This window comes from Stegostoma tigrinum, chromosome 4, assembly GCF_030684315.1.
Source record: "Stegostoma tigrinum isolate sSteTig4 chromosome 4, sSteTig4.hap1, whole genome shotgun sequence".
Lineage (NCBI taxonomy): Eukaryota > Metazoa > Chordata > Chondrichthyes > Orectolobiformes > Stegostomatidae > Stegostoma > Stegostoma tigrinum.
This window is the reverse complement of record NC_081357.1, coordinates 105,083,796-105,575,157: the sequence shown is the minus strand read 5'-3', so window position 1 is coordinate 105,575,157 and position 491,362 is coordinate 105,083,796. Positions and strand designations below refer to the sequence as shown.

At 40.4% G+C, this 491,362-nt stretch overlaps 2 protein-coding genes across 3 annotated transcripts; one reads left to right on the top strand and one right to left on the bottom strand.

The window, feature by feature from the left end:
- Positions 1–41,387: 41,387 nt before the first annotated feature.
- mcph1 (microcephalin 1) lies at positions 41,388–339,389 on the bottom strand. 2 transcript variants are annotated; one of them, XM_059645582.1, is made up of 15 exons: positions 339,284–339,389; positions 333,999–334,100; positions 329,592–329,683; positions 316,278–316,396; positions 313,514–313,598; positions 308,741–308,852; positions 307,813–307,959; positions 302,863–302,961; positions 299,243–300,610; positions 294,729–294,799; positions 250,459–250,496; positions 243,110–243,272; positions 219,873–219,950; positions 64,833–65,070; positions 41,388–41,660 (listed from the first exon to the last, which is right to left on the bottom strand). In XM_059645582.1, exons 2-15 carry the CDS (start codon positions 334,033–334,035, stop codon positions 41,608–41,610), a joined length of 2,700 nt encoding a protein of 899 aa, XP_059501565.1. In that variant the 5' UTR covers positions 334,036–334,100; positions 339,284–339,389; the 3' UTR covers positions 41,388–41,607. The 2 variants fall into 2 exon arrangements, with proteins under 2 accessions (XP_059501565.1, XP_059501566.1); XM_059645583.1 differs by lacking the exons at positions 41,388–41,660; positions 64,833–65,070 and adding an exon at positions 149,738–150,132.
- On the top strand, positions 124,615–207,523 carry LOC125452772 (angiopoietin-2-like). Its single transcript, XM_048531598.2, has 9 exons — positions 124,615–125,355; positions 155,819–155,974; positions 163,019–163,140; positions 168,269–168,501; positions 169,726–169,853; positions 184,462–184,563; positions 186,773–186,939; positions 201,244–201,374; positions 206,172–207,523. The coding sequence occupies exons 1-9, from the start codon at positions 125,074–125,076 to the stop codon at positions 206,330–206,332; spliced, it is 1,482 nt and encodes a 493-aa protein (XP_048387555.2). The 5' UTR covers positions 124,615–125,073; the 3' UTR covers positions 206,333–207,523.
- Positions 339,390–491,362: the final 151,973 nt, after the last annotated feature.

The window sequence follows — 491,362 nt, the reverse complement described above, 5'->3', positions numbered from 1 at the left end:
CCTATTTTTTTCATTAAATGCATATTGCGAATACAATAGGATTTACAAATGAGTGGGGCTTCCATGTAACAGAGTGTCCTTTCTTAATCTGGCATCACTCCACAGAAAATATTCTATTTCTGTTCAGGTCTTGTTATACTGATTCTTGTTTTTGTTTTTACCAAATTCTTCTTCCCCTCACATTCTGTCTGTCTTCAGCCTGGCATGTAAGTTAATTGACAGTTTAGCACATAAGGTTTGCTCAGATTTTTATAATGCATGTAGTAATGTTTCAAATATGAGAATTATACAGGCTTATAGAGAATGTGTTTTTGAGTTACTATTTCAATGCAAATTAGGACAGGAGTTACAGGGTAATTGTGGGAGCAAAGCTAAGCTGCTTGAACCTACCAGGTTGCCAATAAATTCAAACTCATATATATATATAAAATCAAAATTTAGGGTGATGTACCAAGTAATAACATCGAAATAAAACTTAATATATTCAGGATGTGCACACATCAAGTTGCGGGCTTGATAATACATTTGCGTGTAAGGTAGACAAGTCACAACATAACTAAGCTCTTGTTTCACAATCTTGAATTATTCACTAGCGTATACATCAAAGTGGATACAGTATAATAACAATACTGTTTATGAGAGACATAATTGACTGTAGGGAATGCTGGCTTGTCAATTAACTGGCTGCTTACTTTGTTATGTGCTTCTGCTCATCACCCTCACAAACAGCGCCAACTGAGATTGGAAACTCTCCCTGGGGAAAAAACTGAACTGTAATGCAGTGTAATGTTGTTTTGAGGATTTATTAAGGATCTGAGGTGTGCAGCTGGGAACTCTTTATGGGACTACCATTACAATGGAGTGACTATTTACTTATTTAAAGTCTTCAGCAGAGCTCAGTTTATTTAAGAACAGTTCTTCTTAACTGTCCAGTGTGCTTCATATGTTCCAAAATTAGATCAACCATCATCACATTAGTAGTCAAAGCCTGCCAAAAAATATTTGCTATTGCAATCGTAAACTTTTTTCTTTACTGGGACTGAATAAATAAATGACACATAAATAAATGGTCATATTTTCCTTCATAAAATTATGCAAGTTAGGAATGGACCAAAGAATTTCACATAGTCCATGGAATGGGGGTGGGGAGGGTGGGGTGAGGGGATTGGTGGGAGAATAGAACAGAAAATTGCCAACTAATTACAGTATGGAGCTGAGAACAAAAATGAGAAATGCAACGCCAGCTAACAATACAATGATTGAATAAATTACAAAATGACACATGAAAATCACAATTATGAAGTTAATACCCCAAAACAAAATTAGAGCACTAGGAAAAAAAATTGCTTTAGTATCATTCCTGTAGGCCTTTAAAAATTATACTTGGCACTACAATAACATTTGATTCTTTGAGGCTATGCTCTTAGAATCATAGAGAGCCGACAGTGCAGAAAGAGGCTATTCAGCTCATCAAGCCTGCACTGACTCACTGAATAGCATCCCACCATATCCCTGTTACCCCATATTTACTTACCATGGCTGACCCACCTAACCTGCGCATTCCTGGATACTACAGGCAATTTACTATAGTCAATCCATTTAACCTGCACATGTTTGAACTGTGCGAGTAAAACTGGAGCACACAGAGAAAACCCATATACTCCCAGGAAAAACATGCAAACTCCACACAGAAGGTGACTGAAGGCTGGAATTGAACCTGGGTTCCTGGTGCTGTGCCACAACAGTGCTAACTATTGAGCCACTATGCTGCCCATTTGTATCTTTCTCCACATGAGCCACCTAATCCCTTCTCTTGCTTTCTCTTAATAATATTTTCTCTTTCCAAGCTTTAGCCTCATCCTTAAAAAACACTGCTTCAACAGGGATTCCACATCATTGCTCTACTGCTGTAATTTCATTGAAATAATTAGTCATGTCTGTCTTCATGACTGTCTTCAAGAGTCAGCTTTATGAATAGAGGGGAGGAACTGGATGCAGCAACCCCTATTCCATTTTCAACAGATCCCACTTTTTCCAGCAGGGCATGGCGCAGGATATGAATCAGGCAGAAACCTGAACTTACCAAATCCCTTTGAGATTTTACTGTTGAAACACACCCCATTTTGAAGGTCCAAGGGCCCTAATCCTCAGTGTGGGTTTCAGGAATCAGTGGAGTAGATGTGAAACCACAGAAGTAAATAAACATTTGTTTGACCTAATTACTTGTTAGGGTTGTCAAGCCTCGAACTTTTGCCTGGAGTCTCCAGGAATTGAAGATCAATCTCCAGGACACTGCTGGAGAAAAATCACATGGGAAGTACTTTCCACAGCTTAGCATGCTGTAAAATCATCTGATAGATCTGCTGCTTCTATCCTGTTTCTTGGCAGGGATCTGCAGGATCGACTGAGTCCAGTATAGTGGGGGAAAAAAAAAGCCTGGTGTTCTAATGGGAAAAAACTCTTGTCTTCAGTAATATGTAGTTTATTGCATGGCGGCAACAAAATATAGGTTACATTGGTCAGATCGACAATATCAGAGAGATTGATGTTACTCTTACTCCTTTAAGATTTAGAGCTAATCCCCCCCCATACCAAGTCAGTGTGACAGCATAATATTGGATAATGCTTTGTGCAATCCCTGGCATTAACCTTTTCAGATCCTTACACAAAAGTGATTTTCTTAAAATGCTCAAGTACAGCATAGCAGATACATTCTCTTTGGAATTGGTAGACCCTTGACTACCTCCCACATCTCTCTATGCAACCATTTGACATGTTACCATCATCATGATATGCGTTATTGATGTCTCATTGCCCTGCAGTCCAAACAGCCTGCCTCATGACCCAATGTCCAGTCAATTCCAGTGAATGGCCAGACCGGAGATTTCAAGAAGCTTACTTTTTTATGTTTTTCTCTCCCTTGGTGAGCTCCCACAACTTGTTAGTCCATGCAGTGGATCCTTTCAGCCAGTTGAAAGTGTTCCCAATCAATTCAACAATTCTGACTTTTTCACCTCCACTCAAACTCTGCCTCACTGGGTGTAATTGCTGGGGGCTTCTGAATCCCGGCCACCTTTCACAAAGTTCTAAAATAACAGAAAGAACCACAGATGCTACAGATCTGAAATAAACAAAAAACAGAAATTGGAGGAGAAACTCAACAGGTCTGGCAGCATCCATGGAGAGACATTCGAGTTAATGTTTCAAGTCATCTGCCCTTCTTCAGAAACCATTCTGAAAGTTGAGCCCCATATCTAAGGAAGGATGTGCTTGCATTGGAGGAAGTTTACAGGAATGATACCAGGGATAAAGAGCATGTCATATGAGATGTGGTTGAGGACTCTGGGTCTATACTCAAAGGAGTTTAGAAGGATGAGGGTGGATCTGATTGAAACTTACAGAAGACTGATCGTCCTGGATAGAGTGGATGTGGAGAAGATGTTTCCACAGCCTCCGAGTGAAGTGACGACACTTTGAAACTGAGAAGAGGAGGAATTTCTTCAAACATAGTGTGGTGAATCTATTGAATTCATTGCTGTAGAAGGCTGTGGAGGCCGAGCCAATGAGTTATTTAAGACAGAGATAAATAGGTTCTTGATTAGTAAGAGGATCAAAAGTTATGTGGAAAAGGCAAGAGAATGGGTTTGCGAAACATATTCAAATGGAGGAACAGACTTCATCAAGCCAATTAGTCTTATATCCAATGATTTCATGGTAACAAAACTGCCAGCAACAATTAGGCATTGAAAAATAGACTTTAAAATTGCCTCAAAAGAGAGAAAAAGCTTCAGTGGGAACTTTGGCTACCTCCAGGAAAAGCTGTCACAAATATTTTGAGATAAACAATCATTCACAATACTTTAGAACTGCTGTTACTTATATGTTTTTACATGTAGGACTGTATGTTCTACCCTCTATTCAGTCTTAAATGTATGCTTTAATCAATAATGAATGTATTTAATTGTTAGATATATTACTTTCTCTTGCTTTTCATACATTTTTAATAAAGAGTTAAAGGATTTATTCCACCAACAGACACTACAAAAAAAGTGGCTTTTAGAAGTACTTGGACACTTCATCAATGTCTCCCTTCCCACATTAACTGCCAACCTGATTTGGAGCCTCCAACCTTACCTTGAGTGTTGCCCAGCTGACCAAAGCTGATATTAGTATTCTATGAAGTGGGGGATCTAACTAGCAATCCTTCATCTCTATCTTAAGGTATTGTTCCAAAGTTTATGTTTTACGGAAAATATTTGTTTTCAGAAAAGAGCATACATTATTGTATCTGTGTGGACTGCACCTGTCAGATTGCAAGGGTTTGCAATTAATTAGTCACTAATGGTGCTGACTATATACATCATGAGTAACAGATTTATTTTGAGTAAGCAACCACTCACTTAATCTGTTTATACAACATCAGACATTTCAATGGACAAACTAAATTAAAATCATTTTTGTCTTGTATTTCATTCACTTTGGCGCTAATGTCAGTGTGGGTAGAGTGAAAGGCAATGGGAGTGAAATGCGCAGCAATACATGCAAAGCACCTGGAAATTGACCAAAAAGGAGGAAACAATTAAATCTGAAAAATATCTTAAAATCCATAGGTAATATACTGTATATTGTTAGTGAGTGGGTGTTTTTAAAATTATAAAGCTAACATTATTGCAATAATATAAGCTCTAAGAGATTGTTGCAATACACACCATTCCTAGTGCATATCCTATGCACTTTCATGTGAAGATTAGTTTAAGGTGTGTGAAATTTGACAGGTTTGGGTAAGGTAGATAAGGAAATTTGTTTCCTTCAGCTGATGGTACATAGTTGAGAGACACAACTGTAAAGTTTTGGGCAAGAGATCAGGGATACTATGAGGAAGAATGTATTTACCCAGAGAACAATAATGATCGGGAAGTCACTATCTACAAGAGTGATGGAATCAGAAATGATTAAAAATTTCAAAATAAAGTTGGAGGGCTGTTAAAGGAAATAATGAGAGAGGGCTATAAGGATATAGTATCAGAATGAGGCTGAATGGATTTCTCCATAGATTTGACGGGCTGATGGCCTCCTCTATGCCATAGATGAGCACGATGGATAGATTCCTAAGAAGGCAATGGGGATCATGTGTCCTGGATAGAAAGCCTATAAAGATCCTGTTTAAGTTTTTTTTGGGTTTTATTTTTACCATATCTTGTTCCACTTAAGCATTTAATAGGGCAGAAGTGGACCTTCCCTGGAATCAAAGACCATGGGGTTACAAACCTAACTGTAGGCATTTGACAGCTATAGAAGGCAGCATCTCTACCGAAAGGCAGCAATGACACGTACACAAAACATAGTATCATCTCTGAATCCCAGGATACTAGTGAGTATCGGCAGTGGCAGGGATATTGTACATGAGAGGTTTAGAAGAATCAATAGCAAGGGCATGGGAGTAGCTTTCAGCAAGTCCACTTTTCCTGATAATGCATCTTGCAATCAGATATTGAGTACGTTTGAAAACAGGATACTTCCTGGGACCTCCCAAACAACCCCACATGGATTTATTATTCATTCTGACTGCATGGTGATACTCCTGCCTGCTGCTAGGATTATACTACTGATGGTGGGATGAAGCCATGAGTTGACAGCAACATGGGAAAGCCAACCACAGGCCTTCCCATGGACCTAATTGTGTTGGAGGTGAGAAACTAACAGGGTCTGTATCTGTCATCTTTCTGCCTGACTAGCACCCTAACTCTTATCTTCAAAATTGGTGTATGGCACAAGATTCTACTTTATATCGCCATGACCCAAATTTCAACTACCAAGATAAATAGCTCAAAGTTAGGAAATCTCCAAAATCACAAGACCCACCTCAATTAAAAATATCTTGAAACACTTGATTCTGCGTTCTGGGAGGCAGGGGAGGTGGTGGGGGTGGGCGGCACAGATATGTATAGAGTCGGGATTGTTGATCCCAGAAGCAAAGTGTAAGTGGCTATGAGCACTTGGTTAAAAGGCCTGCTTCAGTTTTCTGGAACTTTGTCACAGTTTTGATTTAGGAATCATTAGACCTTCCAGCCCTCACCACTCTCATTCTCTCATCTCCCACTCCATTGACCTTTAATGTCAATCCATGACCATCCACCCACCCTATTCCCCCTCACAGCTCATTGTAATGAAAGGAATGTGATTTATATAATTTCATTTTTAGAGACTGTATTTCAAACAATCACATATGGATGTTTTTTTCATTTGTCAAAGGTTTGACAAAAAAAGGTCATAGTCCTTTGCAGAATAGTGACCAAATAGTGACTAAAAGCCTCTGAAGTATTCATGGAAGATCATATGTATTGCACCAGATTTATGCCTTGGAGTGTAAACATTGAGGGCTATTAGCTTGTTTTTAGTTTAGGATATGGATTGGTTTCAGCTTAAGAAACACAGAGATTTGAAATTTCCAGTAGTTCAGAGGAGACGTTACGAGGTTCAGAAGCATGATATAATTTCTGTCTGAGACAGGAATATAATAGTTTGGGGAATAATTTACCTTAATAGAATGTTAATTTGTGTAATTTCCAGAGTTCAGCTAGAAATCTGCAAGTTATTAAAAAACTGAGAAAGTCTAAGTGCTCAGTTTTGTAAACATTCACACAAGAAGACTTTGCAATTCACAGAAAAGAACTGAAAAGAATTAGTTGAGCCAAACTTAAAGATTTGAGGTAGACAGATACTTTGCTTGCGAAACTGTAAAATGATGTTGAGGAATTGCTAAGGTGTTGTTTCATTTGAGTTATAAGATTTTCTAAGCGGAGTTCTATATTCAATGTGACTTTTTTGGTCTTGTTTCTTGTGTAATAAACTTCCATTCTGCAGCATTTTGCAACAATGTTTCAATGTATGGCCACCAAGTTAAGTAAAATAAACATGATTTTTCAGGCCAGATTCGTTCTGGAATATGACTTGTCAGTAATACTGTTGATTGGGATCAAATTATTTCGCCCCCTCCATTTGCTATGAGACTATTTCACTTCGGCGTAGTCCAAATTCATCTCTGAGATTTCTGTTGTGTTTTATCATACTTTGTGGCCTTAAAGAGGTACAATGTTTTGAAACATTTTATACCATGTCAACAGCCCACAATTTTCCTCAAGGCACTGTTGTCATTAAACAGTACACACCTTGGCTGACTCTGAGCAATTTTATAGAGATCCTGCTTGTTTTGGCCACATTTTCTATGTTGGTCTCAGCAAACAACATCTACTGGGGCAGATCAATGACACACCATATTTTAATAAGGTATTTTATATTCATTAACAGGTAATGTTGTAGGAGGAATGTTTTCAGCATGCACTAGGATTGCGGCCATAATCAAGGCTGAACAGTTTATTCAATCTGTTTGAGGTCTACATCATAAAATCTAACATTACAGATACCAGTAGATGAGTTGTGAGATTGGTTTCAATCCTCTAAGAAAATGCAAACAGCCCCATGGGTGGTGAACAAATCAGATCAAGGAAATTTCAGGTAGTCGCCTTTAAGTTGAAGTACAAGTTTAGAAAAAGGATGATAACATGGATTATGAAGTTTATTACAAATTATTTCTGCAATTATACCAGCCAATGTTAATCTTTTGTATCATTTGATGAACAACATCTGGATTATTGTCAGTTGAATTGTGATCTCAGAGGCTTCTGTTTGCAATGGCAGCTTTGCTGATTTCAAAAGCTTATTCCTTAATTAATGTGGAAAAACAGTATGTTGAAGTCTGGCACAGATAGATAACAATAAAATGGATGGAATATTCTTAAACTGACTTATTTAGTTTAGTGGTACATTAAGGTCCTAGTATTTCATTGTGTGAAGCTGGATGAACACAGCAGGCCAAGCAGCATCTCAGGAGCACAAAAGCTGACGTTTCGGGCCTAGACCCTTCATCAGAGAGGGGGATGGGGAGAGGGCTCGAATAAATAGGGAGAGAGGAGGGGGCAGACCAAAGATGGAGAGAAAAGAAGATAGGTGGAGAGGAAAGTATAGGTGGGGAGGTAGGGAGGGGATAGGTCAGTCCAGGGAAGACGGACAGGTCAAGGAGGTGGGATGAGGTTAGTAGTTAGGAAATGGAGGTGCGGCTTGAGGTGGGAGGAAGAGATGGGTGAGAGGAAGAACAGGTTAGGGAGGCGGAGACAGGCTGGGCTGGTTTTGGGATGCAGTTGGGAGAGGGGACGAGCTGGGCTGGTTGTGTGATGTAGTGGGGGGAGGGGACGAACTGGGCTGGTTGTACTGCCTTTCACTTGATTTGTAATGCTCAAATATAAGTCTTGTGCCCAACCTGTTTCAAATCCAATCTCACCTTCGTATCTGGATGTTTTATGCCCAAAATACAAAGCACAATAGTACGCTGGTCAACAAAGAATCTCTACGGTATGGCAGCAGGCCACTTGGCCCAGCAATTCTACACTGACCCTCCAAAAAGCATCCCACCCAGGCTGTTAACCCTATATTTCCCACAGCCAATCCACCTAGCCTGCATGCTCTAGGCAATTGAGCATGGCCAATCGACAAAACTTATACATCTTTGGATGGTGAGAGGAAACCAGAGCATCCAGAGGAAAACCACACAGACAATGTGCAAACTTCACACAGGCAGTAGCTGGAGGGTGGAATTGAACCTGGGTCACTGGTGCTGTGAAGCAGCAGTGCTAAGCACTAAGTAACCTTGTCACCCTTCAGAACCCTGCAGGAGGAAAGCTACTTAATAACAACACATTTCCACCTATCTTTGAATGGCTGTGGAAATGGTAAACTGAACTATCTAAAATTCACTAAGTGAAGTCAGCGCCTTAAGCTATAAGGGTATTTTAATTTTTTAAATTAGATATTATTGTCAGTGCATTACGATTCAAGGGCTATCATGATCAGTCACAAGATTTCCTTTGCCTTTTTGCTCCTGCTTGATTGTACAGTAATGATAATGAGGAATAAAAGGACTGAGACATGAAGAAATGGTAAAATCTAAACGGATTTCACATTGCTTTAAAATAACAATAAAATAATTTAGATTTGTGGGGCTAATTTCAACTAATAAAGATTGTGCAACATTTAAATTCCTTAGACAGCTTTCCTGGTGAATAAATAAATCTCAGATGAATACATAAATTCCTATTGAATCCACATGTAGACTGGATGCTAAAAATATCAACGAGACAGCTGAGTTTGTACAGCAGCCGTTCTCACTATATTCAATGAAACTTCCTACTTGAAGTCATACTGTTGCTCGTCTCGCCCAGATGTGTTATTTTACATTCATATTATTGCAACCTTGAATACAGAGCTTAACCTATATGGCATCCATCATTTTCGATGTGTTATGGGCCTCAAGCATTTGCGAAGACAGGAAATGATGACTTGGCATCTTCACTGGATATCTCCAATTCATTGGTCTGTTCGGCTTTTATTTGATATTGGGCTGAATTTTAAAAGCCACCTGTGGGCATGAAAACATAAAGATGGACCCATAAATTACCATTCCCACCTTATTTTTCAATTGGCTGGAAGGTGTCGAGTGTGTCGCCCACCTGTGATGTCATTGTGGCTATTTAGGGGCAAATGAATGCCCAAGTAAGGATTTCATCCTACCACTGGCTTGATTTACGCATGCCAGAAGAAGCTATTCTCAACAAGGAGCCAACAGGCTGTAGGCTGCTGGCCAGTTAAAGGATAGGGAAGGAGGCAGACTGGCAGGTGAGGAGGTGATAAGGTGAGGTTTCCTCTTTCCTGGGCAGTCAGTTCTAATTGGAGGCCTCAGCTCACAGTTTTGACTCCTCCAATCCACCCTCTTCCTCAGCTCAATTGAACCTGCTTCCCTCTATCTCCAAGCCTGCCAGCCCAGCACGAGGAAATCCCGAATGTATAGAATATTCAACTTGGAAAAACCACATTTCCTACTGTCTGCAGTACCAGCAGTGACCACCATTCTTGTTAGCGCTGTCATTTAGGGGTGCCAGCCTCTGACTGGCCAGCAGATTGAGGCACAACTTCTTCCTGGAGATGGACAGAAGTCCCATCAATCTTCATCAAAGGGATGGTAATGTGTAAAATTAAAGGGGTGTGTGAATCATCTAAAATAAAGTTCGGGAATACCACAATCACTATAGAGCCCAGTGTGTCTACTGACATTACCTCATCATTCAAATGAGTTGGAGGTACATGAGGCAGACTTTATGATTTGCTTTACCATGATTTACTCAGCAAACAGGATTGAACCTATTCAAAAATGTGTCTCTGGAATTTGCAGCAAACAGAATTCAGCAACTTCGTTTGTAAAAGGAGGGTGGTTCTTCCAGAAAAATGCCAAGTGTGAAGGCTCATTACAAACTACAAAATAACATGCACAAATTCAATCTCACTCATTGTAGGTATACAAATGACCATTCTGGTCAGAAATCAGGGCTCCACTCTATAAATCCAACTTGAAAATCGTTTCTTGGATGGTGGCCAAGTCATTTCCATCTCTTGAATGCAGTCTTTGAAAAGCAAAGGTTTGCAAAAAAACTTAAAAGTCTCACCAGTGTAAAGCTAAACCTCAAGTCATAGAAACTGTTTCAGGTCCAGTTCTGGGGTTTGTGTCATAAATCCACCAAGGGAGAGATAAAATACTAGCATGCATCCTTGTACATGTTATTGATAAAGGGTTCCAGTCTCTCAAGGAAAAAGGGGGAATGTTACAGAATGAATTCCAGATTAGACACTCCTTTACAACTGAGACAGCTACATGATACTACTTCACATGATGTGTGATACCCACCTCAGCTTCAATATCTTTTGGTCATGCAGTTAGAATAGTCAGTTAGTGTGCATAATGTCGAGTAACCTTGGTAAGCATGGAACCCAGACTATGTGCATATGTCTAGGATATTGTAGTCTTATAAATATTTCCGGTAAGATAGCAGTGGGGTAGGGCTTCAGAGCTTGGGGCTCATCAGCTCCATTTGCTTCAGCAGGGTGAACCCAAAGGAGATTCCTGGCAGTGGTGGAGTCAAGTTAGGGCTGGTGCAGTACCAGGCAGAATCTGCATTGGTGAGATCCATCCAGGACTCATAGTGGTAAGTGCATCTGAGGAGGCATGAGTGCCAAAGAGTGACAACTTTCATTCCAGCAGCGGTGGTGAGGTGAAGGGGAGTTATGCCAGGCCACCACACCCATGGCAGAGCACTTAATAAGAAAGACTATAAAGTTAGACACCATTTATTTATTTCCCCATTTTCTGCCTTTATATTCTGTTTTTCAAATGTGTTTTAAGATGGCACCAGAGTGGTGACACCATACGTCACCGCTGTATTTTGTAACAAAATACATGTGACAATAAATAAATCAAAATGAGTAAATCAAAATCATTTAGTTTTGGAAATAAACTTGAAGATAACTGCCTCAACAAGAACCTATCTAAGGTATATACAGTACAGAAAACCACAAACAGCATCGAACAAAATCCCATGCTAAACATCTGATCAAGGCTTGAATGCAGCTCTCCCACCCTTCACCCTCTCCTCAGTTGTCTTCATCAGCCTCGGTTAGCAACATTTTCCACTTAAAATATGTACAGCACTTTGTTCATTATTTTTTCAAGAAATACATTATGATAAAATTCAGACATCACGACTTCAGTGGTGAAAACAGATGAGTTGTTACATTATTTCAAAGAATTCCTGGTAAACACAGCTCAGATCCAGACGCTTGGTTGTATGATGATGAGAGGGCCCCAAACTATAACCTTTCACTATTAAACCTTCACTGTGGCTGCACTGAGCTTCAAGTCCCTGAGTACATAATCCTGGATCTTGGCATGTTTCACGTCAATGTCTTAAAATCCCGTAGGTCCCTTTGTATGTCCCCAAGGAAGGCAGAGACACAGACTTCTGCTTTTACAGCACTGGGAAAACTAACTCACTCTCCTCCCCTATTCGGGTGTGACCTGAAAGTGGAGATCTACTTGTTTTAAGATGAATGATAAGCATACTGGCTAATGAATCTGGCCTAATGCAATTGGGCCTCATGAAACATTTATGAATTTCACATGCCAATCAGTCTGACTTCATAGAAGGAATTACTGTCTGCAAATTAGTTTTCTTTTAAAACGCAACCCTTACACATAATTTAATCTAAAAAAATACAGTTGTCAAAGCATAGAAATTTGACAAATCTGAACGATTAATACAAAGCGAATACTGATAAAACTGGGAAAGGTTCTGATCAAGAGCAAGTTTACCATTTTACTCATAGCTCAGTGATTGATGCTTTTCTGGCATAAGAGCCTGAACAAGTGCATTAAGACTTGCAGTGAATTAATAGGATTTTAACTTCCCTAAAGTGCTCAATCAATCAGATGATTTAAGTGCTCTGTCTCTTAGAATCTGGTCTTTGAGTCTCACCTGAAGGCATAATCTTTGTATTTGTTCATGGGATGTGGGTGTCCCTCATAAAGTCTGGTTTTATTGTAGATTCCTGATTGTCCATGTGGATGTGGTGACAAGACTTCTTGCTCTGTTGAACTCCATGCAATATAGATATACCCAAAGCACTATTAGAGAGGAAGCTCTGGGCCTGTGACCTAGTGATGATGAAGGACCTGTGATATATTTCTAGGTCAAGGTGGTGTGTGATCTGGAGGGGAACAAGCAGTAGATTAGAATAGATTCCCTTCAGTGTGGAAACAGGCCCTTCAGCCCAACAAGTCCACATCGCCCCTTGAAGTATCCCACCCAGACCCATCCCCCTATAACCCACACACCCCTGAACACTACAGGCAATTTTAGCATGGACAATCCACCTAGCCTGCACATCTTCGGATTGTGGAAGGAAACCGGAGCACCCAGAGGAAACCCACGCAGACACAGGGGGAATGTGCAAACTCCACACAGACAGTCGCCCAAGGCGGGAATCGAACCCAGGTCCCTGGCGCTGTGAGGCTGCAGTGCTAACCACTGAGCCACCGTGCCGCAGTTGCTGGTCTTTACATTGTCTGCTGCCTTTGTAGAGGTTCTGGGCTTGAAGGACCTTTGGTTTGTTACGGCAAAGCATTTTGTAGATGACAATGGAGGAGGGGATTTACCTTGAAGGTGATGTCTGTTTTGCTCAGTATTGTGTTAAACTTGATTTTAAAACCTAGTTTTCAAGTCTGAAGACTCGATCAAAATTTAATCGAGAAACACCATGGGAGAAGCCATGAAATATAAAATCAACTTTCCTCGTTCTTCAAATGGTTGGTTATAGTTTGGCCAAATGAGCAGAACTCTTGCATTCATCTACATACGATCCATTTCTGACAATGTTAAATATTAATGAAATTCAATAGTGATGTTCAATTAGAGAATATAGTGTCAGCTCTGGCTCAGTTGTAGATTGCTTGTGTTCAATTCCCATTCCCAAGTATTAAACACAAAATCTAAGTTGCAGATTGGTAAGCATATACTGCATATACCTAGTCATTTGGTTGCTCATTGTCCAATCACTGCTGCCAGCACCTTATCATGTTGTAGGTGTACCTACAGCCCCAGCTACTCAACTCAGCTGGGCATTGGTCCCAGCCCTTTTTAAGTGGCTCACTTTCAATAGAACAGCTCCCTCTTTTTCCAGTTATGGTGTCAGTGTTCCATGAACCAAAATTCTTATCTCTCACTGTACTTGTTGGACGAAAATACACCTTGATGTTTTCCAGAACTTGGTCTGCCGCTCTTTTTGATATATTTTAATATCAAAGTATTGGACCTGCAAGGCCAATATGTCAAAGCTTCTAATAATACAGAACTTGGAAATATAGTAAGCAATAAGGAGAAAAATAACAACCTTTAGGGGTTATTGATCGGCTTATGTTCCGTGCAGAGAAGAGTGATGATTTTGTTAGAAAGGATGAGGAAAGACCAACATAGGCTGAATAATATGACATTATAACAGTAACGGAGATAAGATGTATGCACACAAGTCTTTGAAGGTGTCAAAACAGTCATGAAGCCTGTTGAAAAGATCGGTAAGTAAAGAGGTATAAAGTACTAAAGCATAGAATATGCTGAACATGTAAGAAATGCTACTTAGACTCCAAGTGACGTACTGCATTCAGTTCTATGCAGCACACTTTGCAATGGATGTCAAAGGCTGAGGGAAGTTACAGAGAAGACCATTGGGCATGCGTGCAGAGAAGAAAGATTTCATTTATTTGAACAGCCTAAAGAAACTGGGATTTCCTCAGAGAGAGTTCAGTTGAGGAAAGTAGGAAAGTACTCAAACAAGGAATTAGAACGGCTGAAACAGGTCATGAAAAATCATTAGCAAACAGGATTGAGGAGAATCCCGAGGCTTTCCATACATATATAAAAATCAAGAGCGTCACCAGGGAAAGGTTGGCCCACTCAAGGACGAAGGAGGGAATCTATGTGTGGACCCAAAAGAGGTAGGTGAAGTCCTAAATGAATACTCTGTGTTGGTATTCACCAAAGAGAATTAATTGGTGGAGGATGATCTCAGGGAAGGTAATGTCTAATTTTCAAACTAAGTTGCTATTAAAAAGAAAGAGGTGTAGCGCATCTTAAAAAATATTGCGCGAATTAAGCCCTTAGGTCCTGATGGGTTCAATCCCAGAATATTGAGGGAGGCAAGAGAAACTTGCTGGAGTGTTGACAGACACCTTTGTGTACTCTTTGGCTACAGATGAGGTTCCAAAGGACTGGAGAATAGCCAATGTTGTCCCATTATTTAAGAAGGGTAGCAGAAATAATCCAGCAAATTACAGGCCTGTGAGCTTCAAATTAGTGGTAGGGAAATAATTGGAAAAGATTCTCAGGGATAAGATCTATACACATTTAGAAGCAAATGGACTTATTAGCAATAGACAGCATGGTTTTTTGGGGGGTATCATACCTCACTAACTTGATTGAGTTTTTTGAGGTGGTGACGAAGATGATTGAGGAAAAAGTGGTTGATGTTGTCTACGTGGACTTCATAAAGCCTTTGACAAGGTCTCTCAAGGCAGACTGGCACAAAAAGTGAAGTCATATGCTATCGGGGTGAGCTGGCAGGATAGATACAGAACTGGTTTAGTCATAAGAGATAGAGGGTAGCGGTGGAAGGATGTTTTTTAGAATGGACAGTTGTGACTAGTGGTGTTCCACCGAGATCAGTGCTGGGACATCTGCTGTTTGTGGTCTACATAGATGATTTGGAAGAAGATGTGGCTGGTCTAATTAGGAAGTTTGCGGAGGATACAAAGATTGATGGCATTGTGGATAGTGAGGAATATTGTCAGAGAATACAGCAGGGTACAGATCAGTTGGAGGCATGGGCAGAAAAATGACAGATGAAGTTTAATCTGGACAAATGTGAGGTGATGCATTTTGAAGGTCAAGTACAGGTGAAAATGATACAGTAAATAGGAGAACCCTTCCGAGTATTGATATGTAGAAGGATCTGAGTGTGCAGGTCGACGGATCACTGAAGGTGGTAGCACAAGTAGATAAAGTAGTAAAAAAGGCCTACGGCATGCTTGCCGTCATTGGAAGGGGCATTAAGTATAAGGGTAGGCAAGTTATGCTGCAGCTTTACAGAACTTTAGTTCGGCCACAGTTGGAATATTGTGTACAGTTCTGGTCACCACAATACTAGAAAGACGTGAATGCTTTGGAGGGGGTGCAAAGAAAGCTTACCAGGATGTTGCCTTTTATGGGGGATTTTAGCAATGAAAAAAGGTGGATAGACTAGGTTTGTTTTCACTGGAATGCAGGAGGTTGATGTCCGACCTGATAGAAGTTTATAAAATTGTGAAAGGCATGGACAGAGTGGAAAGTGTAAGACATTGTCCCGGGGTGAAGGGGTCAATTACTAATGGATGCAGGTTCAAAGTACAGGGGATCAAGTTTAAGAGATGTGCGAGGCATGTTTTTCACACAAGGGATGGTGAGTGTCTGGAGCATGTTGCCAGAGAAGGTGGTGGAAGCAGACACAATAGCAGCTTACAAGAAGAACCTGGATGAATACGAGTAGGAAGGGAATAGAGGGAAATGGATCCTGTAAATGAAGACAGTTTTAGTACGGAAGGGCAAAATGTATCCGTAAAACCATAAGGCCATTCGGCCCATCAAGTCTGGTCTGCCATTCAATCACGGCTGATAAGTTTCTTAACCCCATTCTACCACTTCCTCTCTGTAACCTTTGATCCCTACACAGTCAAGAACCAAATTAAACTCAGTCTTAAATATACTCAATGACCTGGCCTCCACACCCTTCTGTGACCATGAATTCCATAGATTTACCTTTCTCTGTCTCTAAAGACATTTCTCCTTATCTCTGTTCGAAAGGGTCTTTCCTTTACTCTAAAACTATGCCCTCGGGTCCGACTCTCTCCAGCCAATGGAAACATCTTCCCAACAACTGCTCTATTTAGGTCATTCAGTATTCTGTAAGTTTCAATTAGATCCCCCTCATCTTTCAAAACTCCATTGAGTTTAGACCCAGAACACTCAAATGTTCCTCATATGTTAAGCCTCCCATTTCTGTGATCATTCTCATGAGACTCCTCTGGACTTGCTCCAGGGTCAGTACATCCTTCCTGAGGTATGGAGCCCAAAATTGCTCACAGTGCTCTAAATGTGGACTGACCAGAACCTTATAAAGCCTCAGAAGTACATCCCAGTCCTCGCAAAATAAATGCCAATATTACATTTACCTTCCCAGCTAAAGACTTAACCTGCAAGTTTATTTTAAGAGAATCCTGGATTACGACTCCCAAGTCCCTTTGCACTTCAGATTTCAGAATTTTCTCCCTATTTAGAAAACAGTCTATGCCTCTATTCTTCCTATCAAAGAGCATGACCTCACACTTTTCCTGTGGGCACAGGTTTGGAGGGCTGAAGGGCCTGTTCCAGTGCTGTATTATTCTTTGTTCTTTGTACTCCTTCATGATCTCCTGTGATCTTTATATCATCACCAATGGTGGTCATGTTCCATCAGATTTACCTGGATAAGGACTATTTCTAGTTCTCTGTATGATACATTTGTAACTACCACAGTAAGTAACTCTGGATTGTAATGAGGAAGATCATCAATGGACAGTAGCTTCATTTTAATTTTCTGAAAAACTGCACCCCTTTCTGACTCCTGTTGGGTCCATTGTTGGTCTTTGTTTCCCAAAGCTCTCTTACAGATTCAGGACGACTGGCTAAATTAAAATTAACTTTTCCATTTCATTTCCCATTCCTAAAAAGTGCTGAATACAATTTATGCACTTCAGTGCTGGAAATTCACTGATGAACCTTGTTTTTCTGGGATCTACTATGATCTCTTAGTCTTGGACAATGTGTCCTGGAAATGTGATTCAGAATTAGCATTTCACTTTTTTTTGGAAAGCCTGCATTCTGTAGTGCTTTTAATACTTCCCCGAACATCTGGTCATGTTTCTTCTTTATTTTAGCAAATGACACTGTGGTGCCCATATGTATGGCAAATTGTTTCTGGTTTTCCTTCCAAAATTCTTGACAATCTTAAAAATGTCTGGTACAGAAGAGATTCCTAATGGCTCACAATTAAAACAATACCACCTGAATGGTATAATGAATAGAATCAGCAATCTTGACTCTTGGAGTATGGATATCTACCAGAACCCACTATTTGCATCCAATTGGGCAAAAAAACCATGCTTGTTGTCAATTTTCCCAGACTATCATTTACTAATGAAATGGGACAGATTTCTGTTTTACCTAATTTGCTTTACTGAGTGAGATCTGCACAATCTTATTCTCCAATTGCCTTGGGAACATCCAGACACTATTGTGTTGGTTCGGTCACGAATGATGTGACCATGCTTTTGGCCATGTGTAAATGAGATTTAATCTTGACGATAGAGGACAATGAACTTTCCTTTGTCTGAACAAGCCTTGGTCTGTACAAAGAGATAACGGGAACTGCAGATGCTGGAGAATCCAATATAATAAAGTGTGAAGCTGGATGAACACAGCAGGCCAAGCAGCATCTCAGGAGCACAAAAGCTGACGTTTCGGGCCTAGACCCTTCATCAGAGAGGGGGATGGGGAGAGGGTTTTGGAATAAATAGGGAGAGAGGGGGAGGCGGACAGAAGATGGAGAGAAAAGAAGATAAGTGGAGAGGAGGGTATAGTGGGGAGGTAGGGAGGGGATAGGTCAGTCCAGGGAAGACAGACAGGTCAAGGAGGTGGGATGAGATTAGTAGTTAGGAAATAGAGGTGCGGCTTGGGGTGGGAGGAAGGGATGGGGTGAGAGGAAGAACAGGTTAGGGAGGCAGAGACAGGCTGGGCTGGTTTTGGGATGCAGTGGGTGGAGGGGACGAGCTGGGCTGGTTGTGTGATGCAGTGGGGGGAGGGGACAAACTGGGCTGGTTTTGAGATGCAGTGGGGGAAGTGGAGACTTTGAAGCTGGTGAAGTCCACATTGATACCATTGGGCTGCAGGGTTCCCAAGCGGAATATGAGTTGCTGTTCCTGCAACCTTCGGGTGGCATCATTGTGGCACTGCAGGAGGCCCATGATGGACATGTCATCTAAAGAATGGGACGGGGAGTTGAAATGGTTCGCGACTGGGAGGTGCAGTTGTTTAATGCAAACCAAGCGGCGGTGTTCTGCAAAGCGGTCCCCAAGCCTCCGCTTGGTTTCCCCAATGTAGAGGAAGCCACACTGGGTACAATGGATACAGTATACCAAATTGGCAGATGTGCAGGTGAACCTCTGCTTAATATGGAAAGTCATCTTGGTGCCTGGGATGGGGGTGAGGGAGGAGGTGTGGGGGCAAGTGTAGCATTTCCTGCGGTTGCAGGGGAAGGTACCGGGTGTGGTGGGGTTGGAGGGCAGTGTGGAGCGAACAAGGGAGTCAGGGAGAGAGTGGTCTCTCCGGAAAGCAGACAGGGGAGGGGATGGAAAAATGTCTTGGGTGGTGGGGTCGGATTGGAGATGGCGGAAGTGTCGGAGGATGATGCGTTGTATCCGGAGGTTGGTAGGGTGGTGTGTGAGAAGGAGGGGGATCCTCTTTGGGCAGTTGTGGTGGGGGTGGGGTGTGAGGGATGTGTTGCGGGAAATGTGGGAGACGCGGTCAAGGGCGTTCTCGACCATTGTGGGGGGAAAGTTGCGGACCTTGAAGAACTTGGACATCTGGGATATGCGGGAGTGGATCATCCTGGGAGCAGATGCGGCGGAGGCAGAGGAATTGGGAATAGGGGATGGAATTTTTGCAGGACACCTCCTCCCACCCACTCTCCTGCAAAAATTCCATCCCCTATTCCCAATTCCTCTGCCTCCGCCGCATCTGCTCCCACGATGAGGCATTCCACTCCCGCACATCCCAGATGTCCAAGTTCTTCAAGGACCGCAACTTTCCCCCCACAGTGGTCGAGAACGCACTTGACTGCCTCTCCCGCATTTCCCGCAACACATCCCTCACACCCCGCCCCCGCCACAACTGCCCAAAGAGGATCCCCCTTGTTCTCACACACCACCCCACCAACCTCCGAATACAACGCATCATCCTCTGACACTTCCGGCATCTACAATCCGACCCCACCACCCAAGACATTTTTCCATCCCCACCCTTGTCTGCTTTCCGGAGAGACCACTCTCTCCCCGACTCCCTTGTTCTTTCCACACTGCCCTCCAACCCCAACACACCCGGCACCTTCCCCTGCAACCGCAGGAAGTGCTACACTTGCCCCCACACCTCCTCCCTCACCCCCATCCCAGGCACCAAGATGACTTTCCATATTAAGTAGAGGTTCACCTGCACATCTGCCAATGTAGTATACTGTATCCATTGTACCCAGTGTGGCTTCTCTACATTGGGGAAACCAAGCGGAGGCTTGGGGACCGCTTTGCAGAACACCTCCGCTCGGTTCACAATAAACAACTGCACCTCCCAGTCTCAAACCATTTCAACTCCCCGTCCCATTCTTTAGATGACATGTCCATCATGGGCCTCCTGCAGTGCCACAATGATGCCACCCGAAGGTTGCAGGAACAGCAACTCATATTCCGCTTGGGAACCCTGCAGCCCAATGGTATCAATGTGGGCTTCACCAGCTTCAAAATCTCCACTTCCCCCACCACATCCCAAAACCAGCCCAGTTCGTCTCCTCCCCCCACTGCATCACACAACCAGCCCAGCTCATCCCCTCCACCCACTGCATCCCAAAACCAGCTCAGCCTGTCTCTGCCTCCCTAACTTGTTCTTCCTCTCACCCATCCCTTCCTCCCACCCCAAGCCGCACCTCTATTTCCTACCTACTAATCTCATCCCACCTCCTTTACCTGTCTGTCTTCCCTGGACTGACCTAACCCCTCCCTACCTCCCCACCTATATTCTCCTCTCCACCTATCTTCTTTTCTCTCCATCTCGGTCCGCCTCCCCCTCTCTCCCTATTTATTCCAGAACCCTCACCCCACCCCCTCTCTGATGAAGGGTCTAGGCCCGCAACGTCAGCTTTTGTGCTCCTGAGATGCTGCTTGGCCTGCTGTGTTCATCCAGCTTCACACTTTATTATCTTGGTCTGTACAAACATCTTTTTCAAACCCTTGTACCTTAAAATTGATGGGTCGAAGTATGTGTTGACTCTTTGATCTCGCCTGGGACTGTTGTTTAACTATTTGTTCTTCATTTTTAATTTTTTGAACTTCTTACTTTTTGCATGTTTCTCATTTCTCTGCCACTTCTGATGTGTTTGTGTGATTATAAAGGTGCTTACAGTATTCTTTAACATTTCCCAGTTGACCACATCTGGAGCATTCAGCTCCCTCTGCTGGGCATTTGTTGTGCTTATAATTCTGTTTGTTGACACATCAAGTGAAACTTATTATGATTGGTTGATGATGTCAATTCCGACTTTGTTGCTGTTTTGGCAGTTTTTCAGGAGTTGATGACGTGATCTTAGATTGACCCATCTGACATGTCAAAAGAATTCTTGATGTTTCCCAGCAGAATTGAATGGATTTTGGGCTCTGATCTCTGTCTGCATAGCAAATTGGATTGTCTGTTGCGATGTCCTGTCCTATTTGAATAATTTCCCATCCCACATACAGACTAGCATGCAGTCTCAAATTAATTCATCCCTTAAAACTCTGTACCTACAACATCATACAAAATTTAAAAGCCATTAGAAAGGCCTCAATCAATCTCCCAATCACCAAGATCGTTATTGAATCTTGCCCTCTCTATAACAATATTTCTTTTGGGTCTAAAACTCTGCAGTGATTGCATCATTTTTTGCATTCATTTCTTTCACATGTTAGCATATTAAGGGTCTTATCTTACCAGAATATTAAAGATCTCTGGATTCAAAATGTTAACTCTGCTTTCTTTCCACAGATGCTGCCAGACCTGCTAAGTTTCTTCACTAATTTCCGTTTTTGTTTAAAATTAACAAGTTTAGCACCAACTGTGATTTACAGAAGCGAGTTTCAAACTTCTGTCAGACATTGCTCATAAAAGTATTTCCTAATTTCAATCTGCAGAGATCAAGCTGTAATTTTTAGATGACATTGCATGCACACACACAGCCCAAACAATGGAAATAATTACTTCCTTTGTATCCTGTCTGTTCCCTTTTAATGTCTTGAATATTTCAATTAGATGATCTCTTAGCTTTCTATAAATCTGGGGAATATAACCCTGGTTTGTGTGATCCCTCTTTTTAACTTAATCTTGGTATTCAAGTATCATTTTGTTAAATCAAAACTGCAGTCCCACCAAGGTCTATATTTACATACTTCTTGGTGTGTTCTACCCAGAACTAAACACAGTACTCCAGCTTTGGTTTAACTAAGACCTTAGATAGCTGAAGAATAACATCTACCCTTGATGTTTTTCTAGCTGTCTAGATATGAAGCCCAACAAACCATTGGGCATTTGATTACTTTCTGCATCTGCTAAAGACGTTAGAATGTGCTCAACTATATATATAGGGATTTTCATGTGGGAACCAAATGTAATATTCACAAATTTGTGGATGATACAAAGCTGAAGGGGAATGTGTGCGGTGAGGAAGATGTAATGTGGCTTTGGGGAGATTTGGATGGCATCATGTGTAGGCAAAAACGTGGCAAGTGGAACATAGCGTGAAAATGTGAGGTTATCCACTTTGGCAGGTGCACAAAGTATTTCTTTACCTGTAAGAGGTTGAAAGTGTAGATGTGTAAAGGAACTTGGGTGTCCATGTCAATCAGTCACTGAAGGCTGACATACATGTTCTGCATGCCAAGAGGGACACTTACAGAAAAGTTTATTGCAAGAGGATTTGAATACAGGAGTAGTGAAGTCTTGCTTCATTTATATAGGAACTTGTTTAGACCTGACCTGGAGTATTATGTGCTGTTCTGGACTGCTTATCTGAGGAAAGATATCATCATCTTTGAGAGAGTGCAATAAAGGTTTACCTGATGTTTTACAGGGATGGATGGACTGTCCAGTAAAGAGAGTTTAGGTCTGTATTTTTTCTGCGACTCAAAGGGCTGAAACGCCCACAGTTCCTAGGGAGATACAAGTCTCTTTGGATATCACTGCTTGTTTTTTTTCACCATTGGAAAGAAATGCTGATCTAACATTATTTAGATCCAAAGCTCACAATGAAATCCATTTGTAACAGTTTTGTCCATGCACTCAATCTATAAGTGTTTCTTTATAACTCATGCTTCCATTAACACTGCTTTTAATGTAACCGATCATTGTGTCATCAACAATCTTGAGTATGTTGTTTACAGCCCCACCATCTAAGTCACTTACAAGATGGTGAGAATATAGACATTTGCAGAACATTACTAGCCACATTCGGTCAATTAGAATACTTTGTCAATCTCTCTACTCTCAATCTCTTGCTGCATGAAGAATTTCCTAACATGCTCAATAACTTGCCTTCAGTTCCAGCAGTTTCATATTTAACTAACAGTTTTCTGAGAGACTGCATTGAATTCCATATAAGTAACAGACATAAACACTTCGCTAGTCACCAATTCAAAAGAAAATCACTCAGTTTTGTCAGGTTTTCTCTGATCCTAGGCCTCCATCCTTAATTCCAGATTTTACCAATTTCTTGACAACATATGCTGGGCTAACTGGTCTGTAATGCCGTGGGTTCTTTCCAGCACATTTTTAGATTGCAGAGTCCCTCATTGTGATGTGATTTTGGTGCTTGTAAACTGCCATAACTCAAGACGTGTGAGAGTGAGAGTGGAAAGGAGGAGGGGTGGGACAAGGAGAGACCTGTGAGAGTGGGAAGGGAGGGAATAGAATCGGAGACCTGTGAGACCAGAGAGACTGGAGCAAGTGGGACCTGAACTGGCTCTCCTGGCTCAGAGAATCACAAGAGCCCTCTTTTTTAAACCTATTTTCTAATCAACCTGTTCACAGATTTCATTGCATACCCCTGAAGCAAGTGAGACTTGAAACCTGGCCTCCCCCTCCAGGGGTAGGGACACTACCACTACACCACAGGTAGGTCCCTCTGGTTCCCTTTCATATAAGTTGCATTTGATCAGGATAATTAAAAAAAAAGCAAGGGAAAGTGATTTTCTTTCAGCCAGGCAAAGCTAACCAGTGAAAAATGTTTCCAGTTGCTAATCAGTCACAACGAAAGTTGACTGTTTCCAATGAGTAATAACTGACCAGTCAGGAGCAATGTTAGCTGTTTTGCCTCAGTAGTAGCTAAATAGTCAAAGCCAATGTCAACTGTTTTGGGAGGCTCAGTGCTTGGCAACTAAGATTAAATGTTTCCAACTTCTGTTTTCATTCATGGGCTCTCGGCAAAATTTATTGACCATTCCTAATTGCCCTAGAGAAGGCACTGTGAGCTGCCTTTCATGATTTGGATGTCAACACAGGAGATATGATTAGTAAGTTTGAAGATGACACCTAAATTGGAGTGGACTGGACAGCAAAGAGTATTATCTCAAAATACAACAGGATCTTGATCAGAAGGGCCAATGGACCGAACAGTGGCAGATGGATTTTAATTTAGATAAATTGTAGGTGCTGCATTTTGAAAAGGCAAACCAGGGCAGGACTGATACATTTTATGGTAAGGTCCTAGAGAGTGTTACTGAACAAAGAGGCCTTGGCATGCAGCTTCATAGTTCCTTGAAAGTGGAGTCACAGGTAGATAGGATCATTAAGAAAGCATTTGGTATGCTTGCCTTTATTGGCCAGTGCATTGAATATAAGAGTTGGGAAATCATGTTGCAGCTGCACAGGACACTGGTTAGGCCACTCTTGGGATACTGTGTTCAGCTCTGGACTCCCTGCTACAGACAGGATGTTGTGAAACTTGAAAGGGTTCAGAAAAGCTTTACAAAGATGTTGCCAGGGTTGGAGGGTTTCATCTACAGGGATAGGCTGAATGGGCTGGGGCTATTTTCTCTGGAGCATTGGAGGCTGAGGGGTAACTTTATAGGTGTTTATAAATTCATGAAGGGCATGGATAGGGTAAGTAGACAAGGTCTTTTCCCCAGGATGTGGGAGGACAACAACTAGAGAACACAAGTTTATGGTGAGAGGCAAAAGATTTAAAAGAGACCAAAGGGACAACATTTTCACACAGTGGGTGGTGCATGTGTGGAATTAGCTGCCAGAGGAAGTGGTGGAAGTTGGTACAATTACAACATTTAAAAGGCCTCTGAATGGGTATATGAACAGGAAGTGTTTAGAGGGATATGGGCCAAATGCTGGAAAATGGGACTAGATTTATCTAGGATACCTGGTTGGCCTGGACGAGTTGAACCGAAGGGTCTGTTTCCATCTAGTGCTTCTTTATGACTCGATGACACTAAGAGTTATCACACACAACTGAGTGCCTTCCTACCACCAAAATCACAGTGACATATTTTGTGCTTTTTTTCTAACTTTTAACCACCACTAGTAAAAACACCCATGTATCCCCAGGTGAGTATTGGGGTAGGGAGAACAGGAAGTGACTAAATCAAAATGGAGTTGGAGAACGATTGTCCTTGATATTTAGGGAAACATTCGGTTAGCAATTGTTTCACCCATTCTGATTAACACTTCAGGATCTGGTTACTATCATATTTCACCTTTTCGACAACTACACACAAGAACTTGCTATTGGCTTGTTACCTCTAAGCAGACACAGGGCCGAGAAGGGGCACTAGGCAATATTCTCAAGCAAGTCCAGAATGAACTCTAAACGCCTAGATTTGTATAGGTGAAGTTTGAGACTAACCATAGCGGCGCAGACATGGTTTTTAACCAGGATGTCCACTCCTGATCATTCCCCAGCGATGTCTGCTGGAAAGTGCATGCCTGTAGACGTTAGGAATGACAGGTGCCTCTGCTGTTGAATAATTTGATAGCACTGACTAACTACACTCTTGTATAAGGAATGTGTGAAACACCTGCAATCCTAATAGCAGACAAATCCTGTCAGAGAAAGCCAAATGTTTGGGAGAAGAAAACATTTTCACCATAAATCAACTTGGGGATGATTTCCATCTGCTTCCAGGCTGAAAGGCAGAAAGCTGACAAAAAGAGAATTGAAGATCAGGTCCGTTGGATAGAAGTTTCAGGTGGATTAGCAAATTGACAGATGAGATCTTGGCTATTTTGGGAGGGAGTTTGTTGAAATAAACTAGTTGTGATCCCATACCAACAGGAGAGCTGCAACAAGAATGCTTGTCTGTTGCCTACAGGTTGCCAACCATGATTAGGCCTAAAAATATGAAAATGATTTGTGTCTCATGATGCTAATTTCAGGTGGAAAGAGTAGCCCTTTCATTGAGTGTATTTGAGTGCAAATCAAAAAAAGTTGACCATTGCAACTTTCACACATTTTTGCTCTTTATTTGGTGAATTTTTAATGTGTTAATCTAAAACCTTTGACAGACATTGTAATTTGGGAATTTTATTGTACTGAGGCCTCCATGTTTGCAGGTTATGGGCCTACAGGATAGCATGAAAAGGAAAGGGGAAAGATAGATCAGGAAGATGAGAAAGGGATCAAGGATAAATCAGAAGAAGAGGAAAATTGAAAGGGGGAAATTGACAGTATGTAAACGAGGAAAAGGAAGCTCAACGACAATGGAGTAGTAAGATGATGGGGAGGAGGAAAAAAAAGTGCACTTTTTATACTGAGACAGCCTTGCATATTTTGTGAACTGAGTTTTTTTTTCATGAATAAGCATCTTGCTTTAGAATGCTGACCCTTCCAGGCTTGGCATGTGCCTCACACATCACTGCCAATGTACTGAGGGTCCTGAAATAGTTGATAGAATAGGGGACTTTCATACTTGTTTTAGGAAACAGTCTGCAGAATACCCCAAGCTGATTTTAGACTGCACGTATTTCAGGAGTCCTTTCGGTGTGAGAAACGGATCCCTGAAATTGTGCTCCAGTTTTAATGCTTGCAAAGTATGAACTCCATTGTACAAGTTATACATTGTGCTTTATCTGTATCAACATAACTGTATAATAGTTTTACAAAGATCTGTTATCATTCCAAGATGAGGAAGATGACATAGGTGCACAAAAGTATCTCACACTGTGTCCCACACAGGATAGCTATATAGTATTTATAATTAGAATTATTGCATGGTATAATGTAGCAGGAGACCACTTAGCCCATCATCCCTCTCCTGGTTTCTTTTCGATTAGGGTCATTGAACTACAAGCCAAATAAGTAATGATCTTGCCTATGAGAACTTCCAGTCAATCAGAAGCTAGAAGTTCTTGTATTCAACATTGCCACTGTGGAAGAGCCGTGGCTGATGTAAGAAAATCACCCATTGGAGTCTCAGGTTCATGGTATGACCTAGAAACAGGTAAGTAGTGTTGGTAGTGTGAAGGATTTCATGAGGTGGGAGTTGTAAGTAGAGAGGACATGGAGTCATTGGCTACTTAAGATCCTCAACTAGCAGTAGGTAGTAAGATTGACCATGTTGGCTGTTCTTGTGGTGTGGGGGTAATGTCCCTACCCGTGACCCAGAAGGCCAGGTTTCAAGTCCCACCTGCTTCAGAGATGTATAATAATGTCTCTAAACAGCTCAATTAGGGGGAAGACAAAGATTGACCATGAGCTAACATTCAGCCTAATGAAATTCCCATCTCACCTCCAAGCTCAGCATTTTGGGAAGCTGATGTTTATTTACATGACATTCTGAAATGTAAACACATTGAAGAGTACTCTTTCTCTGTGCTAACAGGCAGACTCACATAAGCAAATTTGTATTCTAAGGTCACAGCACACACACATTATTACCAAGTTGGTTAATGTAGGTTAAATGACATTCATGTACTGCTCAGATTACTTCAGGTTGCCAGAAGGGTCCTCATTTGAATGATCATGAGTGGAATACACTTTCAAATGGACGTACGATAAACAGATAACCTTTTCAGATTCCAGTTTTTTTAAAATACGCAGGTTTCAGCCTGGATTGGTTACTTTTCCTGTTTTTATTTTGGATAAATGGAAGTTGATGGTTTCCAGATTTCCTGTCAAGATTATGGCTTAGTTTCTGAAGAATCTTTGAACGTGAAAGAAAATGACTCTCTCTCATACATACTGGGTTGACTGGATGTTTGGCTGGTTTCTGTTCTGTCTGGAAGAACAGTCCCTCTCGCACTTTTGATGTTCAGACAGATGGGTTGCTCCCTGATTCTTGGGTAATAAAGATTTGTTATTTATAGTTAGTTTTAGTCACATGATGTCAATGCTTATTGTCCACCCAAACTGCTTACAATTTGGCTGATTCTTTACTGGCCCCACTGTTAATTTTGAACTCAGAGGGTCCATAGATTTTAAGTTTTAGGTAAGCCCCCAAACAACAGAAGGTTAACTCCATAGAGATAGTAGGAACTGCCGATGCTGGAATCTGGGATAACAAGGTGCAGAGCTGGATGAACACAGCAGGCCAAGCAGCATTGGAGGAGCAGGAAAGCTGAAATTTCGGGTCTGGACCTTTCTTCCACAGATGCCTTTTGGCTTCATAGGTCCATTTGAAGAGGCATTCCACGCATGATCATTCAAATAAGGACCTTTCTGGCAACCTGAGGTAATCTGTGCAGTAACTGAAAGTTATTTGATCCACAATAACCATCTTAACAGCCCTTTCAGAAGAGACATTTAATTATAGAAAATTCTGCAATGAATATGTTCCATGCTTAACATTTTGGATATGGTTTGCCTTTACTGGACATGACACTTCCTTTCCACAAATGTACATTTTGAAGGTCATGAATGAAACTGCTTCCACTAACTTACTTACCTCAATAGCATATTTTTGTCTTGAATCAAGATTAATTATTGTGAGCAGAATCGTCAAGAAGGGTCCCTAATTTGTTTACCATTGCACCTGCATGAATGGCTCACCAAAGTGTTTGCAACCGAATCTCACCCAGAGTTACTGAAGAAGCAGCCAGATTTCCTGAACTTAAGGTACAATAACATACAAAATAAAGGTAAAACAAATACAATTTTGAAAACTTTCCTCTGAAATCAGATGAGTAAGTTTGTTTTATTTTGTAAAAGCAAACAACATTTTTGCTTTGAAAGCTTTGTATAACTGGAACAGTTTCAGCATATTTCAGCGAAACATTTTTATTGCAGACATCCCAAATTACTATTGCATTCATGGTATGTAAATAAAGTTTTCCTGCTGTATTGCAGTGGTTGCAAATTCCTTATTGTTACATTGGTAGTCATTTTTCACTCACATATTACTCGTGATATGAAATCAATATTTGATCATTCTCAATTACTGTTAAAAGCAAAACCTTCCACATCAAATGACACATTAATGTATTTTTTGTAGAAATTAATATGAAAGAACAATTATAACCTGGATCTTTAAATTAGGACATTGTAAATTGGTTTATTTTCAACATAACGTAAAAACACTCATTAAAAAGCTGTCCAGAATCACTCATGTCAATAGGAATTCCAGAATTTGGATGAGAATGTGAAAGGCATAGTTAGTAAGTTTGCGGATGACACCAATATTGGTGGCATTGTAGACAGTGAAAGTTTTCTGAGATTACAAAAGGATTTTGATCAAATGAGCCAATGGGCTGAAAAATGGCAGAGTTCAATCTGAATAAATGCGAGGTGTTGAACTTTGTTCCAACAAACAAGGGCTATGGCTTATACAATTAATGGTAGGGCCTGAGTAGTGTTGTAGAACAGAGGGATGTAGGTTGCAGGTAATTAAGTCTTTAAAGTTTGCAACATACACAGACAGGATGGTTGAAAATCCATTTAGCACGTTTGCCTTTATTGCTGAGTCCTTTTGAGTACAGGAGTTGGGACATTATGTTGAGGTTGTACAGGACATCGGTGAGGCTTCTTTTGGAATACTGTGTCCAGTTCTGATCACTCAACCGGAGAGGGTTCAGAAGAGATTTACTCGGATGTTGCCAGGTATGGCTGGATAGGCTTGGACATCTTTTGCTGGAGTGTAGGAGGTCGAGGGGTGACCTGAAAGAAGTTTCTAAAATAATGAGAGGTATAGATAGAGTTGATTGTAGTTGTCTTTTCCTTAAGATGGGAAATTTCAAGACGAGGGTCATACTTTTAAGGTGAGAAGAGGGAGGTTTAAGAAAGACATAACAGGTAAATTTTTTTACACAGAGGGTGGTTTGTGTGTGGAATTAACTTCCTGAGGAAGTGGTGGATGCAGGCATAATTACAACTTTTAATTGACATTTGGATGGATATATGAATAGGAAAGGTTTGGAGGGATATGGACCAGGTGCAGGCAGGTGAGACTAGTTTAGTTTGGGATTATGTTTGGCATGGACCGGTTAGACTGACAGGTCTGTTTCTGTGCTGTATAACCCTATAATAATCATCTCAAATTAGTTCAAGATGATCTTGATGACTTCAGCAAGCCTGAGAAAAGGGCTTTTTTCATTCATTCATGGGATGAGAGCATCGCTAACTAAACCTGCATTTATTGCCCATCCCTAATTGTTAAGGATCAACCACCTTGCTTTGGAGCGTCATGTTGACCAGACCAGGTCAGGATGGTAGTTTTCTTCCCTAAAAGGCATTAGTGAGCCTGATGGGTTTTTCCCTTACTATCTACAATGGATTCACGGTGGTTATTAGATTCTTAATTCTATCTGTCATAACGTGATTCGAACCTGCGTCCCCAGAACATTACCTAGGTCTATGGATTAATCACCCAAAGATTGTACATTCAGGCCATCACCTCCCCCTTCAGTTTCTGGCTGTTGGAATGCCTTTACAAAGCATGCCGAGCACATCAAGGTAAAAGTTGTTCAATATCAGTATTTTATAACATGTTATAAAGTTGTACTTTTTGTAAAGGCCGAGAAAACAGGGTGAAGTTGTATAATATTTCCAAGTTTAATTACTATATTAAGTTATTTTTCTACACATTTACAATCTTGCATGTCTTATCATGCATTGTCCAAGGTCTCTATTTTGTGCCAAGAAGCACACTCCCATTGGAGATCACTGATTAACTATTAGATCTAGTTCCTATCCATTGAAGCCTTTTACTATGTCACTCCTTATCCCTTTAATCTCGCTGTTTGTCCCTGTTATCATGATGAAGGGTACACTCCAGAAATCTCATGAACCTGTTGTTTCTCTTTACAAATTCTGATTGTCTTTGTATAGACAGCATTTACTGTTTATATTTCAGATTTAGCAGTACACCTGCTATTTACTTTTTACTTGTGTTGTTACCAATGCAATATATATTTTAATAACCTTGCATTTTATTCAGCAGAGATAAATGGAATAGACAAGAATTAAAAATATTATTTCATACTGCTCACACAATATTTCAAACCTACTCAACCTTTAGAAACAATAGAGTATAGATAGAGCTTGTTGCCACAAATTTATTGTCCGATTCTGGGATCAATGATGTGGGTCCTAAGAGACAGCAGATGCTAAAATGGGAGATACTATTTTCCAAGGGACGATTAATTTATCAAACTTTTCATATGTAGATGTTGCAGTCACATTCTAAAAGTACCAAAAAGGTGGCCATTGAGTTTCTACCCAAAATTATCTAAACAGCGCCACATATATGGAAACATTATTGACCCTTTTACATCCTATTAAAAGAAACTAACGAAATCACAAATTAATACTAAAGCACTGCAACATTCAGTCATGTTGATTAAAACTGGTCAGGAAAGAGGCCATCCAACTTTTGGTTCGAACCAATGTTATAATCATGAGCAATATCATGAGAATTTCAAGAAAAGATACTATCTTCCTTCCATGAATGGGGGTTGGCTTTGCCACTAATGAACAGGAACAGCTGAATGATTGTTTCTTCAGACCAAATTATAATACAATTTCTTCAAACTACTTTTAATTTAGAGATATCATCTTGGCAAAGTTATTCCTATACAATTATTCCTTGGCTTCAAAACACAATTTCACAGTGACTGGACAGATGGTGTAATTTCGTTTGAAACTGGGGCTGAGATTTTCCTCATATTTTGTCTTCTGAATGAGGTTATAGGGGTCTATAAAATGACTCAACAGTAGTCTGTGTACATTTTAATGGAAACCTTATTTAAAGGCCAACCACTGACACAGTCATGTACCAACACAAACTCAGTTTCTCCTTCATGAGATCTTTCTCCAGGCTGTCTTCTGGCCATGTGGCCTTAGATCATCCTTACATCACACTCTCTTAGATACATTCCATTAATCCATTACTCTACATTTCCTCCCAAGTCTTTGTTTAGATTTGTTTCTGATATTGATGGCCAACTACATTCTCCCTCATTTTGGCTTGAGTGTGTATCACAGATAATTGTACAGCTTTTGCTCAACCTCTAGTCTTCATCAAAATCTGAGTAGTAAGTCCATGCTCAGACTGGTTTACTTTCCGAAAACATTGAAGCTCTTCACTTTCTCCTTGTAACTCCCTGTGATGTTTTGAGCAGATATGATCTTAGCTGCTCTGTTTCTTGATAGTTCCTTCTAATTGCACAACTGCTTTTAGAAGTTTGGGAGTCAGTTAGCTCAGTGGGTCGGGCATCCAATGGCAACAGCACAGGTTCAATTCCTGCATCGGCTGAGGTTACCATGGTGTATCCAACCTCTCCCCTCATCTGAGGCATGGTGATTCTCTGGTTAAACAACCACCACTTTTCCTCTCCATGGTCTGGTTGGAGAATGGTTACTTTACCTTTTCTACACATTTACCCTCCACCAAAGTTAATGATGTCTTCGATCTAATTTTGTTAACCCATTACTCCACACTTCACTATCCTCCCTGAGTGCTAGGTGCTCAGGCCTACAGCTGCATTCCTATTGACCCACCATTTCTTCTACTGGACTCCTTCCTGTGCCTGCTGAAATGGTGGAGGAAAATGTCAAGGTTTGCTGGTTTCCAGTTTTTCACCAATGGCTTACCTTGCCCTCAGATAAGAGGTGTCCATTCACAGGACACAATTCACAAATTATGAGAAAGTCGGTTTGCTTATCACAAAATAATGCACAGGGATATTGATACATCCTTCGTTACATTTCAAAACATGTATGGCATTTGCTGACATGCTACATGCTGGCAAAGCAGCAATATAGAAGCTAGTTCAACCTGCCAAAATAGTTTCTAATTTTAAATTTTAAAATCAATGATTGGGTCTTTTTAGGCAGGCTGGGGCCAAAACGTCAGGAGGTAGGACAGAGGTTGCCATGCCCATTGTTCTCCTATTACCATGGGGGGATAACCTAACTGTGAAATTAGGTCCTTAAGTAACCAATTGAGGGCCCTTTTCCAGCATTGCTGACTTTTTACCAGTAGCAGATCCTCCACCTTGTAGGGAGATTCCCTAATGAACCCTGATGGCCTATTTTGTGGGTTCAGCAGGGTGGATGGCATTCTGATTGGGCATTTTGGCCCACAAAGTAATGATATTCCATTGTAAAAAGCCCCAGGATCTCATAATCAAAACCATATTTCCTTTGGCTTGGTCAGTCAGAGAGGCCCTTGATTATCCCAGTCCCAACTATCACATTTTAGGGGCAATCTTCATGCTGCTTCTTTAGCCTAGGGCAGTCTCAGCATGGCCGTCACTTCCACTGGGATTTGACAGGCTTGCAAACTCCTGGTCATCTAATTAACCGGTGTCTCTTCAAAGTGGTGACCTTGTTCCTTCAACAGCCAAGAGTGCTGATATTTTTACCACTATTACTGAGACTACCTTGGTATGTCAGACTTATTAATTGAATTTAAATTCCACCAGTTACTGTGGTGGGATTCAAACTCATGTAGTCGGAGCTGGGGCCTCTGGATTACTAGTCCAGAGATATGACCACCACTATCTCCCCCTGAACCACATCATTATTAATATTCACTGGTTACATAAGAAGCTGCACACAGCAGTGATCAACAAAGATGAGAGATTAATTCCACTGCCTGCTATTTGAAAAAATTCTATATGTGTTCTTGTTTCATAATGTTGCTATTTTGCTACAGTGAAGAGGACAATAACTCATGTTGTCCTTTGAGCGAAATGAACTTTAATGTCTACAGTATCATTTTTTTGACGCAGAGCTGCTGGTTAACCATTGGAATAAAGTGTCAACACGGTTTTTAACATTTTTATTGTTTGAAGGCAGTCCATTATATTGAAACAAATATTCTTTTTATGGATATTGACTTCATAAGTTCCTTAAACCTATCAATCTTTCCTGATGAGTAAATAGATAACAATTTGTTGGTACAACACACTAGTTGTAGAAGTACAGGCCAGAAGTAAACTATCTGAACCTCAGAGCTGGCAAAAGATGTCTAAATAATCCAGCGACAAATGCTGATAATATTTTTTCAACACATACAGTACTGTGGTATTTGTGAGAGAAAGGAAACTGCCACTAATCCACTTTTCTTTGACAAGACTTAATTGTCTTATAGTGACAAAAAAAACAACCAACATTGAGTCTTGACAAGAAGCTCTCATTTAAACGAGCTACAGTTTATCACACAACAATAATTAGGTACAATTTACATTAGTTTGTCAGACTTTGTTCCAAAGACTATGTAGAGACATGAGGATACAAATCTTCACTTCAAGATATTTAAAGATGTTCTACACCTTATCCCCTGTAAAGACTAAATGACATTATCAGATTGGGTGGAGCTTGATGATGTCTCCTAATTAACCCTTTCAGAACCAGTATTTAATAAATCATCTGAAGCTGTTCTTCTTTAATTGATCATATTTTAATTCAAGTATGTAGTTATATTTACCACAATCTCACCTTCCCACCTCTCTCCATTCATTTTCATGATTTCATGGAATGACAGTAGCTCACTTCCTGATTTTCCAAAGCCTGTTTACCATCCACGAGGTCAAAGTCAGGGTGGAATACTCCCTATTTGCCAGGACGGGTGCAGCTGCAACATTACTTAAGAAGGGCAAAGCAATTGACTTGATTAGCACCCTATCCACCACATTCAACATTCACCACCGGCACAGAGACATCTGCAACGTCTGCAAGATGCACAATAGTACCTCACCAAGTCTCCTTCAACCGAACCTTTGAAATTCTACACCTCCACGAACTAGAAGGATCAGGTCAGAAGTCACACAACACAGGGCTATAGTCCAACAGGCTTATTTGAAATCACAAGCTTTTGGATCACTGCTCCTTTGTCACTTCACCTAACAAAGGAGTACAGTCTGAAAGCTTGTGATTTCAAACAAACCTATTGGGCTATAATGTGGTGTCGTGTGACTTCTGACTTTGTCCACCCCAGTCCAACACCGGCACCTCCACATCATAGAAAGATCAGGGCAGCAGATGCATAGGACCACCACCATCTGCAAGTCCTGCTCCAACTCTCACACCATCCTGACCTGGAATATCTATCATTTCTTCACTGTGACTGGCTCAAAATCTTGGAATTCTGTTCCTAATAGCACTGTGGATGTCCCTGCAGCCTAAGGACAGCAGCAGTTTAGAAGCCAGCTCACCATTGCCTTCTCTGGGGTGGTTAGTGATAGGCAATAAATGCAGGCCTAGCCCACAATGCCCACATCCCATGAATGAAAGAAAGAGTCGACAAAGATCTGGCAAATCAAGTGTAACATGTGAAAATATGAAATTGTCCGTTTTGACATGAAGAATAAAAAAAAGCATATTACCTCAAAGGTAAGAGATTTTAGAACCCTGAGGTGCAGAGGGATCTAGGTGTTCTCATGCATAAATTGCAAAATGTTAGTATATAGACACTGCAAATATTTAGGCAAACTAACAGTATATTATCAATTATCATGAAGCAAAGTGAATACAAAGTGGACGTGTTTCAGTTACATAGGTTACTGGTGAGACTGCATCTTGAGTACTGTGTCAATTATTGGTCACCTTATTTCAGGAAGGATGTAACTGCATTGGAGCCAGTTCAGAGAAGGCTTACTGGACTAATATTTGGAATGTGCAGGTTGTCTTACGAGGAGAGGTTTGACAGTCAAGGCTTGTAACTACATGAGTAAAAGATGAAATTCGAAATTGCTGGAAAAACTCATAATTTTAAGAAGGGACACTGGACCTGAAACATTAATTCTGCTTGCTTTCCACAGGTGATAACTGATCTCTGAGTTTTTCCAGCAATTTATGATCTTGTTTCAGATTTCCAGCATTTGCGGTTCTTTATTTTTTTTTGGAGCAAGAGGTGGCTTGATTGAAACATCTAAAATCCAGAGTGTATGGAGGCAGAATTCTTCCCCTTCTAGGAGAATGTAGAACCAATGGTTGCTGTTAAAAAATGAGGTTGCCCATTTAAAACAGAGATAAGGTGATTTATTTTTCCCTCCGAGGGTCTTGAATTAGTGGAAATTTCTTCCTGAAATGCTCTTGGAAACAGATTCACAGGAGTTTTTTAAAGACAGAGATAGACAGATTCTTGTTAAAGGTTATCAGAGGTAGGGCAGGAATGTGGGATTGAGGTCACAATCAGATCAGCCATGGTCTTACTGAATGACAGATCAGCCTCGAGAGTCTGAATGACTTACTTGTGCTCCTGATTTGCACGTTCACAAAATTTTACCTGAACTTGTTGATGAGGTTGGATATCTTGGTTGACTCTGTGTGGTTCCTGTACTGACACTTCAAATATTTTCCCATCCTTAGACTAAAGGATTGTTGATGACTCAGCATTGCTGGTGTTCCTCGTAATGATAATTACACTTTGAAAGATGAAGAACTGAAATGCTACTCTCAAACATGCGTCCTCCAATCCTTTGGCATCAAATCCAAATCTGCTGTAACAATTTGTTCTGCAGACTGTTTTGCTTTCTGAATGACTTCTGTTAAAGATTGCTTAATGAGTTTAAATGGGTTGTACTGCTTATTCCTGTTGCCAGTATTTACTGCTGCTCACAAATTTAGCTGAGTTCCTGTGATTAGATTGTTCTTCTGTGAGAGGGAGAATGCAACACATTGGCATCACTCGTTTACTTGCAGATGCCATCCTGTTGTCAGGATGAAACAATTAGTTTTTTTTAACTAACATAGAATCTATTCAGATCAACTTCCTTTTGTTTAGTTTCTACTAGATAAATTTAGAAAGCCCATAAGGTGTTCCACCATAATGATAAAAGTACTGCCGATGTTGGAAATCTGAAACTCAGCAGGTTTGGTAGCGTCTGTGGAGAGAGAAACAAAGTTAATATTTCGAGCCCGGTATGTTCCATTCTGAAAAAAAGTCATTTGGACTCAAAATGTTAACTTTGTTTTTCTCCCTACAAAATCAACTACCAGTTGTTCCTTGATTGTTTAAATGACAAGAGTTTGTGCCTTGACCAATTCTTCATTGATTGTCTTTTAAGTAGACTTGATGTACCTTTGTCCCTCTTGAGCTCTTCGCTGTCTCTTAGAAATCTTTGAACACTTTCTGGGAATATGAATTCAAATCCCACTGTGAAAGCTGGTTTGAATCTAATAAAGACCTGGAATTAAGAATCTAGCCTGATGGTGACCACAGTTGATTGTTTAAAAAAAAACATCAAGTTCAATCTGCCCAGTTTGGCCTCCAAATACTGAATGCAATTCTGGTCTCCCTGCTATTGGAAGGATGTTGTGAAACCTGGAAGGGTGCAGAAAAGATTTACAAGGATGTTGCCAGGCTTGGAGGATTTGAGCTACATGGAGAAGTGAATAGGCTAGGGCTATTTTCCATGGGGTGTCAGAGGCTGAGGGGTAAACTTTACAGAGGTTTGTAAAATCATGAGGGGCATGGAAAGGGTAAATAGCCAAGGTCTTTTCCCCAGGTTGGGGGAGTCCAAAACTGGAGGGCATAGGTTTAAGCTGAGAAGGGAATATAAAAGAGACCTAAGGGCCAACTTTTTCACACAGAGGGTGGCATGTGCATGGAATGAGCTTCCAGAAGAATGATGGAGGCTAGTACAAATACAACATTTAAAATAAATCTTGATGGGTATATGAATAGGAAGATTTTAGCAGGATATGGGCCAAATGTTGCCAAATAGGACTAGATTTATTTCAGATGTCTGCTGGCATGGATGAATTGGACTGAAGGGTCTGTTTCTGTGCTGTACATCTGTTTGTCTCCATGTGACTCCAGATCCAACATCAAAAACTGTTGGCCTCACGGGTGATGCCCACATCCTGTGAACAAATAGAAAAGTTAAAAATTCCCAGCACGTTGAACACTGGTGTTAAGTCTTGTACTTCCAAAAATATTTTTATTTTTAGATTAAATTTTTTATCAAAAACTTGAAGAAATGTTTTCTCCAAGAAGTCTAATCCTGCATTTGCTTTGGCCCATCTCCGATATTAAATCTTGCAGATGGTTCTATTTCTCTGCACATCTTCTTAATATGATTATTTATTCTAACAACTTGAAAATTATTAAATTCTGCAATATCTCAGTCCTGCAGAAATCTCTTATCCTTGAGACTTATACTTCTATATCTGGTAATGCTGCTTTACTTTCCTTGTCATAAAGTTATTAAAATACACATTACTGTATTACTTTCCTCTTAATTTAAAAAAAAAATCCTTTATACTTCTGTGAATTCATAATGCTGTTTATCTGATTGTTTGTGGGGCTTTTCCTGTTTTCACATTTCAAAATGGAGGTCTCCCATAAAGGCAAACTGGAGGTCATTTCACTTTGTCACTGACAAAATGGATGACCTTTACATCCTTTCATGGCACATTAAACATTGTCCATTCTTTGTCGTAACTGTTCAGATAAAGTCTGCCTCTTCAATAAATTCTTCTTGCTTGAACTAGATTTCTTGCTCTTGTCATGATCTCAAAGGTTTTCTAGTGTCTTGCTGTGTTAGAATCCATCTGCTTTAACTTTCAATTTGTGCCTTTGTTTCAACTTCATTCTGCTTTGTAGCATTCCCAGTGTTGTGACCCCAGGATAAAGTATTTCTAATGACCCCTGACTTCCACACTGCGGCTGTGGCTCATGGTGTCCACTTTGGTGGCTATACTCATTGTGAATTGTAAGTATTCCCTGTTTTCACTTCTCAGCCTATTTTTTTTAGCATAATTAATTTGAAAATTTCTCCCTTTCCAATAGGGATTTTTAACCATATTCACAGACGTCAGATATGTTGACTTCCCCCAAGCCTCAAATGCTCCTCCTGATCTTTGTTTCTCAGCAGAATCTGTAACTGGTCGATGTGAGCAACCTTTAAGCTCTTTCTAATCCACACTGCTTCTGCTGTGTTTTTAAACCATGTCTGAAGTAAAGGCTTTAGCCTGGAGTGCTGTTTCTCCCTTGTTGATCTTTCCACAAGTTCCTGCTGACCGCATTTTTGTTCAGGCAGTTGCAGCTGCTGATTGTGTGATTAAAATAGGAAAGGAAAAGTGAAATAATTAGTGAGCTCACTGCTCCACAGAAAAGACAAATGCAATAGTTGTATACTAGTAAAATCTTTAAAGCTGTAAACTCACTTGGACATCGAGAAATTTCTTCTCGTGGATCCAATGGATATTTTCACTGTCGTGTACTTTGTGGTAGGAAGCAATGATGCTCACTGCTGTTTGCCATGTGGATCTTAGCACGGTACATCTTTTTTTGATTGGACCTAAGGGCCTAATTGGTTTACAATAGTACAGAATCCATCATTCAAGACTTAAAAAGAAAATGCTTGTCTTAACAAGACGTAGTTTACTCCACAATAACAATCAGGTGCAAGTTACATTAATTGCTTTGGCATTTTTACTAAAACTGTAAGAAGACCTGTAGACATGGGCCTGCACTCCATGGGATATTAAGATGTCCTTCCTCAACCTCATCCAAGCATGTAAGACAGTTTCAGATTGGGTGGAGCTTAATGAAATATCCACTATTAATTTGTTCATAACCAACTTTTTAAACAGTTATCGAAGAAGGGTCGAGGCCCGAAACTGCTCCTCTGATGCTGCCTGGCCTGCTGTGTTCATCCAGCTCTACACCTTGTTATCTCTCTTTAAAACAGTTATTACTATTTTGAAAACCAGGATCAGCTGATCTTTTTATTTAACTAGCTCTGAAAATAAACCGTCGTTAGCCTTGAAAAGCACAAAAAAATGTGAAAGCACCAGCTGTCATTTCGTGGGTTCTCATGGGTTGTTATACAAAATTCAAGAGATGATTCACATTGTGATTTCTAATGAGGATACTTCATATCCTCTTTTCATCAATCAAATTAAGGAAGGTGCTAAATATATTTTAGTTACTGCAACCACAACTAGGTGCACAAAATAACTGGATATGGGGGAAAACTAGTGATACAGGAATATTTTGAAATTATATTCAATTTCCCCACACATTGTGAAAGCCATTGCTTCAAGCTGCTGGGCTTGCCAGAAAGTAATACCAATAGAGATAACAAAGTATGGAGCTGGATGAACACAGCAGGCCAAGCAGCATCTTAGGAGCACAAAAGCTGACATTTCGGGCCTAGACCCTTCAACAGAAGTGGGGGAGGGGAGAGGGATCTGAAATAAATAGGGAGAGAGGGGGAGGCAGACCGAAGATGGACGGAGAAGATAGGTGGAGAGGAGACAGACAAGTTAAAGAGGCCGGGATGGACAAGAGAGTTGCAGTGGGAGAGAGATCTCCTGAGGTTTGTCTGGAGGGAGGAGGGTAACATCTTCAGGTTAAACATCCCTGGAAGGAGCTTCGCAGTGAAGTTAAAATTGTATCAGAGATAATGGGAACTGCAGATGCTAGAAAATCCGAGATAACAAAGTATGGAGCTGGATGCACACAGCAGGCCAAGCAGCATCTTAGGAGCTCCACACTTTGTTATCTCGGATTCTCCAGCATCCGCAGTTCCCATTATCTCTGATACAATTTTAACCTCACTGCGAAGCCACTTTCAGGGATGCCTAACCTGAAGATGTTACCCTCCTCCCTCCGGACAAACCTCAGGGGATCTCTCTCCCACTGCAACTCTCTTGTCCATCCCCGCCCCTTTAACTTGTCTGTCTCCTCTCCAACTATCTTCTCCTCTATCCATCTTCTAACCGCCTCCCCCTCTCCCTTTTCTAATGAACTGTCTAGGCCCAAAATGTCAGCTTTTGTGCTCCTAAGATGCTGCTTAGCCTGCTGTGTTCATTCAGGTCCACACTTCTTTATCTCAGATTCTCCAGCATCTGCAGTTCCCATTATCAGTAATACAGACAGTATCTGTTCCGGACCAGAAATAAGGGACTTCATGTGAAACCTAGATTGGCATTTTTTGAGGTCCTTGTCTGAAGATGTCAGCACTGTCTAAGCACTGTTGATTTTAGCTTGATATAGCTTTGAGTTACTTAGAACAATATCATATGTGTAATTCTGTTTTGTGTAATTTTGAGTGGAATATTTTGTATGTAACAGCCAAAGGCCTTGTGCCAAAGTGCAACTTTTTTGGCAGAATAGACATTGTTACTTGTTTATTTTCAGTAGAGGGTGATCTTTTGTAAAAGTATAGCTGAAAAAGTCGAATAAACTGTAACATACGTACTCAGTAATGTGATTGTCATTTTAGACTTGTGTGAATTGTATGTCATACATCTCAGGAAGTCCCCTACTCCTAGAACAGTTTTAATCTTTGACAGCTCATTTAGCCGTTTAATGTTAGATATAATTAAACATTTTCTGTTGCATAAAGTGTTTCATTAGAGAGAATAGATCTCATTTAGGAGGACAGAAAGATTTTACTATACATCACACTTGTGTTTTTGACCTATATGTATTCAGTAGCAGAAAAATATTACATGTTTAATACATTGGATGTTCATCTCTTGATATTATCAAATGTCAATATCCAACTACTGTTAATCATGTATTCTTCAAAACAAAAGACTAAGTTAAATACAGGGGTTTTTTTATAACAACTTTATTAAAATATATGTAATAGTCCATAAGACATATTCAGACACTTTAAAATCACACTACGCACATAACAATTCAAAAGGATTGGGGACACCTCAGTTTATGGGTGGTTCCCTTTATACAGCACACTGTTAGTACAGAAAATTGTAAAGTATTTATTTCACTTATAAAATGTGACCTACTATTCTTATGTATAAGCTTTCTTGAAAGGAACATAATATATTTACTGACTGAAGCAGACTCCTCTTCTATTGTACTTTTATCATCAGCGCTTTCGACTATTTGATTCTGTAGTTGTCAATGGGGCAGAGCTTATGTTGGGTAATACAATCTAGAATAAGGGAAAGGAAAAAAAAGAAATAATTAGCTGGTTTTCTGCTTCACAGACAATTCAAATCCAATGGTTGTATAAATTATACTTACTTAGTACCTGAAAATTCAAGGCATCCTTGTTGTTAAATAACCTCTTTCAGATTCTCAGGACATCTCAATGTGCTTTGCAACTAATAAAGTAATCACTGTAACTCCTGTATTATCGGTAATGCAGCAATCAACTTCGTTCACGGGAGAATCACAAACGAGCATGTAATGATGAAATAAATGACCAGATCATTTATTTGAAGTGTTAGTTCAGGGGTCAATGTTGGTAAGATCAATAAACTCTCTGCTTTTGAGTGAATATGGTACAAGATCTTCTACGTTTGCTCAAGACTAGACCTTGGTCTAAAAGATCTTCTAAAAGATCATCTGAAAGATTCAGAGATAATGGGAACTGCAGATGCTGGAGATTCCAAGATAATAAAATGTGAGGCTGGATGAACACAGCAGGCCAAGCAGCATCTCAGGAGCACAAAAGCTGACGTTTCGGGCCTAGACCCTTCATCAGAGAGGGGGATGGGGGGAGGGAACTGGAATAAATAGGGAGAGAGGGGGAGGCGGACCGAAGATGGAGAGTAAAGAAGATAGGTGGAGAGGGTGTAGGTGGGGAGGTAGGGAGGGGATAGGTCAGTCCAGGGAAGACGGACAGGTCAAGGAGGTGGGATGAGGTTAGTAGGTAGCTGGGGGTGCGGCTTGGGGTGGGAGGAAGGGATGGGTGACAGGAAGAACCGGTTAGGGAGGCAGAGACAGGTTGGACTGGTTTTGGGATGCAGTGGGTGGGGGGGAAGAGCTGGGCTGGTTGTGTGGTGCAGTGGGGGGAGGGGATGAACTGGGCTGGTTGAGGGATGCAGTGGGGGAAGGGGAGATTTTGAAACTGGTGAAGTCCACATTGATACCATATGGCTGCAGGGTTCCCAGGCGGAATATGAGTTGCTGTTCCTGCAACCTTCGGGTGGCATCATTGTGGCAGTGCAGGAGGCCCATGATGGACATGTCATCAAGAGAATGGGAGGGGGAGTGGAAATGGTTTGCGACTGGGAGGTGCAGTTGTTTGTTGCGAACTGAGCGGAGGTGTTCTGCAAAGCGGTCCCCAAGCCTCCGCTTGGTTTCCCCAATGTAGAGAAAGCCGCACCGGGTACAGTGGATGCAGTATACCACATTGGCAGATGTGCAGGTGAACCTCTGCTTAATGTGGAATGTCATCTTGGGGCCTGGGATGGGGGTGAGGGAGGAGGTGTGGGGACAAGTGTAGCATTTCCTGCGGTTGCAGGGGAAGGTGCCGGGTGTGGTGGGGTTGGAGGGCAGTGTGGAGCGAACAAGGGAGTCACGGAGAGAGTGGTCTCTCCGGAAAGCAGACAGGGGTGGGGATGGAAAAATGTCTTGGGTGGTGGGGTCGGATTGTAAATGGCGGAAGTGTCGGAGGATAATGCGTTGTATCCGGAGGTTGGTAGGGTGGTGTGTGAGAACGAGGGGGATCCTCTTGGGGCGGTTGTGGCGGGGGCGGGGTGTGAGGGATGTGTCGCGGGAAATGCGGGAGACGCGGTCAAGGGCGTTCTCAATCACCGTGGGGGGGAAGTTGCGGTCCTTAAAGAACTTGGACATCTGGGATGTGCGGGAGTGGAATGTCTTATCGTGGGAGCAGATGCGGCGGAGGCGGAGGAATTGGGAATAGGGGATGGAATTTTTGCAGGAGGGTGGGTGGGAGGAGGTGTATTCTAGGTAGCTGTGGGAGTCGGTGGGCTTACTTCTCTTTTGACTCCTCCCACTTCCTACAGACTAAGGGGGTGGCCATGGGCACCCGCATGGGCCCCAGCTATGCCTGCCTCTTTGTAGGTTACGTGGAACAGTCCATCTTCCGCACCTACACAGGCCCCAAACCCCACCTCTTCCTCCGGTACATTGATGACTGTATCGGCGCCGCCTCTTGCTCCCCAGAGGAGCTCGAACAGTTCATCCACTTCACCAACACCTTCCACCCCAACCTTCAGTTCACCTGGGCCATCTCCAGCACATCCCTCACCTTCCTGGACCTCTCAGTCTCCATCTCAGGCAACCAGCTTGTAACTGATGTCCATTACAAGCCCACCGACTCCCACAGCTACCTAGAATACACCTCCTCCCACCCACCCTCCTGCAAAAATTCCATCCCCTATTCCCAATTCCTCCGCCTCCGCCGCATCTGCTCCCACGATAAGACATTCCACTCCCGCACATCCCAGATGTCCAAGTTCTTTAAGGACCGCAACTTCCCCCCCACGGTGATTGAGAACGCCCTTGACCGCGTCTCCCGCATTTCCCGCGACACATCCCTCACACCCCGCCCCCGCCACAACCGCCCCAAGAGGATCCCCCTCGTTCTCACACACCACCCTACCAACCTCCGGATACAACGCATTATCCTCCGACACTTCCGCCATTTACAATCCGACCCCACCACCCAAGACATTTTTCCATCCCCACCCCTGTCTGCTTTCCGGAGAGACCACTCTCTCCGTGACTCCCTTGTTCGCTCCACACTGCCCTCCAACCCCACCACACCCGGCACCTTCCCCTGCAACCGCAGGAAATGCTACACTTGTCCCCACACCTCCTCCCTCACCCCCATCCCAGGCCCCAAGATGACATTCCACATTAAGCAGAGGTTCACCTGCACATCTGCCAATGTGGTATACTGCATCCACTGTACCCGGTGCGGCTTTCTCTACATTGGGGAAACCAAGCGGAGGCTTGGGGACCGCTTTGCAGAACACCTCCGCTCAGTTCGCAACAAACAACTGCACCTCCCAGTCGCAAACCATTTCCACTCCCCCTCCCATTCTCTTGATGACATGTCCATCATGGGCCTCCTGCACTGCCACAATGATGCCACCCGAAGGTTGCAGGAACAGCAACTCATATTCCGCCTGGGAACCCTGCAGCCATATGGTATCAATGTGGACTTCACCAGTTTCAAAATCTCCCCTTCCCCCACTGCATCCCTCAACCAGCCCAGTTCATCCCCTCCCCCCACTGCACCACACAACCAGCCCAGCTCTTCCCCCCCACCCACTGCATCCCAAAACCAGTCCAACCTGTCTCTGCCTCCCTAACCGGTTCTTCCTCTCACCCATCCCTTCCTCCCACCCCAAGCCGCACCCCCAGCTACCTACTAACCTCATCCCACCTCCTTGACCTGTCCGTCTTCCCTGGACTGACCTATCCCCTCCCTACCTCCCCACCTACACCCTCTCCACCTATCTTCTTTACTCTCCATCTTCGGTCCGCCTCCCCCTCTCTCCCTATTTATTCCAGTTCCCTCCCCCCATCCCCCTCTCTGATGAAGGGTCTAGGCCCGAAACGTCAGCTTTTGTGCCCCTGAGATGCTGCTTGGCCTGCTGTGTTCATCCAGCCTCACATTTTATTATCTGAAAGATTCAACTGTTTCTGTTCAGAACTAAAGTGTCACTTTAGAGTATGTGCTCTAGTCTTTTGAGTGGGGCTTGAACCAGAATCAGAAGATTAAATTAGAAGTGGAAGTGCCAACATTTGATCAACTATATCTCCAAATTCACAATTTTTCATTCTCAATATTCTTTTCTGGTGATGACATTGACTTCACTGAATGGACCTCATTCTTGCTGTAGCTCTGCACACTGTCAGTTTGGATGTAGGTAGCCCAGTCACAGTTCTTCATTGCTCACACAGACTGTTTCTGTCTTCTCTGTAATATGTTGAACATAGACCCTTTTTTCTTATTCCCACCTCATCTGACAAGGCCAAATGTCCCTGAAATCAATCTTGTGGACACTGGGTGTTAACCCAAACAATCCATCCTTAGGCAAGAGCAACAACTCGAGGCACATACATTGCTAATGATACAAAGGAATAAAAAGTGTGCTGATGGAAGGCCAATATCACCTTCTGATGGAAGAAGACATTCAGCTCTTTTACTTCAGACAACCACATAAGTATCTGGGAGTGTCTCCTAACCTTGTCTGTATTGAGGTATACCTCATTGAAATGAGCAATTCCATGGAGCACCCATTTTTCTCAGCTGAATTAATTGCTCATAAACATCACATTTGCCTTTATTTCCTATGGTTACAGCTTTACTAAAGAGGTTTACAACATACTGCATAAAACGAAATGAAGAAAAATCAAAAGCATTAATGCTTCAAATCCACTGGAGAACATGCATCATCTTCAACTGCAAGCACAAACACATTTTCGAAACCTATTCAACTCAACTATTTGCAAATTTCACTTTGCAAGTGAGACATTATTGTAAGAGGCAATTAGCATTTCCTGTCCATGAAAATCCAAAGGCCAGATAGGTCTCATTAGACTGTCTCCGAACAGTTCTTGTTTTTTTGCCCTTTGGGTTCAGATATTTCATGACTTGAATGAGCAGAGGAATGATCTCTTGACAAAAAAAAAGTTATACATTTCTTTTTAGAACCTAAGACTTTGTAAGTGGCTTAACTAAAAAAAAAATTCTAAAAATGTTCACCTTAAAATCCATTCTAACGTATCGAGACAAGCAGGCCAGTTCAGGAGTTGCACACCTCTTTACTGTGCATGTGCAGTTTCTTCTCATCCTGGCTATATAATTCTCAATTATTGCACATGCTGGAACTGAATGTCAGGCTCAGTGAATGTGTAAGTAGGCTGCATAACCAGCAATTTCCCATCTTCTGTGCAGGCACAGTATTGGAAATCTACATGGTGGGCCTGTTTCCTGAGAATTTTCTGGTACATTTCTCACTTTTCCACAGCACACTGGTTGAAACCCTTTGGAGTGTTGAGATGATAGCACATCTACAGGCAGTGCAGAATATATACACTGAACAAACACTTGGGCCAACCATATGCCTTCAAAATACCATCTTTGTTCTCTGCCTACCACTACATCTAAGATTGCCCCTGACTTCCTCAGCTGAGGTGAAGCAGCCCGCTAACTGCAGTGCTTATGATTTTGGTGGATATCCTTTGGGTATTTCAGATATAGAGGGTTTTTGCACACTGACGATCTTCTGTACAGGTTTCAGCTGAACCTTCCTCAGAGTGCTGGAGGTGATGTTATCACTCGCAGACAGGAAAGTAAGCAGCAAGGAACCACTTGGGTGTCCCTCTGCATGTCTGGCTGACAATCCTTCTCCTTCTAGGTTCCTGGTGGCGTACAAAACACTAGATACACAATAGCATATAAAACCTGGATGGACTCTTCCAGCCCATGCTTTGACAACAGAGGATCTCTGGCAGCTCTTCCTGATATTTCCCTTGACGCTGCACTTCCAACATATGTCTAATGGATGACCAGAGGATCATTATCTGTAAGTGGCTGAGCTTGGACCTGGTCTCCAGCAATTCTCCAAGTGTCCAAGACCGCGGACATGGGTTCACAGCCAACGGAGGAAGCAATGTTCATGAGATAACAAGGAGTAGAGCTGGATGAACACAGCAGGCCAAGCAGCATCATAGGAGCAGGAAAGCTGACATTTTGGGCCGAGACCCTTCTTTGGAAATTTCTGTGATTATAGGAAGAAGTGACACCCAGGCCAAGTCCAGGCTTAAGCCTCCACAAAGGAAGAGTCTGTGTGAAAATTTAAAACCATGCACAATATTTCAGGCATGCCTTCTTTAAGTACATCCAATTTTCAGTTTTTGATGTGACTTATGCTGATGTAATTAAATGTATTGAAATAAGTAAGTACAGAACGGTGAGGATATGTAGATTTTTTAAAATGTCTCAAAAATTATAGCGAACACAAGAAAGTGATTGTTTCCTGCTATGCTCAAAATCTGAACTTAATTTTCTACCATTCTATCCAGTGTTACTACAGAAAAGTTAAGAGTATAGGTCTTCAGTCTGGAGGAGACATCATAAAGATCAAAAATGCAAAGGGTGCACGAATTGACTGGTAAGAGTAAAACAGCAAGAAAATTCAAGCACAGAGATACTTACATAGAGATACTGCACACCTACAGTATAAAAGATCAGACTACTGTACTGGTGTATTTGCTTCATTCCATGCTTACATATGACACAAATGTAGAATTCCACTCTATAATGTCTAATGTAAGACATGTTGCAGGATTTGTACAAGGAAAATTGTCTTTCTTGTGTGCATTGCTGTGTTACTATTTCACTTGTGTTATACGGTTTTATATGCATTTCTGCATTAATTATAACTCATCAGAGAAGGAGCAATAAAAATGACTTCACAAATGATGATCATCAAACAAGCTAAATTGAATGGCTGCGTTGTTCATTAATAATTTGAGGCATTTCTTAATCCAAGTCAATTAATTGAATTGCTGTTTTGCAGCTCATTGGCATCTATTATGTATGCAATAACAAATTTGTCAATCAATAGGCAGAGATAGTTTTTACATGAACGATCATGAGTTTTTTTTTTAATCTATACCCAATGGATTTCAGGAATATGTTTCACACCGCATTCACCCAACTGGAACTCCACATCTTGACACAAATTATAAGAATTAAGATTTTTGAAAGAAAATTGAAATTTGTTGCAGTTTTTGAAGGGCAAATTATGGATAGTGTTCAATGGAATGCTTTGAGAAAAGAAGTGCATTATTAAAGGAAATGCTAAGGATGCTCTATTGTTAAATTATCATTGAATGTTTTAATGATGTGTTATTTTCGAGTCTTTTAAAGAAAGCTTACACACGTTTAGCTTCTTTTGCAACCTGAGGATGTCCAATAATGTTCCACAGTAAATTATGTACTTTTCTTTTGCAGTCATCTGCTCAGTGTAAAGGAACAAGATTTCACAACTATTGAGAAATTAATCAAAACAGATAATTTACTCTTAGTGATGTTTATTGAGGGATAAATGCTGGCCAGAACAGGAAGAAAGTCCCTTCTCCTCTTGTAAAAGCGTATCGTGATCTTTTATCTCCATGTGAGAAGGCAGATCGACCCATGGTTAAGTGGCTCCTCTAAAAGACATCTGACAGTGTAGGACTTCTACAGAACCATACTGGACAGCTAGTTTGCTGTTTAATTACTTTGCTACATATGCTCAGATTTCTGGAGTGCATCTTGAACTACAACCTCCAAGTCAAGGATGCTACCATTGAAACAATGCTACCTCATCAAATTAAAGCAAGCGTTATTAAAAGAAATGTGGCAGCACGAGAACAAAGTTAGTTAATGGATTTAAAAAAATGGAAAGTGGTCATCCATGAATATTTTTACAGACTGGATTCTTGCAAACAATCAATACAGGAACTATTAACTTTTTGATCTCCGTAACCTTTGTGAGGCTAAGTCACTCCACTGTCCTGCATCCCTCCAACCCATGAGAATGTGGAGACAGTAGGACAATGTTGCTTGTAGGTTTTAATTTTGTCCTCAGCCTTGGCCTAGCTGGCATTCTATGCTCCATGCTTTGAAAATTTTAATTCAGCTAAAACTTTGCTACTCATAACCTGTCACACACCAAGGCTAAACTCCCGTCACTATGCTTCTTTCTGACCAAAACAGTCTCTCAGTACACACTGACTCTTCTTTAGTGCCAACATGATATTAAAGTTACTTCAGTGGGGTCACCCCTCCCTTTCGTTTTACAAGTATCCACCTCGAGAAGCTCTCCAGTTCTTTTTATTTATATGAATCAGACCTCTTTCCTAAACTCTTCCAACCGTGCCCTTTCTTGCCTCCCTTTTAAACTCTCCTTAAAACCTATGTTCATGAAGTATTTGGTCACCCCCTCCCCTCATCTTTCAATCATTAGCTCGACATGCACTTAGCCTGATCGTAACACTGTTTCACACTGGAACATTTTTGACATTAAAGCCATGATACATATGCAAGTGTTTGCTGTTGAGGTTAAAACTCAGATTCTCACATTAGAACACAGAAGGTTATAAGGAAATTTGTTGGGGGGGTGTTTAAAATTATGAGCGCTTAGATTAGGGGAAACAATATTTTCATAGTTTGGTGAATAGGAAAAATGAGTACCTCATTTGAAATTGTTAAGAGGGGTTTGGAAAATCTGTTTTGTTCAGAGTCAAGGAGTGCCCTTCCAGAAATGACAAATACAAAAATAGCTTCTAAAACACACACACACAATATATATATATACATATTTAAATATTTGAAAGAACTATTTAAAAAGGTATTGGAACAATATAGGGAAATGAAATGAAGTAGATAATGCTTTTAGAGATCTAGCGCAGGCATGATGGGACAAATGACCTTCATCTGTGTTATAAGATTCTGTGATACAGTAAATTTAGAATTTACTTTTAACTTAATCATGAAATTTTCCCAAAAGAAACTCAAATCACTTTCCATGTTTTGCTTGCAATTATATTTGTATTTTTAGATTGAACATGAAATGCAAAATTATTCATTGAGAGCTTGCTGTGATAAGTGCACTCAGTGGCTAGGTCATTGTTGCTGACTTGTAAGGCAGATGCATAATAGGGATTTTGTCCAAAAAAACATTTTTCTAAAATTGAAAACAACAAAAAAAACCTTACAAGTGGGTGGATGGGTCAAGGGGGACTTCAATTTCTCATAACATTTTGGGCAGTCACCAAACTGCTCTCTATAAACTGTGCTGTCATCTACTTTTTAATTGCAACATCAATCTTGAAGCAATTTATCAGGCCCAAATTCTCATGGTAGATACATGCCCCATGTTGCGATGGATTGTGTTGCAAAATGCTTCCCCTTTTTTGGGGGGACATTTAATTTCAGCAAAAATGCAAGAGATCTGCCCTATTTCAGTGTTATGTTTTCAGCGTATTGATATGCCTGTGAAATGTACAGGCAGCCTCAATAATAATTAGTAATAAAAGGTTCCTTCCCAGAATGGCAACAGTATGCATCCAACAGAAGGAGGGATTAGTTACTTAATTATGTATTGTAGACATAATATAGCAGTTGTTTAATATTGTATAAAAGATGAAAAAGAGACAGGTGTACTTGGACCAACTGAAATGATCTTATATGATGCACATAGTCCTATAAAGCATTTTATATAACAGTATAAATTTCACATTTCCATTTTGCTGAATGAATGAATTTCTGCTGTATATTTAAATCTTGAATTAGACACGTTCTGCTTTTCAGTTTCCATGGTCTCTCCTGTAAATACACCCTGTATCACTTAATCAGTAATTTACCATTTGATATCTAGTATTATGAGACTTTGACTTGGGGGCTGCAATTTTGAAAATCCTATGTTCTTGGAGCTGGACATTGTAATTTCACACCAACCACCACACGCTCTTCTCATGAGAGATAAGCTATTGTGAGGATTTGAAATAAGTATCAACAGACAAGGTTATTTCACTAACTATAGGCAAAAAGTGGAACTATTTATCATGAATTAGTTGATCATGAAACACACTTTGTGGCAAGTAAAATACTGCAACACACTTCACAGTTCAAATCATATTAGGGGGCCAAATATGATGGCTCTAATCAATAACTCCATCAAATTTAATGGGAATTTCCTGAACGAAAGCACTGCCAACTATAGAATCTGTTTCCTTTGCCCAGTCTTTTGTAATTTCCATTCTTAGGTGGTTTTTGAAAGGTTTGTTTATGCACCTGTTTCTAGTAATAACTAACATTTATTGTTCATCCAAAATTTCATTGAGAAGGTGCATGAGTAGTCTTTATGACAATCAAGTGGTTTACTGGGACGTCAAAGGGAAGTCAGTAACATCGTGATAATATCACTGAACCAGTAATGCTGACACCCAGACTAATGCTTGAACAACATGCTCAAATGACATCATTGCAGCTGGTGCAACTGAAAACTAGTCCCAGTAATGGCTTCCATGAAACTATCAGTAATTGCTGTAAAAGCCCATCTGTTTTACTAAGATAGTGGGAACTGCCGATGCTGGAGAATCTGAAATAACACGGTGTGAAGCTGGATGAACACAGCAGGCCAAGCAGCATCAGAGGAGCAGGAAAGCTGCCGTTTCGGGTCAACCCGAAACGGCAGCTTTCCTGCTTGTCTGATGCTGCTTGGCCTGCTGTGTTCATCCAGCTTCACACCGTGTTATCTCTGTTTTACTAATATCCTTTAAGGAAGTAAAATCTACCATTCTCAACTGCTTTGGCCTGAATGTGACTCCAGACCCACAGCAACATGATTAACTCTTAGCTGCTCTCTGAAATGGCATAGCCAGCGCTTTGGTTCAAGTGTAACTGGGGACAGGCAATAAATACTGACATTGTCAATGACCCTGTGTCTTATGAAAGAATAAGGGAAGGGTTTCAGAGTGTGGTTAAGAATTCATGTTCTGAGGGTTTCCACCTCTATTAACATTTCAGGCAGTGAGTTCCAGATTTCCACCTCTCTCAGGGTGAAAAAAACTTCCTCAGATTCTAAATTTCTTGCTCACTACTCTAAATCAGTGACTCACAGAATTCTTCCAATCTATAACTTTCACATTTTATGCTCCTCAATCAGGACCCTGCTCAGGCTTCCCTACTTGAAGGAAAGTAAGCCTGCCGATCTAGTTTCTCTTCAAAACTGAATTGCTACAGCCCAGAAAACATCCTCATGAATCTTGTAAATACCCTCGCTAGTGCAATCAAATCCTTCCTGCAGTGAAAACCACACACACGTACTCTAACTCAAATGTTTTGTACAGGTCTACCATAACATCCATGCTCTTGTATTCGATGATTTGACTAAAAGTTACAAGTACCCCAAATGCCTTCTTAAATGTAGTACTTTAGTACGTAGAGAAGCGACGTCACTTGTCTCCATGTGTAAGTTTTCTTTTTGGTCCCCAATGAGCCTTATGCCTATTACCACCCTTTTACTATCAATCTGCTTACACAACACTTTGAAAAATTCATTTATGTACCTGTTTCTAGCAAAAATTAACATTTATTGTTCACCTGTAATTTCATTGAGAGGTGCGTGAGTAGTTTTCATGACAACTGAGTGGCTTACTGGGACATCAAAGGGAAGGCAATGGAACAAAAACAAAGTTGCTGAAAAAGCTCAACAGGTCTAGCAGCACCACTGAAGGAGAAAACAGAGTTAATGTTTCGGGTCCGGTGACCCTTCCTCAGAACATTCCCCTTAAGGGAAGGTGATAATATGGTGATAATATCACTGAACCAGTAATGCTGACGTTGGTGAAAGATTTCTCTCTATGTAAGCTGCCAGCCTATTTTCATAGTCACAACTTGCTTTTCTTGGCTGCTTTTTCACTTCAGTTCTGAACCTTCTTTACTCAGCTTGGTTCACAATTGTATTTACTACCTGATGCCTGTCACAGACTCATTTTGTCTTCTTTTAATTAATTTTTATTTCCTTTGTCATGCAAAGAGCTCTGGATTTGTTCATCCCACCTTTCTCTTTCAAGGTAATATATCTTGACTGTATTTAAGCCATCTCTTCTTTGAAAGCAGGCCATACGTCAGCAACTGTTTTTCCCACCATCCTTTGAATCTCGTTTACCTGGTCTATCCCTGTTTTTGCCTCACTGAAATTGGCTCTCTGCCACTTGATGGTGGAGGCAGGTTCAATTGTGACATTCAAGAGGGCATTGTTTCTATTTCAATAATCATCCAATGCACAGGGAAAAGGCAGGAGATTGGCATGGAGTTCATATACACAGAGAGACTGAATGGCCTCCTCTGCAATGTTGTGCTACAGTCTAGAAAGGTTATGAGAAAAGCAAATCGAACATTAGGCTCTATTTGAAACGGACAGAATTGAAAATTTGGCGAGTTACGGTAAACCTGTGTAAAATTTTGGTCTTTACTAGCCAGTCACTTTAATATCAGTGGTAGTAAAGATAATGGAATCCTTACTAAAAGTATCCAGTTTAATTCATCATATTTTAGACAGACAATACAGACACTGTTGCAGTGAAGATTTACAAGGCTGAAACCAGAAATGTGTAGCATTCCCTTTAGTGTAGAAATATCTGAAAGGGTTACTTAATCGAAGAATATTTCCTGTCATGGAGCAAGAGCATAGCTAGTCACCATCAAAATAAGACAGTCTCAGAGAAATTCAATAAGGAATTCAGAACAAATTTCTTTATTCAGACTGTGGTCAAAGTAAGGAACTTGCTACCAGAGGGAGCATTTGAAGAGAATAACATATGTCTTTAAAAAGGAAACTGGACAAGCATTTGAGGGAAAACATAGTAGATGGTAATAAGCGTTGATTTAGATGTGAAAATATGGAAGGCAGTCTCATTGCTACGTTACCACTGGCGTGGACTGATTAAAGGCTGAAAGACATGTATATCCCATGTAATTTTATGTGAGGTTTGCTATTGCACTTTTAGTTCTTTCATCAACCATCTTAAATCAATGTCACATGTTTCTCAACTTCTCGTTTAATGGGAATAGTTTCTCTTTATCTACACTGTCTATTCCTTCGCGATTGTGAAAAGCACTTTTAAGTTTGCAATCAAACACATCTCATATGAGAGAAGGTTAGAGATTTACATTTCTGAAGGATATCAATGAATTTGATGTTTTATTTATATTTTGATACCCCAGCTGTTTCTGGTATTAGCTTTTTATTTTGGATTTCCTCAAACTGAATTAAAATTTTGCAGTGGTTATACTCGTTTAGATCATTCATTCAGGCTTCTGGATGACTAATCTCGTGACATAACCACTCTGTCTTCATTCCTAATTGGTTAGATTGGAAACCAGGCAATTCACCTCTGATTCTTTCTCAGTTTATGGGATCAGGAAATTGGTTGTTTCTGCTGCGCTTCAAATTGGTTACCATACCCTGGTATTCTCAATAAAAATGCCATCCTAATGTAATGGTTATAGGCTTTCACTAGCATATCTCAATTTGTGAGAAACAACATTTCAGGAACTGGAACATTTGGACTGGGCAGTCACAAAACAGTGCTGCGTGTACCTCGCGGGATACGTGGAAATATGGTAGATAAAAAAAACTCACTCACCGCAAGATGTACTTATGAGAACAGAGAAACACCAAAGACATGATTTACAAAGTCTTTAACTCGAATAAGTGGCTTTAGTGGTCCAGCAACTATCTACCTTCACTAAGCTCAAAACTAAATTAGGTTTCTTACACCATTGGATGTGTTACACCTGAACTAGATGTACATTGAGGCGGAACAGTGAAAAATAAACCAATGGCTAAAGGCAGGGATTGTGTGAAGATGATGACATAGATTCTCAATAATGAGAAGTGATGGATAGAATTGATCTTGCTTTGATCAGTGCACTGACTGATGTTATTGATGAGAGAACGTTGACTTAACACTGAAACAAAACACTGATACTAGGTTTAAAAAAAAGGATTTGTATCAGTGAGCTGTATATATGAAAAAATTGATTTCTTTGACCTACAGCTGAAGAATACTCTCAGCCAAAACATACATTATGTGGTGAAGCTTCATCAAATAACAGATTAAAACTAAATAGTTACAAAGTTGCAAAGTCTGGAAAACATCACATCAGAGTAGTGGAAGCAATCTTATCTGTATCTGCAGACCTGATAAACACTATGCAATGTAATTGCCTGTTTACAGCCCTCTGAGCAATTACAGATGGTCAATAACTTCCAGCCTAGCATGTGACACTGATATCCCATGAATGAATATAAAGTATTAATTCAGTTTGTACTAATATCAAACAACTCAGTATCATATTAGGTTTGAACATTGAATTAATATCATGGTCAATCAGTGAAAACTGTCTGCAAATGTATGAATCACAGGTATGGCAGACTTGGTTCACCTTCTGTTTCATGTGCAGTATATTTACAGTTGTTCTGAACAAGAGGCAATTTTGTTTTGTTCGTGGGAATGTGAGCTTTGATTGTAAGACACTGCCATTGAAGCAAGTGACTTGTTTCACCCACTTCAAGGGGTAGTCAAGAGTCACCATTTTGCTGTGGATCTGGCGTGACATACAGGTCATAGCTGGTGAAGATAGAAGAATTCATTCTTTAGCACACATTAGTGAACCAGGTGGGTTTTTACAAGAATCAGTGATAGCTTCATAGCTGGCATTCCTAAGATTAGTTTGCAATTGCAAATTTTTAAAATAGTCATGGAAATGAAATTCCACTAATTACTGTGGTTGAATTTCCAAAACATTAGCTTGCTCTGAATTACTAGACATTACCACCATGGCATCAGCTTCATACATCAGAATGAACTCTTTCAGGCCAACTGTTCTATTCAACAAATGGGTGGGTGGTGGATGAATGTGTTGGCACCTCATGGAGAAAGGTGGGTGTGCAGAGTGTATAATCTGGGTGAGCTATACAAGTGGGGTGCACAGCAGGATGGCAGCCGCAAAGAATGGTAGCTCGGTAGAGAGCAGAGAGTCAAGGTAGATTCAGGAGAGGACATGGGGAAGGGAGGGGAGGGGAGGGGAGGGGAGGGTGGCATGGGGGGGGAGGGGTGAGTGCTGGGCATGGTGGTCAGGGCAGTAGTTAGATTGGCAGTAGGTGAGTTCAGTAGGGGGTGTCAGTGATGTCATTTATATATTTACCAGGAATTGGACTGGGATGGCTGTATCCATCACTTCCTGGATGACAATTCAGGTAAACTAATCTGAACTATCTGTTTCCAATTCAGAGGTGGAGGTGTCGTTCAGAGGTTTTTGAGAAGATTTGTAGCTCGGGTTTTGGATGAGATTGTAGACATGCTTGCTTAGCTGGTGTGTTTGGTTGCAAACGTTTCATCACCCTGCTGGGTAATTTTGTCAGTGTGCCTTGGGTGAAGCGTCGGTGTTCTGTCTCACTTATTATTTATATGACTCCGTTTGTTTGGGTGTTTGGTACCACTTTGGAGACCGGGTCTAATTCAACACTTCCAAGACAGACCACAACAGGAAGGCACAACACGGCCAGTCTCACTAATCATCCTACTGTACATCAAGAATATTCAGAGATGACCACAATACTACTCAGAGCCATAGGAATCAGAGTAGCCCAGAAACCAACAATCACCCTCCGACAGCTACTGACAAATGTATCCCATACCCAAAACCAGCAAAACTGGTGTAATATACAAAATACCATGTAAGGACTATGAGAGACACTACATAAGCCAAACTGGAAGAAAATATTATACGTATAAACGAACACCAACTGGCCACCAAACGACATGACCAATTCTCTCTTGTCTCACTACACACGGACAATGAGGGACACAAATTTGACGGACAACACAATTGCACAAGCCAAACAGAGACACACCAGAGAATTCTTGGAGGCCTGGTATTCAAACTGGAACTTCATCTGCAAACACATTGAATTAGACCCTGTGTACAAACTACTGAAAAACAGAACTGGAAGTGGTATCAAACACCTCAACAAAACCAAAGCATATAAATAGCAAGCAGGACAAATCACTGCCCCTTCACCAGAGGCATGCTGACGATATTACCTAGCAGGGTAACGAAACATTTGCAACCAAACTCACTGGCTTGGCGAACATGTCTATGACCTCACAATTTTCAGAGGGTCGTGGGAAACAGGTGAAATGCCCATTGAAAGTTCAAACTTCTCAGAAACAATTTTTGAAAATGATTATTACAAGCAATTTGGGCATTGATGGCTTCATTGCCCATACTTTGGTACCCCTTGATCATACTTTGGTAGCTGTCTTCCTAAACCATTGGAGTCTATATTGTGTAGCACACCCACAGAGATGGTAGGAAGGGAGTTCCAGGATTCTGACGTAGTGACAAAGAAAGAATGGTGATGTGGGTGTAAGGCAGGATGGAATGTAGTTTGGAAGGGAACCTGGAGGTGGTGATGTCTCCATTAATACCCTTTCCTTCCATAATGTAGAGCTTGCAAGTGTGAAATATGTCTGGGGAACAGTACATCTTATAAATGGTACACAATGCAGTCACTGTATGTCAGTGGTGGGGGAAGTGAATGTGCATGGAGGGTGTTGGTAGATAGGATGCCAATCAAGCAGACTGCTTTGTCCTGGATGGCGTCAAGCTTCTCGAGTGTCATTGTGGCTGCACGCAATCAGACATGTGGCCAATATTCCAACACACTTGTGATTTGGGCCTTATAGACGGTGTGTTGGCTTTGGAGAGTCAGGAGCTGAGTTGCATGCTACAGGATTGTTAGCTTATGACCTGCTTTTGTGGATAGTACTTACATAACTAGTCCAGTTAAGTTTCTGGTCAATGGTAAACCCTTGTTTTTAAGTGAGGTATTCAGTGATGGCGATGCCATTTAATGTCAAGAGGTGATGCTTAGATTTTCTCTTGTTGGAACTGTTAATTTTCCAAGTCACATGAATGTTACTTCCACAGACTCAGGGCATCCTCGGTGTCCCAAAATCCATTTTGGGCCTTACATCCAGTCTCCAACAATCCAAAGACTAGAAGATCTGGATCAATGACAAGTAAGCACAGTGCTGTATTTAATAACATGCATGACCGTAGTTATTCCTAAAATGATGTGGGTGCATTGCAGTGAACAGGGGGAAGCATTTGCTGATGTATTATGCATAAAACCTGAAGCTGGTGCTGGCCAATACTATGAAAAATGTAAATTTTGTAAAAGCTTGACTCTTGAATTCCAGAATATTTTCTGCTCCATGTAATGCGATGGAAAGAGGCCATGTCAATCTACTGTTCCACATTGCAGTTTGACGGCTGTCACACTGGAAACTCTTGGTTCATGACTTTGATCTTCAATCCAAAGCAAAGTTATTATTTACTACCCACTCTCTCTCACTGTCTGCCGAATGTAATCTGGCTATCGCAGTTGTGCAACTTCTAAGATATATTCCCTTGTCTGACTGAATTAGATCTAGGACTTCAAAGGCTGTAAGTCTGGATTAAAATAGCATCAATGAAATAAAAACAGAAATTCAAGGCTCACTTTGTGAAGGAAATCAAAAATCAACACTGAAAAGTTCCCAAACTTGCATGAATTCCTTAAGAAGAATGAAGTATAGTTACAGGACACCTTTAATAGCATCAACAAGCAATATCTCACTGAAGTGACAAGGCCATTATGTAAGTGTTTTCTCTCATAGGAGAGACAAAACAGCAGGTTTTCCACAGAACCTTTGCTGAAAGATGTCAATTAAAGGACAAAGGAATTTCCTGGAGATCTCAACTGATGGTGCCCTCAACACTGAGTCCCAAGCAGACAGCTGGTTAGAGTTGTGAGCAGAGTTCCCACTGGATTTTCAGTTTGAGCTTTCACAGTTCTGATACCATTTGCTACAATCCACCTGTGTGAAGATGGATGTTCATCACTCATTGGAATGCAATCAAAGTATCATCAGCATCCTCATGTGAAAAATAACTCACAATTAAACTGCTATCTACCACTCCAAACATTAGGGTCCAATGCATGACACAGCAGTTGTTAGTAGTACTATTAAGTCTTGTTAAGTTATAAATGTACATTATAATGTGTTTATTTGTACAGTGTGTAAACTGGGTTACTGGTCAGGGCATGTGGGGCTTCTGGTAGACCTAAAAGGAAGTGTATAATAATGAGGTTGGGAATCTCAAAATAAGACAAAATTCCCATTCTCCACAATTGACTGATGATTTTCTTAACCTCTGTGAGCTAAATTGAACTCAATATAAAAATTTTAAAGTCATGAACAGGGAACAGTGTTTTTTGGTGGAGTACTGAATGAATAGTTGGAGAGAGTGGAATGAACTCTCAGAGATGTCCTAACAAGACAACTAGGGAATTTACATTCATTGAATTAAACAAGTTTGGAATGAAAAGTTAGTCTTAATAATGGTGACCATGCAGCCACCAAAATGATGTCAAAAAATCATCCTAGTTCATAAATGTGTTTCAGAAAGGAAGTGTTTTATCCGAAATAATGGGAACTGCAGATGCTGGAGAATCCAAGATAACAAAGTGTGAAGCTGGATGAACACAGCAGGCCAAGTAACATCTCAAGAGCACAAACTCAGTCTTACCCAGATGTGACTTAACAGTCATGTTGTTGATTCTTAACTTCTCTCTAAAATGACCAACAAGCTGCTCAGAAACATTGCTATGAAAATTTTTTACAACACTGGAACTTAATTCAATGTCTAAGATTGACGTTGGCACTGGAAGCAGAAACTTCAAGGTCCATCTACATAAGAAACTCGATAGCACCGCCTCCTTATTGAACTGGCCGACTAAAGGTCAGAGTGGGCCTCTGGCAGGTGGTGAGGAATCTAACACATGGATTAAAAAAAACTTAATTGACTTCATACTCACCAAACTACATACTGAAAGTGTATCGCTGTGGTGGGAGGAACTACAGCACATCCCTTGAAGTAATTAAATATCAAAGAATAGTTGATAGTTCTGGATAGAGCAAAGCAATGGATCTTAATAAGAAACCAACAAACAGCTGAAGATTTGAGCTCCAGAACTAGACATGACCTTGCTATATCATTCCAATCCTACTAACACACTTAGTTTGCAACAGCTTGGTTTATGGAGCAGTCTGTGTCAATATACAACAAGATCTGTGCTACAGTTAGGCTTAGGCCGATAGGGGGCAACTAATATTCATACCATACCAATTCCAGGCAACGACCATCTCTAACAAAAGGAAATCTATTACTTTACCTCAACAATCAACAGCAATTCCATTGAGGAATTCTCTACCATTGACTTCAGGGAACTCAGGGTGTGGTGCCGCCACAAATCTATGAACAATCTATGCCATCAACCACCTTCAATACTTATTCATTCTGCCATGGTGCATAGTGGTAGCAGTGTGTACCATCTACTAGATGCCTTGCAGCAATCCAACCAGGATCCTCCAAAAGCCTTTTCCAAACACCAAGATGAACAAGGGTATTGGGTGCATGGAAACACCATCACTTGCATGTTCACCTCCATATCCAGACTTTGAACTATAATGCAATTCCTTTACTGGCTCTTGATCAAAATGTTAGAACACCCTTTCACAGGGCTGTAGTTGTACTTCACCATACGGATGGCAGCAGCTGAAGATAATGATTCACCACCACATTTCCAAGGCCAGTCGGGTTGGCCACTAAATGCTGGCCTTTCAATAACATTTGCTCAATTTCTGATAGGTCAGGATGTGGTGTCACCATAAGATCAGCTACATAAACAGTGTGACGACAACAGCAGGCCAAAGGTTGGGAATTCTCTGGTGAACAATTATCGTCTGACTTTCCAAACCTTGTCCATATCTAAATGTCACAAAACAAGATTGTGATTGAATGTTTTCTACTTTCCTAGTTGAATGCAGCTGCAAGAATAACAGACTTCCAACTAGTTTTTTTGTAACAAATAGGCAAGGTATCTAGGTCAGAAACAAAAGTGAAGAAACACATATTTTGAAAGCATTGTCAAAGTGCTGTTTTTTTCCATGGATAACATAGGTGCCCCAAATTTCATTATTGCATTTTCCCTGAAGTATAACCATTCTTTAGACTTTTTGTGAACAACCACCCTCGAACCACAAATATAACAATGTGAAAAAAGTAGCACCGGTCTAGATCTTGGAGCTGCGGACTTGGTGGCACAGCATCCTTCATTTCAGAGGTATTTCTTTTTCACCTGGCCACCACTTCAATTTTCCACCAATCATGCCTGATATTCTGACACATCAAAGATGCCAGCATCATTCAAGTTAGCTTGCTTTCGGTTCCATCACCATCCAAGAGGAAGGCTGACTATGACACAAGACCTCTAGGCTGACCAGGGACATGACCATCACCAGCATAAGTTATTAGTTCATGTATTTAACATTTCAACCATATAGTAAAATGAAAACACATGTGTGTTGCTATCAGTGGAGGAATTGGCCTTGGTAATGATTTCACTCATGCTGAATAACTGTCAACTGCTTCTCTGTGGACTCAAAGATAAAGACCATAGGTGGGGCATCCTTATTCTTGAAGCATATTCCTACAGCAGTCGGTGCTTTAATGAGAAGGAAATGAAAATAAAAGGAAAATGCTTGGCAACAGTGGGATATAAGGGCAAAAAAAATCACAACTTGTGAAACAAACTAACAGGCATTCTTCCCAGCATAGTTTGCTGAATTACTTTCTCTGATCCCACAGCTGCTAGGTTGCCTCCTCCACACTTAATTCCAGCCTTCTGACTGCTACCACTGTTCTGACATATTTTTTAGCTCTTTCAGTTTGTGACTTCCCTATGGTTTCTTCCTTAGACAATTTCTCCGCAGATTCTTTCCTTTGTTTTGGCCAGACTTGCCTGCATTCATACACGTGAGTGTATTATAGCACTTTGCAGTTTCCATTTCGGCAAAGGAGGAGGAAGACAAGTCAAAGTTAGAAAAAAGATAAAGGAAAAAAATGCACCAGAACACAAAAAATGGGAAAGAAGTTCACAGTAGTTCATGAATAAAGAAAAGTATTTGAAAAGTAAACAAGAAAGCAGGAAAATAATGTGAAGATAAGCAAAGTGGGAAGTGCAAAAACTACAGAGGCCAATTAGAATATATGTGTGTGTTGCTGTGTATATATACGTAAGTAGTATCTGCAGTATCTACACACTATAAATATATAAAGTAACACAAGAATATAGTACAAAAACACTACCAAAATGTATTCAAATATAATCTGAATATATACATAAACAGAACAAATAGTTTCTCATTCTGAATTGACAACCTGATTAATAACCAACTCCCTATCACATTACACAAATATAATGTGCTGATTCCTACTGTCCAAAATGGCAACCATTGTCAGTACAAAACCTGGCCTAAAGCAAATCTCAGTATGCCTCAAACTAGAGAAATGAAATTTAACAAAGGAGCAGGATTGAACTCAAAACAGTCACCAAATCCGTGGTAATTTCAGTGAATCTGCAATCTCTTTCATCAGCAGCGTGTCAAGACTGTGTGTTTTTCAAATCTATGAATCCAAATATTTCACAGTGACTTTGCTTGTAGCAATAATTACTTGCATTAATAAGTACTCTTGAGTTTCTAATTAAATAGCATCACAATTCTATGACCCAATGATAACATCTGTTGACTTAAGAAAAGGCACAATCAAGCCTTTATAACTATATAAGCAGTCATCTCTTGAGGTAAAATATTTCTGATCAACTTTTGATAAAATATAAGGAAGAGGCATTTAGGCTGTAACTGCACAACAACTGTGCACCCTCAGTAGTTTGTCCAGGAGCTTTGATCTAAAAGCAGTTGTGTAATTTGGGAGATAGTTGCTACATAAAATTGAAGCTATGAACCCAAGACAAAGAAGACCACCACAAGCAGATAAACATATACCGTTATGTTTCCCATCTGGTGTTTTCAATAGACTCAAGCTATCCACTGGATCTATTAAACTTTTATTGTGCAAACATTTGTGTCTTGTTGGAAGCAGTATACTTGTTGGTTTGCTCGTAAGATTAAAAGTGTACAGCCCTGCTACTGAGCTAGGAGCATCCAGGCAAAACATTGCAATGCTTCTTTGTCCCTGAGCTTAAAGACATGCAGTTGGTGGCATAAATGAGGACTGCAAACTGTATCACCTACCAACTTTACAGAAACCAAATAACAGTAACTTAAGACAGTGTTTATGCACTGAAAGAAAGCTGTTCTGAAAAGGATCTCTGGAGTTTGAAATGCTTTTTCTTGTAAATTTGCCAATAATTCCATCGTAAACAGTATATCTCGTGACTATCCAATTGTCAGAATGTTAAGTAGGACTACTCACTGATGATTCCATTGTCATCAGTTTCATTCACAATTCTTCTGATGAAGAATCAATCCATGCCAGCGAAACATGGACAGCATGCAAACATAAACTTACAAGTGTTAGGTCATATTTGTGCCAATTATAAAACAGACAATAATCATACCCAATAAGAAAAAGTTTAACTTTTTCAATCTGACCTGCAAAACATGGCCATGGCTGAATTCCAGTTCTTTGGAGTCACTATTGACAGGTGGTTTAGTCAGACCAACCAAGCTAACACTATGTCTACATGAACAGGTCAGGGAACAGAGCCTCAGTATCCTGTATTGTCTGATTGCTTAGCTATTCTGTTCAAATTAGGAGTCTGATGGAATTCTCACTTACCAGCTGAATGCTGACACCTCAGCAACAGCAAAAAAGTTTAATATCATTCAGGAATAAATATTTAATTTAATCTATGTTCCACTATTAAACTCATTCAGCCCTCTGTGTAACACTTGGACACACTGTCTGCAATTTGTATTGTCTATGGGGTGACTGCAGGACTGTACTTTTTCATGGAATCTGGGCGTCATTGGCAAGACCAGCATTTATTTTCAGGTGTCGCAGCCTGATCGTTAGCAACTCCTTTGTCTGTCCTACTGTCTTTCTCTCTCTTTGAGGTCCCATCGTTTACTCCCTGCCCCACCCACCTCCCCAATTTTGCATATAAACTGATGTTTTCCCAGCCACCATCAGTTCTGAGGAGCGGTTGCTGGACCCGAAATGTTAACTCTGTTTTCTCCTTCACAGATGCTGCCAGACCTGCTGAGCTTTTCCAGCATCTTTGTTTTTGTTCCTGATTTACAGCATCCGCAGTTCTTTTGGTTTTTATTTATTTTCTGTCCCTATTTACTCTTGACAGGCTGGTGGTGTCATTTTCTTCAATCACTGCAGCACCTCTGGTATAAGTACACTCACAGTGTGAGTGTGAAGGAAATTCCTGGATTGGAACCCAGTGCAGGTGAAGGAATGGTGACACAAGTCCAAGACAGGATGGTATGACGCTTGGAATGGAACTTTAAGGAGTGCGGGAACAGGAAACAGCAAGCCAAGCTTATTCAACAGCACATCCCACTCTAAGCACCACAAAAAGCACAAGGGCGGCAATCACTGTGACATCATCACTTCAAACAGGACCATTCTTGCTTGGACATTTAGTAATTCTTCAACAACACTGTATCAAAACTCTCTTATTCCTAAGTGACTCCAGTTTGGGAGCATTGACAATAAAGTGACTGCACTGATGCTAAAGAAATACCCCCTTGCCTACATTTGGAAATAAAAGTAAACATACTTTGACGTGCAATGCAATGAACCATCTTCTCAATACATAGTTAATAATAAAAGACCATTGGGCTCAATATTCTCTGTTCTCTTCACTGAATCAAATGCATGTGCAGGATTTTTAATTGACTACACACTTACCCAGTATCCAAGTTTCTGATAAGTGTTGATTTCCAGGAGGTCTCTTTCCCTTGTACTGTCCAATACAGATTCCAGCTTTGCGTAAAGTTTTGCACACCTTGCCCCCACACAACTGAATCAATTTCTCGAGCATTAAGGTAGGTGGTTCACTTCTGGGTGAAATGAAGATCAGAGGCTGATTTGCAAATAAATCCTGTTGGTATGGTCCTATTGCTGACTGTTTTTCTAATCTGCAGATCTGTTTGTAGAAGAAAAATACATTTTAAATATCTCCACTGTGCAACATTTAACACTGAAAATAGTTTACAGCTAAGTCAATATCAATTTATAAAATGCATAGCTGAAGAGCCAAGTTGTGAATTGTGGCTATATTGTAGAAAACCTCCCTGAAGAAAATTGCTTTGTTTACTGTTACAACTCACATAGAAGTGTGTTAGGTTTTGCCATGTCACACAATCAATCTGAATTAATTTCTATTGAGATTGAGGAAATGGCAGCATACAGGAGTGGGGATTTTTGATTTTAAGTTCATTCAGACTTGTGTCCAGGATCAATCAATTAGTTACCATCCTTGATTTTCATGATAATTTTGAATTGATGAGAATATTTATCTGCATTGATCATGCATTGTTCTTCGCTAGACTTTTTTCAACAGTGGTCACATGTCAACAAGGATGTTCCATAATTGACAACAGGAAGGTCTTGTCTATCTCCTCTCATTGGAACTGAATATACAATCAATAACAGTTTCAGGCTAATAATCATTTGAAATATTACTGCTCATTAAATACAAATGAATGAAAAGAGCAGAAATTCTAATTTGGATCAGAGGTGGAGACTGGCAACAGGAAAAACGTAAAATAAGTCTCTAAAAGTAGTAAGCCCATTTGTCCGCACATTCCTATCACTGGGCCATTTGAGAAATGATGGCTGGTGGGGGTAATGGCTACCTGCCCAAGTGGAGGGTAGCCAATAAAAACATTCAAATTGAGTGTTAAGGGAATTGAAAACATTCCAACTAAAACTTTCCAGTCAACCTTTGTGACTCCATTGTGACCTCATCCTGGCAGTGGGGTAGGGGTGATTGTGTGTATGTATGTGTCTGAGAGGAAATACTCCCAATAACCTTTTTAACCTCCTTTCCCTGTAAGCCCACGTTATGGAGTCAAACTGGCAGATTATACAAAGATAGGAAGGATGGCAAGTTGTGGGGAGGATACAAAGAATCCGCAAATGTTCACAATAGGTTAAGCTAGTGGCAAGAAACATGGCAGATTGATTTTCAAATGATTTATCTTTGACAATTTGCTGATGTCTAGTTTTGTATTTTATTAACCAAAGCTGATCAATTAAAACCATCACCGTTCCGGTTTGTGATATACCCTCTTATTTTATCAGTCATTGATGGATCTGGGGTTTCAGTGATCATCTGTGCATTTGAGACTGGTAGTAGGCGAGCTGTAATTGGGAGCTAGTTGGAAACAAACAATCACAATAAGCAACAATGATGCTTTTAAAATGATGGTATGCACATTGTTAGATTTAAATAGGATGAGACATCCTGGAGACTTCGTAATATCTGAAGTAAAATAACTCAAAACTCCACAACAGGTATGATTATGATAGAAGATTCTTCTAAGTTTTGGTCATAAATTCTACTATGTTGATCTCTTTTCTCAATCTGAATGAAATCCCTTTTCCCCCCGCTCTTTCATGCAATGCATCATTGTATTGATACATGGCATGGTTAGGTGGCTAACAGTTTTCAGAAAAACGCATAACAAACCCAAATTTGAATTGCATGATTCTAAGTCTAGTAAAAAGTGGTACAATGATTACATTTGTATGATGAAACTTTGGAAGCAACATTACCAACTATGGGTACGAGTAAAATCTTAGATCGCAGATTGCATTCCCTTGCTGTGCCTCAGAGCTGCCTGTTGGCAGAATTAGTGGATTTGTTTCACAAATCACTCAGTGTGATAAAAATGCTGATTGTAACAATATATTTTGTACTTAGAGATAATATTCCATTGGGAATGCTTGATAAAATACTTGGCAATTGATTCCAGATTTTGGCAGATAGACAACAGTGTTTGAAATATTTTCAGATTAAAAAAAACATGCACAATCTCTAGATTCTCCTTTTTAAAAGTTGCCATTGGTTGTACTATAGACTATATAAAAGAAAGCATTTTTAAGTGTATTCCTCTTTCAAAGGAAGAAATGGGATTAAAGAGAAAACAAATTCTCAGAAACAGCAACAGCTGAGTCAACACATTTTTAAACAGGTGTGGCCACTCTTTGCCTTTTGATTTGGAACTGAAGCTTTTCTCAGGGGCAGAAAGACTGAATATCTGATAAAGTTATGCACTTGCATAAACCTGACCAAAATTCCAAGAGGCAAGTGTATTATTGAACTCTCACTGGGTGCATAATTGAGATCTCAATTCCTGGAATTGTGGGACTATCATATGTTGAAAGATTGGAGTGACTGGGCTTGTATACACTTGAGTTTAGAAGGATGAGAGGGGACCTGAATGAGACGTATAAGATTATTAAGGGATTGGACACTCTGGAGGCAGGAAGCATGTTTTCGCTGATAGGTGAGCCCTGAACCAGAGGTCACAGTTTAATAATAAAGGGTGGGCCATTTAGAACAGAGTTGAGGAGAAACTTCTTCACCCAGAGAGTGTTGGGTATATGGAATGCTCTGCCCTAGAAGGCAGTGGAGGTCAAGTCTCTGCATACTTTCAAGAAAGAGTTGGATAGAGCTCTTAAAGATAGTGGAATCAAGGGTTATGGGGATGAGGCAGGAACAGGATACTGATTGTGGATGATCAGCCATGATCGTAATGAATGGTGGTGCTGGCTCGAAGGGCCGAAGGGCTCATAGCCTGAGAATAAATTCAAGAAATGCAGCAGCAATCTGGGATCTGGAGTAACAAAATATCTCGACACATTTGTAGATCACTATAACAGAATATCCAGCAGTTTGTCTGCAAATACTTAAACTTATGCTTGTTACATACAAATGAAAGAACATCACAAAGCTTCCTGTAGAAAAGGTATTGACAGGTTGGTTGGGATTGATATGTTTAACATAATTAGTCATTTGGACATCAATCGACTAGCAATCAAGGGGGATCCAAGATGAAATGCAAGGTCAGTAGGACATGGAAACCCTTCTGATGAAGGGTCTAGGCCCGAAACGTCAGCTTTTGTGCTCCTGAGATGCTGCTTGGCCTGCTGTGTTCATCCAGCCTCACATTTTATTATCTTGGAATCTCCAGCATCTGCAGTTCCCATTATCTCTAACACAAGATATATGCCTAGTTTTGGAAGAGAGATAAAAGAGATATGCTTCAAAGGTTATTTGTACTAGAATCAAACTAGTACAATTGCTTTGAGGAAATTTCCTTCAAGGAAAAGAAGTACATGAGGTTCCATTACCAATTTGCAAGATGCTACAGTTTTAGTGTTGCACTTCTGCTTCAATGTAATTGTAAAATAAATCGTGGCCTCATAAACATCAATTATATAAACAAGAAAGAAGTTTCTCTTGAAATTTTCTATTTAAAAAATAGCTCCATATTAACATTTTCCCAAATGCAATTCATATATTGTACCTATAAATTATATGGAATGCTAACATTTTAAATATATACAGCAATACCTAATTTAAATAATAATATATCTACATAAATATGTATTTCAATAAACTAAATACAAACCAGAGGAACCAGAGGACAATATTCATTCTGCTCGTTACCAACATGCATAATTAAATCTGTCATTAATCCCCAGGGTATCAAATAATCCCAGGTAAAATCTGCATCCTTCCCACAAAGTGGAAGGAAATGAGAAACTTGCTGGAGGTGAACTGGATCCCTGATTATTTCTAACGCAAGTGGTAACTATCATACAATCCAGTCAAAACTAATTAAAATTAGTATTGTACTCACATCGCAGAGGGGTTGATGGCCAGTTATTAATTCTACCATTGGCAAGATGTGGAGAAAGGGTTTGTTTGAAGAGCACACACCACCTAAATTTGGACATGTTCCGCATGATTTATGGTCCTTTCATTTTTTTCAATTTATTTTAATGGGTAGAAGATCATTGGGAGGCTGGTGGATAAGGAAATGTGCCTCAATTCTCATTATGTATTCCTGACATGTGACATATTATACCAGGAGAACTGAAGATAAAAATTTCAGCCCATGTCTTTAGACTAGTCTAGCAATCTATTGGTGACATTTGCCACTCTCAAATCATATCAATGCAAATTATTTCGGTTCACTTTATATAGTTTTACGAAAATGGAATGAGTTAAAATTAACCCTGAAATACTGTAAATCGTAATTTGTTTGCAGCATATTTTTGTATTTAAATCGGGGTTGATTCAGTTAAAATAAATGAATAATAAATTATAACATCCATCATCCTTCCCAGTTATAGCGTGGGATTTTATTAACCAGATGGGGGACTTGTCCACAATGAGAGACAGATGGGAAATACTTGTCAGTTCTGTGGTTGAAGCCTGATGGTATTAAGCGCTCAGGTAGGGTGGATCCTGTTGGGTTGTTCCCTGAGCAGGCTGTCAGTCATTTGGCAGAATGCCTCATCACCAGAACTTTCCAACAGACCTGAGGACATTGTTTAGCTGGTGGTGAGAAGGGCACTACCTGAGAGATCCTTCATGTACGTCTGGAATCTCTGTGCCACTGCATGCTGTCATCAAAGTGGCTGCCAGGCGGGGAGGATTTGAGACGGTCACACATCTCCTTCTCGAACGTACCTTTGCAAAGGAAGTCTAGAGAAAGATGCAGTGATTTTTGTTGACATAGGTCTCTGTGGTCGACGATCTGTTTCCCGGGGAGAACAATTAAATCGGTGAAAGACACTCTTTGGTCTGCCCGACTTTTTGGTCTTCCAGAGCAAGACGTTGACCTCGACTGAATGTTGCAGTGTGGCACATTCCAACGTCCAGGACTATGTGCTGAGGGCTGCACTAAAACTCAGGGCAGCTGTCAGGTTGTGTGCTGGATACTGTCAAACTCTGTTGTTTGTTTGCTTTCTTCATATGCTACTGTACAGAACAAAACTGCTTTAGTAACTATATATGTATATAAAGATATTTTTATGAACAAGGTATATTTTTGAAATAAAAAACGGTGCTCATGTAGGTGATTATTGCTAGATCTTTGCTAGGATTTAGGACTCTAGAGGTGGACATCTCACTTGCAGAGAGATGCTGGCAATTCTCAATCCATACCAGTATATCTGGAGTCACGTATAGGCCAGACCAGGTAAGGACAGCAGATTTCTTCCCTAAAAGATGTTAGCAAAACATGTGGAGTTTTATGCCATTTACACCGGCTTTTAATTCCAGGTTTTTTCCATTGATTCCAATTTCACCATTTGCTATGGTGAGATTCTGGATCCCTAGTCCAATGACAGTACCACTGTCACCACCTCCCTAAAGATATCCTTTAACAAAAAAAGAGAGTAATTTTTTTTTGTTCTTTGACAGGATGTCGGTGAGCTGACTAGGCCATTGTTTGTTATCTTGTTCCTTTTGCTGCATTAAACCACTGGTCCAAGTGGTGTAGGTACTCCCCAAAATGCTGTTAGGAAAGGTAAAACTACACACAGTACTCCAGGTGTGTTATTGCCAAAACCCCATATAGTTGTCTCTATTCTTGAACTCCGATTTCTTTGGACAGAGATCAAAATGCCAAATGCCTTCCCAATTGCTTGTTGTACCTTCATGTTCGAAGATTAAAATAACTACCAGTGTGCTCACTTTGTACTCCATATGCATGTACACCTTTTACATTCATTGCTTTTCAAATATTTAAAAGCAGTTGGCTTTACTATTTTTAAACTGTAGTGAATAACTTCACACTTACCACATTGTGTCCCGATTGTATGTTTGTTTGTTCACTGTCTCTGCTATTTTGTTATTCTTATGATAATTAGCCTGTCAATGTATCTAGAAGACCAATATTTACTGTAACTACTCATTTGTAAAAGTTCTTTCAGTTTTTGATATTCTTGGCCAGTTTACTCATTCTGTTTCTTTCATTTTAACATCCTATTACTGCCTGTTGCTCATTTCTAAAATACTGCTAATCTTCAGGCTTACTGTGATTCTTTGCAATGTTGGTAAGGTTCAAAGAAGTGAGATATCTAGAAGATGTTACTTGCTGGGAGCTTATCTTTTTGAATGGATGTATTTTTGTTGAACATTTTGAATTTGTTTCTTTCCCAGGGCAGAAATGGCTAGCACGAGGGGTCATAGTTTTAAGCTGGTTGGTGGAAAGTATAGAGGGGATGTCAGAGGCGGGTTCTTTACACAGAGTTGTGAGAGCATGGAATGCGTTGCCAGCAGCAGTTGTGGAAGCAAGGTCATTGGGGTCATTTAAGAGACTGCTGGACATGCATATGGTCACAGAAAGTTGAGGGTGCATACATGAGGATCAATGGTCGGCACAACATTGTGCGCTGAAGGGCCTGTTCTGTACTGTACTGTTCTATGTTCTATGTTCTATAATCCAGAATGTTTTCATTCTGCCCACTAACCTCTTATCTAGGACCGTGAAATCCAAATACACCACAGGCACTAATCTCCTTTATCTACTTGACTAGTTGCATCTTCAAAAAACTCCAGTAAATTAATTAAGCACGATTTCCCTTTCATAAACTCATGCTTTGTCTAACATGGTTAATTGTTTCCAAGTGTTTTGTTATTACATCTAGAAGAGGGGCTTCAGGCTGTTGGTCCTCGGAAATTGGGAAGGGTGTGGTGGGGAGCTGGGACAAGGATCCGGCTTTCAGTGACACTTCCCACCTTGATCCACTGGTTCCCTTGATGCCAATCTGGGCCATTTCCCTAGGTGGCCACTGGCGATTTTTATACTGGGTGTGCCTATGCGAGACATGGGGAAATCCAGCTGGCTCCTACTTGGTTATTGAGCCACCACCAACTGCGAGTGACTCGGACACAATGGATGACAATTAATTCATTAATGAGCTGAACTGATATTTATTGCTGGAAACTGTGCATCAGTCCCTTCTACGTAACTAATTCAGCAGAGGCTTTGCTACCACTGGGGATCTGCTGTACGGTTTCTCCAGTGATTAAGTTGGTCTCACCAAAATACTTTGCACTTGAAGGGTTGGATTACATTCTGGACTTACTCATACAGTACATTTACTCAAATTACAGTTGACAGAAAATGATTTTGGCTTTTCATACAGCACAATCCCTTGTGGTGTGAGTAGTGTGTGAGACCTGAACAAAATGGAGTATTTCCTTCAGTGATTCTTTTGTTGGCCCAGAAATGTGAGCTGAAATTTCCAAGTAAGCAAATATTAAATAGAAGAACTATTACTGTGGTACTGTTTTAAAGATTTGATGGCTAATAACACTAAATAATAACATAGTTGAATCTTGATGAAAATACCATTAAAAATTGAGTGCCTCAACTTACCTAAGTAACTCCTTTAAACTAATGTCTTTAATATTGAGAAAAATAAATTATGCTATCCAATATATTTCTCAGCATAAAGAACTTGATTTATGTTTGAAATTGCAACAAGATTTTGCTAATATGAAATGATAGGATTATTAAAGGTAAAGACCTCGTAGAATCATATAATCCCTACAGTGTAGAAGCAGGCCATTCAGCCCATTGAGTCTACACTGATCTGCCAAAGAGCATCCTACCCAGACACACTCTGCTACCCTATGCCTGCAACCCTGCAGTTCCCATGGCTAATCCACCCAGCCTGCACATCCCGGGACACTTCGGGCAATTCAGCATGGCCAGTCCACCTAACCTGCACATCTTTGGACTGTGGGAGGAAACAGGAGCATCTAGAGGAAACCCATGCAGACATGGGGAGAATGTGCAAACTCCACCCAAGAATGGAACCGTACCCTGGTGCTTTTGAGGCAGTAGTGCTAACCACTGAGCCACAGTGCTGCTCCAGTCTTAATGGATTTCACTTACTCTTTGGAATTTCCTAATTTTGTATTTTTAAGAACACAGCTAAATTAACAAAATTGTGAAATATGCATATAAAACAGCACACAAATTTGACTTGTATTACTAATTCTTCTCAATCATTGAGACATCCAATGTCTCTGACGTCTAGGAAAGGTTAGAATTCTAAATCAGTGATGGGAGCTCAGTTGTGTTGCGCTGAGTACATTTTTAAAAATAACTTAATAAACACCATAGAAATGAATCTGGCCATTGTGCTTTGCAGTTTCAGCTGGCCTCTGTAAAGCATCAAAGATTGTGCATAATAGCTTCTTTGCTTGTTCAAACACATTTCACTCAATCAGTTTCTCTGCATGAATGGTATGAAGGCTTATGAGTGATGTGATGCATTATGTCTTTAATGCAATACGTCCTTTAGCTGCTAAGCACAGAAGTTAATTAAAAAGAGAAAATAAAAAAATACATAAAACTCATGTCTGTCACACTTCAGTGATGTTGAAAAGGACAGTTGGTTTTGCTTTCGACTAAGTGCCAAAAACCTGCATGATTAAGCACTTTACTTACGTGAACTATTACCTCCTGCCATTTCAGCTGAGATGGATTATTACAAAAAAGCTCAAGTATCTTGGTAGTTACTTATCTCAAAAATAACCTCAATTTGCCTGAAAATGAAAATCTGACAAAGCATAAAAATCATACCTCTTTCATCTCATTTTCACAAACAATTATAAATTGGCTTGGTACATAACCATGAAATAATTAATCATCCATTTCCTTACCTGAAATATTAAAGAAAGCTGTATGATGCTATCTGGCATACATTTAAAGGGCAAGGAAATACCTTTTGTTTAAAATTTTCTATATGCTGAAATGTTATCTTTAACATCAACCTGAAAGCTTTCAAATATGATGTCTTACAAATTACAGCTCTGCTTCGAATATCATCTCCCATAAGTAGATCCTTCATACCTGCTGATAAGGAGCTTATATTTGTTGTCCAATATCTAAAACTACAGCTGCGTAGTGGTTATACTGTTGGAGCAGTCATATAAAAGCTTGGACTAATCATCCTGAGGTTGAGCGTTCATATCCTATCATTGTCATTTGAAAATTTGAATCGAACAAATCAAAAGCTATTATTAATAGAAATGATCATAAAATTTTGGATTGTCTTTGAAGCCAAAATGATTGGTTGCTTTCGTGCTTAATTGAAAACATCAAGTCGTTCAGTTGCGTAAAACTTAATTTTAAAAAATAACAGTGAACAATAAATGCCATTTTGGCTCATACACCCATAATCTGAGAAAGAGCTAAAAAATGCACTCCTATTTCCAAAGTCCTGCCACTGACAATCCCTTGTCAGACACTGCAATCTCATTCATGCTTCGACGTGCAATTCTCCAATTGTTTAAGAGACAAATAATGAACACTTTGATGTGACAAGGCTGAATGTAAAACAATAAACTGGGCTATTTCACAATTGTTTATTGAACAAGCAAAATTATTCAAAAATCTCATTGTACTAAAATTTATTTTGAGTATTGCCCACCCGCACAACTTTGACAATTTTTAAAAAGTTACACTGTCCAGTATAAAATACAACGTTTCTAGCCATGGCTTCTATTTAGTCTGGTTGATTCCACCCTAACATAAGATGGCTTATCATTTTCAGAACTTTTCCAATATCAGACAAACTCAAATGGTGCTCTAGCTCCAAAACCCCTTCTGCATGATTATTGTCCTACATTTCCAGTTAATAGGTGGAATATGTGGCTTTGGGGTTAAGTGGCATTCACTGCTATTCTCAAAGGAGTTACACTAGGAAGCTTCCCACAAAGGAAAAGAGCTGGTGTAATGGCTATCGCAGAGGGAGTCTTTTGTGAGATTTTACTTAACCATTTCTGGTGATGTAAAAGTGTACATTTTTATTGTTAAAAATCTTCAACATACCTGTTTGAATATATTTTTCTTGCATGAGAAGAAATACAATGAACATGAAATATTGTTTCATCCTTTTATTTCCTTTAAGCTGCAACAAACTGTTCCAAAACTGATGGAGCAATGGTTTTCCCTTTAACTTTGACACTGTGGGGCTCAAATTAGAATAAGACAACAAAGAGGAAGAGGCTCAAGGATTCATTAAGTCTGATCTATCCATCATCCGACCTAGCCCTCCCATTTCTTTCTGCCACTGCGTTGTGACAAAATTCATTCTACAATCAAAGCAGACCATAACAACCAGCATTTTAACCTCTAAAATCAGTATCTTAATTTTGTTGATATCATAATTGTTATCTTTTGTCGAATACTTGTTTTCACAGTGATCTGCATCAATGATAATCAGACAAATTTGAACATTTCTCCAGTCCTGAAGTCAACAGGCAGTGATATAATACAACATGGACCAAGGGGAGCTAATGAAGCACTCATCCTCAGAATAAAATGAGGAGATGGTGATGTAATGGCAATATTAGTCGGCTGGTAATCCAGAACCCGAGCCAATGTTCTGACGAATCATGCTGAGTGATTGTCCAGCTATAAATAGAGTTCAAATCCCACCAGCACAAACAGTGAATTTGGAATTGAATAAAATCTGTATTTAAAAAAAGTTCAGTGGTGACCATTGTAAACATTGTCGATTGTCACTGAAACATAATTTGTTTCACTAATGTCCTTTAGAAAAGGAAAACTGCCATCCTTATCTTGCCTTCCCTTCATAGGATTCGAATCCCACAGAAATGTGTTGCCTCTTAATGGCTCTGTCTTGGCCTGGAAAGCCAATCAGTTGGACGGCAATTGCAAATGCACAACACACATAACCCAAGAAAGAATAAAAATAACAAATTGTATTTCCATAGCACCGTAACACGATGAGATGCCCCCAGATATGTTACAGGAGCAGACGAAGATCCACACTGTTGTGACAAAAATAGCAGAGGTGGTCTGAAACTGCAAGTCCCCCACCCTGTGAAAGGAGTGTTTTCCATTGTTGTGGGGGTAGGAGTGAAGTCAAGCAGCCTTTTGAGCATGCACATTCTATGGAGGCAGCTGGTCACTTAAATGACCAGCCAGTGAGGATGGGACAGGGGAAGCATGTGTTGGTGGTATTAAGGCTGAGGGCTGGAGCAATGTTTTGCATCTAATTATTTTGATTTAAATTTTGAACACAATACTGCAGCACCAAGGCAAGCCTTTCACCCAGCATGCCTGGGCAACCATGGGAGCCTCCTTGGCTCTTCCTGGGTGCACAAGCCCAAATTCCAATCCAGCCTGAACCACCACATCTGGAAAGAAAATGGGGATTTTCAAATGTCAGGTTCTTGGAGTCAGAAATTTGGCTAGGTCTTGTATCTGATGCAGGAGTAAAATCTGGGGCCTGAGTCAGCAAAGGAGACATGACAGCAGATGATCAGAAGATTGGACAAAGAGGCAACTTGATGGTGTATCATTGGCAGATGAAGGCAAAGTGATCTGTGATCCTCAAGAGGATACAAGTGAAGGATACAAATATCTTGAGTGTTGTGGGGCTCCAGGAGATTATAGGGCTACTGAGAGACAAGACCATGTGGGAATTTGAAACAAGCATGAGGATGTTTAACTGAGAGCAAATGTTGGATAGTAAGCGCAGGTGCAATGGATGAGCAGGACTTAATGTGGGTTAAATCCAGGTAGTAGGATTTTAGATATTTTACCTTCAATAAAATTGAAACTATGAGAGGCTGGAATTGGAAGAGTAAAGCTCAAAATCTGAATGACATAGTTGAAAGTTTCAGCAAGTTAGTGGAGACAGAGGCTGATTTGGGCAATGTTATAGAGGAGGCAGTCTAGGTGATAGCATGGAAAAGAGATTAAAAGTTCACAATTAAATGTTTAAATATAAACAACATACTCTAACAGAGCCACAGGCATAGCAAATGGTGTTGATGGCTGGGAGAGGTGCTTGTGACAGGAAGTGAAAACAATGGTTTCAATCTTCCCAATATTTCATTGGAGCACATTTCTGATCACCTAGCTCTGAATATTAGACACATAGTCTGACAATTTAGATTCAATGTTGTACTGTCAACATACATGTATTTCAGATGATATCGCCTAGGGTAAATCACATAAAGATTGGAAAATGAGGGAGTCAAGGGCAGCGGAGGTGCGAAAAGAAATCATGCTAAGTGATTCTCCAGTTACAAATGGATTGTTAAGGGTTAGGGTTAGTGCAGTCTCACTCAACTGGATAGATGCTGGAGGAGGATAGGGTGGCCAATGTGTCAAAAGATTAGTCAGGCGGGATTAGTGGAGATGGCCCTTCAATACGCTCCTGAGATCAGAACATGAGTGTGTGAAAAAGCAGCAAGATAGCTGTTAGATTGTATTAATTTATGTTCCTGTCTTTTCAGCAAAAAAAGTACTGTATTTGACCTGAGTGTAATGAATGCTTGACAAGAAAGGATCATTAGGTAAAACCACAACAATATGAATGTGGGTATATTCAACAGTCTCTCCACCAAAATTCTTAACAACTGACAAGCCTCAACGCCAAAAAGTGTATACAGGTTGGAATTTTTCTAATCTGCACTGACAGATTACTTACATTGATGAATGCATAAAATGATCAAAAAACATCGAGAATCTTATCTCCCCTAACAATCATGACATTCTGATGGTTTGAACAGTCTTGTGAATTGCGCATACACTGACCTCAGCTGCTAACATGGGCATTGAGGGTGATGAGTGTAGGACTACATTACTATTTCTATTCATTTGTCATAATGATGGGAGATTAGCAACATCTGCTCTTTTAAAATGTGCAGAGGTCCAGATAGTTTATGCCGATGTATGTGACACAACTTCATTCATAAAGAAATCTAAAACATCTGCTGGACATATGAGTTTTCCAGTCTGATTAGAAAAAATGCTTGAGCTTCAAATAAGGGGATGATATTTTAAGATTTGTTCTTGTCCTTGCACTGAAGCATATGAACCATAAAGAAAAACAAAAAAAGGTTGAAAACATCATTAACTAGAAATGTGTGCTGTTGCGCAATTCCATGCTGAGAAGTAACCAGTTGGCCTCTCACCAGTGGCCATTCTCAATGAGTAAGCCAAAACAATAACTGTTCAATGTCTGTTTAAATATGTTCAGTACCACAGCAAGCTCAACTCCCTTTCCACACATTTTCCAATAGACTTTACTAGAGAGTAAAAGGATGAAGAACATTTTAATAATGTATTTTCTGTCTATCCCCATGAACACAAACTTGTCTCCTACTGCACTGTGACCTAGTATGTTAGGTGACCATAACAGCATATCATTTAAAAGGAGGCAGATCATTCATATAAAGGTTTATCATACATGTACTGTAAGATTTGCACTGGGCTGATGTGAGAAAATTTAGACAGGTTTTTAAATTTTGCCAAATCAATACAGACTTATGAGGTTGGCTAAATGTACATTGTACTTATAAGATAGATTTTCCTTACCTATAGATTGACTTCCTAATTGGTTCCATCTAATTGACTGAACATTTCAAAGTTTATTAATTCAAACAATCCAATAATTCGATTTTTAAAATTGGTAAATGACTCAATGAAGTGCAGGTTTAAGTTGTTCAACTGAAATTACAGGAAAATTCCTACAAACTATAATGAATTGACCAGGTACTTAACAGTGACTGTATATCAAATGTTCCCTTTCTAGCATTGTTTACATCACGAAAAATGCAAAGAAACACCATAACAAAATTTTATTAGGCTTGAAACTGACTTACACTTTCAAGAAGTAATAGAGATTTGAAACTTGATTCCAAAGGTGAAAGTGAAATGTCACACCCATTTCATCACTAAATTATATCCTCATTCTCCTTATTAACTTTATTCTCTTAACTAGGCAAACTCAGAAGATGGATAATGATCCCAAAAGTGCACAAACACAAATTATATCTTTTACAATGTGCACTGGATTTTTATTATTCTTAATCAACACAGTCCTTATACTTATTTCTATAACTACAATTAGAGTCAATGTCATAAAGATGTATAGCACGGAAACAGACCCTTCAGCTCAACTCATCCATACCTTGTTGAAGTCCATAGAGGCAACACCTATCTCCAATGCCCAAAGCCATATTGACCCTATTCCTAATCAGTCCTTGTCTTTCCAATCACATGTACATCCTGTCCCTCAATATCCCCTCCGCCAGCTTACCCACCATTGACTTCAAGCTCACTGGTCTATAGTTCCCTGGCTTTTCCTTACCACATTTCTTAAACAATGACACCATGTTAGCTAACCTCCAGTCTTCCAGCACTGCACTTGTAGATATTGACTGTACAATTCTCTCAGCAAGGGGCCCAGCAACCACTTCTTTAGCTTCCCACAAAGTTCTTGGGTACACCCAATCAGGTCCTGGGGATTTATCCATCATTTTGCATTTTAAGACATTGAGCACCTCCTCCTCAGTAATATGGACACTTTTCAGGATATCGCTATTTATTCCCCCAAGTTCTCTATCTTCCATATCATTCTCCATTGTAAACACTGATGGAAAATACTCGTTTAGTATTTCATCTGTCTCCTGCAGATCCACACATAGGCAGCCTGGCTGATCTTTATGGACTCATATTTTCTCATTTGTTACCCTTTTGTCCTTGGCATGAAAGAGGGAAAAAAATCATTTTGTTATTCATGGCTTTAGCTAGAAGCTGAGAAAATAGATGATGAAAGCCAGAACTGTACACAGCATATTTTACATAGGTGCAGTGAATAACAATTTCACATTTTCTGAGGAAATTGCAGTCTCTGTGATTTGCAACAAGTAACTCAGTTGTTTTAAAGTACGTTGGGATATTCTGAGTCTATGACAGGCACTCTATAAATGGAAGACTTTCCACCAGCTCTTACTGCTTGCTTTGTTTTTAATGTTTTTCTCCTCAGTACAGAGAAAGATGTATCAGCCCAAAATGTCCACATCTGGATGAGATCTAACTTTAATTTTTTTAAAAAATTCACAGTCCATCTGGTAGGATCTTCAAACTTTGACTGATGTGCATACTCTTGCACAAATGAGGTTATTAGAGGGCACATACTAATAAGATCAGACATCGTAGCTCTTCATCAGTGTATGTACTGTATCCCTTCTACCATTTGAAGTTTAGAAATGACACTGGATTGTTTTTTTCAAGCCAAAACTAGACAAACTAATTCTCAATCATGCACGGAGATGGTAGCATTTGATCATCAAGTGAGAATGGGCATCATTTCAATGAAGAAATTATCATATCTGGCTCATTGATATTTTTAATCAACCTGTTCAGAGATGTTACTGCACACCTCTGGAGCAGACAGGACTTGAACCTGGGTCTCCCAGTTCAAAGGTATAGACACTATGACTGCACCACAAGAGCCTTATCAGTCGCATAACTAGCCTTCCTTTTTTGGTTCAGACTATCATGGTGTAGAAGCTCATGAGAGTAGCCTAAACTTTGGAGCAGGTGTGGCGAGAGGAGAAAGGGTGGTTGAGGGAATGTTTTGTACAGAACTCATCACACCACAAATCCAGGTGGATGTTCCAAAGGTATTCTACTGTGTCAAGGTTAACATTAGACAGTAATTTTCAGAAAATGCATAAGAATTGCTCCATGAGGTTATCTTGCACTTGTTTCTAATTGGAATTTGACTAGAAGATATGCAAAAGACAACATGAATGGATCATATGATTCTTTGCGTGCTTTATATAGAGTCATAGAATCCTACAGCACGGAGACAGGCCCTTCAGCCCAAACAGGTTCATGCTGACCAAAATGTCCATCCATGCTAACCCCATTTCCCTGCACTTGGCCCACATCCTCCTAAACCTTTCCTATCCATGTATTTGTCTAAACACCTATTAAATGTCGCAAATGTACTCACCTCAACCACTTCCGCTTGCAGCTCATTCCATATGTGTACCACCCTCGGTGTAAAAAAGTTGACCCTCAGGTTCCTATGTATTCTTTCCCCTTTTACCTTAAGCTGATGTCCTCTAGTCCTCAATTCCCCAACCCTTGGAAAAAGACTGAGTGCATTCACCCCATCCACACCTCTCATGATCTTATACACTTATCTAAGATCTCCCCTCAGTCTTCTACACTCTAAAGAAAGAAGTCCTAGCTTGTCTAGCCTCCCTCTATAACTTAGTCCCTTGAGTCCTGGCAACATCCTTGTCAATTTCTTCCGCACTTTTTCCAGTTACATCCTTCCTATAACGAGATAACCAAAACTGAACACAATACTCCAAGTGTGGTCTCACCAACATGTGACTCCACTTTTAGAGAACCATGCCCCTCCATTCCAAGGTCCCTCTGTTCCAATATACTCCTAAAGGCCCTACCATTCATCTACCTTGATTTGACTTTATAAAATGCAACATCTCACACTTATCTATACTAACCTCCATTTGCTATTTCTTGGTCCACTTACCCAGCTGATCAAGATCCTGCTGCAATCTCTGATAACCTTTCTCACTGTCCACGTTACCACCTATTTTAGTGTCATCCGAAAACTTACTAATCATGTCTCGTACATTCTCATCCAAATCATTGATATACATAACAAACAGAAATGGGCCCAGTGCCAATCCGAGGCACACCACTAGTCACAGGCCTCCAGCCTGACAAGCATCCTTCCATTATTACTCTCTGCTCCCTACCATCAAGCCAATTGTGTATCCAGTTTGCCAACTCCTGCCTGATTCTATGCAATCTACTCTTCTAGGGCAGCCTACCATGTGGAACCTTATCAAAACCCTTACTAAAATCCAAGTAGACTACATCTACCATCCTGTCAACCTTCCTGCGCTTCTTCAAAGAGCTCTAACAAATTTGTGAGGCATTATCTCCCACACATGAAGCCATGTTGATTACTCCTAATCAAATCCTGTCTTTCTAAATGCATGTATATCTTATCCCTCAGAATCTTCTCAAGTAAATTTCATACCACAGATGTTAAGCTTACTGGTCTACAATTCCCAGCTTTTTCTTTGCAGCATTTCTTGAATAAGGGCACAACATTCTCTACCCTCCAGTCTTCCGGGACCTTACCCATGGCTAACGATGATGCAAATGTATCAGCCAGGGCCCCCACAATTCTTTCTCTAGCCTTTTGCAGATTTTTTGGATATATTTGATCAGGACGAGGAGATTTATCAAATTTCATACATTCTAATACTTCTAGCACCTCCTCTACAGTGACATGGACAGTCCCCGATGTTGCCACTGACTTCTCCAAGTTCGCAAAGTCTTCATGTCTTTCTCCAGGGTAAACGCAGAGGTGAAATGTTCATTAAGGACTTCACCCATCTCCTGCAGTTCCACAAATATACATCCACTTTGGTCCTTGAGGGGTCCTATTCTTTCTCTAGTTATTCTTTTTCCTTTAACATACTTAAAGAATCTCTTTGGATTCACCATAATTTTCTCAACCAAAGCTATTTCATGCCCCCTTTTCACCCTCCTGATTTTCTGCTTCAGTAAACTCCTATATTCCCTATATACTCCCAGGGATTCCCTTGATCCCATCTGCCTCTACCTGAGCCATGCCTCCTCTTTTTTCTGGTCAAAGCCTCAATATCTCTTGTCGTCCAGCATTCCCTACTCCTGCTAACCTTGGCCTTCTCCCTCACAGGAACACTCTACATATCACACTTTTAAAGGCCTCCTACATGCCAGAGGTTCCTTTGCCAGCAAACAAACTACTCCAATCAACCACCACAAGCTCTTGACTAATTCCATCAAAATTTGCCTTGCCTCAATTTAGAACTTGAACCTGTGGACCAGTTTTGTTCTTCTCCATAACTATTTAAAAATTAATAGAGCTATGATCACTGGTCCCAAAGCACTCCTCCACTATCACCTCAGTAGGCTACACTGCCCTATTTCCCATGAGTAGGTCATGTTTTGCCCTTTTTCAAGTAGAACTCTCTATATACAACTTGAGGAAACATTCCTGAACACATTTAACAAATTCCACCCTGTCTCAGCCATTAACACTGTGGCAAACCCAGTCTATGTTAGGAAAATTAAAATCCCTACTATGACAACCCTATTTCTTGTGCAATTCTCCACAATCTCCCTGCATATTTGCTCCTCTAATTCCCATTGACTGTTTGGAGGCCTATAGTACAACCCCAATTATGTCACTGTACCCTTCTTATTCCTTAGCTCCAAAACCTCACTGGATGATCCCTCAGTTATTTCATCTCTGACTACTGTTGTGATACAACCCTTAATCAAAAATGTGACTCTCCCTCCCCTCTTTCCTCCACCATTGTCCCACCTAAAGCACCTGTACTCTGGTACATTAAGCTGCTAGTTTTGTACCTCCCTTAGTCACGTTCTCGTAATGGCTATAATATCTCAGGCCCATGTACCTATCCACATCCTGAGTTTATCAGCTTTACCTGTCAGCCCTCTTGCATTGAAATAGATGTGATTTAATCCACCAGGCATTCCTCAGTCCCTGTCCTCTTTCAGCCTGATCTGTCTCTTCAACCTGCTATTTCTGATTCCTTCCAGTCTTGCACTTGCCTCTGTGCTGTTGAGGATACCACCCCTCACCAATATAGTTTAAACTCTCCCTTGTAGCACTAGCAAATCAGCCCACCAGAATATTGGTTCCCCTCCAGCTCAAGTGCAACCCACCCTTCTTGACCAGGTCACCCCTGCCCCAGAAAATATCCCAATGACCCAGGAATCTGAATGCCTGCCCTCTGCACCAATTTTTTAGCCATACATTCATCTGTCATGCCCTCCTGTTTTTACCCTCACTAGCAAGTGGCACCGGAAGTAATCTAGAGATTACCACTGTTGATGGCCTGGTTTTTAACTTTTTTCCTCGCTCTCCACAATCACTCTGCAGGACCTTATAGAACATAGAACATAGAACAATACAGCACAGAACAGGCCCTTCGGCCCTCGATGTTGCGCCGACCTGTGAATTAATTTAAGCCCCTCCCCCTACACTACCCCATCATTATCCATATGCTTATCCAAGGGCTGTTTAAATGACCCTAATGTGGCTGAGTTAACTACATTGGCAGGCAGGGCGTTCCACGCCCTTACCACTCTCTGAGTAAAGAACCTGCTTCTGACATCTGTCTTAAATCTATCTCCCCTCAATTTGAACCTATGCCCCCTTGTACAAGCTGAAGTCATCATCCTCAGAAGAAGACTCTCACTGTCCACCCTACCTAATCCTCTGATCATCTTGTATGTCTCTATTAAATCCTCTCTTAGACTCCTTCTCTCCAATGAGAACAGACCCAAGTCACTCAGCCTTTCTTCATAGGACCTGCGCTCCAGACCAGGCAACATCCTGGTAAATCTCCTCTGCACCTTTTCCGATGCTTCCACATCCTTCCTGTAATGGGGCGACCAGAACTGCACGCAATATTCCAAATGAGGCCGCACTAGCATTTTCACCTGAGACATTTGTGCCAACGTGCACATCGACTTCTGGCTGCTCACCCACCCAACCTTGAGAACATTCTGCAGCCACTCTGAGACATCCTGAACCCTGGCACCTGAGAAGTAACACACCATTCCTGGATTAAGAAATAACAAGGTGTAGAGCTGGATGAACACAGCAGGCCAAGCAGCATCAGAGGAGAAGGAGAGCTGACATTTCGGGCCTAGACTCTTCTTCAGAAATGGGGGATGGGATGGGGTTCTTAAATAAATAGGGAGAGGGGGGAGGCAGGCAGAAGAAGGAAAGAGGAGAATATAGGTGGAGAGGAGACAGACCATCCTGGATTCCTGTCTGTGGCCACAGAATCTCCTGTCTGTCCCGCTAAAATAAAGTCTCCGATCACTAAGGTCCTGTTTACCTTTACCCTTTCCAGCTGTACTCCAGAGCCAGTCATAGTGCAACAACCTGGCTTCTGCTGCTCTTCCCTGAATGGTCAACCCCCACAACAGTATCCAAAATAGTATACTTGTTTTCGAGGAGAATGGCCACAGAGGATTCCTGCACACTCTGCCTACTCCCTTTGCCTTTCCTGGTGATCACCCAGCTACTCTCTGCCTGCACCTTAGGTGTGACCACCTCACTAAAACTATTATCTATAATACGCTCAGCATCTCAGATGATCCTGAGCGACATTACAACAGGTGTAATCATCAGGGACGATGGAAGTCTTCCTGAGCTTCCCTATCCTGCAGCAAGAGCATGCCACTGCCCTAACCACCATCTCAAATGCTCTAAGACTAAAGGGGAAAGTTAAAATGACTTTATCTGAGTTTACTGGCACTTTTTTGCTGAGCTGCTGCTCACCAAAGCTTCTCAAGCCAATGCCTTACTTCTCGCTCTAATACTAACAAATTTTCAATAGCACGTCTCTCTCCACCTTTTATTTGGTTAGAGGAGGAGGGATTCCTGTCATGATCATGGATCATGATTGTTAAAATTCAACGTCTGTTGATGATCTAAATTCCATTATTTGTATTTTAAAGTGGATGCAGCTGAAGTGATTTCAGCAGCTGTCTGGACAGAATAACACCCTGGTGTGTCACATCTGCACGAGCCATAGAGTCATACAGCATGGAAACAGACCCTTTGATCCAATCAGTCGACGCCGAACATTATCCCAAACTAAATTGTCCCACCTGCCTGCGTCTGGCCCATGGTCAAAGTAGCTTGAAGGGGAAGGATGTACTGCAAGCTGTTCTATAATCACCTGCAGGTATGACAGACTGTGAATATGATGAATAAGAAAAAGACAGCAGTTTAGATTTTTACTTTTCTTTCTCCGTTCAAGAATACACAGAATACACAGGGGTAGATGTTAAAAGTGAGTGTTAATTTTGGCCTGTGTGTGTCAGTAGCCTGACATTCTCATGCATGGACTAGTGTACTGTGAAGGTCACAGCTTTAACAACAGCCATTAAATATGCCTGCACTGTAGGTCGAGAAAGGAAATGCTGTCTTTCACTCAGTGCTGCCAGTCAACTGCTGTCGAAAGAAACAAATGAATTTTTTTCAAATCTGCAAAGCCAAAAATCTCAAAATTAACAATTCAAATAACCATGCCATTGTTCCCTGTAACATCCACTGTAATGGCTGCAATGTTTAACGAACTACTCTTCATGAATGATCTATTGAGACTGATTGGTATGTGGTATGTCTTTTAATTATTTTTGGACCCACTTCTCATTTCTAATCTCTGAGCATTATTATTGTGTTGCTTTTTGTTTATTTTTTCATTGAGTAAATAATAAAATCACTCTCATTAACTCAAAAAAACATGGTTAAGTTGGATTTTTATAAAACAAATTAATTTGGTCTGGAAGAAGAGTATCTGCATGGGAGGATCCATTTTAAATTAATCACTTTGTGACCAACTGAGTGGATGGGTAACTCAACAAGAGGAACCAGTTCATGCTTCCTCATTCATGAGCTTGATAATTCATCCTATCTTGTCCGGAACCATACTTCCTCATTCATGAGCTTGATAATTCATCCTAACTTGTCCAGAACCATAATTTCAGGAACTTTGCCCAGTGCCTGGTCAGAACAAATTGGAGGCTTGTGGCTGCATTTTGAAATTACAGATGAAATCAAAGAAGTGGGTAAATTATTACTTGTAAACAAGTTTAAAAAAAACAGCTCAAGGCTTTCTTGAGTTTGTACTGTAATAGAATAAACATTCAATGCTAGTGTATGCCGAACAGAACTGAGGGAAGTTAATTTTGAGGATTTAAACATTCTGTCCCTCAAACATTTCAAAATGTGGCAAGGCCCTTGAAATAATGTATTGATTGAAAGACAGAAAACCTAAACTTTTAAAAAGGGTACTAAACGGTTTACTCGTGGAAAGTGAGGATAACGAAATGGACACTGTAGTGGTTAATCAGTGTCAAAATTGAATCAGCATTAATTAGAATAAAGAAAAAGAGAGAGAATATAAGCAGAAACAGTCAGATAAGTTAAGGGAGAGAGAAAATGATTGAGGGAAGAGAGAGGGACAGTAAAATAGGAAGGAAAGGAAAGAGCAAGGAAAGAAGAGATGGTCTCATGAAAACCTGCAAGAAAAAGAGTTGAACTAGGACAGTTCAAGTTGAGGAGCAGGAATCCACTGCATCCCATGGAAATACTACTATCTCAGACTTTAAAAGTAGCGACGATTCAGTTGCTCATTTAACTCCCACATTTGAGCAGGCAGAGGTAAAGGCCTTCTTTACCTTTTTTGAGTGGGTAGCACAGCAGTTAAAGTGACCAGTCCAACGTTGGTCCTTATTACTGCAGAGTAAGGTTTCAAGAAAAGTGCATGACATTTTCTCCTTCATACCTGAGGGAAATGTCACGGATTATATCCAAAGATGCGCAGGTTAGGGGGACTGCCCATGCTAAACTGCTCATTGTACCCCAGGATATGCAGGGTTAGCCATGGGTAATGTGGGGTTATGGTGACAGGGTAGTGGGCTGGGACTGGGTGGAGTGCTCTTCTGAGGGTCAGTGTGGACTCGATACGCTGATTGGCTGGCATACACTCTGCAGGGTTTGTATGACTTTACAATTATGAGGTAGTTAATAAAGATGTCTTAAGTGTTTAGCAGTTAGTGCTGGAGACATACTGTCACAAATGGGCAGGCAGTGATGTTGTTGAAGTACTATGGGTAACACTGTGGCTAGTGCATGATAGCTAGGCATGATGGTGTACACAAAACTACATCAGCATTTCGGCGGGTCACAGATCCACGCTGATGTTATAATGTTTTGCTAAACCTGCCGTATCTGCCAGTTTGTGGAAAACCTCAATCCACAATAATACCTACAGCTGTCATTCTGGGGAATCATTCAGCAAGGTGGTTGGGATTTTGTGGGATTCCTCCTCAAAAGAAAAGAGGAAGGTACCAGTATGTCTTTATTATCATAAACATAGCTATGCACTACACAATCGTAAAAGTGCCAAGGGAACTGATCCAATTCTTAACCTGGTGTAGTCTGTCCGCCAAGATCCATTCAGAGCAATGGTAAAATTCCATGTCCAAAATTTTCCAGGAAGACATGGGTAATCTGAGCATGATTCAACTGCAAGGCTTCAGCATATCACCTGCAGTCACAGGGGCTGCTAGAATGACACCATAAAACCTTCCTTTAATAATTAGGGCAGTTTGCCACACGTACACCCAACTCTGGAATAAAAGATTGGATTTCTTATGCTTAGGGACCTCACCCAATGAGATCACTGATATTATGCCATTTGAATTATTTACAGGCACCAAATAGGAGAAACTCTGAAACTAATTAGAGACATTTTCAGAATAGACCAAGCATTATGAAGTGTAGTGCTGAATTCTGCGAGCGACTCTTGTGAATCTGTGAATGTCCCAACAGCGTTCAAAAACGTCCCAGACAGAGATGAAGAAAATAGGCAGGCAAACATGCCTGGACCCAACATTTTCATCTAGGAGGTGTATTAGTACTCCGACAGATGTCAGGTAAACCCTTAAAAGCCAGCTTAAGTGGCTAAGAAGCTCAGGGACGTGAATTACCCGATGAGACCTTGGATCAGGGGTAAAAAGCAAATGCTGTGTTCAGTCAACATGATAAAGCAATGGGAACAAAAGGATCGACTGGAGAGTGAGGCTGACATTGTAATGCCAACTGCCTGACTTACCAGCACAGATTTACTAGCAACCTTAGAGTGCCTAATCATCGCCTAGCTGCCGAACAGTGAGAAAACATGTCAAGGCCCACAAACTGCCTTTAAAGGCGGAGACAAACCAGGATGCACCCTCTTAACTCTACATGATGTGGATGTGGGAGAAGCCCTTCCCACGAGGCAACATCCCTGTAGGTTAGCCCCAGTAAAGCTGATTCAAGTTTGATTGGAGATTAATTACATGCTGGAGCATGAATTAATACAGCAGTGTTGCAGTAACTGGAGCTCCCAGTTGTCCTTGTGCTTAGCCGGAGGGCTCAAACAGGCTCTGCACTGATTACCAAAAAATTAATGCAGTGACCAGAGCTGATTCCTACTTGATACCACAGCTAAAAGATTGCACAGACAGGGTAGGTAAAACAGTGTATATTACCTAGATAGATTTACCCAAGGGGTTTTGACAGGTTCCCTACACTTTCTGCACGAAGGAAATCTCTGTCCTGGGAACTCCAGCTGAGATAATATCAATATTACGTCATGCTGCTTGGACTCAAATTTCCCAGCCACCTGCCAAAGGTTGTTGAGCCACTTAGTGTCAGGTTTATGTAAATACATAATATATCGAGATCACCTACTTGTGTGCAATGACACAGTAGAAATACACCAAGAGCCATTGGTCAATACAACTTCCAGAAAATACAATCAGCTGACCTAGTGATCAATCTTGTAAAGGAGAACGTTTGCTCACATCCAATTGACCAATTTAGGATATATAGTTGGCAATGGATGAAGTACTGCCTGGGACTGCAAAAGGTAGCGACAGAAGCCCAGTTCCCTTTTCCCACAGTAAAACTGGGAATTATTAGTAAGAGTGACCACAACACAGTCCTTGTGGAGATGAAGTCTCACCTTCACACTGAGAATACCATCCATCGTGTTGTGTGGCCCTATCACCATATTAAATGGGACAGACTTCAAACAGATTGCACAACTCAGGGCTGGGCATCCATGAGGCACTGTGAGCCATCAACAGCTGGAGAACTGTATTCCAGCACAATTTATAAACTTATGACCCAGTATATCCCCCACTCACCTATTACCAGCAATCCAGGGATCAACCCTGGTTCAATGGAGAGTGCAGGAGGGCACACCAGGAGATGCATCAAATATACCTAAGAATGAGGCGTCAACTTGGTAGCTATCAAACTACTTGCAAGCCAAACACATAAGCAGCAAATCACAGACAGATCCAAGTGATCCAACAGTCAGTGGATCATATTTAAACTCTGCAGTCCTCCACATTAAATTGTGAATGGTGATGGGTAATTAAACAACTTACTGCAGGAGCAGACTCCACAAATATCCCCCATTTTCAATGATAGAAGAGTCAAACAATCAATGCAAAAGATAAGGCTGAAGCATTTGCAGCAATCTTTAGCCAGAAGTGCCGAGGGCAAAGTAGGCTTCCTCTGGGGTCCCAGCAGTGTGTACTATCTACAAGATGCACTGCAACAATTTGCCAAAGATCCTTAGACAGCACCTTCCAAATCCATAATCACTTCCATCTAGAAGGTCAAGGGCAGTAGTTACATGGGAACACTACCAACTACAAAGCCCCTCCATGCCACTCACCATCTTGACTTGGAATTATATCACTCTTCCTTGACTGTTGCTCAGTCACAATTCTGGAATTGCCTTCCTAAGGGCATTGTGGTCAACTTATAGGACGTGGACTGCAGTGGTTCAAGAAGGCAGCTCACCACTGTCGTCTCAAGGGCAACTTGAGACTGGCAATAAATGCTAGCTAGCCAGCCAGCAATGCCCCACATCCCAAGAGATTAAAAAATGGTTACTGAGCTAATAGTAACATCCATCATAACGGCTGCAATGTTCATTACTCTTTATGGATGAAGCAATAAACCTAATCTGTATATGTAAGTTTAATTTTGTTTTGGACTCATTTCGTATTTATAATCCCTGTGCATCTGTGTTAATTTTTATTTATTTTTGAGTTTAATAATTAATAAACTCATTCTTTGTTACCTCAGGAAAGCGTGATTAAGTTGGCTCTTTTTAAAACATAAACTCAAGTGGTCTGGGTGGAAGGTATCCACAAAAAAGGGATCCCTTTTAAATTGATCTTGTTACCAGCAGGCAAGGGGTGAATGAATAACTAAGAGGGGCCTGTTCACCATTCCTCACCTGGGACCTTTGATAATTTGCAGTATCCAATCGGAGCCATACTTACCTGGTGAGCCTTGCCTGGGATCTGGTCATAACAATTAGCCATCCCTGATTGCCACAGGCAATGTGGTGGTGAGCTGTCTAGTTAAGGTACACCTACACAGCCTTTAGGGCGGAAGTTCCAGGACTTTGACCTAGCAACAGTGTGGGAATGGTGATATAACTAGAAAGCAGAATGGGAGTGAGTTGGAGGGTATCCTGAAGTCGATGGTGCTCTCACATGCTTGCTGCCCTCACCTTTCTGTTTAATTGACATGAGGTAGAGGTGCCAGTGTTGGACTGGGCTGGACAAAGTCAGAAGTCACACGACACCAAGTTATATCCAACAGATTTATTTGAAATCACCAGCTTTTGGAGCTTTTGGCAAGACTTCCTCTGATGAAAGAGCAGTGCTGTGAAAGTTTGTGATATCAAATAAACCTGTTGGATTATAATTTGATGTTGTGTGACTTCTGACTTAGTTAATTGGCCTCTTGGGTTTGGGAGGTGCATTTGAAGAACTAATCTGGGAGATTGGTGCAGTGCAGCTGTATGTTAAAAAGAACAAAGAACAATGTAGCACAGGAACAGGCCTTCGGCTCTCCATGCCTGTGCCAAAGCATTTTATCCTTCCATACCAGAACCGTTGTCACTTACAGGATCTGATTCCCTCTATTCCCTCCCAATTCATGTATTTGTCCAGGTATTTCTTCAAAGCAGCTATTGTGTCTGCTTCTACCATGTCCTCTGGCAATGCATTCCAGGCACTCACCACCCCTTGTGTGAAAAACTTGCCTCACATATCTCTCTTAAACTTCCCCCCTCACACTTTGAATCTGTGTCTCCCCAGTAATTAACCCCTCCACCCTGAGAAAAAGCCTCATACATTGCACTCTATCCATGCCATTTACAATCTTATAAACCCCTATCAGGTTGCCCCTCAACCTCCTGCAGACTAGTGAAAACAAATACAATCTATCCAAACTTTCTTCATAGCTAAAATCCTCCGTACCAGGCAACATCCTGGTAAACCTCTTCTGTGCCCTCTCCAAAACATCCACATCCTTCTGGTGACCAGAACTGTATATAGTATTTCAAGTGAGGCCTAACTAAAGTGCTATAATGCAACAGTATAACTTGTCTATCGTTATACTCAATGCCCCTTCCAATGAAGGCAAGTATGCCATAAGACAGTCTGAAGAAGGGTCCCGACCGGAAACATCAACTTTCTTGCTCCTTTCTGATGGGTCAGGTTTTAGCAAAAACCTAAAAAGATAATCTAAAAAGATCAAAGAAACCAAAGCAGAAGGTATTGTGGTCAGAGTCTATGCAAATGGTGAATTGGGGAAAGCCTTATTCAGGGCCATTACTAGCAAGTATTTTACGACTAGAACAGCAGCAGGACGGTACTGACAGTCTCTGCATGTATCATAAATGAGAAAGATTTGTTTAATTACAAATGAAATGTAGTTTTTCTTGCAACACATTGTCCTAATATTATTGACTTACATGAGCATCAGTCCAGTTAAATAAAAATGGCAATTTTTAACGATAACTTTTAACTCCAATAACCTCCTTTCTAAGTGGATTCTCTGAAAGCTTATTTTCCTTCTGTAGCTTGCCAATTCATTAAGGAGTTAAACTTAGAAATAATTAACACAAAGAAAATCTTCAAGTCATCTTTTGCTTCTTTATGACACACCGTGTTAACTCCTTCACATCAAACACTGCAAGGGAAACAGGAGGTAGCAACACAGCAAGATGGCAAAAATGGCTTTGAACCTCGAATGAATGCATTTGTTGTACTTATCTACTAGGTACTTACTGTAGATAAGTAATCCAAATAAAAAATGGCTTAGCTATCTAAATGTGTGCAACGTTTTGAAGCTGTCAAATGACTACAATACTGTTTTACAACCTTCATGACACTAAAAATGATCACTCAAAAGATTGGAGTTGCATACTTTCAGATTTAAATATTGTTGAAGATTTAAAAAATAAATTATCTTTTGAACTTTTCACTTGTCTTTCATTTAACTTGGATCCATCCTCTCTCTTTATTCTCTGAAGACTTTACATTGAATTAAATATTCTAATTTACACTTCCTTTTCACAAACCCTTCAGTGAGGATTCTTCAGTGTATCCGATTGGGGAGCAATGAATAGCTGCTCTATTCACACAGATCCTCTGCAAAATGGGGCATATTGTTTTAAATGCTGAATGACAAAATTGAGGGTGGAAAGGTTGTGCAGAGTCTGTAGGAAATCATAAGCAAAATGAATTACTAATTTGCTCTCCACTGACCACAAAATCTAGGCACACAGCTGACTTTTGGAGTTCAGGCTTCAATCCAAAAGGTGAGTATTCTAACACTTGAGATAAGGATGTCTCAAGTTAGAACAAGTTAGCAGTAACCTTACCTTGATCCTTCACAAATACACTCTTCTCCCATCTACATGAGCTTCAAAGTTTAACCTTTCTACAATATACTCCTTTCAGACTTTCAAACCAACATTCTCACTCTTGAACTTGCATAGTAAATTCAGTCTTTACTCATGTTCACTTCTTCGGGGAAAGCCTCTTTTTTTTTGGTCAAACATACTACTTGAAGCCAGACACGTAAAAGAATGATTTTAGTCCTTCAGATGACAATTACAGAAGTGTGATTTGCCATGGTGAATTAAAATATTATCTTCAAAAATTTCAAAGATCACAACAGTAATATAGGAAGTGTCTCATGGCACCTTAGATGAGGAACATTGAAGCTATACATACATCTTCTCAGGGTGAATATTAGCTTTATTTCCTTTTAGATCAGAAAAAATCTCAGGTTTCTTTGTTTAAACATATATTTATGCAGAATGGGAGATGTGCACATCAAGAAGATAGGCAAAACTTGAATTTTATTATGTAAACAAAGGGCTTGGAAGTCTAATTTCTGGAAGAAAAATGCCTTCTGATGGGATGGGCTTAGATTAGTTCACAGGTCGGTGCAACATCAAGGGCCGAAGGGCCTGTTCTGTGCTGTATTGTTCTATGTTCTATGTTATTTTTACAGATAACAAGTTTCCAATTAACAATGACTGCTGATGTGAATTTCCAATTAAAGTGTCACGTATTGTTTCACTCCTGTCTCTATCCAACACTAGTTGCGTAATTCCTATTCTGAAGTATTAGCCAATTAAGTTTAATCTAATACACATGACTGTATTATCCGATATCATTACATTTCCATAAGCCACACTGTTAACACATACTTGTTGTTACAGAAAATCCAGACTGATAAGTTCTCCCCATAACCACATTTCAATGACACTTTTTACTCCTTATCTATTCTGATTTCTCATAGATTTATAATTTGTATTAACTCTCCACTGAAAAATGTAACAGTGGTCAAGCATGGGCATGTGCTGACAGAACAAAGGTATCTCTGGTTTGACATGAATTGATAGCTTGACAGATGTCAAGAAGATACTTTACAAGAAACGTGTTTACTCCTCTATGGCCTATTCCTACGCTGCTATCGCTAAAGAATGCCATGTCACCGAAGCAGTTAGTTACCTGGAGCATTGATTGCTCTCACGGAATCCACACCAGTCTGTGCATTACTGTTATTCGTGGTACAATGCAAATTAATTTCTTCCCTACAAAGTCTGACGTTTGCGTACTTTTCTGAGATATGGGCTAGATGGCTTATGATGGAAATATGAATTTGGCTTTACCTCTACGTCATTTCAGATAACGAAGTTGTTTTCTTACAAAAAAGAATAGACATTTGGTAAGGTGTTCTACAGAAGAATCATAAAAAAGATCAAGTCAAGTTGAGTAAGAGGCTAAAAGGTAGATTACTTTGAAAGATGGCTATAAAACAGAAAACAGCGGAACAGGAGTTAAGGATTATTCTTTGACGGCCAAACAGTGGTGTTGGACCCACAGGGGACTGTACTTGGATCATTTTGTTGACAGCAAGTAAATTAGGCTTAGGATTCGGAGGCTATGCTGTTGAAATTTGAAGATCAGTCCGCAAATGGAGCAAAGAAGCATAGATAGTTCAGTATGCAAATACATGAACAGTTAAAGTAGCACCACAAATTGTGAAGGCCATAGAGATCTAAAAACAGACTTGAGACTGATTTTCCAGAGATTGAACAACAGACTAAGATAATGACTTCTGGCTGGGCTACAATGTGAAAAGGATATTGAAGCATTGAAGAAATCGCAGAAAAGATTTACAGAATATTACTGGACTGAAAACTTGGAACTGACTATTTGGAAAGATTGAGCAGAATGGTGCTGTTTTCTTGACAAAGCAAAACCCTAGAAAAAGTCTTTAAAACTATGAAATGGTTGATGCAATGGGCAAGGGAAACTGTTAACTACTTGTAGGTGATTCCAGAATGAAGAGTCATAAATATCCATTAGTCATTACAGATAAAAATAAAGCATTTGGGTGGCCTTTCACAAAATTGAATGTGCTGAAAATGTAGGATGGTCGAAGCAGGAAACATTGATGGATTTAAGAAAAGGGCTCAATGGGTATGGTGGAAGAATATAACTCACGTGGGTCAACTGATGCTTTCTTATATCAACATATGGGTTAGTATAATGTCTTATCTTCCAACTTGTTCAATAATTTAATTCAGTAAATGAAACCACAATATTTAAGAAGTGACTGCCTGTTGTTCTGCTATTCAAGCAAACAGTAAAGTCATTGGAAAGTTCAGCACTGAGGACAACTGGAATATCTCCCTCATGCTAGTTCTTTTGAAGAACAATTTTGTGAATTGGATCTGTCTGCACACTATTGTATTTTTTCTTTTTCAGGTAGTTATCCAATTTCCTTCTAAGAACTACTATTAAATGTATTTTGTAAGTAGGCAGTTTAAAAATGGACTACTTATTGTGGAAAAAGGTTTTTTCCTCATGTTGCCTCTGGTTCTTTTGTTAATCTATCCTCTAGTTGTCAAAGAGAGGGTGTTGGACATCCACATATTCTCCTATCCTCACATTTGTTGCAAACTGTAGATCTCCTGGGCTATGCCTACTCAAAACACTGATTTTCTGTTCATAAGAAACTTAATCCACATGGAGAAACTGTTGTAAAGCTGTTGATTTAAGGAAAAGATGTTAGGTGAGCTCGTTAGGGTTGGCAACTCTCAAGTATTCACACTGAGACTAGCAATAAGAAACTCATGAGAAGCCTAAGAAAGTTATCAAATGAAACTGTAGTGTTTCTCAAATATTTCATTTACTAGTTATAAGAGCATTGAAGATGGGGTCTTCTGTATCAGTGTATCATTGCACATCTTTCACTTTAAGGAATAAATCGGAGGTGGTTGGAAGATCCTCAGACAGATTATCAGTCTGCTGATCCATGTCACAAGCGCTCCTTCTGTGGCCAAGAAGTCATGGATTGTGTCCTGAAGCTTCTGATGTAAAGGTAATGATGAATGAGCCACACGATCTCCTATCATTTAGTTGATGGTCAGGAATTATTCAATTGAGCAATGAAAACTCAATTTTCTCTCTAGTTCAGGAGTGGAAACCAGTTAATGCATTGAGCAAGTGAGGGTTGGAAAATACAAGAGTTAGAGGCAGGAGATCAGAAGTTAAAACCTCCTGGAAAACATTCACCCAGAGTTGGAAAATCTGGGGAGGACTATCAGAATAATGGTGTTTAATTCGGTCAAAGTAGTGAGAAATGGGTTTGCTATATCTGAGCTTACATCTGCTGCCAGAAGTGTAAGCATTCCAATAACACCACGCATCGCAATTCACCACAAATCTTTTCAATGAACTAATTTATGTTGTGTTCTATCTATTTTGGTTCCAAATACAGTAACCCATGTATATATCATTAAGACTTCTAAATAACCTGCAGAGAGTGGCTCTGCTGGAGAGAATGTGTGTGCCCCATTTCCTCTTTTAAGTACTTGCTCAGTAAAAATTAAGTACAATATGCATTCTGGTAAACTATTTGTTACACAGTAGGCAAGCAGCTGTTCCTTGGTTTGACTAGAATGAATTCATGTCTATTTATGATTTAGGAGGATGTGCTAGCTTCTAAGTACACAGTTATAGCCATTTTCATAATTCCTCCTATGTCGCGCTAGTAATGATTTTCTCCTGCATTGAGCTTCATGGAGCTTGTGTAGTAATGTGTACAATTAGCTACCAATGCTGCTACAAAGAAGACATTTCTTTTAGTTTTTCTTAGTTTTACTGGTGCCACTGTGTATGCCTGTATTTACAAACCTATTAAAATGCCTTGAAAGATATTCTAGTCGATAGCATAAGAACTTTTAAGTGTCTAATAAGAATGTTAAGCATTCAGTTTTTAAGTCTCTGCAGACACTTTTCTCTCAAATGTCTTGAAAACACGGCTTTCACGCAAGCAGTGTTTCAATGCATGTGAGCTGATTAGTGTAACTTCCCCTATTAAGGACACCAATCTAAACTTGACAATCTTGGACATGTCTGGACAAAGAAACATTCTTTCTACGCAATTAGTGCAGTTTTTAAGAAAGTGTAACTTGGAGATATGACCCATAACTAACAGTATTCTTTTTTACCTTCGGAAAATCTGTATGCCTGCACAGCCGACCCTCCAAAAATCTCATTCTTGCTGATGTCCAAATATGCATAAACTGAATCTTGTTCAAGCCAAAATTTTAGGCATGGAGACCCATATATCCCATTAATACATAGCTTTCAGCTCTACAGCGACTCTTGGTGCTGAAAAGTCACTTTAATGCCCTCATCCAAACCTTCTAACTTTTTAATGGTTCAGCCAGCCTCTCCACAACATCCTCCAGTCTCTCATCTCCTTTGGTCCACCAGACTCATTCTTTTATGTATCACCACTTCCTTCATCTTATCTTTAGTGGTAAAGCCATTGCTCCAGACTCCTTCACTCAATACCTCTCCAATACTTGTCTAGAACCCCTTACTTCAACCACAATTCTGCTACAGCTCTCTTACCTTGATTCAGCATTTTTATTTTTATCTCAGCTGTGTTCTATCAGAATGCCATGTTTAGGTGATGTAAGGAGCATATTGGCATGGAAACTCCTTCTGGCAGTGCTACCTGACTGTTAAGGAACAGAGGCAGCAGTCTCCTAACTTGGGGGACAGTCTGTTGATCCAAGCAAGAGAAAAGTCCTCCATGGGGTCAGTGGTGATGCAGGTCCAAATTGAGCCCACAGCTAGTATCTCTCTCTCTCTCTCTGTCACTAATCAGAAGGAACTGCTTGCTGAATGGCCTTTGACTCCTAATCCTGTAACTTTGGCCTCACAAGGACCATCTGCGCATGTGCAGCTGCAGTGATAATATTATATGTGTGATGTATTGATGTTGGCTGCATATTCAAAGATTCCACCTTGCGAAAGGACACCTGCCTCCAATAACCGATGTAATCAGGCCCATTTGTTGAGCCAGCTATTTTGAATGGCCATCTTTGCCTTTGTGTTATTCATTTTATTTTATCTCTTTCCTTCTTTGTGGTGTCTTCTATTTTAAAAGATTAAAATAATTGCCAGTTGTTAAAAAAGTTTTATTTTAACAACATAAAACTACAATGTGATAACAAGCTTATAATTTTGATCCTTGAGTACTATTTAGTCTGCACTGTCCATTGACAAAATATAAATACCTGACTCGTACATTTTGTTTTTACTCATGTGTTAGTCCAATTGGTTGAGTCACATCCACTTAAATTCCAATTCCGCACAGTCACAAATGTTTATCACAAAGAAACAACTGGAAGATAACAATGATCACAGAAAAAAAGGATAAACTTTTTACACAAAACTTTATCTTGATGGCTCTGAAAAAAGTTATTCAAACATTGGAAATTTGTCAAATAACAAAGATTGCGTGTGACTCTTTGTTCTCCAATTATCCTGTAATTACCAATTAAATTTGAGAATGACTCTATAACTACTTCAAAGGATTGACAAAATTGTCCCACAGTGAATCCCTGTTCCCAATTTCCTTTTAATTATGGATGGAAAATAAACACAAGTGTTTTTCCACTCATTGCCACGAATGAATCAGTTAGCACCTGTAATTTGATTCAATTCCTCACTGTTGTGTTCCAAGCTTCCTTTTCCTTTGTGGGTTTTGTAACAGCAACAAATATCTCATCCCCAGCCTTATTTCCTCAATAACTAAGACAAACTTGCTCATATCTGTAACACCAGTCGTATGCTATGAATGTGACAAAATAATGCCAGAATAGATTATGCAATATTTGTAAACCTTAGATATTTTACACACAAATGTATACAGGTAAAAATTTCTTTATCCTGGATGTCAAGGAGCTATTAAAATAAGCTTTCATGCAAACTTTATAGAACAAATATTGTCCTGCTACGTTGTTGCATTAAAAAGGCAAATAAAACAGAGAAAAGTACATTTAAGTACATTCTGACAAAGCAGCATATGGACATGGAGTGTTTCAAAATCTACTCATTCAATCAGAGAAATCTTAACAAGTGTTTCCTAAATTAGACTTAACAAAAATAGAAACGTGTATTGATTGATCTGAGCTGAGGCACGTGTTGTTTCTTATGGCTAGAATACTAGCTAGGTAGGTGATTCCCAGAAAATTAGAGACCTTCTGCTACTCTTTAGTCTACATACTTCAGAGGGGAATATTTTTGACACCACTATATTATGATATAGCATGAACAGTAAGATTGAGCTGCCCTGCTACAGCAATGTTTCCACTGAAACATTAAATTAGATATGATCCAAATAGATTTTCCCTTTTTACTTAAAATGGGTTGCATAAGTCTTCTGTATTCCTTGATACAAATAGCTTCTAGTATTTAGTCGGACATTTACGTTCTAATGTAGCCGGGGAAACATAATTTCTCTCTTTTTTTGTCTGTAAGTGTAAAGAAAAGCTTCATGCTGTGATTTTGCAAGAAGTTGCGCACCTGTTTGTTGTTAAAACATGCACATGCTCAATAAGTAGTCAGGTGGTACAAAAGGAAAGGTATAAGCTATCAGGTATCATTGAAATACAACACTTCTTGTCCATATAGCCAATCACCGCAATAATGAAGCATTACTTTGGGAACTGCCTTCATATCTGCCACTATTGCACTTCAGCTTCTTTAAATTGTGTATATAAAACTGAAAGATTTCTGTTACTATGATTATTAAATAAATAAACCCAAGTGTCTTGAGAATTACATAACAGTAAAACAGATCAAATGTCTTTCAATTCACTCCAGTAAAATTTCCCACAAGATCTTCTTTTCTGCTTTAATATTTAAAAGTTATAATGTCTCTTTGTTCCACTTTTTGAACTTAGACTTTCATCCCTCAAGGAATCACAACGTCATGCATGATTGATGATAAAGTACAAGGACTGTTGAACTGCTACAAGCTTTTCAATGTCATCTGTTCTTCTGAAAGGAACTACCTTTTCTTTGAGATGGAGCTTGACAGTACCAAAGAAATATATTTGGTCCACTGTGTCTGCACAACTCTTCATGACTCAAGCAAACTAAATGAATCCCGAACTATGTTCTTATCTCTTAGTCTTGATTTTATAAAGAGTTTTGCCTGTGAAGATGATCCCTTCAGCGATGTGGTCAAAAGTTTCATGCCACTGGAAGGACCACTGATGTCAGCAAGGTCAGTTGGAGGTGTCAGAGAAAGTGCGATCCAAAATGTCCTCAAACAACAGAAGAGGTGAAGAAAAACTGTGCACCTCACTGGCTGTGAAGGCAGAAGATGGCTCAATGACAAAGTGGTCCCAGTCATTACAGTTTTACACATGACTAAAATCTGACCATCAAACCATCAAGATTGTGTAAAGACAGCAACCTAAAATTCCCATATTAAATGAAGTCATGCACAGATAGACTCTTAACTCAGGCTTTTAGTGCCTGTTCACTAGCTTTCAGTATATACACCACTTTATGTGTAATTTTAACACGGCAATCCAAATGCAGAAACAGGCAAATGCATTGAACTACAAGATTCAGTAAACACTATCAATTTGTGACCATAGCTCTTAAAGAGTTAAATCTAGTGTAATAACACAAAGAGTACTGACAATTACAATATAATGGACAATATTTAATTACTGTAGAGTAAAATAAACAAATTCAGGGAACAAAAAATCTGGAAATAGGTTTAGCTGCTAATGCAAGCGAAGTTCAGACATTTAAAGCCAAGTATTTGGCACTCTACTTATGGAGTGAAGTCAGTTAATTTTTTAGAATCAATTATTTAATGCGAAAAATCAGCATGGAGGTAGAGAAGATAAGCGAATCATCATCAAGACCTGCCTCCAATCTTTCCATGATAATAAGGGCCCTTTCCTGAAATATACTATATACATTTTAAAGTGTCATTACATTAAATTAACCCAACAATTTAACTAAACACATCATAGCGAGTTTTGAGAAGATTTGTAGCACAGGATGAGGTTCTGGATGTGATAGTAAGTTTTGAGAAGATTTGTAGCTCAGGTTGACGTTCTGGATGTGAGTTTGTTCGCTGAGCTGGAAGGTTAGTTTTCAGACATTTCGTCACCATTCTAGGTAACATCATCAGTGAGTCTCCGACGAAGCGCTGGTGTTATGTCCCGCTTTCTATTTATCTGGTTAGGTTTCCTTGGGTTGGTGATGTCATTTCCTGTTCTTTTTCTCAGGGGATGGTAGATTGGCTCCAAATCAATGTGTTTGTTGATGGAGTTCCGGTTGGAATGCCATGCTTCTAGGAATTCTCGTGCATGTCGCTGTTTGGCTTGTCCTATCACATCATCATTTCCTTTGGGTGAATTTTTATGTTTTCAGTTGTGAAGTTACATGGAATGACAGATGGTGAAAAATTCTTCAAAGAATTACTGAATTTCAAGCTGAATTAGTCTTATGGCATAATAAGTTGATATTAACATTATGTCCCTACTTGGAACCATTTCATGTTGACCTTATGAAAAGTTATTGACAATGAGCCTCAGAGAGCTCTTCTCAATCAGATGTGATATTTTGTGAAAAAAATACAGAGAAAAGCTGAATTCCTTTTTTAACCACCAATGCTTCACTGAACACTTCAGAAAATGCACATAGTTGTTTGTCACACGCTTGTCAAACATTCAGATTTAACTCAAACAGTTCAGATCGAACACTCTTGTTGACCGTCCAAATTTGCAGCAGCTTTATCCAAGTTTCAAGAAGGTGTCTTAATGTGTACGTTTCTTTATTAAAAAAGGTATGTTCTGAAAAAGGTTCAAAAGCTTCAGACAGTTGTCATCATCCACTCTAAGTTGAATAAAGTAATAAATCATTGTGCTTTTTACATTCCGTATGCAAAAGGCTGCTAGCTTTTTAAACAGGACATTGCTCTGGGTCCTCAACATTAAGGAAATCCCTTCTTATGGGCCTCATTTCTACCCCAAACAGTTGGGACATTTTTGTCAACATTTTAAGCAGTATAAATGTCAAAAATCCACTACAAATTGAGCAACAGAAGCCAGACTGGCAGAAGTTAAATGAACTATTATCCAGCCAGACATTCGGACAGCAAAACTATTCATGACTTGGCTTCAATAAGGAGGTTCCAGTTTCATTTGAGGGCATTTGTTACTAACATTACTAAAACTCTTATTCAGTTACTTCTGTTAAAGTTTCAATCTTGCAATAATGTTTAATTTTAAAAGAAAGACCTGTAGAAACCCACATAGCAATCTCTAAATCATGTGGATGAGCTAATCAATCATAGTTGAGTCTATAAAGTTATGAAAGATCAAAAATATAATTTTGATTCACATTAAAAAAAAGCCTACTCTTGCCCCAAACTCTCAGTGTATGCATGTTCACATGTCACTGGCATTATCATTCATCCCAAATTGTTCTTCCGGAAGTGGTGGTTAATGTTGTTTGTAAACTGCTGTACTCCATGTTGTAAAGATCCTATCATAATGAAATTTGGGTAAGTTGTTGTTGTTTGGGGTAATTTTCAAACACTTGCTGTTTTTGTCCACTTTAGTATAGAGGGTCACAGTGTTTGGGAGTTGATGCAGTACGTCTTGTAGATGGAAAACACTGCAGCTACCACTCACCAGGGATGGAGAATGGAAGAACTACCCAACTAAAGGACTTCTGTACTGTAGATGGTACTGAGCTACTTAAAGGTTGCTGTAGCTGCCCTATTCAGGTAGCTGCACATTATTTCATCACAGTCCAGAATTGTACATAGTAGGCAGTGAATAAACTGTGAGGAGCCAAAAGGAGAGCCATTCAATGCAGGATATTCAAGACTTGATCTGCTTCAGTCAGTACAGAATTTATTTTGCTGACCAGGGTCATTTTCTTGTCAGTCGTAACAACAACTTCCTTAGGTGTTGCTTTCTTGTGAATGGGCCATCTTTTTTCCAGGCCTTGGTCCCTTCAAATTTTTAGCACAGTGGAATATCAATGTTAATTCTCCCAGAAAAAAAAAGGCCTCCGGTGCACCTTTCAAACCACAGCATAAATATGCACCAACATAGCTTACCAAAAAAACAAGATGGTGACCCTTAGAGCAGTGATAACGGATGATGGTAATGCCAGGGGGAGAACGAGAGGTGATCTCATTGAGATGTATAAACCTCTTACGGGTCATGACCAGGTAGATGATGGCAGGATATTTCTCCTGACTGGGGACTCTAGAACCAAGGCATGCAATCTCTAGATAAGAGGTAGACCATTTAGAATAGCAAAGAGGAGAATTCGTTTTTACTCAGAAGGTGCTGAATCTTTGCAATCTCTCCCTAGAATGCTCTGTAAGCTCAGCCATTGAGCACAGTCAAAACAAAAATTGATAGGTTTCTCAAGACCGATGACATTAAAGGACAAAGCTTATGAAGGTGGCATTGATGTAGATGATCAACCATTATCTAAATGAAAGACAGGGCAGGCTCAATAACCTACTCTTGTTCCTATATTTCTTCATTTGATATGTACTCACTGCAGCCATGGTGCAAAGTTCCTCAACCTCTAATCTATGTCTGTGGGTGGTCATGTGGTTCTTTGGGTATTACACCTGCCTCTGAGACAGAACATCTGGATTCAAGTTCCACCACAGGGCTTGATGACCATGGAAGGTGCATTTATTATGAAGCCAAACCAGACGAATCAACTGCAAATCCTTCTGACATGCCAAAGACATGTAGTCAGAGTTGGAGAGTTTCCTGGTTATGTACGCTTAATATAGGGTTCACGTCTCAAGTTATAGTTCTGGTGATAGATTAGCAACCTGATACAGAAAAAGCCGAGTGATGAAACACAAGCTTTGTCTAGATATAAGAACAAAAAAGAACAACCTAAATTTGTAGCAGTATTTGAGTGGCTTGTCCTGTGTTTTTCTTGGTGGGATATTTTGTATTAAAGTAATTTTTTTTGGAAATGTCAGAATTTTTTGATAGATGTATGTACGTGGATTTTCCTAAGAAATTTCATAAGATTACATAGAGAGTTCCAAAAGCATTAAAACATTTGGTATTCATTTAGCTATATTCTGACAATAAATGATATCATTTTGCTAATTATACCAGGTGGGCAAATAATAGGACAAAGTCAGATTTAGCAAGATCATAGGATCCATACAGTGTGGAAGCAGTGCATTCCATCCAGCAAGTCCCCATGTAACTCTCCGAAGATCATCACACTCATGCTCATTCCTCTATCCCTATCTCCGTAACCCTGTATTTCCCATGGCTAATCCACCTAACCTGCAAATCTTTGGACTGTGGGAGAAAAAAACAGTCCCCAGAGGAAATCCACACAGATATGGGGAAAATGTACGAACTCCACACAGCCAGTCACTGACGCTGGAATTGAACCTTGGGGGGGCTGGTGCTGTGAGGCATCAGTGCTAACCACTGAGCCACCGTGCCGCCTAGTGGCAAGTGGACAAAAAGACGGCAGATTGAATTCAATGCAAAGAAATACTACTGCTCAGAATTTAGCAAAAAGAAAGATAACATTAAGTAATTGGAGATGCCTTTTAGGTTGTTTAAGCCATAATTGACCATGGTGTGACAGGTGCTTTTTTTCTTTATCTTCGCTATGTGACGACGTTGTCACTTTTAGAAATTAGCCTGTCCTTTTTTTGAGAGATTATAAGGCAGAGGTACAGAACTAACTACTGAAGGTGGCTTGAGGAAGCCGCTTAGGAGGCCTTGGGTTTGTTTTTAAAAACAGCTTAAATGGATGTTGCCAACTCTCACAGGCCGAGCTTTATAGGTTTTTTTTTAGCTTCAGGAGTCAGAAGCTATTTGGGGTCTTAGAAGAACTGGAAACTTCAGTGAATGACTTCTAGCTGCTACTTTCCTTGAAATCTGTACTGATGTTGTTTCCTTCTGGATTGGAGAACTACGTGTAAGAATCTGTCTGAATTTGCCTCTTTGCCAAGGGGTATGTCATGGGATGTTACTATATTGGAACAGTTAATTCGCAATAGATACTTTATCTACTATTCAATTAAGCTTTCCAAAGTAAAGTTAATCTAAATTCCTCTTTCTTTAATTTGTATTCTAACTATAGTGTTTAAATAAATTGTTTTGCTTAACTTCATCAGTCGTATTGCACCTGGAACAGGTACTTCACATCTTCCCTTAAAATAAGAAAATGTTGGGGTCTGGGCTACCTTCTTAAAATATTTTGAGGGGTCTGGAGTGGTTCATATCATCTATAATTGAACTATTACTATGGATTAGCAATGATTTTCTTTCACCAAAATCCAGATGGGAGATCAAAAGGATGCAATTATAAAATCTGTCTCAAAGTCAGTGCGGAGATCGGTAGCTCTCTTAAATTGAAACGACGGTTTTAAAAGATGCAATACTGAAAGGAGGGTTGACTTGCTGTTGAGAAGTTTGGTGCTGAGCGGATGTATCCAATTATGGCGGAATCCACAACAAGGAGTTAAGGGCACAGCATAAAAATAAGAGATATCCCTTTTAAGATGGGAGTTGAGAAGAATTTCTTCTGGGAGTGTCAGTAATCTTTGGAATTCACATCCCCAGAAGGCAGTGGAAGCTGGTAAAGTACATAAATTCAAGGCTAGGGTTAGACACATTTTTGATCTACACGGGTTATGGGTGCAGTCAGAAATGTAAAGTTAGGACCACAATCAGATCAGCCTCGGTCAGATTGAATGGTTGAGTTCCATGAAAAGCAAGTCTTCAATACTCTTCCACCTAATCACCCACACCTTGCACATTTCTGACATGTAGATGATGTTTGAATCTGTTGCTGCCTCTAAGAATTCCCTGACAAGAATTAACGGGCTTGATCCTGTGCTCAAATTCACTTTTGACATGGAGCAGTCAGATGAACTCCCTTTCTTCAAAGTCCTAGCTGTGAAACGAGCCAAGGGATTCTCTACCACTGTCTACATCCAACCTCCCTTCACTGGTTGATATACAAGTTGGATTCTGTCACTTTTGCTTTTGAAACGTGTCCAGTCTACCTCAAGGTAAGGTATCTCAAAAATCTGAGTAGCATGTGTAGTTAGATGGTTCAAGTTTCAATTATGCAGTGGCAACACAAGTGTTGTCGCCATAAACAGGATTCTAACATCAAGCCAAAATGTTCTGTACACACAAGTGAGTAATCTGACATATGGATTTTAGTGTCAGAGTGATGCTAGACATGTAGGCCGCATGTCCCAAAGACTGATTGTATCAAACAGCATATTCATGTTTGCAAAAAACAAGGTACTTACTACATTGAGGCCACTACAAGTGTTCAGTATTAGATATGATTCTGAAATTGGACAACACTCGATCAATCATTCCCAGTGTGCCAGAAATTGCCGTGATAGCCAACTTAAGACGACCAGTTGGGCTTGCAGTGTGGCACACTTATACATGTTGGTAGCCATCTATACTAGTAGCCAGAGCCTCAGCTTTTGCAATCAGAAAGAACATGTACATGAATGCATCTGTTTCAACTCAGTAAAATGGGTGCCAGTTATTCTCTTCAGTGATAATGGGAACTGCAGATGCTGGAGAATCCAAGATAACAAAGTGTGGAGCTGGATGAACACAGCAGGCCAAGCAGCATCTCAAGAGCACAAAAGCTAATGTTTCGGGCCTAGACCCTTCATCTCTAGGCCTGAAACGTCAGCTTTTGTGCTCCTGAGATGCTGCTTGGCCTGCTGTGTTCATCCAGCTTCACACTTTGTTATCTTAGCCAGTTATTCTCTTGTTCATTTCCAGGGCAATGTCTTGATTAATCAGTCAACCTGCCTGAGTTACATTGAGACAAAGCTTGGCAATTAACTGTCAGCCGTCATCCAACTGGTGCATTCTCCACAGCAACACCTCTACAAATCAGAGTTAATTTGTCAGCCCAGCATTCTACTTGCCAACCAATCAGCACTGTCTTCTCATACAATATAAAAAGTTTGTTTGACCTTCACATTGACGTATCTAAAAAGTTGTCCTGATGAGTTGAAGTAGAAAATTTTTGACCAGATGTGTCTTTTCTCAGCAATACTCAAGTTGTGTTTGACCAAATGACTACTTAACGTACACAATGTAGTTAAGGCGTGATAAAATTACATTTGGATGACATTGCAAAACTGAAAACAGCCAAGAGCTTGTTAATTTTATAACAATAAGGTTGAGATTGTTGAACTTGCCAGGACCTAACAGGAATAAAATCACCCTGAATCAGCATAAATTTGTCTCAATACTTCAATAAAATCCTTAAGTATTTTCTAACCTATTTAAGTGATTTTTAGTCTGATATATGCCTACGCAATGGCCTCAATGAAGGAATAAATATGCCGTAGTTCACAGTGCATTATTTGAGCTGGCATAGAAGGCTGGCTGATTTTTGCATGGCCAACAATGAAAGTTTTGTATACACTTGGTATATAATAGAACTCCGCCATCCTTAATGTTTGACCCCAGAAGCGCAAGTTTTACTTGCCTTCTACTGAATGCTGATCATGAAATGAGGCAGGTGATACAGAATGATTGCTCATGATGAGTGGTAATCAGAAATGGGTCCTCCAGAAAAACCAATGATGAATGCTTGCTTTCAAGCTAAAAGGCGTCTTATTTTCAAACTTGTCAATTAGCCGTGCTCTAGTGGGGGAATTTTGTGTCAATGAAAGAAAAGGTCCTAGAGTGGACGAAGGAATCTGCCTCAAAGAAGGAGTTTCAGACTGAATGTCACAAACAAATAAACAGGGACCAGCTGTTGGCATGTTCTTGAGAAGAATGCTTCAGAATAGGCTCTCATCTGAATTGTTACATGGTCACCGGAAACACACTTTGTATATATGCACTGAACTGGGCTATACCAAACTGCAAGGTCAGCAATAATTTCAGATCAACTAACTGTGTGCTAACTTTATGGAACAAAACAGTCTAGTGTTGCAGTAAAATATCTAGTTTGCTCAGAGATTACCAAAAGATTTTAATGCCAAAATTACCAGTTCCTTCCTCTGATTCATCATCAGATAACTGAGTACCCATTTAGTAATGTCAACAACATGGGTGGAATGGTCATGAATTTCAATCGACCCAGCAGCCAAACTGTGGAGTGAAAAAGTTTGAAAACAATTCTAGTGACAATTACAGAACATGTAAAAACAAGATTCATGAGGCACTTGGCTGAATGACTGACAGATGAATTGCGCTCTGTGGTTATTTTCAAATAGTGGCCATGCCAAACATCAAGTTTCCTGAAGGATGTTTTTCATTATGTCCTTGACGACATTGGATGTTATACAGTGAAGTTGTGCACTGATATTCCCAGTGTCCCATATAAAAAATGCAACTTACTAGTGTATGACTTGTACAGATGCCCAATAAATGCTGAAATCAAGAGATGCCATATTGCAGTTATATCAGGGATTGTAATGCCCACAGATTAATCTCTGGATGATAGCCTTATCAAAACATCCAAGGATCATAATAAGCACCAAAACTGAAAAGTGAATATTTAATGAAGATTAAATGTTGCAAAAGCGGAAATATTCTTACTGACCAACTTGATGCTTTGTGCGATTTCATCGTGAAATCATGAGATGTTACTCATGCATGAAGTATCATCAGACCATTTTGAAAACTGCAGAACACCTAACTCAATCGACTGAGAAGAAGATGTGTTGTTGGGATGAAAATGAGACTTATGAGACAGCAATCTTTACAAATGCTGCCATAGCTAAGGAGACTTAAAAATTTGACAAACTGTCTGTTAAAGATACTAAGGACAATTAATTTGACAGTTTGAAAATTCTTGTTTGTGGTTAAAGGTATCTTTGTCCAATTAATTCACTTAATAAACAATGCCAATATTAAGTTAGTATGAATTATCTGTGTTAAATACTTTTTCATATATTCATATACCTATAAAATGGTAACTACCCACCCTGGCAGTTCACATTTATACACACATTGTATTAGTGTGTAAGCTGACTCTTATTTTTGGGAAGACCTTTTGAGATTTTAAAGATAGACACATATACTATATATCTATGGTAAATTAGCAAAGTTACAAACACTTCTCTGAAATAAGCTTTTAAAACGTAATTACAGTTAAAACAAAATGTTTCTGACTTCAATTTCCTAAAGTGATTTTTTCATTCTCAAATATTTCACATTCATTTATTCAATTATTACAATCTGTGCTTCACAGTTTTGGCAGGAAAGATATAACAGCACTGTGGCAATTCTGCATGCGGCAAAATGTATTAATCTTTGAGTGAAATGCATAGAGTTTCCATTTCAAACTATTGTTTTCTGGTCATTAAGGCATTTTATGTGCTTTTTTTAAAATAAGCTGTACAAAAGTTTATGAAAACAAATAGGTATGATGTGGTCAATAATTTTCCAATGCAAGTAATATAATGGAGCTGGCACAAATGATTTAAATATGATCAGAAAATTAGCTGATATAACAGATAACAAAACATCATTTCTGAAGCAGTGTGTCAAATACTTAAAAAATTGGTTTCTGCTGCATTCTCTCAAACAATATGGTGAGGAATGGAAGCAACTCATTGGAAATTCTCCAGTTTTATTTTCAGTGTTTTGAAAGTTGGAATTATATCTCCTGTGAAATTATTCATGGTAAGTCAGCAGAGGTATTGTTATACAAGTACAGAAACATTATATTCAATAGAAGATCTTACTCTGTTACTAATAGATATATGTGTCTGTGCTGTGGAAATTGTATGTAATACTGTTTTTCTATGCGTTACACAAAAATTTAAAATGGAGTGAAAACAAGCAGCTTTTTCAGATTGCTATCATGACTGAAAACACCGTCTGCAATGAGGGAAAAAACAATGAAATTTAATCTTAGGTGGCAACTGTGCGTCTGAATACAAATGGGAGGACAGAAACGTTCAAAGATTATCTACTCAGTTGATATCTTGTATCTATGTTGGTTTCACAATGAAATGAAACAGCATTAACCTCATGTATCATTGTACCTGCTCTTCAACGCTTTCTGTAAACTGATCTAGAAAATATGCAAGTTGATAAAACGAACATTCAATGAGTTAATTAACTAAAAACAAACTGTAAATGAAAAAGGAAAGCTATAATGTAGACTTAAGGCTAACAGCATTACTTTAAGTTGGCTTAATACTATGAGAACTCTATTTATTAAAAGAATTTCAGTATTTTTACAGGTGGCTTAGGGAAACATTTTTCAACGCTGAAATCCAAAGACAAAGTCTTTAACTATCCCATGTGAGCAAATAATTACACAGACAGTATAGTGGGACATGAACTTTTCATAATTTAAGTTGTAATTATACCTGAAAGTCCATCACAATACAGCAGGAGAAGTAGGCAAAAATGCTTTCTTTACGGTGCATGTATATATCTGAAGAGAGATGTGAAACACTGAAGGCCTGAGACTTATTTTGGGAGGCAGCCAGAAAGTGCTGGTTTTCTAGGACTTTAGCAACAATTTTGATTCTGAGACAAAATTGTCTGATCAAGCGCTCAAAGGATTTGTTGCATAAATCTAAATTGGCACCTCGGTGCAGGAGGTGCCCTTTTTCACATGAGGCATTAATCTGAGTTCCCTTCTGGCTGTTCAAGTGGATGTAAATGTTTCCATGGGATTATTTGAAGATCAAGATGTTCTCCCAGGGTCGGGGCCAACATTCCTTCCTCAACCAACATTTTAACAAAACAGAATAAAATTCTACAGATGCTGAAAGTCATGAATTGTCCCCTTTGATTAGAATATCACCAAAGTCATTTAATTATTTAAGAAGGATGGGAGAGCTATACACAAATTTACAGGCACAATTATAGGACATTACTAAAATCTGTTCGGAACGGTGTGACAGAGGACTTGAAGAGATCTTGCTGTGGAGTAAGAGGCAGTTATGTTTGCCGTTATCTTGTCAATGACTTCATTTGAAAAGTGGTCAAATAATTGAAAAATGATTTGGGACCTTCTAAAAATAGGATAAGGCGCTACATAGGAGTAAGCATGTTTTTCCATCTTTATTATTGTAATTCTGCAGCTGAAGCTAAAATTATTTCTTGTAAATGATCTTGCAAGTTATATCATTTTCTAAACTATCAAAAGTTAAGATGTGGTAAGCATAATACACTCACATGTAGCTGGAGACCACAATAATGTAAGTAATAAGCAGTTCTCAATTTTGAATATGGTTAGAGAAATTCCAAATGGAACATAATGCCTGAACATACCTTGTACGATAATGCTATAAATGAAAAATAAAGGTTTAAGATGAACCAATGTGTATCTGTATGCCCTTCTTGGTAGCTGCAAAGTACTTTATCGAAGATGAAAATGGCATTGACTGGGATCTGCAGATGCTTATACCAATATACAGCTAAAACAGCATCTTGTATCTTCCAACTAATACCCTCACACCAAAGCTAATAGCCGTTTCAACTGTGGCTCAGGACTCACGCAAGTCTCAAGGTCCTGGGTTCAAGTCCCATTTTGGGCTTGAGAGACGATGCTGCACTGTCAGAGGTGGTGTCTTTCAGGGGAGACTTGAGATTACTGTTCTCTTGGCACCCTATTGAACAAAAGCGAGTGAATTATACCTGGTGTACCAACTAATATTTATCTTTCATTCAATATTAAAAATACCATGTTGTCTAATCATTATCACATTGAATTTTTGTGGGAGTTTTACATGCGCATATTGGCTGCAGCATCACGTTCAAGAGTGCTTAATCGACTGCAGTGTTTTGAGATACCTGGTGGTTTTGAAAAGTGCAATATGAATGCACATCTTTATAATTTTTGAAGATCTTTTTGAGCCACCTGAACCTATAACATATATTTGTGTATATATCAATGTGTCTCAGTCATTTTTTGATGATGTTGAGGGCACTAGACAAGAGCTTATTTCATCAATGAATCAACTTTAAAAGTACTCCAATTCATTCAGTAATGTCTAGAATACCTTCTGTCATTCAACACATCAAAAAAAGTCATTTATTAGATAATAAAGCATAACTTTGCCTCAGGGCTTTGTCAAAAGTCATGTCGAAGAATCCTCTACCTAATCAAAGTGATCTTCAAATTGGAGCTTATCCTGGAAAATATCAAAAATTTGACAATTATATGTCCTGCTTTCTGTTGAACCAGCTAATGCTTCTAAGAGGGTTAATGATGGGGACTGCAAGCCACTGCACTCAACCTGATCATTTCATACAGTACAGGTGGCAAAATCAGGAGAATAGCTTTGGATCAAGTGCATCATCTGAGTCTACCAACAGGCTTAGTAACAAAGTCTAATTAACTAATGTAACTTGTACTCATCATGCAATAAATTACATCTTGTAAAATAAGAGACTCTGTTTGTTAAAACTCATGACTAGCTGCTCTTCTATCACTGTAAGCCAAGTAGGATTGATAGTAGTATTCTGCTACTCAAAATACAACAAGATGCAATGGTGAAAACATTCATAAAAGAAGAAATTTCCAGAAGTCCAAATGGTTTTACAGCTGTAAAGACTTGCATATAAAAATTAAAGCAGAATTGCTATTACAGAAGTAACATTTTCAAAGACAAAGAGATCACAGCAGTATTGAGATACTGCAGAATTTACAAACAGAATTGGACACCTTGAAGAAATGGTTCTTAACATAGAGAATACATAGAATTCAAATGTCATGATCCCAGTAGCATAATTCTTAAGATTCAAAGTTACATGGCATGACACATCAAAAAGAACAAATTCCCAAGTTCAGGAATCCAGGATACTGCAAAGAAGTAAGGAATTGTTTTCACTGAGCATTCATTTTCCATGTTGAAAATTTATGAGATTAATGTTTCACAATATTTTTATATGCGGTAACTTTCTAATTCAATAGTGAAGAATTCTTCAGTGAAAGACACTTCGGAGTAAGGGTCTTTCATCATCAATGAAGTAATGGACCAGAGATCCAGTTTAGCAGGAATGACATTCTTTGTGAAGGACATCTAAGCAATAAAAAGTCCTCCAGTGTAAGAACAGTTCACAGATTATGGAGGGTGAAGATCAATAGTTCTCACACTACAGTCCTATCAATCTTTGAATTCTAGACAGAACATATTCTGGAAGAATCGTAAACCACCAATCCATCTGAATTTGACAGTTAGAGACTTGAGGGAGAAATTGGATAACAGTAATTATGAGTGTGCAAATGCCACCTCTGGGGGATAAAACAAAAAGCTTCAGGGAGATGTTATATAAGGTATTGGCTCTGAAAGGGTCAATACTTGAGACTGCATCAAGCTCACGAATTGGATGACATCATACAGTTGGACAATCCAGTGAATGACTTTGGATCATGAAGGAGACACATGTAGCATGCCTGTTAAATGTTTTTCTCTGCGCAGGTTTCTGAGATCTGTGCATGGCAGTGACTTCCGAAACCGGAAGTCAATGCTGCGAATGGTGTCACAACGCCGAGTGCCTCGCACAGATCCCTGCAGTGGCAGCATGCAGTTTAGAAGGAGCACCAAATACATGTTATTTATGTCTCTTAATAATTTTGGTTACCTAAAATTTACAATGTGGTAAAATTACAATGTGATGCACTTAGCACATCAAATGTACAAGGTTTAACTATCATTTCAAACATTATAAAAAATAAAAGGTATCCCACTGCAGTCTACATTTTTATAGAATGTACTTACAAGCACTCATCACTGCGAATGACTTAGTCTGTTGTTTATTACTTCAAAAATGTCTATCGAATACTTAATTTTACGTCTATTTTTAAAAGAAACAAAAACTAGTTAAAATAACTTGAATCTAATTGCTATATGCAATAAATTACATCTTGTTAAGACAAGAAACTCTTTTTGTTAAGACCGATTAGTGGTTAGTGTTTTACCACTATAAACCAAATAGGCCTTTGCATCCTGCCAAGCAAAGAAGATTCGTGGCGGCATTCTTCTGCCCACAAATGCCACAGTTTCTTGTGTTTCCTTGATGGTGCATAGAATGGAAGTTTCACAAAAATTCAAATGAGCAATGTAAACGTTTAGCCTCTGTCCCCACCCTAAATCTTAAAATCCTTTCAGATCTTGTAGGAAGCCGCAATCTGCCCTCATATATTCATGTGATAAAAATGCAGCCATTCCTTTCCAGTTACTCTGTGGGCTTCCAAAATATGCATACCATGAGAAAGGAAAATAGTATTTCGTTGCTTGCTATTTGGGCTTAACTTAAGGGACAAATAACATCCTCTGTGAGGGTGACTGTGTGGGGCATTTTTCTTCTTCACCTCCTTCTAAATAACTTCAATACAGGAAATCACAGCATTTCCTCTCTATTGTCCAGCTTCATGGGACAGCCTCAGGTTGATTCTTTTGTTCCTCAGCCATTTATAACTACAGCATTTCTAGAAACAGCTTTTTTTTTCAAACCTGCAGTACCTCTCTGGCATTTTCGAGGATTTCTCTCTAGCTCTTTTAAGTTCAGATCAATGCTGTCCCTTCACAGAAACATTAATATACACGTAGCTAGCTCAATCAGTGAACGGAATGACTTCTAAATTATCTATTTTAATCCTCTACTGGCACTTTACTGTCAGACCTCTTATCCGACACCTAGCTTTCAAGAAACTGCAATTTTCTTTTATTAAATTATGCGAAGACTGTGCTCGCTATCTTTGGGCCCACTACAAATTCTCTGTTCGCTCTCTGCTTGAACGTTAGTTTCCATTCCCGCTTCCAGTGATGCTTTTCATTCCATTCTCAAAAGATTATATACTTGCGCTCTCAATCGTATCATTTGCGTCCACCCGCTTTCAGCCATTATCAGTCATTAACTCCCGTACCTGCATCTTGGCATTGACCATTTCACAGTTCTTCTAGCTGACCTTCTGCCCTGTATATACTGTAAACTTCAGCTTATCCAAAACTGTACTGTTCGTATTCTTTTTCACAGCAACTTTAATTTACCGACTATCCCTATGTCTATCTTCCATTAACTCCTAGTTTCAAAAAAGCTGCAATTTTCAAACTCTTAATCATTCTTTAATGGCTATTGCACTCTCAATTCCTTTAAACTCTGGATTTCTCTGATTCTGGCTTCTTCAGAGTTTTGCCTTTTCTAGTCATTCAATTTTTCTGAAGTTGCAATGAAATCTTTGTCAAATCCACAAATACAGGTTGGCAGCAGGCATTGTATAAGTATTGGATCTCGTTACTTGCTGCTGAAAGTCTGGCCATAAGGTAACGTGCAGCCATCACAATTTTGTGTAACAGCACAATCCACATAAATGCTGCAACAAACTGCAGTACATTTTGGGCTGAAAGCACTCACGTTTGTTAGCAGATCCATTTGGCTATAAATCTGCAATGCTGATGACTGATTGGGATGCAAATGCAAAGACACAAGGCATGGTCTGCATCTGGAGGACTGTGGACTGTTTTGATCCCCTTACTTTTTATATTAGTTATGGTCAAATGGCATGGGGAACAGGTAGGAAAGTGGAGTTGAGACCATAGTGAGATCAGCCATAATTGTATTAAATGGAGCAACAGGCTTGATGGGCTTGAATTGTCCATTCCTGTTCCTAGCTTTACATTCATATATTGGACAACTGTTTAATGAAAATCATTCACAACAGTTTCAACTATCTAACAAAAACTTTTCAATATAACCACAAACTTTCCTCTTCTTTAATTTGTTCTTGCTCCTACAATAGCATTCATAGAATCACAGAATCTGTGCAGCGTGGAAACAGGCCATTCAGCCCATTGAGTCCACAGTGACCCTCTGAAGAGTCATCGCACCCAGACCCGGCATTTCCCATGGCTAATCCACCTAACTTACACATCCCTGGACACCATAGGCAATTTAGCATGGCCAATCCACCTAGCCTGCACATCTTTGGGCTGTGGGAGAAAACCAGAGCACCTGGAGGAAAACCATGCAGACATGGGGAGAATGCGCAAACTCCACACAGACAGTCACTTGAGGGTGGAATCGAACCCGGGTCACAGGCACTGCGAGGTAGAAGTGCTAACCACTGAGCCGCCCTATATCAGACAGTGACAATGAAGGAATGCAGATACATACCTGTGTTAAGAGACATCTCTTGCAGGGAAAAACCAATCATGAACAGCTACAAATCAATCTCAAAAGGGACTGTACAGTGCAAGAAGTAGGCACAAAGCAAAAGGAAATTTATTGGAACACACCCAGCTAGGTTGTGATTCACCTATCACAAAATAGAATCTTTGTCCTCCTCTCAGAGCCAGAGTCGTCTTATCTCACATTATGTCATTGATCAATGGCAGTCATTGACATAATATCCTTATTGTACAGCACTGTTATTGTCTAAAATTACTACATATCTGTTTTAAATGTTATGCAATTTATACAATGCAAAATATGAATGAAGGGTTTTGTACCTGCTGCTGGACGTCATGATCACAGATTTACGAAATTAGCGTGCACACAAATTTGGGTGTGCCCTTGTGTATTAGAGGATTGCTAAACATTCTGAGGTTGTAACAGGTGGGCAGGCATTGTTGTTCTTAGAAATTTTCAATGAACATACAATATTCAGTGATAGTTACCTCATTTCAAAAGCAAAGCATTTTTCAAAAGGCAAAGAACAGCAAAAATATTCCAAGTGCCTTGATGTGTAATTATTCAGAAACAACTCCTGACAAAAATGACTTTCTTAGAAAGAGGAATGTTGAAGAAGGAATGTATCTTTCAGCCTTCTTTTAACAGGACAATGACTGAGCTGTAAAGATTCGCACACTGTCTGAGGTTACCATAAAGGACTCTCCTTCTCGATCTCTCCCCTTGCCTGAGGCAGGTCACCAGTTGTCCTTTAATGATACAGCAATGTGATGGTTTGGTAAGACTATGGTTCCTTTACTTTTTAACCATCTCAAGATACATCAAACTCCCTCAGTTGAATATCCACAATACATCATAAACATCAAGCAGACATTGTTCACCTTCTCAAGGGCAGTTAACAATGGGCAATAAACGCCTTACCTGGGGCACACAAATTCCGGAGAAAAAATTAATAAAAGAGCAAACTTAAGAGACTAATTTCCAATAGTCCTCCTCTCCAAATCGTTGCCTATCCAAGGTTCAATTAAATCTATTAAATACACCAACGTTATTGCCGTTAACTCATTAACGACTTCCAAGAATAATTGAATGATAAATATCAGAAAGAAATTGAGCACTGGCCAAACGAAGGGATTAATATACACTGCTGCCAAAGGTTGCTTTTGTTTGGATCTCACAATAAAGATTTAAACAAAAAACACTCCTAATGCAAAGTAAAAGCAATGTGCAAACTCAGTTAATAAGTACATTTGAGATTACTTGTTCCCTGGTAAGCATGGTCTCACCTGCTGACTAAGGTCTTCTGGTTATCTGTGAAAAACTCCAACTATCACTCTCAGGTATTCAGTCTGCATGCATGACCACTATTGACCGTCCAGAGTTGTGGGTCAGGGGGCAGCATTAGGTACTATTTTTGGACAGGTGCCCTCTCAGCAATGTTCTCAAAACACAAGCAGGCAGGTCTCTTTATCCTGTGTTTTCATGGAAGTGAGTACTCCGTAGAGACGATAACAAGAAAATTATCCCTTACTATTTGGGAAAACTGTTGATCTGGATGTTGATGAGAAGAGTAAACACATTTGTCATGAAGCAAAATTTTCATCTCAAGTTCAGCATGGAATACATTCCCTTTCCAGTTCATGCTGTGAAATGTTTCTAGGCAAACTACCTTTGATTTCCAAGTTTTGTTAAATTACTATCAATTTGTGCAATACTCTCATTAGTGGCATGTAAGAATTGGTTTGAGATATTTAGATTCAATTCACAAGATATTTTGAACCTTCAGAAAAGTGGGAACTGTTTTAGCAAGTTTCTGACTTGGCCAGATATTAAACCAAACTGCAAATCTGAAAGTTGCCTTATCCTCAGCCACATACCACTCCATAGGCCAAAGCACTTGGATAAAGAACTTAAGCTTGGAGGAGACGATACCTTGAACACAGGGTATGGGGCAGCGGATTAGTTTTCCCAATGATCAGATCAGGAGGCTCCCTCTTTCTTTGGAGGATGTTCTAACATCTGTAAGGTTCTGGAATAAGACCCTCCTGTGCATTGGACAGGTAGGTATTGCCAACAAAACATATCCCTGAATTTCCTGGCTTCTGGCACCTTTCAGTGACCTGCTGGTTGTTGTACGATGCCACTCTAATCCTCCATCTATCTTGGTTTTTTGTGGGCTTACATGGTCTATTGTGTGCACTGATAGTCACCTGCTGGTCTAATGAGAAAAGTCATGTAAAATAAGCAAGATTTTGTTAATCTCTGTGATTATTTACAGGTTATAAGGATCGTCTCTACATTACTTCAAAGGCTGTTTGGACAGCCTAATTTCAGATATGTTCCCCATAAAATATTATTTTACTCTCTAATATAATCCTCAAGCGATCATCACCATGTTTACTGTACTCAATTAAATATTAAGTCTTTCAGTCCGATATCCGGCATTGATCATTCATGCTGACTCTCTCATTCTGTTGTGCACAAGTGGGCTGAGGGCAAGAGATATTAAGTGGAAGTGCTTCAATCGGGGTTCTCACTTGTGTCCTCTTTTTTTCATTTCCCTTCAAATGGGTCACCCTAACTTTGCAGTCACTCAGCAGTTAGACAGTAACTTTGCTGCACTTAAGTGTGGTGAGGAACAGCCAAAACAAAGCTTTCCTTTTTAAACTGGCTGTATGAATGTGCAGAGCATCAGCGAGACCAACATGCAACTTATCCTGTTCATGGCTGGCCCGCCAGATTCAGCATCTGCATCCCGGTGAGAACAACAAAGAAGCAGATAAATTTGAGAGATTGGAGGAAGTGCAGACCACATAGTTCCCAGAATCTGCTTGGCCATTCAACATGCTTTTGTCTGATTGTCTGCCTTAGCTTCATTTTACTGCCTATCCTCCATAATGCTTCAGAGCAATAATTTATCAACCTTGGTCTTAAATATTTTATTGACCACTACTTGCAGAGTAGTTCTCTCCTATGTGTCCAAAATTGTCTGACGAGATCTGCTGATTGGTGGTGTATTATTTATTCAAGTCATGACATGTGCTTTTTACTGCCTTCACATTTCCCTTTCCATTTTGTCATCACTGGGTCTGAAAAAGCTGGGAGCCCTCCCAGAGATTCATGCCTCTGTTTCAGTCTAGGACAAAGGTCTCAGGAGTTGATCTCAAAGTTGCATCTCTTCATGTCGGCGTTCAACACATTCTCGCAGTCCATCTTCTGTCCTGCTCTGGTGCATGTGCCCTGACTGAATTGGGAGAGTTCTGAGCTTTGGAATTTGGGATGGAATTAGCAGCAACCTTGTCAACAAGGGATTCTGGATTAAAAGGCCTTCCATGCAGTCCTAAATGCGTTAAAAAACTAAACGCCCACAACTCTTTGAGGCAGAGTTCCAAAGATTTACAATTCTCTTGAGTGCATTTCTCCTCACCTCAGTCTCAAAAGATCAATTGCTTACCATGAAAGTGTAAGCAGCTGTTCTAGATTCCACGGTGAGGGTAAACAACCTTGTTAGATACAGGGTAAATGGAAGAGAAGTGGAGAATTCCGACAGCTACACCATTGTTCAAAATAAGGTTGATGTACACCACATCACAACATTACCCTATCCGACTACTCCACTACCTCATGAAAAATCTGTTGCAAGTTAGTTGAACAGGACTTTCTTTTAATAAATTTGTGTTGTCTTTTGTTAACTAATCCTCACTTGCTCAAGTGATTGTTGATTTTGTCTGAAATGATCATTTTGAAAAGATTTTCAACTACTGAGATTAAACTGACTGGTCAGTATTTTCTGGACTCATCCTTACAATTCTGTTTGAAGTACGAAACATTTATAATTCTCTGGTCTGTTGTACCACTCTGCAGTTGCAGCTTTAAGGAATCAACAACGTTATGTGAATCATAGGCTGCCATTGAAATTTATGTCAAATATGGAGTTAGGTTCTGTCAGACATGTCGAACTTGGTATAAAAATGTATGGGTTAAAACACTACACCATGAGTGTGTAGTACTATATATTTCCAGTTGCAATAATGTGTAAAATAAATCAAGTTAATAAATATGAGATCCAGAGTGCAGTTAGGTATTTCAAGACTTTTGTCTGTTTAAAAATCTTTACAACATTAAGTTGAGAGAGTATTCATGTCTACATTAATAATTAAAATGACATGAAAAATAAAATGTTATACATGTAGAAGAAATACATGCAAGTACTGAAATTAAATGTTAAAATTATACAGATCTGATGATGTTTAAATTGACCATGTTCTAATTAGTGGAAGATGCAGGTTTATGTGATTACAGCAGAATTCCAGAATTGTCTGCATTAACCAACCTCTGCCAATAGGTGGAGCTGGGAGCGACCAGACACCAGAAAGTTTAAAGGTCAGAAGAAAGGGCCGGAACAATGCCTGGGGGCGCGAATGAGGGACTGAGGATAAGATCTGCAACTGGAGAAAAACCGCGATATTCAGGACTCAGAACAGGAGCAGAAGCAGACGGAAAGGGTCTTCTAAAGAGGCAGGCCACAGAAAAGGAAGTCTGCAGCAAACAATGCTATGTTGAAATTCACAACTTTCAACAAACATATTGTCACTATTATTAACATTAATGCAAATAATGCTGAGTTAACCTTAATGGGAATTTACTGTACAAAAGCAGTATTAAGAAAATTTTGGTCTGTGTTGCACATCTTAAGAATACTTGCTCTGACCTCGGTGACAAGCCGGTTATGGATCCCTACCATGAACACTCTTTAAAAAAAAATTCTTCAATTGGCAGTTGAAGACTATCTCTCCATACACACTCTCTACTCAGCCAGAAACCCCAGTAGTGCAATGTTAATACCACACCTGAGTTCAAGACCCATAGCAAAGCCAGGAGACAGGGAAAGAAAGTGGCAGATGAAATACAATGTGAGAAAGTATGAGGTTATGCACTTTGGTTGGAAGATTACAAGCATAGACTATTTTCTAAATGGAGGGAGGCTCTGGAAACCTGAAGCACAAAGGGCCTTAGGAGTCCTAGTTCAGGATTCTCTTATGGTTAACATCCAGGTTCAGATGGGTATTAGGAAAGCAAATGCAATGCTAGCATTCATTTCAAGAAGTGTAGAATACAAGAGCAGCAATGTACTGCTGAGGCTGTAAAAGGCTCTGGTCTGAATACATTTGGAACATTTAGAGCAGTTTTGGGCCCTTTATCTGAAGAAGGATGTGCTGGCCTTGGAGGGGATTCAAAGGAGGTTTATATGACCCAGGACTGAAGTGCTGGTCATACGAGGAGTGTTTAGGTCTCTCAATCTGTACTTGAGTTTGAAAGGATGAGGGGACATTTCACTGAAGCTTAGAGAATACTGAGATGCTCGGATAGAGTGACATAGAAATGATGTTTCCACCCGGAGGAGATACAAGAACCTGAAGCCTCAAAGTGAAGCAATGTCACTGACATGAGGAGCAGTTTCTTCATTCAAAGGGTGATTAATCTGTGAACTGATTTCCAGAGAAAGCTATGGAAGTCAAGTCATTGAGTGGGTTTAAAACAGAGATGAATCAAAGTGATCAAAGATTATGGGAGAAAGCATGGAGAATGGGGTTGAGAAACATACAACCATAATTGACAAGCATAGCAGACTCGATGGCCTGAATGGCATAATTCTGCTCCTGTATCTTATTGTCTTATGGTCCACTAACGATGACCCAAACTTGCTGCCAGCCTCTCTGGGCATTGAGCAGGTTGATTAAATAAAAACATCCTCTCCCAAATGTTCAACCCATAAGTTCGCATAGCTTTCACTTACAGAAGGATATCTAAAATTAAGAATTACTATTACATTTTCTCTTGTATTTCAATTTACACTTTCACTGTTATCCATGCCTCCATTTGTGATTAAGACATAAAACGTCAGCAAAAAAATCTAGTATGAACTGGCACTTTGTGCAGAGTCCAATTTTGAATGTTGCAATTCTTGCCAAGACAGTTAACTAAAAAAATGGTTTAAACATACAAATTAAAATGTATTGCATGACTAATTATGATTAACACTTGAGGAAAAACAATTAAATGCAAATGCAGTTTAAAATAATAATATTCAGAGCTAAACAGAGGACATGGACAAGCAACTGCGAATTAACAAGTCATAAATAAATTGTTTGCAGAATTAGTTCCCTTTGTTGAACACTTAAAAAAAATTGGAAAATATTCAGTTTTAAGCAGTCCCTGAACTCTTTCAGTGCTGCTCTGTAAGTTGCAGTAAAGTGAGTAAGAATGGTCAACTGGATGATTTTTCATTTGCTCCCTCTGAAGAAGTGCTTCATAACTGTTCTGAGGTGTCTCCCAAAAGGAGGTTCAGGCCTGAAACTCTATATTGCTGGAGAAAGGTTATCCATGTTCTGCCAACTATATTGCACCAACTGCGGCATATAATGCTTACTATTTTAAGACTTTCATCTTTTGTACACATTCAGCCAAATACTAAAATAATTATTACTTGCCAAATAACTTTGACAGGTAAAGCCATGTTTAATAAATTAGCCTGTCTTTTATTCTTTCATGTTGGCATTGCTGGAAAGGCCAGTGTTTGTTGCTCATCCCCAACTGCCCTTGAAATAAGTGACTTGCTTGCCATTTCAATCAGCATTTAGTTGATCATCATACAACTGTGCCACTGGAGTATATATAAGCCAGACCAGGTAAGGATGGAGGATTTCCATTACCAAAAGATGGGTTTACCAACAAACAATGGTAGATCCACAGCATCATCACTGAGACTTGCCTCATATACCAGACTTTTATTAGTTGGGTTTAAATTTTGTCAGTTGCTGTGGTGGGATTTGAGCCCTTGTCCTAAGAGAATTGTGGAAGTTAATATCCTACTCTCAAACCCATTAGCTTCATTGCTTTAATGCTTGCTTTGCAAACAAGCTGCTACAAAGGGCACAATCTATCACCAAAGCAAAATCACTGCAAGTTTATAACCAATGCTTTTTAAATTGGGTAATATATGCTATCCAGGAAACATTTCTCACACCCTGTACACTTTAAATAAAAATTGTAATCTATCTAGAGCAAGATCAAGCTGAATTTTCTTTTTTTCCCAAGAAGTTAAATCACTTTTAGCTTAACTGCCAAGGAACAATGTCTGGCAATTGTATTTTAAAGACTTAAGAGAGAAAATCAATTTTTTTTCCCATTGGAGTGCAGAACTTATTAAACTTTAGAGCGCACAACTCATTGGCTTTACATTTCAAATTAATCACTTTTGGTGTCACAGGCATTCATAAGGGCCATATTCCTTCAGGAGAAAAACTGAACAATTAACTATACTTAAAAAGTAGCCATGCCAGAGGAAAAGGCTGACCTGTAAAATATTTCTGAACTTAAGGTAACAACCATTCTTATAAACAGATTTTTTCTGCTTCTTTTGCAGAGGAAAATCAATCCCCATATAATAATTTGCAGTTTGGCAGATTTTCAAAAGGATTATCTGAACTGGTTCCAGAATTACTTCAGTCGTTTAAAGCAGAGTGAATATTTGATGCAGACTGTGGATTATTGGTAACATTGAAAACTTTGTTACACAGTACCTGCATGGTACAATAATTTTGGGGCTGACAACTCACCAAATTAATTGATAAAAAGGATGGCAGACTTACTGGCATACTGGGAATAGTTTTCTCACAATCAAAGACAGCAGAGGTTTGTCAACGGAAAGGAGATTATGTTCAGTATCCTAATGAATGTGCTACATTTTCAGTTCACAACATAAATATCCTTGGCACTCAGAACTAAAACAAATCATGTCTGTAAGGCATTGCTAAAAAGTTCTGGATTTGTGACAAAATATTTTCTTGAATTTGAATGCGCAGACTTATGATATTGTAACTCACTGTTTGAAATGTATACAGTGCCATGTGACAGGTAGAGCGATGTTGTAAGGTTTTCAATTGCTGACAGCACTTGACATTTGTCACTTGCCAGACTCAATGCAGTTCAGAAATTTCTATGTGCCATTTGTATACCTTCAGTGCAGGACACAAACATTTCTGACTTTCTTGTTTAAATTAAGTATCATTGAATGAAAGCATTAGTTATTTCATTGTAAATTGTGTGTGAAGCATGACCCATCGTATACGCTATTTGCGCATTCTTCAATTTCAAGAGGTACAATGCTCTCTCCAGCACGTAGTCCGAGGGAAGCCAGAATGATTTCTTCTGTCTATTCATACATCCCCACTTGAAAAGGGTGAAAGGGAATTACCAGTGGCTCTGTTATTGGCCAATCATGTTTCTTTGGAGTTTTGGAAAACGCCGGCTGCATTGGTTAGAAACACACTCGTGTATCCGTGTTGTCTAAGGGTGACCTCCCTGGTGGAAGATAACTGACAGCCCTGAGGGAAATGCACACAACACCACTGCAATTCCTGTCAAGTTATCATAAAAAGCTGCATTGATTGAGTCAGATACAGCAGCTTGCAGAAACGTGCGGTAAGGCTTCAGATAAAAGGGCACTTTCAAGCTGGGAAACCAAGCCAGTGGGGAATTGTGTTTGCTTTGCAGCATTGTCTCTGCCTGCGCAACACAGACTGAAAGACTACAGGAAGTAATACAGAACCTTATTACTCCAGTTTTGACAGAACATCAAGCAGTAACAGTTCACAGTACTTTGTACTTGGCAATTTTACCACAGAATTCCAGAGGATAAAAACAGCACAATTGGAAAAAAAATCTTGTGACAGATCTTTAAAAAAAAACTTGGATTGCACTTAATATACAGAGGACTAACTGCACTTTGAACGGACACAGAAAATGTTGATTCCCTCTCTTTTTTTCTTCAGCTGCAGTCTCTCCCTGGGAGCAGGGGGTCACAAAAGTTTGGATAATACTGGAAAAAGGCATTATCAAATACAGCATGGGCCTTGCAGTTATACCTTCTTGCTCCCCGAGGTGGACAACTGCCGCTCAATGGCAAATCATTATGCGCCGAACACGGTGCAAAGGGACTCTCCAGAAACAGATAGTCATGGCTCTTTGCAAAGACTTCGACAACTTGAAAATGTAATGGAAAACAACACACAGTGGCTGCAGAAGGTAGGCTAATCATTTTCTTTTTGGGAAAAGCCAGACATGCTTTCTCTAGCAAGGTAACTTTTTTTTACTTGACAGATTAAAAGCAAAGGAAATGTATAAGTGCACAAACTGTGACAACTGTCAATAATGTGGTGGTCTGATGGAGATCCTAATTTTGTCTTGCCACTCTATTACAACTTAGCTTTGTGAACTACCACAGTATTGTTCCTGTGCTTGTGAACAGGCACAGACATTTGCTAGGTTTAGCTTTGGCTCTTATCGAATTGTTTGGTATTGTGTTGGTCAATGCATATCTTGGTATAGTTCTTAATATTGCACAAATGCTAACATAATGGACCAGAACATATTGGCGACACTTGGGCAAATATCCAAAAGCTGTTTTTTGAAGTAGTCTCAATGTGAATTTTCTTCACAAATTTATTACCGAGCAAATGATCACTACCTTTAATAAATTCATGCTTTGCGATATTGTGATCTTTCTCCTCTTCTTCTGAGTGTCAAATTATGATGAGTGATTGATGTGAAAATTGCGTGGCACAAGTAGCCAAGTTTGGTAAGTCTGTGTATCCACATGTGAGATGGCACTGTTTAGCTTCTTTCTGTCTATCCCTTTTTCAAGAGGAATGCTAATTCTTGTAATAACAGCATAGCCTTAAAATCAAAAAGTAAAACTTGCTGACATGAAAATATACAAAATGTTCTGTACCATGTGCAAACTGTCTAGCCACAGAACACATCACCTATTTAAAAGTACCAAAATAAATGTGTTCATACTACCAAGGTTCATTTTTCCTTCAGTACATTTAAGAATAGCCTTAAGCAAATAAATGCAACATTTTTCAGCATTTTGGCATTTTTCTGCCCAAACACTGTTAATAAAACTTGCTAAAAACAGCAACAAATTCTACTCCTGGTAGCGCATATTTTGGGATGCCTCCTTTCCCCTCAAACCTTATGCTTAAAGTGGCAAAGAAGCTGGATTAGTTGTGCCAGGTTCCCACGAAGATGGTTGGAAACATTTTGCTGGGTGGTGTGCAGGAATGGCTGAGGGCAAATATACACTTGTTTAAAAATTCCCTTTCTGCTTTGTTGTAAAAATACCTGGTCTCAAATTGACAATTTCCAGCAGCAGCATCACAGATATTCAGACCAGTGTGCGATGGGTCACTGATGTATCCAGCAGTACTCACTTTTTTTCCTCTCTGTTTCAATAAGGCTAAAAATAGTTATGTAATTCCCAGGAGAAACCCCTTATATTCCTGGGCCATAACATGATTGGACATTAACCCTTATTACTAACCATTTTACCATTAATGTCAAAGTATTAAGAAGTTGTCATCTGCAGGTTAGATTAAAACAAAGCAGCAATGAACTTTACAATTTGTTATGGGAGTTATGCCGACAAAGTTTTGTGAAATGGATTACTTTCTACAAGTGAAGTATATTGGTAAATCATGAGATTTCTACAGATATGAAAAAGAGTCAAGAAAAGTATTTAAATAGTTGTGTACTGTAGCACTTGATCAGAAGGAACAATAGGTTTCTTTAACAGATAAAAACAGAACTTGCTAGAAAAACTCAACAGGTCTCGCAGCATCTGTGGAAAGAAAGCAGAATTAATATTTTGGGTTCAGTGACCCTTCTTCGTAATAGGTTTCTTCATCTGTTTACACAAATAAGTGCAGTATTTTATTCTGTGGCTATACATTGTCATTTTACACTCACATGTAGCTTGTATGTATCAAGTAACAGCCTTCATTCTTCTCTCACTACAGTTGAGAAGTAATAGGCTCAATGCACACCTGTAGTATACCAACATGACTCCTTCATGTGGTAAATTAGGTCTTCCTAATTGTGAATCACAAAAAAAGGAGAAGCTATTTGGCTAATCGTATAAATGCTAGCTCTGAAAGAAAAGCTATTCAATTGGTTTGACTCTTTCTTTAGAATATATATGTATATTTTTCTTCTGAGAATTTCTTACGAAGCTGTTCCCATTGCCCTTTCATATGATGCATTCCTGATCATAAAAGCCTGCTGCACAAAAGTAACAACTTGCTCCACAAAACAGTACAAAGATTTTCTCTGGTAAAATACTGGTGAAAACATCTGCACACAATTTGTTTGTGCACTAAACAAACTGGACAATAATTGTGAAAACAGTGCTGGCAGGAATTTCACTTAAATATTTTGCCCCCAGTAAGTCCCAGTCTCAGCTGAGTGCATCTGGAGGGTAGCTTGAGGACCAGGTTTGACAATCACAGAGGGAATCAAGTAACACCTCAAATCTTTGCTATACATCTTACCACACCAAGCCTTATCAAAACAAACATTTTGTAAATTAATTAATAAAATACTGAGGTTAATTCTAAGATGGAACAGTTGGATTCCAGCACTACTAACTAAGTAAGTTGCACTGCAGGATTGTACTGTTTTGCATGTAGAGAAATATTTCATGATAACATTACTGGTGTTTTGTTTAAACATTCTTAAAATATAGCAATTGTAAATGTGGAAAGCAAAGTGTCAGAACATGTACAAGGAAAGCATGGCAAAGATAAATATTAGCAATTGCAGAGACCTAGAACAAGACTGCTTCTTCCAGCTAGGAAATAGAGAATGCAGGACAAAGGATTTTTTTAAAATGGTGTATTTTGAAAAGAAATTTATGTCACAGCATTGTAACTACAAAACCAAAGTTGGCAGAAGTATTTTTAGCAAACAAAAATGTTCTCAAGAAAAACACACTGGATTTTGGTTAACTGTTTCCTGCTGTCAGCTGCACAATTGTCATGGATGGCAATTCGCCAAGTTAGAAGAATGATACAAAAAATTAATAGAATATGTCTAGTATTTCCCTTGATATACAAGATTATTTCTAATAACCACCCTGTGTTGTCTCTGAAGAATGTATCAATTCCTTATGGGGAATAATTGGATGACAGTGTAATTATGGATTCTGTTGTGAGAACATTGTTTTGGAAAACCTTCTTTATACAGAATTTTTGGAGGAAAAAAATATTTGCCAATTGATGATAAAAGCCAATAATATAGCATCTTTACAAGAGTAGTTAGTCAAAAAATGGAAGCCGACAAGTTACAGGGTTATGAGAAGAAAACGAGGTTGTTTGATTATACTTGAAACTGTCATGGAGTTGACACGATTGACTGAATTGTCTTTTTCCATGCTGTATACATTTATGGACCTCAGAAAAACAGTACCCAAATTTCACAGTTAATTTCTATTAAGTTCGAATGTATGCCCTGTTAAGAATTATTCACTTTAATTCCCCATGGAAATATTCCTGGTTGTTACTCTGAGTTTGCTAGTAGGATTAGTTGGCTCTGGAATGGCTGGTCAGTAAACTCGAAGCTTCTCAGCTCACTCATTTGTGTCTTGGCTGACATACACAGAATGGACCCAAGAAAGCTTGTCAACAATACTGCTTCAATATGGTTCTTCCCATTTAGATGTGATTATTAAAGTCAGCAGGCACTTACCTCAGCTACGTCAACAGCATTCCTTATTTTGATTAGTGTAGTGGAATTGCTAATCTACAATCAGCAGAGAAGTTATCTGGTTAAATGGTATCTTATGCTGTGCAGTAAATTGATTGCTGCATCTAATCTGCTGGTGTTACGTTTAATATGCCACCTTCCAACTAGCAAGGCTTCTCTGCAAATGCACAAACTTAATTTTTTTTCAAAACTGGCAGCTTTACAATCCTGATCTCAACAGAAGTTACCAGTTAGATTACTGGCGTTAAGAGCTTGCTTAGCTCTGCAACACATTGGCTTTGGTTTTGCAAAATAATCTTTTGTCTCACCCTCTTAAAATCTGAGCAACATTTGGATGATTAGAGTGCTTTAACCTAATGGGAATTAAAAGACTTGCATTTATATAATTTCTTTACACTTTCGGGACTTCGCAAGGTGTTTTAGGTAATAAAGAATTGCTTAAGTATACTCACTTTGTAAAGTAGGAAACGTGGTAGCAAAAAGGAGCATGTTCCAACTAAAAGCAACTAAGATAATATGGTTTGATTTTATGTTGTTGATTGAAAGATAAATATTGGCCATAACACTGAGGATAACTTTCATGCTGTTCTTCAAAATGGTGCTGAAGGATCACCACAAAGAGCAGATGAAATCATACTTCAATGTTTCATCGGAAAGATGGCACCTCTGACAGTACAGCACTCCCTCAGTACTGCACTGGAGTATGAGCTGTGAATTTGTGCTTAAGGTGTGGAGTTGTATTTGAACAACAACCTTCTGCCTCAGAGGTGGAAGTGCTACAAAGTGTGCCATGCCTGATGCTTGGAAGTGTTCACATTTGAAATGCCAGCAGGTGCACAAAGAAAAAAATGTGTGAAGGCTATAAAAAGAATAAACAACATAAATTATCATCGTGTTTCTCATTATCTGTGAAATTTCACAAATTTGCTTGAGACTACAGTCAATCGAGAACCTACGTGTGTGTATGCATTGATATCTATCTATCTACATTGGAACATGAAATGTATGTAGTAAAGATTTAAAAAATAATTATTTATGTTTTGATAATGAAGATTCGTTGAAAAGATGTGAAAACAACAAGTGCTTAACATGTTGCTTCTTAAAGTTGTGTTTATTTTGCAGATATAATCTTGTTCTTGCACAGCGATGTTGTTAGTTACAGCTTGGTATTAAGAAAATAAATTCTTTCAAATGGTTATCTCCAAGGGATCTGTTGTTCATGCCTTCCATGTAAGGAGACTGGAATTTAAATATTGCTTCCCTTGTTCTGTCTGTTCAAGCAGATGGCAGCATGTCAGCTTAAATAATTGCTGCAAATATTGATAGATTGCTAGATTTCTCTAGGGTTAACAATACCTGATGTCAATGGATAAGAATTAAAATATTTTCAAAATACGCTCCAGAGAGTGCATAACCCAAATATTTATATAACAACACATAGCTGTAATGATAATCTCTTCATCTCGACAGGCAGTCCCTTACTGCTGAGTCAGATCTTTCCTGTTTAACACTTCTTCAGTTTGTCACCTGTTTTATATCTTCAGCAACTGGTTGGCAGAAAATTTGGGCTACAGACTACTTTATTATTTTGCTTGGCAACATAATTCAAAATTAGGGAGACAAGTTAAATAATTTAAAATGGCATTTAACAAACATCTGGTACTGACATGTACAGTTATTTCAAATAAATATATATTTTTAAGCAAATGTAGTGGAGATATGAATAATTTATTTGGCAATGGCTTTTTTAGCATTCCACTTCATAGGAACATTGTGGTTTCAGGGCAAAATATGAACTATACATCTATTGGAGAAATGTGCTGCTAAATCATTTAATCAGAAAAGCTTCAGAACAATAGCAAGCTAACTTACTTGACATACTTAAGACATGCAGCATTTGTTTTGTCCTTTTCATGTTCCTTTTAATTGTCAGTGAAAGATTTTGACAGCAATCATTGCTATGGTATATGCCACGACGATCCAAGTTCCTTCAGTACAGATTTCTACTTGTGCACTTTCTTGCACAGGAGAGTTACATTCATTTAAAATAACATTTAGAAAATAAAGCATACATCAAAAAGTTAGAGATTTCAAACAAACAATGAAGTCACTTGGATTACTTGAAGTTTCCCCTGCAAAGATCTATCTTTTAAGTTGTGTCACTGAGGATTTCCAGCATTAATGGTCAGTCTATAACAGGATGATTCCTAGTTGCAATTGAAGTTTGACTACACTCCTCTAATTACAATACACAGAGCACACCATGACAGAACACCCTGGAAAACATATTCAAAAATCAATGTTGGAGAAAATTAAAATTACTGCAGATGATGGAATCTGTACTGAAAACAAAAAACGCTGGTGATCACAGCAGATCAGGCAGCATGCGTGGAGAGAAAGCAAGCTAATATTGAGTCTAGCTGACTCTTTATCAAAATATCAGTAACGCTGAAGTTGGAAATGTGAAATTAAAACAGAAATACTGGTGATATCTATGGAGAAAGAAACAGTATTAATGTTTCAGGTCAATGACCTTCTATCTGCTGGACAGTGAACGAGGAGGAGGAGGAGGAAGGATGAAGAGAAAGACCAATATCTTCCCATCAATCCCCATGTAAGGATTTACAGTGAGAACCAAAAAAAATTAAACTTTTTAAACTTCTGTCCAAACAGTAGATAGTACCAACAATGAAAAGGAAACCCAAGCCTCAAGAATAAAAATGATTTCACATTTATTTTAATTTAGTAGCTTATAAATTATGAGCAATGTGTTGCCATTGGTAATGAGTAACCATGCTGGGTTGGGGTTTGTAGAAGACTTGTGACTCTAGGGGAAATTGGAGTTACTACAAAAGACGATTGTAGCCCAAAAATAAGAAGAACATTTTACAGAACCAACTTATGATTACTAATCTCACAAAAATAAGACGTTAATGCTACCTGAATCTTTCAGTATTAGCAAGGGTGTAGTATTTGTACTGGATGTCTGTCATGTGACATGAAGCAGCCCACATTCAAATTTAACAAGATTTGGACAATATCCAGGCTTCGGCTGACAAATGGCAAGTATCATTTGCGCAACACGAATGCCACGCATTGACCGTCTCCAGTAAGAGACAATCTGACCACCGCTCTTCGACAGTCAGTGGTATTATAATCACTGAATCCCCGATCATCAATGTCCATACAAATATAATGGCTACAACAGCAGTCAGAGGCTAAGAATACTGCAGTGAGCAACTCATCTCATGACTCCGCGAAGCATCGCTACCATCTATAACGCACGAGGGGTGAGATAGAATACTTCCCACTTTCTGGAAGGCAGCTCCAACAAACACTCAAAAAGCTTTGACAGTGTCCGGGACAAAGCAGCTGTATGAAATACGTGGCTGTTCCTTCACTGTCACTGGATTAAAATACTGGGATTCCCTCCCTAATGGTATTGTGGGTTGACCTGCAGCATATGGATTGCAGTGGTTCAAGAAGGCTGTTCACCATCATCTTATCAAGAGCAACTAGGCCAGGCAGTAAGTGCTGGTCAGCCGGTAATGCCCGTGCCCCATGAATAAATTTTAAAAAAAACTTGCTTCATTTCGTTTCCTGTATTACAATAATAGGCTTCAACGGAATGACAGTAATGAATAGGAATCACTATTTTATGTCTTGGTCTATGAGTAAGCAAATGCAGTGTATTTTTCTGGTATTATCTCTTCATTGAATTACAGGTATTAAATGTGCAATAACTTTCAAGCTAGTACAATTTCTTCATAACAACTGGATGAGCTTTTCAAAAATCCATACCTTTGATGTTATAATGATGCCACATTTTGAGCAACAAGAAGTAAATGTGATAACCAAGTGAGCAACAATGAATAAGCTCCCATTTCAATCCATGTTGGTCATCAGAAAAAGTGACTTTAATTCTTTAAAGTAGGCAGCTATATCACACTTCAACTAATTAGTACGTCATTAGCTCAAATTATGGAGCCAATTACCAGATTTTGCATGAAAGCAAAAACAATTTTATTACTAGCCTTGAAAAAAGAACATGACATCAAACACACAAGAGATTCAATGCTTAGAAAGGAGACAGTGCCTTCTTTTTAAGAAAAGGAAGATCAGTTATAGAGAGATAGTAGGAACTGCTGATGCTGGAGTCTGAGATAACAAGGTGTAGAGCAGGATGAACACAGCAGGCCAGGCAGCATCAGAGGAGCAGGAAAGCTGATATTTCAGGTCAGGACCCTTGGGTCTTTCCTGCTGCACTGATGCTGCCTGACCTGCTGTGTTAATCCAGCTCTACACCTTAAGATCAGTTGTAGGTTGTTTAAATTGTCCTTAGAACTCATGGATGTTAGATTTTAATCTGAGACCATAACTGTTTAATTGATGCCTGGTGGTAAAATTTATATGTACCCTTGAGTACTCAATGAATGGATGGCTTGCCTTTTGTGGCCATTATCATGGAATTAGAAAAACAGTAGAGAAAGAAAAAATATTTCCAGTTGTGCTTGAAGCTGTTATCCATTCTCTTTCTCTATCTCTTTGCCAAAAACCTTAGCTGAAACACTGGACCCGAAACATTAACTCTGTTTTCTCTTCGACAGATGCTGCCAGACCTGCTGAGCTTTTCAAGCAACTTTGTTTTTGTTCCTGATTTACAGCATCCGCAGTTCTTTTGGTTTTTATTGTGTATTCCCATATCTGCTTCACTTTTTTTCAAAACTAAAGCTGGATAACCCATGTGACTTTCAACCCAGCTATGTGAAACTTCCAGAAACATGTTAATTAGCCAAGAGAAGCTGATTCTGAGTTTCAGTGATTTTTTTTATAATGATGTTAATTTTACATCAAATTGATTCCTGATCATTGATGGCGTCATGAGCTTGTCTGAACTTGATCAGATGACCACAGTGGCATCTGAAGTCAACCATTTTCCTTTTTTAATACAGATGTATTTTATGAAAGTTCAAAATATTAAAATTAGACGATATTCAAAAATTGATACAGCATTTTTACCACTATCGTAATGCATGTAGATGATGTATTGTCAGATTTTTATTATTCATGCATGAGATATGGGCCTCTCTAGCTGGGCCAGGATTTATTGCCTATCCCTAGTTACCCTGTTGTGGGTTGAGCCACAATGCTGTTAGGAAGGAACTCCAGGTGAAATGCTTAAATTCGATGAAATTAGTTAAACGTATTGAAGAACATAACATAGTGGACAGTGAATATTTTTATTCATATATGGATTCTTGTAAAAATGTATTTATTAAGGCTCTACTCAAGAGATTATCGTCAAAAATGAAACTAAATAGTATTGGAGATAACCTTTTGACAAGGGTTGGTAATTAGGTGAATGGTAGAAGACAGAGTAGGAGTCACAAAAGCATTCTATTATTGGTGAGTTGTGACAACTGGTGCTCTCAATGGATCGGTATAAAACATGTATATTTGGAAATAAAGGAATAGAATGGCACATATTGAAATTGGTACATTACACCCAGTATGGGAGTAGGAAGTTATAAAACAAATCGAATCAGTCGACACAACTATGGCATTTGGGTTCAAATGAAACTGGGAATGTTGTTATTTTCAAAACAAATATTAATTTGTGGAATGTTGACCTTGTGTCACAGTAGACCATACTATGGGATTGACAAGAACATATTGGTTCCTCTCCCTCCTACTGTTCTCTCATTATCAATGCATTCTGTGAGGCACATGATGAATTAGGAAAGCAGATTTCAATCTGTTACTCAATATGAAATTTATTCTCAGATTGCAATATTCCCCATCAAATACCCAGTGTCCCAAAAGTTACCCTATTATGTGCTTGAAGTACTTAACAAGCTTTGCTCTTCACCTCTGTATCCTTAGCCTTCATGATATAATGAATGTGCTTCTTTTTTCCTACCTCACTCCCTCCCCGTCTCCCACTTGAGAAAGTATAAATTTTCAACAGATTGTGATGGGTTATGATGTATTGAGGAACCAACCATTTCAGACCAGAAGAAACACAAATCAGAATATTTCCTTAAACTTGAGGGGTTAGAAACTGTGAAGGAGCAAAGGGATTTGGGATCCACGTGCATATAAAAGCACGTGCAAAGATACAAAACATAATCAATGAGACAACAGAATCTTGGTCTTTATTTCAAGAAGATGCTTCAGAAGGAAAATAGGTAACATTTAGAATCTTTACGTAGCATCTGGGCACAATGGTAAAGTGCCACCGAGATGGCATCCTTTGAAGTTGTATTATTGGCTTTGATCCCACGAATTCATATCGGAATGAGAGAATTGCGGGCTAGAGGGAGGAAGTCACATTTCATGGCTATTATAGTGGAAGAGTGAGATTGACAATACCTTGAATTGTGCACAGATAAGATTGTTACACGTTTCACTGTATATGTAATTCTTTAAGCCATCTTAAATCAGAAACCACACAAAAGCAAGATATGGTTTATTTTCCTTGTGAACAATCCTGGAACACTAAGCCAGCATGTCAAATTTATGATCCCAGTGTAGATAATCATGAAAAGATTTCTAAATGGGTGCGGGAGTTTGATCCAGACATGAAAACGCTACGTATCAACTCAAAAGTCATGGTTGCATTCTAATAATAAAAGGAAAACTGGCTTCTTGCGATTGAGAGTGAAAACTCTGTGATGAAATACTGAGTCATGCAGATCAGGTTCATTAGAACAGAAGCGATAGAAAGAGAAGGTGAGACTGCATCTTGAGACTTTTGTGCTAAGGCTTCATTTCAATTTCACTTTCTTGCACTGTTCACATATTCCTCCATTCTCTTAGCACATCAGAAATCCACAGATCTCTGCCCTAACCAAAAGATATTAAATAGAAGTATAAATTACTCATCTCATCAAACTTACTCCGCCATTGTGGCAAACCAGATTGTGGCCTTAACTCCACTTCTTGCCTGTCAATCCGCAATATGTCAAACTTCAAAATATTCAAGCATCTAGCCTCCATTAGCTTAAATGGAAGAGAATTCAAAGACTAATGACTCCCAGATAAGAAATTCTCTCTATCTTAAATGGGAGACAATGTAATTTGAATCTATGCTCCCTAATTCCTCTAAAGGAAAATTACCTGTTGGATCCTCAAGCATCCAGCCCTTGTTGAACAGCCTCAGGATGATCACTGCTAATTCTTCTAAAATTTTGAGTTTTGGCACAACCTGCTCAATTTTTCCTTGAAAGACAACCTTTCTGGCCCAAATATAAGCCGAGTCAGCCTTATTTGAGATGCCTCAAATACAAGTATATCCTTCATTATGCAAGAAGTCTAAAACTGTATAAAGTATTCCAATCACACCGCCACCTTGTTGCAAGAATTTCTGACTTGTTCTGTTGGGAATAGTGTGGGAGGCAAGGTTTGGGGCGGCAGTTGAAACAGGTATTCATGATCATATTCAGTGGTGCAGCAAGCTCCATGGGATGAATGGCCTATTCCTGCTCCTACTTTTCTATAGTTCACTGCACCCTTTCCAACAATCTCTTTGCCGTCCCAATCCCTTGCTGTACCTACAAGTTAGCTTTTGTGATTTATGTCCCAGGACAGCCAGATGCCACAATATTATGGAATCCTGCAATTGCTTTTTTTAAATAATATTTTGTTTTTCCATTCTTCACAATAAAGTGGATAACCTCATGTTATCCCAATTATGCCCTATCCACCAAATTAACCTACTTATATCTCTGTAGCGACAAATCACTACCCATGATGTAAAACTAAAAAGTATCCTTTCAGTTTCTAATTGCGACAGGCCATTAGCGGAAAGTGCTGTTATATACACGTCAGGTTGGGAACAGGTTTGATTGTGACAACTCTCAGTTTTTTGGCCTTTCAACACTCTCACATGAAGAGCAATCACTGGGAAAAGATCACTGGAAAATCAATGGAGCTGTATAATCTTATCCCAGCAAAGCCAGTTTCTTAAAATGAGAAAGTGTCAAAGGTTTGCTCACCAACCAAAGCAGAATAACTAACAAAACAACTCAATCCCTGAATTCAAAGGAAATTCACATCTTGTCATTTGTTTGTGGCTACTGTTGTCTCTTTTCAAGACCCAGAGATCTCCCCACCTTAACACTGTCCATTTTTGTATCCCTTCAGAAAGCAAATGATTTCTGGTCATATTAACATTCTGTTGAGCCTCAAAATCTAGATCTTAGGAGGTCTGTTTCACAGTATTGAACAGCTCATATTTGTAAGCAGTTCAGACAATAGATTCTGAATAGCTAAAATATGCTTGTCAAGATAAAACCTAACTTCTTCGGCATACTTTCTTCATAATCCATTGCCTTCACTAGGAATAGGAGGATTTTCAGAACAAAGATCCAGCCTGCTTCACATCAGAACACTTGGTTAATGTTCTAAACATTTCAGTCTAGAGATACCAGTATCTTGAACATGCTGTGACTTACTGGTGAGTTATTTCATTAGTAAAACTGATTTTTATGCTCATCTCTTCATCCTCAAAAATGTTCAGGTCATTTCAACGACCCCCAACTACTGACATCTTCTGCCTGATCCGGAAATAAATGCTTTTTTTGTGTGACTGAGATAAACAGTTCAACTCTACATCTTCACTCTCTGATGAAGGGTCTAGGCCCGAAACGTCAGCTTTTGTGCTCCTGAGATGCTGCTTGGCCTGCTGTGTTCATCCAGCCTCACATTTTATTATCTTGGAATCTCCAGCATCTGCAGTTCCCAATATCTCTAACTCTACATCCAGTTTTCTTTGCTTAAGGTTGCCAAGTGGGGACATCAGTTTAGGGTATTTTATCCAGTGATTCCCATGAGGTCAATTACAGACAAGTTCAGAATTATAGATCTTTCCAAGCAAGGGATTAAAGAACAGAGATGAATCAAGGATGAAACACCTCCAACGGTGTGAGGTAGACTGTATGGAATGATCGCAGGAGGTATAACTTTTGCAGCTGTAGCATTTCAGATAAGAGACTACGGGATGAGATTCCCATCCACCCATCCATCCATTGACCCAACTATTTCTCACATCCGTATCGTTTATATAGATTTAAGACATAGTTAAAATGGAAATATAGAACTAATTTCAATCCAAAGGTGTCAGCTATAAAAACAAAAGAACATAAGAACTAGGAGCAGGAGTAGGCCATCTGGCCCCTCGAGCTTGCCCTGCCATTTAATGAGATCATGGCTGATCTTTTTGAGACTCAGCTCCATTTACCTACCCACTCACCATAACCCTTAATTCCTTTACTGTTCAAAAATTTATCTAGCCTTGCCTTAAAGACATTCAGCGAGGTAGCTTCAACTACTTCACTGGGCAGAGAATTCCACAGATTCACAACCCCTTGGGTGAAGAAGTTCCTCCTGACCTCAGTCCTACATTTGCTTCCCTTTATTTTGAGGCGATGCCCTCTAGTCCTAGTTTCACCTGCTAGCGGAAACAACTTCCCTGCCTCCATCCTATCTATTCCCTTCATAATCTTATATGTTTCCATAAGATCTCCCCTCATTCTTCTGAATTCCAATGAATACAATCCCAGTCTGCTCAGTCTTTCCTCATAATCCAACCCTCTCAACTCTGGAATCAACCGAGTGAATCTCCTTTGCACCACCTCCAGTGCTTGTATATCCCTTCTCAAGTAAGGAGACCAAAAGTGCACACAGTACTCCAGGTGTGGCCTCACCAGGACCCTACACAGCTGCAGCACAGCCTCCCTGTTTTTAAACTCCATCCCTCTAGTAATGGCAGACAAAATTCCATTTGCCATTTTAATTACCTGCTGCACCTGCAATCCTACTTTCAGTGATTCATGCACAAGGACACCCAAGTTTCTCTGCAAAGCAGTGTGCTGCAATTTTTCACCATTTAAAATATAATCCAGTTTCCTGTTATTCCTACCAAAATGGATGACCTCACACTTACCAACATTGTACTCCATCTGCCAGACCTTTGCCCACTCACTTCGGTTATCTATATCCCTCTGCAGACTTTCAGTGTCTTCTGCACCCTTTGCTCTACCACTCACTTTAGTGTCATCTGCAAATTTTGACACACCACACGTAGTCCCTAACTCCAAATCATCCATGTAAATTGTAAACAATTGTGGTCCCAATACTGATCCCTGAGGCACACCACTAGCCACTCCTTGCCAACCAGAATATTTTCTTTTTTTAAAACATCAAGCATCATCACAATGTCCCTGACATAAAAGAACAATTTAGGGTGAAAGACAGGGAATTCCGTAGTAACCTCCTTCCTGAAACTAAACATCTGTCTAACACCCACAAGTTACACGTCCAGACAGAAATACATTTTTGCTGAGGGGATTGTCACTCCAGAACACTCAAGGACAAAGCACTTGTTTGGCACCCCACTCACCACCTTAAACTTAGACATAATCGACGACTGATGATGGCAGTGTGGACAATCTATGGAATGTATTGTGACAATTCACCAAGTACCCTCTAACAGATCCTGACAAACCTGCAATCTTGACCACACGCAAGGACAAAGGTAGCAGATTTATGGGAATATAATCAAATGTCCTCTCCAAGCCACACATCTCTCTGACATGGAACAATACTGATGCTCCTTCACTGTTGCTGGGTCAAAATCCTGGGGCTCTTTTCATAAGCACCACTACCAGATGGACTGTGGCAATTCAAGATACTCACCATCATCTTCTTGAGGACAATTACGGATGGCATTAAACACTACCCTAGCCAGTCCACTCATATCCCATTGACAACAAAATAATTGCAAGAAGCCAAAAGAAAAAGCAAGGAAGGAGGGAAATTGGAAGGGGGAAGGAAGAATAAACAAAATAAAAGATACATACCCTATGTACCCTTCTTTAATAACTTCAGGATATCCGAAAAGACTTGACAACCAAGCTGTGCACAGGATGATTCCACAAATAGCAGTGTTAAATAAAATAATAGTTCATTTTAATTATAGTCCTTGGGAGTTATATTTATCCCTGAGGGATAAATATTGCCACAAGGAGAATGCCCTTTCTCTTAGCCATATTAGTCCTGTGGACTTGTTTTACATCCATTTGAGGGGGAAGGTGAGGGCTCAGTTGGCTGGACAGTTGGTTTGTAATACATGGTGATGCCAACAGCATGGATTCAGCTTCATTCCTGTACTTGTTGAAGTTATCAAGAAAGACTCTCCTTCTCAACCTCTCCCCTCATTTGAGGCAAGGTGATCCTCAGGCTAATTCTCCACCAGTCGTCTCTCTTATGAGAATGTAGCCCTGTCGTCCTCTGGGACTATAGTGACATTATTCCCTCAGTATTCACTTAAAGTTGCAGCATATATTATATGCTTAAATTAAGTGATAGAAGTGGTTTGAGAATAGAAACATTTTATTCAGAGACAAAGTTTTCATTATTGAGCCAAGGCTGACAATTAAGTCAGACAACAAACTTAGGAAGGAAAGAATAATCATGCACGGAATTTTATATGAACAATGAATGTCTGGCCCCTGATAGACAGAAATATGATGAACCCCTAGGATCTCCAGAGTGGACCCCTGAGGTCTCTGGATTGCAGCTTGAAAACATATGCATTGCATCATCCAATTTTATCCCTATTACTTAAGCCAGTCTGTAAACTACAATTATTTAAATTACACAGTAGGGTTGAATTTTATAGCTAAATTCATTATTTGTGCTCATGTTGCAAAGTAGCTATCAGCAGTGATACAATTTAGACAGTCGAGGCAAACAATGAATCACACTAAAGCCAATTTCGGCAATACTACCTTCAGGAAGTTGTCTCACATTGCTTCCCAGATGGTCCCAGTTAAACTACCTGTGAACTTTTAAAATGCATGTATGGAATCCTTTTAATGTTGTGAAGCTAAAGTTTTTGTCTAACATTAAAATAAGGTGCTGGTGGAGCAGCATATCACACATATATTTAAGATATACAGCAAGTATTAGCACTGAATCAGTCTGTGTATGCATTTGTCGACTCCATATTGCAGCTGGTGAGCTACAAGTCTCAGTTTTCTAGCTGCAGTGCAAATACAGATGACGTTACAGTGACAACTTCTTCATTGAGCAATGGATGCTAAACATTTGGTGCATTACGCTCAGTAGTAAAGACAAAAATCAGCGTTCATTAAACTGACAATATTTTTTTAAAACTGTACTTAACAAAAGACAGTTGTAACCTATACAGACCAGGCCAAATTTACCCTGAGGAGCTTGTTTCACACATGGTTTCTATGAAGAAAAATAATTGGTGATATCAACAGTAAGTGTTGGAAATGAACACATTAGTCAGAATAGATCTTTTTCTATGTATGTAAGTGCATAATATGTGCACAGATGTGCTACAAACATAATGATGAAACAAATTCAATTATTCAATACAAAAACAAAATACTCTGGACGCTGGATATCTGAATAAGAACAAAAAGGTCTGGAAAACTTTAGCAAATAGGGCAGCATCTATTGAGAAAATGGGATTAATGTTTCAGGTCAATGACCCTTCATCAAAAATGCAAGAGATTTTTTACCTACTGGATGGGGAGACGGTCCACAAAGAGCAAAGCAGAATGTCTGTGATAATGTGGAGGTTAGGGAGATGAAGTAGTAAAATATTTCAATAAGCGACAGCCAAGGGTGGTAATGAATATAGTGAAGAAACAAAGGTTGTGTCAAAGTCAGGTGTGAATTGCTACATAAAAACCATTGGAATGCAACTTGAAGGCATTAAACAAAGACTAAGACTGTTCCAGCATGCGGAAAAAAGGGAACAAACCAGTATAAAACAAGAGGCAGTGGTTAAGATTTCAAGTTGTTGAACTTAATATGATGTCAAGAAGGCAGTTGAGCGCCAAACTGCAAAATAACAGATTATTCTTCAAACATGAATGAGGCAGTTGTAGCAAGCCATGGGAGTAAAACAATTAAGATTATAAGTAATTGCAAACTCAGTTTTAGCTTACAAACTGAGTAGAGATGCTGAGTAATGTAGTCACCCAACCCGTTTGCTCTTCCCACTGTAGTTAGGACTTTGTACTGAGCAGCAATTAGGACAGACCAAAATGAAATTAATACAAGTAAATTGTTGTTACACTCAGGAGTGTTTAGGGCTTGATGAGTTAGAAGGAATGAGGTGAAAGGACAGATGTTGTATTTGATACACATGCAAGTAAAGGAGCTTGGGATGGCTGACGAATGGACAAGTGAGTAACAGGAAAATGTCCTGAAGTAAATCTGAAAGGAGAGGAGAGAGGAAGATCTGTTTGATAGTTGTGTGCTGGTAGAGATGGCTGATCAATTGAATATGGAGGCTGATGTACTGGGATGGTGAAAACAAGCATGATGATGGAACCCCATCACTGCACTGAGAGAGAAAGAAAGGGATGACAGCAGAGGTATGTGGAGTAAATTGGACATTTTGAGGGACACTATCAACCAAAGTGTGAATCCTTGACTGAAGAAAATTAAGATATGTCAGAAGCACAAATTTGGAAGGTAGCACCATTGGAACAGGCGCAACGGAGACACTGAAACTGGAAGAATGGAATGGAGACCTTTCAGGAGGTCGACCCGAGGAACTGTGATCAAGGGAGCTGAGAGAGCTTGGAGTGAACATCAGTTGACAGCTTATCTCCAAAAAGTGAGAGACAGAAGTCAAGGACAGAAAGTGAAGATACAGTGGTGGGCCAAATAAGGGAGACAGAAAGGTGAAAAAAAAATTAGCAACAAATCAGTGACATTTTCTAGCTCATAGCTGGCACTACTATGAAAAAGAAATGAAATACTGCAGATGCTGGAGATCTGAAATGAAAACAGAAAATGCTGCTGTGGCAGCAGCTATGGAGAGAGAAAAGTTCCCATGTAGAGGCTGATATGACTGTTCATCAGAACGTTTCAGCGCCAGTAGCAACAGATTTATTTGGAGGCACTAAATGGAGTTGAATGTGAAGTTGTTCAGAGTGAGAACAAGCACACCTAGGCAGATGGTGGTAATGGTGGATGGACACTGACAGTGTCTCTGTTTGCAGAAGATAGGAAACTCTGAGACTGTCCTGCTGAGCAAGATGGTGCAGAGGGATCAACATCGATGATGAAGAGGAAAAAGTAAAGAGCGTGAAACTGGAGATGTTTGGGGAAGCAACGTCTGATCTTAGAAGAGTCAAGCATGTGGATTAGAAGAGACTATACTGGGAAGAAAGAATGGAGCTGAAGTAGGAAGTTCCGTGAGGCAGGAACAGGCTGAAATAATGGGACAACGAGAGGAGCATTATTCATGGATCTTGGGAATGAGGTAAAAGATGGCCATACAAGGTTTGGGTTATGATTTTGGGGGTAACGTGGGCAAGGCCAATGATACAAAGTCAGTGATAGTCTAAGATATAATGGCCTGATGTTTGTTAGGTCATGGTCTAGAGGAAGTATCAGTGAGTTAGCGTTTGACTTCTACTAGCTAAATATCAGAGCACTAGGCAACAACAGTGTAATTCTTTTCAGGAGGTTGATAAACTGTGTCAGGGTTGGACCTCAGTGAATGGAGTGCAGCAAGTATACAGGATGACTGGCTGGAGTGAGTGACAGCAGCAGAGAAATCAAGATGACCAATGCTGCAATATCAAAACACTGTGGATGTTAGCAAAGTGAAATAATTAAGAAAAAACACTCCAAAACCACTTAATTTTACATTCTTGTGAAGATTCCATTTACTCAGAAATGGAATGGAACAACTTTCAATCAAGGCTAACACAGATACATTTACATTAAACTGCTGCACATCCTTACCTTTCCAGTTAAAGAATAACAATGTATTTAACAAAATGCATGATACTTCATGGTAATTTATTGTACATATAGCCCCATGATATATTACTGAGAGCCATGATATCGGGGTTTTTCCATTTCTCAATTTTATTTAAAAGGTTTACATTTCCCCTGATTACTGTATCTCATAGATTTTTTGATCTTAATGACACTTTCCATGATATATTGAAGATTACTGTACCTTTGTCTGCTGAAGGTGGTTTGGAAAACTCAGGGTTTAGACACAGACAGTGGTGCTTAAGAACAGATCTGGAATACAGAAACCAGGCTTCAAATGGCATGCAGAAAACTACAGATTCCCAATAATAAAAATTCCAATTGGATTCTTGGAGGCTTTGCTGAGAAAAAACAGAATCATTGGCGCTTCCTCATCTTAGGCTAAACTACATAAAATCTTTGCCACACAACTTCACTACTTATAAAACTCTGAATATTTCTTATTTATATGTGTGGTGTTGTGCCAAGTGTAAACTAAATTATTTTGTAAGAGATGCAGTTTTGTAGACCTTAGTAACTTTCACACTATTAAGTTCACTACTGGTGTGGACACTGTCTTACATTTGTACTCCCATTAGAGCAGAAGAGAAACCAAAGGAAGAAAACTGTATTCAGCCAGTTAAGGACTGCTGTCTCCAGAGGCTCTGTATCATTGTTCAATCACGTTCTCCCTCCCAAACCACCTACAATCTCCTAATCTGGGGTACATGTCCAGTTCCATCTCCAACTCCCCTGATGAAATTAAGCAGTGTTGTTAAATTGGTGGACTGGACTGTATTCAAGTACAAAGCAGAAAACCTGGATGAGCATGCACCACTGTCAAGGACTTGGTTAGCAAATGTGTGGAGCACTGCATGCCAGATAAGTCAATCTGGGTGTTCCCCAACTGGAAACTTAGGAGAAACCAGGAAATCCACTCCCTGCTGAAGACCAGGCATGCAGCATTCAAGTCAGTTGACCCAGACGCATACAGAAAATCCAGATATGACCTCTGGAAAGCCAGAGATGCCAAGAGGCAGTACCAGACCAAGCCAGAGGCCCAAACCAACCCTGCGGATTCCTGCTGCCTGTGGCAAGGTCTAATCAACATCATGGGAAACAAAATGAAGCAGTGCGAGACAGTGGATAAAGGCACATCCCTCCCTGATGCACGCACTGCTTTCTATGCTCAGCTTGAGCAGAATGCTAGCAGCATGGTATCACCTGCCCCAATAGCTCTGGATGCACCTGTTCCTCCTGCACCACTGCAGTTGTCAGATCAATCTTCCTGGGAGTCAACTCAAGGAAAACAATGGGCTTGAATGGAGTCCCTGGCTTTGCACTTAGATCCTGTATTGACAAGCTGGCGGAGGTATTCAGTGACATCTTCAACCTCTCCGTCCTACAAGCCAAAGATTCCACCTGCTTCAAGAAGACCACCATTATCCCAGCACCTAAGAAAGCACATGTTAATGTGCCTTAATGACTACTGCCCAGTGGCTCTGACCTCCATCATGAAGTGCTTCGAGAAGGTGGTCATGGCCAACATCAACTACAGTTTTCCAGTCTGCCTCAAACCCCTGCAAACTGCCTACCGACATAACAGGTCCACAGCAGACATCATTTCGCTAGCTCTGCACTCATCCCTGGAACACTTGGACAACAAGGACATCTGTATCAGACTCCTGCTCATCAATTACAACTCCACCTTCCACACCATTATCCCCTCCAGACTGATTTCAAAGCTCCTAGATCTAGTCTCAGCTCCTCCCTCTGCAACTGGATCCTCAGTCCCATAGTCCACAATCAGTGATGGTGGAAAACTGCACCTCCTCCACAATAACATTCAACACTGGAGTCCCCAAAGAATGAGGTCTCAGCCCTTTCCCGCACTCCATGTACACCCACGACAGTGTTGCCAAATTCCGAACAAACGCATCTCCAAGTTTGCTGATGATGCCACTGTGATAGGATGGATATAAAACAATGATGAGTCAGAGTACAGGAAGGAGATAGAAGGCTTCGTGATGTGCTGCCAGGATAACAACCTCTCTCTTAATGTTGGCAAAACTAAACAAATAATCATTGACTTCAGAAAGAAAGGAGGAGAACACGCCCCCATCTACATCAATGGAGCAGAGGCTGAAAGAGTCAAGTTCCTAGGAGTGATGATAATCGACAACCTGCCTGGGACCTCCCATGTAGATGCGACGGTCGAGAAGGCTCAGCAATTCCTCTTCTTCCTCAGGCAGATCAGGAAATTTCGCATGTCCATAAGGACTTTTACAGTACACCATAGAAAGCATACAATCTGGCTCCATAATGGCCTGGTACAGCAAGTGCACTGCCCAAGACATAAGAAACTACAGAATGTTGTATGCATAGTCCAGACCATCACAGAAGCCAGCCTCCCACCCGCAAACACCATTTATGCTTCTTATTGCCATGGAAAGACTACCAATATCATCAAAGATCCAAAGCACCCTGGTAATGCTCTCCTACAACCTCTTCTGTCAGGCAGAATGTACAGAAGCTCGAACATACACACAAGCAGGTTCAATGTCAGCTTCTTCTCTGCTATTCTTAGACTGATCAATGGATTTTGTAACTCAAAATAATGCTGATCTTGTTAATGTTGATCTTGTCTAGCACACATTCTATGTGGTGTAACGTGTATGCCTTACTCTGTCCAAGTTTTTTTTCAACCTATGATCTGCCTGTACTGCTCACAAACGAAGCTTTTCACTGTACTCAGGTACACGTGACAATGAATCAAATCAAATCATCTCTTTATTTGGTTTCTCAGCAACGGTGGATGAAATTCCAACATTGCTGCAATTGTGTCAGTTGACTCCAAAGTAATTAATTCCTGTCTTTTTTGTTTCCATTCTTCTGTTAAGAAAAATTAATCTTTCTTATCACTCACCTCTTGAAGCTGTGCATCTTTCATACTTTAATATTCTTACTCTCACTAATAATTCAAAAGGAAGGCAATGCTTCAGCCACAACAGTTCTTGTGTAAATCCCTTGAAATGGCAATTGTTTTAAACCTAATTATTTCTCTGCCCAACTTGTATTTTGAGATACAGAACAAGATAGATTTGAATGATTCATAGACAAAAAAAGTCAAATGATATAAAGAGCACATAAACTTTTTACACCATCCTATTAAGCTATTACATCACAGGCTATAATATTTCAATTGTCTTTCAGGATGTTTCATGTAAACCTCTGATAACTGCATTTAAACATCTTTGGAAATTCCGTTGCACAATGTCATAAATCATATTTCTGCCATTGGTATATGCAATAAATATTCTTGTTTTGATCTTTTCCCCCCATACAAAGCTTTATTAACTACAAGACACGTGAAGATGAACTAACTTAATAGTTGCTAGAATGATGGCATTCCAAACTGATACTGCACTGTGAAAAGGTGAAGGGTTAATATCTGAATTTAGAGAATGCCAGGTGCATAACAACTAGAAACAGAGAAAAAAAAAATACTCAGTATACACCCAGAAAATGGGTTCCTGTGGAACAGTGGTAGAATCCCTCTCTGAGCCAGAAGGTCTGAGTTCAAGTCTTGCCTGTGTCATAACATGTCTGAGCTGGTTGATCAAAACTATGTACAAGCTCAAAATGGACGATTGACACAATGACAAACCAGAAACATGAACAGTAGCACAAAATTATTGTTTTAATCAAACTGAGCCAAGCCAGCTATAAAATGCATCAAATTGGGAGGTTGGAGATTTGGTAGTTCACACACAGAAATGTGGAGACAAAAAGGCCACTGATGACCTTGCAGAATGTCTTCTAATTGGAAATAATTTCAATCTAGCAAACTGTAAACTGACATTCTGGTACGAAGAACAACAAGGCTCCATATTGCCCAGAGAGCAAGAGTCTAAATAGAATTTTGGAACAAAAGACTTATAGCTACAAGTATACAAATAACTAAAAACAGCAGAGTTTAGAACGGCCACAAAAGAACAAACCAAACATTGGGTTTATTCTAAGGGGCAGAAGTGAAACATATCTCCATATAATAAATGCGAGAAGAAATAATTGATGAAGGTTCAAAAGAGATTCACAACAACAATGTCAGGACGGTGAGGTTAAAAGTATTGGGACAGAGGTGACAGGGTGGGCTTAGTTGCTGAAAAAAAACTTGAAAGATGACCTGGAAGGGAGCTTTGAGCTAATAAAAGGCTTATAGTACGGATGTGGATGCACAACCACATGAATGAGGTACAGTCTCAATGTGAATATCAGGTTTAAGGAGAAGAAAAGACAGTCATAAGCTGATCACTTCAAAGTAAAGATGCATAAACTTCAACAAAAATTTATTCACACAGAGGAATTGCCATGCCATGAAAAAGAAAAAGGAGAAAAGATGAAATTGTAATTTGAATGGTGACACTATGTAATGAAACACCAATTTCTGAATACATTTTGCATTGATTAACAGAAAAGCATATACAGCTAAGAGAGGTACTTGCATTGTTATTAAGCTTAATTTTATCTTTCCCTCAGTTTTATGAGCTTCATGATGCTTGATGGTCACATAATCTTCCCATGTCTCAGCTAATTAGCCAGTGCAAGCTTAGAATGTATCAACAGATTATTTTAACTGCAGAGAGCATTGCAAATGAGTCTGATATTTCCATATAATGTAGATAAAAATTGTACTCGTTGGTTGTGGTCATTGAATAATAATTAAAGAACTTGATAGATTTCTCAGTTCAGTATTGCGGTGTTATTAGCTTTATTTGTTTTGGCTCCACTGTTTGATCCTGCTGCAATTTGAATCCAGAGTTATCTTCTGGATTACCAGAGCAAGTCCTTATGGAAAAGTTTCCAATCTGAACTTAAAATTTATTGGAATCTGTGTTGTGAACACATGTATATCTATCAGACAAATATGAGACTACACCCAGAATATACTGCAACTGGGGTCCCATAGTATGTTTAAATTATCATAGAATCCCTACAATGTGGAAACAGGCCATTCAGCCCATTCGGTCCTCTCCATCTCTCCAAAGACCATAAAATCCAGACCCATCCTCTCATCTTTTCCCTGTAATCCTGCATTTACCATGGCTAACCAACCTACCTGCATATCCCTGGAGATGATGGGCAAATTAGCATTGCCAATCCACCAAACTTGGTCATCTCTGAACTGAGAGAGGTAACCAGAGCACTTGGGGAAAACCCACACAGACATAGGGAGACTGTGCAAACTCTACACAGACAGTCACCTGAGGATGGAATCAAACTCGAGGCAGCAGCCACCATGCCTACCCATGATTCAAATTCCTGATTCTGTGTTTGTTATGAAGAGACCTTTGGCAAGGTTTATCATTGGTATTTCCTGGTCATCGTGTATGTCCATCCTTGGGACACTGCAGATCGCCAAGTTAGAAAAATTTATAATAGAAAATTAGTGCTACCTTTTATTCTGTACGGCTATCACCAAGTTGATCTGGAATATTGATTGCAGTAATTTTAGGGGGAAAAAGCCACTTAAACCAATAAACTACAATATTGCACAATGCACTTTTTGTGTGCCCCTTCTAATTCACTTGAAATACTTGATAGACATCAACATACGAGTACTTCACTCTGGAATTCAGGTGCATTGAAACTGCAACTCCCAGTGTGGAAAGAAAATGCTTCAGTCAAGCAGCTTTTGTTTAGGTTGCTCAGTTTCTATCTGGATCAGGACTAAAACTGTATTGTCCAGGGGAGGTGTTGTATTTACATGCATGTATACACATATGCTTGTGTAAGTGAGTGTGTGCATAGACACACACACTGACATTTCGTGTTAAAAGGTAGTATAAAACTACCTGCTCTCGAAGGCCTTCAACAGTTTTCTGAGGTGTCAGGAAAGGGTCTGATTCTGAATTTTCATAAGTTGGAACCCATGTAACAATATACAATACAATGTCCCTTTTATTGTCACATGTACCACTTTGTACGAATACAGTAAAAAAAAACTTTTACAATGTCTGCCTTCTTATGGGGACATCTCAGGTACAGGTACCAAGGTACAATTCTTGGATAGAGCAGAGGGATAAAAGTAGTTGCTTAATTACATAGTTGAAAACAAGTTAAAAATAGAAATATATCACGAGGCATAGTAAGGAGTTAACATTAGTGTTCTCATGTAAGGATTGTACCCTCACACTGGTCTCTGTCCAGGACTTGCTCTCTGCACACTGCTTCAGGAACTCCTTCCCATGTGCTGCTGTGGGGCCTCTCCTCTGCTCTAGGGCTCACTGCTCGCAGTGTTCTGTGCCTCACGGGGTGCACTTGCAGGACCCTGAGTGCAAAGTCATGCTGCTCACTCCAGCCTGCCGTGGGTCTTGGCTGCTCCCTCTGGTCTTCCGCGAGTCTTGGCCTGCTCGCTCCAGTCCTCTACAACTCCACACTCTGGGGGGAATGGAGAGAAAGGGATAAAGGAAGAAAAAAACAGGGAAAAGGGTAAAAGACCTGGCGAGCAGAGGATCTCTGACCAGAGCATCCTATTTTGCCACCATCTGTGAGGCCTGATAAACTTGTGGTGTAAATGTACACTTACGGAATTCAAATATCAGTTTCTTCCCACACCTGGGTTTAATACTTACATTACATAGATTAATAATTGAAGAGGACAATGGACTGCAAATGCAGTTGATACATTCAAAACACTGGAAGGCAATAAAAAGACAAGAGGAAAGATAGCCCCATGCCAAGGTCACAATGAAAGTCAGATATCGGAAATTGTTGTTACAAATCAGATTATATAACTAGGATATGCACAAAATAAGACACAAGAACTATGAGGCAAAAATATCATTAAATACAATTAGAACATTTATATCACACTAATTGTTACACATGTTAAGATGAAGTTGCATTTAAGGATATACTTGCTTTATTGGATATAAAATTAACACAGTTCATGAAAGACTAGAAAGATTCTTGCCAGAGAATACTGGGTATGTTTAAAAGTCTTCCCACTCAAAATTTATAATGTATTAATAATTTATTCAAAAAGGAACAAACTAACTTTTGGGAAAAAGTACTACTGGAGGATAGATCATTGACTTGGATGATAACATGCAGATTTTAATACAACTATTCCTCTGACACTTGTGTTTTGCTCATGTGTGAAAATGAAAGAACAGTCTTCAGAGTTTCCGCATCATTGAGGCTGAGTGATATTGATAGAGAATTTTCTCCCTCAGGAGGTTAATGTAAAATATCATCCGTGAGTGAATAGGTTTGCATGATTTGTGGAGGAACCAGGCATGACTAAATCTTCTTGATTCATGTTTTTAGGTTCTAAATTTTCTTGATTGTCGCCATATTTGCAAATGTTGATAATAGTAAAATTTAGCCAATCTACAGGCGGTATGATCAAATAATCCTTAAAGGAATCTTGAATGGTTATTTTTCCAATGGGCAGACCAAGTGAATCTATCTTCCATTTCTCAACTAGTTATCCAACAATATTGTAGCCTCTAGCCAACTCATTCAGCTCCAGGCATAATAGTGGGTACTAATGTTTAATGGTTGAACTTTGAAGGGATCAGGTGAGATCATAAAAACATAATAAGAACATAAGTAGTAGGAGCAGGAGTAGGTCATCTGGCTCCTCAAGCTTGCCCTGCCATTTAATAAGATCATGGCCGATCTTTTTGAGATTCAGCTGCACTTACCTGCGCACTCACCATAACCCTTAATTCCTTTACTGTTCAAAAATTTATCTAGCCTTGCCTTAAAGACATTCAGCGAGGTAGTTTCAACTGCTTCACTGGGCAGAGAATTCCACAGATTCACAACCCTTTGGGTGAAGAAGTTCCTCCTGACCTCAGTCCTACATTTGGTTCCCTTTATTTTGAGGCGATGCCCTCTAGTCCTAGTTTCACCTGCTAGCGGAAACAACCTCCCTGCCTCCATCCTATCTATTCCCTTCATAATCTGATATGTTTCTTAAAGATCTCCCCTCATTCTTCTGAATTCCAATGAGTACAATCCCAGTCTGCTCAATCTCTCCTCATAATCCAACCCTCTCAACTCTGGAATCAACCAAGTGAATCTCCTATGCACCCCCTCCAGTGCTAGTATATCCCTTTTCAAGTAAGGAGACCAAAAGTGCACACAGTACTCCAGGTGCGGCCTCACCAGGACCCTACACGGCTGCAGCACAGCCTCCCTGTTTTTAAACTCCATCCCTCTAGCAGTGGCTGACAAAATTCCATTTGCCTTTTTAATTACCTGCTGCACCTGCAATCCTACTTTTAGTGATTCCACACAAGGATGCCCAAGTTTCTCTGCACAGCAGAGTGCTGCAATTTTTCACCATTTAAAACATAGTCCATTTTGCTGTTACTCTTAATCAATGCGTGATGATTTGTTTATCACACCCAATGAAGGAGAATGCAAAATTCTGTCCACAATTAACTAGGAAATAGAAAGCCACATAGCAGACTGCAATAATTTGTTACAAGAATCCTTATCTTTTACTTTTCAGTGACAAAACCACAAAGAATATTCAATTCTGTTAAGGTTGAATACACCACCCATGTTGCAGTAAGGGTGATGCCATTTAGCTGCTAACAGAAAACTTGGTCATTAACACCATGGTAATTAATTTTGAACAGCAATAAGGAGAGCTGTTAAGTAAAACATTTTTTGAGAAGATTGTCTATGTTAGATTAGCTGTGCGGGGAGGTTAAAGTGGCATTGCATTTACCTTCTTATATTAGTTTCTGTAGATTTAAGTGTTACTATTAAATGTTATGTATCCAAACTGTAAAATATCTTCCATGTCAAGTTAACTTACAATAATAGAATTAGTTGCTTCTTTTTAAGGATGTTGATTATCTTAAAAATAAATCCTAGATATTGACATTATGTTGGCAGGTATACAGAGGGAGGTCAAGTTTGTAAAATGCTAATGGTCCATAGAAAGTCTCTCAATATCTATCTGTCTGTGCAAAGCCGCTAGTTTATGTAGCATCTCACTCAGTTAAGTATTCATGCCAAACTTTCTTACGGGGAATTTTAAAACATAGCAGAAATTTCATTAAATCATGAAGTTATGCTCGAGACAAATGGACCATTTGCAAAGGACTGGAGTTTTCTTCCTCCCTCTCACACAAGAACATTGAAGTTTCACAGAATTGTGTTAGAAGGAAATCATTTTCCCTTAAAGTCTGCATTAGTACTTTTCTTCTAATTAATTTCCCACTCTTCAATTTAGCCAAGTAAAAAAGATACATGTATAATGCACCTGATAAGCTTTGACTTCAAACAACCTTAATTATTGATATTACATTTAACAAAGGTTCTAAATGGAACTTTGTTAATTGGCTCATGAGGAAATGAAATTTCTCAGTTTTCTACTCAGCACATATTGCAACTCCAGCTGAGGGCCACTGTCAATGCTGGCCTAAACCAACTCCGAATGGCTGTAAAAATTCAGATTCCACCTTGCTGTCCTAATTAAATATATTCTTGAGTTGGCAAGAAGGAAAGCAAACATTGAAAAGAAGATGAATGATTTGAATGGGATCCAGAGTATTTTATTTAGCTAAACCTGGGGTTACAAGCTCTAATCTATGGGACCAGAAACAAGGGCTGATTCTTATGTTCTTTTGGCCAAGTCAGAGTTGTGCTGGAATTTTATGGTGGAGTTTCCACCACCAGCCCTAGCAAGATTTCCCACCATATTTTACCAAACTCATCTCATTAAAGACCTCCCTCACTCCTATGGCAGCCCTCACATCTGACCCCAGTCCTATCTTATCATGTCAGAGATCGTAAGAACTGCTGATGCTGGAGTCAGAGATAACTCAGTGTGGAGCTGGAGGAACACAGCAGGCCAGAGGAGTAGCATCAGAGGAGTAGGAAAGTTAATACTTTGGGTTGGGACCCTCCTTCAGAAATGGGACTCTGAATTCTGAAGATGGTCCCAAACTGAAACATCAACTTTTCTACTCCTTTGATGCTGCCTGGCCTGCTGTGTTCCTCCAACTCCACATTGTGTTATCTCTATCTCATGTGCTGTTTGTGAAATAAGTTGGCACTCAGTGGATATCTTGGATTTCACTGGTGTCCTTTGTGGCTGTGCCATCTTTAAAAAAAGCCATGGTGCACTTAGACACGCAATATCAGTCTGGAGCCATCCTGCAATGATCCTGACATTTGCCTTAAACATGTCCGATAAGGGAAAATTGGCTCCCTGATGTTTGGGTAGAGACCTGGAGCGGCCGTTAGATGGACAGTGCAAAGGCAGGGCATCCTCTTCCACCAGGGCCAGCAGTGAAGGCCATGACACTATACCATGTCAAACTGGTCTGAATTTGCCACCCAGTTTAAAGCAGTCTCAATCATCCTGAAGGACTATCGGAAAAGAAGTCAATGATTTTCTCCACTCCACCACCAAAAGTCTGACTATCTTCTCTCCGATACTTTACACTCATTCTGTTTCTGCTATTATACCCATCTCCCACCAAGGCTTATGTTTTACCATTCTCACTACTGCATCTTACCTAACATGCTATCACCAACCCCAAGCCCTGGTGCGACCAACCCTACATGCTCTCTGCACTGCCTACTCACTCACATAGGACACTTTCCCACCTGCTCCAAAAGTAATAGGTGTGTTACCCATTTTCATCTCCCTTAATACTTGCCTCGCATTCCAGGAGGAAAACAGCCCCAAAAATTTGACATTCAAGGTGGGTGGTGGGGTTCAGCTCCTCACCACTTACATGGGGAGCAGTCCTGACTGACCACCCCGAGTGGCTGACTCACCATTTCCAAGCCCTGGACTGGTATCACAGGCAGTGTGCTTGACTTACTGCCTAGGATCTCCTGAACAAAGGTCATGCTCTTTGACTTGACTGAGATCTGCTGACAGTCATGACAAGTTTCCTGTTTTTGTTTCTGCACTAAACATCAAGGCAAGTTAGAATTAATGTCAGCGTGTAACCTTGGCTCAGAGGACAGAGACCAAAAAGCTGCAGCAAAACAGTGCAGAGATGCTGTATGCTACAAAAGCGAGCAAAGTACCCAGAGATGCAGCTTGATTCAGCCCATGTGTTGGGTATGTGCTCCAAATGCACAGCATCCTAACTGCAAATTGCAATGATAGTTGCCAATAAAGGTTGGGGTGCAGCATTGAAATGCAGAAATAGTTTAAGGTGTACCACAAGGATTCTTAGGAGCTGGAACATATTGGATGCCAATACCTGTGAATGTGGGTACATTACTGATGCCCATGGTGAAGTCCTGACAAGTTGGTGATCAATATCCAACGTGACTAAGCTTTTGGTGCAAACAGTGAGCTGAATTAGCTAAGTACCTGCTCTGCTTTCTATAATGTGTTCTCAATGTCAAGCTTGTTTGGTACGTTTGCTAGATTAGATTAGATTCATTTATTTGTCACTTGTACTAAGCATAGGAATACATAAGTACAGTGAAAAGTGCACAAAATCGCCATTCACTGGCACCCACTGGGTCCAAAAACCAGAATTAAATACAAAGAGCAATTCATTGATTTTTTTTCATGGAGACAATCATTTAGAGGAGGAATAAGATCCACATATTCAAAATAATGAGAATTCTTGCAGATGATAAGAACTGAACAAATGAACACAGGTTTACAACGATTAAGCCTCAAATAATACAACTAGATTAGGAGAAATTTCTTCTCTCAAACTCAGTGAAATAGTACAGCATTCTACATTCACTTAAAGTGCTGGATTAGGCATCAAGTTGGAATTTGAGGATAGATGTTAATGTTGATCTCTCTCTGCAACTTCTCAACAGCTATATCATCATATCTTGCACCATGTTCTGTTATCCTGATGCACTTGATTGGTACGATTTGCCTGCAAAGCACATACCTCGGTACATGGGACAGTAATAAATCAAATCAAAAGATACACACAGGGGTTTTATGGCTCCTATTCCTGTGGATAACAGCAGTGGTAATTGATCAAATGTAAAGATAGATGTAAATCCTGGAGTTCTAGTTGGAAATCATTTTGGAGTCAGCAGTATTTTTGAATCTAAATTTCAGAGTTCAGAGATTATACTAAGGCCTGTATTTCCCCTATTGCAGCTTGAAAGCTACATTCAAGACAGTATGAAGATTGAAATGGTGCAGATCCAGCAGAATGCAGTACAAAACCATACGGCAACTATGTTAGAAATTGGAACAAATCTACTTACTCGGACAGCTGAACAAACCCGTAAATTAACAGATGTGGAAGCACAGGTAAGGATTATTGGTCTTTAGAAATAACCTAGATTTACACTGTTTCCTATGTTTGCATGCCAAGATTTAGCTAAAAATGATTCCTCAGTAGTGAAATCAGGTAGATTCCTTCTTTAACAATGCTCATTTTATTCACCTTTGGGAAGGCTTGTTAGCCTTTCTTAGAAAGATGCTTTCTTCCTTCATGTGAACAGCTGACTCCCACTCAATACCTTTCACTTAAAAGCTTACTAAGATCTGAATCAATTTAATAATGAGATATGAAATAATAAAATCACGTTTATTTTTGAGAAAGACAGGGCAAGGTTGGACACTATTTTTCTTCTTCAATTGTGACATAACATTTTCCACAACATTCCGCACAGAATTTATTCAAATCGCGACAAGGTGGCAATGACAGAAAATCATATATAATGATCTTCTAATGTAATGGGCAGAGTAGGGTGTTATATTAAATTTAAACACCAAAAGAAACTTGGATGTTCATTTTCAGGAAGACAACAACTTGGTAAACCTGATTTTAAGCATAGGTAAACTGAAACTGGATATAGCAAAGGAGCTTCAGTTTGTACATTTCTCACTGAATGGATATTTAACACTAACAAAATACATATTTCAGTTGAGACAAAAATAGCCCAGCCCCAACAGCGAACTAAATTCAGAACGTGCAGCTTGCACCGTCTCCCCACACTCTCACAGTGAAAAGCTGGTAATCTGATAATTTTAAAGGTTTCTTGAAAAATACAAAATCATCAATAAAAATGATATGCAGATTCTTCAGACTTCACGAGGCAAATAGATCCCACCAAAATTGATGTTTCAGAAGAATTTATTTTGGATATCCTTCCGTAAAGTAATTCATTTTCCACTAACAATTGAGTCCAGAGTTCAAATGGTGAAGTAAAGGCAATGAATGTGTAAGTAAAGAAGTTCAAAAGAAGTTCACCCTGTGTTAATCAACAGAGGATACAATATGATCTTAATTTCAACACTAACTGTTACTTACTGTTCCTCTCATCTGGAAAACCGAAATTCAACATTTGGTTAAAGGCTTAATTGACAACACATGGAGATTACCCAGACTACCATTCTCTAAGGGAAGTAACATTTTTGCAGATGCACCTGATTAACTGTAAGTGTAAAATTAAGCGGACATGAATTTGATAGGGTGTTCAAACAAATATTGCTAATGTGTGATAAATACCGCGTACTCTAACCATTTGCTGACCTAAGTATTAAAATCTGAACAAAAAAGGAAAATGGATATGTGCACCCGAGCTTATGCTAACACTTGGATGCAATGAGTAAACAGCTCATATAACAGTCATGAAAGCATTGATATTAAGTACACCAGTTTTACTCAGAAGTAAAGGTGGTCGATATGAAACTCATCTATGAGAACTCAGACACAAGGCATCTATAAATACATCACATAATTGTTTTGAGCTAATAAGGGGGATTCATATCAAGTAATGCAACAAGTTAAATCAGGCAGTAATTTCATACATGGAAAAAAACAATAGCAATCATTGTTCTGTGTAAGCAGCTTTATCTTTCCAATACTGTGCTACAATCTGTAAAGACAAGAGGAACTCTTGGAAAATGGATATTCACCCTGGATCAGAGATTTTGGACATTATATAAATGTAGGATGAGCTTTCCCTAATTCCTTTAAAGAATGTGAAACAAATCATAAGACCATTTGAAACAGGAACAGGACCAGGCCTTTCAGTTCCAGAAGTCTGTTTCTTCTCTTCAAATTGTGTGGCCTTGTTCTAGATTCTGAGGGGAAACATTCCTGTCAAGCTCCCTCAGAATCTCATTTGTTCAAACTACATTGTCACACCCCTTCAGTCATATCTTCTTTAAAGGTAAAAATGTATGCAAGATCATAGTTGATCAGATGATGGCCTTAACTTTTCTACCCACTCCTCAAAACCTACAGCTCTCTCGCAAATCAATAATCTGTCTAAATAAACCTTGAGTATATTCGATGGCTTAACTTTCACTGCTTGATGTGGAAGGAATTCCAAAGACTATCAACCATCTGAAGAGAAGTAATTTCTTGTCAGTCTTAAATGGGAGATCCCTTATCTTTAAACTGTGCCCCATTATAGATTCCCAGGGGAAACATCCTCATCAAGTCCCTTCAAAATTTTAGTTGTTCAAACTGCAAAGTGTCACACACATTCAGTCATATCTTCTTTAAAGATAAAAATGCATTTACTTTCTCTTTTTAACCCATCTTTACAGTTGTCTGTTTCAGGTTTTTGCCCAATTACTCTTCCTGTAGTTCTTTGCCAATCTCATCCTTTGATTTTGCTTTGTCCACACAGTTCCTGCTCATTCTCACAGTCACAGAGTCATCCAGAACACAAACATACCTTTGGGCCCAACCAGTCCATGCTGAACATGATCCCAAATTAAACTGCCCCAGCTACCTGCTTCTGGCCCATATCTCTATAAATTTATGAAATGCCGTTAGGATTATGCCCAGCATTTGTATTGATTAAACATTGTAGCTGAAGACATTTGCATCTATTTTGTTCCATATGTAAACTAATGGACTAAATCGACCGGGAAGGTCTCGGGTTCATTCTGAGCCAAGGGATGGTGGTATCAGCCTGCCCAATTTGGTAAAATGGCCAGTTGAGTAAAGGATGGAAAACTACACTTTAGGCTATCATCTGATGGCCCAGTGCTTGTGAAGCCTGTTGGAAAATAACCGGTGAAGACAGAATCAGGTTTGTAGCAGTATAATCTGTCAAAGCATGAAAAATGGCTCCTGAGGAACCAGAGGAACACTGGTATGATCTCCACGGATGCTTGAATCCTAACAAGGATCACTTCTTTTACTTTGGTGCATGATATCATACTTGGGCCAAATGTCCCAGAATCCTCCACTACCATCCTTCGGTATGCCTTATGCCATTGACAGGAAAGACTCAGCAGAGGTTGTAAGACAATGGTGTACAGTCAGGAGATGGCTGCTTCAGAAAACCTGAGTTTTTAAGACTGAATCCTGGAGTTTTAAACAATCAGACCAAACATGAACACAGAAGCTCCTGCTCATTGGGAAACACTGGTCACCCACATTGAGCACCATTCGACAGGAATACTGAATTGAATTGAACTAAATTAGCTTTATTGTCATGTGTACTGAAATGAGTACAGGCAAAAGTTCACAAGTTGCCAATTACGGTGCCACCTTAGGTACAAGGTACCTAGGTACAGATTCTTTGGAAAAGTGCTTCGGAAGAAAAATCAGAAAAATAAAGAAATAAAAAGTTCAGCATTACAGATTGTAGGAATAAATTAGTAAATAGAGAAATAAAAAGTTCAGAACAGCAGTCCTTTCAAACAAATCCATGCTGGCACCCAGTCTCCAGGGTTCACTGGGCCTTGATTCCAGACCATGCAGGGCATCCCTTTGAGGCTTTCATGGCCAGGAGACTGCTCTGGAATCAACTGAAGGCTGGAAGTGTATGCTGAGGCCATGCCAGGCTGAAAGACTACGATGGACCCTGAAAGACCATCATGCTGGGCCAAGAGGATGCCATGTCTAACTAGGAGTCCGCCACACCACGGCATCCACTCTGGAATCACTTCGAGGCCAGAAGTCCATGTAATGTCATGCTAGGCTGAGACACCGCAGTATGCCACCTAGAGACCATTACACCAGGTCAAGAGGATGGCATGCCAGGTTGGGGGACCACCACGCTGGGCCGAGGGACTGCCAAACCAGGTGCCAGGAGACCAGAAAGCTAGTCTGAGGGACCGCCATGCCAGATTGAGTGGACTCCTTTCCCCAAGTCCACGTTGAGGCCATCACCGAGAAGAAAGAGGAGAGAAAAAATATAAAAGAGAAAAATAAAAGAAAAGGAGAAGTAGTAATGGATGGAGCGGATAACCTCTGGCTTGAAGGTAATCCTGTGCCACCATCTTGGATCAAGACTGGGATGGATAATGGTAAGGATACAGAATGTGTTCTCTTGGTTAAGGACCAATGTCCATCACCAAGAATGGTTATGTATTAGCAACTAAGCTGGCTGAATCCAGAAGGGCACAGAAATAACTGCACAGAGGCTGGTATCCCATCATCCAGTCATCCCTTACTGACTTGTGCACACCACATTGGCTGTGCCAGCCAGCTCTGAGTCAGTCCTCTGAACCAAATCCCTGGTTTATATTGGTTGGCCAGGCCTTCCTGATTGGCTCAGGTCAACAACCACAATTAAGGACCGCATAGTCAACAAGATCCAGCTGGTTCCAATCACTACGGACATATCTGCCAGGTCTGTGGTGAGAAAACCGACATGAGGGGAAAACGTGCTTCATCCAATCCTCTCTAATAGATGTTTTGTAGATGTACATGTCTGTGACGGTACTGGCACAAATAACCATCATCTACACTTGTGGAGATGGAGCAGCAAAGATGTGGTAGATGAAATTTAACACAGAGAGCTATGAAGCAGTACATTTTGGTAATAAGAACAAAGGGAGACAACACAAAATAACAACAAAAAACACAAGGGGGTGCAGAACAAATCTCACTTTGCTATTCAATAAGATCATGGCTGATCTGATTATTCCACGTTTGCGCCGACCCTTAATAAATTCTTCATAAGCAAGATGGTGAAAGTTTATCTACTTCTGTCTTAAAAAATTCACATAGCTGGATTTTTGAGGAAGAGAGTTCCAAAGGTTAATGATTGTCTGTGAGGGAAAAAGAAATCTTGTCTCTTTCTCAAATAAGCAACCCCTTATTTTTAAGCAGTGTCCGCTGGCTCTAGATTCTCCCATAGAAACATCCTTTCCACATGCACCCAGTAAAAACCTTTTCAGATCTCATGTATCTGAAAGAATTTGCCTCTTAATCTTTTAAACTCCAGTAGATACAAGCCTCACTTTGTTCAACCTTTCCTTATTGACAGTCTGCTCATTCTAGATGTTAGTCTAGTCTTTGAGGGAGGCAGGGTATGTTAAGGAAGTGGTTAAAAAAAGAACATGTGGAATAGTGAGCTTTATAAATAGAGGAATAGAGTGCAAAGGTATATAGTTAGAGCAAAACTTTATAAAACACTAGCCCTGCCTCAGCTAGAGCATGGCGGTCAGTGGTGGGTGACACTCTTCCGGAAGGATGTGAAGATTTTAAAGAAGGTGCAGAAAGATTAATGAGAATGATCCAAGGGGTAAGGGACATCACTTATGAATTGGAGAAGCCATTTCTTTTTCCTCTCGAGAAGCGAAGAATGAGAGATATGATAGTGTGTTTAAAGTCACAAAGAGTCAACACAACAAATAGCCCAGTGACAAAAAGCCCAAGAACCAATCGATACTGGTAGAACATTAGCAATAGAAGAACTAAAGGCAACATGAGGAAGACATTTTTAGACAGTGTCTGGTTCTGATGTGGAATGTACTGCCTGAGGGTGTGAATCAGCAAACTGTATCACACCTTTGGAAAGAGAATTTGTTATGAACATGTGGTTATTAAGATTGTTATGTTTTTTAGTGGCTGTCTAATTGAAAGTAAAATTAAGTTATAAAAGGCATCTTATGATCTGCTCCCAATTTTACCTGAAAGGAAGCCTTGATGGCTTGGTTGCTGTGAGGACAATGGGTCTCAGATTGATTTGCTGTAGTCAAGGTGGGAATATATTCACATCTGCAAACAATGACAAGAGCATGTGTGCAGTACGTGGATAGATTTTAATTTCCAAGAAGTGGGCACGAAGAAAGAGGGAGGAGATGACAGGTGGTGTGGTCAGCAGAGAGAGAAAGCTCTGTGTTCTCTGCAAGCCACTGGAGTGGAATGTGGCAGGACTGACAATTTCTCAAAGAAACACATCTGATAGATGAAAGTGTTACCCTGCTGTGATCAGGAAGAAGATTTACCAGATTTTCTGACTGTTGTTAGTTGCTCAGAAACATCTCTGGAAATTGAAGCAGCACCTTTTGGCAGTCAAGCAATGTTATCATAGCTCTGTGAAACACAAAACAGAGAGAGAAGAAAACCAGATGGAACCTGGGAATGATGTTAGATTGGTTCTTGTGGAAAGTATTATTCAGCTGAAAATAACTCAAGGACTGCTTCCTGAAAAATGAAGTGCTTCCAATGTAATTATAGCCCTGGCCAGAGATTTTCAGTTGTATTGAAAGATCATTGGAGATTTCATTTATATAACAAGAGTATAAATGAGGGACCTGGCTAGCTCAGTCGTTAGAGCATGAGACTTTTAATCTCAGGGTCATGACTTCAAACCCCACAGTGGGTGACTTGCTCCTTGGGGCAGCGCACTGGCTCAGTGTTTAACATTGCTGTCACACAGCGCTAGGCACCCAGGTTTGATTCCAGCCTCAGGTAACTGTCTGTGTGAAGTTTGCGCATGCTCCCCATATCTGTGTGGGTTTCCTCCCACAGTCCAAAGATGTGCGGGTTCGGTAGACTGGCCATGCTAAATTTCCCATAGTGTCCAGGGATGTGCAGGCTAGGTAGATTAGCCATGGGAAATACAGGGATAGGGTAGGAAGGTGGGTTTAGGCGGGCTACTTTTTGGAGCGTCAGTGTGGGCTCAACTGGCCTGCTTCCGCACTGTAGTGATTCTATGATGTGGAGCATTTTGGCACAATCGGCTGAGTGGCCTGCTTCTACTCTGTTATTATTTATCAACCTTCACTGTCATTGGGGAAAAATCTTAGGGCTTCCTCTCTAACAGAACAAACCACAGCGTTTTAAGAAAGTAATTCATCTCCGTTCTCAGGGACTACTCAGGATGGACAATAATACTAACTTTATAAGCAATGCTGAGATCCCAATGAATATAAAACATCTGCCATTTTCAGATACCAAAACATTTTTATTGTATTCTTTTTTGACGAAACAAATGATCAAAACAGATTTTAAAATTTAAAAAAATTCTGAATATGCCAAGAGAAATACTCAACGAACAGAAACAATTAACATGCTTGATGAAAATAGCATTTGAGCGTTTTAAGTATCACTTTTCTCTCTTGGATAAATATTTTATCTAATTTTTCCAGGTTTTGAATCAAACATCTAGACTTGAGCTTCAGCTTTTGGAAAATTCTCTCTCTACTAATAAATTGGAAAAACAAATAATGATCCAAACTAATGAAATTACTAAACTACATGAAAAAAATGGGTAAGTGTTCTTCATTTAACAGTACTTCTAACAAACGCTGTATTAAAATTTAACATTCTTCTTTGTGTATTAGCTGCTAGGGTTTCCAAGAAATTGTCTGTTTTGACATCGCCTGATACTAAATTCAAGAGTAGTTAGTCATATAATGGTTATGTTACTAGACTCGTAATCAGAGCCCCAGCCTTCTGTTTTGGGTCACGGGTTCAAATCACCCCATGGCTGCTGCAAGATTTCAAACTCAATTAAAACCTAGAGTAGAGTCTTGTAAAAATCCATTTGGTTCACTGATGTCTTTTATGGAAGAAAATACGTCATCCTTATCTGATCTGGCTACATGAGACTCCAGATCCATCGCAATGGAGTTGATTTTTAACTACCCTCAAAAATGCCCACCAAGCCAGTCAATTCAAGAAACAGGTAACAAATGCGCACCTTGCCAGCGAAGCCCACATTTCATTGAAGAGTATCTAAATATGATGCCCCTGCATTTTATAACTTATATGTTATGCATACAGATACTTCCAACATCTTTTGCTACTACGAATCCCTTTGCTCACACTTACAATGGAGCCAGCAGATAAAAGTATAACATTGAATACATTTTTCTACTATTAAGAGCATTATATAACTATTTGTAGTAGGTAAATGTGATTACAAGGTAAATTTATGTTGTCATAATAACGTAAAATTCTGTTATAATACATAAGAGGCCGAATCTTATCAGTTTATGAGCAACATGCAATATGTTAAGATGCTTGGCAGAATCGAGTAAGATGAGGCTGATTTTGACATTGAGATCACCTCATCGCATCTTGTTTGCTTTTCTCAAGTGGTGTGGTATGATTCTTGTCAGGCAATGGTGATTTCCTCATTGATGCTCTTTACTGCTTGTTAAATGCCTTACTAATTATCTTACCAAACTCATCATACAAACTATCCATTGGCAAAACAAAAAAAAGGAAAGTAGAGTGGGTTCATGGTGGGTATAACTTGCTGCTTGCTCCACTTGAAGAACACTGTTGCACTTCAGTGCTGTACCTCACGTTGTAATGGCACCCATCATTATATGCTGCAGCAATTACACTGTATTCTCAGGGACATGTACCAGACTGTAACTCTGGGCTCACTCACCCTGGGCCGACCATGATGTTCCCTGCATTTCTGTCTTTCCTTTTTGCTCATTGCTCCCTCAGCCAGAGATGCTAGGCTCATATTACTGCCGTTTTGTCGTGCCATTTAGTGCAGGCACATTTCCAGAGATCTTGTCACAGTTATCAACAGATCTTGGTCCAGTCAAGGAGAATAACCTTTGATCAGGCTTTCCAGCACTGCAAGTAGATGGCAGATTCTGATACCAGTCCAGGCAATGCAGGGGTGATCAGAGTCTAGGTCCTCTCATCATCAGGGGTGAGGAGTAAATGACGGAATGAACATGACACATCTTGACACTTCCTGCCCTACTGTGGGCTGTTTTTGCTCCTGGAATGCAAGAGGGTGCAGCTCTTATGGGAAATGAGTGACCTGTGATACAGTAATTGGTTGAATTGGATTTTGTTGTGATCATCTTAGATACCTTAACAATTGTACTATAACAGATGAAGATCAAGCTACCTCTTAAACAATACCTAGTTGGTAAACTAAACGGCAGAAAGGTAACTCTTATAACTGTCTTTACACAAACAATAACTCAAACCACATACATATTCTTACTTAATATATTAAAGCTTTACAATATAGTCTCCACAGAATTACATTCAAATAGGTTCATATCTTCCTACTTCATTAATTGATTCATTCATCAATGCTGTGTCTATCGAAAGCTATTTCCTTCAGTATTCAGAGAATTTCTGAGCTTACTATCAATAGTAAGGTTCATTGTGACCTCATGGCCTCGTGGAGGGTCATGGAATGCATCTCTTTGACAAGAGACCATCTTCCCTTCCATGTCCTGTGTGTGGCTTGCAGAGGATTTGCATACTTTGCTGCTCTGTTGACTATACCAGCAGCAGCCTTTCATATTCAAATTCTCTCTCTCTCTCTCACTCCCTGTCCAAAAACTCAGACTGAAAACCTAATCACAGTCAACCCTGCCACTTGAATTTGCTTTCAGGTTCTAAATGCACATATACATTTCAAAATCCATTGAACTGTGCTTCCCTGTCACATGGTAACTCGACTGCACAGTCTTGCTGTTGAGCAGAACTCATAGCAGATCACATGACATGGCCAGTGTGGTGGTTCAGTGGTTAGCACTGCTGCATCACAGCACCAGGGACTTCGCTTGTTTCCAGCACTGGGTGCCTACTTGCATGGAGAGTGCACATTCTCCCTGTGTTTGTGTGGCTTTCCTCCCACAGTCCAAAGGTATACATGTTAGGTGGATTGGCCATGCTAAATTGCCCCATAATGTTCAGGATTGTGCAGGTACCATAGATTAGCCACAGTAAATATACAGGGAATTGGATTGGGAGCTGGGTCTGGCTGGGATGTTCTGAAGAAGTGGACCAGAAACATTAACTCTGCATTCTCTACACAGGTGCTGCCAGACTTGCTGAGTTTTTCCAGCAATTTCTGGCTTGTTCCTGATTTCCTGAGCATTTTAGGGACTCCGTGATTCTATGAGTACCTTCATTCCTCCACATTCTCTTGTTTAAAGAGACAGCTCCAAATCATAATCGATAAAACTTAACATTCATAACAATTTGTCTTGCTTTTCATGGATATGCTGTTAACTGGCCATTTTGAATATTGTCCAACAGATGCCAGTATTGTGTCTGTAATGAACTATTTGCTGAAGAGCACAGTTATTTTTGGTGCACATGCATGTACATATATGTACAACAATCATCATGCCCATTAACCTTGGTATATCCAGTCACTTCAGCCATTTCTTCATCTCATATGGAGTGAATATGAAGACTAGGGACAGCTTAGCAGAAGGTTGAGATAGATCAACCACTCAGTTGCAAAGGCTTCAGCCTACACTTCTGTATGGACGTACTGGGCTCCTCCATCTTTATAGCTGGCGATGACTTCAGAGGCTTCTCCTCAATTTGTTTGATAGTCCACACTACCGTTTCGTAAGAGGACATGACAGGATGGCAGAGCTTTGATCTGATCTATTGGAACTACTTAGCTCTGTCTAAAGGAAATCTGTTCAAAGAGCGTGAAGCAGTAAGAAGATTTTAGTTGACTATTGAAACAGTATTGCATTTCCTTGGTTGTTCTATCGTCAGTTATGCATTGTTGAATCAGTTTGTCATTAGATGAGATTGGGTTTGTGTAAACTTTCTGGACTGCATTTGAACCAAACTCTAAATGGTTTAAAGCTCCACTGGACTCAATACCATAATCTTTTAGTCCTTGATGTCGTTAGATTTATCTCCTCATAATTTCAAACAATCTTCTTAAAACTCTATTAAATCAAACATTATCTGCTCAAAATTCTCCTGCAAAATATTAAGTTTTTGGAAATGCTGGATGCTAACTATTGCAAGTGTTTTATAATTCAGTTATTCCCTGCTTGGGCAACCAATTATTGAATAGTGTAAAACTCTAAGAAAGGGTTGGTTTTCGCATCAATCTTTTGTCTGTCAGAGATGGCTCGTTGATTTACTTTATAAAATGTGTTACAAGCTTAAACTTGAGTCCAAGGGTCAATTAGATTTAACAGCTTGGAAAAGTAGAAATGAGGCAACATCGGCATGTCATGTGCCCAGTATTAAACAACTTGACTTCAGCTCACATTGCAATATTTTGCATTCCATTTCTTGTACTGCAATCAACTGGGCAATGGATTCAGTAAACAATTTGTAGAATGTAACAGGAATAAAATAAGCTAATTCTCCATAGAATAGAATGCTTTTCTCCAGAATTTGCTTTGGAGTCTCTTGGTACGACTGTAAACTTCACGTTAAACATCAGTTCAATTATAGTGCAATGCTGAAGTACAGCAAGGATTGACAGTAACTATAAAAATTGCTTTCTGTTTCAATAATCAAGCCAGAATTAAATTGATGAGATAATGAACCATCCTCAAATGTTTTGCCATTGTTTTCCAAAGGTTCTTCAGGTACCTAGCAATGTAGCCTTAAACATCAAGCTTTGTCAATAATTCAAAGATTGCAAACTGATGTAAAAATGAACCAATGTAACTGGTATATTAGCAGTCAGTTATTCAATTTGCAACACATCTTGCCCTTTCACATATTTGTTGCAATTATCCTTGATGGACAAGTTATAGAATGCTGCATGGTGAACTTTATTGCTTTTCACATTTTGCCAAAATGTCAAGTTAAATTTTTTAAAACTTTCCTATTGAAAAGTATCTCTCAGTTGTAAATGCAACTATTCCTTTATAAATTTAATTGAATTTAAATATGCAACTATTTTCAAAAAAAATCCATGTTAAATCTACCTCGTTAATTTTCTTTCGCAGTACATGGGCATCACTGGAAAGGCCAGCATTTACTGCCCACTTCCAGTCGCACTTGGTGTGTTCTTTAATTTGAGAGGGTAGTTAAGAATCAACCACAATATTGAGAAGTCATTGTTGTAGAGTCACATGTAGACCAGACCAGGTATTATGGCAGATTTCATTTATGAAAGGACAGTAACGAACTAGATGAGTTTTCTCGGCAATTGAGGTTTGTTGTCAGGATTACATCAGTAAAACTCACTTTACAGAGTATGCTTTCATGGAACTTTTAGGGTAGGTCACAGATCTGAAACAGTAACTCTCTTTTTCTCTTTACACATGCTATTAAAACTGCCATATCCAGTATTTTATGCTTTTATTTCAGATTTTCAGCATCTGCAGTGTTTCGCCTTTCAAGTTAATAAAGGCACGTGCTGAGCTGTGACACACTTCCCTACTGCGAGTTGGTACATTTCCCATTTACTGGTGTCACCTTAATTGCAACTGCATGCAAAAGCTGTATTAATATAACACTGATAATAAGGTGTAACTTTTCTGAAGAAGGGTCTAGGCCCGAAACGTCAGCTTTCCTGCTCCTCTCATGCTGCTCGGCCTGCTGCGTAGATCCAGCTCTACACCTTGTTATCTCAGATTCTCCAGCATCTTCAGTTCCTACTATCTGTTAATATAACTTTGTTTCATTTTTGTTAGTTTACTGGAACAAAAAGTCTCAGAAATGGAAGGAAAACATGCAGCCGAACTCGAAACACTGAAGCAAGAAAAAGAGCAGCTCCAAGAATTGGTAACACGACAGAATTCCATAATTGAGGAACTGGAAAAGCAGTTGGTTACGGCAACTTTAAACAACACAGTCATTCAGAAACAGCAGCTTAACTTGATGGAAACTGTTCACAATCTGATTAACCTCGTATCCCCTGATGGCTGTGAGTACTTGTCCACAATCTTCAACCGTTTTGATTCAGAAGCAGGGTGATTCTTTAAAGCCAAGTCATACAAAATATTTGTAGTGGATTTGCTTAAGCACGAATATAAATTTCAACTTTTTCTCAGAAACAACCCATTAGTGTTTATTGCATTCAGACTACAACAGTTATCTTAATGGCAGATACATGTGTCCTGTTGAAGGACATGTTTAGTTGCTTAAATCCAAGCAACTTCCAGAACCACAAATGCTTTGCTGCTCATGAAAATGTCAAATGTCAACAAAAAAAACATGCAAGACGTTATTTTAAAACCAATGTTGTGGTTTAATTTTATATCTCTTGTCATGTACCATTTTAAGAAAAAGTTTACACAAATCTGCAGATTGACAGTCCTTGGCAAAACTGAAATAATCTTGAACTTAATCAAGTTTCAGTCTACTGTTTATTTGCTTACAGTCTGTTCTATTGCAATGTGTTATTCTAAATACTGTACATGTTGCCATAAAAATAAAACAGGGACTTCAACAAACATAAGGTACAGGACATGGAACTCAAACTTTTGAAATGAATCTCATTTGTACTAGTTAGTAAAATCTGGCTGCTCTCATTTATATTACCCTCTCTGTGCATTCCCCAGAGATAAAACAGTGTGAACTTTTACAATGAAGCTTTCAGTCACAAGTTGTTATGAAAGCAATAAACTGTAACTCGCAGAAATTCAAGGCAAGGTATTTCCTGTACTACTTACTAAGACAGTGAGTGGATGGCTAAAAATGACAGGCATTGTTTGAAATTCCTTTTGCCATTACACAAATATTACAACACTACCAGGACTCATGAATTCAGTCCTGTGGTTGATCGTCATGTATTATCTGTTTCTATTATAGCTATAAACAGTGCCATAAAAGAAAACCTCCCAATGAGTTTCAAACTCTAATACCTAAACATCTACAACATTTATTTTCTTGACCAGTGTAAAACAATACTCTCACTTCAGTTGCTGTGGACTTTAACTCCTTAAGAGGACTTCATTTACTTGAATCCCAGTTTTGTTTGGAAATACTGTACCAATGAACACAGTTGCAGCCACAACTCTCAAATCCCAATGATTAAAGCTGCCCAGATGTTGCAAATTCTTCAAATGACTCAAAGGGAATAAGCAAACATTACTGGTTAAAATAATTATTGTTTCTAAACTGAGATGTCATTCATTTCATATTACAGCCAAAAGCCCTTTTGTAGTGAAAGAGGAACAAATTCACTTTAAAGATTGTGCTGATGCTTACAAATCAGGACTTCGAGCAAATGGGATCTATACACTTTTTGTATCGAACACCACTCAATCAAAACAGGTAAAAGTTGACAATTAGAACTTGTTAATTAGAGCTCTAAGTACAAACACTATGAAATGTGACCTTATTTTATGTTTTCACAGAATCTATTTCAAAATACGAACAATGTTAATGTTTTCACTACAGTTTTTAAGCAATTTTTTAAGGTCACATTCCTTTCCAATAATCAAATAATCCTAACACCAAAAGTAACATCTCTTTAACAAATCATTTCATTTGGTTCAGTAATTATGATGTTAATTGAGATGATGTGAGAACCATTATTTACTGATGATCAATTTCTTGGCCTCCAGTCCAGAGTCTGGTCTTCCTTAAAATCATACCGAGCTTTCATAACCCCTTCCAAAATCTTCTTTCTTTTCATGGTTTAAGTTTTGTCTGATTTTGGTCTGAACGCTTGTTTTAAGATTTTAGAAGTACAATTTTTTTTTAAAAAAGGGTGCCATTTCCCAACCCATTAACATAAAAGTAAGGAAAACATTGATTGCTTTGTAATTCCAATTTTCATGTACATAATTGATTGTGACACATGTGGTGTAATTTGCTAGTTGAGTCAGACAAGCTTTTATTAATATACAACACTGATATTACATGATGAATGGTAATGTTTAAAATTATTCACTAAATGAGAAACTTGAGTGATGCGTAGACATTAGAGAAAAGCGAGTAGTCTCGCTGGATGAGATAAGATTAGGGGAGGCTGAATAAAGACATTCAAAAGTATAACAATATTGATACAGTTCAAAAGGAGAAAGTGACTGGCAGGTTAGTAAATACAAGATGCAAATTTAGGATCATTGGCAAAATTATCTGACAATGAATTGTTGTGATCTGGAGAGTACTATCTGAAAAGGTGGTCGAAATAGATGCAGTTGCGGCCATCAAAAGGAACCTGGAGGTATGCATGAGTAGGAGAAATTTGCAGGGAAATATACATGAGTTTGGGATGGGGGGGCAGGGAGGGTGGAGGATGTGGTGTGGAGTAATGTGACTAATTCTCTTATTTTGAGAGCCACAACGAGCTGAATGGCCTCCTACACTGTAATGAGTCCCCCGATACTGCTTTTGATTAAACTAAGAGTATTGTACAATGTAAGATAACGTTCTGTTGCCAGTTTAGATTTGTTCACCTGAGGCTACCGTACCTAACTGTTAAATAAATGCAACTTTGGACCAAAAAAAACTAAATACCATTTGATAAGGAACTATTCAGATTTGGAAGCAACTGTGAACTTCAGATTTAAAATGATTCTCATGTGTCATTGCTAATAGTCAAAGAGCATTTAAAGCTGATTAAAAAAAAACAATTTTCTAAACAAGAGATAACAAGGTGTAGAGCTGGATGAACACAGCAGGCCAAGCAGCATCAGAGGAGCAGAAAAGCTGACATTTCTGAAGAAGGGTCCAGACCCGAAACGTCAGCTTTCTTGCTCCTCTGATGCTGCTTGGCCTGCTGTGTTCATCCAGCTCTACAACTTGTTATCTCAGATTCTCCTGCATCGGTAGTTCCCACTATGTTTGAATTTTCTAAACAACTTGTCCAGAGATGTTACTGCACACCACTACTATAGTGTACATATACCACTGTGGATAGCAAAAAGCTTTTTCCCCCAGAGTGGGGGACTCAATTACTACGGGTCATGAGTTCAAAGTTAGAGGAGGAAAGTTTAAGGGAGATATGCATGGAAAGTTCTTTACACAGAAGGTGGTGGGTGCCTGGAACGCGTTGCCAGCGGAGGTGGTAGATGCAGACACGTTAGCGTCTTTTAAGATGTATTTGGACAGGTACATGAATGGGCAGGGAGCAAATGGACACAGACCCTTAGAAAATAGATGACAGGTTAGACAGAGGATCTCGATCGGCGCAGGCTTGGAGGGCCGAAGGGCCTGTTCCTGTGCTGTAATTTTCTTTGTTCTTTGTTTCTTTGAGCTATTGTGCCACAAGAAGGCCCTCTGAATTAGTCCGTTAACTTTCTCATAGAAACTACATTACAGCTACAAATTTTTTTTCATTCAGGAGATGATTAAATAATTAATTTGGTGACTGTCACATTTTCTGCTGAAGTGTATATTCCATAGAATTGCTTGCATTGATTTCAGGAGAGAGATTTTCATTGCATAATAATAAAGGTGAAGGGTGATGTGTGTGATGGACAAGATTTGTATTTAGGTTTTTTTTGGAGTTATACTAACTAGCAGAGCTGCCATAGCATAGCTGATGGTAAGGAGCCTTCAATCCTTATAATGCCTAAGTAGATTTTGTCAAAATAATGAAACTTTTTAGAAATAATTAGTTTTTGTAAATAATTCAGCATACTTGCTGTCATTGCTCAGATCATTGAGCGCAGGAGTTGGGACATCATGTAGAAGGTGTACAGGACTTTCGTGAGGCCATTTCTGGAATAACCTGTACAGTTTTGCTCTCCCTGCTATAGGAAGGATATTATTAAACTGGGGAGGTTCAGAAGGATGTTGCTAGGATTGGAGTTATGAGAAGCTGGATAAACTGGGACTTTTTCCACTGGAGCATAGGAGGTTGAAGGTTGACTTTATAGGGATTTTATAAAATCATGACGGGCATAGCTAAGGTGCGTAGCAAAGTTCTTTTATCTAGTTAGAGGAGTTCAAAACTAAAGGGCATATTTTTAAGGTAAGAGGAGAAAGATTTAAAAGGGGTCTGAAGGGCATCTTTTCATATAGAGGGTGGTTTGGATGTGGAATGAACTGACAGAAAAAGTGGTGAACTTAGGTACAGTTACAGTACTTGAAAGACATTTGGACAGGTACATGAATAGAAAGGATTTACAGAGATATGGGGAAAATGCAGGCAAGAGGGACTAGTTTAGTTTGGGAACCTTGGTCAACATGGATAAGTTGGACTGAAGGGTCTGTTTCCATGCTGTATGACTCTGTAATTGATAGCTATTGCTGACTGTACCTTACTGATGCTTTGCTTTCTGATTTAAATTGTTCCTGCCATTTTTCTTACTTGCTACATGCCTGTTGGATTATTCCCACCTATTCAGTTGGGAATGGCTATTGTTTCAAGTATATGATACTTAAGTCAGTCTGACACACTTCCAAAACAAAAGTCTGAAATACTGAGGTGTGACAGCAACAGAAATAATATTCCATTTCATCAACAAATACAAACAGTTCTGGGGCAATGCAGCTAGCTTGGAGGACAGACATCTAATGATATTATGAAGAGATAGTAAGAACTGCTGATGCTGGAGTCAGAGATAACACAGTGGGACGCTGGAGGAACACAGCAGGCTAGGCTGCAGCAGAGAAGCAGGAAAGCTGACGTTTCTGAAGAAAGGTCCCGACCCGAAATGTCAGCTTTCCTGCTCCCCTGAATCTGCCTGGCCTGCTGTGTTCATCCAGCTCCACACTGTGTTGTTAATGATATTACAAACACCAGGTTAAAAATATGTTCTATAGGATTAGATGGAACAACTGGAGTATCTCAAGTTTCTCCTCACATGGAGGTGTTTGGAAGCAGATGAAAAAGGCTCGACAAAACCAATCCAGAAATGGACTGAAGAGGTTGATGATTTGTTTTCAAAAAATGTCAAACATTAAATCATGTTGAGGCAAAAGGCCAAGACTTGAAGTAACCACAAATATCTATAAGTGATTGAGATTGCAGAGAATGAGCAGAGAACAGCAGCTTTGAAGATCAATGTAATTCTGCATTCAAATAAAAGAAGGTTTTTAAAGTTTCTAAAAGCTCCATATCGGTTCCATGAAAGGCCCTGAATTACAAATTAAATCAGTGGATGAGATGCCACTAAGTTGAATATAAATTTAAGGGGACACTTAAAATTGTGTTCAGACGTAAGCAAGTCAGCAAGTTTTCAGTACTAAAATGATCCTAAATTGAGCAGACATCAGCTATAATAAGCAGCAGTTTCTGAGGCAATAGGATAGCTCTTCCTTCTCTGGGACATTTTAACTCTAAGTGAGAGTAAAATAAACCTTTGACCTTCATAATGATGTTCTGTGCAGGGTGGTGCACACCGAATAAATCATTTTTTGACTGCCTGATATGGCAATTAATAGCCTATTCAGAGTTGATTTGAGAAAGCTGTAGGAAGCTTGGATGCCTGAAGGCCTGCACAGGTTCACTGTGGCAGAAATAAGGAGCCCCATCATAGTTGGGAAGTAGTGAGCGCAACAGTCTATGATTAAAAAATTTTTGGCCTGCGATCACAAATATACCATCTGATCATGAGTCAATGGAAATGACTGTTTTGAAGAAACTAAGTCTCAAAGGGATACCGTTGTGCAATGGAGCAATCAGCTGACAATGATTCTGTTTGGACTACATTAAATTGTTTTTATTACACAGATGAGAAAGAAGCATTGATCCTTGAGTGATGCCCTCAAGGAAAGTAACATATGGACCATTATTGGGGGTACATTTGCAGTTCATTTTTTTCAGTACTTAATGCTTCTGCTGACTCAACAGATAATTAACATAATTAATAACTAAACTGCGCATATCATTTATTGAATCAAAATATCGCTTTATAAATGTACCAGAAAGAGTACGACATCATGTATTATGGTAGTTTGAAGAAGAAAGAAAAGCCTAATTCTAACTAACACAAGTATGGCTATTACAGCTTTAATGGCTCAAAGACAAGTGGAACAAAATTAATGCTAATGACAGTTAAAATTAATGTCAATATGAGATATTCATGATGCTAAGGCCTACTGCTGCGGCAGAATGAAGAATTAATTCGGAAAATAAATCAAAATAATTGAGTCTACACTGTGTAATGTAATGATATTGTTTGATTGAGAAATAAAGTACTTAAGTGAAAGTAAAACCTTGAGCTGAGTGTATACAAACATCCATGGGACACCATCCACACAAATCAACTAGAAACCGATTATGTGGGCTCCAGTAGCAATAGAGAATGTCAAGAGCTTTGTTGAGCTGAAGAAAGCCTGTGATGACAATCTAAGGTTAGAGATCAATATTAAACTGAAAGATTTGGGCATGCAAGGAGCTGTGGAATCTGGAATTGAATCCTCCAAATTACATCACTGTTTAGAGTGTGCCAGCCTCACCATGGATGCAGAATACTATGAGCAATGATTAATGATGCCCATAACCGACTCCACAGGTACGAACCAGAAACTACACACCAAAAATCACAGTATCTAAAATCAACGGACCAGCAATGGACTACAACCCTAGAATCGGCCATCACCATCAATCAACACAAAACCAAAACTAAGAAGGGATATAAACTACAGGAAAAATTCACCAAACTGATCCACCATAAAAACATGAACATCAATAAGACACATGGATAAGAAACCCAACAGACAACTCACAGAAACTGAGAAAGCTGTCCAATTACACAGACTGAACTATAACCACAAAGATGCCAACGGAGCAGACTTCACAGTTGCCTTGGAAACTACATTAAAAGACAACAAACTTAAAGACAAAACACAACAAGCAATCCAACAAACTATAATTCCTACACAGCACAGAAGGAACAAAGGGACAACCTGAACACAGCAGAAAGAAAAGCACTAGACAAACTCAGGAACGTCAAGAACATCATAGTCCTACCAGCAGACAAAGGGCAAACAAGTCAACAATCTCATCACAACCTGAGCTACAGATCTTTGCCAATACTTTAAGCCTCAGATAACAAAGTGTGGAGCTGGATGAACACAGCAGGCCAAGCAGCCTCTTAGGAGCACAAAAGCTCACCATGGTTTGGCCGGGGTTGGGGGTTTAATTGTTACTCTGAGTCCTTTCCAATGCATGCTTGCATTCCAGATGGTTCATGAGTCACCTATCAGGAGTGCAAACCTCTGTTCATTCCTTCTAGTGTGATTGTCAACTCATCCTAGCTTGACTCGAGTTTAGAATCTTTCTGAATTGCACACAAACCATTTCACAACATACAGCACATTGACAATTTGGGCTATCAAATCATCTGTTGAAACAAATAAAAATAACACAAAGATGTCTTACAAATGTTCACTGAAGATGCTAACTTTCAAATTTCAAGCACTATTTTTAAAATAGTCAAATACTTATTTGACTACACTTCTTGGTTAAGTGACAACAGTACATTTGTTCTAAAATGCTCTCTAAAAATGATGTCATAATTCACCTATCTTTCCCAGGACCTCATAAAGGAAATACCATTTCTGACAGTTTAATGTAGTTGTTCTCAAAGTTTGCTGAGTGGAAAATTGTTAAACTGGAGCGGCAGATTCCTGTGGAGTGCTTTAATTCCAAATTACTGCACTTTAGAACAGGAAAGGGTGAATGATACCATGGGCTCTCTCATTGGGAGTGCAATCAATTTATTGGGAGGAATGAGTAGGCAAGCTAGTTATCAGCAGGTATTTATTTCCTGCATTGATGGTACCGTTGCAAATTTTTGAATATTTAGGCAACTTCGGGCTCTTGCTGTCTTCAAAACCACTCACAAAACAGATCCAGACAAGTAGATTCAATACACCACAGTTTAAATAGGGTTTATTCAAGCTTAAATATTTGTTTGCTTTCTGTGCAGAATGCATTTATTCTGAGAATGAGAATGCCTTCATGAGCCATGGAGAAATAAATGAATACTAAGTTCATGCCCCTCAATTCTACTTCAAAAGTCTGTTCAATGATTCTTCTCCAAATCTGGAGCTCTGTGGACCATCAGTGAGGTTGGCACCCCAGAATAATTTTGCTGGTCCTTTGTCCCTACCAGGGAGATAAAACAACAACTTAGGGTTAAATCTTTGCACTGGGCTTTTGAACACTCATGAGCCAATAAGGGAGGAATATACCCCTCTCAGCCCTGCAAGTCATCCCCAATTTAAAGATTCCTAGGATTTTCCATTCATCAACACCCTCAGCCATGTACTAATATCTGGATCTTGGAGTTGAAACATTACTAATAAAATACTACCTGTTCTCACTAGCAAAAGCAGAGCTGCCTGGAATTTTATAGTTACAAATTTGCATTATGCACAAATGACGCAGTCTCGAGAATGAGAAGTAATCAGTATTCCACAAATTTAAGCTCAGACTGTAAGTCTAGATCTATGTCTTTTTATTCTTCTGTATTTTTGGTTGTGGACTGGAATGTGAAAAGGACTGTAGAAATGATTACTGTACATTTTAAGAGCTGACTGATTTTTACACTGCTGTTTGTTAATGCAATGGAACAAGTTTACTGCAGATTAGATGGAGCCAGGGGGCGTCTACAACAGGAAATGTGGCCAGCAACAACTAGCTGATCATACTGTGGAATAGTGACCAGTTGTCAAAGACAGAGGCCTCCTACCTAGCTGAACAGCTTGATTGTGTGAATGCTGAGCCAGAAGCCATCTGAACTCCAACCAGAAAGGAGATTTTTTTCCCCGAAAGAAAGTTAATCTCGAAGAAAGTCAATTTCCTCTCATCAGTTGCAGTAAGCTGTTACTTTTAACAAATAAGCTAAAGACTTTGGAAGTGTGAACCAGTCACTCTGTGCCTCCTGCAAGCAAGTGAAAGTAGCTGCAGAAGGAAGAGTGAAGTGCAGCAAGCCCTGACAAGCCATAAGTGAATACTCAGTGAATACTGTGGACAGGGACTATTGATCTTCCCAGCCTTACTATCCACCTAAAATACTTTCTTTTCCCACGTCCATTTATATGTATGAGAGTGGAGGGGGAGTTTTATAAGACAGAATTCAAATTCGTAGAGTTATATTTTGATAATTCTTAATTGTTTGCCTGCAGTTAAAATCATTTTATGTAATAAATAGTAATTATGGTTAAGTGAAAAAATCTGGTCCATGCTTTCTGTGAAGCTGAGCCTAAAAGACATGAAAATTGTGGAAATTTACATACTTTATAAAACTTCTAACTTTTGTGACAGGTATAGGAAGAATGTTGTGAAAATTGAAAGGGTTCGGAAAAGATTACAAGGATGTTGGCAAGTTTGGAGGGTTTGAGGCTGAATAGGCTGGGGCTATTTTCCCTAAAGCATCAGAAGCTGGACAGTGACCTTGTAGAAGTTTATAAAATCATGAGGGGTATGGATAGGGTGAATAGACAAGGCCTTTTCCCCAGGGTGGGGGGGGGGGGGAGTCAAAAACTAGACAGCATGGGTTTAAGATGAGGGGGGAAAAGGTTTAAAAGGGATCGAAGGGGCACATTTTCACACAGAGGGTGGTGCGTGTATGGAATAAGCTGTCAGAGGAAGTGGTGGAGGCTGGTACAATTACAACATTTATAATGCATCTGGATGGGTATATGAATAGGAAGGGTTTAAAGGAATAATGGACAAATGCTGGCCAATGGGATTAGATTTATTTAGGATATCTGGTTGGCATGGACAAGTTGGATCGAAAGGTCTGTTTCCATGCCGTACAGCTCTATGATTCTATGACTCCAGGAATAGGGGGGCTTGGTTTCCAGTACAAAACCCAAATGAGGCATAACAGAACTCAATTTTTAAAATGTCTTAATTCAAATAAATAATAGGTATGGTATACTCTATTATTACTTAATTGATAAACAAGTTATAATTTCAAGGTCCTCTCATGGATTATGTCTCTACTGAACAAATTCTGTTGTTAGAAAGAGAATATTGCACTACTTCAGTAAACTGTCAAAACAAAGCTAGCACAGGGTACTGGAAACCAAGTTACTAAAAATGGTAGACTGTTAATTCTAATACTTAAGAGCCTTTCTTAATCAAGTAAGTACCAAATCTGTGCTTTCCTGCCAAGTACGAAATTGACACGTTACGATACCAAATAGTCAGAAACACTTGCCAGAATGGCTATAACTAGATTGATGATTATCAAGGAGCAAAGTAATCTTTTTGGAAGCCACAAACTATGATATAACAGAACAAATAACTGCCTAAAAAAGTTCAGCTTAGATGTACTGAATCATTTACTCAATTAAAGAGGGTGATCCATCAAAACTGAACATTTTCACAAGATGACAAAATAATTGCAGATCAGTGAGGTCATTTGGCTCCTTTTGAGGAATCATACTAAGATGAGTATTTTAAAACTTAATTACATAGACACAAAGGTATAACTCGCTAAAGTAAACTGCAAAATTAGTAAGGGATAGGCCAGGAGAAATGCAGTGGTGTTCATGGAGATATTTGGAGATTTAACTGAGAAAGAAAAAATATAGAAAGGTGCATAATATTTGGTTAATAACAGAAGTTAAAAACATTATCAAACTGAAAAAAATGCATAATTTCATGAAGCTCAGTGTAATATCAGAAGATTAACAAAATATTAAAAGAACAACAAAGAATGACTAAAACGAAGAGGGAAAAATTGTACTGTGATACTACCAGAAATGTTTTCTCGTGGTATTGTGAGAAAGGATAAGTAGCTCGGTCCTCTAGAAAGTGAGTCAACAGAATTAATTTTGGAAAGTAAGGAAAATTGAAGAATCATCAAACACATGTTTGTGTTTGGCTTCACACTGGAAGATAATATCCAAGAAATGTTTGAAAATCAAAAGATAAATGGGAGGTAGGAACTTAAAACAGTGACAGCCATTAAGGAAAGGGAAAGCACCGAGATCACTAGAAGACTGACAGTCTTGTTGGATTTCATCCTAGAATCTTTAAAAAAAAATACCATAGTAGATGTATTAAATCATAATTTTACAAAATTCCCTAGCTTCTAGGAAAGTGCTATCAGATTGGAAAATAGTGAATTTAATTGCTTATTCAAAAAAAGGAAGTAGAAAGCAGGAATCGACAGGCTTGTTAGCTTGACATTTGACAGAAGGAAATTGCTGGAATTTTTAATTAAGGAGGTTGTAGCAGGGCAATTAGAAAATCTAAACGCAATCCAGCAAAGTCAATATAATTGTGTGAAAGAGAAATGATGTTTGACTAATTTATTAGAGTTTTTTGAGGAAGTAACAAGTAACATGGACAAATAGGAACCTATGAACGTCGTGCACTTGGATTTGCAGAAGACTTCTGACACAAAGTTACTACAAATAAGGCCTTAAGATGTAAGGAGTAACATATCAGTATGGGCAGAGGGTTACTTAACAACCAGGAAACAGAGGGCCAGGATAAATGGATCACTTTTGATGTTCTCAGTTGAATGCTACAGGCATCAGTGCTGGGACCTCAACTACTTAGAATCTTGTTTACTGATGAAGGGACTGAATATATGGTTTCAAAATTTGCTGATGTCATAAAGATAGGTAGGAGAGTACGTTGTAAAGAAGACATCGGGAATTTCCTCAAAGGGATCACAGGATAGGTTAAGTGAATAGGCAAAAATTTGGTACTTGAGGTATAATATGGGAGACTATGAACTTTTCCAATTTGGCAAGAAGAATAGAAAAGCAACATATTACTCAAATGAAATGAGATTACAGAATTCCGAAGTGGAAGAGTTCTGGTGTCTTGTTACATGAATTACAAAAAGCTAGCATCTATGTGCAGCAAGTGATTAAGATGGCATTGAATTTTCTTTTATTGAAAGGGGAATGGAATGTAAAAAATAGGGAAGTCCTACCCTCCCTCGATCTCTTCATCTCCAACTGCTGTCGAGACATCAACCGCCTCAATCTCTCCATCCCTCTCACCCAGTCCAACCTCTCCCCTGCAGAACGGGCACCCCTCTGCTCCAACCCCAACCTCACCATCAAACCTGCAGACAAGGGTGGCGCAGTGGTAGTATGGCACACTGACCTCTACATCGCCGAGGCTACACGCCAACTCTCCAACACCTCCTCCTACTGCCCCCTTGATCATGACCCCACTGCCGAGCACCAAACCATCATCTCCAACACCATCCATGACCTCATCACCTCAGGGGACCTCCCACCCACAGCCTCCAACCTCATTGTTCCCCAACCCCGCACGGCCCGTTTCTATCTTCTTCCCAAAATCCACAAGCCTGCCTGCGCTGGTCGACCCATTGTCTCAGCCTGTTCCTGCCCCACCGAACTCATCTCCACCTATCTGGACTCCATTTTCTCCCCTTTGGTCCAGGAACTCCCTACCTACGTCCATGACACCACCCACGCCCTCCGCCTCCTCCAGGGCTTCCAATTCCCTGGCCCCCAACACCTCATTTTCACCATGGACGTCCAGTCCTTATACACCTGTATACCTCATGCAGATGGCCTCAAGACCCTCCACTTCTTCCTGTCCCGCAGACCCGACCAATCCCCCTCCACCGACACCTTCATCCGCCTAGCCGAACTCGTCCTCACCCTCAACAACTTCTCTTTCGATTCCTCCCATTTCCTACAGACAAAGGGGGTGGCCATGGGTACCCGCATGGGCCCAAGCTATGCCTGCCTCTTTGTAGGTTACGTGGAACAGTCCCTCTTCCGTACCTACTCAGGCCCCAAACCCCACCTCTTCCTCCGTTACATTGATAACTGTATCGGCGCCGCCTCTTGCTCCCCAGAGGAGCTCAAACAGTTCATCCACTTCACCAACACATTCCACCCCAACCTCAAGTTCACCATCTCCATGGGCCATCTCCAACACATCCCTCACCTTCCTGGACCTCTCAGTCTCCATCTCAGGTAACCAGCTAGAAACTGATGTCCATTTCAAGCCCAGACCCTAGGCCCGAAACGTCAGCTTTTGTGCTCCTGAGATGCTGCTTGGCCTGCTGTGTTCATCCAGCCTCACATTTTATTATCTTGGATTCTCCAGCATCTGCAGTTCCCATTATCTCTCTCCATTTCAAGCCCACTGACTCCCACAGATACCTACAATACACCTCCTCCCACCCACCCTCCTGCAAAAATTCCATCCCCTATTCCCAATTCCTCCACCTCCGCCGCATCTGCCCCCAGGATGAGGCATTCCACTCCCGCACATCCCAGATGTCCACGTTCTTCAAGGACCACAACTTTCCCCCTGCAGTGGTCGAGAACGCCCTTGACCGCGTCTCCTGCATTTCCCGCAACACATCCCTCACACCCTGCCCCCGTCACAACCGCCCAAAGAGGATCCCCCTCGTTCTCACATCCCACCCCACCAACCTCTGGATACAACGTATCATCCTCCAACACTTGCACCATCTACAATCCGACCCCACCGCCCAAGCTATTTTTCCATCCCCACCCTTGTCTGCCTTCCGGAGAGACCACTCTCTCTGTGACTCCCTTGTCCGCTCCACACTCCCCTCCAATCCCACCACACCCGGCACCTTCCCCTGCAACCGCAGGAAGTGCTACACTTGCCCCCACACCTCCTCCCTCACCCCTATTCCAGGCCCCATTCAATATCCCAGCCCCATATCAAGCAGATGTTCACCTGCACATCTGCCAAGGTGGTATATTGTATCCATTGTACCCGATGTGGCTTCCTCTACATTGGGGAAACCAAGCGCAGGCTTGGGGTCCGCTTTGCAGAACACCTCCGCTCGGTTCGCAACAAACAACTGCACCTCCCAGTCGCGAACCATTTTAACTCCCCCTTCCCTTCCTCAGACGACATGCCCATCATGGGCCTCCTGCAGTGCCACAATGATGCCACCCGAAGGTTGCAGGAACAGCAACTCATATTCTGCTTGGGAACCCTGCAGCCCAATGGTATCAATGTGGACTTCACAAGCTTCAACATCTCCCCTTCCCCCACTGCATCCCAAAACCAGCCCAGTTCTTCCCCTCCCCCCACTGCATCCCAAAACCAGTCGAGCCTGTCTCCGCTTCCCTAACCTGTTCCTCCTCTCACCCATCCGTTCCTCCCACCTCAAGCCGCACCTCCATTTCCTACCTACCACCTCATCCCGCCTCCTTGACCTGTCTGTCTTCCCTGGACTGACCTATCCCCTCCCTACCTCCTCACCTACACTCTCCTCTCTACCTATCTTCTTTTCTCTCTATCTTCGGTCCGCCGCCCCCTTTCTCCCTATTTATTCCAGTTCCCTCTCTCCATCCCTCTCTCTGATGATGGGTCTCGGCCCAAAACGTCAGCTTTTGTGCTCCTGAGATGCTGCTTGGCCTGCTGTGTTCATCCAGGTCCACACTTTGTTATCTTAAGTTTTTTTTACAGTTGTGCACAGCATTGATGAGACCTCATCTGTAGCACTGTGTAGAGTTTTGCTTTCCTCATTTTTAAGAAAAATGCAGTGGAAGTAGTTTGATTCCTTGGATGAAAGGGTTGGTTTCATGAGGAAAGGTTGGACAGCTTGGAGTTATAATAATAAGAGGTGATCTTAATGAAACAAAATAGTTCCTGATGGAACTTTACAAAGTGGATGCTGAAATGAAGTCTGCCCTTGTGAGGGAATGTGTAATGAGGGGATATACTTTGTAAAAACAAAAAGGGGGGCCTCCCATTTAAAACGAAAGCAATGTTTTATTTCCCTTGGAGGGTCATTAGCCTGTGGAATTCTCTTCCCCAAAGAGCAATCAGGGCAGGGTCATTGAACATTTCAAGGCTGAGTTAGATAGATTCTGGAGTAACAAGACAGTCAAAGTACGAAAGGTTGAGACAGGAAAGTACAGGCCACAATCAGATCAGGCAAGATCTTATCTGTGGAGCAGGCTTGAAGGGCAGAATCATTTACTCCTGCTCCTAATGTCTATGTTCATATCCAGTCAGAGATTCCAATGCCACTGATTCAATGTGAAAATATGAACACTAGTTAGCTTCCTTAGATATTTGGTGGGGGTGGGGTGTGTGCGCGGTAGTGGCAGCGGTTGAGTTTAATAAAAGCATCATAGCATGCAAATATGGGAAAAATAATTTCCAATGGCAGAAAGGTTACTAACCTGAAGGGACAAAGAATTAGGTACCAAGCCAAAGGCAAGACAAGGATAAATGTTTTTGCACTGTGATTTTTTCTGCTCTGGAACCGGGTGCCTGAAAGGATAGTGAATGCAGATATACTAATAACTTTTGAAAGAGAATTGGCTGAATACTTAAAGGGGAAACATGCATAAGGCTATGGGAAAGGGCAGGGGAGTGGGACTTTATGTGTACTTTTTGCAAAGTGCTGATACAAGCATTATGAGTCAAATGGCTTTCTTCTGCATTGCATCATTTCATAATTCTATGCTTGAACAATGGAAACACCATTACTGAGCCCTTGTTATATTTGTGTTTAATGCTAAATTTAATTTAATTGAAACATATACATTAGTACTATAATTAAGATTTTAATAAATAGTAATTGCTATTGGTGAAATTGGTGCATGATTTACAATCAAGAAAGAAGCACTAAAAATCCAATTTCAGATCATGTTCCTGTGTGGATTGTGTCTAAGATACATAAAACAGAAAAAACATAATTACAAGCAGTACACTAAATCATTGTAATTTTGCAACCAGTGCAGAAAGCAAAATGAAGTCATGAATTAAGTGCATCAAATAATGTGTAAAGTACAAACAAAATACTGTGGGTGCTGGAAATCTGACAAAAATGCTCAACAGATGGCAGTACTTGTGGAGAGAAAAAGTCTTCACGTTTCAGCACATTTGGTCAAGCCTGATTTTCCAAAAGTATGTTCAACCCTGTTTCCTAAAGCCGACTGAGAATACCAGTGGATGCTAAATTGAAAAGTTCTAATTAGCTTACAAATATATGAAGTCAGTTGTGTTATATTTATCCTATTACAACAGGCATTTTGTGATATGGAATCCAATGGAGGAGGATGGACTGTAATACAACGTCGTCAAGATGGCAAAATGGATTTTCAACGCACATGGAAAGAATACAAAATGGTAAGATTTTTTCAAGTGACTGTAGACAACCAGCAAGTGCAATGGGCCCTTCCATCCTTTAGGATCTGGATTCAAATTTCGCTCAGACTGATTTAAAGATAATAAGTTATAAAAAAAAAACAAATCAGCAAAATCAACTGCAGATGGGTGACCTGACTCCACAGAACCAAACTTGGCAATGATCTGTAAATTTCATTCAAATTGGACATAGAAATGGCCATCTGGGAAGTGTACATTTCACACTTGTATACTGGAATTCTCCTTTTCAGACATTATTGTGGACAGTGTTTAATTTCGTGTATATATCTTGAGGAAGTCAAGTGGTTATCAGTCCTGTATGGACTGACTCCATCCTTGAGATAATGTCATTGCTGTGAACCACATAACAGTAATTCCCACAACTCCTACCCTACCCCCATCGTTCTACTGGGTAGAACAGTTGTGGCAATTCACATGCTCTTTGTCCAAAAGTTACCTTTATCTTCAGATGTGAAAGTACATGAGGCCCAAATCCCATCACTTTATGCAGATCTTTTACTTATATAATCTTGGGAATCAGATCCTTTTTCTAAATTTGTTCTTTGTGTCGAGTTTCCTGATGCACGTGCACCCCACTTATCCTGAGTCACCCACTAGTGCAGGCAAAAGGAACTGTCACGTCTTGGAGAGATTGGGAGAAGGACACAGAGGTTTTTTTTCCCAACATTAATTCATGGAATGTGGGTATTGCTGTGTGGGCTAGCATTTAGTATCCATCCCTAGTTGCCCCTGAGAGATGCTTGGCTGGGATGTGGTGATTTAGTTTGAGTGTGTGGTGGGAAACTGAGATGGGGACGAGAGTGGGAAACAGGGATTTGAGAAAGAGGGTGGGAATACCACCAGGAGGGATGTCAGCTAATTACAGTCAATGTTTTCTGGAATAACTTGTTGTAAACAAAAGTAATCTGAAAGATTGTAATAAATTAACTCAAAATAACAGATGTTCAATGTTCTCAGCTCCAATGATTAATCATGTTAAAACAATCATTTTAAAGGAAACACATTACAGAAATCTAGGCAACTACCAGGAATATTTTGCAACATTTGTTTTACTTTTGTGGGATTAATTAACTTTGAATTTCTCTAAGTATTTGTTTTAAAAAAAAATGCCTTCGTTCTCTGAACATGTGTTTCAGAGGGCCGTGCACCTTATTAATGGCCTCAATTCAGGCTAAACTTCTTCATGAGTAGTTGGCATTCTTCCATACAATTGAGATGAGCTTACCCTGTGTTGTCATGAACTCCTTTCTTCCTACGCCTCTTGAAAGTGCTTACTTGTATAACTCTACAGATACAAGTGCCCTCGCAGGATGCATTCAAATAACATTTTGTTACGTGTGTGATGAAATAAGATCAGTCACAGTAGAGCCTAATGCTGACTTCGCCAGATATGCATTATCCAACAATGGTCACTGGATGGTTATCAAAAGCAGGCATATTTCTGATGCTCATTCCACGTGAGGGAAGCCAACTGCAATGGCCTCAAGCTCAAACAAACTTAACGAACAGACTAGAAGTCAAACTTAATGTTTTGCTGGTTTAAACAACCTAGTAACATTCTGGGAAACACAGTTGACCACTTTAATATTGGGAACTCATTGTGGTAACCCAGTTGACAAAGAGTTATATCATCGTCTGAGTGGGGGCTCCATCAAACTTTACTCTAAGATAAACGGACATAGATGCTTCCACATAGAGAGATAGGCTGGATGCCAATTTGTGCGGAAGAAAATAATATTGTTTACCAATATGCAACTAGTAATAGTGTGACATTGTCACATGCTGTCAAATTATCTTCCCAGCTGGGAAAAGGTTCAATAAAGGAAAACGACAGGTAAAGAAAAATACACATTAAAACTCAGAGAGAATATCAATAAATAATGTTATTGATATCACTTCTTAAGAAGTGTTTTAGAATAAAACCCATGAATTCTGATAATGTTCAAACACAATACTGCAAGAGATCTTTTACATTTAGTAAATAACAGTGCAATTCTACAAACTGAACCTGATTCCTTCAGTGGATAGGAGAGATGGCAGAAAGGCGTGGTTCATTTTTGCAATTTCACTCTGCTTCTGTAATCACCAAATAGTACTGAGTGTGTTGAACATTCTTTCATTACAAATGTACAAAAATGTATTGCTGTAAGTAAACATAATTTGTTTATAGGGATTTGGTGATCCTGCTGGAGAATATTGGTTGGGGAATGAATTTACTCATCAGCTGACCAACCAGAAGACCTATGTCCTTCGTATCCAAATGCGTGATTGGGAAGCAAATGAAGGCTTTTCATTGTACAACCAATTCTACTTGGATAGTGAAACACAGAAGTACAGGTCAGTATTTCAGAAATAATTATCATCTAGAAAACATGGGCTGAACTTTTGTCAGGGTACAGAGGTGATTTTCAATATGTGATTAGCCACAGTGAAATTTGTTTTGGTGGAAATTCAGTTCCTCCACTTTGCCAACACCACATCATTTTCCTTCAGCCCTTTTGAATGCTGAGAATGCCTGGTTTCAAACCCCACTGCAGTCAGGCTCTCCAGTTCAAATGGGGACCAAAAATCTGATTTCCTCTTGTACACAATTTTAAACAGTGGGTATGGGGTTTGGGAAGCTCATTAACGCATGGCAATTTGTGAAGAAAATGGAAAAACTGCTGAAAAGTCTTAATTGTATTCATCTCAATTGTATAGAAGAATGTTACATTGACCTTTCAGATAATATGACAATCTTCAAATATCAATATTAGACACAATATATACTTTTGTAATGCATTGATTTATAAGGATCTATCTTTTTGACACTTCGATTGATTAGACTTGTGCATTTGTTCACCCGATGCTTTTCTCATGGACAAAATATAATAAAGCCGTGGAAAGAGTTTAATACATACTGCCAGTCTGTGCCATCATATTTTCCATTGCGATTTTAATGGTTCCAGCTTATTTTTTTAAAAAAAGCCTGGTTTTAACACTTGAAAAAAAATCCTGCCATTGCTTTGCTACACTGATTGGCAGACACTCTGCTATGAAAGTGAAATGAGCACTCTCTGTTCTTGCCTGTCTGAAGGCCACCCTATTGTTTGGACAACTGTGGCCACAATCAATGGTTCGCCAAGTTTCAAGTTCTTAATGGGATTCGGCAAGTACATCCCAGAATGAATGACATTATCAAGAAGTTGTAGTAATGCATTATGCCTTTGTCATGGCTTGGGGAAAATTTATAGGATGACAAGTATGACAGTCATCTTTACTCAAACAGAATGCATTTTTCTCAGTACTCAGTGATATGCAGATTTTGATTGGATGTTGAGGGATTCACTTTTTTCACCTAAGCAATGTAAAATATTTTTATTGATACTGCATGGAATTGAGTACTGTACATAGTGCATACTGGATAAATGCTTATGGAGGATATATGGGGAGCATGTCAGTTGCAAGACTGATCTAAAGAAAATGGTGTATTCATGGGGACATGGAGGAGACTGGGCTGACCGTTGGGGGTTTTCTTTGAGCTGAAAGGATGATTTGGGCCTGTGTTTCAAGCAGTAGATACCTGTACACTTTCTGGCACAAATTAAAATTTTACTGTTTGTGCTGTGCATATCCTGCAGACTTGTCTCACCTTCAAGACTTATCCCTTGCAACAAGAAGCAGCTCTAGCTATTTAAATGGATACCTATAAGGTTATTAGGAACATCTGAAGATTGTAATTCTATAGCTCCATTCTGGAAATCTGGTTTTGGATAGAAAGCAAGAACAAAGGGAGAAACAATTAATTAGAATCATACCTTGTTTCAATTTATCTTCTCTGCATTTAAATAAAAGACTTGTTTTGTTAAGTATCCTTGCAGAAGTTCAGGTATTTGACAAAAGATTGTGAAATATTATCAGTGTTTGATGTGAAAAGAAAATGAAAGACAATAGGTGCATTATTCAAAAATAGGAAGAGAAAAGTGTTTAGGGAGGAGGATATTTCGGGCAAGAGAAAGAATGAAAAGGAATAAAGATTGCGGCAAACATAATGCTAATTCATCCAGCTAAATTTGGGTTCACGAAATAAAAACAAAGAACTGCAATGCTGTAAATCAGAAACAAACATGGAAATTACTGGAAAAGCTCAGTAAGTCTTCGTAAGGGGTCACTCGACCTGAAACGTTAACTCTGATTTCTCTACACAGATGCTGCCAGACCTGCTGAGCTTTTCCAGCAATTTCCATTTGGGTTCACAAAATCCTGTGTCCATGATTGGAAAATCGAGTTAGTTCGTCATCTGCATTTTGGCAGTCTTTGTTGCTTAATCAAATTGATTACCATTTGTTATTGATTGCTTGGGTGTTACATACTTTGCTGATGGGGCGATGGAAGGGAGGTGGAGGTTGGTGCCCTATGTGCATCTCGCTCCTGTAATTTTCAGCTCAAAATCTACGATTGCAGTCATTTCATTTGGGCCCCTCCGTGTCCCAGGCAGCTACAGAATGTATTTAGTCTTGTGAATGTAATTGTAAGAAAATCCCACTGTCAGTATCAAAGATGAATATTTGTTAAGACTAAGACACAAACAAATGTGAATTAAATGGAGCACAAGACCAAGGTTATAAAATGTGAGGCTGGATGAACACAGCAGGCCAAGCAGCATCCCAGGAGCACAAAAGCTGACGTTTCGGGCCTAGACCCTTCATCAGAGGGTCTAGGCCTCTGATGAAGGGTCTAGGCCCGAAACGTCAGCTTTTGTGCTCCTGGGATGCTGCTTGGCCTGCTGTGTTCATCCAGCCTCACATTTTATTATCTTGGATTCTCCAGCATCTGCAGTTCCCATTATCACAAGACCAAGGTTTACTGGTGTTATTGTTAGAAACAAGTGTTACCAATCAACACCAGAGTTTTACAACGTTTCAAATGCTGAGTGAATTAAATGGACACATCTCTAAACAAAACACATGAAAACAATAGCGAACAAAACATCAGCTGCACCGTAGCCATCATGACTTGAGTTCCATGACTAAACATTTCAGTCCACATAATATACCAGGAGAGGGGATTTAAAACAAAAACAGGGCCAGTGAATGAAACAAAAACCTGGAAAATTTTTCTCTGCTTTCAGACAATTAAAATTGTACAGTACCGGACATGACATTGACACAGAATTAGTATATCTACATATCTGGACCCTGCATTAGTAATGAACAAATTCAGGTCCCTTTCAAAGGCATTAACAATCAACATCAAATAGTACCAGTCAGCAATGAATTTCCGAGTCTAGCTCCCTCAAAGCTCCGCACTCTGACTAATTTAAATAATCTCTCTGTAGGCATATATTTTAATCCTTCCATTATTGTATCTAACTACTAATCGAAAAATTCTGTTTGTGATTTAAGTTTTTCCAGATACCAAATTTACTTGGTGGTTAACAGTAATACCTCCAAGCATTTAATTCAAAACTAAAAACTGAAAATAAATCAGTAGATAGTAGCTAGTACAGGTCTAACTGAAATTCTAAACATTTTACTGATACCAGATAAATATGAAACTGTGTGAAAATAGATCTCATTATTCTTCTGCAAAACACAAGATCAGCAGTCAAAACTCTATTTTGTCAAAACAACAGAAGGGCAGCTTCCTTGGTATCACCATGGTAAGCCGTTCACACTGTCGAGATGAGACGGTAGTGTACATCACCTTTCACTTGGAACAAACTTGTGAGAGTGTTCCCTTGAGACAAAAAACAATTAATGGTTCCTGGAAAATAAATAAGTAATAGTTTCTTTACTCAGTGAGAGTCGATAAATAAATTGAATTGTTGCCCTCACATATCACATTTAAGTAAATAAATAAATTCCTGCACATATGGGTTTTTAAACAAAAGACAATCTGTAAGTCTTAAATTACTAAATAAATTTCAATTTTCTTTTATCAAATTCTTCTACTTTTGTGTGAAGCATTACCAATAAATAAGCACATTTATGTTTAAGACTTCAATTTGGAATGCCTCCAAACTTGAATATTGCTGTAATTTCTTCAAGAACATGCTGTGTTATGCATTATTTTGCTTTCCTGCTTGTTTTTCAATTCCAACACATGCCTAAAAAAATCCATTTATAAAAAATTGCAAAATACAAGGATGGGTTTCAAGTCATTCCAACCGAGTTCATTCACCACTTATATTTTCTTGCAGTACTTGTTAAATGTAGCTGCAAGAAGTTGGCCAGTTAAAAACACGGCCAAAAATTTCTACTTTGGCTGTGAGCAGTGATTTGCAAATAAATTGAACTAAAATTACTTTACTCTTGCAAAATGAATTGTTTGCTCAAGTTTCCTTGTATATTGACACAAATAAAATGTGCCATTAACTAACATAAATGGGCATTGTTTTTATGAGAAATACTTAAGAGTAGAAATCTGGTATAATTTTATTAATACACATGAAAATGGATTCATGACAAAAAAAATTAATCTAGTCTACTGCTGCAAATCATTTGAAATAATTGAAAATACTTTTTGAAAAGTCTACACAAACCACTTCCTCATTTCATAAACTGGTCATCTGTAATTCATTGCTTAGTAACTTTTAAGATTTGAATATTTAAAAACTTTCACAAAGATACCCATTAGTGCTCTTGCTCCTTTAAACAAAAGTTTATTTTTCACAAAGCCTCGTAGAGCTGAAATAAGCACAAGGAGTGCAAACTTGATGGCATGGCCAATATTTAGCACAATGTTAGAGTTGGAGTCAGATTCAGAGTCATAGACATTCTTGGATTTACTCAGAACAAAAGACGATTTGCCTTCAGTGTAAGTTGCAATTGAAGTTCATTGATCTTTTGCATTGGTTTGGCTGATTTTGGGTGAATTGTAAAGCAGTGAAAACTCCAGACACGTGTATGGATCATCCTACCTTCAAGCCTTTAAAAAAGATAAAGAATTCATGTTTGGCTTTACATTTGATATTTTAAGCAAAAAAATGCTCAGTAATCCCAGTTCCATTCCCTACTCCAAAAAGCAATATTTTCACCTCAGTCACATTGCAGCTTGTGGCTAGTTTTTGCAAATTATTACCTTTAGCATATTCATTGAATAGTCAGTGCTGCAAACAGACTTTAAATTTGTGAAGTTTCTGGCATGGATACAGGCTGCAAGTTGGACCTTGATACATTGTTGACCATCCTTAGGGGACATTGATGAATTTGAAGCTGCAAGATTTCAAGTACAGGCATTTGGGGAAAAGGGGGTCATTGTGAAGGGTTGGGTTCTGATTCTCAGAGCCTTTCAGAAAGTTATGGGCCAGAAGACTAGAGGAGAAAGATACATGAGGTATTGACAACTAGAGTGCATTGACAAGAAATGAGGGAATATACTGTGTTGTACATTATTTTACTTTCCTGTTTTCAACTCCGATGCATGCCTAAAAAATATCCATTTATAAAACACAGCAGAATACAAAGATGGGTTGCAAGTCACTCCAACTGCCGACAACAGTGGAGAAGCAAAATTAATGCTGTAAAACTGCCATATGTTGGTACTTTGAACACCAGAAATTGCTTTAAGTGTGACTACAGGTCAGAGGTAAGTTTAATTGTGAGGACTAGTTTTTTCCATAAATAACCTTGCCTCAGCAACAGCATTCACATCATAGTCTGAAAATCATAGTTATAAGACTCATTCTGAACCTAGGCCAACCTCATTGTGCAGGGATTAGGGAATGCTGTATTGTTTAGATGTGTTGTCCACCTAAGTGAACTGAAAAGATCCTGCACAACTTTTCAAAGAGGGATGAAGTTCTGCTACTGTCTGGCCAAATTCAACATGTTATCTAACACCTAAAACATTTCAGTTTGTTGAATCTGAAGTGCTGATATCGGTCATCTCATTTCACATGTCACAACAGTGACAACCTTTCAAAAAAAATGCTTCAATGGCAATATAGCACTTTGGGATGTCCTGAATTTGAGACATGCATTTTAAAAATGTAACACCCTTATAAAAAAAATGCATCTCAAATCGTCAAACCAGTATGAGAGTGCGATGAAATATGCTATCGTTACAGTGTCTCATAACTGAGAACAATCTAAAAAAAAATCCACAAATGCACAGTTCCATTTTTAAAAAAATCAATAATATAAATTAAATTTCCTCCTTCGTGACAGCAGGTTAACATATCAATAAAGATGCCAGTTCTGGTACTCTGTGTGTTTTAAATGTAGGGGCTACATTTTTAAACAAATAAAAAGAACTGTGTACAATGGACATCAAAAATAAAACCAGAAATTGCTGGTAAAACATGGCAGGTTTGGCAGCGTCTGTGCAGGAAAAGCAGAGTTAACGTTTTGGATCCAGTGACCCTTCTTCAGAGAACCTTAGAGTACAAAAGGATCTTGATCAGATGGGCCCAATGGGCCGAGGAATGGCAGATGGAGTTTTAATTTAGATAATTGTGAGGTGCTGCATTTTGGAAAGGCAGGGCTTACTCACTTAATGGTAAGGTCCTGGGGATGTGCTGAGCAAAGACACCTTGAGTGCAGCATCATTGTTCCTTGAAAGTGGAGTCGCAGGTAGATAGGATAGTGAAGGCGGCATTTGGTATGCTTGCCTTTATTGGTCAGTGCACTGAGTTCAGGAGTTGGAAGATCATGTTGAGGCTGTACAGGACATTGGTTAGGCCACTCTTGGAATACAGTGTGCGATTCTGGTCTCCCTCCTACAGGAAGGATGTAGTGAAACTCGAAAAGATTCAGAAAACATTCAAGGATGCTGCCAGGGTTGGAGGGTTTGAGCTATAGGGAGAGGCTGAAGAGACTGGGGCTATATTCTCTGGAGCATCGGAGGCTGAGGGGTGACATTGTAGAGATTGATAAAATCATGAGGGGCAGTGGATAGGGTAAATAGACAAGGTCTTTTCCCCAGGTTGGGAGAGTCCAAAACTAGAGGACACAGGTTTAAGGTGAGAACGGGAAGATTTAAAAAGGACCTAAGGGGCAACTTTTTCATGCAGAGGATGGTTGAATGAGCTGCCAGAGGAAGTGGTGGAGGCTGGTACAATTACACCATTTAAAAGGCATTTGGATGTGTATATGTAAAAGAAGGTTTAGAGGTATATGGGCTAAATGCTGACAGATGGGACTAGATTTATTTAGGACATGTGGTTGGCATGGACAGGTTCGACCAAAAGGTCTCTTTCTATGCTGTATAGCACTCTGACTCTCTAAGCGTCACTGGACCTGAAACATTAACTCTGCTTTCTCTCCACAGATGCTATCAGACCTGATATGTTTTTGAGCAATTTCTGTCTTTGTTGCTGCATTTTTAAAGTTGGGCTTAATCCAAAACTCACTTTACTCTGACTCTAGAGTCGTGTCCTGATTGCACAGTACTTGAGGTTAAGACAGTGACTTTTTTTTTTGGCTGATTATAGCAACAATTGTCACAGTCATGGAGCAGTGGAAAAAGCTGGTGCCAATGTCAGAGTGTAGAAGAGCTTAATATGTGTGTCTGTGAGGAATGGTGCTGCTTGGATTGGGCCCAAAAATCAGCTGGCAGTGAATTTGGGGGACAGGGATGAAAGGATAGAGAGACTATGAATCACCCAGTATGCTGTTGGAAAAAAGGAGTACCAGTCACACCCAAAGAATAACAACTTGTGTCTACATAGAACATTTAACAAAAAAAAGTTCCAATGCAATCAGAGTTATAAGTAAACAAAAAAAGACAAAGCTGAAAGAGTGAAGAAAGATGATTGAAAAACTGTCTGAACAAATGCATCTTTTAAGAGGATTTCAAAGAAAGGGAAAAACATAGAAAATTAGAATTAGATTTTATTTTCACTGTACTCATGTCGTTGTGACAAGTGTACAATGTCACCATTTCTGGCACCGTCTGAAGTACAAAATCGTAGGTACAAAGTAGAAAAGAAAAGAAACAAAGTTAAAACTTCAACAATACCCAATCTTAGTATTAAGTGGAAAAATAAAGAAATAAAGTTCAAAATTTCAAGTCTTTCTTAAGTGTTTAGCAATGCTGGGCTCGCAGTCCCTACAATGGTTTGATCTCCTGAGTCTTGACTTGCTCTCTGGGAAACCTCAGGTGGCTGCCCACTCTCAAGAAAATGTCAGAACTTTGAGCCCAGATGGTAGAACACTGAGTCATACAAAAGCATGACATGCAAGAGAGAAAAACACTAATTACTCCTTCAGAGACTAAAAATCTCAAACAAACCACTCTTAAAAGTATATTAGCTAATACTGATATTTTGCATTTCTTTCCCAAATGAAAGAAGCGGCTTGTATTTTTTTTCAATGTAAGCAGGGAAATGTCACTGCATTCAACACAAATCTAACCAATCAAGTACAAATGCTTTGCTTCTTCCCATCAGAAACTGTACCTTATAACCTGTTAAGGAGTCTTCAGGGGACACTTTTAATACATCAATAGCAGTTGTATTTCTAACCCAAGGAAGTTAAAACACCACTGGAAAGTAGTCCCACAAGTTGTCCCACATCCAAGCCAAATATTTTTGCATCTGGAAACAATTATGGATCTTCAGCACTAGTCTTTGGAAGGATTCTATAATATACCGCAATATCTGAAATATTAAACGACAACTTCTGCAAAGTAGGTCACAATGGTTTTATATTAATGTAAACTCAAGTAATCATAAGTAAAATGATACTTCCTCTTGAATTTGCTTTCTTCAATTCAAGGAAATGTTAAGAATTGAAATGTAAGACCAGTTTTCATGAGGTTAGGATAAACTATATCAAAAGCTTAGCATATCCATGATACAGAAACAATAATCCTTAAAATATTTTTATAATGATGAATTTGGATGCTACCCTTTGGAGACTTCTCACTGAGCTACTCTAATAATTTTAATTGAAAAGAACTCCTGTGCGCCCACATTTGTTAATGAGCATTTTAAAAACTTTGCTTAACAATAAATGAAGGTTTCATTCCATTCGGTCAATGTCTTCAATTCCAGCAAAGTAGGCATACAAAAATGGAAGGTGCAAATCACAGCACTTTTTGGAACAAACTTAAAAAGTTGACCAAACAGAAACCAAATTACTTCGAATGGCCTTGCTTATGTTTGATTTTTTTGGTCACAAAAAAATTGTTTTAGAATCATAAAGCAAAATTAAAATCTGTATTAAGTCTTTATTTTAAATCTGGGTTCTACTTGATCTGTTGCATTGCAGAAAACAAGATTGTTCACATCTTAAAATGTGCAGTCTGCACACAGGAGAAACTCAACAATGCACATGGACTATCCCTACATAATAAACATATTTGTCAGCCAGTTCAATAAAGCTCTAGTAATTTGCTCTGCCTTACTCTTTTGCAGACCCACACTTGATTTTCTTTGCAGTGGAATGCAATGCTTGTGTCAAGCAATTTTAGCCTCTGTAAACTGAAAGAGATTTCATATCATAGATTCACTTAAGAATGACCACAACTCTGAAGTCAAAGACACATTACTGTGAAAAATTTGGATTTGTTCAGTTTAGATCATTGTACTTCAACTTTTGGTCAGTTTGGATTTCACATGCTGCATCTGCCCAGTCACAAGGCCTTACCAAATTTTGAAACTTCCTTACAACACTCCAGTACATAGTGTAAACAAAAGCTTTAGGCATAAAGTTTGGAACTTCAGTATAAATAAATTTCCCTCTCACGCAGCTAACATATTGAACAGTTAAAAATCATAGTCTTCTGGTTGCTCCAATTATTAAGCTGGTTAAGGCAGTAAGTGTTTTGAGCCCATTGAATGTGAAGCATCCATGTTGTCTTTCATTTGTGCTGATTTTATGGCAACGTGGACACTATAAATAATAACAGTGATCCTAGTTTAGGGAAAAGGAACACCACCCAGAGTTTCCTGCTGAATAGCGTAATTAGAAGTACACATGTATGGATTGGGTGCGGACAGCATTAGGGTTGGCTGCAATGTCTTCAATATTTCAATCGTGTGTTGACACTCACCAACTGTAACAGATGAAAGTGACTGATTGGGCAAAAAAATCAGAGGGGGCCAACATCTGAAGAATACTACTTCAAATAAGAGCAGAAAGGAGGGGAAACTTGGCAGAAAAAATTAGAAAAGATCTACAGTACTTGAATATCAACCATTCTGTCTGCTCTTTCTGAAATAACGAGCAATTGTTTTGACTCCACCTTTTCAGCAGTGGCAAATCCAGAAACAATCTGTAATTTGGCGTTAGTTTACAGTTATCAAACAACGTTGATTCAAATTTATGAACTCCACACAATGTTTTGACATATGCTCATTAGATTGCTGTGCCATTAAACTTAAATGATGAAAAAAATGTACACAGTATATGCCCTGCTTTCTGGCCCTGATTAACGTTACATGAGAAAACAAATGAATAAGAATTCTATTATGTTTTTCTCAGGAACTAAGTGCCAGAACATTAAAAGTGACCTTTGGATAAACTAGTAATAACATGCTGCCAAGTAAATCAATTTTATCCTCTATAAATATACTTGGTAAATATTATAATGGTACATGGTTACCAGGACAAATGCATTATTAATTTTTGTCTTGACATTGTCAATTGTACTAAATAAAAAGTTACGCACAATATTGAAGTGAATACAACTGCCTTTCTTAAGAACAGTTCCAACAGCAATAAACTAAAAAACAAAGAAAAATACAAAAGTACGAAATAAATAGAACATTTCTGACCATTTATGTTGCCGTTTTAAAAAAAAGACTGTCGGTAACTGTTAATAATTTGTTCAGTAGCATGAATTATGGTGGTGCCAGTTATTAAGAGGGTAAAATGAATAGGAATGCTACAAGTGCATCTTACAATTAAAAATCTTACTGGAAATAAGGCCAACTTATATTGCTTTCTCCCTCTTCAGAAAGCCACTACTCCCAAAAAAATTAGGAATCTGAAGCTAGAAAATCACGATCTGAATTAGATTGTGGAATTGGGAGTACAGCTTGAGATGGAAACTAATATTTGATATAGAAACTGGGTCCATTCGTATTTCAATATATGAAACTTCTAACGAGAAATCTGTGCCCCACCACAGCTAATATATGCCCACAATATCGTGAACGAAGCTGACAGTCATGCCTCAGGCTGTTTCCAAATTTTCCTGGGAAATCTGCCCAGCATGTTGATAGATTTAATGGAACGTACCCTAGATTGTGGGATTTATGAAGGCCTACAGGATAAAAATACTACAGAACCATTCTAACTGATCACTGAACGTTACAGATGCTTGTGGGAATTTTAGGACAATTTAAATTGATATTTAATTTGAAGGTTACTTGAGTTTAGAAAGACAAAAGCAATGGGACTTAGAAAGAAGCATTACAAGAAATTCAATGGAAGACTGAAGCAATGTCACACTAGAACCAGTAGACAGATTTGTCTGTTGAGGACAAATGATTACAGAAGATGGTAACAACAAAATCTGTCTGGCTGCTAAGTCAGGGTATATTCATGGATGGTGATGGAGAGGTCTGGGATATCGGTAAATTTGTATTATCCTGTGAGTGAGGCCACAGATGGTGATTTTGCTTGATTAAACAATTTGTTCCGGGGCTCTCCATGTTTTGGCAACAATCCCTAGATATTAGTGAGGAAGATGTTGCAGAGTCAATATCTAAAGTTCTTTTTAAAAAGTCCTCACTGTTAATGTACTTTTAATATACTTGAGGTGGCAGATCCAACTTTATGAACGATCTTTACAGAGTCATTTGCAGTCCACCAAAAAAACAAGCAGACAAAAAAAATGCTCATTTCCTTATCACTTACCTTTCAGACAAAAAGATTTAGTCCAGCAAAATTGAATAGCCTGGTATCCTTTTATCTGGACAGATACAAAAAGCAAGGGGATGAAAATGCTTCTTTACATTCAAAGATTGGCAATTCTCATCCATTTTGGTCTTCAAAAGCCAAACAATTTTTGATCATTTTTAACTACTCAATGCAGATTGATGGTTCAAAGTTAAAATGACAGCAATTTCTATCGATATTCTTCAATAAGGAAGGAGGGCTTTGCAACAAGTGTGCAGTACATTAAATGTGGTTATATTAATTTATATAAAGGGATGAGCATTAGCAGTATAACCACAACTTCTGAAACAGGTTAATGTTTTAATAACCCGTGTCTGGGTATTAAATATTATAATGGTAATTAATAGCCCCGGAATGAACTGCTAATGTCCCTTATTAGGAAAGATGCCATAAATGGTGCGTTATATTAGAGATTGTGATAACATTCATGATGGTTGTGCTGGAATGACAGTATAATTTTCTTTGGCAGCCAATACTAACTATGTACCAGTCACTCGACAAATGTAGACAGAAAAGGAGTTAGCATTTCAGGGGATGACCAGTCATCAGAACCGTAAAGAATTATAGATGCCACAGCTCTTGTTAAGTACAGAGACAGGGAAAATACAGAAGTCAAGGTAAGTGATGAGGTGGAAGGGAGGAGAGATTAATTAATACACGCCACAATAGTACAAGGCAGAATGAGTTTGTACCTGGACAAGAAAAGAAACAAAAGACAGGTCCAGAAATAGTGTAGAAGAAAATTGGAGAGCCATCTGTAAAAGCAACCAAGTAAACAAAAAGGGCAGAGACTCTGATCTGAAATTGCTGAACTCAATGTTGAGTCCAGATATCTGTAATCAACATAGGACATAGAACAATACAGTGCAGAGCAGGCCCTTCAGCCCTCTATGTTGCGCGACCTGTGAACTAATCTAAGCCCCTCCCCCTGCACTATCCCATCATTATCCATATGCATAGAACATAGAACATTACAGCGTAGTACAGGCGCTTTGGCCCTCGATGTTGTGCTGAGCTGTGAAACCAGTCTGAACCCCATATAACCTACACTATTCCATTACCATCCATATGTTTATCCAATGACCATTTAAATGCCCTTAAAGTTGGAGAGTCTACTACTGTTGCGGGCAGGGCATTCCACGCCCTTACTATTCTCTGAGTAAAGAATCTGAGTAATCAAGAAATAAGATCTTATACTGAGCTCCATTTGAGCTTTGTTGGAGGCCAAAATCAGAGTACACAAAATATAGACAGGTTAAGCAAGCAGGCAAAAAAAAAATGGCATTTGGGAATTTATTTGGGGGAGGTGTGAGCCTGTCCACTTCAGTGGGAAAAATAGATAGGCAGAACATTAGTTAAAGTGATTCTCCAGAATACTGGAATAGAGAAAGATCTGAATATCAGTGCATGTGAATCACAAAACTCAGCACACAAGTTCAGCAAATAATTAGGAAGACACGTTAAATCCTGGTTATTGGAAGGCAGAGTGTATACAAACATGCAAGTGTTTCTACAAATACAGAACATTGCTAAGACCAGATCCAGTGTACAGTCTGCATGCAGTTTTGGTCATTTTCCTCATTTTTATCTTTACTTAACAGGACATACATTTGCATTGACGACATTTCTTAGGAAATTCATGAGGCTGAATCCTGAGATGAAGGGGTTGACTAATGAGGAAGGGTTGAGGCGAATGGGGATGTTTTATAGAAACGATTCTGAAGGGATTTGACAGGACGAATATTGAAAGGATGTTATCTTGCGTGGGGGTATCTAGAACTCGAGCACAGTTTTGAAATAAGGAGAGTCCCATTAAAAATAAAAGGAGGGGGTCTTCTGAGGTTTTGTCAGACTATAAGAATTCTCTTCTAGATAAAGCATTGGAGGCTCAGTTACAGAATAAAGTCAAGGTTGAGTCAGAGATTTATAATATTAAAAAAACACTGGAGAACCTTAACAAGCTGTGCACTCCCTAACTTTTATTTCTGCTGCGCAGACCTAGTAGGTCGCAAGCAGCAAATCCTGCATGAAGAAGGCAATGCATTAGCATGCTGATTGACATGCACAGGACTTCTGAGCTATGCAGCTGACAGGGGCCATTGCTTAGCAGCTCTGTCTGCATTTGTGATGCAATAAGCAGTTAATATTTAGTGTCGAGTATGACACTTCTTTACATGTTTCCAAAGAAGTGTCATTGTACTCGAAATGTCAACTCTGTTGCCAGGTTGTTGAGTTCCTCTGACACTATATAACTTTATTTGATATCTCCGGCATCTGCAGTACTCTGGTTTTGTTCAACAGATTTTTGATTGACAAGGCACTCAATTGGGTGTGGAAGGGACAAGTAGGAAAGTGAAGTTAAAACCATAGTCAGTCAGTCACACTTGTACTAAATGATAGAGCAAGTTCAAGGGACAAATGGCCAGATCCTGCTCTTATGTACAGATAATTATGAAGCGAGGTCCTTATATTTTTGCCACCTGTCAATCTTCAAAAGAGCTTCAATGATTTACATGTTCAGTCCTACCACGTAAAACTGACATTAAATCAGGGAAAGGTCCAAACACCTCATTTTGATAATCAGGAATAAAGGAATGAATTTTCACCACAATTTAGAATTATAGTTACGACACAATCCTATAGAGTATAAAATTTATGCTGACTTCTGGAAGCTGGCAGAGTTCTTTTTGGAAATGCCGTTTAACAACTTTATTAAGTGACCCAAGTTAGACAGTGTTCTTTCACACAACAGATTACTAATTTAATTGGTAAAAGTAACGTATTCCATCCTGCTCTTTTCCTTCTACAGAATTCATCTTAAAGGTTACAGTGGGACAGCAGGCAGGATAAGCAGCCTCAGCCATCTTGGAAATTATTTTAGCACAAAAGATTCAGACAACGATAAATGCCTTTGCAAATGTGCGCAAATGGCATCAGGAGGTAAGAGAGAAAATGGCACTTTTTTTTTAAACAGACATGCATTGATCCTTGGAATACATGCAAGGTTGTTAAAATGTGAGCAGAAGCATAGACAACTAATTTCTTACTTATTTTCTATTTTCATAAGATTCTGGGCATTTTACCTGACTTTTTCGGATCACATGCCAGAATTCCATCTGCTTATGATTATGCAGATTTATGGTGTCTAAATAAGTCAAATTATGTTTTTATTGCATAGAATGCTAGGATATTTTCAGCATGCTTCGTAGGGTTTTGGGGTCTGAATTCCATATTTCTAGTGATTTTCCCATGAAAACCACAAATCAGTAACTTTATCAGTTGCCAAGTGGGTTTTGAATGTCAGCCTCCCAAAGCTGTTAGCTAGACTATGTGCTTGTTCGGTAATTTGAAGTGACAGTCTGAATTAATATTAAGTACTTATGTTTGTAGTTTGGTGCAAAAGGATTTATAGGCACAGACATTGCAGAAACACTGCACAAATACAAATTTGCGGGCTTGGAGTTTCTTTTGCACTAAAACGTTCTCCAAAGTGGTTTGCCATAAACAAATAAATATTTTGTGTTGTTTTAGTTATTTATACAATTAGGTGCCTTGCACATGAAACATCTCAGATTAAATGAATTCCAAACATGCCCAAACAGTCACCATAGCACACACAGACCAACATGTCCTCTTGTCATTTCACAGTCACAATTCTCTGAAGGGTGGAAGAAAACACACAGGATTTATCTGTTCTAATGAAGGGTAGCAACTTGAAACATTATTATATTTTGCTCTCCATTATGCTGCTCGACCTGATATGTATTCCCAGCACTATGTTTATTGAAACAATTATGTTGTTTAAAAACATATTCTGCCTTCTACAGAACTCTGATGAGAACTAAAATTGAAACAAATTCTCAAAAATAGCTGCCATCACAATTTACTGTATCCCCATGCAGTAAGCTAGACAAATCTTGTTGTTACTTGAGTGCCTTGAGTTTAAAAATGCTTTGTTTCCCTCATTTACAATATTCTACCCAAGATAAACCGACAGTAAAATCTACAACCTCATTCCAAACTTCATGTAAAAGTACTGCAATTGGAGATCACATTCTAAACATTGCATGTTGAAAACAGGAAATTATGTATTGTAGTAAACTTTTTTTTCGGCCTCCATGCAGGGGAATGAAAGCGAGTGTTCCCATTTGTCATTTTTTTGGACATAATTTGGCATAATCATGATGTGCCACTTCAACTACTTTACCTGCAGAGTAAAGACTGGGAATGGCAGACTCTTATTATTAAATATCATAGAACTAAAACAGAATTTGTTTGCCATTGTCTGTGTTTCGAGACTGCAACAATGTGTACAGTTCTGTAGCTTTCAGATCTCATTCCAAGGAAACATTTTGAGTGACTGCCATCATATAGTTAGTGTTTTCTGTGCATTACTAAACAGTGAAATATAGTAAATTGAAAAAAATTAAAGTTGAATATTTTAAGCATGAACAATTAAAATGTAAAACCATACATAAATTGTACTAAATCAGTATTACTTCGCTAGCAGTAAAATTGGCCTTGTCCAATTTTCCACAGCAAATTCCTTCTCTTGAATAGGTTGGAGGCTGTTAGTTCAGCTGTTGCAGTGACAGTGTATAACAGGTGATACTAAACCATCAGCACAGGAAAGTTCCAATATCCAACAGCGTCCTGTTACCAGTGTGGTATCTTCCTTATACAACATTCGGCTGAAGTGAAGGTGAAAAAGAGGAGCAGAGGTAATATTGGCATCAGGTTTTAAGTACTGACAAATTGTAAATAGTACTGGAGATTTAAAAAATTTATTTCCGGGGAAAAGATATGTGGAAAGAGAATTGGCACTGGAAGAACCACTTAAGTGCAAATGCACGGTGGGTTCTTAGAACTGAAACATGAGAAAGATCCAAGTTGTTCATCAGCAGTTGTTATTTATGAATGGGAGGTGGTATCCGCAACCAAATTTGAAGTAAATTCTCAATTTGCACGTAACCTTTTTGTATGTACCCTTTTTTTGTTTTTGCTATCATGTTTCTGTCAGGCTCCTCTACTCTCCTGCGTGCTCTCGATATCTTGTGACATGGTGTGCAAATACAAAACAGGGAGCAGAGCAGCAGTTCATGGCACTACCGTAATATTGGTAATCTTCATACCCCAAGTCAAAAAATAGTGATCATCAATACCAAACTTGGACAATTAAATTCTGTTCTCCATAGATCACATCAACAGGAATTCTGCCCTAAAGAGGCCATTTGACTCAACATGCCTGAGCCAACTATTTCCCCATTCCTTTACAAATATATATTCAATTTAATTTTGAAAATTATCATTCATTTGTTTCCACCATCCTTTCAACCCAGATAATAAAATCTCTTAATTAAAAACAGAATGGTTAATTTCACTTATGGTTTTTTTGCTGATTATTGACACCCTCTATTATGAGAAACAGTTGCTCTTTATTCACTTTACCTGAACTCTTGGTAATTGTGAACACCTCCATTTGATTAAATTCTGCTGGTTTAAGAAGAACAATGTAAGCATCCATAGTCTCTCTACATAACTGAAGTCCTTCATTTATGGTGTCATTATACGATGTCAGCAATTAAATATTGACTTGCATTTATATAGCAACTTCACTGTGGCCGTTTTATCAACCACATGATGCCTCTGGCAACCTCATCTAAAGACAGGCTGTCAGCTTCTATAGTTCATACAAAGATTTATCTTTTCACCACCTCTGTTGGAAGAATGCTTGTCCCAAAATCTAATCTTGGTAATTTCTTTGACATAAACAGTGCGATGATTGAAGACATAAGTTTTGGTCTGTTGTACCTTGCCAACAGTTTAATTAGCTTCCCCGCAGCTGTCTGACAATGAAGTAGATTGTTAAGATCCTCAGCATGCTGCTTGATTCAAAGCTGATCATGTGACCTTGGAGATTCTTCATCACAATGATCACCTGCATCCAATACTGGAATATTGCTTGCCTTTAAACTACTTCAGCCAACTGATCCTGTTGCTGTTATCCATGCCTGTATCATTCCAGACTCAACCAAGACAATGCTGTACTGGTTATCCATATCTTATTTCGTAATGTGTTGCACTCAACCACTATGGATTGACCTACATTGTACCATGGTCTTCCAGATAGTCCAATTTAAAAATTCTTGTCCCCATGCTGAGATTTCTTTATGACCTGGTCCTTCCCTAACTTGGTAACTTCCTGCAGCTCTACAACTGCTTTACATTTTTTAAACTCCTTTCTCTTTATCATTACAGCTTTACAGTTATCTGTCTAGGCGTCACAAATGAAAGCCCCACCTCTCACATTCAAAAAGCCACATTTGGTTGCTACTTAATATGTTTAATATTGGTCAATTTGTAGAATCATAGAATCCCTACAGTGTGGAAGCAGGCCATTTGGTCCAGTGAGTTGACACCAACCCTCTGAAGAGCATCCTACCCAGACCCACCCCATCCCTGTAACTGTGCATCTCCAGTGGCTAACACACTTAGCTTGCACATCTCTGGACACTATGGACAATTTAGCATGGCCAATCCATTTAAGCTGCGCATCTATGGACTGTGAAAGGACACTAGGGCTTCCAAAGGAAACCCATACAAACATTAAGGAGAATGTACAAACTTCACACAGGCAGTCACTCAAGGGTGGAATCGAACCCAGCTCCCTGACATTGTGAGATGGCAGTGCCAATTGCTGAGCCACCATGCTGCCCATGTTAATTATCTCATTTCCATCTTGCTAAATATGTCAGAAGATAATTGTTTTGCATAATGTATTTTCTTGACTGTGAGGTAGCTTTTTAGGGTATTTTTGGTAAGTCATAGTCATTTTTTTCTGTAATGCAATTCCCTTGACCTGAATGTATATAACTAATAATCCAATCTTCATTAAGAATGGCCAAGGAAACCTACTCAGCTGAGAAGATGTTCCCAATAATCATTTATAAGATTTAACCTTAATTTGTAATCTCCAAGGTACAAAAGAGAACAGAAGTACGACACAGGAACAGGCCCTTCAGATCTCCAGTCCTGTGCTGAACATCATGCCCTGACTAGACTATAAACCAAACCCTCTGCCCTTATTCAGTTGGTATCCCTCTATTCCCTCCCTTTTCATGTAACCATCCAGATGCCTCTTAAATGTCACCAACATGTCTGCTTCCACCACTTCCTCTGGCAGTGCATTCCAGGCTTCTACCACACTTTGCATAAAAAACTTACCTCGCATATCTCCCTTAAACTTTTTCCCCTTCACCTTGAACCTGTGCTCCCTTATAATTGAAACTTCAACCCTTGGAAAAAGCCTTTGACTATCCACCCTATCTATGCCTCTCATAATTTTGTAGACCTCTATCAGGTCTCCTCTCAGTCACTATCTTTTCAGTGAAAATGATCTTAGTTTTTTTTAGCCCTTCCTCATAGCCAATGCCAGCGAGACCATGCAACATGCTCGTGAGCCTTCTCTGCATTCTCTCGAAAGCTCCACGTCCTTTTGGTAACGTGGCGACCAAAACTGCACACAATACTTTAAATGCAGCCTAAAAAGGATTTTATATAGCTGCAATAAGTTTTCCAACTCTTGTACTCCATGCCCCAGCCAATGAAGGCAAGTATGTCATTGGCCTTCTTAATCACTGTCTTAATCAGTGTGCCACAGAGAAAAGTGTGTCTATTGCAGCTTCTGTAATCAACTCCCATTTGATGTTTTGCACTGTGTTTTCTTTCCCCTCACAGGATGGTGGTTTGATGCCTGTGGCCCATCTAACCTGAATGGATTGTACTACTCAGCCGGTCAGAATACAAATAGATTCAATGGAATTAAATGGTATTACTGGAAAGGGTCAGGATACTCTCTCAAAGCTACAATGATGATGATTAGACCTGCAGATTTCTGAATATGATCCTTGTACATAGTTTTTGTCAGTTGTATAAAGATATTTCTTTAAGCAAATGTGTAAAACATCATTCCTACTATATTTAAAATGTCAAGTAATACGTACACGAAGCATTAATATTTTACATTAATTGTTTGAAAGTCAAGAAACCAGGTCCTAATGAAAAAAGGAAGGCAAACTTGCCTGTGAATTGCTTTGCATGTATGTTTTACTGTAGTCAATTCCACTTTTTGGAGAAGCATTTTTAACTAATAGAGATAAACACTGGGAATACTAAAATGACAACTGAAATTGAATCCCTGCAAGGGAGGTTTATTCGCATCTTGGTAGCACTACCAAATGTAGTTGTGTAGGAAACTAATTATCGGACAGTTCAGATGGTATATTCATGAATAATGAATACTTGAATATCAGGACCATGCCCTCATTTCAATAGACTTAAATTGTTCTTCAAAGGACAGAATGATCCCAAATAAACAAAAACTGGAATTATGAAATATCAAAAGTACAATTTAAAGAACCACATTTTTAAGCCTGAATTTCCAAGTAATTTTCTTGCGTGTGACCTTTTGTTGAATCTTGCAAACTTCTCCCCCCATCACAGACCGCAAAGTATATTGCACCAAATTGACGTTGTTTGAATTTTTTTTAAAACATTATCCAACAGAAGCATATATTTCTGCTTTGTTCTAGAAACTTTAATTCCAAGTACAATTATAATGTAGTCACCCATAGAAGAGAAAAATTATCGATTATGCTGTCCTTTACAGTGCAGTTTTGATTGGTTAGCTAATGTATTTATCAACTTGCCTTGCATTACTTTGAGTTCTTTAATTTGAAAAGAGCAGAGATCAATGAAACACAAGGAATTGTCATGCTTGTAGGTAGTGGCAGGTTAGAGACGGGTGCATGGTTAGGATGCAAAGATATTTAGATGATATCTGAACTTGATGAAAGAACATTTTTCCTGCTAATTTCTTTAATGGGTGTTGGACAAAGATACTCCCAAATTAGTAAAAAAGACTTCCGAGTAATTGAGACTTCAAAATCATAAATGTTCCTTTTTTTAAAATCAATATGAATTTATCATATTGACTTACAAGATCAAACAGTTAGCGAGTTTTGAGAAGATTTGTAGCTCAGGTTGAGGTTCTGGATGTGAGTTTGCTCGCTGAGCTGGAAGGTTAGTTTTCAGACGTTTCGTCACCATTTTAGGTAACATTATTAGTGAGCCTCCGACGAAGCGCTGGTGTTATGTCCCACTTTCTGTTTATCTGTTTAGCTTTCCTTGGGAATGACATCATTTCCTTGAAATGACATCACCAACCCAAGGAAACCTAAACAGATAAATAGAAAGTGGGACATAACACCAGCGCTTCGTCGGAGGCTCACTGATGATGTTACCTAGAATGGTGACGAAACGTCTGAAAACTAACATTCCAGCTCAGCGAGCAAACTCACATCCAGAAGATCAAACAGTGTCCTGTGACCAAACCAACTTAGTAGCAAGTACCTGTTCGTCAGATATCATTGAAGAAATTTTCCACAGTAACTATCGACAGTAATTTGATCATTGCTTTTTCAGTTTTATCCAGGGAGATAAATATTTGAACTATATGGGAATCGTAAATTATGGGGAGAAACAGGAAAATGGTCAAGATCAAATCATCCACGTTCTTACTAAATGGTGTAACATGCTTGTGGGGCCATAAGGCCTATTTCTGCTCCTTTCCTTGTTATGTCCACACAAACGTTACAGACCTGTTCAATGTCTAATCAAAATAATTCTGGTTTCGTTCATCAAAGACTTGTTTTTTTTTTAAAAATGAAATATAAACATAAGTATTCTATTGTATTTTGATTCAGTAAGAGAAATAGAATTTCTTAAACATGGTATTCAAGACATCTTTCACAAAAAAACATGCATATGTCTCAATATACTAACCATGATATAGTTGAATAGCCACCAATGTGTGAAGTTTACTGACTCTCAATGCTCACACAGGGATCAGTAAAATAACATTGTCAATGCCATCACCTAAAGGATCACAAAAACCCATAGGTCAACAGAATTAATTTAAAACCTTGAGTAGATGTGAATAAGATATGAGATTTCACGTGCCTTATAGAATTCATCACCTGTCAAAATAGATCCCTGACTGATCAAACCAGAATACGAAGACACAATCTTAAAATTAAAGTTAAGCTTTAATTTAACAAATGAAAGCAGCATGCAGATCTGCTTGAAAGGGAAATAACAACATAACACACACACTTAAGGCAATATATTTTAAAAGTATAACATGACATGTGTATGATCCTCTTTTCTTTGAGCTTCATATTGCTCTCAACAAAACTTCAACCTGCTCATATGCAGTTTTGTTCCTCAAAAAATTATGATTGAATACTTTGAATTAAAACTTCTTTTACAAGTATGTTGTGTCATTACTTATGCTTAATTCATATATTATTAAATGATTTTGGTGCAAGATATGTGAAGATGAATATAAGAATTTTAAAAAATTGAGTCGGCCATTCAGCTCTTCAAGGCCCGCCGTAGTTGTTCTAGGATTCTAGTTGATGACTGTTGTTCTGCACGAGGCCTCATTCTTTTTGTGCCAACTCATCATACTCAATATGTCAAAAATCCATCTCCCTCTTTTTAAATACTATATGATCTGGCCCCCATGACTATCTGGGTAAATCATTCCAAAAATTCACTCCCCTCTGGAGACAAAATTCCCTTGCATTTTACTTTTAACGTGTTCTCAGTGTTCTCTTATTCTGAAACAATGTTCTCTGTAACTATCCTCTTGCAGATTCCTCATGCCTTCATCAAAACATGGAGCTGCACCTATTTTTGTATCAGCAACAACTGAATTGTTAGATTCTGCTCCATTCTCCATATAAATAATGTAGGCAGTAAATAATTGAGGTCCTGAGGACTGATCCTTCTGACTCTTCGAGTCAAGTCTTACCAATCTGAAAAAGATCTACTCTCTTCTGTGTGTTAAGTAAACCTCGCTCCATGCGAACACATTACCCTCAATACTGTGAGCTCCTAACTTTTGCTAAAATAACGATATTTGACACTATATCAAAAATCCTCTGGAAATCTAAACCTGCCCATTCCCTTTTATTGACTCTGCTTGTTATATCCTCAAAACATTTCTTGCAAATTTATCAGACATGATTTCCCTTTCACAAAATCATGTTGACACTGTCTGTTTGCTTTAAGCTTTTCTAAATGTCTTGCTATTTTTTTTCCCTCTAACTATTGATTGTAAAATATTTCCAATGATGGATGATAGGCTAACTGGTTTATAGTTTTGTGTGCTCCTCCATTCCTTCTTAGGAGGGGTGCCTCATGAGTGGTTTTCCAATTTACTTGGACCCTGAGTGTTCTGGAATATTTCAAACCGCAATATGTCTGCAGCCACTTCTTTTAAATCCTTGAATACAAGCCTAGTGACTCTTCAGTCCCATTATTTGTCCTTTGTCATAGAAACTTCTTGTAGATGATTAGTCTGCTCGGATACAAACAAAATTTGAATGATAAGCTTCGTTGGTTAAAGCACCTGTTTGTAAACAGGAGAACCTGGATCCAAATCCCAGTCTTGCCTATACCTCACTTTAAAGACCCCTCATTTAAATTTCCCTTGTATGCCATGTTGTTGATCCAACCAGTGATTTGGTGATGTATAATGAGGCAGAACCTTTTAAAAGACACGTGAGGATTGGTTGTAATTTTAGGGCACTCTTGGAAAGGTAGGGTCCCTACCCGCAGATCGGGAGGCCTGGGTTCAAAACCCAACTGCTCTAGAGGCGTATAATAACATCCCTGAACAGGTAATTAGAAAAAATAGGTTAAATGAGAGGCAAACAACTTGTAATTGTCCTGCTGAGCATTTAACTCTAAAGAAAATTAACTTTTGGAAACACAAATATTAAGAACTATTAAAATCCCGGTGACAGTACTTGTCAATGGCAGATATTACCAGAGTCACATTTAATCAAAACTTTCCGGATTTAAAAAAATTTTGCAGTTACTTGAAAAAGCCTGAAGAAATCTGATCACATTAGGTTCTGGAAAACTTTGATCTTTTCACATATAGGAACATCTGTATGTCAGATGAAATTGTAATTAAGGTATGGCTCCACAAGTGGAAAGGCAGACACAAAAATAAATAGTCTTATGGTTCAGCAGTATCATTTTTGCAATGACAAAAATTGTACGGCAAAGCACTTAATCAGAGTAGAACAGAATAGCAAGTCATTTGTTACACAGTTAATATTTGAGTTGCACAGAAGTAGTACATCATATATGGAAGGGTAGTAACATAGATTGAGGCATATTGTTCCACTCCTTTTTAGAGCCTCAAAGATCACTTTTTGAATATATTCACTGTGTAAGTCAACTTCCTTTTCAGCCATGACATGTTAGACACTGATTAATTTGAAATCTGCTTCTGGGGTAATTTTTCTCAAGGCTTAAAAGGCTAACTCACGTGCCAACATCTACAATAATATGGGTGTAGAGCTGGGTGAACACACAGGCCAAGCAGCATCAGAGGAGCAGGAAAGCTGACATTTCAGGTCGAGATGTCTCGATCCGAACTGTCAGCTTTCCTGCTCCTCTGATGCTGCTTGGCCTGCTGCGTTCATCTAGCTCTACACTGTGTTATCTCAGATTCTCCAGCCTTGGCAGTTCCTACTATCTCTGCCAACATCTACAGCAATCTTCAGTCAAACCCCCTTCTGGTTCCCAATAGTGGGATAATAGATTATTTCATTTTAATACATGGAAATCAAATATAACCAGCACAATCCTCCTTATTCTTGAAAGTCATCATTCACATAAAACATGGTATGTATTTTCATTCGGAACCACTTTAAACAAAACCTGTGTCATAACAACCAATTCATATTTTCCTTATTCCAGGGTATGAAAGAGACGACACTAATCTCTGCCTCAGTGCTTTGCCTGAAAGGAGATATAACTCAACCATGTAAGATAAAAATTCAAGAAGCATAACCAGTGACAGTTTCATATCACATTAGCTAATGAGGAAATGAAGGCTAAGTTAGGAGGGAAGAATTGCAATGTTGGACCAAATATATGAATCTCTCTCAATCAATGGGAAGCTTGGTCGTTCTTATGCTTCTGTATTATTCTTTGGATTCAACACCAGCTTCACAATTTGATCGTAGAATCTAGGTTGAAACTTCAGTGGAATACCAAGGAAGTGCTACATTGTCAGAGCGCTATCTTTTAGTAAGCTATTAAATCAATCATAAAATCCTAGTGATCTGCTTAACATGCAACCCACAAACATTTCTAAACCATCAAATTAACAAGATATCCATCTAATTTTCTGTTTGTGTAATCTTGCTATGTACAAGTTAGCTGCTGGATTCACCTATATAAAACAGCAGTGATAGCCCTTCAAATATAAATTATTGCACCTGCAACATTTTGGTATATCCTGGGGAACTGCAAGGCATTATATAAATATTATTTCTTTAATCGCTTGATTTTTTTCTGTAAAGATTTTCCACTTATTTTAGCTTCTTTCATAATCTCATTACATCTCAAAATGCTTTACATTGAAGGACATTTGACATCCAGCATGTAGAGAACACAGCTGTAAGCCCACACAAGTGCTAATGATAATAATACTTTGTAGTGACAGTGATTAAACAATAATTACACAACTGAAAGCTTCCCTGCTCCTCTTCCATCTGATTGCACCTCTGACAAAATAATATTCCATTCATACCAAACTACCAGTCTAGAAATTACACTCCTCCTTCTTTCAAGTAAGAAGAAGTGGGGTGGTCATTTCACGAGGAAAGATGAGGAATTGTGAAGGCGAAAAGAGGTGTGTTCAGGTACACAATTCTATAAACAGTAGCACATAGGCACAAACAGCAATTAATAAAGGTCAACATTGCAATAGCTGTATCTCAATGTTTGGGATACAAAAGAGGGAGAAAGTCATGCTTCAGATGTACAGAATTTTGATCAGACTCATCTGAAACAATGTGTTCAGTTTTAGGTACTGAGCCTCAGGAAAAATGTAATAACCTTGAACGGAGGACAATGCAGATTCTTTGGAATTAGAACAATGGATTAAAGTGTTAAAGTATGCAGATAATCTACCTAAACTTGGGGGGGGCGTATTTCCTTGAGGCTAGAAGTGTGATCTGGATAAAGTGTTTGAATTGATAATTCAATGTAGTCAATGCTGAGAAATTATTTCCTGTGGCAAGTCAAACTCAAATATTCACACGTGAAAGCAGGATGCAGTTTATCCATACAAAGGGAGCAGAAAATCTAGAATTTGATTTCTGTAGATGCTACATCAGTTGAAATATTTCAAGATTTTATGTCAACTTTTTTCAGTATTGCTGTATACATGGTTGGATGCTATAATGTATGTGTGATTTATATGAATCTAAAGTTCCATTTGTTTTGGAATTTTGAAGTGTAGCATATGAAGTTTCTGTGTGGCTGAATGGAATGAATGATAAATTTGCAAGTTTTTTTTTAAGCTATAGTGTCTGCTATAAAAATACAGTATTTGAGAGAGATTTCTGGAAAAATAATGGGGTTTATTTACATTGGGTGTTTTTTTTGCTAGTGAACAAAATAAATGGAAGTGCATAAGGTTCATCTTAAAAGATCAGGGATTGATTTTTTCTTAAATTGGAAAAACACTCAGCATGGGAAAAGGCTTTTGATTGAGTTTCAGTTTGGGACACTTTTTCAGAAGTCTTGGCTGAAAGTGGATGCATAAAACAGTTGCTCCTGAGTAATGAAGCTAGTTTAGGAGTGTTATGAAAATATTTACCTCAGTGTAAGGACTTTAGTTTAAAGGTTTGAGACCTGAAGTGCTTGGTAAACCTTTGAAAGGTTATTTTAAGATAGAAGTCTAAGCTTAGTTGCACGAAGGCTCCTGGAAGAGGCTATCAAATTCTCACAACCAGGGATTGAAGCTAAATTGAACCTAATGTCTGATAGAGAAGGGCATCCTCCCTGGTGTGAGTACTGTAATGGGATGCTGTTGGGATTAACAGGATTGTATTTTTGCCATGCGTTTTGAAATATTTAAACATGTGTTATATGTAAATAACTTGATGTATTCTATTTTATCTTAATTTCTTTTGCATAATAAACTTGTTTTATTGTTGAACTTGGATCTGCAGCACTGAGTTTGTATTTTAGTGAAAGATCACCATGTTAAAAATAAAAAAAAACAAAATATGATCCATCAAGCCAGATTTCAGTCTGGGATCCGACTTGCCCAATTATAACATCAGCTGGGATCATAATAATACTGTACAGTGGGTTTTATAAGCATGTGCTGGGGAGACGGTGGTGGTGAAGGGTGGATAGGTGGTACAGTCAGAAGTATGCTTGTCATGAACAGGATAAGGGATATGCTGTTTTATACAAACTGCCAGACTTTGGGATACATGCATCACACTAGCACTGAAATTCATGTACCGCATTACTCGCTTGAGGAGAGGAACAGTGTCATTTTGTCTCGACAGCATTCTGTTAGTTGTGTACCATTATCACACTGCTACTGAACAGTAGCAACATGAAACAGCCAGATTCATCCGCTGCTTAAATATTTGAGATAATTTATCCTTTCAGCATTTAAGGTAGATATTTTTCAGGCCTTCAAAAGTAGTAGCTCAGCCCGTTCATGACTTTGTGTGATTCACAGTGAGAAATGATTTGCAGGATTTCTCTAATGCACCTATTTCAGCATTGCATTTGCATGGTGAACAAATGAATTGGGCACTAATTATGAGACTCTTGGTAAGGCTAATCTTTTTACGTAAAACTGTAGGAATCTCAATAAGTATACTGATCAGTGAAGGTAGGTTTGTGGTACATAGTTGGAGAGACCTGCTGGCTGATTGGTCAAGCAGGACACCAAGAAGAGCCTTGATTTTATGACTGCTGTTTTTCAATTGTATTTTGAGTGCATCAATAGACGAGTTGGACCAAAGAGTGCTCTTTGACTCTATGTAGTTTGTTAAGACATGTAAGGGAATCCTTACATTTGCTTTATTTGGTTGAGGCTACATAGATCATCTCCACATCAGAAATATGCAACGGGTAGCTGTCATTACATCCTGCTAAAGTCTGGAAGATACAAGATTCAATTCTTAGTCAAATGGTTATGAGGGGGACAGCCAAAAAACAAAGCACACTTGCTCCACTTAAATCTTATCAAGAATGGAAACTTGCAGGAAGTCAATTATTAAAGGTAAAGGGTAAAGTTACTTTAATCCTACTGGACCATAGGGCTGCTCTTTCATTAGAGAGAGCCAACTGGTGGTGATTTAAACCGACAGTCACCATGATTTGGAGACAGGGAGAAAGTTGATAAGAGGTAATGTGGGAATTGAACCCACACTGTTAGCATCACTCTGCATTGCAACTCAGCTGTCCAACCAACTAAACTAACAGATGTCCTCCAGATTCATTACTGTTATACTAACAGTCAATGCTTGAAATGCTTTCCAGGTCTGGGAGTCTCTCTGGAAAGAGAAACAGAGTTAATGTTTGTGGTCTGTTGTTTTTAAATCAGAACTGGAAAAAGTTGGGCATGTATTACTTTTTCGGCAAATCAAAAGGTGGAAGGTGAGAAGAATAAACGGCAGAGATCAAATGACAAAATGTTTCATGTTGCGTTGCCAAAGGGAGTGGCAATATGACAAGGACTAAAATGATGCATTTATTGAGGAGATAATAAAATGTGAGGCTGGATGAACACAGCAGGCCAAGCAGCATCCCAGGAGCACAAAAGCTGACGTTTCGGGCCTAGACCCTTCATCAGAGCTCTGATGAAGGGTCTAGGCCCGAAACGTCAGCTTTTGTGCTCCTGGGATGCTGCTTGGCCTGCTGTGTTCATCCAGCCTCACATTTTATTATCTTGGAATCTCCAGCATCTGCAGTTCCCATTATCTCTCATTTATTGAGGAGGTTAGGTCCTGAATAGTTGCTGTCTGAAAGCAAAAGTAATGTGAGAAATAATAGGGAACCAAAACCAGCAACGACAAGGAAGTAACTGGGAACTGAAGTTACAATTGTTGAACTCAATGTCGAACCCAGAAAGCTTTAATGTGCTGATTCACAAAATAATATGATGGATCCAGATACATTACTGGAACCTCCTTGTGCTGTTTGGTGATTTGCAGCAGAATTCTGATAGATTTAATTTTGGCACAAAACGGGAGCACTATTGTCAAAAATTAAAATGACCCATTGTTATCTAAAGCACCTACTTTATTTTTGTACAGTTGAAAAAATCAGTATCCCCAAGTGTTTTGATCGGCATGGTCCTCAACTGCTGGATGAAAAGATTGGAAGAAATCTTCATAACAAAGCCCTATTCCCAAGTGGTGCAGCAGCACAAGGAACGTCAGAAAACCTCATTATTTTAGAGACACAGGCAGTACTCTTCAAGAACCTATGCTGACATTGAAACAAACATGTATCAAGTGTTTTCTAGATGATTTGGCTAAGTTGAATTCGTGACATATCCTCTTGTCTTCACTGATCCCAATGTTGAACCATATTTTCTACAGGTCCTGGTTGAGACGAAGGCATTTAAAGATGTCCCATAATGTCAGAATTTACATCATTAACAGCCTTTCATAACCACGGGCTATTCAAAAATGATTCACAACCATGGGGTAATGGGATTAAATCTCCTGAGTTTTGCTATCCATTTCAAAAAAATGCAAAGATCAAAAAACCCTTGCTATGTTGTGTTTCTAACCTTCCTTGGAGAACAAGACAGTGTACTTATTTCATATTTGCAACATTTCTAGAGCCATTTTCTTTTTTTAGAAAAGGCCACTCCCTTCATCATTCCTATCCACACATTATCCCGTTAAGCAGACAATGTGTGTGTGTTGTAGAGGTAGAAGTGGGAAAACTGGGTTTCGTTCCCTGCCTCCTACATGATTACAATATTATTATGACAATGTTATTAAACATTTATTGCCTGGTACCATCAATGCATAGGCCAACACAGAACCAAAGGAACAATGATGGTACATCGAAGTATATACACCAACTAATACAGGGTGGTATTTTTTGTCTAATGTCAGAGCAACAAGATATTGTTACAAATAAAAACAGGATGTTGTAGATTGGAGTGGGACTTCTAATGTCAGCCATTCCAACCCCATCATCACAGAAATCACAAGACAAATTCAAAAAAACCCCAAGAGACTTGGTAAGAATAACATGAATACCAGTATATTTTTCAAACCATCTTGCCAGCACAGGCATGAAAATGTTACAATTTTTAAAACCATATGTTTCTTAAATGCAGAGTGAAGACCTGTTAAAATGGCTGCCAAGGGATCAGTGATAATGGGAACTGCAGATGCTGGAGAATCCAAGATAATAAAATGTGAGGCTGGATGAACACAGCAGGCCCAGCAGCATCTCAGGAGCACAAAAGCTGACGTTTCAGGCCTAGATCCTTCATCAGAGAGGGTCAGCTTTTGTGCTCCTGAGATGCTGCTGGGCCTGCTGTGTTCATCCAGCCTCACATTTTATTGCCAAGGGATCAAGCAGCCTTAACAACTTTAACACAGACTACCATGCTTCCACAAAGGTCTGAGTTGCATTATAATGGATAGGAATCTCCCACTCAAATGCACTTGCCAAGACAGTACTCCTCTGTGAATTTTCATGCCTGCTTTCTTGTAACTGACTCCAAAACATTCAGATTATGGACTCCTAGAGTCTAGGTTGCCAGTTTTCCAACAAAAGAAGGCTGATAAGGCTGGTCATCCACAAGAGAAGCGAAAAGACCATCATTTGCCTTCCACTAAACATAAATTGGTTTTGACCACATGACTGAAACTAGAAATACAACAATCCAGTTTCTATTCCACATAAAAGACCATTAATTACATGGCTGCAACAGGTTCTCTGAAACTAAAACTCTTTTATCCCAAAAGGCAGCAGAGAACAGGGGCAGTCTGTAGAATCATCCCAACAATATAACAACTACACAGCAAATGTGCCACTTTTGCCTTTTCAGAACCATGAGGCTTAAAAGTATTTTTAAAAGTCTAGCGGTCTGTTCCCAAAAACTATGAGCTCACCTGCAAATGGACATCCTGATACCAAAGCCATGAGCACCTGCCTATGTGACCTGCTGTTCAGTCTTCATTTCAAAAGGAACCCTGTAGTTAATCTAGTTTTGGTCCTAGTCGTTCAAATTTCAGCAAACTACAATTCCAGAGTGGGAAGAAGCTTCCTCCTTCATTGGTTCTCAAAGACTTGTAAACTGTTAATTATTCTATCAGTTCAACACTCATCCTTCTTGAATGACTGGTGTGAGACTGCCATTGTAGTTAGATTTTTAAAAGGGTGAGTGCATAAGTTATCCTCTTTGTGCAAATCCACAGAAATGTGATGACTTCAAATTGATCACACAATAATAGTGGCTGGGAAAGACGCACATATATCTTAAAAAAAACACTGATCACGAATAGAAAGGAACATTTGTGAGTTTATCCCTCGTCTGTCTGTAACAGAAATATAAATGGAGATAGATTGATAGCTGGCTTATAAATCTCCTTAAGGCTCATTTAATCTCTAACCAGTCAGAGCTCTTTACAAAACAAACCAATATTACTGCAGTTCAAAATGCTTTGCAATTTAAAAGAAAAATTCTTATCCCTCTTGTCCCTTCTTCCCATCACAGCAGATTGATACAGCGGCCATTTAGCCCGACAGATTCTCTGGTAGAACTAATTAGTTGCACTTTCTTGCCTTCTTCTACGTACCTGTAAATGCTTTCCAAGCATTAATGCACTTCCATTTTGAACGTTATTACTCAGTTTTTCAGCACTTTTTTAAGTGACATTACTCCGATCATAATTCTAATTCACGTACAAGTAATGAATAAAAGGATGCACTGACAGGTTAGGGTTAAAAAAATGCAGGAAGTGGTTCAAAAGGTGCAGGTAGAATTACAACTCACAGCAACAGAATCCTATTTGCTTTCAGGTTATAGATTCAGAATATTACTTGAGGGATCAATTTCCTCAACACATGCTTTCTATACTGAACTCACCTTTTAATAGCACATTGGATGTACAATTTGCAAAAGAAAACTGTAACAAATGTATCAGGCTGAGTTACGTGCCTCTACACCGCAACATTCTGACTCCAGATGCCAAAATGTCTCTGGTAGCTTTGAAAACCTTTTGATCTCAATTATTGTCTGGGCCCAAACATACCCTGGCCAGCAGTTGGAGAGAAACAGTCACACATTCATCCAACCGCTGATCGGACCAAAATTGCAGCAGTGAGTAACAACTGGAGGTCAGCATTAAGGAGCTTGTATACGATCGAGGATCAAGCTAATAGGCCTCGTTCATGCTTGCAGCTTGTTTACAGTTGGAAAGTAAACGTGCCAGGATTCAAGTTATGCTTTACTGCAAGGCTCAGTTTACAAAGTGAAGTGAATCTCAGTGAGTTTACTCTTTATTTGTCGTACACTACATTCGGTGTGGCAGGCACAAGTGGGCAATGGGTTTCACACAGCATAAAATCACTTGCATTCATAAAATTGTGTCTGTTTGCTCCTTTTTCAAAAGAGCAGCTTCCACACACCTGCAAAAACTATTTGCCAATATTGTCATACATTTGTTTCTGTGCTGATTTGGAATTACAATAAGGTTTTGGCTTGCTCGCTGAGCTGGCTGGTTTTCGTATATAACCAGCCAGCTCCAGCTCGGCGAGCAAGCCGACAACCTCATCCACAACCTGAGCTGTAAATCTTCTCAGGAACCTTGGAGTTACAATGTTTACCATGGTCCATCCAGAGAAGGTACAAGCTCTGTGAAAGGTATGTTTTGAATACTAATGAAAAATCCTGAGACTTTACAGCCCACTCACAAGATCACCAGTAAGGCTTCACTTCAGTTTAAAATAGCCGCTCGTGCTAAAAATTCAGACGTTGGCATTTTGGTATGCAAAAGCGCGAGGTGAGATAAACACAGATGCTTGAGCTACAACTTACTTAAAAAAAGGCGATCCCCCGATTGATGTTCTTCAGTAGAATGGCTCATATTGCTGCGCAACCAAATTGAATTATTTAGCCAACAATTTTGTAAAACAGAAACGATACAACTGGAAATGTCCTGTTATTGTTCCTCAAGTGTCTCAAGAAAGATGAATAGGTCATTTTTCAAAACATTGAAAATTAACTTTGAAATGCTAGTTTGCAGAAAACATGCAAATTCATGCGAATAATCCCGACAATTCTATGAAGTTCAGTGCAAGGTAGATTTGCATTTTGTAGTTGATTGTACATAATGGACAAAGATTTTGAGCTTGGTGTAAAAAATAACTCCTTCCATGAAGAACCAGAAAAGTCACATGTCAAAAACTGTTCAAACATTCCTACTGTCATCATGCCCTTCATGCTCCCAATTAATATTCCTTTGTGAACAAAAGGCTACCAACAGGTAGTAACTAACTTACAGTTGCTGCTGGAAATTGGGCTGATAGTTCATAGGGTTCTTCAGGAGCCCAAAACCCTTGCTCCAAAGACCAAAGAATCTGGAAGACAACAGAAAAATCACACATCTTACTCAGGAAGTAGTTATCAATGCCATGATAGAAATACTACACGCTATTAGAATTCACAGAATACATGATGTTAAAAAGTGAAATAACCACTGAGCTATTCCAAAGGATTCAAATTTTTGTCATAGCATTAAATTTTGAATAGAACTGGAGCTGTGGTTAAAAGAGATAATCAGAAAGAGGCAGTAGATAGAATTTGCACAATGTTCATGGGCTGAAGGCATCAGCATGTGTCTATTGTAAATCAGTGTAGGAATTCATGTCACTAGACTAATAATCCAGAAACCCAGGATAATGTTCTGCGGAAATGAGTTTGAATTTGACTGTGTGGCCACACTTGGAGTATTGCGTACAGTTCTGGTCACCACATTATAGGAAGGACGTGGAAGCGTTGGAAAGGGTGCAGAGGAGATTTACCAAGATGTTGCCTGGTATGGAGGGAAGATCTTATGCAGAAAGGCTGAGGGACTTGAGGCTGTTTTTGTGAGAGAGGAGAAGGTTAAGAGGTGCCTTAATAGAGCCATACAAGATGATCAGAGGATTAGATAGGGTGGACAGTGAGAGCCTTTTACCTCGGATGGTGATGGCTAGCACGAGGGGACATAGCTTTAAATTTAGGGGTGATAGATATAGGACAGATGTCAGAGGTAGGTTCTTTACTTAGAGAATAGTAAGGGTGTGGAATGCCCTGCCTGCAACAGTAGTAGACTCGCCAGCTTTAAGGGCATTGAAATGGTCATTGGATAAACATATGGATGATAATGGAATAGTGTAGGTTAGGTGGGCTTCAGATTGGTTTCACAGGTCGGTGCAACACCGAGGACCGAAGGGCCTGTACTGTGCTGTTATGTGCTAATGTACTATGTTGTAGATGGTGAAATTTCAATTCAATAACATTAAGTTCTGGAATTAAAAGCTAGAATAATGGTGACCATATAACCACTGACAATCATAATTAATTATTCAATTTCACATATGTCCTTTGGGGAAGGAAATTTTCCATCATTATCTAATGCAGGCTACATGTAACTCTAGATCCACAGGAAAGTGCTTCACTCTTAACTGTCCTCTAGGCAACTGGGGATTAGCAATAAATGCTGGTCTAGTTCGTGGTGCCCACATCAAATGAATGAATAAAAATGCGTCCATTTATAAATGGATACTTGTTTGAAATTATTAACACTAAAACTTTACACATAGCTTTCATTCTCTACCTTCAATAAATTTTCCTTCTGTTCATTACTGATAAATGTAAATATCATTGCTTGATTAAGCAATTCAGGCAAGTACTTTTGTTTCCGTCAAAGATGTAAACTGTCTAATAGGATCACCTAAAAATTTCATGTCTTCAGTGAAAAGTACAATATTAATATGCAAGTATGAAATTAAAATGAATTATAATAATGAAGCAGTCAGACATAATTATAGAACACAGTCCAAAGATATGCAGGTTAGGTGGACTGGCCGTGTTAAATTGCTCAAAGTGTCCAGGAATACGCAGACTATGGGACCAGGCGGGGTTATGGGGATAGGCTGGGTCTGGGTGGGATGGTCTCCAAAGGGTCTGTAAAGAGTCGATGGGTCAAATGGCCTCTTTGTGTACTGTAGAGATTCTGTAATTCATCTGCTTTCCAGATATTTCAATGATACTTTAATGAACATGATGGAACGTGCTTCAGCGACTCTTACAACTGGAATGTTAATACATGGCTTTTTAGTTAAATGAATGAATTTGTACTTGTGTGTTTACAACGATGTCAGAAAATAGAACATCTGAAACATCATACAAGTCAAACATCAGATGTTGCACAATTAAGGCACATCTGTTCACAGATTCACATACTCAGGTACTGAAATAGCTTGCTTTGCTGGATAGTGAAGAAGTGATAACAACATGAATCTTACTCAACTCCATCCGATTTATGTTTTTTATTATGAAAGGGTGCACAATCAAATTAAGAGACATAAATAGTATCAGAGATAATGGGAACTGCAGATGCTGGAGAATTCCAAGATAATAAAATGTGAGGCTGGATGAACACAGCAGGCCAAGCAGCATCTCAGGAGCACAAAAGCTGACGTTTCGGGCCTAGACCCTTCATCAGAGGATGCTCTGATGAAGGGTCTAGGCTCGAAACGTCAGCTTTTGTGCTCCTGAGATGCTGCTTGGCCTGCTGTGTTCATCCAGCCTCACATTTTATTATCTAAGAGACATAAATCTCCATTTTACTGATCTGGTCTAATAGTATAGGAGGGGGAAAATTGCAAATATGCATTCATATAATAGCTCTTGCATTGTCGATGTCACCAGGTGTTTCACACCAATAAATTACTTCTATCATATGGTTATCATTCTGTGAAAACACAAATATCTGCACATGAGCAGGAAGATCTCTTGAAAGAGTTGAAGGAAAAATGGTCAGGACACTTGGAAAACTCTCTGCTCTCTTTAAAAAAGTGCAAATAAATAGTTTACATTTGCTTATATTGATAGATCAATCTTCAGCTATTTCCAAAAATGTAGTGACTCTGTGTCAGATTAAATTATGATGTGAGGGAGCCGGTGTTGGACTGGGATGGAAAAAGTCAGAAGTCACGCGGCAACAAGTATAGTCCAACAGGTTAATTTGAAATTACAAGCTTTTGGAGCACTTTGAAAACTTGTGTTTTCATATAAACATGTTGGACTATAACAGGTTGCTGTATGGCTTCTGAAATTAAAATTATATAATAATAACCTGAGGAAGAAAATATATTCGAATGTATGTCATGGCGTCAATATGACCAAAACTTCCAGAACATAAAATAATTCCATTGAAGTATTTGTTTTAAAAATACTCATTAGAAAATGTACGAACCTGAGTTTTAAATTCCCTTCTACTACCTTATTGCAAGGTCAATGTTGCTGCAACAGTTCTTAGCTAAGGATAAGTTATCCTCAAGTCGTATCAATCAGAGCAAACTGATCACGAGGAGGAACACAATCTTGCTGGGGTTTTAAGGTACAAAAAGTTTAATCTCTTTGTGATGCTTTGAATAGAGAAAAATTATAGGAACACAATTTTATCTTTTTACATGTTTTTTGAAGACTTGGTATGTACAAAGGATTCAGATTGAAGGTAAATATGCTGTTTTGACTGATGGTCCAGAGCATGTTTGCTTTCTGATTGGTGTGGAAAGATGATGTAGAGCAAGTAGAGGCAGTGAGTAACCAGTGACAAGAGAGGCCAGGGCAATTGCAGGTAACAAGTATTGTGGTGACATCTCCAGAGATAACATCCAATTCGAGTTGATAAGTCACTAAGCGAAGAAGTTGCTTCAGATGATGCCTTATCAAGATTTTGATCCCTTCAGGTGGGATTCACCTGGCTTCTTCTCAGTACATCCAATCATGACACTACCAATTTCAAGAACTCAAAGATGGCTTGGAGAAGGTAGAACCTGTACAAGATTGAGGGGTTGCACTTTGATGAGATTAGGATGAACATCTTTTTTCAAAGCAGCCAGCTTTCTTGCCACAGGAATCACAGTGGGCAAAGTGAGAGGATTTATTCAACAGCAATGGCAAGTGCCAGCGCTGACTGTAAAATCAGGCCCATTTAAGCATTTAAGAGATTTGTGACTGCTGCTGGGAAGAGTTTAAACTAGATTAGCGGGGCGATGGGAACCTAACTGGGAGCTCAGACTGAAAAGAAGCAAAATGAGTAAAAGGGAGTAGAAAAGTAATAAGCATAAGTTGCAGATAAAGTGAGGCAAACATCAATCACAATCAAAAGAAAGAATAATATTAAAAGGGTACACTTAAAGGTACTCTGTCTGAATGCATAAAGCATTCTGAAAAAAGGATGATGATTTGAAAGCATAACTTGAACCGAAGGGGTATGATCTAATTGCCATTACACAGATGTAACTACAGGGTGACTAAAATCGGGAACCAAATATCCAAGGATGTTCCGCACTAGTAATAACTGCTCCCACAACTGTTTGCAGTCCCTTGCTCTTTTTTAGCTTCAGCAAACTGACCCCTCATTTTAATCCTTTGATTCAAGATTTTTTTTCTAATATACTGATCTTGTGCTATCCCACCTCCTTTTACTTTGTGTTATTCACCACTATTCTGTGAAACACTATTCTACGATTACTGTGTTCCATTGTTTCAAAAGAAAAAAAAGCTCCCCTATGCTCCAGTGGCACAACTACGAAGGTGAATATGCTTAGTTCAAAAATGTACAGTAACAAAATTAGAGAAACTCCAACAGAATCTACAAAATGCCAGGGTAGCTTATTTGAGTTTTTTTTGGCAGCTATCAATATATTATCTGCCTCACACTTCATGTGAACTGAGCAAACATGAAAGATAACGGAGCAGACTAAACTAAGCAATCACTAAATGAATATATCCATAATGCCAACTGTAAGGAAAATAAAAAGTTTCAATTTCCACTTCTAACGAGGACTTCCATGTATATTCTGACATTATGAAACATTGCTATGAAAAAGTTAAACAACCTAAAGACTTGCTTTGGCCAAGAGTTGGAGAGATTGCTTTGTTTCATTAAAAACAAATAACTTGCCAACACGTGAATAAACAGTAACTCGAACAATGCATAAATTGTAATGTCAAGCCCCATTTGTTACAGTATCTCACATTTGTGTTTAGTCTGCTTTTATGTTTAAAATGCAATTAAAAAGAAAGCAAGAAATGCTTAAATGGGCCTGATTTTACAGTCAGCGCTGGCACTTGCCATTGCTGTTGAATAAATCCTCTCACTTTGCCCACTGTGATTCCTGTGGCAAGAAAGCTGGCTGCTTTGAAAAAGGATTACCTCCTGGCATGGTTTGCAGCAATGACCAGTAGCACAGCATTGTTGGAGGTAAAATAGACAGGCAGTTGTGGGCATGGCTTATATAATTACACATAATTACACGGCACAAACTGGAAGAAAAAGACTGCTACAGCAAAAATGCATTAAAAATCACATTTTAGTCATAACAAACTTGACAAAAAATCAAAATAATTATTTCTAGAAATTACAATTTTATAAGTTATATCATTTTCAAAATTAATGCTTATGAAGCAAGATAAATCATGCTGAAGGGACATGGATTAATTTTCCTGAAGATTAACAAAATTGAGATTTTTACAAGGTTTCTTGTTAAGAATATTAAAAAAAATCAAGGTTAACTTTTGAAGTGGTATGTGCCTTGTTCGGTGTTCACAAATTGAGATAAAATTTACTTCTGAATTAGTGAGGAATTACTCATATTCACATTAGTTTCAAACTCAGGCATGGATTTTCCTACCTCTGATCATGTTGGAACATAAGTTGGAAGGTGAAGGGAAAACATAAAATTAGCTTATGGGATGTGGTTCTGCAATTGTTTTTCAACAAATTTATGAATGAGCACATTTTAAGCTGTTAAGTAGGCTCCATTGTTACTAGAAGGTTCATTAGTTCTGTACAGAGTGAACACTGGCTGAATGGCATGGAAAGGCCACAAGTTAGTGTAGAGGGCATGAGGGACCATTAGGAGAGGCTGAGATCTGGCTTGGCATGAAGGCACCATGGGTGGATAGAGGGCTGAAAATATAAGCAAACAACAGGAACAAGTTCCAGCAAATTAAGGTTGATTTCTTAAGCAGCCTGCCTTTGCATTTGACTGACCTCATGGCTTTCTCTGATCAATACCCAGCAGGAAGGTCAAATTGACCCTGCGCCCTACCCCTAGAGCAAAATTTGGAGCACTTCCTACTGAGACATATGTTGAATGCTTCCTGACTCTAGCTACTTAGAACGAAAACTCAGTCACTGGTGTTTGAAATACTGAATCCTCAGAAACACCTTTAGAAGGCCCACTGATTTTTTTTGGAGCAGCACACTATCATTTGCAAGATAACAAATTGTGGAGCTGGATGAACACAGCAGGCCAAGCTGCATCTCAGAAGCACAAAAGCTGACGTTCCGGGCCTAGACCCTTCATCAGAGAGATCTAGGCCCGAAACGTCAGCTTTTGTGCTCCTGAGATGCTGCTTGGCCTGCTGTGTTCATCCAGCTCCACACTTTGCTATCTTGGATTCTCCAGCATCTGCAGTTCCCATTATCACTCACACTATCACTTGCAATCTGGTTGGTGTGTGTCTGTGTTTGTGCATCTGTATGCATGGTATGTTGGTGTTTGTTGGTGTGGGCGATGCTCCTGAACATTCATGTCAGGAAGACCATTTGCTAATGCAGGCATCACAAATCTGACCTATTGCTAATAAGCTTCACATTTTAAGCTTCATTCTTGCATCTTGAATTTTAGCTTGGACAATACCAGATAATTTTTTTTCAAATCCTTTTTGCATTAAAATAAAGTATTTTGCTAACTTACTCCCACAGAACCTATAAACATAATTTCAATATACTGTTTTCTGGGTCTGTAACAGTCCCAGCACCTGTCAAACTGATTAGATAACTCCCCCAACTAAAGGGAAAGTTGCTATCATCTTAACAGACCATAGGGTTACCAGTGCCAGTACTGGTGAACAGAAACCCATTCCACCCACATCAATCTTTAAGCATTAAACTCCTGTCTTTATTTACTTTTTTGATTTGAATTATTATTGTCACGTCTATCTAGGAATGCCGTACAGGCAGGTCATACCATCCAAAGTGCATTAGGGTAATAGAACAGAGTGAAGAATACAATGTTTTGGCAGAGAAGGTTCACAGAGAGTGAGATCAACATTAAATTTTAGATTTGAGAGATTCATTCAGAAGTTGAATAACAATGGGAAAGAAGCTGTTCTTGAATCTTTTCTTACATATATACAAACGTTTATACTTTCTACACAATGGAAGAGGGTGGAAGAGAGCGGATCTTTGATTATGTTGGTTGCTCTTCTGAGGCAGCGGGAGGTATAGATAGAGTCAATGGATGGAAGGCTGATTTGTATGATGGACTGGACTATGTTCACGACTCTGTTGTTTCTTGTGGATGTGCCAAATGTCAAACCCTGTGCCAAACTGCCCAAAGTTAGGTAATAATCTCGAGATGACAATAACTGGATCCCTGCCCTCCCACTCTTGGTTCATTTGCAGTCCCAAGGAGATGGCCTTAACCCCGGCACTGGGTGGAGAATCACAGAATCCCTACAGTGTGGAAACAGGCCCTTCGGCCCAACAAGACCCTTGCAGCATCCCACCCAGACCCATCCCTCTATAACCCACCTAATCTACAGACCCCTAAACACTACGGGCAATTTAGCTTAGCCAATCCACCTAAACTAGATATCGTTGGACTGTGGGAGTAAACCGGAGTACCCAGAGAAAACCCATGCAGACACGGGGAGAACACGCAAACTCCACACAGACAGTCGCCTGAGGATGGAATTGAACCCAGGTTCCTGGCACTGTGAGGCAGCAGTGATAACCATTGAGCTACCGTGCCACCCGTATATTCAAGGCTGCAGAGAACAGTACCTACTGACTTAATTATACTGTCATTTATTACAACATTCATAATTACTTCCTGCCACTTTAAAGATTCCCTGTACCAATTTCCATGGTCAATTAGTACAGTTCTCAAAAGTCTGTATTGTTATCCACACAGTTTACAAGATCCTCATATCTGTTGGACAATGGCAGAATCTGAGATCTTGGGCCTCCGTACATTCCTCAGTCACATATAAGAAGAACATGGAACACAGAATTGTAGAGTACATTAAGAATCCTTTCTTAGAGCAGTACATTGCAGTACCTTCATGTGAACAGACTATTTTAGGCTTATTAATGTATAATTAGTTTGGATTGATAAGAGATTTCTTAGCTGAGGATCCTTTCATGAGTAGCAATCACAACATAGCAGAATTTCAAATTCAGTTTGAAGGAAAAAAAACTCTGAACTCAAACCAATGTTCCCAACTTAAAGGAGGGCAATTACAGAGGTATGAAGAAAGAGATGTCTAGAATAGTCTGGGAATAGAGGTAAAGGGAAAGGTTAGTAGATGACCAGTGGCACATATTTAAGTAGATATTTTATAAGGCTTAGCTAAAAAGAACTTGATGAGATGGATCAACTACCTGTGATTGAGAAAGTCAAATCATGGAAAGCATCCATTGAAAAAATAAGGCATACAAAGTGGCAAAAACTAGTGATAGACCACAGATTGATGAGTTTTTTTTAAAAAATGACTAAAATGCTAATGAAAAAGGAGTAAATTGACCGTGAAAGTAAATTAGAACATAGAACATAGAACAGTACAGCACAGAACAGGCCCTTCAGCCCACGATGTTGTGCCGACCATTGATCCTCATGTATGCACCCTCAAATTTCTGTGACCATATACACGTCCAGCAGTCTCTTAAATGACCCCAATGACCTTGCTTCCACAACTGCTGCTGGCAACGCATTCCATGCTCTCACAACTCTATGCGTAAAGAACCTGCCTCTGACATCCCCTCTATACTTTCCACCAACCAGCTTAAAACTATGACCCCTCGTGCTAGCCATTTCTGCCCTGGGAAATAGTCTCTGGCTATCAACTCTATCTATGCCTCTCATTATCTTGTATACCTCAATTAGGTCCCCTCTCCTCCTCCTTTTCTCCAATGAAAAGAGACCGAGCTCAGTCAACCTCTCTTCATAAGATAAGCCCTCCAGTCCAGGCAGCATCCTGGTAAACCTCCTCTGAACCCTCTCCAAAGCATCCACATCTTTCCTATAATAGGGCGTCCAGAACTGGACGCAGTATTCCAAGTGCGGTCTAACCAAAGTTTTATAGAGCTGCAACAAGATCTCACGACTCTTAAATTCAATCCCCCTGTTAATGAGAGCCAAAACACCATATGCTTTCTTAACAACCCTGTCCACTTGGGTGGCCATTTTAAGGGATCTATGTATCTGCACACCAAGATCCCTCTGTTCCTCCACACTGCCAAGAATCCTATCCTTAATCCTGTACTCAGCTTTCAAATTCGACCTTCCAAAATGCATCACCTCGCATTTATCCAGGTTGAACTCCATCTGCCACCTCTTAGCCCATCTCTGCATCCTGTCAATGTCTCGCTGCAGCCTACAACAGCCCTCTACACTGTCAACGACACCTCCGACCTTTGTGTCGTCTGCAAACTTGCTGACCCATCCTTCAATCCCCTCGTCCAAGTCATTAATAAAAATTACAAACAGTAGAGGCCCAAGGACAGAGCCCTGTGGAACTCCACTCACCACTGACTTCCAGGCAGAATATTTTCCTTCTACTACCACTCGCTGTATTCTGTTGGCCAGCCAATTCTGTATCCAAGCAGCTAAGTTCCCCTGTATCCCATTCCTCCTGACCTTCTGAATGAGCCTACCATGGGGAACCTTATCAAATGCCTTACTGAAGTCCATATACACTACATCCACAGCTCGACCCTCATCAACTTTTCTAGTCACATCCTCAAAAAACTCGATAAGGTTTGTAAGGCATGACCTACCCCTCACAAAGCCGTGTTGACTGTATTTGATCAAGCCATGCTCTTCCAGATGGTCATAAATCTTATCCCTCAGAATCCTTTCTAACACCTTGCAGACGACAGACGTGAGACTTACCGGTCTAGAATTGCCAGGGATTTCCCTATTTCCTTTCTTGAAGAGAGGAATTACATTTGCCTCTCTCCAGTCCTCAGGTACGACTCCAGTGGAGAGCGAGGATGCAAAGATCTTCGCAAGTGGCGAAGCAATTGCATTTCTCGCTTCCCAAAGCAGCCGAGGACAAATCTGGTCCAGGCCTGGCGACTTGTCAATCTTAATGTTTGACAAAATTTTCAGCACATCAGCTTCCTCTATCTCTATCCATTCCAGCATGCACACCTGCTCTTCAAAGGTTTCATTCACTACAAAGTTCATTTCTTTCGTAAAGACAGAAGCAAAAAACTCATTTAGGGCTTCCCCTACCTCCTCAGGCTCCACACACAAGTTCCCTATGCTATCCCTGATCGGCCCTACTCTTTCTTTGACCATTCTCTTATTCCTCACGTAAGTGTAAAATGCCTTTGTGTTTTCCCGGATTCCTTCTGCCAAGCCTTTCTCGTGCCCCCTCCTGGCTCTCCTCAGACCATTTTTGAGCTCCTTCCTTGCCTGCATGTAATCCTCTCTAGCTGAACTTGACCCTAGCTTCCTCCACCTTATGTAAGCTACCTTCTTCCTTTTCACTAGAAGCTCCACCGCTCGCGTCATCCAAGGTTCCTTTATCTTACCCCTTCTTGCCTGTCTCAGAGGGACATATTTACTCATCACTCCCAACAACTGTTCCTTAAACAGTCTCCACATGTCTATAGTTCCCTTACCATGGAACAACTGCTCCCAGTCCATGCTTCCTAACTCATGTCTAATCGCATCATAGTTTCCTCTTCCCCAATTAAATATCCTCCCATTTTGCCTAATCCTCTCCTTCTCCATAGCTATGTAGAATGTGAGGCAGTTATGGTCACTATCACTAAAATGCTGTCCCACCACAAGATCTGATACCTGCCCCGGCTCGTTTCCGAGCACCAAGTCTAGAATGGCCTCTCCCCTCATCGGCCTGTCAACGTACTGCGTTAGGAAACCCTCCTGAACACACCTTACAAAAACAGCTCCATTCAAATCTTCTGCTCGAAGCAGGTTCCAATCAATATTAGGAAAGTTAAAGTCACCCATTACAACAACCCTACTGCGTCCACACTTTTCCAAAATCTGTCGACCTATGCTTTCTTCAATCTCCCTGCTGCTATTGGGGGGCCTGTAGTAAACCCGTAACGAGATGACTACTCCCTTGCTGTTCCTAATTTCCACCCATACTGACTCAGTAGGCAGATCTTCCTCGACAAAGGAAGCTTCTGTAGCTGTGATACCCTCTCTGATTAGTAGTGCTACACCCCCTCCTCTTTTTCCCCCCCTCCCTATTCTTTTTAAATGTTCTAAACCCTGGAAGATCCAGCAACCATTCCTGCCCATGAGAAACCCATGTCTCTGTTATGGCCACAACATCATAGCACCAGGTACTGATCCATGCTCTAAGCTCATCACTTTTATTCCTGATACTCCTTGCATTAAAGCAAACACACTTTAACCGATCCCTTGGTTCCTTCCCAGGAAAATCCTTCCCACTAGCTGGTCTACCTCTTGCTACTGCCTCACCTGCATCAACACTCACCTCTGGTATACAGCTCAGGTTCCCACCCCCCTGTCATACTAGTTTAAACGCTCTCCAACTACTCGAGCAAACCTTCCACCCAGGACATTGGTCCCCTTCCAGTTCAGATGCAACCCGTCCTTCTTGTACAGGTCCCACCTTCCCCAGAAGGCATCCCAATTATCTACATATCTGAAATTGGCAAAGAATAGTGTTGAATTAACAAGAACAGATAAACAGGTTAGGTCTTTATTCATTTAGAGTTAAGGAGATGAGGAATGAGCTTATTGAAATATACAAGATTCTTAGGGGGCTTGACAGCACAGATGTTGAGATGATGTTTACACCATTAGGGAAGTCTTGAACTGGCATCATGGCTAAAAGGTAAAGCCACCATAGTGCCAGATGGGTCTTTGAGTTGCTTTCTCTTTGGAGAGAGATGACTGATGCTGGTCTAACTTGAGGGTCACCATGCCTCAGGTGAGGGACAAAGTTGAGAAATGTTGACAGTAACCAGTATGGTGACTTAACCTGCACCGTTGGCATCATTCTACATTGCAAACCAGCCAACCAAGCTAATTGCTCCCTGAGGATTACAGGGCATAATTGCAGAATGAAAGGACATTAAAATTGAGATATAAAGGAATTTTTTTCTTCTGGAAGGTAGTCAATGTCTGGAATTAGCTGTCCCAGAGTAATGGAAGCTAGATCACTGAAAGTATTTAAACAGGAGGTAGATATATTTTGAAAGATCAGGCAGTTGAGGGTTATGTAGAGCTGGGATAAATGTAGAATTCAGGCTTGTGGCAGATGAGCCACTCAGATCAGAACTGCTCTGAAGAAGGGTCACTAAACCTGAAATGTTAGTTCTGCTTTCTCGCCACAGATGCTGCCTGATCTGTTGAGTTTTTGATTTTGTTACTGATAACCAGCACCTGCAGGTCTTCGGATTTTTTTTGTTGAGGATTCAGTTTCAGCTGATACTTAATTATTCTGCTCTTTTGCTGCAATCCTTGAGGAAAAGAAAGGTGCCTTTCGAGCACAGACAAAATTTCAACTGTACATTTCAGTTTAATGACAACTGAAAACTAAATTAGGTTTGTACAACTCAAGACTTAGTTTCCTCAGCAGATGTATATATTTAGACTAAATGGAGTTCTCAAAAATCTAAGTTTTAGATAAAACCACTTTTTCTGTAAAACAGTTTGTTACATATTGCCAGAATGATGTCAGGGAAAATAAGAGAATTCAATCAAAAACGTAGTATTAAACTAAATGGAACCAACTTACCTATACTTGGCCTTTGAACACAATAACATTTACATACATGGATGTGCATATACCGATCAATTCATGCTTAGCATGATATTTCATTTGCTTATTAGTCACAATTCATTACTTTATTAAATTAACTTGATCCTCAATTAGATTTCTGCATTGTTTTTGATTGAAATTTTCAAATCTCATTCCCAAAGATTTAAGAACATTCTGCTTTTCTTTCAACTATAGAATGTAGTTTGCTCCTTCACAGCCTATGCTTCTGAAATGACTGCCAAAAGACTTACAATTATTTGCATAAATCTCACATAGTGATTTCAGCTTTCACTGGTTAGGTGTCAAAGGACCTTATTTTTCTGTAGTTAATGCCTTACATTTTAACAACTGTCTACATCCAGCTCAATCTGCTGATTGAATATGACATGCTCAAAAATATTCCATCAACTTTATATACTTGGACTATTTATTTAAGGTCTTTAAACTACCTCATTTCACCAAGGATTTTATTTCCTCAAACAAAAAGTTATTTCACCCTGGGCTATAATAATTAATGCGATTATAAAATTGTCAGTAGTTCAAAATCCAAACTTTTTGCATTCAGTTTCATGATTTTGGATAGATTTTAGCAACTACAGCTAATTGAAGTATTACTGCCTTCAAAGGTCACAATATTTAGTTGGAATAATTAACTGTCACAGCTCAGAAACTTCAAAGTACCAAATCTTTCCTGTGCTCATGTTTTCCTCTGATAGACTAAACATTTTTTGAAAAGTTTGCTCATTGGATGTTGGGATTGCTGACAAAGCTAGCATTGTTGGCACCTCAATTCCCGTTTAAATTGCTGGTGAGCCATCTTCTTGACTGCTGCAGCCTGTGTGTGAAAAGTGTACACAGTGCTGTTCTTCAGGAAAGGAATATTGATATCTTTTAAATTTAAAACGGTACACAACTTGAGGCATAACTCGTCAGTGGTGGTGTTTCCATGCATCTATTCCCTTGTTCTTCAAATTGTTCAAGGTCTTGGGTTTGGATGAGGCTATTGAAAAAACCTAAGTGAGTTGAGTCTTGCAGATGATATACATGGCAAGCACACCTAGGTTTGGGAAATTAATGCTAAATGTGATGGGTGAGCTGACAGTCATGCAGGCTGTTTTGTCTTGGATGGTGTCATGTTTTTAAAAATGTTGAGAGTTGCAATCATTCAGTTACGTGGTGGGTGTTCAATCACGCTCTGGTGTGCATTACCCAGACGGTGGAAAGGCTTTCTGGAATCAAGTAGAGAGTTATTCACTGTAGATTATCCAGCCTCTGACCTTCTCTTGTTGTCACAGTATTGTTGTTACAGTTCAATTTCTGGGCAATATTAGTCCTTAAGCAGTTGACACTAGAAATTCAGCAACAGTAATGATATTGAATACAAAGAGGAACTGATTAGACTTTGGCTTGTTGGAAATGATCACTACCACCCACTAGTGTGTTGTGAATGTTGCTTATTGATTTTCAACTCAAGTCTGTCTCATCCGTATTTGTAGGTGAGGCTAAACACAATGCAACCAGTGTACATATCGTCTTTTCTAACGTTATGATTTAGGGAACCCCATTGATGAAGCAGCTTAAGATAGTTGGGCCTAAGATACTGGCTTGAGGATTACAGCAATAATCTTGGCATTGAAATGGGAAACTGTAATAGCAACAACTGTCTTCCTTCATTTGAGATATGACTTGAGCCATTTTTGCCTCAATATCCATTGACATTAACTTTACTGGTGCTTTATTATTCTACATTGTCAAATGTTGCTTAACATTTAAGGTACTAATTTCCACCTGACTTCCAAAATTCAGGTTTTTCATCTATTTCCAGACAGAGGCTGCAATAAGGTTTGAAATCCAGTCGGATTTGCCCTACTTTTTGTGAATGAGACATACCTAACCAATTTTCAACTTTGTTGTTTAGTTGATAAGTGTTTTATCTGCACTGAGATAATTCAGGAACATATCTTCCAGGATGGAAGGGGGAACATTATCTGGGAGCATAGCTCTGTTTCATCCACAGGGCTCAACCATTCCTTGATACCAGCTACAGTGAATCATTGTGTCTGAAGATTGGTTTGAGAGATGTTGAGATATCAGGAAAAAGGTTGAGACTGCTGGATGAAGGTTGTTGCAAAATTTTCAGCTTTGATTTTTGTACTCACGTGCTTAATTCCACCATCATTAAGGATGGAAATGTTTGTGGAACCTCCTCCTTCCATTAGTTTAATTGTCCCACGAGTATTCAGAATTAAATGCTTGGTTGTCAGATTGCTTAGCTCTTACAATGGCAGCGTAGTTCCACTGTTTCACAGCAGGGCAATCCTTGTCATTTGTGACAATAAAGCATGCTGTGTGTCACCTCACCGAGCAGTCATGTCATTTTTAGCCACGTCTAATTTTTTTCTTAGTACACTTCTTTGCACCCCTTGTTGAACATGTATTTGTCCATTGATTTGAGAGTAATAGTGTAATGAGAATTACCATGGGCCATGAGGTTGCACCTACAATTTTACATTGCCTGTAGCCAATAGTTTTGAACTGTTAGAACTGCTCAAAATTTGTTCCACTTGGAAAGGTAATTCACCGCAAGTTATTTTTAATTCGGCTATTTATTAAGAAATCTCACAGACAATCAAGTACTGAAACTTTGATTTAAACTTTATTGTATGAAGTAACCAAAATAAGCAAGTAAGCAAGTTAATGATGGAATCTGGCCAGGACTCCGCCAACTTGTTCTGGTGTTGGATTCTGATACATTTTCCTCTCTTGGTGTGACATTGTTGATGATTCAATAGGTTCCCTCATTCCCAACACTGATTACTTTTTCTGGAGAGCGCAAGTCCGTATCTTGTCCTCTTGTCAGAAGTAGCTCTTCTGTTCATTATGTTCAGTGTTAGCTAACTGGTTGAAACACAGCTTTTCCTGCAATTAACTCCTTAAATTCTTCTGCAGTGTAGTCTTTGTCCTTTGTGGCAATAAAGCATCCAGTTTATCAAGGTGTCAAAGCAGATTTGTTTATGTAATCTCACGAAGACATGGCTAATTGCTTTCAGTAACAGCTTGTCTTTGTGTCTTACATCTCAAGAAGCAACAAATTCCAGATGGAGTTATTGCTGATTCTTTAACTCCATCAAGTTACTAAAGCTGTGAAGTTTACATTGTCATAGTGTAATGCTACACAACATGATCGTGTTCTCAAAGTAGAGATTAGATTTGGTCTCCACGGTGCTCACTGCTAACAATACTGTCATTGGTAGGTGGACCTGCAACAGTCGGATTGGTGAGAATCAGATCTACTAGTTTCTTTTCCTTCCATCAGTCCTTTTACAAACAGCTAAAGGGACAGTCATTCTTGGTGATGAATATCAAAGTTAAACAATGACAGCATATCCTTGTTATCCTGAGCATATTTTTCCAATTATTGTTTCTCATTAGGTGGCGATCTCCTGATTCACGGGCTAAAGTTACGTAATAGTTAGTAATCAGCACGTTTTCTTGCTCATGTTTGACCTGATAGCATAACACTTCATGGGACCGAGAGTCAATGTTGAATACCCCAGGAACACACGCCCTAATGGCACTGCAATGCTACCAAATTCCAAGGATGGGACAGGTATGATAATGGAGGAGTTTGGAATATTGGTTGTAAAGTTTGAATGCATGAGCGTGACAGTGGTCAGGTCATGTTGAGTCTGAAGCAGTTCGCCAAAATTTGGCACAAGAACATGAGAACTGACAGCAGGAATAAGGAATTCAGCCCCCTGAACTTGCTCTGCCACTTATGACTGACTTCACCTCCACTTTCTTGCCCTTTCTCCAAAACCCTTTATCTGCTACTAACCGAAAATCTGTCTTTCTCTGCCTCAATTTTTTTTCCCAATGTCCTGGCATCCTCCGCACTTGGGGGTAGTAATTCGATAGATTCGACTATTTTCGAGAAGTAATTCCTCTTCATCCCTATTTTAAGTCTGACACCTCTTAGGTTAAAACTATGATCTCTCATTCTAAACTATAGTACAAGGGAAAAATCCACTTTGTCTACTTTGTCAATCCTCTTCAGCATCTTACATCTCGATTTGTGAGTTTAGAGCTAATCTTGCCAGATAAGACAAGCTTTTTATCTCTGGAACTAATCTATTGGACCTTCTCTGAATTGCCTCCAATGCAATTCCATTCTTCCTCAAGTCAAGGGATGAAAACAGAATGCTGTACTCCCAGTGCGGTTTAACCAATGCCTTGTACAATTGCAATGACACATCTGTACTAGCTTACTCCTTTCCTTTAGCAATAAATGTTAAAATTCTATTTGCTCTCTTTATTATCTGATGAAATCACACACCAGAGTTCTGTGATTTATACCCAAGAACACCCAGATCAATCTGTAATGAAGCATTTTGAAGTTTCTCTCCATTCAGAAAATAAGTTTCCTTTTTACTCTTTCAATCAAAATGGTAAACTCTCACTAATCCACATTAAGCTCTAACTTCCAAATTTTGGCCCTTTCACCAGCTCATCTATATCCATTTGTAAATTTCCTCATTACAATTTAATTTCCCATCTATTTTAGTGTCATCTGGACACATACTATCCAGATGATAGTGAGAAGGACTTCGCAGGGCTCTGCTTCAGCTGAATGTGCCTTTTTTGTGTTGGCACCAAGGCTGAACCTGGGTGTTGTCCAGTTTTATGATTATTAGACTTTATTATTGCAGTTTCCTAAAACTGAGTGCCATGCTAAGCTATTACAAAGGGCAGTTAACAGTCAATCACATTGTTGTGCATCTGGAATTACACATTGACAAGACTGAACTTGGACAGCAAGGTGCAATGGTGAATTCGATGGGTTTTTAGAAAAGTCCAACATTTCATAGTCACTATTATGATTTTGTTTTTGTTGCAAATATTCTAAAATAGATTCCTACTACCTCAGTGGAATTTGAACTCAGATCTCAGATCCCAGATCTTTGGATTAATAGACTTATAACAGTCATTATGCTTCTCAAGGTCTGACAACTCCTCTCTTTGAAGCAATTACTCATGTTTTTATATACCTTAAGGAATTGTGCTTAATATTGGGAGAAAAACTATGCAACTCTCACTCTGTTCAACCATTTAGAAAAATAAACAAACTAAGAGTACGTTCTTAAACTAAGTTCCTAAGTAAGTTGATAGAAAGGTAAAGGAAAAGTTGCTAAGTCCCTGAGGCGGCTGTCACATTAAGCGAGACAACTGATGGTGAGTTTAACCTGAGGTTTATCATGCCTCAGGTGAGGAGGGAGGTTAAGGTAGGACCTTCATGGAAACCTCAGCCGGTGATGGAATTGAACGCATACTTTTGATGTCACACTGCATCAGAAGCCAGCTGTCCAGTCAACTGACCAAAGTGACCTTCTGCAGGTTTATACACGGTTTAATTGTCCAATCAATAGGGATAGTAATAACAGCATCATCCAATTATCATCAAAATCAAACAAATTTGTTTTGAATTGATGAATTCAATCATTCAGAAGCAGATTTGTTCCTGGTCTTCATGTGGTTTCCAAGGTCACCCAGATCATCCTCTGGATATCTAACACAATTTGTGTGCTAGACTTGTCTTGATGAAATTATGAAAGCCATCTTAATCATCTCAAAACAGGGCTCTGAGTAGAGTTTTTAACATTTATGTCTTTTTAACAGGACCCAGATCTTTTTAGCCCAATCCATGTAGGTTGATACATTTAGCTCAAACAGAATTTTTAATTAATTTAGTGTTTCATTTAAATAATGGGATTTATTTTATTTATAAACCTGCAAACATACATAGAACCTAGAACAGTACAGCACAGTACAGGCCTTTCGGCCCAGGATGTTGTGCCAACCTATTATCCTACTAAGATCAATCTACCCCGCATACCCTACATTTTACTATTCTCCACGTGCCTATCCAAGAGTCACTTGAAAGTCTCTAAAGTATCTGACTCTGCTACCACTGCCGGCAGCACAGTCCACACGCCCATCACACTCTGTGTGAAGAACCTACCTGTGACATCTCCCCTATATCTTCCTCCAATCACTTTAAAATTATGCCCCCTTGTAATAGTCATTTCCACCCTGAGAAAAAGTCTCTGACTAAGCACTCTATGCCTCTCATCATCTTGTACACCTCTATCAAGTTACCTCTCATCCTTCTTTGCTCCAATGAAAAAAGCTCGAGCTCCCTCAACCTAAGACCTTCCCTCCAGTCCAGGCAGCATCCTGGTAAATCTCTTCTGCACCCTCTCTAAAGCTTCCACATCTTTCCTGTAATGAGCTGACCAGAACTGAACACAGTTACACTTCCCTATTTTTAATTTGACCCATGCATCACTGCCCAAATTTTCAATGACTTGAATATATTTTTCAATTCTTTCTACAACAGAGATCGCTAAGCATGCAGATTCCTCTGTAATTTGCTGTTTCCCTGGCAGCATCAGATGCAATAAGAGATCATAAAGCAGACCAATTAAAGACTTATCATCTTTAGAAATCTTTAAGGATTGTAAGAACAAGCTGGCGTGTGCGGTGTTTTAAAGCATTTGTTGAAACATGCCCAAACATTTATTAAACTGATTTCTAAATTAACATCATGAGTAATTTGATGGTTTCTCAGCTGAGGAATGGCTGAACTACGTTGGTCGAACTCAGAAAACTCAGCAGAGGGGCACAGCTAAATTTCATTTTCAGTCAGGTATCACGTGGATCTTCCCAGACTGCCTGCCTCAGTACCTCGGTATGCAATATTTATCAACAGAGCCATAAGAGAAGCACAAATCATTGATAAGCCAGAATTTACTCTCCTGGTAAAAATGAGTCCGATTGTGCTCACTTATGCACAAACACAACAATGACTTTAGATTAAGGGTGGATGTGTAGTTAAACATTAATATCCAAAGTTTTTGTCAAAATTGTTACCATTCCACTAATACCTTAGCAGAAACTGCACAGTGTTTTCTACCTACCACTAAAATGCATTGGGTCAAAGAAAATGAACTTTACAAGACAATTATTTTTAAAATGTCCCTTTAAACTTATGAGTTTGAAGAAATGTCCATATAATCTGATAGCTGTACAAGAAATTTAAACAGAAGGTCACTGAAGTGCCAAATTATACCTTTAATACCTTACACAATATTTCACTGAAAAGAGACAGCTTCATCTAAGATGTGGCAAAGAAGTCACTTCTGTTTAAAAAAAAGGATGGTTTTGTGTTTGTAACCAAACATGATGTTGTTAAGAATTCAGTTTCTGTTCAAAAGTCAGGAAACAGAACTTAAATGGGTTCTTGAATATTTAAGGAAGGAGTCACTGGGGTGTGCCTTCTTCGTGATAATCATATCCAGGAAAAAGACTCAAAGTGAAACAATTGTTCAAGGGCAGTTGAAGTTTTAATCTGGTACAATTTATTAAAAATATGCTTCGGAGCTGTGAGTAACTCAGCTACATATTCATCAGGGCATGGCACAGAACAAAAGTGTTCCATAAGAGGTAGTTCATTAGTCAGTTTATGGAAAACTTACTTTTTCCTTTAGTTTGATATATTAGTTGCCTGTTAATTAATATTTGAAATTAGTTGATTCAGATTGTGCCTTACAGTCAAAGTCCAAAAAACTGATTTTTTTTTCTTCTAAGTTGCTTGGGATGTCTATAGCTTTTGACCATCAGATCACCATGAAGGTTTTTCCTTCTCAATCTCTCCCCTCAACTGAGGCATGGTGAGCCTCAGATTAAGCCACCACTGGTTGCCTGTCTCTGAGAGAGCAACCCTATGGTCTCCAGGCATTGTGGTGGATATAAAATATCTTGGTAAAGAAACTGCTAACAATGTCCACTTGGTTTACAACAATTGAACTGCATGTAGATGCTAAATTTGGGAGTTAAATTTGACACGGACTTAAGTTTCATCATTACAAGTCTAAGTACCCTTTTACTGATACCAAACGTTAATTAATGACAGCCTCTCGGTCATTGAATATTAACTGTTCAAGTGTGTAGCCACATTCTATCAGATTCTAATTGTTGGAGGTTTTCCTTGCTTTTTTATCCCCCCTTTGTGAATCCAATCTGCATTCCCTGTCTTTATTTTACTGTCTGATTCTACAATGAACGACCATACTTTGGTCTCAGACATTACACCGTTACTTTCACAATCTTTTAATTTTAATCATTAACGGTTGCCTTCTCTATACACTCTGGTTCCAGATTTCCTGCTTTCCTCGCTAGGCCATTATCAGCCCACACTTTCAGCAAATTGTCATGTAGTAAATTAAAAATTATACATGTGCATCTGTACCTGTCAAAGCAAATTGTGGTTTTCACTTAATTTTGGAAGTAATGCCTCTCCTGGCATCAATTAATTTTAGGCATGGGTAATCTTACAATCACAGTAAAATTAGAGATCCTTTCCTTTGCAGCCCCTGGCCCCAGTTGCTTTTCAACAACGTAATTAAGTGTTTTGCATTTTATATATGCTATTTCACATTTTATGTGTATGCACAAAATAAACGCTCGATTTATAAACCAATCAGAAAAGGAAATCAAAATTTGGTATTTTGATTTCTTAATATTTAAGAAGGTGTTTCATTAGAAACTTGACAAGTTAAGGGAAAATAGAATTAAGGATTAAGTATACTTGACAATAAAATGGTTAAATGAGGAGAGTTAGACTATTCAAAAAGAGAAATTGCTAGATTGGGTAGAGGAGCTCAAAACATTCCAGAAATCTTCTGAAGGTAATTTTCAACAGTAGTCGGAAGATGGGAGCTTAGCAAGTAAAAAAGCAATTAAAAAAATGAAGATATACTGGTCTAACGATAAAAGTACTACAGTTAACAACCAGGGAGCCCACAGGATATGACAGAAGATAAGGTAAATGGCTTTTAAAGTTGAAATCGAAGTCTTTACAAAGTTAAACTGGCAATGTTTAGGCAGAGTTCTGGACATGTTGAAGAAACTAAACTTCAATTACTTGTAAATGGAAAGAAAAAGCAAGGAAACACTGAAAAGAAACCAAACTACTTTGGGAGTACAATGAAATAGGCAAAGAGATTTCAAGGGTAAATGTCAAGGGCAATACTGAACATACAGAATATCACATTTAGATTATAATGAAGCAAAGAGCTAAATGCTGGAAATCTGAAACAAAAACAGAAATAGCTGGAGAAATTCACCAGGTCTGGCTGCATCTGTGTAGAGAAAGAACAGGTGCAGCCAGGCCTGCTGAATTTCTTCAGCAATTTCTATTTACATTATAATAGTTACAAAAGGTACTTATTTTCCTTTCCTCTTTCACAGGATGTAAGCCTTGCTAGCAAAACCTGTAGTGTTGACCATAGATAATTTCCTTGAACAGAAGTGTTAAATCATTAAAAATCTTTTTATCGATTGAATATAGAGCAGGAGTACATCATTTGGCTCCTCAAGTCTGCTCCGCCATTTAATATGATAATGGCTGATCTGATTGGAGCCTAAATTCACATTCCCATTTATCCCTATAACCTTTCACCCCTTTGATTAATAAGAATCCATCAAACTCTGCATTAAAAATATATAAAAGATTCCACTGCTTTTTCAGGAAGAGGGTCCCTAAGAGCCAACTTTCTATGAGAAAATAAATGTTGCCTCATGTGTATCTTAAATGGGCCTTATTTTTAAAAGGTTCTAGATTTATGAGAGGAAACATCCTCTCCACAGCTACCCTGACAATACCCCTCAGGTTTTTGCATGTTTCAATCAAGTTTGCCTCTTATTCTTTGAATTTTCAGTGGTTACAAGCTTAGTCTTTCCAAATTTTCCTCATAAGATACCCTACCCATGTGCTATGAAGAAGGTTGTCTGGACCAGAAACAACAACCCTGATTTCTCTCCACAGATGCTGCCAGACCTGAAATTTTCCTGCGATCTCTGTTTGTGTTCCACCCATTCTATTTATTAGTGCAGTAATCCATCTCTAAGCTGCTTCAAATGGTTAGATCTTCCCGTAAATAAGGATACTGTGTACAGTACCTCAAGTATGTACTCACCATGCTCTGTCTAACTGAAACACAACCTCTCTAACAATATATTCAATTTCTCTCACAGTAAATTAGAACAATCTATTAGCTTTCTTAAATACTCACTGTATCTGGATAATTCATGTACAAAGACACCAAAATCCCACTATACCTATGAGCTCTATATTTGCTCACTATTCAATAATATTCTTTATTTTTAATCCATTTTTAATGAACAATTGAACATTTTCCCACATTATTCACCATTTGCCATATCTTTGCCCACTTGCTTAGCCTATTGGTATCCTCTTCACAACTTAGCTTCCTATCTACCTCTGTGTCACCAGCAAATTCGACAACAATGCCTTCCATCCCTCCTTCCAAGTCATTTACATAAATGGTAAACAATTCAGTTTGTAGCAGCAATCCCTGCAGCACATAATTCATTACATTCTGCCAATCAGAAAAAGACCATATCTGCCTACTCTCTGTTGCTGGTTATGCATTCAATCTTCATCTATGCCAATATGTTACCCCCCGACCCCCGACAACTTTCTGTAAATTACCTTTCATGTGGCACTTTTGCAAATCTGTTAATTTCTTTTGCACCTCCTCAAGGAATGTTTGGTAAAGTACACTGAAGCATGGGTGATTCCGTAAAGTTAACCTACCCAGTGAAAGGACAAAATCCAACACCCTTGGGCAATTCCAAACAAGACATTCAATGTACGTCGTGAGTGTCCTGCGACAACATGGGTAGTTGTTTCATTCACTTGGTCCGAGAACAAAAAGCCACCGAGCTGTTTCACGACTTGAATTACAATAACCTGATTCCTGTTAGGGAAAAAAAAACATTTAAAAAATCATTTATATAACATACAATCAAAGAGTTGCTATAAAATGTTACGAATAGATGACATGAACCATACTATCACAGCTGTACTTCTCTGCCATTGTAAGATCAATAATCAGAGTTCAGATTGAAGATATTTGGGAAATGTTCGAGGCAACATGTGATAATGTAGTGGAAACAGGTTCAACAGTAACCTTCAAAAGGGAATTGGATTTTTTTTTAAGAGGAGACATTCAGAGGGCCGTGGGTAACGACCAGGAATGTGAAACTAATTGGCCCGCTCTTTCAAAGACCTGGCAGATTCAATGGGTTAAAAGCCCTTCTGTGCTATAAGGTTTATGATTGAAAGGCTAGTGTTGCTTATAAAAATGGATACAATAGAGGAGTGGCATAAATGATGTTACATGCAAACAGACATTGCAAAGTGCATTATAGGCACAGAGTATTTTTGAAGTGCAGTCACTGTTGGAGGAAATATAAGAATTAATTTTGTACACAAAGTCCTACAAACAGAAATGTGTTAATAATTTGTTCCTTTTTTTATGATTTTCAGTTAGGGTTAACTAGTGGCCAGAAGCGGGGATATTTGCCAATGATATCACAATGTTCAGCACCGTTTCTGACTCCTCAGATACTGAACCAGACAACATTCAAACGAATAAGATCTGAACAATATTCAAGTTTTGGCAGACAACTGGCAAGTAACATGCAAAGAACAAACAGCAGTACAGCATAGGAACAGGCCCTTCAGCCCACAAAGCATGCGCTGACACGTGACACCTTTCTAAACTAAAAAACTTTTGCCTCTATTTGTTCCCTATCGCTCTACTCCCTGCCTTTCAAATATCTGTCAAGATGCCTCTTAAAATATTGCAATAGTATCTGCTTTGTTATAAAACTTGCCTGTCACACCTCCTTTAAACTTTCCCCTCTTTTACTTTAAACCTATGATATACGTTAAACATTACTTGGTAAAAGATTCCTAATATCCATTCTATCCATGCTTCTCATAATTTTGCAAACTTTTAGCATGTTGTTCCTTCACCTCTGACATTCAAGTGGAAACAAAACAAGTTTTTTTCAATCTCTCCTCATAGCAATTACCTTCTAAACCAGGCAACATCATGGTAAACTTTTTCTCTACTCTGTTGAAAGCCTCCACATCCTGCTAGCAGTGTAGTGACCGGAACTATATGCAATATTCCAAATGCGGCTGAACTTAAGTTCTATACAACTGCAACATGACTTGCCAATTTTTATACACTGTGCCCCGACTGATGAAGGCAAACATGCCATACACCTTTATGACTACCTTATCCATTTTTGTTGTCACTTTCAGGGAACTGTGGACCTATAATGCTTATATCCCTCTGTATGTTAATGCTTCTAGAAGCTCTGCCATTTCCCGCCTGCACTGGACGTTCCACATTGCATCGCCTCAAATTTGTCCAGATTAAATTCTACCTGCCATTTCTCTGCCCAAGTCTCCAGACAATCTATGTCCTGCTGTAACCTTTGGCAATCCTCCTCACGACCCATAGCTCCCCCAATCTTTGTGTTCTCCATAATCAGATGACCTACATTCTCCTAAAAGTTATTTAAAAACAAATAACAGGAGTTCAAACACTGGTGCCTGTGGAACACCCTGTCACCGATCTCCAGCTAGAAAAACACCCTTCCGCCCCAACCATCAAAACTCAACCAAGTTTGTGAGACACTACGTCCTCTGCCCAAAGCCATGCTGCCTACTGTTTACAAGTCCATAGTATTCCAAACGTGGGTGAATTATATCCCTAAGAATCTTCTCCAACAATTTACCTATCACTGATCTAAGGCTCATTGACCTGTAATTTCCCAGATTACCCCTGTTACGCTTCTTAAACAAAGGAATAATGTTGGCTATTCTCCACTCCTCTAGGATCTCTCCTGTGACTAAAGAAGATCCAAAGATTTTGTGCAAGACCCCTGCAATTTCCTCCCTTGCCCTCCTCAGTATTCTGGGATATATCCCATATGGTCCTGGGGACTTGTCTATCCCAATGCTCTTCAAAACACACAACGGTACTTTTTAAAAAAATACCGACATGTCCTAGAACATCAACATATCCCTCTCATGACTCACCAGTCACAAAGTCCTTCTCTGTTGTGAATACTGATGAAAGGTATTCGCTAAGGTCGTCACGTGCTTCCTTTGGCTTCACGTACAAATTCCTCCTTTGGCCTTGCATGGACCAAACCTTTCTCCAGCTATTCTCTTACTCCTTATTGATGTATAAAATGCCCTGGGATTTTCCTTATTCCTGTTTGTTTCCTGTCAGCCCCTTTTCGCCTACCTAACGCCATGTTTAAGTTCTTTCCTGCTTTCTTTTTGAGGGCTTGGTCTGTCTTCAGTTTCTTAAACCTTATGAATGTCTCCTTTTTCTTTTCGGCTAAGCCCATAATTTCTTGTCACCCAAGATTGCTAAATCGTGCCATTGCTTTTCTTCATTTTCACAGGAACATGCTACTCATGAATTCTAATCATTTGGCCTTTACAAGACTTGCGACAGATGTGGATTTACCCTCAAACAGCCATCTTCGATCTACATTTCCCAGTTCCAGCCTAATTTTGTCACAGTTTGCCTTCCCCCAGTTTAGTAGTTATACCTGAAGACTACTCTTATCCTTACCCACAATTAATTTCCAACTTTCTGTTCTCGAAATGCACCCGCACTGAAACTTCGATCACCAGGCTAGGATCATTCCCCAATACCAGATCTAGTATGGTCTCTTCCTGAGTTGGACTGTTTATATATTGTCTTAAGAAACCATCTTCGATGCACCTAACAAGACTTCCCCCTCATCATACAAGCTGCTTGCACTAAACAAGTCCCAGTCAACTCAGGGGAAATTAAAATCACCCATACAACAACCCTGGTATTCTAAAATTTTTCCTTAATTTATCCACATATCTGTTGCGCTATCTTTCACTTCTGTTGGGAGGCCTTTAGTGCAACCCCAAAGTTATTGCACCCTTCCTACTCCTGACTTCTACCCACATGGCCTTGCTGAATGAACACTCCAAGGTATCCCCCCTGAGTACAGCTGTGATATTCTTCATAATGACTAATGCAACTCCCCCACCTCTTCCACATCCCTCTCTATCTGACCTGAAACATGTAAATCCCAAAATATTAGGTTGCCAGCATTGTCTTGTCTCAACAAAATCTCTAATGGCTACAACATCACAATTAAATGTACTAATCCAAGCTCAAAGTTCATCTCCCTTACCTGTCATACTTCTCATTTTTAAACAATTACACTTCAGACCGCCAGTCTCACCATATTAAATTACCTCCCCCATACATTTGTCCTTTTGGCCTCAGTGGCTTTCGTCTCTGATTCACCATTTCACTTGCTGACCTAATGTTCTGGTTCTGACAACCCTGCTACACTAGTTTAAACACTCGAGTGACATGAGCAAACCTCCCTGACACGATGTTGGTGCTTCTCCAGTTTGCAACCTGTCCTCCTTGTACAGATCCCACCTGCCCTGGGAGGCATCCCAATAATCCACGTATCTGAAGGCCTCCCTCCTACACCAGCTCTTTTGCCAGGTATTTAACCGTGGTATCTTCCAATTCCTCACCTCACTGGCATGTGACTTTAGGGTGTAAGCCTGACATTATAACCCACAAGATCCTGTTTTTCAACCTACTACCTAACGCTGTGAACTCCCTTTGCAGGACCTTGGTGCTAACAACATAGGCAGGATATAGTACAACTTGTGCTGCAATGTCTGCCCGCTCGCCCTCCCGTTTGAGATTGGCTCTTCCCTGCTCATTCTTAACCCTGGCAATGGGGAGGCAACACACAACCCTGGAGGTTTTTTTGTGGCCACAGAAATACCCATGCCCCTGACTATACAGTTCCTTATCACAACTACTGTACTGCATTTTAACACCCCCTGCATAACGAGACACTGACAAAGATGACCAAAAGCTTGATCTAAAAATTAAATATTAAGGAAAACCTGAAAGAGGAGGCAAGAGATTTTGGGTAGAATTCCAGCGCTGAGGGTTCAATCAGCTTAAAACCAGAACTACAAGCATGGTTGTGAGGCTGCAGGGCATTACCTTGATGGGTAAGAATGAGACCACAGAATAATTTGAAACCAAGGACGAGAAATGTAAGAATTTTAACCAGGAACCAAAGTAGGTTTGTAAGCACAGCAATGCAGGGTGAACTGACATGCTGAAATTAAAGATACAGCAGCAAAGTTTTAGTGGATGACAAATTGATAGAGAGTAGAATGTGGGAGACCTGCCAAGAATGCATTACAATAATCATGTCTGGTGATTTCAGCAGATGAATGGTGGAAAGCAAAGAGTTATGCAACATTTTGCAGCTGGAAATAAACAGTCATATTGATGGCCCAGATAAATAGTTGAAACTCATATCAAGGCCAAAGAGAACAGTATGGTTATGAATTGTCTGGTTTAACCTCAGACAGTAGCCTGGATGACAGATGGAGTTTGTACCCTGGGAACAGAGATTGTGACATTTTCTGTTATTTAATTGGAGGAAATTTCTGCTCACTCAATGCTTTATATTGGACAATCAATCTGACAAGTTGGAGAGAGGGTTTGAGAGAATGATGTAGACTTGGAACTGGGTGCTTTCAGCACACGTGAAAACTGGCATATATGTGTCTAGATCATATCATGAAAAACAGCATGTAGCTGAGAAACAGGAGGCGAACAAGGAATGATCCTCGGGGATCACTGAAGATAACTGCACGCGTGAGATATGGCCAAAAACATCAAGCAAGATATCAAGGAACAAGTGCTAATAGGTAATTCTTTGATGAATGAACAATCATTTCCATTTTGAAAGAGTGTGGGCTAATGACTGAACAGAGTGTTCTATGACAATTCTGACAAGCACTGGGCTGGAAGCTTCATTAACTGATCAGAGGATGGTGAAGGGACTATGATCCAGAAGAAGATTTCATTTAAAAATAAAAGGATAAATGTGGACAATATGGGTTGAAATAAGACAGAGTCTCAAAGGTGATAGAAACATGAAGGGTTGAAGATGAACAGTGGCAGTGAGAAAGATGGTTGTGCAAAGTGGCACCAAGATATGTACTTTCAATACTAAAATAAATTGATGGGATGCTCAGGCTTGGTGTTAGAACTGAAGGTTGCTAGGCTGAAAACAAAACAGAGAATGATAAATTGAGAACATCGGAAGGTCATACATTGGGAGCTGGAGGAAAAGATTGATGGGAATACAGAAAAGAAAGATATGAAGGCTAGTAGGGCCATATTAAATTGTATGTACAAGGAGACAGCAAGGTATCGGTCAGAGGGCGAGAGGCAACAAGGCAAGCTTGATTGCAGTCAACATGCAAATATTGGCAAAAGTAGGACAAATCAGAGATTGAGCTGTAGAATTAAGCACAAATCAAGAAATGAGAATTTAATGACTGGAGGTAGCCAGTCAGTAAAGAGGTATAGATAGGCAAGGCAGATTGTGAAAGAGACTGTAGAAGAGATGACATTGCCGAAAGTCAACAAACACAGTAGGAAAAATGAGAGTCAGAGAAATTTGTAAAAATACACAGCAGACTTCTAAAGAAAGGATCAGAATCTTTTACAAGCAACAACTGTTTGAACATAGGAATTGAATGGGAAAGTAGAGTTCAAGAAGGAATTTGTCTTTTTCCAGACAGCATCACTTACATGAATTCAAACAGATTTACCACTTGATGATGTTCAGACTGAGACTCATATTAAATGAAAAGATGAATCAGATGTAGCAAGAAAGCTAGAGAGTGATAGAGTCATCTTCAGAAAAAAAACATTTTTAGTGTAGTGAATGTAGCTGCTGAAGTACCAAAGTACCAGAAAGTAGAAGAGTTGGTCATGTTAACTAGGTTGTCATGGTCTGGAGATCAGAGCAGGTATCTTGAGTTTGGCAGCTACGACAAATAATCTAATCACTTTATCAGGATAAAGTGCAATTTCAACTTTTTTGCCAATAAGTTCTTTGCTGCAAAATGCTGGAAAGCTAAAGGGAAATCCAGTGATGTATGCGGCTGCTGAAACCATCTTTACAAGCTAAATGATCAAACAAATGTTGTGACATCTAATAAATTGTGTGGACAGGAGCAAATATCTAATATTGGGTGGTGGTGTCCTGGAATCTCAGAAAATCAATAGAGTGCCGGATAAAGGAGATACACATGGGTATGAGGGTTTGTGTCATAGCAGAATGCAGTAAATGGAAACTGGCGGCATCTGGTCTTACACCACGCAAAACATTCATGGACCATAGCAAGAATGAAGCAAACGGTAAATGGACACTGAAGGTATTTTGCACAAAAGTCTGTGGGTAGATTAAAACTGAAAAAAAAAATATCGGGAGACAACATTGCCTTTCTTGATGATGGCTACCGAGAATCATACATGCGAAAAAGTTATTCTTCTCCAGTGCTGAAAAGGAGGGATCACAACCTTCTGCTTTTGGTTGCACTTCCCAGAGCCTGCAAGCTAATATCTACAAGCTCCAAAACCTGGAGTCCAAAAGCCAGCATCATTTTAACACTGTTTCTTAATTTACTCATACAGCCTTGATTGTTTCAGACCATATGTAAGGCTAAAGGTCATCAGAACAAAGGAGCTCAATGAAGATCCAAAGAAGTTAGAATTCAAAACTGTACACTTGGTGAATTAAATACATTATTGATAGATTTCACTTACTGAGCCAGGAATCACTGTCCTCAAGAGATTGGAGGAAAACAAAGAGGAAAAAATATATATACTTGCAACTTAAAGTTGCACCTAAATATGAAAAAAGGGATGGCTTACTGTTGTTTTCATATAAAAGGCTTTACTGGGTGACATTTTGTTTTAATGCAAGAAACCAGAAATAAAATAATGCAATTGAGAGCAATTTCTACAGAGCGTACACAGGCAACTACTGTTGAAGAACTAAACTCCACTCCTGTTTTAGCGCAAGTTTCTTTTCACATTATTTTTACCTCAACATAATACATTCTTTATCATGTTAGATCTAGCTTCCATCTGAACATACAACAGCATGAAGCTGCCAACTTTCCAAGGTTAGAACTTTTTATTAAGGTTCAGGGAAAATCAAAATAAAATGAAATTTAGTACTTACTCTGAAGGCATACTCGTCATGACTAGTGTTCTGCTTGGCTAGGAAAATAAAGAAAATCAGTATCAATTCTTAAAGCTTATAATCATTCTGGTCACGCTGATAAACACAATTACAGCAAGGATTTTGCAAGAACCGGAACAGTAGATTGTGGTCAAAGAATTTGTTGTAATTTGCTGATTAAAACAGTTTAATGTTGTACAAGAGAGTACTTTCACAGTTCTGATGAAGGATCACAGGCCTGGAATGTTAAATCTGTTTCCCAAGAGATGGTGCCCGACCAGCTGAGAGTGTCCAGTATTTTGTGTTATTTACTTTAAATTTCCTGCATGTCAGTGCTTCCTTACTTCCACATTATTATATGCAACAATGGTTTATAATAACATCAGCAATTTCTGTTTACAGTTATGAGTATGGAGCCATACATGTATTTTCTATGCTTAAAATGCAAGAACTTTAAAAAAGAATCATTCAGCGAATATAGGTATCACTTAGAGACATTTCTGCATGTTGATACCGAGCCAATGTCTCGAAATAGGTGAAGGAAATCTGGTAGGGAGTCCCAATACTTGTCCCATTAATGATGAAAAAACAGCAATCTATTTCCAAATCTCGATGTTGTGTCAACTGGACATAATCCGTGTCTACCCTGTTCTTATTGCCACAAGAATCATAGTTTTGATTCATGTTAACTGCAGGGAGTTTAAAACCAAATATCAATGATTTGGTTACATTTTATTTTACAAGGTAGTCATTTCCCGACTGGTGTGAAGGACAAAATTTACTTGGCACTAATCAATTTAATCTGGGGGTTATTCAGCCTAAACACATGCAGGCATAAACAGTTTCACTATGAGAAACTGTGAACAGCATCAATCAACAATCAGTTGCAAATCTTGTACTAGCTGATCTTAGGGAGAGGAGACTATTGATAAAGCAACTGAGGATGTTTGGGCCTGAGACACGATTCTGGGGAATTCCTGCAGCCATACTATTCAGATGATTAGTCTCCATCACTAGTACCATCTTGTGATAACTATGATTCCAGAAAATCAAGACTTTTCCTCACAATCCTTACTTCAAATTTTGCTAGAATTCCTAGTAACATAGTCAGTTACTGCCCAGATATTATGGAAGTCACTCTCACCTCACCTCTGCAGCTTAACTCAATTTGACCATGTTTGGATCAAGATTACATGAAGAACATAGTAGCACAGGTTCACCATGTCTGTACCGGCCACAATGTCATTCTATACTAATCCCATCTGCCTGTACGTGGTCCATGTCCCTCTAGTCCCTGCCTCTTCACACATCTAAACGTTCTGGAGGTAAGTAATCCAGGTAGTTCTGAACCTAAACATGGTTAAAAACTGGTGACTGAGTACTAATGATTCAGAGTAGGCTGAGACAGCAATAATTAACTGAGTAGATTTGCCCTGATTTTGTGGACAGCTGAGAGCTGGACAATTTTCTACATTGTTGGGTAAAGGCCTGTGTTGTAGCTGCATTGGAACAACTTGACACGGGTTGGGGGGGCTGGTGTGGGGGTGGGAGATGCTGCTAGCTGTGCAGTACAAGTCTTCAGTTCAGTCAATGGCAGAGACATGATGGGCCAAAAGTGCTCTTTCCACACTCTAACAACTCTTGACTATTGCTGGAACATAGTCACGGCCCACAGCCTTTGCAGTATCCAGTGCCTTCAACTGTTTTTGGATCTCACACAGAATGAAGGTTGAAATCTGAGACTCTGGGAACCACAGGAGGTGGCTGAGATTCATCATCCATGCAGCATTTCTGGTTAAACATTACTACAAATGCCTGGGTGCCCTCTGCCTTACTCCCAACATACAGTAGTGAACATGGGGATATATGTAGATCCTCCTCATCCTGTTGTTTAATTGTTCAGCACAATTCATGACTGGATGTGGTATTACTGCAGAGTATTGATCTGATCCACTGGCACAGGATTGCTTAGCACCATCTATCGAATGCTGATTCCATTGGTTAGAATACAAGTTGCACTTGGTGAGAGTGCCACCAGGTTGACAACTCATTTCAAAGCATGACTGATGCTGTTCCAACTGGCACGCTCTCCTGCACTCTTGATGGAAAACTTTGCCTTGTGGACTGAGAGAAGTGCATGGCCAGAAGGTTATATTTTGGATTGAATGCAATTCCGCTACTGCTGATGAAACATAGAGCCTCATGGATATTCATGGATCTGTTGTGAATTTTCATTTAATCTTTCCCGTTCTTCAACCTTCCCATATATTTGTCTTCACACACCTCCCCCCTTTCTCAAAACCTATTATATTTTCAAACTTAACAGGCTGTGAATGAAAAGTCATAAACCTGTTAAGTGAACTGTGATTATCCCTCTGCAGATGGTACCTGATCTGTTATTTTCAGTTTTACAGCATCAAACAGCATTTTGCCTTTGAAATTTATGGATAAGTTCAGAGCAGTTTCAGATAAGGAGTAAGTGCATGATTGAATGTGAATGCCCAAACATTCTGACTGAATTGAATCATGTTGTTATTAGCACTGTAAAACTTCAACTTTGTCCATTGTCTCTTCCCCTAACAAGGCCATGCTAGCTCTGTGAGCAAGTCATATTTGTTGAAGTGCTCAACCACTCTATCCCTAAAGCAACTTCCACATAACTGATGCTTAAATTACAAATTGATGCTAAAATGTAGGCAGGAGATGTTATTCTACCACTATTCCCAACTAATGGAGTTCTGTACATTGGCTACACTGTGGGTAACCTTAAAATTATTACTTGATAAATTTGAATATTTGTTGAACAAGTCGCCAACTGAAAAAATAAAAAAGTGGATTTTTTGGGATACTTTAATATCAGTTCATTGACTGAACATTGAACCTGTCACAAATTCCTCAATTTAAAATATTTCCTTCCATTCAGTACATAAATCCACCTGAATAACATTTGAGGCATCAACTTTAATGTATAATATTTTTTCTAGGGCTAAAAGAAAACAAAGCTCAAGAGAAAGTCAGCAGGTTTGGCAGCGTCAGTGGAGAGAGAAATAAAGTTATTGTTTTGGGATTGGTATGACGGTTCTTCAGAACTGGACTCAATATCAACTTGGTTTTTCTCTCCACAGATGCTTCCAGAGATAGCTCAGTTTCTCCAGCACTTTCTATTTTTATTTCAGATTTCGAGCATCCACAGTGTTTTGGTTTTATTCTGAAAGAGAATATGTTGCTTGATAATTCTTGTCATCATCCATTATTCACAATGTTGTTCAAAAAAATGATGAACAAATATTTTAAAAGTGAAAAAATACACCAACAAACTGAAGAGGACATGCAATTTGAATGCAGATCTATCCACTGAAAATTGGGATGACACATTTCTATATAATGATGTAGGAAATGCCAATACCCTTTAGCTTGAAAAATATCTGGCTCTTAATATTTCAAAAAAGACAAAGTTCAGAAGGAAATTAAGAAAACATTGATTAATGTAGTGCATGCAAGAACTGCACGGTATTGATAATACGGAACTTTGAATATCCAAATATAGATGGCAATTGTAATGCTGTAATTGACAAAGGGGGAAAAATTCATGAAATGCCTATCAGAGGACGTGTTTGGTCAGTGAGCCTTCAGCCCAAGGAGAAGGGAAGTAGTGTTGAGTGCAGTTTTGGCATGAACTGGAGAATCTTTCAATGAGTGAACATTTGCAAAACAGTTCTCATACAATCACCAAATTGAGATAAGTGGCATTAGAGTATAATCCTTCATATAGTCAACAATAAAAAATATTTGATGGGAGGAAGATTAACTTGAGTAAGTTGAAAAGAGATCTTGCCAAGGCAAAACCGTGATTGAATGGTGGGAAAACTTCAACGAGACAACAGTTCAGTTACAGAGAAGACAGACTTCTGAGAAAGAGAGGGAAGGCTTTCAAATTCACTTCTCTCTGGATGACTATACATGTAGTTGTTAAAGTGAGAATGTAGTAGTACAGGTGAGGAGGGGTGAATCGACTCCCCTCTTTTAACTTACTTTGTTGTCCTCAACAAAGTTTTATTTTCCTTTGAGCACAATGTGATTTAAAGGTGTAGTGTCACAGTGCCTAGTAGGGAACCAACAGCAAGGTTTTCTTGTGCAAAAGAAAAAACAATCTTTAAAGTTGTTAATGAGGCAAGTAATAAAAATGAGATGTCAACTATACTTGCAAACAGATACAGAAAGTTAAACAGCATTGGGACCTAGTTCAAAAACAAAGGTCAAAGAATATACGGTTTAAAGTCCATAAAGTGTCCTTGGAGGCAGGGTTTTAATCTGAGAGTGCAGTTATCTAAGTGATGCTTTATATCCTAATTAGTAACACAGATTTCAGTTATCCTTTGTAAGTTTATGGCATTCTGATGTTCTTACGAAATGCTTTGTCCCTTGAAGATCTGAGAGGGATATTCATTCAGTTCTTCATGTCACAAGTCCATTTTCTCTGTTGGAATAACTCCCTGGAATTTAGCTTGTCTGCGTAAACCAGTGTCTAATTCCAACTTTCAAAAGTAGACCATGTCTTTCATATTTACTGTATGAAAACTTGACCTTACAGGTGTAAATCAAAATAGATGAAATTTTCTTCATCCTTGATTAGTTTGTGCGTCTCTTGATAAAATGTTAGTTTCTGTTTAGTTCAGTGATGGTTTTGTTTATTTCACGTTGACTTTATGAATGTTGGCTAATTTGTGAGAGTTTCTGATCGCTGCAGCCAAGTCAATGTGCGGAATCCACTGGCCGAGAGCAGAGCAGGGATGGTGGCCAGTGGGCCTGGAGCAGAGACGACCAAAGGTTGAGAACCGGTAGAGCCTGGACACACCACGTAGTACTGCTTATAGAAAGACTGCAATGTCTGTCTTTTTGGTTTTATTTCTTATTTTTCTAACTTATAATTATGGCATGCACATCCATAATGTAGTGTAACATTTTGCCTTTATTTTCTCTACTTTTTGTACCTACGTCCTTTTGTATTTAAGATGGCACCGTGTTGACGATGTTGTACACTTTTCATTGTACTCCTGTTCTTTTGTAACTTGAACACACATGACAGTACACCTAATTCAAATTATACGGGTCTGAATGATGTGAGTTATGGCAAGATTTGTGATGGAAACGAGCAAGAAATCCAGCAAGATCCATCTCACTGTCGGGTGCAAGACATTTCATTTTTTATGCTCCTGATGAGCGACAAAGCAAGTTTTTTGCAGGACTACAAGTTGCCAACTAAGGAGGATTACTGCTTGTTAACTCCATTATTAAGGCCACAACTTGCTTCGTTAATATTCAGCTTCCTATATTATTAAATATAGCAAACAAGATAGATGTCAAGAATTCTTGAGATCAAAGTCAGAATGAGTATTTAGCAACTTCAGTTGCCACTCGCTGCAACTAACCTCCAGGCATCAGTCTATCAGGGCATAATGCTCGAACACTGGCCAAATGCACCTCATGTTCACAGACATTGGATCTGCCATGTGCCAACATTTAAAAACTGAAGTGGCACATCTCTGATCCACATACCAAGTTGCTAACCCTGTCACAATTCAATGCTGCACAAGCAACTATCATTGTAATGCTGCAGCAAGGACACTGCGCTCAGGGACACACCCAAACTGACCAAGTCCCATCTCTGGATTAAAGCAAAAAAAAAACCTGTAAATCAGAAATGAAAAAAAAAACAGAAATTGCTGGGAAAAGCTCAGCAGATTTGCCTGCATCCATGGAGAGAAAGCAGCATTTATGCTTCGGGTCTAATGAAGTTCTAAAGAGGAGTTTTTCCAACAATTTCTGTTTTTGGCTTATTTGCTTATATCATAGCCCTTCCTCACCCTGAGCCTGTTTGAAGGCTTACAGCAACTCTGCCATGCATTGCCTTGCCTCAGAGATACCAGTCACTCAGTACTGTAGTATTGCCTTACAATTTGACACACACACAAAGCCAGGCAGTTTGTCACAGCTGTAGCTGTCCTCAGCCAAATCAAGGAGGATAGCCTTTGTTCAGGAGGTTTGTGCACAGTAAGTAAAGACTTTCCTCCGATACCAGTCGCGGGATTTGGATCTGTAGAGTCAGCCATTTGGGGCTATCAGAGTCAGGATCCTCTCTTTATTGGGGGTGAGGTGGTGAATGTTGGGCAGCCCACCAACCGCCCTGACTGCTTTCTGCTCTACTGGAGGCTGTTTTGCTGAGAGAGAAGCAAGTATGGATACTGATTAAAATAAGTGGCAAAGGCATTACTTTAGATGGAAGTGTCCCAAACGATTGAGTAGGCAGCATAGAGGGTCATGCAGGATGAATGGGAAGTTTTGGGGTGTGAGAGAATGAGTAAGGGAAGATTTTGCAAGTAATAGTGAGAGTGGAAGAACATTAGATTTACAGAGAGGCAAGTGCAATAGCAGAGATAGTGAGAGAGGGACGGTGCCTCACGCTGAGCTGAAAAGGTCACTGACCTTCTTCCAATGTTACTGTGCATTCCACCCACAGTTAGCTCAATTGGCTGGATGGCAATGAAGAGTGGGGCCAACAGCGGAGGTTCAGTCTGACATGTTGAAGTCACCCTGAAGGCCCTGCCTTCTCAATCTTACTCTTCCTCCTGCTCTCTCTCAAAAATCCTATCCAATATGCAAGCTGAGAAAGGCAGAAAACCAGTGCTGAAAGAAAATCACTTCCATCACCAACCTTCATACGAATTCTGCCATAGCCAGTTCAGACTGTGTATTACCGGAGGATATCACAAGCTTATTTGTTAATCATTCATTTTCAGTCACTAAACCCAGCTTAGCTCAGCCTTGGTCTGAATCCATCCCTGATGATCAGGACATGGAACTTCCTTTCATCCCTCTCTAACTGGTGTCTTTAACCAAAAAGGCAGAAAGGAAAAGGCTTTAAAAAGTTTGCTGTTGCTTGACACTTATTAACAGTCATTGTTATCAATTACTTATTTATTCATTTTATCGATTTATTGATTTAGAATTGCTTTATTTTTCTGAACTTCAGGTTTACAGTATGACAACTCTTATCTATTTTAAAGTTGCATTCCCAAGTGTTAAAAAAATGCATCTGGGCCTTGCTGGATATCAGGTCTCCTTCTGGGGCATGCCCTTAATTCTTTTTCTCCCCTTTGTCAGCACACAAATGTCTCTTCTGCCTTCAACCACATGAGAAAGTGGATGATTAAATAAATCAACATTTAATGATTTTCCATCAACTGCAAATAGTTTAAATTCTTTTCCAACTGTCCTTGCAATTGCACTATTGAAACCTATCTTCTACATTAATTTGTGCTGAATTCTCACTGTTCTTACAGTGACATCATTTTGATTGATCTGTTGTAATCTTACTTAATGAGGTCATGTTATCTCCCTATATCCCATTGCAGAAACGAGCCCATTATAAATGTTGCTTTGTGTCAAAACATTAAGATCGATTCAGATAAGAAATAAACTTTACAAATTAAGCATGTGTGATCCAAATACACCTGGTCATGTAAGGTAGAAACAATACACAAACAAGTTCACAAGGTGTCAGTTCCACATGTAGAATATCAAAATTGCATTGTATGTTTTGCCCATTTAAGATTACCAAGCACAAACGTACCTGCTAAGGGAGTTAGGAAAAATACAGAAGGATAAATGCTAACACCACATACAGACACAGGCACAGACACAGAAACCAGGAACAACAGTAAGCTATTCAGCCCTTCAAGCTTGTTTCTCCATTCAATATGATCATGGCTGATCTTTGACTGCAGTGCCATATTCCCACATTTTCTTTATGCCTCTTGATGCCTTCAAGATCTGAAATTTCACCTCTTTCTTAAATATATTCAGTGACTTGGTCTCCACAGCATTCTGTGATAGAGAATTATGCAAGTTCACCACAGTTTGGGTGAAAAAAAATGTTTCCTCATCTCTGTTCTAAACTGTCTCGCCATATCCTGAGACCACGCCCCCAATGCTAGACTCCGTGATATGAGAAAACATTCTCCTTACATCTAAGTCTGTGCAGCCCTTTTAGAATTTTCTCCATTTCAATCAGATTCCCTCTCACTCTTCTAAACTCAGGCCCAGTTGAACCATCATCTCCCTATATGACAGTCCCGCCATCCCCAGTGTCAGCTGAGTGAATCTCTCCTGCATGCCGTCTATGGCAAGTGTATCGTATTGTAAAAGTCTCACCAAGTTTGCATTTAACTGCAGTAGACATTCATATTTTGGAATCCAAATCCAATGAAAGCCAATATTCTATTTGTCTTCATAACAGTTTGCAGCATCTGCCTGTCTACTTTCACTGACTGGTGTAAAGGACACGCAGGTCCATTTGCCCATCCATATTTCCCAATATGTCGCTATTTAAATAATACTTTCTTTCTGGTTTCAGATTGAAGTGCATGGTATACTGCATCTGCCACATGTTTGTCCACCCACTCAATTTGGCTATATTGCCATGAAGCCTCATTGCATCCTCCTCACAACTCTGCCCAGTTGTGTTATCAGCAAACATAGATACATTGCATTTGGTTCCTTCATCCAGATTAGTATCTGTCGTGAACAGTTAAGGTCCAAACACTAATCCTTGAAGTACCCCACCAGTCACAGTGTGAAATTTAGGAAAACAACTCATCTATTCCCACAAGAACAGAAATTTCTGGAGAAACTCAGCTGGTCTGGCAACATCTGTGGACAGAAAGCACAGTTTTCAGTTTAGTATCTGTTCTGAAGAAAGGTCATCAGACTCAAAACGTAAGAACTCTGTTTTTGGTTCAGATTTCCAGCATTTGCAATTTTTTTTTTACTTTCGACTCTGCTAGGCCAATGTTCTTGATCTATGTTAATATATTACCCCCACCTGTTTGCTTTAATTTTCTGTTTTCAGTCCTACAAATGACTAATGACACTGAGACAAGTGCTTGAAAGAAAAACTAATCACAAGTACAAAGAACCGTCCAAGCACGGAGTGCTGCAAACTCTGACACAGTCACCAAACTCCTCCTCTCCCAATCTCTTCCTTCAAGCCACATTCAAAAGTTTTCCCACTTTAATGCACCAGCCCCAGATAATCCTCACATGACTTCTCCATCCTCACAATCTGAAAATGACTCTTTCAGCATTCCTGAGCCCCTCTCATTAGCAATACTGCTTGCCTCCTAACCATCTGTTACATGGAACTTTATTTCCTATTGTCTTCTTGCAGATTCTGGACTTCAAAGAAAGGTATAAGAACATTATTACATAGTTAAATAAACATAAGCATTACCAAGACCAATGTTTTACTTTATCAAAGAAAACATGACGCCAGATGAAACAAAGCACAAACAATTCTCCTAGGACATCAAGTGACAAAGAATCTATTTGAGCTCATGGTTGTAAATCAACATTCCTGAAAGACTGTACATTACGCTAAATAAAAACTGTATTCAGAATCATCAATATTACAGGGGGCTAGCATTATAACTTTGGTATGTGTAAATACTGTAAGAGTCTTTGCAATGTATTTCTATGCTACAGTTCAATAATACTGTCCATCCCACTTGATTGGGCAGTTGTTCAGGCAAGATTGACTCCGACCCTCAGTTCCATTTCACTTCTACAAGCATCACATCAGCAATATCCCATCTTTCCTTATCTAAATCTAAAAGCTGTCTACTCTTTCCCTGCTCTCCCCCCACCACCCCATATCCTTGTATAGATTCTTCTGCACAAAAGGAAACATTGTCTCCGTATCTATTCTGTCAAACACTTTTCATAATTTAAAAACTCTGGTAGGTGCCAGTCAATCTTTTTTTTGACTCTCATTCCCCACAGACTAAGGGATGAGGGATTCAACCTGTCAATCCATTCTCAATACGTATACCTTGGCATTACTGATATCAATGTTGCAAATCCTCCTTGTAGGTTCTTCAGCAACTCATTGTCCTTTCAATAATTGTGACCAGAACTGTAAGAATTATTTCAAGAGTGGCCGAACCAAGGTTCAATATATGTTTGATACAAGCTCTCATTTTTTAATTCTATCCTTTTGGTACAACATTTGTACTTAGGAGATCTTTCTTCCTTTCCCATGTCTGAGACTTTTACCTTCCAACTAATATATGACCATTATTATGACAATTCTGACTAAAACATTCACAATAAAATTAGCACTATTCACTATTTATTTGCCCCTTCTGAAGTTATTAATTTCCTCCTGGACCAAACTTTGCAAGTGAATACATGATGAATGGTAAGACCTTGAGAAGCACAAAAGATCAGAAGGACCTTGGTTTGCATGTCCACCCTAAGGTATCAGGGGAGATGGTTAAAAAGTGGTTAAGGAGACATATGCATACTTGCCTTTTTCAGTAGAGGCATATGTTTTAAGAGCAGAGAGGCAAAGCTGGAACTGTATATAAGATTGATTAGGCCATAAACAGTGTGTAGTTCTGGAATCCACATTATAAGAAGCATGAGACTGCACTGGAGACTTTTAGCTAAAAAGAGAGACTGAACAGGCTGGGCAGTTTTCTTCTGAGGAGAGGAGATTGGGACAGGCATGATTGAGATGTATAAAATAATGACGGGCATAGATTGGGTAAACAGAAAGCAAACCTTTTCCCCTTGATGGCGGTGGGGGATATAGATTTAAAGAAAGAAGCAAAAGGTTTAGGGGAGACATGAGGCAATACTTTTTTCTACCGAGATAGTTGTGGGGAACTCACTGCCTGTAAGTGTAGTAGAGACAGAAACCTTCATAACATTTAAGAAGCATTTAGATGTGTACTTGCGATGCCAAGGCATACAAGGCCCTAAAGCAAGTAGTGGAAAATGGGCTTACCATAATTAGGTGGTTGTTTTTGACCAGCATGAACACAACTGGCCGAAGGGTCTTTTTCCATGCTGTACACCTCCATGACTCTTGCAAATGTTTATTTTATTATGGGAGTTTGCCATGCTGAATGGTATGTTCTATTTCCTAAATTATAATGTTTCAAAATTGCAGTCATGACAGATGTTACAAATGCTAAGTTGTTCTAATGAGGAAATGGAGACCATCACATATTCAGGCAGATGAGAAAAGGGCAGTAGATCATCAAGTTGTATTACTGGTAGGCTATAGAAAGGTGGTGTTGAGGGTAGCACATGAATTACTACTAGGTGGTCATTTGTGAGTAAGGAAAATTCAAGGCAAAATAGAAAATCATTTTTATTGGTCTAGACTACATAAGGATGTGGTTCAATTTTGCCAGACATGTCATAGATGTCAGATAATTGGAAAATCTCAGTCAGAGATAAAACCAGCACCTTAATACCCATTTCTACATTTAAGGAACCTTTTATAAGAGTCTTAATTGATTGTATAGGATCTCTCCCTAAAACAAAAAAATGTGAATCAGTATTGAATGACCATAATGGATATGTCTACCAGATTTTCAGATGCCATTCCATTAAGCAGTATCGTGGCTAAAAGGATTATAGAACAGTTACTCAATTTTCTTTTTAACTAGATACAGACTACTGACAGATCACAATGGATCAAGGGCCAAATTTTACATCAAAATTATTCAAGTGAGTTATGAATAGCTTAGAAATTAACCAATTCAAATCCCTGGGCAGACAGATTAGAACAGTCGCATCAAACTTTGAAGATTATGTTGAGATCTTATAGTCAATATTATCAAGAGGATTGGGAATAAGGAATACCATTTCTACTTTTTTTGCAGTTAGGGATGCACCTGATAAATCAACTAAATTCAGACCATTTGAATTACAACTATACTTCGAGCTCAATGTATTACTTCCCTCTCCGTACCCAGAACTTCAACGGCAAAATAAGGAGAGTTGGTTAAAGTAGGAAACATTGCTTTCAGATATTTGTTTATTTGCAGCAGACAACATTTTAAGTTGGAAATAAAGGTACATATTGAGGCTGCAGTAGACACATATAAGAGATGACACCATTTCAGAACTAGCACAGTGTACACAGACTGATCTCAACATATAATCATACGATCAAAACAAAAATCAGCTTCAATCATTACAGAGAAATTTTGCTTTGAAATGAGTCTGATCCCAGATCACTGATCACAAATAGTGTTGAAGATCATTATGACATCGTCCATATTCAATCTAAAACTCACAATGTGCATTTAAAGGTATCTATTCCCACAGTGACAGTCATGGCTGTGACATGTCAAAGGCATTACGGCAGCTTTTGCAATCGCAGATAACAAAACAAAAAGGACTTTACTTCTACATTCAGGAGCTACGAATTATAAGGTATATTTGAGATCCCGATGCCTGAGCAAAGTGACTGCACCTCAACAACATGCACTCACAATCTTTCTCACACCGCAGAAAACAACAACATATGGGTTATACTGCTCCCATGGAGTATTTTTTTAATCTGACACCCACAGTACATCTGGTTTTAGACAGCCATTTGTCTTTATTTCCTACAGTGCTATTTTGAAGTTCATTTTAAATATCAGCACCTAGTTCCTAACAGCGTTCACTGCTGGCTATATTTAGGGTTTATCAGTTAGTGCCCTGGTTAGATCCCCTCCTCTGTATCACTCTGCGACCAGAGTGAGCAGTAGGACAGGCTTTGCTCTCAGTCCAAGAGGACAGCATGGGCAGGGAACTGGAGCATCTATATTGGACACATGACTACCCACGGTCCTCTGCTCTAGGAAAGGCCTGGTCCCGAAACTGCCAGATTGTGGACACACAACCTGTGCAAAACAATCGCACTGATGCACTAAGCAAACAGAAAACATGACTAGTAAGCAATGTTACATGCAATTGAGATAACGAGCAACCTAATATGACTTTGATGTCAGTAATAGTGAACTTGTCCACTAAGAAATTAAAACAAATAATTGATGACTGGCTGTCTTGTTAATTGTGTTGAAAAATTATTATGTGCAGTGTGGTAGCTCAGTGGTCAGCACTGCTGCCTCACAGTGTATCCTTGGGCGACAGTCTATGTGGTGCATGCATGTTCTCCCTATGCCTGGGTGTCTGCCAGGTGCTATGTTTTCCTCCCACAGTCCAAAGATGTGCACGTTAGGTCAGTAGACCATACTAAATTATCCCTATTGTTCAAGAATGTGTAGGTTAGGTGTGTTAGCCATCAGAAATGCAGGTTTACAGGGATAGGGTGGGGGGGATGGGTATGGGTAGGATGCTCATTGGAGGGTTGGTGTGGACTTGATGGGCCAAATGGCTATGGGGATTCTATTAAAGCAGAATGCTGTCAAATGGGATCCATCTTGATTACTTTTAGAGCCCAGAGCTCCTAGAGTTGCGGCCTTCAACAATAATTAACAAACTCCAAATTGACCTCTTGGAAACACTGATCATCAATCATGTACCAGAAAACAAACTAACAAAGCAACAGGTAAAGTCTCAACAGGTCTACAACTTAAGAATTGTGGCAGTTCTTATCCATACCAGATGGAGTGTCCTACCACTGGAAAATAGCGTAAAGTCTGTCAAAAACTCGGTCACTTTGCCAGTGTTTGTCGCTGCAAAATCAATAACACCAGAACCATGAAATATGTGACCAGTGAAAGTTCTCAGGAAATTAGAAATGCAAGTTTCATTCAAAGACACGAGAATGGATGCTGTATTCTACATATTTTGTGATAATCTGTTGCTTGTCATCAGTTTTTATATTGTAAAAGATCTGCATATCACTGCCATCACATACATAATTCAAACCATACCAACATTCTTTAAATGCCTGCTAACTGATTCAGATTACTAATGTTAGGAGAGCAACATTACTTGCAAAGCATAATCTTCCCACCAAATGGGATCTTTTACACTTTGGATTCTACTTGTACGGACCTAAATAATAACCAACGACAGCCAGTAACCTTGCTGAACAATATCAAACCAACCACTCAAATAAAAATACTCAAACTAAGTGTACAAGTTCCATCCTGAGTAGCAGTTACGCAATACTAACTGTGCAGACTGTCCTTCACAAAACTTGCTGCACAAAAATCAGTCCTGTGGCAGAAAATGGTTTTCATACGTAAGTGCTTTGCTATAGAGTGAACTATTTCAGGGGTAAGCATATTTTACATCACACTGTATCTGACTGGGTGCATTATGAAACTAACAGTAAAGTTCTTACATTGTAAGTGCTATGGATGAAATCGAATGCTCAAGTTACATTTAAAGATTATTGTTCACAATCCTGGAAATAAGCCATTGAAACATGCTGCATCTTCCATTTACTAAGGAAAGTGATGAGTGAATTGAAAAGTGCATTGTACATGTTGCCCACTTATGGGTATTACATACACGCAACAGCAAAAGGTGGCGAGGAGAAATAAAGAAGGATTCATATTTAACAGCAAAATATAAGTCAAGAACTGTAAATGTTGGAGACCTGAAATATAACTAATATGGTAGAAAACTCAGCTGATGTGAAGCATCTGTGGAGAGAGAAACAGAGTTAATAGTTCGAGTTATATGACTATTTTGAACCGGTTTCTGTCTCCACAAACGCTTCCAAACTTGACTAGCTTCTCCAGCACTACTTCTGATCCACATTTAATAACATTTGTAGATGGGTATATCAGTTGGGATGGCAAGGTTCTAGAACATGTTAAGATTAACAAAGAGGAGGTATGAGATGTTTTAACAGGCATACAAATGCATAGCTCCCCAGGATCTGCTGAGATGTATCCCAGGGAGAAGATTGCTGGGCCCTTATGATATATTTGCTACTTCACTAGCCACAGGCTAAGTGCCAGATGACTGAACAATAGCTAATTTGGTTCCTTTGTTCAAGAAAGGCAGCAAGGACAGGCCAGATAATTAGACTAGTTAGTCTGATGCCCATGGCTAGGAAATTATTGGAAAAAATTCTGAAGAACAGGATAATCAGTACTTGGAAAGGGAAGTATTGTTCAGGAATACGTCTGCACAGATTTGTTTGATGGAGATCCTGTTGAATTAATTTAGTTAAGTATTTTTGGAAAGGTGGCTTAATGTATTGATGAGGGTAGTGCAGTTGATATGGTTTACATGGACATCACTAAGGCTTTTCACAGGGCCTCACATGGAAGGCTGGTTTAAAAGGTAGAATGCATGAGATCAATGGCAAGTTGACAAACCAGACTCAAATTTGACTTGTCATCAGAATGGTGGAGGGTTGTGTTTGTAATTGGAAGTCTGTGACCAGCAGTATGCCACAGGCATCAGTGCTGCGATCAATGCTGTTTGTTATGTACATTAATAACTTGGATGTGAATGTAGAAGACTTAAGTAGAAAGTTTGTAGGTGACACAAAAATTGGGGATGTTGTTGATAGTGAGGATGATGGTGTCAGGCTACAGTCTGATATTGATCAACTGGTAAATTCAGCAGGGCAATGCAGGTGGAATTTAATCCTGATAAATGCAAAGTACTGCATGTTGGGAAGTCTAATAAAGGAAGGATATGTACAATGGATGGTAGATCCCTGGGGAGTACTGAGGAATACAGGGATAAAGGGAACAACAGATCCCTGAAAGTCTCAGCACAGGTAGCCAAGGTGGTGAAGGCAACATTGGGGATGCTTATCATCATTAGCCAGGGCACAGAATACAGGAGCAAAAAAGTCTTGTTACAACTTTATAAAACATTGGTTAGGCCACAATTAGAATATTGTACACAGTTCTGGACACCACACTCAGAATGACATGACTGAACTACAGCGGGTGCAGAGGAGATTCACCAGGACATTACCTGGCGTGAGAAGTCTTAGTTATGAAGACAGACCAGATAAGCTAAACTTAACTTTCATCAAGCAGAGGAGGCTGAGGGCTTCTGATTGAGGTATACAAGATTATGAGAGGATTAGACAGAGTTGATCATGAAAATCTCTTTCCCATTGCTGACATGCCTAAGTCCAGAGGGCATATATTTAAGGTGAGGAGCAAGTGGTTTAAAGGAGATCCAAAAAAAAAACATTTTTCATCCAGCTGCCTAAGAGGGTAGTGGAGGCAGGTACTCTTACATTTAAGAAGCATCTGGAAGAGCACTTAAAATGCCAGGGCGTAGTAGGCTATGGACCAAGTACAGGTAAATGTGATGAGTATTTGTTGGCCTGGACAGACATACTGAACCGAGAGGCCTGTTCCTCTGCTGTATGATTGACTTGCAGATCAGATTCTGAACATTTCTGGCTGAAAACACTTTCTCCCCCCACATTAAAATTAATGGAAAATACCAAGCATGGAAAACTCAGGATGACGTACTAGGCAAATCAAATACAACAGAAATAAGTACATAATTCTAAAGATTTGGCTCATGGTTTTATTAGTTATTTTGTGAACACTGGATATAAACAAGCCTCCAAAGCACCAATTTACAAAAAATATAAAGGCTTCCTTACCGATTTATTCTTAACTCACTGTACAAGATGAAATAGTAAAAGTTATTAAATCATTCATGAGACATAATTCTGCCAGTCATAAAGTAAGCAATACCCCAATGAACAAAGTTATCCCACATATTATGGATCCTCATATTCATACGAAACTTCTGCTTGCCAAACATCTTTTCCATTGTATTTGGAAACATCAAAACTATACTTGTAAAAAAAGATGACATGCCTTTTTCAACAAATATCACTATCTCCAAACTCAAACTTTTGACCAAAACTGCAATGTATTGTATACTGTAGACTACATTGCATTTTGTCATGTCAACATTTGTTGCGCTCAAATTGGTATGATTTCAGACAGCATCTTTTCAGTAATTTAGCAATCGCTGATTTATTCGAAAGCAAACTCCTTTGCACAGACTATGTGGATTTCAGTAAAACCTGTGTTATGCTGGATCATTTTATTCCACTTTCTAAGCTGCGATGTTAGAATTATGGGAACTACGCTTTCTTAGTTTTGTTGTTACATTACAAACAGAAAGCAATTTACATGCTTTGATTCAACTTGCTCTTGCATATTGACTATTGCTGTGAGTGTTATAAAAGGCGCTTTTTTCATTTTAAATTGTAGACCTTCCCAAAATTATTGTGGTTGCCCTATCAGGTTCTCTAAATTTGTAAAAGAATACATTTATTCACTTTAAATCTGATGAACCAGCGGAAAAAAATGTACTGCAGATCTGAAGGACTTGAATGTATACTATTATTTTAAATTTTCACTTTGCTGTGACCGATAGGAAAATAATTTTTCTAAGCCTAATCCCAACTCTGGGTTCAGTCAGTATGATTTGTTCCACTTAGTAGTCATAAATGTTAATGCTGTATTTATTTTTACATTGAAATTCCTCCCATCTGCATACACCTCCCATCGTTTTTCTTTTAAAACTCTTACACTAAAATTTATAATGTAACCTACCCACACAAATTTATCAGATTTTAATTACAACATCATGCCAATGAAGACTGAATTACTTCTGTGTGTTTCATCAACCTGTTTAGATATGTTATTACATACCTCTGGAGCAGGTGGGACTTGAAACCAGGCTTCATAGGCCAGAGGAAGGAATACTATCACTGTTCCACAAAAGGGCTCTATGTCTCTTATCTTAACTGTTGCATCCAAAGTGGTTTCACCTGATGATTATGTTTAGTCTTTGCACAAGATGTAGAATGCCAGAGGAGTAGGTTTAGTCACTTAGATACTTTGCTATAGATCCAAACATAAATAAACTCTAGCAAATATGATGATTAAATCCATTTGCAATTATAGGAGCATGGAATTGGATTCCAAGCATGTTTAAACTCTACCCCTGCTTCCCATTGTGCCCCGCTGTACAGCGTGGTGTGTAATCATAGGTGTTGTGCAATATGATTAAACTTGCAGGTGATGCTAAACTAAAATTTCAGAAACAAACACTCAAAAGGGTGTGCCTTGGCTGATTAGTTCGAAATTAAACTGATTGTGGAGATATGCTCATGACATGATATACTCAATGGGAAAGCTGGAAAAGATCTATGGATATCAGCTGATTTATTTCACTGTGTTTGAACAGATAACCAGTACTGAAGTTAGTAGGAAATTCAATTATCCTTCCTAAATCAATGGACTTCAAATTCAGGGATTATGCAGAGGCTGCACAGTTCCCTAGTCAAGGTTACTCAGAGTTCTGTGCACAGAACTGGTTGGAGATGAAAAGAATTACACAACCTCAAGTGCAGATGAGAACAATGAATCAGAACCTTTGGATCAGACAGTATAGCTGTGACGATTGACCTCACACACATGAAACACTTGCACAAAACAAAATTAATGCTATTTTATCAAAATAAAAAATGAACAAAATTTACGCCAGAATTGGACACTCCAAGAAATAATATCCTCTGTTATTAATCCGATATGTGCCAATGTCTGGCTCTATTACCTTTCTTATCATTGTTTTACACAGGCATACTGTTATTTATGGTGCACCTCCAACCAGAGTTTCATGGGCATAGTCTTCACCAAGAACAGTGCAAATCTGCAGAACCTCCTGAACTCTGCTTATGATGGTCAAGATGATGTCAATCCACAACTATTACTTTATGTAAAACAAAAACATCTGTTGTAAATCTGCCTTTTCTCAGTTGCTGGACCTGCCTTCTTCAGTCAGCCTATGTAGCACTACTGGTATTATCATAATAGCTCCATTGGGGTGTGTCTCATTTGTATGGTTTCAACTAAGTTTCGTTAGCTTCATCCTAAGTTTCCTGAGAAACTGGAAATGTTAATTTTCTTTTCCAAGTTGGGTCTTTCTCAATCCTATGTTTGAAAAACATGAATTGCTTCTCAGCACCCCATTCTCCCAAACTGAAAAAGATCCATTCATCCCAACTCATTCCTTTATGTCTCCTCACAATCTTTATCATTTATTATAAGAAGAAAGGTTTCTTTACAAAAGGGGTAAAATTAGCTCTAAGTAGGTTGGAAAAACATGACGCCTGATTCACACTTCACGGTTGAAGCAAAAACGAGACTGATCACTGAAAACTCTTACACTAGAGGCTCAACAACAGTGAATGAAAAGAGTGTCAGTCACCTCTATGCTTCTATTTTCTCCACCTACAGGTACATAGATTTACCAGAATAACTGGGAGTGAAGGAGTTGTGATCTGAAGCTTGGGCGTGATTCCCTGTGTTGCTAAAACCAATTTTGTATTCTGCACATCTAGAGATTTACCTACCTTTCAAAACCACGTTCTCAAAGTAAGGGATGTTTTTCTATCTTGCCAGATTGTTCATGCTTCCCTCTTTCCTCGATTTCAGCCTAACAATTTACAGTTACATCTCTTCTAGACCCTTCATTTAATTTTTTTTAATCTCTCTCGATATTATCCCTTTGGCCTTGCATTATTATCTATTTTGTTACATAATTACCTCTGTACCCTATTCTATTACAGACCTTCACCTTTGGTCTATTTCAAGGCAGCAACATGATCAAATGGAGAAAGCTATTTCTCTGACTTGTTTCCCCTGACCTGGGTCATTTCTTTAATCCGATCCTGATACTGAAACATGTTCTGAAACAAATCATTAGCATCAAGCCTCGTCAGAAGGCCTTTATGTCACGTTGTTAAAACACTTGGAGAAATAAATAGTGGTTTCTTGAAAAGTGTCCATCTTAGAAAGGTGGCAGTGCTGGTCATCTTAACGTGCATAAAAACTGACAAATCTCCGAGACCTAATCAGGTGTATACTAGAAATCTGTGGGAAGCTAGGAAAGTAACTGTTGGGTCCCTGGCTGAGATATTTGTACCATCAATAGACACGGGTGAGGTGCTAGCAGATTGGAGCATGGCTAATATGGGGCCATTACTCAAGAAAGGTGGTAAGGAAAAGTCAGGGAGCTATAGACCGGTGAGCCTGACATCAGTGGTGGATAAGTTGTTGGAGGGGATTCTGAGGGACAGGATCTACAGACATGTGGAAAGGCAAGTACGGATTTGAGATAGTCAACATTGCATTTTGCGTGGAAAACTGCGTCTCACTAAGTTGATTGAATTTTTCAAAGAAGTGACAAATAAGATTGATGAAGGCAGAGTGATGGGTGTTGTCTATATGGAGTTCAGCAGTGAGTTCTCAACAAGGTTCTGCAATGGTAGACTGGTTATTAAGATTAGATCACATGGAATGCAGGAAGATCTAGCCATCTGCATACAAAACTGGCTTGAAGGTAGGACTGGAGGGTGGTGATGGACTGTTCATTTTTGGACTGGAGGCCAGTGGTCAGCAGTGTGTCACAAGGAGCAGTGCTGAGTCTGCTGCTTTTTTTTGTCATTTATATAAATGATTTCGATGTGAATATGGGAGGAATCGTTAGTAAGCTTGCAGATGACACCAAAATTGCTAATGTAACAGACAATGTGGAAAACAATCTGAGTACAGCAGGACCTTGAAGAGATGGGCCGAGAAGCAGCAGAAGCAGCTTAATTTAGATAAATTTGAGGTGTTGGATTTTGGTAAGACAAGTCAGGGCAGGACTTATACACTTAATGGTAGTGGTCTGGGGTGTGTTGCCGAGCAAACAGGCCTTTGGGTGCTGATGAATAGATCCTAGTAAATGGAATGGCAGGTAGATAGTGGTGAAGGTGGCATTTGGCACACTTGCCTTAGTTAGTCAGTGCATTCAATATAGGAGTTGGCAGGTCATGCTGAAGCTGTACAGGACGTTGGTGAGGCAACGTTTGGAATACTGCATCCAATTCTCGTCTTCCTGCTACAGGAAAGATGCTGTAAAACTTGAAAGGGTACAGAAAAGATGTACAAGTATGTTACTGCGATTGGAGAGTTTGAGGTATAGGGAGATGCTGAATAGGCTGGAGCTATTTTTCCTGGAGCATCTGAGGCTGAGGAGTGACCTGATAGAGGTCTCTAAAATCATGAAGGGCATTGATAGGGAGAAAGGCCAAAATCTTTTGCCCCCAGGGTAGGCAGTCCAAGTTGAGAGAGGAAAGAATTATAAGGGATTTAAGAGGCAACTTATTCAGGCAGGGGCTAGTGCGCATATGGACTGAGCTACTAAATGAACTGGTGGAGGCTGCTACAATAACATTTAAAAGGCACCTGGATGGGTTTATGAATTGGAAGGGTTTGAAGGAGCAGACCAAATGCTGGCGAATGGGACTACACCAATTTAGAGTATCTGGTGGACTAGGACGAGTTGGACTGAAGGGTATGTTTCTATGCTCTATAACAGTATGACTTCTAAATTACGTATCTATAGCAAACAGTTTAACTTTAGATGTATATTTGCCTGGTGTACAATAAATTATATATTTCCATTAAAGTGAATTATGCCTGTAGCTTGTGATATGTCCATTTGTATTTCTACATGCCACTATGGTGCAAGTTGTGCATTATGTTTAAAAAATAAGTTTATTTCCTTAACCAATCCATTTATTTAGGTGTGCAATCATAGAGCTGCGCAATAACCTTGTCAGCAACGAGATGAATTTCTTTAAGCACACCTTCAACTAATTTTTTTTACATAGCTGTTCATTGTATGCAAGCTGAAAAGTTATTCTGCTCGAAGTTCCCACCAATTAAGCTGTTTCTGTTTAAATCATGCAGTATAGACCAAAATGTGGTCACAATATTCACAATTTGCCATTTTCAAAGATACCAGTTCTAATAACTTAAGTGATTCACTTATTTTGGCCAGAAAAACTTTACCAACATTCGGTTTAATCCTCGGGCAGTCAAAGCTTATTAAAGTGGTGCTCTCCAATCATGAATGAACAAACTGTAAAAATCAAATTATTACAATCCCATTCTATGGTGGAAAAAATGCCACAGTCGTAATCACTTTACAGCCTTGAACAAAACAGATTCACGACTAATGCAAGACCCACCTGTAAAATTATGTTCACTCAACTATTCAGATTTGCAGCACAAGAGAAATTACTTTTGGGTGCTTAAGTTACCAATTTTGCAAAGGTAGCAATCTCTCATTTTCCGGTTATATATGAGAATACAGGAAAGGCATAATTTCCCTAAGGACCTGGCCAATGGCTGAACTTTATATGTAACAAATGCCGACATTTGAGTAATTCGAACTTTATTTTGAACGACAGCAAGCCCTTGCATCCTGTATTTTCAGCAAGAGTATTTGTATCAGATCTGAGTTTTGATTCAGCTTGTTCCTGTCTCTCAGTTTTCTTGATTGTAAGCTGTGGACATAAATTGCCTATCAATTTCCCAGGATCTAAGTGATAACAGAACAAGTCTGATACATTTTCAGGAAAGGTGAAAAGTTTATGACTCTTAGTTTAATGCTCTGAAACCTTATCATCATGCATAGTCATTGTTTCTACATTTCTAATTTGACGACTACTACAAATGGTGGGGACTGCTTACACATTGCTGCATTCAACGGAACTCCAACTTTTGTTTCAAATTCAATTTATTAAGATTTGCTTGCCCTTGACAAATCTGTATTTCTCTCCAGGGATGGTCCTGTCAGTTCTTCCTCAGTGACTCCTGCTTGCACCTTCCTCTGCAAAATATTAACATTACATTCCTATGCCATTCCATTTCATACGTGAGAAAACACACGTATGAGCAGTTTAAATGGACTGAAAGAAATCCTTTCCCAAAGCTAGTGCAATGACGGTTTGCAAATCCTTATTTTCATAAAGGTCAATTTTGGGTTATCTTAAATTATGAAATGAAAAATAAATTGCGCACAAACTTTCACCTATGAAGAATAAACATTGAATATTTATCGCTTGATTTATGCTTAACAGGACTGGGAGTTCAAAACACATGGTTTGAACCATTAGCCATTCAGGCAATTCAAACAGTTAACTGCCCTTAAGTGCATTCATTTCAAGCCCAGCTCGGAACATTCATATTTTGCCATGAATTTATTTAATGCCATCTAAGTCAGCGCAAATCTGGCAGTTCAGAGATTTTAAGATGAGACAGCATAGAAGTCCATTCGACCCACTCTGTCAATGCCAGATCCTTAAAGGATTTATGCAATTATTTATACTTCTTTCCATACAGTGCCGAAGACCTTTCCTTGGCTAATTGACACATATATTGGTAGCAGTGAAGGCATAAAAAGGAACACAAAATAGTTATTTTTGAGAGGTTGGGTTAATTATGCTTATCCAACAATTCCTCAGAGCCTGCTTTAAAACAAACATCATTCTGCCATTTACGAAAAGTAATCAGGAAGATTTGTTTCACAAAAGGAGAATACTGAATCACCAAGTGAAATGACTACCTGTACTGGTGTAACTGAAAGACGAAAAGATTTTTCAGCTGATTCCTTGTATGAATCTTGTTTGAGATGCTGGAAGACTATCAACTACTTTTGTTAAGTCACTGAAAATGTTCAAACCAGAGTACAGTCTAATAATAATCGAGATGAGCACCAACAGATTCATCATAATTGCAAAGCCAGTGATTCCTCCAGATAAACATCTCATGAAACTGGTGGAAAATTAGCAGAGCTCTGCAACACCGTTTATCGGTATTATCAGGATATCCTTAAACTGCTTTCAGCTAGATAGCCACCTTGCACCACATTACAGAGTATCTTTCATTTGATGGGTCTTCCTAAATATCCAAAGGTGGTATTTTGAAGATCTGTAAAGAGATCATACAATCATACAAAGCTGCAACAGCTTCCTTTTGGTGTAACAATTCAAACTGCAACGTATACTCTCCTGAGCATTTCAGGAATGCAAACATTAAACAAAACCTCCTTCATTCTGATGTTTCTTTACTTCTCATCTGTTCACAAATATTAGACAACATTGTGGGAATTTTTTTTAAGACTAAGTATATAACTGGAATTTATGGATATGGAGGATGAGAAAGGGAGAGCAGAATTTGAGTTGGATGATCAGCCGCGATCATAATAAATGGTGGAGCAGGCTCCAACAGCTGAATAGCCTACTTGTGCTCTTATTTTCTTTTCTTTTTATTATCATACTTTTGTTCCAATAATAACATTGCTTTAGTTTCACCGTCTTCAGCAATCTTTTTCCATCTGAGATGAATCAATTTTACGCCAGATCTAGGTTGGTGTTCTTAATTTAGATTAAACTTCCAGCCTTTGCAACATTTGATTCCATTGTGGTCTGGTCTGTGGACCCTGTTTACCAAAAATGGGCGACAAGTTGTGGAAGTAAAAACAGAAAAGGTCTAATACCTGAAATATTAACTTATTTCTCATGACAGATAGCTCTATGATTCTGAAGACCTCTCAGAAATTTGAATTTTTTGAGAAAAAAGCTCAAGCTTTGTCGGCAATGTGATGTTCTGAGTTAGTTTCCTTGCCACGAAGACTATTGTCTGTACTCTTCATAACTTATAGATAGTTGAGGCCATTATTAAGCTTGATGTTTTTAGAATATTAGAACATGAGAACAAGGAGGAGTAGGCCACCCGGCACCTCGAGCCTGCCCTGCCATTTAATTAGATCATGGCTGATCTTTTTGAGACTCAGCTCCACTTAACCCGCCCACTCACCATAACTCTTAATTCCTTTACCGTTCAAAAATTTATCTAGCCTCACTTTAAAGACATTCAGTGAGGGAGCTTCAACCGCTTCATTGGGCAGAGAATTCCACAGATTCACAACCCTTTGGGTGAAGAAGTTCAGCCTGACCTCAGTACTACATCTACTTCCCTTTATTTTAAGGTGATGCCCTCTAGTCCTAGTTTCACCTGCTAGCGGAAACAACATCCCTGCCTCCACCTTATCTATTTCCTTCATAATCTTATATGTTTCTATAAGATCTCCCCTCATTCTCCTGAATTCCAAAGAGTATAATGCCAGTCTACTCAGTCTCTCCTCATAATCCAAACCTCTCAACTCTGGAATCAACCAAGTGAATCTCCTCTGCACCCCTCCAGCGCTCATGTATCTCTTCTCAAGGAAGGAGACCAAAACCGCACAGAGTACTCCAGGTGTGGCCTCACCAGGACTCTATACAGCTGCAGTATAGCCTCCCTGTTTTTGAACTCCATCCCTCTTGCAATAAAAGAAAAAATTCCATTTGCCTTTTTAATTACCTGCTGCACCTGCAATCCTACTTTTAGCAGTTCATGCACAAGGGCACCCAAGTCCATCTGCACAGCAGCGTGCTGCAATTTTTTTTACCATTTAAAACATAGTCCATTTTCCTGTTATTCCTACCAAAATGGATGACCTCACACTTATCAACATGGTACTCCATCTGCCAGACCTTTTCCCACTCACTTAGACTATCTACATCCCTCTGCAGACTTTCAGTGTCTTCTACACACTTTGCTCTACCAGTCACTTTAGTGTCATCTGCAAACTTTGACACTTCGTCCCCAACTCCAAATCATTTATGCAAATTGTATACAATTGCAGTCCCAACACTGATCCCTGAGGCACAGCACAAGCCACTGACCGCCAACCAGAAAAACGCCTATTACTCCTACTCTTTGCTTCTACTGGTCAACCAATCCTCTATCCATGCCAATACATTACCTGTAATATCACGCAACTTTATCTTATGTAGCAGCCTTTGGTGCGGCACCTTGTCAAATGCCTTCTGGAAATCCAGATACACCACATCCACAGGTTCCCCACTGTCTACCACGTAAGTAATGCCCTCAAAGAATTCCACCAAATTAGTTAAACATGACGTACCCTTCATGAATCCATGCTGGATGTTCCCAATGGGACAATTTATATCGAGATGTCTTGCTATTTCTTCCTTAATGATAGATTCATGTATTTTCCCCACTACCGAAGTTAAGCTAACTGGCCTATAGTTACCTGCTTTTTGTCTACTTCCTTTTTAAACAGTGGCATCACATTGGCTGTTTTCCAATCTGAGGGACCACCCCAGAGTCCATTGAATTTTGGTAAATAATTACTAGTGCATTTGCTATTTCTCCCATCACCTCTTTTAGTACCCTTGGATGTATTTCATCAGGGCCAGGAGACTTGTCTACCTTTAGCCCCCATCAGCTTGCCAGCACTGCCTCCTTAGTAATAATGATAGTTTCTAGGTCCTCACCTGCTATAACCTTCTTGTCATTAGTTTTCAGCATGTTATTTGTGTCTTCCATTGTGAAGACTGACATGAAATAACTGTTTAATGCCTTGGCTATTTCCTCATTCCCAGTTATTAAATTGACCTTCTCATCTTTGAAATGACGAATGCTTACCTTTGCCACTTTTATGATTTACATATTTACAGAAACTTTTGCTGCCTGTTTTTATATTGAGCTTGTTTACTCTCATAATCCAGCTTACTTTTCTTTATTATGCTTTTTGTGGCTTTCTGTTGGCCTTTAAAGATTTCCTCATCTACCAGTTTCCCACTATTCTTTGCTTTTTTGCATGTGATTTTTTTTCAATCTGATACTTTCCTTTATTTCCTTAGACATCCATGGCTGGCTCTCTCTTTTCCTACAGATATTCCTTATCACTGGAATATACTTCTGCTGAGCACTGTGAAGTCATTTTGAAAGTCCTCCACTATTCCTCAATTGACCCACCATAAAGTTTTTACTCTCATTCTACCTTAGCTAACTCCTCCCTCATACCTTCAGTGTCTCCTTTGTTTAAGCACAGGAAACAGGTGCTGGATTTAACTTCTCACATCCATCTGTATTTTAAATTCCACCATACTATGATTGCTCCTTCAGAGAGGATCCCCAACTGTGAGATCATTAATTATTCCTATTTCATTACACAGGACGAGATCTAGGATGGCTTGCTCCCTCGTAGGTTCCATTACATATTGTTCAAGGAAATTATTATGGATGCATTCTTTGAACCCCTCCTCAAGGCTGCCATGATCAACCTGGTTTGACCAATCGATAGGTAGATTAAAATCCCCCATGATAATTGCTGTACCATTTTTACATACGTTAGCTATTTCTATGTTTACTGCCCGCCCCCACCACGATGTCATTATTTGGTGGCCTACAGACCACACCTATCAGTGACTTCTTCTCCCTAAATGGATTCAACATTTTGTTCAGTAGAACCTATATCATCTCTCACTACTGCCCTGATATCATCCTTAAAGATCAGAGCAACACCACCTCCCTTACCTTCCTGTCTGTCCTTCCGAACAGTTTGATACCCTGGATATTTAACTCCCAGTCATGACCATCATGTAACCATGGCTCTGTAATAGCCACTAAATCATACCCATTTGCCATGATTTGCACCGTCAACTCATCCAACTTGCTTCAAAAGCTCCGAGCATTGAGATGAAGTGCCCTTATGCCAGTTTTTGCACCGTCTTGTTGGGTCCTTTACCTCCATTATTAACAGCTCTCGAGTTCTCCTTCCCTTTAACTTTTTCCTAAGTTTCAATGGAGTTGAAGTTTCGTCATTACCTGCTATCCTGCTACTTTGCCTTACTTTAATTCTTGTTCACCCTCTACACTCACTTCTCCCTTACCCCCTACCTACTATTTTAAAGTCCTATTAACCACCCTGTTCACACTTTTCGCCAGAACACTGGACCCGGCCCTGTTCAGGTGGAGTCCATCCCAGCAGTATGGATCCCTCCTGCCCCAGAACTGATGCCAGTGCTCCATGAAAAGGAAACCCTCTTTCCCACACCACTCTTTTAGCCACGTGTTTACTTCCCTGATCCTTGCCTCCCTCTGCCAATTTGCATGTGGTTCGGGCAGCAATCCAGAGATTATGACCCTTAAAGACCTGCTTTTTAAAAAAAAAATTGTTCCTAGCTTTTCATAATCCCGAAACAGGTCATTTTTCCTCGTCCTGCCTGTGTTGTTGGTACCTACATGGACCACAACAACTGGATCCCCCCCCTCCCTCTCTAGTATCCTCTGAAGCTGGTTAGAAATGTCTCGCACCTGGGCCCAGGCAGGGTTTGTTTCACTAAAACAAAGTTATTTTGTTATTTTGGTTACTTGTTTCTCCTTCAAAAAGGGTAGTGGCATGCTCTAAGCTCAAATAATACATGCAGAAAGTTTGTAAGTATTAAAAGTTAATCAACTTATTATATCTACTGGTCAACTACAAACACTTTCTATTATAAATAATGATGATTCTGGTAAATTTCCATGTAATTTTCTATAGTTCTTCCTCATGTGATCAAAATGTTGTGCTTTCTAAAATCTCTTTTTGGCAAAAAATAAATCCAAAACATAAATCCAATATATTTGAACCTAATTGCAAATCAAAAATACATTGATTTCTATTTAATACCTGTGTTTCACAGATAGTATTTTATCATCCTGTAAAATTTTCTAAGATATTGGTGGCAATTATATGCGCGCCTGGAAGCCTTAAGTGAATATCTTCAATAAATCTTGATCCAAAAAAACACGCTACATTTTCTTTGGGTACCTAGAATTCCAAGGGCATTGCTCATTTTTGTGGTAAAAACTGAAGTGGTTCAGCTTTAAAACAGAATGATCACAATAACATTTTATATTTGAATCAATTAATTTAAAATATTACTTTATGATTATACAAATTATACTAAATCTATTTTTGCCCCTTGGAGCCTGCTAATAGTTTTGCAGAGTCGCGCTCTCAGTTTTTTGCATTCACATGCATGAAGAACTATTTTTCAACTTTGATTTTAACACTGAATTTCTTTTAAAAGTGTAGTAATTTACTAAATATGCAATGATTATCAAAAAAACTAAAAAGCTCATAACTATTCATACCTTGTTTTTAAGTCTAGCTAAATAAGTCACAATGACAAAAATTAACAACAATTTTTTTGAAGAACTGACTCATTGGATTTGCGCAAAAATAGGGGGATATTGTTTTATTGCCCACCCCTCGTTTCCATTGAAGAGATAATGGTAAATTGCCTTCTTGAAATATTGCAGTCCATTTGATGTAGGTACATCCACAACGCTGTTAGGGAAGGTATTCCAGGATTTAGGCCCAGCAACACTGAAGGATCAGTGATATATTTTCAAGTCAGGATGGTGAGTAGCTTGGAAGTGAACTTGAATATAGTAGTGCTCCCATGTATCTGCTGCATTTGTTCTTCCAAATAGTAGCAGTCACAGGTTTGGACTGTGCTTGTCTAAGGAGCTTTGGTGAATTTCTGTAGTGCATCTTGGAGATGATACACTCTCTGCTACTCTGTCAGTAGTAGAGACAGTCAACGTGAATGCCAATCAAGCAGGGGGGGGGCTTTGGCCTAGCTTCTTTAGTGTTGCTGGAGCTGCATTCAGGCAACTGGAGTGCATCCCATGACACTCTTGCTTCTGCTTTGTAGATGATGAATAAATCTTGGGAAGTCAGGTGGTGAGCATCATATTCTCGCTGCAAGATTCCTAGCCCCTAACTATTCCTGCAACCACAAGAATTAAATGCAGTTCAGTTTCAAGTCAATGGCAACCTCAAAACGTTGACACTGAGAAATTCAGCAATGATAATAGCAATAGTAATACATGAGAAACTTGGAAAAGTTTTGACCAAAACTTCTAAAATTGCCTTTGTTGTTTCTCTCAGTTTCTTTGACACATCCATTCACTTCTGGTTGCTTAACCTGTTGGCACAACCAATCTTTTTATACCTTCCCTTCCCAGCAAGGTTGGCAGTATTCTTTGAATGAATCCTCGAATTGTCATCCATAAAAGAACATTTCTTTTCAAATTAGGATCAACATAATTGGCTTTCTGATGGTAATTAAGAATACAATCCTAATAGCATAGGTTCATCATCTTAATAAATCAAGGAGTAACCTACTGACCACATTCAGAAACATGCCCAAAAGAAGTATTCAAAGAAGACTTCAAAAGCAGCTTATATAAAGGACAATGATATGAAGTGCAACTAAATCAATACCAATCAACCAGCAGGCCACAAGATCAAGTACTGGACAGCCACGGTAATAAGGGTGCTCAATGAGCTGCAAAATTCTCTGCTGTAAATATTTAGTGACAACAGCTCCAATAATGGAGAAAAAAATAAGCTAACGTGTGACAATTTATCATTGGGCAAAGTTGTGGCAAATTGAGCCTAATGTGGGACAATATTTTTACCTCTATTTGGCAGGAAGAATAAAAAAGAATGTTATCTAAATTGTGAAAGATTGCAGATTTCTGATATGCAGATGGATCTGGCTATCTCCATGCATGAATCACAAAGTTAGTGTGCAGGTGCAGTAAGTAATTAAGAATGCTACTGGACTTACCAATTATTGCAAAGGGAATTGAATTTTAAAAAAAATTATACTCCATGACCATACAGCATTGATGAGACTGCATGTGGACAAATGAGCACAGCATTGGTCATCATATTTAAGAAATGACGTAAATGCTTTGGAACCAGAGGGGTTGTGTTATGAGCAACAACAGGTTAAGTTTGTATCAATTGAAGTTCCAAAGAGTTAAGGGTGCCTTGATAGAAACATATATGATGCTGAGGGGTCTTGACAATGCAAATGTGGAATTATGTTTCCTTATGTGGGAGAATCTCGAATGAGGGGTCAAGTGTTCAAACATCAGGTGTCACCCACTGATCACACAGGTGAGGCAAAATTTATTCAGAGGGTCATGTGTCTTTGGAACGCTCTTTCTGAAAAAGTGGTGAAAGTAAAGTCCTTCAATATTTTTAAGGTGGCGGTAGGCTGACTCTTGTTTAAAAAACGGGGTAAGTGAGAATGTGGATTTAAGGTTACAGTAAGATCAGCATGATCACAGAGGCTGAATGGTTCACCCCTAATTTATATCTTTGTACGAATCTAATAACTGCTTCATCTTTACCTCAATAATGAAGTCTAGCCGACGGTAATATCAGTGGCAGTGCTGAGCCAGAAGGTTGTGAATTCAAGTAACACTCTGGTTGAATGATACTTGAGCACAAAATTAAGGCTCACAATGTAAAGCATTACTGACAGGCTGCTCTACTATTAATAAGCCTCATAATGCAAAAATTAATGTAAAAGATCCTACTTTGGTGATCAAGGAGCAGAGAGCTTCTTCTCAACATCCTGTCAAATATTTCTCTCTGAATCAAAACAAAAAACAAAAGGTAACTCAATGGCTTGCTTGAACCAAACCCCAGGCAAGGATCCCTAATTCATTAAAGTGCCAGATCAGAAACTCCAAACTCAGTCCTGAGACATGAAAGGATGAACTAGCACCTCTTCTTTATTCACCCAGTGTCTGAAGAGGTTGCAAAAAATTAATTTATAAATTATTCACTCCCTTGCACATAATTTTCTCCCAGAGCCAAGCAAATGTATTTAAAAGGAGACAATTTAACAAAGCTGTATCAGTGATAATGGGAACTGCAGATGCTGGAGAATCCAAGATAATAAAATGTGAGGCTGGATGAACACAGCAGGCCTAGCAGCATCTCAGGAGCACAAAAGCTGACGTTTCGGGCCTAGACCTCTGTGATGAAGGGTCTAGGCCCGATACGTCAGCTTTTGTGCTCCTGAGATGCTGCTGGGCCTGCTGTGTTCATCCAGCCTCATATTTTATTAATTTAGCAAAGCTCTCTTGAATTAACAAAAAATATTTACTAATTACTATGCAAGAAGAAATACTAACATAACACTCAGATTAAAAATAAGAGATAATCCAAAAAGATTTTTAAAAAAATTTTAAAAACATATTGAAATTGGTAGCTCGTGTCATTTTGAACTTCTTTGAGAGTCTGGGTTTGTAGCCTGGTTGAAGTTTCTTTGTCCTGAAACCTTTATTTTAACTTCTTTGCAGCACTTGGAGTGAGAGAGTGTCTTTACCTGCACTGAGCCAGCGAGGGACAGTTCTTCAACTGTGACCTTTACAACACATTATCATTGAAATCTAGATGGCTACACTCAAGACTGTGCATAAGACCAAAAAAAACCAAAAGACATAGGAGCAATAATTAGGCCATTCGGGCCATTGAGTCTCCTCTGCCATTCAATCATGGCTGATAAGTTTCTCAACCTCATTCTCTCACTTTCTCCCTCTAACCCTTGACCCTTGACCCTTTGACAATCAAAAACCTATCTATCCGTTCAGTCCCACTAGTCGACTCCAGTATAGTTACAACTGCTTTAAACACCTGTCCTTATGTATTCCTGGAAGGTAAAAGGTCAGTACGAAGTTTCTTTGACACTTTTAGGTGTTACATTCCATTAATCCTACAAAGAATTCTTGTGAGGTAACCTCTGAATTTGCACTTGCAGTCATTTCATCCTCATAGTAGTCATCTCAAAAATGACTTTGGCATGAAAGGCTAAGATGAACCAAGTACTTTGGTGTTTTGCCAGGTTATATGGCTGCTGTTTATGGAAGTGTGCTGCATAAAAATTGGGTGTCATGTTTTGTATCTTACTAGAATGATATGCAGTCAATAAGGACTTACCTAGGACTCTTAACATTAATTCTAGATCTAATGCAGTGTGGGACGTCAGGGCAAACCTGGGCAAGGAAATTTGGTTATCACTTAGCATTCTTACTCAACTGATGTACCAGTACCCCTCTATGTTCTTCTATTAGAAAGAACCACTGAGCGTGCTAAACTTCAATGCCCACCAGCTAGAGTGGCACCGCCACTGGCTGAATCATGAAGAGAACCAACAAAAGGTTAAACTTTGCTCACCTCATCCTTGCCGAATTGAAAAGTCTGAGTAAACCAACTCGTCTTCACACTAAGGAAATTATCCATTGTGCAATGTGGTATTGTCATCATGTTTAAAGGGACAGATTCAGAATAGACCATGTGAATGAAAACTGGACATCAATTAGCACAGTCTGCCATTAACAGAATCAATATTTAACCACAGTCTGTGACCTCCCAACTAAGCATATTCTTCACTTTGCCAATGACCATTGAACCAGAGAGCAACACTGGTTAATGGGGGCATGAGAATGTGTCAAGATCAGCACTAGCCTTATCCAAAAACGTGAAATTATCTGAATGAAACTACAACCCTGGACCACACTTGTACTGTGATGAAACCAAGAAATTTATATACATGCAGCTTAATCTTGTTCACTGTTACGTCTGGGTGCTTGGCTAGAGTTAACCAGTAAATAATTTGAAATTTTAATTACTTCAGGCTCATTAAAGTACTGAAAAAAGGAAACACAATCTATGTCTCTCTTCGAGAAATGAGCTGGACTGGGCCTTGCTAAAGGCACAGCAGATGTTGTCATTAGGATTACAACAATCTTTGTAAACAGTAACAGGGTATATGGATTCTGATACAAAGCTGCTGTTTCTGTTCAATCTATAGATTGCATAGCAAAAAGAAACAAAGAGCTGTGGATGCTAGAAATCCTAAACAAAAACAAATTGCTGCAGAAACTAGTGGAAGGTCACTGGATCCAAATGTCAATTCTGCTCTCTCTTGACGATGCTGTCAGACCGATTTTAGTTTCTCCAGCAATTTTGTTTTTGTAGAGTGCTTCAGTTATTTCTACTCAATGTTCGAAAATCTTTTTTCAAGTGAATAACTTTTTAAATTTTCATTTCTGTTCTTAATAAACTTTTCTTGTTAAAAGAAATATTTCAACATTAGATGCAAACATTTTAGGAAAAGATCACATTGGTAACAAAAATAACAAAAAATATGATGCATCCATCCGGGTTCCTGTCAGGAATCTCCTATGTTTGGTGCTAATATTGACTGAACGTGCCCAACCCAGTTAGGCCACTGGATCATGATACCAAAAAACAGAAGAGGCATGTTATAGACAGGGGGAAGCAATCCTGCAATCAATTGATCAAAGCTCTGCAGTCCTGTCATAGTTAACTGCAAATTGTTCTGAATAATTAAATGACTAACTCAAAGAGGAGGCTGCAAAATATGTCACTGCAAAAGACAAGAGGGAATCATTTGCAATCATATTCAACCAGAAGTGCCAAGTGAATGCCACATTTCAGCTCCCTCCTGAGGACCAGCAAAGATGGCAGCCTTTAGACAAATAGATTCACTACACGTGATTTCAAAAAACTGGTTCTGGATACAAAAGTTATGGACTGTGGCAACATGTCAGTTTAAGTACTGAAAATTTGCACTCCTGGACTGGGTATGTCCTCAGTTAGGCTAGCCAAGATAAAACATGATAAGTTTACCTATACAATGAGAACCTTTGACCTGGAAACCGTAAAATAGAAAAATGTGTAATTTTGTAAAAATAAAAATTATAATCTCTAATTGTTTTTAAAAGTGCATCATGTCCAGTATTGGTGTGTCCTGTTCCTTATTTCAAATGAATTATGCAATTTTTAAAAACTAGACTAGAAAAGGTTGGGCTAACTGAGCTAGAAAATCTGAAGAAATAATGACAAGTCTGTGTGGATATGGAACCAAGACAGATGAAAAGCAGTTAGAGAAATTGTGACTTCACCTAGATGTAACTAAAATATGTTTAGCTCAGAGACAAGCTTCAAATTCCTAACATCTTCCCAGGTTTGAAGAGGACAGCCTTTGAAAAATTGGTACTGAGATAAAATGGCTGGTAAAGTCCTAGCCAGAAATGTCCATATGGTTTATTCCATACTGCTTACGAGGCCCAGACTCAAGAAAGCGGGCACAGGATAGAATACCAGTAAGGAATTCTCGCACTAAAGGACAAAAATTCTTTTGTACTAGAAGCTCCTAGAGGGGAACCAGCAATCTTTGAGACACAGTGTGTTTTAAACACTGATGCTGGTGAAGGTTATTGAGAAGCCACATAACAGCAGAGGAAACACACTGTCGTTGAAAGTGCTATCGTGTACACTTAATGGTTCTCAGAAAACAAAACAATAATCACCGGCGTAAGCCGGCGATCAGTACAGTGATGAGATAACAAGGTATAGAGCTGGATGAACGCAGCAGGCCAAGCAGCATCAGAGGAGCAAGAAGGCTGATGTTTCGGAAATGTACAGAGATGGCCTGGATTTGCGTATGTGCATGCGCGTGCGTATGCCTGTGTAATCTACTGCTGATGATTCCAGCTCCTGTGCCCCGAGGGTCAAAAGCAGTCCAAAGAGGTTGGAGAAATAGAAGAGAACAACCAAATTCTGATGAGCACCAGAAAGTTGACATCATCTGACAAGTCCAACTGGGGTGATTAGGCAATGAGTACAAGGGAAATGAAAGGAAAGTCAGGGAACTTTACCATGGTTAGCAGAAAGTCTAAAAGATAAAAGGGGTCAGGATGCAACCTTCACAGGCAAGGGGCCATAAACAGGTCAGCAAAGATTATAGAGATGAGGGCAAAGCCCATAGAATTTAGAAGGAAGAAGGGGGTGAACCAGAGGTCTGGCTGGCAAACGCTTTCTCTGTTACAATTTAACTAGACATGGAGTAAAGTTCCCAAGCCAACAGACAAAGAGAACAGCACCTCTCCCAGTTGAAGCACCACAGGGTAGTGAAGCAGAAGTTGGCTAATCACTTGTGAACATCGGTCAAATGGGGACAATCTCACCCCAGGCTAACAGAAAAAGTGTTGTCAATTACTGAAAAGATGAAGCACAGTTGTGAAAGCCACAAAGCAAGCAGTCCATGCCTATACGCAAGAGGACCTGGATATCATTCAGGCTTTGGCTAATAAGTGACAGATCACATTTATGCAATACAAATGCCAGGCCACGTTGATCTCCAACAAAAGAAAATCTATCCATCTGCACTGACATTCAACAGCATTATCACTGCTGAACTTCCCACCAACAAACATCCTGGGAGATCACCATCACACAAAAACCTAACTAAAACAGATACAAAAGTACTGTGGCTACAAGAGCAGGTCACTCTGGGAATTCTGTGATAAGTAATTGAATTCCTAATTCCCCAAAGCCTGTCACTAACTAAAAGGCACAAGTCACACGTGTGATGGATTGCTTTGTACTTGCCTGCCTGAGTGCAGCTACACTACCACTTGGGAAGGTTGACACATGGAAACAAAGCAGCCCACTTGACTTGCATTGAATCCATCACCTTAAATATTAATTCCCTCCAAATGCACAAGGCAGCAGTGTGTACCAATTACAAGATGCATCGTATCAACTCACAAAGGCTTATTAGACAGTGCCTTCCGAACATACAACCCCAGCACTCACGAAGACAAGAGCAACAGAAGCGCAGAAACATCACCATCTCCAAGCTCCTTTCTAAATTGCTCATCCTCCTGACTGGGAACTATATCATTACTATTCGCTGTCATCAGGTCAAAATCCTGAAAACATTCTTCCAAACCACATTGTGTGCAGATGAACTGTAGAAGTTGAAGGTTGACAGTTCAGTACTATTTTCTCAGTGACTATTAGTTATGGGCAATATTTCAGCAATATTCAATTCCCAAGAACAAATAAAAGTAATTAAACTGCAAGACTAAAATATTTTGGTAAAGGTATCACCATAAACACAAGCTTTTTTTTTAAAGAAACAAGCTGGAAGAGATTCTATTACCTGTATATTTCTCAGCCTTCTTTCCAACAGTTGGCCAATGGGCTACAAAATAATATATTGTCTTTATAAGGAGTAACTTGGGCCATCATCTCCAATAATGTAGATTAATGTACCATGGCAGCACAAAACCTATCAACATGTCACCACAACTCTAGAAGAGCTACATCTTTCTTTATAATTCCTTCAGGTAGTGAATCAGCAGAATGTTAACACTCACTGAGAACATGACACGTTTATATATGTAGCATATGTGAAAGTGAAAGTTTGGAACCATCCTGAATCTGAGGCTCCAACAGAACAGAAGTCAATAGACCTGCTTTCAAAATGATGACTGAAGATTAAGAAATTCACAAAGTCGTAGCACAAGACACATTGTAAAGAGTGTACATTTGGACACTGGTGCTGATGTGAACAAATCCAAACTATGCAGGTCACTGCTCCCACAGCTTTAATCCCAAGATTATTTAATTCAGTGTTGTACTGTTTCTTAGGTTCATCACATCTTGAAATCAGAGATGTTCAGCCACATGGCAGACACGGTCAAACCTCAAATAGTGCATCTCTCGTTTAGCTAGCTGATTAACCTGATCCTTGAACCATCTTTAATATTATTTTAAATTGATTCAGTCACACAAAATGACACTCTCCAACATCATGTTTTATATAGCTTCTATAATAATCTGGCCAATTTGACTTGTGAATTTAAGGAATTAATATATTATACATTCCCATAAAACACACTATAAATGTGCATACCAAATCTACTAAGATTTGGTGTCTCTACTCCCTCCCAAAATTAAGGGTGTACACTTGAGGTGAAGATATGTGTGACTAGACAGCACCAAATCACAAGAAATCACACTTTCACAAATGCAAAATCATGTGATGACTCATTTCCACATTTCCTCTTTCCTGTCAATGCCAAATCTAGTCACACTGTACGCTCTTATGCATTCCACTCTCTCACTTATTGACCTTGTTAACTCTACATTTTTTAGCCCTGGATCCATTTGTATGCCAAGCGCCATTTACTCAGAACTCCTCAAATGTCCCCAAGCATGCCATTGCAACAATGATCAGTCATGATCACAGTCCCAGAATCTCAGAGAATTCTGAATTAACATGACATTGAAAGAGAGCTGTAAAAGATTCTGTGATCAGCATAACAATTGCAGAGTCTGATGTGTCAGAGGATTTTGAGCAATTAATGCCCAAGCACGATTTAAAAATATACAAAATTTATTGAAAAAGTCTGTGACATATTACAGTCTATAAATTAAAAAGAGAAAGAATAAAATTACAATGATCATCTTATATTAATAGTGCACGACATATCTGTCTGTGAAAACATAAGCAAAGTGAAAATTATGAGAGTTTACAAAATGCAGAGGGGACTGGACAATTGGGGGTGTGGGGGAGGAGTAAGGAAGAGAGATAACTAAAGGCATGTAGAAATCTTCTCAAAACTCGCTAGCATGTCGAATCAAAAACTCTGCAGTTAGGTCACTTCATGGAGCATATTTTCACTGGAAGCACTTCATTGAAACTTTACTTGCTTGAATCCTAGGGTGAAGAGATTATCTTATGAGGAAATGTAAAGCAGGTTCGATCTATCACATGCTCTGAAATTTAAAAGACTGAGAAACTGTCTTGTAAAACCAGCTAAAATTCAAACGAGGTTTGATTGGTAGACAGGATGGTTCCTTTTGTTGGGACATATAAAGCAAGGGTAAAGTTTTGAAACTCAGAGTCTCCCATTTAATGTAGAAATATGGAGAAATTTATTTTCTGAGGGCCACCAGAATTTGAAATTTTCTTCACTAGTGCATAGTGGAGGCCAGGTTAAAGTTCCATTCGACAAGGAAATCAATGACTATTTGGTGACCAAGGCAGGAAAGTAGAGTTGAAGCTACAATCTGATTAGCCATGATCGTACTGAATAATGGAGCAAACTCCTGGGATAAAATGGTCTATGCCTGCTCCTATTTCTTGTGATCTTATGTAAAACACAGTGGCAGAATTTGTCATATATTATGTTATTTCAATTTCCAAATGACACGCCATGCCAAATTTGCAAATTGTTGCTTCGATATAATACAGGTTAAATTTTACGGTCTTGAATATGACATTTCAATAAGAAATATTTCAACTGTTTTAAAATCAATTTTTATTTTATTGGCTAAAATGAAGCGCTTTCTATTACTTGTCACTTGATGTATGTTATGAAAGTTTATTTCTATCATCCTCCCAGCTTGGAAGCATTTGTGTATTAAGACCTAAATCATCTGTCATTCAATCTGTGGGGTGTGTCAAGTTTAAATTCTTTTTGGCATCTGACTGAAATACTGCCATTTTCCTGCTTCTATCTTTCTACTTCTAGAAGTTAGTGGGCTCAGCTTCTATTGTTGTGTGTTGTTGGGTGACACTATTTTAAAAACCTCTCTCGTGTAATTTGGACTTCTTTTTATTTCCCCATTAATCTGAAGACATAAGATTTTGTAGTCAATCTCAGACAAGTTTGTCCTCACATCAAACAGACATTCCACACAAATATCCCTGCCTGCTCTCAAGTCCCTGCCAACCAGCCTCTTTATAGCATGAATACATTACATTACTGTCAGCCGGATAGCTCTATACAAAAAAATACTGAGACATATTGCTGCATATAGGTCCTTTTCATGAGGATACAAGCAATTGTTGAATAGTGGATAAAACTCAACATTTTCATCTAAAATTTGTGGGCCTTATTTGAGTGCTCATACTAAGTTGTTAATGCATCAGACTTTGGGTTAAGATTGTTGACCAGAAATGAGATTTATTTGTCTTTATCCATCCTTGGCAACCACTGTCAAAATTTAATAACATTATTTGTCACATATTTTGTGTGGATATTTTGTATAAAAATTTGGAAAAGAGAAAAAATACAATATCATGTGATAGCAATCGATAGTAAAGTCAATTTCCATCAATATTACTTTCGTTTTCAAGGAAGCCAAATAATCCAACAATTTCAGTTATAATCTGCTTTCCTGAAAAGTTAATCACTAATAATGGCATAAGTTCTTGAGAAACTGGAAATCCTTAGGTGGGTCTTTCCAATGCCCTGAATGGGTAGAGCTAATGTGCTGTGCAGCTCTGAACCACATGAAAATACTTTTCCTATATGAATTCAGAGTATGTGGGTTTTGCTGGTGGGACCAGCACTTCTTGCCCATCCTTACCGCTCTTGCAATGGAGGTGGTACCTTCTTGAGCCATGCAATCCATTAGCCTTTAGTGTATCCAGGGTGCTGTTAGAGTTGCAGAATTCTGACCCAGGAATAGTGATATGTTTCCAAGTCAGGATGGTGAATGGCCTGGAGGGAAACTTGACAGGTAGTTGTGCTCTTTTGCATTTACTATCCTCATCCTTCGAGATGGATGTGATCATGACTTTAGAAGGTACTGTCTACCTAAGAAATCTTGGAGAATTTCTGCACTGCGTCTTCACTGCTGCTTATTGGTGATGGAATGACTGAATGTCTGTGGATATGGTGCTAATCAAGTAGGCTGCTTTATCCTGGATGGCATCAAGCTTCTTGAGTGCTGTTGGAACTACATTAATCCAAACAAGTCGGAGCATTCCACCACACTTTTGACTTGTACTTTGTTGACTGTGGATGGAGTTTGGAAGTCAGGAGGTGAGCTGTACCTAGTGCAGGATTCTGGGCCTCTGAGCTGCTCTTGTAGTCACAATATTTTTAAGGCTAACAAATTCAGTTTCTAGTTAACCATCAGGATGTTGGTTATTTATTATTGTTAAAAAAAGTCTTTTCTAAGGTTAGACCATTGGACAGTTTAAAATAAGCTATAAATTATATGAATCTAAAACCAACCCACAATGTTTCATATACATGATGGCTACAAAATACATTTTATTACACAAAAATACTCCACCTTCATAACAGCCAAATGTTACCAATTGATTTACAAGTTAGACCAAAAAAAAGTAGCAAAATAAAGAATTACAGTTCTGGGAATATCAAAACGTATAACAAATTGAACTGCTGCAGTGCATCCCACATTTATCTGGTTCTGCATTGTCACTTTGCAATTTTTCTGAGACTTAAAAAATCAGCCACACTAGTTAAAAGTGTACAGTATTAAATTTGGGAAGAGTCAAAACATTCATAAAGTTAGAAGAAATCATTTCTGCATCACAATATATTGTTTTTCTACCTTTACTTACTTAGTAAAAGCTAAAGAGAAAAGAATGAGACAATGAGACCACCTGAACTGGTCTTGTACAGAGTCAGTACTGATGTAAAAGATTGATTAACCTCTTTCTGTGCTGCAAGCACTGTACGATTCTAAATCCAGATAACCAATTTGGTACAGATCCATTATCTTGAGCATCAAGTGAGGGAGGATTAATGCTATGAGGACATGGTTTCGAATCCCACAGTGGGATTCAATAAATGCAATAGAATGGAATTCAGCAAAAAAAACAAATGCAAAGCTAGTCTAGTGACAACCATGTAGCCATAGTCTATTGTCGATCTGGTTCACTAATATCCGTGAAGGAAAGAAATCTGCCATCCTTACTTGGCCTGGCTGACATATGACTCCAAAACCACAGCAATGTGGTTGACCCTTAACTGGCCTCTGAAATGGTGTGGAGAACTAATCACTTTAAGAGCAACTCGGGATGGGCAACAAATATCAGCCTGGCCAGCCATGTCCACATAGCCTGCAACAACAAAATTAATTACTGCTTGAAGTATCCCAGCCATTGCCTCTCCATTAGAAATGCTATGTTATAATAACTTATTAGCTGTCAAAGTGTTTCAGAAATGATTTTCCATCCATTAAATGACTGGTAATAAAAACATTTTTTGTTAAGAAACAAACAATGATATAGATTATGTGTACCCTTATGTATGCCATTTTGTAGACTGCAGCGTTACACTGAGGAGTTTGTGTTAGACAGGAATGGTAGCGGGGCGGGGAGAGAGAGATTGGGGGGGTAAGAAGAGGAGAGAGAGAGAGATGGGGCGAAGAAGAGAGGATACAGATGGGAGGGAAGAGGAAAACAAGAGAGAGGGCGTGTGCGAGGGGGAGAGAGAGAGCGTGCGCGAGCAAGAGAAAGAAAAAGAATGGAAGAGACAGTGTTGTTGTTTTCCTCAATGCCTGTCTTTTAACCACTTCCACAAAACATAGCATGCTGAATCACCGCAACATTAAGCTAGGACACAAAACGCTGCCAATAAGACAACACCAATCTTGCTTGATATATCAAAAGAAGTTAATAAAATAAATATTAAGAAAGGTGAACTTATGACATACAGAACAATATAAATTCTGCTACTGGGGAACTGCTAGAGTCCAACGTTTAATAACAATGTCACCGAACACCTCAAACATTTTCACTCGATCAGATAAAGTCAGCATGGATTTGCAATGTATATACATTGATTTAATAAACAGGATATTTGGTAGCTAAAAAGGCTATTAGGTAAAGTCCCTTATTAGAGACAATATTGAAAGCTGGTATCATGAATGGAAAAATAACTGGCTGAATGAAAGGGACAGGAGACTAGGGATAATGCACAGCTTAGTCGAATTAGCAAAATGTTGCCTGCTAGGATCTGAGCGAGAGTCGCAATTATTCCTTATATTTATTAATGATACCAACAAAGGTAGAAAACTACGTATCCAAATTTGCTGATAATACAATATAAAATGGCATTACGTGAATGGAAGAGTAGAATCCGAAAGATGCACAGATAAAGTGGCACTCTAAAGCAGGAGCAAGAAATAAATTTGTTACACTTCCTTACAGCAAAGGATTTACTCTAAGTTGCTGTTTTAACAACTGATAATGCTCTTCTTAATTTTCTTCACATTGGATGATAACAATTTACACTTACTACGTGTAGTACAGTTGGCATCCTGATTCTTCTCAAGTCCAAGAAGCAGTTCAGCTGGTATTCATGATCATAACTGTGCTTAATGAATGCAAATACCTTCACGCAGGTTTCACTTGAGTGTGCTACTGATTGCTTCTTCACAGTTGAAGCTTGTGATGCTATGTAGATTGATTAGGTTCAGTTCTGAATGTTTGCGGACAGCCTTCTACCACAGCTACCAATGTTTCGATAGTTTTCTCCTATGGAAAACAGTTCTACACTTTGCAATCTAAGAGCTTTTTTGGCACCTACAAAATATCAATCATGTTTAAAGATGAAAGATTTCCTGTGACCTTTCAGGTGAGGTACAGAGTAGGTTGCAAACATAGCCCATTCAATTGAGGAAAAAAAAGTGATACACTTTTCATTTACTTGCGATACAGAAATCCATGGCTCTGAAGCTCATCTATTGCCAAATAAAGCCACCGACAAACCAACATTTGTAGAATTTTTGTTTGGCCAACGTTACATGTACTGACTCTTCCCTTAGTACATAATCCAAATACCCAACTCTTAGAGTCATGCACAAGTTGTTGAATTTAATATTAGCCATCCTCAAGTGTGCAGAGAAGAACTGTTGGAATTTCATCATCTCAAAAGCCCACACAGTCATGAAAATGTTCCACCTTATCTGTTAAAATTTTGGTTTACTGAGTTACTTCAAGACCAATCAGAAGAATTCAGGCACTCTGAAATGTTTAACAGAGGACTTAATTACTGCAACAAATGTTACCCCATCTCAAACCCACCAAAAAAAATATTTACAGTTGGTCACTTGAAAATTAACAAGTCTTTGTTATGTAAGCTGCAGGTGACAGGTGGACCTTTACAGTCAGTGATGTTTGGATGCCTGAGTCCACATTTACTCTTGAGGAGTGGGGTATCCAGTCTCTGTTGACTTCTCATTATTTCCAACTATTTGAAGAACTTATGATTCATGCTTAACTGTGAGGCAACAAATAAGTTTTCATCAACTCAGTTTTTCATAATTAAATTCCACGATTTACTTAGCAATACAATTAATGCCACTGCTTGAAGGCCATCACAGTTTCAAATCAAAATTTCGACACAAGTAAAACTGATGGATACTTAAATGGAGGGTTGTTGCAAATTTACTTAAAAATTAGTGTAAAGGAGTTACAGAGTCAGAGGGTTATACACTATGGAAACAACCCTTCAGTGCAAATCATCCATACCTGCTAAATATCCTAAATGAATTTTGTCCCTAAACCCTTTCTAATCATGTATCCATCCAGGTGACTTTTACATGTTGTAATTGTGCCAACCTCTTCCACTTCCTCTGGCAGTTCATTCCATACACGCACCACAACCTGCGTGAAAAAGTTGCCCCTTAGTTCCCTTTTATCTCTTTCTCACCTCACCATAAACCTATGCCCTCTAGTTTTGGGCTCCCCCACCCTGGAAAAAAGACCTTGGGCTATTCACATTATGCATACCCGTCATGATTTTATAAACCTGCATAAGGTTACCCCTCAGCCTCCAACATACCAACCCGGCAACATCCTTGTAAAGTTTTAAAGACTGTTCCAATCCAAGTACAAAAACAACACATGCTCAACCCACGATCAGCAAGAACATGGGTCAACTTGAGACCACTGCAAAGCTTTTTGTACTGTTGAAGTATTACTATAATCTTGTATTTCAAGTTCCCATTTAGTTTATCACATACTTCTCAAATGTAAAGATATTGTGAAGCAACGTATTTGAATATGTCTGAACACAAAGATACAACGGCATTTTGGTGAACAAGAGAACTAGCAGCAAGAAGATTTTGTTAACAAGAAATGTCAGCACATTCTGAAAAATGTCCTTAGAGAGCAAGCCAATGCTAACAAAAAGTGAGCTCAGCATCCGTTTTAAAAGAACGATAACCCAAAAAGACAGGGAAAATCTTGCCCCTGCATAACAACTTATACTGAAAAATATAATCGTTTGGAATCGAGATGAATGCAAAACACTCACCTTTTTAGTCTTCCCTTTACATCCAATTGTAGTGTAAGTTAGCTCAGTTGTATTGTATTTCTTACTATGACCTGGAAAAGAACAAGTCTAACTTAAATTAATTCAGATCTGTGCGTATTATGCTGTCAGAGAAGTAATTTTGAATTTGTCTGGAAACTATATTTCAGACTGATCAAACAGTTTTATTTGTACAGATTAGCACAATGTACAGCAAATATGAATAAAGGCAGAAAACTTTGAAGATGAGGGCCCTCTACACCTCTAAAAAAAGTATAGGTCAACATTTTGGTAGTGATGTTTTCCAGTGCGATTGGGAGGGTGCAAAAACAATATACAGTGGACGCTAGCAATCAGAAATTAAAATAATGCTCGAAATGTACGGCAGGTCTGGCAGCATCTGAATTAACTTTTGGCGATGAAAGCCACAGGTATGATACATCAATTGTTTCTCTCTCCACTGATGATGCTAGAGCCATTGAGGACCTCCAGATTTCTCTCTTTTTTAAAAACAGGTAGACCCCAGGTTCCTTCTGGAGTCTATTTGCAAGTTGAGATGTATGCAAGTCCGAACGTAAAGGAGGACAATATAAAGTAGTCGTTTATAAATAAAGGAATTTTTCCATATGTTGTAACTTTAAAAAATGGCATCCCTGTAGAGGATTGCGTTTACACGTTCATAAATCAGGGAGCCCCGTTTACTGCAAAATGGTTAAGTTCCTTCACAGCATTGATAAAATGTTCTGTGATCTTCATAAGTACAAGTCCATTCATATTTAGATGCAAATCAAAAACTTATTCCTAAAATAATCAATCTAATTTACATGGAAAGGAGTTGCAACAACTTTTTCAAAGGTGTGCATATACCATGATTTTTCTTTTTTTTTCAGAGGATTTGAATTCAGTGGACCATCTGACGCGAAAACCTACAACCATGAAATGCTGATTTCCATTTTCACAGTTTCACAGATGCCCTGTGTCACTGCCAGATGTGTCAATACTTATTTGAACTTGTTAGTTTGGAGGATGTGAATAATGGAATCAACATGGCGGTGCACAGAAAAGGACAGGATAAGGAAGAAAACATACAGCAGTCAGAGGAAAAGCCATTAAGTTGGGCTGGGAAAAAAGTGGAGAAGGCAGTGTGAAAGAAGTAGGAGGAATTGAGACAGATGAAGTGGGAAAAGGAAAACTGAAAGGAGACAGAATACTGTAAAAGCATTTGAAATTCAGCTTTGCAGCATGTAAAGAGAAATACTGAATATACAGTGGGTTGCAGAGGACAGAAGTAGAGGGAAGAGCTTGGCAGCAAGCAGGTAGATTGGAATAAATATATAGGCAGAAAGAAAGGCAAGGAGGGGAAGTGACACAGCACTAATTGGAGACAAAGAGCAAACTATTTATTATGCCCTTAAATAAGATAACATCTTAAATCATTTCACAGGGGTATTATAAAGCAAAATTTAACATCCATTCAAATAATGTAACATCAGGGTAGGTTGTCAGAAGCTTTGGAAAAGAACTAAGGTTTTCATGTATGTTCAATAGGCCAGAATTAGAGGAGTTAAATAACTCAGGGGGGCTGAGGCTAGAGGAGATTACAGAGAATGGGCAAATGATGTAGGTTAGGAAAAAGACATGGAGTATCAAAATAACGATAGTTCTAAAATGTAGATGCTGCTCGACCTGAAATCAATGTCAGTCAACAAATCAGGGAACAATAAGCAAGTGGGATTTGGCACAGGTAAGGACCCAGATAGCAGCACTTTGAATGACCTTAAACTTTGCAGAAAGTACAATGAGAGAGATCAGGCAGTTCTTTGGAATATTCAATTCGTGTGGCGAGACAAGAATTTCAGCAGATGAGCTGAAGCAGTGGCAGAGTTAAATGAAGTTACTTCAATGATTTGGAGTACCAGTTGTTTACCTGAAGATTTGATGCGCAGGCTACCTGTTCATTCAGTGAAGAGCTGTCAAGTATGGTCTTGTTGTAATCCATTAAAGATGTAATATTGCTGTTATAGCACCACCTACAGGTGTTTTTTTTAGATCCAAGAGAGAATTCATTGTTTTTAATCTATTTTTGATTGGGGTTGGTAAATTAATTTCTACAGCCTTTTATTTTCTCCCCACCTCCCCAGTCAATAAAACAACAATTCCAAATATCTCTGACACACAGTTTGGATCTTTACTAGCTAAAACTACTCCCCGTATAGGTAATGCAGAAGTATGTAAGAGATTTAAACAAGAAAATACGAATTACTGCTTAGTTTACCGTATTAAGACAAGCTGACAGTAACCACTTATGAAAAGTTTAAAAAAAAGGTTGCATTTCCATTCATTTTTGATTGTACAATTGAAAACTTGAATTATTCACATTCAAACACCATCTTCAAAGAATACTCCAAGCAAAACAAAATACATTAATTCTGAATTCAAAGCAGACTACCAACCTGCTTCTGATTGAAATCAAAACAACTCTTCCTTGTGCTAAGCATTACTCAAACATCAGCCACCCACAAAAACTGAAAATGCTCATTTTTCTGGGTTCCTTCCCATTCCATGGGATCAGAGATGCACTTTGTATGCCAAGAACGTCGATTGTGTTTTAAATTATAATTTACATGCTCACAACTTTCAAAGTTTTTTTTACAGACAATTTATTAATTGATATAGTACAACCTTTCAATATTCCCAATGCTGATCTCACATGATACAATAAGAGGGAGAAGAAATAGCACTGAATGTACCATCTTCAAGGCTTTCAAGTCAACCAACATAATCTGGAAATATTTTAGCACTCCATCCTTATCACGTCAACATTTTTAACATCTCAAACCAATAGCAGTGTCATCACCATATGGACATCAGTGGCAGAAGTTTACAGTGGACTGCCAGCCTCTTTGGGAATTTTGTGCTTTCAAATAAGTGCTGTGATTGTTTTAGTTCATTTGCTTGGCTAAGGGCGGCACAGTGGCTCAGTGGTTAGCACTGCACCCTCACAGTGCCGGGGACCCGGGTTCAATTCCAGCCTCGGGCGACTGTCTGTGCGGAGTTTGCACATTCTCGCTGTGTCTGCGTGGGTTTCCTCCAGGTGCTCCAGTTTCCTCCCACAGTCCAAAGATGTGCAGGCTAGGTGGATTGGCGATGCCAAATTGCCCGTAATGTTCAGGGGTGTGTGGGTTGTAGGGGAATGGGTCTGGATGGGATGCTTCAAGGGGCGGTGTGGACTTGTTGGGCCGAAGGGCCTATTTCTACACTGTAGGGAATCTAATCCTACAAAGAGCAAAGGTAGCTGATAATGGAGTGGAACGGTAAATGTTCAATTTGGAAGGACAAAAGGGCAAATGGAGCCAAGCAAATGTGGATGAAGGCAAAACAGGCTGCTATTCACAGTATATAAAATTACAACACGGCTGTAGGATGAAACAAGTAAAATAAGACCCTGCTTACTTTGAGGTACATACTACAACTAAAATATTACACACCTGAAATAAAACTGATCACAAATTGAGCAAAAACCAAGTCCAGATGCCATTTGTAGAATAACAAGATTTCTCAACTTAGCTTTTAAAAACTTTTTTTCAGTATGCTCGAACTGAGATGAACAAAGTGTAAAACTGTGTAAACTGATTCACTATTCAGCGACCTCTGCTGGGAGTTGCTTGAATAGGCAAGTAGCCAGGTATTTTAATGTAAATCTCTGCACGGCTATTGTAAAGTCAGTCTAGATTACCCTATGTATCTTCCACTTATCCAGAGATCCATGAATTATCCAAAGCAGCTTTAACAGAAGAGAGCACAGGGAGAATTATAAAACTTCACAGGCAGCTAACGACTGGCATTATGCTGAAACATTAGAGGAAAAACTACAATTTGGCTTGATCCGGCTGACTGCATCAGATGAATATCCTGCTTTGGCTTATATTTCATGAATTGATTTGTAAAATGTTTAAATCTTTGTGAATTTTTTTCAGCTGATTATTCACTGCTGAGGTTTGTCCTACCTACTTCAAACAAGTGATTTTTCATTTTGAATTCCTTGTACATATTCTAAACATCCTTTTTAAAAGCAAGTCTACAAACAAATGTACACTTGTTTCAAAAGCAACCTCTAGTATAAAATCAGTTACAATGTTGAAGAGGAACTATAAAGACAATTATTGGTCCAAATATGTGTAGACCATCTCATTAATGATAGCTCTTAAGTAAATATCAGTGAAAATAAAATGGAAAAACAACTATATAACAAAATAATCTGCTCTTTTTCAGTGACCATGCGAACAATGATGGGTCTTTTCATTCTTTATGATTTGTGTTGGTAAAGATTTACCAGTAGGTTGTCCACTGCTTCAGCCATAGTAAAGAATCAGTTTTGATTAAATAAATATGACTACATTCTGATTGAAGAATTCTCCACTATTTGGCAAGCAGACATTACCACACGATAGCAATAACAGCACAAATAAGAAATAATTTGATTGCTTTTACAAAATGTAATCAAACCAATCACGTACTTTGGCAGGGTTCACTAAGATGCTTATCTTCCTTATTGCTGCCGGTGGTTAAGATGTCCTTAGATAACATATTCTCTTGGTGGTACTGTACTTTTTCCATCTCACTTTGCTCCTTATTCAACAGATCGGTAAACTTTAGAGAATCGAGAGAGTTGTTTTTTGTTTCAGTGTGTAAATTTGTTGAATGATTTACTCCTTTTTTATGATCATAAAAATATGTTGCAGGAGTATCATTTGGACATAAATCCAATTTTCCTTCTCCATTACCCTCGGGAAAATGTGATACTTTGTTCAAAGACAATTCGTTGCTTGACAATTCCTCAGATTCATCAAGAAAATGTTCAAGTAGTTGTTTTATATGAGACTTCCTTCGGTTATGAATTCTAGTAGCTGCTGGATGTTGTGCATCATTTTGTTTATGAGGGTAATTATTGTCAACTACTGTAATTATATTCAAAGATTCATCAGAATTACAAAAAACAGTATTCAATTGTTCTGCAGTATTGAAATTTGTAATACCTTTTGTTCTTTTTGTTCTAGCTATGGAACTTCGCTGATTAGTTTCTTGCGATTTTCTCTTCTGCTTAACACCTACAAAATTTAATTTGGGAGGACTTGGCGATTCAGGTGGAAACACACCTAATGGTAGTCTTGACTTACTTTGACCATTCAAATTGACAGGAGAAAAGAAATCCTCATACACCTCCTTCATGGGGTAACTATGAGGGGAAGCACTTGAAAATTGTCTTGCTTCAAAGAATTCATTTCTAGTAGGCTTTACAATATCAAATTGGTGTTTACACAAGTCGTCATTTTTCTTTGAGCTAAACTGATTTTTCTTACTTGCAGGGAAACATTTTTGCTTCAAAGGTGAGACATTACTTTTATGATGTACATTCAACATGGAGGTCATTTCTGCAAGATCACATTCTTTAACAGAGCTAGATGCCTGTCCTGGGGGTGGCAAATTTATATTTGTTTTGCTTATGGTATTATAAACTTGAAGCTCCTGTGTCACATGGTCCAAAGCCCGTGGATTTTCTCCTTTCAAATAATTGCCATTGCTTTGCACAGTACATGAGCCTGCTGATGCGCCATTACCATCAGGTGAATCCAAAACACTTCTTTTCTTCGGAAAATTTAATTTTGTTTTTGCAACTGGTTTCTTAGTTCTTCTCCTTGAGTTTTTGTTGATCAAATCACAATTAGGTGAAAGTAAATGGAAACTGTCAACAAAAGATTCAGGTCTGGAATGTTGGGCTACTTGTTCTACACAAGCATCACTTGAAAGTAGAGACTTGCTTTTGTTAGCAGAACTTCCACAAGGATCATTAGTTGATGTATCTTCTGAACCAATTATTTGATCTTCTGCAAATAAAGAATATTTCTATTACACTAAGTTACACCATAAAAGTATACAAATAAAATTAGGAAAGCATGATTACTGTATGTTTTACTGTATAAAGTTAACCCAAGAGTAAGTAGGAAAACAGAACTACTGTAAACTATGAATAGACCCTAAGTGACGTTGGCTCAATGCAAAATATTAATTTTAAAAAATGACAATAGCCTTGTGCAGAGGAAGCCAAAACAGAAATTCTGGACTCATCTGATGCATGTGAGACTTTACAAGCCTTTAGATACAATGTAGTGCCTATTTTATGTACTGACTAAATTTCACACGTGCTGCTCACATTCAAGTCATCATAAACTTACTCACTCACAAAATTAATTGCAGTCTTAGTTGACATAACGTTGAGAAAAGAACAATTACAAGTCATCAATGTCCCTATACTCCACAACTATGTAGGGCAATAAAGATAGAGAATGACAAATCTTGAACACAGGTTCATCTTTGCTTAAGCTTCTGAAACAAGCTGATCGAGACTTAAAAGAATAGCTCCATGAATAAGCTGTATTAAAAGGAATTTTTACTAATCAGAGCGCACAGCTAAGGTATTAAGTTAGATCTTTGCATTCATTTTTGCTGGAGAAAAGCAGTTTAGTTATGTAATAGTAAAGGAGGAGGAAGCAGTGATATTGGTTAGGGAAAAAACAGACAAAGAGGAATTAAAAAATATGGCAATCCTTAGAATAGAAATGACACACTGCACATAAAAAAATGTAACAGAGGTAATTAAGGTAAATAATGGTGAAAATTATACAGGGTGAGGCCACACTTTTATTTTTATTGTGACATGGGAAGGATGCCAGGTGTGGTTTTTCGGAGGAGGGGGTGGCGGTGGCCTACCTCTGCTTTATAATAGTGTCATCAGCAACCTTGGAAACCTCTCTGATGAAGGGTCTAGGCCCGAAACGTCAGCTTTTGTGCTCCTGAGATGCTGTTTGGCCTGCTGTGTTGATCCAGCTTCACACTTTATTACCTTGGAAATATGGCTCCCTCATCAAGTCTTTTCCAATCGACTCCAGGACTTTTCCCATTCCTAACAGGTCCACAATTCTGTTTCCTCCCTCTCCTTTTAAATAGTCTGATTACGTTGCTACCCTCCATCTCCATGATTTGCTCAAGAGTCTATAGAATTTTAGAAACTTTGAAAACAAGAACAGGAATAGGCCACTGGGCTATTTCAACCTGATCTACCATTGACTATGATTATGACTGATCATCTAACAGCACCCTTTTCCCACATTCTTGCCATACTCTTTGATCCCTTTAGCCCCAAGAACGATACTGAACTCTTCCTTGAAAATATCAATATTTTAGCTTCAAATGCTTTGAGACAGAGAATTGCACAGGTTCGCTACTATTTGGGTCAAGGAATTTCTCATCTCAGTCCCAAATGGCTTTCCATATATCTTCAGACTGTAACTCCTTGTTCTGGACTCCCAGACATCAGGAACATTCTTCTTGCAATTTTATAGTATTTTATAATCATGCTTGAGAATCCCCCTCCCCGCCCCACCCACCCACCATCCCTCCAAACTCCAGTGGATTTGGTCCTAACTAATCAGATTTCTCTTTATATATCATTGGTAAACATTTGCTGCACTCCTTCCATAGCCAGAACACTCCTCCTCAGATAAAGAGTTTGCACCCAATACTCCAAGAGCAGCAAAGACAACCCTGCTCCTGTACATAAGCCTGCTGCTATGAAGGCCAAGATGCCATTTCCATTTTGGAAGATGATCACCAACGTATCTAAAGTTTCTAAAGCCTTACATACTATGGGATATAGATTAACAGCCCCTGAAGATTTGCTACCCTAAAATACCATTAATTTCCTCTGCTTCTTTTGCTTTTGAACTGACACTGATTTCTTTCAATTTCGCCCTCTCATTAAACTGATCGACGACGTAGTTCCAAATCAGGAGAGGGGAATTTCTAGGTGCTGCACTCATCCAGCCAAGTGGAGAACATTCCAACAAATGCTTAACTTGTGCCTTGTAGATGGTGGAAGATTCCCTAAAGTTTGTGAAATCAGGTGTACCCTGTTTTATGAAGACAGAACCAAAGTATGTGTTCAATTCTTCCGCCTTTTTGTTTTAAACAGTCCACTGTAATTTTCCTGGGTTCTGATTCTAAGTGACATATATTTATTGTTTCTAATTTTTTTCTCTTCATATACTTACAGGAGCTTTTGTGCTTAAAATTAACTCACCTGCAAATCCTTTCGGTGTTACTGATGGAGATTCCCCAAGGGATGGCTGGCAAAGAGAGGCAGCAGAACATGATACCGTTGATTGAGACATTTGGGAAGCTGAAACGATAACAGACGAAACACACATCAACAGAATTGGATAACCAACTAAAGAGAAAGAAAGTTGCAAGGCTATGTAGAAAACACAGGGGAGTTGCCAAGTTATTCTTGCCGGCAGACAGAATGGACATGAGGGGCTAAATGACCTCCTTTTGAGCAGCCATTCTATGCCTTATTATTTTTATAGTAAACTGATGGTTTCAAGTAATGCTTTGTGAAAAGACTCCCAAAATAATTCCAACTAAGACATGGAAGATTGAGATAAAATATACTAAAATCAATCTAGCAAGATCGCAGTGTTATGATCCCAGCTGATGGATAGATTTCAGGGTGAAACTTGGCTTAATCGATCTTAAGTTTAGTTCTTTCTTTTGGTTTCCATGTTGCTTAGTCACTGAACATATTCCCCGAGGCTGCCAAGCTTCTTTAACAGAAGAATGCAAATTTATTAGAGTTTAAAAAAAAAGCTATGTATAAAAATGAGAAATTAGAAAGATTTTAGCATAAACAAAATCAATTTTCAACTGTTTCCTAGGATTATTCTTTACAGCTATTCATTCGCAGTCAAATCTGCCTCCTGTCATTACTATTTAATTTGTTAGATGACTGATTTTTTCTAGTTTTAATGACCCAGAGATGTCTTTCCCAATCAGGAATCCTGGAGTCCTTTTCAGTCTGAAAGCCGAGAAAACTTCTTCCTCATTCTCACGACCCGAGAAATGTTCTTTTCCAGTTCTGATAGTCTAACCCTCCTTTCAATTTTGATACCTTGAAAACCTCTGTGCAAAATCTCTCACATTGACAACTTCACAAACTAATGTGCCTTTGTTAAGGCAAAAATGTTCTGAACTGAAATCTGACTACTGATGCCCCCATTGGTTTTCTTTCTGTCTTAGAAGGTCAACTTGGTAAACTGCTCTTCAATTAACACCATTGGCATCCAAGGGAATACACTTCATTTCTAAGCGAGCATGGGTTTTATGTAGTTAATCCATGTAACAAATCACTTTCTGATCTGAGCAAGAAAACCTTCACAGGACCAAAATCACAAATCTACTTTTCTTATACTCTAAAATCTATGTTCCATAATATAGTATATTTTTATACATATATATTGTCAGAGGAAGGCAACGTGTTACAAAATATTTCAGACACCGAAAAAGATGAGCCAATGACAAAAAGAGCAAGGGCTCAACCTCTTTTTTCAACCCAGTCCGAACTGAGCGCTATCTTTATCTATCCAGTTTGTTTCTGCAATCCTTAATACCTTCCTTAACAATAATCAGTCTGGGATTTTTAATTTTTAATTGATCTGGCCTCAACAGCTTTGTAGAAAGAGTTTTAACAATGCTGCCAGAGCAGATCATGAAGACAATTGATGAACGCAGGTAGACTAAACAAAGCTGAATAGCAGTAACTGTGATTGGGCTCGAAACAAAAACAAAAAAAAAATCCCTTATCTTTCAAGGCAATTTTTCTCTAATAGCATGAAAATTAAAATGTAGTCATCGCACTCAATAGAAGAGATAGGATTGAAGAAGTGAAATCTGAAAGAAATCACTGAAAAATGAAGGATTCATCAGCATTGGGCAATATCTGTACATGGAAGAACAGAACAAGTAGGAGGGCGCAGTCTTGAAAAGATTGTGAATAAATGAAAATCAAGTCAGAGGTTGAGCAATTAACAAGAGTAGAGACTGAGTAATGTACTTTGGTGCAAAAATGCTTAATAGCAAATTCTGTACATGTGCACTATGACAGCCCCAAAATCTTTGGGAGTTCAAGAGATCAATGTGTTAATGTGTAAAGTGAAGTGCAATAGTGCAGGCATGCATCACACAAGCAAAAGGATCATCCATAAAACACCTATGCCACAATCCACATTAATGTTTAAAAAAAACTACCTGCTTTGAGAATCCCGATCAATGTTTAGCCCATAGTTAATATTACAAAACAAACACTTCCACTCGACCCCGAGTCAGGTGGTGTGGATTCAAGGCTTACTTCACACACTGAGCTTCAAGTTTAATGGTTTAATGAGAATGCAAGAGGGCATGCTGTGAGCAGCATCAGGCATACCTAAAAATGAGTATCAACCTGGTGAAGCTACCAAACAGGACTACTTACATGCCAAACATCATGATTATTACAGGTCAGTCACCTCAGCTCCAGGGCATCTCTGCAGGAGTTCCTCAGGTTGGCTTCCTCAGCATAACCACCTTTAGCGGCTTCATCAATGACATCCCCTCCATCATAGGGTCAGAAGTGGGGATGATCGCCAATGACTGCACAACGTTCAGCATCATGCATAACTTCTCAAATCCTGAAGCAGTCTACGTTCAAAACAAGTCCTGGACCAAATCCAGGCCTGGTCTGACACCTGGCAAGTAAGATTCACACCTCACAAATGCCAGGCAAAGACTATCACACCACCACCCCCTGACACTCAATGGTGTAACCACTGCTGAACTCCCAACATCATCATCCTGAAGGTTATATCAACTAAAAGTTCAACTGGCCATGCCACGTAACAACAGTGGTTAGAAAAGCAGGTCAGACGCTAGGAACACTGCAGCGAGTAACTTATCACCTGACTCCCAACATATGTCCACATGCTACAAGGCAAAAATCAGGAAAGTGATGGAACACTCCCTACTTGCCTGGCACCAAATCCACAAACTCCCACTCTTTGCCCACTGATGCACAGTAACAGCAGTGTTTATTATCTAAAAAGTACACTAGAGAAATTCACTAAAGATCCTTAGACACCACCTTCCAAATCCACGACTACTTCCATCTGGAAGTTCCCCTCCAAGCCACTCACTATCCTGACTTGGAAATATATCAATTCACTGTCTTTGGGTCAAAAGCCTAGAATTCCCTCCATAAGGGCATTGCGAGTCTACCGACAACACGGACTGCAGGGGTTCAAGAAGGCAGGTCACCACCACCTTCTCAAGGATAATTCGTGACGAGCAATAAATGCTGGTCAGCCAGTGACACCCACATCCTACGAGCAAATGAAAAAAACGTTCAAAGCTAACATTCTAGTTCTCATCATTAACACATTGCTACTTTGTATAAATTAGATACAACATTACCTATAGTACAACAGTGACATTTTAAAAGACCAATCAGGATCCAGGAGTCACTTTTCTTAAGATTACGGAGTTAAGAAACAACGGTCTGAAGTTCAGTTTTTTTGTTGAGAAAGATCAATAGTAACAGATGGAAAAGATAGCAAAGAGCAAATTTATTCATCTGTTGAACTGCGCAAGATGATTGCATCAATGGCCCATTTTTATTCCAAACCTCCATACAATTTAAACATAGATTCTAAGGATGAGCATTACCAGTTTTATTTCCTCTTTTCATCTTTAAACTCTTCTGTTTCTTAATTGTTCTTTGGAAATCTGTACAATTAATTGGGACACAATGATGAAAAGTATAATTCAAGCAATCTTTTGTTACAGGTGTCTGTCATCTTGGATTACCAATCATTAACTGAGATTAGGATTTTGTATAACCGATCCGTTCCAAAATCATTTGCAGCACAGAACAATCTGCCACTGTGCTACATACTGAAATGAAAGGAATTGTGAAAAATCATAAGTGGAATTAGTAAGTGACTAAGTGGGGAAGGACAACTGTCTGCACATGACCTATGCAGCATTTTAGTGTTATACTCTGTTCTGATAAATCATAATCAGTCGTAAGAAAACATTGTGCTCAACTCAAATGGCGCAACCCTCTAAAATAGTCAATCTAGTTTGTTCTGGAAAAGCACACATTGCTGCACTTTTAAAATGAATTATACTCAGTTCTAAAAACACCAGTTGAAATCATTTTGTTTGATCATTGCAACTAGCACCCTAGTCCAAACACACACCGTCTCCAGTTATTGATAATGTCCCAGCCTGCTTTTTACGCTTTAAAGTAGTTACACATGACACCACAGTATTCAAGGAACATTAACCTTCAACTTAGATAAAGTTATTCAAGCGCAAAATTTAGCAGAAACTATACATAAGTACCTACAACCTATAGATCTCCCATAGCCAGTCGGCTGTGAACACAATTTAGCAAGAACCAATTTGGTATTTTAATGCTTCTAGGAAATAGGAGTCCAAGGTGCTGAAAATGTATGGAAAATGCTAATCTTTGGAACCGTTTGAATAGCTATAATTTGTGCTGATTGCATAAAAACTAAAAGACTCAATCACACCCAAACAACACTTGGGTGGCATCACTCAGTTAACTTACAGGACCAAGATGCCAGCTGTGGACTGGTGGAAAGTGGACTTGGGCATAACTTTGGTAAAGTTTACAGTATGAATCACTTTAAGTATCAGAAAACTTTTTTTTAAGATTAAGGTTCTACATAAATCAAATTGTTGTCATTTGTTTGAACAGAATTGTACAGATGCTGGGAGAAAGAAACGGATTCTCTCCAGTCTGCTGACTTAAGATGCAACAATAGTTTACAATCAGTTTGGAGAATTATACAGTTAACACAATGAATTAGTAAGATTAAGTTCCCATAAGTAATTCCATGCCATAATGTTTTTTAATAATATGCACCTGTCACAATATGATCAGAAAACAACTAAATAATATAGGTTCAGCTAACTACATTTTAGTAAATGACTTCTCAAAAATTTTCCCCAACTGTACAGCTGGACGTGTGCCAGTGCAATGTTCAGTGTGCCAACATCATTCGCAGCATTAACTTCTCGTTTCAGAAACTGTTGCCATGCATGGACCTTAGGCGATGATGCAAAAGAAAAAAAAAATATTGGCTGCTTCTCAGTTCTACAAAACATAGTTGAAATGCACAGTATTAGAACATACCTGTGGGAGAAAGGTTTTCTCTCTTTTCTTTCATTTCCTTCAATCTTTCTTCCATTTTGCAGAAATGATTGTGGGCAACTCTTTTCATTTTGGATATACTTAGATCTGGAGCATCCTCATCAAATGAGAGTAAAGGCAATTCAGCTCCTTTGGGGGAAAATTTATTTAAAACAAAATATAGTAAAAATTTAAGATCATGAGAAATAATAAGGGTACAAAATAATTCACTTGTATGATTGATATCTTCATGGAATTCCAGACTGCTTAGGAAGAAATTTTCAGCTTATACAGCCTCAAGACTCAGTTATCATGCCTTGTGATATCAAGAACAATTGTAAATAGTTGAACATGGTATACAGAACAGTTGGAGGCATTCGACCCATCTTGCTTAAAAGAATTATTTACTGGAGAAATGTGAAATTGAACCACTTTTTGCTTCTGTGCACCACTTCTAGCTTTTCTGTACTCCCCTTTGTCCTTGCCATCCTACTGTGTTCTCTCCTTCCTCAGTTATGGGTAATATTACTTCCTTTCCCCTGAACTTGACCTGATTACTACAGTGGGTCACCACTCTGTGTGCAATTCCACAGAAAATAAACTAATACATACAAATTTTAATTTCAGGAGTCCTGCACATCTGTTTTCTTGGTTTCCAATAACCCATTACTGTTTTAGAACTGAGTCACATGATTTAATTCCCTCTAATGGCTTGAAAACTGCATCCAAATAGTAAATTTCAGCAAATGAAAGAACATAATTACAGATTAACTTAATCACATGAAAATGGTAAAGATTATCGGGTTTTCAGGTCAACCCAAGAAAATGAATTTGTGGCAACATAATTCAGGAGATGGTCTCACAAAAACAGCATATCAAGATACAAATATATTGAGAAATTGCACAGTATTATTCAATGTTAAAAGCTCACCAGTAGTTTTCTTCAAATCTAGATTCTGAATCATTTGATCTAATTTTCTCTGCAGTCTTTTGTCATTCTCTGGTGTCTTTTCTATGAAATCCCTGGGTTTCATACATCGATGCTGAAAAAGGATGCAAAAATTACAACAATTTAGCTACATCAAAACTGCAAGTACAGTGCTGCCCACTGAGACACAATCTGGCAAAACTTTCTACACTACTCAGTCTTGGTACATTCTTGCAAAATTCCATCGTTCTCACGCTGTCCTGAAAGTTTCTAACTTGCTTCACACGTCTAATTGCTACTCTTTGCCATTGCAGTTATTTATTTATACATTATCGTGCCTCTTAATTTTTAATCCTGAGACCCTTATCTTAATAACAGATCTTCCATGTGACATTTTAGTATGAATTTTTTGAAGTCTTAATTATCCCACCCACTGCGAACACTGCACAAACTAATTTTTGCATACATTTGAATGAAATTAGTCAAACATGACCTGCCTTTTACATTAAAAAAAGACTGTTTGGTGCATCTAAAAGTCGTATACTTTTAGGAGGGTATGCAAAGCATTGGTACATATTCAAAACTTTGTATCATCCCTTGCAGGCACCAGCCTTGGATTGAATGGTAGCATGCTGTGACTGCCAGTCAAAGATCCATCCCTTCGTTACACCAAGGTTGCAAGTAAAGCCCCTATCCAACTCAAAGCAGTCAAGTACCAGTTAAAAAGGGAAGAGGTCAACAAAAGGCTCTCTTACCCTGAATGATGAAATTTAATCATGGTTCAAAGGCATCAAAACTACAGCAACTCAACCAAGCTGCCAAACTTAAGATCATGAAACTAAATGTTGACCTACCAACATTACAGTTACCAGTGAACTTGACTGCCGTGCTCGGAATGTTCAAGCATCGGCTCTTCACAAACATATTCAGCTTGCATCATTTTTCTAACTTTTGATTTTTTGGACTCATTTCTAATCAGTGTGCATGCATTGTATTAGTATTTCTTCTTACAGTCAGTATTTCATAAATTCTCCTTTTTGTTACCTCAAAAAAACTTGGTTAAAACAATTCCTTTTAAAACATAAGGTGTGTAGCTGGATGAACACAGCAGGCCAAGCAGCATCTTAGGAGCAGAAAAGCTTTCCTGCTTGGCCTGCTGCATTCATCCAGCTCCACACCTTGTTATCTCGGATTCTCCAGCATCTGCAGTTCCTATTATCTCCTTTTAAAACAGTTTGTTTTGGTTTCGAAGTAAGGGAAAGAATCCTTTCTAATATTAAGTTTGTTACAAGCAAATGAGAAGGTTGGTGAACAAAGGAAAACCAGTTTATCCCTTCTCACCCGAAGGCTTAAAATTTTGGGATGTCCAATCTGAAACCCTATATTGGTAAACCTCACCTTTTATCTAGACATAATTATGTTTAGTGCAGCATATTAAGGTCACACGGCTACTTGCAATAAGTGAAGACAAAGGAATAATAATGAGAATTATTAATAAATGAACACTACATACAAAAATAAAAAGACGGCTAAATGACATTTGCAAGCCAAAACCAAATTATCCAACTTTCTAGGCGCATGCAACATTTGATTCTGATTGCAGAAGACTGACAATTCGAAGGAGAGGTCTTTCTCAAAAAAAAAACACCAAATTTAGTCAGTCATTCATTATGATTAATTTTGCAACTTATTTTGCTTTTTCTAACACAAGGCAAGTATAAATATTCATATCAAAATCAAAGCATTTTTTCAAGAGTCTGTAAAGGTCATGTGGAATTGTATCCCCAATACAGTGCGATTCATCTTTGATTGGGATGGGTATGAATGACAGGCAGGGTGCTCTACTTCATCCTAAAAAAGGCCAAATCGCTGATATTCCATCAGTTGATCTAAGAAAATGTGTTACAAAGCAACAGCAGAAAATTACAAAGGTTACATATGTACTGACGAATTTACCAATGAGCATGCAAGAAAAATACAATGAGCTGCAAATCTTTTCTAAACGTCCAAATTTGTCTCTCTGCCCTTCATTTGTTATTCATAGTGACCACAAAGTATGGTGCATCTGAAGGTAGCTACCTGTTTAAAAAGAAAGTGTTTATACCTCTCAGTCTTAATTTCAGTAGATAACGCAAATACAATTAAAAAGCATGCACTTTCATGTAACATTATGTCTGACAGTAACAGAAAAGACGGTGCCTTTTGCTGCATCTCACTGAAACTTGTGATATCCTGATGCTCAGGATACAAACTCAAGATCCAGTTTTCTCTACAAGGTAATATACAGCACATCCCCATTTAAGATGCCCTCTTTTATGTTCTTTTGTTGCAATGTTATTCTGTTAATAGGGCCTGTATTCTAACTTCAAGCAGTGATATTTCGTTGATGTCATTTTGTGTCACAATCACTGACGGTTAGACCAAATTGGTGTCAATTTGTATCAGAGATAGTAGGAACTGCAGATGCTGGAGAATCTGAGAATAAAAGGTGTAGAGCTGGATGAACACAGCAGGCTAAGCAACATCATAGGAGCCGAAAAGCTAACGTTTCGGGCCTGGACCCTTCTTCAGACTCTCTTTTTTTCTGAAGAAGGGTCTAGGCCTGAAATGTCAGCTTTCCTGCTCCTATGATGTTGCTTGGCCTGCTGTGTTCATCCAGCTCTACACCTTTTAATCTCTGGTGCCAATATGATGTCTGCTCTGTCGTTACCTAATCCATCAAGCTGCCAAACACATTTTGTTGCCTCACCCGCCTACTATTCCATCACTCGCTGCTGATCTTCCAATTTGTGGCTTCTCCCACTCCCCAACTCACCTTCTCTCACCAAATCTTCCTTTCACTGAAACTTCCACTCTCTGCCTTCCCCTTCTGAATCCTAGTTGTGAATGAGGGAGCTGCAGTATGTTAAGACTCTCGGGTTGTTACTAGAATAGGGTTAGGGTTATTGAGAACAACACTATGACAATCCTAGCCTGGCACTTCTTGAGCATTGGAACACACTTGCACAGCCTCAGAGTTCTGGCTTTGGAACCTACATTCCTGTTCTAGCGAGGCTTTGGACTCAGATCTGATCCAAACCCAAAACTTCAGGGTTGTTGAAGTGTGGGCCCAGATTATGCAAAGGGGTCAGGCTGGGACTGTTATAATTCACTCACTACAGTTGTATCCAAGGGTCCTTGCACTGACAGCACTCTCTCACCAACAGCAAGCATCAGGAGAGGGAAGCAGCGAGCAGCAAAGTTAAGAAGTGGGTGGCTCAGCAACAGGAAGAATCAGAAAGACGATAAGTCGGGGAGCAGCAGAATTCATAAGTCATAGAATCAGCGAGAGGGTACTGCAAGCTTTGAAAAGCATGTAACCTGACATTCATTGTAAGCGTCATTTACGCGGATGGTACCTCAAGAAGTTGGGGTAGCAGAGTGGCTCAGTGGTTAGCACTGCTGCCTCACAGTGCAAGGAACCTGGGTTCAATTCCAGTCTCGAGCATCTGGCTATGTGGAGATTGCACATTCTCTGTGCTGGTGTGGGTTTCCTCTGGGAGCACGAGTTTCCTCCCTCAGTCCAAATATGAGAAGGTGTGGTGGATTGGCCATGGGAAATGCAGGGTTACAGGGATTGGGTAGGGGGTTGAACCTGGGTGGGGTGCTCTTCAAAGAGCTGGTTTGGACTTGTTCGGCCGAATGGCCCATTTCCACACTGTAGGGATTTGATTAAAATAATTAGTTTGTAGATGATCAGAGCAGAAGGAGGTGCACAAAGTGAGCTTTGGTTGAAAACACAAAGCAGATTGGTCTATGAACTAGTGACCTGTTATGAATGACAGAAGCATTCAGCCTGCCAACAACTATGTGATTGGCTGACAGATAAATGGTCAGCCTAGGATTGTGAGCAAGAGAGAGAGAAGCCTTCAAAGCTCTGTCTGCTCAGGAGTTCTCTCTGTTAAGCCTGAAGAAAAGGAGTTTATCTTTGCTTCAGCAATTGCTCTGAGTTTTGACTAATAAGTCAGAGACCTTTAAGTGTCGTCAATTGGTCCTCTATGCTTCCTGGAAACCAGTGAAAGCCTCTGCAGAAGAAAGAATGAGAAGCAGCATGCTCACCAACACAAAAACCTTCTCAACAACCCTGTAAACAGGAACCACTGAACTACTTTCCTAGTGTTTCCTAAACATCTATAACACCATATATCGACATATGCCGACATCTGTGTGCACGTGTTAAGGGGGGTTTATAAGGAGAATTAATTACTAGAACTACATCAATGGCTCATACTTGCTTTTCAGTAGCTAAAGTCTAAATGCTTCGAATAAATAGTATTTTGGTTCATGTTTTCTCTCTATCTGGGTTTAAATCAAGGCAAATTGGAAATTGTGCAAACTTTTTAAAATCTTTAACTTTTATGGCAACTCGGCAGAGAGGTACTTGATTTCCAGCGTGATACCCCAGTAAGAAATGACAACCAATATTGAAATTTAATGATGTAAATTATTTCAACAAGAGTGTAATGTTTTAATGCATTTTTAATGTTGAGAAAATACAAAACCTAACTACGGCTTCTACATTTGTTTTAACAAGAAAATCCGATTTACTTAAAATTGTTCCACTTGAAAGGTGCAATTTTCAGAAACACAATACATTTTAAAATGAAGATTTTACTCCAAAGAGAAGACTAAAGCTAAATGTAAAAACATATGTGGAGCATACTTGGTGCATTCGAACAGAAAACTTCTTTTATAGTAAGTGCTGAAATAAATAACTGCATTGTGCATAATACTTACAGTTCTTTTATTTTCAGGAAGAGAGTTACTATCATTCACGGCAGGAAATAAGGATTCATCAACATGGGTACATGTTGCCATACACCTTAAATACAAGTTATGTAACGTTAACATTTGTAAAGAAATCTAACTGTATATCACTTGCTCTTGTGCATTCCAACCAAATGTCTGAAATAGCACTGCAACAATTTGTTACTGGTTTACCTTTTATGATTTTCATAATTAGCATTAAAAAAATGACGTCAAGATTAAGGATCTAACTGTTCATCAGGAACTGAATGAGAAACACCCAGTTTTACCCTGTTCAAAGATCGATCTTACTGTGTTTCCCCAAACACACACCGTGACTCAGGTTGAAGCATATGTAGCTTGATTTGAAATACAAAAGCAGGTCACAGTTAATTTAATATTTCACCTAGCTGCTATCCTTTTTTCACCCTGAAAGATTTCTTGTTTTTATTTGAGTTATGGAGTCACAGAGTCTTATAGTAAGGAAACAGACCCTTTGATCCAACTCATACACACCAGTCAGACATCTCAATCTAGCACTGTCCCAATTACCAGCATTTAGCCCATATCCCTCTAAATCCTTCGTATTCATTTACTATCCAGATACCTTTTGAACATTGTAATTGTACCACCTCCACCACTTCCTCTGGCAGCTTGTTCCACACACGCACCACCCTGTGTGCAGGAGTTACCCCTCGGGTCCTTTTTAAATCTTTCCTCTCTCTCCTTAAATCTATGCCCTCTAAAGTTGGGCTCCCAAAATACAGGAAAAATATCTTGGCTATTCATCCTTTCCATGTCCCTCATGATTTTATAAACTCTATAGGATCATCCCTCAGCCTCCGAAGCTCCATGTAGATAAAATTATCAAAACACAGACGTGATGGATAAAGCAAGCTCTAGTTTGACTGAAAAAAAAATCCACTGCAAGAAAGAATTTCACAAGCCACAAGAAGGGTGGTTAATGAGGTGTTTGGCATGCTTGCTTTCATTGCTCAGTGCTTTAAGTAAAGGAGTTGGGAAGTCATACTGAAGTTGTACACTATATTGGTAAGGCCTCTCCTGGAAAACTGTGTCTAGTTCTGGTTGTCCAATTATCAGAAGGATATTATTAAGGTAGAGAGGGATCAGGAGAGATTTACCAGAATGTTTCCGGGTCTGGAAGGTTCGAGTTGTAAAGAAAGGGTGGATAGGCTGGAGGATAGGAGGTTGAGAGGCGACGTTATAGAAGTTTATAAAATAATAAAGGATACAGACAGGTAGGTGTCTTTTCCCTAGGAGGGGGGATTTCAAGATTAGAGGGCACATTTTTAAGGTGAGAGGAGAGTTATTTAAAACAGAAATGAAGGGCTCTTTTTTTTACACAGCTGCTGGTTCGCGTGTGGAATGAACTTCCCAATGCAGTGGTTGTTGCAGGTACAATTACAACATTTAAAATATTTGTATAAGTACATGGAATGGGAAATGTTTGGAGGGAGATAGTCCGAGAGCTGGCAGGAGCGACTAGTTTTAGTTTGGATTTAATGTTTGGCATGGACTGGTTGGACCGAAGCATCTGTTTCCATGCTGTATGGCTGTACGATGAAGATGCATGAAAATGTCTTAGAACGGCACTAAGTACTATAAAAATATCAGGTGCAACACCCAAAAACCATTCAACAGATTATGTTACATGAAGCTTGTTCCAATGTAAATGGATAAATTGCAAGTTCTGAAAAAATCCTACTTTCAGAAAATTGTAATAGTCTGTACAATGAAAATAGACAAACGGTTTTTAGAATTGTGCATCTTCTAACCCTCACAAGAGTGTTCGGCCACAAGATGTATGAGCAAGAACAGTCCATTCAGCCGACTGACTCTTAAATCATTCAACAAGATCAAGGCCGATGTGATAATCCTCAACTCCACTTTGCTATCTTTTCCTCATAACCTTCAACTGAAGTAATCTAACTAATTTGATCCAAATTTCAACTGTTACCAATATAGGAAAGAGATAAGCCAATCATGGTTAACCAGGGAAGTTGAGGATAGCATCAACTGAAAGTAAAAAAAAATACAATGTGGCAAAGGTTAATGGTAAGACAAGGGATTTGGAAAGTTTTTAAAAAACTCAAAGGATGATCAAAAAAGGGGAGAAATTAAACTCTGAGGATAAACTTGTAAATAATATCAAGAGAGAGAGCAAGAGTTTTTTTAAATGTATAAAAAGGAAGACAGAATCCTAATTGAACATAGGCCCATGAGAGAAGGAAGCCCGGGGGGAAAAAAAAATGAGGAACAAGGAAATAGCAGAGGAATTATATTAAAACACGTTGCATCGGTCTACAGAGTAGAAGACTCTGATATGTCTAAATATTCAAGGGCAAAAGGAGGAAAGAAAGCAAATACAACAATCACTCATGAAAATGTATTAGGAAAATTCATGGGCTAAAAGCTGAAAAGTCCCCTAGATCTGATGGGATGCATCTTAGGATATTTAAATAGCTACAGAAAAGTGAATGCACTGCTGGTAATCTTCCAGGAATCTTTAGATTCTGGAAATGTCCCTGAGAATTGGAAAATGGTTAACCTAACATCTTTAATCAGAAAGGAAGGAAACAAAAAAAAATCAATTCGTTTAACAGCAGTTACTAGTAAATCATTAGAATCTAATACATAATTCACATATAACCTTACAAGAATTGTATGTGTAATGGATGTTGAGCATAACCTGACTTGTGAAACAAAAGAAAGAACAATATTAAAATATGCATACCTTTCTACCCACAGTACAGAAACCAATTTTACACCAGTTTTTTTGGCCTTTTTCCAAACACTTTCGTGTCCATCCTTGAATACTACATGGGTCACTTGCTTATTGAAGTATTTTAAAACCTGCAGGAAAATAATAAAACACAGACTTTCAAAAAGCATTCTTTGTAAATACATTTTTTGTCTAAATAGAACATCTTTCAGGATCAACAGCAGAGATGTTCTACAGTTTCTATTTCACAAAGTTCAACTCCAAGTGTGATTATAGCTATTAACGACACTTTAAATCAGTTTCATCAGCCCCCAAAGGTAGATGTGAACCGATCTCACAGTGCCATTCTAAAGTGAACAGGTTCTCCTAGCATCTTGGACAGCATTTAAACCTCTCCATCAACATTATTTAAAGAGATCTCATTATCTAGTTATTTGCTACTTGTGGGGCCTTAATGCGTGAAAATAGGCTATTACATTTTCCTACATTGGCTACGATCACAATGGATGTCTTGAGCGTTTTCCAAGTTCTTTATCTTCACCATGTCTTTGTCACTGCCAGGCTTGAGGTACTCATCGTTAGCCATATTATTAGCCCTGAACTTCACCCTATACAAAATTTAATTTATCGAGGTATCTACCATCCACAATATTTTGTTCAAAATTCCTTGTCATCCAACCACTGAAGTCCACATTCCAATGTACAGATTACAAAATTTTTATCAAGAGACTCCAATATGATCTCAAACAGTTGCCAGCTTCCCCCCAAAACAGAACCGTGTTGCTCTGGCAGACAATCAGCACAGACAATTGGCCAAACTGTAAATTCTGCCCTGTAATTACTCTATAATTTCACATCTTCTGCTCCATCATCAACCTGAACTATCTTAAGGATTTTAAGAGGAATAACAAGGTGTTGAGATATCACAGCCTGGAAAACAAAAGCTCAAACTTCTCACTCAGTTTCTATTTTTTGACCCTCAAATGACATTTCTAATAACATTTGTCACCTATCTGAATCTTTCCCTCAACTTCGGCTTCATGTGTGATCTGCAGCTGTGTGATTTCTCATAGCATTGAAGTTGCCCTACAAATGTAGCAGTTGTTTAAATTTTACCAACAAAAATGTTTTGCTCAATTTGGTTGGAAACAAGAAAACCAAACATGGTCTGACACACAAATGCACGTTGCAATTTCATACTGCAGAGCAAAGTTTTTAAAAAAATGTTCTAAGTCACGCTGCTTAAATTGTTAATTTCACAGGGAGTCAATATGTTGTCAATGAATGATGCCCAGAAACTTATGAACTGAACAAATGGACAGTAGCATAAAACCACTTTGCAGTGATATGTGTTTAGACCAGTTAAAAAGATATTTGCGAGAATAAAATTAAGAATACTCAGTACTGCATAATGAACAAAGTAAACATATTCCAATATCAGACCTTCTCTAACAGTGATGACACTTCTAGAATATTTGACTGATTGTGCAAGGATGGTGCAAGGCCCAAGATAGTATGTAAATGAGAGTCTCATTTTCCTGTTTTAGATTATATAAGTTTAAGAGTAGACGTCCAATGTAACCTCCTCTTACTGCCATAAAAAGTGAATGAAATGGATGTTATTAATGCGCACCAAATATTAATTGATATTATTATTACTCAATAATAATCACAATTATTAGGGTGTAGAAGGTAGCCTGTCCACCTATCATGTCTGCATTAGCTACCCTATGCCAACTTCCTGCTTTGTCCCATACCTCTGCACACTATTTCAATCCAAATAGTATATCATTCCATGTCCTCTGAATGCCTCAATTGAACTTCCCTCCATCAAATTTCCAGGCAATGCACTCCATATACTAACTACTTGCCGTCTGAAAACTTCTTTTTAAATCACGTAACTCTTTCTTCTTTCATACGCCATTTTAAATCCATGCCTTCTTGTTTTTGTTCCTTCTGAGGGAGGAAAGCTCCTCCCTACCTCTTCTTGAGTTTGAAAACCTCCATAAAATCTCGTCAGTCTTTTACTCTCTGAGGAGAACAGAGCTCAACTTTAATCAGAATAACTGAAGATAAATGTAATATTTTGATCTTGTTGTCCAAATATCAACCCACTGACTTAAAAATAAAACTTCAACATAACAACTTTAAGAAATATATTGTGCACACTTCAGCAAATGAAAATGCCACAAATGAGCAAATGCTCAGCATCTCGGAGAAATTTTCCTAATACTTCAATGTGTTGAAAATTGTTTCAAAATACCATTGAAAACACAGTTCCTGGTGGCTTATTGCGTTATCAGGTAGATAATTAATTACATTAGAAGACTTCGAGCATGTTGCCGAAGTGGAGTGATTATCAACAGGGTCTGCATTCTTCAGATGATTAGCATCCTTCAAATATACAGGAATTCAATGAACTTAGGAGTCATGAAGCAAATTTTGTTGAGCATACATCTAAATATTTAAAATTCCACATGGGCCATGGAACCAATGGTCTTTTATTCACGTTATCTAATAGTCCAGGACCAATACTGTGTTACTAGCCTGCTTTGATTTCGCAGAATATCACAGCACAGATGATACATTTGACCAATTGCACTTGTGTTGATTCTTTAAAATAGTTGTTCACTTTTATCCCATACTTCAGGAATCATTTTTGCCCTCTGCTGTGCAAATTTGTTCTGGTAAAATCACTTTTCAATTGACTTTTTGAAGTCTCCACGGAATCTGAGTCCACTAGCCTTTCAGGTAGGGCATTCCAGACTTAAACACTGTGTAGAGCATAATAAAATGCAAGGCTGGATGAACACAGCAGACCAAGCAGCATCTCAGGAGCACAAAAGTTGACGTTTCGGGCCTAGACCCTTCATCAGAGAGGGGAATGGGGAGAGGGAACTGGAATAAATAGGGAGAGAGGGGGAGGCGGACCGAAGATGGAGAGTAAAGAAGATAGGTGGAGAGAGTGTAGGTGGGGAGGTAGGGAGGGGATAGGTCGGTCCAGGGAAGACGGACAGGTCAAGGAGGTGGGATGAGGTTAGTAGGTAGCTGGGGGTGCGGCTTGGGGTGGGAGGAAGGGATGGGTGAGAGGAAGAACCGGTTAGGGAGATGGCCCAGGTGAACTGAAGGTTGGGGTGGAAGGTGTTGGTGAAGTGGATGAACTGTTCGAGCTCCTCTGGGGAGCAAGAGGCGGCGCCGAGGACTGGTTTTGGGATGCAGTGGGTGGGGGGGAAGAGCTGGGCTGGTTGTGTGGTGCAGTGGGGGGAGGGGACGAACTGGGCTGGTTAAGGGATGCAGTAGGGGAAGGGGAGATTTTGAAACTGGTGAAGTCCACATTGATACCATATGGCTGCAGGGTTCCCAGGCGGAATATGAGTTGCTGTTCCTGCAACCTTCAGGTGGCATCATTGTGGACGTCCAGTCCCTGTACACCTGCATTCCGCATGGAGATGGCCTCAAGGCCCTCCGCTTCTTCCTATCCCGCAGGCCCGACCAGTCCCCCTCCACCGACACTCTCATCCGCCTAGCTGAACTAGTCCTCACACTCAACAACTTCTCTTTTGACTCCTCCCACTTCCTACAGACTAAGGGGGTGGCCATGGGCACCCGCATGGGCCCCAGCTATGCCTGCCTCTTTGTAGGTTACGTGGAACAGTCCCTCTTCCGCACCTACACAGGCCCCAAACCCCACCTCTTCCTCCGGTACATTGATGACTGTATCGGCGCCGCCTCTTGCTCCCCAGAGGAGCTCGAACAGTTCATCCACTTCACCAACACCTTCCACCCCAACCTTCAGTTCACCTGGGCCATCTCCAGCACACCCCTCACCTTCCTGGACCTCTCAGTCTCCATCTCAGGCAACCAGCTTGTAACTGATGTCCATTTCAAGCCCACCGACTCCCACAGCTACCTAGAATACACCTCCTCCCACCCACCCTCCTGCAAAACTTCCATCCCCTATTCCCAATTCCTCCGCCTCCGCCGCATCTGCTCCCACGATAAGACATTCCACTCCCGCACATCCCAGATGTCCAAGTTCTTTAAGGACCGCAACTTTCCCCCCACAGTGATCGAGAACGCCCTTGACCGCGTCTCCCGTATTTCCCGTAACACATCCCTCACACCCCGCCCCCGCCACAACCGCCCCAAGAGGATCCCCCTCGTTCTCACACACCACCCTACCAACCTCCGGATACAACGCATTATCCTCCGACACTTCCGCCATTTACAATCCGACCCCACCACCCAAGACATTTTTCCATCCCCTCCCCTGTCTGCTTTCCGGAGAGACCACTCTCTCCGTGACTCCCTTGTTCGCTCCACACTGCCCTCCAACCCCACCACACCCGGCACCTTCCCCTGCAACCGCAGGAAATGCTACACCTGTCCCCACACCTCCTCCCTCACCCCCATCCCAGGCCCCAAGATGACATTCCACATCAAGCAGAGGTTCACCTGCACATCTGCCAATGTGGTATACTGCATCCACTGTACTCGGTGCGGCTTCCTCTACATTGGGGAAACCAAGCGGAGGCTTGGGGACCGCTTTGCAGAACACCTCCGCTCAGTTCGAAACAAACAACTGCACCTCCCAGTCGCAAACCATTTCCACTCCCCCTCCCATTCTCTAGATGACATGTCCATCATGGGCCTCCTGCAGTGCCACAATGATGCCACCCGAAGGTTGCAGGAACAGCAACTCATATTCCGCCTGGGAACCCTGCAGCCATATGGTATCAATGTGGACTTCACCAGTTTCAAAATCTCCCCTTCCCCTACTGCATCCCTTAACCAGCCCAGTTCGTCCCCTCCCCACACTGCACCACACAACCAGCCCAGCTCTTCCCCCCCACCCACTGCATCCCAAAACCAGTCCAACCTGTCTCTGCCTCCCTAACCGGTTCTTCCTCTCACCCATCCCTTCCTCCCACCCCAAGCCACACCCCCAGCTACCTACTAACCTCATCCCACCTCCTTGACCTGTCCGTCTTCCCTGGACCGACCTATCCCCTCCCTACCTCCCCACCTACACTCTCTCCACCTATCTTCTTTACTCTCCATCTTCGGTCCGCCTCCCCCTCTCTCCCTATTTATTCCAGTTCCCTCTCCCCATCCCCCTCTCTGATGAAGGGTCTAGGCCCGAAACGTCAGCTTTTGTGCTCCTGAGATGCTGCTTGGCCTGCTGTGTTCATCCAGCCTCGCATTTTATTATCTTGGAATTCTCCAGCATCTGCAGTTCCCATTATCACTGTGTAGAGCAGGTGTTTTCTCCATTCACCTAATTATTTTGCTAATCTACAAGTTATCATTACTGATCCATTTATAAGAGAAAATAATTTTACCCTAATTGATATTTCGAATCCATTCATAATTTGAACAGTTGCATCAGGTCTACCCTTAACCTTCTCTGCTTCATGCAGAAAAATACTACTTCTCAATCCCTCCGCCTGCACTGAAGTCAAAGCCACTTAACTATAATCCCAGGTAAAAGCACCATGTGGACTTCATTTCTGTCACAATATCTTTTTTCTTATTGTTCACCAGGTCCAATCTCTGAGCCAATTATAGACACAATATAGTCCCTTTAATCTCACATGGTTCTACTTTCTGAATAATGTTTTGTATCTTATAAAACTTTATTTAAAAGCCTGTAAATACAACATCCACTGCGCTAGTTTAATAAACTCACTTTGTAAATAAATTTGCATGTTATAATCTCAGTCAGCACATTAACTTTGTTTCCTTTATAAATGAGACATAAGAAAGCTCTGTTATTTACTTATATTTTAAACCAAATTACTACAGTCCAAATGTCAAACAAACACTAAATATTAAAAATAACAGCAGAAATCAAACTAAAACAGAAACTGCTATAAAAATTCAGCAGGTCTGGCAGCATCTGTACAGAAAGCAAGGTTAACATTTCAGGTCAACTGACCCTTCTTCAGCTCTGAAGGAGGGTCACTGGACCAGAAACGTTAACTCTATTTTTTTCTCCACAATTGCTACCAAACATATTACGTTAGGTGACCAACCATACTCTAAAATACAAAATCAAAATTTAAGTTTCTGTTTAATTAAACAGAAGTTAAACAGTGCAGTTGTTTATAAACTATAAATTACATGTTAAACATGAGATAGAACCAAGGCAGAACATACAAACTGGCTCAGCAATCCCTCAATGTTTATGCAATTGCAGTTTCAAAGTCCTTTAAAATTCTGTCTTCCTCACAAAGTATTCCAGGTTCTGTAATTTTGTTCTAGGAGTTAGCCGATTCCAAGGCAACAGCAGTATACAACCAATACAAGTTCCACAATAAAGCTGCAGCAATAATAGCATACGTATGATGAACCACCCCACTCCACTTACAAAAGCAAGAATATTGTGGTTGTACCAATGTTATGTTCGCGGAACAAAAATAGCTGCAGCAAATGCATATCTGCCTATCTTCGGTTTTTTTGGTCTAGTCTGTCTTCTTCAGCCTGCCTTTACAGCACGATAGGAATTGTCATCTGAGATCTGAGGCTTTTGCGCTCTGCTATATATTTTAAACCAGCTTCTGTTGCCTCAGGGATGTGGGCAATGCTGACTGAACCATAAGGGAGGGAGTTCGAGGATACTGAATCATAGACACTAAAGGAACACCAATATATTTTTCAGTTAGGACGATAGATGACGTTGTTTGGGGGCGAGGAAGCTTGTAAATGGCATTCATAAAATTATAGAATTCACAACAATGCAGGTAGAGACCATTCAGCCCATTGATTCTGCACCAACTCCCCAAACAGCATCCCACCCACAGAGCTCCCCCCAACCTATCCCCAAAACCCACATTTTCCATAGCTAATCCACCTAACCGGCACATTTTTGGACCGTGGGAAGAAAATCGAGCACCCGAAAGTAGTTTGCAACTTTGATGTCACATTTGACTTAAACAAGAGCTATCTGCTCTATCAAGAATACTGTTTATTTCTACTTCTGTCATCACACAACTCCAGCCCAACTCAGCTCACCCATTGCTCAAAGTCTCATTGATACTTTTGTTCCCTGTAGACTTTAGGATTCCCATGCAAATTTGGCTGAATTCCCACATTCTACTTCCTCTAACTTAGGGCATCAACCAAAGTCTACTTTCTTACACCAACTCATATCAAATCCTGTTCATCCATCACTTCTGTACTTGGTGAAGAGCAAAGGAACATAAGAAATAGGAGTAGGAGCAGGCCATTTAGGCTCTCAAGCCTTTAACAAGATTATGGTTGAACTATTCAAGGCCTCAACTCTCCTTCTTGCCAGGTCATCATGGCCCTCAACTAGTTGATAATAGAAAAATCTTTAAATACTCACAGTGATTTAGCCACCATAATTCTCCTGGACACAGAATTATAGGCATTCATTACTGTTTGGGAGAAGAAATGGTTTCACATCCAAAATTTAAATTAATGTAGTTATTTTGTAACAACGTCCCACAGTTTGAGAACCCATCACTAGCGGAAACACTAAGCTCATTCAGAATATTGTATGCTTCAATAAATTCATCCTCATTCTTCTAAACTCTAATGAATAAAAGCAACAGAGATAATGGGAACTGCAGATGCTGGAGAATCCAAGATAATGAAATGTGAGGCTGGATGAACACAGCAGGCCAAGCAGCATCTCAGGAGCACAAAAGCTGACGTTTCGGGCCTAGACCCTTCATCAGAGAGGGGGATGGGGAGAGGGAACTGGAATAAATAGGGAGAGAGGGGGAGGCGGACCGAAGATGGAGAGTAAAGAAGATAGGTGGAGAGAGTGTAGGTGGGGAGGTAGGGAGGGGATAGGTCGGTCCAGGGAAGACGGACAGGTCAAGGAGGTGGGATGAGGTTAGTAGGTAGCTGGGGGTGTGGCTTGGGGTGGGAGGAAGGGATGGGTGAGAGGAAGAACCGGTTAGGGAGGCAGAGACAGGTTGGACTGGTTTTGGGATGCAGTGGGTGGGGGGCAAGAGCTGGGCTGGTTGTGTGGTGCAGTGGGGGGAGGGGACGAACTGGGCTGGTTTAGGGATGCAGTAGGAGAAGGGGAGATTTTGAAACTGGTGAAGTCCACATTGATACCATATGGCTGCAGGGTTCCCAGGCGGAATATGAGTTGCTGTTCCTGCAACCTTCGGGTGGTATCATTGTGGCACTGCAGGAGGCCCATGATGGACATGTCATCTAGAGAATGGGAGGGGGAGTGGAAATGGTTTGCGACTGGGAGGTGCAGTTGTTTGTTGCGGACTGAGCGGCGGTGTTCTGCAAAGCGGTCCCCAAGCCTCCGCTTGGTTTCCCCAATGTAGAGGAAGCCGCACCGGGTACAGTGGATGCAGTATACCACACTGGCAGATGTGCAGGTGAACCTCTGCTTAATGTGGAATGTCATCTTGGGGCCTGGGATGGGGGTGAGGGAGGAGGTGTGGGGACAAGTGTAGCATTTCCTGCGGTTGCAGGGGAAGGTGCCGGGTGTGGTGGGGTTGGAGGGCAGTGTGGAGCGAACAAGGGAGTCACGGAGAGAGTGGTCTCTCCGGAAAGCTGACAGGGGAGGGGATGGAAAAATGTCTTGGGTGGTGGGGTCGGATTGTAAATGGCGGAAGTGTCGGAGGATAATGCGTTGTATCCGGAGGTTGGTAGGGTGGTGTGTGAGAACGAGGGGGATCCTCTTGGGGCGGTTGTGGCGGGGGCGGGGTGTGAGGGATGTGTTGCGGGAAATACGGGAGACGCGGTCAAGGGCGTTCTCGATTACTGTGGGGGGAAAGTTGCGGTCCTTGAAGAACTTGGACATCTGGGATGTGCGGGAGTGGAATGTCTTATCGTGGGAGCAGATGCGGCGGAGGCGGAGGAATTGGGAATAGGGGATGGAATTTTTGCAGGAGGGTGGGTGGGAGGAGGTGTATTCCAGGTAGCTGTGGGAGTCGGTGGGCTTGAAATGGACATCAGTTACAAGCTGGTTGCCTGAGATGGAGACTGAGAGGTCCAGGAAGGTGAGGGATGTGCTGGAGATGGCCCAGGTGAACTGAAGGTTGGGATGGAAGGTGTTGGTGAAGTGGATGAACTGTTCGAGCTCCTCTGGGGAGCAAGAGGCGGCGCCGATACAGTCATCAATGTACCGGAGGAAGAGGTGGGGTTTGGGGCCTGTGTAGGTGCGGAAGAGGGACTGTTCCACGTAACCTACAAAGAGGCAGGCATAGCTGGGGCCCATGCGGGTGCCCATGGCCACCCCCTTAGTCTGTAGGAAGTGGGAGGAGTCAAAAGAGAAGTTGTTGAGTGTGAGGACGAGTTCAGCTAGGCGGATGAGAGTGTCGGTGGAGGGGGACTGGTCGGGCCTGCGGGACAGGAAGAAGCGGAGGGCCTTGAGGCCATCTCCATGCGGAATGCAGGTGTACAGGGACTGGACGTCCATGGTGAATATGAGGTGTTGGGGGCCAGGGAATTGGAAGTCCTGGAGGAGGTGGAGGGCGTGGGTGGTGTCATGGACGTAGGTGGGGAGTTCCTGGACCAAAGGGGAGAAAATGGAGTCCAGATAGGTGGAGATGAGTTCGGTGGGGCAGGAGCAGGCTGAGACGATGGGTCGACCAGGGCAGGCAGGTTTGTGGATTTTGGGAAGAAGATAGAAACGGGCCGTGCGGGGTTGGGGAACAATGAGGTTGGAGGCTGTGGGTGGGAGGTCCCCTGTGGTGATGAGGTCGTGAATGGTGTTGGAGATGATGGTTTGGTGCTCGGGTGTGGGGTCATGATCGAGGAGGCGGTAGGAGGTAGTGTCGGAGAGTTGGCGTCTGGCTTCGGCGATGTGGAGGTCAGATCTCCCCTTCTCCTACTGCATCCCTAAACCAGCCCAGTTCGTCCCCTCCCCCCACTGCACCACACAACCAGCCCAGCTCTTCCCCCCCCCACCCACTGCATCCCAAAACCTGTCCAACCTGTCTCTGCCTCCCTAACCGGTTCTTCCTCTCACCCATCCCTTCCTCCCACCCCAAGCCGCACCCCCAGCTACCTACTAACCTCATCCCACCTCCTTGACCTGTCCGTCTTCCCTGGACTGACCTATCCCCTCCCTACCTCCCCACCTACACTCTCTCCACCTATCTTCTTTACTCTCCATCTTCGGTCCGCCTCCCCCTCTCTCCCGATTTATTCCAGTTCCCTCTCCCCATCCCCCTCTCTGATGAAGGGTCTAGGCCCGAAATGTCAGCTTTTGTGCTCCTGAGATGCTACATGAATAAAAGCAAACCTGTTTAGCTGGTCCTGGTAAGTCAAAACCTTCATCATAGAAATAAGGCCACAATATTTATTTTGAACAGTCTCCAAAGCCAGTATATTCTCTCTTAAATGCCTGGGGTGGGGCAACTCCACAAATGTACATAGTACTCCATATGCAGTCTCACAAATCCCCTGTACAATTGTAAAGGGTTTCCCCTACTTACAAAACTCTGCCCATCTAGCAGTGAAGACCAAAGTTCCATTTGCTTTCTTAATCACTTCTGCACCTGCATGCTAACCTTTTAATGTTTCATGTATAAGAACATCAAGATCGCTCTATATTGCACTTTTCAGAAATTTCTCTCCATAAATGATTGATTCCTTTTTGATTTTTCCTTCCAAAATGCATGACTTCACACTTTGCTGCAGTAAACTCCATCTATCAAGTTTTTAACCCACTCTGACAATCACCTTGTAGATTCCGTAAATCCTCATCACAATACACCGCCTACCTATTTATGTATCATCAGCAAACTTTGATGCACTAATGACTTGGAGGAGGGGCAGAGTGAAATGTGGCTAGTTAATAATGGAGGTCTCAGGACTGACACTTGTAGCACTCCACTACTTGTTTCCAACTGAAAACAATCCAGTAATCTCTATTCTGTTTTGTGTTAACCAATTCTCAATGAATGCTCAGACATTAACCACAATAGCATGAGCTCCTATCCTACGCAACAACTTTTTATGTGGAACGTACCCGCATGCCTTCCAGAAATTCAAATCCACTCAGTCCATCTTTATCAACTCTGCTTGTTATAACAAAGAACTCTAGCAAATGTGTTAAACATGATTCCCCTTTAACAAAGCCATTTAAAAAAATCTAATTTACTTTTCTAATCAACCTGTTGAGAGATTTTATCAAACACCTCTAGTACAGGTGGAACCTGAACCCAGGCCTCTTGGGTCTGGAGCAAGGATGCTAACACTGCGCCACAAGAAGGTCCTAATACTGATTCTGTTTGACCGCATTGAGCTTCTGTTAAATGCCCTGATATTTCTTCCTTAATAATGGACTCCAGCATTTTCTCAATGACAGATGTCAGGCTGCCAAATTTATAGTTTCCTGCTTTCCATCTCCCTCCCTTCTTGAACAAACTATCACATTGGTGTTTTTTTAATCTGATGGAATGTACTGTAATCCAGCGAGTTTTGGAACATTTTTCCCAATATCTTCACTAACTCTGCTGCAACTTCCTTCAAGACCCTTGGATGCAGGCCATCAGCAACTTTTCATCTTTAGGAGCATTAGATTTTCAAATATTTGTCCTTTGTGTTAGAGACTACCGCACAAACTTTCCTCCCATTAGCAACTTGCTTATTTGAAGATTAATTGCTTGGAAACTGATGCAGGCAAAAATGGAGAGAAAATTAAAGAGTACTATCGACCCTTCAGGATTAGCTTGGATCTCTTGGAAATGAAAGTTAATCTCCTGAAAATTGGGAGAAAATACTGACAGAAAAATCATCAGGATGTTTTAAAACAGGACCTATTGTGCTACCATTTGCTTGAATCGGTTAATTTTGTGTAAATGTATTGGAAATTTTATGTAAAACAGCTTTTCTATTAGGTGAAGCCATTGGAGGTGGCAGGTCATCTCAAGAATCTTCCAGGAAAGCATCCAAACAGAGTTGGTAGTACTACAGATGAAACGGACGTGAAAATGAAAGTAATAAACAAATGATAGTTCATAAGACTATAAGATATAGGAGCAGAATTAGTCTGCCATTCGATCAAGGTCGATATAGTTTTCAACCTCATTCTCCTGCCTGCTCCTTATAATCCTGGAATAGAATGTGGATAATATGAGGATGTCGGCTTCGATAGGAGCAAAACAGGTCCTTAAACAGAGAGAGATTGGAAAGTGTTAGTGTCCAAAGACACCTCAATGGCATTTTTTAAAAGTCACTGAAAGCGAACACGAAGGTGCAGCAAGCAATTTGGAAGGCAAGCAATATTATTGACGTTTACTGAAAAAGCATTAGAACACTGCAGTAAACGTCTTGCTTTAATTATACAATACACTAGAAACAACACACCTGAAGTGTTGTGTGCAGCACTGGTGATATTACTCACGGTAGAGTACAGTTAACATTGAAGGAGTGCAGCAAATGTTCACCACATTCATCCCTGGTACTGCTGTAGTGTCTCAGTGGGGAAGAGAAGTTGACGAACCTGGTCCTGTATTCTCTCATGTTTAGAAGAAATTGACAATACCTCATTGAAGCATAAAAATCCTAAAATGCTCGACATGAAGGATACTTCCCCGATTTGTGATTGAGAACCAGGGAACATAATGTCAGATTAGGGATTAAACTAGTTAAAATTGACTCTAGGAGGCATTTCTTCACTTAGAAGATAGACAAGTCTTTGCAATCTATTCTGGAAGGCTGTGGAAGCTCAATCATTGAGGAAATTCAAGACAGAAAATTGATAGATTTCTAGATACAAATGACATCAAGGGATAGAGTACAGTGAAACTAATGTTGAGGGAAATGATCAGTCATAATCTACAATAGCAGAGTAGGTTTGAGGAACTGAATGGCTTATTCAATTTTATGCTCTTATTCCTAAATTGCAATGCAATAGTTATTAGCCTGTATTATTCTTTATTTGGAAGTAATTCATGGTCAAATATTTTACCGATAGAATTTAGTCAAAGGGCAACACACAAACGTACTTCATGATGTTCCAATGTTCATCGAGTTTGACACTCCTTCGCCATGGCAACTTCTGTTGCAGACATTTCATTTTCTCATTTGGAGAAAGGGCTTCTGTTGCAGACATTTCATTTTCTCATTTCGAGAAAGGGCCCAACATGTAGTCTGAAAAGACTTCCTCAAGGATGTCTTGAAAGCTGCATTCAATTATGCAAAGACCTCCTACCTGAATGTCACAAGAAGACCTAGCAATTAAATGCTGAATAATACAAAGTACCTTTCTCCTCCAAAACAACTGACTGATGACATTAAACGGATGCCATTTTCAAATTTTATGTGCCATTTTGAAAGTTTTGAACATGTTCATACATCTATGTAGAAAGCAATACTCACTGTGGCACCCATATCAGTCAAGTGGCCTATGAAAGGTTTTGAATAATTTTCCATCTTATTTGATGACCACACCTCCACAAATGCCACCACATCTGCAAAACAGCAGGATTCAATTATTAACTGGAATATAGTTAACTATTAACTAGAATATACTCAAGTTTCAAAATCAAAGACTTCTAATTTACTTTGAAAGTTCATGAAAATTCACTGAAACCATTTGTGAAACTGAAAAAAAATTAGATGATAAACAAATAAACTTCCAAGAATGTAAAATTTTACAAGTCCATTGTTTAAATTTAGATTTTCAATTTATACAGCCTCAAAAAAAGTGCTGCTCTCTTTATCCTTCAATTCCAATAAATCGCTGTAGATCTCCTGTGCTCATATTTATAACGTCTGACTATGCTGAAATAATATAGGGATGCTAAAAAGATCAGAGCTTTATTGTGTCACAGAAAACATTTTAGGAAATCATTATTGTTATTTCACAAACATGGCTTTGAAAAGGAAGAAATATAAGGCATGATGACAATCTGAAAATGGAACTCAACAAATTACACTTATTTGTGAAGTCAAAGTAGAATTGTTTGGAGTCTGGATGAGGCTGGGAATAGTTGGCAGCTTTATGTCAACTTTTCAAACAGCCTGCGACCGTAACAGGAATTAAAATAAATGATCCCACTTGAGTTACAATCACCGATATTATTGCGTTTCTGAAAAGACCAAGCAGGAAAAGACAAAACAAGGTAATTATATGTAAAACTGCTCATAAAGCCTGTGTTCTTGTGTAAAAATGTTACTTTTTTTAAAAATCCAGTCAGGTGCACAAAAAGAATAAAACAGAAGCACTGCCAAGAGAAAAAACTCCTGGGACATTTACATTTTCATAATTTTCTGTCCAACTTGCATTTCCACAGCACATTTAACATTGTGAAACATCCTAAAACTCTTCACAAGAGTATTATTGAAGAAGAAAATGTCACTGAACACATAGGGAGAGTTTCAAGGCAAGCGTAAGGAACACATTTTGCTTTGAACTGTCCACATTACCTGAAAAACCAAAACGTTTCAGCTCAATTTAAAAAATGCACAATGGCTCTCATGCCCAGATAATTTGATAGCTTCTGCAGATTGTTTTGTTTCAATTCATGAGAAACTAATATATTTCTACCATTCTTTGCTGCACAATATACAACTTTGACATTAAAAATTAAGATTGTCGCTTCCAACCTCAAAAATTCACCCACACTGAAGCCTGGCTTGATTATGTGATAATGGGAACTGCAGATGCTGGAGAATCCAAGATAATAAAATGTGAGGCTGGATGAACACAGCAGGCCCAACAGCATCTCAGGAGCTGACGTTTCGGGCCTAGACCCTTCATCAGAGAGGGGGATGGGGTGAGGGTTCTGGAATAAATAGGGAGAGAGGGGGAGGCGGACCGAAGATGGAGAGAAAAGAAGATAGGTGGAGAGGAGAGTATAGGTGGGGAGGTAGGGAGGGGATAGGTCAGTCCAGGGAAGACGGACAGGTCAAGGAGGTGGGATGAGGCTAGTAGGTATGAGATGGAGGTGCAGCTTGGGATGAGAGGAAGGGATGGGTGAGAAGAAGAACAGGGTAGGGAGGCAGAGACAGGTTGGACTGGTTTTGGGATGCAGTGGGTGGGGGGGGGAAGAGCTGGGCTGGTTGTGTGGTGCAGTGGGGGCAGGAGACAAACTGGGCTGGTTTTGGGATGCGGTGGGGGAAGGGGAGATTTTAAAGCTGGTGAAGTCCACATTGATACCATTGGGCTGCAGGGTTCCCAAGCGGAATATGAGTTGCTGTTCCTGCAACCTTCAGGTGGCATCATTGTGGCACTGCAGGAGGCCCATGATGGACATGTCATCTAAAGACTGGGAGGGGGAGTGGAAATGGTTTGCGACTGGGAGGTGCAGTTGTTTATTGCGAACCGAATGGAGGTGTTCTGCAAAGCGGTCCCCAAGCCTCCGCTTGGTTTCCCCAATGTAGAGGAAGCCACACCGGATACAGTGGATGCAGTATACCACATTGTCAGATGTGCAGGTGAACCTCTGCTTAATGTGGAAAGTCATCTTGGGGCCTGGGATAGGGGTGAGGGAGGAGGTGTGGGGGAAAGTGTAGCATTTCCTGCGTTTGCAGGGGAAGGAGCCGGGTGTGGTGGGGTTGGAGGGCAGTGTGGAGCGAACAAGGGAGTCACGGACAGAGTGGTCTCTCCGGAAAGCAGACAGGGGTGGGGATGGAAAAATGTCTTGGGTGGTGGGGTCGGATTGTAGATGGCGGAAGTGTCGGAGGATGATGCGTTGTATCCGGAGGTTGGTGGGGTGGCGTGTGAGAACGAAGGGGATCCTCTTTGGATGGTTGTGGCGGGGGAGGGGTGTGAGGGATGTGTTGCAGGAAATGCGGGAGACGCGGTCAAGGGCGTTCTCGACCACTGTGGGGGGAAAGTTGCGGGCCTTGAAGAACTTGGACATCTGGGATGTGCGGGAGTGGAATGCCTCATCGTGGGAGCAGATGCGGCGGAGGTGGTGGAATTGGGAATAGGGGATGGAATTTTTGCAGGAGGTGTATTCTAGGTAGCTGTGGGAGTCGGTGGGTTTGAAATGGACATCAGTTACAAGCTGGTTGCCTGAGATGGAGACTGAGAGATCCAGGAAGGTGAGGGATGTGCTGGAGATGGCCCAGGTGAACTGAAGGTTGGGTTGGAAGGTGTTGGTGAAGTGGATGAACTGTTCGAGCTCCTCTGGGGAGCAAGAGGCGGCGCCGATACAGTCATCAATGTAACGGAGGAAGAGGTGGGGTTTGGGGCCTGTGTACGTGCGGAAGAGGGACTGTTCCACGTAACCTACAAAGAGGCAGGCATAGCTGGGGCCCATGCGGGTGCCCATGGCCACCCCCTTAGTCTGTAGGAAGTGGAAGGAATCGCCGCATCTGCTCCCACGATGAGGCATTCCACTCCCAGATGTCCAAGTTCTTCAAGGGCCGCAACTTTCCCCCCACAGTGGTCGAGAGCGCCCTTGACCGTGTCTCCCGCATTTCCCGCAACACATCCCTCACACCCCGCCCCCGCCACAACCACCAAAAGAGGATCCCCCTCGTTCTCACACACCACCCCCTCCCAACCTCCGGATACAACGCATCATCCTCCGACACTTCCGCCATCTACAATCCGACCCCACCGCCCAAGACATTTTTCCATCCCCACCCTTGTCTGCTTTCCGGAGAGACCACTCTCTCCGTGACTCCCTTGTTTGCTCCACACTGCCCTCCAACCCCACCACACCCGGCACCTTCCCCTGCAACCGCAGGAAATGCTACACTTGCCCCCACACCTCCTCCCTCACCCCTATCCCAGGCCCCAAGATGACTTTCCACATTAAGCAGAGGTTCACCTGCACATCTGCCAATGTGGCATACTGCATCCACTGTACGCGGTGTGGCTTCCTCTACATTGGGGAAACCAAGCGGAGGCTTGGGGACCGCTTTGCAGAACACCTCCACTTGGTTCGCAATAAACAACTGCACCTCCCAGTCGCAAACCATTTCCACTCCCACTCCCATTCTTTAGATGACATGTCCATCATGGGCCTCCTGCAGTGTCACAATGATGCCACCCGAAGGTTGCAGGAACAGCAACTCATATTCCGCTTGGGAACCCTGCAGCCCAATGATATCAATGTGGACTTCACCAGCTTCAAAATCTCCACTTCCCCCACCGCATCCCAAAAGCAGCCCAGTTCGTCCCCTCCCCCCACTGCACCACACAACCAGCCCAGCTTTTCCCCTCCACCCACTGCATCCCAAAACCAGTCCAACCTGTCTCTGCCTCCCTAACCTGTTCTTCCTCTTACCCATCCCTTCCTCCCACCCCAAGCCGCACCTCCATCTCCTACCTACTAACCTCATCCCACCTCCTTGACCTGTCCGTCTTCCCTGGGCTGACCTATCCCCTCCCTACCTCCCCACCTATACTCTCCTCTCCACCTATCTTCTTTTCTCTCCATCTTCGGTCCGCCTCCCCCTCTCTCCCTATTTATTCCAGAACCCTCACCCCATCCCCCTCTCTGATGAAGGGTCTAGGCCTGAAACGTCAGCTTTTGTGCTCCTGAGATGCTGCTGGGCCTGCTGTGTTCATCCAGCCTCACATTTTATTATCCTGGCTTGATTATTATGTTTTTGAGCATGTATCCAGCCAGCTTTTACACACACCAGGTTTTAAACGTGGTTAGTAAAAATATTTGGAAATTAAAGCAAGGCCATGACTGAGCTGCAATCTTTGAGAGAAAGCTCAGCACAAATTCAAATATAGTCATTTCAAATCAACTTTCATACCATGGCAGCATTTTCCAAATCAGCATTAGTAACTTCACAATCTTTGCACTTGGTTACTACCTTGAAGAATCCTTTTTTTGCTGTAGTCCATGTCCATTCTTCAGGAATCTGTAGCCTTCTTGATCGCAGTTAAGGTTTCTTTTCCTCAGGTTAGTTGTATAACTGTAAATTAAAAATATACGTTGAAATTGCATTGCAACATACAGGATTTCACCATTTTTTAAAAAAACACATTTGGCAGAACCATTAGCACCTGAAAAGACAGGTTAATATTTTGGTTAGAAATCTTTTATCAGAATCAGGAAAGAAAGACTGGCCCTTCATAAAGCAAAACAGATGAGAGATGGAACCCATGTCGTAAATAATACCACAAAAGGGTAGCTCATGGAATAGGTTTACTACCCTATCAACTGAAAATAATGAAAAAACTGGAAAGCATGAGATGATAAACAGAGAACTTTGCAGTACCTAAGTAAAACAGGTCTCAAGCTGAAAGGAGAAAAACTGAATGGCACAATCTAGATCCCAGAAGAAAAAGAAGAGATTGAAATCATGAAGACCTATTTGAAATGGAATAATTTTGAGGGATTAGATGTTTAATATAAATGAAAATAAGAGATTGTAAAGTATATTGCAACAAAACTTCCAACATGCAAGACTAACTGTAAAAGACAATGACCTTGCCACAGGCATCCCCATGGTAAAACAAGCATTGAAGACAAAAGTATAACCACCTGGCATGATAGTGCCTAAATGAAGAGATTGTAACTAGAAAGTACAGTGATGCAAAAGAACAAATTTAGAACCTGTAGTTACTTCATTATAGAGGCTGTAAGATAAGTTAATGCAACACTAGCTGAGTTTGTTTTCAAAATCCCGAGCACATGGCTTCCCAAAATGGAGTCAGGATCACAAGCGGGGCTGCAAACTTAAATTGTGAAACTACAAGTTGGCTCTGCGCGAGCTATAACAGCTGCTTTCCTGTCCTAATAGAAGGCCTGCTCTCAATGGTCCTTTGACCTTCTCAGTTATCACTGAGGAATCACAACAACTTTTAAGCCTTGATTTGGAGTCACATTGGGAAAACTTTAAGAACTAATGCTCTGGCAAGTAAAGAGTATGGGTGGACCATTCGTGTCATCATCTAGTTGCAGTATCTTTCAGATGACGATTTACAGGAAGAACTAATTTGGACACCACATATAAGACTCAGATGATGAACAGCATTCTGATTTTATGATATGGAGAAAAAGCAGAAAAGATTTCTCAACACTTGCAAATCTATCTCAAAGAACACACACTCAGAATTCACAGCACTACTACAGTACAGATGAAGGGTCTCCAAAATGAGTATCATATATCATGATTTACTGCCTTCTCCATAACACTTCAGATTATTTTTATTTATGTAATAATTTAATGCCCTCTCAAAGGTCCTGACTGCACCTACCACTACCACACTTGCAGGCAGTACATTCCAAACCAGAACCACCAACCATCTAAAAATGTTTCTTTTCCCCTCACATCACATTCAGCTCTTTAAAAAAAATTCATTAGATCTGCACCCTCCCGTTTGTAACTTTTTTACGAACTGGAACAACTTCACACCTTCTAGTCTACCTCAACATTTCATGGTTTTGAAACTTCAATCAAGTCTCCTATTTACTGTGAGGAAAGCAGCCCCTACTTCTCTAATCTATTTTCATGACTTAAATTTCTCAACAATGGAAGCATTCTCTGTGCAATGCAAGTTATGCCAACATGTTGTAGCAAATATTTTATCTATGTTCAAATTATCAATGAAGCAGAATTATAGAGTGATAAGATGTCTGATGTAAATTTCCACAGATGAAGAAATTACATCTTGAGTTTAAGATCAAATTACAGTGGAAGCAACAAGTGACCATTGAGTGTGACTTAATTTGTATGTGGTATGCACCAAACATCATATTCCTGAGCATCAGAAGTAAATTAGAACCATCAGCAATAATTATTACTCATTTTAGAATACTGCTTTTACAATGTATTTTCTCCACAGTATAGTTTCTCCAAGGAATTGTCCTCTCTCCCAACAAGCAGCATAATTTCTGGCATAAAAAATACAACCATCGTAAGTAATAAATTCACTGAACTAGTGAAACAGGATACAAGCTTAATTCATAATACTAAGATCTCCTGCAACATGAAGCCAATGAATTTTATTTTCCTTTGTCACATCTAATAGTAAACCTAACCATCGAGAACTGTTGTGATTGATGTTTAACAGAAACCAGAGAAATGTTTCCCCTGGGCAAGTGTAACAACAATTGATTGGAGTGGGATCACTTTTACTGCTATATTTCTACATAAAGAATACAAATTTGCACAAAAATATGGAATAAAGTGGTGGTGTTTTGTTAAACAAAACACGCTAAAGTGAATTCCCCCAATAGAAAAGTGCTGTAAACAGCAAAAGTGTATAAATATTCAAATCAAAAAAAATTAAGACCGGTAAGGGGCAGGCAGGGCAAGGAATAAATCCAATGCTCTTTCAGAAAATTTGCCTCAATAAATGAATAGCTTTTGTCCATTTTTGAGATTTAATGGTAGTTTTGTTAACATAATCCACCACTTTCTGGAGTAATCAATTATACAGGCACTTTCAGGTTTTCCAACAGCCATAAGGCACAATTTTGGCTAGGATTTTGTAGTCAACACAGAGGTAACCGTCCTTCTCAATCACCTTAAAAAGAAAGGTGCCACAAAGTTTTACTAGGTTCTGGATACCAGACTTGTTCTGAACCAACTTCAATTTAAAATTTGTGCCTTCAACATATCAAACGGGCGAAGCACTAGGGAGGCCAATGAACCACTCAGATTGAAACATTCTCACTGAAGGGTAAGTACAAGCCAAAATGCAGAAAAAATAGTGACACTTAAAATCTGAGGTTGTTGACTTGCTTGCCGAGCTGGCCTGTTCTTGTTCAGACACTTTGTCACCATGTGAGGTGACATCATCAGTGGAGCTTCCAATGAAGCGATGTTACTCTACTCCGGTTGGAATTTATACTGTCTAGTCCATTTTAGTAGTCTCATTTCCAGTTTTGATCAAAATGGGCTTGGATTGGGGTCCAATTCTATGTGTTTATTGTTTGCATTACGGGTTGAGAACTATGCCTCTAGGAATTCCTGTGCACGTGTGTTTGGCTTGAACTGCTATATCCCATTTAACTTCTCCCAGTTAAACTGATGGCCTTCATTGTCCAAGAGCACCAATATTAAGGAGAGTCCTTCATGCCTTTTTTGCTGCTAACTGATGTTCGTGTATTCTGATGGCTAGTTTCCTTCCTATCTGTCCAATGTAATGTTTATGACAGTCATTGCATGGTATTTTGTAAACTATGTTGGTTCTGCATGTGTGAGAATGGGATCTTTAATCCTTGTAAGTGTTTGTCAAAGAGTGACTGTGGTCTTTTACCTTGTTAAAGAGTTCATTAAAGTTGTGTTGGACCTTGCTGTGACTAGTTCTGACTCTCATCCCCCTTGTCTATATCACCACGTCATGCTTGCATTAAAAAGGGTTACTGCAAACCGATCAATGTTAGTCTAGGTACATTTACACAACTTTCACTTTAGAACAACTAAAATCAACATTGACTAAATATTACTTGGCAAGTAACTAACACTCGAAAGTATAGGGAAAAAATGCTCCCTTATTAATGTGACCAATAATCCCAAATTGCACAGATGTACATTGTAGGATGCAATCTGCAATGTCAATCTTTTCAAAAAGCAGACCAAACTTGCTTCCAATATGTCGCTGAACTGCAATATCCAGTGTCCAAACACCTCGTTTCCCAGCTTTCCAAGAATTTCTGAACCACTTTCAACCACAAGGTTTACTCTGATAAGTACCCCTCTCAGTCGTATCAGAAAAAAATCCAGCAGTGACTTTAAATATCTGCAGGTTCCCTTTCTTTACCCAGATGACTACTATTGTATTCACAAGTGTACTGCTTAGTAGCTTGCAAGCTCCACAAAACCTTATCCTTCCCCTTCTCTCTAAGTACCTGAGACCACAGTCTGCAATAGCAAAAACATCCACATCACCCAACATATAGCTGCTAACCTGCAATAGGCATTTCAACAAATGACCTGGGTCCCAAAAACCCATAATAATAAATCCAAAAGGCCAGTCATCAGACAGAAGTCTGAACACATCCTACACCTCTTTGCAATACTCCATTTCCTTAAATTCAGATAAATGATCCAAAATATTAGTTAACCAAAAAGATCGAGGGAAAGTGAGAGAGATTCTCAAAATTACCCCTGGACCATCAAAAAGGAAGAGGTTAAAGCTTATTTATTTCACAAAAAAAAGTGTTCCGGACAGAATGACCCACTGAAAGTGCCACTAGAAACACAACCTCTAACAACCTAAGGCAAAGTTTGGTCTTAATTGTAAGCTTTTTTCATTCCACTACAAAATGTAATATACTGATCGACAGATCAAAATGGCTTGGCTAAGTCAGGTAAATCTCTCATTTTATTATTGAAAACAATGAAATGACAGGACTGTCCCTAACGATCTCTACCCATTTTTCCAAGACCACTGCTAGATCTCTTTCTGCTACTGCCCTAATCCTTTCTTACACCTTATTTAATTAACAAAATTGTTGTAACGAGGCTTCAGAAATCACTTGAAACGAGGAAACAAAATAATGTCCCGCAATGGTGTTGACAAGCGTTTTACATCGTTCACTACAAAACCTTAAACCTAATGAAATCCACAACCCACAAACAATACCCCTACCCCCGAAGAATTAGTGAGGTTTTTCCGAGGTAAAGACAACTTCCTTAAACTTTTGCTCTGGGCATTCTCACCATCCACGGCCTTGTGGTAACTGTAAATTACCACCTGCTCCAGCCAACTCGGATGCCAAAGAAGGCACTAAACTCGGGTTGGGGTAGAGATGTTTCTCTCTCCACAACCGCTGTTAAACGTCCTGAGTTTTCCCAGCACTTTTTATTTTTATAACGTTAAATCCAGTCCCCCCCCAGTGCTGCCCCCGTGACGCTGGACGTTTGCAACATTTTATTATTTTATGTTTGGATCGCCACCAGCATTCTGCAATTTCCTTCGGGTCTCTTGGGACCAGGCACCTAACCTCAGCCACGACGTGCATCGGATCGGACCGAACACCCACGCCCCCTCCCCCCCGCCGCCAGGCTGGAATGCGGAGCGGATCCCGGACGACCACCTCCAACAACACAAACGCCAGTCCTGTCAAGCAGATTGAAGAGAAAAAAAATCATAAAAAAAGGCATTAGCCGCCTTCAACCCCCCTACCCGCTAACCGACTAACCTCCTTGCGCTGAGATCACATTGAGATTTAAACATGGCGGGGAAATACGACAGCCGTAGGGTTCGCCGGGAAAAGAGCGCATTGCTAACGGTCAGACGGATGGGCGGGGCAAAGCTGCTGGCGTTGGAGATGCGTCGAGACGGGCAGGACTTGAAAGGGGCAGGGCCTAAGCTGTGGAGTGGGCGTGGGAAGACGGTGGCGCGGCTGGAATGGCTAAAACAGGCCTGCGGGGGCGGGGCGTCGTTTGGGCGGGGATTATATGGAGGGCAAGGCTTGAACAGTCGCTCTTCTGCACCTACACAGGCCCGAAGCCCGATCTCTTCCTCCGTTACATTGATGACAGTATCGGCGCCGCCTCTTGCTCCCCAGAGGAGCGACGAACAGTTCATCCACTTCACCAACACCTTCCACCCCAACTTCAAGTTCACCTGGTCCATTTCTAACACATCCCTCACCTTCCTGGACCTCTCTGTTTCCATCTCAGGTAACCAGCTAGAAACTAATTTCCATTTCAAGCCCACTGACTCCCACAGCGAGCTACAATACACCTCCTCCCTCCCACCCACCCACTTGCAAAAATTCCATCCCCTATTCCCAATTCCTCCGCCTCTGCCGCATCTACTCCCAGGATGAGGCATTCAACTCCCGCATATCCCAGATGTCCACATTCTTCAAGGACCGCTACTTTCACCCCACAGTGGTCAAGAATGCCCTTGACCGCGTCTCCCGCATTTCCCGCAACACATCCCTCACACCCCGCCCCCATCACAACCGCCCCAAGAGGATCCCCCTCGTCCTCACATACCACCCCACCAACATCCGGATACAACGCAACATCCTCCGACACTTCCGCCATCTACAATCCGACCCCACCACCCAAGCCATTTTTCCATCACCACCCTTGTCTGCCTTCCGGAGAGACCACTCTCTCCGTGACTCCCTTGTCCGTTCCACACTGCCCTCCAACCCCACCAGACCCGGCACCTTCCCCTGCAACCGCAGGAAGTGCTACACTTGCCCCCACACCTCCTCCCTCACCCCGATCACAGGCCCCAAGATGACCTTCCATATCAAGCAGATGTTCACCTGCACATCTGCCAGTGTGATATACTGTATCCATTGTACCCGGTGTGGCCTCCTCCACATTGGGGAAACCAAGCGGACACTTGGGGACTGCTTTGCAGAACACCTCCGCTCGGTTCACAATAAACAACTGCATCTCCCATTCGCAAACCATTTCAACTCCCCCTCTGTTCCTCAGACGACATATCCATCATGGGCCTCCTGCAGTGCCACAATGATGCCACCCGAAGGTTGCAAGAACAGCAACTCACATTCCGCTTGGGAACCCTGCAGCCCAATGGTATCAATGTGGACTTCACAAGCTTAAAAATCTCCCCTTCCCCCACTGCATCCCAAAAGCAGCCCAGTTCTTCCCCTCCCCCCACTGCATCACAAAACCAGCCCAGCTCGTCCCCTCCCCCACTGCATGGAATGCGTTGCCAGCAGCAGTTGTGGAAGCAAGGTCATTGGGGTCATTTAAGAGACTGCTGGACATGTATATGGTCACAGAAATTTGAGGGTGCATACATGAGGATCAATGGTCGGCACAACATCGTGGGCTGTAAGGCCTGTTCTGTGCTGTACTGTTCTATGTTCTATGTTCTATCCCAAAACCAGCCCAGCCTGTCTCCGCTTCCCTAACCTGTTCTTCCTCTCACCCATCCCTTCCTCCCACCTCAAGCCGCACCTCCATTTCCTACCTACTACCTCATCCCACCTCCTTGACCTGTCTGTCTTTCCTGGACTGACCTATCCCCTCCCCACCTATACTCTCCTCTCCACCTGGCTTCTTTTCTCTCCATCTTCGGTCCGCCTCCCCCTCTCTCCCTATTTATTCCAGAACCCTCTCCCCATCCCCCTCTCTGATGAAGGGTCTAAGCCCGAAACATCAGCTTTTGTGCTCCTGAGATGCTGCTTGGTCTGCTGTGTTCATCCAGCTTCACACTTTGTTACCAAGGCTTGAACGGGACATGGCTGGACTGGATGGGACAGGCCTGCAGAGGCGGGGCTTGTGAGGGGCGGGGAGGGGACTGTCTCATCAAATGAGTTCTCCCCTGCACTGGAACTCTGCACGGTGTAGTTTTCCTCGATGCTGTCAATGGGGGAAATCTTACCTCAACAACTGAGGGTACCAGTGTCATAATAAGATAACAAAGTGTGGAGCTAGATGAACACAGCAGGCCAAGCAGCATCTTAGGAGCACAAAAGTTGACGTTTCAGGTCGAGACCCTTCATCAGCAAAGGGGAATGGGGAGAGGGTTCTGAAATAAACAGGGAGAGAGGGGGAGGTGGACCGAAGATGGATAGAGGAGAAGATAGGTGGAGAGGAGAGTATAGGTGGGGAGGTAGGGAGGGGATAGGCCAGTACGGGGAGGACGGACAGGTCAAGGGGGTGGGATGAGGTTAGTAGGTGGGAAATGGAGGTGCAGCTTGAAGTGGGAGGAGGGGTTCCCAAGCAGAATATGAGTTGCTGTTCCTGCAACCTTCGGGTGGCATCATTAAGGCACTGCAGGAGGCCCAGGATGGACATATCGTCTATGGAATGAGATTGGGCGTTAAAATGGTTCGCGACTGGGAGGTGCAGTTGTTTATTGCGAACCAAGCTTCGGTGTTTTGCAAAGCGGGCCCCAAGCCTCAGCTTGGTTTCCCCAATGTAGAAGAAGCCACACGGGTACAATGGATGCAGTATACCACATTGATGGCTGTGCAGGTGAACATCTGCTTTATGTGGAAAGTCATCTTGGGGCCTGGGATAGGGTTGAGGGAGGAGGTGTGGGGGCAAGTGTAGCACTTCCTGCGGTTGCAGGGGAAAGTGCCAGGTGTAGTGAAGTTGGAGGGGAGTGTGGAGCAGACAAAGGTGTCCAGGTACAGCAACTCATGTTCCGCTTGGGAACCCTGCAGCCCAATGGTATCAATGTGGATTTCACATGCTTCAAAAACTCCCCTTCCCACATTGCATCCCAAAACCAGCCCAGCTCATCCCCGCCTCCCTAAGTTGTTCTTCCTCTCACCTATTCCCTCCTCCCACCTCAAGCCACTCCTCCATCTCCTGCCTACTAACCATTCCACCCCCTTGACCTGTCCGTCCTCCCCAGACTGACCTAGCCCCTCCCTATCTCCCCATGTATACTCTCCTCTCCACTTATCTTCTCCTCAATCCATCTTCCCCTCTCTCCCTAATTATTTCAGAATCCTCTCCCCATCCCCTTTTCTGATGAAGGGTCTAGGCCCAAAACGTCAGTTTTTGTGCTCCTAAGATGCTGCTTGGCCTACAGTGTTCATCCAGTTCCACACTTTGTTATCTCGGATTCTCCAGCATCTGCAGTTCCCCTTATCTCTGATCTCAATTTCAACCTCCTTATCTCTGACTTAAATGTGTGATCCATATTTTGAAATCATGCTGTCTGGTCCTAGACTCTCCCGCAAGGGGAAACAATCTTTCTGCATCTACCCTGTCGAATGCCCTAAACATCTTTTATGTTTCAATAAATTTATCCTTCATTATGCTGTATTTCAACAAGTACTAGCCCACTCTCCATAACTTTTCCTTGTCTGACAGTCCTTCCATGCCTGGAATATGAATGACACAAAAGTAGGTGGGAAGGCAAGTGATGAAGATGGCACAGTGTTTGCAGAGGGACTGCCTGCAATGCAGTAAAACTTTCATTAGATAAGGGGTCCAAAACTGCTCACAGTAGTTCAGCTGCAATCTGACTAGTGCCTTGTATCATATCAGCAAGACTTCTCAGCTTTTGGATTCCATTTCTTTTGAAAGGAAGGCTAACATTTTTTTTGCCTTCCCGATTACCCATTGCACTTGGTTACTAGCTTTTTTGTGATTCATGGATAAGGAGACTCAAATCTTTCTGTTCTGCAGCTTTCTGCAGTCTTCCTCCATTTAAATAATATTCAGCTCTTCTATACTTCCTGCCAAACTGCATGACCTTACATTTCTCCATATTACATTCCGTCAGCCAAAAATTTTTAAGCATGTACATAACCTATCTACATCACTCTGCAATCTGTGCCATCCTCATCACTTACTTTCCCATCTATTTTTGTGTCATTCACAAACTTAGCTATATTTGCTTTTCTGATTCAAGTGAGTAATATATATTGGAAATAATTTTGGCTCCAACACTAGAGGCACACCTCTATGTAAAGGTTTTTGTCCTGAAAATGCCCCCTTTATCTCACTCTGTGTTTTCTGTTTGTTAGCCAATACTCTATCCATTGTGATATACCAACTCCAACATCATGGGTTCTTATCAAGTTCCTGAACGTGTGATACCTTATTTGAAAATCCAAATTTTTTTTCTATTCATTTGTGGGATGTGGGCATCGCTGGCTGGCCGGCATTTCTTGCCCATCCCTAGATTATATCTGCTGCTTTCCCTTTATCGATCCTGCTCGTTATTGTTTCAAAGAATGATAGTAAATTTTTCAGACATGATTTACCCTTTATGAAGCCATACTGACTCTGCTGGATTGTATTATGCAATTCTAATTGGTCTGCTATTATCACCTTTATACCAGACGGTAACATATTCCAAGAAATAGATGTTAAGTCAACAAGTTTGTAGTTACATTTTCTGTCTCTTTCCCCTTTTTTCAAACAGAAGTGTTACTTTTCTGTCGTAAAGTGTTACATTGATAGTTTTCCAATCCTCAGAGACTTTACCAGAATCTAAGAGTTCATGAAAGATGACTACCAGTACAATGACTAGCCCCTTTCTTTTTACATCTGTAGATGCATCCCATCTGTCATTTATCAGTCCTTAACCCCAGTAGTTTCACATTTTCTTGAGGAATAGTTACTGTATTTACGTCATTTCCTCCTGTCATTCCTTGAATATTTAGTACTTTTGGAATGCTATTAGAGTCTTGTATTGCAAAGCCTGATATAAAATATTGATTGAACTCCTCTGCCATTTCCTGGTTTCCCCATTGATATTTCCTCAAACTTGATCTTTAGGATGTTGCAGATATGGGGATCCAGATTGTAGAAATAAAGGAACCCTAGCCCCGGGAATTTTCCAACAAGTTTGAGAATCTTGCAACATATGTGGACAAGAGCAGGAACTGTAGCATGGATGAGTAAATTGACCACCGCATCATGGTTTATGGACATTCAAGTAGGGGACTGTAAAAGGAATTTGAATGATGAGACAGTATAGATATTAACATTAGTCTCTATAGTTGAGAGTATGAGGTTATTATTGCCCAAAAACTCAATGGGACTCATAACATAAGCAGAGTGGCAACATGAGCAAGTCAGAAGCTAGGAATACTGCTGTGTGTAACTCACCTCCTAACTCCCCAAAGCCTGTCCACCACCTACAAGACACTCGTCAGGAGTCTGATGGAATACTCCACACTTCCCTGGGTGGATCCAGCTCCAAAACACTTAAGAAGCTTGATATCATCCAAGACAAAGCAGCCCATTTAATTGGTACCATGTCCACAAGCATACACTCCCTTTACTACTGACGCTCAGTAGCAGCAGTGTGTACTATCTATAAGATGCATTTCAGAAATTCACCAAACGTCCTTAGTTAGCACCTTCCAAACTCACGACCGCTTCCATCTAGAAGGATAAGAGCAGCAGATACATGGGAACACCACCAGTTGTACATTCTTCCAAGCCACTCATCATCCTGACATGGAACTATATTGATGTTCCTTCACTGTGTCTGGGTCAATTTCCTGGAATTCTCTCTTAAAGGTCATTGTGGGTCTAACTAGACGTCAGGAGCTCAAAAGGGCACCCCACCACCACTTTCTCAGGCAACTAAGAGCAGGCAATAATTGCTGATCAGACAGCAATGCCTATGTGCTACCAGTGAAAAAACAATTGGCATCGGCAAATTTAGCAACTATACTATCAGTTCTTTCATCCAAGGTATTTATACAAATTGTAAAAAGTTGAATACCAGCACTGATGCATGTAGCACACCACTTGTTACATCTGTCAACCAAAAAATGAACCATTTGCACTAAATCTGCTTCATTTTAACTAACAGATCTTCTATCCATCCCAAAGATGCCCTGTACACTGAAAGTCTTTATTCTCCACAATAATCTTTGATGTGGCACTTTACGAAATGGTTTCTGGAAATCTTACAACTGTATATTATTACCTTGACCTTTTATAAATATTCAGCTATAATGTTTTAATAATAACATCTAAATTTTCATTCTGACAGATGTTAAGCTAACTGGCCTGTCAACTTCTGCTTTTTGCCTCCCTTTTGAATAAGGGAGGCTTCATCATTATTTTCCAATACAATGGAAGCTTCATTGAAACTAAGGCACTTGGAAAATTAAAACCAATGCCTCAACTCTATTACCATTCACTTCAGACCCTCAGATGAAATCTATCAGGACCAAAGGACTTGTCAGCTAGCATTTGCAACAATATGCTCAGTACCGCTCCTTGGCGATAGTAATTTTACTGATTTCCTCTCTACCTTCCAGTTCCTGATTTACAGCTATTTCTGGCATGTTACTTGTATCTTCTTTATGAAGACCGATGCAATGTATCTGTTCAATTCATCTGCAAGCTTGTTATATTTTCAATTTATTAATTTCCCACATTACTTTCTATTGACCAATACCCTCACTTTGTTAATTCTTTTTGTTTTAAAATGTCCCCAGCAAATTTTACCATCTACTTTTATATTTCTAGTCAGCTTTCCTCTTCCCTCTTTGTTCCATTTTTTAGTTATGACTTGTTGTTTTTCATAGTCTATCCAATCTTTTGACCCGTCAACAATCTTTGTGGAATTGTATGTTTTTCTAAAATGATTTGATACTATCTTTAACCTTATTCATTAACCATGAATGATGGGTCCACCCATGGGTATTTTTCTTTATTTTTGGAATGTATCAATTTTATGTACACTGTGATATCCTGTGAAATGACTGCTACTGCTTCTCTACCCTGGAGCCTAAGTTTTCAGTTCACTTTAGCTAGTTCTGCTTTCTTGTCCTCATAAATGCCTTTATTTAAGTTGTAAATACTAATCTTTTACCCATTCTTCTCTTCCTCAATCTGAATGTAAAATTCGACCATATTATGGGCAACTTCTTGTAAGAACATTAATGAGCCCTTGATTACCCTCCTTGCACTTTCCTGCCCCTCTACATTGCTTTTCCTTTTAAAGACACAATAAATCCCCACCTTTCTGACCAAAGTTTAGTAAATTTATAATTTAAAACCTGACATCACATGGGGAAAAAGAACTAGTCACTCTTGTGCCTTTTCTTCTGCTAATACTCCTAAAAGGTACTATCCCAGTGGCTGCATCATGACTGGTGAAAGAGTGATCCTAAGTTAAGAAGACTGCAAATGATCTTGAAGAGTGATCTTGAGTAACTCTGGGCTGATACCAGACTGGTTTGCAAAAGGTCAGGATGGCCTACTGACAGTGACTAGAAAGAGGTTGGAATATGAATAATGTCAACATGAATTAGGACAGAAGATCTGAAGTTTATTGAACTAGTATGTTTTCTTCATTGGTGTCCCAGTAATCCTCGTAATCTACCAGCCAATACTTGCTGAAATGACACCATCAAATCTGTTTGGAACAATGACAAAATCCTGCTCCCTGCATCAGAATTTGGAACCATCCATTTTTAACTTCCAACATGTGCCTCTATTTGACACCAATGCCAGGTGACAGAAATGGTCAATTGCTGAATCCCCTTTGGAATTCACCACTGAAAATGTTTCTGCATCTAGCAGGAATGTCAACCTTTTCCTTATTGACCATCACCCTTCTTATGAATGATCAGTTCGGTGTATTGAGACCAGAGTAACCAGCTAATTTCTTTATCTTCCTGCTGTGGTGAATTGATCTATTGTAAGAACGGATAAGGGGTTAGGATTCAGGGAACAAAACAAGGCTGTGAAAATATTGTAAAAGACTTTTCCTCTCTGGCGCATTTCTCACAAAGCTGCTGTGCATAAGGGGCATGTTGAGTATCTGGTGAATCTGTTTGGAACAATGACAAAATCTGGTGAATCTGTCTTCTTTCATGAAAGCTCCTCTCCCGGTGCTGCAGCAATTCACAAGATTTTCCACATTTGTTGTGGTAACTTCTCTTTGTAGAACAGTCATGGAAATGATCCTGTTACATATTTAAATTCAAGTCAGTCCCAACTGCTTTGGGGCAGTGGATAAAAGTCCACCCTGAAACAATCTCTGACTGCCTCTGAGAAAAAAAAATCCATTGTTTGCTGTCAGCATCTTTCATAAGACACACACAATGACAGGCCAAATGGCCTCCTGTTTGATACACTTTAAAGGTATGCTTGATTTTATTGGTCAGTGCATTGAGTAGAGGAGTTGAGAGGTCATGTTGCAGCTGTACAGCACATTGGTTAGGCCACTTTTGGAATACTGCATTCAGTTCTGGTCTCCATGCTAAAAGAAAGATGTTGTGGAACTTGAAAGGATTCAGAAAGACTTACAAGGATGTTACCAGGGTTGGTGCGTTTGAGCAATGGGAAGAGGCCGAAAAGGCTTGGACTATTTTCCCTGGAGAGTTGGAGGCTGACAGCTGACTTTATAGAAGCTTATGAAAAGATGAGGGGCATGGATAGGGTGAATATCAGGGTCTTTTTTCTCAACATAGGGGAGTTCAAAACTAGAGGGCATAGGTTTAAGATAGTAGGGGGGGGGGGGGGTGAGGGGTGGGGATGGGAGATTTAAAAGGGACCTAAGGGACAACTTTTCCATGTAGAGCGTGGTATATGTATGAATTGAGCTGCCAGAGGAAGTGGTGGAGACTGGTACAATACAATATTTAAAATGCATCTGGATGGTTATATGAATTGTAAGTATTTAGAGGGATACGGGCCAAAAATTGGCAAATGGGACTAGAATAGTTTAGAATATCTTGTCAACATTGATGAGTTGGACTGAAGGACCTATTTCTATGCCGTACATCTCCATGAAAATATGACTATAACACAAATTGGAATAAATAGTTTGGCATATAATTAATGGGAAATTTAGCATCTAATGTGAAGGGATAAAGTGTGTATGAAATATAGCACTAATAATTAACTGTATTTGTCTGACATGTTGACTGAGATAAAACAAAGGAAGGAGTACAGTGGTAAAGTGCAAATAACTGCTGAAGCCTAATTAACTTCAATAAGCGTTAGATGGGGCTCCAGGAAGAGATAGATAATTGTGGAGATGTACTTAGACATTCGTGTCTCAGTTAAGGTACGGTGACCTTGGAACTGCTGCACCTTGCATTTACCAGAATGATCCTTGCATTTCAAGGACTAAATTATAAGGAATGATTAAATAAATTACGATTGCAGATATTTTTAATCAATTCATTCGGATATGTTCTGACACATGACTGGAGTAGGTCAGACATGAATCCAGTCTCTTCAATCAGATGGAAGGACACTAACACAAGACTCACCATTTTATGTATTAAGGACATGTGCAAAAATGATAACTGCCAATAGTAAATTGGTGCATATGACTTTCTCTGGATATTTAAGCAACCTTTTCAGGTGTGGAGCCGGTGAAGCTTGAACCCAGAGTCCCTGGCTCAAAGTTAGGGACACTAACACTGCAGCACATGGGACTAAATTAAGATTGTATTCCCTGGAATTTTAATGATTTGATCAAAGCCTTCAAGCAGTTAAGGGAAACAAATAAACCAAAAGGCGATGGCGTATTTTTGTCAGTTTAAGATTAGCAATCAGCCTGAAAATGGGTGCCAGATCTTTCAGAAGTGACGTTTATAAATGTTTCTGCACTCAGAGGCAGAAATTTGGAACTCTCTTTCACAAACAGCAAATGACGCTCATGCAATCATTAATTTTAAATCTGAGATGGACTGACAATGATAAGTCAAAGATATTGAGGATTAGGGACAAAGGTGGGTAAATAGAGTTAAATCACAGATTAGCCATGATCTCATTAAATGGTGGAATAGGATCAAAGTGCTAAATGACCTGCTCTTATATTGTGCTAAGATGGAGAGTGAAAAGGCAGTCTCTGGGATAGCCAAGTAAATATGACATTGTACGGAAAAATATTAAGAAATGAGTTCAGTAAACAACTTACGGAATGCAGTACATAGCAATATTGAAATCTGTTGTAGATCAGAATTAGATCACACAGTTTCAAATTAAGACTGATCACCAGGCATCTGTTATGTTGGTATGGGTGTTAGTAGCAAAGGCTGATTCGAGAAAAGTATAAATACTCAATTATATGTCATGTTATATGAAATCAATATTGGGAGAAATCTGGATTGATAATGTTCCTAGTTCATGATGTCTGATCAACATAATGAGTGTATAGACGCATATTTTACTCTTCCATGTTGCCTAATAAATTTTATTGAGTTGATTTGCTGCCTGATTTTAAACCTTTCCTTAAAGAATGCATTGTCCAGGACTGAGGGAATTGGCTGCAAGTTTAACCTGGAAAAGTTGGGGTTGTTCTCCTTGGAACAAAGGTGTTTGAAGGAGATTTTTGATAGGAATGTACAAATTATGGAAGTTTTAGATGGGTAAGATGAAAAAAAAACTTTTCCCATGAAGGCATGGTGGAATCAAAGACATGTAATGATTTCAAAAGAAAATTGGGTGTGTACTTGAAGAATACAAATTTGCAGGACTATGGCAACAGAGTTGGTGAATGGAACTGACTGAATTGCTTCATTGATGGTGGGGTGACACTGTGATATGAGTCAGTCCCCACTTAGTATACATGTTGTTTAATGATATTCTGGTGTACTGTGGTCTCTTGTCAGATACTTTCTGACCCAAGGCACTGAATAAACTGATGCTCACCATGTCAGTGATGGTCACCCTCATTGTTTTGCTAAGTGGTCAAACAATGAGAAATTTAGAGAAATGATCCAAACACTGTGAATAGGTCTGTGGCTACTTTCATGTAAGGAGTGAGTGCAAACTTTGCATCCTCTTCTTCTGTTGATACATTTGGCATGTCTTAGATGTATTTCTGAATCAGTTTACCCACCTCCAACCACAGCTTATGCTTACAATGCTGTCTGAAACGTCTTCCTTCAGTCATTTTTATCCAACCTGACTCCCAACACTACTAACCCTGTACAACCTTTGTGCTACCTACTCACTCTCTTGAGGCACCTCCCCACCTGCAAAGCAAGTAACAGCTGTGCCAACGGCTTTCATCTGCTGTCATTTCTGCCTGTCTCTCTTCTCTCATTATAGAAGGAAAACAGCCACTATTTGGCAGAAAGAGTCAAGACAGGTGGTGGGATGGCCAACATTTGGCTCCCCATGCCTTACGTGGAGAGTGTCTTGGTTCTGACTGAAGTGCAGGATTGAAGCGCAGAAGCATCCTGTGAGTGGATTGGAGATGAACCATAGGATTTAACCAAAACTGATCATTTTTTAAAAAATATGATATTTAACTGAAAACAAGAAATATTTTAGAAAGAAATTTGCAAATTGGACATTAGTCATAATTGGGCAGATTTTGCTTGACCAATTAGACAAGAGAGAATTAATAGCAGACCTTTCCTTTCCCCATTCATTACATATGTAATTCAAATAGTGCCAGCTATTTTCCGCTATGTTGGTGGATGAGCTGAAGGGGATTTCAAGATTCTTTAGATGATTGATATTAAGCAGATACTTCTTATCAGATTACAATGACACTGTACCTAAACAAAGTATATTTATCTCGCTTTTTATTCATTTGGATTAGTAATCTCCTTCGGTCTCCCCGCAGGACTTCCACTGTTCCTTAGCCAAGATCCAGATGCAAGCAAATGTCAACATTCCCATGAATTATCTATTAGTACGTAGATGTGAAGGTTGTCAGTAATTTAATTTGCAGTTGTTCCTCCTTGTCTGTGGAGAAATTTCTTTTCAATTATACTCCATATAAGCCAGTTTACATGATGTAATGGAGCAGGAAAGACACAGGAAAAATTGTCCACTAGGTTTCTGCTGGACTTGCTGCTGCATCTGCATTTCTGCACTTTAAATTCAAGTTTTGATGGACATCCAATTTCCTCTGTTCCAATGTACTTAACATCAAGTGCTTGGCTGCAGTTGCTAAGCACTGAACTATGCATGAATGCAAGTTTAACATGAATGTAGGAAGATTTAGTGTCCAAATTTTATGCTATTTTCACAGCACTTTTATCCTTTGTGGTGCTGCAATGATTTTCAGTAGCTTTTGTGCTAATTGTTCTGCCCTTTTTTGCTTAATTCTCCAATGGTGGGTGTTCCATTGAAAATGCTGTGAATACCTAAGCTTCGTAAAAAGGTGAGGTGCAATGGTGGGATGCAATTGCTAAGCAACTGACATTACACCTTTCCCCTTGTGGTATTTCAGAGTTCACTTTAACATCAAGTGTAAGAGTTAAGTGAATGACAGTGCAGGCTGAGTTTCAATCTAAAGTGACGAGTTACAAGATCCATTCCAAGTGCAAATATGTACTTGTAACTTTTACCAAATTTATGTTATAGTTAATAAAAACAGTGGTCTTACAGTCCATCTGCTGCAGGACACCAGTTTGTGACACTGGCTGACTAGGCACTATTGTCTGCTTTCGTTGATCGAAGTTCTCCTTGCCATTGACCTTCTTCTGTATTGAATCACTAAAATCATTGGCCTTTTTTTTAAACCTATAATAGCCACTAGCCCCGGTGTTTGATCAAAGATATCCTGAATTCCAGTTGATTTCTCAGTGCTTGAACAGTTCATGGCAAGTCTTGGATTGGCTAAATACTATTTGCCCAATTCCTGTTTGATTTCTTTAAAAGTAATGGTCATAATATTGGTCTCACTTCCTGCTGTCTCTTGATTTGCTTATTCCCACGTAACTCATTTTTGTAATGTCATCACCTTCATGACAGCGGTCCTTCTTTTTTCGCCAACTTCTTAATCTGTGTCAAGATAAATGGGGGGGTCAGTTAGGCCAGTTGGTTGGATAGCCACACTGTGATGCAAAGTAACATCAATAGCATGTTTTCAATTCCTGCACTGACTGAGGTTACCATGAAAGTCCCACCATCTTGACATCACTTCTTGCCTGAGTCTTGGTGACCCTCAGGATAAATCACCGCCAATCATCTGTCTGTAATTACAGCGTGGGATGACGATTACTTTAACAGGATAAAATAGCACCAATTTATTTGTCCTACTAGAAAATGCAGTGTCACTTCCCAGTGAATAAGCATCATCCCAAATGTCTGAGTCAATAAGTCAAAGAAGATCAAAACAACTATTAGAGCACGAAACTCACAACATAATCTAATTCCAAAGTAACATACATTGAAGTGTCATAGGTCTCATGCATACTTTGTGAACATAGTGATCCTTGGAGTGAAGCATTTTACCTCAAACCATTCTCACATTTGTTTATATTTGCCTCAGTTATAAAACAGCAATAAAACGATAAAGCAATAACCTTATATTTGACCTCTGCTGTATGGGAAGTCATGATGTAGAGGTACCGGTGTTGGATGGGGGTAGACAAAGTCAGACGTCACACAACACCAGGTTACAGTTCAATGAGTTTATTTAAAATCACAAGCTTTCAAAGAGCTGCTCCTTTGACAGGTGATGTGAGAGAAAGAATAGAGGAGCTGAATATTATTTGAGTGGAGAGAGCTTACAGACAGCTACAGAACAGAGGAACTTGGGAGTCTGAAAATTGTTTGAAAATTACAGAAAGCTGGCATTCAAGTTCAGTGGATAACAGGGAAGGCAAAAAAAATGTTGCCCTTTATTTCAAAGGGAATGGAATATAAAATTAGAGAGGCTTTGTAAAAACTGTACAAGGCATTAATCAGGCCTCAGGTGGAATACTGCAAACACTTTTGAGCCCTTATCTAAGTAAAGATATACTGGACTGGAGGCGGTCCAGAGAGTGTTCACTCGGCTGATATGGATGGAAGGACTATGGGGATGTGTTGAACAAATTGAGCCTATACTCGCTAGATTAAAGCAGAATAAGGGGCAACCGAATTGAAAAGTACTAGATTCTATGAGAATTCAATAAGGCTGATGCAGAAACATTGCTTCCTCTCGTGGGAGAGTGTAGAACAAGAGGACACAATCTCAGAACCAAGTTGCATTTTTAAAACAGATGAGAAAAATTTCTTCTCACAAAGGGCTGTGAATCTTTGGAATTCTTTTCTGCAGAGAGCTGTTGAGGCTGGATCATTGAGTACTTTCAAGACTGAGTTAGACAGATCTTTAGTCAGTGAGGGAATCAATCTAACGGGGAAAAGGCAGATAAATGGAGTTGGGGTTTATCAGATTAGTGGTATTACCACTGGACTGTTAATCCAGAGTTCCAGATAATGTTCTGGGGACCTGGGTTTGAATCCCGCTGTGGCAGATGTTGGAATTTGAATTCAATACATATTTGGAATTAAAAATCTAGTGAAGATCTTGAATCCATTGTTGATTGTTAGGAAAAACCCATCTGGCTCACTAATATCCTTCAGGGAAGGAAACTGCCATCCTTACCTAGTCTGGCCTACATGTGATTCCAGACCCACAACAATGAGGTTGACTCTTAACTGCCTTCTGGGCAACTAGGGATGGGTAATAAATGCTGCTCCAGCCAGCAATGCCCTCATTTTGTGAACGAATCAAGGATTTGCAACACCATGACAGCATAATGAAAACCAGAAAAAAACAGGTGAATACAGATAAATATATTATAACCTAACATTCACCAACAAAATCTATCACACTATCAGTGCATCAAAGTGAAATGCATAATGTTAAATCTTAGCAAATACAATGGACTGGATGGATGTCCTAGACTGCCAATTAGTAATTGGGAGTGTAGCTCAATGATAAAACATTTGAGTACAAATTAACAGATTTAAATCCAATTACCCTATAGCCTTTCTAAGTGTTCTATTATGGGAGTTATGCAGTAAGTCTGTTTCACCTGAATTCGCAGGCCCATTGTTTAATTGTGAGATATTCTTTGCCAATTGGACAAATTACGTTCATGCCACATGTAATTTTCATGCTGCTTATACTGGAAATGAGAATTAGCTGACCTGTAGAGCATTAAAAGGAGTTTTGCTAAGAGTAAATAATGAATAACTACCCTGGTGGTACACATTTAAAATAATTGGCTCAAGAAACAAGAGAGATGAGGAGATTATTTTTATTGTAGTGAATTGTTATGGCCCAGGTTATATTTTCTGAAATGCAGTGGCAGTAACTTCAATTGTAACTTTCAAAAGGAAATTGAATTTATGCATATGAAAAGGAAAGTATTGCAGGATATGAGGAAAGAGCAGGGGAGTGGGCCTAATTGGATTGCTCTCTCAAATGGCCAACACATCAACTTGAGCAATATAACTTCCCAGTGTGCTGTAGCCTTCGATGATTCCGTACAGCAATGTGCATGATGTTATTTAGCAAAATGATGCAAATATCTACAAGATAAAATTCTAATTGTATGAACATTTACTGGTTTCAATTAATAAATATTATACAAATTAATTGTGCAATAAACTATGAATATTCTCATGCTGTTTGCCTGATCAATAATTGTGTTCTTTATAGGATTTATTTCAAATTGAATTCATGAGCAGAAAATTATGTTCTTCTACATTTTACCGCTAGAGGTAGCTGTTACAACCTGGAAAGATGTGCAATGGCTGTAAATAGCTTCTTTGAAAATAAATTGGATAAACAAGCTTTGGTTCCAACCAATGTGACAGCAAACTAATCTTTTAGAAAGACTTGATTAGCATATTTCCAATAACACCAAGAGCCGTCAGTGTTTTCACGTGAAGGGGTTTTTGTTCCTATTGAGCAACATGCTGAGCTTTGAAGACATTTGTTCATGGCTTCCATTTACTCTCAGAAAGGTTCTCTGTAGCCAAGTAAAGTATACCAACATAAGTATGTCGGAGGAACATTGTCTCTTGTTTCATTTGAATATTTATTTCTCATTTAAAATAAACATGTAAAGTCCAAAGCTAAATGTGAAAAATCTTTCCAATAATAATGTTTGCATAGCATCATTTAACAACACAATAATTCCCTTAGTGTTGTGAAAATGTAAATCAGCCAGAAGTTAATTTCAATGAACAATAGTATCCTGTAAATTACCAAAAATTACTGGACCATTTGTGCCACTCTTCCATGTGTTTTGCAAAACAGCATTGTACAAACAACTTTGCCTCAACATTACTAAATTGATGTTATTGCATTTCACATCAATTACACATTAAACACATCATGGAAGTTTTCTGAGATAACAAGGTGTAGAGCTGAATGAACACAACAGGCCAAGCGGCATCAGAGGAGGAGGAAAGCTGACATTTCAGGCCTAGATCCTTTTTTTTTCTGAAGAAGGGCCTAGGTCTGAAACATCAGCTTTCCTGCTCCTCTGACACTGCTTGGCCTGCTGTGTACATTCAATTCTACACCTTGTATTCTCAGATTCTCCAGCATCTGCAGTTCCTGCTATCTATGGAAGTTTTATCTAGTAATTAAACATATACACACTCTTGTAGCAATGTAATAATTGCTAATGAACATGAATCAGCATCTCTGGTCCAGAAAACTATAAATGTGGCCTCTCACATCTCCAATTGTGAACTATTTTAAAATTGTAAAGTTTCACTTTATTTCACTCTTCCTGTTGAACTTCCTTTCAATCTGTCTTCATTTTTTCCGTATGTAATTTGACATTGAAAACATGCAGTCAACTACGCCCTACTCCTCAGTTTTTCCTCTAGACTTTTCTTCCAATCCTTAAACTGCACCAATTATGGAGGTTACTGTGTTATTCTAACTTTCCAAAAGGTCCTAGATTTCTTGTTACTCTCATAATGCTGTGTTGGCTTACATATATTGTAACTTTGTAGTGTGAAATGTTTTTGAGTTGAAAGGTACTTGCAGAAATCTTACTAATCAGGCATCTTCCAGAATAAGTAAGCCACGAAGCAAACATTCAAAAATAAGCTTTGGTTTCTGCTTATGTAAGTGCTTTGTCATATGCAGAAAGTGAATAATGTGAAGGTTTTCTGTTTGTTCACATTAAGTGCATTGGTGACAGTGAAAAAGAATCCAAAGTATTACAGGAAAAGGTTACATGTGAAGAACTTCTGCTATGGGAAGCAGCACGTGCAGGAAATTATATGCTGAACAGTAGGGTTTATAATAGTGAGAAGGAATAGAGTGAATTTGGGGTAGACTTCACTGAGTACAGAGCTTCTGTGATGCAGACACAAGTAAAGTAGAAGCAGAATTCCATAAACTCACTCCCAAACATGCCTTTGGGTTGACCTACACCATTTGGAGGGGAGTGGTTCAAGAAGTCAACTCATCTTTTCAAGAGCAATTGGGAATGGGCAACCAATGCTGGTCTAGCCATTCATTCCCACATCTTGTATTAAGCAGTGTTGCTAGAATACATCTGGCATGCCATTAGTCTACTTTATCCAGTGGAGGAATTGTTTCCCACACCCGTTTGCATTGACAGTTTGGCACAAAACAATTCCTACACCAATCAGCTTTTCATCTGGCAAATACAATCCATTTCACTCCCAAAGAAAATTTAGTGTCCAACTATATTCTATCATACTTTGATTCATCATTGAAGAGCAAACTTAAAGAACATAAGAGCAAATTATGGTAACAATTGGTAGCACTTTGGTGATGTTCTCTTGTGCAGCGAAGATCGGGCTTAAACTATATTGCTTCCCTCAAATTACATTGTTCAGCAAATCTTAGGTCTGACTTTGTCCTTAACATTTACAGCATCACCTATTTTGCCTTTGTAATCTTCTTTTCCCGTTCACTGAAATGCTACTCATTTAATGCAATACATATAATATTTGACCCTCGTGGGACAGTGATATATTGGACTCAAGAGTCTGAAATAACCTCTCCAATTTGGAAGTAAAGATTAGCGTTCATATTCAGCCAAATCTAGATTTCTGCCCTCCTGAACATTTTTAAGAGCCTTACTGTTAAGGATATAATTTCTTCAATATGGTTTCTCATAATAGAATAACATTACAATTCACTACATTGAACTGCAACACAGCACCTGTTCATGGAAGGCACTTGTTTTAGTACTCCTTTGCATTCTTTTTCACTGTTTGCCATGCACTTAACATAAATAGGATACTGAAGCAACCAGTGAACTCGTGTAGCAAGACTTGAACAGCATCAAATTTTGTGTTGATAAGTGACAAGTTCCTATGACGTAAGTGTCAGTCAATGATCATGGCCTGCATTTGGCCTATATCCCTCTAAATCTTCTCCAGCAAGAGAATATCCAATGATTTCCCTTTAACGTTCAAAGGTGTTATTTTCACTGAAACCACCTTTATCAACACTCTTTGGGTTACCTTTATCGGGAAGCTGAGCTGGACCAGCCAAATAAATACTATTTGTAAAACAGAAAGGTAGAGGTTTGGAATTCTGTGGTGAGTAATTTACCTTCCAACTCTCTGAAGGCCTATCCATCATCTACAAGGCACAGGTCAGAAATCTGATTGAATATGCTCCACCAGCCTGAGGTAACTGCAGCTCCAACAACACTCAAAGCAGCCCACTTGGTTGGCAGCCTATCCAGAGCCTTAAACATTAACTCCCAAACACAGTGTCAGCGGCATGTACCATTGACAAGATGCACTGTAGCAACTCACCATGAGTCCTTTGACTGCACCTACTGAAGCTGTGGCTTCTACCACCTAAGAAGACAAAGGCAACAAATGCACGGATAAGCCACCATCTGCAAGTTACCCTCTGAGACACACAGTATCCTGTCTTGAAACTATATCACCATTTTCTGTACTATAACTACATCAAAATCCTGGAACTCATCCCGAACAGCACCGTGGATGTACCTTCCCCACATAGCAACAAATGCTGGCCGAGCAAGTGACATTTATATCTTGTGAAAGAATAAAAAGAAGCCCCAAAGAAGACTGGATGTCTGGGGTAAATCCTACTGGATGAATTATGAGCATTATTAGGCAGTTTTGATCATCTATTTTAAATAATGCCAGTGCTAATTACAGCAACGATATGTGTTAACTTCTCTATTTGGAAATTCCACTTTACTACAGTCCCAAAATGATTCAACGAAAGCATTACATTCATAAATTATGCTCATTCAGTTCTGCCATATCAAATGGCAAATAAGTCTCTTTGGTCTTCACTTACTTTTGCTTAATTTTTAACCAACCTTCTCTTATTTCCATCTACGATGAAGTCAACATCTTATGGATTGCAGCTGGAGGGTGTGAAAATAAAATCCAATACCAGGGTCCTATGCTTGAACAAGGGGGGCTACAATAGAATGAGGGAAGATTTGGCTAAAGTCGACTAGGAACAAAGATTTTATGGTGGGACAGTTGATGAGCAGTGGAGGACTTTCAAAGCAATTCTTCAAAGTGCTCAGCAAAAGTACATTCCAATGAAAAGTAAGTAAGAAAATGAATAATCTGACATGGGTGTCTAAGGAAATAAGGGAGTCTATCAAATTGAAAGAGAAGGCATACAAAGTGGCCAAAAACAGCATGAAACTAGAAGATTGGGAAAACTTTAAAAGTCAACAGAAAATCACAAAAAGAGCTATAAAGAAAAGCAAGATAGAACTTGAGAAAAAAACTAGTCCAGAATACGAAGACAGATAGCAAAAGTTTCTATAAATATATAAAATGAAAAAGAGTGGCTAAAGTAAATGTTGGCCCTTTCGAGGATGAGAAGGGGAATTTAGTTATGGGATATGATGAAATGGCCAAGGCATTGAACATGTATTTTGTATCAACCTTCACAGTGGAGGACACTAATAACATGCCAGTAATTGACAAAGAGACGAAGGTAGATGAGGACCTGGAAACAATCATTATTGTGGAAGAGGTAGTGTTGGGCAAGCTAATGAGACGAAGGCTTGATAAGTCTCCTGGCTCTGATGGAATGCATCCCAGGGTACGAAAGGAGATGGCGGGAGAAACAACAGGTGCACTGGCAGTAATTTTTCAAAATTCGCTGGACTGCTGCAGTCCCAGCAGATTGGAAAACAGCAAAAGTGACGCCACTGTTTAAAAAGGGAGGTAGACAAAAGGTGAGGAATTATAGACCAGTTAGCTTAACCTCTGTAGTGGGGAAGATGCTTGAGTCTATTATCAAGGAAGAAATAGCAACGCATCTCGATAGAAATTGTCCCATTGGGCAGTCGCAGCATGGGTTCATGAAGGGCAGGTCATGCTTGACAAATCTTTTGGAATTCTATGAAGACATGACAAGCAAGGGGGACAATGGTGGATATGGTGTACCTAGATTTCCAAAAGGCTTTCGACAAGGTGGCGCACAAGAGGCTGCTACATAAGATAAGGATGCATGGCGTTAGGGGTAAAGTATTAGCATGGATAGAGGATTGGTTGACTAACAGGAAACAAAGAGTGGGGATAAATGAGTGCTGTTTTAGCTGGCAATCAGTGACTAATGGTGTGCCTCAGGGATCAGTGCTGGGACCACAATTATTTACAATTTACATAGACGATTTGGAGTTGGGGACCACGTGTAGGGTGTCAAAGTTTGCAGATGACACTAAGATGAGTGTGCAGAGGACTGTGAAACTTTGCAGAGGAACATAGATACATTGAGTGAGTGGGCAAAGGTCTGGCAGGTGGAATACAATGTAAACAAATGTGAAGTCATACATTTTGGTAGGAGTAACAGTAAAAGGGATTATTACTTGAATGGTAAAAAGTTGCAGCATGCTGCTCTGCAGAGGGACGTGGGTGTCCTCATCCATGAATCACAGAAGGTTGGTCTGCAGGTACAACAAGTAATTAGGAAGGCAAATGGAATTTTCTCCTTCATTGCTATAGGGATTAAGTTTAAAAGCAGAGATAATAAGCTGTGGAGCTGGATGAACACAGCAGGCCAAGCAGCATCTGAGGAGCAGGAAAGTTGACACTGCGGGCCTTGACGCTTTTTTTTCTGAAGAAGGGTCTAGGCCTGAAACATCAGCTTTCCTGCTCCTCTGATGCTGCTTGGCCTGTTGTGCAAATCCAGCTGTCCACCTTGTTATCTCAGATTCTCCAGCATCTGCCGTTCCTATTATCTCTGAGTTTAAAAGCAGAGAGGTTATGTTGCAGCTGTACAAGGTGCTGTTGAGGCCATACCTGGAGTACTGTGTGCAGTTTTGGTCTCCTTACTTAGGAAGGATATACTGGCACTGGAGGGGGTGCAGAGGAAGTTCACTAGGTTGATTCCGAAGTTGAGGGGTTTGGCTTATGAGGAGAGACTGAGAAGATTGGGATTATATTCATTGGAATTCAGAAGTTTGGGGGGGGGGGGATCTTATAGAAACATATAAAATTATGAAGGGAATAGATAAGATAAAAGTAAAGAGGATGTTCCCACTGGCAGGTGAAGCTGGGGCAGGAGGGTATAGCCTCAAGATTAGAGGGAGCAGATTTAGGACTGAATTGAGAAAGAACTTCTTCACTCAGAGAGTTGTTAATCTATGGAATTCCTTGCCCAGTGAAGAGGTTGACGCTTCTTCCGTAAACGTTTCGAAAGCTAAGGTTGATTTTTTTGGGACAATAAAGGAATTAAGGGATATGGTGAGCATGCGGGTAAGTGGTTCTGAACCCACGAAAAGATCAGCCATGATCTTATTGAATGGCAGAGCAGGCTCAAGGGGCCGGACAGCTTACTCCTGCTCCTAGTTCTTATGTCCTGGATGTGAGTTTGCTCACTGAGCTGGAAGGTTAGTTTTCAGACATTTCATCACCTTTTTTTTATTTGAAAAAATATACTTTATTCATAAGATGTACAAAAAATAAAACATTTATACACCTACCCAGTCATGCAAGCCGCTCCGGGTTACCCAGGGGGTACGTATACCAACTAGAGGAAAAAAAAAGAAAAAAAAAAGCAAAGAAAATACCCTGGCAGTCGTCACCCGGCACAGTCCCAGTTGGCCCCCCTGACCAGTTGGGGAAGGCGCCAGCTGGACCCAGTTACCAGATAGGGCCCTTTTTTCTATTCTGGATGAGAGGTTTCATACGGTGGTCTTTCCCCACCGCGCCTTGGTGGCGGCTGCCCCAAGGTTTAGCGGGTCCCTCAGCACGTAGTCCTGGACCTTGGAGTGCGGCAGTCTGCAACATTCGGTCGGGGTCAGTTCTTTCAGCTGGCAGACCAGCAAGTTGCGGGCAGACCAAAGAGCGTCTTTCACCGCATTGATGGTCCTCCAGGCGCAGTTGATGTTGGTCTCGGTGTGCGTCCCCGGAAACAGCCCGTAGAGCACGGAGTCCCGCGTCACGGAGCTGCTCGTGACGAACCTCGACAAATACCACTGCATCCCCCTCCAGACCTCCTGCACATAGGCACACTCCAGAAGGAGGTGATCGACAGTCTCATTCCCCCCTGCAGCCACCTCGAGGGCAGTGTGCGGTGGCGCACAGATTCCGGGCATGCATAAAGGATCTCACTGGCAGAGCCCCTCTCACCGCCAGCCAAGCAATGTCCTTGTGCTTGTTTGAAAGTTCTGGCGATGAGGCATTCTGCCAAACGACTTTGGCAGTCTGCATGGGGAACCACACGACAGGATCCACCCTCTCCCGAAGGGTCTCGATACTACGTGCTGACCACTGCCTGACGGCCTTGTGGTCAAAGGTGTTTCCCTTCAAAAATTTCTCCACGAAGGACAGGTGGTACGGGACGGTCCAACTACTCGGAGCGTTCCGTGGCAACGAGGCCAGGCCCATCCTTCGCAACACCGGGGACAGGTAGAACCTCAGTAAGTAGTGACACTTGGTGTTTGCGTACTGAAGATCTACGCACAGCTTGATGCAGCCGCACACAAAGGTAGCCGTCAGGGCGAGGGTGGCGTTCGGTACGCCCTTTCCCCCATTTTCCAGGTCTTTGTACATGGTGTCCCTGCGGACCCGGTCCATCCTCGACCCCCAAATGAAGTGGAAGATGGCGCGGGTGACTGCAGCGGCGCAGGTCCAGGGAATAGGCCAGGCCTGCGCCACATACAACAGTACCGAAAGCCCCTCGCACCTGACAACCAGGTTCTTACCCGCGATGGAGAGGGACCGGAGCGTCCACCTGCCCAGCTTCTGCTTCAATTTGGTGATACGCTCCTCCCAAGTCTTAGTGCACGCCCCAGCTCCACCGAACCAAACACCCAGCACCTTCAGGTAGTCTGTCCTGACGGTGAAGGGGATGAAGGAGCGGTCGTCCCAGTTCATGAGGAACATGACCTCGCTCTTACCCCTATTGACTTTGGCACCCGAGGCCAGTTCAAACTGGCCGCAGATGTTCAACTGTCTACTCACTGATCGACAATCGGTGCAGAAGACGGCGACGTCGTTCATGTACAGGGAGGTCTTGACCTGAAGGCCTCCGCTGCCTGGGATAGTCACGCCCTTCAGGCTCACGTCCTTCCTCATGGATGCGGCGAAGTGCTCCACACAGCACACGAACAAGGCAAGAGAGAGCAGGCAGCCCTGCCTGACTCCAGATCTGATGGGAAAACTGTCCGATTCCCACCCGTTGATCGAGACTGCGCTAACGATGTTGGCGTAGAGCAGCCGGATCCAATTGCGGATGCCCTCCCCGAACCCCAGTTTGGAGAGGACGTCCCTCATGTAAGCATGAGAGACCCTGTCGAAGGCCTTCTCCTGGTCCAGGCTGACGAGGCAGGTGTCCACCCGCCTGTCCTGTACGTAGGTGATCGTATCCCTGATGGGCGCGAGGCTCTCAGCGATCTTCCTGCCCGGCACAGCACAGGTTTGGTCAGGGTGAATCACTGACTCCAGAACAGACCTGACCCGGTTGGCTATGACATTGGCCAGGATTTTGTAGTCCATGTTTAATAGTGAAATGGGACGCCAATTCTTAATTTCTTCCCTCTCCCCCTTCCTCTTGTAAATGAGGGTGATAATGCCCTTCCTCATGGACTTGCACATTTCCCCTGCCCGAAGCACACTATCGTACACCTCCAGCCGGTCCTGGCCGACCAGGCCCCACAGAGCGGAATACAGCTCGACCGGTAAGCCGTCGCTTCCGGGAGTCTTATTCCTCTCCAAGGACTTGAGGGCTCTGGTCAGCTTGTCCAGGGATATCGGCCGGTCCAGCCACTCCCTCATGCCGTCATCTAAGACCTCCGTGATAGACGACAGGAATGACTCGGCGGCCATGCTGTCCGTGGGCTTCGTGTCGTACAGTCCGGCATAGAAGGATGTGCTGACCCTCAAAATGTCGGGCCGAGACGATGTCACCGAGCCGTCGTCATCCTTCAGCCGGCTAAGCACGGAGCTCTCTTTGTGCACCTTCTGAAAGAAGAAACGCGAGCACGTCTCGTCCTGCTCCACGGAGCGGAACCTGGACCAAAAGATTATCTGGGAGGCCTCCGCGGCGAAGAGCGAGGCTTGCTGGCGCCTCACCTCGCGGAGGTCCTCCGTGACATCGACTCCCATCAACTGCAGAAGGAGCAGGATCTGCACCCTTTTCTGGAGTCGCGACAGCTTTCCCCGCCTCTCTCTTGCCTTCTGAACACCCTTGAGGACAAAGAACCTCTTGATGTTCTCCTTCACCGTCTCCCACCAGTCGCCTGGAGACTCAAACAGGGGTTTCACGGTTCTCCAACCGGCGTACTCCCTCTTAAGCTCCTCTGGGGTCAACAGAGTCGTGTTGAGCTTCCACGTCCCCACTGGCCGGCTGGTTGTCCTGTAAGTGACAGATGGCCAGCAGGAGGCAGTGGTCAGAGATGAACACCGGCTCGACACCGGTGGACCTGACCAAGAATGCCCGTGACACAAACAGGACGTCTATCCTTGAGCGAATAGACCCGTCTGGCCACGACCAGGTGTACCTCTGCTGCTCTCCGTCTGCAGCAGTGCTGAAGACGTCAAGCAGCTTGGCGTCCTTCACCTTGCCCATCAGGAATCTGGACGTGACATCCAGTTGACTCCCCCCAGCCGCTGTCCCCACGCCGGATCTTCCATCTGCATTGATGATGCAGTTGAAGTCTCCACCTAGGATGACTGGCCTGGGCGTAGCCAGCAGGGGTGGAAGCCGCTGCAGGACGGCCAACCGCTCACTCCGTACCGCTGGGGCATACACGTTGATCAGCCTCAGGGGAGCATTCCTGTAGGTGATGTCAGCCACTAGGAGGTGCCCCCCGACCACCTCCTGAACTTGAGAGATGGTGAAGTTGCGCCCCCGCAGCAGAATAGCCAGGCCCGAGGAGTGACATTCGTTACCCCCCGACCAGATCGAAGGCCCACAGGTCCAGGCGCCGGACCATTTCCCGTACCTGCCGAGGTGCGGTATCCCGCACTCCTGCAGAAACAGGAGGTCCGCCTTGATGGTGGTCAGATAGGCCAACGTGGACACACATCTTGCGGTGGACTTGACGCTGCGCACATTAATGCTCGCAACTCGTACCCCCATTGTGGGCAGTGACCGCAGTACCCTCCCCAAGTCCAAGGTCCAGCCCTTTCATCTGTCCCTTCATGCCCATTGCCCGGGCTAACTGCTGGACGCTCTCCGGGCTCAGGAAACCGTCCGTGCTGCCTTCCGGGTGGCATCCCCCCGTCAGGGGTGCGGAGGCAGGAGGGTCCGGCTCTGGGTCAGGCTGGGGACGTGCTGTTTCCTCCTGCCCGCCTGGAAGTTCCAGGGGGCCCTCCAGTGCTCCAGCAACACGTGACTGGGTGTCGGAGGGAGCCTCAGGACGCCTCCCGTCACCTGGAAGCGGGGTGCTGCTTTCCTTCCCCCTTGAGATCTTTAACTTCTGCTTCAGGTGGGCCCTCTCTGAATCTCCCTCGTCAGAGGAGCTCTTATAGCCCCCCTGTAGCTGCCTCTTCCTGCCTGATGGGTGCGGTTCCTGGGCCCGTCGACGCACCTTCCTCCTCGCTTTTCGGACTGTTGTCCACTCTCCTGGATCGCCTGTCGCCGCCTCCATCGACTCCGGGTTGTCGGGGATGATCGGAGCCTGCAGGGGTGCTTTGCTGGCCTCAGGCCCATCCTGCGGGGCTGGGCCCTCCTGCATGACCTGGCCCTCCTGCACATTAGTGGGGTCCTTGCTGGGCCCTGGTGCCTTCCTCTCCTCCGGGGTGGCTGGCCCCGCATTGCCCCTGCCGGCGACCTGGGTGTAGGTGGTCCCCCGCCGTGGGCATGCCCTGTAGTGGTGGCCCGCTTCCCCGCAAAGGTTGCTGCTTTTCTCTTGTGGGCAATCCTTTGCAAGGTGTCCCTCCTCCCTGCAGTTCCTGCAGATGGTGGCTTTGCAGTCGGCCGCCACGTGACCTGACCTACCACAGGCGTGGCAGACTTTAGGTTGCCCTGCATAGGTCAGGTAGCCCCTGCTCCCGCCGATCGCGAAGCTGAACGGTGGGTGTATGACATTCCCGTCCGCGCCCATCCTCAGCGTCACCTTGACCTGCCTCTTCCTGGTCCAGACGCCAAAGGGGTCCATGATGTCAGTTAGGTCCCCTTCCACCTTCCTGTACCTTCCGAGGAAGGTCAGGACATCAACTGCTGGCACATGCGGGTTGTACATATGTACAGTCACCATACGGCTCCTCTGTGCTGGCATCACAAACAGCGGGACAGCGGCCAATACAGAGAGGGGGCCCTCACCTCCTTTCTCCTTGAAAACCTCCAGGAAGCGCTCGCAAAGCTTGGCACTCCTGAAGGTCACGTCGTAAAAACCTCCTCTGGGGAAATCCTGCAGGCAGTAAATGTCCGCAGCAGCGAACCCACAACAGTCCAACAGGACCCTCTTCACGAAGAAGGTGCGGTCCACAGGTGCACCTTCATCCACCTTCTTTACAGAAACACGGATGGTGCTCCGCACCCCCTGACCTGGGGCACGAGCACTTGCCGCAGCCATCATTGCAGGTTGGCTGCTCCCCTGAACCAGCGTTAGGCCAAAGCCAGCATTAAGATCCACTGGTCGCAAGGGCGCACAGCCAACCCGACGTCCTCCTTTCACCTCCAAGACAGCACTCTCCTCCTCTCGGTCCACAAGAGAGTGGGTCTTTATTGTGTTCCAGATGTAAGCTGGTTCACTGAGCTTGCCGGTTTGTTCCCAGATGTCTTGTCACCATTCTAGGTAACATCATCAGTGAGTCTCCGACGAAGCGCTGGTGTGATGTCCTGCTTTCTATTTATCTGGTTAGGTTTCCTTGGGTTGGTGATGTCATTTCCTGTTCTTTTTCTCAGGGGATGGTAGATTGGCTCCAAATCAATGTGTTTGTTGATGGAGTTCCGGTTGGAATGCCATGCTTCGAGGAATTGCTTCCAGAAGCATGGCATTCCAACCGGAACTCCATCAACAAACACATTGATTTGGAGCCAATCTACCATCACCATAGAAAAAAACAGGAAATGACATCACCAACGCAGGAAATGACATAACCAACACAAGGCGACCTAACCAGGTAAATAGAAAGCGGGACATAACACCAGCGCTTCGTCGGAGGCTCACTGATGATGTTACCTAGAATGGTGACTGATTGTCTGGGAACAAACCTTCCAGCTCAGTGAACCAGCTCACATCCGGAACAAAATAAAGACCCACTCTTTGGTGGACCGAGAGGAGGAGAGCGCTGTGTTGGAGGTGGAAGGAAGACGTCAGGTTGGCTGTGCACCCTTGCAACCGGTGGATCTTAATGCTGGCTTCGGCCTAACGCTGGTTCAGGAGAGCAGCCAACCTGCAACAATGGCTGCGGCAAGTGCTCGTGCCCCAGGTCAGGGGATCCGGAACACCATCCGTGATTCCGTGATGAAGGTGTACCTGTGGATTGCACCTTCTTCGTGAAGAGGGTCCTGTTGGACTGTTGTGGGTTCGCTGCTGCGGACATTTACTGCCTGCAGGATTTCCCCGGAGGAGGTTTTTACGATGTAACCTTCAGGAGTGCCAAGCTTTGTGAGCGCTTTCTGAAGGTTTTCAAGAAGAAAGGAGGTGAGGGCCCCCTCTCTGTACTGACCGCTGTCCCGCTGTTCGTGATGCCAGCGCAGAGGAGCCGTATGGTGACTGTACACATGTATAACCCGCATGTGCCAGCAGTTGATGTCCTGACCTTCCTTGGAAGGTACGTGAAGGTGAAGGGGACCTAACTGGCATCATGGACCCCTTTGGCATCTGGACCAGGATGTGGCAGGTCAAGGCGACGCTGAGGATGAGCGCAAACGGGAACATAGTACACCCAGCGTCCAGCTTCGCGATCGGTGGGAGCAAGGGCTACCTGACCTACGCAGGGCAACCTAAAGTCTGCCACGCCTGTGGTAGGTCAGGTCACGTGGCGGCCGACTGCAAAGCCACCATCTGCAGGAACTGCAGGGAGGAGGGACACCTTGCAAAGGATTGCCCACAAGAGAAAAGCAGCAACCTTTGCAGGGAAGCGGGCCACCTCTATAGGGCATGCCCGCGGCGGGGGACCACCTACGCCCAGGTCACCGGCAGTGGCAATGCAGGGCCAGCCCCCCTGGAGGAGAGGAAGGCACCAGGGCCCTGCAAGGACCCCACTAATGTGCAGGAGGGCCAGGTTGTGCAGGAGGGCCCAGCCCCGCAGGATGGGCCTGAGGCCAGCAAAGCGCCCCTCCAGACTCCGCTCCCCGCCGACAACCCGGAGTTGATGGAGGCGGCGACAGGCAACCCAGGGGTGTGTACGACGGTCCGGAAAGCGAGGAGGAAGGTGCGTCGGCGGGCCCAGGAACAGCAACCATCAGGCAGGAAGAGGCAGCTACAGGGGGGCTATAAGAGCTCCTCTGAAGATGGAGATTCGGAGGGGGCCCACCCAAAGCTGAAGCTAAAGATCTCAAGGGGGAAGGAAAGCAGCACCCCGCTTCCAGGTGATGGGAGGCGTTCTGAGGCTCCCCCCGACACCCAGTCACGTGTTGCTGGGGCCCTGGAGGGTCCCCCGGAACTTCCAGGCGGGCAGGAGGAAACAGCACGTCCCCAGCCTGACCCAGAGCCGGACTCTCCTGCCTCTGTACCCCCGACAGGGTGATGCTACCCGGAAGGCTGCAGGGACGGTTTCCTGAGCCCGGAGAGTGTCCAGCAGTTAGCCCGGGCAATGGGCATGAAAGGGCCGATGGAGGGGCTGGACCTTGGACTTGGGGAGGGTACTGCTGTCACTGCCCACAATGGGTGTACGGGTTGCGAGCATTAATATGCGCTGTGTCAAGTCCACCGCAAGATGTGTGTCCACGTTGGCCTACCTGACCACCGTCAAGGCGGACCTCCTGTTTCTGCAGGAGTGCGGGATACCGCACCTCAGCATTTACGGGAAATGGTCCGGCGCCTGGACGTGTGGGCCTTCAATCTGGTCAGGGGGTAATGACTGTCGCGCCTCGGGCCTGGTTATTCTGCTATGGGGGCGCAACTTCACCATCTCTCAAGTTCAGGAGGTGGTGGGGAGGGCGCCTCCTAGTGGCTGACGTCACCTACAGGTACGGTCCTCTGAGGCTGATCAACATGTACGCCCCAGCGGTACAGAGTGAGCGGTTGGCCGTTCTGCAGCGGCTTCCACCCCTGCTGGCTACGTCCAGGCCGGTCATCCTAGGCGGAGACTTCAACTGCATCATCGATGCAGATGGAAGATCCGGCATGGGGACAGCGGCTGGGGGGAGTCAACTGGATGTTACGTCCAGATTCCTGATGGGCAAGGTGAAGGACGCCAAGCTGCTCGACGTCTTCAGCGCCCCTGCAGACGGAGAGCAGCAGAGGTACACCTGGTCGTGGCCAGACGGGTCTATTCGCTCAAGGATAGACGTCCTGTTTGTGTCACGGGCATTCTTGGTCAGGTCCACCGGTGTCGAGCCGGTGTTCATCTCTGACCACTGCCTCCTGCTGGCCATCTGTCACTTACAGGACGACCAGCCGGCCAGTGGGGACGTGGAAGCTCAACACGACTCTGTTGACCCCAGAGACCGTCGAGGAGCTTAAGAGGGAGTACGCCGGTTGGAGAACCGTGAAACCATCTTTGAGTCTCCGGGCGACTGGTGGGAGATAGTGAAGGAGAACATCAAGAGGTTCTTTGTCCTCAAGGGTGTTCGGAAGGCGAGAGAGAGGTCGGGAAAGCTGTCGCGACTCCAGAAAAGGGTGCAGAACCTGCTCCTTCTGCAGGTGATGGAGGTCGATATCACGGAGGACCTCCATGAGGTGAGGGGCCAGCAAGCCTCGCTCTTTGCCTCGGAGGCCTCCAGGTTAATCTTCTGGTCCAGGGTCTGCTCCGTGGAGCAGGACGAGACGTGCTCGCGTTTCTTCTTTCAGAAGGTGCACAAAGAGAGCTCTGTGCTTAGCCGGCTGAAGGATGACGACGGCTCGGTGACATCGTCTCGGCCCGACATTTTGAGGGTCAGCACATCCTTCTATGCCGGACTGTACGACACGAAGCCCACGGACAGCACGGCCTCTGAGTCATTCCTGTCGTCTATCACGGAGGTCTTAGACGACGGCATGAGGGAGTGGCTGGACCGGCCGATATCCCTGGACAAGCTGACCAGAGCCCTCAAGTCCTTGGAGAGGAATAAGACTCCCGGAAGTGATGGCTTACCGGTCGAGCTGTATTCCGCTCTGTGGGACCTGGTCGGCCAGGACCTGCTGGAGGTGTACAATAGTGCGCTTCGGGCAGGGGAAATGTGCAAGTCCATGAGGAAGGGCATTATCACCCTCATTTACAAGAGAAAGGGGGAGAGCGAAGAAATTAAGAATTGGCGTCCCATTTCACTATTGAACGTGGACTACAAAATCCTGGCCAAGGTCATAGCCAACCGGGTCAGGTCTGTCCTGGAGTCGGTGATTCACCCTGACCAAACCTGTGCTGTGCCGGGCAGGAAGATCGCTGAGCGCCTCGCCCTGATCAGAGATACGATAGCCTACGTGCAGGGCAAGCGGGTGGACACCTGCGTCCTCAGCTTGGACCAGGAGAATGCCTTCGACAGGGTCTCTCATGCTTACATGAGGGACGTCCTCTCCAAATTGGGGTTCGGGGAGGGCATCCGCAATTGGATCCGGCTGCTCTACACCAACATCGTTAGCGCAGTCTTGATCAACGGGTGGGAATCGGACAGTTTTCCCATCAGATCTGGAGTCAGGCAGGGCTGCCTGCTCTCTCCCGCCTTGTTCATGTGCTGTGTGGAGCCTTTCGCCACATCCATGAGGAAGGACGTGAGCCTGAAGGACGTGACTATCCCAGGCAGCGGAGGCCTTCAGGACAAGACCTCCCTGTACGTGGACGACGTCACTGTCTTCTGCACCGATCGTCAGTCGGTGAGTAGGCTGTTGGACATCTGCGGCCAGTTTGAACTGGCCTCGGGTGCCAAAGTCAATAGGGGGAAGAGCGAGGCCATGTTCTTCGGGAACTGGAACACCCGCTCCTTCATCCCCTTCACCGTCAGGACAGACTACCTGAAGGTGCTGGGTGTTTGGTTCAGTGGAGCTGGGGCGTGCACTAAGACTTGGGAGGAGCGTATCACCAAATTGAAGCAGAAGCTGGGCAGGTAGACGCTCCGGTCCCTCTCCAGCGCGGGTAAGAACCTCGTTGTCAGGTGCGAAGGGCTTTCGGTACTATTGTATGTGGCGCAGGCCTGGCCTATTCGCTGGACCTGCGCCACTGCGGTCACCCGCGCCATCTTCCACTTCATTTGGGGGTCGAGGATGGACCGGATCCACAGGGACACCATGCACAAAGACCTGGAAAATGGGGGAAAGGGCGTACCGAACGCCACCCTCGCCCTGACGGCTACCTTTGTGTGTGGCTGCATCAAGCTGTGCGTAGATCCTCAGTACGCAAACACCAAGTGTCACTACTTACTGAGGTTCTACCTGTTCCCGGTGTTGCGAAGGATGGGCCTGGCCTCGTTGCCGCGGAACGCTCCGAGTAGTTGGACCGTTCCGTACCACCTGTCCTTCGTGGAGAAATTTTTGAAGGGAAACACCTTTGACCACAAGGCCGTCAGGCAGTGGTCAGCACGTAGTGTCCTTGAGACCCTTCGGGAAAAGGAGAGGGTGGATCCTGTCGTGTGTTTCCCCACGCAGACTGCCAAAGTCGTTTGGCAGAATGCCTCATCGCCAGAACTTTCAAACAAGCACAAGGACATTGCTTGGCTGGCGGTGAGAGGGGCTCTGCCAGTGAGATCCTTTATGCATGCCCGGAATCTGTGCGCCACCGCACGCTGCCCTCGAGGTGGCTGCGGGGGGGACGAGACTGTCGATCACCTCCTTCTGGAGTGCGCCTGTGCGCAGGAGGTCTGGAGGGGGATGCAGTGGTAGTTGTCGAGGTTCGTCCCGAGCAGCTCCGTGACGCGGGACTCCGTGCTCTACGGGCTGTTTCCGGGGACGCACACCGAGACCAACATCAACTGCGCCTGGAGGACCATCAATGCGGTGAAAGACGCTCTTTGGTCTGCCCGCAACTTGCTGGTCTGCCAGCTGAAAGAACTGACCCCGACCGAGTGTTGCAGACTGGTGCACTCCAAGGTCCAGGACTACGTGCTGAGGGACGCGCTAAAGCTTGGGGCAGCCGCTGCCAAGGCGCGGTGGGGAAAGACCACCGTATGCAACCCCTCATCCAGAATGGAAAAAAGGGCCCTATCTGGTAACTGGGCCCAGCTGGCACCTTCCCAAACTGGTCAGGGGCCAACGGGGACTGTGTGCGGGGTGACAACTGCCGGGGTATTTTTTTTGCTTTGTTTTTTTCTTCTTTGTTTTTTTTTTTCTTTAGTTGGTGTGCGTACCCCCTGGGTAACCCAGAGCAGCTTGCATGCCTGGGTAGGTGTATAAATATGTTTTCTTTTTCATCCATCTTATGAATAAAGTGTATTTTTTCAAATTAAAAAAAAGGTGATGAAACGTCTGAAAACTAACCTTCCAGCTCAGCGAGCAAACTCACATCCAGAACCTCAACCTGAGCTACAAATCTTCTCAAAACTCGTTAGTTCTTATGTTCTTAACATTTGCTCTGTCAATAAAGTATTTCTTTTACTGACCTAGTTCTTTTCACTTTCCATCTGACAATTCCAAAAATTGTGGTCTGTTAACTCAAATCCCATTATCAGGACATTGAAGTGTCATTATGTACGCTTAGCTCCGCCATAGCTCCTGAATTTGTGCATCACACAACTGGTTTGACAAATATTTCACAATTTTTGCAGTTAAAGTGACTAGTTAATGGACAAAAGAACAAACTGCACTATCAACGTTAGGTGCACATTCACCTATAGACTTGTGCCAAAGTCAATGCAGGGAGGAATTAGGAATAACAACAATTCACATTTATTTGTGATCAGAGATATTTATTTGCTGCCTTTAAATGTAAGATGTCCAAAGTTGCTTCAAAATCAGACAGAAATTTATATTGAGTCAAAGGAGAGATTGGCACAGCTTGCTCAAAGAGATAAAACTTAAGGAGGGTCTTAAAATATCAGCGAGAGTTGGCAAGTCAGAGAGAGTTTTGTGGAAATTCTATTCCAATGCCAAAGGCTTGAAGGCTAAAGGCACAGCATCAGTCCTGAAGTCAAGGATTGGGGATGCACATGGAGTCAGAATTGTAGAAGTAGTAATTTTTTGGGTGGTTTTACTACTCCAGAAATGGAGAAGTAGTGAGTTGAAAGAGGAATTTCAGCACATGGATTGCGACTTCTGAAATTGAGGCATTGATGGACCAAGTCAGTAAGAACAGGGGCAATGGGTGAACAGGACATGTGCAAGTTACTATGCAGGGAGTGACATTGTGGTTGAGTTGAAGTTTGCAGAGTGCAAGAAAGGTAGGCTTGCCAACACAGCACTTGAATCGGTGAGTCTGGAGGTAACAAATGGAATGTGGATAGCCTCAGCAGCAGAAAGGCTGAGGTTGGTGTACTGATTGCTGAATAGGTCGAACCAGGCGTATTGATAGTGGCAAGGATAAGGGGTTGGAAGCTCAACTCAGGGTCAGTTCGGGTGCTAAGGTTGCTGACAGTTTAGTGGTCAGAAAAAAGCAACAGAAACAACAAGAAAATTTTTATTTGTACAGGCTGAAGACTTCTGTGTTTTCAACACTTAATTGGAGGAGGTCTCGGCATATCTAGGAATGGCAATCTGTCGACAAAAGTTTAACATCAACCTAAATAGCGCCAATGTGTCTCCTATGTCTCATCCTCATAAAGTAACAAAATTAGACTATTACAGAAAAAAAAATCTTTCTCATATTATGATGTATTTTGCAAGATCAAGATTGCCCTCAAGGAACCTTACAACCGATGAAGAGCTTTTGGAGTGCTGTCCCTGTTGTAGGAAACACTGGAGTAAGTGTCTGTACAGTAAGCTTCCACAAGCACCAGAAAAGTATCCAATCAGACTGCCGTTTTTACCTATATGTAATAACCTGCGTGGAGAGGAAGCTATAAGTTTTGGCTTTACTGTGGTGACTCCCAGCATTTACGATAGTTTAAGTTGCATTCCTTGTGCAGTGAGATCCTGGCCCTGATCCTAATACATGTGAGCTGGAGATGGTTGCCCTTCTCCCCTACAGCCTCATAATAGTTCCATTTTCTCAGCAGTTTTCAACAGAGATTTTGAAATTGTTGATATGCATCTGCTTTAGTCCTTCAGGCTCTCTTTTCATTTTCAGTCTCGTCTTACTCTCTCAACAGAATGTTATCAGCACGTTGATCTCATTTGACGAGAATTTCATTGCATAAATTAAAGAATACAGGAAGGGGGTGGTCAAAGATCATAAGTGCTGGAGGGAGAGAATATCCCTTCTGAACAGATTATATTTTAAACATTACATGCATGTAATCGTTAATTACATTTAGAGCTGGAGCTCATTAATGCGAAGGGGAGATCATTGGCCAGAAAATTCTGCACAAAGACTGAGGTAATGTTTATTTACTCAGAACTAATTGAATATAAAAACAAAACCCTATCAATTTTGTTAGCTGGGTGACTCATTCTGCTGGCTGGAATTTGTACACAATTTTTATATTTTATGTACGTCAATGCTTTTGTTGTAATCGTGTAGCCTGTCAGATAAAGTATATTCAAAAGATTAATGAGTTTACACTTTCATTGCTCTTCCATAGGCTCGTCAAGACCAGCATTTATTGGGTTACTTGTCAGCCTGGTGTCCAGGAATTGCTGCTTTCAGGAACAGACTGCTTAATTGGTAAAAACAATTGTGAATTATTCTGATACACTGTGCATCAGCAAACATCCTCATTTCTAAATTTTGGTTGGACAAAAGTTTACAACACAGTGGGTTTATCTAAGATGCAAAGCAATGCTTCTAGCTTCAACTGATATCAATTTGAGAGCTTTTTGAAAACTGACTTCCTGAGTTAAAAGGCAATGCATGATTCAAGCTCGAAACCCTGGAGTAATTAGCATCACAGTTGGAAAATTGGTAAGTCTGGAATAATCTTACATGTTGAGACTATATAAAACAGATAACATCAGGAAGCAAACACTGAAGAAAACATTTTCTGAGGGAAGTTTTGACCAAAGGGAGGCTAAAGAGAAAAGGAAAACTAAATACTCTTCTGTTAGAAAAATGTCAGACAAGAAGTGCCAAAATCACAGAAGTTTATAGAGAGAATAGAACATTACAGCACAGTACAGGCCCTTCGGCCCTCGATGTTGTGCCGACCTGTCATACCGATCTCAAGCCCATCTAACCTACGCTATTCCATGTACGTCCATATGCTTGTCCAATGACGACTTAAATGTACCTAAAGTTGGCGAACCTACTACCGGTGCAGGCAAAGCGTTCCATTCCCTTACTACTCTCTGAGTGAAGAAACTACCTCTGACATCTGTCCTATATCTTTCACCCCTCAATTTAAAGCTATGCCCCCTCGTGCTCGCCGTCACCATCCTAGGAAAAAGGCTCTCCTTATCCACCCTATCTAACCCTCTGATTATTTTATATGTTTCAATTAAGTCACCTCTCAACCTTCTTCTCTCTAATGAAAACAGCCTCAAGTCCCTCAGCCTTTCCTCGCAAGACCTTCCCTCCACACCAGGCAACATCCTAGTAAATCTCCTCTGCACCCTTTCCAAAGCTTCCACATCCTTCTTATAATGTGGTGACCAGAACTGTACACAATACTCCAAGTGCGGCCACACCAGAGTTTTGTACAGCTTCACCATAACCTCTTGGTTCCGGAACTCGATCCCTCTATTAATAAAAGCTAAAACACTGTATGCCTTCTTAACAGCCCTGTCAACCTGGGTGGCAACTTTCAATGATCTGTGTACATGGACACCGAGATCTCTCTGCTCATCTACACTGCTAAGAATCTTACCATTAGCCCTGTACTTTGCCTTCCGGTTACTCCTACCAAAGTGCATCACCTCACACTTGTCTGCATTAAACTCCATTTGCCACCTCTCAGCCCAGCTCTGCAGCTTATCTATGTCTCTCTGCAACCTGCAGCATCCTTCGTCACTATCCACAACTCCACCGACCTTTGTGTCATCTGCAAATTTACTAACCCATCCTTCTACGCCCTCATCCAGGTCATTTATAAAAATGACAAACAGCAGTGGACCCACAACGACCCTTGTGGTACACCACTAATAACTGGTCTCCAGGATGAACATTTCCCATCAACTACCACCCTCTGTCTTCTTTCAGGAAGCCAACTTCCGATCCAAACTGCTATATCTCCCACAATTCCATTCCTCCGCATTTTGTACAATAGCCTATTGTGGGGAACCTTATCAAATGCCTTGCTGAAATCCATACACACCACAGCAACCGGTATACTCTCATCTACCTGTTTGGTCACCTTCTCAAAGAACTCAATAAGGTTTGTGAGGCACGAACTACCCTTCACAAAACCGTGCTGACTATCCCTAATCAATTTATTCTTTTCTAGATGATTATAAATCCTATCCCTTATAACCTTTTCCAACACTTTCCATTTTCCTCCAAAGATTCTGCAGTTCTCAGGTTCCCACCTTATAAGGAAACATTTTTAGAAACCATTGTGGTTGCTGGATCTGACTTAAAGTGTTAATCTCTTTGCTTTATTAACAAGGAAATCAAACAAAGGACACCATTGGCGTATCACAGAGATTTTTTTATTATAAGTATTCTTTTGCCTTATCTCTTGTTTTAATCTTGGTATCTCTTCATCCTCAGGGAACCTACAGAAATAATTTGCAACAACCTAATTTTAGCCTGTTTACACAAAAACTTGCCTGTTTGGGACTTCTTCACTTGAATTATTACAAGTTAAAAGTGGTCTTCAAAAGCTATAATTATGTACAGTTGACCAATCATGCCATGGGCATGCCTGATAGTCATTACATTATTCTATTGGGGAACCTTTTCCTTTGACATGTTACTGCACCCCATGTCTTTTAATTTCTGGTGAAATATACAACATAAAACGGTGCATAACATCTACCAGATACACTGCAGCAACTTGCCCAGGCTCCTTCAACAGCACTTTCCAAACCTTTGACTTCCACAGTCTAGTATGTGAGAACTAATACACGGGAACACCGACATCTGCAAGTTCTTCTCCAAGACATTCCCCACTCTGACTTTGAACTGTATTGCTGTCCCTTCAGCGTCACAAGGTCAAAATCCTGAAACTCCCTAATAGCATTGTGGGTATACCTACACACATGGATTGCAATGCTTTGTGAAGGCAAATCACCATAACCTTCTCAAAAACAATTGCAGAATGGGAATAAGTGCTGGGTTAGCTAGCAATGTCCATGTCCCATGAATAATTGTTTTAAAAAAGGCTTTGTTGTTTTCCTTAGTATTTTTGACTCTCTTGTAGAATAAGTCAGAGAGATGTATGGTGTTCTCTGCTGTAGTGTTTATCTCTTTCTTGTTACTCCTGGAAAACATCCAACTACCATTGTCTGTGATGGCTTCATTACGAATTATTCCATGTGTGTAGCCAATGGCCTTGGTATAGAAGAACAAAAGTCAGGCCAGAAGGCTTTACATTTTCTATCTTTTAAATTCCTTATATGATACTTGCTAGGATGTAAATTTGGTGCCAAGCAAAAACATACTATGACAGGTAACCAAAGAAAAATTTGATCAAAGACAATACTTTAAAAAAGTATCCTGAAGGAAGAAACAAAAGAGATAAGGAAAGAGAGAAAAGGAAGTTAAGAGGCTGATCGAATTTCTAAGCTTAGGCCTAAATGATGTAAGACTCAGAGGAATACAGGGACCTTGAAAATTTGTAGCCTAGGAGGAGGTCACAGAGATTAAATGGGGTGAGGCAATGGAGAGATGTAAAAGCCAGGAACAAAATTTTAAATTCAAAGCATTTCTGGATGGGAGCCTAAGCATGCCACTGAGCACAGGGTTGATGGTTTAGTGGAATTTGCTTTGAGTTAGTAAATGGAAGCAGAGTTTTGGATGTTTGAATTCACAGTGCATTCAAGGTAATAGACTGACTAGGAGACTGCTATAATTGTCAAGTCTGAAAATAATGTAGACATGAATGTGAAAGATTCAGAAACAGACGAGTTGAGCAGGAGAGAAGACCAGAGATAGTACTGGGGTGGATGTAGGCAGTCTTATTATAAAAGAGGAAAAAGGGACAGCAGCTCAGCTCAGGAACAAATACAGGGTGTCAAAGTTGAAATCAGTCAAGCCTTCAGACAAGTGAGCGAAAGGGATAGAGTCAGTAGATAGGGAATAGAGGTTATGGAGAAGATCAAAGACAATTACTTAGAGCTGTCCAATATGTAGTTGGAGGAAATATCTGCTGAGATCAATAGTTTCACAAATCAGAGACAAGGGAGTGAGAGATGTAGTGCTGTCACCGAACTGGCTATCTTTGGCGTCTATGTGGAACCCATGCAAGAATGGGACAGGATGCAATGCAAGAGATTTTCTGAATGTGACTTGATCAATAAGAATTGAAAACCAGGCAAGGCTGTTTCACCAGGGACAAAGGAGGTGAAGTGCCAGCTAAGGGCAAGTCAAATAGTATAGACAGTTTGAGAAGCATGAGGAGAGCTAGTTTACTACACTGGTAATGACCTAGGATATCGTTTATGACTTTGACGCAAGCAATTTCAGTGTTCTGGTGGGTGGATATGATTTTAAGGAGTTCAAACATGAAGTTCTGAGAAAGATTAGCACAGATTGAGGAAGCAGAAGTTGGAATTTCAGTTCATAACGAGTGCCCTATTACATCTATTGGCAGATGCTTGGAGGCACATAGGGAAGCTGTAGGCTTTTCAAAAGAGAGACAAGCGTGGAACAGAGGCAGGAGAGTGGGAAGTTCGTGGAGAAGTGAAGGACAGGACAGGGACCTGATTTGGACAAGTACTTAATAAGAGGTTCTGCAGCTGGCTTGATTAGTGACCAATGTAGTGGACTATTATGTTAAGTTGTGTCTTTGAAACTGCGCATGTATGACACTAGATCCATGTCATCAGTATGCCTATGATCTGAGTAACTCATTCTTTGGAGTTGCTTACTTTGATTATCAAACACTTGAGTGAAACAATTTGAAGTCATGGAGCCAATAAAGTTGTAACTGAGCTCAACAAGAAGGATAAAAACAGAAGGCAGTGTAAAATAATTCTTTCAAAGTTCACAGATTTGTTATTGAACTTTGAAGTGTATATGCCTAAATCAAAATTCACTGGATAGATGATTGGGGATCTAATTCAAACCAGGGAAAGTTATATTGCAGAATTATTTATACTGAGCTTTAGGCTTTCTGCTCTTTGAATTCTGAAGTAAGTAAGAGAGAAAAAATTGCAATTATATAGTGCCATTCATAACTTCAGGGTTGATTCTCTGGGAGTTAAGCGAGGCAGTGTTGGAGTTTGGTCATGGGAGGAGAGAATTAATTTGAGGATTGGAGGGGGTTATTCTTTATTCAATCATGGGATGTGAGCATTGCTAACTGGGCCAACATTTATTGCCTGTCCCTTGAGAAATTGCCCTTGAGAAGGTGGTTGTGAGCTGTCTTCTTGAACTGCTGGTATCAATTTGGGTCATGTGCATCCACAATGAGGCCAGGGAGGGAGTTCTAGGATTTTGACCCAACAATACTGAAGGAATGATTACATATTTCCAAAGTAGGATGGTGAATGGCTTGAAGAAGAGCTTGCACATTCTGGTGTTCCCATGCACTTGTTCACCAATTCTCCCTCTTACTGGTAATGTTTGGGGTTTGGAAGGTACTGTCCAAGGAGACATGGTGAATTTCTGTACTGCAACTTGTAGATTGCTGTTAGTGAGTACTGGTGGTGTTGGGAGTGAATATTTGTGAATGTGCTGCCATTTAAGCAGGCTGATTTGAAATTAGGAAGTATTCTCTCCCAGTCTTTACTTGTGCCTTGCAGATGTTGGACAGGCTTTGGAAAGTCAGGAGCAGACTTACTTGCATCAGCATTCCTACCTTCTGACTTGATCAGGAGATCTGGTATTAATATAACTCATCTAGTTCAGTTTCTGGTCAATGGTGTCCCCCAGATTATTGATAGTGGGGGTTTCAGTGATGGTAATATCATTGAATGTCAAGGGGTGATGACTAGATTCTCCTTTATTTGAAGTGTTCATTGCCTGGCACCTGTGTGGTACAAATATTATCACTTACCAGCCCAAGCTTTGATGTTATCCAGGTTTTGTTGCATTTGGAAATGGATTTCTCCAGTATGTGAGGAGTCACAAATGGTGCTGAATATGGTGCAATCATTGGCAAACATCCCTATTTCTGTCTTTATGACCCATGAAGGTCAATGATGAAGGCAGCTGGGGACAGTTAGGCTCAGGACACAATCCTGAAAAACTCCTGCAGAGATGTCACAGAGCTGAGATGACTGGCCTCCAATAACCAGAACTATCTTTGTGCTGGTTATGGCTCAAATCAGCAGAGAGATTTTCCCCTAATTCCCATTGAATCTTATTCTGCTAGGTGTCTGTGATGATACATTTAGTCAAGCGTCACCTTCATATCAAGGACTATCATGTGCACCCCCTGTCTGAAATTCAGCTCTTTGTCCATATTTTGACAAAAACTGAAATGAGGTCAGAAACTGACTAATCATTGTAGAGCCCAAACTGTGTAGTGAGCAGATTATTGCTAAATAAGTGCTGTTTGATTACACTGACACCTTCCATCATTTTACTGATGACCAAAAGCAAACTGAGGGGAGATGAAGGGTTGGGTGATTTTGTCCTGCCTTGTGTGTACTGGACCTACCTTGGCAATTTTCCACATTATTGGGTAGATACCAGTGTTATAGCTATACTGGAGCAGTTTGGCTCAGAGCATGTAACGTCTTGGATTACAAGGCTTCAAGATTATTTCTGGAATGTTGCCAGGCCAACTGCCTTTGCAGAATCCAGTCTGTCCAGACATGTTATGCCAAAACATGGAATGAATCAAATTGTTGAAGACTGGCACCTGTGATGCTGGGGACTTAAGTGGGAGAGATCACTGACTTGGAACTTCTGGCTGAAGATTGTTGCAAATACTTCAGCCTTAACGTTTGCACTGATGTACCAGGCCCTCCCATTATTGAGGATGGGGATATATGCAGCTCCTTCTCCAGTGAGTTGTTGAAATGATCACCACCATTTACAGCTGGGTGTGTCAGGGCTGCAGAACTTAGATCTGATCCGTCAGTACTGGAATTGCTTAGCACTGTCTATTATTTGCTGCTTGGGCTGTTTGACACAAGAGTTGTCCTGTTTTACAACTTTACTGGGTTGACACCATATTTTTAGGTTTGGCTGGGGCTGCTCCTGACATGCTCAGCTGCATTGTTCATTGAACACAGGTCGATTCCTTGACTTGATTATAATGGTAGAGTGAGGGATGTACCATGCCATGAGGTTTACAGACTATTTTGGAGCATGATTCTGATTTGGCCCATGGCCCATAGCACTTCATGGATGCTAGAGTTGCTTCTTGAGTTGCTAGAGAGAGACAGTTTATTTCAGGGTACAAAGTTTGGTGCTGAAACCACGGAAATGGCTCTGCATGGCTAAGAGGCATGGTCGACGTGACGTCAAGTCCCTTCATGTACAAGGTTCAGGTAGGTGAGGCAGTCCTGTACAAGGACCACATGAGAACTGCAAACTCACAATCAGGGCAGGAGAAAAACGTATCTGGCCCCCCAGAACAACCAGAAAGGCTGTCAGGACCTGTGGGTTCTTCTTCTCCATCTGGTGTTGAAGAAACCTCAGAGTCTGAGATGGACACAGTAGATGTCACAGCATCAACACCTTCTTCTGAGATGCTCTGGGTACAAGAAGCAGGCTATGGTTTGGTATGCATGTCCTTTATCCGAGGCTGAGTTGGAGGAATTGGGCCTGGTGCAAAAACATCCCAGGAGCAGCTATGAGATAAAGAACAGGCCTACCTCTCCAGACTCAGAGGGGGACAGATGTCGTGAGTACAACAATGTCAGCCACATGGACCTCATAGAATATAAGTTCCCTGATTGAAGCTATTAATCTGGTCCAATCAGGGAGTCCTGGCTGACAGATAAAAGCAGGAGCATCAGGGGGTCTGCTTACTTTGTGAGCATGCTAGTGTCAAGCACTAAGTATGTGTAAATAAAGGCTGACTTGGTGATGGGATACAGGCCTCTGTAAACTTCTTTCAAAGTGGTGACCTAATTGAGGTTAATAAAATGAGGGGCATAGATAAGGTGAATTACAAAATCTTCTTTCTAGAGTTGGTTTGGTTGGGGTGGGGGTAGATCAAAGCCAGGGTGCATATTTTTAAGGTGAGATGTGAAACTCTTATAAAGGATGTGAGGGCAAACTGTTTGTTTCTTTCTTTCCACATAATGCTTGTATGTGGAATGAATTACCAGAGAAAGTGGTCGATACAGTTGTTACAATGTTTAAAAGACATTTGTATAACTCCATGAATAGGAAAGGCTTGGACGATTATGGGCCAAGTGCAGGCAGGTAGAGCTTGTTTAGTTTGGGAACATGTAGATGTTGGACTGAAGGGCCTGTTTCTGAGCTGTCTGACTCTGAGAAAATCCACATATGTCATCAGATGGAGCTCTTCTACTTCAAAATAGAATCACAAATAGGCTTACAGTCTCATTAACTTTAGCTTTTATTAAAATGCCATTCTGCCTTTGTGAGCTAGGTTTAGGACACCCTCCCATGTTTCAGTGAAGTTCAAGTTTAGCAGATTAGTGTATTTAGGTCAGGATTGTGACTTTAAAGTCTGAAAAAATCCCTCCCCTCTGACAACAACAACCACTCCCAGTCTAAAGCCACACTTTTTCTAGTTCAAATCTGCCCCACTAGCATGAGCGAGCAGAGGCTTATTCAAATAATTAGATTATCAGGACTGTCTCGAAGGTAGTCAGAGGTCAATTAGTTTCTGGATAATATTCCAGAGATGTTGGATGGAGCTGTAGTTAAGTAAATTAAAGTTAGGGCTTTGTGAAAAGCAAGATGTGGAGAAGAGCAGAGATCTTAGGGATTGGCACGTTGGAAAATAGAGCAACTAAAGTGAGGCACAAAGTCATGGCGATAACATAAGAATTAAAAATTGAAGCACTGCTGATCTAGCTCAGGCTCTGGGTGATGGGTGAATGGTCTTGATGCAATCAGATGTCACCATGATCAATAAATGTATACGGAGAAAATTGCAACTTCTTGTTCTGGCCAACATCGTCGTTCCTTTCTAGTGTCTGTGGTAGTTGCTATTGATCTACAACATTAAATACCATTATGAGCTTGGTTTATTGCTTTGAGCAATGAGGCTGCCTTTAACTTTGATAAATATTCTTGTTTTTTTAAAAGCCCCATAAAATTTGATGGCCTTAGATGTAAGGTAAAATAAGGTCCAGCAGATTCATGGTAAATTAATAAGAGGAAAGCAACTGATTCAATGTTTTGAGGTAGCAAGGAGTAGGCTCAAAATAATAGACTAAGGCAGAAACATTGGATTTACTCAAAGAGCTTCTGTTCTATACTCACATGGAATCAATGTTGCTTGAAGTGACCAACATACATTTGTAGCAATAAATTGACTGTGGTATTTGTACAAACAGTTGCAGATTCTATGCATAATTAAAATCAGAAAGCTCTGTTGTTTTGATGTACTGATGTATCAATCTAATGATTAAAATATGCCTGTGCTAGCAGTAAAACAAGCTGATACAGACTTAAATGAATTAACTGTTTGACAAAGGGAGAACAAGTACAAATTGTATGTATAACAGTATTATCATTAAGGAGAAAGCTATACTTGCTTATGCAGTAGCTCTTGTTTCAATGCAAGAGCAGAAGTTCAAATATCTCACTAAGATGCAGGTTATATAATGATGTCAGAACTATGTGGGACACTGCTGGCAGTGGCAAAAAGGACTACTTTAGTATGTTTTTGTGCTAGCTTTGCAAAGGAGATGAAGAAAAGGATTGATGTGAGTACAGGAACTTTTCCACAGCTGCTGTGATCAGCAAGATGCACACAATTAAGAATCACTGTACATTTTTTTTATCCAGAAGTCTTGAATCATACAAAGAACATTATGATGAAAAAGCTCTTTGTTTGTGGCAATTATACTCAGGGTAATCTTGATGCTGTGGACCGACATCCAATCAATCAATCAATCAAATAATTGAGTGCATTTCACTGAGCAAACAGCCATTAGCAGCAATCAAGTCCTGCTGGATACATGTTTTAAATTGTAAGATAACCAGCTGTTCAAATTTAAGTGGCAGGTTGTCTTCCTGTTAAAAATGCTAGCATTTACTAGTCCCGAACATGACAATGCTTCTGCCTGATTGCACAGAAAACATATTATACTAGCTTAATCATTGCGATCATTCCCCCACCCCTGCCCCCGCCTTGAATGTTTGCTTCTCTGATCATTTTGTCTGAGCAAATTAAACAGTGAAGAATCCAACCTCACTCTCAGGTGCCCATATCAATTTGTCCCCTCACACTGGTAACAAGTAGATTCCCTTCACAAGTTAAAACCTGGCGACAGCTTGCAAGTTGGGTGGCATTGTGCATAAGTTTGGGTGAAGGGCTAAAAGTTAATGATGATTATCAACAGCTGCAGAAGAAGACAGATTGTATAAGATTGGCTGAATGGCTACAATTGTTGATGATAGACGACAAGATGTATGATCTTGAAGGAGTCTATTTAACATACTTTTATGGGCCGAAGACGGCACCCACAACTTATTTTCCTGTAGTTCTGTTTTATTTTCGGTATTTGCTTTCTTTGCGCTGTCACAAAATGAGAGAGACAGACACGGACACATGGACACACAGCCAGCCAGCCAGCCCAGAATGTGGGACTTTGTCTCGACTCAGAATTGTGAACAGTACCAGGAATTAATCTAAGCCTCCAGACCTGCCATTCATCGAGGGGCACCTGACAGCCAGAAGGGTGTGAGGCTTATTGTTTCTTTCCTCTCTCTTTCATTCCTTTTATTTACTTAATGAATGTTCTTTTTGTATTCTTCTTTTATTATTGCTCAATAAATGCTCATATTTAAGCAAATTGCTGTTGTCAAGACTTCTCTTAACTACATTTAACTGAATCTGTAAAGGACTGCTTGGATACACTCTGTGATCCAAGATATTTTGGGTGATGAGGGATCAGATTCAGGAAAATGTGTCAGGCAAGGGAAAAGCAACCAGATGCTCTGGAGACCTTCCATATTCGAGGGTAGAAAGTGGCAGTCTCTGGATTCAGGTCTGTAGCTAACATTAACACAATTAGGACCCCTGAAAGGATGGGGGATGGTTATAGCCGGAGAAAAAGAGATAACTAGATGCCACGTTTCTGTGATAATGGGAACTGCAGATGCTGGAGAATCCAAGATAATGAAATGTGAGGCTGCATGAACACAGCAGGCCCAGCAGCATCTCAGGAGCACAAAAGCTGATGTTTCGGGCCGAGACCCTTCATCAGAGAGGGGGATGGGGTGATGGTTCTGGAATAAATAGGGAGAGAGGGGGAGGCGGACCGAAGATGGAGAGAAAAGAAGATAGGTGGAGAGGAGAGTATAGGTGGGGAGGTAGGGAGGGGATAGGTCAGTCCAGGGAAGACGGACAGGTCAGGGAGATGGGATGAGGTTAGTAGGTAGGAGATGGAGGTACGGCTTGGGGTGGGAGGAAGGGATGGGTGAGAGAAAGAACAGGTTAGGGAGGCAGAGACAGGTTGGACTGGTTTTGAGATGCAGTGGGTGGTGGGGAAGAGCTGGGCTGGTTGTGTGCTGCAGTGGGGGGAGGGGACGAACTGGGCTGGTTTTGGGATGTGGTGGGGGAAGGGGAGATTTTGAAGCTGGTGAAGTCCACATTGATACCATTGGGCTGCAGGGTTCCCAAGCGGAATATGAGTTGCTGTTCCTGCAACCTTCGGGTGGCATCATTGTGGCACTGCAGGAGGCCCATGATGGACATGTCATCTAAAGAATGGGAGGGGGAGTGGAAATGGTTTGCGACTGGGAGGTGCAGTTGTTTATTGCGAACCGAGCGGAGGTGTTCTGCAAAGCGGTCCCCAAGCCTACGCTTGGTTTCTCCAATGTAGAGGAAGCCACACCGGGTACAATGGATGCAGTATACCACATTGGCAGATGTGCAGGTGAACCTCTGCTTAATGTGGAAAGTCATCTTGGGGCCTGGGATAGGGGTGAGGGAGGAGGTGTGGGGGCAAGTGTAGCATTTCCTGCGGTTGCAGGGGAAGGTGCCGGGTGTGGTGGGGTTGGAGGGCCGTGTGGAGCGAACAAGGGAGTCACGGACAGAGTGGTCTCTCCGGAAAGCAGACAGGGGTGGGGATGGAAAAATGTCTTGGGTGGTGGAGTCGGATTGTAGAAGGCGGAAGTGTCGGAGGATGATGCGTTGTATCCGGAGGTTGGTGGGGTGGTGTGTGAGAACGAGGGGGATCCTCTTTGGGTGGCTGTGGCGGGGGCGGGGTGTGAGGGATGTGTTGCGGGAAATGTGGGAGACGCGGTCAAGGGCGTTCTCGACCACTGTGGGGGGAAAGTTGCGGTCCTTGAAGAACTTGGACATCTGGGATGTGCGGGAGTGGAATGTCTCATCGTGGGAGCAGATGCGGCGGAGGCGGAGGAATTGGGAATAGGGGATGGAATTTTTGCAGGAGGGTGGGTGGGAGGAGGTGTATTCTAGGTAGCTGTGGGAGTCGGTGGGCTTGAAATGGACATCAGTTACAAGCTGGTTGCCTGAGATGGAGACTGAGAGATCCAGGAAGGTGAGGGATGTGCTGGAGATGGCCCAGGTGAACTGAAGGTTGGGTTGGAAGGTGTTGGTGAAGTGGATGAATTGTTTGAGCTCCTCTGGGGAGCAAGAGGCGGCGCCGATACAGTCATCAATGTAACGGAGGAGGAGGTGGGGTTTGGGGCCTGTGTAGGTGCGGAAGTGGGACTGTTACACGTAACCTACAAACAGGCAGGCATAGCTGGGGCCTATGCGGGTGCCCAGGGCCACCCCCTTAGTCTGTAGGAAGTGGGAACTTTCCCCCCACAGTGGTCGAGAACGCCCTTGACCGCGTCTCCCGCATTTCCCGCAACACATCCCTCACACCCCACCCCCACCACAACCGCTCAAAGAGGATCCCCCTCGTTCTCACACACCACCCCACCAAACCTCCGGATACAACGCATCAGCCTCCGACACTTCCGCGTTCTACAATCCGACCTCACCACCCAAGACATTTTTCCATCCCCACCCCTGTCTGCTTTCCGGAGAGACCACTCTCTCCGTGACTCCCTTGTTCGCTCCACACTGCCCTCCAACCCCACCACACCCGGTACCTTCCCCTGCAACCGCAGGAAATGCTACACTTGCCCCCACACCTCCTCCCTCACCCCTATCCCAGGCCCCAAGATGACTTTCCACATTAAGCAGAGGTTCACCTGCACATCTGCCAATGTGGTATACTGCATCCACTGTACCTGGTGTGGCATCCTCTACATTGGGGAAACCAAGAGGAGGCTTGGGGACCGCTTTGCAGAACACCTCCACTCGGTTCGCAATAAACAACTGCACCTCCCAGTCGCAAACCATTTCCACTCCCCCTCCCATTCTTTAGATGACATGTCCATCATGGGCCTCCTGCAGTGCCACAATGATGCCACCCGAAGGTTGCAGGAACAGCAACTCATATTCCGCTTGGGAACCCTGCAGCCCAATGGTATCAATGTGGACTTCACCAGCTTCAAAATCTCCCCTTCCCACACCGCATCCCAAAACCAGCCCAGTTCGTCCCCTCCCCCCACTGCACCACACAACCAGCCCAGCTCTTCCCCTCCACCCACTGCATCTCAAAACCAGTCCAACCTGTCTCTGCCTCCCTAACCTGTTCTTCCTCTCACCCATCCCTTCCTCCCACCCCAAGCCGTACCTCCATCTCCTACCTACTAACCTCATCCCATCTCCTTGACCTGTCCGTCTTCCCTGGGCTGACCTATCCCCTCCCTACCTCCCCACCTATACTCTCCTCTCCACCTATCTTCTTTTCTCTCCATCTTTGGTCAGCCTCCCCCTCTCTCCCTATTTGTTCCAGAACCATCACCCCATCCCCCTCTCTGATGAAGGGTCTAGGCCCGAAACATCAGCTTTTGTGCTCCTGAGATGCTGCTGGGCCTGCTGTGTTCATCCAGCCTCACATTTCATTAGTCAGGTTTCTGTCCTCTCCAAATACAGTCAACTTTGTAGAAGTGTTAACTCTTTGCAGTCTGGTTTGAATGCCACTTTTATTTTGGTTGCTAAATGTCATCTTGTACAGCTTGTGACTTTTTGTTCCCTGGACCGCAAGTTATGGGGATACTTTGAAGTTTTAGTTTGCATTTTGGGAATGTCTGATGATTTGAAAGTATGTTGTACCCCTACATGTGCCTGTATCAGTGTGGGATATGTGTGGTTAATGTAATGACCTTCTAAGAAACCATCGGTGGTCCTATGAAGCAAAAAGTCTGCAAAACATTGATTCAAAAATTTGGTTCTTAACACTTGGTATAAATTTACCTTTTGGAATTGGCTCAGTGGTTTTGAGATTCCTGTCACTCATGACAATTAGTATTTCCATAGCAATTGGCTCCATGTTGTGTTTGGACTGAGTAAATTTTAATTCCAGAAATTACCAGGTTTGGAATTGCGTTTTCTGGCTGGAGTGAACTTCCAAATATTGTTTTGACAATGATGAATCTTTAATTCCGGATGATAAGATGGACTCATTAATACCCAAGTGATAGGGACACTGGAATTTGAAAGTGAACAGTCCAGAGTTTAGGAAAGGCAAATTTTGACAAAGGAGTGGGTTTTCCTTCCTTCAAGGAGGAGAATCAGATGACATTGTTACATGCTGGAATTTATGCCTCACCCCCTTTTTGAGTCTGTAGCAGATTAATACTAATTAACCCATTCTGCGTGATGTGGAATGGATGGAGCTTGTTTTTTTTTAGAAATTGGAGACAGTGAAGGCTGAACTTGTTTGCAGAGCTTCAACATTGCAATACGTTGATGGATGAGGCACCCTCAACCCATCAAGCCATTCATCAATAACACATTTCAGTGTTGGGGAAGTACTATGGAAATACTAATTGTCGTGACTGTCAGGAAGTTCAACCGTTGAGCCTGGGTACACTTAGACATGTCATGACAACAATTATATTAAGACTCACATGTCCTGGTATTCTAAAACATTCAAATAGAATAGTTATCTGAAAATTTAAAGGGATTCCTGAAAATGATAAACTGCATGTACATTGTCTTAATAGTTCAATACATAAAAATGGTTAGAGCCTTTAAGTGAGTAAATAGAATATTGAATGTGGACAAATTTATGTAGAGCTATGTCAAATATCTAGAATGAGTCATCAAGTAGCTTTAGAAAATGTGGGTCATCTTAGAAAAAGAACAAAGTATGTTGTGCCTGAATCAAACAGAAATGTTTGACTTCTGTTTTAAAATCTTGTAACATCATGTTCCATGGACTGCAAATCTCTGCCAATATCTGGAATTAGATATGGTGGTAATAATTAAGCTGCAAAATTGGATGAGACAAAATGTGGAGACTGGTGGCAGAAGACAAAAAAAAAAATAGAATAATGGGTTAAAGTGGCAATTCAGGTTAAAATGTTACAGTAGTGAAAAGGAGGTTTAGATGAGAGCATGAAGCTGACAGCTTTCTCTTGGTGATGTTTGTGTCTTGCCTTTCCTTTTATAAGAGAACTGATTTGGTGATTAAACCACTATCCGAGGCATTGGGATCCTATCTGGAGAGAAGTAAAACCTCACTGATCATTTGATATGATCATTTGGGAGTCAAGGATGCGTGACATTTTCTTTGGATACTGAAGTAAGTGTGCTTACTCGGAGGTAACAAACATGAGATTGTAAAAAACATTCACTGAAGAACGGGTCTCCGACATGTGCACCTACTTGTTGAAAGGATAGTGAGGCTTGGAAGAGCACAAAAACACAGTTTAAACAATAAGACACTGACACAAAATCCATTGAGAAACTGACTTTAAAATGATGAAAGTAGACTGAGTGAAAGGGCCCGCTGGATGATAGTCAGATAACCCATTGTGAGCATTTGTATGACATATGTACTTTAGTGTTTAGCATGTAAGTTGCATCTCAAAATGGGGTTCCTGCATTTGGAGGTAGTTAGCACTCAATAATATTATCATTCATACAACTGGCAAGGATGGAAACATATTGGAGAAGTATCCTCAACACAGATACTGATGAAAAGAGGTGGAGAAACCTTTGAGCCCATGTATGATATTTTATTGTTACTGGGTAAGGTGATCTGTGGATAGGGAACTGGAGGATTTAAAAAGACAGAAATTGAGCAACCAAAATCTGGAAGAGACTGAATTTTAGAGCAAATTATGTGAATAGATTAACTGAAGAAAAATGTCAACTATATTCTGGTTGCCTGAGTCAAGTAGCCATGATTGTACATTGGGGGTGGGATATATGTTTAAGGGTCTCTCCCCAGAGGCCAATGCATTCATTAATTTGATGATACATCCTATTGTTGTATCCTTTGTATTAATGCTAGTTATTTTCATTGTAGTTTTAATCTTCTAGTGCAGGTTATATACTCTTATTATACACTCTTCCGCGGCTGTCGCTGATTTGCGATAACAAGGTGTAGAGCTGGATGAACACAGCAGGTCCAGCAGCATCAGAGGGGCAGGAAGGCTGTGATTTTTGTCTGTTTCTGCAACTGTAACATGCCATCAAATATCATCGGGGTGGAATGTATAGGATGCACTAAAGGGTGAAAAGTTAATGATGATATTTGGCAGCTGCATGAGAAGATAAATTGTATAGGATGAGCTGAATGGCTAAAATTGTTGATGATTCTCGATAAGATGCATGATCTTGGATGAGTCTTGCTAACATTCTTCCATAGGCTGAAGTCAGCACCTGCAGCTTGTTTTTTTTTCCCATAGCTCTGTTTTGTTTTCTCCTTTCTTTGTGCTGACTGTTTGTCACACTATGTGAGAGAGAGAGTTTCATTCCAAAGTGTGGCACTTCGCCTGGGCTCAGAATCATGAACAGTGCCAAGAACAAACCTTAGCCTCCAGACCAGCCATTGATCAAGGAGCCCCCAACAGGCAGGAGGACATGAGACTTGTTGTTTTTTCTAGAGGGACTTGAGACTTGTCTTGTTTCCTTTTCCCTTCCACTTCTTATCACCATTGTAATCACTTTAAATTACCACAATAATCATTATTATTACTTAGTAAACATTTATATTTAAGCAAATTGCTGTGATTGAATTTTCTCTTAATTATATTTACCTGAATCTGAAAAGAACTGCTTGGATACACACTGTGATCCAAGCCACATGGTAAATCAGTGGTTACTGAGCATCACTGCTGCCTCACAGCGCCAGGGACCCAGGTTTGATTCCAGTCTTAGGTGACCGCCTGTGTGGAGTTTGTATGTTCTCCCCATGTCTGTGTGGGTTACTTCTGGGTGCTCTGGTTTCCTCACACAGTCCGAAGGTGTGCAGGTTAAATGGATGAGCCATGTTAAATTGCCCCATAGTACACAAGCTAGGTAGATTCGCCAGGGTAAATGTGAGTTTACAGGGATAGATCTGGATCTAGTTGAGATGGTCAGTGTTAACTCAAATGGGCCAGATGACCCCTTTCCATCCTGTCAGGATTCCATAAACTTTTGACAAAACATGGTGATAGATCAACTTGCTGCAGTCATCAGCGAACACAATACCTGTCTTGGCTTAACGGTAGCACTCTCACCATGCAGTTATAGTTCATTTTGTTTTTAATCAACCATAAAATTTATTACACACCTCTGGAGTAGGGTCTTGAACCCAGTCCACAGGTACAGATACTGCCAGTGCAACACATGAGTGCCCTTAAAAGTGCAGGAGCCTTACACGATTTGATCATGCAGTGTTTTAAAATGGAGGCAGTCATGATACTGTTGTGCCACATGTACAACTTCTCTAAAGTTTATAGACAACTTAATACTATAACACACCTCAGGATTGGTGAGATTTGAACCCAGGTACCACCATTGCAAGTCCCACAAGAGTCCCTGCTTCTCTTACATTAGGAGTTTGTGAATTTTAAACCCCACTCCAAATTGAGCAATTGATCTGTTTTGATACTTCAATGCAGTGATAAGGCATCCCATGACATCATATGAAGAAGAGTACCAAGTTACTCCTGCGGTCCTAACTAGCATTTATTTAGCAGCCAGCATTTGCATTTATGAAGTAACTATCATGTAGTGAAATGCTTCGCAGGAACTTGGAACCACTGAGCTGCACAAGGAGATGTTAGTGCAGATGGCCAAAGAGTTGGGTACTAAGGAACATTTTAACAGTAATGGAAGGTCAGAGAGGTTTACGGGGCGAGTTGGAAGGCTAAGAGCAGCTGAATATATGTCTGCTAACAGTGGAACAGTTACAATCAGGAATGTGAAAGAGGTCAGAATTGGAGGAGAATTGGTATGTCATAGAGTGAAGAGTTGGAGAAAATGACAAATTACGAGTGCAAAGCACTGGAGAGATTTAAAAACACAAGGTTAAAAATTTTAAAATTAAAGCATTACTGGACAGGGAGTCAACATAGATCAGCAAATACAAGAATGATGGACGAATAGCGTCTGATGCAAGTAAGAGTAAATAAATGAGAGGAGGTGTAGTAAAAGGTTCTCGAGGCTTATCAAAGGTAGTAGTGTGGCAGGCGGAACAGTAGGTTATTCTCTGGTTATGATGAATAGATGAGAATGGAAAGAGACACGTATTTCCACACAGCTAGACAACAGGCTTGGGGCAGTGGGGCAGAGTGATGGTGTGGTCAACTATTTCAAAGGCTGCAATCATATTTAGAAGGAGAAGAAGGAATAGCTTATCACTGGGACATCTGCATAGGATTCCTTTTGTGACTTTGGTAAGGGCTATTTCAGTATTAACAGCAATAAAAACAGATTAACAATAGAATAGCCTTTATTGTCACATGCACTCGAATGAGTGCAATTGCTATATGCGGTAAACTGTTGTGCCTTAATTGGCTGCATACCTATGTAAAAGCAAAACAATGACTACACTTCCAAGATATCTTATTGGTTGTGATGTAGTTTGGGATCTGAAGAATAATGCATAATTATTAGGTCTTTTAATTCATATACCTCAAAAGGGTTGTTTCTTATCTTTTGTATATCATTTGATTTCAAAAAGGTACATCTGGAAGAAATCACTCACCTGCTAATAGACCATTGGAGAGATACGTATTCAAAAGATAGAATTAATATTGTCCTCGGTTACAAATCTTATCACCATCACAAACAGCAACCTGTCAGTGCACATTGAACTAGTGGTTATGCCAGTTTAATATGTATTTTTATATTTGAGATAATTCAGTTGTAGCCCAGTTATAATTCAGTTATACGTGTTATGGAATGTCTGGAAAATGCTGAATGTTTCATTCTATGCTGTAGAGAGCTCTCAAAATTGTTAACGTTATTGTTGCACAACTGTCTAACATACATTTATTATTAATGTATGTTAATCTAGCCGCAGGTGGGACTTCTCCAGGTGATGAATGGAGGAAAGCTTCCTTCCTTCTCATAGTGCCTCAGGAAGCTGCAAAGTATGCTTTTTGTCAGATGATTCGTTTGTTGCTTTCAAGACCATAGCTGTGACTTACTGAACAGAAACAGCCCAGCTGTCATGTACTATTTACAGAAGCTCCTTACATGAGAAATGTATATTCATTCAGCAGGAATTGCAGCTTTTTCTTTTCCGTGTATTACTTACCGGTGGCAGTAAATTGAAGTTGCTTGAAAACTTAGTTATCACCATTCCCTTAATCAGCTTGCTAATTGCAGTTGATAAAAAATCTACGACCTAAAAATAAGGTTCTGTGCCCATTTCCTGAAGTACATTTTATAAAAATCAGTCACACTCTTTTGACCTCCAGGATTTCTGTAGTTCAAGTACAGTCCAAAATGTGGAATAGAACACCATTCTATTGGTAAGAAATTGTGGTGCATTGGTACCTGGGCACTAAGTGTTCTTTGAACTCTCTAGTAGTACCAGTCGTGCACGTACAGCTCTGTAGGGTGAACTGTGCATGATGCCATATTGATGCAGGCATTGGAACCAGCAGCAAATATCCAACAGATGTATATTGAACCAACAGATTGTGACACAAACGCTGACTGTTACCAACCATGCTGCTTTGAAGCTCAGTAGTTCAGCCATGTCCTCTCTTAACCTCGCCTCACTAAAAACAGATTCAACAATAGGAAGGATCCCTGCTCCACCACTGTTTAAAAGGATCAGCAATAGAAATTTTGCTGATTGATTTCTTCTAGCTGTTGCTATTATTCTGCAAGAACTTTCTGTAGATGTTCTAAGCTGTATAAGTCTACAATGATTGATGATTCAGGTCCTGAAATGCCTCTGTTGATATCAAGGCTGTTACACAAACTACTTGTTACCAGATATGAATCCTTTCCTTGAAATACAACATGATTTCAAGAAGGTAGAGGTCACAAAGCAAAGAACAAGCTGTTGTAAATAGGAGGCATGAGAAGGGAAGAAGGCCTCTCCAAAAGAGCCAATCTCCCATCAGGATATTCAAGGATCAATTCTCCTAATAGTCAGGAACAATATGACAAATGTCTGTGCTTCAGTTAAGTGAAATATACTATAACCAGCTACAGCCACAATGGTAACCTCGGACCAGGCCAAGGGTGACATTATTAGTGGCTGTGAAGGTGGTAGCAGTGATGAAATTTTATATTCCTTTCAGGATGAAGCTGGAGAAATTAGTGGTATTTCACAGTTTGCTGCATACTGTTACATGAAGCAATGCTCATCAACAGAGTTTCAATTCTCGCCAAACCAAAGATGCTCACGTCACCATTCTCACCATGCAATACTGAATATGTATACAATATCAGGAGAACAATGTTCTGAAAATAAATTTGATATTTTGTTAGTAATCAATGCCAAATACACTCACTGCCAGAACTAGAAGAACAGCTTCAAAGAATTTCACAATCCAACAATTCTGTAAAGCAAGCCTGCTATGTACTTGCTCACAGCGTAGTGACAATTTGTTAACTGAAGTATTTGGTTTCTAATGAGGTGATGCACTCAGCAAAAAAATTCCTTCAAGAATAAACTACCTCCAATTTCTCAAAATTAATGTGTAAGAAAAGTCAGGAAAGAAAAATCAATCGAGAAATCTTGATGTCTTGGTTTCTGTGCGCTGACTCTTATCTTGCTCGTACTTTGTCATTAGCCATTTAGAAATGTGCCTTGACATTTAAAATATCTTTTGCTTATGGTTAACCTTCCATAATATTTGCTTTAAATCCAATAGCACACTTTTTGTTTAACGGTTCGTTTCAATGAAGTCTGTTTGTTGAAGGCTGAACATATTTAGACATTGTTGCATTACCCCACTTTGTGATTATACATTGCAAAACTTCATTGATGCAGTGCAACACTCTCCATTTGTTATGCGGTTCAACTGTTTTGCAAAAGCCACCAACCACCAGCTAAACAATACCCCAAATTCTTCAGTAAGTATCCCTGTGTAACTAAATTCTGTAAGAAAACCTCAGTAATAGCTGGATGACAGTGCTTCTGAATGCTGGTCCTACTGTTTCAGCGCTTCACAGGGAGGTCCAGCAGATCTGATATATCATCATTTAGAGATACCCAGAGAAAACACAGGAGAAAAGAAATGGAAGTTCTTTTTTGTTCTGTTGAGCAAGTAACCCTTCAGCTACCAGGGAATGAGAAACCACACAACTGAGCTATATTCTGATAAATATAGTTGCTATCTAATTGATACGTCACTCCTAGCAGGAATGTGATTGATTCTTCCATGTCCAGTTAAAGATGGAAACAAATTACAGCCTAGCAAATGACATCCATATTCACACCCATGGCAGAGACTTTAACACTATTGCTGTAGCTGCCTCTGGAATGTTTGGTCCATGTAAATCTCTCATCCAGTGAATCTAACTGTTGACAATTTAATTATGCAGAAGATAGGTTCATTCTGCCTTTCACAATAAGGTTGTTATTGTCATCGTGCTCAAATTTCATTTGCATGAGTTTCTATGCGTGCACTAAGGATATTCTATTGATATAATGTGATGCATACACAGGTCTTTGCGCATCTCACAGTCAGCGCTGTAGGGAGTGCCACCTGGTTCACTGTTCACCAGCTTCCTGGTTCGGACATTGGCCTTATTCAATGGAATGTGGTGTGGTAGAAAACGCAGGAGGCAGATGTCCAGAGACAAAGAAAACTCTGATTATTTTGAACAAACAAGCACAATTCAATATATTTACAGAAAACAAGAAAGTGAATATCAAAATTAAAACGCACCTATTTTTGACAGAGACCTGTCTCCCAGTTAAACTTTGCAGCCAGGACTTGATATAGTGGGTAAAATAGATACAATGGATGGCTGTTAGCCTATGCTCATAAGGGAGAGAAAGAGTGAGAGAGAGAGAGAGTGATATGTTACCTGTTGACCTATTCCACTTCCCTGCCCAAGGCGTGCCCTACACCATTAGCCTTCCCAAACCCCACCTTCCCATAGTTAAGGCTTGCCAAACTGGGTTAGAGTCTCGATGACCTTAAGCGCATCCTAGTGTGAAAACGCGATTTTAACTGGCTCTTGTCTGTAGTCTCTTGCTGTAGCTGGGACTCTGCGAAGAGCCGCAAGTGCCGAAAGCAGTCTATCAAGGGTGTCCGCGTGGGACCAGACCGGTGAGTACCTTAGGTTTTCTTTTTCTTCTGGTGGTCCTTGCGAGCAGGGCTTGTCTTGGATGGTGGTGGATGTTGCTGGTGTAGCCCTGGTCAGTATTTTGTGTCTTCAGATGCCTTTGGACGTTGAGTAGAGGTTCGTAGTCAGTTGTTGTTCAGTGGTTGCGTTGGCTGTTTTCCTTCGTGAGAGGGGCCTGCTTCTCGCTTGGACTTCAAACGCCCCTCGGAGGGCCCACTTCAGAGCACACACCATTTTGGAATTGGGCAGCCTTGCTGCTTTCGCAGTGCTGGGATCACTGAGGCCGAACTCGCAGTGCCCCATTTACAGTGCAGGACTCTCGGTACGCTCACACTGTTTCTCCTCTCCTTCTTTCACTCACTTCTCTCCTTCCTTCACTCACTTCTCTCCTTCCTTGCTGTGCTGGGCTCGGGGTCTCCAGTTATATCGAACTGCATGCCACCTTATCTATCATTAAATCTGTTGAGCTATTGTTTCCTGCTCGGGACTGAATGGGCTTCTTGAGCATTGGAGAAGGTGTGAATCATTTTTTGATTGAGGTGAGTGGTTTTGAAATGTCCGACATGTCCCTTGGATGGATGATTGTTCAGTTTCACAATAGTGGTGTGAATGTTTTTTACATCCAAGGGGAAACAGGTTTGCATGTAGCACAACGTTCGGTATTCTTGTGCCTGAGCACTGATTGGGAATTTTATACTTCCGTAGGCTCCAGAGGGTCTGAATTTTTTGAAGTTGCTTGTTTCCCGCATTGTTTAAGCTGGGGCATGAATGGGGGTCTTCTTTTAGTTTCTGCAAGCGAACCCTGTCCCAGGCATCTGCCCCTGGTCTTGTATTTTTCCCAGTCTGTCCGAGCCAGCCTTTTCCTGGCTCAGTTGCAACCCATAGTTTCTGTAGTCCCAAAAGTTTAGGGAATTTAGTCCAATGTAATTTCTGCTACTTTTGCCTTCAGAGGGTTTTAAGTTCAGGGTATGTCCGTAAACTGGTGATTTTTGCCCCACCCGACAAGCACGATCGTATGTATAATCCATTGCTATCAGCATGTGATGCCTCTACACGCGTGAGAAAACGGTCTACGTATTTTGATTAATGTCAGATGAAACAATGAAATATAAGCATTAATTTTGATTTAGGGTAGACGGCACATGTGCCATGGGTGACGTCAAGCCCCTATTTGTTACCAGCAAGTGAACCAAATTAAATTAAGGACTTGTTTAAATAATACTTAGTTAACAGTGAGCAGCTTGTTGGTCGTTGGAGGTGGAATCAAACCAATAGTTCCATGTTAAAAAACCGGAGAGGCAATTTTGATAGAAAGGCCTAGATGATCTGGCAGGACGGCAGAAGATTCGTTTTCTTCCGTACATATAAAAATTCCATGCACAGTTTTTGTTTAATTTTGCCTTGAGAGGCTTGCTGTGATCCCTGTAAGGATACCTAATTGGGCAGCTTGACATCTAGTGGATCACTGTCTCAAAATTACAATCAGTGCGCGATTAGAGGTAGGATCACATATGAACCAGGTAGGAGCTCAAGCCTTTCAACTTGACCAGGAGTCAATAATGACACCACTCATATGAGATGGTGAGAGGTATGTCAATGTATTTGGCTCATGGCTGCTTCATTTTCACCTAAACTGAAATATTAACTTTGCTCTGCAGAAAGAGTTTAATGTGTAGTCTGAACATAATTAGAGTTGTCCTTGAATACTATTGTAAGTACCCAAACTTGAAGCATTATTAAACTGCTTCAGATCCACTTTCAATAATTCTTGGCTGTGTAAATCCATGATGGAGTTTGTTTACTGACATAGAACTGTCCAAAGATGACAACGCATTTTCTTATTAGCATAAAATAATTAAGCTCATGGTAAAGTTATCCTTGTCAGTCTTTGCTGAGTAGTTCACTAGTAAGTGAAAGGCTTCTTTTCCTAGCAAAATCTGATTGCGTTTTAGTTATCTTTTGTGCTCATCTTTCTGTCAGTACTGAATTTATAGGGCAGCATTAATGTCAAAGTTGAGGATAGATCCAATTTGTTCCTTACTGGAGATCTACAATAATGCAGTAAGAAATTGTGAAATATGTCATCTAATTCAGAAGAAATTCATGATGATCATTTCTGCTTACACTACCTCTTTTCATATTATGGTAATCTAGTTTTTAAAATTTAATTATCTCACACTAACTTCTCTTTCTTTAGGAAGTCATTTGAAATGAAGATCTGAAGAAAAGAAAACAACTTTAAGTCTGGGAGCGGAAATTAAATATTAAATTAGCTGAACAAAAGTGCTTGAAACATAACGATGGATATGAGTTTCATATAACAGGCTTTAGCATATTTACAAAAGATAGAAATATGTTTGTTAATATTGGTTATAACAGGAAAATCTTACAATAAACAGAGATATCCTATCTCGAGAGAAGTCCTGGGTTTATGCAGATGAAGTTCACAATGCCAATGGAAAGTAGTTAACAATTAGATTTTTGTACTAGACCACAAGTGATTTAAATTGTATGTAATTAGCATACTTTTGTTCTTTGATATATTCATTATAAGCTCAATTAAGGTCATAATAATTTCACCCTAGAGCACTGACAGTTTTTTAAAAATTATTAATTAGCAATTTCAATTATACAGTGTCCTTAATTGTTATATCACTATGTGCATCTGGATGATATCACAAAACACCTCCTTGAGGTTTCTGATAAGAAGTTTGTTTTTGATCAGAGCTTAGCTAGCTCTTGGTTCATTTCTTCCCGGTGACTCTTGATGTGGGAATAGTACTGACCTGATGGAAGCTAAAATCATAAATTGTGTCTGCAGACACAAAGGAGAGCTGGAAGCAAAAGGTGATCAGCACCCAAAAAGGCACAAAGTTTTTTGTGTGGGCAGTAGGAAGAAATGTAGAATTCCAGAAACTCTGTGGACGTCATGTAGAACCTAGCTAAAGGGCCTGGACCCTCAAAGTGATGTGAATATCTCGGGCTTGTAAAAGAGTTTTAACAAAAGGACCATTGAGGGAAATAGGCATTTTCTGCTTGGGTGAAAAGTAACACTAGAAAACTAAGACTGAAAGATCTGAATGAAAGAGGATTCATAAATGTGTTGGATTTAACTTCTAACCAAACTGTTTGAGATAATATTACATACCTCTGAACAGGTGGGACTTGAACCTGGGTCTTGTGGTCCAGAGGTAGGAATGCTACCTTGGTATTGACTGTAATTCTTTTGACCTAGTTTCAAACCACCCTGTTCAGAGCTGTTATTACACATGTCTGGAACAGGTAGGACTTGAAATCAAGCCTCCTGGCTCAAAGGCAGAGACATTACCACTTCACCACAAAAGCTCTTCATGTTAACTGTAGATATTTTCGAATCAACATAGTCAGATATTATAACACACCTCTGAAGCAGGTAGGACCTAGATCTAGGCTTCGTAGGTCAGTAATAAGGACACAACCACGGAAACTCAAGAGCCCTTGGTGTTAACTGTATTGTGGACCTTGAAAAGACTACAGCTCTTGATCAATTGACTCAGGGGGTGGATTGATTGAATGGGAAAATGAGAGATCCTATATACTGGGCACTGAATTGGAAGAACACGAGATCACAAATGTGACATTTGTGGAGAGAGTGACGTAAGCGCTTCTGCTTGAGAAAGGTGTAAGTTTGTTGTAGTAACTATTTAGAGTGAGACTTATTTTTCTATCTGAAGTGTCATTTTCTCGTTAATGCATGTGGTATCTGTACTTGTTCCTGATTCATATTAGAGAGAAAGCTACAGAAGTAGAATCTTATTACAGTCATTATAGTAAATTTGATCATTCTGTTTTTCAGTTATAATCATAGTCATTCAGCACAAAACAGACCTTTCAGTCCAACTTGTCCATGCTAACCAGGTTTGGTTTCCCTAACTAAACTCATGCCATTTGCCTACATTTAACTCATATATCTTTCTAAACCTTTCCTATTTGTGCACTTGTTCAAATGTCTTTTAAATGTTGTAACTGGACCTGAATCTACCACTTCCTCTAGCAATTCATTCCATATATGAACCACCCTCTGTGTGGAAAAAGTTGCCTGTCAGGTTCCTTTTAAATTTTTCCCCTCTCATCTTAAACCTATGCCCTCCAGTTTTGAATTCCCCTACCCTAGGAAAAAGACCTTTGTAATTCACCTTATCTATGCCCCTCATAATTTCATAAACTTCTATAAGGTAACCCCATAGTCTCCTAAGTTCCAGTGAAAAAAGGACCCATACTATCCAATCTCTCATCATAACTCAAACCCTCTGGTGCCTCTAATATCTTTGTAAATTTTTTCTGCACCTTTTAAAATTTTAATAATAGCCATCTTACCAACAGGGATCATAACAGAAGGAGCAGTCTGGAAGAATATTTTATTTTCAGAGAGTGGTAGGAGGATGCTAGCTAATGAGGCTAAGTAGGCATAGTTAGACAACACACAGAAGGACATGCATAAGATATGAGTCCTTGGTGGACATGCTCGACAATGTCCTAAGGTTTGACATGACGAGTAACTTACAAATCCACACTGGAAGCTGTGAAATAGTTATGAGCTGAGCCCCATTCTAAGCAGAAGAGCCTCAGTGTAGGCACTGCATGCAAAAATGGGACTCCATGGGTTGGTACCTCGCCCAATAGAAGGGCTCACAGCACGTTAGCTTTTGGAGGATGCTGACTAAATCCTATCAAAAATAAATTGTCAGGACGGTTGTACATGAATATGCCTCACCCTGTTCTGATGGGAAGTATCAGATACTTTAATCTTTACCTTAATGGACAAACAAGTGTGCAATATGTTCAAGAGGGCTTGTTCCAGGTGGGAGTTGCCTAGCTGGCAGTCCTGACTTTCATGGTGTCAGAGACCCGTGACATGTGCAGAGTTGCTGCAAGGCAGGCAGCTGTTGTGGGTGAAATGTCATGTAGAGAGAGAGTGAAAACAACTTGTCCTGACCATACAAGCAGCTTTGAATGTCTTTATTTATACTTGTACTCAGCCAATCACAGATATCTGATGAAGCAGCTTGCTGAAAGCTGAGAGATTGAGTAACTGGTGTCTCCTCTCTTCCACAGGGCACAGTGCCAGTGGAGTTGCAACAGGTGATGCTGGACAATGTGCAACTTCAGAGGAAGCGGTACACCCTGAAGATCCACCATCACAAGAGCCAAGTGCGCCCACCACCATGAATTGCTCCTCAGCAAAGGCCATGGCACTGTTAAAATGGGCAGGCATATTATGGGCATCACATCATGAGTAGCTGCTGGAGGCAGTGGCAGCTGTAGGCAGTCTACAGCAGAGAATATAGTCTGGTCAAGGATGCTAAGCCTTTGAACAATACAATGTTGCTACTTATGGAGAAATAACAGGAGGTATTTTGCCACCTGCAGAGTTCGCTGTCAGATTGTGCACTGTCCTCGACAGAGACTGGAACAAAAAATTCATGACATGAGCATCAACATGTTTCAGATGTATGAGGGCATGGCAGTTCCATGGATAGGTGTGGTGTAATGGTAATGTTGTAATCTACAAGCACAACCCATACTCTGGGGACTTGGCCTCACAATTTCTCAAGGCAGCTGGTGAAATTTAAATTCAATGAACTAATCTGGGATATAAATCTTGTTTTGGTAATGGTGACCATGAAACTATCATTAATTGTTATGAAAACTCATCTGATTTGCCAAAATCCTTTAGGAAAGGAAATCTACATTCCTAACTGGTCTGACCTATATGTGACTTCATGCACACAGCAATTGGAAGGCTTCATGGTCATCTGAAATGTTGCAGCAGACCTCTCGACTCATAGGTAAGTAAGGACAGAGAACAAGTGCTGGTGATACATTTTCCTTATCTTTTGAGAGTTCAGTAGGAAATAAGATACCTATTTATTCATTCATGAAAACCTTATGATTAGTCTCCTTCAACTGGTCTGCTTAATTTTGTTCAACTGAAGCGTAATAGCTGTCGAATTAAGTTGTGAGCAAATGGGAGAGGTTTAACAAGAGGGAGCCGATTCCCACACCTCGCCTAATCATAGAGGGTAATTGGGAAGTGTTCCTTATTGGGGTCAACAGAAGCTGGAGTGCTTCTCAAGGCTTCAACAAGGAAAATTATAACTCTCCCTGGACAGTTCTCAGTTCTAATACTCCTCTAAAATTTCTCAAACTCCCATCTCTTGCCTCACTCACTAGCCAGTGAGCCATTCCTTCAGAGCTGGGCAGTGGTTATTGTTTATTGCCCATCTCAGGTAGGAACCTGATCAATGATATGTAGATTACTTTAAATATCTGAGCCTCAAACACAGATCTTCAAATATGTTTCACCTTTCACTTCACCTGCTTCAGACCCGTAGGGGATATAATGTTTTGCAGAAGTAACAACATTCTATTTAGATTGCAATTCCATATCATTTTAATATATCAGGAACAGGAAGGATCAGAACAATGATTTATCAATATTCTGCTCAGTCTGTCCTCCCAATGTGACACAGCTCCCTGTATAACTATCCTATATCTGCTTCTCTTTTGTTTATTCATGTCCAACATTCACATTAATTCCCAGTGGCCATAGAGTGAAAAAGGATCTTTTTATGATATTTCATTAAAGTTGTCTGCACTAATGCAATATATCCATTCAGTTATTACCTACCACACCTTCCTTTCTCCCCTCTGGTACTGGGACGCATTTAACAAGTTGATCAATTGTACGTCTGTTCCATCTGAAACCCTGCAGCTCCATTTATGAAAGTTTTTTTTCCTCTCACATTGGTGCACTTTAATCTTATTTCTGATGACTCATCTTCAACTGATTTTCTCTATTTCCCTTCCGTTTTTCTTCCTGGTTATCTTGACTACTAAACCAATATAATGAGCTGTGATGGTTAAAGGCCACATACAGAGACTTCACTATTTCTGTTTGGAATGCACATGATTGCAGATTCTCCCTGTCTGGGTGGTGGCTGTATTCGCACCATTTGTATTAAGTAACTGTTCTGCGTTCATTGCAGAATGGGGTAATCATCCTACTTTTGTTGGATCACTTTGATATCATTTCTGTCAGGAGTACTGTTTGTTCATTAAAAGGATGTATTTCTGACAAAATACTGTTTCCTGTCAATCCGGCATAGGTCGTGCACAGCTTCCAAGTCAAAGGCCACACAAGGTGCCAATAATCTCCTTACTTATTAATACCCTATTATGAGAGTGCACCTTATCAGTGCAGAACCAATGCTAACTCTGAAATGCTGAAGCTTAATTTGTTATTCCACTGTCCCTTGGGTTTCTCACGCCTGCAGTACATGATTGATTTTATCTATAAATACATTGTGTCGCATTGAACGTGTCCATGTTATTTTCCCATTTGGCGAAGTGTAATGCTTGGTAACTCCTGGATGTTTTTTAGTCAGATGTGAAAAATGTTCCAACATTATTTCTGCTCCTCCCCATATTTCAGACGTGGAAAAAATGAGGCCCGAGTTGTTTCTAGCTTTGTGCCATTGGTTGACATGCAATTTAGTTGTCTGGAGATGTTCTTGCAACTTCATGAAACTTTATTAATAACATTTGCTTTCCAACTCAAAACAATTGTAAAATTAAGATTGATACCACATGCTCTTCAGGTGCTAAAGGTGGAACAGAGCAAGATAAGGCCATTCAACCCCTCGGTTTGCTCTGCCATTCAATACATTCATGACTGATCATCAAGCTCAATACCCTTATCCCACCCTCCTCCATTATCTTGTTAACCACAAGAGCTATATCTACCTCCTGCTTGAAAATACATGGTGTTGTGGCTTCAACCACTTTAGGTCATAATGAATTCCACAGGCTGATCACTGTCTGGGTCAGAAAAAATTCTCCTCATCTCAAAATAAAGATTGACAACTTATTCCTAAACTATGACCCCAGGCTTTGGATTCCCTCAACATCGGGAATATCCTTCCTGTATTTAACCTGGCCAGTCCTATTAGAATTTGATGGGTTTCAATGAGATCCCCTCCCATTCTTCTAAACTCCAGTGAATACAATTCTAACTGACTCAATCTCTCCTCATGTCATTTCTGTCTTCCCAGGAATTGATTTGGTAAACCTCCACTGTACTCCCTCTATAGCAAGGACATCCCTGTTTAGATAAGGAGACCAATACTTCACACAATATTCTAGGCTTAGCCTCATGAATGCCTTGTATAATTTCAGCAAGACATCCTTGTTCCTGTTTGTAAATCTTCTCACAATGAAGGCCAACATACAAAGAATAAAGAACAATGCAGCGCAGGAACTGACACTTTGGCCCCAAGCCTGCACCAATACATTTTGCCCTTCCATGCTAAAACTGTTTTCACTTACGGGATCCATATCCCTCCATTCTCTTCCTGTTCACATATTCATCCAAGTGTTTCTCAAATGCAGCTATTGTGTCTGCTTCCACCACCTCCTCTGGCAATGCATTCCTGGCATTCACCATCCTTGCCTCGCACATCTCTTTTAAATTTCCTCCTCACACTTTGAATCTGTGTCCCTTGTAATTGACCTCTGCATCCTGGAAAAAAGCCTCATACTTGCCACTCCATCAAAGTCATTCACAATCTTATGAACTTCTATTAGGTCGCCCCCTCAACCACCTGTATTCCAGTGAAAGCAAACGCAGTCTATTCAATTTTTCTTGACAGCTAAAATCCCTTTACCAGGCAACATCGTAACAAACCTTTCTGTTACGCCTTTAAAGCATCCACATCCTTCTGGTAGTGTGATGACTAGAAATGGATGCAATTTTCCAAAGTGTGGCCTAACTGAAGTTCTATAAAGCTGCTGCATGACTTGTGTAATCCCTACATTCAACACTCCTTCCAATGAAGGCGAGCATGCCATAGGCCTTTTTTACAACATTATCTACCACGCTGCCACCTTCAGTGATCTGTGGACTTCACACCAGATCCCTCTGTATGTCAGTACTCTGAATGGTTCTGCTATTCGCAGTGTAATTTTCACCTGTACTTGACCTTCCAAAATGCATCAACTCACATTTGTCCAGAATAAACCCCATCTGCCATTTTTCCTGCCCATGCCTCCAACTGATCTTTATCCTGCTGTATCATCTGACAATCCTCCTAACTATCTGCAACTCCACCAATCTTTGTATTGTCTGTAAACTTACTAATAGACCAGCTAGATTTTCCTCCAAATCGTTTATGTGGATCACAAACAGCAGAGGTCCCAGCACTGATCTCCGTGGAACACTATTAGTTACAACTCTCCATTCTGAAAAACATTCTACTGCTACCCTCTGTCTCCCATGACTAAGCCTGTTCTGTATCCATCTTGCCAGCTCACCCCTGATACCATGTGACTTCACCTTTTGTACCTTCCCTACCACCGATGTGAGACTCACAGATCTGTAACTTCCAGGCTTATCCCTGCTACCCTTCTGAAACATTGGGCAGTATTGGCTATTCTCTAGTCCTCTGTGACCTCACCTATGGTCAAAGAAGATACAAGAATGCCTTTCAATGCTCCAGCACTTTGTTTCCTTGCCTCCCTCAATATTCTGGGATAGATCCCTTCAGAACTCGGGAACTTATCCAACTTAATAATTTTTAAGATGGATAACACCTCTTCCTTTTTAATAGCCACTTGGTTGAGAAACTCAACATTCCCTTCCCTGAGATCATCCTCCACCAACTGCTTCTCTTTGGTGAATACCGAAACAAAGTATTCACTTAGGACCCACCTACCTCTTCCGGCTCCACATGTAGAATCCCTCTTTTGTCCTAGAGTGGGCCAACGCTTTCTCTTGGCTACCCTCTTGCTTTCTGTACATCTTGCTTTCCTACTTTTCTCATATACTTCAACGGCTTCATCAGTTCGCATCCTCTTGTACTATCTATATGCTTCCTTTTTCTTTCTGACCAAAGTGATAACATCCCCCGGTCATCCAAGATTCACATAACTTGCCGTACTTATTCTTCATTCTTGCAGGAACATGCTACTCCTGAACTCTTACCAACTGCAGTTTGAAGTACTCTCACATGTCTTATATAGATTTATCCTCAAACAGCCGCATCCAATCAACATTCTCCAGTTAACAAAGCATAGATTTGGCAACCGCTTCGCAGAGCAACTACATTCTGCAAAAAAGACACTGAAATACAATTGCCTGCCATTTCAATGCACCACCCTGCTCCCTGGCCAACATCTCTGTCTGCATGATCCTTGCAAATTCTGCCCCATCCAAATGCCTCTCAAGTAGTGAGTCCCAGTCAATATACAGGAAGTTAAAATCACCCACTGCAAAAACCCTGCAGTTTTTACATCTTCCAAAATCTTTCAGTTTGCCTTCTTCGCTGCCTGTTGCATCTGCATGTTTATTTTCAGTGACTTGTGCATGAGGACACCCAGGTCTCATTGACTATTCCCCTTTCTCAACTTACATCCATTCAAAAAATAATTTGTCTCCCTATTTTTGGACCAACATGGATAACCCCACATTTACACACAGTATGCTGCATTTGGTATGCATTTGTTCACTCAGCTTTTCCAAATCATGTTGTAACATCTCTACATCCTCCTCACAGGTCACCTTTGTGCCATCTACAAATTTTCAGATATTACATTTTGATTTCTCACTTAAATCATGAACATATATTGTGAAAAGCTAGGGTCCTTGTACCAATTCCTAGTATCTACCTCACTAGTCACTGCTGAGCATTCAGAAAAAAAAGGATTCATTTATTCAAACCGTAGTGACTGTAATCTGGAATTAAGAATTTAATGATGACCACGAATGCATTGTTGATTGTCAGGAAAAACCCATCTGGTTCATCAATGACCTTTTGGAACAGAAACTGCCATCCTTACCTGGTCTGGGCTACACGTGACTCCAGACCCACAGCAATATGGTTGACTCTGAACTGTCCTCTGGGCAACTGGGGTGGGCAATGAATACTGCCTAGCCAGCAAAGCCCTCATCCCATGAATGAATAAAGAAAAAAATTGACTCAGAATCTAAAGAATGTTGGAAGGTCGCCATCAATACATTGTTTATTTCTCAGACCTTCAACCCCATCAGTTTTTCCAACGCCATTTTTCTACAAGTGCAGATTCGCTTCAGCTCTTCTCTCTCACTCAACCCTACAGTGTCCCATTGGTCAGGTTTGTTGGAAGTCAGTGATCTCAGCTCCAGGACATCTTTGTGGAAGTTCTTCAGGGTAATTGCTTCATCTGGTATTTCTTCGCTGTTGAAGGACAAGCTGGCACATCACTGGAAGCAACGGGAGCTAACTGAAGGCAAACTGGTGAGTATGCCTGCTATCTATATGTCAAAATCTGTATTGTGGAGATGAGGCTGATCATAATAGGAAAGACCATTATTGGAGCTTTTGCCTGCAGCAGGACTGATATTACCATAGGCGACTGTATCCTCACATATAATTTTCGTTCTTTTAAGATGCCCAAGGGGTACAAATGACCAGGCTGTAGAGATGCACAAACAAGAGACAATGAAGACAAAGCATTGTGCTTAATTTCACAATCACAGTTAACACACCAGATACAGGTGAGAAGATTGATTTGATGTAGTATCTACTTACAGGAAGATACCAGACAACATTGCTCCATGGCCAGGGCAGAATGCAGAATATGGGTTGCCAGAGGGTGAAGTTGTATATAAGTTCTGCTGTAGAGAAGTCATATGAGGTGGTACAGCCTAGAAAGAATGATTGGTGTATGGAACAAAATACACCAGGGACTCTGCAAGATATCCTGCATTCAAAGCCAAGGTCCACGTCAAAGTTCAGCACCAACTTGTAATAGGGATTCATGCAGAATGTGTAGCCCATCTTATTCATTGTAGATGCAGTGGTCAACTGAACTAGCAAGGACTGATCTAACAATAATGGCCTAGTCTGGTCTAATAGCCTATATCACTGCAGCACAGGCAGCCTCCACTGGCTGGAGTCATACTGAGCACAAAGGAATATGGTCACGGTTGTTGGAAGTCAGCGATCTCAGCTCCAGGACATCTTTGTGGAAGTTCCTCAGGGTAGTTGCTTCATCAATGACCTTCTCTCTGTCATAAGGTCAGAAGTGAAATTTTGCTGATGACTGAACAATGTTCTATATCATTCAAAATTCCTCAGGTACTGAGGCCCAAGTTGAAAGTAACATTTGCATCACATTAGTGCCAGGCAATGAGCATTTCCAACATGAGAAATCTTAACCATCATCCTCAATATTCAATGGCATTATCATAGCTGACTCCACCACAGTCAACATCCTGGGGTTTCCACTGACCAGAAACTGATCTGGACCAACCATTAAATAGTGTAGCTTTAAGGATGGTGGGCACGGTGGCTCAGTGGTTACCCCTGTTGCCTCATAGCTCTGGGGACCCAGGTTCAATTCCAGCTGCGGCAGCTGTTTGTGTGGAGTTCACACATTCTCCCCGTGTCTGCATGGGCTTCCTCCAGGTGCTCTGGTTTCCTCCCACAGTCCAAAGATGTGTAGGCCATGTGTATTAGCCATGAGAAATACAGGGTTACAGGGATAGGATGGGGTGGTGAGTTGTGTGGGATGCTCTTTGGACAGTTGGTGTGGACTTGTTGGGCCAAATGGCCTGTGTCCACACCATAAGGATTCTATGAACCTGGGAATCCTGAAGCAGGTGACTTCACTCCTGACTTCCCAAAGCCTATCCAACATCTATATGGTACCGGTCAGGAGTGTGATAGAATACTCTCCACTTGCCTGGATGAACAAAGCTTCAACAACCTCAAGTAGCTTAGCAATGTACTCTTCTGGACTGGCATCAGATTAACAAATATTCAATCCCTCCACCACTACACAATTAATGTGTACCATATATAAGATGCACTGCAAAAATTCATCCATGTTCCTTAGGCAACCTCTTTTGAAGTGGTAGTTTATTGTGATAAACTCATAATATGATCCGGACTATCACACTATGATAGTTCCTCTAACATAAGGATGACACATGTGTCATGTAGTATTGAATATTTCAATGAACCTCTATTGCAGCTTCCAGTATTTACTTAGGTACACTTCAATCAAAAGCTCATCTGTGTATGGACTCAAGCAATTCAGGGTGTGCCACCTTTTACTCCCTCGGTGTGTCATGCTGCAAGAGAACATAACTCAATAAGATGGAGACTGGGCACTCTATTGTGTTAAGTCTTATGCCATATGGCAATTATATCACAAACATAACCCTTAGGAGTATAAAGCAAATCTGCTTAGGGACAAAACACAACATTTTCCACAGCTATATCCACTACTATCTAGAAGGTCAAGGGTAGAATATATCTGGGAACATCCCCACTTGCAAGTTCCCCTCCAAGCCACACGCAATCTTGACTTGGAACAACTCATTGTTTGCCGAGTTGAAATCCTCAAACTTTCTCCCTAACAGCATGGTGAGTTTACCTATACCAAATCAACTGCAGTGGTTCCACCACCATATAAAGGGCAATTAGTGAGAGCAATAAGTGCTGGCCCAGTTAACAATGCTCACATCCCTTGATGTTTGGGAACTTGACAGTTTGGGAACTTTGTAAATTGTTCTGTGGTTGCTCCTTTTCACATCTGGTCTGCAGCATTATGTTGGACTTTGGGTTTCTCCAAGCTTGTGGACTTCTTGCATATTTTTGCACAATGTCCACTTGTGGAACATAACTTGTATTTGTTATGAAATGCTGTGCGCTGTTTTGATGAGTGAGACATCTCCAACTTGTGTTGTATCATTTATTGTCTCCCAATTGACAAATTGCATTGCTTATATTTGCTTTGAATTTTTTTGAAATCCTATTTCTAGCAATGCATTGTTGGTGTAATCATTAGGTTTGTCTTGCAATGCCTTTCAGAGAGATTTGATAAATATAGAGACAAAAACTAGTTGCATTAGCCTTTCAACTAAGTTAACTCTGTGTTAGCAACTGTCTGTGAATTGATCAATATTTTCATGTGGCTTTGGGCCGTATGACATTGCAATGAAGGCTCATGACATGCTATTATTTGTATTACTTGAAAATGTTGTTTTTAATGTGGACTGAACTAAATATTTCTGTATGTTTGATTTGTATTTCTGTCTGTTTGATTTGAATTTCTGTATTGTATGTATGAGCTGTCTGCTTATAGTTTAGATACAAATTTGGTTTCCTAACGATGCCTGTAATTCTGAAAATACACAAAAATGAATTTTGTTCCCACATAATTTTACAGCGTAGGAGGGCATTCAACTTAACTCACCTCTACCAGTTCTTTGCAAGAAAAATATTATTAGTCCATTTTCCACTCTTTAGTTATAAGGCTTTCTCTCCTTCAGCTATGTGACCATTTCCTTTTGAACATTGCTATTTAATCTGCTTTCAACCCTGTCAGGCAGTGAATTCTGAATTTGAATAATTTGCTGTCTTAAAAACAAGTCCTCTCATCTCCTCTATAAGTCTTTAGCCAATTGCTCTAATTTTGAAACCTCTGTTCGTGCGAACAGTTTCTCTTTATTTATTCTATCAAAAACCCTTTGTGAGTTTGAATAATTCTATTCAAAATAAAGATGTGTGAAAATTATACAAAAAAAGGAAAGTCCTAGCCTTTAATTATATGGATTGGTTACTGTATAAGTTGGACACCTAAATTCTGACAATGCTAAAATGGCATCTCATCACAGATGAATACTTAAGAACCACAATTGTCAGTTATAGACTTATTAAGGCAAAGGAAATGAGATGCTGATTCTATTTTTGCTTGTTTAATAAAGTGCCACTTGCTTGTATGGTTTTACAGTCAATTTTATCCAAAAAGGTAAAAAATTCACAGGATTTTTTTGTTGTTTCACCTTTGTCCTGTTTATAACAGGGCAGTAACAGGAACATATCAGCTCAATCAGATGCAGTGCTGTCTCATGACTTTGTTGCGGTCTGTCCTGATTTTCAGTGATTTTCTTCTAGGCAGACAATTCCTATCTAAAACGGGTGATTTGTCTCATAGATCAGCGCCTGAGTTATTGTTGCATGATCAGTTTGTTAATCACAAGGTACCAAAATTACACCATCCCTCTGTCCCAAACACATAACAAAGAGCAAGAATATTCTTTGAAACATTTCATTAAGACAGGTAGGTTAGGGTTGTACCATTTAAAAGAATTATTGGAGTTGAACTTACATTTGTAAAGCATTGTTCAGAACACAGGTATACCGACTTGCATTGTCATTGATCTAGCAATGGTTAAGACAAATACAAAAATAACATTTGAATAAAAAGCAGCTCCATCTAGAACTCTCATTAAGAGAACATATTTTCACTCAGATTGTTAGCAGTTGAGCGCTATGGACAGTTGGCAGGGATCCAAAACTTACACTTCAAAGTGCATATTCTGATGTTATCCATCGCAGCATTCACTCCAGGAGACTTTCTTGTCAATGTTTGCATTCTGCACAGCACATTAACTGACTAACAATATAATTGGAAGTTACAGCATTCCTTGTCTCCATAAAAATAATGCTTCATTTGGAAATTGAGCTATTTTAATAATCTGATCTGTTTTCTTCACCATTTCACAACTCTGTCACATAATTATATTTCTTATCCATCGCAAATAATAACAGTAAATTTTCACATGTCAGTGACTTCTTTCAAGTCTCCTTGTTTTGTATTGAACAGAAAAGAATAAACATGGGGAGTTATTTTGTAATAATAGATTTTTCTGAAAAATTCAAAGCACAGTTTAATTTTTCTGTGTGCACAGAACACGATCAACAGACATTTCTCTGTTCTTTTTCCATTCCTTCATTGAAAATAAAAGCAATATGTTCAATTACCTCAAATAATAGTGTAGGTATGTTAGGGGCAAATAGACTTCTGTGCCATAACCATTCAGTGATTCTGTTGAACAAAATTCTGTAATGAAATTATTTGAAAGATGTAATTAATTTTTCAGACTCTGCTTAAAAAATACTTGTGCAGGTTTACGTTGATTTAAAAATCTAAGGACAATCCTGCCAATCAATATATGTGGTATACTAGATTAGATGTGTTTCATGATGCAACATATAGGAGAGAAAGAGTTTGAAACTTCCGGTAACATACGTGGTACTTCCATTAATGTGAAAGTTGAGACCAGTGTCCTAGTTAGAAATGTAAATATTTAGAGAACAGAGATGAAAGTCTCCCTGATCTACGAATGTTTAAACAGAGCCCTGAACAATTAGCTGACTAATTTTGATACCACACTAAATTTGTGTTTCCTGCAGTATCAAAACAAATCAGGGAACTACATCTGAAAACATGTTCCTGCTTGGGCAATTATGTATTTGTTTAACTTAGAAATGTTCTTCTAAACATTTTCGGTGTATAAACATTATTTTGGTACATATCACTATCATTGTGAATGAATGGCACAAGCTATTTATTTTATCATACATTTGTCCACCGATGTCAGGAGATATTCTGTGCACTAACATGCAGTAACTAGGAATTCATTCTGCCATTTGAATATAGTGTGTATGAAACTTGGGTTAACAGAGTCGACAACAAATCAGATTGAAGATTTTTGTAATGAATGCAGCTCAAACTTGAGACTGTGGCCAGTAAATTCTGATCATCGCCTACATACTGAACGTCACACTAAAGAAATTCATTCCTGGTGGTCACACAACCATTCACATTGTATCAACTGAAGCCATTGAGTATATTGTTAACCTTAATATCAAAGTATTACCGCTTTCCCAGCCTTATGATTCGTTATTGTTGTAAGCTAAGAATTTGTAAATGTAAATATACATAGTGTGCTTCCATATTCTTTTCAATAGTCCTGTAATAAATTGAAAGCTCAGGTGTGGAAAGATAAGAATTATATAAAATAAGACGGGCAAAACGAGGACAGAATAATCATAAAATGTTCAGTGTCGGAGAGGCAGCATCAAACATTTAGGCTCCCAGCATATATGCAGAAAGCGGTTTGGACATTTGAATAACAGAATTGAAATTTGGACACATCATCCCAGAGTCGATAACCTCCTCAATTCCCCCCAGACCCTCCCCATTACCAATGTCTGCCTGGCAACACTCCTACAACCATCCCAATCCTCCACAGGGCTATTGTTATCAGCAGATATGTTCCAGAGTAGCCTTGAAAATCATTTGGGTTCATTTTGTGTCAGATAAATTATTTTGCCATGTAAGTGAAGCGATTTTGTTTCATTCACTCTAATGGCCTGCACTAACATCAGATTGACAAGAACCACACATTCCCTCCATAGCAGTCAAGGGGGTAACCAGGCCAACGCTGATAGTGTTACGAAGTCCACAAAACTGGATAATCTGGGCTCTAACTTTTCTTGAGTAACTTTTATTTTGTAACCATCTCGTTGACATATCAAGGCCACAAGCTTAAAGTGTGTGTCCAAAACCATGACCCAACTTACTGCAGCATCAATGCACTTTTTGATGGATGTTTACTAATTTTTAAATACATTATTAAGGCAACAGAAAACATCCATAAATACAACAAATACATCGGAGACTAATTAGCATAACATGCATTGTTTTGATTTGCCCTTTATGTGAGCACAGGGGAGATTCAATTTTTTTGTAATTGAGAAGCAAAAATTCTCCAACACAGTCTTTTCATGGAATCAGCAAGACCACTATCTTTGATTTGCTTCATGATTGCATTTATATCGTTACTACATTTAGTTTTCATTTGGCATTGTATTAAATCTTTGTGCACTGTTTTTGCATAACATACCAGTTGATCTCCCATAACCGGGAGTTACTGACTGGATACTTTTTATGTGAGGGGCAGTAGAATTGGATTAGCGGCATGGAAACAATGTTATTGTGCTGTATTGGAACACTCCCAAGTGGAGGTCCTGCAGTACCAACCACAGTTGGGAGGATGTAATTACAACACTGCAAGATTATGTGTGTGGTTCTCAATACATCGACGCAGGAATTTATGGTAAAAGAATTGAAGTGTACACAAACATAACAGTTTAAACACATTACAGGCAGAAAGTTTCATTTCTTAAAATAAGATTATGATTGTGACATTCATATCACGACTGTAGAAAATTATTTACCCATGAAAGTTATTGAGTCCTTTGAAAATTAATTTGCACAGTAATCACAAATATGTAAATCAATGTTGTACAGACATTCTAGATCTGAATTTAAAGGTAATTTGACTTCTTTTTAAGACAAAATCACCCTTTCTTCTTTCTGGAATCTCTCTGGCAGTCATAAGGTGATTTTCCCATTATTACACCAATATTGCACTGGAACTGGGTATCACAGTTGCATGAAAGTAGCATACGTGGTTTTCCCTCCAAGTTTTCAGTGGAAAAGCTCCGATTTCCACCAGTCAAGAGGACGGTGTAGTCAAAATAAATAATAACTGCTGGCAAGATTGTTGGCACACTCAATTATTTCATTGGAAATGCCACTGTTTTCTATTATAAATATTATTGAGCCGTTCAGTCAATGATATTGGGCAGATGCCATGAATAACGATTTCACAACTGTGTGAAACTTCTGTGTTCAGATCTCAATTATGCCATTCAAATGTACAAAACTCTTTTCACATATGTAATTACAGCCTTAATGTTGATGTTGCCTCGCCCAACGCTGAACATCTTATGACCATTTCGTCCATGTTTTGTGCATCTTATTCATTATATTTCCCATTTTGCAATACCTGAATTGTCAACTTATTCTGTGTCAGTTGAAAAGAACTTGGAAACACTTGTATAATTTGTACTCTTGTATAATTAAGGGGAGGCAATGACCTAGTGGCATTATCGCTGGACTCTTAATCCAGAGACTAAAATAATATTCTGGGCACCTGGGTTCTAATCCCACCACGGCAGATGGTGGAATTTGTATTCAGTAAGTATCTGGAATTAGCAATCTAATGATGACTGTGAGTCCATTGCCAATTGTTGGGAAAAATCCATCTGGTTCACTTTAGGGAAGGCAACTGCCATCCTCCACCACCACCATCCACCACCCCCAGGCCTCCTACCCTCCCTCGACCTCTTCCACCACCCCCAGGCCTCCTACCCTCCCTCGACCTCTTCATCTCCAACTGCCGTCGAGACATTAACCGCCTCAACCTCTCCACCCCTCTCACCCACTCCAACCTCTCCCCCGCAGAACGGGCAGCCCTCCGCTCCCTCCGCTCCAACCCCAACCTCACCATCAAACCCGCAGACCAGGGTGGCGCAGTGGTAGTATGGCGTACTGACCTCTACATCGCCGAGGCCAGACGCCAACTCTCCGACACCACCTCCTACCGCCTCCTCGATCATGACCCCACACCCGAGCACCAAACCATCATCTCCAACACCATTCATGACCTCATCACCTCAGGGGACCTCCCACCCACAGCCTCCAACCTCATTGTTCCCCAACCCCGCACGGCCCGTTTCTATCTCCTTCCCAAAATCCACAAACCTGCCTGCCCTGGTCGACCCATCGTCTCAGCCTGCTCCTGCCCCACCGAACTCATCTCCACCCATCTGGACTCCATTTTCTCCCCTTTGGTCCAGGAACTCCCCACCTATGTCCGTGACACCACCCACGCCCTCCACCTCCTCCAGAACTTCCAATTCCCTGGCCCCCAACACCTCATATTCACCATGGACGTCCAGTCCCTGTACACCTGCATTCCGCATGGAGATGGCCTCAAGGCCCTCCGCTTCTTCCTGTCCCGCAGGCCCGACCAGGCCCCCTCCACCGACACTCTCATCCGCCTAGCGGAACTCGTCCTCACACTCAACAACTTCTCTTTTGACTCCTCCCACTTCCTACAGACTAAGGGGGTGGCCATGGGCACCCGCATGGGCCCCAGCTATGCCTGCCTCTTTGTAGGTTACGTGGAACAGTCCATCTTCCGCACCTACACAGGCCCCAAACCCCACCTCTTCCTCCGGTACATTGATGACTGTATCGGCGCTGCCTCTTGCTCCCCAGAGGAGCTCGAACAGTTCATCCACTTCACCAACACCTTCCACCCCAACCTTCAGTTCACCTGGGCCATCTCCAGCACATCCCTCACCTTCCTGGACCTCTCAGTCTCCATCTCAGGCAACCAGCTTGTAACTGATGTCCATTTCAAGCCCACCGACTCCCACAGCTACCTAGAATACACCTCCTCCCACCCACCCTCCTGCAAAAATTCCATCCCCTATTCCCAATTCCTCCGCCTCCGCCGCATCTGCTCCCACGATAAGACATTCCACTCCCGCACATCCCAGATGTCCAAGTTCTTTAAGGACCGCAACTTCCCCCCCACGGTGATTGAGAACGCCCTTGACCGCGTCTCCCGCATTTCCCGCGACACATCCCTCACACCCCGCCCCCGCCACAACCGCCCCAAGAGGATCCCCCTCGTTCTCACACACCACCCTACCAACCTCCGGATACAACGCATTATCCTCCGACACTTCCGCCATTTACAATCCGACCCCACCACCCAAGACATTTTTCCATCCCCACCCCTGTCTGCTTTCCGGAGAGACCACTCTCTCCGTGACTCCCTTGTTCGCTCCACACTGCCCTCCAACCCCACCACACCCGGCACCTTCCCCTGCAACCGCAGGAAATGCTACACTTGTCCCCACACCTCCTCCCTCACCCCCATCCCAGGCCCCAAGATGACATTCCACATTAAGCAGAGGTTCACCTGCACATCTGCCAATGTGGTATACTGCATCCACTGTACCCGGTGCGGCTTCCTCTACATTGGGGAAACCAAGCGGAGGCTTGGGGACCGCTTTGCAGAACACCTCCGCTCAGTTCGCAACAAACAACTGCACCTCCCAGTCGCAAACCATTTCCACTCCCCCTCCCATTCTCTTGATGACATGTCCATCATGGGCCTCCTGCACTGCCACAATGATGCCACCCGAAGGTTGCAGGAACAGCAACTCATATTCCGCCTGGGAACCCTGCAGCCATATGGTATCAATGTGGACTTCACCAGTTTCAAAATCTCCCCTTCCCCCACTGCATCCCTAAACCAGCCCAGTTCATCCCCTCCCCCCACTGCACCACACAACCAGCCCAGCTCTTCCCCCCCACCCACTGCATCCCAAAACCAGTCCAACCTGTCTCTGCCTCCCTAACCGGTTCTTCCTCTCACCCATCCCTTCCTCCCACCCCAAGCCGCACCCCCAGCTACCTACTAACCTCATCCCACCTCCTTGACCTGTCCGTCTTCCCTGGACTGACCTATCCCCTCCCTACCTCCCCACCCACACCTTCTCCACCTATCTTCTTTACTCTCCATCTTCGGTCCGCCTCCCCCTCTCTCCCTATTTATTCCAGTTCCCTCCCCCCATCCCCCTCTCTGATGAAGGGTCTAGGCCCGAAACGTCAGCTTTTGTGCTCCTGAGATGCTGCTTGGCCTGCTGTGTTCATCCAGCCTCACATTTTATTATCTTGCCATCCTTATGTGGTCTGGCCTTTCTGTGACTCCAGACCCACAGCAGCATGGTGGACTCATTGCCCCTTTGGGCAATTGGGGATGGGCAATAAATACTGCCTAGCCAGCAACGCCCTCATCTTGTGAATGAATAAAGGATAAAAAAAATCACATTTACAAATTATTAGGGAAGAACAATAACTATTCCTAAAGCTGGGAAAGCAGATATAGTTTAATGTTAACAACACAATCAATTGTTTGGATTGATGCTTTGTGAATGTGTGACCACCATGAATGGATTTCTTAGGGCTGAAGTTCAATATACAGGCATAAGTGGCCAGAATTGGCTGACCACAGTTTCAGTTTGAGCTGTTCTGCATGTTCCCCTAGTAGAAAAAGTGACCCTGTCTTCCCTGACCAGTAATTAAATGGCTGAGGGTTATCCACCTTTCTTGTGCAAGATGAACCATGGAGCTTCACCATTAGAGTCAGTTAGCAGGCTGATGGGGTGCAGTTGAGATATTGAACTGTTGTCTGTTTTTAAGCTGTGGACTGTGATCCAGTTGGTACTATGGGATTGTAGATGAGGGTATTTTTTAGATCTTGTGTCTGTGGTGTTCATTCAGTAAAACTGCATGTAAGCCAAATATTCCATGAAATTGGAGCACCAGTCGCAATTTGGCAGTTGCAGATTTTATTTGGTAGAGATAAACTCCAGATGTGATTCTGAGTTAAGGTTCAGCCAGCAGTTCTATAAAGTAATATATAAGCATATAAACCCTGCAAATTATGTAAACACAAATATTAATCTGATTACAAGGTCTGCTTCTTTATCCCTGTGAAATTAAAGGTAAATTTATATATACCTTGCATGTTATTTGTCAAATCTAATCCAAAATTGTTGCTTATCGTTACTGAGATGTTAATTTTAAATAGGATCATTTGCATTGTTGTTTTATTTACTTTTAAATTCTTCCAAGCTGCCATCCACTGTATTTTGTGTTGTTCATTAATAATAATGGAAATTGACGCTCAGTACCATACGCTGACTTATCATGTACTAATGATCAGTGTGGCACTCAGGCAGGCTGTGGAAACTCGCCAAAATCACTGCTGACCAGGGAGGCAATGACCTAGTGGTATTATTGCTGGACTGTTAATCCAAAGACCCAGATGTCATTCTGGGGACCTCGGTTCAAATCCCGCATTTGAATTTTAAAAAAAATCTGGAATTAAGAATCTAATGATCACTATGAACCCATTGCTGATTGTCAGAAAACCCATCTGATTCACTAATATCCTTTAGGGAAGGAAGCTGCTATCCTTACCAGGTCTGGCCGACATGTGACTCCATACCCGCAGCAATATGGTTGTCTCATAACTGCTCGCTAGGCAATTAGGGATGGGCAATAATGCTGCCTGGCTAGCAATGCCCAATGGAAACATTGTTGCTATCTGTAGATTTCCCAATGTAGATGGCATTGAAGCTGCTGGTGAGCATTCATATGTGTGGCAGTTCTGAGCTGCCATGTGACATACATGATTGGTTCAGGTATTTACTTTCAATAGGTGGAACTCATACCACCATCAGCAGTGTTACTGATTGCCCAGTGTGGAGAACTTTATCTCTCCACAATATTTCTCAGACCAGGTGGCCAACATCAATCACAGCTTCCCTGCTGAGTAAAAGCCTCTACATGCACTTTCCCTTATCGTGTCCAATTGGACTTTATTTTGCCTTGAGTAATTTGTGATGTGAGTCACTAACCTTCTATAGCCTTTTTTTTAACTTCTGCTCTGCTCTCGCCTCTTTCTTCTGCTATTCTATACTGAGCTGGCGCTGGCCGCTGGTGATCAATGATTAATATTATTCTATTTCCTATTTTTTATACTCTGTTGATACCTTGAAAACTTTTCATTAGTTCAGGATCATGTTTGTTCTGCCTTCACGTTCAAAGAATGTTGCTGTTGTTATTTCACACTCTGAGAATTTGGCATTCAATTTGCTCTTCACTAGCTTTAAAGATGCTAGAATATGTTTCATGATGAGAACGAGTATCAGAATATATTTTCTACCAAGCTCTTTCCCCTGTTTTGGTGCAAAATTCAGCAAAATTAACACACCGAAGAAATATGTGACCCTCTGTGGAACTGAGACAAGACTTTTGTTCTGAGGAAGGGTCACCAGACCAGAAACATTAACTCTGTTTTTTCCTTCATACATGCTGTCAGACCAGCTGAGCTTTTCCAGCAACTTTGTTTTTGTTCTTGATTTACAGCATCTGCGGTTCTTTCAGTTTTTATCAAGAATTTTGTTAATCTATCCTCTTGATCGTGGGAAACAGGATAAGAACAGAATTTGGGGTGATGTAACCAAGTGGATGTTGTGGGTAAGAATTGACTTGAGGTACGATCCTATGGGAAGGATCTGATATATGTAAGATTGAGAGGAGAGTTTACAGCTTGGATGCTGAAAGGGTTGGTCAGAGAATTAGGCATCAGTGAGACGGCATCTGGAATGCTATGTGCTGTTTTGGTCACCATACTTACAGAAGGATGTTAGTGCATTGGAAGGTTTGCACAGAAGGTTTACCAGACTAACACCTAGAATGAGCTTTCTGAGAAAAAGCTGGGACAGTCTACTCCTGTAACTGCTGGAGTTTAGAAGAGTCAGAGGTGACTTAATTAAAACATACAAGATCTTGACGACAGAAACAAAGTTGCTGGAGAAGCTCAGCATGTCCGGCAACACCTGTGAAGGAGAAAACATAGTTATCATATAGAATCTGGTGACCTTTCCACAGAACTGATGGTGGCTTGGAAAACATCTGTTTATATGCAGAAAATGGGCAGGTGGATGGGGTAGGGCATAAACGATAGGATAGAGCCCAAAGAGAGAGAAAGACAGTTGGACAGACAAAGGAGTTGCTAACGATCAGGCTGGGAGGGTGAATAGTTGTTAATGGGGACAGTCAGTGACGAAAAACAGGCGTGTGTAATGGCTGGCTATGTGGTAACAAGGCCTGGTGTGTGGGGTAAGTGGCCGGGGCATGGGAGAGTTTAGGCCCTAAAATGATTGAACTCAATATTGAGTACAGAGGGCTGTAGGGTCCCCAAGCAGAAAATGAGGTGTTGTTCCTCCAGCTTGCATTGGACTTCGCTGGAACACTGCAGCAAGCCAAAGACAGAAATGTTGGGAAGGGAGCAGGGTGGTGCGTTGAAGTGGCAGGCAGCAGGCTTTTCAGGGTCGTTTGTGCGAGCAGAACGTAGATGTTCTGTGAAGCGGTCGCCAAGACGACGCTTCGTTTCCCCGATGTAGAGGAGATCGCATTGTGAGCGGCGAATGCAGGAGACTAGATTCTGGGAAGTGCAGGTGAAGTGTTTTTCTCAGAAGGGTCATTCTAATATTAGACTGGTAAACCTTCTCTGAATAACTTGCAATGCATTAACATCCTTCTGTGAATATGGTGACCAAAACAGTACACGGCATTCCAGATGCTGTCACACCCTTGCCCAATCTTTCCTACCTTGACTCAGTCTTCTCCCCACCCGTCCAATCCCTACCCACATAAATCGATGATTCATCTGACGCCTTAAGCTGATTCCAAATCTTCCAGTTTACTGGTTCCAGCGACCTCCTCTTAGCCATGCAAGTGCAATCCTTTTACACATCCATTCTCCACCAGGAGGGTTTTGGGGCTTCTTCCTGGAGCAAAGACAGGACCTATCCCCACCCACCACCACCCTCCTCCACTTGGCCAAGCTTGTCCTCACCCTCAACAACTTCTCTTTCAGCTCTTCTCATTTTCTTCAGGTAAGGGGGTTGCCATGGGTACCCGGACGGGCCCGAGTTATGCCTGTCTCTTCATGGGGTATGTGGAACATTTCTTGTTCCAGTCCTATTCCAGCTCCCAACCACAACTCTTCCTCTGATACATCGATGATATTATCGGTGCTGCTTTCCTGTCTCGTCTGGAATTGGAAAACTTCATCAATTTCGCCTCCAATTTCAATCCAGCCCTCACTTTCACCTGGTATATCTCTGACTCTTCCCTTACCTTCCTTGACATTTCTGTTTGCATTTCTGGGGATATACTGGCCGCTAATATCCATTACAAACCCAATGACTCCCACTGCTACCTGGACTATACATCCTGACACACTGCTTCCTGTAACAACTCCGTCCCATTCTCTCAGTTCCTCCGTCTCCATCACATATGTTCAGATGAGGCTAACTTCAACAAAGGGAGCCTCCGAAATGTCCACCTTCTTCCTCAACTCAGGATCCCCAGCCCCATTGTCGACAGAGCCCTCAACCAGGTCTGACCCATCTCCCGCACTGCACCCCTTCTCTTCCCTCCTGCAACAAAGATAGGGCTCCCCTTATCCTCACTTACCATCCCACCAGCATCCACATCCAGAAGATAATCAGGCACCATTTCTGCCACCTCCAGTGAGATGCCATCTCCAGACATATATTCCCCTCCACTCCATTGTCTGCCTTCCACAGGGACCATTTCCTCTGGGACACCCTGGTCCTCACTTCGTTCGCATCCAACATCTCCCCACAGATCTATGGCACCTGCCTCTGTAACCGGCGAAGGTGCAAGACCTGCCCATTTACCTCCTTCCTCGCCAGTATTCAAGGGCCCAAACATACCTTCCAGGTGAAACAACACTTCACCTGCACTTCCCAGAATCTAGTCTATTGCATTCGCTGCTCACAGTGTGGTCTCCTCTACATTGGGAAAATGAAGCGTAGACTTGGTGACCGCTTCACAGAACATCTACGTTCTACTCAGAAAAAAGACCCTGAACTGCCTGTTGCCTGCCACTTCAATGCACCACCCTGTCCCTGACCAATATCTCTGTCTCTGGCTCACTGCAGTGTTCGAGCAAAGCCCAATGCAAGCTGGAGGAACAACACCTCATTTTCTGCTTGGGGACCCTACAGCTCTCCGCATTCAATATTGAGTTCAATCATTTTAGGGCCTAAACTCACCCATGTCCCAGCCCCTTACCCCACACACCAGACCTTGTTACCACATAGTCAGCCATTACACACCCGCTAGATAACAAAGTGTGGAACTGGATGAACACAGTAGGCCAAGCAACATCTCAGGAGCACAAAAGCTGACGTTTTGGGCCTAGACCCTTCATGGACTCTTAGATGAAGGGTCGAGGCCCGAAACATCAGCTTTTGTGCTCCTGAGATGCTGCTTGGCCTGCTGTGTTCATCCAGCTCCACACTTTGTTATCTTGGATTCTCCAGCATCTGCAGTTCCCATTATCACCATTACACATCCCCTGTTGTTAGTCACTAACAGTTCCCATTAACAACTATTCACCCTCCCAGCCTGATCGTTAGCAACTCCTTTGTCTGTCCAATTGTCTTTCTCTCTCTTTGGGCTCTATCCTATTGCTTATGCCCTACCCCACCCCCCCCCTCCCTATTTTCTCCATATAAACTGACCTTTTCCCAGCCATCCTCAGTTCTAAGGAAGGGCCACCGGATGCGAAACGTTAACTATGTTTTTTCTTTTACAGATGTTGCCAGATCTGCTGAGCTTCTCCAGCAACTTCGTTTTTGTTTCTGATTTACAGCGTCCGCAGTGACGACAGTTGACCAGGTGACAGCTGAAAGGATGGTTCCTTTAATAGCAGAATCTAGAATTGCGGGAAAGTGTTTAAAAATGTGTGGTTGTCCATTTAAAACAGGGATGAGAAAACTTTTCTTTCTCTCAGAAGGTTGAGAGCCTTTGGAATTCCTTTCCTCAAAAGATGTTGAATGCAGAGTCTTTACCTGTTATTAAGGCGGCAGTAAATAGATTCTTGATTACGAAGAGGATGAAAGATTATCAGGCATATGCAGGAATGTATAGTTGGGTTAAAGGATTGTGTGGCCTTCTTAATATGGCCATATGATGTCTTCTCTCCCTGTAGGAGAGGTTCGAGCTGGGGGGCACAGTTTTAAAATATGAGGTCTCCCATTTAAGTAGACATGAGGACTTCTTTTTCTCCCTGGTGGGTTATGGGCCTGTGAAACTCTGGAGGCAGAGTCATTGAATACTTTTAAGACAGGCATTGGTAAGCAAGTTACTCCAAGAGTGTCAGGAATGGATAAGGAATCAAATTGAGACCACAATTAGATCAACCAAGATCTTACTGAATGCCAGAGCAGACTCAACAGACTGAATGGTTTCTCTTGCTCCCAATTTGTACATTCCTACACTTGTAAGAAAATGGAACTTGCATAGTTGTCTGGCTTTTGGTCTGTTCTGTCAGCTGATTGTAGCTGAGGTGCTGGAAGAGGCACTGCAGTTGTCTCCAGATTAGGAAGGGAGACACGAATCAAAACCTTGCTCCTGATGGTATCCAGTGACTCCTGTTGGAATTATGCGATGGTCTGTTTATTCTGCTATTGATGTGGAGAAGGCCACATTTACTTTCTCTCAAGATGAAGCTGGTGGCACTAAATCTTACCATGCTGGAATGGTTCTTACAGCTGAATAGATCTCTAACACACTTCAGAGGAAGCTGAATAAGTTAGAACCGTGGGTCCCACATCGGCTAATCAGGCACATGGAGATGAAGAGCCTCTTTCCGAGAAACGTTAATGATCTGGCTAGGTTTTATCCCCACAGCTTCAAAACCTTTTGTAATCATTTTTCTGATGTCACAATGACCAGATTTATTGATTTTGCAACTTGAGATAGTGCAATTTTAATTCCTGTCCTCTAGCTACGCCGTTAGTGCTGTAACCTTGACATATCTGGCTTGGCAATAATGATCTTGAACTTGGGAATAATGCTTTTTGAGGTCAATGGGTTGGACCCACCAGGCAAATGGGGCAAGTTATTAATGTCAGGGTCAGCTGCCCATGAAAACTTCACAAAAGTGCTGGTTGCCATGTGGAAACAAGTAGTATCAGGCCAAATGGTTTGCCAGCCAAATCGATTGGACAGGGTAGAATGCATTGATCATCCTGATATTAACGAGACAGACATTTGAATTTTGAAGCCTCCTCTCTGGCTGTACTTTTGTTAAATGCTGCTGCTGAGGCTGTTTGTTCCATCATGCCTGTGTTGACTCTTTAAAAGAGTAACCTGATTAGTTTAACTTATCTGCTCTTTTTCCATCACCCTGCAATTCCTTTTCTGAATGAAGAATAAATCCCAATTCTCTTTTAAAATTAGGCCTAAACCTATTTCCACCATTGTTTCTGGCCGAGGATTTCAGATAACATTAAGTTGATACAAAAAAAAGAGTTCTTCTCCTTATCACTAGCTAATCTGCTATTGAAATAATCATTGATACCTTTGCTATCAGTAGACTCAAGTAATCATATGCACTCCTGCTGCTTTCCCAGTTTCTACTCTCAAGAAATTTGATTATGTAAAAACTCAGCTACCTGTGTCTCAATTTACACTAAGTCCTGTTGCTTTGTAGCTTGCTGTCCTCTAGCCTGGCTCCTGTTCAAGCCACATGAAGTCTCTACAGCATGGAAGCAGGCCATTCAGTCCATTGAGTTTACACTATCCCTCCAAAGAACATTCCACCACACGCAACCCCCGAGCCTATAATCCTGCATTTTCCATGACTCACCACCAGGTCTGGACATTATAGCAATTTAGCATGACCAATCCACCTAACCTGCAGTTCTTTCGAATGTGGGAGGAAACCAGAGCACCTGGAGTAAGTCCACGCAGACGCGGGGAGAATGTGCAACCTCCACACAGACGGTCACCTGAGGCTGATATTGAACTTGCACTATGAGGCATCTGTGTTAACCACTGAGCCACCACATGTTGATATTTAAATTCTTATTCTTATTTTCAAATCCCCCCCATCCCCATTCTCTCCCCAGGTGATCTTTTCAGTCTCACAACACTCCGACATATTTGTTTTCTGCCAGGTCTGACCTCTTGCACATCCTCAATTTTAATCACTGCACATTACTGCCTTCATCTTCAGTTAGTTAGGCCCTAAAATTTGGATTACCCTTCACACACCTCTTTGCTTCTCTTGCTTTCATCTGATAAGAAACTCTTTATAGCCGATCTGCCCTACACATTCTTCCTTCTCAGGTTATAATCTGATTTGCTTTTGCATGTCTTGATGCATCTGTACAGTTTCAGGCCATGAATTCCAGATGCTAACCACTCACTGCATGAAAAAGTCTTTGTTCATGTCACCTTTCTTTGCTTTAATTCCATGTGCTCTTGTTTTTGAATCCTTCCACAAATGTGAATAGTTTCTTTCTAGCCATCTGCCCAGTGCCCTCATGATTTTGAATATCTCCATGAAATTTCCTCTCAATCTTCTCTTCTCCAAGGAAAGCAGTCCCAACTTCTCCAATCTTCCTTCATGACTTAAGTTTCTCTTACAAGCATATGACTGAGAGCAAAAGCAGGCTAATTACTTCCTCATACCTGTTGTGCTATTTAATAAGATCGTGGACAATCTGATTGTGGCCTAAATCTCACATTTTAACCTATCTCAGCCAACCTTTATTAGCCAAGAACCTACCCAGCTCTTCCTTAAAGAAGCTCAGAGCTGAATCTTATCAGGAATCGGCAAAGAGTCATGTTTGTTGAGTTTCATGGACGGCTTCTCTCCAGGAGACTGAACCAGTTTTGCATGCTATCATCTCAAAGTCACCTCAGTAACAATGTACCACACTCCTATTATGCCTTTCTTGCCCAATACTAACTGAATTGTCCCACTCACTGCAGGGAGAAGTAATTACTAAGGCCAGAAAGTCCTGGAATTGCTGGCAGTGGCACTATATCTAAAAGGCTGTTGAGCACCCAGTCAAATGCTGGCAGTCCAGAATTGCCCTGCACTATTGTAGACACATATTCTAGACATGACAGATGGGAGGACATTGGTGCCTGCTTTGCAGATAGAGACCTAGAGTTCCTTGTACAGAGAGTGGTACAGAGGATAGATGTCCTCTTGACCAGCAGAGGAGGCCGTGACATCTAATCCTGCCAGGTTGGTCCAGCGTACCCGTCCTGCCAGTGCAGTCTCCCCACTCCACAGATATGTCCAGCAGTGGCACAAAAAAGTCAATGACTTCCTCTGCTTTGTGAGAGTAAGTGCCACCATATTCTCCCTGATTTCTCACCCTCACACCATCTCGAGCAGCATGCTGTACCATTCTCATTACTGCCTGCAACATCTTCCGTCACTCTTCCTTGCCACCCCAAAGCCCAATCCTATTGAGACAGCGTGGCCTCTGCCCTACCTGTTTACTCACTTGTTTCCCCACCTAAAACAACACTCAAAGTTGTGTCACCTACTTCCATCTCACTCAGTCCTTCCCTTTCCCGCAATCTAGGAGAAAGGGGCTGACAGGCCAAACGAGATGGGACAGGTTGAGTGCCTGGCATTTGCCTCCTCACCCCCACAAGAAGAAGATCCTGACTCTGACTAGTCTGAATGGCTGTGCACGCACAGGGAGACATAGCAGATGCTCTGGCCTACAGGTGAGACTAAAACAACATGGTTTCAAGTGCTCGCTCCCCAGCCTAATACTGGCAATCTTTCACATCATTGAATACAAGCTGGACAAACTTAAAGCTAGACTCACCTATCAAAGGGAATTGAGAGACTGCTGTGTGCTCTGTTTTACAGTGATGTAGCTCACTCCAGCTTTACCTGACTGTAAATTACAACCTGAGGGCTTCTCAATCCACTAGATGGACCTCATCGAGTCCTTGGGCAAAGCAAATCAATACCTTTTAGTGCTTGGCTATGATGACCCTGAACCTAGAATATGAAATGGTGAAGTGCCATCCCTCCTACCTGCAGCGGGAGTTTACTTGCATTATGCTGACAATAGTTTACATCCCACCTCATGCAGAAGTGAAGAGTGCACTTGATGAAATAAACGCCGCTACAAATAGCCTTGAGATGGAATATTCCAAGGCCTTGTTCATTGTAGCTGGCGACTTCAACCAGGCCAACCCTGAGAGTGCACTACCAAGATACTACCAACACATTTCTGTCCCACCAGAGGCCCAAATACCCTGGACCATTGCTACATAACCATAAAAGATGCCTACCACTCCATTCCCTGCCTGCATTTTGGTAAATCAGACCATAAGACCGTACTCCCACTCCTTCATGACAAGCATAAACTGAAGCATGAGGATCCAGTGCAGCAACTCATTCAGTACTGGTCGAAAGGTAACAGATAAGCTCCAACGTGATTGCATGGACTCAGTGGACTGGTCCATTTTCAAGAATTGAGCGGCCAACCTAAATGAGTATGCAACCACGATCACAGAAATCATCAGTAAGTCTGTAGTGGACTGTGTGCCAAAGAAATTAATCTGCTCGTTCCCCAACCAGAAACCATGGATGAGCTGAAAGATCTATCCCTACTGAACTCCAGGTCTGTGGCATTCAAGTTAGGTGACCCTGACCGATATCGTAAATCTTGGTATGATCTTCGCATAGCCATCAGTGACACCAAGAGATAATACCAGACTAAATTAGAATCCAGAATAACTGCATGAACACACATTGACCGTGACAAGGCGACACAATGTAACGGGCTACAAAGTGAAGTTGAGTAGAATTGCTGGCAAAAATGCATGCCTCCCTGATGTGCTCAATGCACTCTATGTTTGTTTTGAGCAGATGTCATCTTCCCCAGCAGCCTCAGGTGCATCTGTACCCACGGTCACCTCCGCATACATCTCATTGGTGTACTTGAGAGTGAACCCCTGGAAAGTGACTGGTCTGATGGAGTCCCTGGCCAAGTACTCAGATCCTGCATGGATCAGCTGGCAGGGATATTTGCAGATATCTTTAATCTCTCTTTACTACAATGTGAGGTTCCCACTTGCTTCAAGAAGACTACCAACATTCCAGTGTCAAAAAATTACAGGCATCGAGCCTTAATGACAACCTCCCAGTGGCTCTGACATCTATCATTATGAAGTGCTTTAAGAGCTTAGTAATGGCACACATTAACTCTAACCTCCCAGAATGCCTTGATCCGCTGCAACTTGTCTACAGTCACAATACGTTCATGGCAGACACCATTTTCCTGGCGCTACACCCATCACTGGAACATCTGACTAGCAAGGACGCCAATGTCACACTTCTATTTATTGATTTTAGCTCTGTCTTCAACGCCACAATTCCAAGAGAATTCATCTCCAACCTCTGAGAACTCTACTCATGCCTCTGCAACTGAGTCCTCAACTTCCTTACCTGCAGAGTGCAATCAGTAAGACCAGATGACAGTACCTCCTCCACAATAGTCCTCAACAAGGGTTCCCCTCATGGCTATGCACTCAGCTCCTTACTATACTCCTTATATACCCATGACTGTGTTGACAAATTCAGCTTTAACTCCATTTTTTACAAATTTGCTGATGACACCACCATTGCGGGTCGGATATCAAACAATGATGAGACAAAGTACAGAGAACAGATTGACAACTTAATAGCCTGGTATAAGAACAACAGTCTCTCCCTCAATGTCAGCAAAACGAAGGAGCTGGTTATTGACTTCAGGAAGAGGAGTGGTCTCTACGCCCCTGCAAGTATCAATGATGCTGAAGTGGAGGTGGTTGAAAGCTTCAAGTTCTTAGGAGTGAATATTAGCAACGATTTTTTCTGGTTCATCCATGTTGATGCTACAATCAAGAAAGCACACCAATGCCTCTATTTCCTCAGAAGGTAAAGGAAATTTGGCATGTCAACAATGACTCTTAACAACTTTTACAGATAAACTGTAAAAAGCATCCTATCTGGATGCATCATAGCTTAGTATGGCAATTGCTCTGCCCATGAAATTCAGGAAATTACACAGAGTTATAAATTCAGTCCAGTCCATCAAAAAAAACGCAACCTTCCTTCCATTGACTGCTTCCAAATTTCTTGCTGCCTTGGCAAAACAATGTGTCTAGCACTCCTAATGGAGTGTGCTGTTAGATGTTGGTGCTGGGTGTCCTCTAGAATAGCGAGCAGCGAGCTGGAGCTGCCAAGTGTCCACCCAGACGGTCATGTTGAGAATTCTCTGCATCTAGTTTCTATCTAGTGGGTAAGAGAATTATAGAATGCATTAAAACAATGTAAGTTAGATACTAGTGAGAGTGATAATAAGTGGTGTTCCAGTTAATAAACTTCTTGCTGCTCAGTAGTGAAAATAGCATTTTGGGGTTCAGGACTTGGATGTATAATATCTTTTTAGTCTGAATGTTGAGAAGAGCCTCACTTCTTCACACTGAAATTTTCTGCCCGTAGTCCAAGTCAGTTAAGGCTGGAAACTACTATTAAGCTACGATTTACTGCCTTACCTCAGCTGATAAATCAGTATTCCTCTATGTTGAACACCACTTGGATGATGCACAGCAGGTGGCAAGGGCACAGAGTGTACTCTGGGTGGGGAGCTTCAATATCCATCACCAAAAGTAGTTCAGAAGCATCATTATAGTCTGATCTGGCTGAGTCTAAAGGACATCTGTAAGTACCGTACTGGGAATTGGTTGACAGACTGGAAACATGTAGTGGGGATAAGTGGGAAATGTTCTGAGTGGCAGGACGTAATTAGTGGTGTACTGCAAAATACAGTACTTTGGCCTCAACTATTAACCAAGTATATATACAAATGATTTGGATTGGGAAACCTAATGCAGAATTTCCAGTTTTGCTGATGACGCAAAACTAGATGGAATTGTGAGTTATGAGGAGGATGCAAAGAGGCTTCATGACAGTCTAGATATGGCAGATGCAGTATAATGTGGCTTCATAATGGGTTATATGCCTAGGTGTGAAAAACAGGAGAGCAGAATATTATTTAAATGGTGAAGTATTTGGAAATGTGGATGTGCAAAGGAAACTAAGTGGCTTTGTACACCAATCAATGAAAATAATGCAGCAAGCAATTAGGAAGGCAGATGGTAAATTGGCCTTTATTGCAAGAGGATTTGAGTTCACACACAGGGGTATTTTATCACAATCATACGTGGCCTTGGTAAGACCTTCCCTGGAGTATTGTGTGCAACTTTGGTCTCCCTAACCAACTGAAGACATATTTGTCATAGAGGGATTGCAGCAAAGGTTCAGTGGCACCATCTTGTCAGGCTGGCAGGACCATATGAACAGAAATTGATTCATCTGTGCCTGTATTCACTCAAGTGCAGAAGAATGAGATAGGATCTGATTTAAAAGTTTTACATTCTAACAGGGCTAGACAGACTAGATGAATCAGTGGTAAAATACAGATGAGACCAGATAGGACTGAGATGAGAAAACATTGCTTCAGAGCAACAATCGAATTCTCTACTGCAAAATTCTCGACTGTTGTGGAGGCTGGGCATTGTGTATATTCAAAAAAAGAGACTGATACATTTTTGGATGTTAAAAACTTCAAGGAGAGAGGAATAAAAACAAGAACTTAACATTGAGATTGAGGATTGGCCAATATAACATTGAATAGTGGAGCAGGCTCAAAAGGGCAAATGTCTCCCAGTTTCTATGTTCCAATGGCTAGACTATGTCTGAGGCCAATGGTATGGTAATTCACAAGAAGAAAAAAACTGCTTGACCTCATCCTCACCAATCTCCCTGTCACAGTAGCACCTGCCCATGTCAGTATTGGAAGGAATGACCACTGCACAGTTGGAAATGAAGTCATGTCTTTGCATTCACCCTCCATTTTGTTGTGTTGTACATTGTGCTACATAGGATAGACTTTCAACAGATCTAGCAACTCAAGACTGAGCTTGTATGGGACACTGAGGGCCACCAGCAGCAGCAGAATTGGCTTCAACCACAATCTGTAAACTCATGGCTCGACATAGCCAAACTCTTCCATTGCCGTCAAATTCGCAGATCAACTCTAGGTCAATGAAATCTGAAACACAAGTGGACAGATTGCATTTGTGAAAATGGGCTCCACATCATTTATAACACCTGAATTGTAACATTCTTACACAAACAGACAAAGCACATGCCATGCATACTTTGTGCACTTGTATTAAACTGGAGGCTGCTCATTGAAAAAACATACAGGAAATCTTGAATTTTATGCTTTATGGACTTTGGAGGAACTCTAGTGATTCAGAATTTTTTTCACTGATATTTTTAACATCCACTATTTTTGGAACCATGCAGCATTAAGCATCGTTATTCAAAACTTCATTGGGACCGGCGTTATGCTTCCTATTATTCATGCCTTTGTGGTTTGTGTCTTTTCTATTGCCTATAATTGGGTTCTCCTGAATGAGGTTAAAGTGAAAGATTATTGTAGGACAGGCTGGTAGTAACAGCTACTGCAGCAGTGCATTCTAATTCCATTTACAAACACTGTCTGTTTCAAGTATACTCCAATCCACAAAAAAATAATTTTAAAAAAACAAACATAACACAGAGACGAAAGAAAAGCCACTTTTCTAATTGGTGGGAAATTCTGAAAGGAAAGGCATTTTTATCTGATTCTTACATATTTTCTTCTGCTGTATCCCGAAGGCTGGAAAAGCAACTAATAAATCTCTGGTTTTAAAACACTAAAGCAATTTTTGTCAATTATTCTCATAAATCGTACTAGAGTTATGGGCACAGCAAAATGAGGAAATGAACTCTGTTTTCCTCGTTTTGTTCCCAGATTTTGCAAAAGATGTTTCTGGTGGTTGGACTCACTGTGCCTCAAGAGGGCACCGGTACTTAAATAAAATACGTGGGATTCAGCAGTTCAGCTTCAGTAAATAGAAAATCTTTCAGATTTAATGTTTTACTTTCTTGGATCTTGTTGCTGAAGAAGGCAATATTTCCTTTTGTTCTTATCCCCAGTGGCATATCTTTTGGATAATGAGGAAGAAGTTGAAACAACATAGATTGGAAAGACAGACTCCACCAAAGGATGATGAGGATTCTTTTAATATCTTTCTAAGCATTTTGCTTCACTGGTGCTCACCGATACTTTCTAGCCAGGATTTCCCATGTTATGATGATGTGTTTCTGTCTACATAATTTGATATTGAAGGAAGAAATCTAACTTGTGGCATTAAGAAGATGCTCCAGTGGAGGAAACTGAAGAAATCAAAGTCAACCAATGATCTCTGTGACCGCTTGGATATCACTAACTTAAGAGATTGCCTTCTGAACTGTTAATGTGCACATGAACTCCTCTCTCCACTCACCAAACAAAAAAAAAACTCTGCCCAATCTTGAAAAAGAATTCTTGATGGGATATTCTAATGACACATGGATTTGTGTGAGCATTGGAGGATGCAGATGCTGTGTTAGTTGCATGGAATCTGCACACATTCTTGCATTTTTCTCTTTGTTGTAAAGTACCCTGGCTCTAACATGCATGCAATCCATGACACCCTGAAAACCAGGCAAGATAGCCAGTGCAACAAATCCATCAGATCTGTCCTCCTGGCTCCTGCTGCGAATGGGAAAAGTGATGATGTATTCATTGGTTATTGCAAATAGGGCGACAGTGAACATTTTGATGCATTGTACAGTGTTGATTGGGAAACATGGGAGAGGTCACCTGCCATGGACTTTGATAAGGCTGCAGATGTTAACAACAGAAGGGCTGATGATTTTGGATCCAGAAAGGTTCCTCTAGGTCTATATACCCTGTGCATTGAGATTGATGTCCCATGAGTAATCCAGGTACTGTTTCTTGCTGGTTGTTGAGACTGCTGCTGCTTTACTTCCTTCACCAATACCACCACCCAACCAAAGTGACTACAAGACAACCATAATAAAATCAGCAGAAGCAAGACAAAGGCATGCCAGGCAATCTAGAAGCTGGTAACTCTTCTAGAAATCCAAACAACACAATGATACACAACTTCCTATGACAGAAAAACAGAAATTGTCAGTGAAATGCAGCAGGTCTGGTAGCCTCTTTGGAGTGAAAGCAGAGTTAATGTTTTGAGTCCAGTGATCCTTCTTCAGAATGTTTTTGTGGTACAGTTGCATGCAGTTCTGTGCACCTTTGAACAATACTTTTATTGACTCTAAAATACTACACGCACATATTTTAGAGTAGCTTCAATATTGAGCAAATTCTGAGTAAATTTGTATTAAAAGCAAAGTAGAACTCGCATGTCAGACAGTTGTGCATAGAAAACTGTTTGTCACATGTTGTTGGGATTACAAGGAGTGTTTCCAGCTTCTCAAACTGGAAACAGAAAAAGGCAACATCCAGTTATTATAAGCAAACAGGATGTTGGCTTTTATTGCAAGGGTACTGGAGTATTATTTTTAATTCATTCACTGAATGTGGACAACACTGGCTAAGCATCCCTAACTGCCCAGACGGCAGCGGAGAGTCAATTACATTGTTTGTGATGGTAGTTTCCTTCTGTCAAGCAGCATAATTGTCATCACTAGCCTCCTAATCCCAGATTTTTAACTAAACCCAAATTAAGCCAACTGCCAAGATGCCTGGGATTTGTTTGCAGGAACAGCAACTCATATTCCGCTTGGGAACCCTGCAGCCTAATGGTATCAATGTGGACTTCACCAGCTTCAAAATCTCCCCTTCCCCCACCGCATCCCAAAACCAGCCCAGCTCGTCCCCTCCCCCCACTGCATCACACAACCAGCCCAGCTCTTCCCCTCCACCCACTGCATCCCCAAACCAGTCCAACCTGTCTCCGCCTCCCTAACCTGTTCTTCCTCTCACCCATCCCTTCCTCCCACCCCAAGCCGCACCCCCATCTCCTACCTACTAACCTCATCCCACCTCCTTGACCTGTCCGTCTTCCCTGGACTGACCTATCCCCTCCCTACCTCCCCACCTATACTCTCTCCACCTATCTTCTTTTCTCTCCATCTTCGGTCCGCCTCCCCCTCTCTCCCTATTTATTCCAGAACCCTCACCCCATCCCCCTCTCTGATGAAGGGTCTAGGCCCGAAACGTCAGCTTTTGTGCTCCTGAGATGCTGCTTGGCCTGTTGTGTTCATCCAGCCTCACATTTTGTTATATTGCCTGGGATTTGAACGCAGGTTTCCAGATCATCACGGAGATCACTGGATTAACAATTAACAATGCCTCCCAATAAAAGATAAGAAGTCTTGCTGCAATTATGTGAGGATTTGATGAGGCCACACCAAGAGAACTGTGTGCAATTTTGGTCTCACAATTTAAGGAAGGTTGTACTTGCATTGGAGGCAGTACAGAGAACTGTTAGGTTGTCCCTGGGATAAGAAGATTCTCTTTTAGTCATGATCATATAGTTCTGATATTGCAGATTTTTAAGATATACATTCTGTTAAAGAAACATTTCTTATATAACATTTATTATCTGAAAAACAAACAAGGCTAAGTTTTACAAATGTCCTTTTAAATGAAAGTCGCAGCAGGCAACCACTTGTTATAATGAGATGGTGCAAAACCCATTGAGCTGTGAACTTGTAACATTATCCACAAAGGGAGACACTTAGAATTCAAGCAACATTTGGGCAACACATAAGATTAGTATAAAAAGTGTGAGAATTCAAAGCTTCTGAGAGACCATGAGACAGAAAAGAATCTCGACATAACTCCTTTGCCTGTTAAAACAATGGCTCATTGAAATGAACATAGCAACCATTTTGAAAACAACAAATGCTGGAGATCACAGCGTGTCAAACAGCATCCATGGAGAGACAGCTTTGTTTATCATGAAGACGAATTTTGTGTAGAATCCCCAGGAAAAGCTCTAAGAGATACCATCAGAGAGAGGATTATCAGGCTAGCGGAGCACAAGACAGAAGGCTTTCAGAAGTCAACTGCAGTTCTGCTTAAAGAATCCGAGCAACCTGCAAGTTGTAGAACAAGAGAATAGTGAGAAACAAGAAACCTTTCACTTTAGAAAGATAAATTTCACCCAAGTCACATTTTTGGAATTATCTTCGAGATTAATATCGTTTTCACCTCTGATAATACCTCTTATCATTACTTAGTTCTAATTTACATATGTGTACTTTTTAGCAAATATCCTTTTATTTTAAATAGCAATAGCAGTTTTGCAATAAATAACCTTTTTTTAAAGACTGAACTTTGCTGCTGGTTATTTTTACCTTGAAACATTTGCAAGTTAAAGAGTGAACCAAATGAAGTAATAGCACTTCTTAACTCACAGACTGTTCTGAGGGTGCACCTGATCTGGTTGTGACATTATGATGAGAGACTAATAGGTCATTTCTGTATCCTTGGGAATTTAAAAGAATGAAAGCTGATATATCTCATTGAAATAATCAAGATTAAGAAATCACTTCACAAGGTAGATTCTGAAACATCGTCTTATCTCAGATATCCGGAACAAATGAGCACTGGCTCTTTTCCAAAGAAAAACTATCTTTTAAGGCTAAAATGACAAGACATTCCTTCACGCAAAAGCCTGTGAATATTTGGAAACCTCTGCCCCAGATTGCTGAGATTTTTGGACTGCCCCATTTTGTCTGAGGATATAGGGAGCAGCTGGGAAGACAGCCATAATTGTACTGAACAGTGGAGCAGGCTCATTGGGTCTTACAATCTATTCCTGATTCTATTTTGTATGTTATCACGTTACTAATGGATGCACTAAAACATGTCTTCAGGTAAAGTGAGAAATGAACAGCAGGAACATGGAATCAATTTTGCGCCATCCACCCACTCCGTCAATTCATTCCCACTGTTCAGAGTGGGCTAAAATTGTCCAGTTACTGTCAAAGCAAAGTATCTTGCATTGAGCCTTGAGTATGCTCATAGAATCATATCATAGAATCCCTACCTTACAGATAGAGGCCGTTCAGTCCATTGGGTCCGTACTGACCAACTGACGAGCATCTCACCCGGTCCCCATAACTAATTTGCCATGGCTTTCCTGCTTAATCTGCACATCCCTTGATACATGCAGGGAATTTTAGCACTGCCAATCAACCTAACCAGCACATCTTTGGACTGGACGAGGAATCTGACAGAAGCCCGTGCAGACTCAGGGAAGAACGTACAAACTCCACACAGGCAGTCACCTGAGGTTAGAATCAAACCCGGATCTCTGGTGCTGTGACGCGGTGGCACTAATGACTGATGTAAAATGATGCAAATTTTCACAAACTGTCATGCTCTCATTCTTATATAACAATTTTTCTGATGTATGGTTTTGTATCTTATCTGCTTTGCCACATTCAGCATGCATCATAACTACAATTATGTATTATCATCCATACTTCAATTAATCAACTGAGTGTGGGCGTCTGCTGCTTGTCGCCATGGAGTTTCCTTCTTGTTCATTGTGAGGCTGACAGCAGGGGTGCCCAGTGCCCACACTGCTGGCTGGTGTGCTTACAACCTGATGAAGCAACATGATCACAGTCATAAATGATGGAGCATTGAAATAAACAAGAGAAGAGACCTCCAAATTTTATTTTTTGAATGGCATAATGGATTTGGCCATGCTTAGGTATCATAAACAGCTAATAAAATCAAATTGCTCCTTCCATAAATACTTAAATGAAATCGAATTGATCAGTTTCTCTGATGGGGCTTCCGTTATACCTGAGATAATGGGAACTGCAGATGCTGGAGAATCCAAGATAATAAAGTGTGAAGCTGGATGAACACAGCAGGCCAAGCAGCATCTCAGGAGCACAAAAGCTGACGTTTCGGGCCTAGACCCTTCATCAGAGAGGGGGATGGAGTGAGGTTCTGGAATAAATAGGGAGAGAAGGGGAGGTGGACCGAAGATGGAGAGAAAAGAAGATAGGTGGAGAGGAGAGTAGAGGTGGGGAGGTACATCCATTGTACCCAGTGTGGCTTCCTCTACATTGGGGAAACCAAGCGGAGGCTTGGGGACGGCTTTGCAGAACACCTCTGCTCGGTTCGCAATAAACAACTGCACCTCCCAGTCGCGAACCATTTCAACCCGCCCTCCCATTCTTTAGATGACATGTCCATCATGGGCCTCCTGCAGTGCCACAATGATGCCACCCGAAGGTTGCAGGAACAGCAACTTATATTCCGCTTGGGAACCCTGCAGCCCAATGGTATCAATGTGGACTTCACCAGCTTCAAAATCTGCCTTTCGCCCACTGCATCCCAAAACCAGCCCAGTTCATCCCCTCCCCCCACTGCATCACACAACCAGCCCAGTTCTTCCCCTCCCCCCACTGCATCCCAAAACCAGCCCAGCCTGTCTTTGCCTTCCTAACCTGATCCTTCCTCTCACCCATCCCTTCCTCCCACCCCAAGCCGCACCTCTGTCACCTACCTACTAACCTCATCCCACCTCCTTGACCTGTCCGTCTTCCCTGGACTGACCTATCCCCTCCCTACCTCCCCACCGATACTCTTCTCTCCACCTATCATCTTTTCTCTCCATCTTCGGTCCACCTCCCCCTCTCTCCCCATTTATTCCAGAACCCTCACCCCATCCCCCTCTCTGATGAAGGGTCGAGGCCTGAAACGTCAGCTTTTGTGCTCCTGCGATGCTGCTTGGTGTGCTGTGTTCATCCAGCTTGACACTTTATTATCTTCCATTATACCTGCTCCTTTAACGTTGCTGCTTCCTTTCAAGGTCCCAAAAGTGCTTGTATTTCAACTCCCATTTTCAGCTGGTGCCAGTAATGTGATCCTTTGTGTGCCTGATGTGCCCTTAATTCTGGTAGGAATGTCAGGATGGGAAACATTTCTGAGAGCTTCAATTCGGGTTGTACTAAGAAAGTAAAAGCATAGTGGTAATGTCACTGGAATAATAATCCAGAGATCCAGGTGAATGCTCTGGGGAGCATTTTTCTGAAGAAGGGTCTCGGCCTGAAACGTCAGCCTTCCTGCTCCTCTGAAGCTGCTTGCAATGCTGTGTTCATTCAGCTCTACACATTGTTATCTCTAATGTTCTGGGGACATGTGTTCAAATCCTACCCTGGCAGCCGATGGAGTTTAATTCAATTAATAAATTATGATTGAGATTAAAAAAACTCATTCATTTAAGATACAGAAGGGAAACTGTCATATTTGCCTGGTCTACATGTGACTCCGGACCAATTGTATTGTGGCTTAATATTAACTATCGCTGAAGTGATCATACCATTTCATCCAAGGGCCATTAAAGTCATAGAGTCATACAGCACAGAAACAGACCATTTGGCTCAACTTGTCCATGCTGACCAGATATGCTGAACTGAACTAATCCCATCTCCCTGCATTTGGCTGATATTCTTCCAAGCCCTTCCTATCCATGTACCTGTCCAAAAGTCTTTTAAATGTTGTGGTCTCCTCTACCACTTTATCTGGCAGCTTGCTCTATATATGTGCCATCCTTTGTGTGAAAATGTTGCCCCTTAGGGCCCTTAAAAGTGTTTCTCTTTTCACATTAAACATATGCCTTCTAGTTTTGGACTCCCCTACCTTGGAGAAAAGAATGTGGCTATTCACTTTATCTTTGTCCATTATGATTTTATGCACCCCTATAAGGTCACCCCTCAGTTTCCTATGCTCCAGGAAAGAAATGTCCCAGCCTATCCAGCCTCTCCTCATAATTCAAACTTTCCAGTCTTGGTAATATCCTTATAAATCTTTTTTGCACCCTTTCCAGTTTAATAACACTCTTCCTGTGGCAGGGTGGCCAAAATAATATGCAGCATTCCAAATGTGGTCTTACCAATGTCTTGTGTAGCCATAACATAATATCCTGACTTCTGTACTCAAGTGTGTCAATCACCTCCTTTACCACCCTGAGTACCTGTGATGCCAATATGTACCTGTACCCCTAGATCTCTCTGTTGAGCACCATTACGCAGGGTCCGACCATTAACTGTGTAAGTCCTGTGATAATGGGAACTGCAGATGCTGGAGAATCCACGATAATAAAATGTGAGGCTGGATGAACACAGCAGGAACAGCAGCATCTCAGGAGCACAAAAGCTGACGTTTCGGGCCTAGACCCTTCATCTGATGAAGGGTCTAGGCCCGAAACGTCAGCTTTTGTGCTCCTGAGATGCTGCTGGGCCTGCTGTGTTCATCCAGCCTCACATTTTATTAACTGTGTAAGTCCTGCCCTGGTTTGCCCTACCAAAATACAACACCTTGCATTTATTTGAATTCAACTGCATTTGCCACGTCTTGGCCCATTGACCCAGTTGATCAAGACACTGTTGTGCTCTTAACTTCCTTCATTGTCCACTAAATAACACAAAAAATCATGCTGACTTTCCCTAATCAATCCTTGCCTTTCCAAATGCATGTAGATCTTGCCTTTCAAGAATTGCCTCCCATAACATACCCACCGCACATGTTAGGCTAACCAGTCTGTAGTTTCCTGGCTTTTCCTTGCAGTTTTCTTAAATGATGACACAACAATAGCCACCCTCCAGTCTTCCAGCACCTCACTTGCAGCTAATGGTGATACAAATATCTCTATCAATTTCTTCCATAGCTTCCTACAATGCCCTTGGATACACTTGATTATATCCCAGGATTTATCTATCTTTACATGTTTTAAGACCTCCAGCACCTCCTCTTCTGTGATGTGGACTGTTTAAAAGACATCAATATTTATTTCCCTGAGCTTCCCAGCTTCCATGTCTTTCTCTACAGTAACTAGTGATGCAAGATAATCTGGTACAAACAGAGAACAGAGTTGATTCTCTCTTCATAGTTGCTGCCAGATCTGCTGACTTTCGCCGGCATTCTCTGTGATTGTTTTACTGAATTCCTTAATTGTTTTATTTGAAATATTGCTTAGATTAATAGGTATTTTCTATATCCAAAGAGATACATGCCATGTTTATTCAATTTGCCTTCATAATTTAATGCTTTAAATTCATTCTGGTGATTCAGTTCTGCACCTTTTCCCAATCTAATGTCTTTTTTTAAGGTTTTCTGCCTCTAAATGGATGGAGAGCTTCAAATAGAGAGCTGATTAAGCTTCTAGCCAGCCAGCACCTAACTTCTGTACTTGTGTATTCCAGCCATCTTGTTGTAAAGCCTAACAATCCATTAACCTGCTTGAATATAAGTTATACCTGTGCACTGGCTTTTAATGATTTTTACATCGGAACACTTAAATGCTTTTGTTCCTTCTTAGCTCCTAGTCTCTCCTCACTAAAGAAAAACACATATGTCTTTCTTAAATCCAAAAAGGGTGACCTTGCATTTCTCACTGGAATACTACATGTCACAAATTGTCCATTTGCTGAGTGTATTTATGTCTCTTGTAACTTCTTGTTTCCAGGTACACAACTTCCTCTGCACCTTAATTAAGTATCCTCTGCAAACTTGGTTATACAGTTACCTTAGTTCAAATAATCGCCGCATATGATGAAATGTTTAGCCTCCAACACAGAACCTTGGAATACAAACATGCTGCTGTTGAATAAGGTGGTGGTTCTGAAAGAGTTAATATTGGAGACTTTGTTAAGCTTCATTCAATCTGATCAGGTCATATGGGGCTAGGTTGGGATAAGACAGAACATCTTAGGCTCTCATGGAGTTATAATCTAGACTCACATGGCTCCTCATAGATTTATAGAACAATGTTTATCTTACTGAGGTATTTTGTAACTGTTTGCTATTTATGCAATAGACAATATTGTGTTCAGGTCAAAAGCTTCTGCTTGTTAGGACTCAGTTGGAGGCATCAAATGAACCCAACCACATAAAACCAGTCATCAGTTTCCCAAAACTACATATGGCAATTCCGTTTTGCAAACTCTCAGTCTTCAATTCTACCTAATTCCAAACCCATATCAGAAAGTCACCTCCAATTTCTTGTGATTTTATTGCTTTTCAACTAGCCATTTGAAAGAAACATTACCAAATGTTGTCTAGAGCCCATATATGCAACTTGCATCGATGTTCAAATATCCACCGTATTAAAAACCTTAGTTAAGTTAATTGGAGAGATAATAGGAACTGCAGATGCTAGAGAATCTGAGATAACAAAGTGTAGAGCTGGATGAACACGGCAGGCCAAGCAACATCTTAGGATGTGCTCCTAAGATGCTGCTTGGCCTGCCGTGTTCATCCAGCTCTACGCTTTGCTGTCTTTGGTTAATTGGACATGGTTTACCTATTACAAATGCATGCCAACACACCTTAATGTTTTCTCACCTGCTGAAGTGCTCAGTCTTTCTGCCTCTAGTCATGCATTCCAGGAACAGTCCCACAATTAATGCGAAACAAGGTCAGTAATAAGCTAGTTTCTTCCTAAGTAATGGCAAGATAGATTGAGCTGATGGTAGCTGTCCTTTCCCTAGCATGGGAAATTTCAAGACTAGGGGGCACATTTTTAAGGTGCGAGGAAAGAGGTTTAAAAAATACATAACTATTGGACAATGATGTAACATAAGCCACTGACACATTCACAGACTCTAGTTGTATTCAGTTGTCAAGTTGTATAGATACCTATGTTATGTCTTCTCATCACCTCTTGGTTTGAAATAATCACACTTTAAGCTTGGAGAATGACAGCTTGATGTTTTACTTCTAATCGATAATAGAATCCTGCTTAGGCTGGCTAATTTGACACAAGCTGTCCCTCCAGAGCTGTGACAAAAGTTACCTATTGGAACACTTGTACTTACAAATAGTTCCTAACAAATTAGACCCTAGTTCTTTACTTTTCCTTTTTTTTTAATATCCAGAAATACTCTTGCACACAACTTGATGGGTTTTCTTCCATCACTCATGGCATTTTTTCAACTATTACCCAGAATCAGTGAACCAACTGTGTTTTTCAGTTGATTATTTTACGTGTAAAGCCCATTAAGAGCAAGGCAGACCATCAAAGGTGATGGAGAGGTAAAGGGGAGTGCTAAATAAAAGTGGAGTTGAAAGGGGTTCCTAGCTCTTTAGTATATTCTAAATCTGTGACCTCTACCACCTAGAAGGACAGTGGCTAGCTGGGAACACCACCTTGAGGTTCTCCTCGAAAGCTCCTCTGACTCAGGGCTGTATCTCATTCCCTTCACTTTCAATTGGTCAAAGTCCTGGAAATTCCTTTCCAAGTGTGATGTTGATATACCAACACCACATGCACTGCAGTGGATCAAGAAAACATCTCTCCACTGTTTAAATGTCGAGATATTTTTTAATCAACTTATTTAGAGAGGTCATTAAACACCACTGGAGCAGGTTGTACTGGTTGTAATTAGGTCAGCAGGATGGAACTCATAGAATATGCGTACCCTGATTAGAACTGTTACTCTGGCCTGATCAGGGAGCCCTGACTGGCAGATATAAATAGGAGTGTCAGATATGCTGTCCACTCTGACAGTTGGCTGTGACGGAGCTGGATCAATGTTGAGGACTTGCCACATGTAAATAAAGGGAGACTTGGTGATGTGCTACTCGTCTTTGTGGAGGTATTTCCAGACGTAAAGGAAGGGACAGTACCATTGGGATTCCTTGCTCGTTATAGACAATGCAACAACATATAACACATGAGGAAAGGGAACATAATTCAATTTATGTGCATTCTATTACTCTCAAGTCCCTGACATATATGTGCTTACTCCATGTTTTCAATGAAGCAGAGATAGATTAAATGTCACCTGGCTTATGTTCCTCTATATTGCAGACTAAAATGTTTTAAAAAATAGTCATTCATGGAGTGTCAGCATTGCTGGCTGTACCTGCATTTATTGCCCATCCATAGATGGTCTTGAAAAGGACATGGTTAGCTGTCTTCTTGAACGACTACAGCCCACCTGCTGTAGGTTGACCTACAATGCTATTTGAGGAGTTCCTGGATTTTGATGTAGTGACAGTGAGGGAGTATGAATGTCTTAAAAGGGAAGTTGCAGGTGGTGGTATTCCTATGTACTTGTTTCCCCTGTCTTTCTAGATGGAAGTGGCTGTGGGTTTTGAAAGTGCAGTCTAAAGATCTTTGGAGAATTTCTGCAGTGCACATTGTAGATAGTAGACATTGCTGCTACTGCTGAGGATTGATGGTGATGGAATGAATGTTTGTAGATGTCATGACAATCAAGTCATCTGCTTGTCCTGGATGGTGAGAAGCTTCTTGAATGTTGTTGCAGCTGCACTCATCCAGACAAGTGAGGAGTATTTCAACATAGTTCTAACTTGTGCCTAGTTGATGGTTGACAGGCTTTGTAGAACCAGGAAGAAAGTTACTCATTGCAGATTCCCAGACTAACCTCTGGGCTGCTTGCATAGTCATAGTATTTACATGGTTGGTCCAGTTCAGTTTCTGGTCAATCATAATCCTATAATATTAACAGTGATGGATCCAGGGAAGATAATTCCATTGAATGTGCAGGAGCGATGGTTAGTTTCTCTTTTGGTGGAGATGGTCATTGACTGGCATTTGTGTGGCATGAATATCACTTGTCACTTGTCAAGCCAGAATTGGATATTGCCCAGATCTTGTTGCATTTGGGCATGGATTGCTTCAGTATCTGACCAGTTGTGAATGGTTCTGAACATTGCATTATCACTGGCGAATATCCCCACTTCTGACTTTACATGAAGGGAAGGTCGTTGATGGAGCAATTGAAAATGATTACACTTAGGTCACTACCCTGACGAACTCCTGCAAGAACACCCTGAGTCTGAGATGACTGAACTTGAATAACCACAGCCGCCTTCTATTTTGCTAAGTATGACCCCAACTGATTTCATGGGCAGTCGCTCACACCTGACCAGTGGAAATAAACTTCAAGGCTGTAATGAAGTCAAGAGCTGAGTGGCCCTGGCGAAACCCAAACTGGGCATCAGTGAGTAGATTATTGCTTAGCAAGTGCTGCTTGATCACACTGTTGATGATACCTTCTTCACTTTACTGATGATTGAGGATAGATTGATGGAGCAGTAATTGCTTGGATTTGTTTCGTCCTGCATTTGCATGTAGGATTTATCTGGGAAATTTGCCACATTGTTAGGGAGATGACAGTGTTGTAGTTACAATTGAAAAGCTTGGCTAGGTGTGCGGCAGTTTATGAAAAACACATCTTCAGTACTATTGCTGGAATGTTGTCAGGGCCCACAGGCTTTTTCAGCCTCCAAGTGTTTCCTGATGTCGTGTGGAGAGAATTGAATTTGCTGATGACTGGCTTCTGTGATGCTGAGGATCTCTGCACTCAAACAGTATGCCTTTTCCCTCTGTCCTTCTTACCACTGTATCAAATAAGCATTCAAGAAGGATAGAATCTTCCAGGCCATATGTGGCAGTTTTTCCATTTGGGCTGAGGCATGGCTTAAATCAGCAGTAAAAGTAGATAAATGGATAAAACATTCACCTTCATGCTTTAGCTATGTTGACATGACAAATTAATATCTGTGTTCCATCAACTTTTACATTGCATGGGTTGTACTTGCTAAGCCTGTAAAATTGGCCAAGATGGTAGTCCTGATAATGAAAAATATAAAATGGAATTGATCAAAAGGTCAGTCTTGACATTTCAAGAGACGGAGCTCTGGCTACTTCATTCGGTCCGTTATGGGATTGTTCTTAAGACGCAAGATTGTTGGTCGGCAGTCTTGGAAACAAACGGTCTTGTAGGTTATGTGGGTGGCAGCCTTGTGTTCTGCTATTGATGGAGAGCACTAGGTAATTGTTTCTGTCAATTCCCACCTGTTCATTTCATCTGTGACAGTACATGGGAATCAGTTATCTCCCTGTTTTGCCTGCAAGCAACTTGCAGACTCCATGATTCTGAAGCATTTTTGTGAAATGCTAAAAAAGTTGATATCCCTTTGTTAGATTCCCTTGTATTCCTTTGTTAGCCATGACCCTTCTAAGAAAGCAGGAAAGCTATTGCCATTCAGAAGAGCGGAGATTTCTTTTTGGCAAGAAATAAATACATCATAGCAGGCGTATTGGATAAAAGATATCATTTCTTCTAAAAATCAGTGGAAGGGCACTAATTTTCAAGAGAAAGTTAATGTCATGTCCTTCTTTAGCTAGAAGTAGAGTAAACAATGGGTCAAAACACATTTTTTTGAGGGAGGTAGTTTTTGACTTTCGGCGGCTACTTCTTTCACTTTCACCAACTCATTTATTAAATGATACATTCATGCAGAGTTTTCTGTGCAGAGTTAACATTTTGGGTCCAGTGGCCCTTCTTCGGAACTAGGAAAAGCTAGGAACAGGTTGGTATATCTGCCAAAGATAGGGTGGGGGGTTGAGGGGGGGTAAATGCAAGACGTAGATGGAGTACGGAGACAGAGAACAGCAATTGGACCGAAAAAGGAATGGATAAAGGTTAGCTTGGGAGAACCAATGGCTTTAATAGGGACCATTAGTGGCTGACAATGAATTGGTTGAGGTAGCAATCCATGTGATGACAAGGCCTGATGTATGGAGGTTGGGATAAGGACATAAAAGAAGGTGCTCAGGCCGAAAATCATTGAACCCCATATCGAGTTCTGAAGGCTGTAGGGTTCCCAAGTGGAAATGAGGCGCTGTTCTTTCAGTTTGTGCTGAGCTGCATTGGAGCACTACAGCAAACCTGAGACAGAAATGTTGGCCAGGGAACGCAGGTGTTGAGATGACAGGCAGCAGGAAGCTCTGGGTCATTTTTGCAGACAGGGCTTTGGTGTTATGCAAAGCAGTCACCCAGTCTATGTTTCAACACCCTGTAGTAGAGGATAGCAGCAAATACAGTGCAGGCAGCTGCTTCCGCTGGAAAGTGGGACCTTGAATAGTGAGGAAGGGGGGAATAAATTGGCCAGTATTGCTCCTTCTGTGATTACATAGGAAGGTGCTGTGCGAGTGTGAGGTGGTGTTCAGAATGGAGGAGAAGTGGATCAGGTTGTCTGGAGGGAACGGTCCCAGTGAGAGGCTGATAGGGAAGTGGAGGGGAATATCTTTATTTTCACCTATGTCTGCATATGTTTGTGGAGGTTTTAGAAAGGAGTTTAGTTTTTAACAATGTTTTGTATTTCATAGCTGTTTAATTAGAATTTACACATTTCTAATAAATAGTACTTTTTTATTACATACAAGAACCTGGTTCGTGTTTCTGTTCACTTGATTCCATCAGTCCAGTAAATTGAGGACTATGTGCATTTTGATTAAACCCTTAACTGAAACTATCATCTCTCCACAGACTTGTTGAGTTTTTCCAGTAATTTCTGTTTTTCTTTCTGATTTCCAGCATCCAATGTGCCTTATCTCTTTTTCTTGGTACCATTCAATGTTATGGCCACAATGTTTTGTTATCTATACTTCACGAACAACTCAGACTGAGCCATACATCTTTCTGAAAGTTTTTATTGTTTAGACTCACTTCTTAGCTCTAATCTGCATGCATATGTGTTGTATTATTATTTCTTCTCACATTCAGTAATTAATAAATTGCCTCTTTTGTTAGCTCAGCAAGGCTTAATTCAATTGGCTCTGTCTAAAGTATAAATTTTTTTTTGGTCTGGAAGAGATGCATCCACAAGAGAGAGGATCCTGAAATAACTCTTAAGGGCTGGCATGTCATCACCAATCACCCTTTATTTACAAATGCATAGCCTTTGAGAGGAGCACTGCCTCTCAGACATTCAAGGCCTCAATATCCCTGGCACTTATCCTTTTCTGTCAGTCAGGTCTCCCTGATTGGACCTGATTAACAGCCCCAATGAAAGACTTCATTTTCTATGAGGTCAATCTGGCTGACCTCATTGCAATCACTTCAGATGTTTTTATGAGTTAATTTTTTTGCAATTTTCCACACCCAGGAACGATTTACACCATCTCAACGTGAACTCTAACGAGTTGAGGAAACTTTCTCAGGAATTGGTTGCAATGGAGGTTAAAGGGATGCTCATCACATCAAACATGATTTCCAGTCAGAAATTGCCTCTCAGTTCTCTCTCAAATTTGTTGCTCCTCAAATAACAACTACGTCATTTTCCCTTTTCACGAGAGACATTTGCAGTTTTGTTGCTTAAATTTGTCTCCAGCTCCACTCTCTGATGGACCTCACTAATGGAAATGGTTCACAATTTGGGAAACACCTGAATGTCAACAAAGCGGACATTGGAGATTAGGAAAAAAAACTCACCCTTGAAAGGTTTAAAATTAAATTCCCACTTGCACAGCCACTGGTGGAAAAGATCAAAAAGGAATTTGTCATTTTGTGAAGCCACAACTTGCTATGAAGAATTGAAAATATGCTTTGTTTTATTTCTGAATAGGATATGGGCATTGCTGGCAAGGCCAGTATTTGTTGCCCACTTCTGAATATCTTTGACCTCAGTTGCTTCCGAGTCCATTTTAGAAGGCAATTAAAAGTCAACCACATTGCAGTGATAATAAAATGTGAGGCTGGATGAACACAGCAGGCCAAGCAGCATCTCAGGAGCACAAAAGCTGACGTTTCGGGCCTAGACCCTTCATCAGAGAGTAAGAGTGCAAATTTCCTTCCCTAAAGTCCATTAAGGAACAGCGGGGGTTTTTGGTGACAATTGTTAGATGGTCACTGTGAGACTAGCTTTAATCGAATTCAGATTTCACCATATGCAATGATTAGATTTGAATCCATGTTCCCAGAACATGAACCTGGATCCTCCAGATTCCACATCCTACATAATTCAGTTTCCGCTGGGTGCATGTATTTCCTCCCACAGTCCAAAGATTTGCATGTTAGGTGCATTGGCCATGCTAAATTGCCTGTAGTATCTGGGGATGTGCAGATGAGGTGGATTGGGCATGGGATATGCAGGGTTATAGGGATAAGGCGTGTGGGGTTGGATTTGAGAGGTGTGTACTTGATGGGCTGAATGGCCTGTTTCCGCACTGTAGGGATTCTGTGATTCTGTAAGTATGACACCAGCACCTCACCCAGTTTAGTTAATTGGAAAGAGTTCTACCTCTGATTTAATTTGGGGTATGTAGGAGCATTACCACCACCTGCAACGCACCCCCCCTCACCCCGAGCCAGGACAAAGACTGAGGAGGCAGGCAGGATTCAGGCAGTGGCAGACGTTTCTTCAAGCAACAACTGGTTGATGCAGGGAGAGAGCCAAAGACATTCCCTGAATATTGCCTTGACGTGAGAACTCAGTTGTTCTCATAATCTAAGGCTCAGCTCAGAAGAGAGATCGATGATGCACTCTGATTTTTACAGTGAAGTACAACATTTTCACAAATTTTATGTTACAATAATCATACACAGCATGGTTGCTGTGTCTTTCCCCCTTATTCCTTACACGCAATCCTGTGAAACACCTAATCAATCATGGGCGTTCCTATGGACAGCCTCAGACATTCTAATCACCAGGCCTTGGGATCTTTCTATGCATCCTATTAATTTGCATAGCAGAGTTACTGGTTATAATCCTTCTGGTCTGTCACAGACCTGGTTATCCCTAAGGACTGCTTGAATTCTGTTATTCATTGTATTTCATGTACAATCTCGATCAAATTCAGTTATTCCTCTTATATTTTCCACTGTCTCAATTGTGCATATAAAAAATACAAAAGACAATTGGTTTTAACTAACAGCTACAAGATTTGTAATATTCATTTCTGTTATCAAGTTAGTTATAAAGTGTAAAGATATACATCTACTTCTACCGTTAGCACTTTCTAACAAATAAGTTGTGAACAATCTATTTTGTTCAGGGCATACCAGGCATCGTTTTTAGAGATAAAGTAAAGCATTCCCTGAGGTCAATTAATTTTCACATCTAGGTTGAAATGTTTTTCCCCTAATGCTTCTGATATATTTTGATTATGTGTGTCTACAATTACATTGAATTCTATCTCTATGATTATCTGACGAATCTTTAACTAGAACCTATTTCTAAAAATGTGAATAACTTCAAAGAAACAATTGATTACTACAAAATAACTTTAGCTGTTGTCTTCAATGCTGCTAAAGATGTTAGGCTGACTGGTTCATGGACTGAAACTTACGCCCCTTGTTCTAACTGGTTCTGTTCACCTAATTGGACAATGTTCTTTCATTAATGAGGCTGGAATCAATCGCTTGTCTACCCTTAGGCATCCTCTTACCAAATTATCTCGATGGCTGCTTGTAGGGTATCCCTTTCACCTTGGAGTAGCCCTGTTCAAAGGTACCATTATATTTCACTTAAACGCTGGAGCAGGCTGTTGAATTCCACTGATCGCTTGTCAGCCATTTTCTGTCTTAATGCTAGGGCAGGCTGTTTTATTCTGTTCAACTCTTATTGGCCATTTTGCATCTGCAAATCCCAGCAGGTCATCCCCCTGCACTTGCCGTGGGTTTGATGTTGGGTGGGAGGTTGAAGCCAGGGTAGGGTTTGGAAATAACTGTCCTGATAGCTTTAATTATTCACCTGCCTCGTTTCTGCCCTTTGGTTAGAGTTTAAATTATCATTGAAAGTGTTGAGACAGAAGAACATGCTGGTTAGGTTTCAGATTATCAACGCGCAACAAAGATGAATGAAACAAAAAAATCTTCAGAAAATCTTGCTTTCATCCAATGCCCAATCAGAAGTAGACAAATGATTTTCAAGGTCACCGACTCTTCTGTTCACAAGTGGGAAAAATTGTGATGACTTCGGCCTCTTCCATTCTTTCTTTCACTGTATTCACTCTGGGATTTTCATTAACATGGTAATGCATCAGAAACTACTTCACATTCAAAAATGCCATGACTTTCTATTCCACCTGCACACAGGAAGGAAAGTTGGGTCTCATTCCCAACACCCATATCATTAACATTTCCCACCGTCTTCTGCTCTCATTCTTTGCTCTCAAACGTCTCCAAGTGATGGTTTCTGTTCCCCTTCACTTGCTCCTGCTTCCAGGAGCCTCTTCTCACCCTCACCTCCTTTCTTCCTCCTCTCTCTCTGGTCTGTACATGAACATTAACAGTCTTTATCTTTGCCCATAGCTGCTGCTTCTTGCTGCTTCTCCTGTTATTGTCCTCACCCAGTTCCTACTGTATTTCAGGTCCACTGCCACATATTGTTACTTCGAAGCATTAACTGGAATCTGCATCACTTCTAAAGTGTTTATTACATTTTCAGTAAAAACACACTGAGTTTTTAAAACAGCTTAAAGCTAGTTCAAGCATCATGGTTATAAACATGGCCATAGGATCTTTATAAGATCAGAGATGAATGCTGACACTGCCTGGCCTGGCACGTCTTAGTGACTAAAGTGTACGATGTATTTTTAAAGTGAATTTCAGCATATAGTCAGCAATTATTCTAGAAGTACCTGTCCATTTTAAATAACTAATATACAATTCCACTTAGTGTTGGGAAACCATTGCACTAAAACTGTCAGCTGTTGCTCTCTTGAACTACTTCACTCACAGAAATACAATGAGCTATTTCAATACTGCCTACATCCATGCCCTTTCTGTTATGTAGCCATGTAGCCAACTATTATCCAAAGGCTCCCTTTTCAATTCTCCCTGTGTTCAAAACCTTGCATAGAATCTTCCAGGCGGTGGCCTGGAGGCAGGAATTGAGCATAATCAGCTAGGATAGTGCTGTCATGATAATGGATCAACCCCGAAGTACAATGAACATTTTTAACATTTAATCCCAATCGTGTCTTTTTATAAAGAGCCACAACAATCATAAAAGCCTGCAGATGTCAATTCAACGCTGTCTGGCAATGTCCTATGGAGGACTGTGGAATATCAAACTTGTAGAATGTCAGGGAAAGTTCAAACAGACAGAGAGGCATAGTAGGAGGCGATATTGAAGGGCTAACTATCTTCTCCTCTCAGTAGAAAACCACCTCTTGCAGACATTGTTTTGGGGTTGTGCCCTTATAGGAATTTATATAAAATAGGTCAAAAGCCAACTGCAAATCTGGTCAGTGTGTGATAGTGCAGAAAGTGTGCCAGTGATCTGACATTCTTGTCTATTGGCCTGAATATGTGCACTAACATGCGGTAAACGTCACAGATCAAGAACCAAGAATCCAGCCAGCAAACCAGTCAGAAGGAAACAGGATATGAAGGTCTCTCTTGCTCTGTACAGCACAAGACAACCACTGTTAAAAAGAAACTGGGCAAAAGGATTTCAACTAACAATAAAATTACGAATCCCAAAATGTGACTGTTCAACAGTCAACATTCCACTACCTACACATTATGAACTTCCAAGAAAGACTGGTCCATATTTCTTCTAACTTTTCTCTTGGACTCACTCTTTATTTCTAATTTGAATGCAGATTATTAATTCTTTCATATTTAGTAACTAATAAATTTACTTTTTTGTCAGCTCAATACAGCCTTGTTAGATTAGCGTATTTTAAAACTTAAATTCATTTGTTAGGAGACAGCCACCCACAAGGGAGGGATCCTTTTTAAAAATCACCCTGTTTTAAAATAAGGGGTCGAGTGAATAAAGAACAGATGCCAGTTCACACTTGCCTTCTCAGCAGCTCAGTGATTCGAAGTATCTGTTTGGAACTTGAGTAACTTGGAGTCTAGACTGCAATTATCCTAGGTCCACGCAACAGAAACTGTAACGTTGCCTGGTTCTGGGATCCCACTTCTACACCAAGAAAAAAAAATTCCAATTTCAGCACAATATTCCAACATTCTAATACCATCCTGTTGCAAATGCCACCTTCCCTTAAACCCCACCCTTTCCATATCCCTGGCCTGCTATCCCAGTCCTAACAGCCTGTACAAACCCAAATCCAAGGGGTGTCTTCCCTCACAATCCTAAACTCAACAGGTTCATCTCCTACATCCTAATATTCTAATCCAACTAATTTCAGATCCCTAGACCAACTGCCGCTACAGTTGTTTGTGTGTGTGTGTGTGTGTGTGTGTGTGTGTGTGTGTGTGTGTGTGTGTGTGTGTGTGTGTGGTTGATACGTCAGACCTTCCATGGTGATATTCATACGTAAGATGGTTGTGGTATCCAAGTGCAAAGAAGTAACTATATTTAACCTGTTCACGTTTAAGACCATTACTCATGTTGAAAGTTAGCCTAAATGTTAGCAGAACATTAATAGCTGAGGAACATTTCTGCAAATATGCAGCTGTTTGTAATCCCCCAGTTCATATCTCGCAGTTAAGTCACAAATTAGCAGAAAATTACTGGCTTTGACATTCTGCACTCCCATTTTAAACACTAACTATATATTGTTATGATCCTATCTAATGGTAATGCTGTACAAATTGGATCCCAAAATGAAAAATGACATCATAGGTTTTATTTTTTTCTGGTTATCATGGTAGTCAGTCACTGAACATAGTCAAAGGAGGCTGCTTCTAATAATATGCATTATTTGAAATGGCCTTATTACAAATATCTTAAATAAAGATTTAAAAGCTTTACCCCTCAACAAACCTACAAATACTTTGTTACTTTCCAGCAAATATGGTATTCCATCTTCTTTAGTTAACGTTTCTTTGTGAGATTCATAAATAAACTGCGAATACAGATCACTTATTTCTTACTATGAATATCTCAAATGGCTTTGCAACAGCCATCTGTTTCTGGAATTTCTCGGGAATTCTGTCTTCTGCCCTAACCTTTCTGGAAACTGCTAAAAATTCACTGCTGCAATCTCTGAAAGAAAACTTCACACTCAACTTCTGGATTGTTGACTCTCTTTCTCCCTGAAGGGAAACTTTTTTTGTCTGTTCCTCTGAGTCATTGCACTCGTTGCTGGGCAACTGTCCAATCATTTTTCTCACCTGCTCTTGCATTCAAAAACACAGAACTATTTACTTCAAGCTTCCTAAAAAAACCTCATCTAAATGCATAGAAAAGCTTGCCCCACTCATAGAACTCAAATTTAAAACAAAAGTGACCTTCTTAACATGCACAATGTAGAAATTCAAATCAAACTTAAATCTATACATGATTCTGTCCATTTCAGAATGTAAGTATCCAAGTAACAAAACTAACATATTGTGAGCCTTCATGACAATATTTTGCTGATAATGAAATATGTAGGCATCGCAGACACATTTATGACACATTTTACCCTCTTCATGCCAATGGTATGAAACTTGTTCTGCCTTTACAAGGATTTCTTACTTATATTTACTTATATTATTAGGAATTTTCCCAATCTTTACCTATATCTCAGGAGAAATATAATGCAAACAGTATCCATGTTTTTTATATTTGCATGCTATGAACCTTCTCCTGTGATATTGAGAGAATTCTTTTGAAAATTCTATCCCTACATTTTTAAAATAATTTTCCACAGTAAGTTTTACAACCTTTTTTAAACTATGTGCTTTATTTCATTGCTTATATTTTGATCCTCCTGACTCAAAACTTCCTTATAAAGATTACTTTTTGTTGCTTCCTTCATTCCCATTGTGAATTTGTTGTTCTTGCTGAAGTTGTCAATGGAATTTGTTCCAATAGCCACAGTAAAGGTTTCTCATCACTGTCTTGTTCTGATTAAGTTACTGACGCTTTCAACAACATGATGCAAGACAGGCATGATGTCTAAGATATATTAAAGGAAGTAAGTGCAGAAGTCTGTATATCTGTATCTTTCATATTTATGATTAGATGTGGGAAAATAATATGTTTACCTAAGCCTACAAACTGCCAAGTCGAAGACCACCTCCTTCTAAGTAGGAGAATGGCAAGAATCTAGTTAATACTCAACTGAGTTATGTGCTTGTTCCACTTTGGGCTCATTTTGACTCACATTGTCATACATGGTGCATCATGCAGAAAATAGGGAGCAATATTTTTAATCAGCCTACTTTTCTGGTGTACCTAAGCAACTTCAACCTTCTTTTTATAATGACTGCTGATGTATAACAGATCACGTACTCAGTCTTAAGCTGACCCTATCTGGAAGACTGGAGTACAAACACTGGGCCATTGTTCCTCACAGTTTCATCCCTCTCCCCCTACTATCCTGATTATTTTGGTGGGGTATGACTGCACCTATAGATATATCGTAGAATCCCTACAGTGTGGAAAGAAGCCATTCAGCACATTGAGTCTGCACTGGCTCTCTGAAGAGCATCACAGCCAGACCCAGCCCCCACCCTATCTCCATAAACCCTGCATTTACCATGGCTAATCCACCTCGCCTGCATTTCCCAGGACACTAAGGGAAATTTAGCATAGCCAATCCATGTAATCTGCATATCTTTGGACTGTAAGAGGAAACTGAAGCACCCAGAGGAAACTCACTCAGATATGGGGAGAACATGCAGAGAGACCATGCAGAGAGTTGCCCTGGGCTGGAATCGAACTCAGATCCTTGGGACTGTGAGGCAGCAGTGTTAGTCATAGTCATTGAATATAATTAAGACAGAGGTCGATACTTTTTTTTGGAAACTGCGGGTTTCAGAGATGAATCAGAATCCCAATTTATTTATGGATATTTTTACTTTTATTTCCAAATTTCTTTTCAAGAGAATGGCTAAAGACATTTTGAAATTAAATTCAGTGAATCACTGGCAAAGTCCAATGTGAAGCCCATGTATTGTACCTGTAGTGTGTCATGGAAACTTTGAACTGGGAGTGACTGAACACGCCATTCCACTGCTGAAAGGAATCAGAAACGTTGAACTTAAACTACCTGGCGAAGCCACACATCTTAAATTGACTGCTCACCTCCCAACATCAACTCTAATGATAACAAAGTGTGGAGCTAGATGAACACAGCAGGCCAAACAGCATCTTAGGAGCACAAAAGCTGATGTTTCAGGCCTAGACCCTTCATCAGAAATTGCTCATTGCTTTTCTGATAAAGGGTCTAGGCCCAAAACATCAGCTTTTGTGCTCTTAAGATGCTGCTTGGCCTGCTGTGTTCATCCAACTCCATACTTTGTTATCTTGGTTTCTCCAGCATCTGCAGTTCCCATTATCTCAACTCTAATGATGCCATCGAGTAATGGCTGCAACAACATCTTATTTGATTTTCATAAACAATTCATATTCTGATCTGGCCTTTTTTTAACTTTTAACTTTTTGAACTCATCTCTTATTTTGACTCTGTGCATGTTTGTTGAATTATTATTTCTTCTCGTGTTTAGCAATAAGCATATAAAGGGGCAGCATGGTGGCTCAGTGGTTGGCACTGCAGCCGCAAAGCACCAGGGGCCTGGGCATGATTCCACCCTCGGGCAACTGCCTGTATGGAGTTTGTATGCATGGGTTTGCTCCAGGTGCTGTCGTTTTCTCCCACATCTAAAGATGTGCAACTTAGGTGGTTTGGCCAAGCAAAATTGCCCATAATGTCCAGGAATGTGCAGACTACGTGAATTAAGCCATGGGAAATGCAGGGTCACAGAGACAAGGCAGGAGGGTGGATCTGAGTCGGATGCAGTTCAGAGGGGTAATGTGGACTCGTTGGGATGAGTGGCCTGCTCCCACATTGTAAGGATTCTATAAGCTCACTTCTTTTGTAATTTGAAAAAGCCTGGCTAAATTGGCTCCTTTTAAGGCATAAATTTATTTGGGGTTTACAGGTGAAAGGTATCCACAAGAGAAGGCAGCCTGTCCAAATTGACCTTGTTCAAACCTATTGAGGGTGTGATTGAATAAAGATGGTGAATGAGTTCATCCCTTCTTACCGACAGCTTAATGATTTTATGTACCCCATCTGGAACCTTACCAAACTGGGTGCCTTCACGGGGTGTGGGGCTAACAAGTGCAGATTAAGTGCTATGGGATATTATTAGCAAATAATGCAATTGTAGAAGGTCAACCACGAGCAGATTAACTTGTGTAACAGTCTCAAAAGGCCAAATGGTCCATTTCTGTTCATATTTCTTAAGTTCTTAGGTTTCACTGAAAACCTGGCATTGGGAGTTCCAAGGTTTCTTTTCCCCAAGAAAATGATATAGAAAGCCTGGACTACCAACTATGCCACCGCTATTTCTCCTCCCTCGAATTCCTGGGAGAAATAGAGAGCGAGAGAGCTTGGGAGATGGTCTCTGCCACTTTTTCCTAAGTCTTATAATGTCAGAAATGGGCACTGTTCGAAGGTCAAAGTCAAAATGATTGTTTCCTATTATCGAAACCCTCCAATATGTCTCAAAAGCACTTAGAAAACAATTCTTCAATTTTCCATTAGAAGAATTGAAAGATAGTGAACAAAATGATCAAAACTTCAAAATCTTATCTTTGCACAATTTTGTTTCTTGCCAGAGGTACTAGAAGATATTGAATTGAGACAAAATGGGTGAAGACAGCTTTGTATATGTCTGGGCAAATTGATTTCTCAATCATTAACCTGAATCTACATGTAGAATTGGAAGCGCAGATTCAAAAACCAATGAACATGGATAATGCAACTGACGAAATTTCAAAGGAAACACACAACTGTGATTAATAAGAGATTGTTAACACAGTAGCAATTGGGAATTGGAGTCACTGGATTGCTTTGTTTCATTGTACACCAATGAGAAGACAATTACCTTCTGATCCAGGATTTCCCAGTTTTTAATGAATTAATGATTTAATTTAGCGATACAGAATGTTGACAAGGGCCTTTCAATTTGGAAATCAAAATTTTCACAATGATGTATTTGAAGTTTAGCCTTACCTCAGTTGTTGGTAAAGTGTTGGAAAAGGTTATAAGGGATAGGATTTATAATCATCTAGAAAAGAATAAATTTATTAGGGATAGTCAGCACGGTTTTGTGAAGGGAAGGTCGTGCCTCACAAACCTTACTGAGTTCTTTGAGAAGGTGACCAAACAGGTAGATGAGAGTAAACCGGTTGATGTGGTGTATATGGATTTCAGCAAGGCATTTGATAAGGTTCCCCACAATAGGCTATTGTACAAAATGTGGAGGAATGGAATTGTGGGAGATATAGCAGTTTGGATCGGAAATTGACTTGCTGAAAGAAGACAGAGGGTGGTAGTTGATGGGAAATGTTCACCCTGGAGACCAGTTACTAGTGGTGTACTGCAAGGATCGGTGTTAGGTCCACTGCTGTTTGTCATTTTTATAAACAACCTGGATGAGGGCGTAGAAGGGTGGGTTAGTAAATTTGCAGACGACACAAAGGTCGGTGGAGTTGTGGATAGTGACGAAGGATGCTGTAGGTTGCAGAGTGACATAGATAAGCTGCAGATCTGGGCTGAGAGGTGGCGAATGGAGATTAATGCAGACAAGTGTGAGGTGATGCACTTTGGTAGGAGTGACCAGAAGGCAAAGTACAGGGCTAATGGTAAGATTCTTAGCAGTGTAGATGAGCAGAGAGATCTCGGTGTCCATGTACACAGATCCTTGAAAGTTGCCACTCAGGTTGACAGGGCTATTAAGAAGGCATACAGTGTTTTAGCTTTTATTAATAGAGGGATCGAGTTCCGGAACCAAGAGGTTATGGTGAGGCTGTACAAAACTCTGGTGCGGCAGCACGTGGAGTATTGTGTACAGTTCTGGTAACCGCATTATAAGAAGGATGTGGAAGCTTTGGAAAGGGTGCAGAGGAGATTTACTAGGATGTTGCCTGGTATGGAGGGAAGGTCTTATGAGGAAAGGCTGAGGGACTTGAGGCTGTTTTCATTGGAGAGAAGAAGGTTGAGAGGTGACTTAATTGAAACATATAAAATAATCAGAGGGTTAGATAGGGTGGATCAGGAGAGCCTTTTTCCTAGGATGGTGATGGCGAGCACGAGGGGGCATAGCTTTAAATTGAGGCGTGAAAGATATAGGACAGATGTCAGAGGTAGTTTCTTTACTCAGAGAGTAGTAAGGGAATGGAACGCTTTGCCTGCAACGGTAGTAGATTCGCCAACTTTAGGTACATTTAAGTTGTCATTGGACAAGCATATGGACATACATGGAATAGTGTAGGTTAGGTGGGCTTGAGATCGGTATGACATGTCGGCACAACATCGAGGGCCGAGGGGCCTGTACTGTGCTGTAATGTTCTATGTTCTGTGTTCTATAAACCACAGTTGGAAAGTGAATTGTTACGAGGAAAATGGGGCAAACCTTTGTTAAGAGGAGGAATAGTTAATATATTCCTTGCTGAAATATCCAAAGGAAGGGTCCAACCATGTGATTTAAATTTAATAACCTTGATGGTGGTATATTAAATTCAATTCAAACATAAATAGCTTGCAAAGATTTGATGGGGATTTGTTGAATCTATTCGTTATCATAAGAGCTGAAGATAGGGAAAGACTGAATGAGAGTACATCCACTCAAGACCTGTGTGTAGTGAAGTCAAAGCCAAATTGACAGGACTCTGATTTATTACTCTTAATTACAGGGATTTGAACATCATAAGCAAGGTCAGAATTTTCTGTCCATATCCAAATGCTTGTGAGAAGATACTGACTGAACCGTTGCAGTTCATCTTGGTCGATACAGTCACACTGCTGTTAGATGGGAGTCCACAATTTTGACCTAGTGACAGAGAAAGAAAAAGGAAATATTTCAAGTCAGGATGGTGAGTGACTTGAAGGGGACCTTATAGGTGGTAGTGTTCCCACATATCTGCTGCCTTTGTCCTTCTAGATAGTGAAGGTTACACTCCTGGAAAGAGTTGCCAAAGTAAGCTTGGCAAGTTGCTACTTCAGTGGAACTTGTCGATGGTACACACTGTTGTTACTGTCTGTGTCAGTGATGAAGGTTGGAGGAAAGGGTGCCAAATAAACAAGCTTCTTTTTCCTCATATAATATTGAACCTCTTGAGTTGTTGTTGGACTTAGCTAATTCAGGGAAATTTCATCACATTCCTGAATTGTGCCCTCAATCTTCAAATGAAACTTATCCGATTTTTTTGTCAATTTATTTATATGGGTGCAAAATGTATCCGGCTCCACGTGAACAATCAATCGTTCCAGTTAGTTCAAATGCAGACCTTTCTGAATGATGGCAAAGACTGACAGCAGAAATCTCTTAGCTGGCTGATATGGATAAATCAAGATATAGCTTAGCTTACAAAGCCTCGGAAAAGAAATTGAAAAACTGCTTGAATAATTGAAATCAGTGATTTTCATGAAGACAACAAATTATTGACTGATATACTTACACTGTTTCTGTAACTGCAAATGCTGCGACCTGCTGAATGCTTTCAGCTTGTTTTGTTTTTAATTTTAGATTTTCAGCAACTGCAGCATTTTTTTTGTTGAAATGATTTATCAGCAGATTTGTAAGCTTTGCTTCATCCAACTTTTTGCCTGGTTTAGCTATTGCCACTTTCATTATGTGTATTTGGATAGAGATAGACAGGTTCTCAATTAGGACGAGGATCAAGGGATATGGGGAAAAGGCAGGAGAATGGAGTTGAGAAACAAATCCGCCATGATGGTATGATGAAGCAGGACCAATGGGCTGAATGGCCTAACTCTGCTCCTATATCTTAGATCTTACATTCTGTCCTCAATGATTGTAGCTCAATGTGTGTTCAGATTTCCCTGTGTCCTCAGCTCTTCCTTTCCTTTGTAACTCATTCAAACCGCGAACCCACATTCTCACTCCGTACACTCTGCATCACAGTTTTGTGCTCATCTCACTCCCTTTTCCCATAACTGGCATCCTTACCTGTAGCCACTACAAAAATAAAAAAAAACTGTTGATTCCTTCAAATAGGACCTCAGAAAAAAGGACCTTGAAAATCCCTCTTCCCCTCACTCCCTAACTCCATCAGAATTCCTGAACTTTTTACATTTCACTGTTGAAATGAAAGATATAGAAGTGTCCCACATGGAGCTACAGAATCTACAGGCAGCTACTAAAGCATTTGAAATGATTGACAGCATCATAGTAAACAATGAGATATTGTGTTATATGAAGATAGTAATGACATATCAGTCCGAAATCTCTTCCTTGTAGTAAATTCCTGTAGCTTCCCTGTTGCTGCCTGGGAGCCATTCACCTTGATTAACCATCAGAAGTCACTTCTAGCTTGAGATTCTCACTAGCAATTCGGGCAAACTACAAAAGGTAAGCGATTGAAGAGAGGGAAAGAAATCGATTTGAAACTTCAAAGGTTTGAATCCAGCAAAAGTATCTCAGTGTACCTATGTACAAAGAGAACTGAACCAATGCCAACTCTGAAAGTTTCACATCGATATTAAAAAAAATAAAAAAAAATTGAAGACCAGGCTTCATTTCCTACACAGTATTGCAATCATCTTCTGGAGACAGACTGGCACCAGCTTGTAAGTAATGTAACCATTTCCCATGTTACTAATAAAATCAGTTAGTGATTGAGGAATAGCAAAAAAAGCACTTATCAATAAATAACACCAGGAACAGACAAACTGGCGCCTGCACACACATAATCACTGGTGCTTGAACAGGGCAGGACATATTCCAAACAGTGAGTTCTATACTAATCAATACAATTAATAGCCTAACGCAAAATTAAAGTCATTCTGTTGGAGTCACAGTGGAGACAGTACTGGACAGAAATTATTCAGTGTCAGCAGGGACTTCAGAATCCAAAGGTTGCCCCTGTGAATCACTGGTATCAAATCTTAAATGGGGGAGGGGAAATGGAAGAGTGAAGCCCTGATGGATGCTGTACTGTTTGTCATATTGATACACATTGTTGGAAAGACGTAACCGTTCAGGAAGAATATGGCTGTGGAATTGGGGGGATATGCGAAGTGAGGGCTCAAGAGATTGAGTACCCTTAGAAATAGATGCTAAACATTGGAGACAATATTCGCAGTATTTGGTGTGTTATTGTCAATGGACATAATTGCTGATCCATATGCAAACTTTGCTCAAGTGTGCTAGTTGTAAGAAATTATTGTTTTTTTACATGTCTACTTATATTCTAGGAATGCCTGACTTCATAAGTTCTGCTCTGCATTCTGATCGGACTCCACTTATTCACCATGTTCACCAAATTTGTTGCCAATTCCTTTTTCTATTTGACAAACTTGCTTTCACAGCCAAATCATTTTTCATTTATATATCATTAGTATGCAGCTCTCATACTTCAATTCAAACTCAGCTCATGAGAAAATGAAAGCATGAACTACCAACATTTTCCCGTGTAAAATAAAGAAGGCTTTTTATCACCTACCAATCCCATGAGAAAGAAATAGAAACAACAGCAAGAACATAGGCAAACACAGGTGAAGTATTTAAGGGGGCAATGTTTGATACAGACAGAGGTGTCACATTTAAAAGCCTCTAGAGTCCTTATGATATCAGATTCCTAACATGTGAACACAGCAGCTTAACGTTTCACTTATAGCCTGAGTACAGGAGGAATTTGTAGAGACTTTTGAGTTTCAGATGAATGGTTGTTTTTACAAATTTGCCTTTTCATGGGCTCTATATTCTGAGATGATTTGAGAGACAGGAAGGAAGAGAGTGAGAGTTTTCTAGTTCTTGATTATAAATCAAACTTTCTTTTTCTACCCTGTTTTTCTTATGGAGAATGTGGCATGCAATTTGGTTTCCATAGAGAAACAGATATGCAGGTAAATGCAGTTTCCTACATGATCCTTACCCATACCAAAAAAGTCCTCAAATAGTATGCTTGCTACTTTACTGGTGTTGACAAACTTAACCATTTTACATGCAAGCTGCATGTACTATGCACACAGTTATGCTTTAGTGGCAACAAATATCATTTTATGTCAGAAAGAAGAGAAAGAACTTCAGAGGATGTATTTACCCTTGAAAAAATTAAGAAATTTGGGAATGAGTCCACCCCTTGGGTCCAACACAAACAAGTTGTGAAAAAATCAAAGACTAAGTCAGACGTTCAAATTGTCATCGATGTGTGATCTCCAAACAAGCCATACAAAAAATGATAACTACTTGAGAAAGCGAATGGTGCTACACACTTTGCTAAACCTGGCCTTGATGCTTGCCACCATCAATATGAGCAAGCCAGAAATTGAGGCATGTTACAGTACTTATGGCTCAACGTTGGAATAATTCAGCTGCTGACATATTTCAGCACATCATTCAAGGACTTGGAGGCCCATTGAACATCAATGATGGCATTCTTACCTACAGTAGCACTGAAAGTCTGCCTACAATGTCTAATAGAATGCAATCTCACCTTGAATAAAGCAATTTCAATGAAAGCAGAATCCAAACCTCGGCCATATGTTAGGAGTGAGAGTGTGTTGTCTGATCAACAGCAAGTTGAAGCCATTCCACATGCTACATATTCTACAACCATACAGGGATTCTGGAGTCCGTCAGGACTCTCATGTACTGTAATTACGCAATCGGTTCCCTGACACAATCTGAAATAAGTAGGAAAAAGTCACACAAACAGTTAGTATCCGCAGTCAAATGATAATTGTTGGCAAGGTTCACAAATAACTACATTGACCCTGAGAAAATTTTGCAAACCTAGTTGTTTTAGGTGCAGTTCTCATGCACAATACAGATGGCAACCCATCAATCATTGTAATGGCAAGCTTCATGCTAATACCTCTTGAGTGACTTCACTTACACAGAGAAAGAAGCATTTTCAGTCAAATGGTATATCATAAGTTTTCATCTCTGCTGTATGGAAGAAAATTTGAACTAATATCTGATCATAGACAACTAGTAACCTTGCTCAACAATCCACACAGCAAATTTCAGACTGACAGAACAATGTCAAACCACTGACAAAAATTTCACAAGGATTTAACAAACCGTTACAGGAGTATTATTTTACAGCACCGACATGGGCCACCTGATCTTATGCCCACAAGCCAGATAATACCCCGCGAAGAAAATAATTCCAGAAGCACATTATGTAATGTTATCTGAGTACTGGAAACAACCAGCTGGATCGGCTGGGACTTTGATTACTGGAGCGGAGGAGATTGAGAGTTGACCTGGTAGAAGTTTCTTAAATCAGGACATGTATGGACAGAGTTAATGGTAGGCATCTTTTCACTAGGAGAGTGGATTTCAAGAGTGGGGCACACTTTTAGGATGAGACGAGAGAGATTTACAAAAGACATGAGGGGCAAAATTTTTACACAGAGGGTGGTTTGCATGAGGCATGAACTTCTGGATGGAGTGGTGAATGTGGGCACAATTACGGCATTTGAAAGACATTTGGATAAGTACGTCAATGGGAAAGTTTTGGAGTGATACAGGCCAGGAGCAGGTAAGTGGGACTAGTTTATTTTAGGATTATGTTCAGCATGGAGTGGTTGGGCTGAAGGGTCTGTTTCCATGCTGCATGGTTTTGTGACTTTTTGACGTCCCTCGCCTATCAGACTGGAATCATGTCCATGATTTTCTTTGACACTACGTGAATAAATACTTGACAATATCACAACAGAAACTTCCAAGTCTCCATGGCAGTGTGTAGAATTAACGTTTATTGTGTGGAACACAATCACGGTGTATAAAATTTCACGTCTAGGCACAGCTCAGAGCTGAGGTTTGCTGTTGTTCATGACATTATTTAAAATCAAAAGTCATTGCTCCAAAGTTGTTGCATTTTAATTTCAAATTTGCATATCACTTCGTATTCTCTTGTGCTGTCTCGGGACCACTAGTCATTACATCAGGATTAGGGAATGTCACTGTCCTCTCTGAAACCAGTACTTCCATTTCCTTTGGATAGCAAGCTGTCTGCCCCACCATCAGAATTGCAATCATGTATTTGCTGGACATCAGCTTTGTCTCCGCCCCTGCATATAGTTTATCTGCTAGTGGGTCTTTGTCACCATGACACATGAAACATTTTTGTTATATGGTACTCCTTCGAGCAATTCCAGTCATGCTCATCCCCTCTTGGTGATAAAATGGTGGATGTATCTTCCTTGGATTCTCCCATCCTAGTAATGACTCATCATATCGCAATGTTGCGGAATTGTTACTGGGTAGAAGGAGGTTATTTGGCTCACCATGCCTGCATCAGTCTTATTCCTGAATATTAAACCTTTGCCTTTTCCCCATATCCTTACATACCATTTCTATTCAAATAATTGTCCAATTTCCCCTTAAAAGCCTCAATTGATACTACCTCCACCACATTTCTGAGCAGTGAATTTCAGACCCCCACTACTCCTGTGCCCTCATTATGTTTTCCTTTAAGAGTGGGAACAGCTTCTCACTATTGACTCTGTCTAGCCAGCTCGTGATTTTTCAAACCTCTATCAATCTTCTCTCAGCTTTCTTCTCAGTCCCAATTACTTCAATTAATTCTCATAACTGAACCATCTTATTCCAGGAACCATTCTTGTATATTACTCCTGCACTCTCTACAATACATTCACATCTTTCCTATAATATGATGCCCAGAACTGTGGACAAGAACTGAGGTTCAACAAGTGTCTGAAACAAATTTAACATCATCTCCTTGTTCTTATACTCCATGACAAATTTATTTATAAAGCTGAAAACACTGTCTGCTTCATTAAGTGCTCTCTCCAACTGTCCTTCAATGATCTGTGCACACGTACACGCATGTCTCTTTGCTCCTGCATTCCCTTTGGAATTCCCGATTTTATAATGTCTTTTAATGCTCTCCTGTCATCACATCACTGTTGAACTACTCTTCTCTGCTTTACACAAAATTTTACACTTTTCTTCACAACATTATAATCTCGGACTTACTGATCAGCACTGATATCCCTCAGCTCTGGCACTTTAATGCTTTTTCTTGTCTAAATAGCAGCTCAGCTGGGCTCTTTCCCATTATTATGTATTGATTTTCTCATAGATGGCCACATATGGCAGCAATGCCACTACCTTCACCCAGAGCAATCCATATCTGTTTCTCAAAGTATTGATTTTGTCATTCCAATTCTCTACTTACATATGACCATTTAGTGGTTGCTTTGTAATGATACATGTCTGTGACTAGGATGTAATCTGTAAAGGTCTGAGAAATGAATTGTGCCCCTTGTATGAATCTAGAGTGTTTAATAGATCGCGCATTGTAAATGTTTCAGACAATGGAGACACTTGTTTTCCCTTCATCACAACATATTCTCAATAACCACTGTGATGGTAAACCAAACCAATCCTAGGGCTACTTCCTCTGTTTGAGAATCTCACTTCTTCACACTTCTCAGATAACTGCTCGTGTGGGCAATAATTCCCTGGCCTTCAGCATGCATTTGCATCAGTGCTGTTCTGAATCCTAGTGGAGCAGTATCTGTTATGACTGTCATTGGTGCATTTGGATCATAGTGCTCTGAAGTTTGAACACTCGCCAAGCTGTTCAGCAAATCTTACATGATAATGAAATGTGAGGCTGGATGAACACAGCACGCCCAGCAGCATCTCAGGAGCACAAAAGTTGACGTTTCGGGCCTAGACCCTTCATCAGATCTTACATGATCAGATCTTCATCAAATCTTACATGATGGCTTTTGGCTCTTCATAGGATCTGGACCATTCTTTCTTTCTGATCCACTACCTCAACTGGTCAGCGAAGGGACTGAAGTTTCAGCATACCTCACACATTAGTTCACAAATCCTGGAAAACTTTTCATTTCACTGGCATGTGCAGTTTATATGCCTCTTCTATTGACTTTGTCTCGTCCTTAGTTGGATTGATTCTGGGGTTGAGTTTATGTCCCATGAATATTAGCTTTGTTCTAACAAGGAAGCATATGTATGCTTTTTATTTTAGTTTTTTAGCATTCATACTATTTTGAATTTATTTGCATTTGTATATTGTCTGTTATGATTGCAGGATATCATAAAAGCTTATGAACTATTTTCAAAGTGTAGTCACTGTTACAATGGAGACATTATAATAATGCTAATTTGTACAAATCAAGTTTATATAAACAGAAGTGAATAAATTTCCAGATAATCTATTTTAGTGATATTGAGGGTTAAATATCAACCATGGAATAGCAGCAAACCTGTCTGCTTTTCGTTAAGTAGTATCATGACATATTTTATGCCCTTGAGGATTTATGTTAATTAACTGGACAAAGCCTGAAGATATGACTATTTCTTTCCCCTCATGCTATCACATGCCCTTTTAAGGTGAAGCATGAATTATTACTTTTGAACATGATATCTGTTCTACGTTCTGCTGACTCATGTTCTTTCACAAGGCATTTACGCAGGCACAATCCAAAGAGACACAGTTCATTCATTTAATTAATAGGTGAGAAACTTTCAGTGTGACCAACATTCTAATATCTGCCCCCTTCACTCAATGCCCATGCACGGACAACTAATGGCTCTCAGAGAGATCAGCCCCTCCACCAACACTTTTCAACAAATACACCAGTCACCTCACTGTTCCTCAAAATCAGTGCTGTTTTCATATGCTGATGACTTGGCTCTGGTTTTTGAAGCTAAAGAACTTCAGGGCATCAAGAAAATACACAGCGAAGGCTTATGTCTTTCAGAAATTATTCAGAAAAATGGAAGCCAAAAATAGCCAAGACTCTATTTCCTCTTTCCACTTGAACAATTCAAGTATCAGGGAAGAACATTATATTCAGTTTTGAATGGCCACTCACCCATAACCCAGTGCCAAAATATATTGGCGTTACACTTGATCAATCAACAACTTCTTCAAAAAAACCGGAGCCAAAGTCAAGATGAGAACACATTTCATTCATGTGACTGCAGACTGCAGCAATGTGGTTGATTCTTAATTGCATTCTGAAATGACCCAGTGAGCCACTGAACATTATCAAAGTCTAAAGAGAAGAATTAAACTGGATGGGCCACCTGGAATCGACCTTGAAACTGTGAATAACAGCCAGAAAAACACTGTTGACATTGTAAAGTCTTGTAAATATCTGAGGCTTATGCCAAATTTAGAAGATCTGTCTCACTAGTCAAGCAACAGCCTAACGTAATCATACTAATGGAATCATTCCTCACAGAAAATGTCCCAAACAACATGATCCCTGGGTTTGTTGTGTCCGTCTGCTAGGACAGACCTACCTGAGGTGCTGCACTAGTATGCAGTCAAGGAGAAGTTGGTCTGGGAGCCCTGATCTTTGACTCCAGACTCAATGAAATCTCATCACATCAGGTCACATATGGGCAAGGAAACCCACCACTAATGACCACATACCTAGCCATGCTCTTAGCTGATGAATCATCATCCTTCAGATTGGACACCACTTGAAAGACATGCCAAGGGTGACAAGGATGTAGAAAGGACTCTGTGTGGAGGATCTTCAATTTCCATTTTGGACACTTTGACCAGTTTCTGTATTAAAAACACTTTACCCATGCATTGTCAGTGAAGTGGGCAAAGGGACACAAAATTTAATTTGCAGTTCAACGCAATTTTATTAACAAAATATTGTTTGATAAAAACACAGTGTGAACATTAACCAAAATCCTACCATGTTTACTTAATGTCTAGCTGTATCCATTTGAGAAAGGAAATAAGGTGCAATGATCCATGGGTTTGAGCTGGGCTGTTGGAATCTCTTTTCTCTTTAACATAGGGATGCCTCTCTTCCGTGAAGGTGGATCATGCAGATCAGAGTGGATCTATTTCTGGGACTTCTTGGGAGGCCACATAACTTGTTTTTCAATTGTCTTGCTGCGAGTCTTGGCTGTGAATCATTGCTGAGGGCAAGCTTCCAGGTGTGTTCTTTTACCAGACCTTGTGGCCTTTGGCCAATGGGGTCTTGGGTGAACTCAAAGCATCCAGTGAGGTTGCTTCAAGACCCTTCCCTGTTGGCATACTTGGGATGTATAATGTGCACATCATCAGGAACTGGCTGGAAGTCAAGTTGTTGGAAAGTCTAACTGATACTTCTCCTATATGCAACCCTTGGTTTGGTTATAACTGGTTCCTCCTGAAATTTCTGACTTTTTTGACCTTGTTTTCCACTGTTCTGTGTAAATGATACCTGCTGGATGCTGCTTAATTTAGTTTGGCTATTTTTCTGCTGGAGCTATTTTCTTTGGCTGTAAGTCAATTTAGAATAGCCAATTTTGGGCCCTTGAACACACCATCAACTAGGGTTGGTTAGCAGTACCATTCCTGATCGAGTTGATCAAAAACTAAAAAAAACATCTAATTTAGCCAAGCCATCTCTTGCAGATGCATCCATGATAGGATTGATGAATGCCCACTGTACAGTCCTTGCAGAAACAAAGTCTTATCTTTACATGAAAGATATATCAATTGTGCTGCAGGACACTTATCATCACGCTAACTGAGACAGACCTCGAAAAGATTTAGAAACACAGGATCGTACATCTATAAGGCACTGTAGGCTATCAAGATCAGTAGAATTATATTCAACCACAATCTGTATGTTTACAGCCTACCAACCCGTCTCTATTCCATTATCATGCAACCAAGCAAAGAATACTGGTTCAGTAAGGAATACAGGAGAGGATGACATGTGCAGTGCCATGCATATCTAAAAGTGAAGTCAACTGTTGAAGCTACAACACAAAGACTACTTGCATTTTGCACAGTGGAAGCAGATTGCAATAGATAAAACTAAGCAATTCCACATCCAAAGGAACTTACCTGAGCTCTGCAGTCAGGCTATATTCAGTTGTGAATGTTGGTGAATATTCAAACAATTAATAGGAAGTGATGGCTCCACAAATATTCTCATCCTGAATGATGGGGTAGCCAAGCGTATCTTGAAAAGGCAAGTTTGAAGTATTTATATTCTCATATTCTGCTGATTGGAAGATCCATCTCAAGGTCCACCAGAGGTACCCAGCAATGTAGATGCTAGCCTTCAACTAATTTGATATACTACAAATGATGCCAATAAAAGGTTGGAGAAACTGGATATTACAAAGGCAATGGACCCTGACAACATTCCGGCAATAATACTGAAGACTTGTGCTCCAGAACTTGTTGCGCTCTCAGCCAAGACATTCCAGTACAGATACAACATCAGTATCAACTGGATAATGTGCATATTTCCTGGATTGCTCAGGTGCACTAAAAGCAAGCCAAATGCAATCCAGCCAATTACTGCCACATCAGTATACTTTCGATCATCATAAAAATGATGGAAGTGGCCATCAGTGGACTCAAGTGACGCTTGCAAAATAATAACTTGCTCTCTGAATCCCAGTTTAGGTTCCATCAAGGCTACTCAGCTCTTCACTTCATTATAGCCTTGGCCCAAACATGGACAAAGTTGAATTCCAGATGTGAGGTCAGAGTGACTGCCCTTGACAAGGAGGCAGCAGTTAACTGAGTGCGGTTTCATGAAGCCCTGGTAGAACTGGAATCAATGGAAATCAATGGGGAAATCTCTCCACTGATTGCACTCATACCGAGCATAAAAGAAGGTTGACCATTTTAATCATTTCAGCTCCAGAACATCTCTGTAGAAGTTCCTGAGGGTAGTGTCCTAAGCCCAAACATCTTCAGCTCGTTCAGCTCTGCATTTCACCTTCCCTCTATCATAAGATTAGAAATGAGGATAGTCACTGATGATTGCACTATATTCAGCACCATTTGCAACATCTCAGATAAGGAAAGAGTCCCTGTACATATGTAGTAAGATCTGTACAACGATAACACTTGAGCTGGTAGGTGGCAAATAATATGCATATCATATATATGCACAGCTATCTCTAACAAGTGAGAATCCAGTCTTGTAATTCCTTACATAACAGCAGTTTGGGGTTCCCTCTACTCTAAGGTTCTCAGCAGGTTCTCAAGAAGGCAGCTCACCACCACCTTCTCCTGCGCAATCAGGATTGAGCAATAAATGCTGGTCGAGTCAGTGATGCTCACATCCCATGAGCAAATGTTTAAGAAAAGGTAGATTTCCTGAGACATTGTGACAATAATTACTGGGATATTGAGACCAGTACAGCTCTGGAGACTTCCTGTACATTGAACCTCCTGATGTTTGCAGGGAAAAGCCCTGTGCTAAAAACATCATTGTGAATCCAGGGATATGGGGAGTGGGTAGTTAAGTGAACTTCAATCTCAATTATTGAATGGCACAATGCTCTTAATGGACAACACAGTCGTCTCCTATTCCTGTTCCTTGTATGTTTACTAGTTACGTGCCTGCCGTCCCTTCCCCCAAAAGTGCTTGTGCAAAATGTTACTGGCAGAGGCCTGGATATTGAATCTGTGACTCAATTTCTAATCCCATGCAATCAGTTCTGGGCTGTATACAACAATGAGATTAATGGAGATAGTAAAATGAATCTCTGCAGAAAGAATAACAGCTGTGATGCAACTGTTATCTTTAAAAGATTAAACTAGCTATACAATTAGCATTTGAATCTTCCAAGTCTGCAACTGGTGTGTCATGTAAGAGATTGATTAGTCATAAGCCATCAATGAATGTTGATGACTGTTCTGACAAGTCATCCGTCAACAAATTAAACAGAATTCAAGTTTATTGTGATGATATTTTACATGTAACTTCATGTCATATTGTTCTACTTATCATGCTAATTAAGGTATTGGTACCATAATTGTCTAAGATGATAAATAAATAGCTTTTCTTCAATAATGCATAATGTGAATATTGAGTCTTTGAGGTTCTCAAATCCATGTATAGTTATATATCAATAATGTATGTAAATAAAGAACACAAGTTGCAATCCCAAAGTGCAGCTGTGTGAATTATTAGTGATATCCACATTCAAATATCACATAGGTACTTGGATGCGCACCAAAGAAATTGTTCAGTAAATATATTCACATAGTTTAAAAAGTAAAGCCTCAGGGACAAGTCTTAAATGGGATTAGAGATAATGGGAACTGCAGATGCTGGAGAATTCCAAGATAACAAAATGTGAGGCTGGATGAACACAGCAGGCCAAGCAGCATCTCAGGAGCACAAAAGCTGATGTTTCGGGCCTAGGAAGGGTCTAGGCCCGAAACGTCAGCTTTTGTGCTCCTGAGATGCTGCTTGGCCTGCTGTGTTCATCCAGCCTCACATTTTGTTATCTTAAATGGGATTGTGTGCATCTTGGTGATGTCAGTTGCATTTCAGAAACCATCCTGAGTCTTGAGTCTAGCAAAGCATTCATCACTGAACCTCGACCAAAATGGAAGAGGCCTCAAGGCTAAGAGAACGGGGTTCATCGACAGCATAAAGATTCTCCTCAAAAGGTTAGCGCTTAATACTGATTGGAGCATTCGTAACATTGTAACAGCACTGTGAGGAACTTGGATCCAGGGAACTTAAACACATCATCCTTGTCCCTACAATGAACTGCTGGCCTGCTTCTGAAGGGAGAAGAAAATGACTTGGACTTTGGCTCTGGAATTTCTATCACATGACTTCGGTTCTTAAGATGAGAGCAAGAGTTAACACTTAAACAAATGGTTTTATGTTTTTAGGGTGCAATCAACTTTTCTGATTTGGTACCTTTCTTTTTGCTGCATATAAGGTAGCCAATCCAGTAACATCATTGTGACAGGAAAAAGTAATTTCATGCCATACCCCAGTGTTGGAAACGAATGCTAAATATCTGTAAAAAACTGAAGTAAAGACACCATTAAAACCATCAAATCCAGACATTTACAAGCTATAAAATCTATTACTTTAATAAAAATTGACATTAGTGTCCTGATTGAAAACTCTTTCGCTGATAAAGAACCTAACAAAGATTAAAAAAAAATTTAAGTTTGAAGTCTACAGCTCAGTATCAAAAAAGCCAAATGGGTTTTATTGCACTTCACCATCTGTCACAATGATTATAAATGTAAATCCTTACAGTTACTGTGAGGAATTTCAATTATAATATGAAGCAAGGATAAAGTCCAAGAATATTTTGACAGGGTTCCAGTATTAACAGAGACATATTTGAATCTACATTTGCTTTGTAGCAGACAAGTACTCCATTTACCTTGTATACCTTGGAGAGGCCAAAATAGAATTGATGTGAAGGTTGCTTTACAAACACAGAACACTCTGCTTACAATGACAACTGAAATGGATGCTTCTTATTGTTCAGCAATCATATCATCATGGAAAACCTGACAGGGCGCTCTGCTTGAGTTGTTTGAAGGAAGTTGCCTGAAGCCAATCGTCAAGGACCTTGTGCAATTGTGTGCAATTATTGCCGGTTATTGTCCATTGTACTGGGGCTCATCTGATAATATCAAGGACATCACTCATACTAATCTTAAAAGCATCATAGACATTTGTTATGACAGTTTTGATTGTATTCTTCAGAAAGAAGTGTCCCAACCTGAAATGTCAATTTTCTGCTCTTCTGATGCTGCCTGGCCTGCTGTGTTCCTCCAGCTCCACACTGTGTTGTCCCTGTTAACCCATAAATGCTTATATAGCAACTATCTCATTGTGAGGCATTTGTTGTCAAACTTTTCCTTGTCGTGTATATTTTAGCAAAAAGTGACAAAATCCTGGAGACACTTGTCCAATGTGCTAAAGGAGCATGATGTCCTAAAGGAGAGCATACTAACAATGTGGGTACTATTTTATGCTGACAGGAATAAATTTTTAATCCATCAAAAAATTAAAACATCATAAAGTAAAGAACTCTTGAGGCATTGCTAATGGTGTGTAGTGTGCTTGCTGTGACCAGTCAGTCAAAAATCTGATGTTGCAATTCCTGGGGAAACCCTCATGGATCCCATTCAGCTTTGTGAACACAAATTGAAAATTCATACTGTGAGGCATTTTTGTTTCCGAGGGTAATGTAATAGGCTCTTGTTTTTCATTGATGCCCTCAACACCGGCGAGCAAATAACTGCTTGCAACCTTTTATGATGGTGCAGACATTGTGTTGTTTCTGTTACAAACTTGCAAATAATTAATGAAAGTTATGGTGTTATTGCAGGATTACAGCAGTGGACTTTGAATTATTTATAGATGGGATTGTTTCACTAAGGAAATGCACTAAATAGATTTGACATTACTCAAAGTGTATTTTGTAGTTGCCAGCCTAATGGAAATTGCATTTACCAGCATTTATATTTTAATCATAAGCTTATATTATACAAAGCCCTTGAAATATCTCAGTTGAAATTATAGGGCATACTTCTCTTTAGCCTTCTTATAAGCTAATGGTGCCAGCTTATTCCAGATAAAATGTTTGCTTGAATTTTCTACCTAAGTGCAGAATAAGAGTGTGAATGTAAGCATAGTTGCCTTAGAATCTCAGTATTCCTTGGCTACAGAAATTTGCTGAGGTGAGATAACATCTTCCAATGTACACCAAATACGTGAATATTATTGCAAAACATTGCATCTAACACTGTAAAACTATCCAGGGATTTTCAAGAAGTCATTTGTCATCATGTGATCTGAACTGGCAGCAAAGCCCAGTGTGAGCACAGCTCTAGCTATTTACATTTCAAATACTTTTCCAGGTTCCCACAGTGATTCTGCCAGGACTGAGTCTTTCCCTTGCATGGTGGGGCTTGTAGACTGTCTCTGAGGCTTTGGATAAACTCATACCCTGTTATGTGCATTTAAGGACCAAATCTCAGAAGCAGATATGCCGTTAGCAAGGTTTTATTGAAACTGCTGATTGCTTCTTGATGCAGAGCATCAACTATGCGTTAATACCTGTTTCAGCTCCAAAAGACCAGGTTATTGCTTACACTAGAATATGACTTAATCCCTGTGCAGGTACTTTGCAATGCTAATCAGAGTATCATTCACTTCAATATCAGGTATCCATGGAGAAGTCATGACCACTGCATTATGTGGTCATTAACATTCAAGATATGTTGCAGTGAGATAGTGAGCTGTATGGATGGTTACTGAGCGATTTGAGCTCCACATCTGATGACAACTGTTACTTGGAAATCAGTTGAAGAACTCTATGTTGAATTTCTTGGCCTCATGAAAACTAGCATGTCATTTGGTGGAATTTAGAAATGGCCGTGGTGGGTTTGCCATTGGCTCCCTGGCAAACGGTCATTAAATTCAGCCATTTAAGTCAAGGTTTGGAAACCAACTATTCTGCTCCATGTGTAGGTTGCCTTGGTAACAGACTGGACAGGTGAACCCCTGATGTAGATATCTGTTGCTGTCAGGGCCAATTTATCAGGATCAGAGGCATCACTCCAGTGATATGATAAATACCATTGCATTCAATCCTCAAGATGGGAGTCTAACCAGCAGCTGCAGAAATTTGTTTTTATCTGACTTCTTTTATAAAATGATTTCATAGCGTTGATTGAAGAAATCAGCACAAGATTAAACAAACTGACACCCCTGAAAGGGAGTAAATTTGAAAAGGGATGTGGAATCTGGATGAAAAAAGTTGAAAGTGATAGAGAAATAAAACAAGACTATCATCAAGGTAGATATAGGTGAGCAGAGAGCTTGAGAACTTTTTAAAGTCCGTGCATGATCTGTTTTGGAAATATATGTAGCTACAAGATGCCAATAAATGAGAATTTGTCGCATTTGTGCCAAAGAATAAGAAGCATTATCAAGTGAAATAATTGGCAGGTGATGAGTCCTAAAACAAATCGAGGGTGATCAAATTTTACCGGAAAGTTTTTTCACATTTATTGTAGGTGGCAGCTCAAGGTCTTTTGTTTCAGCTAAATCACAACATGATCACTAGCCAGATGGGTGCAGCTCCAACAACATTCAAGCAGCTCACTTCCAGCCAAATGGAGTGGCCTGCCTGATTTGCACCTCACCCACTACCTTAAACAAATGCGTGGAAATGCCACCAAGTGTATGTTCCCTTCCAAGCCACAGTCTATCCTGGCTTGGGACTACATCACCATTCCTTCACTGTTGCTGGGCCAGTATCCTGGAACCCTCTTCCTAACAACACTCTGGATGTCCTAACACCACATGGATTGAAGGGGGTTAAGAAAGTGGCTCTCTATCACCTTATCAAAAACAAATAGGCTGCCGTAATTCCAGAAGGTTTCTCATCACCACCTTCTCGAAGATAACTGGTGTCCATATCCCATTAATGAACAAAAACCAAATGGGCGATGTGAAGTCCATAAATTGTTTATGTCTTGGAGGCTCCAGTGGTTATTAAATTTGGAACTTTCTGGAGATTTGTAGCCAACTGAGCCTGAACAACCATCTTAGAGACTGTTAGTGCTCACTTTTAACAGGGCGGCAATTCCAGAAAATTCTAAATTGAATAAAGTCCATAGTTGAAGTTCTGAATATGATGTGCTTTTAAATGTCATGAGGCTCTGGTGTCATGTTTTTTGCTATAGTCTGAATCAACGGATAGGTGTGGCTTTAAAAAAATTGCCTTTGAGCACTTCAAAAGCCTTTGCACCTCATCTTGTCCATTGATTGACAGGCATGAACTGAACTTGAACTAGGACACCATTCTGTTCTGTTAGCTTTTGGCAATTTAACTATTGACATGACAGCTGCAGCCATTATGAATTCTTAGATTCTTTTTTTCTAAGCTTATTTTCCTGCAAAGGCAGTGTACCAGGTTAGCTATTGATCCAAAGGTCATTGAAACAAAGAGACTGTAAAGGCAGAGTAAGGCCTTAAAGTGGTTTCTTGTTTGTTTACAAACACAAATCAAATTAGGATTTTTTTTTGTACAGCACAGTTTTTCTCTTTCTCATTTGAATGATTGTTGACAAGATAGTCAGAATCAGGAGAGGGTATGGTGACTAATATGTTAATATCACCACTGAGAGACATATCACATGCCAATCAGATCCAGAGGTCAGTTTCTTGCCTTCTGAAGGCATTAATATTTGCATTTTGATTCTCAAGAAGATTCTGGCTAATCAGAGACTGAAGGCTCCTGGTTGCTAAGGACCATTGGTTGAGAAACAAGACCTCAGGAATCAAGCCAGTGATGTTGAAGGCAAGGGAAGGGAGCTGGCTTACAGAGTCTATCCCTTGTTCCTCATTCTCAAGTGTCCATATTGGGGAAATTGGAGCCCCTCTCCTCCTTAGATGGTTACCCGGCCAGGAAACTAGCCAGCTTTCTCACCAAACGGGAAAACAGGTGATTGGGGAAGTTGCAAGTCAAAGGCCTTAAGTGGGCTTTAAATAGTGGCAGGTTGGGGAAATCTTCAGCAGACTTTCTCACCCAGAACATACTTAGTGAGATAATGAGAAATGGATGAATTTCCCTTAACAGTGAACTCACTCAATTAGTTCCCCATGTCATAACTTCTCTCACCATGATCAAGGACGGGAAAAATCCGCTCAATGTGCAGACATTTAGCATCTTAAAGGATTTTTAACAGTTTAATTTGTTCCCACGAATTCTAAAAAAAATCCCATTGCTATCACATTGCTCCCAATTTTTGTTTTAAGTACATTTGAGTGAGGAGATATATGGAGGCATGGAGATAGGATGGAAGTGGCAATGGATATCTGAGGGGCCTGGAGATGAGTGAGGACATGGACATGACCCACATATGGGTCAGTGGTGCATTTCAAAAGATGCAAGCACAAGTTAAAGTTTCTGAGTCAACAAGAAAATTTGACTCAAAGTCTCCTGTTTTCTGTTCTCAGGATGGTATTCTGCCCTCTCTAGGACAACATTACAGATGCCAGCTTTCTTTGGAAAGGCAGTTCATCTTGGGAATTGGAGTGTCATTATTGCATTCTGATTGTGGTATTTCAAACTTGTGGGAAGATATTCCAAAATTAAACTTTTGAAAGTTGCATAATACTTGTTAGGGTTAGGGTTAAGGTTATTGAGGTTGTTGAATTGTTCGCTGAGCTACAAATCTTTGCTAAAAGGTTAAGGTTATTGTTGTATTATATTTTTGATGAATTTAATACATATTGTTTGTCATGTAAAATATCCAGTCTAATTGTCTCTCAATATAGATTTCATTTTAGGTTAGTTTATTACCTGAAGGATACTGGTATTGGGGAAGTCGTTTACACTTCCATTCCTGGCATGAGTTTCCTTTTGCTTTAGGGGAGTAAGATTTTCCTCCTACTGCCTGTGTTTTTATTGTGCATAAATACCAAGTAATTGTGTGTGATTTAAATCATTATGCAAAGGGTTTGAACTGAAAGTGTCAAAAGTAAATCACAGAGCTGTTCCACTCCAACCCGTGTGGAGAAAATATTTGCTCAGTGCACAGGAGAAATAAAAAGTGATGAGGTAGCAGTCACTTCAAAATAATATAATGGAGTGGTAAAATCAAGTGAAAAAAAGAACAACTACTGAAGATAACATCAAAACATACAAAATAAAGCAAAATACAAGAACTGGAAGCCCAAAACCAGCTGCAGTTAGAATAGCTAAAGTAGGACCATAAACAGATCAGGGTTGACAACTGAACATTGCAGGAATAACATAAAGATATGGAAGGAAGAAGGGCTAGGGCAGGGATATCCGTACAAATCTGAGATAATGTAATGACAAGCAAGAAAAGGGATGTGACTAATAGTTAAAAATAGAGTTGAAATGGATTGATATAAAATATTAAAAAGTTATTGATGATGTTGATAGGAAAATTATACAGGCTGCCCCATTGTGAAAAGGGAGTAGGAGGAAGAAATCATGTAAGGAAATGCGAGATTAGCAAAACACTTGGAATAATAATTAATTTTAATCCAATTATTGCCAATAAAACAGCAACGAGAAGGTGTAAGCACATCAGTGAATCTAATTTTGCATGCAAGGTATCTTTTCCCAATCTAGTATGGCAAATCGGACAGGAAACAGAGCATTGTTAAATCCAAGTATGAGAATTGAACTTGAACAGATAAGAAATGGGCTGAGAAATACCTCAGCTATTGGGAATGCCATATAATAAGGTTTGAGATAAAGATTTTGAAAAAAAACATAAGTAAACAAGGACCAATGTAGTAAATTAGAAACAGCTGATTTTAAACAAAAGAGAATGGAACTGTAGGAAATAAAATGGAAAATTGTATTTATAAAGAAATAGAACAGTAACATTTGAAAAATTATAAATTATGCTCAGGAGAAATTAATCCTGCTAAAAATCAAGGGCAACCTACTCACTAATGACAGAACATGGATAGATAAGGAAATAAAAGGCATTATTGAATTGGAAGAAAAATTCATTCACTAAGTAATTGGAAAACGAAAAAAAACCATGAAAAGTTGAAAAAAATTAGGAATGCAAGATTCAGAGAAGCGGACATAAATATAAAATATTCATTAAAATCTAATTGGGATTTCAGGAGAGAATTCCCGAAGTCATGAGTACTGAGAACATTGAACTCATAACCACACGAAATAGCTTGGATGAATAACACAGAATCATTGAAGAGAAAGATAAATAAGCACAGAAGAGAGAAAGAACAGAAAGATATATCAATAGTGCTGGATAAAAAGGTTGGGACAAGATTTGCGTCAAACACTGGCAAGGAATTATACAGCCACCCATATTTTTCTCGTCTTCTTTGACTATTTATCCAATTTCCTTTTGAAATTTAAATTGATTCTGCATCTGCCACAATATCAGGAAGATAGAAAGTTCCAAATCCTAACAATGTTTGCATAAACATTTGATTCAATTCACAATAAAACCAGAGGCAACATGAGAGGAAATGAAATTAAATCTTGGGTGTATGATTATCAATTATTCCATCTTCAGTAAGGTTGAATTGTTTTAGCAAGATCTGCAGATTCTGGGGCCAAAGTCAGAGAAGATACAGTGTGGAGCTGGAGGAATACAGCAGGTCAGACAGCATCAGTGGAGCAGGAGAGTCAACATTTTGGGTTTACACTCTTTATCAGGGTGTAATGAGGGCGTAAATCCTAAACATCGTCTGATGAAGGGTGTAAACGCAAAACATCAACTTTCCTGCTCGTCTGATGCTGCCTGACCTGCTGTATTCCTCCAGCTCCATATTTTGTTGTCTCTGACTCCACCATCTGCAGTTTTTGCTATCTACGAGTGACTGAAAACCCTACTACAAGATCACTTTCAAGGATGCCCACCTTGAAGAAGTTGTTCTCCTCCCTCTGAAAAGACCTCAGTCAATCTCTCTCCCACTGCAATCCACTGGTGATCTCCTCCTCCCTGAGTCCTACTGAAGGGCATAAACCCGAAACATTGAGTTTCTTGCTCTTCTGATGCTGCCTGGCCTGCTGTGTTCCTCCAGCTCTAGACTGTATTGACTTCAATTGTTTTACATAGGTTCAGAAAGTTTATTTTTAATGTTATGCTCTATTTATGAAGCTCATCAAAAATCTCAGTTTTCAGTGCAGTGCACTTTGTAACCATGGCTTCGCCAAATAAGAAACTTCATTGTTTATCTCTTATTCAACCAGTTCTGCTTATTTATAGTGGTCCTATGCGATATCTAGATGCAACGTCCAAAAGACTTGAACCTCAGAGGCACTGCAAACAATAATTCTATTCTGTTGAACTCACTTCACAATGACTTATTCCTTCTAGTTTTTCTTCCAAGATTAAAGGTCGCAAAACCTTACCATAAATTAGAACCAACAAATTCACTGGCATTTGTGTGTTATTTCTAAGCACACAGTGAGCTTTAACAGGAAAATAACACACTGCTTTGAGTGATAAATATTTTCTCATTTGTAATTTAAACTAACCACAGTTTAAAAAAACGTACAAAGCTCATCAATGATGTAGTGAGGAGATATTTGCAAATGCATCAAAATCCATCAGGTGCGACTTCCATGCAGCACATCGAGTTATGTTTTAAAACACACGACACTGATTCAAAACTGCACTTCTGTCTGAGTTTCAACCATAAACAGTCCATTTAAAAACAGTACTCCAGACATGTCAACAGTAAAACAGTTATGGGATAAAAAATTTAACTCTGCCAACCTGTTGTATTAAATGCAGTGTCAATAAAATGAACTTTTTGATTCCTTACAGCAAGAGGGTAAAAATTAAAACTTCATTTTTGAAGTTGAATAAGAAAAAAAGATTCTTTAGGATGGCTTGTAACTTTGCAGGATAGTGTAAACTGGATGATAGTGAAATTGACAGTTTGTTTTATATCTCTCTCAATTTTTATTTCCATTCAAGTCGATTAAAGTAAAAATCAGGAGACAAGTAAAATGGCTTATTGACTTACTATCATCTGTTTTACACCATCGTGCCAAGTCAAAATTTACTCCATCGTGTTTGGGCGAGCAAGTGAAAGGCTGACCTCATTCTTACGTCAAATTGGGCCTGCATTCTGAGGGACTAATTTCACCTGGTAAAATTAAACACAATTTGATTCTTTCTTTTTGTCAAAATTTATTGACATGAGCAATTTTACACTCTCACTCTCTGTTTTAGCCTTTTGAATCATAAATCTCTTTCAACTTGCACGAATTTGTGAGGTTGGCAATAAAAAGATTGTAACCAGTAACCAGACAACAGTTGTTCCAGAAAGCCTGAACGTTCCCCAGTCAACTTATTATTTACCCCAATAACAGACATGAGGCTAATTTCAGTAACATAGCAACATCACTTTGAAAAGAAAAAATACACTAATATTGTTGTCAATTTACTGGTGCCATGTTTCCTGTCTAGGAGGTGCAAAGAATGACCTGCTCCTATTCTGTTTGTTCTTCTCTAAGTAGCTGTGAAAAGCTTTGCAGTATAACCTGATGTATCTCAACCGATAACTTGTCTTCTTTCCCTGTCTGGCTTGATGCCTCTGCTCTCAAAGATTTCAGAAGAATCCATTTATGCTCTTGCTTAAAATGCACTGACGTAACTCGAGGCAAAGGGTATTTTGATCAATTTTTCACATCATCAAAATCAGTGCTTGTGATAAATTGCACCGCAGCACAATTTCGGTATGATATGTGAGCAGCACACCTGAAAGTTATTTTCATAGAAGGTAACTGGTTTGAAACCTTCTCCAAATTAAACTTGTGTCAGTTGTTCCCACAGCAATGTTTGTTGTCCATTTGAAAAACATCTGTCAAAGGAAATCAATTATCAAATTTCTACATTATTGGTATATTCTTGATGAAAAGAGCAACGTGATATATTTATATATGCCAACCAACTGTGAAGGGTTAGGTGACAGAGGTTAATGCTGGGGGAAACTGAGCGATGAATTGAATACTCGGGACAGCAAAACTTCCAGAAAATAAACCAACTAATTCTTTGTGTGCTTTAAATAAAACATGAGATCTGTCAATGATTAAAAAAATCACTTAGCTGAAAGTTGTTTTGAAGATGCTTTGATATGTTTTTGCTTACTTAGCTTGTGTTGTATCATTGCTGTCTGTAATTACTGTTTTCAACTAGCAAATCCTGCTATGCTTAGTTCAGTAGAATACTCCAGCATGTCTGTCATAATTAAAGTGCAGGTCTCAAGATCAGTGTCACAGTCCAGTAAATCTGTTCTTCTAGGTGTCCCTTCTATCGCTGTCCTTAGTTGCTTCCTGCTAACAACTTTTACTAACTGGCAATAGCAGAAATAAGAAACCTGGACAGAAGGCCGAACACCATTCACAAGTGCCCTGGAAACAACACTGCAGTGCACAGAAGAAAGGTTTAAAAAGGAAATGAATCAATGGAATTGATCTAAGTTTTTAACACAATGACATTTGGTTGATCTTTTGCATTAAAGCAGTAGATTGCTAAAGGACACTGACAAGTTAGGAAGCATGGACTGGGAGCAATTGTTCCATGGTAAAGGCACAATAGACATGTGGAGACTGTTTAAGGAACAGTTGTTGCGAGTGATGAGTAAATATGTCCTTCTGAGACAGGCAAGAAGGGGTAAGATAAAGGAACCTTGGATGATGAGAACTGTGGAGCTTCTCGTCAAAAGGAAGAAGGTAGCTTACATAAGGTGGAGGAAGCTAGGGTCAAGCTCAGCTCTAGAGGATTACAGGCAGGCGAGGAAAGAGCTCAAAAATGGTCTGAGGAGAGCCAGGAGGGGGCACGAGAAAGGCTTGGCAGAATGGATTAGGGAGGTCACAAAGGCATTTTACACTTATGTGAGGAATAAGACAATGGTTAAAGAAAGAGTAGGGCCGATCAGGGATAGCAAAGGGAACTTGTGTGTGGAGTCTGAGCAGGTAGAGGAAGCCCTAAATGAGTTTTTTGCTTCTGTCTTTATGAAAGAAACGAACTTTGTAGTGAATGAAACCTTTGAAGAGCAGGTGTGCATGCTGGAATGGATAGAGATAGAGGAAGCTGATGTACTGAAAATTTTGTCAAACATTAAGATTGACAAGTTTCCAGGCCTGGACCACATTTGTCCTCGGCTGCTTTGGGAAACGAGAAATGCAATTGCTTCGCCACTTGCGAAGATCTTTGCATCCTCGCTCTCCACTGGAGTCGTACATGAGGACTGGAGAGAGGCAAATGTAATTCCTCTCTTCAAGAAAGGAAATAGGGAAATCCCTGGCAATTACAGACCAGTAAGTCTCACGTCTGTTGTCTGCAAGGTGTTAGAAAGGATTCTGAGGGATAGGATTTATGACCATCTGGAAGAGCATGGCTTGATTAAATACAGTCAACACGGCTTTGTGAGGGGCAGGTCATGCCTCACAAACCTTATCGAGTTCTTTGATGATGTGACTAGAAAAGTTGATGAAGGTCGAGCTGTGGATGTGGTGTATATGGACTTCAGCAAGGCATTTGATAAGGTTCCCCATGGTAGGCTCATTCAGAAGGTCAGGAGGAATGGGAACTTAGCTGTCTGGATACAGAATTGGCTGGCCAACAGAAGGCAGCGAGTGGTAGTAGAAGGAAAATGTTCTGCCTGGAAGTCAGTGGTGAGTGGTGTTCCACAGGGCTGTGTCCTTGGGCCTCTGCTGTTTGTAATTTTTATTAATGACTTGGATGAGGGGATTGAAGGATGGGTCAGCAAGTTTGCAGACGACACGAAGGTTGGAGGTGTCGTTGACAGTATAGAGGGCTGTTGTAGGCTGCAGCGGGACATTGACAGGATGCAGAGATGGGCTGAGAGGTGGCAGATGGAGTTCAACCTGGATAAATGCGAGGTGATGCATTTTGGAAGGTCGAATTTGAAAGCTGAGTACAGGATTAAGGATAGGATTCTTGGCAGTGTGGAGGAACAGAGGGATCTTGGTGTGCAGATACATAGATCCCTTAAAATGGGCACCCAAGTGGACAGGGTTGTTAAGAAAGCATATGGTGTTTTGGCTTTCATTAACAGGGGGATTGCGTTTAAGAGTCGTGAGATCTTGTTGCAGCTCTATAAAACTTTGGTCAGACCGCACTTGGAATACTGCGTCCAGTTCTGGTCGCCCTATTATAGGAAAGATGTGGATGCTTTGGAGAGAGTTCAGAGGAGGTTTACCAGGATGCTGCCTGGACTGGAGGATTTATCTTATGAAGAGAGGTTGACTGAGCTCGGACTCTTTTCATTGGAGAAAAGGAGGAGGAGAGGGGACCTAATTGAGGTATACAAGATAATGAGAGGCATAGATAGAGTTGATAGCCAGAGACTATTTCCCAGGGCAGAAAAGACTAACATGAGGGGTCATAGTTTTAAGCTGGTTGGAGGAAAGTATAGAGGGGATGTCAGAGGCGGGTTCTTTACACAGAGAGTTGTGAGAGCATGGAATGCGTTGCCAGCAGCAGTTGTGGAAGCAAGGTCATTGGGGACATTTAAGAGACTGCTGGACATGCATATGGTCACAGAAATTTGAGGGTGCATACATGAGGATCAATGGACGGCACAACATCGTGGGCTGAAGGGCCTGTTCTGTGTTGTACTGTTCTATGTTCTATGTTCTATGTTCTAACATATATTTAACTCGGATTGGTGAAGTTAAAATACAATAAAACTGAACTGAAACCTATTGGATGAAAATCAGTGGATGAATACATTTTATATTCAGTGCCTGTTGGAGCACACAAAAAGCAGATATCAGTTTGACATTCATATTCCAAAGTAATTTGCACTGCAGTGAAGCAACAACAACAGAACTTATAACTGTAATAGTGTCTATAATGGAATGAAACATCACAAAGTACTTCACAGGAACATTAAGAAGAATATATGCCTTTTTATAGATGAAGAGATATTAGGTCTGAAGAAAATGAATTAGTCACAGTGTTGGAGGAAGGGAATTCCAGAACTTGTGCCCATGGGCAGCTGATAGCATTGCCACCAACGGTAGACCAATTAAAATACGGAATGCATAAGAGGCCAGATTTAGAGGACTGTAAAGATGAGGTTTGATGAACATGCAATAAACCTCTGGGGTACACAGTGATAACTTCAATATTCATGCAATAGAGCTGGGTTATTAGGTTGTAACCCAGCAACTCGGGTTATAGATACATGCAGTAGAACCTCCTGCACAAAGTGTTAATAAATACTCTTTAAATAAACTCCTTGGGGACTGGCCTGAACTTGTTTGAACAGACGAACTTATACAAAACAAGAAGTGAAGAAAACAGAGCGTTTGTAGCATTGGAGGAGATTCAAGAGATTGGGAGTGGCATAGCAATGGGGAACTTTGAAAATAAGGATCTGAGTCACAGAAATATGCAATGGCACATGCCTAGTTTAAAGCCACATAATTAGACCATAAGGCCATCAGATATAGCAACAGAAATAGGCCATTTGGCCCATTGAGTCGGGTCTGCAATTCAATCGTGGTTGATATGTTTCTAAATGCCATTTTTTGGCCTTCCCCCAATAACTCTTATCCTTGATCTCCTTACTCATTTATAATCCATGTGCATTTTAAATACACTCCACGACTTGCATCCATAGCTTCCTGCGGCAATGAGGTTCATAGATTCACCACCTTTTGGCTGAAGAAATTCCTTCCCACCTCAGTTCTAAAGGGTTATACCTTCAAACTGAGGCTTTGCCTTTGGGTGTTGGTCTCTCCTACGAGTGGAAACATCTCTACGCCCACTCTGTCCTGGTGTCTCAGTATTCTGTAAGATTCAATCCTTCTAAATTCCATCGAGTAATAACCTAGAGTTCTCAACCTCTTCTCATATGACAAGCTCTTCATTACAGGATCATTCTTGGAAACCTCTTCTGGACCTCCTCCAAGGCCAGCACATCCTTCCTTAGATATGGAGCCCAAAACTGCTCACAATATTCTAAATGCGGGCTGGCCTGAGCCTTATACACCGTCAGCAGTAACCTCTGCTCCTGTATTGTAGACACTCTGAAATGAATGCTAACACGATTTGTCCCTTCACCTATCCTTGTGCCATCTGCAAACTCAGTAGAAATGCCCTCAGTTCCTTAATCCAGATCAATAATGTATAATGTGTATAGCTGTGATCCTAACACTGATTCCTGCGGAAATCGCCTAGTCACTAGCTGCTGTCCTGAAAAGGTCCCCTTTATCTCAATTCTCTGCCTTCTGCCAGTTAGCCAATCCACAATTCATGCCAGTTCCTTGCCCCTAACACCATGGGTTTTTATCCTATTGAGCAGCCTCCATTGCGGCACCTTGTCACAGATCTTCTGGAAATCTAAATAGATCATGTCCACTGGCTCTTGTTTGTCTTATTTGCTCATTTCCTCAGCAAAGAATTCCCTGTAGTAATGTCAGGCATTATGTTCCTTGATGAAGCCGTGCTGGCTTATCTCATTGTAGCATGCACTTCCAACTACTCTGGAATCTCATTCTTTATCATCTTACCAAAAACCAAGGTTAGAATAATTGACCTATATTTTCCGGTCTTCTGACTTCCTGCCATCTTAAACAGGGGTGTTACATTAGCCATTTTCTAGACTTCTGGGACCTTTCCTGACTCCAGGGATTCCTGAAAGATTACCAACAATGCTTCCACGGTCGCTTTAGGCATTTCCTTCAGAACTCTGGGTGGGGTGGTATGTCCACCTTCAAATCTTTCAGCTTCCCCAGCAGTTCTTCCTCAGTGATGGCCAAAACACTCCCTCTGCTCCCTGATTCTCTTGACGTTCTTATATGTTTTCCATGGTGAAAACTATTCGATTCCTCAGCCATTTCTTTGTTTCCCCATTACTACTTCTCCAGCCATGTTTTTCAGTGGTGGGTTGCCCAGTCTTGCCCCTCCCTTACCTATTATTAACCTAAAAAAACCTCTTGCAATCTTCTTTGAGTTACTAGCTAGCTTACCCACATATTTCATCATCTCCCCCATTCTTTTTTAAATTGTCCTTTATTGATTTTTAAAGGCTTCCCAATCCTTTGGCTTTCTGCAAATCTTCATCACATTGCCTGCTTCTTCCTTTGCTTTTAAGGTGTCCTTGATTTCTCTTTTAAGCCATGACTGCCTTGTCCTCCCCTTGGTATGTTTCTTCTTCTTTGGGGTGGATTTTTGCTGTCTCCCAAATTATTCCCAGAATTAGGGAACTATGTAGTATAGCAATCACCTCTGAGCTCCACTTTGGTACAAGTGGCCTTTGCTTATTCTGCAGGCTGGGATGAGCGGAAAAGTTCCTGAAAAGATTGTTAAATGTACAACAATTCATCCTGTTTTATCATGTTGTCCATCTGAAACATCAACATGCTTGGTTGTCTGTTGCTTCAGGTACAAGCTGTGGTTTATCATATTGCTGATCATTCCCATTTTTGACATCTGCGAGAGGTCCATCTGTGGTCAGATGCATTCTTTTCCAACTACAGAGAGACGTATGTGAAACATGGTTGAAGCCAGATTCAATGCAGAATTCCATGCATCATGTTTCATGGTGAGATTCTTGTCTGATCAAGGAAACTCTTGCTGGATGTGAGAAAATACGCTGAAGGAGAGACAATGCAAGTCTAATAACTAAATTCCTCTAGGTTCAACCAACAAAAACCCCTTGTGGGAAACAGAATTGATAATGTGTGATGTAAGTGAAGATAAATCAACAGATATTTGACCTCACAGTACAAACAGTTGCAATAGCTGTCAGGAAATAATTACATTTGACATTCTTTGTTGCTGTTACTTGAGGAAATCAAGAAACCAGTACTGTTTTTAATGGTACGTCTGGGTCACAATCTTGGAACAAATTGCTGTAGCTCCATTTAGTTAAGATGGTTCCCCTTCATCCTCTGGCACATTACACACCAAGCCTACCTTGGGCAGGTGCATAGGAAGCCCATGGAAATCACATCACCAATAGATTGAAAGACATTGCATTAATTACAGCAAATGAAATTGGAGCTCACAGAAGGTAAAAGTACTGTGCAGAGTTTTTGGAAGGATATTTCAAAAGTGGATAACAGTCATAGTGATGAAGCAAACTGATAAACTGTTGTCAGGACAGTCAATTCCTAGAGCCATGTGCCTTGAGCTCAAACCGTACATCCCGGCAATAGCGAAGGAAATTAATTAAAGGTCAGGCTTATTCTGAATTTCTGTATAAGGGATGACAAAAAGGGTAATTGAACTGTGGTGATGTCACTGCTCGGCTTCTACTTGATGAATGTCTGCTGCTTTCAGGAACATACCTCAGTTGCATTCTCACATGCTGAAAAAGCAGAAAATCTGTCTTTCATCTTTCACTAAATGAAGGGAGAGAGCTTCTGATTGCTTGGGAATGCAATTATATTGTGTTGTGCAAGTTTTTAATCTACTCAATGGCTTCAGCTAATGCAATGTGAATGGTTGTGATGGGCACCAGGAATCAAGTCCTCAGGGTAGACGTTCAGTATGTAGCACATAAGCTGGCATAGATGCCTACAGTCTAGGTGCTCACACTGCTTGGAGGGGATTTCAATACTTTGGAGTTCATTTTTCCCACAGCTTTCCACTAACCAGCTGCCAACATTCAGTTCAGCATGAGAACTGCTCAGACAACTTTTTATTGTACCTCAGCTGGGGACAAAAATGAGCAGCAGTAGCAAGATCAGCAGAATGCCTTCTCTTTAGCCACCTGCCACTCCATTGGACAGAAGGCATGACCAGATTTGGAGCTAGCAAGAATCTAGATCTCCCTCACAGGGTGTAGGCTGGCTCATTCATGAAGAGAAGGCCCAGAGTTGCCTATTGGGTCATTGTTAACGTTTGTGGACATCCGGAAGAAGACCTACTGCCAAGTGGACCAAGTAGGCACACATTGCCAAAGGAGATGAGAGCCACTGCAACTGAGTTTCTGCACATCTGGTTCTTTGTACAGATCCATTGGTTATATCTGTAGAGTCTTACAACCTGCAGCCCACAAATGTATCTCAGAGGAAACCAATGCCACATTTGCCATAACCGCCATCTAAATGTTCCCTTTACTACTGATAAGACCAGATGGTTCTGTGTAAAACATATCTCCAATCAATGTTCATTTTAGAAACTTTCAGTTGTCCAGCAATAATCCAGTTGAGTTGAGCTCAGAATAAAGATGGGTTTTTGCTTTCAGATGGAAATGTCATTCGATAACTAAATTTTCCAGGGTTTAACAGTGAAAAATGAGCATTTCAGCTGATGCTGAATTCAATAAAGAAGTTCAGCAAAAGCAATTGGTCAGATTTTGAGTCCAATTGTGAACAGTTCCACGAATTGTTAGACAGGACAACTTAGGAGAACGAGAGAGAACTTTCATCACCAACTGGAATTAAATTAAAATTTTGCTAGCACTTCTGTTAAAAAAATGTACAAATCAAATGATCACCTATCATTCCAAATTTTCTTTCCATGCACTTGAAAAGCCAAAACCATCTATCTCATTAATGTAGGCTAGCACATTATTGCATAGTTTAAAATTGTATACATGTATTATAAACTGTACATCCTGTTCAATGCTTTGGCATTAATATAATTAAATATTAAACCTGTATGCTGATGGGGTTCACAGACAGCTCATAGATCTGGATTAGGTGAAGCACTAAGTAACACTTGGGAACCTCTGACTAAATGGGAAAACCCACTTAACGATACACTGAGTACTTAGACTAGAAATACTCCTGTCTCAGCTTTTGGTTTGGGCAGAGTCAGTTGATGTTACATTGTAACATATGTTCAATTATACTGCTAAGATGTCAGCTGTTGTATAACTTTTCCTGTCTAGCCTGGTTAAGTTGCACCCATGTGAGGAATGAGCAGCTTCTTCAGACATCCTAAGGATTAAAGAACTTTTAATAGCTAAGCATTTATTATCTCTCAAAAGCAACCAATTCCTGGACTGCTGATTACTTCAGACTTCAGGAATCTTTGAACTGTGACGTCAAAGAATACAGCTAAGGTCTTGCATTTTAAAGCAACAACATTAAAGTGAAGTGGAATCTGCAAGGATTGTGCTAGGGCCTAGCCTGCATGCATCTTGTGCACACACAACTGTCTAGGGAGAGCAAGTATTGAATCAGTGGTAATTCTGCACCTCTTTGCAGGAGAAGGTACATTCTATCAGCTCTTTGAGACAGCTCACTGCCAATGTTGTGTGGTGTACATTGGGCAGTTCACATGACCACCCTTTCTCAGTGCATTGCTCTGCCAAGAAAAGCTGTCCAAGGCACTGCCTCTCATAGGTTCAATGCTGTCCTGGGGTATGCCCAAGTACCTTAAGGCAACTTAGCAGTATGCTGACACTCAGAAACGTTAGAACATAGAACGTAGAACATTACAGCACAGTACAGGCCCTTCGGCCCTCGATGTTGTGCTGTCCTGTCATACCGATCTCAAGCCCATCTAACCTACACTATTCCATGTAAGTTCATATGCTTATCCAATGACGACTTAAATGTACCTAAAGTTGGCGAATCTACTACCGTTGCAGGCAAAGCATTCCATTCCCTTACTACTCTCTGAGTAAAGAAACTATCTCTGACATCTGTCCTATATCTTTCACCCCTCAATTTAAAGCTATGCCCCCTCGTGCTCGCCATCACCATCCTAGGAAAAAGGCTCTCCCTATCCACCCTATCTAACCCTCTGATTATTTTATATGTTTCAATTAAGTCACCTCTCAACCTTCTTCTCTCCAATGAAAACAGCCTCAAGTCCCCCAGCCTTCCCTCGTAAGACCTTCCCTCCATACCAGACAACATCCTAGTAAATCTCCTCTGCACCCTTTCCAAAGCTTCCACATCCTTCTTATAATGCGGTGACCAGAACTGTACACAATACTTCAAGTGCGGCCGCACCAGAGTTTTGTACAGCTTCACCATAACCTCTTGGTTCCGGAACTCGATCCCTCTATTAATAAAAGCTAAAACACTGTATGCCTTCTTAATAGCCCTGTCAACCTGGGTGGCAATTTTCAAGGATCTGTGTACATGGACACCGAGATCTCTCTGCTCATCTACACTACTAAGAATCTTACCATTAGCCCTGTACTTTGCCTTGAATTTACTCCCACCAAAGTGCATCACCTCACACTTGACTGCATTAAACTCCATTTGCCACCTCTCAGCCCAGCTCTGCAGCATATCTATATCTCTCTGCAACCTACAGCATCCTTCGTCACTATCCACAACTCCACCGACCTTTGTGTTGTCTGCAAATTTACTAACCCATCCTTCTACGCCCTCATCCAGGTTGTTTATAAAAATGACAAACAACAGTGGACCCAAAACTGACCCTTGCAGTACACCACTAGTAACTGGTCTCCAGGATGAACATTTCCCATCAACTACCACCCTCTATCTTCTTTCAGCATGCCAATTTCCGATCAAAACTGCTATATCTCCCACAATTCCATTCCTCTGCATTTTTTCAATAGCCTATGGTGGGGAACCTTATCGAATGCCTTGCTGAAATCCATATACACCACATCAACCGGTTTACTCTCATCTACCTGTTTGGCCACCTTCTCAAAGAACTCAATAAGGTTTGTG

Coding starts and splice junctions, on each gene's coding strand:
- LOC125452772 (XM_048531598.2), top strand. CDS start 125,074: ATGTTGATTCCCTCTCTTTTTTTCTTCAGCTGCAGTCTCTCCCTGGGA. Junction 125,356..155,818: donor ACACACAGTGGCTGCAGAAG/GTAGGCTAATCA, acceptor CCCCTATTGCAG/CTTGAAAGCTACATTCAAGA. Junction 201,375..206,171: donor TGCGCAAATGGCATCAGGAG/GTAAGAGAGAAA, acceptor TTCCCCTCACAG/GATGGTGGTTTGATGCCTGT.
- mcph1 (XM_059645582.1), bottom strand. CDS start 334,035: ATGGACATGGACTACAGCAAAAAAAGGATTCTTCAAG. Junction 307,960..308,740: donor AGATTTGAAGAAAACTACTG/GTGAGCTTTTAA, acceptor TTTCCCCCAAAG/GAGCTGAATTGCCTTTACTC. Junction 219,951..243,109: donor GGATTTTGTCCTTTCACTGG/GTAGGTTAACTT, acceptor GTTGTCTTCCAG/ATTCTTTGGTCTTTGGAGCA.